General features: G+C 39.2%; 3 protein-coding genes across 4 annotated transcripts; 1 reads left to right on the top strand and 2 right to left on the bottom strand.

The window, feature by feature from the left end:
* The first annotated feature begins 200,591 nt into the window (after positions 1–200,591).
* Positions 200,592–503,421, top strand: LOC149235269 (uncharacterized). Of its 2 annotated transcripts, none has more exons than XM_089372060.1 (5): positions 200,592–200,892; positions 200,985–201,302; positions 301,964–302,130; positions 427,717–428,110; positions 502,777–503,421. In XM_089372060.1, the coding sequence occupies exons 1-5, from the start codon at positions 200,845–200,847 to the stop codon at positions 503,068–503,070; spliced, it is 1,221 nt and encodes a 406-aa protein (XP_089228186.1). In that variant the 5' UTR covers positions 200,592–200,844; the 3' UTR covers positions 503,071–503,421. The 2 variants fall into 2 exon arrangements, with proteins under 2 accessions (XP_089228186.1, XP_089228185.1); XM_089372059.1 differs by having other exon boundaries at positions 200,594–200,892; positions 502,771–503,421.
* On the bottom strand, positions 243,922–253,498 carry LOC149235271 (uncharacterized). The gene is made up of 3 exons (XM_089460988.1): positions 253,294–253,498; positions 251,533–252,012; positions 243,922–244,002 (listed from the first exon to the last, which is right to left on the bottom strand). Exons 2-3 carry the CDS (start codon positions 251,974–251,976, stop codon positions 243,922–243,924), a joined length of 525 nt encoding a protein of 174 aa, XP_089317114.1. The 5' UTR covers positions 251,977–252,012; positions 253,294–253,498.
* LOC149235270 (uncharacterized) lies at positions 486,137–491,940 on the bottom strand. The gene is made up of 3 exons (XM_089460987.1): positions 491,859–491,940; positions 486,835–486,976; positions 486,137–486,719 (listed from the first exon to the last, which is right to left on the bottom strand). Exons 1-3 carry the CDS (start codon positions 491,938–491,940, stop codon positions 486,290–486,292), a joined length of 654 nt encoding a protein of 217 aa, XP_089317113.1. The 3' UTR covers positions 486,137–486,289.
* Positions 503,422–576,716: the final 73,295 nt, after the last annotated feature.

Raw genomic sequence — 576,716 nt, 5'->3', positions numbered from 1 at the left:
GTGAATAAATAGCCCAAGCTGCGAAGGACAAATTATGAGTACTACAACTAACGCCATCGACAAAGCCAATGTAAGTTTGAGGGAGTGTTGACATCTGCAAATCAAGTGTAACACAAGATAAGTAGCAAAAAATCGTAAGAAGATGCTAAAATTTCCACACACAAAATATGATACAACAATTTACAAATTATTCACATAGTGAATTAAACATAATAATTCTTCATGTAAAGACCATTTCTGAGCTTTCCTAAAGAAATTTCGTCATAATCAACTAGCTCATTAACCCCTTTTGCTAGTACATGATTTATAATATAAGGACCATGCCACATGGGCTCGAATTTACCAACACCTAATTTATCATGCTCTTGATCATAAACCACGACTAGGTCACCTTTTGAATATGAGTGAGGATTTACATTTTGATCACAATGTTCCTTAACACGTTTCTTATGAGCCTCACTAGCTAATGAAACATCACAGTGAGTCTCAGCTAGTCGTGCTAAGTATAAAAAAGCGTTCCACCTATTTGCAGAAGTGGCTGGTAATAATTTGATTTCTAGTTTTAATGACAAGATTTCACATTGAATAGGCAAGACTACTTCCAGACCGTAAACCAGCTAGAAGGGAGTAAAACTAGTTAAAGTTTTTGCTGAGATACGATATATCCAAAAGGCTAAAAAAAGCATCAGATGCTAATTTTGTTTATGAATTCCGACAATATTCTTAATCATGGTAGTCAAAACCTTATTTACAACTTCTACTTGGCAATTTGCCTATGGGTAATAGGGAGTAGAACTGTCATGATGCAAGCCTAGCTTCACAGTAAATTCGGTCATCATAAAATTTTGAAAATAGCCACCATGGTCCGTGACGATGTCTTGTGGAACACCAAACCTAGAAATCACATGATTTAATATGAAAATAACTTTCATTTCGTCATCATCCTTATATGTAGGCATCGCCTTAGCCCATTTCATAAAATAATCCACTGCTAGGATAATGTACCCATGCCCCTCGACCGAGTGAGGGTTACATGTAAGGAAATCGATGCCCCATTTTTCAAAATGACTGACAACAATGATTGGGTGAAGAAGAGATGGAGGTGCATGCATTTTGTGATCATAAATTTGGCAATTGTGGCATTTCTGGACCACAGTTATACAATCTTTGAACATCAAAGGCTAGAAATACCCAACGTGCAAAATATTTTGGGCAGTGGAAAACCCTAACATATGACTGAGACAAGCTCAAGAATGGTAATCATTCAATGCTTTTTCGGCTTCTTCGTGAGTTAAACATCGTCTAAATATGGAATCAACACCGGGATGATAAAGTGTATTGCCAACAATAGTGTATTGTTGGGATTGGTACCGAATACGAAGATGGTTTGTTCGAGTCAATTCTCATTGAAAAGTCTGGGTTTAAAGATACACGATAATATCTCCATACCAGGGATCTAAAGTACTGATAAGAAAGAGAGATTCATCTGGAAGATAATCCTTTCCCAGGGTTTTTGTCACAGTATAGGGAGAGTCACACATAACAATTCGACAAACGCCAATGATTTCTTGGACTTAGATTTTATGAATTTTAAATCAAATTATTGTAGGATAACTATCCATTTAGAATATTTCCCCCCTAGTAACTATCTCGTAACAATGTAAACCATAGGGTTGCAGTCTAAAATCACTATTGTTTTATGTAAGAGAATGTACTGATGAAATCTTTGGATAGCTTGAACAACTGCCAAGGCCAATTTCTCCACATGTGCGTAATACATCTCAGTTTTTGTAAGATGTATGCTCAAATAAGATATCACATGTTCATCGTTCAACTCATCTTCCTGGACTAAAACCATGCCAATGGTGACATTGGATGCAAATAAATACAAAAAGTAGTCTCAATGATAATTGGGAGGATGCAACAACAGTGTATGAGTCAACGCGTGTTTGAGTGCATCAAAATCTTTTTGAGCAACTTCATCCCATGTAAATGAGATGCCCTTTTTCAATAGTTGAGTAAAACCTTTAGTTAGCTCAGCATAGTTCAGGATGAATCAACGTAAAAAGTTTGCTTTCCCTTGCAAACTTTGGAGTTGGCGCAAGTTGGAAGGAGGAGGCAAATTCAAAATAGCCTCTACCTTAAGCAGATCGACACAAATGCCTTCCTTTGATATGAAAAATCCCAGTAATCGATCGAATTTCACACAAAAAACACATTGTGAGGGTTCAAGTGTATATGGTAGTATTGACACCTGATAAAGATAGCTCTCAAATGCATTGGATGATCTTCCCATTTCAGCAAATGAGCTGGTAAATAATCCAAATAGGGTTGTACAATATGCTTGATATCATGAAATGCATAAGACATGGCCCGTTGAAAGGTTGCACTGACATTCTTTAATCCAAATGAGAGTTTTCGATAAGAAAAATTCCCCCATGGACAGATGAAAACGGTTTTATGTTGATCAACTGGGAGTATGTTGATTTGGTTGTATCTGAAAAATCTATCCATGAAATAAAATATTTCATTACCGGCACAATAATCAATGATTTGGTTGATATAGGGGGTAGGATAATTTTCTTTGGGACAAGCCTTATTAATATCCCTATAATCTGAACATACTCTTATGGTCAAAGCTATTAGTTGGGAAAAAGTCTACTAACAAAGCTTCTTGACTTTAATTTTTATTTTTTACCTGCGTTGAGTCATGTCCGCATGCCATAGTGTAAGATAGAGCACAATTTTGCGAAGACTCTAGCGGTCTCTTCTGCGTATGTGCAGAAACTGACTAGGGAATTGCACAACAATCAAAAATAGGTTTTTGGGCCTTGAGATCTAGGAATTTCATTCTCTTTGGATTGTTTAGATTCTAGCCTTGCAAGGGGATGCTTTGGAACACTTTGATGGATAACTAAACATCCAGAGTAATTGTCATTTGTTTAATGCGACAAAATGACGTGTAACACCAGTTGATGAACAAATGAAAGAATCTGAGAGTAATCCTTGGACTAATTTCTGATCTGTTGACTCTAGCCTAGAAAATACCAAAGTTGTGGAGATTTTCCCATCCAAGACGCTAAAGATCAATCTCTCTCTCTCAGTTGAGCAGGAAGAACAATTATGTAGTGTGTTGAGGCAACACCTTGATGCTTTTTCTTGGGATTATATGGAAATGAAAGGTGTGTATCCCTCAGTCTGTACTCATCATATCTACATCAAAGAGGGATGCAAGCCTGTGCACCAACCCAAAAGGAGGATGAACCTAAATCTTAAGGACATTGTGAAAAATGAATTACAAAAGCTACTGGATACAGGGTTCATATATCCCATTTCATATAGTGAGTGGGTGTCCCCTCTTCTTGTATTCCCCAGTAAAAATGAGAAGTGGAGGATCTATGTTGGCTATCGAGAGCTTAACAAGGCTACAAAGAAGGACCATTTTCCTTTGTCCTTATTGACCAAGTCATAGATGGCCTTGCAGGAAATAAATTCTTATTCTTCCTGGATGGATTTAGTGGATACAACCAAATACATATCAAACCTAAGGACCAAGATAAGACCACATTCACATGTACTTGGGGTACATTTGCCTATAGGTTCCTTCCATTCGGTCTATGCAACGCCCTTGCTACTTTCCATAGGGAAGTTCTAAGTATCTTTGTTGAAATTGTCATGAAACTGTCGAGATATCCATGGATGACTTCACTCCCTATGGATGCGACTTCCAGGAAGCTCTTTCTAATCTGTGCAAGGTCTTAAAGGAATGCATTGAAATGAATCTTTCATTGAGCCCTAAGAAATGTGATTTTTTTAGGAATGCAGGGACTATCCTTGGCCATTATATATCCAAGGAAGGCATACAGGTTGACCCAAACAAAATTGTCATCATCAAAAGGGTCCATATGCTTAAAAAACAAAGAGATGTCAGTAGTTTCCTTGGATTGTTTAGGTATTATAGAAGGTTTATTAAAGACTTTAGTAAACTGGCTTCACCCTTGTTTGGATTACTGGCTAAAGATTCAGATTTTTGTTGAACAAACAACTGCCAAGAAGCCTTTGAAGTACTAAAAGACAAGTTGACCACTACACCCATCCTGAGGGGTCCCAATTGGGAATTACCTTTCTACAGACACACATATGCCTTAGATAAAGTTGTAGGGGCAACCTTAGGACAAGTGGAAGACAAATTGGCTTATGTTATCTATTTCATCTGTAAGAACCTTTCTAAAGCTGAGTTAAATTATACTGTCATTGAAAAGGAAATTTTGGTTGTGATACATTCTTTGAACAAGTTTAGGCATTATATCACTAGTTATCAAAATTTTATTCGTACTGATCATGCAACCATTAAGTATTTAATGAATAAACCTGATGTCAATGCTAGAATAATTAGATGGTTGTTATTATTGCAACAATTTGATTTGACTATTATTGACAAACCAGGGAAAGAGAACATGGTTACATATTTCTTGTCACGACCAAGCCTCTCTATAGAAAAGGAAGAGATGGTGGATAATAAAATCCCAAATTAACACCTCTTTGCCATCTCGATGCTTTCTCCTTGGTCTGCTGATATAGCCAATTACTTGGTTGCTAGGAGGTTCCCTCCTAATCTACCCTCCAAGGAGAAAAGCAAGATTGTTAGGAAAAGTGCTCCATTCACTTGGATTCAACATGCCATGATGGGCCTTGTGGGGGCCACTTTTCTGCTAAGAGGACAACCTTTAAAGTTCTACAAGCAGGTTACTACTGGTCCACTTTACATCAAGATGCAAGGAGGTATACCACTAAGTGCAATTGGTGCTAATGGATGGGTAAGCCCATACCTGGGGATGAAATGACCTTAAAACCTCAAGTGACTCTCGAGCCATTTGATAAGTGGGGCATGGACTTCATTAGACCCGTTGATCCCCCATCAAGATAGAAGAAGTATACTGTTGTGTGCACTGATTACCTAACTAAATGGGTTGAGGCAAAGGCAGTTAAGGAAAAAAATGAGAAAAAATGTGGTTGATTTTATGAGGGAGAACATCTTCTACAAGTTTGGTTTTCCAAGAGAATTAGTCACTGATCAAGGAGCACAATTCACATCAAATCTGATCGAATATCTCATGAGGCAACACAATATCAAGCACAAGACATCAATAGCCTATCACCCTCAGGAAAATGGGAAAGTGGAGTTCACAAACAAAGCATTGGAGAAAATTCTAACCAAGGTTGTTAGCAGCAACAGAAAAGCTTGGGCAGATAGACTTGTAGAAGACACTTGGGTCTACAACACAACTTTGAAGACCAACACTGGATTTAATCCATTTGAACTAGTGTATGGAAGGAAGGCCCTGGTGTCCATTGAATTTGAATATACCATCTTAAGGATGGCATCTCAATTAGACTTGGACCTCACTACAACACAACAAGAGAGGTTGCTCCAACTCAATGGTTTAGATGAATTTAGGCTGCAAGCTCTCCTACACACTGAGGTAATCCAACTACAAAGGAATATTTGGAATGACAAACACATTAGGGAAAAGACTTTTCAAGAAGGATATTGGGCTCTGTTGTATGATTCTGGTTTCAAGGATTTCAAGGGAAAGTTAATGACAATATGGTTGGGTCCCTATCTAGTAGAGAGATGTCATGAGAATGGGTCTTTCCAGATCAGAACAATTGATGAGGAAGGGATTCCCTTACTTGTCAATGGTTATAGGTTGAAGTTGTATAAAAGACCTCTGTCCAAGGAAGAGTTTATTAGTTCAATCAACAGAGAATTGAATGTGATTGAGAGGCTCACAATCGTCAATACAAAAAAAAAGAGAAAAAATAAATCTCCTTTTGAAAAACTATATGTGGCATATAAGGCCAACTCTGGGATTGAAAACCTCTATGAGGTATACCAAGTGAAAAAAAGGGAGAGAAAAAACAAAAACAAAAAATCAAATGAAAAGATCCCTAGGTGAAAACCTCCTCTGAGGTGCCTAGGGCAGGCATGCAGGTTGAAAACCTATACAGAGGCAGCCTGCATGTCTCGAAAAAAAAAAAAAAACAAAAGAAAAAGAAATAGACACAAGGAAGGAGTCCTTACACCAATTTTGCTAACATCTCTCTTTTGCAGGACTCCAGACAATCAGAAGAACAATGGCTACAAAATAGGTTCCATAGATTCATTTCTCCATTCCTTCTAGCTATCCATTGCATTTTCACCCTCTTCATTCACCTCCCTACCTCTCTCCATCATCTAGCCAACAATTGGACCATGATTTTCCTCCTTTTTGAAGTGCTACAAGACTGTCCTAAATTGCTATGGAAGGTAGATCCAATTGGAGAAAGGGGCCAAAAGGTCATTTTTTCCTTAGGAAATGTTGGGAGAGGTCCACCAAAATCCCTTCATCACTCATCCACTCCATCTAGCCAAAATTCATCCTCAAGATTCCACTTTGTCATACATAAAGAAGAAAACCCAAAAAAACTTTGTCTTCAAATTTTTCACTGCATACACCACCCTTTGATGATCCTAATCTTGTCTCCATACCTCCCATGCTTTGTATAAGTTCTCGAATGCAATATGAGTTCTTGAGGAGGGATGAGGTGAATGCTAAAGAAATGGGATCCCTACTATAGCATCATGCACAGTGACAATATAATTTTGAACAATTTTTTTTACGATCCCATAGTAGAAGATCTAGCAACCCTGAGGCATCATGAGGACATCTCTGAAGCTGAGAAGGGACACACCATCCCTAGAGAGAAGATGTCAGGTCATCCATCCATTTCAACAGTAGCAGAATGAGCACTGAAAAGAGGTCTACACAACAACAACAAAAAAATAAGGGGATTTCATCAGTCAAGAATCATCATGCTATGAAGACTTGTGCAAAAGCAAACAAAGGAAATCAACACCTTCAAAATCATCCTATTATGAAGCCCAACAACAACATGCAGGCATCTCCAACAATTCAACATCACAAGTAGGCTTAGGTATGACACCCCTCACCTCTTCCCTATGCACATAATGGAAAAAATGTGTTTAATGATCGAGAATGGAATTTTTATGGGCTGGAGGTGGCTAGTAAACTTGGCCACCTTCGATCAGTTAACTACAGTTTACTCAACCACCATGCAATGTGGAAAAGTCAATTTAAGTGGGGTGATGATTATGAGGAGTGGGGACAATGGTTCAAAAAAGGAAACTCGTGCAAAATCCAAGTCACCAAAGCGCTTTGAGCCTTTACCCCAAAAAGGAATAAAAAGTACAAGGCTCGACTCCATTTGCATAATCACTCATTTCTAGAAAAATGTTGGAGAAGGACGAGCTAGATGCTACCTGTTACATGTCACGTTTTCGCCATGACACTTGATCAATTTATGGGTCTTTTTACCATCTGTGAACATGTTTGAACCAACTCCCTCAAAAGTCAAGCAACCCAAAATATCTTGAAGTAGATGAGAAATTTGGGGAAAATAGCTATCACACCTTGTTAAGTTCCACCTACGCTGATTTTTCTAGAGTTTCCCGTGCATTTGCTGGAATTAACTTTGAGAATAGCACAGAGCTGTGCTCTATCTCCCACTATAAACCCGCACAGGTGAATTCAAGAAAGTAAAAATAAAAGGTACATTCTAGAAACATATTTGGTCAAATATTTTCCAACTAAAAGCTTCCAGGTGATGACTATTCAAACTATAACCCTCAAATGATGCATCTTAATCCCTTTTCTCATGGAAACCTAATCCCTCAATTAAGGAGTCTCATCCTCCTCTTTTGGATTTGAAACTTCTTCCTCTTGGCCTATAAAATGACTAGAGGGTAGAGGGATTGAGGAGGTTAGAACTCAGAGAAGACAAACTTATGCTGTTAGTTTGAGATTGGAAATCTTGTCATCTAAGGAGGAGATTGAAGGCATTTGGGAGGGACCTCATGACATCAAGGTGAAGGTTGTAAGGCTCCTCTTAATCTTTGATTAATACAAATGAACACTTTCTCCCATTGATTTGTCTTATTGGAATAATGAATGGTTTATAATTGTTTATAATGTTTATTAAGGCAAATTCAATTCCTAATTTCCTTGATCATTAGGTTAAGTTGTTTGGATTATTATATTGCATGTGATTTTGATCCTTTTATGGTCGATGTTTGCAGGTCTTATCAAGCATTGAATCACAACAAGGGATCTTCGTCGAGCATTTCGTGAAATAGGTAAGAGGCTCATCCATTAGCTTTAATTCTTATAATTCAAACAACTTCAACTTAGGGAAAGGGTTAGTTCAATTGTCTTGCTTGTTTCCAATTTCCATCAAGGATATAGGGAGATCACTCTTGTCCGCAAGAGGGATTTCCCCGGTGTAACAAATTGGTGACCATATTGGGGAACATCTCTGTTCTCGTCTTTTTCCTTAGTTTTGCTTTCTAATTCTTCTGATCCGTCCACACCCGAGTCTTTATAAATTAATGACCTTTCAAATCTGTGTGGTTTATTCTTTGAATTTTTATTTTTTCTTAAGTTTTTTACCCCTGTGTTGTTTTCGTTTGCTGACAGAGCGCAGTTCTGCGCTAGTTTATCCTTAGCAACTAGGCGCATGCGCTTTGTTTTTCACTATTTACCCATGCATGCCTTGAGAATTTTTAAAAATATAGATTTTGCTTCAACCCAAACCTGAGTTTGTTTTTCTGGAAGTTTCATTATCTTTGTTTAGACTGTGTTGTGTCTCTTCTGAACTCATTTGAGTGCTTTGTTAATGTTTTTTTAGAATTAGGTCTTTTTGAAGAAATTACTTAGGGTTTTTCCTGGTTGATTTGCTGATTGATCAAAACAAGATAGATTGTCCTTTTGTTTATGATATTCTTATTTTGTTTTGTCAAATACACCAGTTAAGCCTTAGTTTTTGCTTATTTGTGGTCAAACTCATTTTGAATTGCAAATTAGGGTTTCTTGAGACCTAGTGCTTTTGTGAAGGAATTGTGGTCATTTTTGCTTGATAAAGGAAATTGTTGCTTTCATCTTGGAAATTTCTCACAATTACACTGTTATTATCATTAAATCAAAGCATTCATAGGGAAAATGTGTTTTCTCCAACTCTCTTGATTGATTTATGTGTGTTTGAAAGTTTTGAGTGATAAGAGATAAAGAGTATTTTGGCTTATTTGACATTTAGGGAAATATGGAATTTGGTTTGTTGCCTGCATTTTCATTACATTAAAGTGAAATTGGTTTCTTTAGAAAAATTGGAAAAGTTGTGAGTTTTTGCATTTCATTTCGAAAAATCAAAGAAACTCTTTCTTTTCTCTAAATAGGATTTCATCGAATTTGAAAGTTGTTATTGCATTTTTGAGTGCATTAAGATTTCGAGTCGTGTCATAACATCATAAGTCTCACCTTCATCACCTATCGAGTAAACAACAACTTAAAAAGACAACGTTAATTAAAATTCATCTAGAATTTTACATTTTTTAGGGCTCTTGCCATCTACAGTAGCTTAAGTGTAGGGCTTTGGAACAGGGAAGGAAGTAAACTTTCCAAACCTACAAATGAACAATAGAATCTTGAGTTAGGGAGAGAAAATCCAATTATTTCTGTTTTGCTATGGGAAGCTCTGATTGTACATGAGTTAAGCACGAGATCGTGTTGAATCTGGTGAAGTGATCATACCCACTTCATCAACCTAGATATAGTGATTTGCACGTATTACAATGATACTGAAAGGTACTTGGGGTCACTTGAAAGTAAACCTCCAATTGATCATGTGGAGGATCCTTCAAGGGGATTGAGCTTGTTACTCTGCCCTTGCGTGTACGTTCGATCTACGATTGTCCCCCCAAGTAAAATTATTGTATATGGTGACCTTAGTGAATTTAATCATAGGCTCTACCTAAGGTGACGATAGAGGGAAGGTCCTGTTGTACTTGGAACAGACGTTGACTAGACTCACTTGACTTTTTGGAGGGTAATCTTTGCTCGAGCTGGTTTATAGCCGGGTTACTTGCACCAGACTATTTCATTAAGCAGGTTGTCAAGGTAACTAGTTCCAAACACTCATTTCTATAAATCTTTTCACCTTGATCACTCCGACGTTTGATTTCATCACCAACTAGTACTTATTGATCTCTGTGAAGAGTTGGTTTGTATGGTTTGAACTCCTAGAGTTTTAGCGTGTGTTACTTTCTGCGTTGTTTTTTTTACTTTTTAGAGACTTTAGGTGTAATTTAGATATTGTGTAATTTATCAATTGAAATTTTTTCATTGTGGTGGAATTACCAAGAGAATCACGCAGGATATGAGTATACACTAAGTCAGTTAGGAAAGATAAAAGCTGAAAAATCTAAATCATCAGGATCTAGAACTGCAACAAAAATTTAAACTTCTACTATTATATACTTTGATGTAAAAGGAATTTAAGTTAATCAAACGACAACATCTACTATTTTAGGCCTTGAAGTGATAGAAACTGAATTTTATCAAACTCATAAATTAACATCACATTCAGAAGGAATTGATTTACAAATTACTAAACTCATTCAAACTGAATCAGATACTAGAGAGTTTTTAGATACAAATCCCATAACCAGATATTGACGAACTTGAGTCTGATATTCTTGAACCTGAGACTTATACGCCCGCTACAACGCATATTCCAGATCCTCCACATTCACCACGTGTGAAACTTATTATTACTATTAGTCTACCTCCTGGTCTCATTATCATTGAAGAACTTTCTTTGGAAGAAGAGGAAAAATCAATATTTTCTACGAGTGAACCTACAGATATCTCAAAGCTTTTGTTTAGATCTCTTCACCTTGACCCTTGGTATTTCACACCCTTGAGCTTTTTAGGACAAGGGATTCCACGATAAACAACTCCCAGTGTACCAGGTTTTGACTGGTCTATGATGACTGCTAGAAGTACCTCATTACAAAAATCTATGTTTTCTACTTCTCTGGAGTCAACATTGTATGGTGGTTTTCTACCGCTTGGATATCACTCTCTTGTTGTATCTTATTCAGGAGCTTCTTCCTCAAACCCATCTACAAACATGTCAATGGGTGTAATTAATCCTACCAATTAATGTTTGACATTTGAACAATTTATTAATATGATTTCTGATAATGTTGGTAATCCCCAAAACAATCCAACAAGTGGTTATTACCTATGTGGGGGAAACCGTTGTATCCTCCACCCAAAGGGAAATCTTTAGGTGGATCTTACCCTACAGCTGGGGGAAATCCCCTTGCCGGAAATTATCTCAATTATGCTCAAATTCCTAAAACTAGTTTTGGTCAACCTATTATGCCTCAACCCGCTATTGGAATGCCTTACCATGGAATAAACACAATCTAGAACCCTTCATTAAATCAATAGTTGAGTCCAATTGCTTCTCAAGTGCCTGTGTATAAACTTGTTCAACCTGTTGGACAACCTATACAACAATTACCTTTTCAAGGTATGCCTTTTCAAGTCCAACCAAATATCCAGGTTAATCCATCAACACCTACCCAACAACCACTTCAGCATCCTATCTTGAGTACTCCTCAAACCTTGGTACAATCTACTATACCAACGACTGTTCAGAACCCAGGTTCAGGTTCACCTCAAACTCCCATTCCAGGAGTATCACAGGTAATTGTCCCACTTATATCACAAGTAATGGTGCAACCCCTTGTTCAGTCTTTACCTCAAGTGTCTAGTGTTCAATCTATTCCTACAATTCCGTCAATGCCCCAAATACTTGTTGTACAACCTAACGTCCCATATATGCAAGTGTCGTTTCAAGGGAAACCTTTCCAAGGTCTACCCCAAAGTCAGTTTGTTCAAGGTCCACCTTTTCAAGCTCAATTTCTCCAAGGTCAACCTTTGCAAAATCAACCCTTTCAAGGATAGTTCGTTCAAGGTCAAATGGGCTAGAGTCTCCCTTTTCAGAATCAACCATACCCAGGTCATACGTTTCAAGTACCTATACAACTGCAATACGGTATGGCTCACCTTGGATGTCCAGGAGGTATGCAGATTCCAACTGCTCAAGCTATTCCAAGATGTCTTGGGTATCCTCCTCCAGATACAAGACTCGTCCCACAGCGTTATCAGTATCCATCTCCAGATCTTAACTGCCAATTGCCTTTCATTGCAACTTTGGATTTGCCTGACCTCTCTAGTTAACTAATGATCCTCTTCTTTATTTACTATTTTTGCCAGCCATTCCTACTAATTTTCCCAGTGACATTCCTAAGTTTGAAGGTAAGTCGAGCGAAGATCCATCAAACCATGTTATGACCTATCATCTTTGGTGTGCTTCCAACTCATTAATCGACGATTCTATTAGATTACGACTTTTTCAACGAACCTTGACCGGTTCAACAGCCAAATGGTATGTATAATTACCGTGTGCTTCCTTCAGCACATTTAATGCCATTGCTACAACTTTTTTGACCCATTTTTAGTTGCCCATTCGATATGATAATGGAACCGAACTTTTAACTTCTTTAATGCAGCCGATGTTAAACCATATCTCAGATCACATTCATGAATGGAGACAAAGATGTCGCCTGGTTAAAGTTTACATTCCATACCAGATTTTGGCCAAATGGTTCATAAAATCTCTTTTACCGCACATAACTAAAGATGTGGGAAAAGGAGGTGTTGTAATTGAGGAGGGAGTAATTACTCGTGCTCAATACCTTTATCTTGTTTATACTCAGTCTGGTACTTTGTATGAAAAGATCCCATATTTACCCCAACTTGGTCAAACTGATACAACCCTTACAGGATCACATGTCGCAGATGGCATGATTGGTTTTGTGAGCCAAAAATCTAAGAACAAAAAGAAAAATTCTAAGAAAAACAGATTTCGGCTCTATCTGATTCACCCGAAGAAGATCCTTCTCTCGAAATTACTTTAGAAATGAACACCGTAGAATCATCTACCAACAAGGGTAAGAAATCCGGAAATAAGAGAAAAGGAAAAGGGAAATCTAAAAAAGACACTCATTCGAAGCAGAAATCAAACAAGAATGAACCATCTAATGAAAAGAAGAAACCTCGTTATCCTTGGCTAATTTGTGATGAAGATCATTACACCAAGGAGTTCCCACATCGTGCAAAAGTTTCTAAATATGTCAAAAGTTCACCCACTCCTGCTGTTTTGAAGGATCCCTTTCCTCCTCAAGGCAATAAAATGGTTTCTCATGACCAATCCTCCTCATCCACATTGGCAGATATCATGATGATGTCTTCCAAAGTTATGGTAGCAACAAGATCCAAAGATTACACATCAAAGAGTCTTGTTGAAGATGGAGATGACTCCAGTCCAGCTGGTCAAACTTCCACATCTACTCCTCCTTCTTCTGAACTGTTGCATATTGAAAAACCAAACCCTGATATGATAATTTGTCCATCTCCTAAGGGTATGCTTCAAAAGTCAGCCTTTAACCCTCATGTTAGGGTTGCTCATAACTATAACATCGTTGAAGATTTGGCTATGTCACCTTCAACAATGTCGACTCTTGAAGTGTTGCCAACTTTTACAGCACAAAGGAAGTTATTATTATCAACCATAGTAGCAATAGATCCTCATGACTCCAATATGATTGTTTTCGATCTCGAAAATCATGTCCTGCGTCTCCCACACCAACTTTCAGTTACCAGTTCATGTCAAAACTTGACGAGTTTTTGAACAGTGATTGACGAAGGAGAATTGACATGTATTATGTCCACTGCCTGTTGGAAAGCTTTGGGTTCTCCAATGATCAATCAATCTCCCACAACTTTGAAATCCTTTGATGGAAGAGGTTTTCATCCTTATGGTATTTTAAATGATTTGCCAATCGAATTAGAGGGTAAAACGGTTGCAATAAATGTTGAGGTTGTTGATGATCAACTTGACTATATCTTTTTGCTTGGTCAGAGCCGGACTTATGCCATGGCGGTAGTAATCTGGTCATATTTTAGGATGATAGTGTTTCTTCACAATGGAACAATTGTGAAGGTAGACCAATTATCCTACTATACCTCAGACCCTAATTCCACTGGTAGTGTGCCTTTTGTTGGAAAATCAATGACTCCATATGAAGAAGTTAGTGTTGGTCTTCTCAAAGAATCATATTTGATGGGAACTTTCATGTTCCCTCCACCCAATTTCCCTCATATTGATGCCCAAATTAACATGATTACATCAAGTACTTTCGAATCGGGAGATTCGTGGAAAGTACCTTTAGAATAAAAAATGATCTTATATGGTAGTGAGATGCCTCGTAGCCCTTTTGAGTTAGCCTATGAGGCAATTCAGTCCTTTTCCAACTCATCAACATCTGAAGACAATCGAATGAATATGATTATTGATGAATATTCTCATTTGTCACTCTTTGAACCAATCTTTATGCCTGATCCTTTTAACACAAATTTTTTAACTCATAAAGGGATTGTGGAAGTTATGAACTTGGACGAAATTCCATGGAACGATACTCATCATTGTTCAACCTTCTTGCCATCCTTTGACAAAATTGAGAATGATTTTTAATCTATGTTTTCATCTGAGACTCTTAGTGATCCTCAATGTCCAATATCTACCCTTTCTTCCAGTTCTAAACAAAATTTAGGGAACATATCGGCAACGATGCCCGTAGATATCTCAATGAAACCCGGGATAACTAAAAATATTCATATATGAGCTTCTTGTTCTTTAGAAGATATTCAAACTTAGAAAGCCTTATTTCAGGAATTTTGCAACATCTTTGCCTAGTCACATGAAGAAATGCTAGGAATCGACCCTAGCTTAGTTGTACATGAAATAAAAACTTATATGGATGCTAAGCCCGTTAGACAATGATTACGTCTTATACATCCACGAAAAGTTTCTGCTATCAAAACTTAGGTTGAAAAATTGTTGAAAGAAGGATTCATTTACCCCGTTCCTTTAACTGATTTGGTATCATTAAAAACAGGGGACTATTTGAGTATGTGTTGATTACAAAGATATAAATAAACCTTGTCCTAAAGACAATTATCCAACTTCGTATATCGACCAAATTGTCGTTGACTATGCCGGGAATGAAATTTTTTCATGGATTTTCTGGCTACAATCAGATAAACATACTCCCTGCCGATTAATACAAAATTGTATTTATATGCCCATGGGGAACTTTTGCTTATCAAAGTTCCCATTTGGCCTGAAAAATGTTGGTGCAACTTTTTCAGCGAGCAATGTCTTATGCATTCCATGATATCAAGAATATTGTTCAGCCTTATTTAGATGACCTGCCAGCTCATTCAATGAAAAGGCAGGATCACCCATTGCACTTAAAAGTAATTTTCATTAGGTGCAGGCATTACAATATTCGCTTGAATCCACACAAATGTGTCTTTTGTGTGCAATCAGGTCGGCTTCTAGGTTTCATCATTTTGAAAGAAGGCATTCGTGTCGACCCCCTCAAGGTAGAGGCGATTCTGAATTTTCCTGCTCCTTCTAGCCTTACTCAACTCCAAAGTTTGCAAGGGAAAGCAAACTTTTTGCATAGATTCATCCACAATTATGCCAAACTAACCCATGGTTTTACTTGACTGTTGAAAAAGGGAATTTCATTTCTCTGGGATGAGCTGGTCGATAGAGCTTTTGATGCATTAAAACATGCACTATCCAATGTGCCATTACTACATCCACCCGATTATCATCAAGATTACTTTCTATACTTAGCCGCGTCCGATGCCACTATTGGCATGGTGTTAGTCCAAGAAGATGATTCTAGCAACAAACATGTGATTTATTATTTGAGTAGAGTGTCACTAAAACCAAGATTAAATATGCACATGTGGAGAAGCGAGCCTTGGTAGCTGTACACATTGTTCAACGATTTCGTCAGTATATACTTCTTCGAAAAACAACTGTCATTTCATATTGAAACCCTATGATTTATATTCTCACTAAACAATTGCTAGGGGGAAAATACTCCAAGTGGATAGTTATCTTACAAGAGTTTGATTTGGAATTTGAAAAATCCAAATCAAAGAAATCTTTGATTTTCGCCAAACTATTGTGTGACTTTCCTCATACTGATATAGAAATTGTAGCAGAATATTCTTTTGCTGACAAATCTCTCTTTCTTATTAGTACGTCAGATCTGTGGTATGGAGATATCATTATATATCTCCAAACACAAACTTTTAGGCCCAAGTTATCTAAAACTGATCGTTGTTGAATCCGATACCAATCCCAACAATACAATATTATTGGTGACACTCTTTACCATCACGGTATTGATTCTATATTCTGATGTTGTTTGACTCTCCAAGAGGCCAAAAAAACATTAAATGACTGCCACTCTAGAGCATGTGGTGGTCATATGTCTGGGTATGCTACTTCCCAAAAGATATTATGTGCTGGTTATTTTTGACCTTCAATGTTTAAATATTTCATTACTACAGTCCGCAAATACCATAATTGCTAATTCTACGATCGTAAAATACGAGCTCCTCCAGCTCCTCTTCACCCTATCATAGCTGTCGGTCCTTTTCCCAAATGGGGCATTGATTTCATCACCTGTAACCCTCACTTGGCCGGAGGCAATGGGTATATTATCCTTGCAGTCTATTACTTTACGAAATGGGCTGAGGCGATGCCTACATATAGAGACGATGACGAAACTGCGGTAGTTTTCATTTTCGATCATGTGATTTCTCGGTTTGGTGTCCCACAAACCATTGTTACAAACCATGTTAGCTATTTTCGTAACTTTATGATGGTCAAACTATCCGCACAACTCAACCTATGCCATGATAGCTCTACTCCGTACTATCCACAAGCTAATGGTCAGGTTGAAGCTGTTAATAAAGTTTTAACCGATATGATTAAACGGATAGTTGGTATTCATAAAGGAAATTAATATTCTATGCTATTTTCAGAACTGTGGGCTTACCGTACTAATGCAAAAACATCGACCTGTTTTACTCCTTTCCAACTTGTTTATGGTTTGGAAGTAGTATTATGCATTGAATGTGAAATCCCATCCCTAAAACTAGCTATCGAATTATTACTTGTTGTTGAACCTCAGAATTACCTTCACTTTGACATTTGTTCTCACCTTTTTCTCTCATTTTCTCATAAGACTACACATCCAATCAATGATAAATGATAGGTTTTGTCTTAGGAAAGCATTAAAATGATCACCATATTATAATTTCATGTTCTTGCTATTTTAATAGATTTTTGCAAATTAGCTACAAAACGCAGCCTATTATGCAGCTAACTGTCGGTTTCGTTGCTACTCTCATGGTTTGGCAGGTTACAGGTATCAAATGAAGAAGTAAGCCACAAGGGCGTTTCCAAAATCATCTCCACATGGATTCTATCCTATTTACTCGGTCCAGATCGACAAAAAAGCATGCCTAAAGTCATGGTCAAAGATGGAGTCAAATACGTTATCTAGAAGCAGTAGGACTCTTGATTTGCTCTTTCGTAGCTAATCAAGAGTCTAACAGTTCTGTTGAGGAGTTAATTCGGATTAAGCCACTTGTAGCTGATCAGAAGTTGAGGAGTTAATGCAGATTAAGCCACCTGTAGCTAATCAGAAGTTAAACAGTCTCATTACAATTTGAATTAAGCCACTTGTAGCATGTTTTTCTTATAAACAGTCATGATAGATTCGAATTAGCCACCTGTGGCAAGATTTTCTCTTAGACAGTTATGTTATTTTCCTATAAATATCGGTTGAATGAAACCGAGAAGTAGTTAGAAGCTAGAAGGAATTATAGGCTTTTGTTAATACTCTGTATTCAGACTTTGTTTTGTTCATAATACAAACTTTGTTTTGTCAATGGTGGTTTAAAAGTGCATCTTTAACTAGCTAGCATCCAGCCACATCAATTGCAGAGGGCCCCTGCACTGAAGGAGGTTTTTCACTTGTTGTTTTCAGTTTAATTTCTATTACTTTGTTTTCTACAAGTCTGTTTTCTCTAATTTGTTTCATTTCAGTTTGTAACCAATAGTGTAAATATAAAATCAAAATTGTGCAATCTTGTTCTTCTGAGATATTGTATGAAAAATGATTGAATGAAGAATGAAGTAATAAGAGTACAAAGTTGCTAGTTTCTTACTGTTTTGTTTCTCATTTTCTTAGCATAGAACTGTCAATTAGTTGTATTAATAGATGTTCTCAAAACCATTTCAAAATGATGATAATTCTAACTTAAATGGTTAAATACCTAATCCATGCAGTGATTGATCTTACTTAGTACATTGTTAGTTTTACATGTTGTTATCTTTTCTTTTCTGCTTTCAGGTCCTTACTTAGTTGCATCACTTGACATTCCAAAAAATCATTTCAAGAAGATTGATTATATCATATTCCAAAATTGAATGGTTGAATGGTTAAATGAATGCAATTACCGAATTACCTTCTGCATCAATATCACTTTTGGTTTTAAGAATTAGATCCATGGATTAGGACTAAATGGTAGGACAAGATAGATGCTCTATTTTTAGAAAAGGAATTCCCATTTCAACTCTTAAAAGTAAGTGGAGGAACATGCTTTTGATATTACAAAAATTTATCACTTGTGAGGGGATATTCTGTTGCATGTATGCCTACCATATCCGTTTACTGATGAATTTCTTAGAAAACGAAGAAATCAATCTTCATTTCTTCCTGCTAAATAGTTTAAGAATATGGCCTCAAATGTGCAAAAGAAAATAGAGTTCATAGATACAACCATGTACCATCATGGGTTGATAAAGATACTGGTTGAGTTTCATTTAAAAAGCATAGGAGATACTTGGGAGGATTTCCTATTTAGAAACCATTTCCAAGAAGCACCAGAGTCACCCAAAGAAGATAATGTTAGAAGAAGCAGAAGAAAGAAGATTGGTATATGTTGGGTTCCTATAATACTAGTGATTACCCCATTACTATTGTAGTTCTACCCCTTATTTATATTGTTGTGCCCCTATTACCCCCATATTGTTATTTATGTGCCCCTTAGAATCCCTCTATTGTTATTTTTGTGGCTTTATATTATTATTGTTAGGTCGGCTGGATTATATTTTGACTCCTTAGACTCCTATATATAGGAAGGAGGTTTTGTCATTTGTATCATCCAAGAATTGTTCATTTATGTAATGTAAAGGAGGTTGCCCCCTCGAAGAGACTGAATTCTAAGGCGTTGATCTATCTTTTCTATCTTTTCTTGAGCTGGTTTCATAACATTTGGTATCAGAGCTTTGGATTCTAGGGTTTCGCTGCTCCAAACAGGTCATCGTGGCATTTTCGCTATAACTTTTTTTCTGTGATGTTTCAGAAGTCGCAAAAAAAAACCCATTTGAGAAGAATTGGCGCTGAACCTTGGGTCCAAATTTCAGAGCTTTTCGCGCGATATTTTCGGAGATATGATCTGAGGAAGTTGGCCTTTTTGCAGACTCCTGAATTACATTCAAAACAGGTGACCTGGGGAAAATCGTCATAACTCTCTCTCTGAGGATCGGATTGAAATTTTGTAAAAAGGTACAGAAAGAGGACGGACTGTAGTTTCTTGTATGTGTGTTTCAGATTCAAAGGTTGAAACAGTGACTCGTGGCACGTCGTACAAGTTCGCTCTACTGAACTAGTCTAAAAGCAAGTCACTGTGGGAGATTTCACATAACTCTTCCTTGGAGAATCCAATTTGGGTCAGACTTGTGGCATTGGAAAGAGGACGCAGAAGGCTACTACAGGCTGCAATTTAGAATTGGATGATCTGAAATTACAGAGATACATCAGATTCAATATCAGGCTTCTATAAAGTGAAAAAAGGTGTGTAGTTTTTTTTTTAATTTTTGTGTAAGCTTGGTTTAACGGAATTCAAAGGGCATAGTAAAGCATTATTATCGGTAACTGATGCCCCGAGGAAAGAAAATGCAAACACCTAGTAAGGAACCTGAAAGCTCTAGCATGACTCATGAAGAAGAGGAAGAAATGCTACATGATATATCAAAATTACAAGAACAAGTGCAACAAATGTCACGCTCACAAAAGCTAACAGAAGCTAAGATAAATGGCGTGGAATCTAAGATAAATGGCGTGGAGTCTAAGATAAAGGGCATGGAAGCTAAGATGGATGATTTGAAGATATATTTGAAGACAAACATGGCAGATTTGAAGACAGATTTGAAGACAAACATGGCAGATTTGAAGACAGATTTGACAAATTTTCTACAAGAAATACTTACTAATGGTGAAAAGGTTGTAAAGGAAACTCATGATGTGAACAAAAGAAATGTTAATCATGATTCCATAGACTCTAATGTTGGATCGAAGACCCACCATATTCCAAAAATCGATATGAGGAAGTTTGATGGCAAGGATCCCGCCACATGGATATTACAGATGGAGCAATTCTTCGATCTCAATAATGTGCAAAACACACAAAAGGTACGTATGGCAACTTTATATTTGGAACCAAATCAGTTTGTATGGTATCAATGGCTTTGCTCTCGTAAACAATTTATCACTTGGGCAATTTTTACGGAAGAATTGATAGCACATTATGAGGATACAAAAAGCAACACTTTTTTTAGCCAATTGATAAGTCTCAAACAAAAGGGTTCAATAATGGAGCACATTGAGGAGTTCCAAAAATTGAACATAAGGGTAAAAGATATTCCAGAGGAGCATAGGATTGATGTGTTCATAGGGTCTTTAAAGGATAATATCCAACATGATGTGTGCCTTTGGGAACCTGATTCATTAGAGAAGGCATTCAGGTTAGCAAGAAAAATGGAAAGCAAAATTATGGCAACTAGGAAGCATACCATTCACAACTATAAAGACGGAAGTGTTGTTGCCCATAGTCTTCCACAACCTACAAGGTTGACACCACAACAATTGGAAGAAAAAAGAGCAAAAGGGCTTTGTTACAATTGTGATAGCAAATACACAAAAGGTCATAAGTGTGCTGAGAAGAAATTATTCTACATAGATTGTGAAGAGGAAGAAGAAAAGGAGCAAGAAAGGTCAAAAGAAGAGGATATATTCCAGGAACAAAGCCTAGATGAAGAACAAATAAATCCGACCATATCTTGTAATGCATTGGCGGGAATTACCACTCCTCAAACCATCAAGATAGAAGGACAAATCAAGAAGAAAAAGGTAATAGTGTTGATTGATTCAGGAAGCACCCACAATTTTATTCATTGTAGGGTAGCAAAAGAATTGAATTGCTTCCTATATCCAGCACCAGAGTGTCAAGTGATGATTGCAAATGGAGGAACAATAAATTGTTCTGGAAAGTGCCATAATATCAAGCTATCCATGGGAGAATATGTATTGACTAGCCCAATGCTTTCCATTCCAATGGGAGGTGCTGATGTTGTACTAGGAGTCCAATGGCTACAATCCTTGGGTACAATAGCTTTTAATTTTCAAGAACTTTTCATGAAATTTTCTATGGAAGGAAAGGAAGTTGAATTAAGGGGTATTGCAGGGAAACCAGGAAAGATAATCAGCTCTAATGGCATGACAAAGCTTCTAAAAAAGGAGCAAAGAGGTGTAATTGCACAATTATGTTCGCTAGATGTTTCCACATTGGAATCATCTATTTCTCCAGATCTCCAAAAAGTCCTGGACAATCATTCCAAGGTATTTGAGACTCCCAAAGGTCTCCCACCTATGCGTGATCATGATCATGCTATTCATCTGATTCCAGGAAGTGTTCCTCCAAACATCAGGCCGTACAGATATCCATATGTCCAAAAAAGTGAAATTGAACGTATGGTTGCAGAAATGCTAGAGGCTGGTATAATTCAACCAAGTCAAAGTTCTTTCTCAGCTCCAGTAGTATTGGTGCACAAGAAGGATGGATCATGGCGCATGTGTCCAGATTATAGGGAGCTCAACAAGCTCACTATTAAAGATAAGTTCCCCATTCCTGTCATTGATGAATTACTGGATGAATTGCATGGATCAATTTACTTCACCAAGTTGGATCTTCGTTCGGGATATCATCAAATCAGAATGAAGATTGAAGACATTCCGAAAATGGCATTTAGAACTCATGAGGGTCATTATGAATTTTTGGTCATGCCTTTTGGCCTTACCAATGCACCTTCAACATTTCAAGGTTTGATGAATTCAATTTTCAAACCATTCCTTAGAAAATTTGTGTTAGTATTTTTTGATGATATACTAATCTACAGCAAGTCTTGGAAGGATCATGTTGAACATGTTGACAAGGTGCTACAACTATTGGAGGAGAAACAATTATATGCAAAAAGATCCAAATGTTTCTTTGGAGTCCAGGAGGTGGAATATTTGGGTCATATTGTATCTCATGAAGGAGTTAAGGTAGACCCTAGCAAAATTAAAGCCATTAAGGAATGGAAAATCCCCACATCCATAAAGCATCTGCGAGGATTTCTTGGGTTGACAGGGTATTATCGCAAGTTTGTTAAGAATTATGGGAGAATAGCAGCACCTCTAACAACATTATTGAAGAAAGATTCATTTTCATGGACTCCGAAAGCAACAAAGGCCTTTGAACATCTTAAAGAGGCAATGTGCCAAGCACCGGTCTTAGCTACACCGGACTTCACAAAAACCTTTATTGTGGAATGTGATGCTTCAGGAAATGGAATTGGTGCTGTTCTAATGCAAGATGAAAGACCCATTGCTTTTGAAAGTCGTCCAATCAAGGGAAAGTTTTTAAGCAAAGCTATTTATGAGAAGGAAATGTTGGCAATACTCCATGCACTTAAGAAATGGCGACCCTACCTAATGGGAAGACACTTCAAGGTAAAAACGGATCATGATAGCCTTAAATACTTTTTAGAACAAAGATTATCCTCTGAAGAGCAACAAAAGTGGGTCACAAAGATGTTGGGTTATGACTTTGAAATCATCTACAAAAAAGGGAAGCAAAATGTGGTGGCAGATGCACTCTCAAGAAAGGATGAGGATGTGGAAGCATTGTTGTGTGCCATTTCTATTATCCAACCAGATTGGATAAACGAAGCAAAGGAGGAATGGAAGAATGACGAAGAAGTGTGGGCACTTATTCGAAAGCTACAACAAGATTCCAGTACTTCTGATACATTTAGCTGGCAAAATGATTCGTTATGGTACAAAGATCGCTTATACCTCTGTAAGAATTCCCAGCTAAAACAAAAGATTCTTATGGAATTGCACACTTCTCCCTTAGGAGGGCACTCAGGATTTTTAAAAACTTACCACAGGGTTAAGAAGGAATTTTTTTGGGATGGCCTTAAATCAGATATTCAAAAGTTTGTGGCGGAATGTTTGGTTTGCCAACAAAATAAAGTTGAAACAATTAAGACACCGGGTCTATTACAACCTTTATCCATTCCAAGCCAACGTTGGGAGGAGGTTTCAATGGATTTTATCACAGGTTTACCCAAGTCTGAGGGAAAGAGTGTCATCATGGTGGTAGTTGACAGACTTACCAAGTATGCACACTTTTGTGCATTATCACATCCATTTAAAGCCAGTACAGTTTCTACTGCATTTATGGAAACCGTTCAAAAGCTACATGGAAACCCAAAGATTATTGTAAGTGACAGAGATCCCATTTTCACTGGAAATTTTTGGACATAATTATTTTCTTGTCTTGGTACTCAGTTAGCTCATAGCTCATCTTATCATCCTCAATCTGATGGGCAAACTGAGATAGTAAACAAATGTTTGGAAGGATATCTTCGTTGCTTTGTATCTGATAAACAGACACAATGGGTCAAATGGTTGCCTCTGGCTGAATGGTGGTATAACACTTCCTTCCATACAGCAACAAAAATGACCCCATTTATGGCACTTTATGGGTATCAACCACCATCAATCACATCATATTTAAGAGAAAATTCTAAGGTTCAGGCAGTGGAACATCACATCGAACATCAACAACAAGTCCTCCAACTCTTAAAGGATAACCTCGTGTTGGCACAAAATAGAATGAAACAACAGGCAGATCAACATCGCAGTGAAAGAAGTTTTGATGTAGGTGATTGGGTATTCCTACGGCTACAACCATATAAGCAAATGTCCCTAAAGCAAGCTAAGAAGGATAATAAATTATCACCAAAGTATTATGGTCCGTACAAGGTGTTGGAAAAGATTGGTACTATGGCATACAAATTGGAGCTTCCTGCAGCTTCTCGATTGCACCCAGTTTTCCATGTTTCATGTTTAAAGAAGGTTATAGGCGACAAGCTCCCAGTTCAAACAATATTGCCAGAACTTGACGAGGAAGGAAAAATTATATTGGAACCGGAAGCAGTCACAGAAACAAGAACTCGACAGCTACGAAATCGATCAATTTCAGAGTATCTTATCAAGTGGAAGAACTTATCCGCTGAAGATTCCACATGGGAGGATGAGAATTTTATGCAGAAGTATCCAGAACTGCTCAAGCGTTGAGGACAACACTTTTTTGAAGGAGAGGGGCATGTTGGGTCCCTATAATACTAGTGATTACCCCATTACTATTGTAGTTATACCCCTTATTTATATTGTTGTGCCCCTATTACCCCCATATTGTTAGTTATGTGCCCCATAGAATCCCTCTATTGTTATTTTTGTGGCTTTATATTATTATTGTTAGGTCGGCTGGATTATATTGTGACTCCTTAGACTCCTATATATAGGAAGGAGGTTTTGTCATTTGTATCATCCAAGAATTGTTCATTTATGTAATGTAAAGGAGGTTGCCCCCTCGAAGAGGCTGAATTCTAAGGCGTTGATCTATCTTTTCTATCTTTTCTTGAGTTGGTTTCATAATAGTATAACTATTAAAAACAGACCTGAGTCTTCATTACAGAAAGATGATGAAAAATTAATATATGAATAACTGACGGAAATTAGGAAGCAAATTAGGCCAAGAGGAAAAATAAGAAAGGAGAAAAAGGTCACAGAGGACGAGAATGTAAATCATCCACTACCTAGGAGAAGCTCTAGACTCCGAGGTTTGGTAAAGAAAACATCGTAAAAAGGGACATAGTTCATAAACTTAGAAGAGGAAACTCCAAAAATTTCTCCTGTTAACATCTCTTCTGCACACAGTCCTCAAAATTCTCATGACCATCATTTTGAAGGTAGCCCAAGCAAAAGATCTCCAGGCATAATGGAGCGGCAAAACCTCCACAGACCACGTCACCTAAATCCAAAAGGAACTCGAGTTTTTGGTCCCGTTGCTCAGGAATTAAGACAATTGAATTTCACACCCAATAGATTGGAAATGATGATTTTGCACGGATCGCCCAGTGTAACAATAAATATATGATTATATAGAATCAATGAAGAAGAAAAGTGCCTCAATGAATCCAGAACCTTCTATCAATCCACAAGAACCTCTAATTGACTCTCTCAAACAAGAAATTTATGAATTAGAGATATTGAATAAACATATCAAACAGGAGAATGAAACCTTGAAGGAACCAAATCAATTGGACAAGGCAATTCATGATAATACCATTATGCATCTAGGACTGTGGTATAAGAAAAACAAGAAGTTGAAAAGAAAGAATAAAAGTCTGAACAGAATAGTCATCAACCTCAAGTACAAGATTCTTATGAGGAAACCCAGAATGATAGTCACTTCAAGGAAGAGTAAAAGAAGAAAAATTTGATGTACTAGTAGAAGTGTCTGAGCAAATGCATTGAAGAAGAAGAACTCACATTTTTGGAAAATTGCATTAGGACATGCAATGATTTTGTAGTGGGGGTATGTTGAACCTCAGAATTACCTTCTCTTTGACATTTGTTCTCACCTTTTTCTCTCATTTCCTCATAAGACTACAGATCCAATCAATGATAAATTCTAGGTTTTGTCTTCGGAAAGCATTAAAATGATCACCATATTATATTTTCATGTTCTTGCTATTTTAATAGATTTTTGAAAATTAGCTACAAAACATAGCCTATTATGTAGCTAACTATGGGTTCCATAGCTACTCTCATGGTTTGGCAGGTTATAGGTGTCAAATGAAGAACTAAGCCACATGGGCATTTCCATAATCATCTCCACGTGGATTCTATTCTATTTACTCGGTCCAGATTGATAGAAAAGCATGCCTAAAGTCATGGTCAAAGATGGAGTCAAATACGTTATCTAGAAGCCACCTGTAGTTGATCAGAAGTTCAGGAGTTAATGCAAATTAATCCACCTGTAGCTAATCAGAAGTTAAACAGTCTCATTACAATTTGAATTAAGCCACTGGTAGCATGTTTTCCTTATAAATAGTCATGATAGATTCGAATTAGCCACTCGTGGCAAGATTTTCTCTTAGACAGTTATGTTATTTTCCTATAAATATCGGTTGAATGAAACTGAGAAGTAGTTAGAAGCTAGAAGGAATTACAGGCTTTTGTTAATACTCTGTATTCAGACTTCGTTTTTTTCATAATACAAACTCTATTTTGTTAATGGTGGTTTAAAAGTGCATCTTTAACTAGCTAGCATCCAACCACATCAGTTGCAGAGGGCCCCTGCACTGAAGGAGGTTTTTCACTTGTTGTTTTTAGTTTAATTTCTATTACTCTGTTTTATACAAGTATGTTTTCTCTAATTTTGTTTCATTTCAGTTTGCAACCAATAGTGTAAAGATAAAATCACAACCGTGCAGTCTTGTTCTTCTGAGATATTGTATGAAAAATGATTGAATGAAGAATGAAGTAATAAGAATACACAGTTGCTAGTTTCTTACTATTTTGTTACTCATTTTCTTAGCATAGAACTGTTAATGTCAATTGGCTGTATTAATAGATGTTCTCAAAACCATTTCAAAATGATGATAATTCTAACTTAAATGGTTAAATATATAATCCATGCAGTGATTGATCTTACTTAGTACATTGTTAGTTTTACATGCTATTATCTTTTCTTTTATGCTTTCAGGTCCTTACTTAGTTGCATCACTTGACATTCCAAAAAATCATTTCAAGAATATTGATTATGTCATATTCCAAAATTGAATGGTTGAATGGTTAAATGAATGCAATTACTGAATTACCTTCTGCATCAATATCACTTTTGGTTTTAAGAATTAGATCCATGGATTAGGACTAAATGGTAGGATAAGATAGATGCTCTGTTTTTCTTATTAGGTTCTAACTAGTTAAAACAGTTCTTGGTCCATTTTTAGGAGATTAGACTAACTTAGGAACCTTTCCTTTCCTTTAAAACTCATTAGATCCATGTAAATCTCTCATAGATTGTATATTCTTAGACATCAAAGAACAAAACCCCCAAAACAAACATAAAAATACAAAACAACGAAGTAAGATAAAAGTTAACTAAGCACATATAGTGCATCACACTTCATCAGTCTACAAACCTCGGTTGATAATTCATGCAAGCAATTTAGGACACTAAATTGACTAAACATTTTGGCGCCATTGCCGGGGAAGTGTAATTAGGTAACCTCATCTCTTACATTAAAAAAATAAATAAATGATATGTGTAGAGAAAGAGACTCTAGGGGTAGATTCATAGCTAGAGGCAAGAGTTCAATTCCTATAACATCACCTACTCCACCAAGGTTAAGAAGAGATACACCTCCATCTCAAGCTCATATTCCTAGCCATAGACCTCCTAAAGTTCTAAGGTCAGAAATTCAATCAATAGGATCTCCTACTTCATCTACTGAGGTAGTCCTAGGGGAAGAAAATCTTGGATCTCCAACAAAAGGAGTAGCTTTTTTCACCTCCAAAGGAGAACATATTTTAGTTGAAGAATTGAGAATACCTAGTGGAGAAGAAGAAGTAGAACCTTTCTTCCACATACCATTGATAGAGGAACCAGAGGAAGAAAAATTAACCTTGCAGGTTGAATCTTATATTAACTCTCAAGAAACTATAATGGCAAAAGAAGGAGAGGATGGAGAATTTTCACTATTTGGAGGAGGAGGAGGTAGAGGAAATAATGGATAAGGCAGAGGAAATAATGGAAGAAGTAGAGGAAATAGGGAAGTTGGTAATTCTTTTGGATTCCCTATAGTTGATGAAGAAACAGATGCCACAATGAAAAATATCTCACCTTCTGTCCTCCCAAATTTTCATGGATTAAAAAGTGAAGACCTTGAAACCTTCTTATTTGAATTTGAAGTCTTGTGCAGAACTTATGATTATTTACAAGACTCTAAAAAAATCAAATTGCTTCCTTCAACATTGAAGAGAGTTGCTTTAAATGGTTCATGGGATTGGTCTCTCAGTCTATTAGAACATGGAATGACATGAAGAAAGTGTTTTTGGGCAGGTATTTGGATTATTGCATGCCTATCAATCACAAGGATGAAGTGTTCAAAATGATGCAAAGAGAGGATGAAAATTTCGAGGATTTAATTGAGAGATTCAACTATAAATTAAAAAGAGCAAAAATGGATAACTTAGATCAAGATACTTTAAAAGATTTTTTATTAAAAGCCATTAGAGATGAGTGGATAGATATCCTTAACATGATGGGAAGGGAGATATCTCTCAACTCCCATTAAGTGACATTGGAGAATTATGTGTTCATCTCTCAAGAGGAAAATCCAAAACTGGGAAAGGTCCAAGAGATCCTTCTCTTGTTAGGGTGAATAAATCTGCAACGGAGGCAGAAATTGGAAACATGATTGATGAATTTAAAACAGATATTTTAGGGAGCGTTAGTGAACAGATAGACACCCTTAAGTTAAAAAACAAGCAAAAAGTCGAGACTGATGCTCTGGCTATTTTCTATCCCAAATGGAAAAAGAAGCATGCTTTAAGAGAATGCCCTTTGGATGCAAAAGTCATAGAGACTTGTGTGATTTGTTCAGAAAACCATGAGACCAAAAGTTTTCCTTCAATTCCTGGTCTTAAGGCTATTTTTCAAGAGGAAACAATTTCAAATCCAACAGAATCTCTTTGCTTTGTCTCTAGAATACCTTGGCAAGGGCAACAAAATCATGGTTTTAACAACCACATGTATATGGAGCCCCCTCCAAATTGGAATTCTTGGCAGCAACCTTGGCCTCAATCTCAATCTCAAACTCAACCTTGGGCTCAAGGAATGCAGAATCCTTATGGAAGATTGTCTCCATACTATCAATATCCTCCATCATATCCAAACTATCCTCCCCACAAATTCCTCAACAAAATCAACAACCCCAACTTCAAAACCAAAACCCTCAACTTTCACTACCATATCCACAAAGACCAAATCAGTTACTTGCCCAACCATTACCTAACCCCAACAATAAAAATCTTCAAAATACCTATATGGTGGAAGGACATCAATTTCAAAATTATGTGATCACTCCATTAGACCTCAATGATGTCCAATTGAGATATGGTAGGATATTAGAAAAGAAAAAGCCTTCTGTAGTTATTCAAGAACAAGACAATTCTGAGGAAGATTCTCTACAAAAAAATAAAAGTTTTGAAGGAACATCTCCTCAAAACCAGAATACTGAAAATGAAAAATAGAAAGAACCAATAAACTCAACTCCTATCATAGAGCAACAACCAGTATCCACTTCTACACCTCCTTTTCCAGAAAGGTTACAAGTTGATAGAAGGGTAGAAAAGCATATTATTTTGCCTAATTATGATTTTCTAGATGAATTGAAAAATGTCTGTATCAAAATCCCTTTGTTACAAGCCATTAAGAAGATCCCAATTCTAGCTAAAACAATAAAGGAGTTGAGCATGAAGAAACCAGGAAGAAAAACAAAAGAAGAAAAAGAATTCAGCTAGCAGGAAAAATAACAAACTTAATGATGGGAAAAATTGCCATACAAAAATATGTAGATCCAGGAAGTCTAGTTGTAAAAACACATATCAATGGAGTTGAAATTCCGAATACACTGATTGACTTAGGAGCATCAATAAACATCATGAGCAAACAAACCATGAAACAACTCAAACTACCCAATCTTCTTTATACACCTACATTACTGCAATTGGCAGATAGATCTGTAATCAAACAAGATGGTGTGTTAGAAGATATTTCAGTGTCCTTAGACTCTTGGGAGTACCCTGTTGATTTTATGATCCTATCCCCAAAGAGTAATCTAGGAGGACATCCACTTATATTAGGAAGACCTTGGCTGGCTACTGCTGATGCTTTTGTTAGCTATAGATCTGGTGATATGTATATCTCTGATGGTAATTCAACTAAGAAATCCACTCTATATCCTCCAGCAAGAACAATCATAGAGATAGATGACAAAGAATGGATTGATGATGAAAATGATATTCAACCTCTCTTTACTATTTCAACCATTAGTGAAGATAGTCAAATCTGAAATACAATGGAAAATTTTGAATCATCTCCAGAATATGAACATGATTAGTTTCAAGAAAAATCCAATATTGAATATTTGTCATCTAGGCAGATGTCTCTTTATTCTATGGAAGAATTTGGTAGCTCGACAGTTGAAATCTTTCCAGAGAAAACATTGAACATAAACAATAACTTGAAAATTACAATAGGAAAAGCTAATCAAAACTTTACAACAACATTCTTCTGCATATGCATGGGAATACAAAGACATGAAAGGAATTAGTCCTAAGACTTGTATACATCACATCTACATTAAGGAAAATTGTAAACCTATCAAACAACCTTAAAGAATGATGAATCCAAATCTTAGGGGAATTGTGAAAGAAGAGTTGCAAAATTTGCTGAATGTAAACTTTATTTACCCAATTTTAGACAGCTAGTGGGTTTCTCCTCTAGTGATTGTGCCTAAAAAGAATGGTAAATGGAGGGTATGCATTGATTATCGAGAATTGAATAAAGCTACCCTGAAAGATCATTTTCCTTTACCCTTTATATATCAAGTGTTAGATACATTAGCAGGAAGTACCTCTCATTCTTGGATGGTTTTAGTGGTTATATTCAGATTCAGGTAGCACCTGAAGATCAAGATAAAACCACATTCACCTGCCCATGGGGAACTTATGCCTACCAAGTACTTCCTTTTGGACTGTGCAATGCACCTGAAACATTCCAAAGAGCGGTACTAGGAATTTTTCCTGATCTAATACATGATTGTGTAGAGGTATATATGGATGACTTTACAGTTTATGGGAATGCATTTGAGGAAGCTTTAGAAAATTTAGAAAAAGTTCTTAAAAGATGTAAGGAAGCAAACCTTCCACTAAGCCATGAAAAATGTTTTATGATGTTTACAGAAGGGATTGTTTTAGGACATTACATTTCAGGAGATGGAATTAAGGTTGATAAATCTAAAGTTGAAGTCATCTCTAAATTATAAATTCCAAGTTGCCAAAAGAATGTTAGAAGTTTTCTAGGATTCCCAGGATACTATAGAAGGTTAATAGAAAATTTCATTAAACTAGCATCACCACTCTTCAAATTGCTCATCAAAGATTGTCAATTCAATTGGAATCCTGATTGCCAGTTAGCATTTGAGACTTTGAAAGCAAAAATTTCTGAGGCACCCATCTTAAGAGGTCCAAATTGAAAACTACCTTTTCATATTTCAATAGATGCTTCAAATACAACTATGGGAGCTGTATTAGGACAAAAAGATTTGATCCCTTATGCCATCTGTTACACAAGCAAGAATTTGACTCCCACTGAGTTAAATTACATTGTAACTGAAAAGGAATTCTTAGCCGTTGTTCATGCTATCAACAAGTTCAGACATTATATAACAGCTATGAAACCTTTGTTCATACAAATCACTCTGCAATTAGGTACTTAATGAATAAACCTATTACTAATGGCAAAGTTACAAGATGGTTATTACTCTTGTAAGAATTCAACATCACTATTTTAGATACACCTGGAAAACAAAACAAAGTTGCTGATTTCTTGTCTAGAATTCAAAATATCAAAGATAACACTCCATTTGAAGATAAATTTCCTGATGAATATCTTTTTGCGATAACTACTCAAACCCCTTGGTTTGCATATATTGCTAATTACTTAGTCATAGGAAAATTACTTCACATTTTTTTCCTAAGGAGAAAAGAAAAATCATTCAAACAAGTGCAAGTTACTCATGGATTACTAATGAATTGTATAAAACAGGTCCAGATCTCATGATAAGAAGATGTGTTCGAGAAGATGAAATTCCTGAAATTCTTAAGGCATGTCATGATGAACCTTGTGGTGGACACTTTGCTGACAAGAGGACAGCCTATCAAATCCTTCATTTAGAATATTATTGGCCCTCCATCTTCAGAGATGCCAAAGAATATGTCAAAAGGTGTGACAACTGCCAAAGGGTAGGGAAACCTGCTCCTTCAGATGAAATGCCACTACAAACTCAGGTACTCATTGAACCTTTTGAAAAATGGGCCTTGGATTTTGTTGGACCAATTAATCCACCATATAAACAAAATAAGTATATTGTAGTATGCATTAATTATGTCACCAAATGGGTAGAGGCTAAAGCATTACCTTTTGCTAATGAAAAATCTATAGTTAATTTTCTTTTTGAGGACATATTCACTCGTTTTGGTGTTCCAAGAGAAATACTGACAGATCAAGGATCTCAATTTACATCTAAAATGGTGGAGAGACTTGTGGAAGAATACAAGATAAAACATAGAAAGGCTACTCCTTACCATCCACAAGAAAATGATCAAGTTGAATCTACCAATAAGGTGATTGAAGGAATTCTCACTAAGTATGTACATCTACACAGAAGAGATTGGGCAAAAGGGCTTCCTGAAGCCTTATGGGCCTACAGAACTACATGGAGGAACACAACATGACATGCTCCCTATGAGCTTGTTTATGGAAAACAAGTCGTGTTCCCTATAGAGTTTCAAATCAGAACCTTCAAGATGGTAGTCCAATTGGGACTGGATTTATCAGAAGCACAGAAACATAGATTGGAGCAACTCAATGAGCTTGATGAAATTAGACAAGATGCAGTTCAAAGAACTAGTTTAGTCCAACAATAAAGGGCTAAATGGCATGATAAGTATATCAAGGAGAAAAAGTTTCAAGCAGGGGATTGGGCACTTTTGTTCGATTCAGAATTTAAATATTTTCAAGGGAAGTTTTAGACTCATTGGCTTGGGCCATATGAGATTGAAGAAGTCTTTAATAATGAAGCAGTGAGAATAAGGACAATAGATGAGAGAAAGGTGCCTCTTCTTGTGAATGGTCATCGGTTAAAAATATATCATAAGCCAATTTCAAGGGAGGATTTTGTTAGAATTTTCCAAGATAACACTGAGATGAAGTTGGTGAAGAAGAATTCTTCTTCTCCATTAACATAGTTTTTCTTGTATATATATATATATATATATATATATAATTAAAAAAACATAAAAAAATATAAATAAAATGTATAAGTCTGAAAACCAATTGTTCATTGGCTTACTTATACAGGATATACAGGGTGAAAATCAGAGATCTATAACATCCTATATTTCCTATTTTCTTTATGTAATAAGTAGTGACATAAAGCTACATTCATTTGCAGTCCCTAATCTGCAAATTCATTTCATTTCATTTCACTTCACTTTCATTCCCTTTCACTGTTATATTCCATTTTCATTTCATTTTATTCCATTTTCATTTCATTTCACATTCATGTTCCATAGCCATATTTCATCTTTATCATGTTCTGTAGCTAATTCCATTTCGCAACTAATTTGATTCTGCAACCATGTCTCATTCCGCAGCTTTGTTCCAAACAAATGACGATTGTAGGGAATTGAAGAATCTTGTTTTGAAGACTGATATGCTGAGAAGGGTATCTGCGGATCAACATCGAAGAAAACAACAAACAAAAAGTTTAAGTTCTAAGAGGTAAAAGTGCAAAAATTTATTTTAATAGCAAGGTTAGAACATATAGTATGTATAATATGGGCATTCATATATTTCCTTGACAAATCATCATTTGATTTGATTGTAATCTCTATCATACTGCATATCCGCCACATCCTCCATATTCTGTCACATAACGGTTCATTATTAACTCCCTCATTGTTTTTTTAACGGTCATGACTACGACGTGACATACTTGTCCATGTTTTTCCAAAACCCTTACCATCTACTTATTTCATGTAAATCTGTAGTTCTTTTCACCATATTTGCAGTTAGTCCATTTCATAAACCAGGAAGGGTAATTTTGAAGGTTGAGGAACTTTGCATAGTAGAAGGTATGGGGCTCATTGTCAAATCAGATTTGGTAGGAGAAAAGTATATGGAAGGATACCCACAGCTCAAGGAAATGTTGCAGAATGCTGGATGGCTCAAATTCATCGAAAAATTTGATGGTTTTCATAAAGAGATCACAAAATCCTTTGCTAGATCTTTTGATGGCACAAAGGTGGAAATTAGAGATATTAAGTTTGCAGTAACTGAGTCGTTCATAACCGAGGCTACAGAACTTCTAAGACATGGTGAAAGATGGCTCAAAAACAAAGAATTCCATAGTGAATCATGGAAAGTAATACTCAGGAACCCATGTATGGATGTCTTTGTTTTTAGAAAAGGGATTCCCATTTCAACTCTTAAAAGTAAGTGGAGGAACATGCTTTTGATATTACAAAAATTTATCACCTGCGAGGGGAGATTTGGTTGCATGTATGTCTACCATATCTATTTACTAATGAATTTCCTAGAAAACAGAGAAATCAATATTCCTTTCTTCCCGCTAAATAGTTTAAGAAGGAAAAATAAGAAAGGAGAAAAAGGTCATAGAGGACGAGAATGTAAATCATCCACCACCTAGAAGAAGCTCTAGACTCCGAGGTTTGGTAAAGAAAACATCGTCAAAAGGGACAGAGTTCATAAACTTAGAAGAGGAAACCCAAAAAACTTCTCCTGTTAACATCTCTTCTGCACACAATCCTCAAAATTCTCCTGACCATCATTTTGAAGGTAGCCCAAGCATAATATCTCCAGGCATAGACCCAGTGCAACAACAAATATATGATTATATAGAATCAATGGAGAAGAAAAGTGCCTCAATGAATCCAGAACCTTCTGTCAATCCACAAGAACCTCTAATTGACTCTCTCAAACATGAAATTTATGAATTATAGATATTGAACAAACATATCAAACAGGAGAATGAAACCTTGAAGGAACAAAATAAATTGGACAAGGAAATTCATGATAATACCATTCTACATCTAGGACTGTGGTATAAGAAAAACAAGAAGTTGAAAAGAAAGAATAATAGTCTGAACAGAACAATCATCAACCTCAAGTACATGCTTCTTATGAGGAAACCCAGAATGAAAGTCACTTCAAGGAAGAGCAAAAGAAGAAAATTGGATGTACTCGCAGAAGTGTCTGAGAAAATGCATTGAAGAAGAAGAGCTCACATTTTTGGCAAATTGCATGAGGACATGCAATGATTTTGTAGTGGGGGTATGTTGAACCTCAAAATTACCTTCCCTTTGACATTTGTTCTCATCTTTTTCTCTCGTTTTCTCATAAGACTACACATCCAATCAATGATAAATGCTAGGTTTTGTCTTAGGAAAGCATTAAAATGATCACCATATATATTTTCATGTTCTTTCTATTTTAATAGATTTTTGCAAATTAGCTACAAAACGCAGCCTATTCTGCAACTAACTGTGGGTTTCATACCTACTCTCATGGTTTGGCAGGTTACAGGTGTCAAATGAAGAACTGAGCCACATGGGCATTTCCATAATCATCTCCACATGGATTTTATCCTATTTACTTAGTCCAGATCGACAGAATAGCATGCCTAAAGTCATGGTCAAATATGGAGTCAAATACGTTATCTAGAAGCAGTAGGACTCTTGATTTGCTCTTTCGTAGCTTATCAAGAGTCTAACAGTTCTGTTGAGGAGTTAATTCGGATTAAGCCACCTGTAGCTGATCAAAAGTTGTGGAGTTAATGCAGATTAAGCCACTTGTAGCTAATCAAAAGTTAAACAGTCTCATTACAATTCGAATTAAGCCACTTGTAGCATGTTTTTCTTATAAACAGTCATGATAGATTCGAATTAGCCACCTGTGGCAAGATTTTCTCTTAGACAGATGTTATTTTCTTATAAATATCGGTTGAATGAAACAGAGAAGTAGTTAGAAGCTAGAAAGAATTACAGGCTTTTGTTAATACTCTGTATTAAGACTTCGTTTTGCTCATAATACAAACTCTATTTTGTCAATGGTGGTTTAAAAGTGCATCTTTAACTAGCTAATATCTAGCCACATCAGTTGCAGAGGGCCCTACACTGAAGGAGGTTTTTCACTTGTTGTTTTTAGTTTAATTTATATTACTCTATTTTCTCTAAGTTTGTTTCATTTCAGTTTGTAACCAATAGTGTAAAGATAAAATCACAATTGTGCAGTCTTGTTCTTCTAAGATATTGTATGAAAAATGGCAGAATGAAGAATGAGGTAATAATAATACATAGTTGCTAGTTTCTTGTTGTTTTATTACTCATTTTATTAGCATAGAACTGTCAATTCGCTGTATTAATAGATGTTCTCAAAACCATTTCAAAATGATGATAATTCTAACTTAAATGGTTAAATATCTAATCCATGCAGTGATTGAGCTTACTTAGCACATTGTTAGTTTTAGATGCTGTTATCTTTTCTTTTCTGCTTTTAGGTCCTTACTTAGTTGCATCACTTGACATTCCAAAAAATCATTTCAAGAAGATTGATTCTATCATATTCCAAAATTGAATGGTTGAATGGTTAAATGAATGCAATTGCTGAATTACCTTCTGCATCAATATCACTTTTGGTTTTAAGAATTAGATCCATGGATTAGGACTAAATGGCAGGATAAGGTAGATGCTCTGTTTTTCTTATTATGTTCTAACTAGTTATAATATTTCTTGGTCCATTTTTAGGAGATTAGACTAACTTAGGAGCCTTTCCTTTCCTTCAAAACTCATTAGATCCATGTAAATCTCTCATAGATTGTATATTATCAGACATCAAAGAACAGAAACCCCCAAAATAAACATAAAAATACAAAACAACAAAGTAAGAGAAAAGTTAACTAAGCACATATAGTGCATCACACTTCATGAGTCTACAAACCTCGGTTGATAATTCATGCAAGAAATTTAGGACACTAATTGACTAAACATTTTGGCACCATTGCCGTGATGGCACAGTAGCTAGCGAGGCTCACAAAAAAGTGTCAAAGTTCAGTTTGATTAAAACGTTAATCCTTGTTCATATTCAGAAGGTGACCTAGTCTTAGTTTATGATCAATTTCATGACAAGTTAGGCGCGGGAAAGTTCAAACCCATGTGGCATGGCCCTTATATCATTAAATTCATATTAGCTAAAGGAGCCTATGAGCTGGTTGATTACGGTGGTATTCCTTTGGGAAAGCTCAGAAATGGTCTTTACCTAAAGAAATATTATGCATAAAATTAAGGTGGAGTTCTGTACATTGTTTACCATTTTTTAGGTATGTGTGGTAGTTAATGTTTTTCACATTTTCTACTACTTCTCCCGCTTATCTCATTTTACACTTGATTGCAGATGTCAATGTTTTCTCAGACTTACATTAGCTTTGTTTATGGCGCTAGTCGTAGTACTCATAATTTATCTTCCGCACCCTGGGTTATTTATTCACCTAGTGATGAGCTAGTATCTATTCATGGAATATGTCTCGGTCAAACAACAAACAACATAATGGAATATAGCGCAATCATTGAGCTATTAGTTGATGCCATCACATTTGGTATCCGGCGTTTGATCATTAGGTTAGATTCACAGCTCGTGGTATTACATTTAAACGATGTCTATACAGTAAGGAGTCCAACAATGTTAAGAGTGTTTTTATGGGTCCGTCTTTTGGAAAGGCAATTTGATTATATCGAATATCAACACATTCCGAGATATTTAAACACATTGACAGATGCATTGGCGAATCATGTGTTAAATAGACATTTGCAACATTTGTAAATTAAAAACAATATTCATACATTGATCAAGATAAACAATAGGCAAAAGTAGTAGTTTTTCATTAAAATAGAGTTTGCAGAAAAGTGTGTGTCTACAAAATATGTCATCCGAGGACATAAGGCCTCGTGGCCTTTTATTTTCTAAATATTCTATCACCGAAAATCAAAATGTGGTCCTAGAAACTAGAACAATTAAGCATGACGACACTCGTGATAGCAAATGATAACATGAGCAACTCGATGCAGCAAACGTCTAAGTGGCCTTGGAACCCCAACTACATGTCTCTGATAGGTGCGAGGAATGTCATCTGTCCCAGTCTCTAGGATATTTGAAGTCAACCTCTCAAGGTTGTGTTCCAGCTCTTTCAAGATATCCTCTGCCCCCAGGTTAGCTATCATAGTTGCTTCAGCCCTGCTGGTCGGATTGGGCCCACTTCTGCACATACATTTCAGATAATTGGCCTTTGAAGAGAAAAACATATAAAAATTAAAAATTTGGAAATATGTCAAGATGAAAATTTCTCACCTAGATCACCCCACTAAGTTCCTGTTGGAAGTGGAATATCAGGATCACCTCTGTAATCCATTCCGGGATACAAAAAGTCCTCAATCATAACAGTCTACTAGCCTAACCAGTCAAAAAAATATGGAATATGCCTCACTACTAGTCCATCACCTTCACGGCGTGCCATCAATGCAACCCACCTCATCATGCGTAGATCCCTATGCCCCTCCTCATCTGCTAGAATTTGTTGTGGCCGGAGAATAGGAATCCTCTCTAGGGAAAAAGCAACAAGAATGGCACCATAACCAAAATTCTTCAGTTTTCCATTCTTGCATCTAGTCAACTGGCCCTTCATGTTCACCACCACTGCCTCACACCAGTTGAACACTGTGGATTCCCAGCATTCCACGGTCATCTACATCTGTTCCTGTGTGGCTAAATGAAGGGAAACACTGCCACACAGTTTGCTAACAGTGAAATTAATGGTCCTTGGGGGCAAGAGCTTGATGGTATGGATAACAATTATGCCATCTCTGGGTGGTGCACTCCTGCAAAAGCACCATAGATACCCATCAATAGTATCTCCTCATATCCTTTGTCTGAATGATGAAATGTCGACTCTCCGATGAGACAACCCAATCAAGAAATAGTTCTCATGGGCGTCAATGGTAACACGATGATCGATGATAAAAAAAAACATTGTTCCTCGACATTCTATGTTCTTACCAGCCATGTCATCAAATCTACTTGAGCTTTCATCCCAGGAATGAGCCAATATTTCAGGAGGCCACAAGTTCTTAGAGCCTGCATAGTGGCCGTTTTGCCAAATATTTGGCTTCATGCTCTCTTTCCCTCCACTCCAATTTTGAGCTCTGAATTGACCTGAAATGACCATTTTAAAAGGATTAGAATCATTTTGGAAAGCCATCTCATGTTTTTTTGGCCCAAAACTTGTTTAAAAATAAACCTTTACAGCTTATGCAGCTGCCGTTTTACGGACAGGGTGCAGTTGCGTAGATTTTTCCAATAAAATTACGTGCAGGTTGTGATTTTCCATATGAAAAATTTTATTGGCCTGCGCAGGCTCGACTGAAAAGAAATAATGCAGGGATGAGGGTGCATTTTAAACATATTTTTGCCCCAAAAAAATAATTGGAAGCTTAAAATGAAATTTTAAACAGATGAAAAGCTAAGTTAAGGAGAGATCTTCTACCTGGAAGAAGCGGTGCACGATTTCGTCCATCGGTTAGCTTGGAATCAATCCTAGAAGTCTGGTGGTAAAAACTCCTCTCTCTGCTCTCAAATGGTAAAAATGAAAATGGTGAAAATAATTTACCATTCCCACTTTTATAGGGTTTTTTGAAGCTAAAAAATATTATTTTTTATATTTAAAACCTTTTGAGAGGGGAAATGACATTTTTGAGCAATTATGATGATTTATTGAGTTTAAATGTGCAGGATAGGTTATAGAGCGAGGATGAATCATTTTGACTATTTAGTAGACTTTATCACTTTTCATGCTCTTAAAAAATTACGAAAAGAGAAAATCATGGAGTCCTCTTTTAAGCCCTTTTCAAACTCTTTTAAAATGAAAAGATTGTCGAGTACTTGCTTGTTCGAACTCGTAAAAGTAAATGAACAACCGTCCACTCAGTATAAGTTTACCCCTTTTACAGACTGAGTTAGGACTATTTACAAAAAAGGTATACGTTGATCGAACATGGTCAATAGAGTTCTCTCTTGTATTATTTTATCCTTTTTCGAACCCAAGAGACTAAAACTTATGAAAAAAACTTGATGGAGTCTACTTATGTTTTTCTTTTGACTCTCTAAAATTGAAAAACACTGAGCTTTACTTTCTCCGGGCTCGTTAAAATTTTACAGTAAAAGAACTAAATGAGTTTCCTTTTTGTGTCTTTTTCAAACTCTTAAAAGAAAACAACATCGAGTTACTCCTTTATTGGACTCGTAAAAACTAAATAGTATAAGACCTATTAAGCATAACAGGACTGAACCATTCCTTCTTAGGGCTCATTAAAAATACTTCAATGGACTCATCCAAAGGATGACCTTATTTATGTTATCCTCCTCAATCTTGTAAAAAAATAAAGACGTACTTACCAGTAATGGTGGGGGGAAATTGGGGAAAATTGTCCATTTTACATTATCATTTTTGAAGGTAGCAAGTCGCTCTTGAACACAACACTCTGTCACACTCATGTCTGAGTTGGGAAATCCATTTGTCTTACAATTAATCGAACCTCATTTGAAAGTCTTCATGGTTTTTGGTATTATCGTCAAGTCAAATGCTACCAAGTCAATTTTCATGTCGTTATGTGTTCAAGAGAAGTTCAACCTCAGTTCAAAATCCCTTTGAAAATTCTAGCCTTCAATTGCGTCAGCCATCCTTAATTCAGTCCTTGCAAACTATTTTCAAAACTTGACTTTATGTTTCATCTCGTAAGATTTCCTACAATGGGTTGCTTCCTATTGACTTCAACTCAGTATCTAGGAATTTGATATAGAAACCTTCAATACCTTGAAGCATGCATGCCTTAATGGGAGGTTTCTCGCTTTCGATGACAGGTTCTCATCATTGGCCTTCGATCAAATAATTCTATGAGTGTTCGAATTCAGATCACCTATTCACACTTCATAGATTGTACTGGAAGTGCCTTGACAACCATTATCATTATTGGTGTTTTCTCTCGCGCTTGTTAACGGTTCACATCATTGACCAGTAATCAAGTGGTTTCTGCCACGTTCAACTTTGAAACATTCACTCACATGGTTAGATTTGTATTGTGGATCAAGAGATGGAGATTAAGACCCTGGATCTAGTTTCATCAATTCAGGTTGCGAGGAGATTTTATGTTCATGATTATCTAGATAGCCGGCTGCGTCCATGCTATGTCTACCATCTATATGATTTTGGTTTTTCCATGCTTGTTCATTGAGTTCGCTTTACTCTGAGTATGGGAATGCCTATCTCAAAGATGATTTTTGATACATATTTGCATCATAATCCTTGAATGTTCCTTGCAGGTTTTCGACCATTGCCTCTGATCCGATCCTTGGAATGATAAAGCGCTTCAATCTTTTAAACTAATTTTACAGAGATTGCACTTTAGGCACAATATGTTACATGTCAATTTGTCTCTATGACACTTGATTAGTTTATGGGGCTTTTTACCATCCATGAACATGTTTGAACCAGCTCCCTCAGAAGCTAAACAATCCAAAATATCTTGAAGTATATGAGAAATTTGGGGAAAATAGCTATCACATATTGTTAAGTTCCACCTACGCTATTTTTTCTAGAGTTTCCCACGCATTCACTGGAATTAACTTTGAGAACATCGTAGAGTTGTGCTCTATCTGCCACTATAAACCCGCGCAGGAGAATTCAAGAAAGTAAAAATAAAAAGTACATTTTAGAAACATAGTTGGTCAAATATTTTCCAACTAAAAGCTTTCAGGTGATGACTATTCGAACTATAACCCTTAGATGATGCATCTTAATCCCTTTTCTCATGGAAACTTAATCCCTCAATTAAGGAGTCTCATCCTCCCCTTTTGGATCTGAAACTTCTTCCTCTTGGCCTATAAAATGACTAGAGGATAGAGGGATTGAGGAGGTCAGAACTCAGAAGACAAACTTATGTTGTTAGTTTGAGATTAGAAAGATTGTCATCTAAGGAGGAGATTGAATGCATTTGGGAGGGACCTCACGACATCAAGGCAAAGGTTGTAAGGCTCTTCTTAATCTTTGATTAATAAAAATGAACGCTTTCTCCCATTGATTTGTCTTATTGGAACAATGAATGGTTTATAATTGTTTATAATGTTTATTAAGGAAAATTCAATTCCTAATTTCCTTGATCATTAGGTTAAGTTGTTTGGATTATTATATCACATGTGCTTTTGATCCTTTTATGGTCGATGTTTACAGGTCTTATCAAGCATTGAAGAGCTACATCGAATCACAACAAGGGATCTTCATCGAGCATTTCGTGAAATAGGTAAGAGGATCATCCATTAGCTTTAATTCTTATAATTCAAACAAGTTCAACTTAGGGAAAGGTTTAGTTCAATTGTCTTGCTTGTTTCTAGTTTCCGTCAAGGATCTAGGGAGATCTCTCTTGTCTGAAAGAGGGATTTGTCCGGCTTAACACTACCATAGACTACCTAGGGTTCCACCGAGTTTCTACTGAGTGAGTTTTGTAGGTTTACACGAATTGCTACAAGAAGCACAAAGAGGAAGCTACAGGGAGAATTAAGGGGAGAAAAGGAGCCAAAACCACCAGAGATTGTCTTCAAACCCTCATGCACATAAGAGAGTCATCCTGAAAAGAGTAAGTGGCCTCCTCCCTCTCTAATTCCCATACACCTGAATGAAGAATTATGCTTGAATCGGGTATCCTGTAGCAAAAAATTGTGCAGTAGTTTCCTTTGAAATTTATTATATGAGAAGGCAAGATAGGGATAGAGAAAAGTTTGTTTTTTTTAGAAAAATTAGCATCCTTCTCCTCCTCTGTTAAAAAAAGGGGAAATTTGACACCATCTCTGCACCCGAGACTCCTCTGAGGCCAAAATTGAAATTCACCCAAAATAACTCTGAGAAGGAGCAGTATGAACAATGGGGGGGAGGTTTCAATAAAAGAGAACCCATAGACACAAAAAAAATCTATCAACATCCCCCTGTTCTGGACATTTTCCTGAGACATTAGTGGATGGGGTTCTTTAAGCTATTAAAGTGATATTATGATGAGATAACTCAATAATTTTCCATGGCTCTCATCTCTCGGGGAGAAAATAGAGCCACTACTATTATTAGAGGACTTGCAATCCATTTGAGCGTAGAACTTATAAGTAGAGTGACCACCAGACTCTTAGGACTTTGATGGAGAAAGGAAGATAAGGCAATATGTGTTACAACTGGGAAAAACTTCTTCCTCCGTGGAGACAATCCTATGGGATATAAAAATGGAGTAATAAGGGAAAGCCTCCCTTATCCTTAGGATGAAGTTTCCTATCACATCCTCAAATACATATTCTGTGAGGGGAAGTTGAGCATTATTTATGCCTATCAATTTAGGCTGCTCTATGATCTAAGGTTCCAAACAGAGTTACCCATTCCAAAAAGACTCAGTATCCCATATTTCCTCTTACATTTCATCATTGAGATGAGCCAAAAGGTGAGGGAAGGGAAGCACCAACACATTGCCCATCATGGCCTCATCAAGCTAATTTTCATGGAAGCCTTGAGCCACCTAAGGAACCCTGTGTTGTGGATTGACTTCTTAGATATGGATAGCGATATTTTCATTAAAACACAAGCCCTAATCTCCACACAGTAAGAAGAAATACTAGCCTCTAGTACTGGAGGTAGGGAAGAAGAGAAGCAGGAAGCAAAAGAAAAGGAAAAAGAGGAAGAGGAACAAAATGTAGAGGAAGAATACCCTGAGGAGCCCTCAAAGAATTAAGGGAAAAAGAGATAAGGGGAAAAAATGAGCCTCTTACCAAGAATCATAGAGCAAGAGGTGGTTGTAACATTGGACGCATTGGGCACACCAGTCAAGCCCAAAAGGAGGAATCCAAGACAAGGCCCCTTGTACTTTGAAACAAGGAAGAGCACTAGGATAAGGCAAAAGGAGAAATAGAAGAGCTAAAGGAGAAAACAAAGGAGTTATGGGTGCAACAGGGGCTAATATAGGAAAACATGGGCTGCTACAGGAGAAACATGGGCTGCTATAGGAGAAATAAGAGATACTACATGAAGAGGCAACTAGTCCAAAAGAAGAGGAAAGAGGCATCGAAGAACTCTAGGAGCCTGATCCATAACCCAACCTAGCACCCTACTACAAATTTATTGAGGGAGGAATTATTATACTTGAGAAATTTTCTATCCCACTCTTCTTTGAGTTGGAGAAGGAAGGAGGCATAACACATAGATGGATGCAAATTGCAAAATCCAAAAAAGTAGAAGATGCGGGCCTCATGGAGGAGAAAATAAATGAAATGGGAAAGGGATTGAAAGACTTGAGACTAAGGGAGTCATTCATGAGGTAGCAATTACAGGCATGAAACAAAAGGTTAAGAGAGAAGCTGTAAGAAAAAGAGGCACAACTTGCCACTATGAGAAGTTTATCTATGGAAGCCATACAACCATCCAAATCCTATGCCATTTTCCTCAAGGAGCAGTGGCTATAATTCCAGATAAATATACTTGCAGAACATGGCCCCTTACCTTTCCAAGGCTACAAAAAGTTCATTGAATTTTGCAAAAAGGCAAGTATTGAGGATAAAGCCAAATTGGTTGAGTGTTACATGCACAATTTGATCCTCACATACATGAATTTCTGGGACCCCAACTCAATATTGGGAGACATGCAATTGATGGCATTAGCCTCCTGGTTGACCCATGAGGAAACAAGGGCTGAAGAAGCAAAAGGGGTGATGGAAAAAGAAGAAAAAGAGCCCTTGTACATCAGAGCAGAATTAGTGATCCCAAGGTTGTCATCAACAACCACAATCTAGTCTCCTCTGATCCTGAATTAACACTTAGGTACATGGTCACCCAAGAAAAACCCATCCTACATTTAGAGGACACCTTTAGGGTTTTGGGGATAGAAATTTTACAGGTTTTCCAAAATGGATGACATGCCCTGCCTCACAGTTTTAAAATTAGAGAGTATCACACCCCCAAAAGACTAAGGAATGCCTTGGAGAGAACCCCATCATACAAGAGAATCATGCAAAGGTTTAAGATCCAGTGGATAAGACTCAAACTCAGTCTTGCTTTATTGTTGGGCCTACAAGAAAGAAGAAACCAGGTAGAAGAGAAAAATGAATAGACAAACATAGAAGTCAATAGGCATATTTTGAGGTTCATTGTCCTATCCTCCAGCCCTTAAAACTCTCATTTTCTCACATTAATTCACATTTTTAGCTATAATATCTTTCGTGAGAAGACTAAAGGGTGTTTTTCATATTGCATGGCCTAATGTGATTAATATGTAGGAAAAAGAAGTATTTTTGGAGATATTTACTATGTAGGGGCTTGATGGAGACAACTAGAGAGAATATAGGAGGCTTGTCCACCTCATTAACTCTCCAACTCGGCTTGAGATCAAATAATCCTCACCAACAACTCAAATTCACTAGCAGTCGAGGAACTCCAAGTACATGTGAAGATCAAAGGGAACCAGATCCAAAAATATCGATATTTTGGAGGGAATCACTCCTATTTTCAAGGGAGTTGTCCTCAACTACTTTTTGTATAAATAAACCAGCCAAAAGGCTCATTAGGATTTGAATTTTTTTTGCAACTAGGAGTAGCTACTAAGAGCCTAGTGCTTGACATTGTTATTCTCATATTTCATATGATGTATGTGACTCTTATTTTCTGTTAATGAGAAGTTCACTATTGGTCTGCATCTGAGTTAGTTTTGGAGGGATGAAACCCTTGGGTTTGGGCCCAACCCAGAGGCTTTAGTCCCTCTCTTGTATTTCTTCCTTGTTCTTGTTCAAGTCATTGCAATTCTTTTTGTTTCAATAGGTATTATATCATAAAAACTTGTGATTGCAGGTTTTCCTATCACCTCTCTTGTGGGAAGAGTGATTGGAAGATCTACAATAACAACCCAAAAATATGTGTTTATGATTTCTTGGAAATTGTTAAGTATTGGACTGCAATCCTTCTGCATGTTTAGTTTCTGCAACTTAGAAGTTAGCAGCATTGGTTTGGCAATTTGAGTTGTGTTGTATGGTATAGTAGATTTAAAAAAAATTACGACTCATCTTTTCCATGTTAATTTACTTTGTTGTAATAATGATTATTTGATGCATGTGTTTGACTGGTTTGTAGGGATTGTGTTGACCTGCAGGGGTGGGAACACCTTTCTACATCCACCTAGGCCACTCCATCTCCCTCCTAGACACCTCACATTGCCTCCAAACTTTGCCATCGAGATCACTCTGCTAAGGTAAATGGAGGACACCATGGGCACAAACTTTGGTGCAAGATAGACCTCTAAGGGGTACTAGGCTTGGATAAGGGGCTCCCACACCCTTCACTCACCTTCTTCTACCTTCATCCACCTTATTCTACCTTTAAGACACCATTCCTGTCCTAAAAAATCTCTCGTACCTCCTCCCAGAGAAAAGCAGGGTCTCTTATAGCAATACAAGGGTCTCCCGTAGCACTTCTTGTAGCATTGTTTTCTTCAACCAGATTCGCTCCAGATTTTGACCCTTGGGTATTGAAGTTGAATAATGGACCACAAGCCTTTATTTCATGATCCGGGAAGATTCTAAGACTACTCCAACCCCATTTTCTCCTCACTGCAAACATAATACAACAAACAGAATTAGAATTAGCAATTTTTTCATAATTATGTTGCAGGTTGAATTTAACATTTTCAAGCAAGTGCAAATAGATAGACCATTCATGAAACTAGGTTGTTACATTGATTAGGTCTATAAATAGAATAACATGGTTTACTTCTGCAACTAGACTAGCCTTTTTCCTTTCATTCAATTTCAATTCAACATTTACATATATTGAATGGCACGTTCACTTTTGTAGTTAGAATCATGTTCCTCTCCTTGCAATTGTGACATGTTTTTCTCTTTGTATTTAGTTAAAGGAGTGCTCTCTAAACACCTCGATTTGATCTCATGACTAAGGTTTGTTAGAAAATGTAACTATGTTTGGTCTTCAATAACGTACTTGAGTCATTATGTAATGTACTTGTCAAAAGAATAAAGAAAATATTCTTTTATTATTACTATTGTGACTTACTAAAGCATGGGTTTCATGCTTGGGTCACCATGTTTTAGGTAAAAGTACCCATTGTGGACTTCTAGCATTTATTCTTAGTCTATAGAACTATTGTACGTTTAAAGAGACCCTTCTCGGGCTTTTGAATCATGTAAAAAGGTTAAGTATTGAGTCAAATATGAATTATGTAACCTCCACACCATGTCGGCCTAAGGGAATGTCAAGTCAGCCTAAGGACCCTATTCGACCCCACAATAATCCTATAAAAGGAATAACATTGAATTGATTTGGAGCATCATTCTCTCATCAAGTTTGAAGTCTCTTGTAGTTGGGAAGAACTGAGGAAATATCTTGTTGCTGGGCAGAAGTGCGAAGTTCTCTTATAGTTAGGAAAGTCTATTGGCGGGTAGCCGAAGTGAGTGCGAGTTTGGGGAAGTCTAAGGAGACAAGGAAAATCAAAATTTTGGTGTCTCTCTCTCTTCGTTTTGTGTCTTGGATTGAGAGATTGAAGTCTTCCAAGTTCCACTGTTGTCGGAAGCTGCATGTTGCCGTAAGTTGATGCATAGTCGAAGTTGCTGGGAAGAGGTCGAAGTTCTGGGAGGATGAATTGGTGTGGAGGGAAGGTATTGTCTTAGTCTAGGTTGAAGAGTCCCAAAGAATACTATTGAAAGGAAGAATTATCTTGACTGGGTTTTTCCTGGCATGTTCCTACATCTTGTGTCTATTGTTTTATGTGCTACTGCTTTTGGTAATTTCTTGATGAACAAAAGAAAGAAGATATAAAGAATAATAATAATGAGAACATCACAAGTAATTATCAAGAACAAGAAAATCTTTACTACCTTTCTGATTTTCCAACATGGTATCAGAGCTTTGGTGAAAAATGAAGAAAAAAGGCAGTCTCAACCACTTGATCCATTCATTGGTACTATCTCATGGAAGGAGTCCATTATAGTCAAGGAAGATGTCTAACTCAATCAAGGTTGAGAAAAAACTTGAAAGAGAATATAACTTCAAATCTTGGAAGAAGAGGATTGACCTAATCCTCAAGAAGAAAAAGGTGTTGGACTTGGTAAAAGGAAATGTAAATAAGCCTAGAGAAGAAGCGAGTGATATCGACAAAGAGAAATTTAGGGATTTAGAATTGGTGGCCATGACTCTGATTGCAGAAGGAATAAAGGAAAATCTTGTCCCATTCATAGCCAACATTGATCATGCTCAGGAGATGTATGAAGCCTTGTCGAAGTTGTTCACTATTAAGAACATTGGTCAAGTATCAAGTTTTAAGAATGGGTTGACGACTACGAAGATGACTAAAGAAGATATCGTGGGAACCTTCTTTGTGAAGATAATTATTTCATGTCTTTTCATTTTTGGGTTCACGTACTCATTCAGTCTTGATTATATTAAATATTAATCACCTTTCTCCCTCTATTGTCTTGATTAGGAAAAACATCTACAAGAAGGAGGATCTCTCAAGACAAGGTTAGTCAAGAAACAAAGGTATTCTTTAAATACAATGATTGAAAGGATTATTCATTTGATGATCTATTACTAACTTTGTTATGAATAGCTATTTTGAATCTTAGTGATCCTTGTTTGGGTGACTCATCTCTTGATAAATCTACTCACACCTCTCATACTCTTTATTGACTATGTAGAACCCTAGGCAAGTTCTAGAAAACCCTAACCAAAGGGTATGCTATTGTGAATATATGAAACCCTAAGTTGATTGGGGATATTGTGAAATTCTAGTTGAAGTTTTATTCATGATGTCATGTTTGGGATTTTGATGTGATCGGGACATCCTAACTTGTTAGGATTGAGTGATAAGGTCTAAAATCCCGAAACCTTTAAAGTTTTAGAAATATAGGGTTTGATATGTTCCTACATTGGAACCCTAGCACATTAGGGTTTTGTGGAATGTGTGTTCTACATGGGAACCCTAGCTCATTAGGGTTTGGTGGAATGTGTAAGCAAGACCCTTATATTGTCTTAGAAATGATTCCCTTGGTATGTGTTTGTTTGTCTAATCAAACCCTAGTATAATCTAGATGATTGTGTGTCTAACTCTTATTTGATGTCGTTGTGAAGTTGGGTTTGATTAACACATGATATATATTTGCATGTTGATGAAACCTAGGCATGTATATATATGTCCTTTAGATTGAAATCCTATGTTGACCTAGGTCAAATGGATTAATGTTGTTCGACATATGATGTGCTTATGTATGATTATGAATTCCTAGATATGTGTGTTGACCTAGTCATTAATGGTCATGAGTTTTAGGATTTAATGGAAGTCCTTGTATGAAATTCTAGAATGATGATATCTAGAAATCTAGGGTGTTATAGCTAAACCCTAGTGAAGTTAAATTGTCTAGTATGTGTGATATAACGATCTAAAATTTGTTAAGTGATTGTTAAAAATGAGAAATCTAGGGTTTTGCAGTTAAATCCTAATAGTAACATTGTCTAGTGTGAAATATACAATATGAGATCTATGTATTTAATGAATTGCTAAGATTGTGGAATTATAGGGTTTTGGAGTTAAACCTTAGTCAAAGTAAAATATCTGGATTATGATGATTTGAGATTTGTGTAAGATTGTTTAATTTGTGGAAATGGAATTCTAGGGTTTTGGAGTTGAACCTTAGTTAAAGTAGAAACCTCTGATGAATATTGATTATATGATAATTTAAGATTTATGAAGAGATTGTTGAAATTTGAATTTTTGGTTGAGTTTGATGATTGCTCAGAAATATAGGGTTTGCAAACTAACCCTAGTGGTAGCTGGTCATGTTAGTGACTATTTGATGGTTGATTGAAAATCTAGGGATTTGGAACTAACCCTAGTGAAAGCTGATCAGATTAATGACTAAGCTGTGATTGATTCTTTTGTATAAAATCTAGGAGTTGTATGGATCCCTAATGAGAAGTCTAACATATGTGTTTTGAAAGATTGTTAGATACTTTATAGATCTGTATTTGTGAATTGTTTCTAGGGTTTGCTATATGTTGGAAGAAGGTGTGTCATACCTTTGGAAGGGATATTAAAACTCCAGATGGAATGAAAGTTATTATAAATTAGTCTAGGATGTATGACAAAGTCCCTAGCAAGATGTTGAAGAGTATATGTCTCTTGTTTGTAATCAAGTTTGGGTATTTGATATGTATAAATTTGAAATGCTTCCGTGATTTTGATATTGCTAACATCATGCTTATGTAGATTTGGTTGTACTTGTTATTGAAGTTGTGCAGGTATACAATCTAAACTTGGTGAAGATGCTAATTGATGTGATAAGCATGATGGGGATGATGATAACTCTGATGAAATGGTTGGAAGCCAAGAAATATTCTACAATGTCAAAAATAAGAATATGATTTCCCGGAGGAAGCATGAATAGAAGAGATCTCCCTAAGATTAAGAGGGATTTCGGATAAAAATGTGCCTCCTAGTTGAGAGGGAGGGCATAGCTTGATGTTAATTGAAGAATGAATTTCGAAGGATATGTTGCTACATGAGAAGTAGGAAGGAAAACATATGATTAATGAATATTCTATCAAAAATTCGGTTGATAGTCCTACTATGGAAAGTTGAGAAGCAACATCAAGTTATCTGAAAGACCTTAGAGGTTTGTATTTGATTATGTACATGTGAAAGTATATTATTGATTAGGGTTGTGTTTGTACAGGTGAATCTCTCGAAGGATTTGATAGCATGCTAGTTACCAATCATTTTGATTGGGAGAGATTGGTCATTTTTGATCTTTTGGATCAAGGGGTATTGAGGCTTTGTGAGTGAATCATTGCCTGGGAAGACATCTTGCTGACACGTTGTGTTGATGTTTGAAGTTGGAAAGGTGGTGTTGATCAAAGACCTCTATTTTGGATACACATCTGGATTTTTGGGTTGATGGTTAGCAAGTAATATTGATGGTACCTAGAGGGGATGAAAGCTTGAGTCCATCTTAGTCCCACCTCGATAGATTTCCCTAGTCAGGAATCTAGTCCATGGCATTGCGGTGCCTAAACTATTGAGTAACTGTTTGGTTAGATTTCCCTGGTCAGGAATCTAGTCCATGGCATTACGGTGCCTAAATTTCTTCATGGTTCATATAGTTTGAGATCTTCTTGTTACAGCCTAGATTTGCCTCAGGCTGAAAAGACAAGGTTCTAGGTCCACATCAAACCACGCTCAGCCTTGTAGCTAGCCCTACAAGGACAGGAGAGGGCTCTCTCTGGGTCAATCTCAGCGAAAGATAATCGATGGGGCTTGAGATGACTGATTTAACAACTGATCTTAGGCTAGGTATGAAAGTGCAAATTTTTTATTTGAGTTTTTGGGGGTTTTGTTGGAAAAAGGGACAGGCAAATTTTGGGTCCGGGGATGAGGCCTAGTTTTTGCAGAGTTCTGATTGGGGCAAGGAAGGCAATCGTTTTGATGCTTTGGATTGAATGAATGGGTGGATCAGACTGGTGTGGAGCTAAGTAGAGCAAGAGGGTCTCAAGAGTCCTCCTCAAACAGATGAAAACATGTAAAATTAAACAAAATTTCAAGGCAGAGCAAAGTAGTCCAATGAATTCTACCTCAATCACTCATTTGTTTAATTTCAGAAGAAAAGAGAAGGGAAAATGATACACATAAACATCAATGAACTTAAAAATACATAGAGAAACACACCATCAAAACATAGAGCCACATGGATCCCAACAAGTGTTGCAAAACCCTGGTCTTTCCTTTGCCAAAATTGCAGAAATGAAATGTACAATAGAGTGCCAAGCAATCCCAAGTATCCAACCTTCTACCAAAATCCAACCCCTACACTATAAAATTCATAAAATATATACATTTTCTCATCCTTGTACAAAGGGATTGAGCTCAACCATTTTCTTCAAAATAGAATTAGTTACATTAAACTTGGGCCGAATTTCTGAAAATAGGTGTTGAAGATGAACTCGTATCTCCTAAACCATAGCACCTGTTACAAAACTGAAAGAGGTTTTTATAGATAAGGTCATTTTGGAGAAAAACCTCTCTCAAATTTTTGAAATTCGTTTCCAATAGCTCGCAATATGTTCCACAAAATCATCTCTAAAACAGAAAATCATTAAAAATTTAAATCTGTGAAAATGAGTTGTAAATATCTAGTCACATATCCCAATCCATGACACCTGTGAATAAACTGAAAGAGGTTTTTTTTATATGGCTCGTGCTTAACAAAAAAATCCTTGGGTTTTGCAAAATTACTTTCCATCTGATGTAAAATGGTCCCGCACTAAAATGACTAAAACAGTAAAAAATATGAAAATTTTGCTTTGTTTTAATGTAGGCTCAAAATATCACTGTATATCTCCCACATAGTAGTACATGTGCATAAAATGAAGGAGGTTTTTGTTATTTGGTATGTGATTAACAAAATCCTCTTTCACTTTTGAAAAATTCCTTACCATTATTTCAAAAACTGATTTTGTACTAAACTTGTCATTGTGTGCAGCAACTGACTTCAAAACATGCATAACCAGTTCATTTTGATCATATCTTCTAATCCGGGAGCCGGTTACGGGAGTGTGATATACCGTTGGAAATATTTTTCCGATATTCTTCTGATGGACACACTTGTGACATGTTTTTTTTTCTGAACATCATGTGCAAAACATCTAACAAAACCAAACATAGTAAGAGCTCATGCTGATCCCTGGTGACAGGCTGCGAAGACTAGAACTAACACTTCCATTGTATTTGTACATTATGATTACCTCCATAGTTAAGAGGGAGTGTTGGAAAATGTAACTATGTTCGGTCTTCAATAATGTACTTGAGTCATTATGTAATGTACTTGTCAAAAGAATAAAGAAAATAAATTTTATTATTACTATTGTGACTTATTAAAGCACAGGTTTCATGCTTGGGTCACCATGTTTTAGGTCAAAGTCCCCATTGTGGACTTCTAGGATTTATTCTGAGTCTATAGAGTTATTCTACATTTAAAGAGACCCTTCTTGGGCCTTTGAATCATGTAAAAAGGTTAAGTATTGAGTCAAATATGAATTATGTAACCTTCGCACCATGTCAGCCTAAGGACCCTATTCGACCCCACAAGAAGCCTATAAAAGGAAGCACGTCGAATTCATTTGGAGCATCATTCTCTCATCAAGTTCGAATTCTCTTGTAGCTAGGAAGAATTGTGAAAATATCTTGTTGTTGGGCAGAAGTGTGAAGTTCTCTTGTAGCTGGGAAAGTCTATTGTCGGGAAGCTGAAGTGAGTGTGAGTCCGGGGAAGTCTAAGGAGACAAGTAAAATTGAAATTTTGGTGTGTCTCTCTCTCTGTTTTTTGCCTTGGATTGGGAGATCGAAGTCTTCCAAGTTCCACTGTTGCTGGAAGCCGCCTTTTGCCGTAAGTTGTTGCATAGTCGAAGTTGCTGGGAAGAGGTCAAAGCTCTGGGAGGTTGACTTGGTGTGGAGGGAAGTTATTTTCTTAGTCTAAGGTGAAGAGTCTCAAAGAATACTATTGAAAGGAAGAATTGTCTTGATTAAGTTTTCCCCTCGAGGGGGTTTTTCCCTGGCATGTGCCTACATCTTTTGTCTATTGTTTTATGTGTTGCTGCTTTTGGCAATTGCTTGATGAATAAAAGAAAGAAGATATAAATAATAATAATAATAAGAAACATCACAAGTAATTATCAAGAACAAGAAAATCTTTATTGCCTTTATGATTTTCCAACAAGAGTGACATGAGTAGAACCTAACCTGCTATGCATATAGCATTTTCACCTCTTAGTTTGCACGAACCCCAGGTTGATAATTTAAGTTGAGGAGCCCTTGGGAGTTGCAACATCCTTGGTGAAATACTAGGGCTCATCAGTACAATTGCTACTACATTTATGGAAATAATTCAAAAGCTACATGGAAACTCAAAGATTACTGTAAGTGACAAAGATCCCATTTTCACTGGAAATGTTTGGATGGAATTATTTTCTTGCCTTGGTACTCAATTAGATCATATTTCTTCTAATCATCCTCAATCTGACGGGAAAACTGAGATAATGAACAAATGTTTGGAAAGATATCTTCATTGCTTTGTATCTCATAAACAAAAACAATGGGTAAAGTGGTTAGCTTTGGCGGAATGGTGGTATAACACTTCCTTCCATATTGCAACAAAAATGACCCCATTAATGGAACTTTATGGATATTATCAACCATCCATCACATCATCTTTAAGATAAAATTATAAGTTTCAAGTAGTGGAAGATTAAATTGAGCATCAACAACAAGTTCTCCAACTCTTAAAAGATAACCTCACTGTAGCATAACATCGAATGAAACAACAGGAAGATCAACATTGCAGTGAAAGAAGTTTTGTGGTAGGCGACTGGGTATTTTTACAGCTACAACCATACAAACAAATTTCCCTCAAGCAAGTGAAGAAGGATAATAAATCATCACCCAAGTACTATGGTTTTGTTACAAGGTGTTGTAAAAGATTGGTACTATTGCGTAAAAATTGGAGCTGCCTACATCTTCTCGAGTACACCCAATTTTCCATGTTTCATGCTTAAAGAAGGTTATCGAGTACAAGCTTCTAGTTCAAAACATATTGTCAGAACTTGACAGGGAAGGAAAAATCATATTAGAGCTTGAAGCAGTCATGGAAAAAAGAACCCGAAAACTAAGAAATCTATCAATTTAAGAATATCTCATTAAGTGGAAGAAATTTCCTGCTAAAGATTCCACATGGGAGGATTAGAATTTTATACAAAAGCATCAAGAACTACTCAAGCATTAAGGACAACACTTTTTTTGAAGAAAAGGGGCATGTTAGGTCCCCATAATACTAGTATAGCTCCATTATTATTTTTGTTGTGCCCATGTAGCCCCCCATATTGTTATTATTGCGCCCTTACATTATTATTGTTATGTAATCTCTAATTATATTGTGACCCCTTAGACTCCTATATATACCAAGCAGATCTTGTCATTTGAATCATCCAAGAATTGTTCATTTATGTGATGTAAAGGAGGTTGTCCCATTGAAGAGGCTAATTTTCAAGTTGTTGATCTATCTTTTCTTTTGTTTTATGATATGATTGCATAACGTTTCAATTAGGCCCAAAGACAACATATGGCTATTGACTTGACCCTTGCAATGTTAAGAAAACATCATTTAGGGTCTCAAAACAACCCTAGAAGTTCAAAACCCAAAAAGTTATAAAAAAAATGCCAAGATGGAGAACTATGCATTGAGCCAGTGGAATAGGGGGTTGGCTACTAATATCCACTTGGATAAATCCTCCCCCCTTGGGAGGAAATGGTTCCATGTGTTGAGTGCCCCAACTAGATAAGGAAAATGATACTAAACTTGGCCTTAGGTAAACCACTATTCTTGTTGCAAGAGTTACCTTGCTTTGACAACCTAATAAAGTTGGATCCTCTGTTGGGGAATTCTCTTAACATGTGTCTCTGTGATCTGATCAATGGATGCTTGTTCCATGCAGTTGGGATTGATCTTTGTTAATGTATACTAATATGTTATCTATGATGTGTCTGTTATGAAACCAACTCACAAAAAGATAGAAAAGATAGATCAATGACTTAGAAATCAGCCTCTTCAAGAGGGCAACCTCCTTTACATTACACAAATGAATAATTCTTAGATGATACAAATGACAAGACCTCCTTTCTATATATAGGAAGTCTAAGGGGTCCCAATACAATCGGAGCCTACATAACAATAATATTGTAGGGGCACAACAATAACAATAGTGGGCTTCTATGGGGCATAATAATAACAACATGGAGACTATATGGGCACAATAATACAATAAGGGGGTTGCACTAATAATAATAAGGGGTTACACTAGTAGTATAGGGACATAACAATGTCCAATAATGGTGGAAAGCTTGGTTAACCCCCCCCCATGATTCAGATAAGTCTTTCCCCCTTAGAAAATGATGGTCCTATTCATCCAAAATTCTTTAAAAAAAGGGACCTCAATATGTTTAATATACCATCATGATTACAATATTCCACAAGCCAATGAAGAGGAGGGTTTTGTGTTGTTAACCCATAACCGTGGGTTTGTGGATGACCCATAACCATCATGATTTCAATGTTCTAAGTGCCAATGAAAAGAAGAGTTTTATGTGGACAACCCATAATCATGGGTTTGTGGATAACACATAACCAAGTTGGTAATGACAAGCCTGAGAAGGGTTTTGTGTGGTTTACCTATAATTGTGGGTTCGTAGATGACCCAAAACCATTGTTTTCTTTAATTTATCTAGCAATGGACATCTTGTTGCAACTTTGTTGATACATTTTTCTATAGTTAATGAAATCAAATTTTGTTGAAGATCCATTTGAGGTATTGGAGAGAACTTTCCATTGATATAAGATACTTACTCTATAATGATCTTTGAAGTGAGAATATTATTCCTAAAACAAAAGGCATGTGTGACTATGTTACTTTATAAATATGTGTTAATTCAATCAATGATATCTCTCAAACTAGGAAGCCAAATCAAATTCCATAAAAAATTACTTTGGAAATATGGTTCTCATTCAACCTTTTATAGTTTGCACCACTGTAGAGATGATTCCTCATTTTAGATATGTATTCCACTTTGTTCATTGCTAATGTAGCCCCGCATTCCTCATCCTTCAAGACGACAATGCTATCATTGTTCCTTAGGTTCTTTGTTGCATGAAGATGTTTATAGCTAAGGTTGCACACAGGTGGTTTGGCTCTTCTCAAGATGTATGTAAATTCTTACCTAACCTATTATTTTACTTCATCGTCTAGGTTCTTTATCCCTTCCTCCACCCAACAAATTATGTTTTCTAAGAGGAATGTGCTTGGGGGCTAATTCAAAGTTGAGTCCTTTGTTTAAGACATAAGTTTCATCAGGGCTGGATTCATGTGAGGACAAATTCACGAAGCAAGCACTAAGTACATGGTATTCCAATAGATAAACACCTACGACAATGAGGCTTCCAAAGAGGGACAATTGATAGTGACTTGTATATCAAATATCAAAATGAAAATCTTTTACTCATTATTCTTTATGTTGATGACATAATCTTTTGTAGTGATGCAAATTTACTCAGAAAAAAGTTTTCCACTGAAATGCAAGTTGAATTTGAGATGTATATGCTTAGGGAACTCTCATTTTTTTCCTAGTTTACATATTACACAACCAACGATATGCATATTCAATTCCATGGAAAGTACATCAAGGAATTGTTGAAAAAACTTAGAATGGAAGAGTGTTCAATTGTTAGCACTCCTATGGTCATTGGATGTAAGCTGAGCAAAGATGATGAGTCACCAAAGGTAAATCAAACAATGGATAGATCAAATATTGGCAACTTGTTGTACCTAGTATCCTTAAGGCTAGACATAATGCAAGTTGTTGGTTTGGTAGCAAGATAACAATTAGCTCCCAAGCAAAGCCATTTGTTAGTTGCAAAGAGAATTTTTAGGGATCTAAACGGTACAGTGGATTATGGATTGTGGCATCTAAAGGGTCAACACTTTCCATTGAATGCATACATAGATGTTGATATGGCTAGTAATGTAGATGATAAAAAGAGCACAAGTTGTGATGTTTTTCCTATGAAATTCAAAAGATATACATCCATCTCACTATCCATTGTTGGAGCACAATACATAGTAGTTGAAGCATGTTGCACTCAATTTTTTTGGATGAAGTAAACATTATACAAATGAAGGTAACTTATGATGAACCAATTCACCTTGTATGTGACAATAGTAGTGCTATAACTATACACAAGAGTCACGTTCTTCACTCAAACATATACCCATAAAGTATCACTTCCTTAGAGAATAGGTAGTTTATCAGATTGTACAGTTGGAATATATATCAACAAAGGAACAAATAGTTGATATACTCATGAAGCCCCTTGCTAGATAACCCTTTGAATATTTCTATTAAAATTCATGGTGGCATGGTTAAGCAAAAAGTAGACATCCATCTCATTATCCACAGTTGAAGTCAAGTACATAGTAGTTGCAGCTTGTTGCACTTAGATTTTGGGGATGAAGAATATAGTACAAGACATGAAGGTAACTTATGATGAATTGATTCCCATTGAATGTGGTAACACAAGTATTATAAGTATATCCAAGAATCATGTTCTTCACTCAAAAACTAAACATACACCCATAAAGTATCACTTTCTTAGAGAATAGTTGGTTGATCATATTGTATAGTTGGAATATATATCAACAAAGGAACAAATCACTGATATATTCACCAAGCCTCTTTCTAGATAACACTTTGAATATTTAAGGCAAAATTTGGGAGTGATGTCCCCCTCATTTCTTCACTAGTTTCCTTCACAAGGAAAGAGGGAAACAATCCAAATATGTAAAGGATAATTGTATGTTAGGATGCCAAAGAGAAGAAAAGGGAGTAAACTCAAGGCGAGATTCAAGGTGAGTATCCTATTATATCTAATTATGGGAGAGTCTCTATTTTTGGAACAACCTTTTGTGCCTTGGTACAGTAGTACACCAAAAAAAATGATATTAATATTTGCAACCTTGGAACACAAATTTAGCGATTGGTATCAACCCTTTGTCCTTGAATTAGTATTGTAGGACATCATTGGCACTTCAAATCAAAGAAGATATTGAGCAAAAAGAACCCTTTGCCATTGATGTCAAAGGGGGAGAGTGAGAAAACAATGGAAATGAAATGTGAGCACAGAAATTGGACATTGAAGATGAAGAGTGAGTAGCCATAGAGATGGATAATTAGTAGACTGATACGAGGAGTCACACCCAAGGACACCAATGAAAAAAAATGTTTGGTGGTGTTTCTAGTAACGCTAAAGGGGGAGATTGTTGAGTGTGTTGGCAATTGTTGTCATTGATGTCAAGTTCAAGGGGAGCCTGTTGAGTCTATTAACAGTGTACAAAGCTTGTGATATCATTGATGTCTTGGTTGTTTAATGAGTGTTGGATGTGCCTAGTAGCTTAAATTTGAAGGCATTTTTCCTTCAGGTACCTTTTTCAAATGATCATGAAAAGTGCTTGGTTAGATAGGCTCCTCAGAGAGCTTTCCAATGGTATATGGAACTTAGTCTAGCTCGCTAGGCATGAAGAGAAACCTAAGTTTGAAGTGGTGGAATTCAGAAAGACTTAGTATAGGTTTCGATGGGTCATGGTTCCATGAGACAATGGATATCCGACAATTTGGCCACTTGGTGGTCAACCAATGCATGTAAATTAGGAAGATGTTCGTTTATTTGGATTCATACATGCACCAAGGAATTCATACATTTGAGCCTCCTGGAGTGCAAAAAGGTAATGCACAAGAAAATGGACTAATTTAGATCTCCCAATGCCAAATGTAAAGTGGACCCCAATATGACACGCAACACACGTAGAGCTAGGTGGCATTGATAGAGTGGTTGACATCACTTAGGTTGATCATGTGGCACCCTAAGGTGAGGACATGTGCCAAGTGGATTCTACTCTTTTGGGTGGTCAAACTGACACGTGGCAACATAGGTGGCATCTAGACGGTAGTACCAGTGGCATCTAAGTGGTGCTAGGTGGTAATGACATGGAACTATGTTGTCATGACACATGGCAGGTGGATTCAACATTTTTTGGCAGCTAAGTGGCCCTTTTTCAAGTGACACTTGGTGGTGACATAGCATGATAGGTGGCTGAAAGACGACATGGTAGATGATGTGGTAGGCATTGGGGTTTGTGCCAGGAGGTTATTTTCCAAGGCTTCAAAATGTTAAATGTTTCCATATTTCTTTTGTGTTTTTGAGTCTAGAGGTAAAAGGCCATTCAAACATTCAACAATTTGAAGGTGCATGCAACATGCACCCTTACCATCACTTAGATTTCGATTCTATCAAAGGCAAGATCTAGGTCAAGGCTCCATTAGGTCAAAGTTCCATTTCACTAGACATTCGAGAATTCAAGGGTCGAGCCATGGAGTGGTTTATCACTTAAGAAAGTATCGAATGCTAAATCCCAAAATCCAGGACCTAACATAGATTTTAAGGTAAAGGTGGGCCCCACATCAGTGTTCTATGCTCAATCCATTTGGGAATATGTAGGTCGAGTAGTGTATGTATAACTTGTTCTTTTAAACGAGTCAGATCTTGAATCCCTAGATGTGGGACTTAACACAAGGTTTAAAAGTGTTATCTGGCCATCACGACATTCTTTGGTGCAGTTCCATTGTGGAGGGAATGGGGACTGGATCTTGGATCCCCAAATTGATCCACTTGTGAGGATATCCAAGCTTGTATTGTTTCTAGGAGCACACTACCAAGTGCAGGATGAAGAAGGACCATATGTAATATTATGCAAGGAAAAGTGTTATAATAGAAAAATATTAGATTTCAGAGGCTAGTTGCATTAGCACCTATTGAGCCATGCTCTAGGTTCTAGCCCTTAGTCACATGGTTTGAGGTGGTTAAAGCTCGGGTGCTAAGAGCGGCTAAAAATTTGAGGTTTCAGGTGTGCAAAACCCCAATGCCTACCATATCTTGTAATGCATTGGCTAGAATTACCACTCCTCAAACCATCAAGATAGAAGGACAAATCAAGAAGAAAAAGGTAATAGTGTTGATTGATTCAGGAAGTACCCACAATTTATTCATTATAAGATAGCAAAAGAATTGAATTGCTTCCAATATCCAGCACCAGAGTGTCAAGTGATGGTTTCAAATGGAGGAACGATAAATTTCTCTGGAAAGTGCCATAATATCAAGCTATCCATGGGAGAATATGTATTGACTAGCCCAATGCTTTCCATTCCAATGGGAGGTGCTGATGTTGTACTAGGAGTCCAATGGCTACAATCCTTGGGTACAATAGCTTTTAATTTTCAAGAAATTTTCATGAAATTTTCTACAGAAGGAAAGGAAGTTGAATTAAGGGGTATTGCAGGGAATCCAAGAAAGATAATCAGCTCTAACAGTATGACAAAGCTTCTAAAAAAGGAACAAAGAGGTGTAATTGCACAATTATGTTCGCTAGATGTTTCCACATTGGAATTATCTATTTCTCCAGATCTCCAAAAATTCTTGGACAATCATTCCAAGGTATTTGAGACTCCCAAAGGTCTCCCACATATTCGTGATCATGATCATGCTATTCATCTTATTCCAAGAAGTGTTCCTTCAAACATCAGGCTGTACAGATATCCCTATGCCCAAAAGAGTGAAATTGAACGTATGGTTGCAGAAATTCTAGAGGCTGGTATAATTCAACCTAGCCAAAGTTCTTTCTCTACTCCAGTAGTATTGGTGCACAAGAAGGATGGATCATGGCGCATGTGTCCAGATTATAGGGAGCTCAACAAGCTCACTATTAAAGATAAGTTTCCCATTCCGATCATTGATGAATTACTAGATGAATTGCATGGATCAATTTACTTCACCAAGTTGGATCTTCGTTCAGGATATCATCAAATCAAAATGAAGACTGAAGACATTCCGAAAACAACGTTTAGAACTCATGAGGGTCATTATGAATTTTTGGTCATGCCTTTTGGCCTTACCAATGCACCTTCTACATTTCAAGGTTTGATGAATTCCATTTTCAAACCCTTCCTTAGAAAATTTGTGTTAGTATTTTTTGATGATATACTAATCTACAACAAATCTTGGAAGGATCATGTTGAACATGTTGACAGGGTGCTACAACTATTGGAGGAGAAACAATTATATGCAAAAAGATCCAAATGTTTCTTTGGAGTACAAGAGGTGGAATATCTGGGTCACATTGTATCTCATGAAGGAGTAAAGGTAGACCCTAGCAAAATTAAGCCATTAAGGAATGGAAAATCCCCACATCCATAAAGCATCTGCGAGGATTTCTCGGGTTGACAGGGTATTATCGCAAGTTTGTTAAGAATTATGGGAGAATAGCAGCACCTCTAACAACATTATTGAAGAAAGATGCATTTTCATGGACTCCAGAAGCAACAAAGGCCTTCAAACATCTTAAAGAGGCAATGTGCCAAGCACTGGTATTGACTACACCGGACTTCACAAAAACCTTTATTGTGGAATGTGATGCTTCAGGAAATGGAATTGGTGCTGTTTTAATGCAAGATGAAAGACCCATTGCTTTTGAAAGTCGTCCAATCAAGGGGAAGTTTTTACACAAAGCTATTTATGAGAAGGAAATGTTGGCAATACTACATGCACTTAAGAAATGGCGACCCTACCTAATGGGAAGACACTTCAAGGTAAAAACGGATCATGATAGCCTTAAATACTTTTTAGAGCAAAGATTATGCTCTGAAGAGCAACAAAAGTGGGTCACAAAGATGTTGGGTTATGATTTTGAAATCATATACAAAAAAGGGAAGCAAAATGTGGTGGCAGATGCACTCTCAAGAAAGGATGAGGATGTGGAAGCATTGTTGTGCACCATTTCTATTATCCAACTAGATTGGATAAACGAAGCAAGGGAGGAATGGAAGAATGATGAAGAAGTGTGGGCACTTATTCGAAAGTTACAACAAGATTCCAGTACATCTGATACATTTAGTTGGTGAAATGATTTGTTATGGTACAATGATTGCTTATACCTCTGTAAGAATTCCCAACTCAAACAAAAGATTCTTATGGAATTGCACACTTCTCCCTTAGGAGGGCACTCAGGATTTTTAAAGACTTACCGTAGGGTTAAGAAGGAATTTTTTTGGGATGGCCTTAAATCGGATATTCAAAAGTTTGTGGCTGAATGTTTGGTTTGCCAACAAAATAAAGTTGAAACAATTAAGACCCCGGGTCTATTACAACCTTTATCCATTCCAAGCCAATGTTGGGAGGAGGTTTCAATGGATTTTATCACAGGTTTACCCAAGTTTGAGGGAAAGAGTGTTATCATGGTGGTAGTTGACAGAATTACCAAGTATGCACACTTTTGTGCATTATCACATCCATTTAAAGCCAGTACAATTTCTATTGCATTTATGGAAACAATTCAAAAGCTACATGGAAACCCAAAGATTATTGTAAGTGACAGAGATCCCATTTTCACTGGAAATTTTTGGACATAATTATTTTCTTGTCTTGGTACTCAGTTAGCTCATAGCTCATCTTATCATCCTCAATCTGATGGGCAAACTAAGATAGTAAACAAATGTTTGGAAGGATATCTTCATTGCTTTGTATATGATAAACAGACACAATGGGTCAAATGGTTGCCTCTGGTTGAATGGTGGTATAACACTTCCTTCCATACAGCAACAAAAATGACCCCATTTATGGCACTTTATGGATATCAGCCACCATCCATCACATCATATTTAAGAGAAAATTCTAAGGTTCAAGCAGTGGAACATCACATCGAACATCAACAACAAGTCCTCCAACTCTTAAAGGATAACCTCATGTTGGCACAAAATCGAATGAAACAACAGGCAGATCAACATCGCAGTGAAAGAAGTTTTGATGTAGGTGATTGGGTATTCCTATGGCTACAACCATATAAACAAATGTCCCTCAAGCAAGCTAAGAAGGATAATAAATTATCACCAAAGTATTATGGTCCGTACAAGGTGTTGCAAAAGATTGGTACTATGGCATACAAATTGGAGCTTCATGCAGCTTCTCGAGTGCACCCAATTTTCCATGTTTCACGTTTAAAGAAGGTTATAGGTGACAAGCTCCTAGTTCAAACAATATTGCCAGAACTTGACGAGGAAGGAAAAATTATATTGGAACCGGAAGCAGTCACAGAAACAAGAACTCGATAGCTACGAAATCGATCAATTTCAGAGTATCTCATCAAGTGGAATCCGCTGAAGATTTCACATGGGAGGATGAGAATTTTATACAGAAGCATCCAGAACTACTCAAGCGTTGAGGACAACACTTTTTTGATGGAGAAGGGCATGTTAGGTCCCTATAATACTAGTGATTACCCCATTACTATTGTAGTTGTATCCATTATTAATATTGTTGTGCCCCTATTGTGCCCATATTGTTATTACTGTGCCCCATAGAATCCCTCTATTATTATTTTTGTGGCTTTATATTATTATTGTTAGGTCGGTTGGGTTATATTGTGACTCCTTAGACTCCTATATATAGAAAGGAGGTTTTGTCATTTGAATCATCCAATAATTGTTCATTTATGTAATGTAAAGGAGGTTGGCCCCTCGAAGAGGTTGAATTCTAAGGCGTTGATCTATCTTTTCTATCTTTTTGTGAGCTGGTTTCATAACATTGTGTATACAAGAAGGAAGAGTACTATAATCAAGTTCAATGGGAAGCCTAAACCACCCTCTACTACTCCCATCGCAATTGAATAAAAACATGGTCATGGAGGGAAGGAGCTACAAGAGGGAGAGATACAAGGACCACCAGATCCATAAGCATAGGAAATAGAGGGAAGATGTTAGTATTTCCTGAGGTAACAAGGTAGCTAGACAAGTTATAGGAACATACTTTCCAACTATAGGAGCAACCTGTACAACTATAGGAACAACCTATAAAGCTACAAGAGACACAGAAGGTTGTAAAATAGTTTGCGCCAAGGCAACCACCATGCTTTTTCTCCTGGCTAGTGAAGCTTGACCCCCCTACTGTAGGGACATTATGAAGGTTCCTCCTGGCACATCTGGTGCCCCATTTGAATATTAAAGTAAATAAGGCTAAGGTGGAAACACACAGATGGAAAAAGATAGCATAAAATAAAGGGATGGCTAACATTTCCAAAATGGAGGATGAAGTAAACAAGATGAGGTAGGAGATGGCCTTCTTAAGGATAGGTGAAGCAAACAAAATAGAACATCTTGAAAAGAAAACCAACAACTAAGGGAATAATTACAATAGACACAAGAGTTGCTAAGGGCAAAGGATTCTTAGAGTTCACAATGGAGACATCCTTGGGGGCTATGGAACACCTCTCTTTGGAAGTTGTCAGATGTAGGAAGCCTTTAAGGGCTTATTCACTATTCCTAAAGGAACAATGGTGTAGGTTCCAAATAAACCAAATAACACAAAGGGGAACAATCTAGCTACAAGAAACTAAACAATTCATAGATTTTTTCCTAGAATGTAGCATGGAAGATAAAGCTAAGATTGTTGAGTTCTATATCCACAACCTTGTACTTATTGAAATTCCCATAGGGGATCACAACCCATACTTAGGAGATGCAAAACTACTAACACTAGCATCATGGCTGAGAAATAAATAAACAATGGTGGATGAAGCGAAGAGAACATTAGATGGGGAACTAAAAGAACCATTATGGATCAAAATTGAGCATCCATCCCCCTCCATACTCACAATGTCCAATTCCTACCTTATAAAGGACCACAAAATAAATAAAAAATGGAAAAATGGAAAAAAAGACAGGTAGAAGCTATCCTTTGTTTCGTTGATGCTTTCAGACTATTAGGAGAAGAAATCTCATAAGCTTGTTACAGAAGATGGCAAGGGTTCTACCATAGAATGAAGATAAAGGAGTATCACTCTCTTGATAATTTGCAAGTAGCATTAACAATGACCCCTTTTTATAAGAGAATCATCCAAATACTTGGGGTTCAATGGATAGGGCTTGGGTTAAATCCACCTTTACCATTGGGGCTTCAAGAACAACAAAACTAGAAGAAGAATCCTAGGAATGGAAGTATAGAAAAGAGGTTGCAAGATTCTACCCAACAAGGGTAACCAAAACTAGCTCAACTTAGTACATTAAGCAGGTTGTCAAGAAAACAAATGAAAAAGAGCAAAGAAGGAAGAAAAATGAGTTGATCAACAGTGAGCAATAGTTCGAGTAAGGATATATGATGGGCCTCCAAAATAGGTAAATTATAGGGCCAATCAATCCACTCATTGTTAAAATTATCAAATTTCATTAAAATTCCAATTTGGACACCTCCCCTAATGGAGATAATGGTTTCATTGAATTCCTCTTTTCGAGAGGAACAAAATCGACCTAAATATCACTTAAATCAGATAAAGGAAAATGTCCTTATGAAGAAAATCCCACATGTACACATTTGATAAGGTCGACCCTAAAGCAAAGTGGACCACCTTGAAAGGCTATAAATACAAGTTCCCTCTACCTCATTTGGACACAATTATGAGACACTCTTCTATCTTGTTTTTGGCTTGCATAGGTCTGAGGCTTATCCACAGAGAGTTAGGTTCGCTTTAAGGTAAAATTGCAGGGTCCAAAGCTCTCATCACTGATTTAGGGTTTTGGGCCCCAGTCACAGGCACAAAATAGGAAGGATTCGACTGTAGTCGCATTCATAGAATCTCATCCATGCGATTGGAGCCTTTTAGTCACACAGAAAAATCTCCATCCATTCAACTAGGGGTTTAGGGTTTTCGTAGTCCATATCTAACCCCAGTTGCTCGCATGTCAGGCTTAGGGGTGTGACTAGGAAAGATATACTCACTCGCATGACACCTCCTCCATGAAACCAAGATCTAAAAGATGAAATCTCAGTGTTCCTAAGATTTTTCTTAGTGAGTGCAGGGTTCAACGGTTGACTATAGACAACGACAATTCATTACAGTCTTCAGAATCAGAGTCTTGAGAATATACATTGTTGGGTTCATTTCATGGATGTTTTACTTGTTTTGTTGGTTAGTTGCATAGATGAATATATGGATCATTGTACTCTCTTTTGCTGGATCATTGTACTCCTTTTCACTGAATCATTTTATGACAATCTAAGAAGAAGAATTTTCAAGGGTTTTCCCCATAGTGGGTTTTTCCCTGGTCTTTGACCAATCTTGGTGTCTCTATGTGTGAATGGTATGTTAGCCTCGCTCTCATAATAAAACAATTATAAATCCAAAAATCATAATTAAATAAATCAAATCTTGAGAATTAGGAGTTAGTTCCTCAAACTAGGGAGTCTAGTTAGGATGAGAGATTCGCTCCAACTAGTTCTCCTAGATTAGTGTTTTGTTGAGAAAATTTCTCAACCATAGTGTCCAAGATAGATGTACTATCTTTTGACCAACTTCCTCATGTATTTATTTGTACTATTATCATTATTTGTACATGGGATTGATTAATAATGAGAATATGAGGAATGCTGTAAGGCTGAGGGCTTTTCCGCCATTTCTGGTTTCTATATTTATGAGTGTTTATTTTATTGAGTTTATTTTATGAGTGAGTGTGATTATTAGTTTGTTCAATTTTCTTCATGTGGTATCAGATCCTTTCTGGCCTACCTACGTCATTGGAGGGACCAAGTAAACACTACGAAGAATAAAGGTATTCGTTGAAGTTTGGTGGATTGTTGGAGCCATGAGATGTTGTGAGGCTGCTCAATGTGAGTGTAGGGGCGTGTGATCCAAGTGTGACTATTGTGTGAAATGATTCGTTTGATCCAGTGGATTATTTTCCGAGTGTGGAAGAGGGTCACGTGGAGCTAATGTTTTGTTGCATCGCCAGTTGAATTAAAGTGTGCACCAAAAGAGGAATTGGAAATTGTGGTTGGGTGGTTTTGAAGAGGTTGCGTGAAACCTCTGCATATGATGTGTAAGTGAATTATAACTGCTGAGTACGTGTGTCACATTGAGTGTGTAAGGTCGAGAGCCAAATGTTGGTAGTGTGGATTCATTTCTCAGTGTTGAGAGTCAAACATGTGGAAAACTAATCGATTGAGCTAAAAGGCCATGTGAAGTTGCACAACAATTGAGCCGAGGAGTAGAGGCGATTAGTACCCTGATCATTAGAGTGGCGATCTCTGTAGCATTGATCGGGAGAGGCAAGAGACGACTTGTGCTATGTGCATTCGTCAACATGAGATCCGATGTATTAGAGAAATGGCTAGTTGAATGTTGAATGTCCGAATTCGCTCCTGAGATCATTCATCAGCTTAACTCTTGGAGGATCTGCATGTTGGCCACAGGTTGATTGCCACTCTATTGGAGGATCTGCATGTTGCTGTTGGAGGATCTGTGTATTGGTCGTTGAAGGCCGAAGTACTACTCAAAGGATGAGTTTGTAGTATCACTCATGCTGGAACGCTGAGCAAGAAGCAGCGTGGAGAAATAAGGAGTAGAGTTGGGATGAATGATCTGTCAATTTTTCATCTATAGAGGTGCGGAAGCACAGTGAACTTCTAGATTCGTCTCATCTACCTGCAATGTCGGTTGTTGAGATCAGATTTGTGCAACTTTTCTTCGTTGTTGCAGCTCGATAATCAGCGTGAAGAGCAAGTAGTGGAGGTCGATCTTCCATGTGTCTGGTGAAGAGCTGGACTGGTGGATCTGCTTGTTGGTGATGGCTTGATCGCTGCAGTGGAAGTCGAGCAGGTTGAGTGGTGGTAGTTTGGCCATCATTTGGCTGTGGTTTCCTGTGGCAGACGTGGCAGCGGCCTTTGTAAGGCTGTGGCATCCCTGTGTGGATGTGTTGCGCGTTTAGTGGATCTGAAGACACGAATCTTTACCGGCTTACATGTTATTTATGTTGTTCCCAAAACCGTCAGTTATCCCTTCAAGTTGTCACTGTCTGTTTACTTTCCTCCAAGCTAATATTATTTTTCCGGAGATCAAGTGCTGAGGACATCGAGTTTATTTTTTATGATACTATAGTTATTTCTTGTAAGGTCGATTTGTGCTCATAGAAGATGTCTGATCCATGAAAGGCCGGATTATTTCACTAAGAAGGCCGAGTTATTGAAGGAAGAGTCTCCCGATTATTATGCCATATCTACTCCTTGAAGTAGGGTGAAATCATAGGGAGACCGAGTTTTGCTAATCCTAAAAGAAGCCTAATTGTGTTGTTAAAGGAGGCCGAGTTTAGATCCTTGAAGGGCCAAGTTCTGTTACCCCCAGCAGACCAAATTTATTATCCTTTCTGGAGGACAAGTCAGTAAATTTTTTAGGTAGAGTTTCTTCTTTTGGCAGGCCGAGATCCACTGAGAAATTATTCTATTCCTGAGAGGGGGCCGAGTTCAGAAGCATAACTCCAAACTTGAAGAGGACGAGTTTCCTGTGCCAAATAGTCATTCTTGAGTCACAAAAATTGCTATAGTCAGATCGTAGGGCCGAGTTTCCTTATCTTCACACAAGGCCAAATTTTATGACGAAAAAGGGCTGAATCATTAGTTCAGAGGGAGGCCGAAACTGTCAATACAAGGAGAGGCCGAATTGAAATCATCATAAATTTCAAGAGAGTCAAATTGGCATCTTTAGGGAGACCAAATTTCCTTGTGATGTTCAAATTATTTTGAAGGATCGAATCTCTTCTGTGGCCAGGCCGAATCGTACTGAAGTATTTGTCTAAAGGTGGTCGAATTTCTTCACTGTTTGGGTAGAAATTCCTCATATATATTACCTGAAGATCGAATTGCTATGTACAGGACGAGATCTTCCTTGGGTTCGTGATTAATTGGATGGCAGATCTCTGTTTTTTATTGAGGCCGAATTGTGGAGTCCAAGTTCAATTTGCTGAGGGGGTCGTATCATCTCATTTGCCAGAACGAGATTCTATGTGAACCGAGTTTGGAATATTTGGAAGCTCAATTATTGGGCTACACTGAGAACTCTGGAGGACAAATTTGCTGAAGATCATATTCATTGGTTGGACCGAGATCATTTCTTCCTTCAGGCCGGGTTATTCTATTTGTTGCCAGTGTTGTGACGAGGTTCATCATTTTGGGAATATATACTCTAGTCTTAAGAAGTGGTCTGAATCCTATGGTGGACTTTTCAAACCATCTGCTTATTTGGAAGAATGAGCTGCAAGAGGCATTCCCCTGAGTGCACCCGTTGCTGCTAAAAATTTTGGATCGCGCCTGTAATATGTACATGCCCGAGAGCATTTTATTATCAAAGCAGCAAAGTTGAAAAACATTTCGCACAAGAGTCTTGGCCAGTAATATAGTTACTTTTCCTAGGTGGGTCGAGTCTCTGAGCAAGGTCGAAGCTTATTTTGTGCCTGAGAGGATTGAAGGGGATTGAGAATTTTCTTAATCGATACATTCTTAGATTTTTAAAGTTGTAGAAAGAGTTTTGAGATGCACCCCATAAGCCTATCCAACTTTTAATCACATATGCACAAAAAATATGGATATGCTTAGCATTTAATAAGTGATTTTGTGGAGTCATAAGGTGCATATTTTGTAAATTTGGAGCCATAAGTGAATTTTATTGCGTGAAATTCATTATTGTAATCCAAAGTAATATTTTACTTTGAGAGCGATTGAGTCAGTGCAGGTAGTTTTTTGAAGACAATTTGCTGCCAAAGTTTGCAAGTGTGACATTCTCATTGAGAAGTTTTCACGACAAAGTTGTGACATTGAAAAACGATGTATTCCACTAACTAATAAAATCATAATTTTTGTGGTGCTTGTGTCCTAGATCTGCCTAAAATTGAATAAGGGGATATCAGGTACACCGTGTGTAATGAATGCGTGTGCAAGACTTGTGTTCAGATTATCAAAATGCTCTTTTTGTATTATTCTTAAACAACTACATGCACATAAGCAAGCTTAAGTATAAGAATGCTTAATCAAGCTCATGTAATCAAGCTTTAGTACACAAGCACAAAGCGTCACATCATCGACTTGATAAGATGATCTTCCAAGCAAGCACATTTCACATCATGTAATCAAAGCAATCAAGTTAAGGACGCTACAAAATCAAGCATTTCAAGCTAAGACAACTTCAACATCATCAACACCTTTGTATCACTTGCAGATAAACATTTTTTAACTGAATTATACGAGTGCATTCTTGGTTGTAACCGACACCCTAATTTGAATTGTTAAGGTGAATACATTAATTCAAGTAAGTCTTCAACTAAGCCATCAAGATTGAACTTTTCATTTGTCTCTTGGGTGCATTATCGACAGTGTTTGACACCCTTTCTTTGTTACTCAGAACATTCAGTGAGTACATTCAAGAAAGCACAAAGTGTCAGTAATCAATCAAGCAAGTTCAAGCAAGCCATCTAGCAAGCAATCATCATAAAAAGAGTGTGAATTCTAGTCTTTTATTCTTCAAGTGAGCATCAAATCAAGCCAGTGTTTAACGCAAATCCAATAAGCAATAAATCAAGGGAGCGTGTCATTCAAACAACAAAGCAAGCGAGTGTGTCATTCAAACAACCAAGAAAGTGAGCGTGTCAAAATCAAGTGCGAAAGTTCAAAGCACGACATCTACAACAAACGAGCTAGTGTGAAGTTGATTGAAGCATTCACGAAGTGCCAGTGAAGCATTCAAGCAAATCGATCATCATCAAGCGAGCGTGAAAACAATTGTTCCAGCGACCACGTTATAAAACTCTAGCAAGTGTTTAAACCATCAACAATCAGCAACATTACAGGCGAGGCTGAATTCAGAGTGAGCAAGCTAACATGGCAACACACATTCAACTGTCCCAAATTCTTAACAATTTGATTTTATCATCAGCTGGTGACATGGTGAACATTAGAAAAACAACTCTTGCTGATATTCAAGTGCATCTTCAACATGCACATGAAATGATTGAGTTCCTTCAACTCGAGTCGCAACTACAAAGAACTGAGTTGCTAGAGAAGAGTGATGCTTCCAAGTCTTTGAACAATACAAATACAGTTGTTGATTCCAAGTCACTGATCCAACCAACTTCAAGTGTCGAAGTGGTCCCTAATCTAGTTCAACTTTCTTCCAAACCAATCATCAAGCCATGGGAAGAAATCCAAAGTAACAGAAATCGACGAGGCTTAGGATATGTCAAAGATGATGCCAAATTTCATATCCCAGATTATTCAAAGCCCATTAAGTTTTTCAGTGCAGGGTTTCTTGCACAAATCACATCGGCTAGTTCTGAGAAGGTTACAGACAAACAAACATGCACGCAAACTAAAGTTGCAGTGAAACCAAAATGCCTTCATTGTTAAAGAACCGTCATCTGGAAGATCAGTGTTTTGATCTCCATCCTTGTCACCATTGTGGCGAGAAGAATCATTCATCAGAGAAATGCTGCAAAAAATACCAACCTGCCAGATTAAAGATCAATTATGCATGGATTGATCCTTGGGAATGGTCATCAACAGTAAAACGATTGTATAAGTTTTACAACAGAATTCACTCACACATATTGTAGCCAACTATAAAAATGAGGATGGTATTCTCATGTAGTTGAATGGGGGAGTACACCAGTGGAACACTCCTACACCTGAAGGGCGGGTGTTTAGAAATAATTTGAAGAAGATTGTCTCTCCTTTCAGCTGACAAAGGGGGGAAAATGTCAATGAAATTGATAGTGGTTGTCAGAATGAAAGTCTCAACAACATTAGCAAAGCAACCAATGGGCATTTTCATCAGCAAGTGAGCATCAACAAATTCGCTAGTGGGAAATCGACAACAACATCAGCAGTGAGAAGTTCTCAAACACAACAAAAGCAACAGTGAGTTGTTTTTCAACGTCATCAGCCAGTGGGCGTTCATCATATTTTGTCAGTGGACACAGGATGTTGATTTCAAGAAAAGGACAGATGGATCCTTTTGCAACTTGGCACGTGATGGAGTTGTCAAGCGACATTCAGAGATGAATCAGACATGCAGTTAACTCATGGTCTCTTCATATTGCAGTTTCTTCAGCATCCAGCTTTGGCAGTTTTTCAGGCAAATGTTTTTTGAGGATCAACTTGAGAACTTGGAAGAGGGTTCCTTGTTCTTATTTTGGATTTATCATTGGGGGGGGGGGGGGAATGTTAGCCTCACTCTCATAATAAAACAATTATAAATCCAAAAATCATAATTAAATAAATCAAATCTTGAGAATTAGGAGTTAGTTCCTCAAACTAGGGAGTTTAGTTAGGATGAGAGATTCTCTCCAACTAGTTCTCCTAGATTAGTGTTTTGTTGAGAAAATTTCTCAACCATAGTGTCCAAGATAGACGTACTATCTTGAGACCAACTTCCTCATGTATTTATTTGTACTATTATCATTCTTTGTACATTGGATTGATTAACAATGAGAATGTGAGGAATGTTGTAAGGCTGAGGCCTTTTCTACCATGTCTGGTTTCTATATTTCTGAGTGTTTATTTTATTGAGTTTATTTTATGAGTGAGTGTGATTATTAATTTGTTCAGTTTTCTTCATGGTATTCTTCTATTGTTCCTTTATGTTCCTTTGCATTGTTGATGATGATATTGTTCTTTCTACATAGTTTCATATGATGAAGAATAATGATGTAAATCTGAATAATGTTATCATCTTTTGGGGTGAACTTAATATGTTAATGAAAAAATGCAATTATCAAAGCAAAGAACAATATAGCCCTATGAAAAATTAACATGGTATCAGAGCTAGGTTGAAGAAAATTCATGGAGATCACCCCCATGGAGACACCTTTAATGGAAGAAAGAGAAGATGGAGAAGACCTAAAAGAATTATATGGTTTGAAGATAACCTTAGGCAATTTGTATATTTGGATTTAATGGATATTATGAGAGAAGCCCTAGTTTATGGAAAAGATATGAGATATGAAATCTAGCATGGTCAATGTGAAGATGCTCAAGCACTTGTGACATATTTGATGAAGCCCTAAATGAGATAGTCTCTAGCAGGCCTGGTTGATGATAAAGTTGGTTGAAATATTGAAGGAAACATTTTTATATGGAAAATAGACAATGATGGCTCTTGAAGGCCAGTTCAAGAGGGAGATGACCACCTCTCATTGAAGATAAGTTCTTTCTGATTTATGTTGCTTCTCTATATTCTTACTTTTGTTTAGACTTATAGATCTGATTATTATTTTGATCATTACTTATACTTCCTGCATGTATATTTGAGTATTTCGATGTTTCTAACCTCCTTGATGAGATATAACAAGAGGATCCTTCTTGAGGATCAGTTGAGATGCAGGAAAGAAAAGCTAGAGCTGGAGAAGGTATAAAGGCACCTGATGAAAAGATGACAAAGTGCTTCAAGCTGCCTATGTCAAATGAAAATATGCATAGGTATTTGAATACTACAAGGTATGCATGGTATATTGTTTCAATGTTATGTTTCAGCTGTAATGGCAAGGTAATCCCCAAGGTATGTTGAGAATATCTCCTCAAATGGTTCATGCATGCATATGAAATTGATTTGAATTTATGGTTCAAGTATCTTACTTCTTGATTCTATGAGACTACTTAATGTTGATCTTTGATATAGTCGCATACTTGATGTTTGGCTAACATCTATCATTTTGGATACCTTGATCCCATAAGGAAGGTTAGCACCTTGATTCTAGTAGATGATAACTTGCCACCATTTGTTTGTGAAATGCATGGCATCCATGATGATAGAAGTATAACAATGAGATTGATACTAATGATCTTTTGTTGACCATGGTTATGTTTTGATGTGCTTAGTGATTGTGGCATATGGTAACATTGAATGCCCTAACTTACTAGGTTGATTTATGTGACTAGGAAGTAATGTTGTGATCATGACTCTTGAAGTATACTCTTATTAGCTATTTGACACTAACCCTTGATGAAAGATTGATGGCATGATGTAATGATGAAGTAGCTAATGGTAACATATATGACCATGATGAATATGTGGATATAGTCTAACTTTATGATCTAACAGATCTGCTGATGCATGACAGTATTCTAGACAGGTTTGTTTGTGTCGGTATCTTCATCCCTCCATCAGTGATCAAATTCTCTTTATGCATTGCATGTTAGGTGTCTCACCCAATTAGCTGCATTCCATTAGGGTCATGGATCATCTAATGATAGTGGCTTATTATACATTTTCCCTCATGTGCTAGCCCATTTTCATTCATCTAGATCATCTGCAGTCAATTTTTGTCTTTAAATCTGCAAAAGTCATTTTTAGGGTTTTAGGTCTCATTAGGTCTAGGGTTTCGTCAATAAGGTCTTCAAAATGCTCAATAATGGTTAGCAGGCGCATGAGGAGGTCAAATAAAGTTTCAGCAACAATAATTTTCATAATCACATGCTCAGTGATTGATTTTTAAAAAAATTGAGTTTTTATGTTTTCATGTATAAATTTGATGTAATTTAATTTTTTTTATATGTAATAACTTCAGTGGCAACCCTAATCACCTTGCCAAGCCTCTGCAACTTCATCACCTGCAAGTCAAACAAAAACGTCAAAGCATTCAGTTCATCAAAGGCAAAAATAAAGTAAACTACCCAAAAACAGAGTTTTAAAAGCAAGTCAAAGGTAAACATTACAAAGTGAGGTTTTTATAAGTGAAAAATTAAAATCCTTTGTATATAAACCATTTGTTATGTTTAAAGACTTCATTTGCATCCAAAGGAGAAGGAGTGAACAAGAGAAAGGTCAAAAATCGCAAAGGAGGCAAAACTGCAGCAATTTGGGCATATTTCAGAGGCGTAGTGCATTGGGTCATGGGCACGGCGCATCCATCTGGTGCGGCGCATTGGGCTGCCCTCTGCAGTGTAAAAATTACACAGGCGCGACGCATTGAAGTGGCGCGGTGCACTGGGTTTGTGGTGCGACGCACAGGGTTTGGAAGCCGATTTCACCCACAAACTCTCCCAAATTGCAAAAATTTGCTCAATCCTCAGGTGTTCAAGTAAGTCAAACATTCCTCCATGATCAGTGAATGAGTTTCTCTTGATGTTTATGGTGATTTAATGAGAAAAACTTGAAACCCTACCTCCTTGCAATTTTGGTAAAAAACAATTGCTTAGGGTTTACAAATTGTGTTTTTTGCTGCCAATTCCACTCCTAGCTATCTCTCACTCCCTCACTCCTTCATTCCTTCATTCATTTTCTCCTTCTCATTACATTTTCATCAAACCATTCCCAAAACCCCATATCCCTAAAATCATTAATCCTAAATCCCTAGTCCTACTATCCCAAACCCTAGTTAAAGATTCCCAAACCCTAACTGCTGCCCCAAAGCTTAAATACTATTCCCTAAACCCTTCTATTCCCCAAAATCCTGTCAGCAATATTCCCAAAACCCCTCATACACTTTCCCTCCATAGTCCCTCATACATTCTCATCCTTGAAACCAAAAACCTAAAGACACCATAAATCTCTTCATACTCATCTAAGAAAACTCAAACATTGGCAAACATGGAGTCTGATCCTTCCTATGAACAAGATGAGGAGACACTCAATGATTCTTCTAGAGAAATGCATGCACCAAGGAGACCTCACAAGGGTGGTAAACATGTACGAGAAGAGCCTACTTCACTTGCTGAGCTGCTGCCTGTCCTCTTGTTGTCACATGCTTTCAACACCAATCTTGTTATCAGTTCTGTGAGTTGGCAGAGAGAGTCCAGTACCATCATGAGTTGGCTAGATTGTTTGTGCTCCATCTTCATAATGGTCAAGTCACTTTGGCAGGTGTGACATTCACCTTGACACCCGAGACTATTTCTCAAGCAACTGGCATTCCAAATGTTGGTGAGCAGTGGAATAAAAGGCAGCAGATTGATAGAGAGCATTATGAGCCTTACATCAAGGCTAGTTATCAAAGGCATCTCAGTAGATTTTTTCCCTTCAGATATCTGAAGGACACATATGCTCCCTTGATGAAACTCATAATTAAATATTTCAGCTGTGAGGGCCGGTTTTCTCGCCTATATGCCTATCACATCAGATTGTTGATGCACTTCACTAGGGTGAGAATGATGAATCTCCCCTATTTTATTTGTCGAAACATTGAGAAGATGACCACCTTAGTGCATAGGAAGCCTCCTCAGCAATAGTATAACAGTATATATCATTTTGCACTAATCAAAATTGTGGTCTTGCATCAGCTTGGTTTATAGAACATCTCATGGGAGGATTTCATTTCACATGAGGTCTTCACAGGTCCTCAAGTACCCCTAGCAATTTTTCATGAGACAGGAGGACCTTCACATTAGTAGGAGATTCATGAGACACAAACCACTAGTGTGCCAGTGTTTTTCACCTATCAAAAGGGCACTAGAAGGTTGTTTGCAGCAGCAAAACGAGTATTATCTCCACCCGGGGTGGAAGGGATCTCGTTTCCTCCATCAGCAGAGCAGGCACAAAACAAGGGCAAGCAGCCATTACATGATGAGGGGCCTTCAGGAGGGCAGGAGACAAATTTCATTCTTTTTCAGGATGACGACACCAATTTGGGCTCACAAAGCTCAAAGATTAGAGAGATCATTCAGGAGCAACAAGATGACATTCAGGATTTGTCTCTCAACCTAGAAAGAGCCAAGTGGATAATCAAATATCTGGAGCAAAGAAACAAACAACTAGAGGATCAGCAAACCATTATGGAGCTACAAAACATACGAGAAAACTGGCAAGCTGCTAAAAGGAGGAAAGTCAAGCTCATATCACTTGAACAAGAAATCAATGTTGATCGTGAATATTGGCTTGAGAGGGCAAATATCCACTTGGAAAATATGCTAGAGAAGGACAACAGAGAGAAAACTATGTTGAGGCACATGGCCTACCACTACTTGGTGAGAAACAAAGTGTGCAAGGCAAGAATCAAGAACTTGAAGGCCAAGTTGAAGAAAACATCAAGGAAGCGAAAAGAGAAAGATAGACTTCAGATCTTGGTTGAGGCTTCCTTGGCCCAACATGGCACTTGATAAAGGACACTCAGCCCAAATTTCAAGAAATTAGGGACACTTTTTGCAATTTTGAAATTTTTGGCTTAAAAGACAGGTTTTTTTGTCTGATGCGTCGCGCCACCTGGCACGCGCTTTTGATGGGGACCTCCTTTTGAGGAAAACTCGGCATTTTTGGATTTTTCATGGAAAAATATGCATGGCCACAAATGGCCAAGAAATTTTGACAGGTTTTGAGCTTCCAAAAAGGTCAAAACACCTCAAAAATGACCTTTTTACCCCTTTTTGGACACACAGGAAGCAGTGTTAGGAGAACTCAGTTTTGGAGGGGAAAATGGAGGCCAAATTCAAAAATTCCATTTTTTCTGGAAAGTAGATAGGTAGACCTGTCCAACAAGCCCACTTTGAGAAAATTTGGACACTGGGAAGGCCTCCAAAAGTAGCTGCAAAAAGGCGTTATGCATAGGGAAATCAACGCGACGCATTGGAGGAATTTTGCTCATTTTGGTCAAAAAAACTCTGTTTTTCGCCTAGTTTCTTCACAGTTTGACTTTTCTCCTTCTAATTGTCAAAATCATGATGTAATTTAATGTGACATGATGGATTTTGATGTAATTATGCTAAAATTTCACTCATAGAGGTAGATTCATCCATGAAAAGGTAGTTTGCAACTAAATGAATCAGTGCCCTAATTTTTAGAGGCAAGCTGTTTCGCTACCTACTTTTTAGTTCTCAGTTTAGAATTTGCTGGAAAAGCTCCTGAACTTATGAGCTTGACCCCTAGAGACTAGGATTAGTTTTTGGTTGCCTATATCTTGTAATTTTTCAATCATTAGCATGGTTGTACTTTTGGGAAAGCTTGGAGCTTCATTGTATACTCATTTCAGCAGTTTGGCTAAGGAATTGACCAGGGTTTGCAGCACTTTATGGGATTCTTGTGGCATCTTGCTTTGGTATTGTGTTTCCTTCTACAATTTTAAGTTTACATGTGTTTTATGTATGCCATCATCTCTCTTTGCTTCATCTTAACTAAATCAAACAAGGATAAAAGGTAGAATACATTGAAAGTGCAGTGCTCTACCTAGGGTTTGTTTAGTTATCTATGTTTTCAACTATTTGAAGAGGATCCTTGAGTTTTTCATGCCCTCTCCAACTCCTCACCAGTCTAAAAGCTCTCCATCTCACTCAATTTGAAGTACCAAACCATTTTCCTACCTTGCCCCATAGAGATCTTTGCAAAATTGAGCCTCATCCCCGGACCCAAATCTGCCTTTCACAATTGAGCCAAAAAAACATCATCAAATTCAATCAAACACCTCTGTACACATACCTAGCCTAAAATCAGTCATTACATCAGTCATCTCAAGCTTTATTGGCCATATTTTCTTGAGATTGACAAGGAGAGAGCCCTCTCCCGACCTGGTAGGGCTAGCTACTAGGTTAAGCGTGGTTTGATGTTACCCTAGATCTTGCCTTTCTCAACCTGAGGTAGATTTAGGCACTAGCAAGGTTGATGGCATGAATGAAGATGACTGAAGTGGATTCCCATTCAGAGGGAGAATCTCTCCATAAGATTTATTCTCCTATTATCACTTACATTATATGTAAATTATTTATTGTTGAAGTATTATTTATGGGCATGAATAGACATATATTTGACATTGTTGATCTGCAACAAATTTCTGATCTAAGAAGAGAGAGTTGTCCCTTACCTTAAACCTCAGTCATACAGAATCAGGTTCATAGGTGCAACTGTAGCCTTTCAGCAACACAAAAGTAAGGTCAAGGGTGCGACTATAGTCTCACAACTGCTTGCAGGGAAGATCTATGGGTGCGATTACACCTATTGGACACAAAAATGAAATTTTGTGCATAAAATCAGATGTTCACCTCAAGGATGTCAGTCCTACAGATGTGGAGCAGGAATCAGAAAGATCTGTGAGATGGAAAGTTTGAATGTGTTACTATAATATGAATGTATATACTGAACTTGTGTTTGCAGGTGACCGGGATATGCATACAAATATGTCATTAGGTTTAAATTTTGTGCTATAAGAGTTTGAAATGATTTGGCTAATTGATATAGATGAGCATTTTTTGGATTTTCGACATGATGCTTGATTATGGCTTAGAATTTTGACTTGATATTGTGATATGTTTTGGACTATACATCTCTCTATGATATCAAATTTGGGATTTGACGTGATGACAAATGATTTGATTTGATGACTGATGACTTGCCTTGACGATAATAATATATGAGCAAAGTGACTTCCAATTACTTATATGGATGGTTTTGTATTGGCCTCCTCATTATTAGCACATTGGTTGAAGTATTGGCAGTTGTGATTCAGTATGAAGCTATCTCCATGAATGATTGGAACTTGCATGACTTATCCTTGGTGCATGCATTTGCATCTAGTGAATTATATTATGATCATGAGGATGACTTGACAAAATTTCGATTGATGTGTATTATGACAACTTGTTGGCATGATAATAGATGAATTCATGACTTGATGAGAGATCTACCTATCACCTGGTCTAAAGAATATGATATTGTGATCTGGTTCTGATCTGACATCTATACTTTGATAAGCTGACTTAGTTGATTTTATTGTACAATATTGTGAATTTGAGCATATTGGTTTGAAAAGTGTTATGGTTGAAGAGATCATTGTATGAAGCAAGTTCTATGATCCAGATATGTCTGCATTGAAAATTATATGGTGAAGCCAAGAATATGATGTGTTGATCCAAACCTCTACTTGAGAAGTGTTCCAAATTACAACTTTGATTTTGATTTTGGTTTTATATTGATGGTCTACTCTCGATAGGTAATGAGCCTTTGATGATCTAAGTAAGAGGGAGATGGTTTCTGAAGCTCAAACTACTGAATCATGGCATGATGAATTTATTTCTGAAGTTAGGAAAAGAAAATCTATATTGAAAATCTTAATGATGAAGATAAGGAGTTGGTCATAAAAGAATGCGTTGTCATCCTAAGGAAAGCCAGACCTCCGAAAAGTAATTTAAACCAAGAGCAACTTAAAGCCCTAAAAAGCCTAAGGAATAATAATGACATTGTCATTCTAAAGGTCGACAAAGGGGGCGCCATGGTGGTGATGAATCGGGAGGAATACATAAACAAAATGAAAGAACACCTATATAACAGTGGCAGCTACAAGAAACTTGAGAAAAACCCCATCTCTAAAATACAAGACTAGTAAAAAAAGCCATTAGAGAAACCAATTTGGATGATAAACTGAAAAAAACGCCTTACCCCCGATAGTGAAATTACTCCTCATATTTATGGGGCCCCTAAAATTCATAAAATTGATGTCCCCCTCAGACCTATAGTCAATACTATTGGGGCACCCACATATGAATTAGCAAAGTATGTCACTAGCACCCTCTAGTTGGTAAAACCAGCTCTTTCATTAAAGATTCTAGCCATTATGTTGAATTCATTAAGCAGGCTAAGCTGGATCCGGGTGATAAAATTGTTAGCTTTGATGTGGTTCAACTCTTCACCAAGATTCCCTTAGATGAAGTAGTCTAAGTGGTAAAAGAAGTAGCAGACCCCCAAACTGCAAAGCTGGTTGAAATTTGTCTCCATTCTAATTTCTTTACCTTCCAAGGGGAAATCTTCGAGCAAACATCGGGAGTTGCTATGGGATCACTGCTATCACCTATTGTAGCCAATCTCTTCATGGAAAAATTTGAAAAGAAAGCTCTTGACACCTACCCATTGAAACCTAAGTTTTGGATCAGATTTGTGGACGACACTAGTGTTGATTGGCCTCATGGGGATGATGAGCTAAAAAACTTTTTGAACCATCTCAATAGCATATCCGATGACATCAAGTTTACAATGGAGGTTGAAGAGAATAATTGCATCCCTTTCCTTGATATCCTCATCATAAGAAATAAATATGGAACCCTAGGGCACAAGGTTTTCAGAAAGAAGGCACACACCGATAATTACCTTCATGCAGATTCACACCACCACCCAGCTCAAAAGATGGGTGTTCTTCAAACCCTCTTTACTAGAGCCTGTAGAATATCAGATGAGATTCACACTGAAGAAGAAATTACTTACTTAAGAAAAGTATTTACAAGCTTAGGATATAACAATAAAGACATCATCAAAGCCATCCAGAAAGCAAGATCTGGAAGCAGAAAAGATAAATCTGAAAATCCCCAACTACTAAGGCCTACCTTCCATATTTTCGTGGATTCATCGATAAGCTAGCTAAAGTTCTCATCAAGAAATATATCAAGACTTCATTCAAACCCATGACGACTATTAAACAAAGAATGAAATCTATCAAGGACAACCCAGAGCACCTCCAGCATAAAGGTGTTTATATGATCAATTGTTCTTGTGGGGAATACTATATTGGGGAAACAGGTAGGTCGGTTAAGATCAGGCTTAAGGAGCATAGTGCAGATATCTGAAATGAAAGAACTCGTTCTTCAGCTTTAGCAGAGCATGCAGGCAAGACAAACCACCATATCTGCTTGGAAAATACAAAGGTCATTGCCAATGAAAAACATCATTTTAAACGTAAAGTGCGGGAGGCACTTGAAATCATCAAGCACCCACACAACCTCAATAGGGATGGAGGCTTGGAAGTTAGTAGAAATTGGATTTCCCTTCTACCCCGCAATAAATAAAATGCTCTCCCCTTCATAACATTCCTTACCATTCTTCATCATTTCTGCACCTCCACCCCCTGCTCCTCACAAATTCTTTTTGACCCCCCCTTCTTTGTCCCAGTCCTTTGTTAACCTACCCCTACCCCTCTATTACCCCTAATAATAACATTAATTAATATTGCTTATATAACATAAGTGGAATTTAGGTATAGTAAAAAATTATATTGAAACATATTATCAATTAACTATCAACATGGGTCAAAAAATAAAAATCAAAATCAAAAAACAGTAAAGTGATAAATGAATGCTTCAAATATGTTTTTAATTAATATATTTTAACATAGGTAGAAGTTAGGTATAGTTAAAATTTATATTAAAACATATTATCAATTAACCAATAACATAGGTCTATAAGAAATAAAAATTAAAATATTAGTAAAGTGACAATGAATACTAAAATGAGAATTCTAATAAGATTTATAATTTAATTAAAAGTAAATTTATTGGAAAAAAAATAGGATATATTTATTTATTACAATAATATTCTCTTTAAAAACATAAGTTTAGTAATGTTAATATCAAGATCTACATTAATTAAAATAATAATAATAATATAACTTACATTAATAAATATATATCAACAATATATTGAAACATTAGTTCATAAAAATCATTATTTAAACAAAATAGAAAATCATACAGATTTATAATAAAATTAAAGATATAATTAAGGACCTTAATAAATAATGAATTAGAATAAAAATATGTCCAAATAAATTAGGTTTAATAAAAAGTAATTATTCACCTTGAACTGGTCGGCTCCTCATCTTCGCAGCACAACATATCATATATATAGCCTTATTTCTCTTCTTTGTAGATTCAGTCCTGAGGATGAGTCTTGTTCTAGACTCGAAACGTAGACATAAAAATGTAGACTGTGGAATATCCGAACTCACAATCTCAAAAACCACACCACAGAAATCTCCAATCCATTATTGAAGTATTGGAAATTGGAAATGCAAATCGTTGGACACTCTGATTGAATTTCAAGAAGTTGTGAAGAAATATTGTTGAACTTGACTTGGCAATCGACGATTGATTGAAGCATTGATGTTTTGTTTTGAACACCCATCTGTATATATACATGATGTGTAGAGAACTCGATTCAATTCATGGTTGAGTCGCTTCATTCACATTGAGTTTCTACCTAGCATCCTTAAAATTACTTGCATCGGACGATCCTGCTATGATATGTGACTACTTGGGTGTATTGATGATGATTATGATATTTATTGATGAAATGTGTACATTTGGATGCTTCCTTAATATGATATCTACCATGATATATTGGATGAGAGTTCCATAACACGACTGAGGTTGAGTACGATGTTGCTAGCATGACTAGCCATGTGGCAGGATGAAGAAGCTCCTTGGAGAGCCATCTGAGCAGGATCTGGATATGACATGGATACATTATGATGACAAAAAGTGGGAACTGATTGGTAGAGAATATTGCATATAGCTGGGAATGAGATACCTTCATATATTGAGTCAATGTTGTTGTATGAAACAAGCTCAAGATTGTGGTTGGCACCTCCTTGAGAGGGAGGATGACTATGATATCCTTTTTGTGATATATATGATTATTTATGTTCTAATATGATATTTGATTTGATGTCCTATATGAACAAGAGATAAATTGTTGTTAAGACATGATGATTACCATATATGAGCACGATGATATGTTTATGATCTATAGAGAGCAGGATTGATCGAGAAGGCTAAGCCAACTCTTGCTCCCCTGTCTTAGCTCCTAGGGTGTGGAATTGAGATAGAGAGCTCCTGGGGTTGAGGGAACTCTGTAAAATAGGGTATCGCCCTTATCTCTTACACATAGGGTTGGAGTAGTATCTCATCCTATCTTGGTCTTTGCAAAGTATGTTATCCAACCATCTCACATAAAAGATAGATCAACGACTTAAAAATTATCCTCTTCGAGGGGGAAACCTCCTTTATATTACATAAATGAACAATTCTTGGATGATACAAATGACAAGACCTCCTTTGTATATATATGAGTCTAAGGGGCCACAATATAATCAGAGGCTAAATAACAATAATAATGTAAGGGCACAACAATAACAATAGTGGAATTCTATGGGGCACAACAATAGCAATAAGGGGGCTACACTAACAATAACAATAAGGGGTCTACACTAATATTATAAGGACCTAACATGCCCCTATCCTTCAAAAAACTGTTGTCCTCAACGCTTGAGTAGTTCTAGATGCTTCTATATAAAATTCTCATCCTCCGATGTGGAATCTTCAACATATAAGTTATTACACTTAATGAGGTACTCTGAAATTGATTGCTTCCGTAGTTGTCGAGTTCTTGTTTCCATGACTGCTTCAGGCTCAAATATGATTTTTCCTTCTTCGTCAAGTTATAGAAACATTGTTTGAATTGGAATCTTGTCATTGATAACCTTATTTAAGCATGAAACATGGAAACTTTGGTGTACTCGGGATGATGTAGGCATCTCCAATTTGTATGCCATAATACCAATCTTTTGCAACACCTTTTCAGGACCGTAGTACTTAGGTGATAATGTATTATCCTACTTAGCTTGCTTGAGAGACATTTGTTTGTATGGTTGTAGTCGTAAGAATACCCAGTCACCTACATCAAAACTTCTTTCAATGTGATGTTGATCTGCCTGTTGTTTCGTTCAATTCTGTGCCAGAGTGAGGTTATCCTTTAAGAGTTGGAGAACTTGTTGTTGATGCTCGATGTGATATTCCATTGCTTTAACCTTAGAATTTTCACTTAAATATGATGTGATGGATGGTGGATGATATCCATAAAGTGCCATAAATGGGGTCATTTTTGCTACAGTATGAAAGGAAGTTTTATACCACCATTCAGCTAGAGGTAACCACTTGACCCATTGTGTTTGTTTATCAAATATCAAGCAATGTATACATCCTGTTGTGTGTGGAGCATGATTGTTCAGAGGTCTTTGTTTCAGCCGGATGTATACCCCAGGAAGTTTTGTACACCCCTCCACGCGGGGGGGTGCGGGGGGGACTAGAACTTATGTTTAGTTTAGGGTTTTTTTCCCTAGAAGGCAACCCCTCTCTTTGTATGAGGGTATTGTATTTGAGGCTGTGTGATAGATGTGTATTTTGTGAGCGAGAAACAGAGAGGTGAGACTGTGAGAGAAAACAGAAGATATTACAGCAGATTTGTTGTAGGTTATGTATCTTCATTTTGTTGGATAATAGAAAGGAAGGACTGGCTATTCGGGGTGGACGTAGCCCAAACTGGGTGAACCACGTATATCTGTGTCTCTCTTGTTTTGTGCGTTTTCTGTGTTTATATTTCTGCAATATTTTATGTGTTCCATTGCTCCGTAATAAATAATTTTCTAACAACTGGTATCAGAGCCGAAGGTCTATTTGGCTGATAAACTCGCATGAAAGAAGGGTTCCTGGTTCGAGTGGGAGAAATGGCGGAAGATGGTAAGTTTAGGGTCGAGAAATTTAACGGCCAAAACTTCTCGCTGTGGAAGATGCAGATGGAAGATTATCTGTATCAGAAAGATCTATACCTACCATTGGGCGGAAAAACAAAGATGCCGACGGGTATGAAAGACGAAGAATGGAACCTTCTCGATAGAAAGGCACTCGGAACAATACGGTTGTGCCTTGCTGCGTCAGTCGCCTTCAAAATTTCGAAGGAAACCACGATAGAGGGTGTTAGAGTCGGTCTTGAGCCCTCCATCAGCGATCAAAACTCTTTGCATTTGCATAGGTAGGTGTCTCATCAGTGTCAATTTTTGCATCCCTTTAGGCATGCCATAACCCTGATGGAGGAGCTGGTGTATTTATACCCCTCTTGGCATTGCTGGATCAGGTCATTTCAGTCATTAAGCTCTTTCAAGCTTGTCTTGTCTTGTCTTGAGGTCAAATTCCTAGGTCTAGGGTTTTGGTCAAGTATGTTTACAAGGTCATGTTTCTGAAGGTCAATAAGTGCTCAGCAAACCAGAGGGATGATTGTAAAGATGTTTCTTCGAAATTTTTTATCTTGTACAGTTAATTTTCACCTTGGATTTAAAAACTCTGTTTTTAAAGCCAAGGTCATTTTTTAAATTTTTGTAAAAAGTGATGAAATTTCAAAAGACTTCAGCAGACAGCATGTAACCCTGGTCCCCTTGCCAAGATCCCTCAGATGATCTCCCTGCAAAAAGAATCAAGCCAAAGCACTAAATGAGTCAATTTCAGGACAAAGGAAACCAAAAAGTCAGTTTTATAAAGTGTCAAAGAGAAACATTAGAAAGTGGGTTTGAGCATGAAATTTATTCAAATAAAGCTTATAAAGACCTAATCTCCCTCCTTTTACTCTCATTGTGCATTCAAGACACTTGCAAGAGAGATTGGGCGAGCATCCAAGCGATTTTGAGTGAAAACTGGTCGAAATTGGGAGCAGGATAGGCGCGCGACCCGTCAGGCGCGCGCGACCCGTTAGGCGCGCGCGACCCGTCAGGCGCGCGCGACCCGTCAGAGCTCAACCCGCAGTGTATTTTCATAATGGGCGCGACCCGTCAGGCGCGCGCGACACGTTGGGTGAGGCGCGCGACCCGTCAGTGACCTCCCTTCCAAACTCATTGCAAATTCATTCAAGCACCCTCCAAATCATCAAATTGCTTGAGGTAGGTTCTCCAAACTTGAAAATGGTTGTTGGTTGTGTTTAAAAGACATCATGAATGTGTTTAAAGATCAAATTGTGCAAGATGAAGAGGCTCCATATGGCTGCAATGTTTGATTATTAAAATGTGCTAGGGTTTATTGTTGTTCATGTTTTTTCCCTTGTAATTATTTTCCTCTTTCCCCTTTTCACTTCCCTTGTATTTCCATGTAATTTCCCCTTGCTAAATTGTAAAATAAATACAAAACCTACCCCTCTCCCTAAACACTAAAAATTCAAACCCTAACCCTACCTCTCCATATGCCCATGTAAACACAAGAATTTGATGATGCATGTGCAGTGATGTTTGTAGTGCTTTTCCCTAAGTTCCCTGTTGTATACATGTATTCCCATTTTCCTTGTAAAAAATGTCCCTCCCCTAACATTTCCCTCATGTTCCTTGTCCCCTTGAAACAGCATATAAATCAGCTTTTTACAGGCAGAGACAGCAGCACAGTTTGTCCACTTTGCTCCTTAAACAATGTCAGAAACCGAAACCTATGAGCAAAGTGATGACCAGTCATCAGCTTCAGAGATTGAAGTACAGAGGAGGCCTCATAAGGGTGGAAAAGGTGGTCATCATAGGCGAGAGGAGCCCACCTCTTTAGCAGATTTACAGGCTTGTCCTATGGCAGTCACATGTTTCCAGTATATGTCTTGCTATGAGTTTTGTGAGAGGATCTCTCGGATTCAGCACCACAGAGAGTTGGCTCGCCTATTTGTTTTACACTTGCATGATGGACATGTCAACCTTGCAGGGGTGAACTTTACATTGACACCCGAGGTGATCTCACATGCCACAGGGATACCTAATGTTGGGGAGGTGTGGAATAAGCGCAAGGTGCTGGATAGTGTTCACTTTGAGCCTTTTGTCCAGCCACCATTCATGAGACATTTGGCAGGTGTGTTTCCATTCAGGTTTCTCAGGAGCGAGTATGCTCCCATGATGAGGCTCATCATGCACTATTTTACCTGTGAGGGCAGATTTTCAAAGGTATATTCATACCATATTCGCCTCTTGATGCACTTCACCCGAGTGAGGATTGTTTTATTCTATCAGAACATTCAGAGGATGGTGTCCATGTTGCAGAGGAAGAGCTCGGCACAACAGTATAGGAGCCTGTACCATTATGGTTTGATTCAGCTTGTAGTATTGCATCAGTTGGCTCAGCAGGGCATCTCATGGGAGGAGTTCATCTCTCGTGAGTTTTTCACAGCACCACCCTCGCCACATCCTGAGGTTGTTCACGAGGAGGGAGGACCATCACAGCAGCATGACATCCCTGTCACTAGACATGTCAGCTCCTCACCTTTGGTTACCTATCAGAAAGGCCCGAGGGCCTTGTTTGCAGCAGCTCGGCGAGTGTTATCTCCACAGCAAGTGGAAGGGGTCTCGCCTTCATCATCAGCTCAGCGAGTGTTATCTCCACATCAGGTGGAAGGGGCCTCGCTCTCTTCAGCAGCACAGGTAGCACAGAGGGGCAAGCAGCCCATGATTGATGAGGGGCCATTAGGAGTTCCAGATATTGAGCTTGTTGATCTTGAGGCCGGTTCTCCGAGCCAAGAGGCAAAGGAGATGATTCAGCACCTTAGAGCTGAAAATGAGGTATTGAAAAAGAGACTAGAAGGTGCACAATGGACAATCTCATACCTGGAGCAGCGCAACAAACAGTTGGAGGATGAGAAAACTCTTGATGAGTTGTGGAGGATTCGTAGTGACCGAATCTTGAACCGAAGAAGACCCGGTGATCCATTGCCCGCTGACCGAGAGTCCATGCTCATCCGGGTAAATGCACACTTGGAGAGGCTGTTGGCTAAGGCCAACCAAGAGAAGAAATTGCTGAGGAACATGAAGAACCATTACTGGGCAAGAATGCATGTGTGCAAGGCAAAGATGAAAATGTTTCAAAGGCGGTTGACCGAGGCACTAAAACGGAGAAAGAGGCACAATCCCCTCCGTATCTTGGATGAGGCTTCACTCAAGGATCAAGGCACTAAATATCCTAGCCACAGCACAAATCCCAAGAAATTTTGAGAATTTTGGGTGAATTTTGGCATTTTCAGGCAATTTGCAGGTTTTTCCCATTAACGGGTCTCCCCCCCGTGCGACCCTTCATCATGGCAACTCCATTTGACAAAAACTCAGCATTTCCAGATTTTTCATGCAAAGTTACACATGCTCATGGATGGACTTGAGATTTGGTGAAGTTTTGGGCCTCCAGAAAGTCAAAAAACTAGCAAAAAATGACTTTCTGCCACTTTTTTGAATTGCAGAAAGCAGTCTTGGGAGATTTGATTTTTGACAGGGCAAATGAACTCCAAATTCAAAAATTCCAATTGGGTTGGAAAGTAGACTCATAGACCTTTCCAACAAGCCTACTCTTGCCCAATTTGGACACCTGCAAGTGCCCCAAAAGTGGCTCCAAAGGCGCGTAACCTGTCAGGTAGGGGCGCGCGACCCGTCAGGCAGATTTTTCCAAAATGCACTGTACAGCTCAGAAAAACGCAGTTTGACCCAGTTTGACTTTTTGGGGTGAATTATGATTCTCTTTGATGTAATTATTGTACTTGTTATCACAAAACCAGTACTAGGGACTGCAACCAAGCAAGGTCTCATGTAACTGTTTCAGACCATACTTTAGATTAGGAATTAGCCTTCCTAATCAGAGAGGGCTCTCTCATGACTCTTGACAAAATCCTTCAAACACTAGAGGGCTAACTCTTCACACATTTATAAAAATATAGCTGGTTGGACATACATCAAATCAGTCTTCATTGGGCTATGGAGTCTCTCACAGTTAATAAACCAAATCACAGTTATCTCATAGAAGCCAAGGCTCTTTGCATCATCAAAGATCCAAACATAATTTACCTAAATCAAAGCCTGCTGAACATACAGGAAGTCAGAGCATTAACAAATGAATTCTGAGTGATGTTCAAACATACTTCACCAAAACCCACAGCCTGTCAAGCACACAGGAAGTCAGAGCATATAATATGAATTCTGAGGGATTGTACCATAACAAGGCTGTAAAAAGAACATTAAGAAACTAAAACCACCATCACATTTGAACAAAAGGATGCATTGAGAATCTTGGGAAGAAAAAACTCTGTTTGCTATTACTGTAACAGTCTTTTCATAAGCTCTAGAAAACTCTGTTTTTTGTATATACAATCCAACCCTTTCTACATCTAACCTTGGCCCATATATAGGCAAGCAAACTCAAACACCTCGAGCATCCTCCTCCAGCATGAGGGGAGCCTCGAAGGTGGCTATTAATTATTCCTACATGCTACTAACTAATGCATTAATTACAAATATGCTGAACTATAATTACACACTATTCTAATCAAAATAAAATACTAATTTCATTCTCCTCGTATGCTTGATGCTTTCTTGAATGCTTTAACCGCTGTCCTCTTTCAATTAACCTGATATAGCTGAGCTACAGGTGCAATGGATGGTAATTTAGGATGTTTAAGAGCGCTGATAGCTCATTAAATGACCGGAAGGTGTGCTCCTATTATAATGGTTTCTGTCTCCCAACATTTTCCTAACATATAGCAATCTGCTCCCAAATCCTTTAATAACCCCAAGTATGAAGTGATGCCAGGTTTCTGATGTGCTGTAGGTGGCCTTTGATAGACATCTGTTCCTTTTCCTCAAACCCCCACTCACCGTGTCAAACTAACTACTCACAGTATCACACTAGCTGCCCTGCACTCATCACCTACAGCAGTTTCGTAGCGCGCTACGAAACTGCTGTGTGATTTAAAAACACAGTCTTCTAATAATCCCCTGATTAGATAAACCTATCTCCGTTGTTTTCAAGATATTTCCTCTGCTTTCTTTCTTCAGTCTTCCAACTCAATCTGAAACACCTGAGCCTTCCTGAAGCACTAAGAGGCTGGTCAAGGCTAAAGCTTTTTAGGACAGGATCAACATCTTTGGACAAAAGAACTAACCCACCTCAATCCCTCCAGTTGCCTTTACATTCTTTTTCAGATCTCGGTCAATAGGTTCATTTTCCCCAAACTTGACCACAAACTCAACAAATGCATGAAGTGTTGGATAGCCAACCTTAGGAATTTCACGAGATTTTAGGGTCTATAAAAGTTGGAAGAAGGTAGAAATGATAGGAGTGCTTGCAGTGTTGCATTGAAAAAACACAGATTTCCAGTGTTAACCAGACCTCTTGGCTGCAGTCTTTTCATGGTAATTTCTATCCCACCTGATGCATTGCTGGTCAAACTTGCCAAAGAACTTCCTTTATCCCCATTCTGAGAATATGAAACCTGACCATTGCCAGCCTTTCCTGCAAATCTTGCTGCCCATGACAAAGGAATGTTTATAGGCGAAGAAATTGGATCCTCTACAGCATCTTCAACAGTTTCGTCATTTGCAGATAGAAGTTGCTGCACGGTGTTATTTCCCACCAACTTAGACCTGGATTCAAGTTCAAACTCTTGCACAGATGCAGCTCTATCACTCATTTGGTTCACACAATTTTCAATCCTTCCACCTTTGCCACTTGATTCCAAATTAGCAGAAGTTATGCCAACATAATTTGTTGTAGCAAATGTACCAGAATTTGAAAAATGAAGTGGTTCAGATTTGTTGACAGTAGGTAGGATGCATTTATTAGTGACAGAAAATTTCCTCTTAGTAGAAATTAGTGATCCTGTTTCATGTTCAATAGCAATAGAAACCTTGACTTCATGAGAAGTTTCATCCATACTTGCCCATTGGGAATATAACATTTTTCACCATGGGAAGCATCAAGCTTTGTATTCAATTCTTTCAAGTTGTCTCTCTGTGTCACTTAACCATTACTAGCTTGTTTAGATGATACCTCCTTATTCCTCGATGAACACTGAATTCCACTGTCAAATGAACCAGATTGCAAACCATTCTGCTTAAATGTGATTAAGCCTCCTAGAGTGGGAATAATCATTGGCATCTTCAGTGATGTCATTTTGTGTGAATCCTTCAAACCTAATGATGTTTTTATCACCAGCATATGAGTTATATGTGAGATCTAAATGATGAGGCTGAATAAAAAAGGTCCCCTGTGCCATCATGTTCTCCAGAAAACAAGGCGGAATTGACAACTCCATCGATGCTAGCCAATATCAAAGACTCCCTTTTTCCATCCATTGTCAATGCCTCAGCCAGACCTAGGCTCGATATGCTCATTTCTTAATAAACCACCCCAAATTACACTAAGCAACAATATAGCAGGTATCTGCTTTTCGAGCTTCAGAGTATTTCTGAATTCCTTCATGGACATTTTCTACAAGTTTGAAAATGGTCCCAAGGTCTGTCAAAACAATTGCCACTTACTCCGCAGCAAACTTGTATGTAGGATCCACTACAAGAGCTTTCTTATACGCCTCTGTTGTTTCTAGTAAGTGCTCTTTATCTTGTTCTTACCTCCGCTTCTTCAGCGCATCATACATGGATACCTTTACCTCAAAAGATTGTTTATCACATGATGTTGACAGCATAGAATCGCTAAGAAAACGTTGAGCAATTTCATCAAGAATCCGTTTGTGTGAATACAAGTTGTTTTCCCTTGTATAACAGAGTTGCAAGAACGCATCTGTTTCATTATACCATGAACCATGTCGAAAATGCTTTTGTACAGCAATATATGCTAAGTGAAACGTGTCCACATACTCCTTCCTTCCAAAAGGTATGTAAGCTTTTAAGAGGCAAACGTTAAAGCTTAAGATTGCCAAGTTTCACAAGTGAATCGTGGAGAGCGCTGAGCAGACATATAAATTCACCATATAATCGAACAACTGCCATTACTCGACATAACCTGCCGTGTCAAGATACTCTTCTTTTAAATTCAATGTATGCACGCGCAATTTGGCGTGTGGCAACCTTTGAACATCTGGCAGCTATAACGGCGCCACAATAGTTTGAACATGATTAACTACCTCTCTGCTCTGGCGTTCAAACATTGCTAATAAATCCCCGTCATTTACATTACTAAAATGCATATCAAAACAAGATTCATGAATCTGCTCACACTTACTCCAGAAAGAAACAAATCCACCATTACATTAATGACATCAACAGATCCATTATTTGAAATAAATACAGTCTCTGTTTCACCCAGATTTCGCATGTCAAAGTTAATTTTGAAACCATCTTAAAACCAGCAAACATCGAAGCGGATTCAACTGCATTTCTTACAGCGCCTTTCTCATCATATTCCTTCTCGAGGATCTTGGTTTTGTGCAGTTGTATACAAACTCCTCTTGTATATCTGTGTTACCCCTTTTACCTGAGCTTACCATTAACGTTAGTTCACTCTCAGTGGCTGAGTTCTTTATCGCTTCAGATATGCTCTTTTTTGACCAGTTTGTAAAAGCTTTTGGAATTGCTGAACCTTGATTTACATGCCCAAGCATGGTATCACATCCAATCTTGGCAGTACATGAATTTATATTCGGTGCTTGACCTTGAGGAGAGCTAATGTCATTTGAAGTGAATGCTGCCGTTGACTTAGTTTGTTCATATAGCTCCAGCATTTGATTGCTAACCTCCTCAAGCTGTCGAGGAGTCACATCAAACTCCTCCCACCAATGCCTCTCTCCATCTGATCTTTTAACCCCTAAAAAGTGGACACTCTCCAGCGCAAACATTATGGCGACCATTTTTTAGACACTGAATATGGTCTTCCTATCTGTAAACACTCAAACAAATGCTCCAGCTCCTGTGGACAGCAAACTACTTTGTAGTCCCTTTGCGCTAATCTTGAAGACATGACCTCTGATAATAAGAAAAACCTCACACCTTCAAAAACTTCTGGCAGTACGCTGTGACAACACTCGATTCAGGAAACAGTATGACCATTGCATACTTGAACATAAAATATATCGAAACTGGCATCTTTACATGTTTCGTGACTAATTTATATGCCTCAACAATTAAGCTTACAAGTTTTCGAGTGTCCTTTGAAACACCTCATAAATTCACAACCTATGGATGGTGTAAAGAGAGGATCCCTGAGAAAGACTCTGTTGGCATGAAGCAACCAGCAATTTTGCATTCTCCTCGAAACTATACTCAAACCAAAGCATTGGACAACCTCTGTTTATCCTCTGTAATCAAAGATACTCTAACATATTCCTGTGGCTTAAATGGGCATTTTCATCCGAGCCTTAGCTGAGAAATCTTCAATATTTAACTGATAAGTAAAACTATCAAGAGTACCACCTGCAGCTTGCATTACTTTGTTTGATGATTGCTCATGTGTGTTTGTAAAGGTGTTCCTTGTTTCGCTGACTGCCTTTGCTCCAGGGGTCACAAGTAATCTTGGGTCAAGACCATTTGCAACAGGCTGGGAGAAAAAGCCCACTAAAGGAGCCATATATATATCCTGCCTATAGTTAAGAACATCACCGGAATGTCTGTTTATCTTCAAGCCCGTACTCATGTATAACCCAATGGATTTTGATAAATATGACAACTGGGTGAAAATGGTAATGATTTCAGACAAATTCCCAATTTGGTAGCGCAGTCAGTGGTAGCGCAGTCAGTGCAAGATCAGTGTTTTCGCTACGAAATCACTAAAACATATGGCGCTGCGAAACTGCTAAAGAATTCAGGCGCTGCGAAATTACTCGGTCTTTAAGCTCGGTTAGAAAAATTTTGACAACTGCATTTTCAGTGATAACAGTACTTTTAAGACACTTTTACTCTTATGTAACACTTCTAGAAGATTCATTCATGAAGAGGGTAAATATTAAATGAATGAATTGGTTTCCTAGCTTATAGAGGCAAGTTGTTTTGACTGCCTAGTTTGTAGTGCTTAGTTTAGAAGTGGTTGAAACAGCTCCTAGGATAGTGAGCTCGACCCATGGAGGCAGGGAAAGAGGTTAGATCATCTATATTATGTACTTTCTTGCTCATTTTCATGGTTGGACTCTTGAGGGAGAAGCTATCATTGTATTATTCATTGTATCTTTGCAATTTTTGGCTAAGGAAGACCAGGGTTTTGCAGTCCTCTTTGGGATTCTTGTGGACTCATGTGTTGATGGTGTGTTTCTCAATGTACTTGTAAGTGTGTTATGTGACTCATTTCCTTTCTTTTACTTCTTCACATTAAACAAATGAAGTGTTAAAGTAAGAATTCATGCCTGCCATGCTCTGCTTTTAAGTTTGTTTAATTTCAATGTTTTCTACTGTCTAAAGAGAATTCAAAGTTATTGTTTGCTCTCTTTAGCTCCTCATCTTTCATTCCTGACCGTCCACCTCAATCAAAGGCATCAATACTGTCTCCTACCTCGCCCCAAAGAACCCCCTGCAGAAACTGTGTCCAATCCCCGCGCCCAAAATTGCCCTCTCCTCAATTTGCCACCAAAAACCCAAAAAACCCCAAATCAAACTCTTTGATCAGTTTACTAGCCTAATATCAGTGTTACCTTATTGGTCATCTCATCTATTGAAGATTTTACCGAGATAGACCGGAGAGAGCCTTCTCCTGCCCCGTAGGGCTAGCTACGAGGCTAAATGGTTTGATGTTGCCTTGAGGTTTACCTTTCTCAGCCTGAGCTGAAATTTCAAGCGCTAACATACTGGCGACCATACTAGGCAGAACAAACTAATCGTTTGCTCATTGACGTGTTATTTCATAAGTCTTAGACGGAGCCTGAAGTTACGTCAGGTAGCCTTCGAAAATGCTCTTGTTTTACATCAGCGTTAGTAGATAAACGCTGCTTCAGTCAATCTCCGTGAGCTTGTGAACGTAGCGCTTCATTGACACTTTATCCCAGTATAATTGTTAACTCTGAGCCGTTGATGATAGGTTGAGAGTTTTCACAGGCTGAATGGTTTTTCTTTCCTAGTTTTTTTTTAGCAAAACAAGCTGGCTACAGATCCTAGACCCATTTTCAAATCTCATTCATGCCCAGCTATTTTTTATTATCTTGAAGATTTAGATTTTGACGAAAGCTTTGAGTTGTCTCTGTTTAAAGCCAAGTCTGAAAGTGCGCTCGATTCTCTAGTCCTTGACCCTGATTTTGCAGCTGCTATTGAATTTGAGAAACATAACAAATTGGTCGAAAATTTCATCTTGAGACATCTCCAGACGCATATTCAAGCTACTACCCTTGCTGATTTTGTTGAGAATATCTCTGATCATATTGGATCCACTATCACGGCTCACGAAGAATCTTATCCTCCTTATGTTTTAGTTTCGCCTATAATCACCTATCCCGAATCCACAGTCAGTTCTCCTTCTACACCCCATACCCCTCCTACTTCTCCTACCCCTCCGACTCCCCCGACTCCACAAACTACACCTCCTCTTATTATAGTCCCTGCTATCACAGCTTCTCCTCCTCATACTCATCCTACTCCCCCTCCTAGAGCAATGGCTGCTCAGTTTGCCCCACTTGCTTTTCCTGCAAATCTTCATGATATGCCAGCTGATTATCAAAGTAAAATTCCCATGTTTGATGGTACTCCACAAAGTATTACTGCTCAACAACATATCGACAAAATGACCACTTTCTTTGATCTATATGAGTTAGATGAAGAAGATGTTACCATGCGGTTGTTCGTGCAAACATTTGCAGGAGAAGTTAGAAAATGGTTTAGAGGGTTGACAGCTAATAGCATTGCCACCTTGGAAGCACTTCAGAATCAGTTTTTAGATCGATGGGAAATCAGAAAAGATCCACTTCAGATTAATGCCGAATACAACAATCTCAAACGTAATCCAGGTGAGTCCGTTCAAGATTACATAATCAGATTCAATACAGTTTATAATGCTATTCCTGATGATTTGAGGCCATCTAGAAAATCAGCACTTCTTAAGTTCCTGGATGGTTTTGATCCGGAGATGGCTTATTCATTGAGAGATAGAGATCCTCCTACCTTGGAGGATATGCAGAAGATTGCTGTCAGTGTTGAGGCAAACTTGAATGATAAAAGAGCAAGAATGAAGGCTGAAAAGCGAGTCACAATCAAGGAGGAAGCATCTACATCAAATCAGGTTCTCCGTGAACTTGAACAGCTTAAAAGGGCGTTTGAAAATGTTCATATTGACAAGCCGGAGCCTCAGATTCGTAATCCCAATTTCAGAGGTCAACATCAGCAACAATATAGGATCAAGCAGCGTGAAACAAAGGCACAAGAGGCAGCAGTTCAGCAGCAAATGAAACCTCCTTTTCAGCAGAATTTTGTTAGCCAAGAATCAGAGGATGAAGGTGATAATGTTGGAGAGGAAAATCACTTCTTCACTCCTGATGATATGCCCACTTATATTACCGAAGAAGATGAGTTGGTGAGTAATTCCATCATTCCCCAAGATGAGCATTATATTTTGTCAAACGATGCAATACTTGAAGAAGAATCCGAAGAGTATCAAAGAGGATATTTGCATGCTTTATCAGCCCAACAAGGCTAGCAAAGACAATTGAGAAACCGAGTTGTTCCCATAAATCCCATTCAAAAAAAGAAAGATACTTCAGCAAAGAATGATTCGGCTTCCCCACACGCAAAAGGAAAAGACATAGTCGGTCCTTCAACAAGTCAATCATCACCAGCAGCTAAGATGGATCAGCCATCAAGTGCACCAAAAGATAAAGCTGAAAAAAGAGATAATCCGGCAAAAGAAGGTGAGAAGGTTTCAGTTTTCAGTTTGGAGAATGAGATTGCAAAGTTGAAAGTGCCCATTCCTTTGACAGAAATCATGAAGAATAGCACCTACCGAGGCCAGCTCTCCAAGATGTTGAATTTTGATCCAATGCTAGACACGGTGAATGTACAAGATGATCAGCCGGAGTTGATTTTTGGGCCAGCTTTAAATGGTGAGTCTCCTGAAAGTGATGTTCCTCCATTTTATATCAGTTTGCGATTGCATGAGTATGTGTTGCACAATGCCATGTTTGACTCGGGAGCTTTGCATAATTTGATGTCGAAAACGATCATGGAGAAGCTGGGACTTGACATCACAAGGAAGTATCATGATTTGTATTTGTTTGATTCCAGCCGGGTAAGATGTATTGGTTTGATCAAAGACTTGGTGGTGAGTCTAGATCAAATTCCAGCGAAGAATGTTTTGATGGATGTGGTGGTGGCGGATATTCCTCCGCGGTTTGGCATGTTGCTGTCGAGATCATGGGGAGCCAAGCTCAAAGGTACACTTCAGCTTGATTTTTCATATGCCACAATTCCAGTTTTCGGTCAAATGAGAAAGTTATATCGGGAACAAAAGATGAAATACATGATCACTAGTAAGGAAAAGCTAGTCAATCATCCTGTAAATTATGTACAAACAGATTTAGAATCTTTTGTTTTGTTTGCGGATAATTTCAATGAGGTAGATAGTCAGTTAGTTCAAGTAGAAGATATACTAGACATTTCAGAAAATTTCAGAGAAGTTTTGAGAAAGGAAAGTGAAGAAAGGTCTGTTGTCATAAGGCCAATTGCTGAAACAAATGGGCAGCAAACAGAGCATGCATCAACATCAGATTTTCAGCACTTAGAAGATGATGAGGATGGTCTTTGGACCATGGATTTTGATGGCGCAGTGGGCAGCGATGGTGCTGGTATAGGTGTGTGGATTCGAAGCCCATTTTCAGTCCAAAACCAAGTTCCAAGCAAGGTACGGGTATGTTCTTATAAATTGGCATTTGATTGTTCAAATAATGAGGCGGAATACGAAGCTCTTATTGCTGGTCTGAAAATCCTTCGGAAGTTGAAGGCAAAGAAGATAGCGGTATATGGCGACTCTGAGTTGGTTATCAAGCAAGTAAAAGGTGAATTTCAGGCCAAACATCCTCGTATGCGAGCATATCGGAATGTTGTCCTAGATATCTTAAAGCGGTTTTCCGAACATACTTTGACATGTGTGCCCCGGATTCAAAATGGTGTTGCGGATGCATTGGCAAAGGCAGCAAGTAATTTGAAAATACCCATGAATTCCAGCAATAAGTTTGAGATATATGTAAAGCATCGTCCTACAGTTCCAGATAATCAAAGGTGTTGGCAAGTTTTCCAAGATGACAAAGAAATCAAAGATTTTCTGCAAATTGAGGGTAAATTCGAAGACATTTCAATAGACACGGAAGCTGAAGGAGTAAATCAGATGGATGTGTTGCAGCTCAAGGACAATTACATTCCTAAAGGATTAATTCCTTTAGAAGAATTGTTCGATCAAGATGATGTGGCCCGCAAACCAACTTTGAGGCCAACGGACGAAGGTGTTGAAGATGTGAATCTTGGGACAGCCGAAAATCCAAAGATGGTGAAGCTCTCGAAAGCATTGCCGCCAAAGGTAAAGAAAGAATATATCAGATTGTTGTCTTCGTTTTCTAATGTTTTTGCATGGGATTATTCAGATTTGAAAACTTATGACACAAGTATCATTCAGCATACCATTCCCATAAAGCCAAATCAAAAGCCTTTCCGACAAAAATTGAGAAGAATTAATCCTAAATTGTTGCCATTAATCGAGAAGGAAGTCAATAGGTTATATAAGTCTGGAATCATAGTGCCAATCCGATTTTCTGATTGGATTTCCAACTTGGTGCCCGTGAGAAAGAAGACCAGCGAGATTCGCTTGTGTATAGACTTCAGAAATCTGAACAAGGTGTCATTAAAGGACAATTATCCACTGCCCAAAATGGACCACATATTGCAGCGGGTAGTGGGGGCATCGAGGATGTCATTGCTTGATGGTTATTCCGGATATAATCAGATTTTGGTGCACGAAGATGACCATGACAAGACAGCATTTACTACTCCGTGGGGTACATTTCATTATGCCAAGATGCCGTTTGGATTGAAGAACGCGGGTGCCACATTTCAGCGAGCAATGGACATGGCCTTTGCTAATGAGAAAGATGTCTTTTTGGTTGTTTATCTTGATGATCTGACCGTGTTTTCTAAATCAGATAAAGAGCATTTGTTTCATTTGACTAAGGTGTTCCAAAAGTGCAGAAAGTATGGTATCTCATTGAATCCGAAGAAGAGTCTTTTTGCTATGAGCGAAGGCAAGCTGTTGGGTCATATTATTTCTAAAGATGGCATTCGTATAGATCCTGCACGGGTGGAAGCAATTCAGCAATTAGAGCAGCCCCGTAGCAAGAAAGAGATTCAGTCTTTCAATGGCAAATTGAATTTTCTGCGTCGCTTCATTCCCAATCTTGCCGAACATCTTAGAGAGATAACCAATATGCTCAAGAAGGACAATGAGCTCAAATGGACCGAAGAGGCGGTAAAGTCTTTTAACTTGGTAAAGGTAATTTTATCTTCAGCCCCAACTTTGATCAGTCCAGATTATACACAAGACTTTATTTTGTTTTCATTTGCTTCTGATCATACGTTGGCAGCCGTATTGATGCAAAAGAGAGATGGGGTTGAGAGGCCCATCGCTTTTTTCAGCCGCATCATAAGGGACAGAGCGTTGAATTATAATATTATTGAAAAGCAAGCATTGGCGCTGATCAAAGCCTTGAAAGATTTCCGGGTATACATATTGAATTCTCATATTTTAGCATATGTTCCCAATGCAGCTATTAAGGATGTTTTAGTACAAACGGAACCGGAAGGAAGAAGGGGTAAGTGGATCGCTGCACTATTAGAGTATGATGTAGAAATTAAGCCTACCAAGTTGATTAAAGGTCAAGGTCTTGCTAAGTTGATGGCTGAAACGAATCTCCACGTCCTTGACATCAATTTGATTGTTGCCTTGTCCGATGAAGACGAAGAAAATTCAGCTCTACAGGTATCTGATATCTTTGTGTCTTCTCCTTGGTATGTTGATATAGTATATGTGCTTCAAAATTTGTCTTCACCTCCTGGGATGCCTAGAAACAAAGCTAGAACATTGAAGCTAAAGGCTGCCAAATTTTGCATTATCAAATCAGCACTTTATTGGAAAGATCCCGATGGTATATTGCTGAACTGTTTGGTCGAAGAAGAAGCTAAGACAACAGTAGAAGATTTTCATAAAGGTGACTGTGGGGGTCACTTGTTTTGGAAGACCACGGCTAATAAGATCTTGAGAGCTGGTTTCTATTGGCCTTCTTTATTTTCTGATGTGTATAAAGCGGTAAAGAGCTGTCACGAATGTCAAATTTTTCAAGGAAAGCAGAAATTACAGTCGTTGCCTCAGCGCACCATTTCAGCAATGGGGCTTGGATTTTATTGGCGAAATCCACCCAGCATCTTCCGGGTAGCATCGATGGATCTTGACCGCCACAGATTACTTCACGAAGTGGATTGAAGCCATTCCCACCCGGCAAGCCACGGACTCGGTAATTATCTCTTTTCTTGAAAGTAACATATTGTCACGTTTCAAAAAAAACAGCGCGCGCAATAGGTAATGCGTCCTGCTAGGTCTGCGACCAGCTGCCGTCGCCATGGCTGCTCCAGGGGGTGCGGAGCCCTCTCCCACCCCTCCGATTTCGCCTGCAGAAGCCTTCAGGAAGATTCTTACGCAGAGAGGGAAAAAACGAATGCAGCCTGAAGCCCCGAAGTTTATCAAAAAATTAGAAGAAATTCCAGAAATTGCTCTGCCAGAAGACCACTCAATCAAAATCGCCCTTGCCCTGGCTGACAGAGGTTTAGTAGGGCAGTTTATGGGTCGATGGCCAACAACAAAATCGACTGATGAATGGGTGCAAAGAAACTGGAGACCCCTGCTTCCAAACAATGTGATCAGCTACGCGGTTGGAAGGGGCTACTTCATCTTTGAATTCACTACCAAGGAAGACCGAGATCTGGTGTTCAGAAATGGCCCATATTTCATGGGAAACCAAGGTCTCTTTCTGAATAAATGGACACCCGACTTTGACCCCTCAGTCGATGTCCCAAAGGAGGTCCCTGTTTGGGTTCGGCTTCCCAATCTACCAATACACTGTTGGAGCTATCAAGCACTGCAAAAGATAGGAAATGGACTGGGAAGATTCATCGACAAAGCTGATAACAAGGGCCAATACACCTGCGCCAGAATATGCGTGGAAGTGGATCTCGAAGCTGGGCTACCGGAAGCTATCAAGCTGACAGTGGGAGATTGGCACCACTACCAGAAGCTGGACTACGAGCAACTTCCATTTAAATGCAGGATCTGCCATGAACACGGCCATTTTCAACGAAACTGCCCTAAAGCACCATCAGGGGACAAAGAGGAAGAAGAAGGATGGAAGGAAATAAAAAAAGGAAAGGTAGTCTCAAAGCCAAACGAGAAGAAGCAGACAGAACCAAAGGGAAATCCCCAGCCCAACGACAAAACCAAACCAGTCTCAAATGAAGGCCCATCCACAGCTGAAAAGGGGGAGGCCTCAGAGAAACATGAAGAAACTGAAGGTCAGCCGAAGGAAAGGAAAGAATCCGAAGAAGAATCAAATCCCCAACTAACCAAGGCAGATCAAGGGGGAAAAGCAGGCGATGACGAGCATATTAGTCTTGCCTCTGAATCAGGAGAAGAATCAGAAGAAAGAGAATCTGAATCAGACAGTTCTCAAATCTCCCCTATCAAATCATCCAGGGGCCGAAAATCCAAGAAGAAACAAAGAGAGGAGAAAACCTACATGGATGTTCTCCAAGGTTCCCAGAAAACCCTCAAGGGAATGATGAATACCAGATCCGGGCGCAAGAATAACAAGGCTCCAAAAGGAGCCACTCCCCCCCTCTCCAGTAAATAATGAAATACGTCTCCTGGAATTGCAGAGGATTAGGTAGCAGGCTGAAAGAAGAGGCCCTGAAAGACATTGTAAGGTTGCATATGCCTGAAATCCTTCTCATCCAGGAGACAAAGATGGAGGACTCTCTTCTCCTCCAAACCAGCAAAACATTCTGGCGCAAAGGCCCTGGTAGAGCTGTCAGTGCTAGAGGTGCCTCTGGTGGGATCGCCTCCTTCTGGGACAGCTCCAAATACGACTTGATTCAAGAAGAAAGTGGCCAGCACTGGATTTTCACTCAACTCCTTCACAAAGACTCTGGTCAACAAGTAAGTTTATTTAACCTTTATGCTCCAGTCTTGCCATCGGAGAAAAAAATTTGCTGGGACTCGCTCCAGTCCTTTCTTGTTTTGCACAATCCAGGAAATATCATTATTGCAGGGGATCTGAACGTTACTCTAGCTGCTGAAGAGAAAAAAGGTGGTTCCCCTGTAAGGGACCCTGCCAGAGAATGGGTAGAAGACATCATGATCGATTGGGATTTGGAGGACATCAAACCTTCAGCTGGGAAATACACTTGGTCTAATAAAAGACTAGGTCCCAGCCATATAGCAGCTCGCTTGGACAGATTCCTTGTCCAAACCTCCTTCCTCACTAGTGGACTAATGACCTCATCCAAAATTCTGCCCAACTGCACCTCTGACCACAAACCCATAAGTCTGGAGCTCTCCATGGATAGTTTTCTTGGACCCATTCCATTTAGATTTAGCCCATTATGGATTCAGCAAGAGGGGTTCAATGAGGTGGTTGCTGAAGTCTGGAACCGGAAAATTCAGGGTTCCCCTTTCTTCGTGTGGGAAGAAAAGTTGCGGGCTCTTAAGAGAAAGCTCAAGGAGTGGGCTAAAGCTTTGAAAACTCCTGCTGCCAATCGAAAAGAGTCTATAGAAAATCTTGCTGCCCTCCAATCCTCAATGGAGAATTCAGTTATTACCCAAAGTCTGCTCCAAAAAGAAGTTGAGTTACAAAAAGCCTTTCATAAAGCCAGTAGGGACGAAGAGGAGTATTGGAGACAAAAATCTAGAAATTTATGGTTACAAGCCGGCGACAAAAATACTAGTTTCTTCCACAAGCATGCCGAAGCCCGAAAGCAATACAAAAATGTTTCAGAAATCCGATTCCAAGATACAGTGGTTAATGATTTTGAGGGCATAAAGAGAGCAGCATTCTCCTTTTTTAAAGATCTCTATTCAGCTCCTGATGACCAGCCTATAGATCCCCAAGCATATCCGTATAATCTAATCCCCTTCTGTGTGCAAGACCCTGTCAATAATATGCTGACTGCCCCGATCAGCATGGACGAGCTCAAGAAAGCTTTGGATTGCATGGAACCGGATAAAGCGCCAGGGCCTGATGGGTTCACTGCTAGGTTCTTTCAGTCTTGCTGGTCAATTATCAACAAAGACCTTCTGAGAATGGTAAGGAAGTCCCAATTGTGTACTAAGATAGGAGGCAGCACCAATTCAGCCTTCCTGGCTTTGCTTCCGAAAGAAAAAGGAGCTTCTGATTTCAGTAGATTTCGCCCCATTTCGTTGTGCAATACTAGCTATAAACTTATTACCAAAATAATATCCATGCGCCTCAAGAATATTTTACCGGACATCATACCGGAGAACCAAGGAGGCTTCATCAAAGGGAGAAAGATACTGGATAATATTGTACTGGTTCAAGAGGCAGTTCATTCAAGTGTCCAGAGAAAAGAGAAAGGAATGGTAATAAAACTAGATCTGGCTAATGCCTTTGACAGGGTGAGGCATGACTTCCTGTTTGCCGTTATGACAAAAATGGGCTTTTCAACAAAATTCACAAATTGGGTGAAAGCCTGCATCGCCTCTCCTTGGATTGCCCCGCTGGTAAATGGAAGATCAACTGAATTTTTTACAGCTTCCAGGGGATTAAGGCAAGGCTGTCCGCTGTCCCCGCTTCTCTATGCTATACAAGCCTCAGTGCTGAGTTTCCAGCTCGACTACTGTCAGCAAATCCAAATCCTGCCAGGTCTCAGAATGGTGCAAAATGTCAAAGAAATAAACCATGCTCAATTTGCCGACGATACTCTGCTACTAGGGGGAGCGAGCATTATTTCGGCCAATTCTTTCAAAAAGGAACTGGACATCTATAAGGAAGCATCCGACAGCAAGATTAACTATTCAAAAAGTACAATCTATGGCTAGAATTGCTCAGCTAAAAACCTTGCTGACATAGCTAGGCTTCTTGAAATGAAAATCTGTCAAGACTGGGATTCTTTCAAATATCTTGGGATCCCAATTTTCAGATCCATCCCCAAAGTTTCCCATTGGATGCCCCTTTTGGACAAGCTCAAACTCAGAATTAATGCCTGGGGAGCCTCCTGGCTGAACACTGCTGGGAAAATTATCCTTATAAAATCTGTCTTAACAAGCATGCCTCTGTTTCAGCATTCCATTCTCCTTGCTCCCAAAACCTTTCTCAGTAAAATGGATGGTATGCTGAGGAGATTCCTGTGGGAAGGGGGGAAAAACAATGAAAGAAGGCTTCATTTAGTAAATTGGGATACCATTAAGAAACCTTATATAGAAGGAGGTCTGCAAATGAGAGACTTGGCTGCCCAAAATCTCGCTCTTGGCTCAAAAATATTGTGGAATATTGTGGCAGGGAAAATAAGCTGGAGCAAGAAAGTGCTGTGGAAGAAATACTTTCAAGGTCAACGTTTGAGATGTTTGGATCTTCCTCCGAAAAATTCCAAAGGTTCCCCAATATCCAAACTTTGTATCGCGGCTCTGGACAACTTCAGCCCCAACCTCTATTGGATCCCAGGTAATGGGAAAAAAATAAGAATTTGGAATGATCAGATTCTTGGAGACCAGCCTCTTCATCATATAAAAGGCCTGGCAAATATTAAGCTATGGCTGCATTCCAACAACAAGGAAACTCTTTGGGACATAACCAACTGGACGGAGGATGCTGACAGAAGATGGGACAGCTGGAATCTTGGAGAGGTACCACACCATTTGCAATCTGAAGCTTCTTTACTGTTAGACAATCTGCAAGGAAAATCACCATTATCAGCAACAGCCAAGGACAAAAGAGGGTGGGGCTCCCATACTGGCTCCTTCTCGGTAGCTGAAGGATACAAAAGTTTAATTGCTGTCCCGAATGTCCCTCCAGACCCAACGCAATGGAAATTCATATGGAGCTTTCCTTCTCTCCCTAAAATAGACTTCTTCTGCTGGACTCTTGCTCATAATAGTATTCTCACAGGAGACAACCTGAGAAAACGGGGAATGGAAGGGCCTTCCAGATGCCCATTATGTATATCAGAGGAAGAAACAGCTGATCACCTGTTGCTGCTGTGCCCCTTTGCCAAGGCAGTCTGGAAAGGGGTCCTGAGTTCAAGGGCGGACAAGATTGAGCTACCAAGAAATGTGCCATCCCTGCTCTACGAGTGGGCCAAGCTATCTCCAATCTGCACCAACAAAAAAAACCTCCTTAAGACTGCTTGGATGTGGACCCCTAAATACATCTGCTGGAAGTTATGGCTGGAAAGGAACAACAGAATCTTCAGAGGAGAAATCTGCACTGCAAACAACGTTATATCCAAAATTAAAGCTTTATTGGGAGAGACTTTGGAAGCTAAGCCAGCTTTAAGGAATGAAGTAAAGTTGGACAATGAGGAGGAGCTGTGGCTGAAAGAAATCGCTCCGAATAATCAACCCATCCCTACTACTCCAACCACTTGCCATGCTAAGTGGGAAATTCGACTGGAAGAACAGGAATTTCTAAAGTGGAGATCGGCACTAGATGACCATTGTCTTTTCTTCGACGGGGCCTCTAAAGGCAATCCAGGAGCTGCGGGTGGAGGTGGAGTGCTGCTGAAACCCGATGGTTCTACTTTACTCAAGTACCATTGGGGTCTGGGAATCGAATCAAATAATAGAGCTGAGGCTCTAGCTTTGTGGCAGGGGCTGACTCTGGCTCTAAAACGGAACATTCAAACACTGACGGTCTTCGGAGACTCTCGGCTCATCATTCAAGCAATGAATTCTCCTTCGAATCAGCTGCAGATCCATTTAGGCCGAATTCTCAAGAAAATAAGACCCATGCTGGCTAAGTTTCGGAAAATCTCCTTCTTCCACATTATGAGGCAGCTAAATACTCAAGCTGATTCGGAAGCCAACCTTGGCGCTGCCAGAAGCCAAAGAACCCTATCAGTCAACTTGGAAGATTCTCTCTGCATCATCCCATAATTGGATTAACCAGGAATTCTGTTCTTCATGAGGTTGTGGGGCTCAGCTACTGAACCAGATGTCTCGGAAACCCTTCAGGCTCCTTCAGGCTTTCGTTGTTCCAGCTACAGGAATCAGTTACACCAAGCTCCAAGGACAGGCAACTAAGAAATGTTAGATGCATTGGACTCTCTGTTTCTGGCTGGCCCTATATACTCTGTTCCAAGCAGGATCCGGCTTGAGCGTTGTGTGTTAGGAAGATTGCTCTGTGCAGGTGTGTTTAAGGTAGAAATAAAAGTGTTATCACAGGTTCCCCAACCTCATTTCTGAAGTAAACCAAGAATGACAGCAAAAGACTGGACCTTTTCTGTCCTTTAACTCTCAAGCTTGTGGAGACTGGCAGCAGCATAATTTTTAGGCTCTTCGTTTCTACAGAAAGTTGTTCTAGTGTCAGGCTACTCCATATCCACCGGTGCCTTCGACTCGCCTCCTTCAAAGGGATCTATGAATTCAGCATTAGCGCAAGCTGATCCTTGCACTGTAACTGTTAGTGCATCGATTTTTGTAAACGACAGCAAGTGGTTATCCCAGGGATCAACCTGTGGATTACAGTTGAAACCATAGTTGAAAAATCAAGGCGCTGGAAGGTTAGATTGAAGACCAGAGATGGAAAACGATATTCATACCCCCAAGTGGAAATAGCTCAGATCCGATTTGCTCCTCTGGCATCAGAGTTAGAGGACGGCTTCAGAAAGGCAAACTCAGGTTTTCAGAGACAGCAGGTAACATTCATAGCTTGTGAGGACAAACGACCCGCAATCAAGGTAAAGAACCCTTCGGCAGAGACACTGCGTTTCTTCTCCAAAAGGCGACTCTGAGTCAAAGATTGATCATGGATCCGTGGGATTTCATGAACTCAGAGAGAAATGAAATTGAGGAACTTAATCCAATGTAAAAGCAAGCGGTAGCTGTTTTGCCGCCTTTTAAATAAAAATCTAACCGTTAAAGTAAAAAAAAACATATTGTCACGTTTCGGCTGTCCACATAAGTTGATTACAGATAATGCAGCAGCATTCAAATCGAAGAAAATGGTTGATTTTTGCTATAAATATAACATCAGCTTGGGGCATTCGACCGCCTACCATCCGCAAGGTAATGGGCTGGCTGAATCTTCGAACAAATCTCTAGTGAACATCATAAAGAAATTGCTGGAAATAAATAAGAAGAGCTGGCACAAAAAGTTAGTAAATGCATTATGGGCTGATCGGGTAAGTCAAAAGAAGTCAATTGGTATGTCACCTTTTGAACTGGTTTATGGAGTAGATGCAGTGTTTCCTACTTCACTTAGTGTTCCAGTAGCCAAGTTGTTTCAAGAAGCTGGTGGCGAGGAGGATCCTATGCAACGGCGGATCAGTCAAATGATTCATTTACAGCAGACACGAGAGGAGGTTCATCAAAATTCCCTTAAGTTGCAGGAGCGCATAAAGAAAATCTATGACAAAAAGGCCAAATCAGATGATTTTCAGATAGATGATGTTGTTTTGAGATGGGATGCCCGAAATGAAGACAAAGGGAAACATGGAAAATTCGACAACTTGTGGAAAGGTCCCTACAAAATTGCAGCATACCGTGGTCCAAATGCTTTTCTTCTCAAAGAAATGAATGGTGATGAATGTCTTGGTGGGTCGGTGAATGGCCGGCTGCTCAAAAGATATCATGCTTGAGCATTTTCTGCTCTAATCACTCTCATTGTAATTACCATTTTACTTTTATTCTGCAGCAAGTGTGAACTGATCTCCCATCTTCAGTTTGGGGCCCGAGGTGAAGGCTATAATTCTGAAAGTGGTGATTAGTTGGTGTGAGTTTTTAAAGTTGTTTTAGTCAGTCTATTTTCTGCGTAAAGTGAGTCGGTTTATGTCAAAGTTAGTTTAAATTTCAGTCAAATGTCAAAGTCAAATAAAGTTGTCCAAATTTGGTCACATGTGTAAAAGTTGACTCCATTGCCCAATGTTAATAAAGCACTGGTCTGCTCTCCCAGAGGTCTAAGGTTCTTGGTACCTCCAAGGAGCTACCATACCCATTGGAGCCAATGTTAGAGTTGGTCTTGAGCCCTCCATCAGCGATCAAAACTCCTTGCATTTGCATAGGTAGGTGTCTCATCAGTGTCAATTTTTGTATCCCATTAGGCATGCCATAACCCTGATGGAGGAGCTGGTGTATTTATACCCCTCTTGGCATTGCTGGATCAGGTCATTTCAGTCATTAAGCTCTTTCAAGCTTGTCTTGTCTTGTCTTGAGGTCAAATTCCTAGGTCTAGGGTTTTGGTCAAGTATGTTTACAAGGTCATGTTTCTGAAGGTCAATAAGTGCTCAGCAAGCCAGAGGGATGATTGTAAAGATGTTTCTTCGAAATTTTTTATCTTGTACAGTTAATTTTCACCTTGGATTTAAAAACTCTGTTTTTAAAGCTAAGGTCATTTTTTAAATTTTTGTAAAAAGTGATGAAATTTCAAAAGACTTCAGTAGACAGCATGTAACCCTAGTCCCCTTGCCAAGATCCCTCAGATGATCTCCCTGCAAAAAGAATCAAGCCAAAGAACTAAATGAGTCAATTTCAGGACAAAGGAAACCAAAAAGTCAGTTTTATAAAGTGTCAAAGAGAAACATTAGAAAGTGGGTTTGAGCATGAAATTTATTCAAATAAAGCTTATAAAGACCTAATCTCCCTCCTTTTACTCTCATTGTGCATTCAAGACACTTGCAAGAGAGATTGGGCGAGCATCCAAGCGATTTTGAGTGAAAACTGGTCGAAATTGGGAGCAGGACAGGCGCGCGACCCGTCAGAGCTCAACCCGCAGTGTATTTTCATAACGGGCGCGACCCGTCAGGCGCGCGCGACACGTTGGGTGAGGCGCGCGACCCGTCAGCGACCTCCCTTCCAAACTCATTGCAAATTCGTTCAAGCACCCTCCAAATCATCAAATTGCTTGAGGTAGGTTCTCCAAACTTGAAAATGGTTGTTGGTTGTGTTTAAAAGACATCATGAATGTGTTTAAAGATCAAATTGTGCAAGAGGAAGAGGCTCCATATGGCTGCAATGTTTGATTATTAAAATGTGCTAGGGTTTATCGCTGTTCATGTTTTTTCCCTTGTAATTATTTTCCTCTTTCCCCTTTTCACTTCCCTTGTATTTCCATGTAATTTCCCCCTGCTAAATTGTAAAATAAATACAAACCCTACCCCTCTCCCTAAACACTAAAAATTCAAACCCTAACCCTACCTCTCCATATGCCCATGTAAACACAAGAATTTGATGATGCATGTGCAGTGATGTTTGCAGTGTTTTTCCCTAAGTTCCCTGTTGTATACATGTATTCCCATTTTCCTTGTAAAAAATGTCCCTCCCCTAACATTTCCCTCATGTTCCTTGTCCCCTTGAAACAGCATATAAATCAGCTTTTTACAGGCAGAGACAGCAGCACAGTTTGTCCACTTTGCTCCTTAAACAATGTCAGAAACCGAAACCTATGAGCAAAGTGATGACCAGTCATCAGCTTCAGAGATTGAAGTACAGAGGAGGCCTCATAAGGGTGGAAAAGGTGGTCATCATAGGCGAGAGGAGCCCACCTCTTTAGCATATTTACAGGCTTGTCCTATGGCAGTCACATGTTTCCAGTATATGTCTTGCTATGAGTTTTGTGAGAGGATCTCTCGGATTCAGCACCACAGAGAGTTGGCTCGCCTATTTGTTTTACACTTGCATGATGGACATGTCAACCTTGCAGGGGTGAACTTTACATTGACACCCGAGGTGATCTCACATGCCACAGGGATACCTAATGTTGGGGAGGTGTGGAATAAGCGCAAGGTGTTGGATAGTGTTCACTTTGAGCCTTTTGTCCGGCCACCATTCATGAGACATTTGGCAGGTGTGTTTCCATTCAGGTTTCTCAGGAGCGAGTATGCTTCCATGATGAGGCTCATCATGCACTATTTTACCTGTGAGGGCAGATTTTCACAGGTATATTCATACCATATTCGCCTCTTGATGCACTTCACCCGAGTGAGGATTGTTTTCTTCTATCAGAACATTCAGAGGATGGTGTCCATGTTGCAGAGGAAGAGCCCGGCACAGCAGTATAGGAGCCTGTACCATTATGGTTTGATTCAGCTTGTAGTATTGCATCAGTTGGCTCAGCAGGGCATCTCATGGGAGGAGTTCATCTCTCGTGAGTTTTTCACAGCACCACCCTCGCCACATCCTGAGGTTGTTCACGAGGAGGGAGGACCATCACAGCAGCATGACATCCCTGTCACTAGACATGTCAGCTCCTCACCTTTGGTTACCTATCAGAAAGGCCCGAGGGCCTTGTTTGCAGCAGCTCGGCAAGTGTTATCTCCACAGCAGGTGGAAGGGGTCTCGCCTTCATCATCAGCTCAGCGAGTGTTATCTCCACATCAGGTGGAAGGGGCTCGCTCTCTTCAGCAGCACAGAGGGGCAAGCAGCGCATGATTGATGAGGGGCCATCAGGAGTTCCAGATATTGAGCTTGTTGATCTTGAGGCCGGTTCTCCGAGCCAAGAGGCAAAGGAGATCATTCAGCACCTTAGAGCTGAAAATGAGGTATTGCAAAAGAGACTAGAAGGTGCACAATGGACAATCTCATACCTAGAGCAGTGCAACAAACAGTTGGAGGATGAGTAAACTCTTGATGAGTTGTGGAGGATTCGTAGTGACCGAATCTTGAACCGAAGAAGACCCGGTGATCCATTGCCCGCTGACCGAGAGTCCATGCTCATCCGGGTAAATGCACACTTGGAGAGGCTGTTGGCTAAGGCCAACCAAGAGAAGAAATTGTTGAGGAACATGAAGAACCATTACTGGGCAAGAATGCATGTGTGCAAGGCAAAGATGAAAATGTTTCAAAGGCGGTTGACCGAGGCACTAAAACGGAGAAAGAGGCCCAATCCCCTCCGTATCTTGGCTGAGGCTTCACTCAAGGATCAAGGCACTAAATAGCCTAGCCACAGCACAAATCCCAAGAAATTTTGAGAATTTTGGGTGAATTTTGGCATTTTCAGGCAATTTGCAGGTTTTTCCCATTAACGGGTCTCACCCCCCGCGCGACCCTTCATCATGGCAACTCCATTTGACAAAAACTCAGCATTTCCATATTTTTCATGCAAAGTTACACATGCTCATGGATGGACTTGAGATTTGGTGAAGTTTTGGGCCTCCAGAAAGTCAAAAAACTAGCAAAAAATGACTTTCTGCCACTTTTTTGAATTGCAGAAAGTAGTCTTGGGAGATTTGATTTTTGATAGGGCAAATGAACTCCAAATTCAAAAATTCTAGTTGGGTTGGAAAGTAGACTCACAGACCTTTCCAACAAGCCTACTCTTGCCCAATTTGGACACCTACAAGTGCCCCAAAAGTGGCTCCAAAGGCACGCGACGCGTCAGGCAGGGGCGCGCGACCCGTCAGGCAGATTTTTCCAAAATGCACTGTACAGCTCAGAAAAACGCAGTTTGACCCAGTTTGACTTTTTGGGGTGAATTATGATTCTCTTTGATGTAATTATTGTAATTTTAAGACACTTTTACTCTTATGTAACACTTCTAGAAGATTCATTCATGAAGAGGGTAAATATTAAATGAATGAATTGGTTTCCTAGCTTATAGAGGCAAGTTGTTTTGACTGCCTAGTTTGTAGTGCTTAGTTTAGAAGTGGTTGAAACAGCTCCTAGGATAGTGAGCTCGACCCATGGAGGCAGGGAAAGAGGTTAGATCATCTATATTATGTACTTTCTTGCTCATTTTCATGGTTGGACTCTTGAGGGAGAAGCTATCATTGTATTATTCACTGTATCTCTGCAATTTTTGGCTAAGGAAGACCAGGGTTTTGCAGTCCTCTTTGGGATTCTTGTGGACTCATGTGTTGATGGTGTGCTTCTCAATGTACTTGTAAGTGTGTTATGTGACTCATTTCCTTTCTTTTACTTCTGTACATTAAACAAATGAAGTGTTAAAGTAAGAATTCATGCCTGCCATGCTCTGCTTTTAAGTTTGTTTAATTTCAATGTTTTCTACTATCTAAAGAGAATTCAAAGTTATTGTTTGCTCTCTTTAGCTCCTCATCTTTCATTCCTGACAGTCCACCTCAATCAAAGGCATCAATACTGTCTCCTACCTCACCCCAAAGAACCCCCTGCAGAAACTGTGTCCAATCCCCGCACCCAAAATTGCCCTCTCCTCAATTTGCCACCAAAAACCCAAAAAACCCCAAATCAAACTCTTTGATCAGTTTACTAGCCTAATATCAGTGTTACCTTATTAGTCATCTCATCTATTGAAGATTTTACCGAGATAGACCGGAGAGAGCCTTCTCCTGCCCCGTAGGGCTAGCTACGAGGCTAAATGGTTTGATGTTGCCTTGAGGTTTACCTTTCTCAGCCTGAGCTGAAATTTCAAGCGTTAACAGAGGGTTTGATGCAGACGTTGTCGAAACTATATGAAAAACCCTCAGCCTCAAACAAGGTATTTCTTATGAAACGGTTATTTAATATGAATATGTCGGAAGGTGGATATGTTGCAAACCCTTTAAATGATTTTAGTACAGTTAGAAGTCAGTTAAGCTCCGTAGGGGTAAACTTTGATGATGAAGTTAGAGCTCTGTTATTCTTGTGCTCATTACCAGAAAGTTGCAATGGTTTGGTAATGGCCATTAGTAACTCCGTTTCTGGATCTAGTACTTTAAAGTTTGATGATGTTGTCGGCGCTATCCTTAGCGTGGAAATGCGACGGAAAAGCTCCAGTGAGACATCGGGAAATGCTTTGAGTGCAGAGTCTAGAGGAAGAAAAATGGAAAGAGGAAAGAGCTCAGGATATCGCAGTAAATCAAGGAAAGGCAGATCCAAGTCCAGATCGGGGATAGTGTGCTGGAAATGTGGAAAGAAAGGACACATAAAGAAAGACTGTAGATCTCGTAAGGGAAAAGAAGGAGATGCACAGCAAGAAAACAATCATGAAGCAAATGTGACAGGTGAGGTGTTACAAGATGCTTTGATTCTTTCTTTCGAAAATATTACTGATTCCTAGGTGGTAGATTCAGGGGCTTCATTCCATGCCACACCTGATAAGAAATGCTTTCATGACTATGTTCAAGGAGATTTTGGACAAGTTCGTCTGGGTGATGATAAACCCTGTAAAATCGTTGGAATGGGTAAGGTTCTTGTAAAACAGCAGAATGGAAACCAATGGCTATTAAAGGAGGTAAGGCATGTTCCAGATCTAAAGAAAAATCTGATTTCAACAGGGCAGTTAGGCGGTGAAGGTTGTGTGACAACTTTCACAGATAAAGCTTGGAAGGTCACCAAAGGAGCCCTGGTAATAGCAAAAGGTGAAAAGGTTGGTACATTGTATTTATGCAATGGTATTTCTAACTCTGCTAATGCTTTAACTTCCAAAGGAGCAGATGCAGCATTATGGCATCATAGGCTCGGACACATGAGTGAAAAGGGGATGAAGATTCTTCACTCAAGGAATTTGTTGCCGGGTTTGAAGAATGTTGATTTGGACTTCTGTGAGAATTGCATTTATGGAAAACAGAAGAGAGTCAGATTTCTCAGAGTTGGGAAAGAAAAGAAGAATGAAAAATTAGAGCTTGTGCATACAGATGTATGGGGACCTGCTCAGGTATCATCTCTCGGTGGCTCTCGTTATTATGTTACTTTTATTGATGATGCAACTAGAAAAACTTGGATTTATTGTATTAAGAATAAATCTGATGTATTTGATACTTTCAAGAAATGGAAAGCTTTGGTTGAGATTGAGACAGGAAAGAAATTGAAGTGTCTTAGATAAGACAATGGAGGTGAATATTGCAGCAAAGAGTTTGATAGGTATTGTTCAGAGCATGGAATTCACAGAGAGAAGACAGTTCCAAGAACACCACAAGAAAATGGTGTGTCAGAAAGGATGAACAGAACAATCATGGAGCGTGCAAGGTGCATGAGATTGCATGCAGGATTGCCTTTACAGTTTTGGGCAGATGCTGTAGATACTGCTGTTTATCTAATAAACAGAGGGCCTTCAACTTCCTTGGATGGTGGTGTTCCGGAGGAAGCATGGACAGGTAAAAAGGTAAACTACTCCTTTTTAAAGCCTTTTGGTTGTGAGGCCTTTGTCCATATTGATAAAGAAAATAGAACAAAGCTTGAGGCAAAGTCAAAGAAATGTACCTTTATTGGATATGGTGTTAATGATTTTGGTTCTCACTTATATGATTATGAAAATCACAAAATCATTAGGAGCAGAGATGTAATATTCAATGAAAAGGTCTTGTATAAGAATCAGTTGCAGGAAAAGAAGCAAGAAAAAAGAAAACAAGGAATACGCAGTTCTTGACGAAATCACTGAAAAAGTAAAGGTGCCTGAAAATAATAATAATCAACAACCACAACAACAGCAACCACCACAACAGCAACAGGCACCCCAAACACCCGAAAGTGGTGTTAGAAGATCTATCATGATAAGTAGACCCCCTGAACGTTACTCTCCTTCATTATATTATTTATTGTTGACTGATTCTGGTGAACCCGAATGTTATGAAGAAGCAGTGCAGGTAGAAACCAGGAAGAAGTGGGAGCAAGCCATGAAAGAAGAGATGGACTCCTTAGCACATAACCAGACTTGGGACTTAGTCAGGTTGCCTACAGGTAAAACAACATTGCAGAATAAATGGATTTACAGGCTGAAGGAAGAAGATGGAGGAAAACAGAGGTATAAAGCTAGACTTGTGGTGAAGGGGTTTGCACAGAAGAAAGGTATTGATTTTGATGAAATATTTTCTCCTGTTGTTAAAATGACTTCAATCAGAACTATTTTAAGTCTTGTAGCAGTTGAAGATTTGCATCTTGAGCAGTTAGATGTAAAGACAACCTTTCTCCATGGGGATTTGGAGGAAGAGATATATATGCAGCAGCCACAAGGATATGAGGTGAAAGGGAAGGAGAAACTAGTGTGCAAGTTGAAGAAGAGCTTGTATGGCTTAAAACAGGCTCCAAGGCAGTGGTATCTAAAATTTGACAAGTTTATGTCTGAACAAGGTTATACTAGATGTCACTCTGATCATTGTGTTTATTTGAAAAAGCAAAATGATGGTAGCTATATTATATTGTTATTTTATGTAGATGACATGCTTGTTGCAGGATCTAACATGCAGGAAATAAATGTGCTAAAAAAAAATTGGCAAATTCATTTGCAATGAAGGATTTGGGAGCTGCAAAACAAATCCTTGGTATGAGAATAACTAGAGATAGGAAAAACTGTAAATTAACATTGTCTCAGAATGAGTACATACAAAAGGTGTTGAAAAGATTTAACATGCACAATGCAAAACCAGTTAGTACACATTTTGCTAGCCATTTCAAACTTAGCAAGGAAATGTGCCCAAAGACCAAAGAAGACATGGATTATATGTCTAAAGTTCCATATGCATCAGCAGTTGGAAGCTTAATGTATGCAATGGTCTGCACAAGGCCTGATATTGCACATCCAGTAGGAGTTGTAAGCAGGTACATGAACAATCCAGGAAAGGAACATTGGATGGCAGTGAAATGGATTCTCAGATATTTGAAAGGTACCACAAATCAAGCATTATGCTTTGGTGGTTCAAACATCTCCCTACAAGGATATGTTGATGCAGATATGGCAGGTGATAGAGATAACAGGAGGAGCACTACAGGATATGTATTTACTGTTGGAGGAACAGCTATCAGTTGGGTTTCAAAAATCCAAAGCGTTGTTGCACTTTCAACAACAGAAGCAGAGTATGTTGCTGCTACAGAGGCTAGTAAAGAAATGATTTGGTTACAAAGGTTTATGGGTGAATTGGGTAAGGAGCATGATATGGGCACGTTATACAGTGATAGCCAAAGTGCCATTCATCTTGCAAAGAACTCAGCATTTCATTCCAGGACTAAACACATACAGCTCAAGTATCATTTCATACGATCAGTGTTGGAAGATGGAGAGTTGAAGCTGGAAAAGATACACACTAGCCAGAATCCTGCAGATATGCTAACAAAAGTTGTAACCAGGGAGAAACTGAGAACATGCTCAGTTTCAATTGGTCTTCAAGGATGACGATGAAGATGAGAAACAGCTAGGTCCAAAGAGGAGTCATTGTCCAGCAAATGAAGCAGCGGTGGAGTTGCTACAATCATTCTCCAAGTGGGAGATTGTTGTGTGTGGAGCATGATTGTTCAGAGGTCTTTGTTTCAGCCGGATGTATACCCCAGGAAGTTTTGTACACCCCTCCACGCGGGGGGGTGCGGGGGGACTAGAACTTATGTTTAGTTTAGGGTTTTTTGCCCTAGAAGGTAATCCCTCTCTTTGTATGAGGGTATTGTATTTGAGGTTGTGTGATAGATGTGTATTCTGTGAGCGAGAAACAGAGAGGTGAGACTGTGAGAGAAAACAGAGGATATTACAGCAGATTTGTTGTAGGTTATGTATCTTCATTTTGCTGGATAATAGAAAGGAAGCACTGGCTGTTCGGGGTGGACGTAGCCCAAACTGGGTGAACCACGTATATCTGTGTCTCTCTTGTTTTGTGCGTTTTCTGTGTTTATATTTCTGCAATATTTTATGTGTTCCATTGCTCCGTAATAAATAATTTTCTAACACATCCTTCCAAACATTTTTTCACTATCTTAGTTTTCCTATTAGATTGAGGATGATAAGATGAGCTATGAGATAATTGAGTACTAAGGCAAGAAAATAATTTCATCCAAAAAATTCCAGTGAAAATGGGATCTCTGTCACTTACTATAATCTTTGGGTTTCCATGAAGCTTTTGAATTGTTTCCATAAATGAAGTAGCAACTGTGTTGGCTTTAAAGGGATGAGATTATGCACAAAAGTGTGCATACTTGGTAAGTCTATCAACTACCACCATTATGACACTATTTCCTTCAAACTTGGGTAAAATTGTGATAAAATCCATTGAGACCTCCTCCAAACGCTCACTTGGAATGGCTAAAGGTTGTAATAGACCCGGGGTATTAATTGTCTCACCTTTATTTTGTTGGAAAACCAAACATTCTACCACAAACTTCTGAACATCAGATTTAAGGTTGTCCCAAAAAAATTCTTCTTGACTCTATGGTAAGTTTTTAAAAATCCTAAGTCTCTCATAAGGGAGAGGTATGCAATTCCAAAATAATATTTCTTTTGAGTTGGGAATTCTTAAAATATATAAGCGATCTTTCAACCATAATGAATCATTTTTCTAGCTAAATGTATCAAATGTACTGGGATCTTGCTGCAACTTTTGAATGAGTTTCCACACCTCTTCATCATTCTTCCATTCATACCTTGCTTCATTTATCCACTTATGTTGGATAATATAAATGGCACAAAACAATGCTTCCACATCCTCATCATTTCTTAAGAGTGCATCTACAACAACATTTTGCTTCCCTTTTTTGTAGATGAGTTTAAAGTCATAATACAACATCTTTGTCATCCATTTTTGTTTCTCTTCATAAGATAATCTTTGTTCCAAAAAGTATTTAAAACTATCATGATATGTTTTTACCTTGAAGTGTCTTCCCATTAGGTAAGGTCGCCATTGTTTTAGTGCATGTAGTATTGCCAACATTTCCTTCTCATAAATAGGTTTGTGTAGATACTTTCCTTTGATTGGATGACTTTCAAAAGAAACGGGTTTTCCTTCTTGCATTAAAACAACACCAATTCCATTTCCTGAGGCATCACATTCCACAATAAATGTTTTTGTAAAGTCTGGTGTAGCTAAGACCGGTGCTTGGCACATTGCCTCTTTAATATGTTCAAAGGCTTAGTTGCTTCTGGAGTCCAAGAAAATGCATCTTTCTTTAGTAATGATGTTAGAGGTGCCACTATTCTCCCATAATTCATAATAAACTTGCAATAATACCCTGTCAACCCAAGAAATCCTTGAAGATGCTTTATGGCTGTGGGGATTTTCCATTCTTTAATGGCTTTAATTTTGTTAGGGTCTACCTTAACACACTCATGATATAAAATATGACCTAAATATTCCACCTCTTATACTCCAAAGAAACATAAGGAGGTTTTTGCATATAATTATTTCTCCTCCAATAGTTTGAGCACCTTGTCAACATGTTGAAAATGGTCCTTCCAAGACTTGATGTAGATTAGTATATCATCAAAAATACTAACACAGTTTTTCTAAGGAAGGGTTTGAAAATGGAATTCATCAAACCTTGAAATAGGGAAGGTGCATTAGTAAGTCCAAAAGGCATGATAAAAAATTCATAATGACCCTCGTGAGTTCTGAATGTTTTTTTCGGAATGCCTTCAATCTTAATTCTAATTTGATGATATCCTAAATGAAGATCCGGCTTGGTGAACTAAATTGTTCCATGTAATTCATCTAAAAATTCATCAATGACAAGAACGAGAAATTTATCTTTAATAGTGAATTTGTTGAGCTCCCTATAATTCAAACACATACACCATGATCCATCCTTCTTATGCACCAATACTACTAGAGCAGAGAAATAACTTTGACTAGTTTGAATTATACCTGCCTCTAGCATTTCTACAACCATACATTCAATTTCACTCTTTTAGGCATAAGGATATATGTACAGCCTGGTGTTTGGAGGTACACTTCTTGGAATCAAATTAATAGCATGATCATGATCATGAATAGGTGGGAGGCCTTTGGGAGTCTCAAACACCTTAGAATGATTGTCCAAGGCTTTTTGGAGATCTGGAGAAATAGATGATTTCAATGTTTTAACCTCTAGGGAGCATAATTGTGCAATTACGCCCCATTGTTCTTTCTTCAAAAATTTTGTCATGCCATTAGAGTTGATTATATTTCCTGGTTTCCCTGCGATACCCCTTAATTCAATTTCCCTTCCTTCCCTAAAAAATTTAAAGAAAATTTCTTGAACATTGAAAGCTACCATCCCCAAAGATTGTAACCATTGGACTCCTAGTACAACATCAACACCACCCATTGGAATGGAAAGCATTGGACTATTGAATACATATTCCATTATGGTTATCTTGATATTATGGCACTTTCCTGAGCAGTTTATAGTTCTTCCATTTGCAACCATCAGTTGACACTCTGGTGCTATATATAGGAAGAAATTCAATTCCTTGTTTATCTTACAATGAATAAAATTATCCTCAACCAGCTCACAAAAAAGATAGATCAATGGCTTAAAAATTATCCTCTTTGGCGGGGAAACCTCCTTTACATTACATAAATAAACAATTCTTGGATGATACAAATGAAAATACCTCCTTTGTATATATAGGAGTTTAAGGGATCACAATATAGTCAAAGACTACATAACAATAATAATGTAAGGGCACAACAATAAAAATATGGGCCCTACATGGGAACAACAATAACAAAAATGGGGCTACACTAACAATAAAAATAAGGGGGCTACACTAACAATAACGATAAGGGGGCTACACTAGTATTATAGGGACCTAACATAGTATACCCTAGTTGGCATCATATCCACAAGTAGGGCTTGTATGGATTGTCCCTTTGCGTCTAGCCAATGGGTTGAGGAGGCTTGGAGGTGTGTGATCCTTACCTCTTGGTAAGTCAGGTATCTTGTCCAAGCTCGAATTATGATGCAGGTGTTCTACCACATGACTATTGAGAGTCATTGTTGGGAAGATTAGTAGGCAATAGGATGGGTTGAGTAGTAGCTCGCATATATCACCTATTGTTCGATATTGAGTCGTAGTAGTAGTCTTCCCATGAGATTTCGAGTTGAGTAGTACCTCACTGATGCGGTTCCAAGTTGAGATGTCCTCCCTAATGATATGCTCTCTGATGATGATGTGGATCATATATATGACTCCCTGCCAATATTTCTAGGTAGTAGCCCGCTGACAGAGATTACAGGTAGTAGCCTGATGAATAGAGGATGGTATGTTAAGTTATGGTATGTTCTATGCTTATAACAGTTTACTTCTTTTTCTTATTATGTTCCACATATTAGCAATCACATATACATAAAGTAAAGTGCGGATAGAACATTAAACGATCGACAGAAAACAAGCCAAGACAAGAGACACAAGATGTGGCGGCTAGCCAGGGACAAACCCCACAATGTGTGGGGAAACCCTTTGATCGAATCTTCTTTTATCTTCAATAATTCAGGAGAGAGAAATAGTACAATAAATCTTATTCATATCAGCAGTAGCAAACCCTAGATCATTAGCATCAGCATTAGCGGCTTCATTATCAAACTAGGGCAGACGATATCTCACAAACCGACCGTCGGATTGACTTCATTCCACCACCAAAAAGTTTCAGCTTCCAGAGGAGGTTCAGATGAACCTACAACGCAGTTTAGATGAGGAGATCTTCTAGGCCACACAGATCAATCTTTACTTCTGCAGTTGTAGCTTCAGTTTCAGCAGTTTCCAGCTTCAAAATAGGGCAGTCGATATCTTGCAAATCGTTCGTTGGATTGACTTCATTCCACCACCAAAAGTTGCGGCTTTCAGAGGAGGTTCAGGTGAACCTACAACGCAGTTCCAAAGAGGATATCTTCTAGGCCATGCAAGTCAATATTTACTTCTGCAGTTGCAGCTTCAATTTTAGCAGTTTCCGGCTTCAAACTAGGGCAGTCGATATCTTGCAAACCATTCGCCGGATTGACTTCATTCCACCACCAAAAGTTGCAGCTTTCAGAGGAAGTTCAGATGAACCTACAGCATAGTTCCAAAGAGAAGATCTTCTAGGCCACACAAGTCAATCTTTACTTCTGCAGTTGCAGCTTCAAATTCAACAGCTTCCGACTTCACATGTGTGAGAGAGAGACCCATTTCAGTGCAATAGAGAAGAGACTCATTTATGCGCAGTAGAGAGAGAGACCCATTTCAGCGCAGTAGAGAAGAGACTCATTTCTGCGCAGTAGAGAGAGAGAGAGATGTGATGAGATCAGTCCAAATGAGGAAAATTCCTCTTATATTTATACACAATGTTGGTGGGTGAATAGATGCGACTGTTGGGCTTCTGAGCCTACATGAGTTGTAGGTCGGCTTGATAATAATTCCATAATCAAAATAAATTCATATCTCCATGAATACTTATCGGAATCGGATGATCTTTATATCAATCCTACACCTCTCGACGAGAGGAATCTAATAAAATTATTATCAGCCATGAATAAGATGACCCACATGAAGTTTTTCCCTGGTTGCCAATTTTAACACTCCCTCTCAACCAGGGAGAACTTCATTTGCAATCTATCTATCGGTCATTACTATTCATCCATCAAATGCATTGCCCTGTAAAGCCTGACCCTTGCCCTACTCTACTCTATTCTGCCTGTTCTTCTTTGTCTTGTTTTGCCCTGTACTGATCAGTACTGTTTTTCTCTGTTCTGCTATGCTTTTGTCCAAATTATGAAGAAGAAGAAATGATCGAGGATGTATCATACTGACTCAAAGTCAGTCTCAGAGTATGTACCACTGGTCCCAAACCAGTCTCAACCAACCCAAAGTCAGCGTCATAGTGAGTACAACTCCACTGGTCCTAGACCAGTATCATCCTCCACTGACTCAAAGTCAATCTCAGAGTGCGTACCACTGGTCCCAAACCAATCTCAGCCGACCCGAAGTTAGCTTCATAGTAAGTACCACTCCTACCATTGGTCCCAGACCAGTATCGTAGTCTCAGAAAGTGTACCACTGGTCCTAGACCAGTCTCAACTGACCTGAAGTCAGCGTCATAGTATGTACCACTCTCACTGGTCCCAGACCAGCACTACACTGACACGAAGTCAGTCTCGGAGTATGTACCACTGGTCCTAGACCAGTCTCAACCGACCCGAGGTCAGCATAATAGTATGGTACAACTCCTACCACTAGTCCCAGACCGGTATCGCAGTCTCAGAGAGTGTACAACTGGTCCTAGACCAGTCTCAACCGACCCGAAGTCAGCGTCATAGTATGTACCACTCTCACTGGTCCCAGACCAGTGCTGCACTGACACGAAGTCAGTCTCGGAGTATGTACCACTTGTACCAGACCAGTCTCAACCGACCCGAAGTCAGCGTCATAGTATGGTAAAACTCCTACCATTGGTCCCAGACCAGTATCATTGATCCCAGATCAATGGAGGTCATCCTAGTGTAGGGAGTACGGTAGATACAACGATGCATCCATCGGTACCACTATGGTCCCTAACTTCATTTCCCTACTCATTGATCACATGAGAGGTACTTCCCATGAGTCCCAGACTGCATGGGTAGGATGCCTTGACAGGAGAACTAATCAATCCTGTCCTCACAGGAGAACACATCAATCCTGCTACAATCGCCATGGAGAACACATCAATCCAGGCCGCCATGGAGAACACATCAATCTAGGCCTCACAGGAGAACTAATCATCCTGCTACACAGGAGAGCGAATCATCATGTTCCACAAGAGAGTGAATCATCTTGTCCCACAAGGGAGCGAATCATCTTGTTCCACAAGAGAGCGAATCATCTTGTTCCAGTGTGCACCACCAAGGGAGGGTGAGTCACCCTGTGGTCGTATGTTGCTCCAGTAAGAACCACAAGCCCTCAGAGCTCCCAGATCTCAATGTATGCAACATTCAAGACCCTTGTACAAGGGTTTCTTGATGAGTCCAAGTCATTTGGGAAAATCACAGATTAGATCTTTCCTTAGGGCTTTGACAAGGTGTATCGACCTGTACATCATCTTAATGCGATGGAGCCTCCTTTCTCATCGACTTACCATATCCCAGATGATGTCTATTTGCTGGAGCAATTGACGAATACGGGATTCCTAAATAATCGAATCCTACCTCTGGTTGTTACAGAGAATCACAGTGGTATCCAATGTAAATCCAAACAGCCCACTGAAGAGCTTTCGCAACCAGACTGCCTCACACGAGGTCATGCTAGCAACAATATATTCTGCTTCGGCGGTGCTCAAAGCCACCGACTTCTACTTCCTGCTCATCTAGGATATCGAAGCGGATCCCAAGGTGAAATAGCACCCGAAATTGCTCTTACGGTCCACCACACTGCCTACCCAATCAGTATATCCAAGTAGTCTCACATCTCCGGCAGTGTATCTTAACCCATTGTACCATGAAGATATCTCAGAAGATTCTTGGCATCAATCCAGTGAAGCTCAACCAAATATGAGCTCATAGTGCTAACTGCAAAGCATATGTTCAGACGGAGATTCACCAACAACATTAATGCGAATGAGTTTTTGAAACTCAGAGGCATTTCCCAAGTCCGGTCCGACATCACTACCATATAACTTCTAAAAGTTAAGATCCTCGAGGTAGTCACAGGCTTGCAATTGATCATACCAAATCTTTCCAATGTCTTTACCACATATTTTCCTTGAGATAGGAAAATTTCCCTTGGCTTCTGCCATACTTCAAGTCCTTGGTCCTTTATTTCAAATTCAGAAGCCAGCTCCCTCTTACATTTGTGAATGAGAGGGTCTGCACCTGTTAGAAAGAGGTCATCCACATACAACACCAGTATGAGAGGCTTGTCATCTTCAACCTTAAAGTAAAGGTTAGGATCGACTTCACTCCTAGTGAATCCCAGCTTCATCAAGTAGCTATCGATCCTCTCATACCATGCTCGGGCTGAAGAGTTGTGTCACAAGACATGACACCTAGCGGACTTCCATCGACCTGATATAATGACTCAACATTAAACCCAAGAGTAAAGGCATCTTTAACATTATTTTTCCATATACGTACCTTACCATTGCTGAAGGTTACCTTGTAGCCTTTGTCTTCCATTGCCGAGATGGACACTAGGTTCTTTTTGAGGTCAGGTGCATTTAATACATCCTGGACTTTCTAGCCTTCTTGAATGGTTGTCCTCTTCCTCGATTCCCAGCTCTCCTCTTACCTTTGCTGTTGAATTTGTCATTCCTTTGATTTGCCATCAGAGGGATTTTGATCATCGTCCCGGTGTGAGTCCTTTCTATTAGGGCACTCCCTTGCATAGTGACCTGCTTTATCACAGATGTAACATCGTCCTTTTCTTCCACCCTTAGGTCCAGCCTTTCCTTTTGATTTAGTCCCAGAATTATTTCTTTTCTTAGCATGAGAAGAAAAGGCAGCGGGAGGACCTTTAGGCATGGGCATTTCTTTCTCTTCTTCCCTTGTTTCTTCTTGAATGCATCTAGCCATTAATTCCTCGAAACCAGGAATTACATTATAGTTCAGAAGAGTAGTCCTGAACACATACCATTCGGATGGTAATCCTCCAAGAGTCGTGAGTGCCATTTCCCAGTCTATTGTAAATTTCCTTGGAGGTGTCCAGTTTAGATATGTAGGACACCAAGTGCTTGTCGATAGAGTCCCGGATGATCTTCTATTTTGACTTCTTCGATTTTCCATTTGTTCCATGCAACAGCGGATGCATTTGATGGAGGCTCAACAATATTGCATCTTACATGGTCCAGCACTCCTTGATCTTCTAGGGTTAGATCGATAGACATCTTCCATGCGTGATAGTCATCTTTCTCACGAAGCTTGTCTTTGGCAGGAAAGAGTGTTGAGGACCCCATAGTTCTTTTAAGATAGCCTTGCCAATCTTCTCTTCGGTGATTGCTCTTGCTCTTGCTCGGGCTTTGTCTTCACCTCAGCTCCGATACCATGTTAAGTTATGGTATGTTCTATGCTTATAATAGTTTACTTCTTTTTCTTATTATGTTCCACAGATTAGCAATCACATAGACATAAAGTAAAGTGCAGATAGAACATTAAACGATCGACAGAAAACAAGCCAAGACAAGAGACACAAGATGTGGCGGCTAGCCAGGGACAAACCCCACAATGTGTGGGGAAACCCTTTGATCAAATATTCTTTTATCTTCAATAATTCAGCAGAGAGAATAGTACAATAAATCTGATTCATATCAGCAGTAGCAAACCCTAGATGAACAGCATCAACATTAGTGGCTTCATTATCAAACTAGGGCAGACGATATCTCACAAACCGACCGTCGGATTGACTTCATTCCACCACCAAAAGTTTCAGCTTCCAGAGGAGGTTCAAATGAACCTACAGTGCAGTTCAGATGAGGAGATCTTCTAGGCCACGTAGGTCAATCTTTACTTCTGCAGTTGCAGCTTCAGTTTCAACAGTTTCTGGCTTCAAACTAGGGTAGTTGATATCTTGCAAACCGTTCATCGGATTGACTTCATTCCACCACCAAAAGTTGCAGCTTTCAGAGGAGGTTCAGATGAACCTACAGCGTAGTTCCAAAGAGGAGATCTTCTAGGCCACGTAATTCAATCTTTACTTCTGCAATTGCAGCTTCAGTTTCAGCAGTTTCCGGCTTCAAACTAGGGCAGTCGATATCTTGCAAACCGTTCGTCGGATTGACTTCATTCCACCACCGAAAGTTGCGGCTTTCAGAGGAGGTTTAGATGAACCTACAATGTAGTTCTGAAGAGGAGATCTTCTAGGCCACGCAAGTCAATCTTTACTTCTGCAGTTGTAGCTTAAAATTCAACAGCTTCTGGCTTCACATGTGTGAGAGAGAGACCCATTTCAGCGCAGTAGAGAAGAGACTCATTTCTGCGCAGTAGAGAGAGAGAGAGAGATGTGATGAGATGAGTCCAAATGAGGAAAATTCCTCTTATATTTATACACAATGTTGGTGGGTGAATAGATGCGACTGTTGGGCTTCTGAGCCTACATGAGTTGTAGGTCGGCTTGATAATAATTCCATAATCAAAATAAATTCATATCTCCATGAATACTTATCGGAATCGGATGATCTTTATATCAATCCTACACCTCTCAATGAGAGTAATCTAATAAAATTATTATCAGCATGAATAAGATGACCCACATGAAGTTTTTCCCTCGTTGCCAATTTTAACATGGTAGCTTAGGCTCCCCTCCGATGACAAATTCTTCTTCTATATTCGAGAATATTCAGCATATGAGTAGGGACAATCAAGAGATAAGTAAGAATGAGCAAGAGAGGAATTTATAAGATCAGTGATCATACATGATGATGAGATACTTGAGATTGGATATGATTTGATGACAGAATACACATGACATGATGCAGGTGGAATTCTATCTAGTTGAGAGGGAGTGTTAAAAATATGAAAATGTGGTCAAATTCCACTTTGGACAACTCCCTTGATTGAGATAATGATTGAATTGTATTCCTATTTTCAAGAGGAACAAAATTGACCACCCGAATCGGATAAGGAAAAGTGTACCTATGAAGAAAAGCCCACATGTGCACATTTGATAAGGTTGGCCCTAAAGCAAAGTGGACCACCTTGAAACGCTATAAATACAAATGCCCTCTACCTAATTTGGACACAATGATGAGACACTCTTATATCTTGTTTTTGGCTCACACAGGTCTAAGGCTCGTCTGCGAAGGATTAGGTTCACTCTGAGGTGAAATTGCAGGGTCTGAAGCTCGCATCTTTGATTTAGGGTTTTGGGCCCCCAGTCGCAATCACAGAAAATGAAGGATTCAATTGTAGTTGCATGCGCAGAAGCTCATCCACACAACTAGAGCCTTCCAGTCTCATGGATAACTCTCCATCCATGCAACTGGGGGTTTAGGGTTTCCACAGTCCAAATCTGACCTCAGCTGCTTGCATACCAGGCTTAAGGGAGTGACTAGGAAAGTTATAGTTGCTCGCATGACACCTCCTTCATGTGACCAATATCTAAAAGATGAAATCTTAGTCTTCTGAAGATTTCGCTCAGTGACCGCAGGGTTTGGCAGTTGACTGCAAACAATGACAGTTCATTACAGTCTTCAGAATCAAAGTTTTGAGCATATACATTGTTGGGTTCATTTCATGGATGTTGTAGTTTTTTGTTGGTTAGTTGCATAGATGAAAATATGGATCATTTTACTCTCTTTTTCTTAATCATTTGATGACAATCTAAGAAGAATAATTTGGAAGGGTTTTCCCCATAATGGTTTTTTCCTTGGTCTCCGACCAATTTTGGTGTCTCTATGTGTGAATGTTTTTCCTCTATTGTTCCTTTATGTTCCGCTGCATTGATGATGATGATATTGTTATTTATACATAATTTCATATGATGAAGAATAATGATGTAAATCTGAATAGTGTTATGATGTTTTAGGGTGAACTTAATATGTTAATGAAGAAATTCAATTATCAAAGCAAAGAACAATATAACCCTATGAAAAATCAACACTCCTAAGAACATAAAAAATATGTTTGAACCCACCTTTTGCACTTAATGATACACTTTCCTAGCTTAATGGGTTCTTAGAAGAGTTCAATGTGGTTTTCATATTTTATGTGCCTTAACATGTTTATTGTGTAGGATTTGAAGAGATATTGAGTAGATTCCAAGAGATCCAACATTGGAGATATTTTTGGGACTTGTTCCCTACAATAGGAAGGCCTAAACTTAGTTGGCTCAGGGCATTTAATGCCCCTTCATGTTGTTGCGAGGTGGACTAGGAAAAAGATCCCATTTTCTAGGACTTTTTGGAGGGAAATGCAACCCTCCTCTCAAGAAGGCTTCTCCCCACTCTATGTATAAATAAGAGGCTCGAGTAGCCCAGTACGAGATAGAGAGAAAAGGGAAGAATAAAAAGTAAGGTTAATTTTTTGTGTGTTATTAACCAAATTTTACAGTCTTGTAATGTAAGATTGGTTTCTCAATTAATGGAATCAATGTTTTATTCCAGCTCCAGTTTGTTTCTCTTTTAAGGAATCTAATAATTCTTGGGTTGGTCCCACCCCAAGAGCTTTAGAGCCCTCTTGTACTTTTGTGGGTGTTATGCTTTGCATTTGTTCAATTTCTAGAATTTCTTAAGTTATCTTTTCATGGTTATTATGTGTGGTTAAGTAGAAGATTGTATGAACAATTCTTTCTTATAGGTTATATATGTAGTTGTTAGCAATTGCAACACTCACTAATGCAATTTCATGTCATCTTTCATTTTATTTTTCTTGTTGTTATAGATTTTACTATTCACTATTTTCTATGTAATTTGTAACAACCCCTTGTTGATTTTCCATGTAATATATATATATATATATATATATCTGAGACCAAGGTCATGGGACACATATTCCAAGCTAAATGTTGGGAAAAAAATCCTAGTGGGTGTCACTTTCGGTTTATTGCGGCTAAGGAAATTGGAAAAGGAAAAGAGAAATTAATTGACATTTTATTTATGACATAAAGGAAAATAGGAGAAAAGTAAGGTGAAAGATCACATGTTTGCATGAGGAGGAAATTAAATGGAAAATAGAGGAAATTGAAGAAAATAGAGGCCTCAATGATAAAAAGGCTTCTAAGGATCAGTTCATGTATTTTGCCAGTTGAAGCTTTTAGGTGTTCACTTATGGTTCTATCTTCTATTCTCTCATTCTCTCATACTCTTGTACACTTAGAGTATTCTTTGAGCATTCTTGGAGCACTTTGGCATACATTGGATTTGGAAAAAGAAGGCAAAGGAAAGTAGGAAAGTACATGGAGACAACATGATCAACAACTACAGCTGGATTCTTTTGCAAGTATCAAGTTACATGTATGGTTTCCTTACTAGTTTTGACATGCATGACATATGCATGTGGTTATTTGGTTATGATTTTTCATTGGCATGGAGAATTGCCTGAATTGACAGTAGTTTTTCCTAGCTTTGCCATTTCCTAGATAACCATTGAGTTGTGGGTTTTACCTTTTGTTTTTTGGTTGCTTCTCATGTTCCTTATCATTGTGGGTTGAGTTATTAGTTCCAAGAGCCTTGGTTGGAAAAACACTCTTGAATCCCTGTAACAACTTGGGTTGAGTTACTAGGCCTCGAAGCCTTGGTGGGTTGAGTTACTAGTCTTGGAAGTCAGGTTGGAACAAATGCTCTAGAGCCCTAGACAACTTGGATAGAGATCGATCTGGTGATGGTTAGTGATATTTGGCGATGAGGTGGAATCACTAGTTGAGGGTTGAGGAAATTTGGCCTCTAGAAGCCCTAGTTTGGTTTTTCTTAGTTTATTCCATGAGATCCCACATTCATGCTTAGAATATGGTGTAGGGGTGATTGGGTGAAAGAGAGATTTGGTATAGCCCAATCTATGGTCGGGTGGTACATGGAAGTCCCTGACTTGGTTAAATTTTCATATGTTGATAAGAGCTCTTTTCCTCTTGTATTTAATGAGTAAACGTGCTTACTATTATGTGGCATTAATTGTTGTTTTATTATTGTTATGATTATGGTTATATATTGGTTATAAGAATGGTTTTATGACAGGCTTGCGTTATGTCTCTCATCATGTTTTGGTTAGTAAATGACATGCTAATGAATGTATTACCTAATAGATGATAATGCAACTAATGTGAGAGGGAATTAGACCTTCTTGATGATTCTTAGATAAGTATGAGACCCCTATGATCATATGTGTAATTATGGCCTATAAATTACATGTTAATGATGTGTTTGATGAAATACATGGCATGGATAGGATGGGTTAGGTTGAGTCCTTGTTCAAATTTTGCATTAGAAGCTTTGTATTATTGTAATTTATCATTTCAGAGAGTTTCATTAAGTTCTGGGTAGAGGCCTAGGTCCTAACTCTAAAAAAGTGGCTTACATCTCGCAGTCGCTAGCATGAAACTCTCTGAAAAAGGTTGTAGTCGCTAGGAAGCAGGCGTGTGGGGGAAACTGGAGGGTTTCAGTCACATGGAGGCTTGGTCATGGGAGTGACTATGGGTTTAGTTTAGTGAAAAGCTAAGTTAACTTAGGGGTTGGGAAATTGGGGTAATTGGTTAGCTCTTGGGTGATCCAAATGGAAAATGGCACCAACCCATGGTATTCATCCACCCATGTAATTCAACCACCCATGGAATTTACCCATGGTATTGTAAGTGGCATCCACCCATGTAATTCAACCACCCATGGTATTGTAAGTGGCATCCACCCATGGTATTGTAAGTGACATCCACCCATGGTATTCATTTGCCCATGGTATTTTCCCATGGTATTGTGACATCCACCCATGGTATTCATTTGCCCATGGAATTTACCCATGGTATTGTGACATCCACCCATGGTATTCATTCACCCATGGAATTTACCCGTGGTATTGTAACCGAAAAATACTATAAAACAAGTCACATTTTTTAAAAGGACAGATTGCCCACCACAATGTAGTCCTTACAATTATTATCTGCTTTAATAAAAAGTTTATTTGTGGTTTTTTTTATTGGGCATTCTCCTCTTTTTCTTCTGGCATTTCAATTTTTCAGATCTTGAGGGTCTCTACCCCAAATTCCATTTCAATCTTTTAGATCTTGGGGGCCTCCCCCCAAGATCTGGATTAGTGATATCAGAGTAGGTTATGATTCCATGGGAATGAGGGTTTGATGCATATTTCAGTTTCAAAATTTTCATCAATATTCAACAAACTTCAGGTATGTGCTACGTCCTCCACAAAGCATTTTCTTGGGCCAAGCGGGAAGAATTTTTCTTTTTCATTTTTTGCAGGAATGTTTTTGGGCGGTGAGTTTGCAAGCTCATATCTGAATTTTTTTGTGCAAAATTTACAAAAACAAATACCATATCTAGATTCCTTGCGAAAAAATGCTGAAATTCAATAAAAAAATCGGCCGAATCGGAGTCCGGATGAGGGAGATATCGTTGATTTAAAATCAGTTATGTTGCAAAAATGTTTCTGACGACAATTCGTTGATGGCGGTTATCCTATCTTTTTTTTTGCAATTTTGGTGCAGAATTTTAGAACAATTATTACAGATCTAATCTCCTCTCGAAAAATCACCCAATTTTAAAAAAAATGGGTTGAATCAGAGTTCGGATGTGGGAGATATCGCTGATTTAAAATCACTATTTTTTCAGAACTTTTGTGACGACGGAAAAGTTGCAACGTGAATCTAAGATTCTAGAGTGTCCAGATAAGGATTTCCAACACATGGGAAGCTGCAAAATGGTCATTCTATTTCCAAAAAGAGGTCATAATAAATATTAAGTTATATTGACCGAGTTATACCCATTTTAATTCTGGAGCAACATTCGGAGCGGGTTCCCTTTGGAGACATGCCCTCCCACCCTGCTTTAGTAGGCACCTGCTTCACATTCATCAATTTCAGCATAGCAACATTTAGCTTGGGTTCTTTGGAGACGTGCCCTCCCACCTCAGGCTATGTAGGCACTTGCTACTTCATCAACAACCAACATCACGGTTATGGGTCAACCACACAAAATCCTTATCATCGAAGTCTATTTGGTAGGCGCACATTGTTAGTATAAGAGTTGGTCACAAGCATTACAGGGTATTTCTATCCTCAGATCTTCATTTGTCATGGTCATCCACAAACACACACTTCATCGAAGCCCATTTGTTAGGCCGCACACTGTCAGTATCACAGTTGGTCACAAGCATTACAGAGTATCTCTATCCTTGGATCTTCGTTAATCATGGTTATGGGTCATCCTCAAGCCCACACTTCATCGAAGTCCATTTGCCAGGTCGTACACTGTCAGTATCACAATTGGTCACAAGCATTATAGGTTATCTCTATCCTTGGATCTTCTTTCATCATGGTTATGGGTTAACCACATAAAACCCTTCTCTTCAATGGCTCTTCACATTCAACAAAGGCTTTGCAGGAGGGAACTTCACACAATGGGGATCATTACTTCTTAAGGAGAGAGGAATAATCCGAATGGAAAATGACACCAACCCATGGTATTCATCCACCCATGGAATTTACCCATAGTATTGTAAGTGGCATCAACCCATGGTATTGTAAGTGACATCCACCCATGGTATTCATTCACCCATGGTTTTGTGACATCCACCCATGGTATTCATTCACCCATGGAATTTACCTGTGGTATTGTAACCGAAAATACCATAAGTAACAAGTCACATTTTTTAAAAGGATAGATTGTCCACCACAATGTAGTCTTTACAGTTATTATATGTTTTAATAAAAAATTTATTTATGGTTTTGTTTATTGGGCATTCTACTCTTTTTCTTTAGGCATTTCAATTTTTCAGATATTGGGGGTCTCTCCCCCAAAATCCATTTCAATCTTTTAGATCTTGGGGGCCTCCCCCCAAGATCTAGATCACCGGGGGTCTAGTAGCACCTGAGGGAGGTTTGTAAAGTTTTAGTTCGTCAATTCCACTTCCTTAAGGTGATATAGGGATTTCAGTCATATCATAGTAACTCTTCATCACATATTTACCCCTGTGGACTGGTAAGCTTGGGTAAGTGTGGGAGGAGGGTGTTACAAAGTGGTATCAGAGCCAAGTTCAACCCTTGGACTGGATGGGCAAAATGTGTTTGTCATGAATGCATGTTAAATGTCAATGTGATTGTTACGCATGCATTATGGTAGTCATTGCTGCAATATTGTGTCATCATGATACTATTGGTATGTTATGATGCCAATATGTTGGTTGATATGAAGTAGGAGATGCAGATTATTAGAGTGAGGTTGCAGCACTAGACCTCGAGGTAAGAGCATATTTTCCTACATATTTTTATGTTAGGCATGCAAGTATGTGGGTTAATGGATGTTATAAGAATTAGGGTTATATACATTATGGTCGTGTACATGCTTGTCATTCTATTGTTGTTATGGTTACATGCATGATAGATGCTAGTCGGATACTCATGTATGATAGTAACTTGTTGTTATATGCATTGCAGTCATATGAATGGTGATTATGTTCATTGTAGTTAAGATGGTTATGTTCTATGTATCAAGCTAACCTGGATTGGCCTATGCAAATGGTTATGGTTACGATATTCAAGCATAAGCCAACATATTTGTGATATTGTGTTGTACTAATCTAGACTGATTGTGTAGATGTGATCGTTATGCATGAATGTCAATTATTTATGAGTTTATGATGTGAACATGTTAGCTAGTTACTGTTATGGATATCATGACCTTATTTATGTTTGAGTTGATGTGTTTGTGAAGTTATATCGTGCTAATCTAGATTGATGGTGCAGACAAGAGTTTGATTATGTTGTCTAGTTGTTGTTTGAGTGTTTGGTGTCTATTATGTCGCATATCTATTGTTTGAATGTTTGATTACTTGCATGATATGAGTATGTGTCTATAAGATTGCATGGAGGAATGATTTTGTTTTAAGATGGTTGTACTAACTTGATATGTGTTGAGACAACATATATGTACTTGAGTGCAAGTGGGTGCTAGTTGTAGTATTATGACTTATGACTTGGAGTTAATTATGACATGGTTGTTAGTCTCGGTAAAGGTTCATTTCAATTAATAGAAATGATGTATTGATCTTTGGAACATGCGACTGACATGTGTGAATAGTTGTAGGGAAATATGTTTGGTATTAGCGTGACAAGGTAACAATTGATTTGTTTATATAACTAACAGTTAGGTGATGTGACAATACATAGTAAGACTCGATTGCAGTAAGGTAAAAGGTAAAAGAAAGGAATTGAGTGAGAATTCCTTTTGCTATCTTTGGAAACCGCAATTCCAAACGAATGAGAGCTTTGCATGAATATAGGAAGTCTTCTTAAGCTTGACTTTGTCTGACATTATGTGGATATGTTCTATATTCATGAATATGTATTTGATAGGTATAATAGTTGGCTTCTAGTTATAACTAGATTCATCAAGATAATAGGAATCTCTTGAGAGATGATATGTGCATGTGTTCAGTTATAAGGCAATGTGCTTGGCACAACAAGGTAAGATAAATGGTATATTGTTATATTTATTTATACACTGACAGTTGTGTTTCTATGGCAGTATGATGCAGGGGATTGCATGGAAAAATGTATTTCCATGAAATCTTTAGGAAGGCTCAATTTGATCTTTCCCTTGGAAGCATTGGGAACCCGTGGGGATTGAGTCATGGTGTTTGTTGCTAGTTTTTTGCTTTTGGTCTCTTCGTATTTGTTTTTGCTTGATTTTTAATCTTATTTATGTCTGGTGCATGGCCATGCCACTTTGTTTGTGGTCTCATATTGCTATTGGTTTTCCATGGTTTTCTTCTTGGTTGTGTCTTGATCTTGAATTTTATATTTTGAGGGTCTTGGGAATTGGTTGGGGAAAGAGGAAAGCTAATGGTGCTCGGGGAGAGTTGACTGAAACCCAAGAGGCAATGAAAGACTTGGATGAAGCTTGGTGCGTGAGTAAAGGGTAGCTAAAGATAAGAATATGATAGCCAGTTGGATTGGCTGGGAACATTGGGGTAAATGGGTGGTGGCAAAATAGTCATTGTAACACCCTCCTCCCACATCCACCCAAGTAACCATGCCAACTGGGGTAAACACGAAACGAGAGGCTAATATGATCATATTTGACCTCTTAGGTGACCTTAAGGAAGTGGAATAGATGGAACATCACATCGAGTCATCCAATACCATCAGCAAAACCCTCAAGAGACAAGTCAGCCACTCAGACAGCGTATCCCTGGGTCCCACTACTGTTCTGGAGAATTTAAGGCTCAGTCTCTCTCATGCTATGGGCAAGGGAGCGACCAGAGACCTAAAGTCGCTCTCATAGGCCTACATGCCAATGAATGTGGATGAAAATTTCCAGTTATGTGCCAACGAATTCGGGGTTTGAGCCACTTTTCAGGCCCGGAGCCCAGGCCACTGCCCAAAATGGAATGAAAGCTCTGAATTAAGTGAAGCACAAGGATAAAATGATGCAAAAGTAAATAGTTGATCAAGGCCTTAACCAGACCCCTACTAGCCATGGCATGCATTTCATCAAACATATCATTGACATGTAACCTATAGGTGTAAATAACAGAGTTAAGTGTAGGGATCTCTTACTTATCTAAGAATCACCATGAACCATTTTTTCCTCATGTCATTTGTTGCTTTATCACTTATTAGGTCATAGACACAATATCCAATCAAATACAAGTAAAACATGTTGAGAGCCAAACATAGCTGCTGCCATAAAATGAACATATAACGAGCATAATAGGAACATAATTACAATAAACATATCAGCCATCAAAATCCATATATACACCAGTACATTTACACATGAAAATCAATGGAATGAATTTCTCATTAATCAATGCAATGAACCGATCGAAGATGGTACTACCACGTTCCACTCGACCATAGATTGGCTGAGCCAAGTCTCTCTTCAGCCAATCACCCCCGTGCCATATTCCCACCATGAATGTGGGACTCAAACCAAAGAACTCAACTAGGGCATACCGAGGCTAAACCACCTCACCCTCATCAATAGAAACCAGGCCTTACCGTAATCCATCTCGGATCACCAGGACAACACAATGAACACACCATAACAGGCTTTATCGTGATCTCCACCCGATCACTAGGACAAACAAGCATGGATGCCACCAGATTTCTCCACCTACACCGTGAGGAATTTCCTTGTCTCCTAGTCTCCTAGGCTTTACCGCAATCCAAACCCGGATCACTAGGCCCTAAACCGAGACCCACTCCCCGGGATTTACCGCATATCCCAGACTTGGGATTACTAGGCCCAACAGACAATAAACCACCTCTAGGATTTACTATATATCCTACCATTCACCGACAAGGATTCCTAGGCTATCTTAGGCAACACAAAATATGGCTTTACTGCAACCCACATTATGGTTAAGGGGTTACTAAGCCATGTGTTCTATCATTTCGGAGATCCACCTCACTTAGCTTCGAATCCATCCAACAATCCATCTCAACCAAACATGAGAACCCCATCACAACATGGTTATCCAGAAATGGCAAGGCTAGGCTGAAACACTGTTACACCTGGAAAAACCCATGTCATGGTAGAAAAGAACCACATGCAATGCCATGCATGCCAAATCTAGCAAGGAAAATACACATGCAAGTCGATACCTATAATGAAGCCTGTTGTAGTCGCTTGATCCTGCCTTTCCTTGCTTGATCTTTGCTTCCTCTTGCCTTGTTTTCCTTTCTTGCTCCAATGCCAAAGTGCTCCAAGAAAGCTCTACGTGCCCAAGCATATGAGAGAGAGAGAATAATGAAAGAGCTCCAAAGCTAAACTGACAAAAGGTTACCAACTGATCCTTAGAATCCTTTTTATGAATGAGGCCTCCATTTTATTCATTTTGCATTATTTTCCTTCATTTTTCTCCTCACATGCAACCTATGACCTTTCACCTCCTTTTTCTCCTAATTTCCATTATTTTCATAAATAATTGTGCCAAAATTCTATTTTTCCTTTCCAAAGCCACCATTGTCTTTGCCAATTTTCTTAGCCATAAACATCCAAAATAACACCCCCTAGGATGTCTTACCCAACATTCAGCTTGGAATAAGTGTCCCAGTCATCCGTGGTTATTGTTTTTAACATTTATTACATGGAATTTTCGCTAGGGTTGTTACAGACCCCCCCCCCTTAGGGGACACCGTCCTCGGTGTCAATCACACATATACCTCAGCAACGTGCTGAAAGAAGACATACTGCTTATGAATATTTATAACACAACTCATTACGATATTTACAATGATCATCCTTTTGAGTGCCAATCCATATGACATTATAACATAATGATAACATAACCACATGATAGCATAATAACATAACTGTAATAACATGACACCCATACCGCATAGTGGAGCTTTATAACATAGCTCGTTACAGTATTTACATCCATACACGGGTGTAAATATAGCAACATCATCAAAAATATATATACCAAAACATATGCCAAATAGTATACCAAAACATATATCAAACATATACTAGCATCATATAGCATATATTAAAACATCATAAATAATATATCAAAACATCATATAGCATATATCAACCATCATAAAGCATATATCGATCACCATAAAGCATATACTAAACGAACATAAAGTAAACACTAAACCACCATGACGCATATACCAAGCCATCATAAGCAAATACTAAACCGCCATAAAGCAACTACAAACCACCATAAGAAATCACCAAACCACCATATCAAAGTTGCTTTGCCTCAACCAAAAAACAAGGATACATGGCCCGCATCTGATCCGCGATCTCCCATGTAGCTTCATCAGGCCCAAAGTGCTTCCATTGCACTTTAACTTGATCTATTGCTTAGTTCCAAAGCATGAGCACCTTTTTTTGTAATATACACTGAGGCTTTGGCTGGAACTCTCCATCAGGTTCCACTTGCAATACAGACCAGTCAATCACATGATCAACATCTTTAACATATTTCTTAAGCAAATATACATGGAAAACATTGTGGACTTTCACTATCGGAGGCAGTGCAAGTCGATCGGCTACTCGCCCAATTTGCTCAATAATACTGAAGGGTCCACAAAACTGTGGTGCCATCTTAGCACATGATCCAATCCGCAAGGAGCTCTTCTTTGGTTTGATTTGCAAGTACACATGTTCCCCAACCTAGAACTCCTTGAACAATCTGTTCTTGTATGCATAACTCTTTTGCCTATCTTGTGTTGCCTTGAGATTCTTCTTGATCACCTGCATCTCCTATTCCATGTCTGCCAACATATCTGGTCCAATCAATACTCTGCTAACTGGATCACTCCAACTAATGGGAGTGTTACAAATCCACCCATATAATGCCTCAAAAAGACTCATCCTCAGTGACTCTTGATAACCGTTGTTTTATGAAAACTCGACCAAAGGGAGATACTCTTCCCACTTCCTCTGCTGATGCATCACATACATCCTCAACATGTCCTCCAATATCATGTTGACCCTCTCTGTCTGTCCATCTATCTACAGATGATAAGTTGTGTTGAATGCCAACTCGGTGCCCAAACCTGCAGACAACTCCCTCCAAAACTTGGAAGTGAACTTCACATCCCTACCTGACACAATATTCTTTGGAACACCATGTAGTCTAATCATGTATCGAATGAATACATGTGCCACATCATTGGCTGAGAATGTAGACTTTACCGGAACAAAGTGTGCAACCTTTGCTAATATGTCCACAATAACCATGATGGAATCATGTTGCTTCACTATCTTCGGCAATCCTGTGATGAAATACATGGAAATTACCTCCCATTTCCATTTGGGAATAATGATCGGTTGTAGCAGTTCACCTAGATGTTTGCACTCTTCTTTCACTTGCTGGTAGTTGAAACCTCTAGCCACAAACTCTATTACAACCCTCTTCAGATTCAGCCAATAGTAATATCTCTTAATCATCGTGAGTGTATTCTGATAACTTAGGTGACCCGAATAAGGTTTCGCATGAAATTCCCTCAAGATCACCTTCTTGAGTTCACTGCTATCCAGTACATGTATCCTGTCTCGGAACCTGACCAATCCCTCTGGTGTAAGACAATAGTCCATGCCCTGGGCACCTATACCTATACCTGTGCCTCCACCTATACATGTACCTTTACTACCACCTGTGCTTGTACCACTACATGTACCTATACCTATACCATGACTTGTACCTATAATATCACCCCGTTGCAACCTGTGCACAATCTCCATATACCTGACATCCTGTTATCCTGCCTGCAAGATACTATCTTGTAAGTTCATCCAATAGGATCTCATAGCTACCAAGTGATGTACCTATACCCGTCTACTGGGAGAATCTGCCACCCTGTTCTCTTTACCCTTGATGTACCTGATCTTGAAGTCAAACTCATTGATCGTGGCCAACCATCTAGCCTGCCTGACATTCAGATTCAGCTAGTTAAACAAATACCTCAACTCAATGTGATCACTCATAAGCACAAACCGCTTGCTAAGAAGATAGTGTCTCCACATCTTCAGTGCATGTATAATCACTACTAACTCAAGATCATGTGTTTGGTAGTTCTTCTCGTGCTCATTCAGCTTTCTGGAATTATAACATACCACCCTTCCATCCTACATAAGGACTCCACCAAGTCCTCTCTTGCAAGCATTTGTACATACTATGAACTCTTTGCCCGGATTTGCAATTTGTAGCACTGGTGCATGTTTCAGCAACTGCTTGAGTTGCTAAAAGCTAGCTTCATACTCTTTAGTCCATTCAAACTTCTTACCTTTCCTCTACAATAATGTAATGGGATAAGCAATTTGTGAGAAGTTCCAGATGAACCTCGACAATAACCTGCTAGACCCATGAAAGATCTCACCTCATCCACACTCTTAGGAGTTACCCACTACATGATGGCCCTTATCTTTTAGGGATCTATTGCAATTCCATCCTTGGAGACAACAGGCCCCAAGTAATGTACCTCAGTCTTAAAGAAGCTACATTTGTTGAGCTTAGCATACAACTGATGCTAAGTGGTCGACATGCTCTTCCTCATTTTTAGAATATACAAGTATATCATCTATGAACACAATAACAAACTTATCCAAATATGGACGCAACACACTATTCATCAAACACATGAATGTAGCTGGAGCATTCGCTAAGCCAAATGATACAACAACAAACTCATAATTCCCATAGCTGGTCCTGAATGCAGTCTTGTATATGCCCTCCTCTTTGATGTGTACTTGATGGTATCTGGGTCTCAAGTCAATCTTCGAGAACACTATTTCTCCCTTCCATTGATCGAATAAGTCATCAATCCTCAGCAAAGGGTATCTATTCTTGATAGTCACTTTGTTCAATTGCCTGTAATCAATGCATAATCTGAGGGTACCATCTTTCTTCCTCACGAACAAGGTCAGTGTGCCCAAGGTGATACACTTGGCCTAATGTATCACTTGTCCAACATTTCCTTCAGCTGCAATTTCAACTCAACCAACTCAAGTGTGCTCATCCTGTAAGGTGCTTTCGATTTTGGAGCTTCCCCTCATACTAACTCAATCGAAAATTTTACCTCCTTGTGAGGTGGAAACTCTGTAATGTCCTCAAGAAATACATCCTTGGACTGCTGCAACACTGGGTACCTATTCAACACATCTACATCCTCAACCTCCTTACCCTTATGACTAGAAATGTGTACTATAAATAGCTTGCACCCTTTCTTGCGGCTATGCTTTTCTTGGATAGTTGTCACCATCCTAATTGATGTGGCCTTCTTCTTACCTTGAAAGAATCTTGGTTCCCCATTATCATCAACACACTCAATAGCTTTGTCATAGAAGTCAACCTTGGTTCTATGAAGATACAACCAATCCATGCCCAATAACATATTGTATGAACCCAGTGGTAACACATTCAAATGTGTTGTTGTAGGCATAACATTTAAATCAAATGCGCAAGCTCTTACCCAATGATGAACTCACTTCTTTATACCTGTAGCCAACTGAACTAACCAAGACTCTGCATGAAACTCCTTACTCAACCCACACTTATCCACCAAGTTAGGACTAACATAGTTATAAATAGATCCAGGGTCAATCAAAATAGAAATAAATTGATCACAAAGCTTATCGTCCATCTCAATGATAGATGCCTGGTGTTCTGCATGCTTGTTGTCCACTATTGCATAGATATGTGGGATACTCTAACCAACGTCCCCAACATTCTGTGCCTCCTGATTTTGTGGAAAATCTCTCTTAAGGTGTTCCTTGCCACATGTCCAACACTCCAATAGACTAGTACTTACCCCTCTATGTTGCTTCTGCGACTCATGTCTATGTTTAGCTGCATTAAATCTCTTTTGAGATGCAACATTCTCTTTCTCAACTGCATGTTGAGGCCTTGTTCTCTTAGGCTGCCATTTACTTTTTCCTTTCTCCTTTCCTTTCCATCCATGCTAAGATTCATTCTTATGCTTTGATTGTTCATAACAATTCTTGAGTTTCCCAATAACTTCCTCAAGTGACAGAGGCTCATCATACTCAATCCGATCTCTAAATTTTAATGGAAAACTACTGACAAACCATTGAACTTTAGAATTCTCATCAGTAATATACAGTGCATACCTCAATAGCTCCAGAAACTTGGTCATGTACTCTTCATCCGTCATTGATCCCATCTTTAACTCATAGAACTATTTTTCCTTACTGTCATAGTACCTTTCTGACAAGTACTTCTTCCTGAAAAGCCTCTTGAATTCCCGCCAACTCAAGTCATATGTCCTGATGTCTCTAACTCGTTTAACATATTCCCACCAGATGTCTGCTTTTCCTTTCAAACTAAATATAGCTATCCAGACCTTCATGTTATCTGTGTACTCATGACCCTCAAAGAATTTCTTCATGCCAAGTATCCAAGCCTCCGCATCTTCCGGATTCTTCACATCTCCATCAAAAGTAGGTGGTTTTTCTTTCTTGAATTCATTTGGAAATTACCCCCTATCATTCCTCCTGTAAGGATGATAGTGATAATGATCATGATATCTATCAGAACTAGAACTAGAATAATACATGTACTCACCACCCCTCCTATCCGGAGTGTCCAACAACTTTCCATATCTCACCATGTCAGATCTATCCGACCTGTGTCTACCAGGACATCTGCTTCCATATGCTCCACTAGTCATGATGAGCCCCAATATTGAAGCAAGGATGTTGTAACTCCTAGGGCTACCAACTTTACTTTATCAACCCGGGGTTTGTACAAACTTGGAGGTGACAGTGTTATATGCACAGTAGATGCAACAATCTACTCTTGTCACTTTTCAACTGGGGCAATAGACCACTAGGGTTTTTCAAACTAGTGTCTATTGATTAGAAGGATTCTGACTACTGACAGTGAAAGTAAAGCTATCTTTAATGTAGAAAGTAAATTCTTACCTATTTTAGGAAAATGAAAGTGTTGAATGGAAAGTGCTATGAAATGACATGAAATTATCTAGCTAAGAATTGACACACATTACTTGGAAAAGAGAACTAATCTAACCTTTCATTATTTCACATAGTTATCTAGACTACTAGGCATGGAAATTATCCTAAAACTGCTATGACTGAGGTATGCATGCGCTAACTATCTTCTGCTAAAATTGCAAGCAAAAAAAAAAAAGTATTTTGATTTTCAATTTAGAAATGTAAATGTTAAGCTAAACAATCCGATATTTTGCAAGGGAGAAAGGCATGGCATTGAGGGTCATGGAATTCAAGTGGAGGACTTACCCTATGCTCAGATCAGCATTTACGCTCAAAACAGGCTAAAACAGGTTGCTACAGGGTTTCCTTTAGTTACTACAGGATGTCCTGGTTTACTACAGGATGTCTTGGTTTTCTACAGGAAACTAGCTGAAGGCTATAGGAAGGTAGGGAAGGTGAAATGAAGTGCTGGGAAGATGTCTGATGGTGGAATAAGGTGTAGGGAAGGTGCATAGTGCCCAAGGCTCAGCCCAACACTTCGAGATGGTTGGATTTGCTCAAGGTGGCTGCCCACAGTGGCTATAAAACAAAAATTTGGATTAGGGGTTGGTAGGCCTTGGCAGTAGGTGGAGAAGGCTTAGATGAGGTTGGTGGAATGAGTTCCTCCCTGCAGATCAAAAAATCCTGCAACAACACATGTTCTTCTCTTCATTTATGCATAACTTCATATAAATATGGAAAAGATGAGTTGAATTTGAGAAAACTGATTTATTGATGGCTAATGACTATATCTATGGAATGAAATTCCTTCTTAAACTACAACAAACTCAAGAAACAAAATGACAACTGCAGGGGCTTCCAAGAAACCATAAACAATGATCTATTTAACAAGAAATCCTAATTTATGCAATGATCAAAAGATAAATCTATTCTTGGGCCTATCAGAGTGGGGCCCTCAAACCATGATCCCATGAGGGAGATGAGGAAGACGCCACTGTCACAAGGTTTTTTGAAGTATTCTTTTTCACTACTATACCATTGATCTACTTCTTCAACTAATGGAAGCAAAATTAAACAATCATTCAAATACTTGTAAATTAAACAAAGCAGGAATAACTTTAGCAGCTAACTTTGATTTTAACCTAAGAATACATGTACAAAAAGAGGAACTTTTGCTAATAAGGTTGGGCCCTAACCCAAGAGCTTCAGCCTTCTGAGTCAACCCAGTGTTGGATCAAGGTAAACCTTTTCATTATCATCAAAATGTTAAAAATAACATAAGAGTAACAATGACAATGTCTTAGCTCCAAATTTCTTGTGGGCTACAACAAAAATTTGAATCCTTATGAGGCCCTTTCCCCTCTTATTTATACAAATTGAAGCTACCAACAACTTCCTAAAAATTAGGGAGGCTTGGCTCCCAAACTTGAGATTGACGTGTCTTCAACTGTCACTGGCTTGGTTGCCAATGAACTCGGGTTGCTTGGCTCCTTGTAACTCCGAGCTGATGAGATCTCATGGAGGAATCTTCGAAATGATTGAGGAGTTAAGGAGGGAGACCAAATCTCCTAAAATCCCTATGTCTTGTCCACTTCGAGTTCCTGCACTTAATACATATTAGGCTACATGACATAAGATCTCACCTTTACACTTCTCATTAAGCAAAATATAATAAAATATGTAAAGAAATGTGAGAAAAGTTGATTTTAATAAGCTGGATAGTGGCATTAAGACCCATATAATTTACCTATTAATGAGCCTCATCATCACTCCCCTACTGAAGGTGTTGCTCATCCTCTAAGCAACTTAGTCTATGTCCATATATTTCATAGCTCTTGTGGCCTCTCTAACATCCCAGGCCTCTGTTGATGGAGTTTCCTCTTGAGGATAGAACCCTGCATGTTTCTCTATTTCTTCCCACTGCTTTCTTTCCTCCTCTTCCTTCCTACCTTCTGTTAGACCCAACAGCAAGGGTGGACTAAGTTTCAACCCAATCCAATTGATTTTTAGTCTCTGCATGGTATTCTTATATAATGGGGTCCTTTCCAATGCATTCCTCAACCTCTCAAGGGAATGGTACTCTCTGATCCTTAGACTGTGTGGTAGGTTGCTCCATCTCCTCTGGCATGCTTGTTGGCTTTCATTCCGAGCAATATTAAGGTCTCTTCAAAGTGGGTGATAGTTTGTTCTTGTGTAGCTAGGTATCTTGGTGCAAGTTGGCCATCATTGGAGATGATGTTGTGGGTGCTAATGACAACCATTGAATTTATTTGTTCTGCTCTGATGTAAAGGGGCTCCTTTCCCACCTTTTCCAATATTCTCTTCTCTTGTGAGTTGACTGTAGGGAGTTTGGTGGGCTAGATTTAGTGTTTTTCAGGGTGACTCGTAGTTTAGAATTTTTGGAGGATGACTGCAATTTTTCTTTCTATCCCCACACAATTTTCTTTAACTTCACAAAATTTTGTCTAAACCCCAGGCCCACTGTAATTACTAGAAAATTCAGATTTGTTTCTCTTTTCCCTTTCCTAGCTATCAATTCAAAACACATGAGATATGGGCCACCTACCTTTCACTGTGATGCCCTGGATAGGAGAATTGCTGAACAACTGGTCCCTAAGCACCCCCTTATATATTTATAGTGAAATTCTAGTGTTTCTTGTAGCTCACTAAGTTTCCTATAGGGTGGCCAAAATAGGGTTTGCTTCCTCGATGGCTCTCCAAGGTGGTATCGTTCCCTCTGATCTCGAAATGAACGATTTGTGCATAAAAGTTTGGAATCTTTTCTATTTATGGTCGATTCCTTGGAGTGCTATGTTGGCTGACAGTGTATGGGATTTCCTCATTGGAACCGTTGGCCCATCGTTTGTTATCATGCAATCTCCCCTCGTAATCATCACCCACTCTCACACAACTTAACTCAACCACTTTTTCGACTAATGCTCCTTGATGTGACATTGCAACATGGCATGTTGACTAGGAGTTTACTTTTTGTCTTTGAGCTGAGGGTGGCCGAGTTAACTAGCCACCTCCAGCTTATAAAAATGAACTTTTCATATTCCTACACTTTTATCATATCGTACTTGGGGAAGAGTTTGGATGAGGTGCCATACATGTGCCTTCCTTTGCTTGGTCAATGCATGTTGGAGGGTGACTTTGTTGTGCTTTTTGTTGTTCAGGTAAGTGCTCTCCCTTTGTCATATTTATGTTGATTTCTTCTTTCTGATGTAGTTGTTTGCTTTGTTATGGTGTGCAAGTGCTTGGTCTTTGTTGTTACTTCTGAGCTCAGCATAGGAGTCATAATGCCTGTAGGGATGTTGGAGCTCTCTATTTGCATGGGCGGTAAAGGAGAATGCGGAGATAATTTGTTGTTGTCACAACACAGGCTGGTACAGACAGGGGATCCTATAGTTACTAGAGGAAACCATGTAGCTGCCTTTTCTTCATTATTATTTTTTTTCACTTGGATGGGGGATGGGTGTTGATGGAGTGGAGAGATGGTAATGAAGTAGATGGAGTGATAGGTGAGTGAGGACAATTACTGAATGTCCCTTGGACTCTCTTTTTTGTCTTTTTTTCATTTTTTTCTGAGTTTTTTTTTTGGACACAGAGGTGGGTATGGTTATGAGCTAGTGCTGGGTGAGAGATGGTGAGGTGTAGGGTCCTCTTTTTCAACCTATAATAGGCTTACATCATTGTTTTCCAATCAAGACTCCTTCCCTATAGTGTTTTGGGACATCCTATAGTACTACAAGATCTTCTTGTAGTAACTATAGAGAACCCTGTAGAAGCTAGAAAAATGCATAAAAATTGGCTTTTGATGCCTGGAAGTGAGGATTGATGATAGAGACATGGTAGGCATGAAATATGTGAAATGAATGGAGGAAGAATTGGTGTGATGCTTGGATTTTTGTCCCTTGAACTTTGAGTCCTTTGTTTTCTTTTAAAACTTGCAAAAATCGCATAATTTTATTAGTGGGCAGGTTTGAGGTCCCTTCCATGGCACTTTGTTTTTCTTTCTCTCTTTTTTTTTTTTGAAAGACACACAGGTCACCTCAAAGGAGGCTTTTGGCCTCTTTTCCTGCCCTAAGTGCCTAAAGGGAGGTTTTCACCCAAGGATCTTTTTATTTTCCTTTTTTCACTCCTGGGATGTCTCAAGGAGTTTTTCAACCCAAAATTTGGCCTCAGGTGCCTCATAGAGGTTTTCACCTAGGTCCCTTCTTTTTTTTTCCAAAAATAAAAACAGTCTTCAAGAATTTGGTGATTTGGAAGCTAAGACACTTCCAAGCACATTCACTTCCTTACTGATGGTACTAATGAACTCCTCCCTTGACAAAGGTCTTTTATAAGCTTTCAATCTATATCCATTGGCAAGCAAGGGGATACCTTCTTCATCAATGGTCCTAATTTGCACAACCCCATTGTCATGTCATTTTTCTATCAGATATGGGCACAACCACCTAGTCATCAATTTTCCTTTTTATTCCTTGAACCTGAAGTCATATAGCAGAGCCCAATCTCCTTCATGAAAAACCCTGTCCTTAGTGTTTTTGTCATGCAAAACCTTTCTCTATACTTGAAAAACTTCAGTGTGTAGGAGGGCCATCATCCCGAATTCATCCAAACCATTGAGCTAGAGCATCCTCTCATGTTGTGCCTATGTAACATCCAAATCCAACTGTGCTACCATTCTCAAAGTGTTGTACTCAAACTCAATGGAGAGTAGAGCCTTCTTTCCATAGACCAATTCATAAGGGGTGAAGCGAGTGGTTGTCTTCCAGGTTGTATTATAGGCCCAAGTGACCTTCGCTAGTCTATCAACCCAATCTTTTCTATTGTTGCTCACAACCTTGGTGAGAATGCCTTCCAATGCTCTGTTGGTAGCCTCTACTTGTCCATTGGCCTAAGGATGATAAGTAGTTGACTTCTTGTGTTTGATCTTATGCCGCCTCAACAAATTCTCAATAAAGTGTGATGTGAATTGAGATCCCTGATTAGTGACTAGTTCTCTAGGGTACCCAAACTTGTAAAATATATCCTCCCTTAAGACCACATCCACTTTCTCTTTTGTTTCTACCTTGATAGTGTTAGTCTCAACTCACTTTGTCAAATAATCAGTGCATACAATTATGTACTTTTTCTGCCCTGGTGGTGGATCAATGGGCCCAATGAAATGCATGCCCCACTTGTCAAATGGCTTAAGAGTCACTTGAGGTTGCAAAGGAATTTCATCCTTGGGAGTAGGTTTCCCCATCCTTTGGCGCTGATCTTATCGACTAGTGTATCTTCTTGCATCTTGGTGGAGAGTGGGCCAGTAGTAGCCAGCTTGTAGTACCTTGAAGGTTTTCCTCTTGGTTGCAAAGTGACCTCCAAAAGGTCCATCATGACAGGATAAAAGGATTTGAAATACTTTTTCCTCCCTGCTACATTTCCTCAAAATTTGATCTGGGCCTAGCTTGAAGAGATTGCCCCCAATCAAAGTGAATGGGTCGCTCTTTCTTACAATTTTGCTTTTTTCCTTGGAGGACAGATTTGGAGGGATTTGTGCAGCCACTAGGTAGTTGGCTATGTCAATAAACCGTGGTGAGAGAACTAAAACAGCAAATAAATGCTCATCTAGCAGCTGATCATCAACCATTCCTTCCTCACCTGCAGGCAAAGCAAGTCTAGACAAAAAATATGCAACTACATTTTCTTTACCAAGCTTATCAATGATAGTTAGATCAAAATGTTGTAATAAAAGCAACCATCTAATAATTCTGGAATTCACATCAAGTTTGTTCATCAAATATTTGATAGCAACATGGTCAATATGTATAAAGGTATGGTAACAAGTGATGTAGTGTCTAAATTTGTTCAAGGAATGGACAATAGCTAGGAGCTCTTTTTTAGTCACAGTATAGTTCAATTTAGCCTTGGATAGATCTTTGATAATGAAGTAAATGGCATAAGGTAACTTGTCATCTATCTGGCCTAGATTTTCTCCTATAGATTTGTCAGAGGCATCAACATGCATGTGTAAAGGAATGGCCCAATTGGGCCACAGAGTATGGGTGCAATAGTCAACTTGTCCTTTAAGGTTTCTAGGGCCTCTTGGCATCTTTCTGACCAGAAAAAGTTAGAGTCCTTGGCTAGTAGTCCAAACAATGGTGAGGCTACTTTGTTGAAATCCTTTATGAATCTCCTATAGTATCCAGCTAAGCCCAAGAAAATTTTGACATCCCTCTACTTCGGAGGAGTATGGACCCTCTTTATGACAATAATTTTATTTGGGTCCACTTGTACTCCTTCCTCGGATATTGAGTGACCTAGAACAGTCCCTGCATTCATCAAGAACTCACACTTCTCAGGACTAAGGAAGGTTCAATCCAATGCACTTATTTAACACCTTCCTCAAGTTAGAACCTATAAGCAAAGATACCCCAAGGACAAGTGAAGGTGGTTTTATCTTGGTGTTCTGGGTTGATCTGGATCTGATTATAACCATTGAATCCTTCTAGGAAAGAGAATAACTTCCCTGCAAGATCATCCAAGACTTGATCAATGAAAGGTAGAGGGAAATGGTTTTTTTTATTGGCTTTGTTTAACGCTCTGTAGTCCACACAGATCCTCCATTTTTCATTCTTCTTTGGGACCAAAACTAGAGTAGACACCCACTCACTATTTGAGATGGGGTAAATGAACCTTGCATCCAACAACTTCAATAGTTCTTCTTTAACTATATCTTTGAGTGTTGGGTTCATTCTCCTTTAAGGTTGGCACACAGGCTTGCAGCCTTCCTTGATGTAAATGTGGTAACACTGAAGGGTTCACCCCCTTCATTTCCTTATAACTCCAGGCAAAGGCATCCAGATGCTCTCTTAGCATTTCACATAACTCCTTTTCTTGATGTGCAAAGAGAGAGTGGTTGATTTTCAATGTTTTAGTTGGACCAAATTTGATCATCTTGACATGAGTAGGACTTGAGTTAGCTAGGCACAAATCATTCCAAGGGTTATCTTCAGATTTCTTTACTAATTGATCAAGAGATATGGTGTTGGGGGGTTGATTCTAAAGGATTTGATCAATCAAGTCATCTTCATCAGGTTGCCCCCCTCCTATAATGGCATCTAGGGTACATATTGGGTAGGATCTCGCATGGTATACTTCATCTTCTTCCTCCTCTTCCAACCATAAGGGTAATTCATGCTCTAGAGATCTTTGAGCATGAGGGTACAAGACCAATTGTTTGGACAAACGCCCATTTTTAATGGTCATATTCCCGGCCTTGCAACTTATATAAGCATCAACAGTGGCTAACCATGGCCTTCCAAGGATGAGAGGATAACCATTTAATTTGGTCTTAGGTTGGAGAACTAAGAAGTCAGCAGGGTATTCCCGGGAATCAATGGAGACCATCACATCCTCAACAACTCCCTTAGGAACTACTGTGGATCTGTCTGCAAGATGCAAGACTATTATGGTCTTCCTTAATGATCCTTGGAGATTCAGTTTAAGCATGGTATCCTTATTCATCACATTGATGGTAGCCCCAAGATCAATCAAGGTATGGGGGATAATGATGCCATCAATGTGCACATCTACCACAAGACTTCCAGGGTCTAGATACTTCGGGCAAATCACTCTCCCCAACATTAAGTCATACAGTTGTCTAATGGAATTAATGGTAGGAGTGTCTTTCTTTATCCTCCCAGGATGTTTGAAGCATTTCTCATGCATTAACTTGTTGTAGATGGGGACATCCTTGATTGCTTGGAGGAGTGGGATTTTAACACACAAGTTTTTCAATTCACCCAAAAGTTCAGTCTCTTCTGGGGTGCGTTGGCTAGGATACATTAGTCTCTCAAGAAAAGGAGGTGAATTTACTTAAGGAACACTCTCCCTTTTCCTCTTCAAGCTCCTTAGGGGGTGATGGAGATTGGTTATCTGGAAGCACTCTTCTAGACTTGAGGTTGATTTTTTGAATTTCCATAGCATAGGTAGGGTACGATATGTCTCCACTATAGACATGTTGTGCCTTCTTGTTGTTCGGGTTCGGATTTGGTTGAGTAGGCATATGAGGTTTCTTAGGTGGAGTAGGGTGAAGGAGCTGTGGTTGAGATGGAGGTGGAGGCAGTAAGGCTGGAGATTGGTTGTATGGGGGCCTCCACCCTTATGATGGGGTATTCCACTGAGGTTGTGGAGGAGCATATGGATGAAATGATTGATTGACAGGTTAGGAATGGTATTGAGGTGCATAAGACCAGGGAGAAGATGTGGAACATGAAGGATGAGCAAGATGACACCAAGGGGGAATAGATGCATTCTTATTAGGGTTGTAATATGAATAGGATGCCCCTTGCATGCCCTATTGGTATGGTTGAGGTCCTTGAGGCCTCCTTTGGTTGATATAACAGAGTTGTTTAGTCACACCTTCAGTTCCTTGATACACAACTTTCAATCCAGGTAGAGAAGGGCACTTGTCTGTGGAGTGGTTTTCCTCATAGGCCGAGCATACCTCTATAATTTTCAATGCACATTCATTTATAGGGTGCCTATTGTTGCATCTAGGGCAAATGACAACTAAGGCTCTTTCTGCTTCCTCCTGCTTCCTCTTGATTTGCATGGTGTCCATTTGTAGAGCAAGGGTATGCAACATTTCACTCTTAAAGTCCTCCAACATGTTTCCAATTTCACTTTTGATGGATGTGTTGGAGGAGGATGAGCTGGCCAAAGCTTGACTAGCCCTACCCTTCTTTCTGGCTGCCCTAGAATGATTTTTGAAAATTGTCTTGATATCATCATAAGATAACTGGTAGATGTCCCCTCCAGACAACATGTTTAGGGTTTCTAGGATATCTTCCCTGATCCCTCTAAGAAGGACTAACTTGAGTGATTCAAGATCGAGGGTGCATCTGGTCCTTTTGTAGTTGAGTTGGAACCTTTCCTCATAATCTTCAAAGGATTCATCATGGCCCAAGGTCATTTTAAAGATTTATTCTTTGGTATCCTTAGACCTACAGTAGTCCCTATACTTGTCATTGAAGGATTGTTGCATCTGAGCCTAGGTAGTGATGTTGTCCCCAAGCAAACCCATGAACAATGCAAGGTCACATCCTTAAGAGTGGATGGGAACAATTTCAATTTCTGGTAATCAGAGGTATAATCATAGGTTTTGCAGATGACAGTAAACTCAAACAAAAATTTATCTGGGTCTTTTGAGGTTAAGCCATGGAAGTGAGGAAGGGCAGACTAGCTTATGTTTTTCATCCCGACATCTCCATTGGTATCTCTGATGAGGAAAGTACCTTCATTTCTATTTTCATCCATGTTTTAAGTGTGTGGGAGGGTTTATTCTTCTTCTTCCCCAATAGGCTCTTCAAAGATCTCTGGTTTTTCACCTAATGGGTCCTCTAGCTCCCCTGCAGTCAGAGAGGGAAGCTGACAGCCACCGAAGAAGAGGGAAGGTTGGTTGTCTAATGGTGTGGGGGTATTTGGAAAAAAAATTCCTAAATTGTCTCTACTCCTACAATGTATGAAATAAATTGTTTTTTTTTTTACATTTTTTTTCCAGAATTACTTGCAAAATAGGAAGAAAGCAAAATTGCAACTATCTATTCAATGCAAAACAGAAAGAAAGCGACAATTGCAACTATTTACTGAATGTAAAACATAAAGGAAATAAAAAATTGCAACTACTCACTGAATGTAAAACAGAAAGGAAAGCAAAAATTGCAACTACTTAGACACCTCCCTGGAAATGACGCCAAAAATTGATGAGCCCTAGTATTGCAGCAAGTACGATGCAACTACTAGGGCTACCAAATTTACTTTATCAACCCAGGGTTCATACAAACTTTGAGTTGACAGTGCTATATGCACAGTAGATGCAACAATCTACTCTTATCACTTTTCAACTGGGGCGATAGACCACCAGGCTTTTTCAAACCAGCCTTGTATTGATTAGAAGGAGTCTGACTACTGATAGTGAAAGTAAAGTTATCATTAATGTAGAAAGTAAATGCTTACCTATTTTAGGATTGAAACACATTACTTGCAGAAGAGAACTAATCTAACCTTGCATTCTTTCATCTAGTTATCTAGACTAAGTAGGAATGGAAATGATCATAACACTGCTATGAATGAGGTATGAATGCACTAACTATCTCTTACTAAAATTTTAGAAAAAGAGTATTTTGATTTTCAATTTAGGAATGTAAATGCTAAGCTAAACAATCTAATATTTTGCAGGGGAGAAAGGCATGGAAAAGCTAGTCCAAAATGGCATTGAGGGGCATGGAAGTCAAGTGGAGGGCTTACCCTATGCTTAGATTAGTATTTCTGCTCAAAACAAGCTAAAACAGGCTGCTACAGAGTTTCATATAGTTACTACAGGATGTCTTAGTTTACTACAGGATGTCCTGGTTTTCTACAGGAAACTAGTTGAAGGCTATAGGAAGGTAGTGAAGGTGAATTGAAGTGTTGGGAAGATGTCTAATGGTGGAATAAGGTGTAGGGAAGGTGCACAGTGCCCAAGGCTCAACCCAACACTTCGAGATGGTTGGATTTTCTCAAGGTGGTTACCATGGTGGCTATAAAATAGAAATTCGGATTAGGGGTTGGTAGGTCTTGGCAGTAGGTGGAGAAGGCTTAGATGAGGCTGGTGGAATGAGTTCCTCCCTATAGATCAACAAATCCTGCAACAACACATGTTCTTCTCTTCATTTATGCATAACTTCATATAAATATGGAAAATAAAAGTTAAATTTGAGAAAATTAATTTATTGATGGAAAGTGGCTATATCTATGGAATGAAATGCCTTCTTAAACTACAAAAAACTCAAGAAACAAAATGACAACTGCAAGTGCTTCCAAGAAATTATAAACAATGATCTATTCAACAAGGAATCCTAAGCTATGCAATGATCAAAAGATAAATCTATTTTTGGGGTTGTGAGAGTGGGGCCCTCAAACCATGATCCCATGAGGGAGATGAGGAAGAGGTCACTATCACAACCTTTTCTTAAGTATTATTTTTCACTATTGTACCACTAATCTACTTCTTCAACTAATGGAAGAAAAACTAAACAATCATTCAAATACTTGTAAATTAAACAAAGCAGGAATAACTTCAACAGCTAACTATGATTTTAACCTAAGAATACATGTACAAAAAGAGGAACTTTTGTTGCTAGGGTTGGGCCCTAACCCAAGAGCTTCAGCCCTTTGAGTCAACTCAGTGTTGGATCAAGGTAAACCTTTTCATTATCATCAAAATGTCAAAAATAACATAAGAGTAATAGTCACAATGTCTTAGCTCCAAATTTCCTCTTGGCTACAACAAAAAGTTGAATCCTAATGAGGCCCTTGACCTTCTTATTTATAAAAATTGAAGCTACCAACAACTTCCTAGAATTTAGGGAAGCTTGGCTGGCAAACTTGAGATCAACTTGTCTTCAACTGTCACTGGCTTGGCTGCCAATGAACTTGGTTGGCTTGGCTGTTTGTAACTCTGAGATGATGAGATCTAGTGGAAGAATATTCGAATGATTGAGGAGTTAAGGAGGGAGACCAAAACTCCTAAAATCCCTCTTTCTTGTACACTTCAAGTTCCTACACTTAAATTACCCCAAAACTGCTCCAATTCCTACATTTAATACATATTAGGCTACGTGACATAACATCTCACCTTTACCTTCTCACTAAGCAAAATATAATAAAATATGTAAAGAAATGTGAGAAAAATTGATTTTAATAAGTTGGAGAGTGGCATTAAGACCCATATAATTTACCTATTGATGAGCCTCATCAAGTCCCATCCTCATGTGCATGGTTGATCTAAAGTGGCCCTTGTCGCTGCAAGTCCAACAAACTCTGAAGAAGTATAGCATTAACCTTTGCTTGCTTCTCTTGTGCCTGTATGATCTAGTCATTATATGCCTTACAACTCCTTATCTCTTCCTTAAATCTCCTCAGTGTATCATCCAAATCAGAAGTATGCCCCACACCATGCTACTCATCCGATGCATAGGGATATTCTACATAGTCTACCACCTTGCTATCCATTTGATCTCTTTCTTCCTGCAATGCATGATATGTTAGATAAACCAAATCACAATAAATTGGTGTAACTTAGTATAACTTTGGGGAGGATACCTTGTTTGCAAGATCACCAAATCAGCGTGATACATGTATAACATAAACATAACAACGTATAGACATACACAATAAATGTATCAACACATAAACATCACTCTAACTAGGATCTAGTCTTCAATGCAAGGCCATACCAATAGTGCATGTTATTCCTCATGCTTGACAACAACCATTACTCCATTATACACATTGCTACATGCAACCAATAGTATGCATAAAAAATTCCTAACCAACTACGAATATGCATAACCGCATGTAGTCGAACATAATCGATTAGTTCTTGTAATCAACCTATAAGATTGATGCATGTAATCAAAATATTCAAAATGTAACCTAACATATAAGGATGTAAGTAGGCGACATAAAATCAACATGTAAGCGACAAATAACCATATACAGTCAGTCACATACCCATGTCAATTACTCTTCATGAAATCAACATCAAATTCTCCATGATAACCATACTACAACCCTAATCCATCATCAAGCAAATGCAACAAGTATATAAGTGTAAGAGACACACATGCAATTGACATGCATGCATGACCAACACACATTCAACCCATTCCATGTGAGAGTTGAACCATGCTTTGATACAACTATGTGGTATTAGATATGACTCAAAGAGAGCGCAACCCGCTCTGATACCACTCTATAGTACCCTCCTCCCACATCCACCCAAGTAACCATGCTAACTGGGGTAAACACGAGATGAGAGGCTACTATGATCATATTCGACCTCCTAGGTGACCTTAAGGAAGTGGAATCGATAGAACATCACATATAGTCATCCAATACCATCAACAGAACCCTTAGGAGACAAGTCATCCACTCAGACAACCTGTCCCTGGGTCCCACTATTGTTCTGGATAATTTAAGGCTCAGTCGCTCTCATGCTATGGGCAAGGGAGCGACCAGAGACCTAAAGTCACTCTCATAGGCCTGCATGCCAGTGATTGTGGATGAAACTTTCCAGTTTTGTGCCAAAAACTCTAGGATTTGAGCCACTTTTTCATGCCTAGAGCCCAGGCCACTGCCCAAAATGGAATGAAAGCTCATAATTAAGTAAAGTATAGGGAAACAATGATGCAAAAGTAAATAGTTGATCAAGGCCTTAACCAGACCCCTACTAGCCATGACAGGCATTTCATCAAACATATCATCGACATGTAACCTACAGGTGTAAATAACAGAGTTAAGTGTAGGGATCTCTTACTTATCTGAGAATCGCCATGAACCATTTTTTCCTCATGTCATTTGTTGCCTTATCACTTATTAGATCATAGACACAATATCCAACCACATACAAGTAAAAACATGCTGAGATCCAAACATAGCTACTACCATAAAATGAACATATAACTAGCATAATAGGAACATAATTACAATAAACATATTAGCGATCAAAATCCATATATACACCAGTACATTTACACATGAAAACCAATGGAATGAATTTCTCAGTAATCGATGCAATGAAACAACTGGATATGGGACTACCACACTCCACCTAACCATAGATTGGTTGAGTCAAGTATCTCTTTAGCCAATCACTCTCGTGCCATATTCCCAACATGAATGTGGGACCCAAACCAAAAGAACTCAACGAGGGCATACCGAGGCTAAACCACCTCACCCTCATCAATAGAAACTAGGCTTTACCATAATCCATCCCAGATCACTAGGCCAACATAATGAACACATCATAACAAGCTTTATCGTGATCGCCACCTGATCAGTAGGCCAAACAAGCATGGATGCCTCCGGATTTCTCCACCTACAAAATTTTTCTGTCTCCTAGTCTCTGAGGCTTTACCACAATCCAAAACCGAATCACTAGGCCCTAAACCGAGACCCACTCCCCAGGATTTACCGCATATCCCAAACCTGGGATTACTAGGCCCAACGGACAACAAATCACCTCTACGCTTTAATTTATATTCTTCCATTCACCAGCAAGGATTCCTAGGCCATTCGAGGCAACACAAAATCTGTCTTTACTTCAACCCATAGTCTGGTTCAGGGGTTACTAGGCCATGTGTTCTATTATTTCAGAGATCTACCTCACTCAGCTTCGAATCCATCTGACAATCCATCTCAACCAAACATGAGAACCCCATCACACCATGGATATCCGAAAATGGAAAGGCTAGGATGAGAACACTCTTACACCTGGAAAAACCCATGCTAAAAGAACCACATGTAATGCCATGCATGCCAAATCTAGCAAGGGAAATACACATGCAAGTCGATACCTGCAATGAAGCCTATTGTAGCTGCTTGATCATGCCTTTCCCTACTTGATCTTTGCTTCCTCTTGCCTTCCTTCCCTTTCTTGCTCCAATGCCAAATTGATCCAAGAAAACTCTAAGTGTCCAAGAGTATGCAAGAGAGAGACAATAATGAAAGAGCTCCAAAGCTAAACTGACAAAAGGTTTCCAACTGATCCTCAGAAGCCTTTTTATGAATGAGGCCTCCATTTTCTTCATTTTCCATTATTTTCCTTCATTTTCTTGCTCACATGCAACATGTGCCCTTTCACCTCCTTTTTATCCTAATTTCCATTATTTTCATAAATAACTGTGCCAAAATATCATTTTTCCTTTCCAAATCCCTAACCATTTCCTTTGCCAATTTCCTTAGCCATAAACAACCAAATGAACACCCCCTAGGATGTCTTACCCAACATTCAACTTGGAATAAGTGTCTCAGTCATCCGTGGTTATTGTTTTTAACATTTATTACATGGAATTTTCACGAGGGCTGTTACAGTCATATACCTTGGCTATGATGGGAACTATTGTTCTCAATGTTGTGAATGTTGTGCACAAATAAAGGAAGTTCTCTTAACCTTGAACTTATGATATCTGGTAATTATGTTTTGATTATTATTATGTTGATCTCTTTATATGTATACATGTATGTGGTTGTCTGATAGGGTCGTCAGGGACCATGATCATTTTATATTGATGTTTATATGTATATATGTATGCATGTATGTTGTTTTATCATAGGGTTGCCAGGTATCATTATTCTCAAGGAATGATTGCTTATGCATGTAAATGGCATAAAGAGGTTCCCGGTTTATGAGGAATCAAGTGGGCAGAGTAGTATTGACATATCTATTAGGTGAATATCATGTGGATATGAATTGATATTGTGTGTTTATGCTATGACAGGTAATAGTGAAGGATACATCAATGCAATGAAATCAATGTGATATGTGACATGCTAAGACAAACATGGATAGTGAACATACACCAAAAGCAAGGTTGCTTGGTAGAGACATTGTGGTCTCTGGGTGTGTAGTACTAGTGTTGTGTGCATGTTGTGCAGTTGGTGTTATGTACATATGGTGTTGTGTGCATGTTACATATATGGTGTGGTGTGCATGTTGCATATGCGATGTTGGGTACATAAGGTTCTATGTATATGTTGTATATGTAGTGTTTTGTACATATGGTGCACGGTGCATGTTGTATATGCGGTGCTATGTACATATGGTGTAGGGTACATGTTGGATATGCGGTGATGTGTACACATGGTGATATGTACATGTTGTATATGCGGTGCCATGTACATATGGTGTTGTGTGCATGTTGTACATGTGGTTCTACGTACATATGGTGTTGTGTACATGATTGTACATGTGGTGTTGTGTACATGATTGTACATGTGGTGTTGTGTGCTGGTGGTGATGTGTACATGTTGTGCATGTGGTGTTGTGTACACGTTGTGCAAGTTGTGTTGTGTACACGTTGTGCAGGTGATGTTGTATACATGTGGCGTTGTGTACACGTTGTGCAAGTGGTGATATGTACATGTGGTATTGTGTACATGTCATACATGTTGTGTTGTACACCAAGTGTAGGTGTATGTATTGTGTTGTGGTGTACATCAGGTGTAGATGTATGTATTGTGTTGTATACTAGGTGTAGTTGTATGTGTTGTGTTACATGACGAGTGTAGATGCATGTATTATTTGGTGTTGTACATTGTGTGTGGATGTGTGTGTTATGATGTACATTGTGGGTATGTGTACATGATTAAAGAAAAGAAAAGGGATTGGGCGTTTGTCAAGTGTGGCAACTGATCCAGTGTGTGTATAGAAAGGACAAAGGATAAAGGCAGAAGTAAAGCACTGATTAAAGGATAAGTATCAATATTTTAATTTAGTTTTTAATTATGCATGTGATCTATGATTATGGTTTATGATGGTTACATGTGATCTATGATTTTGATTATTATGGTTTCATTTGAGCTAATTGGATGTGATATGTTTATACATGATGATTTCATCAAACAACTAGTTTGACGTGTTGTGAAAGGACATAAACAAAATTGCAAGTGTACCTTATTGACAAGCCACTAATGAGGTATGATTTGGATTTATTTCAATTTGTTTTGAATCTAATGGAAATTATGTGCTTGGTATAGGAAAGCATGAAAATTCCCTGTTGGGTGGTTGAAAATGACTGCAAGCATTAGCAGCAACAACAAAAGGAATTGGAACAGGCAGTAGTATGTCAGTAAATCACTTCAAGAGTAGGGCCATTGTGGGACACTGGTACCCAATAGTGTCCATTCATTTCCATGAGCATGCTACGACCTATATGATTTTTTTGAGGCAGGGATATGCCTTGGTTTTTGGACCTTTTGATGCAAGCAAATATTTCCATGGGAGGGGTTGCCTGAGGGACTGTGTAGTAGAGAAGGGGATGCCCGAGGAACATGGAAGGTGTGTGACTACACGGAAGGGGGTGATTGGATTGCCCGACTATATAGCAAAGAAGGGAAGGCAAAGGAATACATTGGTTTTGGTCATTAGCATTGTCGGATGGAACCAAATGCACATTGGGAGTGTACCCTAGCACAATGAGTTAGTAATTGTTCACTTAGATGACAGGTAGCGCAGGTTTGTAGCGTTGGACATTATATGCAGACTTTGACTTTGACAGTGGATTCTGGACTTCCTGGGAAGGAGGTGAATCTTGGTACTACTTTGAGGGTGGAGGCGTGAGCCTCTAGATTCCATTGTTGCGGATGCAGGCATCATATCCTTTTATTTGTTGGTTGAGAAAATGTGCATATGTATATGTGTATATTATTGTAAATATTGTATCGAGTTGTGGTTATAAAGCTTCATAGACAATATGGTTATTTGTTGATTGAAGCAAATGTGGTTGTTATTTTAAATATCGTAATGAGTTGTGTTATAAAGCTCTAGTAAGCAGTATGGTGTTCATGATATGGTGGGTATGTATTCAATAGTATGATATGATGTAAATGTTGCATCAAGCTATGTTATAAAGCACCATGGGAAGCATGTGTTTTGCTGGTTTATAAGTGCCATTGAACACCAAGGATGGTGTTCCCCCAAGGGGAGGGGTTTGTAGCAACCCCTGGTCATGGGACACATATTCTAAGCTGAATGTTGGGAAAAAAACATCATAGTGGGTGTCACTTTCAATTTATTATGGCTAAGGAAATTGGCAAAGGCAAAGAGGCATTAATTGGCATTTTATTTATGAAATAAAGGAAAATAGGAGAAAAGGAAGGTGAAAGGTCACAAGTTTGCATGAGAAGGAAATTGAAGGAAAAATAGAGGAAACTAAAGAAAATAGAAGCCTCAATGATAAAAAGGCTTATGAGGATCATTTCATGGCTTTTGTCAGTTCACTTATGCCTCTCTCTTCTATTCTCTCATTCTCTCATACTCTTGTACAATTAGAGTATTCTTGGAGCATTCTTGGAGCACTTTGGCATACATTGGATTTGGAGAAAGAAGGAAAAGGAAAGTATAAAATCACAAGGGTACAGCGGGATTGGCAATTACAGCTGGATTTCTTTACATGTATGGTTTCCTTGCTAGTTTTGACATGCATGGCATATGCATGTGGTTATTTGGTTATGATCTACCATTGGCATGGAGGATTGCCTGAATTGATAGTGGTTTTGCCTAGCCTTGCAATTTCCTGGATAGCCATGGTGTTGTGAGTTTTACCTTTTGTTTTCTGGTTGGTTCTCATGTTCATTATGGTTATGGGTTGAGTTATTAGTTCCTGGAGCCTTGGTTGAAAAAAACGCTCTAGAAGCCCTGTAATGCCTTGGTTTCAGTTACTAGTCCTCACAGCCTTAGTTGGACAAACGCTCTAGAGCTTTTGGTGGGTTGAGTTATTAGTCCTGGAATCATTGGTTGGAAAAATGCACTGGAGCTCAACGACAATTTTGGGTTGAGTTACTAGTCCCGAAAGTCAGGTTGGAACAAACACTCTAGAGCCCTAGAAAACTTGGATATAGACCGATCTGGTGGTGGTTAGTGATGTCCGATCGTGAGGTGGAATCACTGGTTGAGGGTTGAGGTAACTTGGCCTCTAGAAGCCCTGGTTTTGTTTTGCTTAGTTTATTCCATGAGATCCCACATTCATGCTTGGAATATGGCGCGGGGTGTGTTGAAAATACAACAAGAAAATCCTAATTTACTTTTATCCTTGAATTTAATTGGAAATGAAATTGTAACTCCACATCTCATGACAACTAGTATTAGTTAACTAAGTTAATTTGACTTAGTTGGCTTAGTCAATTCGAGTTGAGGGTCTAACTTGAGTCATGTAGAGTGTATCCTACTTTATAGGAGTCTTGTTTGAGTTTATTTTGAGTTGTAATTAATTAATTCATTTTAACTGAGTTAAAGTATGTTAAACTAGTTCCAAATGTTAGAGGAACTAGTGGGAGGTCTAGTAGTGTGGTGTTACCTAAAGTGTAGTGTGGTGCTACCTACAGTGATCAACTAGTAAATTGATGATTCACTCATAAATAACTCATGCATGTTATACCTGAGAGTTAACCAGTTGAGATTGGATTTCGGGGACATCATACTATCAATTGTATAATCATCTGATTTGTACAAGTGGTGCATGCAGCCAGAGGAAGGACTATGAGGATTGCGCAATTCATATTGAGGAATTTCCCTAATTAATAGGGGGCTAATTCCCATGGAAAAAATGCCAGGAAATAGGGACTTGGGTAAGTGATAAATTGGCTAAGTATTGGCCCAGGCTTATCTAGGAAGCAGTGAGATAGATAGAGATAGTGCAGAGGTTTCTCCGGCTTGAGAAAAGCATTGTAATATTCTCATATTTTCTAACTAATGTAATATGTAGATAGTAGGGCTTTTTAGTTGTCTTTCCCCAAGAAATCGTTGTGTAATGTGTTGATTGAATTCTTTCTCTTGTATGCTTCGTGATTTTGTGATTGTTTAATTATTTTCGCTGATGAGTAGAGTAGATTCAAGTCTATTGTTTTAGTAAATTACAATTAGAAGTTTTAATCTACAAGGAATTTCTACATGGTATCAGAGCAGAAATAAGTCTAGAAGAGGAGAATACGAGTTTTTCTTTTGCAGGTGAAATCAAATTTGTAGTATCAGACTTCAGAGATAGCAGGATGTCATTCTATGGATTGAGACTTGAATGTGCCCTTGAGGGTATATCGAACTATATTTCTTGGAAGGATAGGATGGAGGCAGTGTTGGAAGACAACTGGCTTAAGGAACTCATAGACAAATATATTCCTAAGCCTCCAACAATTGATTCCTAAGATCTGGCAGAGTGAAGAAAATGTGTTTCAAAGGCGAGAAGGATTATCCTAGAAGGAGTTTCGGAACATATTATCTTGAGCCTCAATGGTAAGGAGACTCCATATGCAATATGGAAGGCATTAACAGACCTGCTTCAAAATACCAACGACCACATGAAGCTGGAATTGAAGGACAAGCTCAAGAAAATCAAGATGGAGAAGGGCGACACAATACCAAAGTGCTTGACCAAGTACACCTAATATCAGGATGAGATTGGAAGTGTCGGTGTTACAGTTGTTGAAGATGATATAGTCAACCTAGCACTTTTAGGCCTTCCCAAGAGCTGGCACAACTACCAAGACTCAGTAAATGGGAGGGAGAAGCTACCAGAGTGGGAGCGTTTGTGGTTTGACTTGGTGTAAGAAGAGATTTGGTGAAACACCAGAGATGGATCCTCATCCATGCATGATGATGAGGAGAATTGTGCCTTAGATAGAAAGGTGAAGAAAGGGAAAGGGAAGTCATCTCATTCCAAATTATATTCCAGTCAGGGTGGCAAGAAGAAGGAATTGTCGAAGATTAAATGTTTTCACTGTCATGAGCTAGGACATTATGCCATGAAGTGTCCGCACAAGAAGGTCGGAAAGAATCCCTCAGGAGGAGTGGCAGGTGAAGCTCTTGCTTCACAATTCAAGCTGGATTTCACCCTCATCACTTGCATGGTGACATCAATGATGGGTAGTGTGTGGTATCTGGATAGTGGAGCCTCATTCCATATGACCGACAATAAATAATTCTTCAGTGACTTGGAGGAGAAGGACCTCCAGATGCACATCAAAATGGGAGATGATGGGAGGAATAGCATGACTGACATCGGTATTGCTACCTTTCAGAGGGAGTCTAGTTCTTCTCTCACATTAAACAATGCCATGTATGTTCTGAGTTTGAAGAAGAATTTGGTTTTAGTTTCCATGTTGGAGGACTGTGGCTATAATGTGACATTTAGCAAAGGAAAGGCTTTCCTTCATCACATAGCCTCAGGACAAGTTAAGCGGATCAAGGTTTGGGTGAAGAACCTCTACAAATTGGATGTAGAATATTGTGTTGCTTCGAGGAAAAAAGTAGAGAAGGTGCAGAGCTGAGACATCAGTGAGTTGTGGCATAAAATATTGGGTCACTTGCACCACAGAGCTTTGAAGATCATGAAACAATTTTCTACGTGACTTCCCAAGGATACACTAGAGCAAAGAGACACATGCAAAAGGTATACATTGGGGAAGTACACCAAATCTACCTTTCATGATAATGACAGTTGAGCGTAACTGATCCTTGAAAGAGTTCACTCAGATGTGAGTGGACCATTCTCGACAGCCTCCACGTCTAAGCACAGGTATTATGTAGTATTTGTAGATGATTTCTCATGTAAATGATAGATTTTATTCATGCAAAAGAAATATTAGACGTTCGCTAAATTTTGTGAATTTAAAGCACTTGTTGAGAAAGACACTTGTAGGAAAGTTAAAGCTCTTAGGACCGATAACGATGGATAATATGTGTCGAATGAATTCAATAACTTTTGTGCATTAGAAGGCATTTGACGGGATTTAATAACACCCCATAACCCATAAGAGAATGGGGTGGTTGAAAGGAATAACATAAGTATTATGGGAGTTGCACGAGCGATGTTACATGATCAAGGCCTACCATTGCACTTGTGGGATGAAGCATGCAACACAACTATATATGTGCAGAATAAGAGTCGTCATTAGATTCTCAGGATGAGTACACCAAAAGAAGCTTTTTTAGGTAAGAAACTAGACGTGGCACACTTCAAGATCTTTAGTTCATCATTTTACGGTCATATTATCAAGGATGCAAGGAAAAAGCTAGAACCAACAACAGAGTTGGGCATATTTGTGGGGTACAATGGTACACCTCACAACTATCGGGTGTACTTGCCATCTCACAGGATGACAGTGGTTCATAGAGATGTGAAGTTCGATGAACACAAGGCCATGAGATGTTACCTTGAGAGGGAGCTTCAGTTACATGCATAAGAGGAGCTTTTAGCTCCAAAAGAAGAACCTTAGGATGATTTGGAGTAGCCAGATGCATATTAGCAGAGAGTGGATGCACCTAGTTTTTCAAAGTATTCCAAAGATGGAAGGAAGCACATCAGAGAGGCTGACAGATGGTTGCATGATGATAGAGATAATGTGCGAGCACCTACATCACATTGTATGCAAAGGAGGTCACCAGATCGATAACTGGCTACATGTCTATGATAAGCGAGAGTGTAGAGATTGAGCCATCCTCATTCAAGGAAGCAGTGCAGAAACCAGTATGGGTTGATGCATGGTTGAGGAGTATGACTCCATTATTAGAAACAATGTTTGGGAATTTGTCCCAAGACCAGCAGACAAGTCAGTAGTGAGTTCCAGATGGCTTTACAAGGTAAAGGAAACAATAGATGGGAGTGTGGAGAAACACAAGGCCATATTTTTGGCTAGAAGGTTCTCTCAGGTGGAGGGAATTGATTGCGAGGAGACCTTTGCTCCAGTGGAAAGGTATTGTTTAATCACGTTTATTCTAGCACTTTCAACGAAAATGGGATGGAATATACATCAGATGGATGTGAATACAACATTCCTCAACAATGTGATTTATGAAGAGGTGTACATTGAGTAGTTGGAAGGATTTGAGACCTTCAACAGAGAGTTGCATGTGTGCATACTCAAGTGACCGTTGTATGGATTGAAATAAGAACAAGATTAATAGTTATTTTACCAGGTTGGGCTTCACCAAAAGTGAAGCAGATGCGAACCTCTACCATATTGTGGTTAAAGGTAAATTTTTTATTATAATATTATATGTCGGTGATTTAATTCTAACGGGTGATTTGAAGCCGGTAAAATCTAGCAAAGAGTATCTTGCAAGAGAATTCGAGATGAAGGACCTAGGGCTCATGCATTATTTCCTTGGTATGGAAGTATGGCAAGGAGATGAGGAATTGTTTGTCTCTCAGGGAAAGTATGCCAACGAGATACTAAATAATTTCCACATGGAGAGCAACAAACCCATGGAGACTCCTCTAGCAGGAAATTGGAGGAAGGAAGATGCTACTTTAGGTGAAGTAGTGGAGGCTACTATTTACAAGAAGCGTTTGGTTTCACTTATGTATTTTGTGAACACACGACCGGATATATCTTTTGCAATTAACCAACTTAGTCAAGTTATGGTTAAGCCAGCCAAACTTTATCGGAAGGCAACTAAACATGTGTTGAGGTACCTCAGAGGCTCCACTCAATTTGGTCTTTGGTACAAATGGACAAAGGGAGTGAAGCTTCAATGATTCACAAATGCATATTGGGCAAGGAGCCCGTCCAACAAGAAGAGCACATCAGGGGGGATCTTCAGTATTGGGTGAGAAACATTTTCTTGGTACAGCAGGAAGCAAAGATCAGTTGCACTTAGTTCGGCAGAAGTAGAGTACATAGATGCTAGTCAAGTAGCTTGTGAAGTTATCTGGATGAGGAAGATACTTGTTCGGTTATTTGGGTAGCAAATGGATCCTATAGTGATTTATTGTGACAATCAAATTTGTATAAAACTCTCTGATAATCTAATTTTTCATGATGGATTCAAACATATCAAAATCCGGTATCACCATCTACAATATTGTGTGTAGAGGAGAATCATGTTGTTAGAGTACATTCCTACAAAAGAACGATATGTAGATATTTTGACAAAGTCATTGTCAAGATGCAAATTTGAGTTTCATAGAGGCAGGATCAGGGTAGCAGATAATCCCTTTCTTTTTGAGATGGAGTGTTGAAAATGCAACAATAAAATCCTAGTTTAATTTTTTCCTTTAATTAAATTGGGAATAAAATTGTAATTCCACATCTCATGACAACTTGTATTAGTTAACTGAGTTAATTTGACTTAGTTGGCTCAGTTAATTTGATTTGAGGGTCTAAATTGAGTCATGTAGAGTGTCTCCCACTTTATAGGAGCCCTGGTTGAGTTTATTTTGAGTTGTAATTAATTAATTCAGTTTAACTAAGTTAAAGTCAGTTAAACTAGTTCCAACTGTTGGAGGAACTAGTGGGAAGTCTAGTAGTGTGGTGTTGCCTAAAGTGTAGTGTGGTGCTTAATGCAGTGATCAACTAGTATATTGATGTTTCGCTCATAAATAACTCATGCATGTCAAATCTGAGAGTTACCCAGTTGAGATTGGAGTTCAAGGACAATGTACTATCAGTTGTATAATTATTTGAATTATACAGGTGGTGCATGCAATCAGGGGAAGGTCTATGAGGATTTCGCAATTCATATTGTGGAATTTTCCTAATTAATAGGGTGGTAATTCCAAAGGAATAAACACAAGGAAATAGGGGCTTGGGCAAGTGAGAAATTAGTTAAGTATTGGCCTAGGCTTGTCTAGGAAGTAGTGAGACAAATAAAGATAGTGCATAGGTTGCTCGGGCTTGAGCAAAGCATTGTAATATTCTCATATTTGATGACTAATGCAACATACATGTAGTCGGGGTTGTTAGTTGTGGCTTTCCCCAAGAAATCATTGTGTAATGTGTTGATTGAATTATTTCTCTTGTATGCTTCGTGATTTCGCGATCGTTTAATTGTTTTCATTGATGAGTATAGTAGATTCAAGTCTATTGTTTTAGTAAATTACAATTAGAAATTTCCATATACAAGGAATTTATACAGGGTGATTGGATGAAAGAGAGATTTGATTCAGCCTAATCTATGGTCGGGTGGTATGTGGAAGTCCCTGACTTGGTTGGATTTTCATATGTTAAGAAGAGCTCTTTTCCTCTTGTATTTTATGAGTAAATGTGCTTACTATTATGTGGCTTTAATGGTTGTTCTATTACTGTTATGATTTTTGTTATACGCTCGTTATAAGCATGGTTTTATGACAGACTTGAGTTATGGCTCTCATTGTGTTTTGGTTAGTAAATGACATGCTAATTAATGTATTACCTAATAGATGACAATGGAGCTAATGTTACAGGGCATCAAACCTTCTTGATGATTCTTAGATAAGTATGATACCCATATGATCAAATGTGTAATTATGACCTTTAGATTACATGTTAATGATGTATTTAACGAAATCCCTGTCATGGCTAGGATGGATCAGGTTGAGTCTTTGTTCAAGTTTTGCATTAGAAGCCTTGTCTTCTTGTTAATTATCATTTCTGAGAGTTTCATTAAGTTCTAGGTAGAGGCCTAAGTCCTAGCCCTAAAAAAGTGGCTTAGATCTCATCGTTGCTAGCACAGAATTGTCTGAAAAAGGTTGTAGTCGTTGGGAAGCAAGCTTGCGGGAACGAATGGCGGGTTTCAGTCGCATGGAGGCCTTGTCATGAGAGTGACTAGGGGTTTAGTTCAATGAAAAGCTAAGTTAACTCATGGGTTGGGCACCTGTGTGGTTGGTTAGTTCTTGGGGGGCCTGTAGCACATGAGGGAGGTCTGTAAAGTTTTGGTTTGTCAGTTCCACTTCCTTCAGGTGATCTAGGGATTTGAATCATATCACAACAACTCTTCATCACACATTTATCCCGATGGAACAATAAGCTTGGGTAAGTGTGGGAGGAGGGTGTTACATAATGGATTTTAAACCTACAAGAAATAAACATAGATTGATTTAATATGGATAAGGTTGAATTAGAATTCCTTGAGCTTTGATAAGTTGAATGTTATTATTTCCTAACATTTCCACAAATTTTCCTCATCTCAAACTCACATTTTTTCTAGTTTACATGCTTACTGGATTGTCTCCTGTAGCAAAACAAAGACTCCTATACGAGCCTGTAACCAACCTTCTTTTATCACTTAGATTTGAAATAAACACATAGTTTGACATCTTTGATGTATTGTAACACCTCTAGGACATTGATAATGAAACTTGGTGGTGAGCTCCAGTATTGCAGCAATAATGCTACAACTCTTGGGACTCCCTTCTTTACTTTTATCAACCCGGTAGTTCGTAACAAACTTGGAAGCGACGGTGCTATATGCACAAGTACTAGCTCTTGCCGCAGCTGTCACTTGGTCAGCTGGCACAAGTCCGCTAGGGGCTCAAGCCAACTTCTATGGGCTCTGAGAAGAATCTTTTTAACCGATGGACGAAAGCTACTTTAAAGAAGGTTGATCTACTTGCAGAAAGACAGTGAAAAGCTAAAAGAAAACGCAAACCCTAATTCTACCAGCTAACTCTACTGATGCCAAGAAGAGGATGCAAACTACTGAAGGAAATGCCATTGACTTCTAGGAAGGTAAATACATGTACCTAAGCTACTTCTACAGTAACATCTGAAAGAAACATCTTTTTGTATTTTTGAATAAGTTGCCAGAGTTATTATGCATATGATTTGACTGTTTTTGGGCTGTGCAGAGGTGGATATGCCAGAAGAAATGCTTGGGAAAGTTCAAGAAGGTTCAAAGAGGGCCTAAGGGGTCCCTAACACCCTTCCATAGAGTTTCACCGAGTTTGGCTGTCAAGAAACCTCATTCGTGAGCCTCTACAGGAAGTCTGCGGGGGTTCTACAGGATGTCTGCGATTTTCTACAGGATGTCTAGAATTTTCTACAGGATGTTCAGAGACGAGGTTTTTGGTGGATGAATGGAGAGGGAAAGGTGAAGGAGTGAGTGTGGAGGTAGGTGAGAGTTGGAGATGGTCTAGAACTTGGTGGATGGAACTATGGACAGGTGTGGATGGTTGTATTTGGTTCAAAGAAGACTAAAGCAATGTTACACACAAAACTAGGGTTATGGGAGCGAATGGCGAACAAGAGGCAAGGATTCTAAGCAGAGGGTGGAGTGGATGGTGCTGAAGGTGAATGAACAGATGAAGGGGTGGTACAGGTACTCTGCAAGGCTTTTTTAACTGATCCAATGAAGACCTGTAAATTCAAAATCCTAATTATGATGACCTAAATCCGCTAGCTACCAATAAAGAGAATGAACAGAAGTGTGACCTGCAATGAAACCATGTATTTTAACTCATGCAACTAAGCAAATGAAAGTCTGAGATTGCAACCAACTTCTACACATGAAAATCAAACACTAGTGATTGCATGGCACGGCAAAATTAGTGTTTTTGTGGGCAGCAAAGTTATCCTGATCCCAGCTCCAGATCCTACTGAAGGAGAGGTGAAACTAGAGATGTTTGTTGGCCCTTTTCTTGAAGCTTTTTCCTCTTAGCAACCTATCAACAAAATCTGAGCATTCAAAAGTCTATCTAACCATTTACAGTGACCTATTTAATCAACAAACTTTAACCTACTTAACAGAAATGTTTTTGCAAATGCATAAAGAACAACTAGCAATACATAGAGGAGGCCTTAGCACTCAGGTTGGGCCCAACCCCAAGAGCCGCAGGCTCCTATAAAGGACTCAGATCTAATACCAAGTAGAGCTGCTTATCATTATTCAAAAATAACCATCATAAGAAAGTTGTATAGCAGTAGCTACAATAAAACAGGTTGAGCAAAATGACAGCACTATAGTGCAAAAATAACAATGGTTCCAAAAGTAAAGTATGAAGGTTGAGGCCTTCCTATTTGTATAATACGAGGGGGCTAGCAGCCCTCCTAGATTCAAGGGACTCGGTTATCCCAACTGCTAGTGAACAGTCACTCCTCCAAAATCTGCTTGGCTGCCTTTAAAACTCGGTTTGGTGGCCTGTGGAGCTCGGTGTTGAGGGTGGAGATTTTGAGGAAGGCCATTTAATGCAAGAGACAACCTCCCTACGAATCCTCACCTCAAGCTTGGCTGTCAGCTGACCCATGATTGCTTGGTTTTGCTCCAAAATTTGTCCAAAAATCCCGAAATAACCACGTATTAGCCTCCTAGGTAGAGTGACCTCCCTCATTTGTTCAAATAACATAAACATACTAGGAAAACATGCATAATCTATGAAAAATGGAGGATTGAACAAGGATAATTAGGCAAAATGAGCCCAATAGGTTACCCAATTTGGGGGCTCATCATCACCCCCTGCTGAATCGGTTGCTCATCCTCTGAGCAACTAGTCCAGCTCATCATCCTTTATGGCTTTGATCGCCTCCCTCATGTCCCAAGCCTCTGCTGTGATATCCTCTTCCCGGTCGTGGAATCCTGCCTTCCTCTCCACTTCCTCCCATTGTCTACCTTCCTCCTCTTCCTTTACTCCTTCTAGCAATCCCAGAAGTAAAGGAGGACTGAATTTCAAGCCAATCCAATTGGCCTGCAAGTCCTGCATCAACTTTTTGTAGAGAGGTACCCTTGCCAAGGCCTCCCTCATCCTAGTGGGAGAATGGTATTCCCTTATCTTCAGGCTGTGAGGCAGTGTGTTCCACCGCCTTGTGCATGCATGCATACAGTTTTCTCCCAACAGTCTCTCCATGTCTTCAAAATGGGCAATGGCTTGAGCCTGTTGCTCAATGTATTCTGGTAGATCCTGAGGACTGTTGGCCAAGTGCTGGTGGGCGCTTATCACTGCTGATGGGTCATCTAGCTCTGCTCTGATCATGAGAGGCTCACTGAGCTCTCTGCCTATGATACTGCGGACTTCTGCTGCTCTCTTCTCCTCATGGCTCATCCAAGAGGCCATGGCCATAAGCTGGATATCCCCTATCACCGTGTTAGGATCCCATGCGTTCATGTCCGGAAGGGAAAAGTTGTGCAAGTAAAACTCTGCCAATTTGGCCCTATCCTCAGATGAACTGCTGCCACATAAAGCTGCAAACTAATGATAATTTTGGAAAGGGGTGATGCCCCTTTGAGCCAAGGTATTGATTTGAAACTGTAACCATTGGTCCTTGAGGTAAAGGGCATAGGATTTGGTAGGTTGCCTGCACTGCAGAGCTTCCATTGCCTAGCTGGCCATGCAGGCCAGTTGGGCCTCCTTTTCTTGCAGCTGTTGTTTTAGAGAATGTATCTGTAGCTCTTGTTCCTGGAGCTACTAGTTCAGTGCCTCAATTTCAATCTGTGTCCCTCCCTTCCTTTGCTGTTCATAAGGGGTATCTGTGGCTGTTGTGGGCCCCTCATGTTGCTCTTGTTCCCCCAAGATGTGAGGCCTATCTTCCTGCCTCTGTTCCTGTGACTGTAGCTATTATTTGAGCTGCTCATTTTCTTCCTGTAGCCTAACCCATTGGATGCTCTTCACATGTCGCACCATAGCCAATTCTCTTCTGGACTCTTTGAGCTGCTCCTCCAGAGGACCTATATCCGCTACTCCCTTGGACTTAGCGATTTTCATTCAAGTGTGGGTCCTCACCCTCTCTTCCTCTAGTGAAAGGAAGAGTGGCACTGTGAATTTTTGAGGAATGATCTTTCCGGCCTCTAGGAAGTTATAATAGGAGCCCAAGCTGGGCTGGGGGCTAGGTTCCATAATGTGCTTGACCTCTTCTTCCTTATGTGGTGATTTGGCTGCCTCACCCTTCATTTCTTCGGTCTCCTTCAGTGTAGCCAATGTTTCCTGTAGAATGGTTTCAGCATCTTGTAGAGAGGTTTTGGTGTCCAGCATTTTCATCCTCTCCCTCTAGGTGGATGTCTTCGGGCTTCCCCACTCGTAAGTGATGGCTACCTTGGAGGGGGACCTCTCCTTTGGGGTGGTAGGGGTGTCTCCAATGGTGATTGGTTCTTTGGATGGAGGTTCGGGTCTGCCGGTTTTAATTCTTACACTTCTTCTTGCCTTAAAGCATAGGGGAGGCTCCCTCTTTCGCTTTTCCTTCGGCTTAGGGGATGTGCTTAGGGTGGCCAGCACAGCTGCTGCCTCCCTAGCTAAAATCTCGGCTGATTTATCCTTCTGCTGCCCTTTCCCCGGACTTCCTGTAGAAAGTCCTGTAGTGGCCGTTTTCTGGCTTCCTGTAGAAGTAGTTTTTTGACTTCCTGTAGAAATAGCCTGCTGGCTTCCTGTAGAACCAGTTTTCCCTGATTTGGCTTGCTTGGCTGAGGGTGCCTTCTCCTTGACTTGTGTTGTGGTTGCCTTGGGTGTTGTTTGCATCCTTTCAGTCTTCTCTGCCCGAGTTTGCAACCGTTTCTCCCTTGGCGTTGGTGTTTTTATTTTACTCCCAGCTTTGGCCTCAACAGCTTGTCCTTTTTCTTGCTTTTCCTTTTGTTTTTCTTGTGGCTTTTCCTGTGATGGCCTATCCTGGGTTTTCTTACCCTTAGCTTCTTTACCTTTAGTTTTCTTCTCTGCCTCAATATGTTCCTTCTCCTCACTGTTGGATGAAGTGAGTTCTTCTGTCAGAGTCCGGATATCATCATTCTTGGTCATATTACGGAAAATCTCCCAGGAGAAAGGGATGGTATAAGTATGGAGGGCATCTTCTATGAGGAGCTTGATAAGCCCATGATGAGCCAAATGGTCTGGTGTCCCCTCCTTCAGTTTTGTGCCACACTCAATCAATGACTGCAGGAGGAAGTATGGGATGCTCAATTTTTGTTCTGAGGGAAAATCCATCTTATGCTTGAGCTCAGTTAACAAGCGGAAGTGATACCCATACACAATACTAAATCGCCCCTCACAGGTAATATATTTCATAATTTGAAGGCTGACCTCACTCCAAAATGGCTGTAAGCTAGCTCTCCGGACCCCATTTTTATCCTCTAAAAACTGTTCTTCTGGTAGGAAGAATTCCTTTTTGGCTTTTTGGCCCAATTTCCTTTCCTCTTTATCCCATGGCATCCCCAATGGCAATTCAGTGACCCGGCTAATGAGTTGTGGGGTGAGTTTCAAGGTCAATCCCCTGAAATTTACAGTTGCCAATGTTTTTGATTTGGGCTGCAGGGACCTTAGGAACTCCTCCGTTATTTCATCATCGTGACCTTGGATGTTATCACAGAAGGTCATCCACTTTGCACGGGTAAACAGGTCTACCACCTCAGGAGTTTCTCTCAATTTCTTGGAATCCGAGGGTTCCTTTCCGATAAACCCTCCAGGCATGGTGAAAATACCCTGTTTTCGGCTTGAGCTCTGGTTAGAATGGAGATTTGGATGTGGTTTTCCCTCTTGGTTCTCAGGACAGGGTTTCTCCGCTGTTTGTATCTCCCCCTTTCACCAATTCTCTAGTTAAAATACTGCCACCGCCCAAGACTTCGACTTGTCAAAAGGAATGAAGCTCTCACAGACAGAGTGCAGAGCAAATTTTTATACCAATCATATAACAGTCACAAAAAAAATTTGATACGTGCACAGGTGAGCCTTACAGCGATTTGTCATAATAATGGGGAGAGTTTGTTAACAGGAGTCATGGAGGTGAGTACGACACAGCACCATTCAAAAGAAATTCTGTGTATTATATAAGAAAACCACCGTTCTTGACCACAGGTAGACTCGTTTCAATTTTCCCCACTTCAAACAAGCTAATTCACCACCTTTCGAAAATTAAGCATGGGGATGGCATGTTCGAGCCTACCTCTCCTCGAGATTTCCAATTCCGACGCACAAACACGGGTTTCTCTGCTCCGGTAGCTTTCACTCTGCTTCCTGTAGAGAGCTTCTGCTGCTTCTGGAGGACGTCACGGTACTGCGGAGCAAGTCTGGGACGCAGGAATAGTTTGAACTAGGCCGAGAAATTCGGGCTAATGAACTGCAGAGGAGGAGGACGCTCACGGTGTTGAAAAACCGGTTGTGGCGTAAATGACAGTGGTTGAGGTGCGTGCTCTGGCCGAATGATTTTGAAATACAGCGCAATTCATGGCGTGGGGGGTGAGGTGTCCAGGCCGAGCCGTTAGACAACGTCACGGCCATCATTCCTTGGCGTGTTTCTGACCACCAATATCTATCTCCGCCATTACCCGCCGTCATCCTTGTCAGTCCACTGATTTCACTTCAAATCTGCTGATTACCCCGACTGGACATTTCCCACGTGTCGGCTCCACGTCTTTCTGGCGGAATCGAGCCTAGCCATGCTCGTTCGAATCCCATGAGACAGTTCTACTGGTTATGGATGGCTAGTTGACTGACCATTGCATTTGTTCAATCCTCACATTCACAGTCATGCAAGTTTCACAGTATAGTTCATGTTAATTTGACGAAATAAGGTTAGGCACTTACCTGGGGGTGACCGCGGACGTGTTTCGCAGGTTTTTGGACGTGAAGCAATGGTTTTTCTCACTGTTGCTTCATGCACAGGTGTGGTAATTCCCTCGTCCATTTGCTGATGCAAGATGCAAGGCTTTCAGGAACCGGTCCTATGGTGGTGAACGTTGCATGCACGGCCCCGTCTGCTCTCAGCTGTGGAGAAGGTGTTCATATTTCCGCGGAGCTGGTAGCATGCCTCCTGTGCTGATTTCAACTGCTCCTGACTCCATAGTGTGTATTCCAGGCGGATCAGCTGCTACAGGATTCCTGTAGGACATCCTGTAGCTGCTTCTCCTCCTGGGCTGCATGCTGAAACGGGCATGGCTACAGTCACGGGTGAAGGGTCCTCTTGGAGCTTTTGACAGGTATAGTATGCGGGCCTTCATGTATTTGATTTGTCCCCTGGAAAAAAATGGCGATCTGAGGAAAACAGGACTTTTTTACATGACTATGCAGGGGTACAGGACCAAATGGTGGTAATGGTAGTGGAAAGAGAGGAAACAGGTGATGGATGGGACAAAGGGGTGGCTGCAGGCCTCACCAACAAACTTCAAGTCTTAAATCCTCCTCCAGAATCGATTTTGGCTCGTCCAAAGGTTCTACAGGATGTTTCCTGTAGAAATGCAGAACTTCCTGTAGAAAGCCCTGAAACTTCCTGTAGGAGGTTGAATCTTGACCCGAATGTGTCCAAATCCTGGAAAAAGTGTGTGGCCATGGAGGGAGTGTCGGTGAGGATGCCTGGTAGCTTGGGATGGACCCCTGTCCTTGGTTTGTGCGACCCTCTTTATCTGCATTATATCCCTGCAACCTACAATAATTTCAAATATCAGCCCTGTTTTTTCTTTTCCCTTTCCTTTTCTCCTTGTTTTTTTCCTTTATTTCTCTTCTTTTTTTTATTTGAGAGACAGCAGGGGCGCCTCTATGAGGTTTTCACCCCCACTATCTGCCTTGGGCACCTCAAAGAGGTTTTCACCCAAGGATATTTTTTTATTCCATTTCTTTATTTTTTCGAGAGACAGCAGGGGCGCCTCCATGAGGTTTTCACCCTCACTGCCTGCGCTGGCCGCCTCAAAGAGGTTTTCGTCCAGGGATTTTTTTATTCTCTCTTTTTTTTTTGATGATCAAGGTGTGGCCAGAACAGAGGCAGAACCCTACTCTATTACCAGCACTGATTTTTCCACAGTTTCAATGAATTCCTGCCTCGATAGGGGTTTCTTGTAGATCTTCAGTCGATGTCCATTGAGAAGAGGAACCATCTCCCCTCCATCCAAGTTATATAAACCTCTCTTTTTCCCAAGCACAAGCTAGCTTTTAGTCCTAATTAAGTTCTAGCCGAAGTTTTGATTTTGGAGTAGTCAACAACCTACCCATAGTTTGTAGCTTTCTAGCTTGTGTTTAAGGGAGAATCATGAGTTTGGTTTGGTGTGAAGGCTAAAGGGAAGAGCCTTGAGACTACCATTGTTGAGGTTATCCATGAGATTCTAGCAGAAGTATGTGGGAACCTAGATATGTCGGAGCAGAACAACAATGTCAAGACATCGGTTGTAACGAGACATAATTCAAGATAAACTTTAAAATGAACTCAATTAACCTAAGGCATATTTGAAACCTAACGATCACATCTAGAGGGTCTATGCTAGAGACGTGTTCCGACTTCTTTAAACCTAGCAGCTATCATTAGCTTCAGCACTAGACAACACTAGTATGGACTTGTGCTCCTCGTACCATCACGTATATAAAGGGAGACCCCATTAGCCTACAATCCTTTATCCATAGGAAGTCAAGTCTGCCGCCTTGTAAACGTGATACACCGAACACAACATTCGGGGAGATTGCCTGCCCGTATTTCTCAATTCGCTGGGAAGTATTTTGCAGTTCACGGTTACCTGGTAATCCTCTTTTACCTAGATCATCCTAAGTAGTCATTTGATCTTTTTGACTCATTAAATTTAAAAGATCGTTCAAGCGCTTGTCCTTTCGAGCTTGTTTCAAATCGAAAGTGATAGAGTCATCTTTGTTTCTTTCTCGACTCTTAAAACATGAAAAAGCACCAGTTTGTTTGTGCGTCTTAAAAAAATCTTGCCCACAATCTCATAACATCCTTGTTAGTCTTTTCTAGACCAAATCATGAGTATCCCTTAAAGTGCATTTTAAGGCCTTGAAATTTATCTCTGTTTTCCTGTTATTTGAGACAAACTCATTGTGGCCGAACCATCCGGTTCACCTAGTTCCTCTTCCTCTCCTCCATCTGAAAGATTGTCAGAGGAGCCATTTCCTAAACTACCACAGTCACTTGAGGACCAAGGTGTTGAAATTGGAATTGTTTTGAGCATTCAACCTTTGTCATCTCGTCCTCCACCTCCCTTAGATACTGGGTCACTTTCTGATATTGGCTCGAAATCTTTGGACAATCCCATCCAGACTCCTGAGAGTTCGTCGACTCCTGAAGGTCATCTTGGACTGGTCGTTTATCCTCTACATATTTTGTTCGATCCTATTCTGATATCACCGCAATGTTCGTACAGTCTGTATGATTAGCTGGGTATTCCTGTGGAATTATCCCCCCAAACATCTTCGGTCGTTCGTCGTCACTTGTTTCCACCTATGGAATCTAAAGGCGAAATTCCAGTCTCCTCTATGGTCACTCGGAGGTCTCCACTCCACACACTGTCCAAGAGGAAGAATATCATTTTCCACCTGAAGGTTTCCCCTACACAGGAAGCATTCTCATTAGTGTTTATCAAGATTTTCCACCTAATTATGTGACTTTAGCATAATTTGTCTCAGGTACATGTAGTGCCTCATCACTTTATCATAACCCTATTTGGACATCTAGCGCTATGCCTACCACAGGTCCGTTCATTCAAAACCCAACCTTCCAACAGATGGTGTTTTCTGCAGTCACTTTAGTGCCAGTGCGACCCACCATTCTGAATCCTCTTCTCTCATCGATTCAAGTAACCCATCTGGTTCAACCGATGGTCTCGAGTCATGTGTCTCTTAGTTCGTTAGTCCCTCCAATAAGTCGATAGGCTATGCCGCCTAGGGGGCAACATCTGAATGTCTCTATGGTGTCAGCCACAACTAATGTGAGTGGCTCACAAGCTCGCATATTTGGAATGAACCAGCCTTCCTTTGGTGTTATTCAACACTCCGTTGGTCCTGTTGGATCAAGCAATGTCCAGTACAAACAGGTTCAAAATCCCATTGGTCCGTCTGGGTCAAGCAATTTCTAGTATCAACCACCTTATGAAGCTCAAGTTCAGTACCAAACTCCTTATGCTCCATATGGTTCTCATGGAATGGTCAATCCGCCTTATGTCCTTCACCCTGGACAATATGTTTAGCCTGGTCCGTCCACCATTCCCAGTGGCTATGACCAGATACAATTCAGAAATTTTCAAGGTATCAATCCAGGAATTGTTCAAGTACCCTTGCAACAGCAAGGACAACCTCTGTAGCAACAAGGGCAACCTTTGTTAGAGTAAGGGCCATCCATGCCATTGCAGGGGTTTCCGTGGCAAGTACATCTACAACAGTCGTAGGGTCAACACTTGCAACAGTTGCAGCAAACCGTGCAGCCGCAGATCCAGTATGTTCAACAAACCTCCTAGCCTATGTCTTTGCAAGGCCAACCTCTGTAGCCGTAGGGACAACCTTTACAGCCACAAGGTCCACCCTTGCAGCAACAACCCTTGTACTCATATCAACAAGGGAAACCCTTGCAAGGACAAGGTCGGGGTCAAGTCCTGCAACAATAGGCCCAAAATCCTAATGTCCAAGGGCAACAGGTCTTAAATCCTTATGCCGAGGGGCAACAGGTTCAGAACCCGTATGTCCAAGGACAACATGTGCAACATTGATATGTCCAGGGTCAACAGACTCAACAGCCTTTTAACCCGTATGTTGCTTATCAGCAACCTATGGCTAGAAAATTGCAAGGCTTTCAAGGTCAAAATCCACCCTACGGGCAAGGTAACCCACAGTGGGGGCAAAATCAAATGCCCGACGGACAAAACCCTCCACTATGGGGACAAAATCCTTACTACCAAGGATGGGCTCCTCCGGTTGGACCCGCTTATCGACGTCCAATGCCTTTTAACATCCAATTGCCATTCTTAGTTACACTAGAGTTGCCAGATGTGTCTCAACTCACGAATGATCCCATCCTTCATTCACCATACTGGCCTCTAGTCCCTTCCAAGATTTTGAGTGATTGTCCGAAGTTTGAAGGAAAAGCCAAAGAGGATCCACAAGCCCATGTGATGACACATCACCTCTGGTGCTCCTCGAATTCTTTCGTTGATGATTCCATTCATATTCGTCTTTTCCAACGAACTCTTATAGGTGCTACAGCTAAATGGTATATCAAGCTACCTCGAAATACCTATCATTACTTTAACACTCTCGCCATGGCCTTTCTCACACATTTCCAGTTGTTAGTTCGTTATGGAACCAACACCCACTTGATAACATCACTCAAGCAAGATACTGCGACCGACATCTTTGATCATATCCATGAATGGAGGTGTCGGGACCACCTGATTAAGTTCAAGATTGTTGATCAGTTGTTGACCGAATGGTTCACCAAATCCTTCGTCAACAAAATTGCTGAGGACATAGTTATGGGAGGATGTGTCACCGAGGAACAAGCTATCGCACTTGCCCAGTATCTAGACCTTGTCTATTCATATTCTGACACGTTATATGACGTGTTACCTAATGCACCCAGACCGTCATCTGATCTGACGTCATCAAAGTCTCCTACTACACCTCTTGTTGATGGAGTAATTGGTTCAGTGACACAAACCCCTGCAAAAACTTCTTCCAAACAGAAGTCGGTCTCCAACACTACTACCAATGAGTCTTCTCGTAATCCGCCTGGCCCTAGTAAAACCTTAGAGGTACACGTTGTTCAGTCTACCATAGTGAACAAATCCTCAAAAGGTAAGAAGAAAGGCAAAGGCAAGGGTAAATCCAATGCCCCAAAACAGGGTCCTCCTAAGTCATCTCTTGGTGATGCTTCTACAAAAGTCTAAGTATCCATGCCTCATTTGTGAGGAGGATCACTATACTAAGGATTGTCCCAGATGATTCGAAGTTAGTCGTTTGCTCAAAGGGACCCCAGTTGTCCTAAAAGAGTCGTTTCCATCCCAGCAAACCCAAATGGTAGACCAACCTCAATCATATGCTTCCTTAGGTTCACAAGTGTTCATGATGAGTACGCCCATCAATGTGGCTACTAGATCAAAATATTATCAAACTCCTACCCCGATAGCAGGGAAAGAAAAAGAAGCTACCCCTTCTTCTTCTGCCCCGTCAAGTTTTGGTCCTCTTCATATCGAGCGACCTAACCCTGATTTCGTTGTTCGACCACCTTCTCTAGGTGTGGCACAAAAGTCCTTGTACAATCCCAACGCTCGCGCTGCACAACACTAAAATATTGTTGACGATTTTCCGCAGGCACCATCAGCTATGTCTACCCTCGAGGTACTTCAAAGTTGTCTGTCTCAACGGAAATCATTACTGTCGACTATTTGGGGTATTGATCCTAGCGATCCAGTCTTATATGTTTTGATCTAGAAAACCACGTTCCGCGTCTTCCTCATCAGATTGCCTTTCTCATTCAGGTCATCATCAATGAGAAAACCGTTCATCGGACTATCATCGATGAAGATGCTTCAACCTGCATCATGTCAGTCGCTTGTTGGAAGGAAATTGGTTCTCCTACTCTGAACCAGTCCCCTAACACTTTGGAAGCTTTCGACGGGCACGATTTGCGACCATTCGGTGTCTTACCCAACCTTGCCATTACTTTGGAGGGAAAGACAGTACACGTTGAAGTAGAAATTGTTGACACTCATCTCAATTATAACCTTCTACTCGGACAAAGTTTGACCCATGCCACGCATGTTGTAGCCTCCTCCCTATTTCGCGTGATTCGTTTCCCCCATCAAGGAAAGATAGTCACGGTCAACCAACTATCCTTCTTTGCCTCTTCCTCCTTAGATGGCAATGTTTCGTATGTCAAGCACAGCGGTGCTCCTTATGAGAGTGTGGGGGCAGGGATTTTTAAAGATCCTACCTTGATGAGAATTTTTCCACTCCCACTCCTCATGTTGCCTCTGTCAACATGATCTCGATCAAGTCTGATCCTTGGGTCATACCTTCACCGAATCTTGTTGATACATGGGGCGAGGTTATGTCGCTAAGTCCGACTGAAATCAATTATGTGGATATTGTTTCGGCCTCACGTTCTGTATCCTCTGATCATCATGTTTCAAGTTCTTCTCTCGATGTGTTTTCTCAATCCCCGTGGCTTAGTTCTGGCCCGACGATCATGTTTATGTGTCTTGAGCAGTTCTCTTCTCCGCTGCCTATTGACATGTCAGTTTCGCCTGCCATTCTCAAGATATTTCAACTGAGGGCCCCTTTATCCCCTCATGGATTCAGGTCTTTTCTCCCTCCCCGAGTTTTTACCAATTGCCCATTATTAAAATGGGGTTGTCATATGACTTGTAACCCTCCCTCGCCCAAGGGGCATGGGGGTAAAGACTTATATGAGTTCTACTCTATTATTTGGCTGAGTCGATGCTTACTCGTCATGTCAACGGTAAAAATCTGGTGGTCATCTGTGTTGATAGATTACTCGAGTCCGAGCATGGACTCTCTCATAAAGTACTATGCTTAGGTCATCTTGTATGGTTACTTTTGTACACTAATGTGTCATTCTTTTCTGTACAGTGTGGTTTGGTGTGTTATTTTGCAAGCAGCTTCTCTGCTTATTATGTTTTTGCCTTCTTTGCATATGTCGATGTCCCCTCATGTCGGTTTCACTGATGGTTCTTGTCATAGTACCCGGAATCTATCATCCGCGGCATGGGCCATCTATGACCCCCATGGTGCGTTAATTGATCTTCAAGGTATCTGCCTAGGTCGAACAACTAATAACATCACTGAGTATAGCGCGATTATCGAATTATTGTCAGAAGCTATTGCTCTTGGCATCTGGGAATTGGTTGTCAAACTTGATTCACAACTTGTTCTTCTTCAACTCAATGGGCAATATTCCGTCAGAAACCCTCAAACCTTGAGAATGTATCTACGTATTCATCTACTAGAGAGAAATTTTGATTACATTACATATCATCATATTCCTCGACACATGAATACATTAACATATGCATTAGCTAATTATGTGCTGGATAGACATTTGTGAAACATGTAACAACTCGAAAATAAAAACATTTGTACCATAGTAAGCAAAGAAGTACAACATATATATATGTGTGTGTGTGTGTGTGTGTGCGTGTGTGCTGGTAATGTTTGTCATACATCAAAATCTCAAAAAATAATAATATGCGTGTTTGAAATACATCGGTGGCTAGCAGGCCTTATACATTCGTGGCTCGCAAGCCTAAAAAAGTATGGAATGCTAGACCTATGCACTAAACATCATGATGCTCATAATAGCATGTAACTACTCGAACTAAGCGAGTCAGCAGTTGGCGGATCCGATATGACACCCCCACCGTATGCCTCTGGTACTGGCGTGGGACATCACCCATCCAAGCATACTCTGGAATCCCATGGGTCAAACCGTCGAGATTCCATGCAATCTCCTCCTCGTTGTTGCTTCCCTCCTCATAAGGAGCGACCTCAAACTGCCGAGCAACATGCCTAGCAATTGGGAACATCCTGGCAGGGCGTTCTGGTCCAACATCTTCATTCATAAAATCGAAGTGTCATGAACACGTATATTTCAAAAATAGTAAAAAACATCAAAAAACTAAAATTGTTTGTTTTTACCTCCATCATCAAAATCCTCCCCTTCTGGGAGTGGCATATCTAGATCTCCGCGGAAGTTGGTACCACTGTAAGGCCAATCCTCCACTACGATCAACTGTCGTCGTAGCCATGAGAAAAAGGCAGGCTTGTAGGACATCTGTTGGCCCCCTGTGACCCTGGGCATCAACTCACTCCAACGGACCATCCATGGGTCTCGAGGCATCGACAAATCTACCTTAGTTAGCTAGTATTGGAACAACAGAACCCGTTCCAGGAAGAAGGTCACTAGCACAGATCCAAAGCAAAACTGCTTTAGGTGTCCTGCCTTAGCTTTTGAAAGCTGGTGCTTCATGTTGATTTTCATTGCTTCTGCCCAGTTAAAGATGGTGGGCACCGTGCAGTCAATAGCGTACTGGAACTTTGACTTGTTGGTCTCATGCAGTGCTTGGGACCCAGCCACTCTGTTGATGGTCAACAATAGCACTCTCAACACAAGATCTCGAACTATCATGATCTCGATCTTACCACTTTTGGATTTGAGAGCTTCTTGGCAATGTTCGGCAAGAAGCATAGTCACGCTTACCCCAATCAGCCTCGACCCATATAGGTTGACTAGATACCCTCTCCAGGATAGTCCTGTGATGAAATAAATGTCTGAAGTCTCCAACTCCACCTCTTGGTCACCAATGATGAAAATTTCCTGATTTATGTCCCAGAGACTAATCAGGTACTGTAGCAGCTCAAGTTAGGCCCGTATACCTGGTGTAAGAAAGAATTTGAGGAGCCCACTGTTCCTCAAATCCTCTAAACAATTTGGATTGGCTATTGCTTAAGTATCGATATCCTCATGCTCATGTTCTTTCCAATCTACCATTTTTTCACGATTTCTTCTTGCAAGAACCATGAAATCAAGTCAATGATAATCCTTGGCCATAAAAATTTGAGTTTGAACGACTGAATTAAACAAGAAACATGTTAATTTTTTGCTCACACTGTCGGGGTGTCTGTTTTAAAAATAATGGCGCCGACGACGCGATTGTTTTAAAAATAGTGGTGCTAATGGCGCGGTTGGCAATGTTAACCACCCCCGATCAGCGCGAATCCGTGCCCAGAAATCGCGCCAACCGAAGACGATTTTTTTTTCCAAAAGCTCCCTATGAAACCCAAAAAATGGCTTAAAACAAGGAAAAACAATATGAAAATGGAGCTTAAGGTCTTGGCTCTTACCTGCAATTGACGACTCGGCAAATGACCTCCTGGATCTCCTGCAATCTCCTCCGGAAGAATTAGGGCACAAGTGGGTAAAAACTCTTCACACAAAGGTAAAAAGGGTAAATGGTAAAAAATAATTACTTTTACCCCCATGTTATTCATTTTTTCATGAAATATTTAGGGTTTTGAGTATTTTTTACCTATTTTGCCTCAAAACTGGGTAATGCCCTTACCTTTCTTGTGCAACAACAAATGATGTATTGTCAACGATGGTACTAGAGTCATGTTTCAACTCTTTTCTGGACTCGTAAATCTCCAATGAAAAGATCGCCGAGTCTTTTTCCCTTTTTGACTCGTAAAAGAGAATATTGGGGTTCTGCTTTCAAGCTCTTTTCTGACTCTTTAAACACGAAAAGATTGTCAAGCTCTTATCAATTTCAACTCGTTAAAGGCTGCAAAACATCGTGTCCCCAGTATACGTTTACCCCTTTTTTCGGGCTGGGATGCACTATTTACGAAAAAGGTACTCCTTGACTGAAATGGTCAAGCAGTTCTCTCAAGTATTGTTTTTTACCTTTTAGGGCTCGAGAGACACAAATGTACGAAAAGGGACCATGTGGAGTTTTCTTTTCCATGTCTTTTTCAAACTCTCTAAACATGAAAAAGATACCAAGTTATCCCTTTGTCAGACTTGTTAAAACATCAAACGACATTGGATTCGTCGCCATGACGAATGTGAGCTTCTCCTTCCTAGGTCTCGTTAAACTTACTAGGTTGGATTCGTCTGAAGGATGAACTTACAGTGCAAGCACATGTGATCTGCATTTAAATAGGAACGCAACAAATTACAGAGATAACCATAAACACAAAGATGCAGCAGAAATAATACTTCATTTCATTAATGTAAAATACTGAGATACGTTTACAAACAGAAAATGGAAATAAACAGCTAGGGCGATGGTAGCTTATCTTTGAGAAGAGATGTGGTGGCTACATGCCTCTAAATTGTGTTGCAATGAGGCTTGAAGAACTATTTATTGTTGAGAAACAATGTAAAACCCTTCACATCCCAAAACCTAACCCTAGAAGATGAAACGCCAAATTGTGGGCCCCGTTTGGGTAAATTGGTACATCAATTTCTCGGGGTAGTAACTTTGGCATACGATCTCCGTTTGACGCGTAAAATAGCTCGTTAGAAAGATCTATCTTAGCACTACAACTTTAGGGAGGGCAACATCAATTTGTGGACCCATGTTGACCCTAGATTTCCCAAAAAAACATCGTTTAGGGCCTCAAAATGGCTCCAGAAGTTTAGGGCCTAAAAAACTGCTAAAAATAGTAAATTGTGCTACAAATTAGGAAACTGAAAAACTGAAAGAGACAGTTGTGGGGGTCCAAATGGGATAGGTGGGTGGCCACCAACATCCACCTGGATCGTTCCTCCCCCCTTAGGAAGCAATGGTCCCCATTGCGTTGAGTTCCTCTAGCTGCTGAACTTGGTCCCTAATGAGCTGTTCTGCGATCTCGGATGTGTCCAGTAATGGTGGGAAGCATGGTCGAGGGCAATACACATTGAATACTTCGTGCAGGTGAAGGAATGGAGGAATGTTGTGCTCCAAAGCATTATTTCCCACTGCCTTAGTAATGGTGACAGGACCATGTTGGTGTGGTCGGAGCTTTTGATGGGCTCTTGTAAGGTGTTCTTTCTACAGATGTAACCAGACTTTGTTGCCCACCTGAAGCTTGTGTGGTACCCCTGTGGGTGAGGAGAAGTTGTTCTTGTGTTTTTTCATGACCATATTCCTTTGTTGTTGCTGTTGCGTGGAGGAACCCTTCACGAGAGTCATGGATGTGGTGATGATCTTCCCCTTACTTTGGGAGCGAACCAGACAGAAAATAAATTTCCTAGTCTATGAGATGAGCTTATTGCCTTTCTTGGTAGTGATCAAAGAGGTGGCAGTAGGTGGGGCTACCTCCGATATCCTGTATAATGAATTATTCAAAGAAATAATGACAGCACGAGGCATTGACTCATACACAACATGTCGCCTCCACAAGTATGGCTGGCCTAATAGTACATCACAAACATCCAGAGGTGTAACATCACACAATACCTTGTGAGTGAAGGGCTTGATGCTGTAGGTAAGGCGACACTACTGACGAACTCTGAGATCTCGTCCTTCATGAAGCCACCCAATACTATACGGCTGCGAGTGTGGTGTAGTCGGTAGGCCCAACCGCTTCACAACCTTTGCTGAAATGAGGTTCTTTTGGCTGCCACTGTCGACAATGAATTGCAGTCGCGAACCCTTCACCCACATCTGTGAGTGGAAAAGACACTCCCCCTACTCTAGGTCTTTGGGCTCATTCTTCTAGATCTTGACGGTGGCAACAGTGACGCTGGGCTCCGCATCAGTGATCTGCTTCCCTTTGCAATTCCCCTTGTCGGGTTCTGGCTCAGGGTCAGAACATGCATCTGATTCAGAAGCCTTCAAGTCGGCCACCAACGACTACTTGGTCCGACACTCACTTGTGTTATGAGTGGGACTCTTGTGGAACTCACACCACTTTCCTGTGTCCTTCTTCGACTTTGTGGTGTTGTTCTTTTCTTGCGGCTTTGACAGGTTGTTTTAGGTCACCCCGCCTTGGCTTTGTCCTTTGGTCTTCGAATTTGCAGATCCAAAGTCTCGCTTCTTTTGTTTGAACTTTTGCTCAATTTTGACAGCATGTTGGTACGCTGTGCCGAGCGAGGAGATGTTCAAGAACTCCATCTCTTCCTTGATGTATCTGTGTAGGCAGCCACGGTATTTGAGTACCAGATGCAGCTCATAATCTTTGATACCCAACTGTGTGCGAAGGGTATGAAAAATGTTTGTGAACTCCGGCACATCTTGGTCCCGTCCCTGCCGCAGTGTGGTCCATTTGATGTATTTGTCCTCATAGCTTTTGACAGGGTAGTAATGCTCCTTGATGGCATCCCGGAATGAATCCCAAGTGGGCGCGACTGAAAATAGTGAGCCAATACTTTCATTCTTCTGCTCCAGTACGTTTCCCACCAGTCCTTGACGTGGGGGGCTACTTTGATAAGAGCAAAAACAATATTTTCCCGACTCGAAAATTCATGAACAGAAAAATACCCTTCTAGCAGATTTAACCATTTATCTACGACATCTGCATCTATTTGACCCTCGAAGATGGGGATTTCAAAATTAAATTGTACCTTAAAGGGCGTGGCATTTCCAGAGTAGTTTTTGGAAGCCGATGCGTCGCCTCTGGGTAGTCGTTAAAGGATTTGGGCAAAGTTGTCCATCATCGTGTTCCTTTGTTGCTCGAGGGCTTCTTCGAGCAAGATTTTGATAGGATCTCCTGCCCCCTCATCTTTCTTTTCATCTGCCATGGGAGGCCGTCGGGATTTGCGAGGTTGGTCTTGCAAAGGTTCGACCAATTCAAGCCCTAACTCTTTATATCCCAACCTCGTTGGGGACATGCAAAGAAAAACAGAGAAAAAGCAGACCGCTCTGATACCACTGATCCAGATTTAAACAAGAACGCAACAAATTACAGAGATAACCATAAACACAAAGATGCATTGAAAATAATACTTCATTTCATTAATGTAAAACACTGAGATATGCTTACAAATATAAAATGGAAATAAACAGCTAGGGCGATGGTAGCTTATCTCTGAGAAGAGATGTGGTGGCTACATGCCTCTGAACTGTGTTACAATGAGGCTCGAAGGCCTATTTATTGTTGAGAAACAATGTAAAACCCTCACATTGAAAAACCTAACCCTAGAAGATGAAACACCAAATTGTGGGCCCCGTTTGGGTAAATTGGTACATCAATTTCCCGGGGTCGTAACTTTGGCATACGATCTCCGTTTGACGCGTACAATAGCTCGTTAGAAATATTTATCCGAGCACTACAACTTTGGGAAGGGAAACATCGGTCCATGGATCCATGTTGCCCCCATATTTCCCAAAAAACGTCGTTTAGGGCCTCAAAACGGCTCCAGAAGTTCAGGACCTGAAAAACTACTAAAAATAGTAAATTGTGCTACAATTTAGGAAAATGAAAAACTGAAAGAGATAGTTGTGGGGGTCCAAATGGGATAGGTGGGTGGCCACCAACATCCACCTGGATCAACATGCTATCCCCTTTAAGCTTGCGATCACAAATAATTGGGGTACCTGCCATAAATGGTGGGGGAAATTTGGAAATTCTATCTATTGTCGACAGCTCACTCTTGAACATGACACTTTTTGTTTCGTGTCAGGTTGGGATATCCTCCTTTCATCATTGACCTTCTTGGGTTGGGCCATTCATTTTTACCTTCCATTTTATGTCTGCCACGCCATCATGACCACTGATCCTATGGATCCAACAACTGCCAAAATTCGGAATCGTGTCGCTGATATGTTCAAGAGTCAGTCCTTCTGCAGTTACACTTACTCCTGATTCTCTGTTTCATTTGAAATCATTCGCATCTTGTTGTCTCATGTCGATGATGTGGGATACATCATGGCCCTCCTTTGACACGGTCGCTTCCTGTCATCTTTGGCTCATTATCCAGGAAGTTGGCCGAGAGATTCCCTTCCAGTACCTTGGAGCTTACATGCCCCAATGGCAAGTTCTTCGCACTTGACGACAAGTTCACATCATTGGATTTTGATCATGTGATTTCACAAGTGTTCGACATAAGTTCCTTTATTCACATTCTGTGAACTGTGTTGCCAGTACCTTGAGAGCCATTTTCATTATTGGTGGTTTCTCTCGCGCTTGTTAACGGTTCACGTCATTGACCGGTAATCAAGAGACTTCCTAACATGTTCGACTTCAACACATTCATTCACATGTTAGGATTTGTACTTTGATTGGGTCGTTTGGAGCGCAAGACCCTGGGTTAAGATTACACAAGTCCAGGTTGCGAGGTGATGTGACATGGTCATGTTGATATACATGTATCTTTCATATGGATGGTTGTGACCATACCATGAGTTGTTATATGTGATCCTTCTCATTATTGGGTGGTTATGACCATACCTTGGTTTCATTATGATCCTTTTTGCTGGATGGTTGTACCCATGCCTTGGATCCATTTACATGATCATTCTCTCGATGGCTACGTCCATAACATTTATATCTTGCTTACAGGTTTTCCAATGACAGACTTCGGTTCCCCGCTTCCACTTGTAAAGCATTTAACCCCTCACTTTAACTCGACCTTCATGCTTTAGGGGGCATCTATTACACAACATTTTGTCATTATCCCTGTACTCCCCATCTATGATCCTGGAGGACCTCTACAGTGTACTTTACATGCTTTCCTGTCGTGAAGAAACTCCCATTGTGTCCCTCTTCATGAGCAGAACAATTCCCTTTTGCATCATTTCCCAAAAATGTTTATCCCAATTTACAAGACCGACGCTAATGACCCGTGTCCTCCTCGCACCGATATGAAGGGATTACAACTGTCCCTAGCACCAATCGGATCGACTGAGCCCTTTCTCAGTCACGCTGATCCTCTTTTGGAAAGTTTTTTAAATATGGAGCTGAAGCTTCTAGCTCTAGAAGCTTCGTAACAGTAGTCTGGATGGAGTCGAGGAGGTCAGTTTGGGCTCCTTTCCCCTATTAGGATGGAACTAATCCAAGAGATAAGGCCTTCTCCCATGAGAAGAGGAACCATCTCCCCTCCATCCAAGCTATATAAACCTCTCTTTTTCCTAAGCACAAGATAGTTTTTAGTCATAATTAAGTGAAATTTTGATTTTGGAGTAGTCAACAAGCTACCCATAGTTTGTAGCTTTCTAGCTTGTGTTTAAGGGAGAATTGTGAGTTTGGTTTGGTGTGAAGACTAAAGGGAAGAGCCTTGAGACTACCATTGTTGAGGCTATCCATGAGATGCTAGCAGAAGTATGTGGGAACCCGGATATGTTGGAGGAGAACAACAACGTCAAGACATCGGTTGTAATCTCTTCTTGAACTAATATAGATGCAACTATCGATTGATTTCCTACATGAAATGTCATCTCACATGTTTATGGCTTAATGTTTCTTGACCTATTAAGTAGGTTGAATGCAATTTGTATGTTATCACGTTTGTTGTTTGTTGTTGTTGACTTGTTTCAGGTGTTCGAAGGAAGGAAATGGAAGATAGCTGGAGCGAGGAAGCAAGATCATCACCAAGCGGAATAGCATACTAAGAGGTAGGCCCTCTTATTTGATTCTAGCCTAAGGAGATCTTCCATAGATTGTTTGTTTGTGGCTAGACCCGCTCTCTCAGGCTAGAGGAATTGTTTGTGTTCGCACTTAGAATTTACCTGCACCACACCACAGGCTTGGTATTAGCATGACAAGGTAATGGTTTAGTTGTTTATATAACTAACAGCTGGGTGATGTGATAGCATGTAATAAGACTCAATTGCAACAAGGAAAAAGTTAAAAGGAAGGAATTGGGTAAGAATTCATTTGGAAATGTTTGGAAACCGTAGTAGCCAATGAATGAGTGCTTTACATGAATAAAGGAAGTCTTCTTAACCTTGATTTCGTCTGACATTATGTGGATATGTGCTATATTCATGAGCATGTATTTGACATGTACAACAATTGGTTTTCAATTTTGGCCGGATTATATATATACACGTTCAGTTATAGGGCAGTGTGCTTGGCACAACAAGGTAAGGTAACTAGTATATTGTATATTTATTTATGCACTGACAATTATGTGTTTATGGCGAAATGATGCAGGGGATTGCATGGCAGAGACACTGTCGTGAAATCATCTTAAAGGAGGCTCGGGTCGATCTTTCCCTTGGAATCATTGGGAAACCATGGGGATTGAGTCATGGTGTCTATCGAGAGTCTTGTGATTTCAGTGCTTATTGCTTTGTTTACGCTTGATATGTAGTTTTGTTTATGTTTAGCGTATGTCCATACCACTTTGCTTGTGGTGTTGTATTGTTATTGATTTTCACTGTTTTATTCTTGGTTTCCTTCTTGTTCTTGTCTTTTATGTTTTAGAAGTCTTGGGAATTGGTTGGGAAAGATGAAAGTTAATTGAGCTCGGGGAGATTTGAATGAAACCTGAGAGTTAATGTAAGACTTGATGAGGTCGGTACATAAGTAAAGGGGCAACTAAAGGCAAGAATATGACAACTAGTTGAATTGGTTGGGTCCATGGAAGGTGGCGGGACATTGATGAGAAAGGTAACAAGAAAGGTAAAGTAAATGGATTTGAGACGTCAGATGACTTGGCTATGTTGCAAACTGTTGTTCTCAATGTTTTGCATGTTGTGCACGGATAAAGGGAGTTCTCTTAATCTATAACTTATGATACCTGGTAATTATGTTGTGATAATGATTATGTTGATGCTTATATATGTATATATGTATGTATGTATGTCGTTTTCAAATAAGATCGTCATAAATCATGATTGTTTAATGCTATTATTTATATGTTTACATGTATGTATGTATGTTGTTATCTGATAGGATCGTGACTGCTTTATGGTAATGTTTATATATATATATATATATATATATATATATATATATATATATATATATATATATATATATATATATATATATATATGTATGTATGTATTTCATTGTCTAACATGGTTGTCAGGGACCATTCTCGTGGAGGAATGTCTGTGTATGCAAGTGAATGACATGACGAGGTTCCTAGTTATGAGGAATCAAGTGGAAAGAGTAGCCCTGACAAATCTATGAGGTCAATATCACGTGGATATGAATTGATATTATGTGATTATACTATGTCTATGTTTATGTTATGGACAGACTATGTTGAGGGATACATCAGCAGAATGAAAACAATATGATCTGCGACATGCTGGGACAAGAATGGATGGTGGAAAGACATTGGAAGCAAGGTTTCCTTGTAGAGAGAGTGTGGTCTCTAGATGTGTGGTACTATTTATGTGTATATGTTGTACATGTGTTACCTTTAACGTTGTGTGCACGTGGTGTTGTGTATAGATGGTGTTGTGTACATATTGTTTATGCATGCTATGTATAGATGGTGTTGTGTACATGTTGTTTATGCAGTGATGTGTACATATGGTGTTGTGCACATGTTGCATATGTGGTGTTGTGTACATATGGCGTGGTGTGCATATTGTACATATGGTGTTATGTACATGCGGTGTTGTGTGTATGTGGTGTCATGTACATTTTGTACATGGGGTGTTGTGTGCAGGTGGTGCTGTGTACATGTTGTGCATGTGGTATTGTTGTACATGTGGTATTTTGTGCATGATGTACATGTTGTGTTGTGTGCATGTTGTACATGTTGTTTGTGTACTTGTGGTACTGTGTATGTGCATTGCGTAGTCGTGGTATCGTGACATGTGTTTTCGTTGTGTTGTACTCTATGTATGTATTGTGTTGTGTTGTACACCAGATGTAGGTGTATGTATTATATTGTGATGTACACTGGGTGTAGGTGTATTTGTTGTGTTGTACGTCAGGTGTAGGTGTATGTGTTGTATGTCAGTTGTAGGTGCAATATTGTATGGTGTTGTATATTGTGTGTGATGCACACATTGTGTATGTGTACGTTGTTGAAGAAAAGGCATTGGGTGTTTGTTGTGTGTGGCAACTAATATGGTGTGTGTACGAAAATGACAAAGGACCGATTAAAGGATAAGTACGAATATTTTATTTCAGTGTTAATTATGCATGTGATCTATGATTATGATTCATGATGATTGCATGTAATTTATGATTTTGACTTATGATGGTTGCATTTTGAGCTAACTGGATATGATATGTTTATTCATGATGATTTGATCAAACAACCAGTTTGACTATTGTGACAGGAAGTGAACAAAATTCCAAGCGTACCTTATTGACGAGCCACCGATGAGGTATGATGTGAATTTATTTCAATTTATTTTGACTCTAATGGGAATTATGTGCTTGGTACAGTGAAGCATGGGAAATGCCTAATTGGGTGGTTGGAAATGGTTGCAAGAATATTAGCAGCAACAACAAAAGGAATTGGAACATGCAACAATATGTTGGTAAAGCACTTCAGGAGCAGGGCCATTGTGGGACACTGCTACCCAATAGTGTCCATTGATTTCCATGAGCATGCTATGACTGGTATGATGGTTTTGAGGCAGGGAGATGCCTTGCTTTTTAGACATTCCAATGTGAGGAAACCTTTCCAAGGGATGGATCGCCCGATAAAGAGGATACCCGTGGAACTTGGAAGGTGTGTGACTACACATAAGGGTGTGACCAGATTGCCCAAGGGACTGTGTAGCAGAGAAGGGAAGGTTGAGGATGGATTTGTTTTGGTCATTAGCATTGCTAGATGGAATAAGATGCACATTAGGAGTGTGCCCTAGAACAATGAGGCAGTAATTGCTCACCGAGGGAACAAGTAGTGCAAGGATCATAATGTTAGTTATTGGATGTAGGATTGACTTTGGCAGTGGATTCTGGACTTCATGGGAAGGAGGTGAATCTTGGTATTACTTTGAGGGTGGAGGTGTGAGCCTCTAGATCCCATTGTTGCAAATGCAGGCATCACATCCTTTTATTTGTTGGTTGAGCAAATGTGCATATGTAGATATGTGTATATTATTGTAAATATTGTATCAAGTTGAATTTATAAAGCTCCATAGACAATATGATTATTTGCTAGTTCAAGAAAATGTGTATGAGTATGTGGTTGATATTGTAAATACCGTAATGAGTTGTGTTATAAAGCTCCAGTAAACTGTATGATTGTCATGTTTTCAACAATGGTCATTGCAAATACTGCAATGAGTTGTGTTATAAAGCTCCATACAAAGTATGTTCTACTTTTCAATGGTCTTACTGGTTATAGGTGTCATTGAACACAGAGGACAGTGTTCCCCCAAGGGGGAAGGTTTTCTAACAACCCTGGTTAAAAATCCATGTAATAAAGTTAATAAAGGCAAAATAATAACCAAGGTCATGGGACATGTATTCCAAGCTGAATGTTGGTCAAAACATCCTAGTGTGGGCGTTCATTTGGTTTATTATGGCTAAGGAAATTGGCAAAGGCAATGACAAAGGCTTTGAAAAGGCAAGAGGCATTAATTGGCATTTTAATTTATGAAAACAATGGAAAGTAGGAGAAAGGAAGGTGAAAGGTCACAAGTTGCATGTGAGGAGGAAAATGAAGGAAAAATAATGGAAATTGAAGAAATAGAGGCCTCATTGATAAAAAAGCTCATGAGGATAAGTTCATGGCCTTCTAACAGTTTTTTGGTGGAGCTCTCTCTCTATTTTATCTACTATCTCATACTCTCATACAATTAGAGTATCCTTGGAGCACTCTAACATTGGAGGAAAGAAGGCAAAGGAAGGACAAGAAAGCAAAGGGAAGAAAGGATCAAGAAAGGAAGAGCATGATAAAGCGACTACAACAGGATTACTTGCAGGTATCGAGTTGCATGTATGCTTTTCTTGATAGTTTTGGAAAGCATGGTACATGCATGTGTGTTTTTGGTTCTCTTGTTGTCATTGGCATGGGTTTTGCCAGGTGTGACAATGTTTTTCAGCCTTGCCTTGCCTTTTTCTAAATAGCAATGGTGGGGTTCTCTTGTTTTGGTTGAGATGGATTCCAAGCTGAGTGGGGTGGTCTCAGGAGAAGTCACAAGGCCTAGGAATCCCTGGACTAGTGAAGGTGGGATTGTGGTAAAGCCTGATTGTGTATGCCCTCGCTAGGCCTAGGAATCCTTGACCTATGAATGGTGGGATTATGGTAAATCCTAGAGGGTGGAGCTTCATTGGGCCTAGGAATCCCTTTGACCGATAATGGCAGTATACACAATAAATCATAGAGGTAGAGACAAACAAATTCCTCATGGTTTAGGTGGAGAGATTGAGAGGCATCCATGCTTGTATAGGCCTAGTGATCCCTAGACCGGTATATGGTGGGATTTCAGTAAAGCCTGGCAGTGTATGTTTCTTGTTTGGGCGTAGGAATCCCTTGGCGAGATTGTGGTAAAGCCTAATTGTATAGATGAGGCCTTTGGCCTAGGAATCCCTTGGTGGATTGCTCTAAAGGTCGAGGAAGCCCCGGTTGTTTTGTTGTAAGTCCCACATTCATGCTTGAAATATGGCACGAGGGTGATTGGCTGACAGAAAGATTCGGTTCAACCCAATTTATGGACGGGTGGTACGTGGAAGTCCCTAACTTGGTTGGATTTTGCATTTATTAATAAGAGTTATTCTCCTCTTGTATTTCATGAGTATTTGTACTTGTTATTATGTGGCTTTCATGGATGTTCAATCACTCATATTATTATGGTTATATGTTATTTATAAGCATGGTTTCATGACAGATTTGAGTTATGGCTCTTAACATGTTTTTATTGGTAAATGAATGGTTATTGAATGCATGACCTAATGCAACTATTATGAGAAGGCACTAGACCTTCTTGGTGATTTTCATATAAGTATTAGACGGTTATGTTTAGATATGCATTTATAGCCTGTAGACTACATGTTCACAATGTGTTCGACGAAATGTCTGTCATGGTTAGGCCAAATCCTTGATCAGGTTTTGTGTTATAAGCTTTGTCTTTGTGTCATTTATTGTTTTGGAAATTCCCATCAAAATTCTGGGTAGTGATCTAGATCCTAGCCCTGAAAAATTGGCTCAAATCTTGCGATCTCAAGCACAAAACTGGCTAAAAAGGGCTACAGTCTCTCCCTTTTAGGTTTATGGGAGTGACTGGAGGGTTTTAGTCACATGGAGGCCTTGTCATGGGAGAGACTTGGGGTTTAGTTCAATGAAATGCTACTTTAACTCAGGGGTTGGGCACCTAGAGTGGTGGATTAGCTCCTAGGGGTCTTTTCGCACCGGAGGGAGGTTTGTAAAGTTTTGGTTTGTCGGTTCCACTTCCTTAAGGTGATCTAGAAGGTCAAATCATATCATAGTAACTCTTTGTCACATATTTACCTCGATGTACCAGTAAGCTTGGGTAAGTGTGGGAGAACGGTGTTACATCTTTATTGTTGAGTTCCTTAGAATTTCCTCAATATCTTTATAAATCCTACACAATAAACATGTTAAGGCAAATGAAGCATGAAAACTGCATTGAATCCTCTAAGAATTCATTAATCTAGGAAAAATTACCATTAAGTTCAAAATGTGGGGTCAAGCATTGTTTTATGTGCTTAGGAGTGGATAGATGGGCCTTATGATTTACCTATTTATTTTCCGAGGCCCATCAACATCCCTCCCCATTTCAAGAAAATTATCATGGGTTTGTTGTGTATCAAGCTTATGAACATGCTTTTTATGTATCTCGATTGGAGAAATACCAACAAAAATGAGAGATCAAAATCAATGTCTTATACATTCTAATAAGTGCATATAGTGAAGCCACAGTTGGTGTGTAGATATGGGATTGATGCAATTGTGGCAAGTCAAACTATTTTTGTAAATGATGAGCGCCAAGTGTGGCTTATTTGGAATTGTTATAACAATATATGTTGACATCCTCTCTTCCTCCTCTCACCTCTTACGTTTCAAGGGAATTTTAATAGCATCTCTACAATCCTTTAGGTCGTAAAAATACCATCACTTCAAGGCATAAAATAATGGATTAGATCCTCACATTAAAAATAACAATACATATAATGTGGGTCCCTACTCAACAATAAGAACGACAAAAAACTTATATGATATACACCACTATAACACCGGTGTGATGTGCATCATGTGTGCATCAAATGGATTCCATAAAAAGGAAAAAAGTTGTTCACACACATCATTATAGTGTTGGCACAACCATTGTGACATGAATTACTTGGAAACACAAATTTAGGCATTTCTCTTTAACAATAAACACCATTTGCATGGGATTATGGGCTTTGAGTTGAAATAAAAATATAAAAAATCCCTAAAAATATTAAAAAATATATCCAAATTAGTTGAACCAAACAATACTTGAAAGATTTTAGGTTGTCCTTTAAAAATTAAACTTAGTCGAAATGCATTTCACTAAAATATCAACATTATAATCATGACATTCATTATGTAAAAAAGAAAAGAAAAAGATTTCAATTAAAATGAACCAAGTAGACATACATCTTGCTATAGCACTGGTGTGACCATCGTAATATGCATTGGATAAAAAACCATGTTTATGAAATTGATGGGTTTTTACTTAAAAAAAAACACCACGCGCAAGGAGTTATGTTGTTTTAGTTAAAAGGATATTGTTTACATGTCAAAACTATTAAGAACTCAAGATCAATCAACAATGTTTCCACATCTTAAGGACTATAGAATGTCCACTTGAACCAATGACTCACCTTAAAAGAAAACAAACTTGGGGGGAACTGACCAAGATTTAAAGGATTTCAGGTCTCAATTTAAAAGCAAACCCAGCGAACATATACCTTGTCATAACACCCTTATAACTGCCACAATACACATTATGAAATTTGTTTTTCTTTTTGTAGATGAGTAGAGTCCCTTGAAATATTTTAATGCCTATGCATTCCTTAGATTATTTCCATTTATGTTGACATTATACATGAACCTCAATTTTTTCCTTGACACAGTAGAAAGCTTGATTTCACAGTTTAGGCGAATTCACTCTCTTAGTTTGAAGTCATCAAGCCATTCAAAGGTAATAACATCAATTTCAATATGAGCCTACCTACATTGGAATAACTCCATTTGAGATTTGTGAAATCAAAGGAATAGTCATAGAGTTCCTATGGCATCATCTCATTGAATTTTTTTAGTGTTAAGTCAAGTGGTTATTGCAACATTAATACTATGCTCCAAATCCACTAATATGTTCTAAGTTTGATCATGTATTTTCTGTCTAACAATGCCTCACATGCTCTATCTAGTTCATGACATTATTGGTTACATTCATTAGGATCCTTGAACATGGATCCCATGCCACTTGATTTTGTTCCTCTACCTCTTGGAGAATTTAAACACATGAGACCATCTTGTATATGGCCATGCATGCCAATGCATTGCATTGTTAATGAATTTGCTATAAAAGTAAATTAATGAATCCACTATTATATGGTAGAAATGATGATGTTTGTTAACAATTATATGCTTCTTTCCTTGTAACCAAACACCTCACTCTCCATCCTCTATGTCAGGGTAAGATATTCTTTAAGACTTCAGGCCATTCAACAACAAGGATGAAAGCCATTACATCAATATAGTCGATATGAGGTCAACATATCATTTGCGGGAATTAAAACAAGGTGAGGAGGGTAATAGTCATTCCTCCCAACCACTCGAGATAAACCTAATTGACATCCGCTAACAATTACATATCTAATCATAAATCCCATTTTAATAAAATGGATGCTATTAACATGGTTTATGATTAAGTATCATAGACTTGGTTAGGTTTACGTGAATAATGTTTGATGGAATTGACATCAAGAATCTTTGGGACAAGGAGCAAATAGCCAAATTACATTTGAAAGAATGATACAAGGTGTGTTTGCTTTAGAGATTTTGAATAGAAAAGGACATCAAAAGAAATAATAATTCTCATCCGATCAAAATTATAAAGGGAGAGATCCAACGCTAGGCCTTTTATAACTTGATCTTATTGCCTCTTGAGTATAAGAGTAGATTCTTACAAATTTCTTGCGCAAACCAATGCAAAAACAAAACATGTTAAAGATTTGAGCAAAACCATTCCCCCACTAAATACAAGGAAGTTAAGAGTTTTTTGAGAACCAAATTTTGGAGTTGTCATTTTGTGATCTTTCCTACCACTTGTTAATGGAGGGTAGGAAAACATTTTCAAAGGAAGGAGAAGTAGAAGGGTGATCATGCTTCTCCTTATTCTCCTTTTGATATTCTAAGTCCCCACATTTCTAAAACTGAGTTCTTTTATTGTGAAGTTTATAGATTTACCCCATTTGGGATCTCATCCTCATTATGAGCAGTGATGTTCTCTATTTGCACTTGATCTAATGTTGATAGGTTATGTTGGAGATTTGGATGGGATCCTCATCTTCTTCGTCACCAATTTGTGATGCTCCAAATCCATTACTAGAGGGGGCAAGTTGGTGTGACTTGGACTGGAGTTAGGGCGAGTTCCCCTAGGTTGTTGTTTCTTATGCATTGTTGAAACTTGTTTGAGTGATCCTTTCTTGTCACTATTCTAAGAAGTTGGAGTTGAATTATAAAATGGATAAGTTTCTTGAGCATTAGGACAACTTTTGGCAAAGTGTTTGTACTTATGGCTAGAGTGACATTTGAAAGGAACCTGCTCATAATCAAAGGTGTAAAGATGGCTCCAACCCTTCAATTTTGAGTTGAATAACCTCAGTTAGTCCTTTTGTAGGATCTATTTCCACACAAATTCCAAAACATGTGAAAATATTACCCTTAGGCTCTGCATCAGTAATATAACAACCCATCATGTCTCTGATAGCTTTGAAAATACCATCACACTAGAAAATAATGGGTAGTTGTGGTAGTCTAATCCAAATAGGTGGAAAATAAATTTCCATGTGAGGGTTAAAGTCAAGAGTTGAGTGGGAAAGAAACATTCCCCTGGAGTTGATGAAGTAGAGGCCAAATCTACTGATCTCTATTATCTTTGATTTAAAAAATAAAAATAAAATCCTTTTCCATAGTAATGTAGCAGCCAACTCCTAATCTCCCTAAATGTTAGAAATCCAATAAGGCCTATAAACTTACCAACTAAACTTCTCTCTTATAAAATAATGATGGTTTTTTTTTTTTTCCACAATAGAGGGCCCCGAGTCAAGAATGGGGATGGCTTTTGCCCTTTTGGAAAATATGCATTTCTCAAGAGATTTCTAACCACTTGAGGAAGATCCTTTGATTAGAGATGCACGAGCATCCTCATTAGAATTAAGAGGACCACCCATTAAGAGGCTAGAGAATAGAAATCACCAATAAAGTGTAAGAGACCAACCAATGCATGTGTGTGCATAAAGATCCCCCATAGCAAATGAACATTTCACTTCTTAGAGCGCATATAAAACAAAATGCAGATGGAACCAACAACAAACTTGCAATTCGACTTAGTCAAACCCTAGTTGTGGAGTGCAATGCTCAGGTCTAAGCACATGGTGAATTCAAGAAGATGGAACACCAAATTTGAAGGCTGGTGGTTGCAAAATTTGCATGCAAGTCTCTCTCTGGGAATGGGTCGAGGAGATCAAATCTCTTCAAATGTTGCTCACAACTTCTTAGAATTGAGGTGTCATGAGGATAACTAGGGAAAACTTAGCCGTTGTAGAAGCAATACCCCCAAGTCCATTTTCTCATGCTATAATTACCTAAAACCTCATGAGAATGACATGATCTTTAACATACATGACATTCAACATTTCCATTTGATATTCCCATTGATATGTGAGACTACATTAATTCATTATTGTTTGGGTCCAAGGTGGTATTCAGGATTTTCTCACTTTGTGAAAGTTTATAAATATTTTTCTACTTGATTCTATAACTTGGTTTATCATGCCATTTTTTTTTATTTGATAATTCTATTTGTAAAATAAACAACAAATAACTATATAAACTTGTGAAAAAAACCTCCATTAACTTAGCATTAATTATATGATAACCAAATCTCCTAACCTCTTTTTGTGATGACTCCTATTCAAAAATATCCATGCCACATTGCCATAACTCGAATACAAACTCTACCTCCCTCCCTTCATATGAAAGAGATGCATATATTACACATACCTTTAAACCATGCATTTAAAATTCCACACTTTGACAAAGTATACCAATATTAAGAGCCCCAAAAATTTAGCAATTCCCAACCCCAATAACAAATTCCACACTTTGACAAAGTATACCAATATTAAGAGCCCCAAAAATTTAGCAATTCCCAACCCCAATAACAAACACCAACCATACAACCTAATACAAGTGAGAATGTGATGCAACAAATCGAAACTCACTAGCACCCATAACTATATTATCCTCACCGACCAAGCTTTCACATATTTGATATAAAACCATGAAACCATGTCCACACTTAGCACCGAGATTGAAAATTTAACTTAAGGCTTCCATATCATATCATACAAACTTTTATATCATAAAATAATTCCATTCATTCGAAAAACAATCCTTACCACAAGAAATCCAAAGCAGACGAGTCTCGCGGCTGTTGCAAACTTTGCCACACTCAACATCAATGAAGTTGAAGCAGATCCCAACCATTCCTGTTGCCTGTGTCATCACTCAAATGCCTCAAATGCTAGATATGGCGAGGAGGCTGAGTTAAAGGAAGTGCAATGGCTGCAACCATCTCCTCTATTCCCCTTAATTACCAGTCTACACAGGTTGGTTCGTCCATTCATGTATTCTCTAGTTTATAATATAAACCAGTTTTTGCTTCTGTAAAGATTTATCTATATAATTCTCTTTTCCGCAGTTTGGCGAAATAACAGGAACAAAGAGATACTTTGGATGCCGGCACCCGTCCTTGTCTTTCAGAGATTCTATTTGGGGTCTCAGCATCCAATTGCACACTGACTTATGCTGTTCAAGTGGCCGCGGAGTTAAATTGAGAACCCATATCGAGGGAAAAGTCTCGAATTCGGCGCACTTGCTGCTGAACAGATCCGCGTCCATTGTTCATGATGCTTCTTCAGAGTTAAAATCAAAGTTTACAAGGGTATTTCAAGGCCATGGTTCAGCAAAACGATGTATACAGGAGGCAATTGCGCCCCTGGAACCTGTTTTGTCAAAGGTACACTAGAATTTGCTGTCTTCGCCCAATTTGAACCGTATTTTTCCTCGTACATTTCTTAGTTGAATATTCACTTTGATGCTTCTGTTAAATTCATGCACAAGCTTCACTTTGATGCGTCTGTTAAATTCATGCCAAAGCCTCATTTCCGAGTCCTTGAAAATGCCCTTAACCGTTCTGTACAGGCGCCTTATTTTTAATAGGAATCCCTGAAATATATGCATAAGCACATTTGTGTTACAGTTTTGAAACGAAGAATGAGCATAGATGCACTAGCCAAATATGACAGAAATTCCTTAACCCGGCCTCTATTGTCCTTTATTGGTTAGTAAATGATCCCTTATTATTGAAGTGGCTTTATCTTCGGTTTAAATGTCAATGACCAAGTGGTATTATTCTGTCAAATCCACCGGGACTGGCACTTAGCCTTGTCCTTTGAGATACTCCACATTTGTGGGCCATCAAGGCCACTAGGATTTTCACCTGGTCTTGGATGTGGCAGTGGTAGTTAACTCCTTTGAAAGCGCTTCAACAGGGTTTCTACCCGATTTCGGATTGTACTTAGCTCTATTGTTCGCATTAACATGGCATTGAAACGAGGCCTGAGGATTATTGGAAGTGCTTTGATTTCACCACTTGACCACTGCCCGGTTGACAACCAAGCCTCCATTGATTTTTTTTCAAAGTAATGGTTATTGAATTTCATTAAAACCCACTGCGGCTGAAACCATACAGCGATTTGCAAGATTCTAAAATGCTATTTCCACATTCTAAGAAGAATTAAAAACTGTCCAGGGCAATGCTGACTATACAACACTAAGACTGCCAATTAAAAATACTACAATTGTACTGTTTAACTAACTGACCCATTACAACTATATATCGGCAAAGCTGTTATAGCTAGAAAGAGAAAATTTACTGCTCTGGATGCACGCTGGCCAATCCTAGGCTGTGGTTAACTCCCGACTTTGCGTGTGAATGCTGTTCATGGCAGTTCATGACTCTAATTCCCAAGCCTTCAAACTGCTCAGCTGCTCTCTAATTTCCTGAATAAGAGTGTTTCTCCTCTTACTACCTTTAAAGGTCAATAGGTCGAGGTTTGCAATATCCTTGCCACATTTATTAAGACCCTTCCCAGAGTCTCGGAGTTCCATTGATAGAGAGTGCAAATAGGAGATGTGATCCATGAGCTTGGTAAAGTTCCAATGGTGCAGAGAGCATAGAGTGGCATATACCACTGAGAGGGGGGTGAGGAGCTGAAGCCCATTGTCACTGGGTGGAAATGATGAAGGATACGTTTGCTGAGAGCTACTGAGAGGCTAGGAAGAAGAGGTAGTTGGTCACGAGCACCAGAGGCCTCTGAAGAACTGCATGAAATAAAGATTGGGAAGAATGAACCCAGGTTGTAGAAAAGAGGGGAGGGGACAGTTCCCATGCTCCATGAGGGGGAAAGTTAATGACCTTACTGAGGAGAGAAGTGGGGGACGAAATCCCCTGTGTTTTGATTGAAGACTGTTCTGATGAGAGAGGGTAGGATATTCTACCCCCAAAATTTCTAAAAAATATTTTTCTATTTGGATTCTAGAGTGTTTGGGGGTTTATACCTAGGTTCAAGGTCATGGGGGTTGTTTGACAGTGGATAGGATCCCAAGCTTCTCTAGGAGGAAGAGTTCTACAGCAGCAAGCCAAGTATTCATATTTGCCATGATGTCAATTTGACCTCAAAACCTAGAAGAAGAATATCAAGGTCACGGGGGCTGTTTGACAGTTATCGATCCCAAGCTTCTCTAGGAGGAAGAGTTCTACAGCAGCAAGCGAAGCATCCATATTTGCCATGATGTCAATTTGACCTCAAAACCTAGAAGAAGAATATCTTCTAGAATTGATAAACTTATAGGGCATGCCATTTGGACAATCCTGTAATGCCCCCAACCGCTTAGGAGGCATATGGGGGTATTCCGCTAGCCTAATAAAGTTCCCTTAGGTTAAGGCGGGGAAAAATTAACTAAGGGAACATGATTTGCCTAGGAATAACATTACAAATGCTAAAGTGATAAAAAGGGGGACATGTCATAGGTTAATGAAAAATCATTTTTAATTTATAAAGTGGAAAAACCACTAAAGTGGCTTTATAAAAATAAAAGGGTAAAAAGGTAGCAAAAGTGGCAAACATGTTGTAAGGGAAAATGAGGAGTTTCTTCTCATTCTAGTCAATTGCCATTTGAGAAAAAGAAATTTTGGAGAGCTCTTGGAGAAGAGTCTAGGGTTTTGGAAACCCTACTTGCAAATTGTTAGTTTCAGTGTTGAGACCATACACCCTAGCTAGTTGGAGAGCGGAATCACTCAAATTTGGCCATTGTGCTTAACTAGAGAAGAAGTTTTGTGGAAGATAATGGAGGTAACAGTTTTATCAATTGATTTTATCTTCTGATTTTGTGTATTCTATATATCTTCTTACAGGTGGAAGTTCCGAGCCAAATCTGGGGCCAAGATTATAGTTGAAGAGAGTCTGAGTTTCTTCCTATATTGTTGGATGAGTTTACTGTTATAGGGGTTGAGTTGAGACAGAGAAGATGAACGAGTTTGGTGGTCCGTGTAGCATGAGTTTTTCCCCTTTGCATAGAGCTTGAGTTGTCATCTTTTCTTGTGGGTCAAAGTCAGTTTGTTGTTGGTGCATTTCCAAATTAGCAGAGATCAAGTTCTGCTCCTATTCTCTTGAATGAATTGCTGTAGGAGGGACAAATCATTTAGGTATTTGCTGGAATATCTGGGCCGAGTTCTTCTATGATGGTGGTGGTCCAAACAGAGGTTGAAGTTCCCTTTTTTGGCTGGTTGCATACCACAAGTCTGAGGATCAATATTTATATTAGTGAATGGGCCGAGTTTAAGCAAGGAGTAAAGGATTAGTTCGGCGAGGCCCAGTCACTGTAAAAAGGATGGACGTGTTTGCTCCTATAGATACCTGTTCGAGCCATTAATGTCATCAATCATTCTCTGCTGAAGCGTGCTACTGTACATCAGTGACATCCATATATTATCAGTCCAGATTCATCCTTTGAACTTCATGTTACAACTCTTTATTGTTATATATATGTATGCTGGTGTTTGTGGTTATAATATTCCTCTATTGCTGAAGCACATTTATATCTGTGGTATGTACTTTTTTGAGCTTAATACAAGTTGTACTTGCTGAGCTGAGGTGACTTCATAGTGTGGATGTGATACTATGTCTTTTTATTTGGGATTTATGATGAAAAATACACCTACATCTATATATCATCAAACTATTTGACAAAATCTCACAAAGACCAGACCAAGCAAAACTCAGAAAATTAGTATCAAAACAGAGGTATTCCTAAGAGGGTATCTGACAGTGGGATCACAACATGTTCTTAGGCAGCTGTGAGGTTGTAGCGGCAGTTTGTAACCACATTTGATGATTTCTGAAGATCATCCATACGCCACATACAAAAGGCACCATAATGTCAGAGAGCCCACTCCCATTTTGGAGGAAGAAGAAACTCTTGAAGCAGAAAGATATGCAGAAGAATCACTTGTGAACGGTAAATCAGTCATGGGTGACAAAGAGAATCAAGAGTTCAACAGCCCGCTCAGTGTCCTAAATTACTTGGCTAAGGGCCAAAAGGAGATGGTGGATTTGATGAGAAACTTAGGAAGCAAGCTGGGTTCCACCGGAACTCCAATGGGGCAGCAACATAACAAGGATCCCAATAATGGCAAGGGGTCTAATAGTGGAGAAGCGTAATAGTGGAGAAGCTAGCCATGCACATACAACAATACACAACCAACCCCACATATATATAGTAAGTCATCCAGATCCACCATGCCACAATTTCTCAGTGAGATAACAACTCAAAAAGTTGAGCAGAATGACCAGGAGATTCCCTTTGGGGATTATTTGGTGGAGTATAGGAGGTTGGGGCGAGACTTCCAAGCTGCCATGAGCTTCATAGATTTCTGCAATCTTCAGATGAAGAACAAGGCCAAGGGTGTTCAGAAGACAATGAGGTAGAATAATGAGCTCCAAAAGACACTGGGGAAAGTGTCTATTTCGTGTTTTGATGAGTCATCGAAATGCCCAACTAGATCATTGGTCCAAAAGTTGGACATCTATTATCATTTACATTAGATGATCGAGGTTGATGCCATTAAGTTGGCTACACTACATCTCGATGGGGAAGCCCATGAGTGGTGGTATCATGGGTTAGTGACCATGGGTCATGCTAGCATCACCTTGTATCCCGAGTTTACTCAGAGGTTCATAGAGAGCTTTGATAGGAAGGATCCGAAGATTCATTTCAGAGAGCTGGCACAACTGAGATAGATTGTGTTGAAGAATGTAACTAGGTTCGGTCTTCATAAATGTATCTATGTAATGTACTTGTCAAAAGAAAGAAAATGAATTTTTTATTATTGTTACAATGACTTATTAAAGCATGGGTTTCATGTATGGGTCATCATTTTATCAGTCAAAGTCCCCATTATCGACTCCTAGGATTAATATTGAGCCATTAGAGTCATTGTTTATTTTATGAGACCCTTCTTGGGCTTTTGAACTATGTAAAAAGAATTATTTTTGAGTAAAAAATGAATTATGTCACTTCCACACCAAGTCGGCCTTAAGGAGATCAAGTTGACCTCAATTGAGCAATTCGACCTCACCAGAAGCCTATATATTGGAGCAAATCGAATTCATTTGGACACACTGTCTCACAAGTTCGATATCCAAGAAAGAGTTGGGAAAAAGTGCGAAGTTGGAGAAGGAGGCTAAAAGGAGTGCGAAGTGGTCAAGCAGGAAGGGAAGGACAAAAGCAAAGTTGGTCAAGAAGTCTCTCTATCATGTGGGCTACTTTAGGAGATCAGAGTCTCTTTGTCAAAGTCGAAGTTACTGCTGCTACCAGTTGTTGCCTATTGCCACCAAGTCGAAGTTGTTAGGGTCAAAGTGCTACTGCTGCTAGGTCGAAGAAGGAAGGGTTGACTTGGTGTGGAGGAGATCTGTGTCTAGGTTGAAGAGACTCAGGAAAAACTATTAAAGGAAGATATTTTGACTGGGTTTTCCCCTAGATAGGGGTTTTGCCCTGGCAGAGTGCTTACGTCTTGTGTCTTGTGTTTTTGTGATCTTCATACACACATAATTTGGTAATTGCTTGATGAAAGATAATACAACAAGTAAGTAAAAGAATCCAACATAATTTACAAGTAATTATCAAGAAAGAGAAATCTAACTCTAATTCTACTAGCATTGATTTCTCAACATGGTTTCAGAGCTAAGGTCAATGAAGATTGAAGATCACTTCGTTGGCTTGAAGGAAATGATTACTCCCTCTGTGATAAAAATGGGATTCAATATTGCAGGAAGCTGGATAAAGAAGTTTTTCTACTACTTATTCAACAAGGTCAAAAGTCAAGGGTTCTTAACTGCACTTATAGGTTCACTTAATGATATAATGCATGGATCACTGACAGTGGAGCATCAAGGCATATGATAGGGGAAAGTAAACAACTTCAAAATCTATCAAAGGAGCCATCTTCTCATGTAGTGGAATTGGGAGACAACAAAAGCTATGCTGTTAGAGACTTGGGATCAACATCTTTGAAGTTGGAGAATGGAGCAAAACTACATCTCAACAACATACTATATGTTCCAGGTTTGAAAAAGAATTTGCTTTTAATTTCTTGCTTAGAATATAAAGGGGATAGAGTTGCTTTTGTTGATGGAAAGGTCTTGGTTTGGGGAAAAGATTCAAGTATTGATAAAGCTAGGGTTTTTTTTGAATTCAGGCTTCTGTTATCCATAATGAATTAAGAAAAGTCTTTCGGTAGAAATCACATAAGAGAAAGTTTTGGCCAACGCATTTCGAACCAACAAGTGTGGTTCATTTGGTCCTGACGATGAACCACACTTGTTGGTTCGAAACGTGTTGGCCAAAACTCTCTTATGTGATTTCTATCAAAAGACTTTTCTTAAAGCTAGGGTTATTGGAGTTCGTGAAGGAAGCTTATATAGAGTCATTACACCACCTCCTCAAGCCCTAGTTCATATGGAAATCAATCCCATTGAGCTATGGCATAGAAGATATGGTCATCTTCACTACAAGGTCATTCCCACTCTTAAACAACTAGTTCATGGCATCCCCGATATCAAAGAAGATCATGAAGGAATTTGCAAGGGATGCTCTTTGGGCAAACATACAAGAAAACCATTTTTTAAATAGTGAAACAAGGTCTAAAGGGATATTAAACCTCATACATTCTGATGTGTGTGGGCCTATGTTTGACAAATCACTTGGAGGTCATCTTTACTATGTGACATTCATTAATGATCACTATAGAAAGATATGGCTTTACCTTCTCAAGAAAAAGGATGAAGTATTTGAGAAATTCAAGGAGTTTAGATGTGAAGTGGAAACCCTAACCGAAAGAAAAATAAAGACTTTGAGATTCGACAATGGTGGGGAATACACTTCTAAAGAATTGATTGCATATTGTAAAGAAGCAGGAATTAAGATGGAGCTTATTGTTCCCTACTATCCCGAACAAAATGGCATGGCCGAAAGAAAGAATAAGACAATTGAAGAAGGTATACGAACAATGCTCCTTGATCAAGACTTACCAAAATTTCTATGGGGAGAAGCAACAATGACAGCCGTATATATTCAAAATAGAAGTCCTCATAGAATTCTTGAAAATATGACACCTGAGGAAGCATTCACAGGGAAGAAGCCAAGTGTGGACCATCTCCGAATCTTTGGGAGTCCTACCTATATCCACATTCCAAAGGACAAACGAAAGAAGTTAGATTCTACAAGCATCAAAGGAATATTCGTTGGCTATAGCCTCTCCTTGAAGGCATAAAAAATCTACATCAAGGAAGGGAGACACATTGAAGTAAGCAGGGACATTATATTTGATGAAAATCAAGCCTACAAAAGATCAAAGTATATTCCTATTGATTCTGATGATGAAGATCTACCTATATTTGAAGAAGAAGTACAACCTGACAATCCATCTACAATTCAAGAAGAAGAAGAAGGACCAAGTGAGCCTATTCAACCTGTGATCATACCGAACACAAGGAAGAGGCCAAATTGGTTAAAAGCTACTCTTGAAGATGCTGAAGGACATGGAGCTGTGAAAGGAACCTTTAGAGAAAGCAAAAGGCCGAAGAGATATTCTGGATATGCTGCATATATGACAAAACTAATTGAAGCCAAACCATCTACATTTGAAGAAGCTGCTCATCAAGAAGTATGGAAGAAAGCTATGTAGGAAGAATATCAATCCATCATGAAGAATGGGGTTTGGGAAATCGTTCCTAGACCTAGTGACAAATCGATTGTCACCTCAAAATGGATCTACAAGATCAAACACACTGTTGATGGAAGTATAGACAAATACAAAGCCAAATTTGTTGCAAGGGGTTTCTCTTAAAAGGAAGGCATCGATTATGAAGAAACCTTTGCATCCACTGCATGCTATACTACCATTAGATCTTTGGTTTCATTGGCTGCTATAATGGGATGGAATATCGATCAAACAGATGTGAAGACAACATTTTTGAATGGGACCATCGATGATGAAGTATACATTGAGCAACCCAAAGGCTTTGAAGTAAATAGCAAAGATATTCATGTTTGTAGACTCAAGAAGGCCCTATAGGGTTTGAAGCAAGCTCCTAGGGAATGGTATGCAAGAATGAATGCATACCTTTTAAGAATTGGGTTTGTAAATAGTTCCGCTGATCCTAATCTCGACATCAAGGTTGTGGATAATGAGCCAGTCATTATTGTATTGTATGTGGATGATCTATTCATTACATGTCTGGAGCGAAGAATACAAGAATGCAGGAAGATGCTGGCAACCGAATTTGAGATGAAGGATCTAGGACTGATGCACTATTACCTAGGTTTGGAAGTATGGAAAAACCTTGGGGAGATATATTTGGGGCAAGGAAAGTATATCATCAAGTTGTTGCAAAAATTTGGGATGATGGATTCCAAGCCCATGACTACTCTTATGATCACCAACCTTAAGAAGTTGAGGAGCTCTGACTCAAGTCTCGTGGATCCTACCTCCTATCATCAGTTGGTGGGTTCTTTGATGTATCTGGTAAATACTAGGCCGGATATATGCTTTGCTGTGAACATTCTTAGTCAGTTTCAGTTGGAGCCTCGTCATGATCACTGGATAGCTGCCAAGCATATATTGAGATATCTTCGTGGCACTATACATCACTGCCTAAAGTACAATAGCAAGGAAGTCAAGTTGATTGGCTTCACAGATTCTAATGGGGTGGTAGTGAGACCGATGGAAGAAGCACTACAGGTGGATGCTTTAGTTTGGGATCTGCCATGATCTCATGGATGAGTAGAAAGCAAGATCCTGTTGCTTTGAGTAGTGCTGAAGCAGAGTACATGGCTGCATGTGAAGTAGGAAAGGAGACTGTATGGTTGAGGAAGATTCTGACAGATTTGTTCGAGAAGCCTCTGGATGCTACTGTGATAAATTGTGATAATCAAAGTTGCATCAAGATGTCTGTAGATCTCGTGTTTCATGCTAGGACGAAGCATATCAACAATAAGTTCCACTACATTAGGAACTTGGTGCAGGATGGGATCGTGGAGCTACAGTATGTCCCGACAGACGATCAGGTAACTGATATACTAACAATATCTCTTCCTAACAAGAAGTTTGAATATTTCAGAAGCATGCTTGGTTTAGTTGATATTGTTGATGATGATAAAAGTTTGGAAGACATTTGTTAAGGCTTTGTGTGTGAGACACATTGCCTGGAAGGACATCTGGTTGACACTGTGTGTTGATGTCTAGTTCTTGAAGTAGGGAGGGTGGTGTTGGTCATGGAGCACTAACCTCAGATACACACCTAGATTTCTGGGTTGATAGTTAGCAAGTAAGCCTGATGGTACCTAGAGAGGCTAAAAGCTTTAGTCCATCTTAGTCCCACTCGGATAGATTGCCCTGGTCAGGAATCTAGCCTGTGGCATTGCAGTGCCTAAACTATTGAGAGACCTTGGATAGATTGCCCTGGTTAAGAATCTAGTCCATGGCTTTGCAGTGCCTAAACTCTTCATAGTTCATATGGTTTGAGATCTTATTTGCACTTGTTATGAATACCTCCCTAGTTAAGAGGGAGTGTTGAAGAATGTAACTAGGTTCGGTCTTCGTAAATGTATCTATGAGCAACATTATTCTATTTATGACAAGGAGATGTTGGCCATTATGCATGCACTGGCCAAATTCAAGCAGTATTTAGTGGGGAACAGGTTCAATGTGAAGACAAATCATAATATTTTAAGATAAAACCGTAAGTTTTTCTGTTCCGGATGGCATCGATAGTCGTAGGTCTGAGGTTGTTGATCCGCGCGGAGGCTCTGATGAGGTGATAGGCGCAGAAAGGTCAGGCCGTGAGCTGGAGTCGGTGGTTCCATCTGCGTCCTTCCAACAGAGCGTCTCGTCGGTTGATGGAACTGTAAGTTTTTCTGTTCGTAAAGAGGACCCAATTTCGGGCAAAGACTGTAGCGGTAATGGTAGGATGGATAGCGAGAAGGATAAACATATTAATAGCATAAACAATTGGAATTATAGTAATAAAGCTATATCATATAAAAATAACAAGGATAAAATCAATATTCATAATTATGATTTTATTAAAGTATATAATAATAATATTAGTAGTCGTGGTAATAAAGTTGGGATGGATAGCCGTTATGGTAAATCTGATATTAAGGGTATGTCGGTGTGTAATTCGGGTTCCCTTCCTCACGGCAATAAGGTGGTAAATTTGTCGAGTTCTTCCTTCCCGCCTGCGGTTTTTAGTCTCTTAGGGAAAGGTCTGAATTTTGCCTTAGCCCCCAGAAAGATCCCGATTGAAGACATCATTTGCGATGTGGAGTATGGCATTAAGAACCTTCCTGATAAGATTAAAGACACGATTAGGCAGGATTGTGCCGTTACCCTGAGGAGGGCTAAGCCTCCCCGTAGCAATATCAGCAAGGTCGAGTTTGAGGCTCTGAAAAGCTTGAACAGTAATCGTGACGTCGTGGTCTTAAAAGCTGATAAGGGTGGGGCTGCTGTTATCATGGATAGAAAGGATTACAGAAATAAGATGCTGGACCATCTGTGTAATAGTGGGAGTTATAAGAAGCTTTCGAAGAATCCCCTCAAAAAGGTTTCCAGAGCGGTCGCTCTTGCGATCAAGTCGTGCAATTCCACGATTCCTCTAGCCCAGAAACTTATTGAGGGTAACCCCATCACTCCTAGGATTTATAGTCTTCCTAAAATCCATAAGGAGGGGGTCCCCCTGAGACCCATAGTCAATACCATCGGTGGTCCGACTTACCTCCTGGCCAAGTTCCTCGCAGCAAAGTTGAGACCCTTGGTCGGGCAGACTGAGTCCTTTGTCAAAGACTCGGCTGCTTTTATTGAGGATCTTAAGAATATTAATCTTGAACCCGAGGACATTTTGGTTAGTTTTGACGTGGTCTCTCTTTATACATGCATTCCTATCAATGAGGCCATGATGGTTATTAATAAGCTAACTGACCCTGATACGGCCAAGTTAGTTGAGCTGTGCCTTACCTCTACCTTTTTCAGCTTCGAGGGAGAATTCTATGAGCAGACTTGCGGAGTTGCCATGGGCTCCCCCTTGTCCCCTGTCGTCGCTAATCTCTTCATGGAAGATTTTGAGTCTAAGGCTTTGGCCTCCTCTCGTCTCTTACCAAAGCTTTGGAGAAGATTCGTTGATGACACTGGTGTTGTCTGGTCTCATGGTCCTGATGAGCTCGATCGTTTCTTCTGTCACCTAAATAACCAATCCGCCGCCATAAAATTCACGATGGAAAAAGAAGAGAATGGTTGTCTTCCGTTCTTGGATGTCCTCATCTCTAAAAAGGTGGATGGTTCCTTTTCTCATCAGGTGTATAGGAAGAAGACGCATACTGAGCAATACTTGCATGCTTCTTCCCACCATTTCCCCGCTCAGAAGTTAGGGGTTCTTAGCACGCTTGCCACCCGTGCTGTTAGAATTTCGGATGAGGAGAGCCTGGAAGCGGAGAAGGCTCACCTCCTAGAAGTCTTTGAGAAGAATGGTTACGATAGGCACCTCGGTCAAAAAGCCTTCCTCAGGGCCAAGAAGGAGCCTTCTATCCGAAAGGTTCCCAATGATCATATCATGGGTGTGAACCTTCCTTACATCCAAGGAACCACGGACAGGATTGCAAGGATTCTGAGGAAGTATGATGTGCCCGCAACCTTTAGACCTCTCAATACTATCCGTGGATCCCTCAGGTCGGTGAAAGACCCGATTGACCCTAAGGACATGAAGGGCGTCTATGTCATTCCCTGTTCCTGTGGGACCCCTTATATTGGTGAGACTGGTCGCTCTATTAATCAGCGGATTAGCGAGCATTCGGCTGACTTAAGACATGGGAGGACCAAGTCCTCGGCCCTGGCTGAACATGCGGGAAAGACTATGCATCATGTGTGTATAGAGGAGGCTCAAGTCATTGCCAAAATTGCGCAGTTTCACCATCGCAAATTTAGAGAGGCCCTGGAGATTGAGAAAAGGCCGAACAACCTTAATAGGGATGATGGCTGGAAGATTAGCAGTTGCTGGGTCCCAGCCTTGTCTTCTTAGCCTCCTCATTTCCTTTTCGTTAGGTCTTAGGGTTTCTGTCTTCCCCCTCCTTAATTTTTCTTTTGGCAGTTTTGTCCTATTAGTTTGGAGCGGTTGAGTTAGTGATTAGTTTCGGGCTTTTATTGTATTAACCTTGCCTGTTTATGATACTATGGGACATATTATAATTAGATATTTTTTACCAAAATTTCAGTATTTATACTATTTAATTATTTCTATATTAACCTTAGAATTGAGTTTCCCTTTAACTAATTTCTAAAAATCGCGTTTTAAACCTTATAAATAATAATAATAATAAATAATATTGACATAGTTAACCTTAATACATTTGGAATAAATAATCTTTTTATTAAATATTGATTTAACCTTTAGGTTTAAAGGATATATTATGAGATACCAATAATATTAGTTTGAGTCATAAACATATCAACCTTAAATTATAAGTAATAATAGATTTACCTTGGAATAAATAATATGGATTATTGACCGTTAGGTTTAAAGGTAATTATGATTTACCATAATATGAGTTATAATATTTACCTAATATAACTAAACTCTAGGAATAATAGTTTAACAATTTGTTTAGATCTATTAATTATCAAGAAGATTTAGATTATTTAATAAACTTTTATTAATTTATATAGCTTATTAATTTAATGGACCAATCTATTTAAATAATAAATATGATATAGATCTAACTTATAAATAATAATAATAAATAATAATGACATTGTTAACCTTAATAAAAATTTGGAATAAAAATCTTTTTAATAAATATTGATTTAACCTTTAGGTTTAAAGGATAGATTATAAGTAATAATATATTTACCTTGGAATAAATAATATGGATTATTGACCGTTAGGTTTAAAGGTAATTATGATTTACCATAAGATTAGTTATAATATTTACCTAATATAACTAAACTCTAGGAATAATAATAGTTTAACAATTTGTTTAGATCTATTAATTATCAAGAAGATTTAGATTATTTATTAAACTTTTATTAATTTATATAACTTATTAATTTAATGAACCAATCTATTTAAATAATAAATAGATCTAACTTACCAAAGACCATTAAATAATTATCACACAACTATCTAGTATAACTAAATTCTTAGAATAATAAGGTTTGATTACCTTTACGTTGGAATAATAATTAAATATGGATTAATTAATATATATTATGGGATATAATGACCATCTTAATTAAAATATGTACGTCTCTTAATATTTGGGACAATAAGAATAATACACCTAATCATTTTAAATTTATCAAATGGACTCCTTTAATTACCTAATTTTAGCTTTTTCGAGAAATATTAATTGAATTTTTTAGTAGTTTGACCAAGGTCACTAGGTCAAATTAGCCATTAGCATTTTAACTGTTGGAGTCTCTGCACGCTCTATTTAATCACGCTAAGCTGGATTGGTTCTTCAACTTGTCCTGACGATGAACCACACTGGTTGGTTCGAAACGCGTCGACAAAAGATTGGTTATGTGATTTTGCCGAAGATTATCTTAAAATATTATGGATCACAGAAGTCTAAATTCATCAACAAATCATAATAGTCTGAGATTCCTCATGGAACAAAAGGAGTTGAGTGAGAGACAACATAAATGGATCAACAAACTACAGACCTATGATTTTGAAATTGAGTATGTTAAGGGAAAAACAATGTGGAAGTAAATGCCTTTTCTAGGATACCACCCACTCTTTCACTCATGGAGATTACAGAGGATTGGAGGTCACTCTTGCTCGTAGTGTACTTCAAAAACAAATTTGCTTGTGAGATTTTGGAGGGTTTGGTCTAGGATGATAGATACTAGGTCATAGATGATGTCATCTACTATAGGAACCGGATCTATCTAGTACTAGAATCACAACTCAAGGAGAAAATTGTTCAGGTAACTTATATCTCACCCCTAGCAGGACACCCGGGGTGTTGAAAATCAAATGTTTTATGTTGTAACAATCACTTATTACAAAACTTCTTTATGCTACAATATTAGTCAAGCAATTGTAGATAGAACATAAACCAAATGCACAATAGAAGACAACGAAGAATAAAATGAGACAAAATTTAGGTCCAATGACTAGGGAAAAACCCACAAGGGGAAAACCCAACCAGAGTCATCTTCTATTAGATATCAATTGTTCAATAGAGACAAAGCACAATGAGAGATCAAGAGAATGAGTAAGTTCACCCAGATATGAACAAGCTATAGCATGAAGATCACCAGTAGCAACAACTGATGCAAACACTGAATCAACCTTCAAGTTCTACTCTTACTCACCAAGTCTCTCTCTCTCTCAATCTTCTTCAAATCTCTCCAACTCTCTCTCTCAAGTTCAAATCCTTCTTTCACAATTCACAAGTAGTGAGGATATGAGATGATATGAGATACATATAGAGGAGGAGCAACAAATTCTAGTCATAAATGAGTAATACGCATGCCTTGAGGAAGAGTAACGTATGCCATTTATGGAGTGTAACTCATGCCATTTTGAGGAGGCAACACATGTCTTGTAACTTATGTCATTAAGAGGAAGACAATGCATGCGTAGATGGAGGAATCTCAAATGCCTTAATTGCTTATTCCATAAAGGAGAGAGGTACACATGCCTTAGTAACTTATGCCATAAAAGAGAGAGGTATGCATGCCTTAGTAAATTATACAATAAAGGAGAGAGTGTAACATATGCATTAAAGAGTGTGTAAGAGGAATATTTTATGACATGTCTTTAATGAGTGTAAGAGAGTTTAAGAGGAGCGCAACGAATCCATTAATGCAGATAGAGAATAACGTAGTACCTTGTGATTCATCAAAGAGAGAGGAGAATGAAATGATTGAGAGGGTAAGGTGCCTTGAAATTCCTTTTAATAATAATATCATAGTATCATAAGAATAATAAAGGTAATGATAATATTGATGATTAAGTCAAAACTTGAACTATTAAGATTGATGATAAGTGATTTTCCAACATCTATACTTGATTCCCAATTGACGCAAGGTCATTTACTATTTTTGGAAAGTCATGCTTGAGATGATAGAGATGACTTTCTATTTTTAGAAAGTCATGCTTGAGATGATAGAGATGACTTTCTATTTTTAGAAAGTCACTCCAGAATTGTCAGAAATGAAATTTTATTTAAGGAAATTTATCCTTGAGTTGCCAATTTTTAACACTCCCTCCTAGCTAGGGAGGAATTTCTTTCTGTAACAAAGATCTCTACTTTTTGCTCATCTCTGCTCTGGAACAATGATGTCACAATCTAATGAGGAAGAATTATCATAGGGGAGATTCATCTATCACCTTATGTCCACCGATCTTCACACATTGACACAGACTTGGGGGGATTACCACTTGTCAACACATGGCAAAGATCACGCACAACCATGATTTTCCTGAAGAGTCAAGTGGTAGAACAACACATCCACAAACTTTGGGGGGATTACCATTTGTCAACACATGACAAGGATCACACACAACCAAGCTACACCCATTGGCCAGATGGGTGGCAAGCCCAACAAGCCCAACTTGTGGGTAGGATGCATAGTGGGGTATACTTTTGGCAAGTCCTAGACTTGATGGTAGGGTGATTACCACCTATCTGTTGAAAAGTAGCGAAAGAATGGATTCCTTGATTTGTGCCTTAATTCAAGGAATCGATTTAGTGATCTTCTTAATCATGCACGAGTTCTAGTGATGTGGATGAGTTTAAGAAGTAGTTTGACTAGTGCGAGTTTGTGGAGGACCGAGTTATCTGTCCTCTAGTGTGAGTTAAATTAGGAACTGAATGCTCAAGTGGAGTTAGCCTCCTAAATTTTAGGAGGATCCAGTTAACTAGTTGTGTTGACTTTTGTTAACTAGAAAAGCTCTAGTTCGACTTCCTAATTTAGAAACTCACTAGCAATAGCCAAATCAAATTGCTTATAAGGAGATCGAAGTCACACTTAGTATTCATTATTCTTGAGCACGAGTTTGTGAGCAAGAGAGCTTGTGGAGGAACGAGCCAAGGGTTTCTTTCTTGTGCGAGTAATTGTGGAGAGCAATTCTTCTTGGAGTGCACATAGAAATAGGGAAATTCCCTATTTAATAGGAGCTTGAGCTATGCTAGGAAATAGAAGGCTATTTCCTTAGGAATTGCACAAGGAAATTGGAGCCTCTAGTGCGCATACAAGGAGGAAGAAGATCAGGGATCAAGCAGGGGTTTCAGGTCTAGGACAGGTAGGAGAATCATTGTATTTTCATATTGAAACAAGCTTGTATTTGTATGAGATCTATTACTCAGTTTTCCTCAATAAAATTCTAAAGCAAGCGAGGGTTTTCCCAGTTGGGTTCCCTAGGAAATTGTTATGTTACATTATGTGAATTTGTGCAGTTATTTTTGTTCTATTCCGTTGCTATTTAGTAGAGAAATTCCGTGTCTATGTGAAAACAAAATTGTTTTCAAATTGTTCATATTAACAGATCAAAATTTCGTGGATTTTCTACATGGTATCAGAGGTGTGAATAGGAATCTATCAGCACATAGTCTTCAAGTTTGCAAGATGACAACTCACATTTATTTAGGATTGAGAGAGCAGGATAGATTGGATGGCTCCTCAAATTTTGGTGTTTGGAAGGTCCGCATATTGTTCTTGTTGGACAAGTTTGGGCTGAAGGAATTCACTGAGAAAGGTGTTGCAGAACCTTTAGATCCAAACGAGTTGAGGCTCTTCCAAAGGCAAATGGCCAAGGCCAAGAGGATGATCTTGGATGGACTTCGGGATCATGTAGTCCCTCATATTGCAGGTAAAGATACAACTAAGGACATGTGGGATGCCTTAGTCAAGCTCTACCAGAATTCTTCTGAGAATCGGAAGATGGTCCTCAAAGAGAAGTTGAGGACAATTAAGATGCAGAAGAGTGAGAGTGTAACTGTCTATCTCACTAGAATTCAGGAAGTTTGTGATGAGCTAGCAACTATTGGAGAGCAACACATGGACACAGAGCTAGTGCGTGTGGCTCTGAATGGGTTTACAAAAGATTGGCATACTTCTGTTCAAAGCATTACTAGATGAGATAAGTTGTCAGATTGGTAACGCCTATGGAGTGGCTTCATCCAGGAGGAGCTAAGGCTCAGACTAGTTGAGACTTCTAGCAATAGTGGCAAGGGTTCCAAGGTTGAGAAGGAGGAGGAGAATCTTGCTTTTGCAAGTAAAGTCGAGGGGAAGAGTGGAAACAGTCAAAAGGGTGACAAGAAGAAGATAGGTTTGAGTAAGATCAAATGCTTCCATTGCCCTGTTTTTTGGACACTGTCCTAATTGGATGAAGAAGGGGTCGAATAAGGAGCATGTAGCTGCATCAACCAAGGTAGATGAGTTTGCCTCTCAGTTTGAGAAGGACTTCTCATTGATAGCTTGCATGGCAAGCTCAATAGGGAGCAATACATGGTACATTGATTCAGGAGCCTCTTTCCATATGATTGGGAACATGGAGTATTTCAGCCAGCTAGATGAGAAGAATATGTAGGTGAATATCAAGCTTGGAGATAATGGAAAGTATGCTACCAAGGGAGTTGGTACTGTTAGCTTTGAGAGGGAGTTAGGTAATACTCTTGATCTCAAAGATGTTCTCTATGTTCCAAGGCTGAAGAAGAACTTGGTCTCAATAGCTATCCTTGAGGATAAAGGATATGCAGTAATCTTCAGTAGATGTAAGGCTTACCTTTGATTCAAAATCGATCCTAAAACCTCTAAGTCTTCATGTATATTAACTATCCGAAACACTATCACAAGGGAAAACAGTGAAAGAATTGCGGAAAACAGAGCTATCAGAGGCTCAAATGCCGTTGCATCAGAGCCGTTCGATCGGATAGATCAACGGTTCAGATTGAATCGGGATATCGCAATTGGGAGAGGCTAGCAGAGTATATTGGAGGTGGCCTTATGGAAATCGCGATAGTGATCAGTGCGATTTAACGAGGACCGTTGACCGAGTGCACAGATCAATGGTCCAGATCAACTCGCAATATCGCATCGCTATAACACAAAGGAGGACTTACCGAGGGCTTGAGGCTTAAGCGATATGTGATTGCGATTTATCGCATCGCAATATCGGATCACAACAATAGAAGGGGTGATACCAATGGATCTGCAACCCCGCGATATGTGATACGCCGATATCGGCGATTGACGATCGGGTAATACAAAGGGCCGATGACATGCGATATGCGATTGCGATCAGGGGGGGCCCGAAAGGAATTATAGATGCGGTTCCATGAAATTTGAAGTCTGATAATAGGCGTTTTCCTATGTATTTCTGTGTATTCCCGCTATGGATCAAATACAAAGGGATTATGACCGTAGCGCTTGCGACTTGCAATAGCGATGCAACAACGGACCCAATAGGATTATAGGTCGGATTCAATATCTTTTGAAGTCCGGCCTTGGCGGATTTTCCACTGTTTTTCAGTGTATTCTGTGTATTTCTCTGTGTAAACAGAGAAGAGTGTTTTCTGGGATTTTCACCCGCGCCCGGTCCTTTCCGTTGGAAAACAGGTGGCCACCCTACCTTAGAGCGTTTTGCAATGATTGTTTAACGCTCAACAAGGATTTGAACGGACAACGGCTGGGAGCCAGAGAGCCCAAAAAGGGAGACGAATAGACAAGCGCCAATAGGCTTAAAAAGCCATCCCATAACAGAACAAGGAAGAAGTAGTTGCTCAGACAGAGAGAAAGCAAGAGAAAGTAGAAGATAGAGAGCAAGAGGGAGAGTCTATGTACTCTTGTAGACTTGAGGATTTCAAGTAAATCCCTGTTGTTTTGTCACTGTTGTGTTGAGACTCGGTTTGAGCTCACACTTGTAATAATTTGCTCTTGCAGACATAATATAGAGGTCGACACTGAAAGCTAGACCAAGAGACGTAGCCAGGAAGTTTGGTGAACTCCTTGATTATTTGCTGTGTTGATGTGTGTGTTTATTATGTTTTGTAACTATTCATTGTCTATATTATTCGCAATCTTTTCGATTTGTTGCACTAAATAATATAGGCATTCTTGCACGAGTCTGTAATACCTTAATATTGATTTAAGATCTCATTTTTAGATCAAGTGGTATAAGAGCTTAAGGTTTTGTTAAGGTTAGACAAGCTTGTGCTGGATTTTGAATGCTAACTGGATTAAAGCTCAGACTAGAAGAAAGAGAACTTGTTGAGGCTAATCCAGAGATTGGAAGAGTCTATTCTCAGAGGAGAATGGCAGAAGAAGCTCCACTGGGATCAGAATCTCAGTTCATGGACAGCTTTATGGCCATGTGAGCCATGGTGGAAGAGATGTATCTGGAGTTTAAGAAGGGTCGAGGTGAAAGCACTTCAACACCCAAACCAGACAAAGGAGCAAAGGAACCTTTTCTAGTTGTCCCTCCAGAAGGCAAAGGAAAAGGAGAAATGCCTTCTCCACCATCTCCTCCATCATCACCTTCATCATCCTCATCATCTTCTTCGCATAAAACTAGCCCTGATAAGAAAAAGAAGAAAACTTCTTTGATTAAATTAGATGTGAAGTTTGATTTGCCAATTTATGATGGAGAACTCAATGCAAAAAAGCTAGATAATTGGATAAGACAAATTGATGTATATTGCAGGGTGCAGAACATTGATTCAGAAAGGAGGAAGATTCAACTGGCTAGCCTTCGACTTGGAGGAACTGCACTAGTATGGTGGGAAGGCAAGACACAAGCTGATCTGCAAAAACATGGTAAAATCATTTCTACCTGGAATGAATTTGTTTCTGCTATCAAAAAGCAATTCTATCCTTTAGCTTACATGCAGCAGGCAATGATGAGTTGGCAAACTCTTCGCCAGTTGAAGGGTCAGAGTGTACAAAGTTATACTCAGGAATTCAGGAAAAGAGCTTTAACTCTAGGTATATCCTTGGACTCACCTGAGACTTTATTGAAGTATATAGGTTGGGGGATCATCTAAATATTCTGTAAGCAAGAGTAAGGAAAAGAAGAAATTGAAATGGAAGGAGAGGAAAGCAAACACTGTACAGAAGGATAAACCTTCATGCACTCATTGCAAGAAAGAAGGACATGATGAGGCACACTGCTGGCTTTTGCATCCAGAACGGAGACCTAAGAAGTTCGGTGGAAGGAAGAAAAAGAATGCTGCAACTATTCAGCAGGACTTGGGATCAGATTCAGGCGGTGAAACAACAGTTACAGCCACATGTATTAAAGGTAAAGATTCTGAAGCATCCACAAGTAATTCTACACAATCTGTTGATAATGAAAATAATGAGAGAGAAAGAAATGAGCTTTTTCGTATTAGAGTAATTTCCAAGCACAATAAGATTGATACTTTGTTTGATAGTGGATCACAAGTAAATTTGATTTCTGAAACAATTGTAAAGAAGTTGGGATTACAAATAAAACCTCATGAGAAGCCATATCCATTAGGATGGGTGTGTGATAAAACAAAGCTACAAGTAACGAGACAATGTAAACTTAGGTTTGCTATTGGATCAACATTTGTAGATGAGATTGAGTTAGATATAGTTCCAATGGATATATGTGGTATTCTTTTGGGAAGTCCATACTTGTATGATAGGAAAGCTATTTTCTATAGAGCTGAAAATAAGTATCAACTCACTAAAGATGGAATGGAATATATTGTAAGAGCTCATAAACTCAAAAATAACTATTCTCTCATAAACTCAAGACAGATGAAAGGAATTGTGAATTCAAGTAAGCATTTTTTACTAATGGTTGTAAAGGCAAAGGATCCTGAAAAATCCAATGCATTTGAAGGCTGTGATTCTAAATAGAAAGCTGATTTAGTTAAAGTTGTTTCAGAGTATGATGTTCTATTTCAAGAACCTAAAGGCTTGCCACCCAAGCGAGAAATAGTACATGATATTTGTTTGTAGCAAGATGCTCCATTACTAACATTGGAATGTACAGGTTGTCAGCTTTAGAGAATGCAGAAATAAAGAAGCAAGTACAGGAGTTGCTTGATAAAGGGTTTATACGACCAAGCACATCACCATGTGGATCTCCAATCGTGCTGGTGAGAAAGAAAGATGGTTCGTGGAGAATGTGCATTGATTATAGAGCACTAAATAAAATAACGATCAAGAGTCGTTATCTTCTTTCTCGTATTGATGATTTATTAGATCAATTAAAAGAAGCAGTTTACTTTTCTAAGTTAGACTTGCGAAGTGGTTATCATCAGGTCAGAGTTGCAGAACAAGATGCATGGAACACTGCTTTCAAGACAAAGCAAGGACTGTATGAATGGTTGGTTATGCCTTTTGGCTTAACTAATGCTCCTGCTACATTTATGAGAGTTATGAATGATGTACTCAAACCTTTTATTGATGACTTTGTAATTGTTTATTTAGATGACATTCTTGTTTTTAGTAAGACATGGGAAGACCATGTAAAGCATGTAAAGCAGATTTTAGATGTTTTAAAAAGAGAAAATATTTATGTAAAACTATTAAAATGTGAATTTGGCAAAACATTTTAAAATTATTTGGGTCATATTGTAGGGGGTGGTGAATTGAAGATAGATCCCTCTAAGGTTGAAGTCATTGTGAACTGGCCTAAACCCAAATCTGCTACAGAGGTTAGGAGTTTCCTAGGGGCAACACAATACTGGAGAAAGTTCATTGCTAACTTTTCTTTGATTGCAACTCCATTACATGCTTTAACAGGATTGAAACAGGTGTTTCAGTGGGGAGGCAAACAGCAGAAAGCCTTCAACACCTTAAAAGAGAAAATTATTACAACACCAGTACTAGCACTACCAGATCTTCAACGTTCATTTGAGATTGAGATAGATGCCAGTGACTATGCCATGGGAGCAGTGTTGATGCAACACGAAAAACCCATATGCTATCATTCTAAGACATTTACTTCTGCAGTAGTTAATTATCCCACATATGATAAAGAATTGTATGCATTAGTACAAAGTGTGAAAAAGTGGAAAAGTTACCTAATGGGTAAAGAAACAATCATACATACAGATCATCAACCACTTCAATATTTGCACTCACAAACTAAATTGCAGCAATCAAGACATTATAGGTGGATGGGTTTTCTACAACAATTTCATCTTGTCATCAGATATAAGAAAGGCATACACAATAAGGTTGCATACATGTTATCAAGACCAATCATAAATGCATCTACTATACTTAAGCATAACTCAGTGATGCATGAAAGTTACATTGAACAATATGCTCAAGATGTAGATTTTAAAGATGTATATGCAACTTTAAGTCATGGCAAACAAGTAGAAGAATTGGATTATTATGTAAAGGACCAACTCTTATATCATTTGGAAAAGTTATGCATTCCACAAACTGAAGGAGTTAACAGAATTCGAGAAGCACATACTTCTCTTATATCAGGTCATTTTGGTGTAAGTAAAACAGTTGCACAATTGCAAAGGTTTTGTTATTGGCCAAGAATGCATGAGACAGTTTCTAGATATAGCAAAGGGTGTACTATGTGTGCTACGAGCAAGCCCAGTAATAGAAAATTAGGCTTGTACACTCCACTTCCAATTCCTTTTCGTCCTTGGGAAAGTGTTTCCATGGACTTTGTTGGGGGATTGCCAAAATCTAGAAAAGGTCATGATTATTTGTATGTTGTTGTGGATAGGTTCAGTAAAATGTATATTTTGATACCTTGTAACAAGAAGGTTACAGCTGAACAAACAACAAAGTTGTTCTTTCAGAATGTATGGGTTCATTTTGGTTTACCCACTTCTATTGTATCTGATCGAAACTCTCGATTTATTGGGAAGTTTTGGTCAAATCTATGGGAGTTGATGGACACCAGGTTGAAGAAGAGCACAACATTTCATCCACAAACAGATGGTCAGACAGAGGTGGTCAACAAGACAATGATCCAGTTGCTAAGAGACTATTGCAACAAGCATCCCAAGCTTTGGGATGAGCATTTGTGTTATGTGCAACATGCTTACAACCGTGCCAAGCACTCTTCTACTCAGAGATCTCCTTTTGAGACTTGTTTGGTTTTATACCAAAGTCTCCCTTGGATTTTGTTTTTGGTAAAGACATGGCAGTTGATGGACACAGTGATGTGGACAAAGCAACCAAGTTCATTGAACAAATCCAAGAAATTCACCAGGCAGTCCAGGAACAGCTGGAAAGAAGTCAAGCCAAGTACAAGGCAAGACATGACAAGCATCGAGTTGAGCATAGTTTTCAAGTCTGGTTGTACATCAGCAAAGACAGAATGCAAGGTGAAGGTAAGAAGCTAAAACCAATAAGGTATGGACCTTTCAAGATACTTGATAAAATTGGTGCAAATACTTTTCGCCTTGATTTTCCAGCTTATATGCAGATTTATTCAGTCGTTAATGCAGAAAACTTGAGATTGTATGAACCATCAATGATTAAAGATCCTAAAGAGCAAAGTCAGTTGCCTTCTATTGAGGATCTATTGCCTGAATATCTCAATGAGTTACAAGAAGACACAGTTCTGGACAGGAAGGTGAGAACTATGCGTCGAGGGGATGTTGAGTACCTGAGAGTAGGGCTCAAAGGTTCAAATCCAAGCAAAGCACGATGGATAGAAGTTAAACAAGTGAAGGAGCTGTATCCTCACTTGATCGATGCCTAAAAAGCCAACTTTTGGTGGTCCAAAAGCTTTTCAGTGGGAAGGCGTGATCCAAAATGGATCCTAAAACCTCTAAGTCTTCATGTATATTAACTATCGGAAACATTATCACAAGGGAAAACAGTGAAATAATGGTGGAAAACAGAGCTATCGGAGGTTCAAATGCCGCTGCACCAGAGCTGTTGGATCGGACAAATCATCGGTCCAGATTGAATCGAGATATCGCAATCGGGAAAGGCAAACGAAGTATATCGGAGGCGGCCTTATGGAAATTGCGATTTAACGAGGATCGTTGATCGAGCGCGCAGATCAATGGTCCAGATCAACTCGCAATATCGCATCGCTATAACACAAAGGAGGACTTATCGAGGGCTTGAGGCTTAAGCGATATGCGATTTATCGCATCGCAACAACAAAAGGGGTGATACCAATGGACCCGCGATATGCGATATGCGAAAGCAGTGATCGACGATCGGCGATCGGGTAATACAAAGGGCTGTTGACATGTGATATGCGATTGCGATCAAGGTGGACTCGAAAGGAATTATAGATGCGGTTCTATGAAATTTGAAGTTTGATAATAGGTGTTTTGCTATGTATTTCTGTGTATTCCCGCTATGGATCAAATACAAAGGGATTATGACCGTAGCGCTTGCGACTTGCAATATCGATGCAACAATGGACTCAATAGGATTATAGGTTCAATTCAATATCTTTTGAAGTCCGGCCTTGGCGGATTTTCCACTATTTTTCAGTGTATTCTGTGTATTTCTCTGTGTAAACAGAGAAGAGTGTTTTCTGGGATTTTCACTCGTGTTCGGTCCTTTCCGTTGGAAAACAGGTGGCCACCCTACCTTAGAGCGTTTTGCAATGATTATTTAGCGTTCAACAAGGATTTGAACGGACAGCGGCTGAGAGCCAGAGAGCCTGAAAAGGGAGACGAATAGACAAGCGCCGATAGGCTTAAAAAGCCATCCCATAACAGAACAAGGAAGAAGCAGTTGCTCAGACAGAGAGAGAGCAAGAGAAAGCAGAAGACAGAGAGCAAGAGGGAGAGTCTGTGTACTCTTGTAGACTTGAGGATTTCAAGTAAATCCCTATTGTTTTGTCACTGTTGTGTTGAGACTCGGTTTGAGCTCACACTTGTAATAATTTGCTCTTGAAGACATAATATAGAGGTCAACACTGGAAGCTGGACCAGGAGACGTAGCCAGGAAGTCTGGTGAACTCCTTGATTATTTGCTGTGTTGATGTGTGTGTTTATTATGTTTTGTAACTGTTCATTGTCTATATTGTTCGCAATCTTTTCGATCCGTTGCACTAAATAATATAGGCATTCGTGCTCATGAGTCTGTAATACCTTAATATTGATTTAAGATCTCATTTTCAGATCAACCTCCAACACTTGGCTTCTAGATGTAGGAAGCAGATAGGTGTGAGGGTGAAAAATCTCTACAAGTTGCATGTTGAGACTGATGTAGCTTTGAGCAACAAGGCAGGATGTGCAAGTGTAGGTGAACCTTGGCATAGGTGCATGGGACACTTGCATCATGGGGTGTTGAAGATTCTTCAACAAATTGCCACAAGATTACCAACAAGAGGCCTTAACAAGAGTGGAGTGTGCAAGGGATGCACGCTTAGCAAGTATGCCAAATCTTCTTTCCATGGCCTGGACAACGGAGCCAAAGGTATTTTGGAGCTGGTGCATTCAGATGTGTGCGGGCACTTTTCCTCTCTATCATTGATAATGCATAGGTATTATGTTACTTTCATTGATGATTTTTCTCGATAAACTTGGATTTATTTCATGAAAAAGAAAGATGAGGTCTTAGACAGGTTTATGGAGTTTAAGGCCTTGGTAGAGAAGCAGATCAGGAAGAAAATCAAGGCAGTGAGAAGTGGCAATGGTAGGGAATATATCTCCAATGCCTTCAAGGAGTTTTGTGCCAAGGAAGGTATTAGGAGGGAGTTGATAACACCTCATAACCCATAGCAGAATGTGGTGGTTGAGAGGAATAACAAGAGTACTGTTGGAGCAGCTTGGGCTATGTTGCATGATCAGGATCTGCCTAGGTTCTTGTGGGAAGAAGCATGCAACACCGTGGTATTTCTGCAGAATAGGAGTCCACACAGGGTTCCTGTACGAGTTACATCAAAGGAGGATTTCACAGGCAAGAAGCATGATGTTTCACACTTCCGGATCTTTGGCACAAAGATTTATAATCAGGAAGAAGATGGATTCCACAACAGAAAAGGGGATTTTCATGGGATATAGTGAGATATCTCAGGCATACAGGGTATATCTTCCAAGACTCAGGAAGACAGTTCTCAGGCGATATGTGAGATTCCAAGAGGACCAGGCTCTAAGAGTTTACTTAGAGCTTGAGCAATTAGTAGTACCTAAGGAGGAGCTAATCACACCCAAGCAGGAGTCATACTGAACACCTCAAAGTCAGCCACAACCACATTCTAGTGGCACGAGGGTAGCATAACAGGATTTATAGCAGGATGAGGAGGAGAAACTAGGCCAAGAGCATACAGATCATCTAGGGCCACTCATCATAGGGAGGAAGAAGGCCAAGTGGGCCAAGAGGTTGATTCAGGAGGCTACACCATGTTTAGGAAGAGTAAACAACCACAAAGGTACATAGGTTATATGGCACTGATGACAGAGTTGGTGGACACTAATCCTTCTTCTTATGAGGAGGCATCTTCTCAGTAGGTTTGCTAGGATGCCATGGTAGAGGAGTATTCCTCTATCACGAAGAATGATACCTGGGAGGTTGTTCTATGACCTGAGGGGAAATCAGTAGGTGGATCCAGATGGGTATACAAGTTGAAGCATGGAGTAGATGGGAGTGTGGAGAAGTTCAAGGCCAGGTTTGTGGCCAAGGGTCTTTCACAGATTGAGGGCATAAACTTGTTACCCACCATTTTGTCCAAGATGGTCCTTAGTCGGCAGCCAACTGCCCCTTGCAGCCACCATTTAGCTCATTGGCCATTTCTCCACCACTTGAGCCAACCATGTGGTCCCTCACCCATCTGCCATGATCGTATGTTTGAAGGTGAGCCTCTTGAACCTAAAGATATGCCTTTTCATTTGGTAATTGAGTATTGTAGTTTGCTTATCATGGACACTTCTAGGCATGGATTAATGGGGGGATTTAGTGGAAATAATGGGTTAGGTCTGTGCTCTTGTCCCATAGAACCCTTTTGGATATTAACCTTGGATTCTAGTCCCGTGGGATCTCTTTTACTGAACATTTGGCTTTAGGGATGGTATTTCATGGGAAACCCTGATTTTGGTTGCGTGGTCCTGCTCCCTCATCTGCATATATTGCCCCCTTTCCACTCATTATCACCCCATTCATCATTTCTCCCATCTGGGTCCACATTCCTCCATTGGGTCCACATAGGGTTAGTTCTCCCCTTCCCCTTGCCCACACCTTGGGTCAGGCCTGGAATGATGCCACAAAGGTTGATGCAGCGAAAAAGAAAAGTAAAAGCATAATTGGCCACATTCAACAGGAAAATGTGCCACAAAATGCAAAAGATGGTTGGGACAAACATGTTTAGCACATGGGCAAAAGCCAATACATGAGCTCTAACCCATTATCATGGCCATCACCCTGGTTCCTATAGGTTGTATGAGTCTCCTTCTTCATATAGGAACCCATGATTGTCCTAACCATTGGTGGGCAATGAACTGCCCTACCCTAAAAGGGGGTATCCACTGCTACATCTCACACATCATGCTCTTACCCCTTGAGCCCCGAGCAGTTAATCAAAGAAAAATCATAAAAAGGCAAAATGCATATAAAAAGGGTGGAAAAATCAAGGCTGGGGCACCTCATGTACCACGATTGCTCCCTCGTATACATTATATACCCATGTGTGGGCTTCCCTTTTATTAGCTACTCTTGTACCCCAACATGTGGCTCAGGGTTGCCCCTTATCCCCTACTTCCTTCACCTCTCTATCAAATACCACCACCATTTAAAGGATGTACCTTGAACATATTATCCCCTTTAGAAGTAGAAACCACCTAATAGGACACTTGGTTAACCCCATTTGGAGTTTGAGAGACATTGGCACATCCCGAAGCCCATTATGGAAGGGCAGGCCATTATGAAGTCCCCACCTGTGGTCCATGGTTTGTAAGCTCTTTTACTCGATTTCTCTAATGACTTGTTGTACTAGAAGGCTAGGGGACGCATTGGATCTTATGCAGGATTGTAGATGGTCTCCATCTTGGGTTTGGTCTCCCTATACGGGGTCCTAACCCTCCAGAGGGCTACATTGGCACATGTAGGGTGTGTGTTGAGAGCCATGGGCCTCCACAGCAGTAGACAACACTCCATGGATCCTCGAGGATGTTCAGAGATTGCTCGAGATTCACCTATTGGATGAGGAAGATGCACCTGGTACACCATGCCTAGCCAGCCCCACAGTTGCACCATACACTTGGCAGGTGACCCAGGACTTGTACATTGATGTGGCATCATTTATTCCATCATTTGAGCCCTTACAGATGGTCTACAAGCATCTTCGACTTACTTGGAGACCCATGAGGTTATTGGTGTGCCCCCACACCCATTGGGAGCACCACAGGTTTATTGTTTGGAGAACAAGGGGCCACCCCCTTGTCCATCACTTTTGAGGGTCCCATTCATCATTATGGCACTTATGGACCTCATTAGGTCTCTTGAAGGGCCATACGACATGCATAGATTATTATTTGACCTCTTGAGAGGCTTATTATTTTATTTATGAGCTAGTTTGGTGGGCTTGTCACCAAAAGTTAGTTAATTTGCACATTATTTTATTTTAGGGGCTAATGTAGGCCCAATTAGGTAATTCGAACTCCTAATGAGTGTATAAATAGGAGTTAGATGAATTCACTTTGTATCATCACTTGACTTGGATCATTCTCTCTCTTGAGAACTTCGCATTTTTCCTTGGAGGATATTTTTGGATCATGGATGAATTTTGATGTGTGGATTGGGTCTTCTTATCTTGGAGCTTCTTATATTGCAAATGTGTTGATGGTTGGATATATTCTCTTACATGTAAGTACAATTTTGATGCTATTTTCTTTTACTTTGCTGCATACATTGATCATGAGATTTTCGCTATTTTAGGGCTAGTTGCTGCATGCATTTACGACATCAATGTGGAATTATGTCTCTATATAGCTTATCTCTATGTATGAGCCATGTTTGATGAATGAATTGTCCTAGAGGTCGAAGTTACCTTGACAAGCCTTCTCCATTTGCAATGAAGTATAAATGCTTTTAAGGTCACTTTTCTTCTCTTGCCCTTAACATTGGACAAAGTTGACTTTTAGAGCCTCCTTGAACAAGAAACAAGATCCATCTTCATAATTCTCCTTGACTCCATATCCCCAAGAGGACTTAGGCGCTGATCCATAAAAGGTGGTCACTTTAAACCTATTTCTTCACCTTTTTTTTTTTTTTAAAAGTCTAGCCACGCTGGGCCACCTATGACATCAATATTTTGACAAAGCAGCCCAAGGAAAAGTTTGATCTTCTAGCCCCTACTGCGTTGGTGTGTCTTCAAGGTCTCCTCTAAATTTGAAGAAATTCTGACGGTGGGATTGCGAGATATCCCAAGCCCTAGGTCTGAGATCAAACTTTGCCCTGATGTTCCCAAGGCTAGCACTTCACGGGATCAAACTAACACCTTTAAGTGAAAGTTCTTGTTTTGATTCTTTCTCCTGCATTGTTTAGGTTAATATTATCATCAGTTGCTAAACTCCCTCCCCTTAACCTAGGCTGGGTCCACTTGATCCCATATGGTCCCACACCTTTGAAAAGTAAAATATTCAAGAGCCATTCGGGAAGTCAAGTTCAATAAGGATTTTAGGATTAGGGAACTGCTTCATAAGGCATATTCCTCTAAACCTAACCCTCAATTCCTCACCCCCTTGTCCTAGAAATCTTTGTACCTTGCTTGACAAGCAAGAAAGCTCTATTCTTAAAGCCTCTTCTAGGAAAAGGATCATAAGGGTCACTTCATATCCATTTGTTGGTTTATCCTTCACAAGTGACTTTCTATATGTACCAGGTCTCCTCCCATCAGTGAAAGTTCGTAAAGAGTAGGGAGTCTTAGTTGAGGTGACAGTGGGCTAAGCCTCCATCATTTCCTTTTGATCTAGCAGTTGCCCTTTAGGAATCCCTTTTATGCCCCTTGCTAGTTTGAGCGGTAACAAGACTATGAGGAGACTTTTGCCCCGGTAGCACAGTATTCATCCATCAGGACTATTTTGGTACTTGTAACATAGATGGGGTGGAAGATCCATCAGATGGACATGAAGACGACCTTCCTTAATAGAGTTGTTGAGGAGATCTATATGGAGCAACTAGAGGGATTCAAGCAATTCAGCAGAGACACACATGTGTGTAGGCTGGAGAGAGCTCTTTATGGGATCATGCAAGCTCCGAGAGTATGGTACACTTTTGATTGACAACTACCTTTGAGGATTGGGCTTCACTAATAGTGAGGTGGATGCCAACCTGTACTAAATCATGGTTGGAGGGCTTTCGCTCATTCTAGTTCTCTATGGCAATGACCTTATATTGACTAGAGATGAGAGCTTGATCTAGGATTGTAAGGAGGACCTTGCAAGGGAGTTTGAGATGAGGGATATAGGGCTTATGCACTATTTCCTTGGCTTGGACGTTTGGCAGGGTGATGGTGAGATCTTCGTGGGACAGGGGAAGTACACCACAAAGATTCTCTGGAGATTTCATATGTAGTATTCCAGGCCCATGGCCACACCTCTAGTCACAAACTAGAGGAAGGTGGATCTTGGCAGAGGAGAGTGAATGTATCCTACAGTATACATGCAACTCATTGGGTCGTTGATTTACTTGGTCAACACACAACCTGATATTTGTTTTGTAGTCAACTAGCTGAGTCAGTTCATGGTTGAATTGATCAAAGTGCATTGGGTTGCTGCAAAGCACGTGTTGAGATATCTCAGAGGCACAATGGATTATGGATTGTGGTACAGACAGGTTGATGGAGTGAGGCTTGAGGGCTTCACAGATGCATATTGGGCAGGAACCTCCATAGACACGAAGAGTACTTCAGGTGGTGTCTTCAACATTGGGTCAACAATAGTTTCTTGGTACAACAAGAATCAGATATTAGTGGCACCCAGTTCAATAGAGGTCGAGTACATGGATTGTAGTTAGGCAACTTGCAAGGCTATTTGTGTGAAAATTCGATTATCCGAATCACCACTGCAGCAACTGATTAAGCTCCTTCTATTTGTTAATTATTGAACAAATTATTTACTGTTTCCTACAGTAAACATTGAAACTAATACAATGTTGTCTTCACCAATTAAATTATAAGCGAAAACAAGAAACTGAGCAAGAAAGAAATACACAACACATTACACCATTATTTTTGGACAAATGTCCCTGAAAAAACCCAATGTGGGAAAACCGGTGCAACAACTGAGGGTTTGTATTATTAAGCAGTAGTTTTTCTAAATACAATCTCTGGATGCCTTGCTGGCTATCCAGTACAGAGAATATCACTGACAAAAGATTAGTGAGAAATACCTCACACTATCACTGGCGATCCTGACTGATCCAGCCACAGAATGGCTAGTCCCTTGTTGCCTCTGCGCAGTCACTGCGTAGGCCCAGTGTCACAGCTCCTAGGGACTGCGTCACTCCCTCTGCTGATCGATTTGCCTCTCTGAGACTTCGATTTTGTCCTCCCGGTCTCACACCTCGACTTTCGGCTTCAGAAATCAATCTCTCTAGCAAAAATACGGATCTCCTCAAGGCTCTGCGCTGCCTCTACGTCAGCCTATGCTGGCCAATGTAGCCTCTGCGCTGCCTCTCTTGGATCTCTCTCTGCCTCCTTTGTTGAGTATTCTCGGATCAGGAGAAATCTCCAACCGGAACTATCCTTGCCCCTCACTGCAAGAAATCACTTCGAATCTCTCTGGCAACTGCTGCGCTGCTCTCTTCAGAAATTCGATCTCTGATCTCCCACTCGATGTATTTTCCAAATGCCCCTCAAGCCTCCTCTTATAATCTTACTGTTGAGAACCAACGACCCAGATTAGATCCTAATCAATGGCTCAGATCATTTTGGTTTGATCCTCGTCTTCTTCTAGAAGTTTCACCCACAGTTAGATTAATACTCTTTAATTATTTTAATTTCCTAAGTTTAGACTTAAGCACCCATTAAAAATAATTAATTATTTTAATAAAACTATCTCGAGGTGGAATTTCCCAAAACGATTTCTGGGCATTGTGGAATACATGTGTCCTAGCCTCCTTGCAAATTTTGAGGCTAAGAGCACACTCGATGCTACCATAACTCAACACTCCCTCTTAGCGAGGAATGTGCTCTAGTAATGCAACCTGTTGAAGCATCACCCTTCTCTGTAACATCTCCCTCTGTGTTGCTGATGTCTGACATCACTGCCCACCAACTACTAGGCAAATGCTGCATGTGTACTGTTGCTGACACTGCCACTGCCAACTCTGCATCTATACGGAAACCCTCATAATTTCTGCATCTGTGCTGCTGCAAACATTGCATTTGCACTGCAATCTTCTCCAACTACTGCTGCTATTGCATCAACAACGAAAAACATCCAAAATTACTGAACTAGTGTTCAACATGATGCATTTGTTGCTGGAGTCCTGACTGCTGCTAGTCTCTACGCTGACCCTTTGAAGCCTTTGCATTGCTGTTGACCCTGCTCTGTGCCAACTGCACTGCTGCTAACTCTAGCTCTGTGGTGCTCAGTCTCTCGCGCTCCTAGTTACTGCAATTGTCACTCTGACACTCCTTTGCACCAACTGACATTGGTCCATCCTGCTACTTCTAATCTGGGCTCCCATATCAAGGTATTAATCCAAGAGGTGGACTCCTCAAGGATCCTGCCCATCTGCAGTTCTTTCGAACTATAGTTTTATATCACCCCAACTCTGGGCAATCATGGCAAACTCCTCCTCGATCTGTGCGGATGCAACCTTTGGATCATTCTTCTCATCCTTCTCCTTCTTCTTAAGAGGACACTGTATAGCGTAGTGACCAAGTTCACCACACTGGAAGCACTTGATCTTCGAAACATCTTTCTTCTTCTTCTGCTGCTCCTGCTGCCCCTTAGATGCAAGGGCTGCATTTTCATCCTCCTCCTTGGGCTTCTTCCCACTACAACTGCTGCCATCAAGTTTACACTTGACCAAGTCCCTCCTCATCTCTTCTTGCTAAAGAGTGACCCACATTCCTTCCCAGTTTGGCAATTCTCCCTGCCCAGGATGCTTTGGACAAATACTTGCCACTCTTGAAACTGAGTTCAGGGCCAGCCTTGCCATCTCGGTAGGCTAAGGTGTTGACCCCACAATTGCCAACTCATCTCAGGTTTCCTGAAGCTTTGCAAGGAATAGGTCAATGCGTTCCTCGTTTTGCATCTGAATGGATCTCATCTTCTGCTCCAAGTACATCTTCCGCTGCTCAGAAGATCCCTCATATAGCGTGGACAAGACATCCCACATCTCCTTGGCAGTCCCTTTGCCAGGAATGTGACATACTACATGATCCTTTACTCTGTTGAGGATCATCTGCTTGGCCTTCGCCATTTCTACCTTGTAATTTTTGAGCGGATCTGGATTTGTGGGCTCAACTACCACACTGTCGACGTAGATCTTGAGAAAATGTTCATCTAGAAGGCATGACTTTCTTGCCTTCTAGATCACATAGTTGGATGCACCATACAACCGATCTTGATCTCGTAACCCACTGGTTGCCATCTTTGCCAACAAAAGTGTCAAACTGCTTCCTCTCTCCTTTGCGTAGCATTGGGCTGGCCTACGCACTCCCTGCTGGAGTTAGTAGATCTACTCCTCTCTGCTGCTGCTCAGCAATAGAGAAATTGAATTCCCTGGCTAGGAATTCTCTGAGGAAGAAATTCCCTCAACAATGTCTCTCTTCTTCCTTCTGACGATTTTCTGCCCCAACAATTGCTGTAGAAAACTGCGTCACACCAAAAAACTGCCTCTTCGCTGAAGTTGCTGCGCTGCTCCCTCTGACACTGGCAAACTTTGATCTGGAAGTCTTACCTCTCTGTCGACTCACTCAGAGAGAGACCTTCCTTGAAAATCTTTGCCCTCCTGGCCTGGACTGCACAATCCGTTTAGGGCTACGATTTGCTGTCTATGTAGCACTTCGAACCTCCTCTTCAAGGCTGGGCTTTTTCGGCTCTACTCTCTTGTTTCACCTGCAACTCCGATACCATGTGAAAATTCGATTACTCGAATCACCACTGCAAGCACTGATTAAGTTCCTTCTATTTGTTAATTACTGAACAAATTATTTATTGTTTCCTATAGTAAACACCGAAACTAATACAGCAGTATTCACCAATTAAAGTATAAGCGGAAACAAGAAACTGAGCAAGAAAGAAATACACAACACAATACATCGTTGTTTTTGGACAAATGTCCCTGGAAAAACCTAATGTGGTAAAATCGGTGCAGTAGCTGAGGGTTTGTATTATTATGCAATAGCTTTTTCTGAATACAATCTCTGGATGCCTTGTTGGCTATCTAGTACAGAGAATATCACTGACAAAATATTAGTGAGAAATACCTCACACTATCACTGGCGATCCTGACTGATCCAACCACAGAATGGCTGGTCCCTTTCTGCCTCTGCGCAGTCACTGTGTATGCCCAATGTCATGGCTCCTAGGGACTGTGTCACTCCCTCTACTGATCGATTTGCCTCTCTGAGACTTCGATTCTGTCCTCCTGGTCTCACACCCCGACTTTCGGCTTCAAAAATTGATCTCTCCAGCAAAAATACAGATCTCCTCAAGGCTCTGCATTGCCTCTACGTCAGCCTACGCTGGCCAGCATAGACTCTGCGTTGCCTCTCCCGAATCTCTCTCTGCCTCCTTTGCTGAGTATTCCCGGATCAGGAGAAATCTCCAACTAAAACTATCCCTGCCCCTCACTGCAAGAAATCACTTCGAATCTCTCTTGCAACTACTGTGCTGCTCTCTTCAGAAATTCGATCTTTGATCTCCCACTCGATGTGTTTTCCAAATGCCCATCAAGCCTCCTCTTATAATCCTTCTGTTGAGAACCAATGACCTAGATTAGATCCTAATCAATTGCTTAGATCATTTTGGCTTGATCCTCGTATTCTTCTAGAAGTTTCACCCATAGTTAGATTAATACCCTTTAATTATTTTAATTTCCTAAGTTTAGACTTAGGCACCCATTAAAAATAATTAATTATTTTAATAAAACTGTCTCTAGGTGGAATTTCCCAAAACGATTTCTGGGTATTGTGGAATACATGTGTCCTAGCCTCCCTGCAAATTTTGAGGCTAAGAGCACATCCGATGCTACCAAAAATCAACAATTTGGATAGGGAAGTTACTTGTGGGATTTTCAGACAGAAGATGGAGCCTACCATGGAGCCTACCATATATTCCAATAGGGGAGCAGACAGCAAACATCTTGGCCAAGGCATTGGAAAGAAGCAGCTTTGTTCATCACAGAGATCAGTTGGGAGTTGTACAAAATCCCTTCCTCGCTAAGAGGGAGTGTTGAAAATTAGCGAAGGAATGGATCCCTCGATTTGTGCCTTAATTCAAGGAATCGATTTAGTGATCTTCTTAATAATGCACGACTTTTAGTGATGTGGACGAGTTCAAGAAGCAGTTTGACTAGTGCGAGTCTGTGGAGGACCGAGTTATCTGCCCTCTACTGTGAGTTAAATTGGGAGCTGGATGCTAAAGTGGAGTTAGCCTCCTAATTTTTAGGATTAACCAATTAACTAGTTGTGTTGACTTTTGTTAACTAGAAAAGCTCCAGTTCAACTTCCTAATTTAGAAATTCACTAACAATAGCCATATCGAATTGCTTATAAGGAGATTGAAGGCACACTTTGTATTCATTATTCTTGAACATTAGTTTGTGAGGAAGACAGCTTGTGGAGGAATGAGTCAAGGGTTTCTTTCTTGTGCAAGTTATTGTGGAGAGCAATTCTTCTTGGAGTGCACATAGAAATAGGGAAATACCCTATTTAATAGGAGCTCCAGTTGCGCTAGGAAATTAGAGGCTATTTCCTTAGGAATTGCGCAAGGAAATTAGAGCCTCTAGTGCGCATACAAAGAGGAAGAAGATTAGGGATCAAGGAGGGGTTTCAGGCCTAGGACAAGCATGAAAATCATTGTATTTTCAAATTGAAACAAACTTGTATTTGTATGAGATCTATTGCTTAGTTTTCCTCAATAAAATTATGAAGCAAGCAAGTGTTTTCCTAGTTGGGTTCCCTAGAAAATTGTTGCGTTTTATTGTGTGAATTTGCGCAATTATTTTTGTTCTATTCCGTTGCTATTTGGTAGAGAAATTATGTGTCTATGTGAAAAGAAAAATTGTTTTCAGATTGCTCATATTAGCAGGTTAGAATTTCGTGGATTTTCTACATTGTCAACACAAGACAAGGATCATGCACAACCTACAGTTAAGAGTTCCCTCAACCCGAGGAGCTCTCCTGGCTCCATTCCCAACTTGTGAGATCAAACAAGAGGGAAGAGCATAGCTTAGTGTTCTTGATTATCCATGATCGCCCCCACTGGGAAGGGTCGCATCCATCAATCCAATCTGCTCTCTAAATACCAAGAACATTCCTTTCAGCAAAGGCTTGGTAATTATGTCAGCTATCTGATCATCAATTGCAGTATGATGGATTCTCACTACTGCTTTTTGCACCATATCCTGAATATAGTGATATTTGATCTCAATGTGCTTGGACTTGTCATGGAACACAACATTTTCTACAAGTCGAATCCCACTCTTATTGTCACAATATATTATCGTCGTATCTAGTACATGCTCAAACAACTCTCCAAAGAGCTTCCTCAGCCACTCTGCCTCACAGCTAGCCATGCTAGCAACAATTTACTTCGCTTCAGTTGTGCTAAGGGCTACAAACTTCTGTTTTCTGCTCATCCAAGATATGATGGCAGATCCCAAGCTAAAGTAACATCCAGATGTGCTCTTTCTATCAACAGAGTTACTAGCCTAATCAACATTAGAGTACCCATGTAGTCTCACATCTCGGCCGATATATCTCAATCCTAAATTTTTGCAATTCATATCCTTTGGTGTGTTCATGGACTTACATTCTGTCATACCAAATATTTCCAGAAGCTTGACAACATATTTTCCTTGAGAAAGGAAAATCTTACCAAGTATCTGCCATACCTGTAGGCCTAGAAAGTAGTGCATCAAGTGAAGACCTTTAATTTCAAATTCAGAAGCTAACTCCCTCTTACACTGGAGGATAAGAGGTTCTCCACCTATCAAGAATAAGTCATCAACATATAGTACCAACATCAAAGGTATACCTTGGACCATCTTGAAGTAGAGATTTGGATCAACATTGCTTCTGGTAAAACCAAGCTTCATCAAGAAGCTATCAATGCGGGCATACCAAGCTCTTGGGGCTTGCTTCAATCCATAGAGAGCTTTCTTTAGTCTACACACATGAGTTTTCCTGTCATGCACTTCAAAGCCTTGTGGTTGCTCCACAAATACTTCTTCCTTGAGGAAGCCATGTAGAAAAGTAATTTTCACATCCATTTGGTGAAGAGTCCATCCTTGGCTAGTAGCTAGAGCCACAATAAGTCAGATGGTAGTATATCGAGCAACAGGTGCAAAAATGTCATTGAAGTCTACTCCCTCTTTTTGAGAGAAACCTCTAGCCACAAATATAGCTTTATATTTTTCAATATTGCCATCCGCACCATGTTTAATTTTGAACAATCATTTAGAAGTCACAACAAACTTACCTTGGTGTCTTAGAACTACTTCCCATACATCATTATGTATGATGGACTCATATTCTTTGGCCATTGCATCTTTCCATACTTGATTTTTCGCTGCTTCTTCAAAAGTACATGGTTCAACCCGAATAATGTTGCTCATGGCTACAATGTATCCCTGGAACAACCATGGTTTCTTGCTTTCTCTGAAGGTTCCTTTGGGGGCAGCATGTCTACCAATATCTTGTAGAGTGTCACAAAGCCATAGTGGTCTCTTTCTAGTAGGAGGATCACACGGAGGAGGATCCAAGGGGTCCATGGGCTCCTTGGGTTCATCAACAAGAGCAGGCTTAGGCTCAAGATCTTCTTGATTATCCAAGGCATCATCCTGAATTTCAACATTAGTAGGAGGAGGAGGAGCGTCTCTTTGTTGGAAAATCAAGGATCTTGTATATTATGTTTGACTTTCCTTACTTAATAATTACTTGTGATATTAGTTGGTCTTTTATTACTTTTATTTCTTGTTCATCAAGCAATTACCAAAAAAAATGAAGATCACAAAGACACAAAGTACACAAGATATATGCTACAAGCCAGGGAAAAACCCAGAAAGAATACTTCTCTTCTTATAGAATCAGTTCAAGATGAGACTTCCACGACCCAAGACCAAAGCCAAAATTCCTCCCAAGTACCAAGCCAACCCAACAACAAGATCTCTTCCAAATGAGCCAAATTCTTCCAAAGTTAGCGAAGGTCAAACCTAGTCAAAGCAACTTCAATTCAGAGTTTCAGCCTTGCAACTTAGGTCTGCAATTTCGGCCCCTGCAACTCGCACAAAAACCCTAGATAGCTTCGCACATGTGGACAAAAAAAGAGTATTTCCCAAGAAAGCTTCCTTTCTTCTTCTTCTTCTTCTTCTCTTTCTCGCTCTTCTTCCTTATTCACTATTTTAGATTGAACTTGAGTGAGTGAGTGTATCATATGAGTTGAAGTTCATCTTATTTATAGCCTTCTTGAGGGGTCGAATAGGCCTTTTTAGGCCAACTTGCCCTTGTTAGGGCCAATTTGGTCTTGGAGGATAATTTTGCTTTCTTGACTCAAAAATAATTATTTTCCTTTGTTACAATGAGTCCAAATGGGACTATAATACATGACAAAAATTCTTCTTTGACCTAGAAAGTCCTAGAAGCATGAAGAACATGCTTTGACCTAGACTTAAGCGTGAAAAACATGCTTTTACAAATGCAATTTCTTTTTCTCTTTTTATATACAAGAAATACAATGTCATGTTTACAAAGGTCATTATGAAGACCGAATCTAGTTATTCTCTAACACTCCCTCTTAACTAGGGAGGTATTCATAATCCCATCATGAAGTATAAGGAATCTCAAATTGAAGTATTCTCATAAGAAGAGTTGGATTGATAAGCCTTCTATTAAGCATCAATATCGTAACCAACATTGTCAACAAGGCCTTTTCTTGACAAGCTCAACTTTTATGAGAGCATCATGCTGGGAAGCTTTATGTGAGATAGCACACTACCTCTAGAGTCTAAAGGCACATACTCCATCTGCATGTTCATTAGTTATGTCCTTTTAGGACTATTCTTATCTTGGATTCCCAATCCTCAAAGAATATCAGTCCTCTTCGACTATTCTTATCTTGGATGTCTTACCTCATCCTCAAAGAGTATTGGTCTACATTGTACAAGTCTACTTCTATCTTGGATTTTCTAATCTTCAAGAAGTTTTAATCTTAGATGCTTATCCAATCCTTTGGACCCCATTCTTTCTTCATGGCCTTCACTAAGACTTACAGATGTTAGTCCTGATCTAGTTCATGACACATGAAGAAAATAATATATTGTCCATCATCACTCCCTCTCAATCAAGGAAGAGATATCTACCAAACCAAGCTTGCTTCTTAAGTACTCAAGCTTCTTGTTTGGTAATGCCTTTGTTAGAATATCAACTACCTGTTCATCTGTAGGAATATAATGTAGCTCCATGACCCCATCTCGTACCAGGCTTTTGATGTAGTGGTACTTATTATTTATATGCTTTGTCCTAGCATGAAACACATGGTCCTTTGTCAATCTTATACAACTTTCATTGTCACAATGTATACATGTAGGGCTTAGTGGTCCTTCAAATAAATCTGATAGCAACTTTCTGAGCTAAACAACTTCCATGCATACTTCACTTGCAACTATGTACTCGACTTCAACACTACTTAAAGCAACAACATCCAACTTCTTGCTCATCCATGAGATCATGGAAGATCGCAAAGTAAAGCATCCACCGATAGTGCTTCTTCCATCTATCTCACCCACCCCAATCATAATCTATGTATCCCATGAGCTGGGTTTCATTACTAGCATATCGAAGATGGTGATGTATGGTCCCACGTAAATATCTAAGGATGTGTTTGGTTGCTATCCAATGGTCATGCTTTTGTTCCATCTGAAATTGATTGAGGACATTTACTGCAAAACAAATGCCAGGTCTAGTATTTACAAGATACATTGATGAGCCAATCAACTGCGTGTAGCAAGTAGGATCCATTTGACAAGAATCTGAACTCCTCAACTTCTTTAGATTAGTGATCATGGGAGTTGTCATTGGCTTGCTATCCATCATGCCAATTTTTTGTAGAATCTTGATCACGTACTTTCCTTGACCAAGATATATTTCACCTAGTTTCTGCCAAACTTCTAGTTCCAAATAGTAATGCATGATCCCAAGATCTTTCATGTCAAATTCAACTACTAATTGCTTCTCGCATTCCTGAATTCGGTGTTCCACACCTATAACAAGTAGATCATCCGCTTATAAAAGTATGATGATTGGTTCATCCTTGACCACTTTGATGTAGAGGTTGGGATCTGTAGAAACCTTGACAAATCCAAGTCTCAATAGGTATGCATCCATCCTAGCATACCATGCTCTAAGTGCTTTATTTAAGCCATATAGAGCCTTTTTCAATCTACATAGATGTGTCTCCCTTTGATTGACTTCAAATCCTTGAGGTTGTTCGATGTAAACCTCCTCATCTATGGTCCCAATCAGAAAAACTGTTTTAACATCTATTTGATGGATGCTCCATCCCATAGTAGTTGCCAAAGAGACAAGTGATTTGATTGTTGTATATCTAGCTGTAGGAGCAAAGGTTTCTTCTTAATCGATTCATTCCTTTTGTGAGAAGCCTCTAGCTACGAATCTAACTTTGTACTTGTCAATGCTCCCATCCACAACATGCTTTATCTTATATATCCATTTGGAGGTGACTATAGATTTGTTACTTAGTCGAGGAATAATTTATTAGACATCATTCTTCTTAATTGACTGGTATTCTTCCTGCATTGCATACCTCCACTCTTAATGTTTAGTTGCATCTTCATAGGAGGAGGGTTCAACTTCAGTGAGTTTGGTCATATAAGCTGCATAGCCAAAATACCTTTTAGGTCTTCTACTTTCTCTAAAGGTTCCTTCCTTCTATTTCTTGTAGAATTGTTCTCAACCAAGCAGGCCTCTTACGAATTTTAGGAACAACAACTTGCTGTACAGGCTCACTAGGACTTTCAACATCTTCTTGAATTGATGTAGGATCTTGATCATTGTTGTCCCTTGAGGTATCCTCAGAAATGGGTACTTCTTTTGTTGACAAATCTAGGGCAACATCTAGACTAGGTTCTTTAGCTCGATTTCTCTTACACTTCAACAAGTTCTTGAGATTATTATATTTGATCTTTATTATTGTTATTACATCTTTTCATCATCAAGACAAACAAGATGATCACAAAGACACTAGAGATAGGCGCTCAGCCAGGGTAAAACCCCTATGAAGGGGAAAACCTAGTCAAACTCTTTCACTAGTAGATTCAAATAAACTTGAGACAACCAGGACCTTGACTCAATAAGATCTCTTCCATCCATCAAATCGGCCTTCTAGTTATCAAGACAAAGATCAAACATTAGAGACAAACCAAATCAATGCAAACCGGCTTCAATTAGCATCTCGACATATCTTTTATTGATTGCACCCTCGACCCTATAGTCTTCGTTGTTTTATCTTAGATATCACAAAATTTTTGGTCCTTTAAAGAGTCATCTCCTTGTCGTATATATCTTTCTTCCTTCTGCTATTGGTATATACTTCTTCGCACTCGTATAATTTCAGATTGAAGTTATTTCATGATTGTGTCATTCATAAGGTTGAATGTGTCTTTTATATATAGTCTTTTGGAGGTCGAATCATTTTCTTGACGTCGACTTGATGTGCTTTGAGGCCGACTTGCAGGAGAGGGCAGGCTGACTTGATGGAGGAGAGACAAGACATAAAATATTTTTCATTCTTTGATACAATGAGCCCAAGAAGGGTCTTTTACATCATGATTTTGACTATGACTCCCTGGAGCACTCAATGGGCGCTTTTGACCTATTGACCACTGACCCAAGCATGAAAACCATGAAGGGACTTTGACTCCCTAGAGCACTCAATGGGTGCTTTTGACCTATTGACCACAAATAATTATGAAGACCGACACTAGTTACATTCTTCAACACTCCCTCTTAACTAGGGAGGTATTCATAATTACATATATACAGAGGTACATGGAATATGTCAAAATGATAAGTTCTACAAAGAGTCACAACACACGCAGTGCTACAGATTAGATACTTGACCAAGGTATCTAATTTGGTTGGGACTAAGGTGTGTTCCAAGCTTCAGCCACTCTAGGTACCATCAAGCTTCCACTCTAACACCAACCCAGGGATCTAGGTGCGTATCCAAGGTCAAAGCTTCAAGACCAACGCCGCTCCCTACTTCAGGATCTAGACATCATCACAGGCCGACTAGATGTCCTCCCAAGCATATTGTCGCCCCAAGATGCTTCGTCTCTCCTTATCAACTAAACCAAATATATCCACCAATCCAAGCATGCTTCGAACATTCAACCTTCTTATGGAGAGATCTGTACAAACATAACCCCAATTAGTAATAAACTTTCACTATACATATATATTTAACACAAACCTTCGGGGTTCTTAAATACACTGATGCTGCTTAGGTCATCATCATATTAAACACATCTTTGTCAGAAGCTTTCTTCTTTAACTTCTTCAGCAACACCCAACTCAGCCTCAACACTTCATCCAAGTCTTGTTCACAACTTTATCAATCACGAATAACTATTAGTAGTGCTTTAGCTATTCTTTGATCTCAAACATCCTCATGGCCTTTTCATCAAGTCATTCACTTCTCTTCAAGCTCCCTCTTAACTAGGGAGATATTCTCTTTCCTTTATCCAAGGATAAGTCTATCAACTATCTGATTCTTCACACAAGCTCTTCCTTTTACATCAACAATTTATTGGAGGGTTTAAATCTTTCAAAAACTTCATCATTCCTTCATATGGAAACAAGGTCATATATCGAACTTTAATTTCATCGAGGTTCTCACAGCTCCCTCTTTTCATAATGCTTAGTATCATCATCAAATACGAGGTAAGCATCTTCATCATCTTGAAGACTATGTACCTGCAAATCTTCAAGTATAACCAAACACAAATATGTATGTACGAGAGCATTAAATCAAAATAATGTCATTACAATGGAAGCATAAAAAAAATCTAGACCTAGTTAGGTTCATAGTTAACAATGGTCATATCTTTTATATTATGGACTTAAACAACTTGCTAGGTTTTTTGTCGTAAACCTTAGATTCCATCATCGAGCCTTAGACATCAAGTTATCAATCCAATCATAGCATTTTACATTATGCTCTCAGAATTTCATGTCAAACCCTACTAGGGTTTTACACAAACCCTAGATTTCATCAATTAAATTGTAGATATCAACAACAAAGTTAGCATCCTAACATTTCATATCTAGGGTTTCATTATTAATTCCTTATATCAATCTCTTACTAGGGTTTTTATCATAAACACTAGATACACACATCAAACTTCAACAATTTTGTTCAGACCAGGGTTTCAATTATGCAGAAGCTCATACACCTAGGGTTTCATTCCTAGGATTGACTATTACAAGGGTTTTGTTATAAACCCTAATTCATCAAACTCTAAAAATTTAGTGTTTCATCATATAACCTAGATATCATCGTCAAACCCTAAAAAGGCTAGGGTTTCTTTATAACATTTCCAAAATCCTAAACATCAAGAGAGTAGGATATCATTGTGTTCTCAGATTTTCTCATTGAACCCTAAGTAGACTAGGGTTTCTTTATTATTGTCAACATACCCTAAGCACCAAAAGATTAGGGTTTTACAGTGAACCCTAAAGGTTAGGGTTTCACCAAAATGAACAAATGATAAGAGATAGTATGACAAGGGTAGATTTAATCTAGTGATTAATCAACCTAACAAGAATCTTTAATATTCAAAACCCTAGACATAAGAGAGTTAGTAATACAAAGCAAATTTTAAATGAAGAATGATCATACCCTTTTGATGCAAAACTTTATACATACCTAGAGTTGCTCTTACAAACCTTGCATGGTTATTTATTGAAGGACTCCCTCTGAAACTTCTTATAAGTCTTCTTTTGGATACTCCTTTTGAATCCAATCGTTACTTTCTGCAAGTTTTCCTTCAAAGGGAAGAATACAAGAACAAGAATAATAAAGCTAAAGAAATCAAAATTGAATACTTATCTTTTATGAGGAGAGTTTTCTTCAACATTGCTTTATGTACCTACAATAATTTTCTTGACAAACATCATCAAAAGTATGCAAGTACAAGACTATGATCTTGGTTCCTAGAATTTTAAGTACAAAACCTAGACATTATTCCATTTCATTCTTGCCATGAATTGACATATAACTTGAACTACTTATAAACCCTAGACACTATGAGATAAGGTTTCTAAATGAGATAAACAAGTTCTTTATTGTTGTAGACTTCTTCCTTCCTTGAGACTGAGATGCTAAGATTGCTTCTTTCAATGATAAGCTATGTATTGAATATAAATTTTTACGGTTCCTTCTCAATTTCTGATTAAAGTAAGTCCTCAGATCCTTCTTTGTCTTTAACAAGAGGGTTGGATCCTTTAAGGCTTTTAATACTCCTTCAAAAGATGAAACTTGATCCTTTTTATAGTTGCTTCAGACCTTGTCAAATACTGATATGTCTAAGTATGACCATTTGATTAGGATTTATTGGTTCCTTTAATTTGAGGTGATTGTGGCTTTGTAACAAACCTACAACTCCTTCGGTCTTGATTCTTCGGATTGTGGCCTGTGGATTATAATTCGGTCAACCTCAGAAAATTTTATGCACAAAACTTTCACAACTTCATGGATCCTATACCACAAGTTCTTGTCTTCTATGCCACTCCACAGGTATGCGAATTATGTTTTGAACAAGGTGATTGTAGCTTGATGATAGCCCTTCCAGGATAGGGCTAATGTACCTCCAATCAATTTGATCTAATGCCTCTCTAGTCAATTCGGACTTGGGTTCCTTTTATATACAGGTAAATAGGTCTCGATCCAAAGATTTAAGATTTCTGAATATTGCACAGATTTTCGGACCTTTTGATGAGGATATTAGATCTTGTAAGGTCACCTTAGACTCTCATTCTCCTTGTCAAGATGCCCGACCTTAGGCTGCTTAATTAACCTTTCGGTCCTCCAAACATAGTTTTTATGCCTTCGCTCTTCTTGTATAGGTCTGTGTTTATAGACACTATGATTAGGGCTAATAGGAGAGCCTAGAATTTGTTAGCCTTTCCTCTAGGAGCTCGGCCTTAGGTATTTAGGTTCTCCTTGATGCCTTGTAACCTTTGTTGACGTTCTTCCGGCTCTTACACAAACGAACCAAGCTTTGATACCATGTTGAAAAATCTAGGGCAACATCTAGACTAGGTTCTTTAGCTTGATTTCTCTTACACTTTGACAATTTCTTGTGATTATTATATCTGATCTTTATTGTTGGTATTATGTTCTTTTCATCATCAAGACAAATGCCAAACAAGAAGATCACAAAGACACCAAAGATAGGCGCTCAGCGAGGGAAAAACCCCATGAAGGGGAAAACCTCGTCAAACTCTTCCAAGACCGTGACTCAACAATAGGATCTCCTCCATCCATCAAATTGGTCTTCTAGCTATCAAGACAAAGAACAAACCATAAGGACAAACCAAATTAATGCAAACTGGCTTCAATTAGCATCTCGACCTATCTTTTATTGACTGCACCCTCAACCCTGTAGTCTTCGCTGTTTTATCTCAAATATCACAAACTTTTCGGTCCTTTAAAGAGTCCTCTCCTTGTTGTATATGTCTTTCTTCCTTCTGCTATTGGGATATACTTCTTTGCACTCCTATAATTTCAGATTGAAGTTACTTCATGATCGTGTCATTGACAAGGTCAAATTTATCTTTTATATATAGTCTTTTCGAAGGTCGAATCATTTTCTTGAGGCCGACTGGTAGGAGAGGGCAAGGCCGACAAGATATAAAATTTCTTTCCAAAGATACAATGAGCCCAAGAAGGGTCTTTTACATCATGATTTTGACTTTGACTCCCTAGAGCACTCAATGGGTGCTTTTGACCTATTGATCACTGACCCAAGCATGAAACCCATGCTTTGATAATTCAATTTATTATATATATATATATATATATATATATATTTTTTGTTGACAAATAATTATGAAGATCGACACTAATTACATTCTTCAACATCTTCTTCATCAGAATCGACTGGAATATCTTTGGATTTCTTCTAAGTTATATTTTCATTAAAGATGACATCCCTGCTTACTTCAATCTGACAATCCTCCTTAATGTAGATTCTATACGCCTTTGATGAAGCATTATAACCAACAAGGATGCCTTTCATACTGGCACGATCCAACTTCTTCCTTTTGTCCTTTGGAATGTGTATATAAACATGACATCCAAATATTTGAAGATGATCCACATTGGGCTTCTTTCTTGTAAATACTTCTTTTAGAGGCATGTTGTTGAGAATCTTATGAGGACTTTGATTTTGCAAGTAGAGAGCTGTTACACATACTTGTCCCCACAAGAATTAAGGGAGATCTTGATCATGTAGTATAACTCCGACACATTCTTCAATTGTTTTGTTCTTCCTTTCAACCACACCATTTGTTCAAGATTGTAAGGAATAATTAGCTCCCTCTTAATCCCTGCTTCCTTGCAAAATGCTATCAGCTCTTTGGAGGTATATTCTCCACCATTGTCAGTCCTTAGGGTCTTGATCTTCCTTTCTGTTAGATTTTCTACTTCATTCTTGAATTCTTGAAACTTCTCAATTAGCTCATCTTTATTCTTGAGAAGTACAACCAAGTTTCCCTTGAGAAATCGTCAATGAATGTCACATAATATTGATGACCTCCAAGAGATTTTACTGCCATAGGTCCACAAACATCAGAGTGTATGCGATCTAAGATTTCTTTTGATCTAGTATCACTTCTTGCAAAGGGCTTCTTTACATTCTTGCTTAGAGCACATCCCTTACAAATTCCTTCATGTTCTTCCTTCAATTCGAGGATGCCATTGACCATTTGATTTAGAGATGGAAAAACCTTGTAGTGAAGATGTCTGTATCTTCTATGCCATAATTCAAAAGGGCTAACATCTAAGTCTACTAGGGCTTGAGGGAGAGGAGTAAGTAGTCTATACAGAGTTCCCTCATGAATCCCAATTATCATAGCATGATTAATACCAGTGTTGATAATATCGGTATCGGGAAAATATCGGCGAGGGTCCGGAAAATATCTTATCGGAAATATCGGCGAAAATATCGGCAAAATATCGGCAAATATCGGCAAGCATAAAAAATGCATAATATATTCATTTTTTTAAGATTTCTAAACATATAAAGCAATAACAACATGAACTAAACACATTGGCACATAAATATGAAGAAAACACTGATATATATGATGTCAAATAGAAATGATACATCAAACTTCAAAGGCGATACCAAATCCTGCTGATCCCTGATAGTGATAAATTGATAATTGTCCAATCAAGGACTCAAACAAAAATTAAAATAACATCACATATCCTGCTGATCCCTGATAGTGATAATTGTCCAATCAAGGACTCAAACAAAACAACATCACATATATAAAACTTTAAAAGTATTTCATCATCATGAGTTATAAACTTATATGTAGCAAAAGTTGCAAAACAAATAAAACTAGCAGCTATCTATCTGAGACCATTGGCCTCTCCCTAGCAGCTTTCTTTCTGTCTTGTTCAGCAATTGCTTCACGAGCTTTTTGTATAACCTCTGCACTAGAAACCATACAAGGCATCACATCTGCATCATATGCAGAGAGTTTAGCCAGATGGTATTTCAATCGTGTAATCCCTCCTGACATCTTGGTCCCACACAAGTTGCATGATATATATGCCTGATTTGCCCCACCAACAACCTCCCCATACTCCCAAAATGGGTCCAAGGCTTTTGGCATATTTGACATTTGTAGTGAACTAATTCAAACCTAGGGCACAAAAAAAAACAAAAAATTGGCATTAAATGAGTATAACTATACAGTGCCCAGCAAACACTCAAGAAACTATTTTAATTTTTAAAGCAACATCTTCATGTTCAGAATTTAAACAACAAAAGCAAGCATAAAAAATGCATAATATATTCATTTTTTTCAGATTTTTAAACATATAAAGCAATAACAACATGAAATAAAGTTTAAACACATTGGCACATAAATATGAAGAAAACACTGATATATATGATGTCAAATAGAAATGATATATCAAAGGCGATACCAAATCGTGCTAATCCCTGATAATTGTCCATTCAAGGACTCAAATGTGGAGAACCAATACAAAATAACATCACATATAATAATAAAAGTATCTCATCATCATGAGTTACATGTAGCATAACAAATAAAACTAGCAGCTATCTATCTACTGCCCTCTCCCCCTTTTACGGGAAAACATGATGGGCTGTTTGTCAGGCCTGCCCCTAGTAGTAGAAGGCCCTGACACTGCCTCTGCACCTAATGTCAAATAATGAGTGATAGGCATGGAGCTATGCTCTCCTATATCTATAGCAGATGGTGTTGATGCTGATGCTCCCGCAGTGTCCTCCTCCAGCTCCTCCTGCTCCTCCTCTAAGTGCTGCTGCTCCTCTGACTCCGAGTCCTCCTCTTGCTGCCCCTGCTCTAATGGATCATCTGCCACTGGCTCCTCCAACCATGAAGGTGACTCCTCCAATATGGGCTCCTGAGACTCCACCCTCCACGGAGACAATACATCAATATTGTCTAAGGAAATGGCATCTGGATCCACTGGTGATTCTATTTGCCTCACTCGAAGTCGGATGTTGTAATGCACATACACCAAATCGTTGAGGCGTGCGAACTCCAACCTGTAAGAGTGTCAAAAAAAGTAATGAGTCTTGACTCTTGACTCTTGACACTTGAAGGTCATAAATTAAAAATTAAAAATTACAATAAGTGTAATTGCTCAACTGAAGGCTTGAGTTCAAAGTTATCCCTGTTGCGCTTTTTGGCGTGTATTTTCTCAAATACACTCCAATTGCGCTCACACCCTGAAGAGCTACATGTTTGACTCAAGATTCGTATAGCCAAATTTTGCAAATTTGGTGCCCTTGCACCATAGCTTCGCCACCAAAGATCTACAACAAAATAATGAAATAAAAAATTCAAAAACTTAAAAGTTAAAAGTTAAAAGTTAAAACATAATTAAATTCAAATTTCTAATTTCTAATGAGTGATGACTTGTCACTTACGTGGCATGAAGAGGGCCCTTTCCTTAATGGCATCATCAAAGCCAAATAGGCCAACACAATCCTGATAACTCTGTACCTCGCGCTTGATTTTGCTACGAAGCTCAGAATCAGGTACCATCCTCTGAATACAGGTATGGAGCCCTTCCATCACCTCGCCATCAAAACGAAACTTGCATTTGTATGCAAATGCAGGGTTGAGGAAGAGTGCTGCTGCATGAATGGGTCGATGAAGCATCCCTGTCCACCGATTATCGATCACATCCCATAACATCATCTGCCTATTAAGGCCAGCAGAACCCTTGTCTGCATAATAGGAACGAATGGCCTCCTTGGCCCTATCCATGCCCTCATACAAATAAGGCATTGCAGGCTTCTCTCCATCCACCAATCTAAGAACCTTTACTATAGGTTCGCTAACTGCACATGCTTCTTGTACTCCACGCCAAAATGTCTCAGAGTACACCATTTTTGCAATGGCTCTCCCATCAGGTCTCTTGCTGTATGTACAAGCACGCCAATCATCAGACACAAACATTTGCTTCAACTCGTACTGACATCGAAGCAAAGACTGAAGAGTAATAAAGGTTGTGGCAAAACGTGTGATGGCAGGACGCCGCAACTCCTTGTTTCTAGTGAACCTCCTCATAAGGCTAAGAACAAAACCATGGTTATAAATAAACTTGGGGATGCTCCTAGCCATATCAACTGCCTCCTTGATGAAGGAGAGTTTCCCCATATCCTCAAGCAACAAATCAAGACAATGCGCTGCACATGGAGTCCAGAACAATGTGGGATGCCTCTCCATAAGCATTCTGCCGGCAGACACATAATTAGCTGCATTGTCTGTTACGACTTGCACCACATTCTGCACACCAATCTCCTGAATGAACCCATCTAACAACTCACATATCGTTGCTGCATCTTTGATATGTTCTGATGCATCCAACGATTTAATAAACATGGTACCTTTAGGACAATGTACCAAGAAATTTAGAAGGGTCCTACCCTTCCTATCTGTCCAACCATTAGACATCACTGTGCATCCAGTGACTTCCCATGTCTGTTTCAACTCCGCCAATCTAGAGTTGATGTCCTCTTTTTCTGCTTGAAGAATTGGCCCCCGCAACTCCTCATATGTGGCACTTTTGTACCCTGGGCCCACAACAACAATAGCATCACACATTGGTTGCCAAAATGGATTGTTTTTTGTGATGCTGAGAGGTAAGTCGCTCCAAAAAATACACCTCCCCATGACTCTATCTGCTTCTTGCTTCTCCTTTTTTTTATAAACCGATTTTATGCCAGGTTGTGCTCCAGCTCCTGTTCGTGGAACAAAAAATGATGACCTCGCATTCACACTAGCAGTAGCGCTAGCATGTGATGGTGTGCCAGTTGTGGAGCCCCTCCCACTAGGGCCAGTAGGGCCACTACCCTGAACATCAAAATCAGGAGAAGATATCCCAAAAGATCTACCTGCACGTTCAGCTTTGTTTCTTTCCGCCTCTTCCTTCTTTCTGTCCTTTTCTTCAATTGCCTCAAGAGCTTTTCGTATAAGCTCCGGACTAGAAACTTGACAAATGCCAACATCATGTCCAGTGAGTCTAGCAAGATGGTATTTCAGTCGTGTAACCCCACCTGTCATCTTGTCCCCACACAATTTGCATGAAAGATATGCACGATTTGTCCCACCATCAGGGATCCCATACTCCCAAAATGGGTCCAAGTTTTTTGGCATATTTGTATTTTGTAGTGGGCTAACTCAAAAGGAAACCTACAGCACCAAATTTTTTTTGGAATTAGTAACTTAATAAGTTATTAAGTAATATATAACCCTTGTTTTTTTAATATATAAATTTATAAAATTCTGAAGAAAATGACAGTTAAAAGTTAAAACTTAATTTGTTTAACTGTCAGTCCTTGCTGCCCAGACTTGTCAAGGTATTGTTCAACACTGCTTAATTCAGTTATACGTTAAAATTTTAAATCACAGCAAGTGCCAAGGATAGCTTGCTGTAATTATGTTTTTACTTTTTAGTAGAGAAACTGTATATCTTGATTCTTTCTTGATTTCAGTGCATTTAAAAAACTAAAAACATTAAAAATACACACAATAAAAATAAAAAATAAAAACATTTAAAATTAGTCTAGACTCTAAATGGCATAAAGATTCACACTGTGATGAAAATCGCAGGTATAAGGCCTCAGATAATATGAGGGGTAACACTGAACAGAACCCATTCAAATTTCACACCAATAAGCTGTCACCTTGTGTATGGAAAATTGAAATAGATATTAGAAACTTTAGAGTCTAAAGTTTAGACTATCTTAAGCCTATTCCTTGAGAACATATGCAACGGTTTCATAGTCACTACTCTGGCTTATTGCAACTCTACAGAAGTAAGGGTGTTACTTTCAAAAGTCTCTCTGTCACTTTCAGGCTTCAACAGTATTGTCATTTGTCACCGACTCACCTGTAAGAGTGTTTGTTATTGTCCAGTTAGGCTTCACTATTATATATTTGCAACAGGATAGCAGGTTGTAAGGGTATCAAGATTCAATATTTTAGTATTTTACTGTACATTTTGATTTGAGGCATAATTGCGTTAGGGTTTCATATGCTGTAGCCTGGCAGTTACATCATTGTCACTATGCAGCAGTAAGGCAGTTTCAGCATTGTCATTTTGAAAATTTGAAGCAGTTGGTTTCAAGTAGAAAGTACTGCCCCATACAAACGAGTTACTACACAATTTCCCATAGTCACAAAATTATCATACGATTCATACCACCCTACATTATTTATTAAAGACAACGATTATAGTCTTCGTGGATTCCTGACGGTTATAATATATATAGTGGTAGGCTGGTAGCGGTGATTAAAACGAAGTTATGTAATATGAAGTTTGAAACTTTGAACTATATGCAACATGTTATAAAACACAGTTGTAAACCAGCGTTTGTATATAGTATATACAGTAAACGCAGCGGCACTGAAGTTGACTGTTGAACAGTGAAGACGTCGGACGATGTCGGATTCAATGTGAACGATTCATACCTTTTAAGTTTTAAGCACCGGGTAAACCCTCCTTCGCAGCACCGACCGCCACCGGTTCCGTCTCACTCTCCAGCTCGCACGAAAACAAAGTGACGGGCATCGAAAACACAATAACCATTTTATAACCCGATTAAACCTAACCTGGCGATATTTACAGTCGTAGCGCGATATTTACGAAAATATCGCCGAAATTTCGGAATTCTCGCGAGAAATTAAAAACATGAAAATATCGCGCTATTTCGTGGCCGAAATTTCGTATCGCCGAAAATATCGCGATATTTGCGAATATCGCCGATATTTCGGCGATATTATCAACACTGATTAATACTAGAGCTCTTTCCCAAAACCAAAACTTTGTCATCAACAAAAACAATCCTATCACCTTTATCTTCTAGACAAGAAATAGAAAGTAGATTTTTCTTCCATCCTGAAACATACAATATATTATTGAGATGGGTGCTCCCAATGGTCTCTAGCTCCAACGAAGTAGATCCAATTCCTTTAACTTGATAGCTCTTCTTGTCTCCAAGTTCAACTGAATGAGAAGAGGTTCCTTTTGACAAAGTCTAGAGTTGACTGCATTCACTTGTCATATGTCTGGAAGCTCCACTGTCAATAACCCATATATTATCATCCTTGAAAGTGCCAGAGAGAGCGAAGAAGAAACTTCCATCCATCACTTCTTTTGCTAGCTTGAAGATATTCTTCAAAATGTTTCCTTTGATGGTTACAATGAGATTCCCAAGAAACTTGAAACCCTTCTTCATAAACCTTGCCATTGAGAAGAAAGTGCCAACTAAGATGTGATCTTCAATCTCCTTCTTGCACCTTAGCTTTGAAACCATGTTGGAAAATCAAGGATCTTGTATATTATGTTTGACTTTCCTTACTCGATAATTACTTGTGATATTAGTGTGCCTTCTATTACTTTTATTTCTTGTTCATCAAGCAATTACCAAAAACAATGAAGATCACAAAGAGACAAAGTACACAAGATATAGGCTCCAAGCCAAGGCAAAACCCCTCCAAGGGGAAAACCCAGAAATAATACTTCTCTTCTTATAGAATCAGTTCAAGATGAGACTTCCAAGACCCAAGACCAAAGCCAAAATTCCTCCCATGCACCAAGCCAACCTAACAACAATATCTCTTCCAAATGAGCCAAATTCTTCCAAAGTCAACGAAGGTCAAACCTAGTCAAAGCAGTCTCAATTCAGAGTTCCGGCCTTGCAACTTAGGTCTGCAATTTCGACCCCTGCAACTCGCAAAAAAACCTAGAAACCTTCGCATGTGTGGACAGAAAAAGAGTATTTCCCAAGAGATCTTCCTTTCTTCGACTTCTTCTTCTTGTCTTTCTTGTTCTTCTTCCTTCTTCGCTATTGCAAATTGAATTTGAGTGAGTGAGTGTATCAAATGAGTCAAACTTCATCTTATTTATAGCCTTCTTGAGGGTTCGAATAGGCTTCTTTAGGTCAACTTGTCCTTGTTAGGGCGACTTAGTCTTGGAGGATAATTTTGCTTTCTTGACTCAAAAGTGATTATTTTCCTTTGTTATAATGAGTCCAAATGGGACTATAATACATGAGAAAAAATCTTCTTTGACCTAGAAAGTCCTAGAAGCATGAAGAACATGCTTTGACCTAGACTTAAGCATGAAACCCATGCTTCAACAAATAATTTTTTTTTTTCTCTTTTTATATACAAGAAATACAATGTCATGTTTACAAAGGTCATTATGAAGACCGAATCTAGTTACATTCTCCAACACTCTTGCGTTTCCAAGAGCTGCATCTTCTTCAAATGTTACATCTCTGCTAAACTCTATAGTTCTCCGACCAAGCACATATATTTTGTAAGCTTTAGAATTTTCACAATAACCGACAAACTTACCTTTCTTACTTGAAGCGTCCAGCTTGTTCCTCTTGTCCTTTGGCAAATGAAAATAGATAGGGTAACCAAAGATCCTCAAGTGCCCCGTTACCCACCATCTGTGGGTGACACCCATAGGAGAACTTTTTTTCTTGTAGATTGTCTTCAGCCGGTAGCCAACAACCCCTTGCAACCACTAGATAGCTCGATGTGCCATCATCTCTGCCACCTGAGCTAGCCATTCTGTACCCTCGCCCATTTGTTATGATCATAAATTTAAGGTGGGCCTACCAACTCTAAAGGTATGGCTTTCATTATGTAGTTGGGTATTTTTGCTTACTTATCATGGACACTTCTGGGTATGGATTAGTGGCAAGATTCGGCGGAAAGATGGGGCTTGGTTTGTGCTCTTGTCCCCTTGTCCAATTTGGTGGTTAACCTTGTATCTTAGTCCCATGGGATCTCCTTTATTGGCTACTAGCTTAGGAGTGACATTACATGGGAAATCCGGATTTGGGTTGTGTGGCCCCGCTTCCCGACACCACATACATCACTCCCCTCTGCTCATTATAACCTCTCTTCATATATTTCCCATTCGGGTCCACATTTGTCCATTGGGCCACAAGGAGTTAGCCCCCCCCTCCTGTTGTCCACACTTTGGGTCGAGCTTCGAATGATGGGGGGCAAGGTTGATGGATAAAAAAGAAGAAGTAAAAAGCATAATTTGGCCACTTTCAACAGGAAATGTACCATAAAATGCAAAAGATGGCCAGAACATACAAATTTAGCACATGGGCAAAAGTTAACATGAGCTTTACCCCTATCATCATGGCCATCACTCTGGTTCCTAGGGCCCCTCGTATTGCCCCCCTGCATGATTAAGGAACCCATGATTGTCCCAACCTTGGTGGGCGATAAACTACCCAACCTTAAGGGGGTGTTCACTGCTATATCATTCGCATCATGCTCTCATCCCCTAGATCCCTGAGCAGTTATAAAAGAAAAATCAATAAAAAGCAAAAGGCAAATGAGGAAGGGTGGGAAAACAAAGGTCAGGGTAACTCATTTACCATGATTGCTCCCTCCTGCATCTATACACCCAAGTGTGGACTTTTCTCATTGTAGCTACCCTTGTACCATGGCATGTGGCTTGGAGCCTTCTCTTGATGCCCCACTCCGTTCCATCATTATATCACATGCCACTAGCCATAGGACAAATGTAACATGGATCTATCACTCCGTTAGAGGTTGAAACCACCTAATAGGGTCTTTGATTAACCTCCCTCTTGAACTTGGAGACACCTGTACACCCTAAAGACCATTATGGAAGGGCATGCCACTATGAAGTGCCCACTTGGTTCCATGATTTGTAAGTTCATTTGCTCAATTACACTAATGATTTGTTATACTAGAAGGTGAGGAGACACATTGGATCTTATACAGGATTGCAGGTGGGTCTTCATCTTGGGGTTTGGTCTCCCTATACGGGGTCCAAGCCCTCCAGAGGGTCTTATTGGCATTTGTAGGGTGTGCATTGAGAGCCATGGGCCTCCACTATAGTAGAGAGTAGATTTCCATGCCATGGGATCCTTCAACACCATTCATTGCTCGCTCGTGTTCCACTTGTTTGATGATGATGATGCACCTGGACCACCTTGCACAATCGACTACACACTTGCACCACACACTTGGCAGTTGATCTAGGGCCCAAATGAGGTTGTGTCTCGCCATGGGAGACAAAGGGAGGGATTGCATCATTGTTCAACCCGTGTAGATGGGATACATGCCTATTCGTTTCAGTTGGAGACCCATGAGGATGTTTTTGTGCCCCCATAGCCACTTTGGGGCACCATAGGTCATTTGCTTGGAGATCAAGGGGCCACCCCCTTCATCACTATTTTTGGAGCCCTTCCATTCATTTTGGCACATATTAGACTTCACTAGGCCTTTCAAATGGCCCTCTTAGCTATTGTATTACCTTTTCGGCCCTCTTGAGAGGCTTATTTTTCATATTATGGAGCTATTTGGTGGGCTTGTCACCAAAGGATGTTATTTGTGCATTATTTTATTATTAGGGGCATCATTAGGCCAAATTAGGCAAATCGAATCCCTTAGAGGATCATATATATTGAGGAGAGCACCATTTCATTCCTCATCATCACTTGGATTTGTATTCCTTTCTCTCTTGAGAATTTTGCTATACCTATTTGAGGACGAATTGGAGAATCTTTGATGCATTTCGGTGTTTGGATATCTTTCTTGGTCTTGGAGCTTCGATTTTGTCTCAATTTGATGATTGGATATACTCGCTATACTTGTAAGTGTTTTTCATGATCTATTTTTCTCTCTTTATTATATACATGTATAACGTATGGGATTGTTGCTCATGAAATCTGAAATTTTGCCCTAATTTAATGCGAATTAGTCAAATTATTGATCTTGTGAGGGAATTGCATGTTACATGTTTGGGCATAGTGAATGAATGTTCCTAGGGGTACATTATCTCCATAATTGCATTGAGAAGTCATCAAATTGCTACAACAAGAAGTATAAAATCTTTTGGTGACCTAGTTATTGCCTTTAGGGCCATGCAAAGTTGTTAGAAGACTCGGATAAAAATACTCTAAAGATTGAAAGCACATTGACTCCATTCTCCGAATAGGCTAGGCACTGATCTTATCGTTGGTGATCACCTTAACGAATATTTCTTTCACCTCCTTTTCTCCTTTCTAAGCCCTAACCCTAGAGTTCTCCTAGGGCATCAAGCGAAATTCAATTGAGCCATCCATTTTCAGAGCAAGTTGGGCTACAACTGCGCTGGGTTGTTCTCTAGGCCCTCATAAATTTTGAAGAATTTTCCACAGCTAGATTTGGAGTTATCCCAAGCCCTAGCTCCAACTTTGTTCTTGTCCCTAGGTTTCCTTGGTTAGTGGCTTCATCAAGGGTCATTGCATCACAAATCAAACAAAATCTAATTTCGTTGATCCTTTTTTCCTCTTTTGCTTGGTCTAGGTCTTTTGTTTAAAGTTTCACCCAAAACCCCTAGACCTGGCTTGGGTCCACTTGGGGTTCTTTATGGTCCCAAACCTTTCATCATTCATTATTTCACAAAGGCCACCTAGAAACACTCTTCCCTTAGGAATCCTAGGTCTAGGGTATTCTTATCAAGCAATATTTATATTCCCTAGGTCCAGGTCTCCTTTGAGCCTTTCTTGGAGAGCCCCACACCTTGCTTCTAAAGCAAGCAAGTCCATAATTTGAGTCTCTCCTGTGAATGGGCTCTTGAAATCACTATCTATCCAATCATTGACTTACCATTCATAGTCATTTCCCTCATACCGGGACTCCTCCCATCGGTGAGAGTTCGTAAAGAGTAGGGAGCTTTAGTTGAGGTGACAATGGACTATTGCTCCATTATTGCCCTTTGACCTAGTAGTCGCTCTATAGGAACCCCTTCTAGGACCTTGTTTTATTGAGCGGTAACATGCCCAACTTCAAGATTTTCACCAGTGAAGACTTCTTCAGAAGTCTTGTTGTTTAAGGCTCGGTGTGGAGATCTATTTTGGACATAGACAACAATGTTAGCGGCTTCTCCGCAGAGAAACTTTGGTTGATTTTGATCATGCAACATAACTTTGATTGCTTCCATGATAGTTCTGTTCTTTCTTTCATCTACACCATTTTGTTCTGGGTTATATGGTATAGTGGTCTCTTTCTTGATTCCAACTTCTTTGCAGTTGTCAATGAAATCATTTGAAGTGAACTCTCCTCCTTTGTTAGATTTGAAGATTTTGTTTTGTTTTCCAGTTTGTTTTTCTACCATAGCTTTAAAGTCTTTGACAATGTTGCACGAAGCGGGAGCGTTTTTTGGAAGCGGGGACGCCGAAGCGTCATTTTCCAAAAATCTAGGAAGCGAAGCGTCCGCGGAAGCGTCTGCTATATATATATATATATTTTATATTTTTTTGCATTTATACTCAAAACAAACATCCCAAATACCAAATTAATTGTAGAAGACATGAAAACATGCATATTTTTGCATAAATCAAGATAGATATGGCATCCATGATTCCATTGTAGTTACTAGTATGTAGTAATGTACAACAATCATCTATATTCTAGCTATTACAAACATACATCAAATTTTTAAGCATATTATAAAACATAAAACATTTAAGCATATTATAAAACATAAAACATAGAGCATATTATGATTTATCTAGCAAGTGAGCAACTGTCAACATTTGTCATGTCCAAAATTCAAATAATAATGTTTACAAAATATGTCACTTGGTCACCGCCAAGCCAAAAAGGTTCAAAATTCAAATTCACAAGTCTACAAGTCTAATGAGTAATCTATGACAAAAAGTAGTAGATTGTGAATATATCTACTAATCTCTCCTCCTTCCACCACGAATAGAACGTGGTGGCGGGCCTCCACGTGGTGGCAATGAAGAAGATGGTGCCTGTGGAAGTCGTGGCACTGAAACTGATGAAGAAGAACCCCCTGTTGTTGGTGTTGAACCATGGAACCTAGGAACCAAGGGACCAGATGGGGGTGGGGGTGGTGGCATATCAACACGGTCATCATCATCCTAGAATCGCTCAAAAAATTCATGCAAAAAAAAAACACTAGTTAACAAAAAAAATTAAAAACATGAATTAGAGAAATGCTTTATAAGGGAAAATTGGAAAATTCATACCACAATGGACATACCTGGATAAGAGCATCCTCTAATTGCTCTAGCCGCAACACTCCATCCTCCAAATTGGGCTCCTCTGGATTCTTGTCCCAAATCAACAAGTCTTTATTAGACTTTGCATCTTCACAGTAATGGGACAACAATCGCAAGTTGTAATGAACATAAACCAAGCTCTCTGCCCAGTCTAAATTCAACCTGTTCCTTTTAACACTGTGGATGAAAGAATAAGAGCTCCAACACCTCTCTGCAGAAGAAGTGTTTACCACCTGTGATAGCACCCGCAATGCCAAACTCTGTAGAAGTGGAGTACCCCCTCCATGCATGTTCCACCACTCAAGAGCAGAAAAAGTCTCTCGATCTTTAATTGCATGCATGCTCCCAAATGGACTAGTGTTGAGCGTATAGTTGCTCACCTGTCTCCGTACCAATGCAGCCTCCTCCTCATTAGGGATTAATTTACTCAATGCAGCCATATATTTTTTGTGAACCTCTTGATCTTGGTGTGGTTTTCTCCTACTTCCCCCCCCCAGGTGCTGGTGTTGAAAGCCATGATGGATGATAGTATTTAGGTGTCAAAACATATGCTAATGCATGCAATGGAACATTTAGCATTTCCCATCGGTTTTCCACCTCTATACGAATATAATTGTACAAGGTGATATCTCTAGGCTCAACAATGTCTTTAATCTGCCCCAACATGCTATCCATTTGCTCATACACCTCCCTAATTACTGGTCGATCTGAATCTGCAAACTTGATCATGTAATAAATTGGTTTGGTGAATTGCAAAACATATTTAACCTGTGACCAAAAGTAACTGTCAAGAACAGTGTCCTTGACTGCATTAGCACCATCTATGTCAGTGTTAATTTCATCCCATGTTTCAGCACACACCAGATTAGTTAAAGCTTGTCTCACCTTCACTAGCTGCCTAAAGGTGAGGTAATAACTAGCAAATCTTGTCTTTGCAATTTTAAGCAATTGCAACTTGGAGTAAGTGCCATAGAAGTAGTTTACCCTTGTATGCCCTGTGATGAATTTAATGAGCTGCTTCCCTCTCCTGTAAACCTCAGCAATCCACCCACATTCTTTGTGTTTCACAATATCATGCATCAAAAGGTTCAATGTGTGAACCAGGCACCCAGACCAAAAGATGTGTGGATGAGTACGCTCAATAATTTTTCATGCTGCCTTACAATTTGCTGCATTATCTGTGATCACTTGAACCACATTATTCGGACCAACATCTTTGATTGATTTCAATAGGAGATCTGCAATGTTTTGTGCAGATGCAGTGATGGAGGAGGAGTCATGACATGCAATAAATACTGCACCACTAGAAGAAACACCAAGAAAATTTATCAAATGTTGGTTTCTAATATTTGTCCACCCATCTGATACAATGGATACGCCAGAATCTACCCACTCATTTGTAAAACGTGTCAAAGCTCTTTGAACCTTAGCTTTTTCTCTTTCTAATAACACTGTTCTAGCTTTCTCATAGTTGGGGGCCTTGTATCCTTTTGGGGCTTCATTGATGGCCTTTACCATTTCATGCCAATAGGGAGAGCGAAGCACATTGAATGGTACACCGCAAGCACAAAGAAAACGGACTATCTTTCCATCCACATCATCCCTCCCAGCAACATTAAGGAAATCCCCTATTGTTATTCTACCTCCAGAGTTTGCAGAAGTACCATGAGGAGATGAGCAACTACCAAATTTAGAGGTTGCACTTGATTCAGAATGAGTTTTTTGTTTCTTGTTTTTTTGTTGTGCAGCCATCTCTATTTGGATGTATTTTCTTCTTTCTTTAGTTGAAATGTTTGGGCAAATTTGTACCCCCACAGAACCCTTTTTTTCATCACTGTCCAGCACCCCACAAAGATGCCTCCTCAGACGGGTATATGAACCACAATATGGTTTTCCTCCATGACAACCATGAGGGCACACAAATTTGTAAGATCCACCACCCTTTCCCCCATCAAGTTTGGTCACATAGTTCCACAAGGGTGTTGATGTAGCTTTCCCATCTTGTGTTTCAGTGTCCCCTTCAGGTTCATCCCCTTCCTCTTCAAGCCCTTCCTCCTCATCATACATTGGGTCACTCCTAGTAGGACCATCACCAATGTCCTCTTCTGTTTCTTCCCTTCTATTCCTCACCTTTGCCATCATTAAAACCAAGAGTGGAATGATACATAGAAGCCAAAAGAACACCATCTTGGAATATGGATATAGGTGGTGGACAACCTGTAAATAAAGGAGCAAGTAGAAACAATGGGAAAGAGTAGGAGAGGGAGGAGAAAAATACAAAAAAATTGTCAAAAAAACAAGGGAGTTTGGGGTTTGAACTTACCTCTTTAGCTCTTGTAGATGAAGTCCTCCAAGATCTTGCTCCAAGCTCCTCCTCCTTCTCCTAGCTCCTCCTTCTTCACTCCTCCAAGCTCTCCTCTCTGCTCCTCTCCTTTCCTCTCTTCTCTTCTCCTCTCCTCTCTTCTCTTCTCCAACTCTCATAAACTCAAAGTGAGAAAATGAGGAATGAATGGGGGCTTTATTCTTTTCATTCCTCACCTTAACCTCACTCTAACCTCACCCTAACCCACCCCCTTAATGTTGAGTGAACATAACTTAAAAAAAAAATTAAAAAAAGAGTGTTTTTTTTCCCTTGGGCGCGCCCCTTTTCGCTAAAGCGTACGGAAGCGTGCGCGAAGTGGCCGCTTCCTGCTCCGAAGCGCCGTACGAAGCGTGCTTCGGAGGCATGGAAGCGGCGCTTCGGAAATTCCAGGAAGCGTTTTAAAATGCCGAAGCGCCGCTTCCGAATTCGGAAGCGCCGCTTCCGAGGAAGCTTCCTAGGCGCTTCCGTACGGGGCGCGCTTCGGAGCTTCGATCCGGGGGGGGGGGCGCTTCGTGCAACACTGGTCTTTGAACATGTTAAATGCTTGACTTTTGTTTTTCAAACATAAAATCCAAGTTTTGCGAGAAAAATCATCCACAAAGATTACATAATACAAGTAGCCACCAAGAGAAGTTATAGGCATAGGTCCACATAAATCAGAATGGAGTGCCTAACTTTTTTTGCTTTTGCTTGAAGGGAATGGTCCCTTTACATGCAGTGTCTGGATACGATGCCCCAACTTTTGCAGACTGGATATTTGGATTTAGCTGGGCCCGTTTAGCTAAAGATTGGGTTCATGAGAGCTAGGGCATTCTACAGGTCCTCAAGGATAACTTGCAAATGACTCGGAACCAACAAAAAAGTCTAGGCAGTTAGGCATAGGGTGGAGTGTAGCTTTTGTTGAGAAATCTAGGGGCAATAGGTGTAGGTGATTTCTCTTTGCTTGATAATTGCTTGTGATGTATTTCTACTTTACTTGGTTGACTTCATCTTTTTCTTTAGTTATTATTAGTGTTCTTTATCATCAAACAACCACCAAATCATAAATAACAGTGAGACAAAGGACACAAGATAGAGGCGATCATCCAGGGCCAAAACCTCTCCAATCTTGAGAGGAAAACCCACAAAATTCTTCTTCTTATGGAATCTTCAATTGATGAAATTCAAGATCAGGACGCTTGACCAAGAACCTCTCCAAGAGCAAGTCACAATGCTTCCTTGGAAAAACTCTTCTTCTTCTTCAAGTCAACAATAGTCAAATTGACTTTTATACCACTGTTCTTGGCTTCTTTTGAATTTCGACCTTCTATTACAGACGTGCAATCTTAGGCCTACATGTAAGTACTAAGATGCTACACATGTGTGCTAGATGGAGCAGATTTAAGAGGTGTTTCTTCTTGCACACTTCTCCTAGTGACTTCGGCTAGTAAGTATGCTTCCTTCTTGACCCTTATCTTGGTTTCCTTCAATATCTGATATAACCCTATTGCAAAAACCCTATGTTACTAGAAGATGGACAAATCCTTGTCTTCTTTCCTTTGATTGAATATAGACTCTTCTTACAACAACTCGGCCTGCATTTCCAAGCTTTTTGACCCTTAATACACTTTTTAGATCTGACTGTGATTTCGTCCTTCTATCGCTGAAAGTGTGTCCCAGCAACACTCCGCACGTGTGAGAGGGAAGACTCAGAACATACCCAAACAATTCTATTTTTCTTTCTTTGTGATTCTCCTTTCTTCGCTAGGGTATGAGGTTCTTTCTTGGCCCTTGATCGAACTTCTGCAATGCTTGATTGATTGTGTCTTGAATGAGGTTGAGTCCTCTATATATAGGCTCCTTTCCATGCTATTTAGGCTGACTTATCATTATCCTAGGCTGACTTCTCCTTATAGCTTCTTTTGAAGGCCGACTTGTTGAGCACTCGTGACAAGGTCTTGGAGGGTCTTTTGACTCTTACAATGACTCAAATAAATATGTAACATGCCCAAATGGGTCCCTTATACATGACAATGAATTTTAATGACTTGATGACTCAATGACCAACCCTAAGATCTCACAATGGGAGCTTGACCTAAAAATAAAATTTTCCTTGAGCATGAAACCCATGCCTCAAGATCAATAATAATAAATTTATATTTCTTATTATCAAATACATAAAATCATGATTACACGTGTTATTATGAAGACCAAGCTTAGTTACATATTTCAACATTCCCTCTTAACTAGGGAGGTATTCATAATCCATACAAGGTACTTGGACATTCTCAATCTGAAGAATTCTCATAAGATGAGTCGGATTGGTAACCCATTTGTATAGCATCATATCATCCAACTTTGTCACATAGCAAGGCCTTGACTAACAATTCTATCTCTCCACAAGATCAAAGCACAATGATGGCGAGACCAATGATTTATAGACATCTTCAACATTGTCTCTCAAGGAACATACCCCATCCGGGTTCTCTCAGGGTATGTCCCTCTAGGACTATTCTTATCTTGGATTCCCAGTCCTTGAAGAATATTAGTCCTCTAGGACTACACTTATCTTAGATGCCCTACTACATCCTCAAAGAGTATCAGATGCCAGATGCTTACCCAATCTTTCATTCTTTCTTCCCAAGTGAAGACAAAAATGACGTGTCTACCTCTCCCTTTTAGCTAGGGAGGATATACTCATTCCTATGAAAGAATATACCCATTCCCATAAAAGGAATGTACCCAAGCTCTTTCTTAACTAGGGACTTGGCCAAGCTCCCTTTTAACCAGGGACTTGCTTCCAACAACTCTTTTAGGTGGAGATCATGGGACAATCAGTTGTTTGTAGGGCTCCCTCTTTCAATGTCATGAATTTCATCTTCATTGTTTATGGAGTCTTCATCTGTTGGGACTTCTTTGTAGGGCATCGACCATCCATCACTTTCATTCATGAATCTTGTCAGTCATGTTATCCTTTCTTTCATTGGAAAGTGATCCATTAGTCCATATCTGGCTTTCCTTCATACATCTACCTTCTTCACATCATGTTTCCTTTAGGATCTTTTAGCACATGAGTACTAGTTGTAGGCGAGATCCACAACTCCTTTGGTAGCCCTATATTAGCCCATCCAGATATTATTCAAAAATAAAAAATGAACATCAAATTACCTTTGTGATGGTCTTACATCATGACATCTGCTTGTTGTATCAACATCTTGCATTCAAATTGACACATCTCCAAAAAGATATTAAATATCAAGAGTCATATTTTTTTCCATACTTCATCGGAGTCTTCATATCTTTTCCATGGAGATGTCACGATCAATCTTTCTAGATGTTGATTTCCTTTTTTATGTGACTATAGTTGCATATTTCACGATCTCTCCTTACTTTCTTCACATCTTTCACGATCTCTCCTTACTTTCTTCACATATTGCTCCTCAGGAACTTCCATCCATAGTTCCTTCAATTTTTGTCAACCACCTCATTTTCCATATGAGGACTTATTATGTTGATTTCATCTAGTCAATATGTGAACCATGCCTTTATGCATCCTTCCCAAAGGGGAGATCCTTTTCTCTTGATCATGCTCATGAGGTAGAGCATTTATCCATGCTATCTGCAACTATATGACATGAATCAATTTGATCAAATACAAGCATACATTACCACATCTCTTCCTTTTGGTCATCTAGACTTCGACAACTTCCTTGATTGAAAAACTTCAATCACCTTGACTTGCTTCACTTCTTTTGACATCATACCATCATCCCATGAATCCCATGCAAGGTGGAATTCTTGGCGAGACACTTGCTTCTTCCAGTAGGTGAGCCTTCCAATGAAGATTCCAATGGAGGATTTTGATCATCCTCATCCTGCAAATGCTTCTTTTGAATAATGTATGATGAGCTCTATAATAGATGACTTTCTTCTTCCCATAAGTACTACTTATGCTTTTAATGAGGTTACCAAGAGCTACATCCTTCTATAGGTGACTGCCATAGAATTCTATTTTAGCTATCTTTCATGCTTCTTATGATGATGTCACGAGCTCTTGCTTCAATCATATGCTTCTATGATGCCATCTCCTAACATGATGCATCCTATCATGCTTCTAATGATTCCTACCATGATAGTTATTCTTTACAAAAGAAAAGTTGAAACAGAAACTTGAAAAGAACTAGGTGAGGAAGACTATCTCAATCATAGTAGAGATCTTTTACTTCCTCCTTGGATTTCTTCTTTCCAGCTTCTTCCACTTTTTCAGTGACATGGGCTTCTTCCCGTCCTCTTTTGTTGTTGTCCTCCTTGAGCTTAGGACAATCTCTCTTGTAGTGCCCATATTCATGACAACCATAGCATTGAATCTTTGACATATTCTTCTTCTTTTTCTGAGGACCAAATTTCCCAAGCTTTCCTTTTCTCCTAGCCATGGCAGCAAATGCTTGAGCTTGCTTGTTTGATCCTACATCGATTTTTGTCTTCAACCTGGTTTCTTCGATTTTGCACAATGACCCGAGTTCAATGAATGGAGTAGCTTCCTTCTTCCCATAGATGTTTGATGTGAATTTGCCCCATTCCTCTTGTAGTGCGTTGAGCACTATAGTAGTCATTTCCTTGTGAGACATTATTTCTCCCAACTCTTGGAGTTGGTCCCTTATTTGACACCCTCATAGAGTATGAGGCTATTCCTCCTTCTTTTGATATCTTGAACTTGTAGAGTTCTTGTCTTAACGAGATCACTTCTCCTGCAGTGCTTATAGAGAACAATTCTACAAGTTTGTCATATTTTTTTTTGATGTTTCTAATTTTGACACGTAGGGAACGAGCGGATCCTTGATGGATTCTATGAGAATCCTTTGAACCCTTACTTCCCCTTTCATGAATTTTGTTAGTGCTTGAGCTTCTTCCTTTGGAGGTTTAGAGATTGAGCCCTTAGCATGTTCCATGACCTCATTTTCTATGAGGTTCAGATCTTTTCTTTTCTTCCATGCAAAAAAGTTTGAAGCCCCAACTAACTTGTTGCTTTCCTTGCAAAAAGACATTTTGATAGATTCAGACGTGGACATAAAGATACTTCTTGATGACAATATCTTCAATTTGCTGCCTTCTTAAATTTGATGATGAAATGGTAATTGAAGATTTCTTCTTTGAGAAGATGTCTTCCTTCAAGAGTGATTCTTGACCCCAAAGAGAGGGAGATCACCTTGAATCCTTGATGATGCCAACAACTCCTTTCTTACTTCCTTGAGATTCTATTTGGGGTCTCAACATCCAATTGCACACTGAATTATTATGTTCAAGTGACTGTGGAGTTATATTGAGAACCCATATCGAGGGAAAAGTCTCGAATTTGGCGCACTTGCTGCTGAACAGATCTGCGCCCATTGTTTATGATGCTTCTTCAAAGTTAAAATCAAGGTTTACAAGGGTATTTCAAGGCCAGGTTCAACAAAACGATGTATACAGGAGGCAATTGTGCCCCTGGAACTTGTATTGTCAAAGGTACACTAGAATTTATTGTCTTCCCCGAATTTGAACCGTATTTTTCCTTGTGCATTTCTTAGTTGAATATTCACTTTGATGCTTCTGTTAAATTCATGCACAAGCTTCACTTTTGATGTAATCCTTGTCTTCGAAATGCTTTGGAAATGAGAAGATCTTTTTGATGCTTTGAGTGTCCTTTATTGCATTGCCCTTCCTTGACTTGTCACCTTAGCTCTGATACCATGTTGAGAAATCTAGGGGCAACAGGTGTAGGTTATTTCTCTTTGCTTGATAACTGCTTGTGATGTATTTTTACTTTACTTGATTGAATTCTTCTTTTTCTTTAGTTATTATTAGTGTTCTTTATCATCAAACAACTACCAAATCATAAATAACAAGGAGACAAAGGACACAAGATATAGGCAATCAGCCAAGGCCAAAATCTCTCCAATCTTGAGAGGAAAACCCACAAAATTCTTTTTCTTATAGAATCTTCAATTGATGAATTCCAAGACTAGGACCCTTGACCAAGAACTTCTCCAAGACCCAGTCAGAATGCTTCCTTGGAACAACTCTTCTTCTTCTTCAAGCCAACGATGGCCAAACTGACTTTTATACCACTATTCTCGGCTTCTCTTGAATTTCGACCTTCTATTACAGATCTGCAATCTTCGGCCTACCTGTAACTACCAAGATGCCACACGTGTGTGCTAGATGGAGCTGATTTAAGAGGTGTTTCTTCTTGCACACTTCTCCTTGTGACTTCGGCTAGTAATTATGCTTCCTTCTTAACCCTTATCTCGGCTTCCTTCAAGATCTGATATAACCCTACTGCAGAAACCCTAGGTTACTAGAAGATGGACAAATCCTTCTCCTCTTTCCTTCGCTTGAATATAGGCTCCTCTTACAACAACTCGACTTGCATTTCCAAGCTTTTTGACCCTTAATACACCTTTTAGATCTGACTGTGATTTCGTCCTTCTGTAGCTGAAAGTGTGCCCTATCAGCAGTCCGCACGTGTGAGAGGGAAGACTCAAAATAGACCCAAACAATTCTATTTGCCTTTCTTTGTGATTCTCCTTTCTTTGCTAGGGTATGAGGCTCATTCTTTTCCCTTGATCGAACTTCTGCAATGCTTGATTGATTGTGTCTTGATTGCGGTCGAGTCCTCTATATATAGGCTCCTTTCCATGCTATTCAGGCCAACTTATCATTATCGTAGGCCAACATCTCCTTATAGTTTCTTTTGAAGGCTGATTTGTTGAGGACTTGTGACAACGCCTTGGAGGTTCTTTTGACTCTTACAACGACTCAAATAAATATGTAACACGTCCAAATAGGTCTCTCATACATGACAATGACCTTTAATGACAATGATCAACCCTAAGAGCTCACAATGGGAGCTTGACCTGAAAATAATTTTTTCCTTGAGCATGAAATCCATGCCTCAAGGTCAATATTAATAAGTTTATTTTTGTTATTACATCAAATACATAAAATCATGATTACACATGTCATCATGAAGACCGAACCTAGGTACATATTTCAACAACTTTGAGGTGGGGGGTATGGTGTTTCTTCATCTACAACCCTACTGGCAGTCATTGCTCAAAAGGAAAGGGGCAGAAAACTTAAGCCTAGATTCTATGGGCCATATAGGATGTGGCCTACGAGCTAGAGCTTCCAGAACGGTGTAAAATTCACAATGTTTTCCATGTCTCTTGCCTCCAAAAGGCTTTGGAGTAGCATGTAGTTAGTTTTAACAAGCATCCACCCTTGGATGAAGAAGGGGAACTGGTCTTGGTTCCGGAGGAAATTCTGGAGACAAGGGAACAAAAGTTGAGGAGTAGGACCGTGAAGGAGTACTTGGTGAAGTGGAAGGACTTGTTAGTTGAAGATGCCACTTGGGAAGGTGAACAGGTGCTCAAACATTCAGAGTTGAAGTTGCTTGAGGACAAACTATTTTGGGCGGGGAAGACTGTAATGTCCCCAACTGCTCTAATGACCCATCTCGAATCATGAGTAGCATGACAATATTAGCATGCATGCGAGGCATGCATATGATAGCTACATATGCATGCATCACATACATTGCACTAGTATATATACTAATTACTCATGCAAAATGTCTAAGTATAAGATAAGTGAATTTATTATCAAAAGTGCTATTTAAATATCCAACTCTCATAAATAGAAGAAATATATTAAGATATATAGTGAATATATTGAGTTTATACATAGGTTTACTACCTAGTATATATAACTATACTGCATTACACAAATACACTTATAACCTATGTTGCATGAGTTTCCGAAATGTGGGAACGTTGGGAACTTGGCTATGGGTGTCTGAAACGGCTAGAGGTTTCCCCAAAATTTACAAGAAATGACTAATTGGGAGCGGTAGTATTATATAATAAAAAAATTAAAAATATTTTTTTAATTATATAATTAATATAATAATCAAAATAAATATTGAATCAAAATATTCAAATACTAAAATCAATTTAAATATATAAATATTAAATATATAATCTCTCATATATAAATATATTCTCTGGGTGCCTCTCTCCCTGAGTCTCTCCCTTTTATATATATAAAATGTCAAGTTCATTATCAGTTCTCTGACACATGACCAATCTTTGAAACAATCTGGCTTAAAAATACAAAGGAACAATTTTACATATGTTTCTCTAGTTATTCTTAAGAGAAAAAGGCAAAGCAACTCTAATGTTTAAGCATTGACTACCACATACAATATGCACACACAATCTTCTGCGATATATATACATAAACAAAAAAAGAAATACTCATCAGCATGACATCCCAGATATTGCCCTTACGTCGAGGTGCCACACGCTTTCTTAACCCATTAAGAGATTGCTCTAGTTTCTCAATTAAAGATATCGGTGTTAAGGATGTCTTTGGCCTTTCTTCCTGCGAAGGTTTCAACACAGGTCATGTTTTGTGGGTAGTGCATCATATTTCTCTACAGGCTTTGTATTCCCCAACCCTAGGGAACGCCGAAACTCCAAAAAAACAATCTTCAAAGCTCCCAAAACTTTCCCTAGCTCCCATTGCAGCTCCCGTTGAAAAGGTAACATTCCCATACAGTTCCAAAGCTCCCGGGAGCGGGGGAACAATTGGAACGAGTTTCCCACCTCTCGGGAGTGGTTCCAGTGTAACAAAGCTTATAACCCAAAATATATTTTTAATTGATTACATAAACTAAATCCAAAATTATATTATTAAATCTTATATGTTATAAAAATAAACATTATTTAAAACATTATATTCAAATCATAATGTTAAAACACTATATGACTATACACTATTATATCAAATCAAAACACCAACCGTCAAAATTAAAAGTGACTTCACCTTATATTATAATGTCATTCGATATGATTGAATGCAAAAAATTTGATGAGGTGGTGGATCTTATGCAAACCTTAAATTTAATACTATAACACTAAAAATGAAGCCACTATTTGACAAAAAATGATATTTTTCTACAAGGCGGTGAAAGAATACATAGAGGTGAAGGAACCTTTGTGATTTAAGGAAAGGAGGGAAACAAAGAGTAGAAGGGGGGTTTTGGGGAAATTGTTTTGGAGGTGGTCGGAGGGAGGAGGAGTGACGAGCCCTGGGCTCACGATTCAATTGGAAATTGAGAGAATTGAGTGTTGTTCTTGGAGTTTTGGGCATGGGAGCCAAAGGACTTCAATCCCAAAGTCTTTTGGATCTGGGAACAAGATAGTTTGCCTCCAGATAGGCAGGGAGGAATCGGTCGGTTTGGTAGCAGAAGCAGGCTTGGAGCAATGCTGGCGTGAGGATTGACTTCAAATAGGATATACAGTGATGCCTTTGCATTTAAATTGGTAAATCTAGGTAGAATATCGATTATCTGGTTGTTCTGCAAAACATAAGCCCCTACAACCGCTTAGGAGGCATATGGGGGAATTCCGCTAACCTTTCTTGTAGGCTAAGGTTGGGAAAAATTAACTAAGGGAATATGATTCACCAGGGAAAAACATTACAAATGCTAAAATGATATAAGAGGGTCATGTCCTAGGTTAATGAAAAGTCACTTTTATTTTATAAAGTGAAAAAACTACTAAAGTGACTTTATAAAAATAAAAGGGTAAAAAAGTGGAAAAAATGGTGAACAAATTATAAAGAGGGGAAAATGAAGAGTTTCTCTTAATTTTAGTCTTTGAAAAAGAAATTTTGGGGAGCTCTTGGAGAAGAGTCTAGGGTTTTGGAAACCCTACTTGCAGATTGCTAGTTTCAGTGTTGAGACCACTCACCCTAGTTAGCTGGAGAGCGGAATTACTCAGATTTTGCCATTGTGCTTAATTGGAGAAGAAGATTTGTGGAAGATAATGGAGGTAACGATTTTATTAGTTGATTTTATCTTCTGATTTTGTGTATTCTATATTTTTTAGAGGTGGAAGTTCGAAGCCAAATCTTGGGCCAAGATTACAGTTGAAGAGAGGCCGAATTTCTTCCTTACGTTGCTGGACGAGTTTACTGTAGTCTGTTATAGACACTGAGTTGAGACAGAGAAGAGGAGTGAGTTGGTGGTCCTTCTAGCATGCGTTTTTCCCCGTTGCACAAAGTACGAGTTGTCATATTTTATTGTGGGTCAAAGACAGTTAGTTGCTGGTGCATTTCCAAATTCGCAGAGGTCAATTTCTGCTCCTATTCTCTGGGACGTAGTGATGTAGAAGGAGGGACGAATCATTTAGGTATTTGGTGGCATATCTGGGCCGCGTTCTTCCATGCTGGTGGTGGTCCAAACAAAGGTGAGAGCTCCCCTTTTTGGCTAGCTGCATACCACAAGTCTGAGCATCAGTATTTATATTAGTGAATGGGCCGAGTTTAAGCAAGGAGTAAAGGACCAGATTTGTAGTATTCTTGGAGGCCCAGTCACTATAAAACAGATGGACCTGTTTACTCCTATAGATACTTGTTTGAGCCATTAATGTCATCAATCATTCCCTGCTGAAGCATGGCACTGTACATCAGTGTCATCCATATAATATCAGTCCAGATTTATCCTCTAAACTTAATGCTACAACTCTATTGTTATATATATGTATGCTGGTGTTTTGTGGTTACAATATTCCTCTATTGCCGAAGTGCATTTATATCTATGGTATGTAATTTTTTGAGCTTAATACAAGATGTACTTGCTGAGTTGAGGTGACTTCATAGTGTGGATGTGATTCCGTGTCTTTTTATTTGGGATTTATGATGAAAAATACACCTACAACTATATATCATCAAACTGTTTGACAAAATCTCACAAAGGCCAGACCAAGCAAAACTCAGAAAATTAGTATCAAAATAGAGATATTCCTAAGAGGATATCTTACAAATCCTGAGGATCGACAAATGTCCTTGATTCATGAGTGCACGGATGATGATAATGGAGTCACCAATGTACTGTTTACTTATTGAAGGGAATGAGTAGTGAGAAACTGAATTCCTTGAATAGCTGCTAGCACCTCCGCTTCAGTGCTTTTAGTGTAAGCAATACCCCAAGTGACATCACAGTTGGAAGGGTGGGATAATACATGCCACCAAAAGATCATTTGCGATTGCTAGTATAGAACTAAACATATCTGAAAATGTGTATAGAGGAACAATCTACAGAGACCATTTAATTTTTTTGTACAAATAAAAGGTTGGCATGATCCAAACTGTATGAATGCCCATGATCTTAAGAAAACTCAGGTTTTTAAACTGCATAATAAAAATTAAAGAAAAGGATAAGGAACAAGTGAACATCTCTAACTGCTTTACCATCTCCAGCCGGGATTACGATTTTTTCAACCAGCAAATCCTTTCACCTCGTTTTTAGACCTCCTGCCTATTTGGAGGAAAGGTTAGAATCCAATCGGTCTGTATTTCTTGTATTCACTGTTTTGTCTTTGTCATATTGGCAGTTTAGGTTTAGGAGAGAATTGGTTGAAGTTGGTTCTTCAGGCCTCTACCTCTGTAATAAGGTTTGTGGTCTTTTGGCCTTTCCTCGAAGGTTCTTTTGGCAGTACATGTAGCAATTCCTCAATACTCAAACAATACTTAAGCTGTACAGTGTGATCAAACCTTGTCAGCATGAAGTTTGACCTGCATACCACAAGGGGATTATGCTCTATCGCATACTTGGTTAGATGTTGCAGTTGGAGCAGGATGTTGTTCAAGGTGATTTTGTACTTATTTTTCCAAATGAAAATCAAAATTTGAAGACAATGTATTTTCCAGGTTTGCATAAGATGTGGTTTATGATTGACAATGGCAAAAAGCAGAGGGGGCCAACTGAAGAGAAAACTAGAACAAGAGGCTTGTCATTCCGTTACCCATTTCTGGACAAGGAACCTGTTTCTCAAGAAATGCTCAGCTATTTCCAAAGAAATAGCTGCAAATTTCTGGCTTGCGATAAACAGGCAGCAAAAAAGGATAAAAAATGCAAGAAAATCAGCACGGGCTACCATTATATTGATAAGATAAGACAATATTATTATTGTTCAATTAGTGACCAAAAATGTTGTTCAATGGGACTAATAACTAATAAGAATAATCAGTGGAAAGAACCTGTGGGAGTACACATGGCTACTCCAAGATCATAAAGTAAGATAATTTAATGATATACATGAAAAATACAAGAATGTAAGATACCCTCTGAGGAATATCTTGAAAATCCCACAAATTTTTCGAGTTTATTTATTTTGGGTCACTGTCGTATTTTATCAAACAGTTGGCATACACTTTGCTGTAGTTGTTTCCTTCACATGTTCCATTTGAAATGATATATACAATGCCAAACAAACATTCTAAATCAAAGGCATGGTACCATTAATATACCCAAAATTATATCAGTCCACATAAACACGATTATAATAATCACAAATCTGAGAATACACTGCCCTACATTCTGCTTGTCAACGAAAGGTACAGTCCTCAGAAATAATTAGGAACCTGGAGTGAATTTCAGTAATGCAGACCCAGTATATCAGTTCTCTTTTGGTGACGAGTGACAACCCTAAACAAGAGCGTTGGCTCAGCAAATACGCCCAGAACAGGCCCACGATCTATGGAACTAATGGCAAAAGTCACCTCTGCAAGTTATGCTCACGTGCCACAGAGAATATGGTGAAAACCTTATGCAGCCTTCCAGACAGGCCCTTTTCTAACCTTGACTGATATCTCCAGCACATAGTTATGCACTCACAATAGGAACTCAACCTCTGAATGGTGTCAACTCAGCCTGTGCAAAGAAAACAGAGCTCAGCCCTGAAAATTGATGTGGCTCGTCCCTTCTTAAGACAACAAAGTCAGCCTCTTTTTGACAGTGGGAAAACTCAGTCCCTTGGTCAACAAACCCACAAGTAACTTGGCCCCCTTTTTCAATAGAACTCGGCCAACAAAATGTTGAAGAAACTTGACCCTCTTTTCTAGGGAACTCAACCTAATGAACTGTGCTTTGCCCTTTGGAAATAGATGGTATTCACCCCTTTGCTCTCAGCCTGAAAGAATATTTTAACAATACACAAGATCAGAGCTTAAAATCAATTGATAACACTTTGAAAACTTACACCAGCTTTACTATTTTTTCTCCTTTGAAGCACAATGGCGAAATCTGAGTGATTCCACTCCCCAAACTAGCTAGGCTGTATAGTTTCAACACCGAAACTAGCAAACCAGAATGAGGGTTTCCAAAAACCCTATACTCAAGTGAGCAAAAGTAAGAATGAAGAGAGACTTCTCATTTTGCCACTTTTGCCACTTTTTTACTCTTTTATTTTAATAAAGTCACTTTAGTGGGTTTTGTCACTTTATTATTTAAAAGTGACTTTTTATTAGCCTAGGACCTATGTCCTCTTTTCACCACTTTAGCTTTTGTAGTGTTTTCTTCTAGGCGAATCATGTTCTCTTGATTAATTTTTTCCACCCTGGCCTCTGGGTAACTTATTAAGCTAGCGAACTCCCTTTCTTATGTATCCTTAGTGGATGGGGACATTAGAGTCCTCCTCACCCAAGATTGCGTGTTTTCAAGCAACTTTAGTCTCGAATGTTGGAGCACCTGTTCCTCTTCCCATGTGGCATCTCAACTGGCAGATCTTTCCATTTCACCAGGTACTCCTTTATAGTCTTGTTCTTCAGCTTTTGCTCCCTTACCTCTAGAATTTCTTCTAGAACTAGAATCAACTCCCCTTCCTCGTCTAGTAGAGAAAGCTCAGTAGACATGCCTACATGCTGTCCCAATGTCCTTTTAAGGCTAAAGACATGGGAAACATTGTGAATCTTACTCCCCTTTGGAAGCTCTAGATCATAGGCCACCTCCCCTACATGCCTAACAATCCTGTAGGAGGCATAGTATTCGGGTTTTAGTTTCTCGGTCCCTTTCATTTTGAGCGATGACTGCCTGTAGGGCTACAAACGAAGATACACCAAGTCCCCAACCTCAAAGCTACGCTCTACCCGATGCTTGTTTGCATAGATTTTCTGTTGGTTCTGGGCCATTTGCAAATTGTCTTTGAGGACCTACAGTATGTCTTGGCTCTCCTGAATCCAATCCTTAGCCATAGGAGCTCAATTATCCCCAAATACCCGATCCATAAATGTTGGAGCTTCATATCCATACAGGGCTTTGAAGGGTGTCATTCCAATTGACATGTGGTAAGTGGTGTTATAACAATGCTCTCCTAGGTGTAACCACTTTACCCATGCTTTTTGCTGGCCAGATACATAGTTTCTGAGATAGCCCTCCAACCATTTGTTGACTATCTCGGTTTTTCCAACAATCTGTCAGTGGTAGCTAGTACTAGGCGTTAGTTTTGTCCCAACCAATCTGGACAACTCATGCGAGAATCCTCTCATGAACCTACTATCCCTGTCACTCACAATGGTTTTCAACAACCCATGCAATTTGAATACCTCTCTGAAGAAAAACTTTGCCACTTGTGCCGTAGAATATTTGGAAGTTATGGCGAAGAAGTGTGCAAACTTCGTGAGCCTGTCCACCACCACATAAATACAACCCTTCCCCTACACTTGGGGCAGTTTGGTGATGAAATCCATGGAAATGCTTTCCCATTTTTGCTCCAAGATGGGAAGTGGCTGAAGCAACCTTGCCGAGTGAGTATGCTTTGCTTTGTTTTGTTGGCAGACGTTGCATTCTCTCACAAATCTTAGCACATCTATCTTGAGGCCCTTCCATGTGAACCTCTCCCTGATCTGTTTATAGGTCCTCAAGTACATAGTGTGCCCTGTTAGGGGCGAACTATGTGCTTCCTGCATAATGTTTTCCTTAAGTTGAGACTTTGGTAAATCTAGTCTTTGTAGTAAATAATGTCATCAACAACACAATACCTGTTACCCTAGATCAGCCCATCGAGGATCTCACAAGCAAATTTGTTCTTGGAATACTCCATTAGCAGGATGGACTTCCAGTGTCTCGTATTCTCCATGAGAGAGAGTGTGGATAACATTCTGGAAAGGGCATCTGCTACCACATTGTTCTTTCCCTTCACATAATTTCAAAATCGTATGCCAACAGTTTTTTGATCCACTTCTGTTGCCTCTCGTTCAACTCCTTTTGCTCCATGAGGAACTGTAGGTTGTTATGATTAGTCTTCACTTTAAACTTGTTCCCCACTATGTACTATCTAAACTTGGTTGGTGCGTGCATAATGGCCAACATCTATTTATCAAATATAGAGTAATGTCGCTCATAATCCTTGAGTTTGTGACTCCCAAACACAATGGAGTGGTGATTATGCATTAACACTGCTCTTATCCCTATCCCTGAAGCGTCACACTCAAGCATGAATGGCTGAGTGAAGTATGGTAGTGCCAACACAGGGCATGAACTCATTACCTGCTTCATTCTCTTGAAGGTTGCCTATGACTTATCAAACCAACTAAAAGCTCCTTTCTTTGTGAGGTTTGTAAGAGGTGCTGTCAACTGTGAGAACCCCTTAACAAACTTCCTGTAATATGTGCAAAGGCCCAAGAAACTCTTCAATTCAGTGACATTCTTTGGGTTAGGCCACTCAATGATCCCTACCCACTCCGTTTAAGCTATTTCCTAGTGCGGGCTAAGGGTGGTAGTACCTGAAGGCAAAATGATGAGGAATTCGTTGAAAATCAACAAGTTTAGGAGATACAGATGAATATCCTAGCAACTTGATTCAAATTAAAAGGCAAGTGAAATTATGAAGCACAAGTAATCAGATTATTCAAGATATTTCAGTGAATGACCAGTGCCTTGAAATTAGAAAGTACTTGCACAATAGAGATTAATGCACCAAGTTACCAGATCAACAAATGTTTCAAGATGAAAAATCTATCCTTAGATGAAATGCACGACCTTCTCTAATGTGAGATGCAAGATCTTGGTTATTTTTAATTAAATGCCTAGTCTAAGTGAGAGCCTTCACCTCGATTGTTTTAAAGCAAGTCTTACATAGGGTTGTAGAAAGAAGTCCACGAGAAGGAGGCTAAGGCCTCATTAGCGATATCTCCCTTGGAGTTCTCATGACCCAGATGCCTCCGTTCTTACAAGGGATTGCTCATAAGAGAACTTCAAGGTCACCTGTTTTAACCTCAGTGCAAGGGTCAATCGTCGCAAATTGAGAGTGAAGGTGGCCCTAAATGTTTATCAACTAAGCTTATGCTTGGAGGTAAATTTTAAATATGCACTTTTAACTTAGGATGAAGATGCAAATGATGTTAAGATTGCTTCAATGAGATTACAAATATGTAAAATGCTCCAATATAAAAATATGAGATATTCAAATATCACTTCAATACAAGATCACGAGATGCCAATAGCAATAAATGAAGCACTTCAAGATTATTCAATGAAGCAAGGATGTGCTTATTAGAATTCCTCTTACTTATAATGCAACAATTAGGAACAAAAGAAAGTTCAAGATCTTACAAGCACAATAAGATGATTATGGCAATGAGAGCAATGTCCTCTTATTGCTTGTGAATGTTTATTACAAACTTTCCTTCACTTATTAGATTTGCAATTTAGAACCTTTGAAAAATAAGCAATAAGATGAGATTGCCAACAATGATATTAGTAGATGATATGCAACAAAAAGACTTTCTAGTATGTAATGCAATAAACACTTATGCAAATGAGATGCAACTAGAACCTAATGATGATTATGCAAGCTAGGATGGACACAAAGTTAACAACCCAACTAGAGAAAATAATGCAAAGGGACAAGTCTATCTTCACAACAAAAGATCAAATCAATGCAACCAACTATCCAATGCTTTAAGAGATGTCACTGCCACTTTCATATCAACCCACTGTCACAAGAGAATTTTTAGTATTTGTAGCATCGGATGGTGTTCTAGTCTTGAGACTTTGTGGAGAGGCTAAACACAGGGGTTCTCCAAAACCCATAAATCATTTCTGAAAATTCCACCTAGAGATGGCTTAATTAAATTAGTTGACCATAATTAAAAATTTCATAAGTCTAATTTAGGAAAAATGGTTAATTAATAGTAATTAATTGAGAAAGGTAGAATCCTCTAGAAACTCATACGAATCGACTTGAAGATGATCTCAGCCATCAATTAAGTTTTAATTTTGGCCGTTGAATTCCCAACTGGAGATTATAAGAAGCGGTTGATGGGTAGATGGAGAACACACCAATGCAAATACTCGGTTGCCAGGTAGTTTGAATTCCCAGTAGCAAGACTAATTCAAAAATGGAGACCGAGCCAGTAGGTGAGTAACAGGTAGCAGAGGGGCAACATAGTAGTATTTCAAAGGAGTTTCCAGTTCCGGAGAGTCAGAAAGAGTAGGCCGAAATTATTCTCCAGGAAGCTTCGGAGGGGTTGCGTAGAGCCTCAAGATAGGTAGTTCAATTTGGTTGAAGGGAAGGTCGTTTTCAGTTCTAGAGGCTAGGAATATTTTCCAGAGTTTTGGAGAGATATTTTCCCAGTCAGCAGCAGGCAGGACGGCTTGATTGACAGTAGTTCCTAAGCACCAGAGACAGAAGCTACTCTCCCGACCAAAGAAGGGGGAGGGGCCCCAGTGAAAGGGTTTGCGTAGAGGTGATGCAGGGCCTGTGCAGAGGGTTTGGACGACTAGCTTTTCAGAGGTTAGACTAAGTCAAGATTGCTTGGAGCGAGGGTAAAATTCCCTTTGATATTTTTGCCAATTTTTCTCTTAGATAAAATTACCAGTTTGGCGACATTTTATTGTACTCATAAATTCTGTTGATGCATAATAATAAAAACCCTCATTGTTGCACCAATTTTCCCACATTGGGCTTTTCGTAGAACATTTGTCCAAAAATAACGGTGCCATATTTTATGTGTGCGCTAGCATTTCTCATTTTCCAACATTTTTATTTCCACAACGTTTATTTTTAATTTGTGAAGAAATTGCAGTGTGATTATTTCGATATTAATCAGAAAATTAATAAACTGAATAATCAGTTAGGAGAATTAATTCCAGTCGTTGCATTTCAAGGATTTTTGACATGGCATCAGAGCATATTTGACGAATGAGAAGCTCAAAAGTGAAAGAGAGAAAATTTCACTATTCAAAGGGAGCGGTAGGATGAAAGTTTCAGGGGCTGCACAGTGCCTAGCCAAGCAATGTGAATTGCTGGACAGGGGTTCGATTTTCAGTTGTAGGGTGACAAAAAATTCGATTTGTACAGAAAAGCGATTCCAACAGGCAGAGGGAGCAACAACTCAGTATTTTCGCTGAGTAGATTTCTTGTTTGGGCGCAAAAGGGTTTTGCAGTGAGTTGCTAGAGTAAAATCGGTGCCGGGTGGAAGATAAAGTGCACACACAGAGGGAGATTTCTCTTAGAGGGTTTCTAGTTCAAAAATCCAATATTTTCAGTTGCAACAGGTAGTAGCAGTAGACAATTTTTCTTACTCTAGAAGGGAGTGCGAATAGCAGAGCTAGCAGCCAAGCAAGCAAAAGAGGGAGATTTCCATCCTAGTTCGAGTTTGTGTAGAAATGGTCACCACCAAGCTTAGAGATCAGGACAGATTAGAGGGAGCCTCAATCTATATCATCTAGAAGGCTAGGATGTCCTTCATGTTAGATGAGCATGGGTTGAAAACCTATGCGGAGAATATTGTGGTAGTACCTACCGATGCAGATCAGTTGAAAGAGTACAGGAAAGAAATGGCCAAAGCGAAGCAGATGATCCTAGATGGAGTCCGAGACCATATAGTCTCACATATATGGAAAGAACATTGCCAAAGAAATGTAGGATGCTCTCTCAGGGCTATATAAGGAATCCTTCCGAGCAACTGAAGATGTTCCTGAAAGAAACGCTGAAGAACACAAGGATGCAGAAGGGTGAAGGCATTGATCCATTTTTCACCAGAATTTAGGATATTCGGGATCAACTTGCAACCATAGGAGAAGCGTCTCAAACTACAGAGCTTGTGCTTTTGGCACTGAACAATGTCTCAGAGGAATGGGAAATCTTCATCCAAGGCATTTTGGGATGAGATACATTACCATGGTGGGACAGGATGTGGTCAAACCTACAACATGAAGAGATGAGGTGATCTCTAGTAAAGAGCTCCATCAACGGTAGCAACAAGGGATCAAAAGGTGTGAAGGAGGAAGACAATGTGGCCCTTGCATCAAAGGGGAAAGTAAAAGGTCCTAGTCCGGGACAAGGGTCGCAGGGAGAGAAGAAGAAGAGCAAGAAGAAGGATCTATATAAGATCAAGTGCTTCATGTGTGGTGAGTTCAGTCACTACAGTACTCAGTGTCCTCAAAGAAAGAAGGACAAACAAGAGAAGCAGGATCGGCAATAATGTCCACAGAGATAGTCAAGTTATCCTCCAAGTTGGAGGACGATTTCACCATGTTTGCAGCTATACCTCCAGAAGTGAGGTGGGGTGATATGGAGCTTTAGTCCTAGAGTTGTGCAGAGATTTGGGCAGGATTCAGTGAGGCAAGCATCAGATGGTGTTTCCTCATGAATCATTACCCTTGCTACAGGGGCCCACAGATTCAGTAGTAGGAGGATCAATGTTAGTTGATGCAATCAGATTCTAGAGTGACAGTTGTAGACTAGTGGCAATCAGATGCTGAGGAGCGTAGAGTAGTGTTGATAATAGAGCAAGAGGCTCAGTAACATAATCAACAACAATGCAAATTTCTCAGTGGACAATTTTTTTTCAGATGCAACACAAAGACAATTTTTTTCAGTATTTTGGATGCTTCTCAGTTGCAGTAGCAACAACAATAGTGAGACGGATGTTAGTTGGGTTGCAGTGCAGATGCAAAGTTGGCAGAAGTACAGGATGTATGGTGCACTGTCAACAGTAGCACAAATGCAGCAGTAGGGTTCAACTACAGTCAGTGGCAGATGAATCAAAGTTAGCGCAGTGGTGGGTGGACAGTGGCAGTCAACTATAGTTGTCAGACATCAACAACGTGTATGGAGGATGTTGCAGAGACATGGTGTTGTGGCAAATGTGCAGCACTACAGAGAGAGAATGTATTGTATCAGCAGGGTATTGTATTAGAACGTATTAGAGGTAGAGAACGGAGGCAACATCGTATTTGAGGCATCGAATTATTGTGGATCATAGCCATCGGATTAGAATAGGGCGAAGGGTAGAGGTCAGGCAGATAGAGATAAGTTTAAGCAAGCGAGCTAGTCGTTTTCTGATTCCAACCTAGGTTTCTGCAACAATCCAACCAAGTAACTCTTGAAGAAAGTAACTCAAGCAATAATGATTCACTGATTGTGTTATATAGGTAATTATCCAACCGTGCATAATCAACTAATAGCATGCTTACTTTTCCCCCTCCTTTCATAATTTTATTTGGATCAAAAGCAAACCTCTAAAGCCACTAACATTCGCCATTCATTCATTCATTAATTCCCAGATGCACCTAGCTAGCTTCATTTCATTAACATCACAAGCAATGATAACATTATATACGTTATTATACAACAATAGTAAGCTAAGCAACTTCTAGCAAGCTTGTCCCTTTCTTTGTATAGATCTAGAGAGTAGATATCTATGGTTTCTTTATATAGATCTAGACCAAGTTAGAGAAGTATCTCGGTAGAGAGATCTATTTAGAGTCTAGATAAAGAGTTTGTATAGTTCCTGTAGAGAGTTCTTTTTCGAGATCTATATTAAGCATCTAGTACGAGCATCGAGAACCAGGATTGAGTACTGACATCTCGTAAATGCGTCTCCCTATGTCAACCTGCTGGTACTGGGCAATGGTTTATGAGGTTCTCTTGGTTCTAGTGGATGAGGTCTGTTGAAAGGGGTATGGATTGAACAGGGTTTGGTTTGATGGTGACTCAGGTATCATCTTCTCCTCTATCGTATGGCGATATCTCCTCTTTTCTCATCTGTTGGGAACGATGGGGGACATCTTTCTTCCTTTCTCTCGGTTAGTGATGAGGTATTTCTCCTCTTGGCTAGTGATGTGGGCCTTATTACTCGGGTATGGTTGTGATGCCTTAACGTGGAGGTAGTGGTTAGAGATAGTTTGCTACAATGGCAAAGCTTGACGCAACTCCACCGAAGCTGGTCGAAAGAACTCGAGAGCTGATCCAGATTAACCCAGGCTTTACGAAAGAAACCGCTCGACGAAGCTAGTTTAAATTGTTATGCTGCTGTTTGGCGAGACAACTGCTAGATTGAAACTATGACTAAGGAATCTGCTTGATGAACCAGGTTGGAGGCTAGACGTTTGGCTAGAGGAAGGAGAGTGTTGCTATAATGGGTTGGCACGTTAGGCTTTACGAATCAACTATGTGCCTGGGACAGGGTGGGGGAATGAATGATTATAACTACGAAATGAACCACGGGACTTTGTGCACGCAATGAACCCATACGGGTGGACGTTTTGACCATGGGATGCAATGCTTTGATTGAGACATCGATGCTTATAGACGTTGATACACCCATAACATGTGATTTTGATTGATAGATGCTTACTTGCTTGAATCGATTATAGTTGCTCTTTTTTCCTTATTGCTATAATTGGTCACACAAACTAGATCATAAACCCCATCTCTACACACCCTGTCATCCACCCACCATACGCGAGAGATTATGTTTCCCAAGTTGAGACTGATCAAGACACAACGTTCACTGAAAGCCCATTGTGAACCTTAATTCCACAGTTAACCTACCCGCTGATCATCTCTCTCTTGCTTCCCACCTGATGATATCTTCTCCATCTCTGCCTTAGATCTCTTGATGCTTGATATCTTCTATCTCTACCTCCTTTCTCTTGCAACCTAGAGAAACAACCCACCAAGAAGACCTAGGGGCTTCATCTCAAGCCTACACATTCGGCTGGGGATTCAAAGTTATCAAATCACACAATTCACTACTGCCCGAAGTTACAACAACTGATAGCTACCAAATGCCCTCTTTTCCCCACTGCCCATGGTTATAAAATCAATGTATTCGAATCACACCCAACTGTTCCCAAATCAACTCTACTACCTACTGCTCACGGGTCTCTATTCAAACTGTTATCTCATCACCCTGTTTATACTTGCTTTTCTATGGCCAACATTCCACCTACTGGTCTAAGCACAAGTTGGTCACAACACAACATACAGTCCATAGTTAATACCCGCTTACCCAACATGGCTTAGATAGACCTTGCTTTCTTACCTTACAACCACTAGACCTAGCTAGATACATGCTTACTTACGTTTATATAGAATTTGAGGAGGTTCACTTGCTTGTCCGCATCGGGCAAGGAGCATAGTACAAATGATGGTGCAACATGAGAAGTTGCATAGTGCCAAATACGGTATAAAGAACAGGCAAAAGTTCCAATATCAAGTTTATCAATGGACAAAGTGTAATTACATATATAATGAATGACTAGCAGCCACTTATTTCCTTGACGAAGGGTTGGCAATAAGTTTTAAGCTGCCTTTTGGATATGAGAGCTAAGAGCATGTAATGAGTAAACAAGCTTAGTACTATGTTATATGTAGAGTAAAAACCCCATTTCTTATGGATATGCTTACAGTGTTTGATTTGATTGATACCTTAAGCTTACTAGTATCACTATCCCATATTAAGGAAGAGCTATACCAGTGCTCTGTCGTGTAAGCTAAGGATAAGCTATCATAATCATTGGACTTACTTCTTTTTTCCATGAACAAGGTGATAAGTCTCACTAATACTTATGGTCATTACTAGTTAACCAATCTCAATAAACATAGTGGATTAGAAGCACCCTAATTAAGCATGATGATTCCATGCCCATACTAAGGCTATAGTGTGAAGTACAACTTTTATAACACCTTACTTGAGCTCTCAATATAATGGGAATAGTAGTATGTTCTCTAATCACTCAGCTTAGAGCTCGTATAACATTTGATTACAGTATACATATATGTTAGCCTTATAAGCTTAAGCTTACTCTAATAGCTTAACTTAGATGATGTCATAATCATATCCCTAATCAAGGTGTAGTAATAAGTGATAAGCAAGTGGTATGAAGAAGAAGCTAGTATCAATAGAGCTCTTGATTAGTAGAAACCACTGTATATGAAACACATGATTTTGAACTTATGCTTGATTACCTTATCTCGTCAGCTTACATGGAGATCAGACTAGTAGCTTCACGATATTATAGTGAATTTAATTACTGTGATTACATAAACAATAAGGGTGAATACTAGTAATAAGCAGATTGGTAGTATCTGTATAATACTTATATCCAGCTTAGTGTTAGTAAGGGTAATGGTTTTCACTATCATATGAATAACTATGGTATATGTGCTATGCTTGGTCATGTTCTTACCCTAATGAATATGATATACTAGTTATGATTAGTACTACCATTGAGGTTACCATTCCAATGATTCCCCTTAGTTCATGTGAACACGGTTAATCAAGTAATGGAACTGATAAAACGAGGCAGATATATGAGTATAATAGCCATCATCTTATGAATACAATGGGATTACTTGACCTATATTACTACATCCGAGTAAAAGGACTAGAAAACCCGATGAATCTGCAATATGAATAAGGGAAATCGATAGGACTTATTACGATACAAGTGGTGATTCAAATCAATGGATATCACAGGGCTTAGGTTCTCTTATTCAACATACTATGATTACACTGTATCCAATCTCATTCATATAGTACTGTGATTCTACTGTTGTATTGAGTACACAAGCTTCTTGATCTGAGTACCAGTGATTACTAGCATATCTATATTGATTATAATGGTATTACTAGTACTGTTATCACCATTCAACTCATAAACGGTGTTATACTTATAAGGCACAATACATCTATCCCTGAACAAGGCTTATTACTCGTATAGCTCTTAGAAGCATCATGTTACAACTATTCCACAGAGCAGTAATGACCCTTACTAGTAACACGATTAGAGTTATGTACATAAACTAGTATGATTACCCTTGCTTAAGCTGTGTTAAAGCATGGTTATAAGTGAATGCCTAATAATCCCTAATGATGAAGTACAACCATTAACTTACATTAGTACTTGTATAAGCTTACTTCAAACTCTATACTGTGATATGAAGTTCTATAACTACCTATGATTTCCATTACTTATACTCATAACTAATCTAAGCATAATGAACACATGATCAGTTAAGGAACATAACTGTATGTAATACGAGTGCTTACATATTATGAATAGTAATCATAAGTCCCTAATGTATAAGCATATCATAGACTACCTTATTGAAAGACGGGCTTGTTACTTCATTAACACTTCATCTATGTACAAGGGTAGATATTAGTCTTATTCCCATTACTTCACCTGATTAAAGCTTACTAGTCATACTGGGTAACTCTATACCACTTATGGACAGTATGTTTCCCTAATTACTATGATATACACTACCTGCTTTCTCGAGCTATCAGTAATCAAAGCCGTATGTTATGTAGAAACCAGCTTACTTGATTAGGGTTATGATTACACTTAGATTAGCTAACTTGTTCGTATAAGCTCTGTTCTACTCATTGGTTCACTTGTGGCTATTTCTATAATGAGAAGTGCTGTTCAATATGAGATATGTATAAGGTCTCACATATTGTAACAAGTAGGGATCAAACCTTACTAAGCTTAATCATACAAGTGGTACTATTCAATCAATCAATACGTATACCTTATAGTAACCTCGTAGCTTATTCACATATCAGTTACAATGGTGATACTACTAATACAGTACAATAGAGTGAATCATAGTACGATGTTGACATAATGAATGAAACTAGCATAACTCCAAGTTACCTAGTAAGCTTATAACACATATCCTTGTAATATGGTAAACTAAACAAAGGGTGTTAGCTCAACTACTAGTAATAAGTAGAACCCCTTTCATTAGGCTGTTATCACTATTTATTACATACGGGTTAAGTGTGACTCGGGTTGGCATGATGAATAAGCTTGATTAGTAATTACTTATCTTATAGAGTTATTCCCATTGATTCCTTAGTTATACTACTTGCTTTAATAGAGCTTCTATGAGTTAAATACTTATGGTTATTGTACTGTGATAATAAGGATATGCAAGCTTATTATCTTGGCTTGAGTAAGCTCTCTGGAATCACTATTATACTCTATCTTATCGTGCTGTTCCAATGAACTAGTAACACTGAATCCTATGATTAGTAATGTTCCTTTGTTATGGCACTGATACTGTGGAATTGGTTACGATAAGGTCAGTACAATCCAATCATGTATGCGTAATATAAAGATCAGTAATTATAACTAGTATTATTATCCTTAATTCGTGTGATTACTAAGGGAAAGAAACCACCAATGATGCTTACTAAGCTTGATATGCCCATACCAATGCTAATCACGTAAGTAACAAAAAAGCTCAGTACTCCATCTAGCTAAGAACAATATAGAGCTTGATTATACCTAATATGTATGACTAATCATAAGCTTACCTGTAACAACTAGTATAGATTAGTTATGTGGAAGATTACGATATCATTTAATGACTAATTTGTAAGTACATGGATTCTGATCAGTAGTAAGAGTTTTGACACCACTATTATGTAGAGCTTGATTAGGTTGACACTTATCCTTATAACGTTGTGGTTATAACAGCTTCGATCTCTATTGGTATAATTGAATACGTGATTACTGGTATTGAGATCACAGAGTAACATATGGTAACTTATTTCATATCATAGTTAATAGAATAGGTAAACACACTAGCTTTACTTGCATTACCATTAGCTTGAATAGGTTGATAAAGCATAACATACTTATACTAGCCATTATGTAAACACCATTCATTACCATTACTAATAAGTGTTGAATATGGAGAGACAAGGACTCTCTTGCTGTAACTATGGAGCTTTATTGAGATCACCTATCTGATTCCACTCTATGTATACACCTTGTTGATGTACCAGCTAAGGTAGAAGTAAGACCATTACTCTATGTGTAAAATAAGTGGCACAGTGATTCCGTATTAGTTACAGAGCTTATGATAGAATAGGTCTCGTCCTCGTTGTATATTATGAAAGCCATTGCATGTATGTGTCCCTTTGTTCATACTTTATTCCAAGAGTCCTCGGTATGTTACATGTACCATTATGAGCAATTAAGGTTGATACAGGTGATATGCCCATACGTTCTATCCATAACCATTGCTATTGTATAATACGTATGATTCCACTTATAGCTAGTTACATATCAATGGCATTACTAGTCTAGTACTCCTACTAATCAACCGAATTAGTTCACTTGATAGCTTAGATTAACGGTATTAACTAGTGTGAATACAGGGAATCCACAGTATATCATGTACAGAACATAGGTTGTGCTAGTATAACTCAATGTATTCATTATGAATAATACATCACACTGATACAAGAGCTTAACCTAGTATTGAATATGGAAAGCTTATAACCCATACTGTAACCCATTATGTATATCAAGCTATTACCATTGTATTAATTTCCTATAATATGAAATCCACTTTATGGGAAACATAGTACTGTTCAAATGTGTTACCATGTAATGATAAACCAAGCATTGTGATTACCATTCAATGTAGAAACCAAGCATAGTGATTACCATTCAATGTAGAAACCAAGCTTACTCCTACCAGTTCATGAAACCTTGTATGTAAAGGTCATGCTGTATTCACACCTTAATAAGCTTCCATGGAAATCATAGTATCAATAAGGTGACTCATTCTCTTAGCTCATCACCATCAAAGCAGCTTACTATCAACCTGTATAAAACTAAAGGGGTTCAATTCCACACATCATGTTAGTACTAGTCATTGTGTTTCACAACTTATTCTCTAATCAAACTATCACCTGTGATCCTTAGTTATGATATCTCTAGTATCATATCCATTACGCTCTTCATCTTCATAATAAGTTAACACAGTGTACGATATTATGTTAGTACGTTGTATACATAATAGAATATTATAGAATAGTGGAAGTAATGGGAATCTAAGCTCGTAATAAGGGTCATATTGGTTCCATATGAATATAAGATATTAGGGATATGTAGTAATAAAAAACCCTATAGAGCTTATGCATGGAATTGCAACAGGTCATATATGGTATTCATACAAGTACTGTCATGTATGGGTAATATAGTATCACATTAGTTATGACTCTGCTTAGTCTATCATATTCAATAGAAACAAGTGCTATCAATATGTAACAATAGAAGGAACATGATTAGCTTACTAGTGTATAATGACCGTATTTATAGTAATGAATATGAAGCTTGCAGCACGTTCAACTCCTAGGAACAAGGTAATCTCAATATAAGAAGCTCTTTGGTACTATTACACTTGTTATAAGCTCATGTTAAGCTGGAATGGTATATGTATATTGAAACAATAGGTATGTGAGAACCATGATGTTTCCGTAATTATGATACAGGCGTAATCAATAGCAATTTGAATAGGGTCAAGTTGACAAAGCTGTGCGTGTTTACCTATTAGCTGTAATATAGAACATGCTTGAACTCCATTGTATTAACCTAGTATAAGCTTGAATACTATTGGTCACAGGTTAAGCTCTTGTATACATGGCTTTAGTTCTACTATCACGTGTTACATGGGTTTCAGTGTATAAGACGTAATTACCCTAATATATACCCATCAGCTCAATACATGTATATTACTAATATATAAGCAAGAGTAACTGTATTTAACATAAGCTTAGAGCTCATAGATATCTATATGGCTCATATCACTGTTTATTACTAATATACAGATCATTGAATACACGATATAAGCATAATCAATATGTGTCTAATAAAGCAGCTTGATATAAGCATCACCCTTTTCATGCTTATTCCACCTATTTTATATAATGAGTAATGATCAGCTTAATCAACAGGATCACCTTTTCAACATGTAAGCTATTGAACATGAAGTAATTCCCTTGTATCATCCTAATAAGGGTATATAGTGAATCACCTGTTTAGTGATACTAATACAAATAGATGTAATCCTTGAATATGGACTAATACATATGATAAGCCCATACAGGTGTTATGTTACCCTTGTTATGTCGGCTTAATGAACAGGATAGTACTAATACCATTATCTCTACTAGTTACGTATGATAAGGTAATGAAACCCATGTATATACTTTGCACCTATCTGATTACTTGTTATGCTCTTAACCTGCAAAAGATACCCAAATACAGAATATGCGAAGAAAGATACCCAGAACATAGAACAGTGAGAGACAACAGCAAATACTTTATTATTGAGAAAGCAATGTTCACTGGCCTCTTCGAGGGGGCAACCTCCAATAGAGCAGAGCTCGATACAAAAATAAGACACGATGCTCCTCGCAGGGAGTCTCTATCCTTTATATATGACTCATACATGCAATACCAAGGATCAATACCATGGGTTTTATTATTACCATCTATCTAATACTACGGCCCATTTGCAACTAACTGTGGTCCCGTCATTAATTGCGGGTTAACCACTTACAATTATTAATGTGGGCTTTATTGACTCTTGACTATGACTCGATCCCATTACATAAATAAGGGGGTTAGGGTGGGACCCTAACATGCCCTCCCCCTTAAGACTAGCCTTGTCCTCAAGGCTGAAGCTGCGGAAACTGCTGAAGAATAGTGGCTGGTTCCCAAGTTGCATCTTCCGGAGAGGTGTCTTTCCACTTGACGAGGACTTCCCTAATGATGCGGCCCCGCAAATGCCTGTCTCGTGTGTCTAGGACTTGTTCAGGTTGGAGCCAGATTGAACCTTCTTCGTCCAATTCAGGTAGACTGGTTTGAATTCTGCAATTGTTCCCAATCACTTTCTTGAGGCACGAGACATGGAAAACTGGATGGATTTTTGCAGTAGGTGGCAAAGCCAACTTGTAAGCCACTTCTCCAATGCGCTGAAGTACTTGGTATGGTCCGTAGAATTTTGGAGATAGTTTCTGACAACCCTTGTCTTTGAGTGATGTTTGCTTATATGGTTGCAGCCTCAAAAAGACTTGATCCCCTTCTTGAAATTGGCGCTCTGAGCGATGCTGGTCTACCTGTTGCTTCATGCGGTTCTGAGCTTGATGAAGATTCTCTCTAAGATGGGCGAGCATGGTTGCGCGATGTTGTAGGAGTTGATCCACTGCTTGTACTTTTGAGCACCCCTTGAGATAAGAAGTAGGGGAAGGAGGGAGTTGACCATATACTGCTTCATAGGGAGTCATTTTGGTGGTGGCATGATAGATGGTGTTATACCACCATTCAGCCAGAGGTAACCACTGTACCCAAATATGTTGCTTTTCTAAAGTGAAACACCTAAGGTAGGTTTCCAGACATTTGTTGACGGCTTCAGTTTGACCATCTGTTTGCGGGTGATAGGAAGTACTGAGTTTTAGTTGAGTGCCTTGTATCCTGAAGAGTTCCTGCCAAAAAATACTGGTGAAGATCAGGTTGCGATCGGACACAATAGAAGTGGGCATGCCATGCAATTTGAAGATCTGATCCATGAAAGATTGAGCGACCAAAGTTGGTGTAAACGGGTGGGGTAGGGTGCAGAAATGAGCATACTTCGAAAGTCTGTCCACAACCACCATGATGACTGACTTGTTTCCTGACTTTGGAAGACCTGTAATGAAATCCATAGAAACCTCCGTCCAAATTGATGCCGGGATGGGCAATGGTTGTAATGTGCCTGGTGTGTTGACGGTTTCCCCTTTGTGGCGTTGACAGACATCGCATTCTGCTACGAAAGTAAGGATGTCCTTTTTCATGCCTGTCCAAAAAAATGATCTTCTGGTGCGAGCATACGTCTTCTGAAAGCCCGAATGTCCTGCAATGGGAGATGAGTGCAATTCTGCCAAAATGCGACTTTTGAGGGTGGATGTTGGTGATATTATGACTGTCCCTGTAGCGAAGAATATCATCCTGCCACGAGTAGCCCTTGGTGGAATTTGGATCTACCTGCAATTGAGAAATGAGTTGGGAGAGCCTGGGATGTGAAAACCATTCCCTGCGAGCCTCTTCAATCCATTCTGGAATGGGGAGGGAAATTGCTAGCAGAGTACTTTCCTCCTCAAATTGGCGAGATAATGCATCTGCTACACTATTGTCTTTCCCTTTCTTGTAAATGATCTCATAATCATATCCTAGCATTTTGGCGAGCCATTTATTTTGTTGTGGGGAGGATAGGTGTTGCTCCAAAAAATATTTAAGACTGTGATGATCTGTGCGGATTTGGAAACGTCGCCCCAATAAGTAAGGTCGCCAGGTCTCTACTGCATGTAAGATGGCCATCATTTCCTTCTCGTAGGTAGATTGGCCCAGATTCCTCCCACTTAGTTGTTGGCTTGTGAAGGCCAAAGGTCGCCCTTCCTGCATTAAGACCGCCCCAATACCTGTACCCGAAGCATCACATTCAATGACAAAAGATTTGGTGAAGTCAGGTAGTGCTAAGACTGGAGTGGAACACATGGCATTTTTTAGAGCGGTAAATGCCTGTTGTGCTTCCTCATTCCAGAAGAATGAATTTTTCTTTAGGAGTTGAGTGAGGGGCTTCGCTATGCGACCATAGTTGCGGACAAATTTACGATAATAGCCTGTGAGACCCAAAAATCCTCTCAAGCTCTTCAAGGTCTTAGGTTGAGGCCAATCCTGCATTGCCTGGATCTTTTTGGGGTCCACCTTGACACCTTCACGCCCCACAATGTGGCCCAAATACTCAACTTCTGCCATGCCAAATGAACACTTGGACATCTTGACAAATAATTTATGCTTGCGGAGCAGTTGCAAGAGTAGATCTACATGCTGAAGATGTGCGGCCCAAGTGCAACTATAGATGAGGATGTCATCGAAGAAGACAAGGACAAATTTCCTGAGATATGGTTTGAGAATGTGGTTCATAAGGCTCTGAAAAGTAGAGGGGGCATTACAAAGACCAAATGGCATGACCAGGAACTCATAATGGCCTTCATGAGTTTTGAAAGCAGTCTTTGGAATGTCGACTTCCTTCATGCGAATTTGGTGGTAGCCTGAGCGAAGATCCAGCTTAGTGAAGAATTGAGCCCCATTGAGTTCATCCAGCAAATCGTCAACCACCAGAATGGGAAATTTATCTTTGACTGTCAACTTATTGAGGGCCCTGAAGTCGGGACACATCCGCCACTCCCCATCTTTCTTGAGCACCATGACCACTGGGGATGAATAAGGACTAATGCTGGGACGAATGACACCTGCTTCCAAAAGTTCCTTGATTATTTTTTCTATTTCATTCTTTTGGGTGAACAGATATCTGTATGGGCGCACATTTGGGGGTTGGGCCCCTGGAACTAAGGTGATGCTATGATCATGTTCCCCTCGCGAGGGTGGAAGCTCATGAGGCTTGTCAAAGACCGGCAGATGGTTATTAAAAACCTGTTGCATCTCAGGATGAATTGGCAGAGACTTGGTTTCGACTGCCTGGATGGCATTAAATTGAGCTATAACTCCATGATTGCCCTTTTTTAACAATTTTTCCATCCTATGCGAGCTGATGATAGAGGGGGCTCCCGCCTGGAGTCCACGGAGGGTATGTGTGTAGTTGTTCTGCTTAAAACTCATATATAACTCCTGGAAATCCATTGTGATTGGCCCAAGAGTGCGAAGCCATTCAGCGCCGAGGACAATGTCGCAACCTCCCATGTGTATGGCAAACATGTGGGTTTTCAACTGATAATCCCCCATTTGAAGTTTGACATTTTCACAGCGGCCTTCACATTTCATTGTGCCCCCATCCGCAATTTGGACTTGGAAGTTAGAAACTGCTCGTACAAAACAATGCACTGCTTCTGCAACTTTTTGATGGATGAAATTATGTGTACTTCCACTATCAATCAAGACTACTACAGGGCGATGTTTAATAAAGATAAACCCTCTGATTTTGAGAGTTTGAGGTGAAGAAATCCTTGCCAAAGCATGCAGCGAAATAACTGGTTTGTCAGAGACATTGTCCTTTTGGTTGTCTTCTTCTAGCGCCTCATGTTCCTCAAGTGGTGGATCTTCCTCTGTTGAGCTGTAGTCAGTGGCATCAATTTGAAAAAATTTGGGCTCCTTGCATTTATGACCTGGGGAGTATTTTTCATCACAGTAGTAACATAGTCCTTGCTTTCTTCTTTTGGCCATTTCCGCAGGTGACACCTTTTGGACCTTAAGTGTTTGAGTCGTGTTGTGAGCCTGTGGGGGGTGACCTTTAGCGGAGAAATTTGGGCGACTGTACTGGGCTGCTAATGCACGTTCCACGTTACGAGCTACCTTGCAAGCCTCCGTCCATGTGGGAGGGTGGTGCAGTAGGACTTGGGCTTTGATGGCTTCTTTAAGACCGCTGATAAAACATTCCGTGTAGAACACATCTGAGAGACCCCAAGTGCGGAAGGCTAAGGCTTCAAAAGCTGTAATATATTCATCCACTGTACCAGTCTGTCGGAGCTTAGTAAGACGACCCAAAAAAGAAGATTCCTGGTCAAAGCGGTCTTGAAGAGCTTTTTTGAATTTGGTCCAAGTCAGAAAAGGTCCATTGCAATGTTGATGCCATTCCCACCATTGCCACCTTTCATTGTCCAAGTACATGCTCCCCACCATAAGCTGAGTCACATCATCTAAGATGTTATTCAGATTGAAATACTGCTCCATTTGTGCTATCCATGCTGATGGGTGAGAACCGTCAAATTTATGCATATCCAACTTGGGAGGTCGCTGACGGGGTTGTTGGTGGGTGTGCCAGACGTGAGGAGAGTGGCTAGACTCACCCTCACTGTGTCCATTGCCATTATACGCCTCCTCGTGGGCTGCCTCCTTGCCCTTCGGGATTATGCTCTCGACCAGGCTAGTTAGTCGGTTAAGCTGAATGTGGAGGGATTGCACGGAGTCTTCAAGTTTGTCCATCCTTTCATTGGCCATCGCTTGAGCTCTAGTTTCTACCATGCACTGACTTGATGTTTTTTTAAAATTGGGACCACCTAAAAATTTTTTCACTAAGAATTGAATGGTACCACCGGGCTCAGCTCGTTGTCCTCATTCTGATGGGCTAGATCACCAATAAGCGCCCCGGGAGATCTCAGACTTAGGAGTTTTACTCCTTCCTTATCAATACTGCAGTCGCCAAATCCTCAAAATGTCAATGTGGCCAAAAGTCCTGCGAAAATTATACCCCGGTATAGGAACCCTTCACAACGACTCAGATCTGGTGGATCTGAGAGATCTGAATGGCGGATCGGATAGTTCTGGGCGGCGGAACAGACTGCTGCTTGTGGATCTGATGGATCTAATAGATCGGAGTGGCTGGTCTGCTAACTCAGAACTGCTGGACTGATGTCTGCTGCTGCTGCACCTCTTTGCGCGCTGATCTGGCAGATATGATGCGTGATCCCCAGATAGAAAAGGGAACTATGGTCTCGAGGAGTGTCAGGTGCTACAGATCGCAATATACATAAGGGTCTGACAGTAGTACTCGGCCCAATGTTTCAGGGCTCTAACTAAGGAGGATCAACCGTACCCTTAGCCGTACAACCCGACTACCCTATCGTACGGGCGAGTAATCTCTCCGAGTGCTGTTCTCGGTGTACTGTAGCAGCAAGACGGCCGAAGGTTTATCTATGGCGAGGTTGCAGAGGAGCTAAGGGGCTTCCGATATACCTAGAAGGTACTTGGAAGACAGTCCGTACGCGGTTCTGTCTAATGCGCTACTACTCGAAGGGGTACCCACAGGGGTTACAAGGGAGTCCAACAAGCGTGACCACCTCTTGTATTTCTTGCGTGCATGCCTCCCCAAATCCGCAGGTTTATGCGCTCAACGACAGATCCCATGGTTTAAAGACGCCGGAACACGTCTCTAGCCAAAAAAAATTTCTACGAAATGGAGATCCCACTGTCCCTAGAAAGTGCTCTGATACCACTTGTTATGCTCTTAACCTGCAAAAGATACCCAAATACAGAATATGCGAAGAAAGATACCCAAAACATAGAACAGTGAGAGACAACAACAAATACTTTATTATTGAGAAAGCAATGTTCATTGGCCTCTTCGAGGGGGCAACCTCCAATAGAGCAGAGCTCGATACAAAAATAAGACACGATGCTCCTTGCAGGGAGTCTCTATCCTTTATATATGACTCATACATGCAATACCAAGGATCAATACCATGGGTTTTATTATTACCATCTATCTAATACTACGGCCCATTTGCAACTAACTGTGGTCCTGTCATTAATTGCGGGTTAACCACTTACAATTATTAATGTGGGCTTTATTGACTCTTGACTATGACTCGATCCCATTACATAAATAAGGGGGTTAGGGTGGGACCCTAACATTACTCGATATAAGCTCATAAGTTTCCATGGTCTTACTTCACAGCTTTCATATCATAACAATGTGATAAGCTTATATGTGGTGCTTAGCTTAACCCTATGTGTTTATCCATAATCAATTACACACATTATGAGTAATGCTTATAGTGTACTTAAGCTGCGAATCCTAGTAATCGATACGAGCATTTGATATGTACTGGTATAAACAACCTATACACTAAATAAGATAGTAAGCACTGCTTATTACAATAGCTTAGTTATGGTTATGAGGAGATTACACTCTTCTCTGTATTATAGCTGTACCAATATTAGGTAATTACAGTGAAAGTCGTGTAATACAATCTGACCTATATGGTTAATTACAAATTTACACATAATACATAAGGTTCAACATATCACTTACAACTTACATTGGTTCCATATTAGTTATATATGACATGCTTATTTCACTTAATATATGCCCTTTATATACACATTTCATGATCTATCCTTATTCAAGAAGCTGGAACTCATACTGCTGTGATCATACCATATTCATACCTATCAACTTATGGTAATAGAAGTGATTCTTGGGATTTACTTGTGTTTTGACATATGAGATACAAGGAGCTTATATAGTACCTGTATTAGTTATGGTTAAGCTGTTACATGTATATGACTCTTATCACATCTCTATTCAACTTAGGGTATTTCTTATGCACATATATGGATTATGATATTGCAAGGTTGAACTACATGGGATTCAAGCTATGTGTTAAGAGATTTAGACATATCCAGCTTTAAGTGATACTAGTGTACATTGATTACTTAGAGAACTACATAGATTATGGAACAAGCTATATCCGTAATAGAGAAGCCGAGTCCATTGAATCAACTATAAATGAGGTCCTGAGGTCCATATTGGTGAGATTGATGAATTAACACCATTCCAGTAAACTGTATACACGTATGTGAATCGTAATACAAACATCATATTACAAGCATGTACCTTTCTACTATGATAACTTGAGCTGTAATGAGTTAGCTTTACCTAGTTAAGCTCGTACTAGTGATAAGTATAACCAGTTGTAATGGAGTTAGTGTGATAACCTGATCTAATTCCATGGATAATCAGTAAAGGGTGATTGTGTTCTCACTAAGAGAGAGTGTTAGTTTTTGTAGCATCGGATGGTGTTCTAGTCTTGAGACTTTGTGGAGAGGCTAAAACACATGAGTTCACCAAAAGCCAAAAATCATTTATTGAAATTCCACCTAGAGATGGCTCAATTAAATTAATTGACCATAATTTAAAATTTTATTAGTTTAACTTAGTAAAAATGGTTAATTAATAATAATTAATTGAGAAAGGTGAGAATTCTCTAGAAACTTACATAGGTCGACTTGGAGATGATCTCAACCTTTGATTAAGTTTAATCTTGGTCGTTGAAGTCCCAATTGGAGATTATAAGAAGAGGTCGATAGGTAGATGGAGAACACACTAGTGCATATACTTAGTTGGATAGGCAGTTCGAATTCCCAGTAGCAGGAGTGATTCAACAGTGGAGGTCGAGCCATTGGGTGAGTAGCAAGTGGCAGAGGAGCAACATAGTAGTATTCCGGAGGAGTTTCCGGTTTCAGAGAGTTAGAAAGAGGAGGTTGAAATTATTCTCGAGGAGGCTGCGTAGGGGTTGCGTAGAGCCTCAAGATAGGCAGTTTGATTTGGCTGAAAGGAAGGTTGTTTTCAGTTCCAGAGGCTGGGAATATTTTCCAGAGTGTCTGAGAGATTCTCCTAGTCAACAGCAGCCAGGATGGCTTGATTGGAAGAAATTCCGGGTTGAGCGTGAGAGGATTTGCGTAGAGGGTTTGGACAACTAACTTTTCAGAGGCCAGAATGAGCTGAGATTGCTTGGAGCGAGGGTAAAATTCCCTAAGATGTTTTTGCTAGTATTTCTCTTAGATAGAGTCGCTTGTGTGGCGACATTTTATTGTACTCAGAAATTCTGTTGCTACATAATAATAAAAACCCTCATTGCTGCACTAGTTTTCCCACATTGGGTTTTTTCGGGGACATTTGTCCAAAAATAATGATGTCATATTTTATGTGTGTGCTAGCATTTCTCAGTTTCCAACATTTTTATTTCTGCAACATTTACTTTTAATTTGTGAAGAAATTGTAGTGTGATTAATTCAATATTTATCATAAACTTAATAAACTGAATAATTAGTTAGGAGAATTAATTCCAGTTGCTGCATTTCAAGGATTTTTTACAAGAATCAGTACCAAAATCACAAGGAATATACCTAAAGCAAATATGCTTAAGCCTCTCAAATTTATGTGTGATATTTTTATGGTTCTTAAGCTTATTATGGTTAGTTTAGGTGTGATTGTGCCACTGTTATGCTTTACTTCAAATCTAGATATGTTATGACAATAAACAAATGGATGGTGATAGGAGTAAACAAACCCACAAGGCCTAGAGGCTTACCTCCAACAATTGAGATGCCAAGTTAAGTGACTCAAGATCGATGTATAGGCTTCAAAGATGCAATGAGACTTCTTCAAACATCTGCAACCACAAGGTTAGCCTCTGATATAATGCAATCAAACCTTGAAACCTTCATGACTAGGGCAAATAAGGCCTCTTAGGTCTGCGAGCCTCTTTGGATGGCTGTTGATGTTCAAGCTCAAGTTTATGACGTTTAGCCTTTAAATGAGTAAGAAAAACACTCTAAGCACCTGCAAACACCAACGTGTCAACCCTAGAATCACTTTGATGGTGAATTAAGCCTTCAAAAGCTTGTAGCCAGGCCTAATATGCTTCTTAGAGCTTGCGGCTAGGTGAATTAGTGACCCTAGGCCTTGCGGCCAGGGCTAGGAATGCTAGAGATGATGTAACAATAGAAGATCAACCTTTAAAACCCTTATCCAGGTGAACTCTAGCCCTGCAAGAAAGAGATTAGCCACAAAACCAAGATCTACAAGCCCTAGAGATTAGAGAAATTATAATTACAATGTAGTGCTAAAAAATCACTTGAAAATCCTTGCAATGATGGTCTAATGCCGACAACAAAGGTTTAGATTCAAGATATGAAGTAGCGTGACCAAGTTGTAGCCCTCCAAACCCTTGCAGCCCTCCCTAGAGAAGCCAAATAGGCCCGCCACCAAGCCAAGATAGGCTCAAGGCCTTGCGACTAGCCCTTCACAAGTGCACACGTTAGATCTAAGCTCATATCAATGACTATAATCACAAAAATTCAGCTGCACAAAACTTCAAATGTATTATGCAGTGAATTAGGCCCTCTAGGGCTAGCGTCTCCCTCCAAAAGCTAAAGTGTTGAAATTCTAGGACCTGGGTATGGTAGATTAAGGTCTCTAGACCACAAATCCACCTCACAAGTTGAACTCTCTCCTTCAAATATCTGGACTTCTCCTCCTCAAGTGACTAAGTGCCCAAACCCTAGTTGTCTAGGCTAGGTGAGGGCTTAAGCCCTCAAGTTTTAAATTTATCCTTGAATCCTTAAGCTATGGCACATGCAAGTTAGATAAATAGAACGAATCCCAAAATCTAAATAACCCAAAAAGTATGTACACAATGAACACTTAAAATACAAGGGTTAGTAGATTTATTCACAAATTATTCACAATATTTACAAGAAAATATTAGCTCTATTAAGCAGATAAACCTTTATAGCACAAGTAGATTTAGAAAATAAGTGAAATAAATAATTTCTAATTAATGCACTGTCCAAAACCTTGCACCATAAATCGTTAGATAAGCCGAGAAGCCAAACAAGATGTAGTCTCCTCAAAGTCTATGTACTTGGGGGTTGCCCAAGGGCTGAATCACTTGAAGATCTCTACACACTCAAAAGATAGATTGTTAGATCATAGGGGTTTGATTCACACAAGAAACCCAGAGATCTAGAGATACCTGCTAGATCTACTAGATTTAGAGTGTTTACTCTAGCCCAATACCTAATGCAAGATACCTGTGCAAATAGATAATCCAACCACTGGCAATGAAACAACAATCTTCTGTAAAAAGCACTTAGTATTAAAAACATTCGGCACATACCATAAATAATTGAGAGAGAGACATCTTGAATTGAAACCCCAAAGACACTTGATTTTATTCCAGAAAAATATCTAGCAGAACTTAGTTCAGTACATCAGGACCTTCTTACAAATGAGGAGCCTTAGGCCTCCTTATATAGTAAAAATGAAAGTTCTAGACCCCTCCAAGTGGGAAAACGACTATTTTGACTTGATCCAAAGCTTGATCCATGCCAAAATAATTTTATCCCTTGATAAGTGTTGCACAAATCTCCAAAAATTTCAACCCCTTGAGAAATTGAACTTCTAGGTGCATCTGGTCCTTTGGAGAATCTTCAAAAATAGAATTGTCATTACTTGTGCAAAATAATTGACTGATTGGTCCAAAAAATTCGATTTGCTAGGCAAATAGCCTTCTTGGGTCCAATGAATTTTTGAACTGGGACATTCTGCCTTGGAATTGAGGCTTTTGAGTTTGACTTGAATTTTTCCCTTTGAAAAACAGCCTCAATAATTTTTGATGATTTTTCCAGTTGGAGAGTAATTAATTTTTTTCTCTCATTTCAATTTTTGACAATTTCTCGCTAATTTTATTTTTGCCAGAAAATTGAATAATAGGCTTGAGGCGATTACAAATATTTTCCACCCTCTTAGTGAGTCTTGTTGCACCCATTTTGCCACAAGTCCAAGGAAGCAGTTGTGCAAAATTTCTCAAAGATCAGAATCATCAGCGATTGTAAACCCAATTTCTGCAAATTGTAATGAAAATGATGCTAGTAAGACCATGTAATTATGTAACAACCTAGGTAAGCCCATAATTTTGGTGACGGATTTCATCCTAGGAGGTGTTTTAACCTCACCTACCTGTGTTTCTAAACACAGCTAATTGGAAGAGTTTTTTCCCTCCAGCTTAAACCCCAAAGCTAGGGTGAAATTTATTGTCAAATTCTTAGGTGAGTCCCAGTGTTCCTAGTCGAGTCTATTAATTAGGATTTCATTAATTACTAATTCATTTAGTTTCTTTTGCAATAGAACAATTTGCCTTTTCAATGCAGTTTATTTGTCTTTTTAATTAATTTCTTCATGTATAAAACTCAAAATTATCTTTTAAAATGGGATTGTGCTTTACATGGCCTCATTCGAGGCCAAGAGTTGCATTTTCTACAATAGGTGATTGACTTATGGGCTTAAGGAGTTGCAGATGTGTTTGACTTTCTGGTTTTGTATGTGTCAATTTGGTGTATATTCATTGTATACAAAATGTCTACTAGGAATGGGATGCCGTCTTAATTTTTTAATCAGTCACGAAAATTTCTAATTCATATGTTGGCCTTGTTTGTTTGGCTATCTTATGGAAACAGCTGAACAGAGACATTCCTGTGAAGTTTGCAGTAGGATTGGGTATGGTTGTTGTATTTATGGTGATTGCAGTAAAAAGATACATGGCTAGTCAGTCTGGTGATAGTGGACGTGGTTCTGTGTCGGATCTTGTAAAAAGGGGCCAGCTAAGATCAGATAGAAGAAGCATGTATGTACATGTCAGTAATTTATATCTTAATGTACTTTTTTCCTTGATTTTATATTTTTCGTTGGTTAAATTTCATACAGGATATTGCGTCAGTCACTCTGGGGAAAAATTCAAATATCTGTTGTGTCCATTGTGTCATAAGCCACAGGAAGTTTCTTCGTGGGCAGAAAACTGTGACCTTGAGCATAAAATGAGTGGATATGCAAAACTAAAATTGGTTAATGACAAAGGTGGTAAGCAATTCAAACAGAGTTTGATAAGTCTAAAGAAGGAAATAATTGAAACGAAATAAAATGTTTATTTGTTGTCTAGTGTTAATGACTAGTGGTTAATGGCTGCATAAAAATCCAATGTAAAAGGGGAGAGAACATTAGTAACAAATGGAAGCCGTATTACTTGTTACTGTTGAGGCCTTATTGCTCATTTAGTAGTAGGAACTCCATGCATCAATTAGCAGCTGCACTAGGCATTGAATGCCAACTGTGCTACACATTAGATGGCAGCCTTAAAATTCATCAAATGACAACCATACTACAGCTATACTATACATCAGATAGTACTTGTAATATTTATTGAAAGGCTGTTTGTACTCATCCATTCATTGCAAGCCATACTAATTAATAGTAGGATATCCCAGTAACGTACAACATGGCCTGCACCAGTGTTGTCAGACTCATTTTTGGCTCCTGAGTCTGGATGAGTCTTGGCAAGTAAGCACTGGGATAAGTAACTCCTGGAGACTTTTCTGTCATACTCCCCACTCTCACGTGTCCAGACTCCTCTGAAACTCACCAGACTGTATTTTCAGTATTTTTTCTCTTTGCAGAGCCTGAAAAGTCTGAAAAGAGATGCTGAGTCTTCCCTGAGTCACAGGCCAACCAAGTCTTAAAGAGTCTGAGAACATTGGCCTGCAATGATGTTAGAAATTGGTTTCCATTCTTCTATATTAGTTGCCATGTCAGTGGTGCTACATCAGTGTCTAAAGCATCCTCATCTTGAAGTAAAGTTTAGAAAGTTAATTGAGAAGATGTGGTGCTTGCAATCTCGAGGAAATAATGTATCCACACAATTTGCATGAACTCCAATTAATTAGGACACAGTTATATACGTGATGAGCTTTAAAACTAACGACTAGTTTTAAGCAGCTATTTTAGCACAACGTTACTTTTAATGCTCCTAATGTGAGATTTTATTTTTGATTAAATTATTATGTTATGTTAGATTCATGAAAAGCAGAATATCTATTTGTCTCTGGTCTCCAATCTAGTTACAATTGATCCTATAAATATATTTGATATTGTAAAGGACTGAGACAATTCAATTTGGGGAACCTTCATATCACATTCTCTCTTTTTCGTCTATCATTGCTTTGAATTTTTACACTGTTATCAGAGTAGTTGTGAGGGTGCAGGGTAAATGTAGCCATGTGGAAGGGAGAGTAGTAGCCCCCCATTAGCATTTGACAATGGGATGGAGAACACTACAAGTTAGGTTGAGAGAAGAATTGGATGATAGAAAAGCTGGTATGGTTCATGAACACCATTGAGGGTCTAACGACAATTACAATGAAGTGCTAAAAGCTTGTTGCTATAGATTTTGTTTGAACTTAAAAGTGTAAGAAAATTAGTGAAGATACTTAAAAGATATAATAGGAATTATTCAAAATGTTATATTGCCAAGCTCACACAAGCTTGATGGCAAGAATTATGCCATTCGGACATTCAAATTTAGAAACATTTTTTGTGAGGAGAAAGCTTTGGAGTGTTGTAGATTGGAAAGAGATATGACCAATATTGTTGATGAACAAGAAATATACAAAAGAATTAGGGAAACTCTTGCAATCAATGACATGGTAGTCACATATGACATCTACCACATGTCCATGCTGTTAGTTTTTGAACCTAGCACCTGGCCTTTAATTCCTAACATAAAACTTATTAAATAAACACACAACAAGGTTCCTAACAAAATATTCAGTGGAAGCAAAATTACACAGCCAATCTCAATCACATATGACACACAAATTTCTGCCCAATCTGTTAGTTTTTGCAGCATCGGATGATGTTTTGGTCTCAAATTTTATGGAGAGGCTAAGACACACGAGTTCTCCAAAACCTAGAAATCATTTCTAGAAATTCCACCTAGAGATAGTTCAATTAAATTAATTGACCATCATTTAACTTTTTCCTAAGTCTAACTTAGGAAAACTGGTTAATTAATAGGAATTAATTGAGAAAGGTGAGAATTCTCTAGAAACTCACACAGATCAACTTAGAGATAATCTCAACCATCGATTAAGATTTAATCGTGGTCGTTGAAGTCTCAACTAGAGATTATAAGAAGAGGTAGATGGGTAGATGGAGAACACACTAGTGCAGATACTCAGTGCTCAAGGCAATTCGATTTCCCAGTGGCAGATGATTCAACAGTGAGATCGAGCTAGTGATCGAGTAGCAGGTGGCAGAAGGGGCAAAGTAGTAGAATTCTTGAGGAGTTCCAGTTTTGGAAGAGTTAGGAGAGGAGGCTGTATTATTTCTCAAGGAGGCTGCGCAGGATCCTCAAGAAGGCAGATCGATTCAGTTGAGGAAGAGGTCGATTCAGTTGCTGGTGGCCGGGAAAATTCCCAGTAGGCCAAGCGTATCACTTCTAGGGGCCGAGATAGTTAGGATGTCTCATTTAGAGGGAGTTTTGGGTTGAGCGTACAAGGGACTGCATCGGGCCTGCGCAGATCATTCTGGGAGTCGGTTTTTGAGCCCAGACTGAGCCGAGATTGCTTGTGGAGGAAGTTAAATTCCCTCAGATATTTTTGCTAGTATTGCTCTAAGATAAGATTGCCAGTTTGGCGTCTATTTTATTGTACTCAGAATTTCTGCTGTTGCTTAATAATAAAACCCTCAATTGTTGCACCGGTTTTCCCACATTGGGTTTTCTTGAGGACAATTGTCCAAAAATAACGGTGTCATAATCTTTTTGTGCGTGTGCTAACATTTCTCAGTTTCCATCATTTTATTTTTCGCATCATCTTTGTGAAGAAATTGTAGCTGTGATTTTATTCGTTGTTTGTCGTGGCAAATAAACTGCTTCATAATTAACCACTTAGAAGATCAATTTCCAGTTGCTGCAATAGTAGAAATTTTCACACAATCAATAGTTGTTAATTAATAAATTATTCTGAATGTACTTGGGCTCCCATCCTAGGATAATGGCCCAACTGAGGAATACATATACAACAATAAACTTGGAGTTATCCACTTGATCAAGCCCTAGATCTGTCCTATTTTCCTTAGCTGATTTGGATTTGTCTCCTTTGTTGCTCCTTGCACCTTCCTTAGACCAGACACACTAGAGTATCACACTTCTCTTCTTGAGGCTAGTACGGCTATATGGTGTGCCTTCTCCCTCTCCCTAGCCTTGCTTTCATAACTTTACATTGAGCTAAACCCCTAACACTAACCCTAATCTCAAAGTGATTGTTGGCTAAGATTAGATCTTGTTTCACTTGAGATCAACGATTAAGATTAAAACAAAATCACTAAAGTAAATTACTTTACTTTTCCTAAGCTTCTATTAGCTCAATAAGCCAACATACTATTATGTGTTTTTTCCTAAGTTTAGACTTAGGCTAAGTTACATTACCAACTTGATCATACTTGAGGAAGTGGTCTAAGGAGAATGTGGGCGACTTCTGCACGCCTAGACACAAGGCCTGTGCAGAAGTGTTGAGAAATCAAGGTGCTTGTAGATTAGTGTTGATTTCTCTTAACTTGATAATTACTTGTGAATGTTTGTTAGCCTTTTATTAAATTTATATTATGTTCATCAAGTAATTACTAAAAATGTACAAAACATGAAGATCACAAAGAGACAAATGACACAAAGATTAGGTTCCAAGCCACGGCAAAACCCCACAAGGGGGAAGACCTAGAAATCTTCTTCTTAAAGAATCAGATCAAAGTGGGAAATCCAAGACCCAATACCAAGACCAAGACTGCCACAAAGACCCCAAGTTATCCCTCCTTCAAGCCATTTGTTAAAAAGTGGGGCAACATCAAGACGAATTTCCCCTAATGGAAACCCTAAGCCCCAAGAGCTCCAAAGAGAAATTATATTGGTTAAAAGGAAAATTCTATTAGTCAAAATAGAAATAGTATTTTTGATGACAATAATATTTGGGAATTTTAAATTCGAATTTCCCTCCAATGCCCAAACTCGGCCCCTCAAGCGAAGGCCCTTCACCGCATTATATAAATAAAGATCTTATTGATAAAAATAATACATAATTATATGATTGACATCAAACTCTTTGAGGCTCAATCACGTAAAGTTCGCGACACATATTTTTCTTATGGTTTGAATATTGGTTCGTTGACTTTCTTCCAGTGCTTGCATTGGTTCGTCGGCAATATTTTGGAATTGGGCATAGTTCATCAACATACTCTTGTAGCTCGCACTGCAACCTTCTGGCTCTATTTCTATGATGATCATGACTCTTTCTCGCACCATACCTGTGGCTCTATTACCATGTCGTGGCTCATTACAAAAGTTTTGTGGTTCGATACAATTATACTATAGGTCGTTTCTCTTCACTATGAGTCATATTTCATTGCTGTGGATTGTACCTCATTGCCATGGTTCGTATTTCATCTCTGTGAGTCATATCCTTTTACTGTGAGTCGTATTTATTCACTATGGGTCGTATCTCTTCACAGTGAGTAATATCTCATCGCTGTGTCATATCTCCTCATATTTCATTGCTGTGGATTGTACCTCATTGCCATGGTTCGTATTTCATCTCTGTGAGTCATATCCTTTTACTGTGAGTCGTATTTCTTAACTATGGGTCGTATCACTTCACAGTGAGTAATATCTCATCGCTGTGTCATATCTCTTCACTATGAATTGTATCTCACCACTATAGATTGTATCTTATCACTATGGTTTGTTTCTCATCCCCGTGGCATCGTGAAGACTTGCATAACTTGCAAAATATTATTAGGATGAGACAGTAAGTTTATATATAACAGTAAGACAGTAATCTATGTGATTATGACTAGAACATATTTGATGGTGACTTAGAAATACAATGCAGTCTTGGATATGGCAGAAAACTTGATATATCTATGACATTGTTTATGTAACTTGGCATAAGGTTATTCGTCACAATACAGTGAAGGAAGCAACCCTAATACGTCTAACCTATTAGGGTTTTGCTAACATGCCAATGTCTTTGCTCTTATATGAAGGTAGTGAGATTTGTGATGACAGTCTTGCTTATGACACAATGATGACAAATGTTGCTTACGATACAATGATGACAAATGTTGCTTATGATGCAGTGATGACAATTTTGTTTATACAATGATGACAATATTTCTTATGATATTGTGATGATAGTCTTGCTTATGATACAATGATGACAATCTTGTGAATATAATGATGACAATATTGCTTATGATAGAATGATGACAGTCTTGCTCATGATACAATGATCTATATGTATGGCAGTGTCTGTATAACAATTTTGTGTAGACAATGAAAGCAACCCTTGATATGTAGTAGCTTGGATGTGTAAGTATAATCTTCATGATAGTGACCTTATTGACAGTATGATTGCAGTAATAGTCACAATATGGTTTGAACTGTTAAACACAACAATGGCGAAGACAGGAGATACGAAAGATTAGCCTTGAATCACTATATTATTCACAATGATACATATTTATATAAGTTTAGTGACCCTTGGTTTCATATTCCAAGGGGTCTCTTGGACTGTTTAGCTTATACATCAACCTTAGAGGATTAGGTGTCCAACATTCCCCCCCTTAATCTTAAGGGGTATGTATGAGTTCAAGAAGAGAGATGTAATACAAAATGTGCAAAAATATGCATGACAGCACTAGGCTGCATGTGCTCTCTGAAATGTTAGTAGAAAGGGGTGGTTTAAGGATGACCACCAACACTAGAACGCTTAGTGCAATTCACGAAACTCTTCCAAATCTGGAAAGAAGTTGAAACCTTCTACTAGAGGAAGTGCCTCTAATGCTTTGGAGAGGGAGACCTTAAAGGGAGGTCTACAACCTACGGTGGTTTAAGGATGACCACCAACTCTGGAACACTTAATGCAATTCCTAGAAATCTTCCAGAACTGGCAAGAAGTTGAAGTCTTCTGCTAGAGGAAGTGTCCCCAATTCTTTGAAGACGGAGAAGCTCAACTTGAAAAGGGAGGTCTTAACCTCGCATAGATGGTTTAACGCTGACCACCAACCAAAGGCATGCTCAAGGGCATCTCTGTCTCTGGCTACAACTCTGAATCTGGTATGGTAGGTTGTGGTTCAGGCTTGCTTGATCAGGCTTTGAAACTTGTAGATGAACATCATTTCTCCCCCTGTCAGATACAAGGTGAGATGATAGAGAAAAGTCAACTGCAAGACTGTTCAATACTCTAGAACAAGTTCTGACATATGACTTAAATATCTTCTTCGTTGTTGAAGCCCATTTCCAAGAAGCGATCCATCCAAGGTGAATCTTTGTTCTTGCAAGAGGTTTGTTTTTGAAGCATTTGTTTGAAGAATGAGTGGTTTTATGACAATGCTCACATGGATGAAGATCAAAACAATGATCTTTCATATGGCCAACTCGGTCACAATGTTGGCATTTAACAATTTGTCGTGGCTGCTGTGGAAGAGGATGAGAATTTGGAACATTTAAGGACGAACTGTCATAAAGAAATCCAACACTATGAAAGTGAATGGGCTTTGAGTAATCTGGAATATGAAAGGACACATCCTTGTCATATCCAAGACTGGTTTTGTTTCTGTTATTGACAAGCTCTTCCCAAGCTCTGATGATGGGCTTGGGAAGTGGAACTTGAATTCCTGCATCTTTATACAAAACTGCTCTTGAAATGGGTACTGCATCTGCAATTTCTTGTTTCTAATAGGAATTTGTCTCAATGTTCTGAACAAAAATAGGTTCAGAGTGATGTCTATTTTGTTGTAGCTTTGTCTCAAGTTGAAAAACTCAATTTTTTCTTGTGCATTTTGTAGACAAGCCTTAATATTAGACAAGGTGTCCTTGTTGACTTTAACTGTGTCTCCACCAGTAGATAAGATTAGAGTGCTTAATAAATCTAATAATCCATGAATTTTCTCCATTATTCAAACAATTCAAGTCGACAAATGACCAAAAATGTACTTGTAGAAACAATGATGGTTTTAGAAAATTAATTTGCCAACTTTTGAACTTGAATGTGAAAGAGTCGAAAAGTGTTCACTATATAGATCAAGGCAACAATAGGGAAGCACAAGAACCTTATTTTTTTTCTCTTTACCTATCACAAATTCAACATATTCAAATTCCTTCATGCTAATTTTCTTGTCAATCAGTGTGTCGAACTAGAAGTGCCATGTCGAAGAAATAACAGGACAAGCTACAAATATTCGCTGCTCCTAGAAAAGCAACTCGTAAATAATTTTTACAGAGACTAGAATCGACAAACTCAATTTAAATAGTTACTAAGAGAGTCTAGGATATTTGTGTCTAGAATCTTCTTCCCTATTTAACCTTGGGTTTTGGCTGTGCTAGTCCCCATATAACTCTACTCGCACAAGCCATAAACCATGGTTACATATTTGCAGCTTCCCGTGCTTCATAAAACCATGGGTGTGAGAGTCCATAAATTATTCCAATAGATTGTTCGAGCGTTTGTACACGATCAAGTTATATATACAAACCAATCACCTGAGGCATGACTCGTAGGGAAAGGGGCAATAGCACATCACACTCGTTTGACAAAACCCATATTGCTCAAATCCGTATCATTGACTTGAAATTATGCTATTGCAAGACGACATTTGAGCGGCTGTCTCGAACGGGTTGCTTTAGAAATGCGTTTTCCGTTTGGGTGTAATGGTACTCCAATTGCGTCTAATGATATCCTCCAAGCCTTGTTCAAAACCCTAAGAAGTGTTCTGGTGTGCCATATGCTTCCTACACAAATGAAGAACGACAAACAGGTAGCAGGTGGAATAATAGATGTCGTCGACGAATAGAATTTTCTCTTCGACGTTCACGAAGGAATCTACAACATCAAACAAAGAATTGTTTACAGTTGCTCCATGCCGTGAGGACGATGAGCTCTAGCTAGAAGCATTCCATCCCCATCAAACTGAAAATATAAAATTGAATCCTGTGGTGCAGGTGAGAAGCCTAACAAATTCTGAGCGCCTAGGTCTAATTTAAAATAGGAGTTGCAAAAAATAGAGTTTTGACATCTTAGAGAAATGGAAGCGGAATTCTAGGCTTAAGCAACGCAGTTCTGAGACATAGGAGAACTGAGCAGGTGGTATAGGGGTTACAGTGGCCTGCGTCCAAACTTAGATATCACAAGCTCATGAAGGCAAAGGCATTTTGAGCCAAGTAGCTCTGATACCATGTTCAACACAACAATGGCGAAGACATGAGATATGAAAGAGCAACCTTGAATCACTATATTATTCACAATGAACCTATTTATACAAGTCTAGTGACCCTTGGTTTCATATTCCAAGTGGTCTCTTGGACTCGCTTTGACTGTTCAACTACCACACCAACCCTTAGAGGATTAGGTGTCCAACATGAACAATATCTTTGATATATACCCTAGATGATAGTATGTGACAAAAATCTACATGGCAAAGACCCTGTTATGAATAAAAATATATATAAAATAATACAAATAATGTAAAACAGTGATAATAATAAATAATGATTAATTAGTAACTAGTTAATGAAAAGGTATGTCCCTAAGGACATGACCATTGTTGAAGAGGTACTTGCCTAGGGTATATAAGCAGGCCCTCACAATTACTTGTCCTACAATGGATGTCTTTGTCTTGGAAGTATTCTGAAGATTACTTCGCTTCGTATACGAACCTTGTTTGTTACATTGGTACTAGAGCCACGTTCTTCAATCCGAGTCATTGGCCATTCTAATCTTCGTCAACATAGTTGTCGTTGTGATCAAGCGTTTCACTACCCAGAGCTTGGAATTTCTCCCATTGCTGATTTAGTCATTAAGGCCTTGGGCCATTAAAAAGGAAAAAAAATAAAATTATATATTAAAAAAAAGAGTTAAAAATAATTTAAAAAAACAAGGGAAAAAAATATAAATAATCATATTAAAAAAAATGATCTATATTAAAAAGAAGAAAAAACATATATATTTAAAAAAAAGTTAAAAAAAATATAATAAAAAAATACTTAAAAAAGCCAAAAAAAGAAAACAAAAACACAACATCGTACCTTGTCCGACCACCGATAGACCTGCATCCGCTCCCTGCCATTATCTGCAGCCGTTGCAGCTGGCGTCATACATTCACAGCTATCTTTATCCACCATCCTGCATCATTCACCCTACCATCTCTTCTGTTGTTCATCATTTCCAACAATGTTCCTTCGTGCTTGTGTTCCCTTGACAATCAAACTACCAAGTCTGGTTCCCACGTGTCGTTGCTCCACGCCAACACAACTATACAACTCCACGCTGTCAGAGCCCACTTGTTCATTGACCAACACTCGTTGTTGGCCCTGTTATCCTGCATTGTGTTCCCCTATTCACCGACCGACAACAACAATGTCCTTTAAGCCGCCAGACTCCACGCTCTTCTGCCAGCAGCATAGCTTCATTGCCATTGCCACTAAAAACCACTGAGCCACTGCCATTGACGCTACAAAACCTTTGCTTGATTATTTTTACCATTGACATTGGCTAGTTTTGCCAATCCGTAGAAGTCAATCGCTAATTAATAAAATAAATAAATAAACTGTGCGATACATTGTTCTGACAAATGCCGTGCAAGGCCATTCAACATTTGAAACTACAATGGCCAAAATTCAATTCGCCTTTGGATCCTTATTATTTACTAGTTACTGTTATCATTAGCGAGATTTTACAATTTTCATAAGGATGTCCGCTAGAGTCCATTAAAAGTGAATAAAAAGATACAAAAGATCAAAATTATGAAACGTCATACTGCGCTGAGGTGACTTATCAACAAAGTTATATTGAAGATTTATTTATTAAAAATTAAAAGATTATTAAAAGGGTGTATATAGTTTATACAGGGGTTATATATATTATATAAGTGGATATATAATAATACCTTTTATAATTATAAAACATTATTTTTATTAAAGTGTAAAAGGATACAAAAAAAAGAAAAAAGAAGGGGTCAAATTAAATAAAGGGGGTACCTTTAAAACCCTAAGTTCATCTCGACGCAAGCAAAAATGGAGCCTAATTTGAAAATAATGGAAGGACGATTTTCCTATAAGGGTATTTTGATCACACATCATGATTTAATTACATTAAGAGGGATTATCCAAGGGAAAAAGATAATATCGTTATTAGTACAAGGAATGACGAAAATTATATAAATATTAATTTGGCGAATCGACTGTTAATTTCAGATGCCAATGTAGGCGAAACAACATTTTTTTTGGGAAAAAATACGAAATTAATGATTTACAAATAACAGTAGATCATTATGAGTACATATCCCAATTTCGTGTTGAAAAAATGTATGGCATAGAGGTTGACATAATTCTTGGTCAACCTTGGTTTAGAGAATTGGGTGCGTTCATGTTAAACATAGAGATTTTTTTTTTTTTTTTTAATGTTTTCTTATAAGGGAAAGATGATCACGTTTCGAGACACGACAATGAAGTCAAAATTGATAATGTCATCATCAGAAGACTTTAAAGATATTACGAAATTAAAACCTCAGAAGAATCAAAACACGATACCGGAGAAGCAAAAAGAGCTTGAGGAGGTCATATCTAATAAAAACGAAGAGAATTCTTGTTTAAAAGATCATATCCAGAAACTACTCGCACAAGTCAAAAAGTGTAAAACTAAGAAGCACAAGTTAGAACATGAAAAAGAAAGTTTTGACAAGAAATTCAACGAAAGTCTATCAGAGAAAGAAGAGGAAAATTTACGCTTAAAGGACCTTAACAAAAAATTATTAGAACAAATCAAGTGTTTAAAAGACGAGAAGCTTGAATGCCAAAATAAAATTGACTCAAAAAATGAGGAGCTCTTATGTCTAAAAAATCATAATTAGAGTCTACTCACTCAAATTAAGAAACTTAACAATGATAAGAAATCATTGAAACACCAAATTAGAAGGATTTATCACGAAAGAAGTGTCAAAGTCTTCAGTCCAAGTTGAAGAAAAAGATATGAACTCCGACCCAGCCAATATCACAACTCAAGAAGAAGAGAAACCTATAGAAGTTAAAACCAATTTAGATATTGCAGTTCAAACGATGGAAATTCCAAGTGGTGATTTCGTAGCCAACATAACAACATCAGTAATTGAAGCGAATCAAGGAAATACCACATACATGATAAGAGAAAATCAAACCGTAAGAACTCTTTATTGACATATGAATCACAAGAGCAGGAAACTAAGTCAGTTTACATATTTGAACCATTTAGAATGGAATCCAAGAAATACTAAGGTTTGCAAAATCCGATCCTATGATAACAATTCATTACAAATTTCCGGTGATCGGAAGATTCCACAGAAGGTTAATCTAGGATGGTCCGATCCATTCTCAGTTCGACAATTTTGTTTATCACTTAGAGCATCATATCGTCTTGTATCAACGAAGATGAAAATTCAAAGATGTGAAGAGATTCGAAATAGGAAAATAGATCAAGCCCTTTCATCAGTAAGCTTTGAGGACAAAGCTTTTTGAAGAGGAAGACAATGTTATGAATAAAAATATATATAAAATAATACAAATAATGTAAAATAATAATAATAATAAATAATGATTAATTAGTAACTAGTTAATGAAAAGGTATGTCCCTAAGGACATGACCGTTGGTGAAGAGGTACTTGCATAGGGTATATAAGCAGGCCCTCACCCTCATTGTAATAATCTCACTTGTATTCAAATATTCTAGTATACTATTACTTGTCCTACAATGAATGTCTTTGTCTTCGAAGTATTCTGAAGATTATTTTGCTGCGTATACGAACCTTGTTTGTTACAGACCCCTAGTGTATCAGTGACTTAGTATGCAAGATACAAGGAGCCACTCTTGTAAGAAATGATGACATTGCTCTTACTCCATGAAGAATGATAACGGTGAACAATGCTGATGCTACTTACGATGCCACTCTTAACAGTGATGTGATAGCAACTCTCTCTCTCTCTCTCAGACTTATTTCACCCAATTCAAAAACGAAGTTGTAAATTGCCTTAGGTTGGCCTGATGTAATTGATGAATCTTATTATGGATTTACTTTGTATCTCAGTTAAACAATTGATGAATATCTAATAAAAGAAGAATTTGGATGGATTTTCCCCCTTATGGGGTTTTGCCCTGGTTTTTGACCAAATCTTAGTGTCTCTATTTGTCTTTGTTGGTCTTTACTGTTTCGCTGCATTGTTGATGTCATTTTTCTTTCTACATAATTGCTAATGATGTGATGGTGTTATGGGGTGAATGCAATTATCTAAAGCAAAGAACAATATATCCCTATGGAAAATTGACACCTTCTTCCTTTAAGTCAAAGTCAACAAAGTCAATGCTGGTCAAACTTCTTTGAAATTTGGTCAAATCTTTGTAAATTTCAAACTTGTAGTGATGGTCAAATTTTGGCCCTATAATAGTGCTGAAAAAAGTAGAAAACTCACATGTGTGGGAAGATTAGGCCAGAAAACAAGAATTTCTTTCTTCTTTGACTTCACTTTCTGTTATGCCTCAAAACTGCCCTTTCCTTAACAACTCTCTCATCCCTTTTCTTTGTTTTTCCATGAAGAAAATGCATCCCTATCATCAATAACCAGTATACATTGCCTTAAGGAGAACATTTTAGTGATTTACATGTTATGCTTTTATGTTTTGTTGTTTGAATAAGTTTTTGTCTTTTAGCTACGGAACGCAGCCTATTCTGCAACTAATCGGCTGTTCCACAGCTACTTCCATGCTTTAACAGGTTCCAGGTGTCAGAAGGAGAAAATAACTACATGGGCAGCTTGGAAATCTTCATGTCATGGATCGTGTCCTATTCACCTAGCCCAGGTCGACAAGGAAGATGGTACAAGACTCTGGTCAATGGGGAAGTCAAACGTAGAGACCGAAGGCAACAGGACTCTGTTTTGAGGATAATCAACACGTTTCACAGTGATGGGATCCGAAACAACTTCCTGAGCCCACGGACTCCAACAGCCATCTGTGCAACCGAATACAACAACGATCATCTTAAATTTATGTCTCCAGCAGCCGAAGAAGAGAATTCCGTGTGCCTGTCTGCTACGTGTTTTTGGCTGTAGCTTATTTTTCTCCACAAATAGTTGTATAATTTTCTTATAAATACCTGTGTAAAGAACGCAGAACCAGTTCAAATTTTCGCATGTATTAAGCTCAGACCACTGCTCTGTAATTTTGAAAAACTCATTCCCTGTCTTTAATATGAAAACCGTGTGATTTATGGATATCTGAAAGCGTCTCTTGGAGTTTGATTAAGTACGCATACCCTAATCAGTTGCAGAGGGCCCCTGCGCTGACTGAGGTTTCATTTCATTTTGTTTTGTCTTTTCTAGTTAACTGTAAATTCATCGTTTCTTCCATAGTGTTCATAACGATTTACTAACCTTGTTTATAATGTAATCTTTATCATTTTCTTACTAACGCAGAATAGCTTCTTTCAGTGCAAAATAGTTTCTTTTTGCTTAATTTCTTTCGAGTTTTTTTATTAGTAGTTAGAAGTTGAATTCAGTAGTGTAGAGTAGTTTGTTTCATTTGCTGTTTCATTAGTCTTTAGGCTTTCAATTACGCTGATCAGTGCCATTACAGTTCTTGCCATTTTGTTACTATTTTATTGACAAATGGTGTAGATGAATGTTTCTAAAGAGCCCTTCTAGTTGATAACTCATTTTAAACTAAGTGGTTGAATACTTCATTCATGCAATGAGTTTTTTCTGCATTTTTGTATTTATCTTCTCTTAGAATAATGAAGTACAAAATTCCTCAAAATGTCATCACAAGAAGGTTTTTTTTCCCAAAATTGAGAGGCAGAGTAACTAAGCACTTCATTTAGTTTTGCTTCCATAGTAGATTATTTGCAATTTCATTTTCAGTCTTAGTATTTCATTTAGTTTTGTTTCCATAATAGATAGTTGCAATTTCACTTTCCGTTTTCAGTATTTTATTTAGTCTTGTTTTTTTTTGTAATTGAATAGACAGTAGTTGCAATTTTACTTTTTAGTTTGTAGCTCATGATTTGGAAATAATGATATGACTAGAAATAGAAACTCTGTTTTCATTTCTTGATTAAACTTTGCTTCCAAATCTTTCTTAAGCTATTTTTAGTTCTCATTTCTTTAGGTCCTTAGCAGTCTTTACATAAGTTAGATTTAAGGTTTTGTTAAGTACATTGTAAATCATTAGGGATTAAAGGATCAAAACCCTCCAAAACAACATAAAACTCAAAAACAATGAAGTAAGAAGGGTCATCTAGCACATATAGTGCACTACATTTCATCAGTTTACGATACCCGGATTGATAATTTATGTAGAGCAATTTAGGACACTAAATTGACCAAACATTTTGGCTCCCCTGCCGGGGAAGTGTAACTAGGTAGCCTTATCTCTTACATTCAGAGAAAACAAAACAAAACAAACAAAACAAAACAATGACATGCATAGAGAAAGAGACTCTAGGGGTATATTTATAGCTAGGGGTAGAAGTTCGATCCCTACAACACCACCTACTCCACCAAGAGTTAGAAAAGGCACACCTCCAACCCAGACTCATACTCCCAGCCATAGGATTTCTGGAATTCAAGGGGTAGAAACTCAATTAGAGGATTCTCCTACTTCATCTACCAAAACAGTTCTAGGAGAGAATTTTTGAATCTCCAACAGCAGGAATAGTTTTTCTTACCTCCACAGGAGAACCCATTATAGTTGAAGAACTAGGAATACCTGGTGAGGAAGAAGTAGAAACTCTCTCCCATAATCCATTAATAGAAGAACCAGAGGAGGAGGGAATAACCTTGCAGGTTGAACCCTATACTGATTCTGAAGAAACTATAATGGCAAAAGAGGAACAAGATGGAGAATTCTCACTATTTGGAGGAGGGGGTAGAGGGAGAGGTAGAGGAGATAATGGAGGAGGTAGAGGTGATAATGGAGGAGGCAGAGGAAATAGGGAATTAGATAACTCATTTGGATTCCCTATAGTGGATGAGGAAACACATACCACAATGAAAAATATCTCACCATCTGTCCTCCCAAACTTCTATGGGTTGAGAAGTGAGGACCCTGAAACATTTTTGTTTGAGTTTGAAGTTTTGTGCAGAATTTATGACTATCTAGAAGATTCTCAAAAACTTAAATTGTTTCCCTCAACATTGAAAGGGGCTGCTTTGAAATAGTTCATAGGGTTAGTCACTCAATCCATTAGAACGTGGAATGACATGAAAAAGACATTTTTGGATAGATACCTGGATTATTGTATGCCTACCAATCATAAAGATGAGGTGTTCAAAATGATGCAAAGAGAGGATGAAAACTTAGAAGATTTGATTGAGAGATTTAACTATAATTTGAAAAGAGCAAAGATGAACAATTTAGATGAAGAAACTTTGAAAGCTCTTTTGTTAAAGGCCATTAGAGATGAGTGGATAGATATCTTTAACATCATGGTGAAGGGAGATATCTCTCAACTTCCATTGAGTGATATAGGAGAACTGTGTGTTCATCTCTCAAGAGGGAAATCTAAAATAGGAAAGGGCCGAGAGATCCTTCTCTTGTTAGTGTTGGAAACATTGGGGGGGGTGAATCAGTATTTCTTACAATGATTTTTTTTTTTTAATTGTTCTAGTGATTGCCAACAACCTATATAGATATGTACATTTATACACAGAGCACAGAAATCAACAGCTGAATTTAATGCTTTTATTAAAACTCAAGACAGTGCAAAGAAATAAATACAATATAAGTATAAATCTGATTGTGAATAGTTTCCAAGCTCCAACTTGGACTTCAGTGAGGCTCCAACCTGCAAAGCACCAACTCTGTTTTGCAGTGGTTCTGCACTTAGGAGCACCTACCCCAATGACTTCAGTCCTGTTCAGTTTCTGAGGCTCCAACCTAACCTTGGTATAAATAGGTATGCTGCTGCACTCTATTCAGCTGAGGTTGTCTCACTCCTGCTCTTCTGCCTCTGCTGCTTCTGCTGCCTCTATAGCCTCCGCTGCTTTTTCTGCCTCTTTTGCCTCTGCTGCTTCTACTATCTCACCCTCGGGTTCTTCACCACCATAACCGCACCAACAGTTCTCTGTTTCTACTGTTTTATACATTCCCATGCCTTTGTCCATTCGTTTCCGCTTACACCGTCTCTTAGGCTTCCTCCTCAGTCGCTGTCGTTTCCTCTGACTCGCTTGATTTTAATGTTAATCAAAAGAAAATGATAGCTGACAAATATAAATTATAGAGGAAGTAAAATACTGTTTGGAAAGCTGGAGAAGCTGTCACTTCTTCCAAAGACCGAGTTCAGTCCATTAACTAGTAGAGTTCAGTATCAACTTAAAATCCCTAGCTCGCAGCAGAAAGCCTAAAAGTCATAATAGAAACGGTTCTGGGGTTGTCCTCTGTAGCGGTAAAACCCCAATCAATCTTATAAAACCTCAGTGCGAATTCATTTTTATCCCATAAACCTACATTTCCTAAAGACCGGGCGCTTAACCCACGTAATCGTGCCCATATTAGCCTCTGCCGCATTCGCAATCGCAGCCGTTGATCACCCTCATCCAATGGTTCCCACGTCGCTACGGCCTTTTGCTTGCACATTAAACCTCGTGCATCTCCTCACCGTCCGATCAAACCCCGCCGCGATCGGACGACAGTCGCACCTTTCCTCGCCGAAACCTGCATACGCGTTAACCTGTGGGGGCGGCGGTTTTCATCTGCCACACGTCGTATTTTGATTGGATCGCTGGCCCTTGTACGTATACCACCGAACCCCGGTGGGCGGTGTGGGGAATACCGCTTACCGCCTACCTGTACGTCTCCCGCGCATTATCGTCCACGCATCTTTCGCGTGCGATGACCGTTGGATCCGTTGCTCTTTGATCTGACGGCTCACATTCACCTCTCCCGCCCGTCCTCCCGCTCGTTAACCTGCGTGCATCTTTATCGCCCGCAACCGTTGGATCTGCCCGTCGTGCTGTATCTGCCATCCATCTGCGCAACTCTGATAGTGTATTTGCCGGGGATTCATAGTATTCCGCCTCTGTTTACGTTAATGCATATTTATATGGTTTCTGCTCCGATGGCTCTGTGTGCTCCTCTTCTTCGGCTCTTGTCTGCTCCTCTCGTCTCTATCTGCTCCTCGAATATTGCCATATTGACATCAATGACAATCTGTGTCCAACAATCTCCCCCTTTGTTATTGATGGCAATATTCTTCTGCTTTCTCCCCCTTTGACATCAATGGCAAAGGGATGCATATGGACTCCCCCTGTCAAACTGCTCCCCCTGTCCTGCTACATCTTTATGAATGAACTTGAGTGATGATAAAGAAATAACCCCCATCTTTTGACGCAGATGTTCGAATGCTTCTCGAGGAAGAGGTTTTGTGAAAATATCAGCTATCTGCTCCTTAGTACTGATATATTCTAGGACGATGTTTTGTTCAGCTACTTGTTCACGGAGGAAATGATACTTGATTGGTATGTGTTTGGTTCTTGAGTGCATCACAGGATTTTTGCTGAGACTGATAGCACTTGTGTTGTCACAATAGACAGAAATTGGTTGATCTGTACATATGTCGAGATCTTTTAGAGCTTCCTTCATCCATAGTATCTGAGAACAACAGTCTGCTACAGCAATATACTCAGCTTCGGCTGTGGATAATGATATGGATGACTGTTTTTTGCTGAGCCAGGATACCAAACAGTCTCCTAGGAAGAATGCATTTCCACTAGTGCTTTTCTGATCATCTATACTTCCAACCCAATCAGCATCGGTGTATGCAGTTACAGTCAGCGTTGAGTCCTTTGGGTACCAAAGACCGAAATCAGAAGTTCCCTTCAGATATTTGAGAATTCTTTTTACAGCTAATAAATGGGATTGTTTGGGAGCAGATTGAAATCTTCTCGCCATTCCTACTGCTTGCATTATGTTTGGTCGTGTAGCTATTAAGTATAGAAGGGCTCCAATCATTGACCTGTAATGAGTTGCATCTACTAGAGGGGAGTCATCATCTTTGCTCAGTTTGTAGTTTGTGGTCATAGGTGTGCTCATGGGTGCACGATCCTCCATTCCATATTTTTTTGAGCATGTCTTTTATATATTTGGTTTGAGATATACACAATCCTGCTCTAGTTTGAGATATTTGAAGTCCAAGGAAGTGGGACAGCTCTCCTATCATTGACATCTCAAACTCTTTTGACATGTTTTGAGAAAATTCATGGCTCATTTCATCATTATTACTAGCAAAAATCAGATCATCGACATAAACAAGAGCAACTAGTAACTTACCTTGATCTGTCTTTATGTATAGATTGCTTCCAGCCACTCCCTTTTTGAAGCCTTGTTGTTGTAGATAGTGATCCAATATTGCATACCAAGCTCTAGGAGCTTGTTTCAACCCATATAAAGCCTTTTTCAACTTACAAACTAAGTCCTTTCCTGTTGTTAGATCAAAACCTTCTGGCTGCTCCATGTAGACTTCCTCCTTGAGTTCCCCATTTAGAAATGCTGATTTCACGTCCATTTGATAGATTTTGAATCCTTTTGAGCAAGCAAATGCTAAGAACATCCTGATAGCTTCCATACGGGCCACTGGTGCAAATGTCTCTTCAAAGTCAATTCCTTCAATTTGTGAATAGCCTTTGCAGACAAGTCTTGCCTTGTTTCTGATAACCTATCCTTCCTCATTCATTTTATTTTTGAACACCCATTTGGTTCCTATTATGTTTTTGTCCTTTGGACGAGGTACCAGCTCCCATGTCTTGTTCTTCTCAATTTGGGTCATTTCTTCTTCCATGGCTTTTACCCAATGAGGATCCTTACTTGCTTCTGCAAATGTTTCTGGTTCTATCATAGATAGGAGGGCAATGACTTTTCTCTTGGGTGTAATTGTTATCCTTCTTCGAGTCTGCACACCTTCATCTTTATCGCCAATGATCTGCTCTTCTGGATGGTGTCTTTGGACATACTTCGTCTTAAAGGGGTATTGGGTGGTTCTCTTTCCTCTTCTCCTTCTTCTTCCTCATCTATTTCTTCTTCTTCTTCAATGAGAGAGTCATCTTCATGTTTTTCAATTTTATTTACTGGAAGATCTTCATCATGCTTTCCACTATTTTCTTCAGTCTATAATTGTAGCACTTGTAAGCCTTGCTCCGTGTAGAGTATCCAAGAAATATCCCTTCATCAACCCAAGAATCAAACTTTCCTGGTGAACCATCATTTATTTTTATGAAGCACTTGTTTCCAAAGATCTTGAAGTACTTCACCGAAGCAGGTCTTCCTTTCCGTAGCTCATAAGGAGTTTTATCACAATTTGGTCTTAATTGAGTTCGATTCAATGTGTAGACAGCTGTCCCTACTGCTTCTCTCCAGAATCTAGGCTGTAAGTCTGCTGCTAATAGCATAGTTCTTGCCATTTCTTGGACTGTTCGGTTTCTTCTTTCAACTACCCCATTTTGCTGAGGTGTTCTGGCAGCTGAGAATTCCCTTTTAATTCCATGAATATTACAGAACTCACTAAACTCGTTTGATGTGAATTCTCCTCCTTTGTCTGTTCTGAGGCACTTAATTTTTGAATCTTTTTCATTTTCTACAAGGGCTTTTAGATTCTTGAAACACTCAAAAGTTTCAAATTTATACTTCATGAAATATATCCACATCATTCTAGTATAATCATCAACAAATAACACAAAGTACCTTTCTCCTTGGAGTGCTTGATTTCTAGTTGGCCCACATACATCAGCATGGATGATCTCTAACGGCTTCGATGTAAAGTGTTCCTTTGTCTTGTGGCTGATTCTGGTCTGCTTTCCATGTTGACATGGACCACATACTGCTTGATTTGGTTTGAACAGCCTTGGGATGTCTCATACAGCTTTGATCTTGCTGATATTGATCAGATTTTCGAAGCTTGTATGTCCAAGTCGCTTGTGCCACAGCCAACTCTCATCTGTCTGACTCAGGTAGAATTTATTTTCTTGAATCTTGTTCAGAATGTAAATGTTGTCTGGTGTCCTCACCCCTTTTGCCACAAGTTTCCCTGAGGCAGAGTTCCTTATTTCACAGTCTTTGGTGCTGAAAACAACCTTATGTCCTTGATCACAGATTTGGCTGACACTCAAGAGGTTGTGTTTGAGCCCATCAACTAGTAGAGCATCTTGAGCTTTTTCTTTTCCATTAATCAGAGTAACTATTCCTTTTCCTGCAATTCTACCAGATCCGCTTCCAAAGGACACATTCCCTTCCTTTTTGCTCGGTAAGGCAAACTTCCTTCTGTCTCCTATCATGTGTCTGGAGCACCCACTATCTATAAACCACTGGTTTCCATTATTTTGAGCAGATAGAGCCAGACCGCATTTGTCCATGCTGGAGTTCTTGCTACTCGTCTTTCTTCCTTTGAGTGGGCAGTCTTGTTCATAGTGTCCATTATTGTAGCAGAAAGAGCAAATCAGATCAAATTTGGTCAAGGGATCAAATGAATTAAAGGTTTTGATTTGTCCCTGCCTTTTGGGGGCATATGAGTTGATTATTCTATCCTTTAGCTTTGTCTTTTCACTTCTGCGAGCCATACAATGTCTGGCTTGATGACCGAAGTTTTTACAGTGAAAGCAGTGTCCAAGAAAGATGGTTTTGTACTTGTTGAAGCAACCACGGTTTGAGTTGATTTCCTTCCTGGGAATTACTCCTCCCTCGTTCTTTGGATTTGCGATGGGCCCTTGGTGGAGTACAGGTTTGTATTTGCTGTAGTGTCCATGATTCGACTCCACATTCTTCTTTGGAGTAATTCTCTCTTCATTCTTGGGATCTGGGGTGCACTTTTCATCTTTTGGATTGCAGGAAAGTGCATCGGCATAGCTTTTCGCATTATTCTTAGTGCTTGAGGATTCTCCTTTGAAACCTATTCCAGACTTGTCATGTTGAGGTTTTTGATTTTTCAGAATAGTCTCAAGTATTTGAGAGCTTTTACAACCCTTTTTAATTTGCTCCAACTCCTTTCTCAGAGACACTATTTCGGTCTCGCGTTCTTCACAAGTCTCTTCCTTTTCTTTAAGCTTTGCTTCCAAGAGATCTTCTCTCCTTCTTATTTCCTCGTTTTCCACTTTGAGAGAAATGATTTTGTTCTGTAGTTTCTCATTTTCTTCAATGACACTTATTAACAGTTCATCTACATTTCCTTCCAGCCCTGAGTCATCATCATCTGTGAGTGCCATGAATAATGCTTCTTGGCTTTCATCATGATCGCTTTCCTCATCTGATTTCCTTTTGATGACCATAAACTCATCCTCATCAGACTCATCTTGCTTGGAGAAGAAGTTTTTCTTATTGAACCCTTTCTTTTTATGTGCCATTCTTTTAGAATTTCCTTCATCATCACTGTCATGTTTATGAGGACATTTTGCTGCATAATGACCTATTTTACCACATTTAAAACAGATAAGCGGATACTTGCCTTTAAGCTTAGATCATTTCTTTAGCTTTCGTACAAATTGAGCAAATTCGGATTCCACATCCGACTCATCATTACAGTCATTACTTTCTTTCCCCTTCTTTGACCTTGAGGCCTTGAATGCTGCATCTTTGGAGCTTGGGCCACCTTTCCTCATTTCATAGGCAGTGAGAATTCCATGGAGTTCATCCATTTTGAGGGTATCTAGATCCTTTGCTTCTTCTATAGCGCTTATTTTGGAGTCAAACCTGTCTAGAAGAGACCTTAATACCTTTTGAACAATGGTACTTTCTTCAACTTTTTTGTCCAATCCTTTCAGGGAATTTACCACTTCAGCTACTCGAAGGAGATATGCTGCAATATCTTCTTCATCTTCCATCCTCAAACATGCAAATTGTCTTCTGTGAGTTTGAAGCTTTGCCTTTTTGACTTTTGAGTCTCCATCGTACAAGCCAACTAGCTTCTCCCACATTTCTTTGGCCGAGGTACAGTGCATGATTTTTGTAAACTCGGAATCAGTGATTCCACTAGTGATGGAGTTCATGGCCTTTGCATTTGCGATGTAGGCTTTCCTCTCGTCTTGGTCTGTTGGAAGAGTGGAAGTAGTTTTGTATTCATTTTGAACAAAATGCCAGACTTCAGGTCCAAGGGACATTAAGTAGTAAGTCATTCTTTTCTTCCAGACCCCAAAGTTAGTGCCATCGAACAAATGAGGTCTTCCTGATGCTTCGTGGTTTGTCATTATGGCTGCGGATCCTTCTTTAAGCTGTTAGGCTAGTATGAAGAAGCCTGCTCTGATACCAATTGTTGGAAATACTGAGAGCGGGGGGGTGAATCAGTATTTCTTACAATGAATTTTTATTTTTTATTTTTTTTAATTGTTCTAGTGATTGCCAACAACCTATATAGATATGTGTATGTATACACAGAGCACAGAAATCAATAGCTGAATTTAATGCTTTTATTAAAACTCAAGATAGTGCAAAGAAATAAATACAATATAAATATAAATCTGATTGTGAATAGTTCCCAAGCTTCAACTTGGACTTTAGTGAGGCTCCAACCTCCAGAGCACCAACTCTGTTTTGTAGTGGTTCTGCACTTAGGAGCACCTACCCCAATGACTTCAGTCCTGTTCAGTTCTGAGGCTCCAACCTCTTGGGCTCCAACCCAACCTTGGTATAAACAGAATGCTGCTGCACTCTATTCAGCTGAGGTTGTCTCACTCCTGCTCTTCTGCCTCTGCTGCTTCTGCTGCATCTACAGCCTTCGCTGCTTTTTCTGCCTCTTTTGCCTCTGCTGCTTCTACTATCTCACCCTCGAGTTCTTCACCACCACAACCGCACCAACAGTTCTCTGTTTCTAATGTTTTATACATTCCCATGCCTTTGTCCATTCGTTTCTTCTTACACCGTCTCTTAGGCTTCCTCCTTAGTCGCTGTCGTTTCCTCTGACTCGCTTGATTTTAATGTTAATCAAAAGAAAATGATAGCTGACAAATATAAATTACAGAGGAAGTAAAATACTGTTTGGAAAGCTGGAGAAGTTGTCACTTCTTCCAAAGACCGAGTTCAGTCCATTAACTAGTAGAGTTCAGTATCAACTTAAAATCCCTAGCTCGTAGCAAAAAGCCTAAAAGTCATAATAGAAACGGTTCTGGGGTTGTCCTCTGTAGCAGTAAAACCCCAATCAGTCTTATAAAACCTCAGTGCGAATTCATTTTTATCCCATAAACCTACATTTCCTAAAGACTGGGCGCTTAACCCATGTAATTGCGCCCATATTAGCCTCTGCCGCATTCGCAATCACAGCCGTTGATCACCCTCATCCAACAGTTCCCATGTCACTACGGCCTTTTGCTTGCACATTAAACCTCGTGCATCTCCTCACTGTTCGATCAAACCCCGCCGCGATCAGACGACAGTCGCACCTTTCCTCGCCGAAACCTGCATACGTGTTAACCTGCGGGGGCGGCGGTTTTCATCTGCCACACGTCGTATTTTGATTGGATCGCTGGCCCTTGTACGTATACCACCGAACCCCAGTGGGCGGTGCGGGGAATACCGCTTATCGCCTACCTGTACGTCTCCCGCGCATTATCGTCCGCGCATCTTTCGCGTGCGACCTCCCGGCCGTCCTCCCGCTTGTTAACCTGCGTGCATCTTTATCGCCCGCGACCATTGGATTTGCCCATTGTGCTATATCTGCCGTCCATCTGCGCAACTCTGATAGTGTATTTGCCGGGGATTCATAGTATTTCGCCTTCATTTACGTTAATGCATATTTATATGGTTTCTGCTCCGATGGCTCTGTGTGCTCCTCTCGTCTCTATCTGCTCCTCGAATATTGCCATATTGACATCAATGACAATCTGTGTCCAACAGTTAGAGCAAACAAATCTACAGCTGGATCTGTAAGCAGGGCAAAAATTGACAATATGCTTGATGAGTTTAAAACTGACATTCTAGGGAGCCTTAGTAAGCAACTAGACACCCTTAAAATTCAAAACAAGTAGAAAACAGAAGCTGATGCTTTAGCCATTTTTTGCCCAAAAGGCAGAAAGAAACATGCTCTAAGGGAATGCCCTTTAGATGAAAAAATTGTAGAAACTTGTATGATTTGTTTAGAAAGTCATGAGACCAAGGGTTGTCCTTCAATCCCAAGTCTTAAGGCTGTCTTTCAAGAGGAAACAGTCCCAAATTCTGCAGAACCTCTTTGTTTTGTTGCAAGAAGACTTTGGCAGGGGCCACAAAATTAGGGATTTAACAATCCAATGTATCTTCAGTCCCCACCAAACTGGAATTCTTGGCAGCAACCTTGGCCTCAACCTCAATCTCAGTATCAATCTCAATCATGGGCACAAGGGGTACAAAATCCTTGTGGGAGATTTGCTCAATATTATCAATATCCTCCATCCTATCAGAATTATCCTCCCCCACAAACTCAGCAACAAAATCAACAACCACAACTTCAAAATCAGAACCCTCAACTTTCACTGCTATTTCCACAACAAAGTCAAAACCCTCAACTCTTGCTGTCATTTCAACAGAAACCAAATCAGCTACCTGCCCAACCACTACCAAACCCCAACAATAAAAATCCTCAGAATGCTTACATGGTAGGAGGACAACAATTTCCAACTTACATGATTACTCCTTTAGATTTTAATGATGTTCAACTAAGATCTGGTAGGATATTAGAAAAGGAAAGACCTTCTATAGTTATTCAAGAACAATACACTTCTGAGGAAGATTCTCTAAAAGTCAATAAAAGTTTTGAGGAAACATCTCTTCAAAACCGAAACATTGAAAAAGAAAAACAAAAAGAACCAATGAACACAACTCCTATCATTGAGCAACCAACATCTACTTCTACATCTCTTTTTCCTAAGAGATTACAAATTGATAGAGGGGTAGAAAAACAGATCTTGTTGCCGAATTATGATTTTCTAGATGAATTGAAGAATATATGTATCAAAATTCCTTTGTTACAAGCCATTAGAGAAATTCCAATTTTAGCCAAGACAATAAAGGAGTTGAGCATCAAAAGACCAAGAAGAAAAGCAAAAGAAACAAAAAGAATTCACCTGGTAGGAAAGATAGCAGACATAATGATGGGAAAAATTGCCATGCAGAAATATGTGGATCCAGGAAGTCCAATTGTCAAGACACATATAAATGGAATTGAAATTCCAAATACATTGATTGACTTAGGGGCAGTAATAAACATCATGAGTAGACAAACTATGGAGCAGCTTAAACTTCCTAATCTTCTTTACACACCTACCTTACTGCAACTTGCAGATAGATCAGTAATCAAACCAGATGGTGTGCTAGAAGATATTTCAGTATCCTTAGATTCTTGGGAATATCCTGTTGATTTCATGATCTTAACTCCCAAGAATAATCTAGGAGGACACCCACTCATATTAGGAAGACCTTGGCTGGCCATAGCTGATGCTTTTATTAGTTGTAGATCTGGTGACATGTATATTTCTGATGGTAATTCAACAAAGAAATTTACTTTGTATCCTCCAGCAAAAGCAATCACAGAAAAAGATGACAAAGAATGGATTGATAATGAAGATGATATTCAACCTCTCTTTACTATTTTAGAAATTAGTGAAGATAGTCAAATTTTGAATACATTGGAAAATTTTGAAACATCTTCAGAATATGATCATGCACAATTTCAAGAAAAATCTAATGTTGAATACCTGTCATCTAGGCAGATTTCTCTCTATTCCATGGAAGAGTTTGGTAGCTCTACAATTGAAATTTTTCCTGGTAGGACATTGAACAGAAAGAAAAACTTGGAGAAACTACAACAGGAAGAGCTAACGAAAACATTACAAAAACATTCTGCTGCATTTGCATAGAAGTACACCAACATGAAAGGCATTGATCCTAAGACTTGTATCCATCATATCTATATTGAGGAAAACAATAGACCAATCAGACAACCTCAGAGAATAATGAATCCAAATCTTAGGGAAATTGTAAAAGAAAAGCTCCAAAAATTACTCAATGTAAACTTCATTTACCCAATCTCAGATAGCCAATGGGTTTCTCCTTTGGTAATTGTGCCTAAAAAGAATGGTAAATGGAGGGTGTGCATTGATTACCGAGAACTGAATAACGCAACCCATAAAGATCACTTTCCTTTGCCCTTTATAGATTAAGTGTTAGATACATTAGCAGATAAGTAGTATTTCTCATTCTTGGATGGTTTTAGTGGTTATAATCAAATTCAGGTAGCACTTGAGGATCAGGATAAAACCACATTTACTTGTCCATGGTAACTTTTGTCTACCGAGTACTTCCTTTTGGGTTGTGTAATGCTCCTGCAACATTCCAAAGAGCAGTACTATATATATATATATTTTTTTGATCTAATACATGATTGTGTAGAGGTATATAGAGATGATTTTACGGTGTATGGAAACACATTTGAAGAAGCTTTGGAAAAAGTTCTTAAAAGATGTAAAGAAACAAACTTTTCACAAAGCCATGAAAAATGTTCTATGATGTTTACAAAAGGTATTGTTTTAGGACATCACATTTCGAGAGATGGGATTAAAGTGGACAAATCTAAAGTTGAAGTCATCTCTAAGTTATCAATTCTAAATTGCCAAAAAGATGTTAGAAGTTTTCTAGGATTTATAAGATACTATAGGAGGTTTATAGAAAACTTCACTAAAATAGCATCTCTACTTTTCAAATTGCTTACAAAAGATTGTGAATTTAGTTGGAATTCTGATTGCTAACTAGCATTTGAAACCTTGAAAGCAAAAATTTCTGAAGCACCTATTTTAAGAGGTCCAAATTGGAAACTTCCTTTCCATATTTCCATAGATGCTTCAGATACAGCTTTGGGAGCTGTATTGGGACAAAAATATTTGATTCCTTATGCCATTTATTATACAAGTAAGAATTTGACTCCCACTGCATTGAATTATACTGTGACTGAAAAGGAATTTTTAGCTGTTGTTCATGGAATTAATAAGTTCATACACTATATAACAAGTTATAAAACCTTTGTTCATACAGATCACTTTGCAATTAGATATTTGATGAATAAACCTATTACTAATGGCAGAGTTACAAGATGGCTTTTACTTTTGCAAGAATTGAACATTACTGTGCTAGATAGACCTGGAAAACAAACCACAGTTGCTGATTTCTTGTCCAGGATTCAGAATATCAAAGAAAACTCTCCGGTTGAAGATAAGTTTCCTGATGCGTATCTTTTTGTAGTAACTACTCAAACTTCTTGGTTCGCAGATGTTGCTAATTACTTGGTTACAGGGAAGTTACCTTTACATTTGTTTCCTAGAGAGAAAAGAAAGATTATTCAAGAAAGTGCAACATATTCATGGATCACTAACGAATTGTATAAAACAGGGCCAGATCTTATGATCATAAGGTGTGTCAGGGAAGATGAAATGCCTGATATTCTCAAAGCATGTCATGATGAATCGGGTGGTGGACATTTTGCTGACAAGAGGACAACCTATAAAATCCTTTCTTTAAGATATTATTGGCCATCCATCTTCAAAAATGCTAAAGAATATGTCAGGAGGTGCGACAACTGCCAAAGGGTAGGGAAACCTGCTCCTTCAAACGAAATGCCATTACAAACTCATGTACTTATTGAACCCTTTGGAAAATGGGTTTTAGACTTTATTGGACCAATTAATCTTCCATCTAAGAAAAATATATATATATATTGGTATGCACTGATTATGTCACCAAATGGATAGAAGCCAAAGCATTACCTTTTGCTAACAAAAATTTGTAGTTAATTTTCTTTTTGAGGACATCTTCACTCGTTTTGGTGTTTCAAGAGAATTTGTGACAGATCAGGGATCTCAGTTCACATCCAATATGATGGAAAGGCTTATGGAGGAGTACGAGATCAAGCATAGGAAATCTACTCTCTATCATCCACAAGCAAATGGTCAAGTGGAGTCTACAAATAAAGTGATTAAAGGAATCCTCACCAAGACTGTGCATCTACATAGAAGAGATTGGGTAGAAAGGCTTTCTGAAGCCCTATGGGCCTATAGAACTACATGGAGGAACACAACGGGACATACACCCTATGAACTTGTTTATGGGAAACAAGTCATGTTCCCTATAGAGTTCCAAATCAGAACTTTCAAGATGGCAGTCTAGTTGGGGATGGATTTATTAGAGGCTCAAAAACATAGGCTGGAGCAATTAAATGAACTTGATGAAATCAAATAAGAGGCAGTTCAAAGCACTGGTGTAGTCCAACAACAGAGGGCTAAATGGCATGACAAATACATCAAGGACAAGAGGTTTCAAGAGGGAGATTGGACACTGTTATTTGATTCAAAGTTTAAAGATTTTCAAGGGAAGTTTCAAACTCATTGGCTTGGGCCATAAGAGATTGAAAAAGTTTTTAGTAATGGAGCAGTGAGGATCAGAACAATAGATGAAAAGTCAAACTCCTCTTCTTGTGAATGGTCATAGATTGAAAATATATCAAAAACCAATTTCAAAGGAGGAGTTCATCAAGATCTTCCAGAACAATTCTGAAATGAAGTAAGTGAAGAAGAATTCTTCTTCTCCACCAACTTAATCTGTTTTTCCTAAAACCAAAAAAAAATTAAAATTGTATAAGGCTAAAAACCAATCATTGATTGGCATGCTTATACAGAAAATACAGTGTGAAAATAAGAAGTTTTTGACACCCTATATTTTCCATTTCCTTTCTGAAAAAAGTGGTGACAAAAAGTCACAGTCACTCTGCATTCTGCAAAATTTATTGTCTCATTTCATTTCACTCTGTTTGACTTTTACAACGTCACTTCTTTCCATTGCCATATTTCACCAATAAATTTTTCCTTTCCCAGCATTTCTTTCATCTCCATTTTTCATTTATCATCATGTCTTATTTTCACTTACATAGCCATTTTCATATCATACATTCATAAGCCATATTTTACTCTCTGTTTCACATTCTGCAGCTGTTTCCACGTTCTGTAGCTGATTCCGTTCCGTAGCTGATCCTTTTCTGCAGCTAATCTAATTCTGCAGCAATAGTTTGTTTACCAGTCCAAGCACAAGAGTCCAGTTCATTGAAGAAAAGTCAATTTTTAAGACCAATCATGCTTAAAGCACCTGTAGAGCAAACATCAAAATATTAGCAAGTGAAAGGTAAAAGTTCCAAAGGTAAAATACAAAAATTTATCTCAAAAAGCAATTCAAAAACATAAGCTTGTATAACATGTATGATCACGTCTCCTTAATTAATCATCATGTGATTTCATTGCCACGATGTCTCTGCCATATCGTCTGTCTTAAATGACAAATGGTCCAATGATTCCTTCATAAGTGATCTCCGCTTTAAACTCCATAACTCTTACTTAACTGGTCCTCCACAGCTACATTTGTTAGCGGTTAGGTTAATGACGTGACCTACCCATATATGACTCTTCAAACCTTGACTGTTTATTTATTACATACCAAATCTTAAAATTTTCTCTCATATTTACGCAGCAATTTTGTGTATGCAGTCACTCCGTTTCCATATATTTCGTATATATAATCGTTCTATTTCCATAATTCACAGTCATTCTGCTTCCATATACCCTGTCATCCTGTTTCCATATCCATAATCATTTTGCTTCTATATACCCAATCACTCCATTACCATTTACGCAATCATTCCATTTCTTAGACAGTGAGAGTAGTTTTGAAGAGTAACCGGGAACAGAGGATATGGGGCTTATTGTTAGAACTAAACCCGTAGGGGTAAAATACATGGAGGGGTTTCCGCAGCTGAAGGGAATGTTACAGAAGGCCGGTTGGTTGTGTTTTATTGAAAAATTCAACGGTTACCATAAGGAAATCACTAAATCCTTTGCCAGGTCATTTGATGGAACGAAAGTGGAAATAGGTGACATCAAATTTGCAGTTACCGAGTCCTTCATAGCAGAAGCAACATAACTCCCAAGGCTAGGAGAAAGGTGGTTTAAGAACAAAAAGTTTCATGATGAATCTTGGAAGGTGATTCTTAAAAACCCATGTATGGACATTTTAGTTTTTAGAAAAGGGATGTTAATTTCTGCACTCAAAAACAAATGGAGTAGCATGTTGTTAATACTGCAAAAATTCATTACCTGTAAAGGGAAGTTTGGGTCTATGTATGTTTATCATATAAGATTGTTAATGAATTTTCTAGAGAATGGAACCCTCAATCTTTCCTTTTTCCTTTTGAATAGTCTGAGAAGAATGGCAACTAATGTTCAAAAGAAAGTTGAATCAATAGAAACAACTCTATATCATCATGGACTAGTGAAAATTTTAGTTGAATTTCATTTAAGAAGTGTAGGGGATACATGGGAGGACTTCTTGGTAAGGAATTTCTTCCAAGATGCTCCAGATTTATCTGAGGGAAGTCCTGTTAAAAGAAGTAGAAGAAGAGATATCAGCATTAAAAGCTCCTCACAAAAAGATGATAGAGAAATGACTCCTAAACCAAAGGTTAGGAAACAGATTAAGCAGAATAGAAAAATGAAAGAAAGGGTTGAAGAAATCAATAAGGACATCCCTGAACCTTCATCACCACAAGAAGATGAACAACTGCTTTCTGAAAGACTAACCAAGATCAAAGAACAAATCAAGAAAAATAAGGAGAAAGGAAAGATGAAAAATGACACAAAAGAAGAAACCTTAAGCTTCCAAAATGTAAGGAGTTCTAGACTTCGAGGCAAGGTGAAGAAGATGAAATCAAAAGAGGCCCAGTTTATAAATTTAGAGGATGAAACCCTAGTTCAGTCCCCTGACAATATTCCATATGAACAAAGTCAATAGAACTCTCCTCCACAAAATTTTGAAGGCAGCCCAAGTAGAGCTTCTCTTGGCATTGATCCAATATAACAACAAATCTATGACTACATAGAGTCATTAGAGAAAAAGAGTACCTTAGTAGACCCAGGGACTTCAGCTAATCCAGAGCAGCCTGCCACCTCACAAGAAACTCTAATTAACTCTTTCAAACAAGAGATCTGTGAGCTAGAAAGTTTGAACAAGCACATCCAAAAAGAAAATGAAACCTTAAGGGAACAGAATAAGGTGGATAGAGCTATTCATGACAATACAATGCTACACTTGGGTTTATGGCACAAGAAGAACATGAAGCTAAAAAGGAAAAATAAGAAGCTGAACATGACACTTATTAACCTCAAGTACAGATTTCTCATGAGGAAGCCAAGGATGGCAGTCAGTGCAAAGAAAAACAAGAAGAGGAAGTTGGATGTGTTGGCTGAAGTATCAGAACAAATGCAATAGGAGGAGGAAGTTCACAATTTTGATTGCATGGGGATATGCAATGGTTTTGCAGTGGGGGTATGTTGAGCCTCAAAACTGCGCTTTCCTTAGCAACTCTTCTCATCCCTTTTCTTTGTTTTTCCATGAAGAAAATGCATCCCTATCATCAATAACCAGTATACATTGCCTTAAGGAGAACATTTTAGTGATTTACATGTTATATTTTTACGTTTTGCTATTTGAATAAGTTTTTGTCTTTTAGCTACAGAACGTAGCCTATTCTGCAGCTAATCTGCTATTCCGCAGCTACTTCCATGCTTTAACAGGGTCCAGGTGTTAGAAGGAGAAAATAACTACATGGGCAGCTTGGAAATCATTATGACATGGATCGTGTCCTATTCACCTAGCCCAGGTCGACAAGGAAGATGGTACGAGCCGCCGGTCAATGGAGAAGTTAAACGTAGAGACCAAAGGCAACAGGACTCTGTTTCGTAGATAATCAATACGTTTCACAGTGATGGAAAGTGTTATCCGGAACAACTTCTTGAAACCACGGACTCTAACAGCCATCTATGCAACTGAATCCAATAGTCATCATCTTATATTTATGTCTCCAGCAGCCGAGGAAGAGAATTTCGTGTGCCTGTCGGCTACGTGTTTTTGGCTGTAGCTTATTTTTCTGCACAAACAGTTGTATAATTTTCTATAAATACCTGTGTAAGGAATGCATAACCAGTTCGAATTTTCGCATGTATTAAACTTAGACTACTGCTCTATAATTTTGAAAAATTCATTTTCTGTTTTTAATATGAAGACCGTGTGATTTATGGATATCTGAAAGCTTTTTTTGGAGATTGATTGAACACTCATAACCTGATCAGTTGCAGAGGGTCCTTGCGCTGACTAAGGTTTCATTTCATTTTGTTTTGTCTTTTATAATTAAACTGTAAATTCATCGTTTCTTCCATAGTGTTCATAACCATTTACTAACCTTGTTTATAATGCAATCCTTATCATTTTCTTACTAACGCAAAATAGTTTCTTTCAGTGCAAAATAGTTTCTTTTTGCTTAATTTTTTTTCTAGTTTTTTATTAGTAGTTAGAATTTGAATTCAGTAGTGTAGAGTAGTTTGTTTCATTTACTGTTTCACTAGTCTTTAAGTTTTCAATTAGACTGATTAGTGCCATTACAATTCTTGCCATTTTGTTACTAGTTTATTGACTCATGGTGTAGATGAATGTTTCTAAAGAGCCCTTCTAGTTGATAACTCATCTTAAACTAAGTGGCTGAATACTTTATTCATGCAATGAGTCTTTTCTGCGTTTTTGTATTTATCTTTTCTTAGAATAATGAAGTACATAATTCCTCAAAATGTCATCACAAGGAGGTTTTTCTCCCAAAGTTGAGAGGCGGAGTAACTAAACACTTCATTTGGTTTTTTTTGTTTCCATAGGTTAGTTGCAATTTCATTCTCAGTCTTGGTATTTCATTTAGTTTTGTTTCCATAATAGGTAGTTGCAATTTCACTTTCAGTTTTAATATTTCATTTAGTTTTGTTACATAATAAACAATAGTTGCCATTTCACTTTCAGTTTTTAGTATTCTATTTAGTCTTGTTTTTTTTTTTGTAATTGAATAGACAGTAGTTGCAATTTTACTTTTTAGTTTGTAGCTCATGATTTGGAAATAATGATATGATTAGAAATAGAAACTCTGTTTTCATTTCTTGATTAAACTCTGCTTCCAAATCTTACTTAAGCTCTTTTCAGTTCTCATTTCTTTAGGTCCTTAACAGTCTTTACGAAAGTTAGATTTAAGATTTTGTTAAGTACATTGTAAATCATTAGGGATTAAAGGATCAATAACCCCCAAAACAACATAAAACTAAAAAATAATGAAGAAGGGTCATCTAGCACATATAGTGCACTACACTTCATCAGTTTACGATACCTGGATTGATAATTTATGTAGAGCAATTTAGGACACTAAATTGACCAAACATTTTGGCGCCGTTGCCGGGGACCGAACCCGGGTCACTCGTGTGACAGGCGGGAATTTTAGTGTCCTACATTGCTCTACATAAATTATCAATTCGGGTATCGTAAACTGATGTAGTGCACTATATGTGCTAGATGACCCTTCTTACTTGTTTTTGAGTTTTATGTTGTTTTAGGGTTTTTTGATTCTTTAATCCCTAATGATTTACAATGTACTTAACAAAATCTTAAATCTAACTTCTGTAAAGATTGCTAAGGACCTAAAGAAATGAGAACTAAAAAGAGCTTAAGTAAGATTTGGAAGCAAAGTTTAATCAAGAAATGAAAACAGAGTTTCTATTTCTAGTCATATCATTATTTCCAAATCATGAGCTATGAACTAAAAAGTAAAATTGCAACTACTATCTATTCAATTACAAAAAAAACAAGACTAAATAGAATACTGAAAACTGAAAGTGAAATTGCAACTATTGTTTATTCTGTAGCAAAACTAAATGAAATACTAAAACTGAAAGTGAAATTGCAACTACCTATTACGGAAACAAAACTAAATGAAATACCAAAATTGAGAATGAAATTGCAACTAATCTGTGGAAACAAAAAAAACTAAATGAAGTGCTTAGTTATTCTGTCTCTCAAGTTTGGGAGAAAAACATCCTTGTGATGACATTTTGAGGAATTCTTTACTTCATTATTCTAAGAAAATAAATGCAAAAATGCAGAAAAGACTCATTGTATGAATGAAGTATCCAACAACTTAGTTTAAGATGAGTTATCAACTAGAAGGGCTTTTTAGAAACATTCATCTATACTATGAGTCAATAAACTAGTAACAAAATGGCAAGAACTGTAATGACACTGATCAATGTAATTGAAAACTTAAAGACTAGTGAAATAGTAAATAAAAAAAACTACTCTACACTACTGAATCCAACTTCTAACTACTGATAAAAAACTAGAAAGAAATTAAGCAAAAAGAAACTATTTTGCACTAAAAGAAGCTATTCTGCGTTAGTAAGAAAATGATAAGGATTGCATTATAAACAAGGTTAGTATCGAAACGATTATGAACACTGTGAAAGAAATGATGAATTTGCAGTTAACTAGAAAAAACAAAACAAAATGAAATGAAACTTCAGTCAGCGCAGGGGCCTTCTGCAACTGATCAGGTTATGAGTACTTAATCAAACTCCAAGAAATGCTTTCAGATATCCATAAATCACACGGTCTTCGTATTAAAAACAGGAAATGAGTTTTTCAAAATTACAGAGCAGTAGTCTGAGCTTAATACATGCGAAAATTCAAACTGCTCCTGCATTCTTTACACAGGTATTTATAAGAAAATTATACAACTGTTTGTGGAGAAAAATAAGCTACAACCAGAAACACGTAGCAATAGGCACACAGAATTCTCTTCTTCGGCTGCTGGAGACATAAATCTAAGATAATGGCTGCTGGATTCGGTTGCACAGATCGCTGTTGGAGTCCGTGGGCTCAGGAAGTTGTTTCGGATCCCATCACCGTGAAATGTGTTGATTATCCTCAAAACAGAGTCCTGTTGCCTTCGGTCTCTACGTTTGACTTCCTCGTTGACTAGAGTCTTGTATCATCTTCCTTGTCGACATGGGCTAGGTGAATAGGACACGATCCATGACATGAAGATTTCCAAGCTGCCCATGTAGTTATTTTCTCCTTCTGACACCTGGAACCTGTTAAAGAATGGAAGTAGTTGCGGAACAGTCGATTAGCTGCAAAATAGGCTGCGTTCCGTAGCTAAAAGACAAAAACTTATTCAAACAGCAAAACATAAAAGCATAACATGTAAATTACTAAAATGTTCTCCTTAAGGCAATGTATACTGGTTATTGATGATAGAGATGCATTTTCTTCATGGAAAAACAAAGAAAAGGGATGAGAGAGTTGCTAAGGAAAGTGCAGTTTTTAGGCTCAACATACCCCCATTGCAAGACCATTGCATGTCCCCATGCAATCAAAATTTGAACTTCCTCCTTCTATTGCATTTGTTTTGATACTTTAGCCAACACATCCAACTTCCTCTTCTTGTTTTTCTTTGCACTCACTGCCATCCTTGGCTTCCTCATAAGGAATTTGTACTTGAGGTTAATAAGGGTCCTGTTCAACTTCTTATTTTTCCATTTTAGCTTCCTGTTCTTCTTGTGCCATAATCCCAAGTGTAGCATTGTATTGTCATGAATAGCTCTATCCACCTTATTCTGTTCCCTTAAGGTTTCATTTTCTTTTTGAATGTGCCTGTTCAGAATTTCTAGCTCATAGATTTCTTGTTTGAGAGAGCTAATTAGAGTTTCTTGTGAAGTGACAGGGTGCTCTGGATTAGTTGAAGTCCCTGGGTCTATTGAGGTACTCTTTTTCTCTAACGACTTTATGTAGTCATAGATTTGCTGTTGTATTGGATCAATGCTAAGAGAATCTCTACTTGGGATGCCTTAAAAATTATGTGGAGGAGAGTTCTGTGGACTTTGTTCATATGGAATACTGTTAAGGGACTGAACTGGGGTTTCATTCTCTAAATTTATAAACTGGGCCTCTTTTGATTTCACTTTCTTCACCTTGCCTCGGAGTCTAGAACTCCGTCTCACATTTTGAAGCTTATGGTTTCTTTTTTGGTGTCCCTTTTCCTCTTTCCTTTCTCCTTATCTTTTTTGATTTGTTCCTTGATCTTGGTTAGTCTTTCAGAAAGCAGTTGTTCATCCTCTTTGGGTGATGAAGGTTCAGGAATATCCCTGTTGATTTCTTCAACCATTTCTTTCATTTTTCTCCTCTGTTTAGTCTACTTTTTGATCTTTGTTTTAGGAGCTATTTCTGCATCATCGTTTTGTGAGGAGCTTCCAATGCTGACATTTCTCTTTCTACTCCTTTTGACAAGACTTCCCTCAGATAATTCTGGAGCATCTTGGAAGAAATTCCTTACCAAGAAGTCCTCCCATGTATCCCCTACACTTCTCAAATGAAATTCAACTAAAATCTTCACTAATCCATGGTGATATAGAGTGGTTTCTATTGATTCAATTTTCTTTTGGACATTAGTTGCCATTCTTCTCAGACTATTCAAAAGGAAAAAGGGAAGATTGAGGGTTCCATTCTCTAGAAAATTCATTAACAATCTTATATGATAAACATACATAAGCCCAAACCTCCCTTCACAAGCAATGAATTTTTGTAGTATTAACAACATGCTACTCCATTTGTTTTTGAGTGCAGAAATTGGAATTCCTTTTCTAAAAACTAAGATGTCCATACCTGGGTTTTTAAGAATCACCTTCCAAGATTCATCATAAAACTTTTTGTTCTTAAACCACCTTTCTCCTAGCCTTGGGAGTTCTGTTGTTTTTGCTATGAAGGACTCGGTAACTGCAAATTTGATGTCCCCTGTTTCCACTTCCGTTCCATCAAATGACCTAGCAAAGGATTTAGTGATTTCCTTATGGTAACCGTTGAATTTTTCAATAAAACACAACCAACCGGCCTTCTGTAACATTCCCTTCAGCTGCGGAAACCCCTCCATGTATTTTACCCCTACGGGTTCAATTCTAATAATAAGCCCCATATCCTTTGTTCTCGGTTACTCTTCAAAACTACTCTCACTGTCTAAGAAATGGAATGACTGCGTAAATGGTAATGGAGTGACTGGGTATATAGAAGCAAAATGATTATGGATATGGAAACATGATGACATGGTATATGGAAGCAGAATGACTATGAAGTATGGAAACAGAACGATTGTATATACGAAATATATGGAAACAGAGTGACTGCATACACAAAATTGCTGCGTAAATATGAGAGAAAATTTTAATATGTAATAAATAAACAGTCAGAGTTTGAAGAGTCGTATATGGGTAGGTCACGTCATTAACCTGACCGTTAACAAATGTAGCTGTGGGGGACCAGTTAAGTACGAGTTATGGAGTTTAAAGCGGAGATCTGTCATGAAGGAATCATTGGACCGTTTGTCATTGAAGGCGGAAGATACGAAGTGAAGCTGTAAAAGTAAAACATAGTGAAATGAAATGAGACAATGAATTTTGCAGAATGTAGAGTGACTGTAACTTTTTGTCACCATTTTTTTCAGAAAGGAAATGGAAAATATAGGGTGTCAGAAACTTCTGATTTTCACCCTGTATGTTTTGTATAAGTATGCCAATCAATGATTGGTTTTCAACCTTATACAATTTTTATTTAATTTTTTTTTTTGGTTTTAGGAAAAACAAAGATTAAGTTGGTGGAGAAGAAGGATTCTTCTTCACTAACTTCATTTTAGAATTGTTCTGGAAGACCTTGATGAACTCCCCCTTTGAAATTGGTTTTTGAGATATTTTCAATCTATGACCATTCACAAGAAGAGGAGTTTGACTTTCATCTATTGTTCTGATCCTCACTGCTCCATTGCTGAAGACTTTTTCAATCTCATATGGCCCAAGCCAATGAGTTTGAAACTTCCATTGAAAATCTTTAAACTTTGAATCAAATAACAATGCCCAATCTCCTTCTTGAAATCTTTTGTCCTTGATGTATTTGTCATGCCATTTAGCCCTCTGTTGTTGGACTAAACCAGTCCTTTGAACTGGCTCTTGTCTGATTTCATCAAGTTCATTTAATTGCTCCAATCTATGCTTTTGAGCCTCTGATAAATCCATCCCCAACTACACTGCTATCTTCAAAGTTCTGATTTGAAACTCTATAGGGAACATGACTTGTTTCCCATAAACAAGTTCATAGGGTGTATGTCCCGTTGTGTTCCTCCATGTAGTTCTATAGGCCCATAAGGCTTCAGGAAGTCTTTTTGCTCAATCTCTTCTATGTAGATACATAGTCTTGGTGAGGATTCCTTCAATCACTTTATTTGTAGACTCCACTAGACCATTTGCTTGTGGATGATAGGGATTATATTTCCTATGCTTGATCTTGTACTCCTCCATAAGCCTTTCCATCATGTTGGATGTGAATTGAGATCCCTGATCTGTCACAATTTCTCTTGGAACACCAAAACGAGTGAAGATGTCTTCAAAAAGAAAATTAACTACAGATTTTTCGTTAGCAAAAGGTAATGCTTTGGCTTTTACCCATTTGGTGACATAGTCAGTGCATACCAATATATACTTTTTCTGCTTAGATGGAGGATTAATTGGTCCAATAAAGTCTAAAGCCCATTTTTCAAAGGGTTCAATAAGTACTTGAGTTTGTAATGACATTTCATTTGAGGGAGCAGGTTTCCCTACCCTTTGGCAGCTATCGCACCTCCTGGCATATTCTTTAGCATTTTTGAAGATGGATGGCCAATAATATCTTAAAGAAATGATTTTATAGGTTGTCCTCTTGTCAGCAAAGTGTCCACCACACGGCTCATCATGACATGCTTTGAGAATATCAGGCATTTCATCTTCTCTGACACGCCCTCTGATCATAAGATTTAGCACTATTTTATACAATTCGTTAGTGATCCATGAATATTTTGCACTTTCTTCAATAATCTTTCTTTTCTATCTAGGGAACAAATGTGAAGGTAACTTCCCCGTAACTAAGTAATTAGCAACATCTGCAAACGAAGGAGATTGAGTAGTTACTACAAAAAGATATTCATCAGGAAACTTATCTTCAACCGGAGAGTCTTCTTTGATATTCTGAATCTTGGACAAGAAATCAGCAACTGTGTTTTGTTTTCCAGGTCTATCTAGCATAGTAATGTTGAATTCTTGCAAAAGAAAAAACCATCTTGTAACTCTGCCATTAGTAATAGGTTTATTCGTCAAATATCTAATTGCAGAGTGATTTGTATGAACAAAGGTTTCATAGCCTGTTATATAGTGTCTGAACTTGTTAATTGTATGAACAACAACTAAAAATTCTTTTTTCAGTCAGTATAATTCGACTCAGTGGGAGTCAAATTCTTACTTATATAGTAAATGGCATAAGGAATCAAATCTTTTTGCCCCAATACTGCTCCCAGAGCTGTATCTGAAGCATCTGTGGAAATATAGAAATGAAGTTTCCAATTTGGACCTCTTAAAATAGGTGCTTCAGAATTTTTTGCTTTTAAGGTTTCAAATGCTAGTTGGCAATCAGAATTCCAACTGAATTCACAATCTTTTGTAAGCAATTTGAAGAGTGGAGATGCTATTTTCGTGAAGTTTTCTATAAACCTCCTATAGTATTCTGTAAATCCTAGAAAACTTCCAACATCTTTTTGGCAATTTGGAATTGATAACTTAGAGATGACTTCAACTTTAGATTTGTCAACTTTAATCCCATTTTCTGAAATGTGATGTCCTAAAACAATACCTTCTGTAAACATCATAAAACATTTTTCATGGCTTAGTGAATGGTTTGTTTCTTTACATCTTTTAAAAACTTTTTCCAAATTTTCCAAAGCTTTTTCAAATATGTTTCCATAGACTGTAAAATCATCCATATATACCTCTACACAATCATGTATTAGATCAGAAAAAATTCCTAGTACCGCTCTTTGGAACGTCCAGGAGCATTACAGAACCCAAAAAGAAGTACTGGGTAGGCAAAAGTTCTCCATGGACAAATAAATGTGGTTTTATCCTGATCCTCGGTGCTACTTGAATTTGATTATAACCACTAAAACCATCCAAGAATGAGAAATATTTCTTACCTGCTAATGTATTTAACACTTGATCTATAAAGGGCAAAGGAAAGTGATTTTTAAGGGTTGCTTTATTCAATTCTCGGTAATTAATGCACACCCTCCATTTACCATTCTTTTTAGGCACAATTACCAAAGGAGAAACCCATTGGCTATCTGAAATTGGGTAAATGAAGTTTACATTGAGTAATTTTTGGAGTTCTTTTTTTACAATTTCCCTAAGATTGTGATTCATTCTTCTCTGAGATTGTCTGATTGGTTTACTGTTTTCCTCAATATAGATATGATGGATACAAGTCTTAGGATCAATGCCTTTCATGTCGGTGTACTCCCATGCATATGCAACAGAATGTTTTTGTAATGTTTTGGTTAGCTCTTCTTGTTGTAGTTTTTCCAAGTTTTTGTTTATGTTCAATGTCCTACCTAGAAAAATTTCAATTGTAGAGCTACCAAACTCTTCCATGGAATAGAAAGACATCTGCCTAGATGACAAGTATTCAATATTAGATTTTTCTTGAAATTGTGCATGATCATATTTTGAAGATGTTTCAAAATTTTCCAATGTATTCCAAATTTGACTATCTTCACTAATTTCTGAAATAGTAAAGAGAGGCTGAATATCATTTTCATCATCAATCCATTCTTTGTCATCTATTTCTGTGATTGCTTTTGTTGGATGATACAAAGTAAATTGCTTTGTTGAATTACCATTGGAAATATACATGTCACCAGATCTACAACTAATAAAAGCATCAGCTGTGGCCAACCAAGGTCTTCCTAATATGAGTGGGTGTCCCCCTAAATTATTCTTGGGAGTTCAGATCATGAAATCAACAGGATATTCCCAAGAATCTAAGGAGATTGAAATATCTTCTAGCACACCATTTGGTTTGATTACTGATCTATTTGCAAGTTGCAGTAAGGTAGATGTGTAAAGAAGATTAGGAAGTTTAAGCTGCTCCATAGTTTGTCTACTCATGATGTTTATTATTGCCCCTAAGTCAATCAATGTATTTGGACTTTCAATTCCATTTATATGTGTCTTGACAATTGTAGTTCCTGGATCCACATATTTCTGCATGGCAATTTTTCCCATCATTATGTCTGCTATCTTTCCTACCAGGTGAATTCTTTTTGTTTCTTTTGCTTTTCTTCTTGGTTTTTTGATGCTAAACTCTTTTATTGTCTTTGCTAGAATTGGAATTTCTTTAATGGCTTGTAACAAAGGAATTTTCATACAGACATTCTTGAATTCATCTAGAAAATCATAATTGGGCAACAAGATCTATTTTTCTACCCCTCTATCAATTTGTAGTCTCTCAAGAAAAGGAGGTGTAGAAGTAGATGTTGGTTGCTCAATGATAGGAGTTGTGTTCATTGGTTCTTTTTGTTTTCCTTTTCAATGTTTTGGTTTTGGAGAGATGTTTCCTCAAAACTTTTATTGACTTTTAGAGAATCTTCCTTAGAAGTGTCTTGTTCTTGAATATCTACAGAAGGTCTTTCTTTTTCTAATATCCTACCAGATCTTAGTTAAACATCATTAAGATCTAGAGGAGTAATCGTGTAAGTTGGAAATTGTTGTCTTTCTACCATGTAAGCATTCCGAGGATTTTTATTGTTGGGGTTTGGTAGTGGTTAGGCAGGTAGCTTATTTGGTTTTTGTTGAAATGGTAGCAAGAGTTGAGGGTTTTGACTTTGTTGTGGAGGTTGTTGTGGAAATGGCAATAAAAGTTGAGGGTTCTGATTTTGAAGTTGTGGTTGCTGATTTTGTTGCTGAGTTTGTGGGGGAGGATAATTCTGATAAGATGGAGGATATTGATAATATTGAGCAAATCTCCCATAAAGATTTTGTACTCTTTGTGCCCACGGTTGAGATTAATACTGAGATTGAGGTTGAGGCCAAGGTTGCTGCCAAGAATTCCAGTTTGGTGGGGGTTGAAGATACATTGGATTGTTAAATCCCTGATTTTGTGGCCCCTGCCAAGGTCTTCTTGCAGCAAAACAAAGAGGTTCTGCAGAATTTGAGACTGTTTCCTGTTGAAAGATAGCCTTAAGACCTGGGATTGAAGGACAACCCTTGGTCTCATGACTTTTTGAACAAATCATACAAGTTTCTACAATTTTTGCATCTAAAGGGCATTCCCTTAGAGCATGTTTCTTTCTGCATTTTGGACAAAAAATGGCTAAAGCATCAACCTCTATTTTCTGCTTGTTTTGAATTTTAAGGGTGTCTAGTTGCTCACTAAGGCTCCCTAGAATGTCAGTTTTAAACTCATCAAGCATATTGCCAATTTCTACCCTGCTTACAGATCCAATTGCAGATTTGTTTGCTCTAACAAGAGAAGGATCTCTCGGCCCTTTCCCTGTTTTAGATTTCCCTCTTGAGAGATGAACACACAGTTCTCCTATATCACTCAATGGAAATTGCAGATTTGTTTGCTCTAACAAGAGAAGGATCTCTCGGCCCTTTCCCTGTTTTAGATTTCCCTCTTGAGAGATGAACACACAGTTCTCCTATATCACTCAATGGAAGTTGAGAGATATATCCTTTCCCCAACATGTTAAGGATATCTGTCCACTCATCTCTAATGGCTTTTAACAAAAGAGCTTTCAAAGTTTCTTCATCTAAATTGTTCATCTTTTCTCTTTTCAAATTATAGTTAAATCTCTCAATCAAATCTTCTAAGTTTTCATCCTCTCTTTGCATCATTTTGAACACCTCATCTTTATGATTGGTAGGCATACAATAATCCACGTATCTATCCAAAAATCCCTGTTTCATGTCATTCCATGTTCTAATGGATTGAGTGACTAACCCCATGAACCATTTCAAAGCAACCCCTTTTAGTGTTAAAGGAAACAATTTGAGTTTTTGAGAGTCTTCTAGATAGTCATAAGTTCTACACAAGACTTCAAACTCAAACAAAAATGTTTCAAGGTCCTCACTTCTCAACCCATAGAAGTTTGGGAGGACAGATGGTGAGATATTTTCCATTGTGGTATGTGTTTCCTCATCCACTATAGGGAATCGAAAAGTGTTATCTACTTCCCTATTTTCTCTGCCTCCTCCATTATTACCTCTACCTCCTCCATTATCTCCTCTACCTCTCCCTCTACCCCCTCCTCCAAACAGTGAGAATTCTCCATTTTGTTCTTCTTTTGCCATTATAGTTTCTTCAGAGTCGGTATAGGGTTCAACGTGCATGGTTATTCCCTCCTCCTCTGGTTCTTCTATTAATGGATTATGGGAGAGAGCTAATACTCTTTCTTCCTCACCAGGTATTCTTAATTCTTCAACTATAATGGGTTCTCTTGTGGAGGTAAGAAAAACTATTTCTGCTGTTGGAGATTCAAAATTTTTCTCTCCTAGGATGGTTTTGGTAGATGAAGTAGGAGAATTTTCTGATTGAGTTTCTGCCTCTTGAATTCCAGGAATCCTATGGCTGGGAGTATGAGTCTGGGTTGGAGGTGTTTCTTTTCTAACTCTTGGTGGAGTAGATGGTGTTGTAGGAATCGAACTTCTGCTCCTAGCTATAAATCTACCCCTAGAGTCTCTTTCTCTATGCATGTCATTGTTTTGTTTTTTTTTTTTTTTCTGATTGTGAGAGATAACGCTATCTAGTTACACTTCCCCGGCAACAATGCCAAAATGTTTGGTGAAATTGCTTACAAAAGATTGTGAATTCAGTTGGAATTTCTGATTGCCAACTAGCATTTGAAACCTTGAAATCAAAAGAGTTCTAGACTCTGAGGCAAGGCGAAGAAGATGAAATCAAAATAAGCTCAGGTTATAAATTTAGAGGATGAAACCCCAGTTCAGTCCCCTGACAGTGTTCCATATGAACAAAGTCCACATAACTCTCTTCCACAGAATTTTTAAGGCAGCCCAAGTAGAGCTTCTCCTAGTATTGATCCAATACAACAACAAATCTATGATTATTTAGTCATTAGAGAAAAAGAGTACCTCAATAGACCCATGGACGTCAGCGAATCGAGAGTAGCCTGTCACCTCACAAGAAACTCTAATTAGCTCTCTCAAACAAGAGAGCTAGAAATTCTGAACAGGTACATCCAAAAAGAAATTGAAACCTTAAGGGAACAGAATAAGGTGGATAGAGCTATTCATGACAATACAATGCTACACTTGGGATTATGGCACAAGAAGAACAGGAAGCTAAAAAGGAAAAATAGAAACTAAACATGACACTTATTAATTTCAAGTACAGATTTCTTATAAGGAAGCCAAGGATGGCAGTCAGTGCAAAGAAAATCAAGAAGAGGAAGTTGGATGTGTTGGCTGAAATATCAGAACAAATGCAATAGGAGGAGGAAGTTCACAATTTTGATTGCATGGGGACATGCAATGATCTTGTAGTGGGGGTATGTTGAGCCTCGAAACTGCTCTTTCCTCAGCAACTCTCTCATCCCTTTTCTTTGTTTTTCCATGAAGAAAATGCATCCCTATCATCAATAACCAGTTTACATTGCCTTAAGGAGAACATTTTAGTGATTTACATGTTATGCTTTTATGTTTTGCTGTGTGAATAAGTTTGTCTTTTAGCTACGGAATGCAGCCTATTTTGTAGCTAATCGGCTATTCCACAGCTACTTCCATGCTTTAACAGGTTCCAGGTGTCAGAAGGAGAAAATAACTACATGGGCAGCTTGGAAATCTTCATGTCATGGATCGTGTTCTATTCACCTAGCCTAGGTCGACAAGGAAGATGCTACAAGACTCTGGTCAATGGGGAAGTCAAACGTAGAGACCGAAGGCAACAAGACTCTGTTTTGAGGATAATGAACACGTTTCACAGTGATGGGATTCGAAACAACTTCCTGAGCCCACGGACTCCAACAGCCATCTGTGCAACCAAATCCAATAGCCATCATCTTAAATTTATGTCTCCAACAACCGAGGAAGAGAATTCCGTGTGCCTGTTTGCTACGTGTTTTTGGTTATAGCTTATTTTTCTCCACAAACAGTTGTATAATTTTCTTATAAATACCTATGTAAAGAACTTAGAACCAGTTCGAATTTTCGCATGTATTAAGCTCAGACTACTGCTCTGTAATTTTGAAAAACTCATTTCCTGTTTTTAATATGAAGACCGTGTGATTTATGGATATCTGAAAGCGTTTCTTGGAGTTTGATTAAGTACGCATAACCTGATCAGTTGCAGAGGGCCCCTGCGCTGACTGAGGTTGCATTTCATTTTGTTTTGTCTTTTCTAGTTAACTGTAAAATCATCGTTTCTTCCATAGTGTTCATAACGATTTACTAACCTTGTTTATAATGCAATCTTTATCATTTTCTTACTAACACAGAATAGCTTCTTTCAATGCAAAATAGTTTCTTTTTGCTTAATTTCTTTCTAGTTTTTTTTATCAATAGTTAGAAGTTGAATTCAGTAGTGTAGAGTAGTTTGTTTCATTCGCTGTTTCATTAGTCTTTAGGGTTTCAATTAAGTTGATCAGTGCCATTACAGTTCTTGCCATTTTGTTACTAGTTTATTGATTCATGGTGTAAATGAATGTTTTTAAAGAGCCCTTCTAGTTGATAACTCATCTTAAACTAAGTGGTTGAATACTTCATTAATGTAATGAGTCTTTTCTGCATTTTTGTATTTATCTTCTCTTAGAATAATGAAGTACATAATTCCTCAAAATGTCATCACAAGGAGTTTTTTTTCCCAAAATTGAGAGGCAGAGTAGCTAAGCACTTCATTTAGTTTTGCTTCCATAGTAGATTAGTTGCAATTTCATTTTCAGTCTTAGTATTTCATTTAGTTTTGTTTCCATAATAGATAGTTGCAATTTCACTTTCAGTTTTCAGTATTCTATTTAGTCTTGTTCTTTTTTGTAATTGAATAGACAGTAGTTGCAATTTTATTTTTTAGTTTGGAGCTCATGATTTGGAAATAATGATATGACTAGAAATAGAAACTCTGTTTTCATTTATTGATTAAACTTTGCTTCCAAATCTTACTTAAGCTCTTTTTAGTTCTCATTTCTTTAGGTCCTTAGCAGTGTTAAGGATAAAAAACCCCCAAAACAACATAAAACTCAAAAACAATAAAGTAAGAAGGGTCATCTAGCACATATAGTGCACTACACTTTATCAGTTCAAATCTTACTTAAGCTCTTTTTAGTTCTCATTTCTTTAGGTCCTTAGCAGTGTTAAGGATAAAAAACCCCCAAAACAACATAAAACTCAAAAACAATAAAGTAAGAAGGGTCATCTAGCACATATAGTGCACTACACTTTATCAGTTTACGATACCCGGATTGATAATTTATGTAGAGCAATTTAGGACACTAAATTGACCAAACACTTTCTCTCTCCTTTGACTTTCACTGATTTTCTTCTTCTTGCACAAAAATTTAAGTGATGGATGAGTGATCAAATGAAGTTGAATTGCCTTGTATTTATACATGTCTAGTAGGTTGAAAAGTTGCGTCTTTAGGTTGACTTGTCCAGGAGGGCTGACTTGGTCTGTGGAAGATATTTTGACTTTTTTGACTCGAGATAAACTAATTTTCTTTTTCTTACAAGAAGTCAAAATGGGACTTTGACTCATTATAAATTTTCTTTTGACTCATTAAACCCTTTAAGCATGAAGAACATGCTTTGACTATAAATAAAATAATAATATTGAATGTAATAAATGAATACAATGAGTACCTCAAAGATACATTTATATTACATTATGAATACCGACACAAGTTACATTTCCAACAAGAAGTACCTTCACCAGCTATAAAAATCAACACTCCCTTTTAGTAAGGGAGGTACTTTTCAAAGAACCTCCTCCACTTGGATCTGTCTCTAATTCCACCACGTCATCCGCTTTTGTAGTTGCACCCTCTGAACTGTTGATTTTGGGTAGCATCGGATGTGTTCTAGCTTCGAAATTTTGTGGAGGGGCTAGAACACATGAGATCTCCAAGATCCAGAAGTTGTTTGGAGAAATTTCACCCGGATGAGGAGTTATTAAAATAATTAATATTTTTAATGGGTTCCTAATCAGTGTTACGAAAATCATTATCGGGATAATATTGGCCAGGGAAAAAATCACAAAAAATCGTAAAAATCGAGAAAAAATCGGCAAATACAAAAATATTCATTTTCTTTCAATTTTCATAATATCTAAATCATCTACAACATAAAATAAATACATTGACACATAAATATGATAAAAGAACTAATATATAAGATGTGTAATATTATTTCTAGTGCTACATCACACATAACAGTGAATATAATAATGTATCTCATATCATGAGTCATAATGTCATATACAATGAAATGAACCAAATAAATAAAGTCTAATATTATTGATTTCCTCTGTCTCTTTTGCGAGAAAATGCAATAACTTTCCCTTTCCCTCTAGATGTAGATGTCGATGGAGTTGGTAGTGGACTTTACTGTGCTTTAGAATCTGAAGAAGTAGGAGCTAGAGGAGGTAGACCACGTCCTCTACTAGTGGCAGGGGTAGCCTGGGTAGGTGGTGTCACCTCCTCCTCCTGTTGCTCCTTCTCCTCCTCCTGCCCCTCTACGCCTTCCACTACCTCTTGCTCTAACCAATCATCGACAAACTCCATGAGAGGCCTCTCGGCCTCAACCTTCCATGCAACAGTGGTGTGAATCCCATTCCAATGAGATGGCCTCAATATTAGGTATCCTCTCAAATTGCCTCATCTACAATCGAAGATTGTAGTAGACGTAGACCATGTCATTAAGTCGCTGGGACTCCAACCTGTACAAAACAAAATAATAATTATAAAAAAATATTGTTTAATGAATTCAAAAAATTAATTGGAAATTTGCAATATTTTAAGTTTTAAGTTTAACCTGTTGCGCTTCTTGTTTTGTATTTTTTCAAATACACTCCAGTTGTGCTCGGATTTTGAGGAGCTACATGTTTGGCTGAGGATTTGAATGGCAAGCTTTTGCAGATGGGGTACTTTGGCACCATAGATTCTCCACCATGCATCTACAACAAAATTACAAATAAAATAAACATAAGAAAAAAATGAAATTTGAAAGTTGAAGCAAAGTATGAAGTTATGAACTTGAAGAGACAATGAAATTTGAAACAAACTAAAAAATACCTGGCATTTTAGTCGTCCTATCAGTCACAACAATATCAAATCCAAATGTGCTACCTGCCATCCTATATATCTCCATTTCTTTGGAGATTTTTGCACGTTCTGCTGGAGATCGCACCATCCTCTGAACGCAGGTTAAAAATCCATCCATGATCTCAGCATCAAATACGAACCCACATGGGTAAGCAAATGCGGGGTTCAGGTAGATCCTTGCAGCATGAATGGGACGATGGAGTGTGTTGTTCCATCGTTCATTAGTCACTTCCCATGGGAAGAATTGTTTTTGAAACCCTTCATCTCCCTTATTATTATAGTAGGTCCGAATGAATTCTTTGGCTTTGTCCATGGCCTCATACAAATAGCCCATTGCAGACTTCTCACCATCAACTAATCGAAGAACTTTTACTAAAGGTTCAGTAATGGTGCACACCTCCTGCACTCCATCTCAGAAGTCTTCCTGGTATGAAACTAATCTGCGTATGGTCTCTCCCTCTAGTTTGCGGCTAATTGTCAAAGCGCGCTAGTCCTCTGAAAGAAACATTCTCTTCACATCTCACGTAGCATTCAAGAGGGATTGAAGAGTTATGAAACTAGTGGGAAACCGCGTAATGATGGGCGCACCAACTCTTTGTTCTTGGTGAATTTTTTCATCAAGCTAAGCACAGATGCATGATTATATATAAATTTTGTAATGCTTTTTGATGACTCAACAATATCTTTGACAAAGGGAATTTTTCCTATGTCCTCCCACATCAAATCAATACAATGTGCAGCACAAGGTGTCCAAAATAAAGTAAGATGCCTCTCCATAAGCATCCTGTCAGCAACAACATAATTTGCAGCATTGTCCATTATGACTTGGGCAACATGTTCTGCACCCACCTCCAAAATAAACACATCCAACAAATCACATAAAGTTTTTGCATCTTTGATATGTGAAGATGCATCAACAGATTTCATAAATTTTGTCCCCCTGGGACAACTAACCAAGAAGTTTATAGAGGTTCTCCCCTTTTGGTTGGTCCAACCATCTGACATCATAGTGCATCCTATTTGTGCCCATGATGCCCTAAACTCCAATCTTTTGGTGCAGTCAACCTTTTCATCTTGAAGAATTCGGCCTCTAAAGTCATCATAAGAAATGATTTTGTACCCTGGGCCAACAATTACAATAGCATCAACAACAAGCTGGAAATATGGATTATTCCTTACAACTTTGAAAAGAATATCACTCCAAAGGAGAAATTTGCCCAACAACTTGTCAACTTGTTCTTTCTCATTTTTTTTAAGCATTGAAGTGATAGATGGTTGTGAATCAGGCATGATTCTAGGAACAAAAAATGATGAGGCAGCTACCGGGTTGGTTGTAGATATTGATGTTGAAGTATAACCAGTGCCACTTCCATGTTCACCTGAGCTTAACACCTTCTCTGCTAATTGCTTCTTCATTTCTGCTTTGGCCTCTCTCTCTTGCTCTAATTCTTCCAGTGATCTCATGGCTCTTCGGATGATTTCCGCATTTGTATTTGTGCAAGGTGATACTTCAATTTATAAACCCCCCCGGACGTATGATGCCCACACAACTTGCAAGTCAAGTTCAATCTATCAAACCTTTTATCAGGTTCACTAAATTCCCACAGAGGGTCCAATTTCCTTGGCATGTTTGTAACTTGGTTGAACTCTTGAGTTTTAATGTAAGATGAAGTTTGAACTTTGAAGTTGAACCTATGGCACAATAAGAATTGCAAGTTACAAAAATTAAAAAAAATTACATACATGACACAATACATTGAATTTTTGACAATTTAACAAACACAAAAACCTCAACTCAATTCAAAATGAACTCTCTCCACTCTATGCAACAAAAATGAAAACAAACATCAAATCGACTCAAAAATATTTTATAAACAATGGATTATAGAAACCAAAGCAAAAACAAGAAAAAATCAAAACAAAATGGCCAAATTTTGGTGCCCATACCTGGAAACCATGGTTTGCCGGAGAAATTTGATTCAAAGACGAAGTTCTCTTGCTTGGGATGCTAAAATCTCCAAACTTCCTCCTCTGCTCTAGTAGACGCCTTCCAAGGTTCCTCTCCTCTTCAGCTCTCAATCCACCAGAGTTTTTCTCTTCCTCAGCTCCCAATCCACTAGGGTTTTTCTCCTCCTCAGCTCTCAATCCACACCGCTGTCTTTTCAAAATGAAAAAAAGTAAAATCATTTTTTGCCTTATAAAACCCGCTGTCTGCCACCCACACGATAATATCAGATCGAATCGCAATTATTACGAAATTATCGCGATAATTTCACGATTTTTAGAGAAATTTTTTTCGTAGTAATTGGGTAATAATATCAGCATTTTCAAAAACTCTCGATTTTTTATTGTTATCGCGATAATATCACGATTTTCGCACACTGTTCCTTAGTCTAAACTTAGGAAAATAAAAATTTTAATGGGTATTAATAAGAATATGGGTGAGAAGCTTTTATGAGACGAGGATCAAGTCTGTTTTAATCTTAGCCGTTGATTAGAGACTTAATCTCGGCCGTTGATTCATTAATAGGAAAAGTATAAGAGAAGACTTGAGAGTCATTTGGAGATGCACCGGGCAAATACTCAGTAACCTAAGGGAAATTGATTCTCAAGGAGAAGGAATTCGATTTCAGAGGGAGAGTTGCAGGGTGAAGGAAGAGGAGGGTTTCAACATTAGTCAAAGACTAAGGATGTGACGCAGTGCCTTAGAGAGACAGCGTAGAGGGAGAGCTCTGAGAGATAGTGCAGGTAAGGACAAAATCTCACGCAATCTTCACATAGATGATGCAAGGGTGACGTAGTGAAGGATAAAGGGTCTCTGTGGTGTCAAAATTTCTCCTAGCTGAGGAGGAAAATTATCTCAAGTATTTTCTTAAAGGTTTCTCTATGTACTGCAAAATTATTCTTTGTAAAGAGATTGTTGCTGAAAAATAATAAATAAACCCTCATCTGCTGCACCGGTTTTCCCGCATTGGGCTTTTCTGGGGACAATTGTCCAAAAATAACTGTGTTGATGTGATTGATTCTTGTGCTTGTATATCACTGTTATTTTTTCTTTATGCTATTATGTGATAACTATAGTAGAACTTATTTTAATGTTTGTTGAAGGGTTTTGTAAACAACTTATTGTGAGAAATAAGTAGGAGAAATAAATCAGCTACTGCAGTAGAATTTCATGTCAGAATTTTCACATGGTATCAGAGTAGAGATCAGGCAACAGTGGTAAAGAATCTGCTGAGTCAGGAGCATGATGTCAGTGCATCAACTCAGAAGGATCCACGCAGATCTCCAGAGGGAGGAGAGAATGAGAAACATGGATCATGATTGTTCTATGTTAGCTTCAAGACTGGAAGAAGAAGTCGCCTGCTTAGCGAGTTCTGCCTCCTCTGAGGTTTGGTATATAGATAGTGGAGCTTCCTGACACATGACAGGAATACGAGAATGTTTTTCCAATTATCAGGAAGAAAGGATGAACTTCTAGATCACCATGGGAAATAATTCAAAATGTACCCCGTAGGAAGAGGTACCGTAGTATTTCAAACAGAAGCAAGGGATCGGCATTGAGCAACCAATGTGCTGCATGTGTTGGGATTGGGATGAACTTACTCTCTATATCTTAGCCTCAAAACAAGGGCTATGGTGTTTTCTTCATTAAGGAGAAAGTATATGTCAAACACTCGAGTTGGAAAAACAAGGCCCAGATTGGAGTCATAAGTAACAGGCTGTATAGATTACAACTAGAATCTCCAATAGCACTGATAGACAGTGGTGGGGAAAAAGATTTGAATGAAGTATGGCACAGGAAGATGGACACTTACACCATGGGGCTCTAAGAATTCTCAGGAGAATAGTATCATGAGTTCCAGATTTGAGTACCGAACGAGATGATGTATGCAAAGGATGCGCACTAGACAAGTACGCCAAGGCTGCATTTTCCAGAAGCAACAATAGGGCTAAGAGTGTTCTGGGATTGATACACTCAGATATCTGCAGACCCATGTCCACAAGAGCTCTTAGTGGTGCCGAATACTTCATCACCTTTATTGATGACCATTCCAGAGAGACTCTGATGTACTTTCTAAAAACCAAGGATGAGTTTTTTGGTCGATTCAAAGGGTTCAAGGCTCTAGTTGAGAATCTGATAGGAAAGAAGATAAATATTGCGCTCAGAAAATGGTGGAGAATACATCGAAAGGACTTCAATTATTTTTGCGCAAGGGAAGGCATCAGAAGAGAGTGGCAATCCCCTATAATCTGGAGCAGAATGGAGTAGCAGAAAGGAAGAACAAGACTATTGTTGAAGTAGCCAGGGCGATGTTGTATGATCAGGATATGCCCAAGTTTCTATGGGCAGAAGCATGCAACATGGCAGTGTATGTCTAGAACAAGACTCCTCATAGGGCATTAGGTAAGATTACTCCGGAGAGTGTCTTCACCAGTAAGAAGCCTGAGGTGAGCCATTTCAGGATATTTGGGAGTTTGGCATACTGCCATGTACCCGAAGAAAAAAAGAAGAAATTGGATCAAACTGCGGAGGAAGGATATCTGTGGGATATAGCGAGAATGCTAAGACATATAATAGAGTCTTTCTTCTGGGGAAGAGGAAGATCATTATTCGACGGGATGTAAAGTTCATGGAAGACATAGCTTTCAGGAAATCCCGAGAAATGCCTTCTGAAGAGTAGTCAAAGGGTGATCCGTTGGTCCAACCACTTCGTCCGGCAGAAACTAGCAACAATTTTTCTCCTAAAGGCAAAACTCCAAAGGTATCACAACAGGTGGAGTCTCAGGAAGAGGAGGAGTAGATAGATATACCCACTACCAGTGGTAGAATGAGTCGGGAACTTCGATAGATACTACGAGATGCAAAAAAATTTGTCGGTGTGCCCAAGAACGAGAAAAGGGAGCGTAGACAGCCAAATAGATACTAAGCCTTGGTGGCTCAGATTGGAGAACCCTGTAGTTTTCAGGAGGCCGTTCAACATCAAGTATGGGTAGAGATGCCATGGTGGAGGAACACAGTTCCATAATGGTCAATGTGGTACCTAGGTCTCAGGGCAGGTTAGTTGTAGGTTTGAGATGGCTATACAAAGTCAAATACACTACAGATGGCAGTGTGGAAAAATACAAAGCCAGGTTTGTGGCTAAGCGGTATGCTCAGAAGGAAGGGATAGACTACGAAGAAACCTTCGCCCCAGTAGCTAGGTATACTTCTATTAGATCTATGATATCCCTTGCAACACAGATGGGGTGGGAGATTCACCAGATGGATGTCAAGACGACATTCTTGAACAGGGTGATAGAAGAAGAAGTATACATTAACAACTAGAGGGTTTTGAGACTCAAGAGAAGAAATATCATGTATGTAGGTTGAAGAAATCCTTGTGTGGGCTTAAACGGGCACCTAGAGCATGGTACGGTCGAATTGATGGCTACTTGCAGAAGATGGGATTTGTCAAGAGTGACACAGATCCTAATCTCTACTATCTTGTTGTAGAGAATGAGTCTCTAATCTTGGTGTTATATGTGGATGATCTTTTCCTGATAGGCTCATCCAGGCTTATCAAACATTGCAAGGAGAACCTAGCCACAGAATTCAACATGAAGGATTTAGGACGAATGCATTATTTCCTGGGGTTGGAAGTTTGGCAGCAGAAGGGTGAAATTTTCCTTGGACAAGGGAGATACACTACAGAGATTTCGAAAAGGTTCAGAATGCAGCATTGTAGACCTATGGCTACTCCAATGATCACCAACTGGAAGAAGATTGATGCATCCGAAGATAAAGAAGTTGATCCCAAATTGTACAGGCAACTCATAGGGTCCCTGATGTATCTAGTCAATACCAGGCTAGACATTTGTTACGCTATCAACACCCTCAGTCAGTTCATGGTGGAACCAAAGAGGGCGCACTGGGCAACAACCAAGCATGTTCTCAGATATATACGAGGAACAGTTGAGCATGGAGTCATGGACTAATGTACACCCAAGGCAATGACATTAGGCTGAGTGGGTTCATTGACGCAGATTGGGCTAGAAGTTCAGTAGATTGGAAAAGTACCACTAGGTACCGATTCAACATTGGATCAGGAATGACCTCCTGGTGTAATAGGAAATGAAAATCCGTGGCTTTGAGCTCAGCTGAAGCTGAGTATATGCCAGCTAACACAACTTCGTGTGAAGACATATGGCTTAGGAAATCGCTTGTGAATCTATTCAGGAGAAAGGTAGAAGCGACCAATATTTTGTGTGATAATCTGAGTTGCATCAAGCTCTCTGAGAATCCAGTCTTTCATGATCGGTCGAAGAACATTGATATCAGGTGTCACTTCATCAGAGACTGTGTCCAACGAGGGGCAATACAGTTGAGGTACACCCCACAGGAGAACAGGTGGCAGACATCCACACCAAGGCTCTAGGAAGAACAAAGTTTGTTTATTTTAGGGAGAAGATGGGGATGGTGAAGAATCCGTTTCAGTAGCAGAAGCAGATAGTATAAGGAGTTGCAGTGCAGAAATTAGCAGTGGCAGTGCTATGGGCAACACATTTTGAGGGAGCTGCAGTATAGATGTAGCAATGACAGTTGCAGTGTCATGAGCAGCAGTAAAGGTTGTAGCAGCACAGTAGGTGAAGAGCAGTAGGCGGAGCATCAACAACGCAGAGGATCGATGTCGTGGATCATTGTGATGCTTCTATTGGGAAGTATTGCTAGAGCACATTCCTCGCTAAGAGGGAGTGTTGATTTTGGGTAGCATTGGATGTGCTCTAGCTCCGAAATTTTGTGTAGGGGCTAGAACACATGAGATCTCCAAGACCCATAAATCGTTTGGAGAAATCCCGCCCAAATGAGTATTTATTAAAATAATTAATATATTTAATGGGTTCCTAAGTCTAAACTTAGGAAAATAAAAATATTAATAGGTATTAATAAAGATATGGGTGAGAAGTTTCTAAGAGACGAGGATCAAGTCTGCTTTAATCTTAGCTATTGATTAGAGACTTAATCTCGGCTGTTGATTCATCAACAGGGAAAGTATAAGAGAAGACTTGAGAGTCATTTGGAGATACACTGGGAAAATACTTAGTAACACGAGGGAAATTGATTCTCAAGGAAAAGGAGTTCGATTTCAGAGGGAGAGTTGCAGGTTGAAGGAAGAGGATGGTTTCAACATCAGTTAGAGACCGAGGAGGAGGTGACGTAGTGCTTCAGAGAGACAGTGCAGAGGGAGAGCTCTGAGAGATAGCGCAAGCAGGGACGAGATGTCACGCAGATGATGCAGTCGTCACGCAGATGATGCAGGGGTGACACAGTGAAGGATAAAGGGTCTCTGTGGTGTCAGAATTTCTCCTAGCTGAGGAGGAAAATTATCTTAGGTGTTTTCTTGAAGGTTTCTCTATGTATTGCAAAATTATTCCTTGTAAAGAGATTGTTGCTGAAGAATAATAAATAAACCCTCATCTGTTGCCAGTTTTCCCGCATTGGGTTTTTCCGGGGACAATTGTCCAAAAATAACTGTGTTGATGTGATTGATTCTTGTGCTTGTATATCACTGTTATTTTTCTCTATGCTATTATGTGATAACTACAGTAGAATTTATTTTAATGTTTGCTAAAGGGTTTTGTAAACAACTTATTATGAGAAATAAGTAGGAGAAATAAATCAGTTATTGCAGTAGAATTTCGTGTCAGAAATTTTCACTTGAACTGGAAGTCTTTCGTGCTACCTGCTTTGGAATTTGATCTAAAGACTTGTTTATTCCAAGCATGCCCATAGGAGGTTGCTCTCGAGCATTCATCAATATTAGCTCATACTAACTGGTTTGATAGATTTGGAAGAGGCTTCCTGACTATCTTTTGTATTAGAAGATTGTGTCCCCGTTTTCAACTCAATCTTTAGAGCCTCTTGTTTAATTGTCACTAATGCTAAGTCCATGTGGGTTTGTCTTGGTCCTTTGAGACACTCACGAACTCTGTTGGTAGTTCCTCGAGGGTTGGCCTCAACCAATCCTGTTGGCTATTTCGCTAGTACCATCTATCATACCATGCTTTGTCGCCTGAACCCTGCTAACACTTCTTACAACCTCTTGTAGTAGATCCCTTGCATAACGACTCCTTATTGGTCATTGCATCTCACGGTTACTTGATCATGCCCATCGAGACTTTGCCTGCTGCACGACCCCCTAAAGCCTAGCTATTGCACCCACAAACTTGGGTGGTTGTCTAAGCTCCTCTATGGCTATTGGCTTCCTTGATGGACATCACACCCATGCTAACTCTATCAACGAAGCCCTCATGGTGTTCCACGACCATGCCTATGCCTTGTGCTAGCTAATGCTAAATTACTCGTGTGCACCCTGCACACAACCTGTTAGTTCTAGCATGGCCACTCTTGGTTGCCTTTCATTTTGTATCGTCGACTTCTTGGCTCTCGACATCGCAATTTGGCCCCAACAATCCCGTCGATGGTTTCTTTTACTCTTTGGGCACTCTACATATCAACTTGAGTCCTATGCACACAAACTCGATGCACACACTCACGACCTGTCTCCTCATGCTTGATGCCATTGGCTGGACCCTTGTCACTGGCTCGTTCTACTTTGCTGGTGGTCACTTGCTCTACCCACTGCAGCCCATTGACCTAAACTCTCGATGGCTCTGATCATTGTTTCCCATCGACAACTTTGTTTGCAGCAATAGTTGCTGCACATTATTGACCCTCTCCTCTTTCACTGTGTGATGGCTTCCTTTGGCCGGGCTATTTTCTTTGTGTTGATCGGTCTCGGTTCCTCTACTACCACTTCTCTTGCTCCCGTGTTTGCACGCTTTAACTTGTGTGCTCTGACTTTCCCATCCCAACTTCTTTTCACACAACCATGACAGCTATCCCTTGGCGATGGTGTGCAAAGCGTGTGTTGACTATTCTAATATGACGAATCTAGCTCGTCTCGACTATGCCGACTTTCTGTATTTTCCTATTTTATTGTCGCCCATGCTAACCTGTAGTTTGATCCACCAATTTTCTAGCACCTAGCACACTACCAAATTTGGCCGTGCCCTTGACTATTGAACTATTGTCGACTTCTCGTGTCCATTCTTGCATCGTGGCCCTGCATGCTAGCCTATCAGCCTTGGAGGCTACTTTGACAGCGTGCGGTTGTTAGTTCAACCGTCCAACTTTTCTTTTATTCTTTGCAAGCCACACAAAAAAATTCGAATTCGACCCCTGCTTTTTTAAAAAATATTTCATTTGCTAGGCTGTATGACTTGTTTTTGCCTAAGATGTACACCTAAACGTGGGAAAAGTTTCCAACCCCACAAGTTATAGTCTTTATGGTGCAACACTCAGAGTAGGGGCTATCACCTATTCCCTACTCACTCCGTTTAAGCTCTCTCCTAGGAAAGCTAAGGGGGGTAGTCCCTAAAGGATGGAAAACTAAAGGAAAACTTGTTGGAACAACAAGTCTAGGAGATCTAAGGCAAGGCAATTACTTCTCTTGATAACTTGAATTAAGATCAATTGACAAGTGTAATTATTAATGAGCAATGTGAGTGTTAAAGATAGATTCAATTAGATCAGTGTGACATTTAGTGAGATGAAAAATGAGAGACTAGTGCCTTTTTAACAATGCTCAATTGTAGGCATAACACTTACACAATAAGGAAATGAAACCCCAAGTCACAAGATAAGCAATGCTACAAGACAAGGTTAGCACAAGAGATCAAAGACTACAAAGAAATTAGAGATATGAGCAATAAGAGATAAGCTTGCAAGAAATAAAAAATTTCTACTTCAAGTAAAGATGATATTCAAGAGACAATAAACTTGAAATTAAGAATTGTAACAATGTAGAAATTGCGAGTATAGAATAAGTTCACAATTCCAATTACAATGATTGATTGAAATGCAAAATGATGATGTTAGATGAGTGAATGCAAGATCTAAACTATGCGAGATGCAAGATCTTGGTTAATTTTAATTATATGCCTAAACTAAGGTGAGGCCTTCTCCTCAATTATCAAATCTTGTCTTAGAAGAAGGTTGTTGGGAGAAGTACTGGGGCAGGAGGCTAAGGCCTCATTAACGATACCTACATAGGGCTTCTAGCAACCCAAGTGCCTCCATTCCTACAAGGGACTTGGCCACCAGAGAACTGCAAGGTCACTTGTTTAGACCGTTGTTTAAGGGCCAAGCTTCTCAAATTGAATTATGCAGAAGGTGATCCTATCTTTCTATTAAACAAGCTTATGCTTGGAGGTAAATTTTAAGGATGCAAGTCTAAATCTAGGATGCAAATGCAAATGCTTCAATGAGATTCAATTATAACAAGATGCTTCAATATAGGAAATGTTAAACCACTTATAATCAAGTTTTATGATAATCACTTAAAACACAAGATTATTAGCTTAAATCAATGATTCAATTGAAGCAAATTTATGATTACTCAATGAAACAATAGAAATGAAAGAGATGATGATTATATCTTAATGTTATGAAACAATAGCTCAAATGCCTTTTGTTATTAATGCTTATTAAGATGTTCTTCACTTATATTATTATGATAATTTGAAACAAGTGAGAATTGTATGATAAGGCAAATGAGATTGCTAACAAGGAAATATTAGAAAGACTGCCTCAAATCTAGAATACAAGAGATCAAATAGCCAACAATAGATGACAAGAAACCATGTATCTCAAGAGATTAGATTTAACTATGATGACAATAAGACTTCAACTAATCAAATGAGAAATAGAAAAGAGGTTAGTGAAACAAATGAAAAGAGAAGCTAAGCTAAGAAGATGAGAGCTCCTCCCTTTTATATAAGGAGGGGGATACCATGGGATTGAATCCCAAGCTCCCTTCAAGAACAAGATCACTTTTATTATTATTATTATTACAATGAAGAAGAAACCCTTTAGACAGTGAGAAGGGCTCTTCCAACCTCGGGGAGATTACAAAGATGATAGGAACCTTACAACAACCAATTCTTACTCAAGCTTCAATACGTCAAAGAAGAGGCTACACGCCAATAGATGATGACACATTAATGGAAAACGACTTGCTCCAAGCCTCTAAAAACCTGCGACCTTGATGAATATAACCATCAAAGCTCACAACCTAGCAAGGAGGAAGGCTATTTTTTTTTATAAATAAAATCTATATAAAAAATTTGCAAAATTTTAAAGCCTTTCAACTCTTAAAATTTTTGATAACCCTTCAAGGGAGTATGATTTAGATCAGAGAGGTTTTGCGACCCTTCTTGAGGCCATGACTAAGGAGAAAATGTGCTCCAAAACCTTGCGGATTTCCTCCAAAAATAGTCTCAAAATATTAACCCTCTAAAGGCTAACTTCTCAATTTTTTTTTACGGAGAGAACCCTTCAAAATATATATCGATTTCTTCTGCAAAAATCCAAGGGTTAGTCACTTGATACCAAGAGAAAAATAAAAATGCCTTGAACGCTTGCGGCTAGCTGAAATAAGCTCCAATAGGCCTGTGACTAGGCTAAAAATGAGCAATAAAATCAAGTAAACTACAAAACCATTTTTAAAAAAAAGTGAAGCCCTTCTTCGAAAGAGGTTAGAGGCCCCTAAGGCTTGTAACCCTCAATATAGAGCTTAGAAATGTTAGACGACCCTCCAAAATGTGATTCATTGGACCGAAACCATATCTGTCTAGGCTAGGTGAGAGCTTAGGCTTCAAATAATCAATTTCTCTTTGGTTTTTGAGAATAATCCACTTGCAAACAAAACCAAAGAAAAACCCTTGTCCTCTCTTCAAATTTGCAAGAAAAAACAAAGAAAAGAAAAAGCCCAAGTTGATATATACAAGGTGAGTAAAATATATACAAGGGTTAGGAAAATATATACAAGAATCTATTACAAATTTACAAGGGATAATTCAAGGAATGAGGGTTCCTTGACTAGCGAATAATGGCTCTCAGTAGTAGATCTATTCAATTAAAGCACAAATAGACAGAGATAAATAGATTTAGACTTTAGATTTTAGATGAGTAGTAACCAAGAATCTCTGCAAAATAAATTGTTAGATAAGTCTTTGAAACCAAACAAAGCGGGCTTTTCAATCTCTATGTCTTGGGAGTTGGATGGTCCAATCAAAGACTTCCCCTAACGCCCAAGCTTTGAATCACTGATGATCTCTACACGCTTAAAATTGAATTGTTAGACCACAAGGGATTAAATAACAAAATAAACTAAAAGATTTAGAGATACCTGCTAGATCAACCAAATTTAAAATGTTTCTCTAACCCAGGAACTAATGCAAGATATCTGTGCAAATAGTTAATCCACAACTGGCTAGTGAAATAGCAATTACTAAATTCAAACCCAATAGAGCATTAAGCACAATATTCAAAAATAATTTACCATAAAGAATAGAAGAGGAACACCACCATGAATTGACCCCAAAGACTTATTTATTATTCTAGAAAAAACATTACAGATCAACAGAGCTTGACTTAGAGCTCGATTACAAATTTCATCATGATACAATGAGGAGCAAGAGCTTCCTTATATAGAAAAATATGAGAGGATGAGGCCCCTCCAAGTGGAAAACAACAAGTTGACTTGATCCTGTGGTTTGATCCTCCATAAAAATTTTAAACCCTTGATTGTTGCTACATAGATCCATAGAAAAATTCGATCTTCTTGATTGATGAGTTGGATGGGCCAATCTTTGACTTTGGAGTGGTTTTGGACCACTGGAACATCTCCAAAAGTATTTTTCTTGAAAGTTCCTCATTCAAAATAACCACTTGGACCAAAAAAATTGATTTCCCTCGAGAAATTATTTTCCATCTCGCCGAACGAATTTTTTTGTGGGACTTTTCTACCTTGGAAATGAGATTTTTCCCAACTTTCAATTTGACCCCCTTTTTGGAAAGTGCACATTCCCTTTTTAATTATTTTTCCACTTGGAGAGATTCGATCCAAGATCAATCAAAATAGAAACAACTTGATTAGAAAGCTTACCTTCCATCTCGATAATGGATGCCTGATGATCTGCCTGCATATTGTCCACTGCTGCGTAGATCTGGGGTATACTTTGCACAACATCCCCAACTGTCTGTGCCTCTTGGGCATTGTAAATTTGAGGTTTGCCACCCCGATGCGATGGACAATCCCTCGTGTGATGGTCTCCACCGCAGGTCTAACACCTCAAAGATTTTCTACCATCACCTTTATTTTGCTGCTCCTCAGGTTGAGACCCATGTCCTCTCTCAACTACATTTAACTTCTTTTGAGATGCTACATTTTCCTTGTCACCTGTGTCCTGAGAATTTTATTTTCCCTCATTTTCTTTTGATGAATTTCCTACTAATTATTTTGCCGAAATAAAAATAATGAATCTAGAGGGTTTAAACATATTTTCCACCCTAAAAGTGTGTCTAAATTGAAAGTTTAGGAGTTGAGGTGTAATTTTAAATACTCATACCCGCTATAACTCCTATAGACAACACTTTTTACATCAAATATTACATAGAAATCCCATAGAAGGGGAATTTTGACAATTAAAAAATGACCTCTAGACACAATCAAATTCTGCGACACTTTATAGATGATCTAGTATGATAATTTACAGTTTCTACATTAGCACTCACTCAAGACATCACCATCAAGCCCCACTCTAGCTTTGGGGTATGCTCGAGAGAACAACTCTACCAATTTTAAGTGTTGAAAAACACAAATAATAGCGGAGGGAAAAAACTCCCTAGAGTGAAACTCTTTGTTAAAAATCTTAAGCTACGTAGATGTTTTACATGTCTTCATAAACATACTAGAATCATTTTTAAATAATGGCCCATAGGGATGCATAATTTAGATTACAACAAAATGACTAGACGCTGTCTGATGATGATGAAATATTTTTTTTTTTGTTCTTCTGACTACTTTGAAAGGTGCTGTGTTCATGGGTGGTTGACACTTGAGTAGTCAACATCTAGCTTTAGATGGGGGCACATTGCTTCGTGAAGGAAAATGAGAATCCATAATCTGCATCCAAACTACACAAAGTAAATCAGGCAGTTATCCATTCAAATATTAATCAAAATCATCATAAAATATCAAGTGCTGGAATAGAAATTCTACTCTAACAGTACTGAAATAAAACTAATCTAATGACATGAAATAAAATGTTGAAACGAAACCTATTCTAATAACTAGAATAACGGAGAATAGGATTGGAGATAGAATATAGAGGATGCCTATGGCATCAGATGTCATCTTTGTAGAACAACTTGAGCATTTGGCCATTTGCAAGTAAGTCATGTGGTTCACTGTCCAATGTGCTTAAGTGAAATGAATTCGGTCCAGTGAGTCCTCTGATGATGTAAGGTCCAAGCCACAAGCTGTCGAACTTTCCATGATTGTTGACTTCTCGTTCCTGCGATCCCATAATAATACCATGTCTCCAACCTGAAAAGGTCTAACTCGAGAAGATTTATCAAAATTCAACTTTAGATTGATTTTTACAAATATGATCAAAAGCTTTTCTACGAGTTTCATCCAACTCCACCATCTGATCAATTCGATGCTGGACAACATCTTTCTCATTAGTGAAATGTTGAAGGAGTTGATAAGCTAGAAGCCTAAGGTGCAGAGGTAAAGTTACATCCAAGCCATATGTAAGTTCAAAGGGAATTTTTCCAATTGCTTTCTTCTTTGTAATCTTGTCTGCCCATAATGCATACTTGATTTTGCTATTGCAGGACCGCTTATTGTCTCCTACTATCTTTTTAATAATGGTTATAAGATTCTTATTACTTGATTCTGCAAGACCATTACCTTAAGGATAATAGTTTGATGAATGAGACAAAATAATGCCATACTTAAAACAAAAAGATGAAAACTCTAAAGAACTAAAAGCCTTGGCATTATCAGTGGTAATCTTAGAAGGGACCGAATCGAGTAATAACTTGATTTTCAATAAAGTCCATGACAACGTTTTTAGTGGCATTCTTCGTAGGAATGGCTTCAACCCATTTAGTAAAATAATTAGTAGCATTTAAGATCCATGAGTAGCCATTACTAGAATTTTTGTTGAATTTTCCAATGAAATCCAAACCCCAATGTTGAAAAGGAGCCTCAACAACCACAGGTTGTAGGGGCAGGGCAGCTAACTTCTGCTTCCTAGTGAACAATTGACAAGCTTGGCAACTTCTAACATATCTATGCACATTCGAAAAGATCGAAGGGCAATAATAACCAACTCACAAAATTTTGTGGGCAGTGGTCTTTGTAGCGAAATGACCACCACAAAATCCTGCATGAAACTCTGAAATAAGCTTTTTCGCTTCAACTTCATCAACACATCTAAGTATTATCCCTTCAGGATTTCTCCATCCAAGACCATCTTTCATGATGCAATACTTAGTTGCTTTTAACCTTAGAGCTCTTCTCTTATGAGAAACTAAATGGTTAGGACATGTAAGATTTAGCAAATAATAAATGATGTCCTTATACCATTCCAATTCTCCTAATCTTTGAAGCTTAGGTGAAGTTGAAACTTTCGACAAACCATTTTGAAAAACAAGACCCAAAGCCTTCTCATTACCTTCAGTCAAAATCTGAGCCAAACCTTGGCCCTTAATGAGCTTAGTGGGTCTAATCTCCAAATCATATTCTTGAATCTTTGTGACCCATCTAGCTCAAGTACCTAAACAATTAGTTTGAGTTAATATATCTTTAATCATAGAGTGTGGGACAAAAGCAATAACTTTAGAATATCCCACATAAGTCTTGAAATGCTTAAGAGATTTGACTAAGGCATAAGCTTGCTTTTCCATAGTACTATAATTCAACTCGGAATTCTTGAAGCGACCTACTCATAAATGCAATTAGTTGCTCATGACCTTCCTTATTCTTTTGAAGCAAAACACCCGCAATAGTATCCTCTGAAGCGAAAGAAAAAATCATAAACTCCTTCGAGTAATCTAGGCTAACTAAAACAGGTGCTTTCAGGACAACTCCCTTAATATCCTGAAAAGCCTTCTTCCCATCGTCTTTCCATATAAATTTCGCATCCTTTTTTATTAGACTCTGAATAGGCTTAAGAATCTCCACATAGTTTGGAATAAACCTCCTAAGAAAGTTAATCTTTCCAAGGAAGAACTGAAGGGATTTAATATTATGAGGCAAAGGAATCTTCTGAATGGCCTCAACTCTTTCAGGGTCAATCTTGATCTGTTAAAATTGGAAACTAGGGCCAAACTCCATGTGGGTCATCTTATTTATGGCAACTGATATTTTTCTTGGATCCCTCTCATTGAGAGGTGTAAGATTGATCTAAAGATCATTCGATTATGATAAGTATTTATGAAGATATGAATTTATTTTGATTATGGACAAATTGTGGACAAATTGTCAAGTCAACCAGCAACTTATGTAGGCTCAGAAGCCCAACAGTCATGTCTATTCAACCTCTACGTTTTAGTATAAATAGAAGAGGACTTGAAGTCATTTGTCACACACACACTCACTCTTGTGATCTCACTTCATCCTGTTTTGGGTTTGATGAAGATGAGAGCTAGAGGGAGTGCTCGAGGGTATACGCTGCCCTAGATAACATGCCCTAGATCTAAATGCAGTCATGGGAGAATAAGCTTTATGTTGCTCAAAAAGCCGGAACTGCCGGAAAAGCCAGAGCTGTTGGAACTGCTAGAAAAGCTGGAAAAGCCGGAAAAGCTGGAACTGCCGGAAAAGTCGGAACTGCTGGCATTGCCGGAAAAGCCAGAAAATCCGGAGCTGCTGGAAAAGCCGGAAAATTTGGAACTGCTGGAAATACTGGAACTGATGGAAAAACCAGAATTGCCGGAAAAGCCGGAAAAGTCGCAACTGTCGGAAATGCCAAAAAAACCGGAAAAGCCGGAATTGCCAGAAAAGCTGGAATTGCTGGAAAAGCCGGAACTGCGGGAAATGCCAGAAAGGCCAGAACTACCGGAACTGCCGGAAAAGACGGAAAAGCTAGAACTGCTGGAAAAGCCAGAACTGCCGGAAAAGCCGGAACTGCCGGGAACTGCCAAAACAGCCGGAGCATCTGTCTCTAAAGGAGAGCAGCATGCAAGGGATAACTAACTAACATTGGGACAGTTGTATGGTACTTAGTAGCAAATACACCAAGCATGCAATGTTACAGCTAGCATGCAAGAGACAACTAGCATGCAAGGGACAACTAGCATGCAACAACAAGCATGCTTAAGGACAACAAGCAAGCAAGGGACAACAAGCAAGCAAGGTGCAGCCAACACATAGGTCAGGATGGCAACATGGTGTAGCAATGGCACATAATGCAGTACAGTGATGGCTACAGTCATGATTAATGAAGCGTGATGAGATGCAACGTAGTGATGATGGGTCAATGTTTTAAAACTCCGACTCCGACTCCGACTCGGCCGAGGGTCGACTCCGACTCCGACTCCGACTCGGTATCAACTCAGCCGGCTCGATTTCAATGACTCAGTCATTGTAAAAAATACATTAAATATTTATTTTTTATAAAAACACATAATTTTAAAGATTTTCATTAATGTTTCCAAACACATAGCATTAGAATATAGATAGAAGACAACATATGATCAAACTAGGCTCATGAATATATCCATTATATCAAAATGGCACCCAATGCATTGTCCAATACATACACGATGATGATATAGAGATCAAAACAAAAACACATAACCAAGGAGGCTATAAATGGCCTCTACAACAAAAGTCTGTGACCAGTGCTACTGGCTACTGCTAGAGTTGCCAACATCATCTGGCTCAGTGTTACTTGGAAGTTGGGAGCAGGAGCGAAAGTGGGGAGCGAGAGCGAAAACGGGAGCGGGAGCGACATTTTCAGAAGCTCTTGGTTTGGGAGCGAATCCTAGAGGAGTTCGACAACCAATGTCACTAACATCAAGGTACATAGAGGGATTGGTGCTCTTGATTAAATACGAGTTCCATACCCTAATACATGACAAAATTCAATGGAAACATTGCAATCCTCCAATCCTGAAATCCTGAAAAACGGATAAGTCTGCTGGATTTTGAATGAAATCTAAAATTCTACTTTCTCCATATGAAATCCAATGAGGCCGAAACCACTCTCAAACATCCTGAGTCATTTCATGGTAATGTTAAAAATTTAAGTAAAAGGATGAAAATGAAGATTAAGGAGAATGTCACTTTTACTTTAAGAATTTAACATTACCATGAAATTTGAATAGCATATCAATAGTAGAGAGCATTTGAGTGTGTTAAATAGGGTTTGGGAGGGGGAAATGGACCCCAAATAACATTTAACTAATTCATAAAACAAATTGGAGTTCAAACCAATCAGCGAACACTTCAAATTTTCATTAAAAAAATGTCAAATCGCTGTTTTGATGGGGTTACAGGCCACTGGTTATGACTCGGCCGAGTCAATACAGAAACGGCCGAGTTGGCCGAGTCAGCCATGACTCGGCCGAGTCATGGCTGACTCGGCCAGTCGAACCGTTCCAAGGGCCGGGTCACAGCAGAGGGTAATGGCTCGGATCAACCCGGCCGTTTCGGTATCGAAACGGCCGTTTCTTAAAACAATGTGATGGGTGCAGCATGGTGTAGCGCGGTGAGGTGCAACATGATGACGAAATGCAGCGCAACGATAGGTGGAGGAGTCACCTTGGAGAATTAGTTGAAACAGCATGTTTTCAACTGATCTCATGTATCATCTTCTTAGAGATGATCTATGCTCTTATCTAGATAAGTCAAAGTGTTGACTTTTGTTGTAAATGTACTATCTCTCTCTCTCTCTCTCTGCTGAACTATTGAAGAACATATAACAAGTATTGATCAAGGGTTTCCCCACATTGGGGTTTGTCCCTGGCTAGTGCCACATCTTGTGTCCTCTTGTCTTGGCTTGTCTTCTACGATTTATGTTTATGTTCTATTTGCAGTTTACTTTAATGTTGATGTGATTGCTAGTCTGGAAAAGATATGGAGCTAACTGTGAAAATGGAAATAAATTGCTCTAAGCATAGAACATACCTAAAATTAACATGATCCCATCCTTAGAAATGATGTGAGCAAGCATCTTCCCTTTAGTTACTCCGAACACAAACTTAGTGGGATTCAAGGATATTCCATATTCTCAACACCTGTTAAATATATGCTTGAGATGATCTATATGACTAATACCATCTTTTGAAAACACCGTAAGATCATCTTGATATATTTCAATAATTTTACCAATTAAACCCTTGAAGGCATAATCCATAGCCCTTTGAAATGTTGCTCCAACATTGGTCAACCCAAAAGGCATCTTGATATACTCAAATGTTCCCCATGGTGTGGTGAAAGTAGTCTTATGTCGATCTTCTTTCTTCACCTAGACTTGGTTATAACTAGAGAAACCATCTAATAATGACATCATACCTGAACCTATTACTCTTTGCAACATATTTTCCATGTTAGGCAAAGGGTAATTATCCTTTTTACAAGCTAAATTAAGGTTTCTAAAGTCAACACAAAGTCTGATTGTTCCATTTTTCTTCCTAACAATCACCAAATTAGAACACCATGACGAATGACAAGTCTGTGCAATAATCCTAGCTGCAAGCATCTTCTGAAGCTCCTTTTGAACCAAGGGGGCCAACTTAGGATTAATTGCCTAAGTTTTTGACGAAATGGTTTAGCATTTTCATCCTTCAAATGGATCGTATTTTCCATAACATCTTCCCTATAACCTTTCAACTCATCATAAGAAAATGATAAAACATCTCTATATTCATGAAGTAAATCAATCAACTTCTTCTTTTCTTCCTCAATAGTACCTTTACCAATTTTAATAATCTTCGGATCGTTAGAGGTACCGATATTTGTTGAGATTTGTAGCTTGGGAGGTACTCCAAACCCTAGGTTAGTGGGTTTTGGAGGAATGGACACACAAAATGGTTTTGTGGGCTTAGAACCCAGGTTGTGGGGTTTTGCACCCAATGGTGTGGGGCCAAATCCATGAGGAGTTTCAATGGTTTGACCCTTGGAGATTGTGGTAGACCGTAAGAGGAACTAGGGGCCGCAAAGAACACCAAAATTGGGTTAATAGAAATGAAGAAATTAATTTTTATGTGTTTCGTGTGGGTTTGCAACAAGAAATTCAAGTCGACTAGCTTGTAAAGATGCCCTAAAGGGTTGGTCGTTGCACACCCTAGGAGACATAAAAAGGAGAGAGTTGGAGGATCATTTCCTCATCCAACAAGATCAATTCTCCTCTCAAGGAACTTTGCATACCTCAGATAGAAGTGTAGATCAGGAGCACGAGTTTTCTGTTCTTGGATTGGGTTTGTTTGGCACAGGAATAAGAGGAGAGCAGTCGAGTTTGGAGCCTTACAACTGGAGTAAGGAGTTGCGTCTTTGGAAGAGAATCTGGGCATGATTGTGGGTATATTCTCTCAAGTTTAAGGGAGTCACAGAGGTCCTTTTCATTGCAGGAGTTGAGTTTGCTGTAGGGTGTAAAAGAGGGAGCCGAGATCCTTGATTGGGAGGGTAGATACCTCAAAGCACAACTGGATAAAGGCTGCATTGGAAGAAGTACTAGCGCAGAAATTTGAGGGAGTTGAGGCTTGGTTTGAGGATGTTGAAGATAACTAGTGTCGGTCTTCATAATTGTACTTGAGTCATGATGTAATATTTATTTGTCAAAATAACTTTTATTATTAAATTAACTTATTAAAGCATGGGTTTCATGCTTGGGTTAATGGTTCATAGGTCATAGCACCCAATTTGTGCTCTAGGATTTTTTATTGAGTCAAAATCAAAAGAAAGAAAATTGTTTTGGTGTCAAAGGATCTCCTCCATCAAGTCAACTCCTTCTCATGCAATGACAACCACCTATCCTTCAAATCAGGCCTCTAAACAATTGACAGAAGGTGAACAAGTCGGCCACAAAATCACTTGAGAAGTCAGCTCCTACAAAATGCTCATGCCAACCCAATAGCACAGTGACAAACCACTATAAATAACAAGGTTAAAGTCAACCTATTGAAGGAGACTGGCATCTGAGATTTCGTAATAGAAGGATGAAGAGCGAAGGTCATGAAGTAATCCATTGCAGGACAAAAATACTCTATTGAAGTACATCGAAGTGAGGGGACTGAAATTCTACAAGAGACAAGTTTATCTGATGTATTACAGAGGACTGAAATGCTACAGCAATCAAATTTATCTGATGAATTATAGGGGACTGAAAATGTACAGAAGACTGAAAGATTGCAAGAAGAATGATGACTTGAACATGGAAGGTTGACTTGATGGAGTAAAGGAGATCATGTGTCTAGATCTTAAGTCCAGGTTGTCTCAAATTTGATATGAATCTACTGAAGGAAGAGTTTGGACTGGGTTTTCCCCTCCATATGGGTTTTGCCCTGGCTGAGTGCCTACATTTGGTGTCTCCTTGTTTTATGTTTTGATAGCTCTCTGATGAACAAAGAATAATAACTATAAGAAGAAGAAGAATAACTTAATTAAGAAATCACAAGCATCTATCAGAAGATAAAGAGAAATCAATATAAAAAGATCTGATCTTGTTGCCCTAGTTTTTTCAACATGGTATCAGAGCAAGGTTTGTTTGTGTAAGGGCAGAAAGAACGTCATATAAGGCTTCAAGACAAGAAGAGAAACCAAGTCTCCTAGGTCCGAATTCCTAGAGAAATAAAAAACAAATTATGGACACATCAATAAGCCCTATACACAGTCATTAGGCTGCAATCAATTCAAAGAAGTTTCAAGAGGTTAGAAGCATTGTTTCAAAGGTCCGAAGAGAACTCTCTTAAGATAGAGCTCTTTGAGCTAGAAATCGAAGTCCTGAGCGTCATCTAAGGATCCGAAATTCCGTGTAATCTCAGAAATCCAAAAATCTTTTATGTTACCTCTATAATTCAGAGACCGAATATAAACAAGCATAGTATCTCCACAAGAAAGAGTCCAAGACCAAATCAGTTAAAGGTATTAAAGGCTCTACTGGAAGAGCTGTCATAAGATTATAGTCTGCCTAGAAGAGGAACTGAATTTCTTATTACTAAGTTCTGGGCATATCTCTGCAAATAGGCCGCAGACCTATAACAAGGTAACAAAAATAAATACCATTCTTATGAATGGAGGAGTTAGATGAATGGCTGAGACAAGACCAAAAGGAAAATGATATTCTATTAAGGATCTGCAACCATCTTAGAAGTCCGAACTATATGAAGCCCTTGTAAACCTACTTGGAAGGTCTGATATAAAACTACAGTTACTATAAAAGAAAGACATATTCCTATGAAAGAAGACACAGGTATATAGTGGCACAAATAAAGAGAATCAAAATCACATCTTTTGAAGAATTCATTTAGTGATTAAGAATGCCTTAGTCCAAAGGGTCAACTCTATGCTACAGGAGTCCTATCAAAGCATTAAAAGAAGAAGAACTTATAATAGAAGCATCTACGACTATCAGTGACAAAAGAAGCTTATTACAGAGAAAGTCTTATTAAGGACCTGTAATAGTCTTGGGAAGCGTCCATTTATGTCAAAGAAGATGGCATCCAACACTTGAAAACCAACTCAAAGTTTTTACTGAAAACAAGTAAGTATTACTATTACTTTTCATGTTTTTATCATCTAACAATATGTATGCAGTTTGCCTAAAAAGGGAACAAACCCAATATCAAAGTCTAAGGTATGTAAATTTTAAGGTATGTATAACATGCTTATTTGCTTAGTTGCTCATGTAATTCTAGAATTTGCAGACTCTCAGATTTACTTAGAAACCATATCTTATAATATCTAGGATTTATAAGCAGTTCAAGATATATGGATAAGTTGACTAGAACAAAATTAATTAATTTTTAGGATTGAAGGTGATAAAAACCCTATATAATCGTTGCTGACGCTCTCTCACATAAAGATGTATAACATGCTTATTTGCTTAGTTGCTCATGTAATCCTAGAATTTGCAGACTCTCAGATTTACTTAGAAACCATATCTTATAATATCTAGGATTTATAAGCAGTTCAAGATATATGGATAAGTTGACTAGAACAAAATTAATTAATGTTTAGGATTGAAGGTAATAAAAACCCTATATAATTGTTGCTGACGCTCTCTCACGTAAAGATGAAGACACAACAACATGCTCAACGTTGATAGTAGTCCCTGATTGGTTGGATGAGATTCACACTCAATATGCCAAGGATCCAGACTTGTGTTTGACAATTGAAAACATCAACCAACATCCCAATTTTGAATGGAAAAATGACATACTATGGTATAAGGGTAGGATTTACCTAAGTCCTTCATCCAAATTTAAAATAAAGGCTCTAAAAGAATCACACAATTCCCCTGCAGCTGGGCATGTTGGGTTCTTTAAGACATACTACAATGCACGTCAATCGTTCTACTGGAAGGGAATGAGTAAGGAAATTCAGAGATACGTTGCCGAATGCGACATCTGTTAGAGAAATAAAAGCGAAAACGTCTCAACTCTTGGATTGTTACACCCCTTACATATTCCAAATCAGAAATGGGAAGAAATTTCAATGGATTTCATCGACGGTTTACCTATGTCTGATGGTAAGGACAAGATATTTGTTGTAGTAGATAGACTCACCAAATATGCACACTTCATGGCAGTCAAGAAAACAGACTCAACCAAGCAAATTGCAGAAGTCTTTTCCAAAAACATCTATAAGTTACATGGTCTACCTAAAGTCATCATTAGAGATAGAGATGTAAGATTTAAGGGAAATTTCTGGAAGGAATTTTGCAACCAAGCCGGAATAGCTCTTAACATGAGCACATCCTACCATCCGCAAACAAATGGTCACAATGGTTGCATTTAGCAGAATGGTGGTACAAAACCACCTATCATACCTCAACCAAATGACCCCATTCCAGGTCCTCTATGGTTATGAACTCCTAAGATGGAAGGATTTTGCGTTAAATGACACTAAGGTTCAAGAAGTGAAGAACCATTTGGAAGAAAGTCAAAAGATTATCCAGATATTAAAGGAAAACCTAGCAACCACTTGAAATCGAATGAAGCAACACGCTGACCAATACCGTTCAGAACGAGAATTCGAAGGAGACTGGGTCTTTGTAAGACTACAACCTTATAAGAAGTTATCCTTGAAACAACAAGGAAAGAACAAGTTAGCTTCTAAATTCTATGGGCCTTTCTAGATAATCAGGAAAATCAATGACGTAGCTTATGGATTGAAACTACCAGATAACTGTCGAATTCACAACGTATTCCATGTTTCGTGTCTTAGAAAGGTACTAGGTCAGAACCAATCAACTCAAACCGAGATACCTGAAGTCGATGAAGAAGGAAGGATTGTCTTAGAACTTGAAGGTATCCTTGCAACCAGAGGGAAGGTACTACATTCCAAAACTATTAGAGAATCCCTGATCAAGTGGAAAAAATTCCTGAAGAAGACTCCTCATGGGAAACTTAGAAGTTCTGACAACAATACCCTCGTTACCCTTGCTTTGAGGACAAAGCAATTTTTAAGGGTGGGGCAATGTTATGAATAATTAATTCATAAATAAATAATGCAATAATGATTAAATAAATAATTAATTACTTAATTAAGTATTTTAATTATTAATAAGTTATACAAGGTTATGGTCAAAAGTTGTGACCAATCAACCTTGTGACCAATCACTGCCTATTTAGGCATACTGTCCGAGGTTTGTACTTCATCATTGGGAATTTGAATAAAACACACACATACACACACACACACACACACACACACACACACACATATATATTACAATTAATTGTCTGCAGCAGTTAAATTTTTTTAGCGATCTTGTCTCTTCAACAATGCATTACAATCTCCGACTTCGAGTGAGGCAAACGGAGAAACCAACGGAACCAGATGCCATTCCATTAGACAATATTGATGTATTGTCTCAGTGGAGGGTGGAGTTTGAGGTGCCCATCTTGGAAGAGCCCATCTTGGAGGAGTCACCTACATGGTTAGAGGAGGAACCATTAGTACAGGGGCAACAAGAGGAGGAGGACTCAGGGGAGAAGCAGCATGAGGAGGAGGAAGAGGAGGAGGAGGAGACTGTGGGAGCATCAACGTCAACACCATCTGCTATAGATATAAGAGAGCACAACTCCATACCCAACAATTATTATTTGACATTAGGTGCAGGGTCAGGCACTGCTACTGCTAGGGGTGTTGAGAAATCTAGGGCATAGAGATTAAGTGATTTCTCTTCTATTAGTAACTGCTTGTTAGTTCTTTTTACTTCTTTAGATTAGGATCTTCCTTTACTTAGGTTATTAGTGTTCTTTTTCACCAATTAACTACCAATGCATAAACCATAAAGAGACAAAAGACATAGAATATAAGCTATCAGCCAAGGCCAAAACCTCTCACACTTTGAGAGGAAAACCTGAACAAATTTTTCTTCTTATATAGACTCCAATTGACGAATACCGAGACCAAGACCCTTGACCTACTTGCCACTCCAAGACCAAGACACAAGATCCTTCCTTCTCCTTTTTGCTTTCTTTTGACCAAGTCAATATTAGTCCAAACTTCTTCTTTCTTCTGCACTTCTCGGCTACCTTGAAACTTCGGCCTCTTTCCCATAGATCTGCAATTCGAACTGCTGTAATTCCACACGTGTGAGGAGTAGGAGCAAGATTGGAGTAGTTTCCTTCCTTCGCTATACTTGGAGGCTTCTCTAGATGAACTCGGCCAACAACAAGACTAATTTGATGACCCTTTCTTGTCCCTTACTACATTAGATGTACCTACAACAAAAACCTTAGTTTCTACGACACGCGTGTTTGGTAAATTAATTGTCTTTAATTTACTTCATTAAATGTCAACTAGGATTCGTGTTCTTGTGAAGTGTATGTGCACTATATATGCTAGGATTTATTTTGCAAATTAAGTGATCTTAAAATGAAACTAATTTTAAAGATGAATGGAATGCTTTTTATACAAATTGGAGAGAGTCAACACACATGTTCTTTCAATATAGAATCCTATCTAAGCTGAGCTTTTTGAAAATAAAGAATCTTATCTATATTGCAGAAATCCACACTTAATTCTATTCTATCAAAAAGGAAATGCTTGAAGATTAAACATGAAAGAAAATGATCTAAGTTACTACTGCAAAATTGAACTCATTCTGCACTAATTGCTAAAAATAAATCTTTATACTAATTCACAAATATGAAAGATCTGATAACAAAATGTAAATTGCAAAAAGAAAAAGTTGTTTCAAAAAGAGAATGATAATGAAATCCAAAGAATGCAAAACTTTAAACCCAAGACTGATTACTAATGTGCATGTCCATCTCTAAAATGTACTCTATTCAGCATATCAGAAGTTAGGTGTGAATGAAGAAATAACTCAGAGAAACTGAAATTGAATGCTGAAACAACTATGTAATGATGTCAAAAATGCATAGCATAAATAAACTCTTTTTAATATTTTTGGTTTATGAGTACTTTGTAAAAATGACTAAAACGAAATAATTGTAATGAAAAGCATTAATGCAAAACTAAAACGAAACCTCACATCTTGCAGGGGGCCCTCCTGGAGTGCAGGGTTGATTTAATACTCAATGATTCTTCACGCACACATTTGGAGAATAACATGGACTTTTATTAAGAAAACATAGTATCAATTTGTCCACAAAAGGATTATAAACTTAATAACAATAAGCGCCACTTCTACTATGTTCTTAGTCTTACTTATTGCTATTTATCTAAGTCACATAACACGAGGACACGAGACACGGAGGACATGTAAATACGAGTATTCAATACGAAACGTAGCGACCCGGAAACAGGACACGGGGGACATTTTTTATATATATTTAATAAAATATATATATATCGAAATATAGTTTTTTATCCATATTAAATTGCAGGTTGCAGCTTATCTAATCAAATTAAAATATAATTACTTCTCAAAGTTCATAGTTCACTTTAAAAAAATAAATAGAATCAAAATTTACTATTTAGAAATTAGAATGTGATATGCTTGGTTTTGATTCTTGAGTATTCAATGTTCATTGTTCATGTACAATTTACAAGCACATAAGAAAATAACTAAAGTCTAATCCTATCGATTTCCTCTGCCCCTCTTGCGAGAAAATGCCACAACTTTCCCTTTCCCTCTAGATGTAGATGCTGGTGCTGGTGGAGTTGGCAGTGGAGTTTGCTATGCTCTAGAAGTTGAAGAACTAGAAGTAGGAGCTATAGGAGGTAGACCACGTCCTCTACTGGTGGCAAGGGTAGCCCGGGCAGGTGGTGTCACCTGGAAACATTGCAATCTCCCAATCCTGAAATCCTGAAAAACTGATAAGTCTGCTGCATTTTGAATGAAATCTAAAATTCTACTTTCTCCATATGAAATCCAATGAGGCCGGAACCACTCTCAAACATTCTGAGTCATTTCATGGTAATGTTAAAAATTTAAGTAAAAGGATGAAAATGAAGATTAAGGAGAATGTCACTTTTACTTTAAGAATTTAACATTACCATGAATAGCATATCAATACTAGGGCCTAGACTTGATCATTAAGCTGCCCCACTCAAAAATTATTTGTTTCTTTAAAAAAAAATTGCAGCTTATGCAGGCAACGTTTTCTACCAACGAAATACGCGTTTTCCAAATTCAGGCCACGACGAAAACTGGCGAATATGTATTCCATTTTACAGGACACGATAAAAACCGTATTCGACACGTATTAGGGCCGTTTTCGTGTCAAGTACGTAAAATACGGGACACGAGACCCTGGAGGACGTGTCCTGTGACTTAGCTATTTATACAAATACTGAAAACAATTCGGAAGAGTTTTAAGCCAAGAATCTGTGAGTAAACCTGACACCTATAAGATCGATATCTAAGAGTCCAATCTCTTTTTGACTTGCTATTGAAAAAGCAAGTCACAGGAGATTTTGTGTTTAACAGCTAAGTGCCTCGCTCGCTCGATTATCTGCTTAAATGCCTCGCTCACTTGATTATCTGCTTCCTATGCTTATCTTCAATACACAACTTACAAGCTTGACTCAACCTTTGACTTTAAAATCTCTGATTTTGCTGAGCTTACCAAACAATGTCAGTAGGTGGTTATCCATCTGGGAGCCAAATCTCATCTTTTGACAGTGTTCTTTCTTCTTCTAGAATGCTGCGACCTTTTGCGTTGACCCTTATTGGGTATTTATAGTGGTCATCCCATGTATGCAAGCCGACATGAACTTTCGAACCGACGTGACCCTTTCTTCAAGCCAACATGTCATATATTTATTTATTTAATTCATTTTGGAGCCGACATTACATTCCTTTGTTGTTTTGCTTGCAGATTTCAATGAGCTTGCTCTTGGAGGATTCTTCTTGGTCTTGGAGGGCTAGTTTGACACTAATACATTTTGCATAGGCTCTTAAAGAGCTTCTCCATTCATGACATGACTCTTTGACGTATAGGCAAAATCCTAAAGACATCAAGAAGAAGTCTTTAACCTAGTTACACTTCTTGCTCATGAAACCCATGTAGCAAGATTACAAAAAAAATTAATTAATTCTTTTTATTACATCAAATACAAAGATCGTGTCATTATGAAGACCGAACCTAGTTACACTTTCTTTAGCAACATCAAAGTGCAGTAAGGTCTCATTGATAACATAACAGTTTGTTGTAACTACAGTTTGTTGATGATACTATTGTGGTAAACGTATCATCTCTGTCATGAAGATCTCAGTGTCAAGGCAGTGGTGAAGATCTCGGTGTGAAGGCAGGGATGAAGATCTCAGTGTCGAGGTAGTGACGAAGATCTCGGTAATGATAAGAAAGTTGAAGAGGACTTGTGTCTTGGTCTTGGAGTGGCTAATAGGTCAAGGGTCTTGGTCTTGGTATTCATCAATTGGAATCTCTATAAGAAGAATTTGTGTGGGTTTTCCTCTCAAAGAGTGAGAGGTTTTGGCCCTAGTTTATAGCCTACATGCTGTGTCTCTTGTTTTTTTATGTTCATACATTGGTTACTGTTTGATGAAGAAGAACACTAATAATCTAACATGGAAGAAGATCCTAATCTAAACAAGTAAAAAACATTCACAAGCAGTCACTAATGAAGGAGAAATCACCTAATGCTAATGCCCTAGATTTCTCAACATGGTATCAGAGCTAAGGTGTCAAAGTCAAGGAAGGGCATCTCATCAAGGGACACTCAAGGATCAAATCTCAAGAATGGCATCAAAGCAAGTTGAAGAATATCAAAGCGAAAGTTCAAAGATCTACATTGAAGAATCAAACCCTAGATCAAAGAAGAAGGTCTACTTCAGAAGAAGTCTTGGGATTATCAATCAAGGCCAAAGCCTTATTCCTACTCAAGGCAAATAGATCTACACATCAAAGCAACTAGAAGTCTACACCAGCAAAATTGTTAGATCCTATAGTCATCATCAAAAGGACCACAAAGACCCTCATCACAATGAAGAGATCTACAAAGAGACATTTCTAGATCACATCATCTTGGAGACCAGAGAAGCATTTCTGATCTGCATTCATTCTCCACCGAGAAGTTGAAGTATCTTGAAGACAAAGAAGGCTAGAAGGCATTGTCATCATCTTCAAAAGCTATAAGGTAAGTTCCCTCTCAATGAAGCAAGGATCCCCTCATTATCCTTGAAGAAGACCATTCGAGGAAGCATCAAAACATCCCCATCAATCACCATTAACAAAGGAAGCTAGATATAAAGGCATTCAAGGAGCAATCTCCTTTATTGAAGAAGGGCTTTTCATTTGGAAGAAGATCATCCAAAAGAAGCACTAATACATCTTCTTCATCCACCATCAACGTGACCAAGTTGAAGATTTCATCTTCACTTGTCAAGTAAGTATCTTTCATTCTGTAATCAAAATTGGTAAAATGACTTTGTTTTGCAAGGAGATCTATAAGCTGGTTGGGTCATCGAAATTCCTTGCATGGAAAAGGAGGATATGCATAGTCCTCGAAGAAAGTGAAGTCATTGAACATATCAATGGAAAGGTCTCCTTTGAATACATGGAAAGGGATTCTTATGAAAGGCCTCCTCATATAGCAGTATTGGAGACATCAAAGGGATATATATATGATAGGCTAGTGGAGCTATTCCTTGAAGATGCAATAAAGAAGGTCACATCAATTAGATCTGATCCACTCAAATTGAAGGTATCCAATGAAAAGATTTAGAAATTTTGTCGAGAGGAAGGGAGATCATAGCTAAGATTCAATGCTATGAACATTATAGGAAAGATTGTCCTTAGCTTAAGGACAATAACAAGAAGAATAGAGAAGAAGTCCATTTCATCGAAGAAGTGGAGGAAGCTAAAAGAAGGAAGTCCAAGGAAGAAGAAAAACATTAGAAATAAGAGCTCGTGACCTCACCATTGGAAACATGAAGGATGTCTGATAATGAACTGTGAAGGATATAGCTCTTGGGAACCTCATTGGAAAATTGAGGAAAGGAAAAAGTCATCTAGGACAAGGCTCATCATACATCAAGTCAAAAAAGAAACATTTGCTGGATAGGGATATGCAAGATCCTCAAGATTCTTTGATAGAATCTTCATTGGAAGATTCATCGATCCAAGAGAGGAAGCAAGTGTTTCATCAGGAACTCCAACTTGTGGAATTCATGGGATGATGGTATGATGACATAAGAGATGAAGCAAATCAAGGGTTTGAAGATCTTTTCAATCAAGGAAGTTGTTGAAAGAAGCCTAGATGACCTAAAGGTAAATGAGGTATGTATGCTTGTATTTGATTTTATAAAGTCATGTTGTATGGTTGTAGGTAACTTGGATCACTGCTCTATCTTGAGAAGCATGATCAAAGGAAAGGAATCTCCTCTTATGAAAGTATGTCGGAAGGCATGAGTCACACTAGATGAAATCAACATAATATGTCATATAAAGTATGAGGTGGTTGACTACAATTGAGGAACTCTGATTGGAAGCTCCTGGGAAAGAAACATGTGAAGAAAGCAAGGAAGAGATCGTGAGATATGCAACCATGGTAACGACAATCAACATCCGAAAGACCAAGAATATTTGACTAAGAAATCGCTCGGAAAATATGAAGACTCTGATGGAAGTCTGAAAAAGATGGAGACCCTTGATAATGGATATCTTTGGGAGATGTGTCAACATGTGTGCAGGATGCTGGTACCTAGAGGAAGATGTCATGATGAAAGACAATTACAAAGGTAAGTCTGATTTAAGTGTTCATTTCTTATTTTGGACAAGTATCTGGATGGGCTTAGGCAGGACTGCCAAGGGAAGAACTGTGGATGTCTTCCTAGAGGACCATGTAGAAGGATGTAAGATCCTTTTGAAGAAGACAACATGAAGAAGGCAGCATGACCTGAAGCAAGACTAGATGTAGACTAATGGATCACTTTCTGATGAAAGGAATGATGACATGAAAAACTCATGGATGAAAGTGATGGTTTGTGCTCTATGAAGAAGTCCCAAAAGATGAAGACTCCGTGACAAAGAAATTCATGACATTGAAGGAAGGAGTTCTTCAAAGCAGCTGGTTGTCCCATTATCTCCACCTAAGGAGCCGCTGTATGTCCCTAATTAAGAGGGAGCCTGTAAACAAGTTTCTTACTTGGAAAAAACTTGGAAATTCCTAAGCCAAGAGGGAGATTAGGTACATTCATTGTGTAGGAATGAGTACATTCCTTTATTGGAATATGTCCTCCTTAATTGAGAGGGAGAGATAGACACATCATTCTGGTCTTCACCTGGGAAGACAGAATGAGAGGATTGGGTAATCGTTTGGCATCCGATACTCTTTGAGGATGAGAAAGGGCATCCAAGATAATAGTAGTAGTGGAGGATTGATATTCTTTGAGGACTGGAATCCAAGATAAGAATAGTCCTAATGGAACACACCCTGAGAACCCGGGTGGGGTATATTCTGAGAGAGACACTGATGAGTGTGTCTATAAATCATTGGTCTCGCCAACATTGAGCTCAGATCTTGTGGAGAGATATAGCTGGTTGATATGATGCTAAACAAATGGGTTACCAATCCAATTCTTTTTATGAGAAATTCTTCAGATTGAGAATCACCAAGTACCATTATGAATACCTCCTTAGTTAAGAGGCAGTGTTGTAAAATGTAACTAGGTTTGGTCTTCATAATGACATGTAATTGTGACTTTTGTAAATTATGAAAAGAAGTAAATAAAATTATTATTGTAAGGCTTGCTTCATGGGCTTCATGAGCAAGAGATTTTACTTGTTAGTGGCTCCCATTAAGAGCCTTAGGATTTATCATTAGAGTCAAAAGAATTAATGTCATGTATGAAGAGCTCTTCTTGAGCATGTGTCAAATATATATGAGTCTATTAAAGTGTCTAGAAGCCCTCCAAAGACGAGCACAGTCCTCCTCTCTTGAAGTCGGCCTCCAAACGAAGTAAAGATCACGTCGACTTACCTTATGAAGACATATCGGTTCACATGGTTCATGTCGGCTTAAGTATATGGACGAATCACTATATATAGGAGGCTAGGCTCCTCACATTACCACAAAACATACTTCGAAAATCTCAGAGATTTTCGGTGGAGAAGGTAGAAAGGGGTTCGGATAAATTCGGATGGGCACAGTAAATGGGTTGTATTTAATCACAGTCAAATGGAATACAGATCCCTCTGTATTTCGGATGGATGACCACAGTAACAAGTTCGTATCTTCTTGATTAATAGTTCGGAAAGAATGCAGAAGAGTGCCTCATTAAAAGGACTCGACATACCTTACAGTGAAGTATACCTCTGTCTCGGTGTCACATCAAAGTGTAGTAAGGTGTCAATGATAACATAACAGTTCACTGTAACTACAATTTGTTGATGATAATATTGTGGTAAAGGTATCATCTCTGTGATGAAGATCTTAGTGTCAAGGCAGTGGTGATGATCTCAGTGTCAAGGCAGTAATGAAGATCTCAGTAATAATAAGAAATTTGAAGAGAACTTGTGTCTTGGTTTTGGAGTGGCTAATAGGTCAAGGGTCTTGGTCTTGGTATTAGTCAATTGGAATTTCTATAAGAAGAATTTTTGCGGGTTTTCCTCTCAAAGAGTGAGAGGTTTTGGCCCTGGCTTATAGCTTACATGTTGTGTCTCTTGTTTATTTATGTTCATACATTGGTTACTGTTTGATGAAGAAGAACACTAATAATCTAACAAGGAAGAAGATCCTAATCTAAACAAGTAAAAAGCATTCACAAGCAGTCACTAATGAAGGAGAAATCACCTAATGTTAATGCCCTAAATTTCTCAACACAACCTATCTAAGAATGGATTCTGCTGCGGAAATGAATATCAGTTGTAGAATATGCAAAATTCTGTAATTGCAAGATACTTTGTCATAATTTCACTACAAACATAGAATTTAGGTATGGACGATTATTACCTTGTAGGTATTGATCTTGACCTTAATATGCTGAGGCATTTTTAGAAAAATAAAAAAAAGGTAAAATGTGATGGAAAAAAGGTGGTCAAAAAGGGACATTTCTAGACTTCAACTACGTGTGAAGGAGTTTACCCAGAAAAAAATTCTAAATAGGTTCAATCTTCCTCTTCCCTTTCTCGTTGGTTAGTATGTTGTCTTCTTGTGAACTTCACACTCTATTTCAGACCTTAACCAAACTGTAGACCACCGAAATCCTTGTTTGAATTTCTGTCTCTAAAATAGAGCTGGGATGCCCTATTTATAGTTGTTGTCCATGCTTAATTGGCCAACGTGACATGTGGTGAACTGACATGTCCATTTATGAATATATTATTATCCTTTGAAGCCGACTTGTAGGAGGAGACTTTGCTTGGTCTTGGAGGGCTATATATACTTATCTAATGACTCATAGAAATTGCAACATGCCCAAGAAGGGTCCTTCATACATGACATTGACTCTCTTTGACTTTATGATCAATCCTAAAGGCTCACAATGGGAGTCATTACTAAAAATAAAATGCCTTTCTCATGAAACCGACGAGACAAGTATTGCAAAAATATTTTTTTTCTTTAGATTAATTACATAAAATCACATTTACATATGTCATTATGAAAACCGAACCTAGTTACATTTTTCAACACTCCCTCTTAACTAGGGAGGTATTCATAATGGTACTTGGTCATTTTCAATCTAAAGAATTTCTCATAAAAAGAGTCGGATTGGTTACCCATCTGTATAGCATCATATCAATTAACATTATTACATAGCAAAGCCTTGACTAACAACTCTATCTCTCCACGAGATCTAAGCACAATGCTGGCGAGACCAATGATGTATAGACACCCTCATCGTCTCTCTCGGAACATACCCCACCTGGGTTCTCACGGTGTGTTCCACCAGGACTATTCTTATCTTGGATTCCCAGTCCTCAAAGAAAATCAATCCTCTACGACTACTCTTATCTTGGATGCCGTAATACATCCTCAAAGAGCATCAGATGCCAGATGTTTACCCAATCCTCCATTCTGTCTTCCCAAGTGAAGACAAGAATGATGTGTCTATCTCTCCCTCTTAATTAGGGAGGACATATCTATTCCAATAAAGGAATGTATTCATTCCTACGGAAGGAATGTACCTAAGCTCCCTCTTGTCTTAGGAATTTCTAAGTTTCTAACAAGTAAGAGACTTGTTTCCAGGCTCCCTCTTAATTAGGGACCTACAACAACTTCTCAGGTGGATATGATGGGACAACCAACTGCTTGAAGAACTCCTCTTCACGATGTCATGAACTTATTTTCGTTATCTAGAGTCTTCATGTTTGAGACTTCTACATAGGGTACCGACCATCCATCATTTTCATCCATGAATCAACCATGTTATCATCGGAAAGTGATCCATCAGTCCATAACTGGCCTTCCTTCATGCCATGTTGCTATCTTCATGCCATGTTTATTTAAGGATCTTTCATCCGATTACATGTGCATCGGTTATGGAAGATATCCATAGATCTTCCCGTGGAAGCCTGTATAAATCCATCCAGATATTGAAAAATAAAAGAATGAATATTAAAATCAACTTTACCTTTGTGATGGTCTTTCATCATGACATCTTTGGTTTGCATCAACATCCTGCATAAATATCGACACATGTCCCAAAGATGTATATTGTCAAGGGTCTCTTTCTTTTTTAGACTCCATCAGAGCCTTCATATCTTCCAAGGAGATATCCTAGTCAAATCTTCTTGGTCTTTCGGTTGTTGATTGCCTTTACTATGGTTGCATATTCCATGATCTCTCCCTTACTTTCTTCATATATTTCATTCCTTGGAGCTTCCAATCAGAGTTCCTCAATTGTAGTCATCCACCTCATACTTCATATGAAGACATAGTATGTTGATTTTATATAGTGAATGTGTGACCCATGCATTCCTGCATCCCCTTGAGGGAGGAGATCCTTTCTTTTGAGCAAGCTCGTAAGATAGAGCATTGGTTCATGATATCTGCAACCATATGACATGACTTCCACAATATCAAATGTACGCATACATACCTCATTTTTCCTTTGGGTCATCTAGACTTCCTGCAGTAGCTTCCTTGATTGAAAGAGCTTCAATCCCTTGATCTGCTTCTCTTTTATGTCCTCATACCATCATCCCATGAATTCTACAAGTTTGGAATTCTTGATGACATACTTGCTTCCCCTCATGATCAGTGAACCTTTCAATGAAGATTCCATCAAAGAATCTTGAGGATCTAACGTATCCCCATCAACAGATGTTTCCTTTGACAGATGTATGATGAACCTTGTACTAGATGATGTTGCCACTTATGTTCCCAATGAGATTCCCAATAGCTATATCCTTGACTTCCAAACCCTCTTTCGTGCTTCTCTATGATGATGTCCGAGCTCTTGCTTTCAATGCTTCTATGATTCCTTGATGCATCTCATTTAATGAATCATGATAGCCATATCTTATAACAAAAGACTTAGGAATTTGAGAAGAACTTAGGTGAGGAATACGATCTCAGTAATAGAGATTTCTTACTTCTTTGTTCTTGGACTTCTTCTGTTCAGCTTCCTCTACTTCTTCTCTATGGGCTTCTTCTCTTCCTCTTCTGTTGTCCTTCTTGTCCTTAGGACAATCTCTTTTATAGTGCCCATATTCTTGACACCCATAGCATTGAATCTTAGACACATCCCTTTTCTTTTTCGAAGAACTAGACTTTCCAAATTTTCCTTTTCTTCTTGTCATTGTAGCATAAGCTTGACTTTGCTCACTTTCTCCCACATCAGATTGGGCCTTTAGTTTAGATTCTTCAGTCTTGCATAGTGACCATAGATCCTGGAATGGAGTAGCTTCTTTCTTCCCATAAATACTTGAAGTAAAGTTACCCCACTCCTCCGGTAGTGCATTTAATACAACTGTAGTCATTTCACTATCAACCATGACTTCTCCCAGATCTTGTAGTTGATCTCGGATCTCAGATATCCTCATAAAGTATGAGGCTATTCCATCTTCCCTAGACATCTTCAGTTTGTAGAGTTCTTGCCTCAATGAGATGACTTCTCCAACAATGCTTACAAAATACAATTCTACTAGTTTGTCATAGATTTCTTTTGAAGTTTCGAGTTTAGATACATATGGGATGAGGGTTCCTTGATGGATTCTATGAGAATCCTTTAAGCCCTAACTTCCCCTCATATATTTGGCAAGAGCTTGAGCATCTTCCTCTCTTGGTTTAGTGATTAACCTTTGACATGTTCCATAACCTCATTTTCAATGAAATTCAGATCTGTCCTTTTCTTCCGTGCAAGATAGTTTGAAGCCCCAACTAGTTTGTTGCTTTCCTTGCAAAAAGACATTCTGACAATTCAAATGTGGACATAAATATACTTACTTGATAGGATGCTCCTTCTTCTTGCTGCTTCCTTGATGTTGATGATGATATAGAGGATAGAAAACTTCTCCTTGATGAAGGTAGTTTTCTTCAAGAATGATCCTTGATCCCACATGGATTGAGATGACATCGCCTTTTGATTTAGCTTCCTTTGAATGAATATTCTTCAAAACACTTTAACTTGAGAAGATGTAGCATTTTAGCCTTCTTCCTTTTGATGATGATCCCAATACTGTTGAAGTTTCTAAGTCTAACAGTTAGAAACCCTCCATGTACTTTTTGATTTATTCCTTCTTACTTGTTCTGATTAATTAACAAGTTATTTACCATCTAAATATTGAAAATAAACACAAGTACATGCTCAACACATTACAATTCATCAACTAAAGGAAACAGAAACACGCACACAATTGACACTGTTATTTTTGGACTAATGTCCTCGGAAAAACCCAATGCGGGAAAACTGATGCAACTATTTGAGGGTTTGATTTATTAAGAAGTTTTAGAATACAATTTGGGTGCCAAATCCGGCTCACCCAACAGAGAAAAATCTCGACAGTAGTACCTCTCCTTCGGAGACAGATGCTGCGGCTGAAACCCCGGATAAACACTCTGGCAGCTCCTCAACTCCAATCTGCCCCATGAAAAACCCGAGCGTCAACCTGTAGGGACTGCGTCAGGCTCTTCTGCCCTCTGCATCAGCTTTCTCGGCAGTTCCCGGCAGTTTCGGCTTTTGCCCTCTGCGTCAGCCTTCCCGGCAGTTCCAGCAGTTCCTGGCAGTTCCGGCTGTTCCTGGCAGTTCCGGCTGTTCCTGGCAGTTCCGACTTCTGACCTCTGCGTCAGCTTTCCCGACTGTTCCGGCAGTTCCCGACAGTTTCGGCTGTTCTCGGCAGTTCCGGCTTCTGCCCTCTGTGTCAACTTTCCCAGCTGCTATGCTGATCCTCCTGACACTATCTCTGCCTCTCTGTTTTTGTATTCACTGCCCCTCAGCTGCAACTCCAGATGACTCTTTCAACTTTCTTAGCAAACCCAACCCTAGAAAGTCGAAATCTTGATCTCTTGGTGTGTTCTCCAAGTGACCCTCAAGCCTCCTCTTATACTTTTCTTGTTGACAAATCAGCGGCTGAGATTAAGTCCCTAATCAATGACTAAGATTAGATCTGGCTTGATCCATGACCTTTGGACCATTCTAACATAGTTTTATATTAATTCACATTATTATTTTAATTTCCCTAAGTTTATACTTAGGGATTCCATGAAAAATATTAATTATTTTAATATCTCCCAAACTGTTTAGAATCTGCCTGAACCCTTTCTGGGTATTGGAGATCTCATGTGCCCTAGCCTCTCCACCAATTTCGTGGCTAGAGCACATCCGATGCTACCCCAATTCAACACTCCCTCTTAGCGAGGACTTTGCTCTAGCAATACTCCTTACTGAGTATTACTCTGATCATCCGGCATCGGTCCCTGATGCTAGGCCTGCTGCCCATCATCTGTACTGCTGCATCTTGTACTGCCACCCGTGGCTCTGCCACTGCTACTGCTGCATTTGTACGACAGCTCCCTCTGCATTCGTGCTGCTACCCATGGCCCTGCCATTGCCACTGCTGCGTCTGCACTGCATCCCCTCTCATCATGCTGCATCATGCTGCCCATAGCACCACCATTGCTAACTGTTGCACTGCAACTCAGTTATTGAGAAGTAAGTAACTTATCTCCCAACTCTCACATCTCTGTCAGGCTAGAGACACTCCCGATGCTGAAGCTCCCTCTGTCGTTGACAAGTGCTCCCTCTTTGACCTCTGTGCTGCTGCAACAACTCCCTGCATATATCACCGTTGCACACCTCTCTGTGCCATCCTACACTGGTGCAACACTCCCGTGCCTCTCGCACTGTTGTAGCCTGCTAGCCTCGCGTTGTCCTGGGAATCTTGCACTATAGCTCTCTCTACCACTTCATCCTCATCCGTCTCTATTGACATCCGCCAGTCCTCCTACTCCTCTTCGGGGCTTCTGTAGCTAGGTATAATCCAAGAGGTTGGGTACCTCGAGGATCCTGCCCCTCATCTTCTGTAGTTCTCTTGAATATAGCTCGATGTCTCCCCACTTTCGCTCAAGTGGTGTGTGTGCACTCATGGCACAATCATCGTCTGTCTCCACTTCCTTCTCTGCCCATGCTGGCGCTGCCTTGGTCTCGGAAGCCTCTCCCTTGCTCTTCTTCCTCGAACACTAGGTCACATAATGACCCAACTCCCCTAATGGAAGTATTTGACCTTGGAGAGGTCCTTCTTCCGCTTTTCTTGCTTACCTCAGATGCTAGGGCAACATCCACCTCCTTCTCCTTGATTCTGATCCCCTTGCTGCTGCTTCCCGTCTTTTTCACCCTCTTGATCTCTTCTTGGTGAAGAGCCGCCCACATTTCCTCCCAATCTGGAAGGGTCGCCCTGCCTAGTATGCTCTAGACAAACGCCTCCCAGTCTTCTGAGATTGCATTCAGGGCTGTTGTCACCATCAACTCTAGATCTGGTGTGGCGCCTATGGAAGTCAGTTGATCTCAGATCTCCTTCAATCGACCGAGGAAGGTGTCGATCTGTTCTCCCTTCTGCATCTGGTATGACTGCAACTGATTTTCTAGGAGCATCTTCCTCTGCACAGAATTATGCCGATACAACTTGGTTAAGGCCTCCCACATCTCCTGTGTCGTATGCTTCTCGGAAATATGTGGTACGATATGATCCTTGACCTCGTCAAGAATGATACTCTTGGCCCTCGCCATTGCTTCCTCATACCTGTCATTGTCAGCTGGGTCAACTGGGACCGCTATCGTCTTCAAGGCGAAGTGCTTGACACAATTTCTGTCAAGTACGGATAAGATTCTGGCCTTCCAGACTACGAAGTTTGAGGCTCTGTCCAGTCTGTCCTGGTCTCTTACTCTGTGTAGTGCCATTCCGCTGCTCTTCTACTTCCCTCCTGGAAGTTCTCGATGTGACTCCCTCTGAGCCTCGATTTCCCTCCTGGAAATCCTTTTGCCGATGTCGAGATGCCCCCTACTCTGATCGTCTGTGCAACCGCACCACTGATCCGGATTTCTCAGCTAGAAACCCTCGGTAGCAACTCCCTCCTCCTTGTCCTTGCCCTTGCCCTGTTAGGTACTGTTCTAACAACAATACCCCACCAGCTCCACTCTGCAACTTATCCACAGCCTCCTAAACCCCAACAACCTGAAGGTGAGAGCTCCTAGGCTCTGTGCAGACCCAGTAACGACAAACTAGCTCCCTAAGCCAACTGTGTCAGCCCTCTTGGCCTCTGCGTGGATTTGCGTGAGCTTGTCTTTGCCTCCCTCAGCCTTTGAGCATCCTCTTCTTTGCCCGAACTTGATGATGTAGGCACTGCGTCACCCCTTCCTTGCTGTTTTGCTGCTAGGAACAACTTCTGTCACTCGGGACAATGGTTTGCTGCTGCTGCTCTACTCGGCTGATGTCCTCAGTTCTCTTGTGATTTGCAACCACCGTCTGATATCATGTTGAAGTTTCTAAGTCTAACTGTTAGAAACCCTCCATGTACTTTCTGATTTATTCCTTCCTACTTGTTTTGATTAATTAACAAGTTATTTACCATGTAAATACCGAAAATAAACACAAGTACATGCTTAACACATTACAGATCATCAACTGAAGGAAACAGAAACAAGCACACAAATGACATTGTTATTTTTGGACTAATGTCCTCGGAAAAACCCAATGCGGGAAAACTGGTGCAACTATCTGAGGGTTTGATTTATTAAACAGTTTCAAAATACAATCTAAGTGCCAAATCCGGCTCACCCAATAGAGAAAAATCTCGGCAGTAGTACCTCTCCTTCGAAGATAGAGGCTCCGGCTGAAACCCCGGATAAACACTCTGGCAACTCCTCAACTCCAATCTGCCCCACGAAAAGCCCCAATGTCAGCATCTAGGGACTGCGTCAGCCTCTTCTACCCTTTGCGTCAGCTTTCCCGACAGTTCTCGGCAATTCCGACTGTTCCCGACAGTTTCGGCTTTTGCTCTCTGCGTCAATTTTCCTAGCAGTTTCGACAATTCCAGCTTTTTCCCTCTGCGTTAGCTTTCCCGCCTGTTCTGTCTGTTCCTGACAGTTCCAGCTTCTGCCCTCTACATCAGTTTTCCCGGCTATTCCGACAGTTCCCGACAGTTTCGGCTGTTCTCGACAGTTCTGATTTTGCCCTCTGCGTCAACTTTCCCGGCTGCTGCGCTGATTCTCCTGACACTATCTCTACCTCTCTGCTTCTGTATTCACTGCCCCTCAGTTGCAACTCTAGATCACTCTCTCAACTTTCTCAGCAAACCTAGCCCCAGAAAATCGAAATCTTGATCTTTTGGTGTGTTCTCCAAGTGACCCTCAAGCCTCCTCTTATACTTTTCTCGTTGATAAATCAATGGCTGAGATTAAGTCTCTAATCAACGGCTAAGATTAGATCTGGCTTGATCCATGATTTTTGGACCATTCTAACACAATTTTATATTAATTCACATTAATATTTTAATCTCCCTAAGTTTAGACTTAGGGACTCCATTAAAAATATTAATTATTTTAATATCTCCCAAACTGTTTAGAATCTGCCCAAACCCTTTCTGGGTATTGGAGATCTCATGTGCCTTAGCCTCTCCACCAAATTTCATGGCTAAAGCACATCCGATGCTACCCCAAATCAACAAATACTTCTTTGATCTAGGGTTATGATGCTTCTTTTGACTTTAAGATGATCTTCGCTTTGATGCCTTCCTTGTGATTTGATCCTTGCGTGTCTCTTGATAAGATGCCCTTCCTTGACTTAGTCACCTTGCTTTGATACCATGTTGAGAAATCTAGGGCATAGAAGTTAAGTGATTTCTCTTCTATTGGTAACTGCTTGTGAGTGCTTTTTACTTCTTTAGATTAGGATCTTCCTTTACTTAGGTTATTAGTGTTCTTCTACATCAAACAACTACCAATGCATAAACCATAAAGAGATAGGAGACACAAAATATAGGCTCTCAGCTAGGGCCAAAACCTCTCATTCTGTGAGAGGAAAACCTGAACAAATTCTTCTTCTTGTAGAGACTCAAATTGACGAATAACAAGACCAGGACCCTTGACCTACTTGCCACTCCAAGACCAAGACACAAGATCCTTCCTTCTCCTTTTTGCTTTCTTTTGACCAAGTTAATATTAGCCGAAACTTCTTCTTTCTTTTGCACTTCTCGGCTACCTTGAAACTTCAGCCTCTTTCCCACATATCTGCAATTCGAATTGTTGTAATTCCACACGTGTGAGGAGTAGGAGCAAGATTGGAGGCTTCTCTAGATGAACTTGGCCAACAACAAGATTGATTTGATGACCCTTTCTCATCCCTTACTGCAGCAGATGTACCTACAGCAGAAACCTTAGTTTCTGCCACATGTGTGAAGGAGTTTACCCAGAAAACAGTTCCAAATAAGTTCGATCTTCCTCTTCCCTTCCTCGCTGGTTAGTATGCTATCTTCTTGTGATCTTCACACTCTATTTCAGACCTTAACCGAACTGCAGACCACAAAAATCCTTGTCTGAATTTCTGTCTTTGAAATAGAGTCGAGCTTCCCTATTTATAGTTGTTGCTCATGCTTAATTGGTTGACATGACATGTGGTGAACCGATGTGTCCATTTATGAATATATTATTATCCTTTGAAGTTGACTTGTAGGAGGAGACTTTGCTTGGTCTTGGAGGGATATATATACTTATCTAATGACTCATACAAAATGCAACATGTCCAAGAAGAGTCCTTCATACATGACATTGACTCTCTTTGACTTTATGACCAATCCTAAAGGCTCACAATGGGAGCCATTACTAAAAATAAAATTCCTTGCTCATGAAACCCATGAGACAAGTATTACATTTTTTTTTTTAACATTAATTACATAAAATCACATTTACATGTCATTATGAAGACCGAACCTAGTTACATTTTTCAACAAGGGGCAGGCCTAACAAACAACCCATCATGTTTTCCTGTAAAAGGGGGAGAGGGCACTGATCTCAGATAGCTAGATGTTAGTTTTATTTATTTTGCTACATATAACTCATGATGATGAGATACTTTTATATGTGTTATTTTGTATTGGTTCTCCACTTTTGACTCCTTGATTTGACAATTATCAGGGGTCAACAAGATTTTGTATCACCTTTGATGCATCATTTTTACTTTACATCCACTACATCATATATATCAGTGCTTTCTTCATATTTATGTGCCAATGTGTTTATTTCATGTTTTTATTGTTTTGTATGTTTAAAAATTTGAAAAAAATGAATATATTATGCATTTTTTATGTTTGTCGATATTTTTTGATATTTTGTCGATATTTTCGCTGATATTACCAAAAAGATGTTTTTAGGACCCTAGCTTTGGTGTAAGAACTAGAAGAAAAAATCTGTTGATTATCCATGTTCACAAACACACATAATTTGGGGAGGTTAAAAAACTTCCTAGGATGAAATCCTTTGACAAAAATCATAGACTTGCCTAGGTGTTATTACATGGCTTAATGGCCATACTAGCATCATTCACAATAATTTTGTAGAAACTGGGTTTACGATGATACAACTAGAAGCTAAATGATGACATTGATCCTTGGAAACTTGTGTGGTGCTTTGTACTCTGCTTCTTGGACTATTGACAAAGTGTGATCAACAATGCGCCATAGAAGCTCCCTATTGTTATTGTTGTTCCCTTACACTATTATTGTTATGTAGGCCCCAATTATAGTTTTACCCTTTAGACTCCTATATATACCAAGGAGGTCTTTGTTAAAGAGTGTAACTAGGTTCTGTCTTCATAATTGTACTTGAGTCAAAATGAAAATCAAAAGAAGGCAAAAGAAATTTTATTATTAATTAAATTGACTTGTTAAAGCATGTGTTTCATGCTTGGGTCAATTGTCATAGGTCAACTCTCCATTGTAGGCTTTTAGGATTTTTATAGAAGTCAAAGTCAGATTTATTTTGTTAAAAGACTCCTCCATCAAGTCACCTTGCAAAGTCTGCCTCCAAACAAATCCTCCAAAAGTTGGCTTCACAAAAAGATCAGGTCGACTTATTTCACTGAGGGAAACAACTATCTATAGGCATGTGGACTTCTCTCAAATCAGAGAGATACAAGTTTGGTATAAGTTTCAGAAGGAAGTTCGGTGATTACAGTGAAGAATAAATTTCATGATCTAATCATTTCAGGTTGAAGGCTACCACAAGTGACAGAACTGAAGTATAAATGTTTTTGGGCTACCACAGAACTGAATCTTTTTGCTATCACAGAACCAAATATTGACACCGCCACAGTACCATTAAAGGACCGAAATATTACTTTGTTACAAGATCATTTCAGGACCAAATTATGACACTAATGAAGTATGATAGAATCATGATGAGGGATACAAGAATACGCTGCCACATGATCGAAGCATGACAAGAATATCACAATACCAAAGCATGAGAAGGCTACTACAGATTGAAGCATGGTAAGGATGTCATAGAACAAAAGCATGAGAAGGCTACTACAGATTGAAGCATGGTAAGGATGTCATAGAACAAAAGCATGAGAAGGCTGCCATATGACCGAAGTATGATTAGACTGCCACAAAACTGAAACAAGAATAGGCTGTCACAGGAGCAAAGGATGATTGAGCTAACATAGGACTGAAGTATGCCATAATTGCAAGATTAAAGCATAGTACCGAAGATTGAAAAGAATTGCAGGCCTGTGGAACAAAATATTGAAGAATGAAATGCTGATTACAAGACTCAGAACTGAAGCATGATCTAACAAGGTTGACTTGATGGAGGGAAGGAGTCTTTGGTCTAGGTTGTGAGGGTCTTGGTCGTCTCAATTTTGTTTTGAATCTACAGAAGGAAGAATTACTTGACTGGGTTTTCCCCTACGTAGGGGTTTTTCCCTGTATGCGTGCCTACATCTCGTTTCCTTTTCTATTTGTTGTTTGGCATTAGTCTTGATGATAAGAAAAGATAAAATTGAAAGAAGGAAAAATAATAATGAAAATCACAAGATAATGTCATAATAAGAGAAATCAATTAACTTGCCACCCTATTGGATTTCTCAACATGGTTGCAGAGCTATGGTTGAAAATCACGTTGTTGGCAAGAAGGAAACGCAGTCTTGAAAGAAAAAAAGAATATGATCTGAATTTTTTGAAATGTGAGGGAGGCTTTGAGTTAGGGCAATTATATGAAGATGCGTCTAAGGAGAATATGATTTGAAATTTTTGAAATGTGAGGAAGGCTTTGAGTTAGGGCAATTATATGAAGATGTGTCTAAGGCCAACAGAGCCCTAAACTGTTTTGTGCAAGTCAAATAATCAAGAACAATGTTCCTATTGATAACCAAGAACTATAGGACCTCTTTAGGGCAGCGAAGGCTAGAACAATACTCAAGTAAGGGGCAACAAAGTTGTTTAAAGGACCAACAAAGGGCTTTGATGAGTAATCACTTCCAACATTTAAGAACCGCAAGCCTATATCCTTTGTCTAAGGAACCACTAGTATTGATGGCCATCCAGGTTAACACATGCATAAATCTGAATGAAAGAGATTGATCCTGAAATCTCATCAAACAAAGGGTACTCAACACTCTAGGTACCAACTCAAAAAAATCAAGTAAGTTTTGTCACTATTCCTTACTTAACAAATGCATATGCAACAAGTCTAATGGACTATCAAGTCAAAGGTACTTATATTTATTTCTATGAGCTTCTACATTTTCAAATCTTAGATGGTCTATATAATCCTTGTTTATAAGTAGTCTAGGATGTCAAGTAAAATCCTAGTGTTGATTGGAAGAAAAGATAATTTGATTTTTATATATAAGGTTTATACTAGGATTCCATCCTCCATTGTTGCATAGAAAATCTAGATTGAGAAATTAAAATCATGTTCTTGGTATCACATGTTTTGCTTGAAAGTATCTATTACAGGTATAAAAGATTATGGCTTAACACAAAGAGAACACTTCAAGGAATCCGTACAAGGTTTGTCAAGGAACATCTCCAGGTAAGTCTTAGACTATACACTTTATGAAATTCTCTTAATATAAAAGGTACATTCATCATCTTTTAAAATTTGCATTACATTACTAACATCATTGTGTCTAACTCCCCGAATCATGAAGATTCTTATTTGGGTGATTAATATAATTATTAGATAAATCTACCCTCTTTATATCTTTGATCATTCTTGTGGAAGCCTAAAAAGGTTCTTTGTTAGACCATAACTTAAGGGTATGTCATTGATAATGTGTGAAACCCTAGCCTACTTAGGGTTATTGGTAATGTCTAAGAAAATGCTATTCTTGATGTTTGAAGTTTTTGATGATGTCATGTTTGGGGTTTTGGTATGGTCATCTAAAACCTAATCTTTTAGGGTTGGATGGTAATGTTTGAAATCCCAAACCTTTGAGGTTTTGGTAAAATAGGGTTTGTTGTGTTATGTATTGAAACCCTAGATCGTTAGGGTTTGGTAGGGTTTATAAGCAAGACCCTTATTTTAGATAATGTCCTAGGAATGAATCCCTAGGTATATGTTTGTTTGTCTGATCAAGTTTGATATATTGATATTTGTGTCATTAGGTTTGGTTGATATATGTTATGATATGCTTATGCATGATGACGAAATCCTAGATATGTATATATGTGTTGACCTAATTGTTGATGGTCATAAGTCCTAGGGTTTGTAACTAAACCCTTGTCGAAGTTTGATATTCTAGGATGATATTGTTTAGCCTTGATGATGAATCTAGGGTTTACAATGAAACCCTAGTAGCAATTGGTCATGTTGTTGAAACTTTAAATTGAGCTATGATTGGTTTTGATTGTTGAAGCTCATGTATGAAATCTAGGGTTTTGCACTAAATCCTAGTAGAAAGTCTAACATATGAATTCTGAAAGTTGTTAGATGCATTGTTGAATTGCACTTGTTCAAATTGTTTCTAGGGTTTGCAATATGAAAAGTTTGTCATATCTCTGAAGGAAATATTGAAGCCCTAGATATAATGAGACTGATATCTTGATTGAGTTACTTTAACTGATGTGGTCTAGGGTTTGTAACAAAGCTTCGGAAATAAGTTGAAATATAGAAGTATAGTCTCTTGTTGATTATATACCTAACTAAGTCTGAGAATTTGATGCATACATTTTAATGCTTCCATTATTGTATGATGTGGTTAACTTCATGCTTCTATGGATTTGGTTGTAATTGCTATCTAGGTTGTGCGGGTACATAATCTTCAAGATGGTGAAGATGCTCGTAAGTAAAGTTGATATTATAAGCACGATGAAAAAAGTGAATGATGATGGTCATGATGACTCCGATAAGAAGGATGGAAGCCATGAAAGATTCTTTGATGTCGTAGAAAAGAAGTTGATCTCCCTAAGTTAAGAGGGAGCCTAGATAAAGAAAGGAGTATATCTCTTGAGTTGAGAGGGAGGGCATACTAGAGTCATGATGGATACCTTGAAGTAATTGGAGAATGCATATTAAGGTGTTGTTGAAAGAAGGGAAGTTGGTTTTGGTTGCTGCATGTGAAGTAGGAAAGGGTGCTAAATGATTGAGGAAAACTTTGTCAAGTTTTGTTTGGAAAACCTCGAAGTCCTACTATGATGAATTATGTGGCAGCATCAAGAAGTTGGAAGACCCCAAATGTTTGTGTTTACTCATGAGTATTTGAAAGGTTGCTACTAATTGGGGTTGTGACTGTTTAGTTAAATCTCTCAACTTTTTGAAAAGGCTGGCTTAATATTAGAGAGATTTGATGTGTTGAGGCTTTGTGCGTGAGACACATTGCCTGGGAGGACATCAGGCTGACACTATGTGTTGATGTCTAGATCCCTAAGTAGGGAGGGTGGCGTTGGTCATAGAGCTCTGACCTCGGATATGCACTTGGATATCTAGGTTGATGGTTAGCAAGTAAGCTTGATGGTACCTAGATTGGCTGAAAGCTTTAGTCCATCTTAGTCCCACCTGGATAGATTGCCCTGGTCAGGAATCTAGTCTGTGGCACTGTGAATGCCTAAACTGTTTGAGGACCTTGGATAGATTTCCTGGTCAGGAATCTAGTCCATGGCATTGTGGTGCCTAAACTCTTCATAGATCATGTGTTTTGTGATCTTCCAAGTACCTCTATAGTTATATGTAAGTATGAATACCTCCCTAGTTAAGAGGGAGTGTTGAAGAATGTAACTAGGTTCGGTCTTCATAATTGTACTTGAGTCAAAATGAAATATATTTATCAAAAGAAAGCAAAAGAAATTTTATTATTAATTAAATTGACTTGTTAAAGCATGGGTTTCATGCTTGGGTCAATTGTCATAGGTCAAGCCTCCATTGTAGGCTTTTAGGATTTTTATAGAAGTCAAAGTCAAATTTATTTTGTCAAAAGACTCCTCCATCAAGTCACCTTGCAAAGTCGGCCTCCAAACAAATCCTCCAAAAGTTGGCTTCACAAAAAGATCAGGTCGGCTTATTTTACTGAGGGAAACAATTATATATAGGCATGTGGACTTCGCTCAAATCACAGAGGTACAAGTTTGGTATAAGTTTCAGAAAGGAAGCTAGTGATTATAGGGAAGAATAAATTCGGTGATCTAATCATTTCAGGTTGAAGGCTACCACAAGTGACAAAACTGAAGTATAAATGCTTTTGGGCTACCACAAAGCCGAATCTTTGTGCTATCACAAAACCAAAGATTGACACCACCACAGTACCATTAAAGGACTGAAATATTACTTTGTTACAAGATCATTTCAGGACCGAATTATGACACTAATGAAGTATGATAGAAGCATGATGAGGGATACAAGAATACACTACCACATGATCGAAGCATGACAAGAATATCACAAGAGTGGGGATCAGGGGATCATGGAACAGAGTGGGGATCAGGGGAATGCTCTAGGCCACATGTCATGGTACAAGGGTAGCTATGATGAGGAAAGCCCATACTTAGGTATGTGAGTGTAGGAGGGAGCAGATCATGGTACAATCATGGGTTCCTTAATGTGGAGGGGGCTCATCTAGGGCCAATAGGAACCAGGGTGATGGCTATAAATAAGGGGTAGACCTCATGTTTGGCTTTTGCCCACATGCTAAATTTATATGTCTTCGCCATCTTTTTCATTTTGTGGTACATTTCCTGTTGTGAGTGGCCAAATTATGCTTTTTCTTTTCTTTTTAGCTGCATTGATCTCTAGGGCATCATTCCAGGCCTGACCCAAGGTGTGGACAAGGGGAGGGGGAGGGGGAGGCGGAGGCTAACCCTATGTGGATCCAGTGGACACATGTGGACCAGAATGGGAAAAATGATGAATGGGGTTAGAATGAGCGAAAGGGAATGATGTATATGGTGTCGGGAAGTGGGACCATGCAACCAAAATCAAGATTTCCCACGTAGTGTCAACCCTAAAGCTAATGGCCAGTAAAGGAGATACCATGGGACTAGGATACAAGGGAAACCAACAATTCGAGCGGAGGAGACAAGAGTACAAACGTAGCCTACTCTTTCCTACAAATCCTCCCACCCATCCATGCCTAAAAATGTCCATGAATAGTAAGGAAAATTACTCAACTATACCAATGAAAAGCCATATCTTCGTGGTGTTGAAGAAAAGTATAACTAGGTTCGGTATTTGTCAATATAACTTTGATCTTTGTACTTGTCAAGAAAAAAAAATATTGTTTTTACAAATTATATGAATGAGTTTCTTGCTCATTCCGTAGGTCTAGGAAAGTCAAAGAGTCAAAGTCAGGTGCAAAAAGCTCTTCTTGAGCATATATGTAAAATGTATACTAGTCAAGAACAACCCTCCAAGACAAGCACAATCCTCCAAGATAAGCACAAAGAAGTCTGCCTGCAAAAGAATGAAGAAAACAATTAAGTCGGCTTCAAAATATATATTAAAGAATAGTCATGTCGGCTCATTTAAAGTGACATGTCTAGTCATGAATACAAGTTGGTTTACCTACACACAAACCACTATATATACCCCGTTGGGGTCACCACAGAAAACATACTCGTACACCTCTGAAATTTCATATGGTGTAGGAAGCTCTGAAATTTCAGATATCTCTGCAACTTCGGAGGGGTACAAAACTCAGATTACCTGTAATTTTTGGATGGTACAAGAAGTTTTGATTTTCGGAGGGCAGTCACAAGAGGTATTTCGGAGGTCACAGTGAAGAATTTTCAGAAGTTTGTCTTGGTGATCACAGTCTCAGTGATCAAAGTATTGGCCTATAGAAGCAGGCTCAGATGCCATAGGAAAGGGCTCAGATCTGTCTCCTTACAGTTTCGACATACTTGTGATAAGGAGGATCTCAGAGATCTCATGATGACACATTCTTTTTCGACATATAGTCCAAAAGCAGTCATAGATGTAATTATGGTCTCAGTATAATAGATACAGTCATGACCTTAATGGAGAAGATCATTATCTTGGTGAATCTAAGTGCAACTCTCATATATCTCAGATCTTGTTGTTATCTCGGTGAGGATGTAACAATAATGATCTCGGTGGTGTAGGAGTGATGATCTCGGTGTTTTAGCAGTGATGATGATCTCAGCAATGAAAAAGGAAGAGGATTGGTGTCTTGGTCTTGGAGTGGCATAGAGGGTCAAGAATAATGGTCTTGGTGTTCGTCAATTAGGATCTCTATAAGAAGAATTATGTTCGGGTTTTCCTCTCCAAGAGGGAGAGGTTTTGGCCTTGGCAAAATGCCAACTTCTTGTGTTCTTGTCTCTTTGTTTTGGTAGCAATTTGATGAAGTAAACACACACACTCGTAATAAAAAGAATATCAAGATAAGATAAATAGTAAAAGCATTTCACAAATTGTTATCAAGTATAAATGAATCTATCTAATGCTAACTGCCCTAGATTCTTCAACATGGTATCGGAGCTAAGGTTTAGAAGTCAAAAGAAAGGCAACAAAGAGACATACAAGGACCAGTCTTCAAAGGCATCAAAGTAAGGTTAAGGGTTTTGTCAAGAATAAAGTATCAAGTCTACAACAAGCAGTCTACATCAACAAAGATTATCATCTTAGAGAAGATCGAAAATTCGAGGAGCAGTCCTAATCTAAACTACAACAAAAGGAAAACACAGTGCCTTTCACAGTCTTGGTGCTAGCCTCAAAATTTGGGTGTCATTAGAACCCATGTCATACCATAACAATCTCAATGACTTAAGCAATGTTGATGATTGGTATTGAACAATGCTCAAAGGCCACAAAGATCTTTGCTCATGCTAGTCAACTCAAGCAAGGTTCTACTCCAAGAAGGAGCATTGCAGGAAGGTTACAAAAATATACAGTCACAACATACATTACAACAATATCACTTCAGAAGGAGAACACAATGCCACATCTCGGGTGGACATCATGACAATGCTCTCAAAATTCTTGATTTCGATTCCATACCCTCACAGTGAATGAATCAAATAATCTCAACATATCATAAAAGGTAGTAGTGCTTGGTGCTAAACAATGCAAGGAAGTCTCAAGAAAGGTTCTGGAACTCTATTGTACTAGGCAGCTCAAGCAAGAATCTCATTGAAGGACATCATTCAAGAAAGCATCAAGGTGAAGATTTCATCTTCACATGACAAGTATCTTTTTATTCTATATTCAAGTTTGGTTAAATGACTTCATGATTGCAAGGACATCTATGAATTGGATGGGTTATCAAGATTCCTTGCATGAAGAAGGAGAATAGACATAGTCCACTAAGTAGCTGAAGTCATCAAAAGGTCTCCTTTGAATTTATGAAAAGGGATATTTATGAAAGATTCCCTCACATAGCAAAATTGGAGATATCAAAGTGACGTAGATGATAAACTCATTCTCTTAAGGTGCAATAGAGAAGGTCAAATGAAATTTGATCTACATGAAAGTAAAAAGGCATCAAAGGGTGTAGGATATCTTCACAAGGTCTTATATATAAGATCTAGGAATGAAGGCAACCATCATTGATGCACTGGCAAGGTAACAAATATCCATGAACAAGAAGGTTACCTCATTCAACAACTTGTAGTCTCTATGCAAGATAGAGAAGGACAAGTTGATGGCAAAAATGTTGAAGGTTAAAAGAACTCAACCATGTGCAGAAAAGGAAGGCAATGTTGGTCCTCAAGCAAGACAAAATAAGTATAGTTAAGATTCAATGCTTTAGAAAGATTTTGGAAGCTCATATCAATGAAAGATAGAGGAAGCTGAAGAAAAGGGCCAAGGAAAGAGGGAGTAACAAATCTCTCCTATGAGTAAGATAGTATCCCTCACGAAAAGGTCTTATCATAAGCTCCCACATCTTGTGTTATAAGATATGACAATGATAATAAGATGCATCATGGCACCATGAAGGCATTAGAAAGGAGCACATATCATCTCCATAGTGATCATGAAGGACAAAAATCCATGACAGACAACATGTAGGACATATAGCTCTTGGGAACCTCAGTGGACATTGAAGGAAAAAAGGAGTCATCTAAGGCTCAACATACGTCAAGTAAAAAGGGAAACATCTGACAGTTGGGGATATACAAGATCCTCAACATTCTCTGATGGAATCCTCATCGTAGGGTTCACTAATCTAGAGAGGAAGCAAGTGTTTCAATAGGAACTCCAACTTATGGAATCCATGAGATGATGATGTGATGACATGAAGTAGATCAAGGGATTGAAAATCTTTTCAATCAATGAAGCTGCTGGAAGAAGCCTCGATGACCTGAAGGTAAAACAAGGTATGTATGCTTATGTTTAATATTATAATGTCATGTCATATGGTTGCAGGTAACATGGATCATTGTTTCTATCTTGAGGAGCACGAATAAGAGGAAAAGGATCTCTTCCTCTAAAAAGATTCAGGAAGGCATAAGTCACACTAGATGAAATCAACATAATATGTTCTCATGAAGTATGAGATGATTGACTACAATAAAGAAACTCTGATTGAAAGCTATAGAATGTGTGAGGAAGGAAGAGATCGTGAGATATGCAACCATGATGAAAGGCAATCAACATCCAAAAGACCAAGAAGATTTGACTAGGAAATCTCCCAGAAAGATATGAAGACTGATAAAAGTCTGAAAAGAATGAAGACCCTTGATAATGGATATCTTTGGGAGATGTGACAATATGTGTACAGGGTGCTGATACCTACAAGAAGATGTCATGATGAAAAGCCATCTTGTAAGGTATGATTTAATTTAATATAATTTCTTGAATAATATCTAGATGAGTTCATGCAGGGCTACTAGAACAAGACTTGTAAGTACAAGTGCAACCAACATTCATGCGATGGATGGAAACTCTTGAAAGAAGCATGGAGAGAAAAGAAGTAGCCATATGAAGAAGGTTTTAGATATGTACCAAGAAGGCCACTTTTCATGAGGAAAGGAATGACATGACGGAATAAGAAGGAAAGTGATCGATGGTTGTTGCCCTACAAGGAAGAAGCTCAACTAAATTTCATGACATCAAGGAGAGAAGTTGATCAAGCAGTTGAAGGACCAATAAAGAAAAAGTTGCTGATATATAGAAGAGTCCTTGATCTAGAGGGAGTTTGAATTTAGATCACTCCTGATTACAAAGGAGTGACAATTGTGTTTTTCCATGTCATGTGTCATGCACTAGACCAAGACTAACAACTGTAAGTCTAGATGAATGGAAAAGTAGACACATGATAGACACAACATTCTTGTCTTCACTTGGGAACAAAGAATGGGAGGACTGGGTAATCATCGGGTATCCGATACTCTTTTAGGATGTGTAGGGCATCCAAGATAAGAGTAGGCAAGAGGATCGATATTCTTTGAGGGTTGGGAACCCAAGATAAGAATAGTCCTAAAAGGTCATACTTAGTGAACACCTAGGTGGGTATGTGCCTTGAGAGACGATGAAGGTGTCTATAAATCATTGGTCTCGCCAACATTGTAGCTCATGGTCTCGTGGAGAGATGGAGCTGTTAGTCAAGGCCTTGCACTATGACAATGCTGATTGATATGATGCTATATAGATGGGATTACCAATTCGATTCTTCTTATGAGAAATTTTTCAGATTGAGAATAACCAAGTACCATTGTAAATACCTCCCTAGTTAAGAGGGAGTGTTGAAGAAAAGTATAACTAGGTTCGGTATTTGTCAATATAACTTTGATCTTTGTACTTGTCAAGAAAAAGAAATATTATTTTTATAAATTATATGAATGAGTTTCTTGCTCATTCCATAGGTCTAGGAAAGTCAAAGAGTCAAAGTCATGTGCAAAAAGCTCTTCTTGAGCATATATGTAAAATGTATACTAGTCAAGAACAATATTGCATGAAGCGCCCCCCCCCCCCCGCCCCCTGGTTCCAAGTCCGGAAGCGCATCCCGTGCGGAAGCGTCTAGGAAGCTTCGGCGGAAGCGCGCTTCCGCCTGATTTTGCTGCTTCCTGGAATTTTCCAAAGCGTGGCTCAGAAGCGCGCTTCCGAATCTCCGAAGCGTGCTTCGTACGACGCTTTGGCAGTACGAAGCGTGGCGCTTCGGAGGGCGAAGCGCACGCTTCCTGTACGATTCCGATCGTTTTTTTTTTTAATTTTAGGTGAGTTTGCTTGTTGGGGTGGGTCCACCTTGGGTTAGGGTGAGGAATGAAGGCAAAAAAAAACATAAAAAAATATAAATATAGCAGATGCTCCCTCATGGTAATGTTAAATTTTTAAAGTAAAAGTGACATTCTCCTTTATTTTTCATTTTCATCCTTTTACTTAAATTTTTGACATTACCATGAAATGACTCAGGATGTTTGAGAGTGGTTCCAGCCTCATTGGACTTCATATGGAGAAAATAGAATTTCATATCCTATTCAAAATTCAGCAGACTTAACAGTTTTCAGGAATTCAGGATCAATGGGATTGTGGCATTTCATTAGATTATATCAAGTATGAAGGTATGCGATTAGCATTTAATCAAGAGCACCAAGCCCTATATGTATTATGTACCCTAGTGTTGGTGGTGTTAATTGTTGAACTCCTTTGTCACGTGGCATGCCCTTAGCAAAAAATTACCTTTCAATCAAGTCAAAATCATCGATCAAGCATGTTAAGCTTTTTCTACCATGTTTTAAGTCTTGAATTAGGCAGTTTGATCAAAATTGGGCAATGTTGACTAATATCCCTAGAGAATCGAGGGAGAGGCAAAGGCTAGACAAGAGGAGAAGAATTTAGATTCTAGATGGTTGATGCATCTAAATGGTTGATGCTCGAATAATTAATCATTAATGTACAATGGATGTTATATCTATCTTGATTTATGCAAAAATATGCATGTTTTCATGTCTTCTACAATTAATTTGGTATTTGGGATGTTTGTTTTGAGTATAAATGCGATATATATATATATATATATATATATATATATATATATAGCAGATGCTTCTACAGATGCTTCGCTTCCTAGATTTTTGAAAAATGACGCTTCGGCGTCCCCGCTTCCAAAAAACGTCCCCGTTTCGTGCAACATTGGTCAAGAACTATCCTCCAAGACAAGCACAATCCTCCAAGACAAGCACAAAGAAGTCCACCTGCAAAACAATGAAGAAAACAATTAAGTCGACCTCAAAAGATATATTAAAGAACGATGATGTCGACTCAGCTAAAGTGACATGTCTAGTCATGAATACAAGTCGGCTTACCTACACACAAATCACTATACCCCACTGGGGTCACCACAAAAAACATATTCGTACACCTCTGAAATTTCGTATGGTGTAGGGAGCTCTGAAATTTCGGATATCTCTGCAACTTCGAAGGTACAAAACTTAAATTACTTGTAATTTTCGGATAGTACAAGAAGTTCAGATTTTCAGAGGGCAATCACAGGAGGTATTTCGGAGGTCACAGTGAAGAAGTTTCGGAAGTCTGTCTTGGTGATCATAGTCTCGGTGATCAAAGTCTTGGCCTACAGAAGCAACCTCAGATGCCACAGAAAAGGGCTTAGATTTGTCTCCTTATAGTCTCGACATACTTGTTATAAGGAGGGTCTCACTGATCTCATAATAGCATACTCTTTCTCGACATATAGTCTAGAAGCAGTCATAGATGTATCATGTAATTATGGTCTTAGTATAATAGATACAGTCATGACCTTAATGGAGAAGATCATTATCTCGGTGAATCTAAGTGCAACTCTCATATATCTTAGATCTCGTCGTTATCTTGGTGAGGATGCAACAATAATGATCTCGGTGGTGCAGGAGTGATGATCTCGGTGTTTTAGTAGTGATGATGATCTCAGCAATGACAAAGGAAGAGGATTGGTGTCTTGGTCTTGGAGTGGCATAGAGGGTCAAGTATAATGGTCTTGGTGTTCATCAATTAGGATCTCTATAAGAAGAATTATGTGCGGGTTCTCCTCTCAAAGAGGGAGAGGTTTTGTCCTTGGTAGAATGCCAACTTCTTGTGTTCTTGTCTCTTTGTTTTGGTGGCAGTTTGATGAAGTAAACACACACACTCATAATAAGAAGCAGATCAAGATAAGATAAATATTAAAAGCATTTCACAAATTGTTATCAAGTATAGAAGAATCTATCTAATGTTAACTGCCCTAGATTCTTCAACATGTGGTTGGGGGGCCCACCTTCAAACATACAATCATAACAGATGGGTGAGGGACCACATGGTTGGCTCAGGTGGTGGAGATAACGGCACATCTAGCTATCAGGTGTAGACGCAAGGGGTTGCTGGCTGCCGACTGAGGACCATCTGGGAGAAAATTTTTCTCCTATGCACACTACCCACATGTGTTGAAAAGTGTAACTAGGTTCGGTCTTCATAATGACATGTAATTATGATCTTTGTAAATGATGAAATGAAGAGAATACAATTATTTTTGTAATGCCTTGCTTCATGGGTTTCATGAGAAAGAGATTTTATTTATATGGCTCCCATTGAGAGCCTTAGGATTTGTCATTAGAGTCAAAGAGTCAATGTCATGTATGAAGAACCCTTCTTGGGGATATAACAATGTATATGAGTCTATAAAATGTCTAGAAAGCCCTCCAACGACAAGCACTAATCCTCCTCTTGATGTCGGCCTCAAGATGCATAAGAAACTCATGTCGGCTCAACTTATATGGAGACACATCTATTCGAGTTGTCATGTCGGCTTATTATATGGGACCAACCACTATAAATAGGAGTGAAGGATTTTTGCACTAGCACAAAATCATTTCGATACATCTTTGAGTTTTTCGGTAGACAAAGGCAGAGAGAAGTTAGATGATTGTAGAATGAAGTTCAGATGGGTCTCTATGATTTCAGGCAAACAATAGTATCAAGAAGTTCAGATTCTCTGAAGTTTCGGTGATGAACTACATTCAACAATTCGGTGACACCTTTGAGATTTTTGGATGGATGCAATAGTGATAAGTTCAGACCTCTATTACAGTCAACAAGAAAATTCGAATCTCTGTTTTGGGTTGATATATACAACAAGAAAGTTCGGATGTCATTACAGTCTCCGGAATTCGGATCCCTCTGAATTTGGGTAACCAAAACATAGTGGCCAGAAGACTACATTGATTTGAAGTACAGTTCGATGTCATGATTATGGAGGCGCTGCAACATATTATAGTAAAACTCTGTTTAAGGTCTCGGTGCTAAGAAAGGATATTAGTACTATCTCAAGGGAAAGAGATCGATGCCATGACAGCAAGGAGGTCTCATAGAAAGAAGATCTTGATATGCAGACAGTAAGATGATCTCGATGGTGACAAGTGTCCCAATGCTAAGGAGATCGAAGAGGAATAGAAGAAGAGAAGACAATCAAGAGAACTAGTGTCTTGGTCTTAGAGTGGCTAATAGGTCAAGGGTCTTGGTTTTGGTATTTGTCAATTGGAATCTCTATAAGAAGAATTTCTGCAGGTTTTCCTTTCAAAGAGTGAGAGGTTTTGGCCCTGGCTCATAGCCTACATTCTGTGTCTCTTGTGTATGAATATTTATGCATTGGTAGTTGTTTGATGAAGAAGAACACTAATAACTTAATCAAAGAGAAGATCCTAATCTAATGAAGTAAATGATACTCACAAGCAGTTACTAATCAAGAAAAATCACCTAAGTCTACTTTCCTTGATTTCTCAACATGGTATCAGAGCTAAGGTGTCAAAGTCAAGGAAAGGCATCTTATCAAAGGGACACTTAAGGATCGAATCTCCATAAAGGCATCAAAGCGAAAGTCGAAGGATATAAAAGAAAATTTTCAAGATCTACATTGAAGAATCAAACCCTAGATTAAAGAAGAAAGTCTACTTTAGAAGAAATCTTGGGATCATAAAATAATCAAGGCCGAAGCCTTATCTCTACTCAGGGCAAATAGATTTACAAATCAAGGCAACCAGAATTCTACACCAACAAGATTGTTGGATCCTATAGTCCTTAGAAAAAAGGCCACAAAGACCCTCATCAAGATGAAGAGATCTACAAAGAAGCATTTGTAGGACTAAGATCACATTATCTTGGAGACCCTAGAAGCATTTCTAATCTGCACTCATTCACCACTGAGAAGTCGAAGTATCTTGAAAACAAAGAAGGCTAGAAGGCATTAGCACCATCTTCTAAAGCCATGAGGGAAGCTCCCTATCATTGCAGCAAGGATCCCCTCCTTATCCTTGAAAAAGATCATCCGAGGAAGCACCAACAAAGGAAGCTAGATCTAAAGGTGTTGACATCATAAAAGGAGCAATCTCCTTTATTGAAGAAGGGCCTTTTATTTGGAAGAAGATCATCCAAAAGGTGCACGAATACATCTCTTCAACCACCATCAAAGTGATCAAGCTGAAGATTTCATCTTCACTTGTCAAGTAAGTATCTTTCATTCTATAATCAAATTTGGTAAAATGACTTCGTTTTGCAAGGAGATCTATAAGCTGGTTGGGTCATTGAAATTCCTTGCATGGAAAAGGAGGATAGACATAGTCCTCGAAGAAAGTGAAGTCATTGAACATATCAATGAAAAGGTTTGCTCTGAATACATGGAAAGGGATTCTCATGAAATTGCCCCTCATATAGCAGTATTGGAGACATCAAAGAGATATATATGATAAGCTGGTAGAGCTATTCTTTGAATATGTGATAAAGGAGGTAACATTACTTAGATTTGATCTTTACAAAGTGAAGGTATCAAAGGATAAATTGCAAGATCTGGCAGAGATAATCCTCATTGTTCTAATTGCACTAACCGATGAATAAGGTAACAAATGTCTATGAGGATAAGCTATCCCATTCAACAACTTGTGTTTTCTATGTAAGATAGAAGAAGACAGGTTGAGGGCAAACATATTCAGACATTTGTTGAAAGAATAGAACATAGCTAAGATGCTATGAGCACTACATGAAAGATTGTCCTAAGTTTAAGGGCAATAACAAGAAGAATAGAAAAGAATTCCATTTCACCAAAGAAGTGGAGGAAGTTGAAAGAAGGAAGTCCAAGGAAGAGGAAAAGCATTAGAAGTAAGAAACATGAAGGATGTCTGCTATTCAACTTTGAAGGATATAGCTCTTGGTGACCTCATTGAAAGGTCAAAGGAAGAAGTCATCCAGGACAATTCTCATCATACATCAATCAAAAGGAAATATCTGCTGGATAAGGATACTCAAGATACTCAAGATTCTCTGATGGAATCCTCATTGGATGACATTCTCAACAGTCCACATTTGTCCACTGGGTCAAAACCCTAATAACTACATGCATTGATTTATCAACAACCCTAACCAGTCTGCAACCTACTCAAAATAGACCATCCACTCCGCAATTAGCTCACATTAGTCTCCAAGGCACTCGGTCCTGCTCAGATCACCTTCAACTTGGTTTAACATGGATCAAACCTCTAAACCGATCCTAAACATCCTCAGTTTAGACTCAGATGTCCTATAACAACTGCAACCTAATTCAAGCAAGACTACGTCCTCAAAGCTTACACAGTTCAAACCTTAACCGACCTCGACCCCTAGCTTTAGCTCTTGGCCAACCATGACAGAACTCCTCTCGGCCTCCTGTATAAAAACACGTCCTTGCGCGGTCTCCTTGAGTTGAAAACTCTTTTAGTTGGCCTCCTTTAGCTAGCGGCTCCTTCTAGGGCTATCTCCTTGCACAAAGGTGAGTACTTCCACGTTGTGTCTAGCCTATCCTTTGGCTTGCTTTTATATCTCTCTAATAGGTGCCTTAGGTGCCCTCTTAATCCTTCGTGAGACTCCTCAACAACAAATTAGAATATGTTAATTTTAGATAACAATGGTATGTTCTATGCTTAGCACAATTACTTCAATTTAGTTTTAAAAGAGCAATCACATTAATCATTAATCACATTGACAATGAAAGTAGATAGAACATGAATCAAAATGCAGAAGACAAGTCAAAACAAGAGGACACCAGATTTGGCGGATGCCAGGGAAAAACCCCAATGAGGGGAAAACCCTTTGATCAAATCTTGTTATTATTATATCAAATGTTCAACAGAGAGAGAGAGAGTACAAAAATTGACTTGCCAAATCAAAGTCAAAAGAACCCTAACAATTCTGTAGTCAACTGTAGTCAAAGTTCATCCCTAACCAGAAAGTCACAGATGGTTAATGCAATTGTCAAACTTGCCTCCTTGAGCTTGGTCAACCTCAGTCAAATTCGACCTTCCTTGTTGATAAAAATCAACCCAAAACAGTCTAGTCAAATTCGGTCAAAGGAGAGAGAGATTCTGCTGTAATTTTCTGCGGTCAAAGTTGTAGTCAACCTTGAAGTCTGCGCTGGTCAAACTGCCTAGATCTTCTCAATTTTTGTGCCTAGAAATGTGGCCTAGAGAAACAGAAATAACCCTCCAAAAATCGCAATCAAAACAGGTCAAAGAGTCCCTAGTCAATGCTGGTCAAACTTGGTTAGCTCCTGAAATTTTCGGCCTTGCAATTCAGTCTAGAAACTCGTCCTTCTTGCGACATGTGTGAGAGAGAGAAGTTGTCCAATCACTGTATGAACCAATGAGAGGAGAGAGAAGAATGTGGCCGACCTGAACAATTTGCACGTGTGGGCATAAATTCAAAATCACACTTCTGCTTGTCCAAATTAGATGATCTTTATCTCAATTTTGGTCCTCTCGAAAAGAGGAATTTAATGCAATCATCATCTCCATCAAATGAGTTGTCCCAAGGTGGAATTTGGTCCTAGTTGCTAATTTTAACACTCCCTCTCAACTAGGGAGAATTCCACCTGCCAATCCATCCATCATCATTGATCATCATGCCATCTTGTCGTCATGAACCATCTTTGAATCTTATCTCATCTCTGCGGTGTTGAACATTGATATGAATAATGAAGAAGAATTGATCGAGAGTGAGTCATAAGACCTTACCTCTCTCCATTGACAAAATTCAGACTTGATCCCAAATCAAGTAGTTGTGGGACACCATGCATCCTAGACATAGGCAGTACGACAGTGCATGATGTGTCCATCAATAGTGCTATGGTCCCTATCCACTTTTCCCAACTCATTGGCTAGATGAGAGGTACTTCCCATGAGTCCCAGACTACATGGTTAGGATGTATGCTGGGGCATCAACAGGAGAATAAACCACTCATCCTGCTCATATGCCATAGGAGAATGTGAACCACTCATCCTATGCATCTGTCAATCATAGAAGAAGGTGAATCACTCACACTACACACGTGTCATCAATCATAGGGGAAGGTGAACCACTCACCTTTCACACATGTCATCATGGGGTATCACAGGGGAAGGTGAACCACTCTCCCTGTACACATTGCACCAACAGCAGAAGGTGAACCACTCACCCAATGGTTTCTCATAGCTCCAAGAAGTACCTCAAGCCCCTAGGAGCTCCCAAAGCTCAATGTCGAAATCAAGTGGGACCCTCATGGGAGGGTCTTTCCACGACTCCAAGTCTCTCTCGGAAGGCTAAGAATTTGACCTTCCCTAAGGGCTTTGTGAGGATGTCTGCGACCTGCTCATCAGTCCTGATGTGTTGGAGCCTTATTTCTCCCCATTGTACCATATCCCGGATAAAGTGGTACCTGATATCAATGTGCTTGGAGCGGTCGTGGAACACGGGATTCTTTGAAAGGCGAATCCCACTCTGGTTGTCGCAGTATATCATGGTGGTATCCAACACATGCTCAAATAGCTCACTAAAGAGCTTCCTCAACCAAATAGCTTCACAATAGGCCATACTAGCAACAATGTATTCGGCCTCAACGGTGCTTAGAGCAACCGATTTCTGCTTCTTGCTCATCCAAGAAATTGAAGTAGATCCCAATGAAAAGCAACATCCAGACATTGTCTTACGATCAACCACACTGCTATCCCAATCAACATCAGTATATCCATGTAGCCTCAAATTCCCGGCAGTGTATCTCAGTTCATAGTTGATTGTGCCATGGAGATATCTCAAGAGATTCTTAGCAGCAATCCAATGTATGTGATAAGGCTCGACCATAAATTGACTCAATGTATTCACAACGAAGCATATGTCCAAACGAGAGTTTACCAAGAACATCAGAGCCCCCACAAGTTGTCTATATTTAGAAGGGTTTGCCAATTTGGGCCCAACAGCACTACCACATAGCTTCTTGAAGTTGAGTTCCATCGGAGTAGACACAGACTTGCAATACACCATCCCGCATCTCTCGAGCAACTTCACAATGTATTTTCCTTGAGAAAGGAAAATCTCACCTGGATTTTGCTAGAACCCTTGGCCTAGGAAGTAGTGCATCAAACCTAGGTCCATCTCAAACTCGAAAGCCAATTCCCTCTTGGATTGATAAATGAGAGGGTCTGCACCTGTCAGAAAGAGATCATCTACATAAAGGACCTAAATGAGAAGCATGTCCCTTTCAACCTTGAAGTATAGGTTAGGATAAGCATCACTCCTTGTAAATCCTAGCTTCATAAGATAACTATCAATCCTTTCATACCAAGCCTTAGGTGCTTGTTTCAACCCATAGAGGGATTTCTTTAACCTGCATATGTGTGTCCTTTGATCTTGTACTTCAAACCCTTGAGGTTGTTCCAAAGAGACTTCCTCCTTAAGTGAGCCACGCAAGAAAGCAGTCTTAACGTCCATTTGATGTAGGCTCCATCCTTGAGAGGCAACGAGAGCAATAATCGATTAGATAGTGGTATATCGGACGACCAGTGCAAATACTTCATCATAGTCCACTCCTTCCTCTTGAGAGAAGCCTTGAGCAACAAAATTGGCCTTATATTTTTCAGCACTCCCATGAGCTCCATGGTTAATTTTGTATAGCCATTTTGAAGAGACTACGGACTTGTCCTTTGGTCTGGGCACCACATCCCATACATCATTTTTCATGATAGGTTCATATTCCTCATTCATCGCATCCTTCCAGACTTGGTGCTTTACAGCTTCTTCGAATGAACATGGGTCAAATCGAACAATAGTACTCATAGTAACTAAGTACCCTTGATACCTGTTCGACTTCTTGCTTTCACAGAATGACCCTCTTGGAGAAATATGTCTTTCAACATCTTTGAGAGTATCTTTGAGCCACAAAGGTCTTTTTCTTGAGGTAGAGGGATCACTAGGAGGTGGATCAATGGGATCTATTAGCCCTTCAACATTGGGCATAGCCTCATCTGTTGGAGGTTCATCCTGCTTTTCTGTAGCATCATCATCCTTCCTTGGAACAGAGAGGTCTATGGCCTTCCCAAGGGCAATGTCTTCATCGAAGGTGACATCATGGCTTACTTCCACATCTCTTTGTCCAGGCACATAGATTCTATATGCCTTCAAATTTTCATAGTAGCCCACAAATATACCTTTCTTCCCAGATGCTTCTAACTTGTTTCTTTTCTCTTTAGGCACATGAAAATACACGGGACAACCAAATATTCTAAAATGAGAAACATCTGGTTTCTTACTAGTGAAAACTTCTTCAGTTGTCTTTAAATTCAGTGCTTAATGCAGGCTCCTATTTTGAACATATACGGCAATGTTTGCAACTTTTCCACATAAGAACTTCGGTAGACCTTGATCATGTAGCATGGCATGGGTGGCTTCCATGATTGTTCGATTATTTCTTTCAACAACTCCATTTTGCTCAGGAGTGTATGGAATGATTTTACCTCTTAATGCCAACTTCTTTGCAAAAGTCATTGAATTCATTTGATTCATATTTGGTTCCATTGTCAGTCCTTAATATTTTGATCTTTTTCCCTGTTTGATTTTCCGCCAAGGCTTTGAAAGAATGGAACCATTTGAACTCTTCATCCTTCTTCTTCAAGAAATAGATCCATGTTTTGTGAGAGAAATGATCCACAAAAATTGCATAGTATATGTATCCTCCTAATGATGTTACGAGCAACATACCAGATAGGTCAGAGTGGACCAATTGAAGAATATTATTAGTTTGACTTTTACTTGAAGGGAATGGTCCCCTTGTAGGTTTCCTAGCTGCACAACCCTGACAAACTCCTTCGTGATTCATGTTGAAGTCGGGCATACCTGTGACCATCTTCCTTATCCCAGGTAAGGCTTTGTAATGAAGGTGAGAAAATCTCCGGTGCCATAATTCAGATTGAAGAGAAGTATCACAAGTTAAGGTTCCCAAAGGACTTCCTCCAACTTGATAGAGGCCTTCAACCCTAAATCCAAGTGTAAATGCATCTTTAGGGTTCCTTTGCGAGATACATACCTTTCCATCAATGAATCCTACCTTGAAGCCTTTATCTTCCATTGCAAAAATAGACACTAGGTTCTTCTTCAATCGGGCACATACAATACTTCTTGTAGATGAATGGTTTGACCTTGATTTAGGTGAAGAGTGACATTCCCTATCCCTTTCATGGGGTAGGTGGCATTGTCTCAAAGAGTGGTCTCGAAATTAGTCTTCTTTTCAACCAAATTTGAGAGGGCCTCCTTGTACCCAATGAAGTGCCTTGAGGCTCCACTATCAATCAACCAGTGATCCAAAGTATCTGGAGGAGAGGCAGTGGATAGAGTGGAAATAAGATAAAACTCCTTTTGTTTTTCTCCAACATTACTTTCTTCATACTTGAAATTTCTTGTCCTTTTAGGAGGTCGACCATTTCCATATCGAGCAACGGGAGCATTCCTCTTTCATTTATTGTTGGACCTGTTGTTCGTTTGATTGCCATTACCTTTGTAGTTGTTGTTGTCATCCCTTGGAGTATCCTTCTTGTGAGGACACTCTTTAGCATAATAGCCAAACCTGTTGCAATTGTTGCACCTTCCTTTTCTTCCTTCTTTGAATCCCTGCTTGAATAATTGACCTTGTCTTCTTGGACCAACATTACTCTTCCTCTTAGCATGAATGGAGAAGGCAATGGGTTCATTTCCATTTGAGGGTTTGTCTCTCTCCATCATCCTTGTCTCTTCTTGAGTGCATCTAGCTAATAATTCATCGAAACTAGGAATCTTGTCATTGTTGAGAGTGGTTTTGTTACACACATCCCACGATCTTGGAAGACCTCCAGGTGCAATGCGAGTGAGCTGCTTGTCAGCAATAACTTCTCCAATAGATAGAAGGTCATTCTTGATTTGTGTGATCCTCATGAAGTAGGATTGGATAGACTCCCCTTTATCCATCTTGACGTCCTTCAACGTGCTCTTGAGAAAGAGGATTTGATTTGCATTGTTTACTTTGAACATCCCAACCAGCTTATCATACATCTCCTTAGATGTTTCCAAATTAGAAATATAGGCAACCAAATGCTTTTGAATGGAGTCTATGATAATTTTCTTAGCTTTGACCTCACCTTTCTTATATTTAGTCTTCACAACAACAGGGGCATTTAAAGGAGGCTCCACCACTCTTCCCTTCACATAGTCCATGGCATCATGCTCTTCCGAAGTCTCTTCCATGCATGATAGTCATATTTGTTCTTGAGCTTATCCTCAGATTTGACGTAAGATGTAGTAGCCATTAGTCCAATAGTCTTGTCCAACAGATCTCCCTTAGTGATTGCTTTTTCTCACTCTTGCTTGGGCTTTGTCTTCACCTGTGCTCTGATACCATGTTAATTTTAGATAACAATGGTATGTTCTACGCTTAACACAATTACTTCAATGTTCCTTTAGCACCCCAATGACAATTTCAATTTAGTTTTCCAATAGAAATCACATTAACCATTAATCACATTGACAATAAAAGTAGATAGGACATGAAACAAAATGCAGAAGACAAGTCAAGACAAGAGGACACCAGATTTGGCAGATGCCAGGGAAAAACCCCATTGAGGGGAAAACTCTTTGATCAAATCTTCTTCTTATTATATCAAATGTTCAACAAAGAGAGAGTACAAAAATTGACTTGCCAAATCAAAGTCAAAACAACCCTGACAACTTTGCAGTCAACTGCAGTCAAACTTCAGCCTAACTAGAAAGTCAAAGATTGTCAATGCAACTATCAAGCTTGCCTCCTTGAGCTCGGTCAACCTCAATCAAATTCGACTGTGTTGATCAAAATTAGCCTAAAACAATCCAGTCAAATTCGGTCAAACGAGAGAGGGAATCTGCGGTAATTTTCTGTGGTCAAAGTTGTAGTCAACCCCGAAGTCAGCGCTGGTCAAACTGCCCATATATTCTCGATTTTTGTGCCTAGAAATGCGGCCTAGAGAAACAAAAATAACCTTCCAAAAATCGCAGTCAAAACAGGTCAAAGAGTCTTTGGTCAACGATGGTCAAACTTGGTCAGCTCCTGAAATTTTCGGCCCTGCAATTTAGTCCAAAAACTTGTCCTTCTTGCCACACGTGAGAGAGAGAGAGAAGTTGTCCAATAGTTGTACGAACCAATGAGAGAAGGAGAGAGAATATTGTGTGAGTGATGATGATGCCAAATGAGGTGAGAAGGCACTTGTATTTATACAAGTCGTTGAGGGTGAAGAGTCATGTCCATTGGGCTCCATGAGCCTACATGATGATGTGGCCGACCTGAACAATTTGCACATGTGTGGGCATAAATTCAAAATCACACTTTTGCTTGTCCAAATTAGATGATCTTTATATCAATTTTGGTCCTCTCGATAAGAGGAATTTAATGCAATCATCATCTCCATCAAATGAGCTGTCCCAAGGTGGAATTTGCCCCTAGTTGCCAATTTTAACAGAATATAATATTAGTATTTTTGGGTTCCAACTTCCAAGCCCTTTGCTTTAGGTCAAAAAGCCCAAACGTGGGTACTTTGCCCACAAACACATCCTTTTGTGGGTTTTCTCCTCACAAACCTGTTGAGAAATATAGGGCATTATATTTGTCTTAGATCTTGACATTTACTTGTGAATATTCTTATATGGTTGTTAGTTGTTATTAAATTTTTATTTCATCAAGATAAACGCCAAACAACAAGGGACACAAGATGTAGGCACTCAGCCAAGGAAAAACCCCTATGGAGGGGAAAACCCAGTCAACAACTCTTCCTTCAGTAGATTCAAATCAAATTGAAATGAACAAGACCCTAATTACCTAGACCAAGCACACCTTCCATTCATCAAGTCAACCTTGTTCCTAATGACACATCATGCTTCAATTCTGTAGTAAAATCATACTTAAGTCCTGTAATAATACTTTATTTCTGTCCTGTATTTATGTGATGCTTTGATCCTACTGTCTTGTTATGCCTCAATTCTGTATTCATGCCATGTTTCGGTCATGCAATCTTGTCAGACCTTGGTCTTGTATTTATGTCATGCTTTGGCCCTGCAATAACTCAGTACCTAGGTCGTGCAATCACTTAGTGTCGCAGTCCTACAATTACTTAGTGTCTTGTTCCTGCAATTACTCATTACTTCAATCCTGAAGATAATCCTATCTTCACTGACCTGTAATATATATCCAAACTTCTATCTTTTGTCTTAGTTGGGTCGAGGTCACGTGGGTATTTGTTGTTGTCTCTGACTATAAATTAGTCGACATGAATCATTTGTGGAAGACGACTTGTGGAGGATCAATCTGGAGGCCGACTTGCAAGGTGACTTGATGGAGGAGGTTTTGACATTACAAAAGAGATTTTTATCTTTGACACCATGAACCCAAGAAGGGATTCTTACATAATAAATTTGATTTTGACTTAACAAAAATCCTAAAGCATTCATCTTTGCAGTCTTGGCCTAGTTACAGGGTCATAGTGATACAGTCTCGGCATAGTTATGACAAATATTAGTGCAAGGAAAACATGGTTACAGTATCGGTTAAGATCACGGTAATAGTCTCGGCATTCATGTTAGAGGAAGGATCTCGGTGAAGCTTATATCATACACAGTCATGTCCTTGACATCACTGTAATCATTATATCAGTCATGATCCTAATGAAGATGAAGACTTCAATACAACTGCCATACATAAATAACTCGAAATGGAGATCTCATTCGTGTGATAAAGTTATTGGTGAAGGTGAAGAATTGGTGCATCAAGATCTCAATGAAGGAACAATCATGATGCAACAGTGATGAAGATCTCGATGATGGAGCAATCATGGTGTAGGAGGAATGCATATCTCAGTGGTGCAGTAGTGATGGCCTTAATGGTGCAACAATGATAATGATCTCAATAGTGACAAAGAAGAGCACTGGTGTCTTGGTCTTGGAGTGGCTTAATAGGTCAAGGGTCATGGTCTTGGTATTCGTCAATTGGAATCTCTATAAGAAGAATTTCGTGTGGTTTTTGCTCTCAAAGAGTGAGAGGTTTTGGCCTTGGTAGAAAGCCAACATCGTGTGTTCTTGTCTCTTTTGTTTTTGGTAACTATTTGATGAACTACGCAGGCACACTCTAATAATAAGGAAAGATAGTACTAATAAGAAAAGTTAAAAGAACCTCACAAATAGTTATCATGGCGAGAAGAATCTCATCAACTCTAACTGCCCTAGATTCTTCAACATATCTGAGGTCAGAACTCTATGACCAACATCACCTTTCCAACTTCAGGACCTAGACATCAACACAAAGTGTCGGCCAGATGTCCTCCCAGGCAATGCTTCACTCACAAAGCCTCAACGCTCCTTGATCCAACAGATCAAGGACAATCAATCTCTCCTGATCAAACAGATTGATAAGTAGCATGCTATCAAAAAATTCGAAAGATTTACTTATTCAAATACAACCCTAATCAATAATATACTTTCACATATACATAATCAAATACAAACCTCCAGGGTCTTTCAGACAACTAATGTTGCTTCTCAACACAGTATGACTATCAACCGAATATTTGACAAAAGATTCCTCAATCATACACTTTCCTTTCCTACTTCACATGCGACAACATATCCTTCAAAATGCATTCTCCAATCAAAACCATGCTATGCCCTCCCTCTCAACCAGGGAGAGTTTCTCTATCTAGGTTCCCTCTTAATCTTAGGGAGAGCTCTTCTATCCAGGCTCCTTCTTAACTTCAGGGAGATCAACTTCTTCTTTACGACATCAGAGAATCTTTCATGGCTTCCATCCTTCTTATTAGAATCATTCATATAATATCCTTATGACATCAACTTTACTTATGATCATCTTCACTCTCTTGAAGATGATGTACCTGCACAACTTAGACAACAAGTACAACCAAAACCATAGAAGCATGAAGTTAGCCATATCAAAATCTTATAATAACGGAAGCATTAGACTTTTCAAACATAATCAACAAGAGACTATACTTCAATACTTCAACTTCTTGCCCAAGTTTTGTCACAAACCCTAAATCAAATCCACAACTCAAAATCTCACCTAGGGTTTCAATATTCTTTCAATGAGATGACAAGTTCTTTCATCTAGTAAACCCCAAAAATAATTCAAACAAGTAATGTGTCTAACAATTATCAAAATTCATATGTTAGACTCCTCACTAGGATTTCATACATATCTTAGATTTCATACATGAGCTTCAACAATCAAAACCAATCACAACTTAATCAACAACATGATTAACATCTACTAGGGTTTGATGTAAACCCTAGATTTCCATCTATATATTCTCAACAATCACTATATAGATTCATAAATTCCAGACGGTTATACATACTAGAGATTTTAACTACTACTAGGGTTTAGCCGCAAAACCCTAGATTTACCAGACAACATTATCCTAGAACATGAAACTTTGACTATGGCCTATTTCCAAACCCTAGGACTCATGACCGTCAATAATTAGATTACATTCATATCTAGGAATTCATTATCATGCATAAGCACATCACATGTCATATACCGACCTAGACCAATCTAGGGTTTTGACCAAATGGACACATATATATACCTAGGGCTTCATTCCTAAGACATTAAATACATATCAAGGGTTTTGCTTATAGACCCAACCAAACCCTAAAGGTCTAGGGTTTCATAACATAGCAAAGCAAACCCTACTACATTAAAACTTCAAAGGTTTGAGATTTTAGGCAACATTATTTCAACCCTATCAAGTTAGGATTTTCACGATCATACCAAAACCCTAAACTTGACATGAATAACAAAAACTTCAAATAGCATTTCACAATAACCCTAAGCAATTTTAGGGTTTTAGACATTAACATAAACATACACTTAGGTTAGGGCTTTCGAGAAGACTAGTCTAGGGTTCTATAAGAACAATTAAGGATGTAAGGAGGGTAGATTTATCAAGTGATGAATCACCCGAAACAAGAATCATTATGATTCGAGAGAACTAGACATAATGATGTTAGTAATGTGATGCAAAAATAAGATGAACGTACTTTTAAGAGAATTTTGTAAGGTGTATAGTTTAAGACATACCTGGAGATGTTTCTTAACAGACCTTGGAAGGATTCCTTGAAGTGTCTTCTTTGTACTAAGCCATGATCTTTTATACTTGTAATACATACTTACAAGCAAACCATGTGATACCAAGAATGTGATTTAATTTCTTAAGTTAGATTTCCTACATAGCCATGGAGGATGGAATTCTATGAAAAGTTATTCTTTCTTTTAATCAAGGACTTTTGCTTGGAATCCTAGATTACATGTAAATCCTAGAGGGAGAGGATTAAGGTTCTAATATGTTATCTAGAGAGTACACTATTAATCCTAGACTAGTTATAAACAAGGATCATTAATATAAATATAAAATCTCATAAATGTACCTTGTGTTTACATACCTTATTTGACTTGTTGCAAATGCATCTTGTTAAATACTTGATTTCCTTGAGCTAGTACCTTGTGCTTGAACTTGATAGATCTCCACAAGAAGCTGTACCAAGTTTCATTTCTTCAACAAGTGGAAGATAGAATATACTTTTTCACTATTTTGACCTTACACATAACTTCGACACTTAGTGCTTCTACTGTAAATAATTCACTGAGCCTGAAATCTCCTTTATGACTATGATAGTGAATGACACCGAACTTCACACTGGAATTGCTTCATAAGATCATTTATGAAATTGATCAAACTTGTCTCACTGTGGTAGATCGAAATCTTGTGACATCCAAATTTTCTCCTTGTAGTATGCCAAAACTCTGTCATATGATTTCACCGAAACCTTCTATGTATTTTGAGTGAAGTTACATTCTTTGAAATTGAACCAAAATCCTCCTTCTGAAATTTTTCACCAAGCCTGTAAACCGCATTGTCTTACTGTGATTTTACTGACCCTTACTTTCTGAATTAGGTTCGAACTTGTCTCTTTGAGGAATACCAAAATCCTCCTTTTTCAAGATGTCTTTACTATGGTGAATAAACACTAAACTAGATCATTGATCTTGATCTAACATGATCTAATGCAAATAAAGAATACTTCAAACTGCCTTTCACAGAGAAAACTGCCTTTTGACCTTGATTATAGCTCTGATACCATGTTGAGAAATCCAGAAGATGGTAGTTAAACGATTTCTCTTATTATGACATTAACTTGTGATGTTATTATTATTATTATTATTATTAGATCTTTTAATTATCTTTTCTTATCATCAAGACTAATGCCAAGCAATAAATAGAAGAGAACACAAGATGTAGGCACGCTGCCAGGGCAAAACCCCATTCTAGGTGAAAACCCGATCAAAATTCTTCCTTCAGTAGATTCAAGAAGAGACGACCAAGACCCTTTCAACTCAAACTCGAGACAACCTCCATCCATCAAGTCAACCTTGTCATTCTTCAGTTCAATAGCTCCTATAGCAGTCATTCTTCTTTCACACTTTGATCCTTGCAATGGCACCGAACTTGTATCATTGTGATAGCAATGATCTCTGAACCTACTCACTGAAATATATACATATCGAAGTTTATCCTTTAGCATCAAAACCATACCACTGTGATAGCAGTGAGCACTAACATTGTGACTTCATGACTGTGATAGCACCGAGATACTGAGACTTCCTCACTGTAATAACACTGAGACATTCACTGTGGTAGCACCGAGATATAACCACTGTAATATCACTGAACTGTATTAGCACCAAAACTGTGATATTTGATTTGTCACACTGTGATTTACACCGAGATCATCCCTGCAATTAATCCGAGTTCCTCCACTATAAAAATACTGAAACATGTCTCTGAGTTGTCATCCAAACTTGTCTTTGTAATAGGACCAACTTGTTCTTTGAAATAGTTGAGTTTCTGTTTTGTGATTTTGAGCGAAGGTCACACTCCTATATATAGTTGTTTCCATATTGAAATGAGCCGACATGAGCATGTGAGGAGATGTGTCACTGTATTGAGCCAACATGTGTTCTTTTGAGGGTAGCTGACTTGATAAGGATTCTTTCAACAACAAGGAGACTAGATGGATGGAGGAGTCTTCACAAATTGACTTTGACAATAACCTAAAGCCTACAATGGAGGCTTGACCTATACATTTGACCCAAGCATGAAACCCATGCTTTAACAAGTCAATTAAAAATAATAATAAAATTCTTTTTGCTTTCTTTTGGCAAATATATATTACATTTTGACTTCAAGTACAATTATGTAGACCGAACCTAGTTACATTCTTCAACAACACTGTGATGTTAGATGGTTGGACCGATCAAAAAGGTAGAACCCTTTATTAACTTCTTGGTTAATTGTCCCAAGGGGACAATGTTTATGAGATCTATTGATGCATCTGCACAAATCAAGGATGCACGGTTATTATGTGATTTATTGGATGTATTCATTTAGGAGGTGGGTCCACATCATGTTGTCCAAATCATAATGGACAATGTTGCAAATTATGTTGATGCTAGTAGGATGCTTATGGAGAGGTTTCCTAACTTATCTTGGACACCTTGTGCTGTAGACTACATTAATTTGATGTTGGAATACATAGGAAAAAATCCTTTTGTCAATGATATTGTTAAATCATCAAAAAAATAACAAAATTTATATATAATCATGCATATTTGCTTAATTTGATGAGAACATTCACCAATGACAAGGAGTTGGTGCACCCTGCCATTACACAATTTGCCACTAGCTACATATCTCTTCAATCCCTCTTGAATTCTATGTGGGATGTGAAGAGAATGTTTCTTTTAGAGGAGTGGCGTGCTTTACCATATAGCTGCAAACTAGAGGGAGAGGCCATATGTAGGCTAGTTTCATACCAGGAAAGCTTATGGGCGGGAGTGCAGGAGGTGTGTAGCATTACTGAACCTTTGGTAAAGGTTCTTTGATTAGTTAATGGAGACAAGCCTGCAATGGGCTACTTGTATGAGGCCATGGATAGGGCCAAAGAATCCATTCGCAGCTACTATGATGATAAGGGGGATGAGGGGTTTCAAAGACAGCAACTCATATGGGAAGTGATTGATATGCAATGGAATAATACACTCCATCGTCCCATTCATGCTGCAGGGATCTACCTGAACCCCGCATTTTTTTACTCCTGTGGCTTCTTATTTGATTTTGAGGTCATGGATGGTGGTAAAGTACCCAATTTCCAAAGGCTTCCCATTCGAGTGCTCATCCAAACATGTAGTTCCTTTGGATGCGAGTGCAACTGGAATGTATTTGAAAAAATACACACCAGAAAGTGTAATAGGTCAAAAATATTCCAATTAATTTTTTGAATTCATTAAATAATAATTTTTTATAGTTATTAATTTATTATTTATTATTTATTAATTTATGACCCTTGTACAGGTTGGAGTCTCAGCGACTTAATGACATGGTCTACGTCTACGACAATATTCGATTGTTGGTGAGGCAACTTGAGAAGACACCTGATGTGGAGGCCATCTCATTGGATGGGATTGACACTATTGCTACATGGAGGGTTGACGCTGAGAGGCTTGTCATGGAGTCAACCGTTGATTGGTTAGAGGAGGTAGTGGAGGGGGTAGCAGTTGCAGAGGAGGAGGAGGAGGAGGAGGAGGTGACACAACCTACCATGGTCACCAATAGAGGACGTGGTCTACCTCCTATAGCTCCTAATTCTTCAACTTCTAGAGCACAACAGAGTCCACTGCTAGTGCCAACCCTAGTGCCTTCTTCATCTAGAGGGAAAGATGTTACATTTTCTCGCAAGAGGGGCAGTGGAAATCAATAGTATTAGTTATTAGGTTCATTTCATTATATATGGCATTATGACTCATGATATGAGATACATTATTATGTTTTTTGTTGATATTTGAGGTTGAGTCGGGACTCAGGACTTAGTATTCAGGGCATGACTCACTGTGATGTGTGATGTAGCACTAGACATGATATTACACATCTTATATATTAGTTCTCTTTTCATATATATGTGTCAATGTGTTTATTTTATGTTGTGGATGCTTTAGATATTTAAAAAATTGAAAAAATGATTTTTTTTGTATTTGCTGATTTTTTCCCGATTTACACCAATTTTTTTCCCGATTTTCCCGATTTTTTTTCTTTTTTTTGTTAATTAAATTGTTCGGACCCTCACCAATTTAATCCTGATCATGATGTTCACAACATTGCAATAATTGATCATCCATGAAGTGAAGGAGAAGCATCACCAATGTCCTCCAAAGGGCCATGACCTTGTCTAGATCGTCATTAAGTATAAGCTCAAGGAATCAAGTAGGATCAACTAGCATGGGCAGAAGTGTCATTAAAGCACAAAAAGTGAACTATATTCGATATTAAAGCCATATAATTATATCACACAAAGTATCATCTTCAAAGTTCACACTAGCTTATGACCTTATACAAGTTGTCATATTTAGGTTTAGAGGGATCATCAAATGCCCCTATTGGGTGCTCCCAAAGTTGGGGGAGAAACAGTTCCTAGGTGGACCCTTAAATCAATAGGTGCGAGTGATAAGTGATGTGGTTTTGGGTGTACTTCGTGATGGGTGTCATAATCTTATACATGGGTTATGTAAGACCATCACCCATAAACACCTTTGTAGATGGAGTTCTTGCATTACTTGAGTTACCCTTTCCTTGGCATTGCATTTTCAACCCTTTACTTAGCCTTTTTCTTTGCTTTGATTGGCTTGCTTAGCAAGCTTTCATTGGTTTCATTTCAATCCCTGTTTTAGATGGGCAGTTCATTTCTCATAGGGGTTGGGATGTTTTCTTTAAGTCACTTTCCTTATGTAGCTTCATCAACCTATGCGCATTTTCAAGCCCTTTTTCTCATAGGATGAGACAAGCAGGGAACTGGTATTACTGTATTAGTGACCAACAGCAACCAAACAGAAGAAAGAACAATGGATCATGGACAGATGGCAAGTGTTAAACATGGAAGGATATGGACACAGTACCTCTATCAAGGGCACCTATTCGTGCCCCTCCTAGATAGTGAAAAAATAAGTCCTGGGTGCTTGCACTTTACTAGAAGGAAGAGATAACCACCAAGGTGAAATAAGGCAACAAGTATAACATCTAAGCCTCATGATCCATTATCTGATTTCAACCCATGATCCTTAGATGCCTAAAACATTAAATCTAATTGGTTTGTATGAAACGATGGCTAGTGTACCTCATGGTTGCTGACATACCTTCATTGGAAGAGCTTGGTAATCAAGTGGATGAGCTGACCAGTAAGGGGGTGAGAAGCATCTGAGAAGCTGCTATCTGAGGATCATGTGAAGTTGCTGACTGGTCGTCTGTATCTCAGGAGAAATTTTTCTCTTAGTGTTACCCATGTATATGCACAGGTAACACTACTCATGTCAACATGAGGGGTAACACAATGAACAAGCCAAGTTTTATCTCAATGGTGGAAATGTTGACTATTTAGTGAAAATTATCTCTCATCTGGTTGATGAGTCAATGGTTTAAGACAAAAGGATAGTGATGTAAATTACATTTCATCAACACTGCCTGTTAGAATTCACAACCATCTTGTTTATCCAAAGCTTTTGTATTTTTAATTTTGAACAAGCATGTAAAATGACCATTATGGGAGGGTGTTAGAGATAATGGTCATATTTAAAACTTAGATGTATAATAAAGTCTCACTGATGAAGTGATGTAGTAACAAGCCATTTAATACAGTGACTAATGTAGTGGTTATTACTTATGTTTTTGGGAGTTACGTAATGTACTCTTCTTCTCCTACTATGCAATGAGGCATTGTATCATCTAATGACATGAATGAATCCACTCTTTCTTATTTTATTGTGTATTCCTGTTCACACTTGTGTGTGTAAAACCAACATACATTACATTTTATGTTTGTTTCCCCTTTTCTGGAAAAGTTGGTGCCGCTGCTGCACTTTCCAATACGAAGCCAACCTGGATACTGCATATCACATTGCCTGCTGGCTGCTATGCTTTTCTCTTTATGCTGCCTCCTTGAGCAGAATGAACTGGGATGGTTCTTTGGAACTGGGGACACCCCACAACTCTTCTCCCTTTGGGGGGCACACAAACCTTCCTACTGTGAGAAAATTTGGTTATGTCATGCACAGCTACTATTTGAACTGCCAGCTCCATTTTGAAGAGCACTGGGTTTTACATGAACACTATACATAGGTCATTTTATGACTTCTTTTCAAGAACACTTTTTCAGCATTTACAGCTGCATCTCTTTCATAAAATTTTCAGCATGTGGTACATCACAACTACCTTAGCACCAGAATATTTTTGGGCTTGTAATGACCACTTCTTCGCAATTATGATGAGTTTCTATTATAGGCCCCTTAACCTTCAGAACAGAAAAGAGTCTTAGTTGTTTGAATTTTGGCTAACAACATAAAGCATACATTATCAAGGCAGTAGTAAGTGTTTTCCTTTTACCTGAAGGGTTTAAATTACTGTGAAGCATTTAGTTGTATTATGCTGATTGAAAGTCATACAAGCAGAGAAGTGATACTCGTTAATGCCTTCTTTTTTATTGTCGTAAAGTTTTTTCATATTATTTTAATCCTAGCAGGCTTGCTACTCACATTTTTACACTGCAGTTCTAGGCCCCTGAAGTATGATGATCCTTTCAACAATCCATTGGTGAGAGCTGGTAAAAAGAATTCAATTGTAAAAATATGTGGGAAGGTTTTCCGTTTAACACCTGTTACTCTGACTGAAGAAAAGGCATTGAATCATCAAAATAGGCGTGTCCGGGCATACCAATGGAAAAGACCAACCCTGTTTTTGAAGGAAGGGGACCCTATACCACCAGGCATTGATCCAGACACAGTCAGATGGATCCCTGCAAATCATCCATTTGCAACTGCTAACAATGATATTGATGAAGACTTTGCACAGAAAAACATTTACCAGAAGCGTGGTGCACCTTCACGTGTTAGAGAAGAACATGAAGCATTGCATAGGAAGATGATGATGGAAGCCAAACAGAATGTAAGTATGCTAATCTAGTAGCTGGTAAACAAAACAGACCTATTAATGGCTCTTACCAATTTTTCATTCTTCTTCCACAATTGTGATAGTTGTGCTTCAATAGTGAGCTGATTACGATTTAAATGAAATGATAGTTTTTCACGTGTATTGATTCTGGTTTAGAGTCCATGTGGCAATGAGTTTAGGGTCGAGTTATTACAAATGTGTATATTGGGAAAAGTATACATATTTTTGCGAAGTGATTTTTGTCTTCATATGTATTTATGTGCTTTTTGAATTTTCATATTTCTAGTCAATAGAAAACTAGGGGCAATTTCGCAATTGTCTTAGAATTTTGTTTCAATTTGCCCAGTTTCCCACAATATATTGTTGAACAATTTCATTTTAAGTTGCAAATAGTGTATTTACTATTTTGTTGCCTTGCATATGTTGACTTTGTTGATTTTTTAATGCTAATTACACAAGCCCGATTTTCTGCAACTGATAATTACTTTCAATGATATGTGATATTACTTCAGCACACCCCATAACATCATTAAACAATTATGCTCAGAAAATTCAACTGTAAATGCAACGGAAATAGTAAAGATCACAGTAGAATAGCCATGCATAGTAGACACCAGAATTTTGCCTTGGGAAACCCAAACTTGGTCAAACTGCCCAGAAATACTCGGTCAAACAGGCAAACAATGTGGCCCACATGTACGAGGTCAAACTTAGTCAACCACAGCTCAAACAGATGACAGAGAAGCTTGGTCAACGCATGTCAAATAGATCTCAGAAACTTGGTCAACTCTGGTCAGAACAGATCTCAGAAAGTCTCGGTCAACTCTGATAAAATTCTGGTCAAACTTCGGCTGTCTCAGAAATTTGGTTACTTAGAAACTTCAGCCTCTTCCTCAGATTGCTTCCCACGTGTGAGAGAGAGAAATGTGTGAGTGATAAGTGAGTGAAAAAATGAGAAGTTCGAGTGCCTTTTTATAGTGATTTTAGGATGCCCGGGTGGCATGTCTCTTTGCTGGGCCAACTTGTATTTTTGGGGCCTACTTGAGCAAATTAAATTTAAAATTAAATTAAGTTTTTCTTTCTTTTAATTTTCTTTCATGAGCCGACTTGTGTAGCTGGGGAATAACTCCGGCAGCTACCCAACAAAATCAACAGACTTGTTTTCCATTTATGTTCTTTGGCATGTCTTGTAACTTTGATTTCTGCTTGAAATGTGATTTTATTTTTCTGTTATTAGGGGAAATTTGAGGTCTAAAATGGGCTCTCTAAGGAACTCCAAAAAAATAGTTTTTTTTTTTTTTAATATGAGAATTACAAATTTTCTTTGATTTCATAGGCTGCAGAAATTAGATAAAATAAGGGAGGCTTTCCGAAACTTAACCCTTGTGTTTTGGAGGGTGCAAGTTCCCACCTTACCAACCATCAATAATATAGAGAAGTAGAGGTCACATTAATCACTAATACTCATTTTTTCTTGTAACATTACTAACTTAGTTATCATGTAATCATGTTCCTTTATCTATTTCAATATAAGAATATCACATAAGAAGTTAGAAATAACTTTCCCTTAAAACCAATTCCAAAACACATTTCCTCTCAAGTTTAAAAGATGATAGCATGTGCTCTTTTCATACTTATACATGAGCTCTAAGTAAGACTGGAAATAAATTCCACCATAATGCCATGTGTGAACATTAAGCTAGATCAACCTATTTGATTTCCTAGATTATGCTAAATAAGCTTCACTTATTGACTTTTGATATCATAACCACAAAAGTATCATGCTTCTTTCACAAAAATTACATATAAGTGTATGCGTATTAACCTACCTATAGCAAGGTAACTGAGGGAAGAATATGCCTCTCTTCACTAGTAAATCTAATAAATATGATATGTTTATAAAATGAAATCACAAAATCTATTGACCCAAGAACATTTCCAAATTCATCAATTTAAAATTCCCAATCCCAATTATTAGGGCAATGCTTCAATCTTGAGAATTGTATAATGAATGTTGCAGCGAGAGAAACCACTGTTACCAATTCAGAAATTCAGAAGCATATTATTCTTCAAAAAGTGCCAAGTAAAACAATGGACTTGCATAAATTGGGCACAAGTAGTTGTTTTCTACAGTCATTGAAGCACAAGAATGCACCCATGAATACATGTAGCTCAGATAAAACTTATTATGCTCACTTGCACAAAATCCTACAAAATTAGTCCCTGTAAAATTCTTTCCAACAACAACCCCTTTTTTAATGAAATCTTTGATAATAAAAGTAACAACTGTCATATTCTCTATTCACACTTCAACAAATTATTAAATTTATTTTCACATTCATACCAAAAACTTACAGATATAGGAAGCTACATCCATTAAATAGTCCATTCATAAATTTCTAGTACATAAAAACTATTGTAAGTAAGATTAACAATTTATATGCACAAAAGCTACAACGATTTAGGGCTTTTGACAAACACTTTGCAAACATGCAAGCTACAACCATTGAGGCCTTTTGACAAACACTTTGCAAGCATGCAATCAAAAGCCATTGAGGCATTTTGTCAAACATTTGGCAGCAATGAATTTGAGATTCTTCTTCAACCTATTTATCTCATAAAATTCATAAATTGAAACTCCAAATGTTGGCATCTTAAAATAGGGACTAAATAATCTTAGTCTTTCACCAAAAACTCGACAACAGACAAACATAGCTAGCATCAACGATCTGCAAAATTGCCCATACTTATGATTTAGGTTCTGAAACATGTTTTTTTTGGAATCAAATTGAGGGTTACATGTCCATATGGCACAGATACCTCTTGATGTTGTCCTAAATCATTACAAAACCACGCATAGATGCATTTTTTAAAAAACTAGCAAATATGCTGACTCCGAGAATTTCATTTACAAATTTTGTCAAACAGATGACTTGTAAGCTTGAATCTACAACTATGCAAAACAAATAACAACATAGAATTAAATTATAATTACTTATTATTGTCTAAATGCTTTTCGAAATCTTTCCATCCACTGTAAATGAGTTGAAGGGCTTTGAAATTCATCAAGCATTATTTTCATTCAATCATTCCTACAAACACATGGGAAGCATCTTGAACTATTGCAATACACAATGATTCTCTTTGAAACTCTTGGCTGCCATAAGTTTTTTTTGCATTTTTATTTTAAAGATTGATCTAGTGAATCTTCCAAGTATATTTCGGGTATGCATCCATTTCCTACTCTGGTAGGCTGCAAGTTAACACTTATTCATGCATAATGATTAAAAAAATAATAGCATTTCCCATTCAGGGATTTTGTCAAACACTTTGCAAAATATCCTGAAACCATTTCTAAAACATGCCTCTAATTACTTGAAACAAAACCATAACTCATGAAACTCTTACCCAAGTCCTTTGGAATTTCTTTATTGCAATTACCTTCAGCAATATTTGGCTTTCCTTTCTCAAATGCTACAATACCAAGGTTAGTACAATAAATTACACCAATAATAATTCCATAACATCTTGAGATCTAAATATCCATACATATTGACCACTCTTAGTCTTCATTTTCAACTGGCCAATAAGATTCTAGATAACATAAGATTAAACCAAAATAGATGCTTACAAAAATTTAAATTTCTATTTTTTATTTTATGCTAAAGCTATACTAAATTTTAGGACAATGAAAATTATCCTTGAAGAGATATTCAGCTCCAATCGCTGAGAATATGATCCATCTTTGATCCCTTAACCAACTCATTTGAACCATCCAGTTTTGCACCCAACCATATTGAGAGAGAAGTTCTCCCCCTGGAATCCCTAAGCTGTAAGAGCTCACAAGTAGTACTAAAATATAGTAGTAGAGAGATATACAAGGCAAACTGAAGAAAATAAGTTTTAGTTTCTCCCAATACCACTCATGTTCAACTCGATTGAGTAGAGCTACTTAATAATTTAGATTAGAATTTGGCTACTCTCCAAATCTCTCCCTCTCACAATCTTCTTCAAATCTCTCAAACTCTTGGTATCACCATGCACCTTCCTCCAAGTGAGAATACATGAGACACATATATAGGAGGAGCAACAAATTCTTGTCATAAAGGAGGAGTAATATGCATGCCTTGTATTCCATTTAGAGGAGTGTAACTCATGCCATTAAGGAGAGGTATGCATGCCTTACTTAAGGAGAGTGTAACATATGCATTAAAGAGAGCGTAAGAGGAATATTTTATGACATGACTTTAATGAGTGTAAGAGGAATATGTCATTCTTTGATGAATGCATAAAAGAGAGTGTAATATATTTTTAAAAGAGAGAGAGAGTTACATAGAGCCATGAGAGTCATCAAGCAGAGAGGTGTGAAATGATTGAGGAGATGAAGGTGATTTGTAATTTCCTTTTAATAATAATATCATAGTTTCATAAAAAATAATAGTAATATTAATAATATTGAGGATTAATTTGAGATTGAACCATCAGGATTGATTAATGATAAGTTAAGTGATTTTCCTTCAACTATACCAGATTACCCATTGATTGAAGGTGATTTACTCTTTTTGGAAAGTCATACTTGAGATGCTAGACATGACTGTCTATTTTTAGAAATTCACTCCAAAATTGTCAGAAATGAGATTTTATTAAGGAAATTCATCCCTGCGCTGCCCATGAGCAGTATTTTTCTTTTAGAGAATAGGGATTCCACATCCCTATTGCATGCATCTCCGTGCTTTAGTAGATTGAGGACTCCATGTCTTTATCTTTCGTGGATTTAGGACTCCGCACTCTAATTTCCATGGCTTCTCATCTACTCTACTTTGAAACTCCGCGCTTCACCTTAAGGGATTGATTGTGAGCTCGTACCCATCTGATGGTTCATTGGTAAGGTCTTGTTCCACAACCTGCACACATCAAAATCTCATAGATCAAAGGAACCAAATGAATTTCATAATTAACTTATTCACATTTTACCAAGGATTGTGCATGACTTCCACAAACATTTTGGTTTTGGAGAAATGACTTCCGCAGTCATTTATAATTGAGCATCCTTGTGTTGGAAATACTGGGGGGGTGAATTAGTATTTTTTTTCAATTGTTACTTTTACCAGTTAAATCAATTATGTTGGGAACACAAAATGAACAATAGGAATAAATGCTTTTATTAATATAATCTTTATAATAAATCAAGTACAATATATATAGGCTCCAACCCTTGATGAAGACACCGATCTTCAATCTTCCAGGCTCCAACCTGTTGCCAAGCACCAACTTGGTCTTTTGTGAGGCTCCAACCTCTAGGGCACTGACCCTATCTTCTCAAGGCACCAACCTTGTGTTTAGAGGCTCCAACCCCTAGGGCTCCAACCCTTCTCTAGTACAGGCTCCGACCTGGTTTCTTGAGGACACCGATCCTCTAGGGCTCCAACCCTATCCTTCAAGGCACCTACCTTGTTTGTTTGAGGCTCCAACCTTCAGGGCACCAACCCTCTGGGCTCCAACCCACTGCTATATTTTGTCTAGATATGTTTTGATATTCATTCTTTGCTCCCAAAATCTTCTTTGCTGAATTTTGTCAATCTACAGTTTCACTGTAGTCTCCATGCTACATCATCAATGACGACCTATCTTCATATGAAGGAGTCTTCACAATTTTTCATACTGTCTAACAGAGTTTGCAAAGTTTACCTCATGATGATCTCAACAATGCATCATGATCTTCAATAAAGTCTTCAAGATCTGCTAATGTTTTCAATAAGATATCTGCATTAGGTCTTTGCAACAAGTCGTTGTCTGCGCTGTGGCTTCACTTCAGGTCCGATCCTTCCAAGATGAATCAGGTCAAAAAATTGCCTTCTCACTCTGTCTTCAGCTTCCTTCTTCGCTCGGCCTTTGGCTTCTGCTACACCTTCTGCGTCTTCTCGACCTTCAAGTTTCTCTATCTCTTCAAGTTCACTAGTTGTGAACTTTCCTTATGCTCTGTTTTTTTTTATGCTCGAGTTCTATGCTCATAAGTGAAGCATTTTAACTCGTTTTTATACGAGTTTGACCAATAATCAAAAGACATGTTCATTTGGAGGGAGAGGTCGACTTATGGATATTCATCTGATTACTCATACACTTGTTTTATTTATGGAGGATTTCATAGGAGAGACCGTACCCAAGGAGGTCCCGCAATTGCAACTCTTAACATCACTGATATTCACACTGTCAATGAAACGAACGTGATATAATATTAAACCATCGTCAATAGATCCGTTGGGTCCACAGCTAATATCACAATCAGCGGTCGGGTTCACAAGACTTATCGCAATTGGCGGCCTAGTTCACAAGTCTTATTGCAATCGGCGGTCCGAGGGTGACAACCCTAATGATTTGCATAACTTCCCCGATCCCTGGACGCAATATTACATAAAGGTATATTCTATGGAGCTATCGGGTCTGCGTATTATATCGCAATCAGCGTTTTGAAATCCCTTTGAAACTTGCGATTATTGCGGATGCGATATTTCATTAAGTTGAATTGTAATGGTCCCGTAGGGTCGTAATATTATCGCAATCAGATGATTTAAGTGGCATTCCTTTGTCATACATAACTTCCAATGCAGATGCGATATTCCATTAAGGTGTAGTATAATGGTCTAGCGGGTCTGCATATTATATCACAATCGATGGATTTGTATGTGACAAGGTTTTAAGGTTAGCGATATGGCAGATGCGATATTTTTTAGGGCGTGTTGTAATGGGACCTGTTATCACCCCAAGAAACTCTCCTAGGTTGTATATCAAAGATGCTCGGGAACATTACAAACTCAACAAAAATGTTGGAAAATGGTGGATGAATGGAGGGAATGATGCATATTCAAGCCAGATAACCACTTCTACTATGCTTAACCCCAGACATGGGTGAACAGCCCCAGACTACAAGGCTTTAGACCACCAATCACTCACGGTTTAAGGAATAGGTGAAGATGGAGAATACTGACCACACCAGCAGATGCACAAGACCCTGTGATGGCCGGATGCAACCAGTTAAAAGGTTTGTAATTCTATTTCCCAATGCACAGACAGGATGACAGCTCTTTGGCATCAAAATAACAGAAACATGCGTACACATTCAATGATACATACTAGATTCTAACACAGAGGTGGGATGACAGCCCCTCTAATGCTAAACATCAAGAGCACATGAAAAATGCATAACAGGCACAGCCTGGAATAAAGAAGAAGTGGTAAGTAAGCAATTAACAGCAAAAGAAGCTTGTATTAGCTAAAAATGAAGACCAAATGCTGCAGGTATCACAGTAGTTACAGTGTCTAGAAGTTGAACCTTATATCAAAATAATATCCATCAACCCTCATTACATCTTGTTTCTGGGTATATATAGAGTTTGTTTACAAAAATATCCTGTTGTTCTATGCGTGGAGGGGTCATCATGGACCACCAACCACCTTAACTATCTAATATGGGTCTCTGCTGCAAACTGTGTGCTTTAATGAACAAATTGACCTTTTCTGGTACTCTGTTGTACTCCTTGAGCAGGTGAAGTGTTGACTGAAAGGAGCTCCATAACTGATTAACGCTTTGATCTGCTCGAGGCCGTCCTTTTTCTTCTCGGCCATCCTCTCTTGTTAAATGCAGTTGTTGAGGATTTATTGCAGAGAGGGCTGAAAAACTGGCCACCTTCCTCCCTCGGGTACATTGGATAGGCTATGGACACAGGTAGCATGGCGGAAGGCAAATACCAGCCGTTGGATCGCGCGGATGAACGATTGAGATCGATTTACAGGGGGTATCGGGAGAAAACACGAATGGAGAAACGTGGGCTATCGGATCGCGGTCGGGTAGGTCCGACGGCTATCGGGCGGTAGAGATGCAAGAATGTTAATGAGTGGGGGACGTACAAGTAGGCGGTTAGTGGTTTCCCTACACCGCTTATGGGAGATAGTGGTATTCGTACAGAGGGGTCGCGATACCACTCAGGCGTTGACGCGTGGCGGATGTGACTCGCGGGAAACCGCTTTCCCCGTTTACTAACATTCGTGCAGGTTACGGGAGCGGGAGCTGCGGATGCCGTCCGATCGCGGTAGGGGTTGATCAGATGGTGGGGAGATGAACATGGTTTAGCAGGATTGATGTGACAGGGACAGCCGCGGGTGGCGCTTTTTGCGAAGGCGCAGTCATATGGGTTTAATGCCATTAGCGCTTGGGGGCCTGGGAAAATGGGTTTATAGAGGGTTTTGGGAGGAAAAACAGGGATAACGGGGTTATGGGAACGTAGAAAAATGAAGGAGGAGGAGGAAACGGAGGTAGCGAGAGTTATAAAGAAAATGAAGGAGGGAAGGAAAACCAACTGCTACGACCCCTGTTTTGATCATCAACAACCCAATCAAGCCTGCATTTGTCCTTAAAATGTTGAAAGTAATAGCAGAGCTAACACTGGCTCCTTCTGGGGATGAGATCCTCCCTGTGAGGTCTCAAGAACCTGCAGATCAATGCCTTCCTGATGAAAACAAATTAGCAAAATTCCTATTGTTCCATTGGGCATGGAGTCTACTTTGCTTACAATAAACTGATAAAATAAAATATTTACAATTTTAAGGCCAAAAGACCTTAAAACACATAAATTTTCAGAAAACGCCCATTAACTGGGCCATCAAAAACTGCTTCTCCTCCCATACTTTTCAGTATGAAGGTATTGTTCCCTTGAATCTGTGAAATAATAAAAGGGCCTATCCAGAAAGCATCAAATTTCCCATGGTTGCCTTTCTTTTCTTTCAATACATCCCATTTCAGAACCAAGTCTCCAACCTGAAAATTATCTGATTTTGTCCCTTTGTCAAAAGCCTGCTTGATCTTCTTCTGATGTGCTGCAGCCCTTTCAACCAGCTGTTCTCTGATCTGATGTACCTCTGCCAAATCAGTGATCCTTTTTGCCATGTCTTCTTCCTCGTTCTGCTCTTCTTGAAGGAATTTTGCCACAGGGAGAGTTAACTGAATTGGGAATACAACTTTAGTGCCATATACCAGCTTGAAAGGAGAATTTCCTGTGGATTTTTTAATAGTCACCCTGTCAGCCCACAATGCATACTTGAGCTTAGAATCTCAATTCTTCTGGTTGTCATCTAACAACTTCTTAATTATCCTTATCAGGCTTTTATTAGAGGATTCTGCCAGACTGCAAGAATTTACAGGGTAAGTTCCTCAGACAGAACACCAAAGGACACCGCTCACAACCAGATCGCAGATCAATACACCAGTATTTTTGACGTGGTTAAAACCCTCAAAGAGGGAAACAGTCCACGGCCTGAGCCAACGCGGCCACTTCAGGCAATTTATTAATAAAAGAATGAAAATTTACATATGTTTCTCTCATGCACGGATTACCCTACAAATGATCCTCCATGCGCTTTAAATAGAAATCATGGACCAATCGGGTGTCAAGCCACGGATCAAGTGTTGGTAATACCGAGGAGAGAATGAACCGTCGGATCACTACATATCGTGACCGTCGGATTGTAAGTTACAAAATGTACAACGGTAAAGAAACACACTTTACCTAAGTCTATACCTAACTCTATACTAGACCAAGTTGTACTTAACTATTTCCTATGTGTTGGAATATCCTAACATCCCCCCTTAAGAACAACTTGGGATAGGATTGAAGGATTTACAAATATGACACAATAGGAGAAGGAAGGAGGCATTAGAGCCTATCCCCCCTTAGTGACAACTTCCTGAATTCCAACCATAAATCGAAGTTTAGTGAACTTCGCCTCTGTGAGAGCCTTTGTGAAGATGTCTGCAACTTGATCATCTGTTGAACAATATTGCACTTCAAGAACATGGTCGTGAATGAGCTTTTTGATGAAGTGCATGTGCAGTTCAATGTGTTTTCTGCGCTGATGTTGGACTGGATCTTTTCATAGCTGAATGGCACTTTGATTATCACACCAAAGTGTAGTCGGATGCCGCTGCTCAAAGCCAAACTCTGACAGGATCTGACGAAGCCACAAGGCTTCCTTACTAGCTTCTACGGCACCACGATACTTTGCTTCTGCTGATGAAAGAGAAATGGCACCTTGTTTCTTGCAAGCCCATGTACCGGCAGTAGACTTCCGATCATCAAGGTCACCAACCCAATCGGAATCAGTGAAACCAACCAATAGAGGAGATGCTTCGGCACTGTAATGAATCCCAAACTGAACTGTACCTCGAACATAACGAAGTATTCTTTTAGCTGCTTTCCAATGACTTTCACGGGGGTTTTGCATGAACCGAGCAACAAGGCCAACAACAAAGGAAAGGTCAGGACGAGTATGGGTTAGATACAAAAGTTTTCCTACAAGTTGACGGTATAAGGTAGCATCAACTTCAGGAGAAGTACAAGTGACTGAAAGTTTGACTCCAGACTGAAAGGGAGAAGCGGCTGGTTTACAGTCTTCCATGTGAAAGTGGCGTAGAATATCACAGGCATACTTGGACTGAGAAAGGGAAATACCTTCCTTGGATTGCAAGACTTGAAGACCGAGAAAATAATGTAAGTGTCCTAAGTTTGTCATTTCAAACTTCCTTTTAAGGCTAGACTTCACATGGTTTATAAGGTTGGGATCACTACCGGTAAGGATAAGATCATCAACATAAAGAACAAGAATGATAAGAGACTTGCCCACTTTCTTGGTGTAGACAGTATTGTTAGAATGACACCTAGAAAAGCCAGATTCTAAAAGAAAGCTGTCCATTTTGGCATACCAAGCTCGAGGAGCTTGCTTGAGACCATAAAGGGATTTCTTAAGCCGACATACAAGGCTGGAGTTTGTTTTTATGAAGCCAATGGGTTGTTCCATGTAGATTTCTTCATGCAAGTCCCCATGCAAGAAGGCAGATTTAACATCCATCTGATGGACTTCCCATTTGAACGAGGCAGCAAGGGAAAGAACAAGGCGGATAGAGTTCATTTTGGCAACAGGGGAGAAGGTTTCAGTGTAGTCAATGCCTTCAACCTGTGAAAAACCTTTAGCAACAAGACGAGCTTTATGTTTATCAACTTTCCCATCTGGTCCATACTTGGTTCTGTAAACCCATTTGCATCTGACAAGTTTTCGTCCCTTTGGTAGAGGAACAAGATCCCATGTATCATTTGCCAATAATGAATGATATTCTTCATTCATAGCTGCTTCCCACTCTGGATGGCCTGAAGCTTCTGCAAAGGTGTCAGGATCATAATTTACTGGAGCTTGAGCCAGTAAAGAAGAGGCTCTCTCGAACTGAGAACGTGTGCGTTGCTGATCTGTAGGATCACCGGCAAGATCACCTGCTGCATCTCGAGTAGCACGAACCCATTTTGGAAGCTCAGGAGCTGAAGGAGGATCCTGAGATGGTGGGGGAGGATTGTCATCCTCACTTTCATCATCTGAAGAAGAAATGTTTTCAAAGGTAGACGAGATAGGGAGAGGTGGCACATCCGCTGGACTAGGCTTGCAGGCCGATATATTTTCATCAAATTTTACATCTCTTCTAATGATAACATTTTTGGACTTAAATGGAATAAGTCTATAGCCTTTGACATCTTCAGAATATCCAACAAAAGTACATTTTTCACTCTTAGGTTCTAAAGCTTTATGCTTTTCATCTGGAATATGGGCCCACGCTTCACTTCCAAAAACACGAAAGTGACTTACATCTGGTTTGATTGAGCTCCATGCTTCTTTTGGAGTGATATTCTTTAAAGCCTTAGTAGGAGTGCGATTTATTATGTAATTTGCACAGTTAATTGCTTCTGCCCAAAAACTAAGACCAAGTCCTTTAGATTGTAGCATACAATTAGCCATTTCCTTTAAGGTGCGATTCTTCCTTTCAGCTACACCATTTTGTTGTGGAGTATATGGAACAGTATGTTGCATTTGTATTCCATTCTCAGTGCAAAAGTTGATGAATGTGTTTTTAACATATTCTCCGCCATTATCAGATCTTAGCTTAAGAATTTGATGTCCAGATTGTTTTTCAACAAAGGCTTTGAAGGCCAAAAATGTGTTAAATACTTCACTCTTGAGTTTTAAGAAGTATACCCAAGTGCGTCTGGAGAAATCATCAATGAAAGTTAAGAAATACTTGCAGCCAGAGAATGAAACAACAGGAAGTGGACCACATAAATCACTATGCACAAGCTGTAAAGGGGCTGAGGCATGCCAAGAGGCACGTTTTTCAAAACTGTCCCGATGATGTTTTCTGAGTACACATCCGGAACAAACACCATCTTTGCAAGATACCGTAGGAAGACCTGTCACCATATTTTCTTTACATAGATGCTGAAGGGAGCGATAGTTTAAGTGACCAAATCGCTCATGCCAAAGTTTGCTCACTTCATCGTTATGAACAACAAATACTGAGGGAAGATTTGATGACCCAAAGTTGTGAAACTTATACAACCTTGTAGAATCATCATCAATGCTAGTAGCCAAAATCTGTTTAGGATCTCTTAAGTCCTTGATTACAACATCATGAGGTGAAAATTCAACGATTTTACCTTCACCTGAATGAGTTATCTGATATACAGATAGAAGGTTGCAGGATAAGGTTGGAACACATAATACATCATTAAACTGACCATTGTCTAGATGAACAGTTCCAGTCCCTACAACATTAAGAGATCTATCATCACCAACATATATATTTTTGGTGTTACAATCATTTAAAGAAGAAAACATGGCTTTGTTTTTGGCCATGTGATAAGAAGCTCCAGAATCAATGAGCCACTCATGAGAATGAGAAGAAGAAGAAGATACATTTAATGCATAGCCAGACCGAAATGCTTGACAACCACATGCAGAAAGTGCCATTCCTGAAGATGAAGTTGAAGTTGAAGATTGCCCCAAATGGATGTTATGCTTCTTCATTGCTGCTTCCAAGGCTTCCATCTTCTTAAAGCATTTTGATTCTAAGTGGCCATCTCGATTACAAAAATTGCAATGTCTATCAGTCTTCTTCCCTTTGTTTTTATTTGTCATATCATTTTGTTGAAATGATTTTTCATTTTGGGGCTGAAATTGCTTAGGACCCTTGTTTGGTTTAGGACCATTCTTTTTAGGATATGACTTCTTAGGATTCTTTGAATTTGGTTGCTGCTGGGCGGCTAACGCTTTGTTGGAAGAGTTTCCAAGATTAAGAAGACCAAGGTGTAAGAGTTTTTCTTGTTCTCTTATTAAAGAATCACAAAAAGAGTCAAAGGAAGGGGACTTGTAGTCTGTTCCTTGAGAAATGAAGGCTTCTCTTGTAGAATGGAAGGTGGAAACAAATACAGAGTAGGCTGGTCCCAACTTAGTAAGAATGGAATAGATAAGGTTACTATCTTCTTTCTTAACTTTAACACCTTCCAAGAGATATTTAAGGGTCTTGAGCTTGGACAAGAAATCTTCAATGCAAGAAAAATTATTAGGGTCCAATGTAAGCAACTCATTTTCAAGTTGATGGGCTCTAAGTTCATTTTTAATCCCAAAAATTTTATTGATTTGTTTCATTGCTTCATCAGGAGTATCAAGTTCTGCAATATGGAATCTAAGATCTGGAGAAATAGACATCCCTATCAATCCACGTGCTTGATCTTGCCTATTTTCCCATTTAGCAGCCTTATCTTCATCCTTCGGTTTGTTTTCTTGGCCTGAGGCTATTCTGTAGAGACCTTTACTTCTAAGTAAATCCTCAATGTAGGACAACCATTGGAAGTAGTTGGTGCTGTCAAGGGTAACTTGGTATTGACTTTCCATTTCAACGAAAACTGAAGCTAAAGATGCTGAAACTAAGTGTTCCAATGGATAGATCTCAAAAAATTAGGTTGGTTTAAAAAAAACGGCTTTGAAAACGGCTTCCGAATGAAGAAGTTATGGCTTTTTGAAAAAAAGTTGTTGAAGTTGCCGACGAAGTGTGGGAGTGTGCGGAAATGAAAAAGTCCGCCCCCACAAAATGGAGACTTGAACCCAAGACCTCTACTCTCTTAAAATAGCTTTGAACCAATTGAGCTATACAAAAAATTTGAGAGAGAGAGAGAGGGGGGGGTGCTTTGGGTTGCGTGCTTGCTTTGAGAAAACTCTTTTTCTCTACAAATCAAAAAACACAAAACCCAACACGGACATGCAAAGAAAACGAACCTTATGGCTCGAAGTTAGATTTAGTCGAAAAACTAAATATTTTCAAAAAATGAACCTTGCGGCTCAAAGTTAGCTTTAGCCGGAAACTAAATATTTTCCTCAATGTTTATGATTTTCCGAGATCACCCTAAGGCGCAGGGAAAAGAGCATACGCATGAGAAAAATCCTTCCTTTCTGTTTCTGATTTGCCCAGATCGCACAGAGTCGCAGGGCAAAGAGCATACATAGAAATGAAAGGTATAGATCCGGTAATAAAAAAAGCTAAATAAACCGAAACCGAAATAAACAGAGAGAAAATAACAGTAAACTGCAAATAAACACTGTATACCTCCAGATCTTAAAAATGACGCAGCTAGGGCTACCGGAAACCTTTTCGCGTGAAACGAAAGGGGTTCCTCACTGGAACAGATGCTCCCAACACAACAGAGCAGTCCTCTCGGCCCGAAAGCAGTCAGAAACAGCAGATCTAGGAAATAGCAGTCGGATGCAGTTCTACCGGCTTCAGATTTGGATCACCAACGGATGCGGCCCTCAAATAGCTCTGATACCATGTAGGAATTTACAGGGTAAGTTCCTCAGACAGAACACCAAAGGACACCGCTCACAACCAGATCGCAGATCAATACACCAGTATTTTTGACGTGGTTAAAACCCTCAAAGAGGGAAACAGTCCACGGTCTGAGCCAACGCAGCCACTTCAGGCAATTTATTAATAAAAGAATGAAAATTTACATATGTTTCTCTCATGCACGGATTACCCTACAAATGACCCTCCATGCGCTTTAAATAGAAATCATGGACCAATCGGGTGTCAAGCCACGGATCAAGTGTCGGTAATACCGAGGAGAGAATGAACCGTCGGATCACTACATATCGTGACCATCGGATTGTAAGTTACAAAATGTACAACGGTAAAGAAACACACTTTACCTAAGTCTATACCTAACTCTATACTAGACCAAGTTGTACTTAACTATTTCCTATGTGTCGGAATATCCTAACCATTTCCTTGAGGATAATATGAGGTGGAATGAACCAGTTTAATACCCATTGAATCACACATATCCACCAATTCTTTTGCCCTGAAGGCTGCTGCATTGTCTGTGACTAACTTATGTGGACAACCAAATCTGGTAAAGATATTCTCTGTCAAAAATTTCATGACCACATTATGATCAACCTTTCTGGTAGGGATTGCTTCAATCCACTTAGTGAAATAATCAGTGGCTACTAATATCCATCTGTGCTGGCCACTGGAATGTGGATTGATCTCTCCAATGAAATCCAAACCCCATTGCTGAAAATGTCCTTTTGCATGTATTGGTTTTAGGGGCAGGGACTTCAATTGCTGCTTTCCTTCAAATCTTTGGCACCTGTCATAAGATTTAACAAATGAAAATACATTAGAAAATAAGGAGGGTCAGTAATACCCAGCTCTGAGGATCTTGTGGGCTGTAGTCTTCCAATAATGGTGCCCTCCACACATGTTGGAATGAAATTGCTGCATGACTTCTATTGACTGTTCTTTGTCCAGACACCTCAAAAGCATTCCAGATGGATCCCTCCAATAGAGCAGATTTTCATAGATACAATATTTTGCTGCCCTAAGCTTGATAGTTCTGGCTTGACTTTGAGTAAGTTCTGAAGGGATTTCTAGCTTCAGCAAGAATTTAACTATTGCAGAATACCAATCACAAGAAGCTAGATTTTTGGCCACTAACTGCTTTCTCTCTGGTTCAGCTACTTCCTCTTCTTCATCTGTCTGACCACTTTCTGCAATTGTGCACAGGAAATCAATATCCAATGATCTACAATTTTCTTCAGCCAATAACTTGGCAAGACCCTGACCTCTGACAAGTTTGGTGGGCTTCAGTTCTATATTAAATTCAATTAGCTTTGCAATCCATTTAGCCCTTCTTCCATCAACATCAGGTTGTGTTAAGACATCTTTTATTGCAGCAGAGGGTACATATGCAATTATCTTGGAATGCAAGATATAAACTCTAAAAGCTTTCAAGGATTTGATAAGGGCATATGCTTGTTTCTCAATAATGTCATACTTCAGCTCAACATCCCTCAAGTTTTTGCTGAAAAATGCCACCGGATGCTCTAAGCCTTCTTCATCTGCTTGCAATAGAACTGCTGCAATGGTGTCTTCAGAGGCAAATGAGAATACATGGAACTCCTTGTTGTAGTCCGGACTTATTAAAGTGGGAGCCTCCATAATAGCTTTTTTAATGGACTCAAAAGATCCTCTTGCTGCATCAGTCCATCTGACCTCTGACCCTTTCTTCAACATGGAGGTAACATGCTTCACCAGTTCTGCAAAATTTGGTATAAACCTCCTTACAAAATTAATTTTGCCCAAAAAGGATTGGATATCTTTCTTCGATCTTGGGACAGACAAAGTCTGTATTGCTTTTACTCTTTCTGGGTCAATTTGAACACCTGCAGCAGAAACAACATGTCCTAACAGCTTGCCTTCTTCTAAAGCAAATTGTGACTTTTTAGGATTGATTGAAATCCCAAACCTTCTGCACTTCAAAAACACTTTTTTCAAATGCTGCAAATGATTTTGATGGCTGCTGGAGTATACTGTTATGTCATCAAGGTAGATAAGGACAAATTTATCCTTCTCTCCTACAAATGCTATATCCATAGCTCTCTGAAAGGTTTCTCCAGCATTCATCAATCCAAAAGGCATCTTGGCATACATAAAAGTGCCCCAAGGAGTGGTGAATGTAGTCTTTTCTTGGTCATTTGGATGCACGGCAATTTGATTAAACCTTGAATATCCATCCAAGAAAGACATTACTTTGGCTCCTGAGACCTTCTGTAGTAAATGCTCCATCTTGGGTAGAGGGTAATTGTCTTTCTTTGAGCATTTGTTTAAGTTTCTGAAATCAACACACAGTCTGATTTCTCCACTTTTCTTCCTCACTACTACTAGGTTGGCTACCCATTTGGAATATCTGAGAGGGACTCTGATTTTGGCAGCCAACAACTTTTTTTTTTTTTTTCAATTAGTGGAAGAAGCATAGGATTTATTGGTCTCAGCTTCTGTTTGAAAGGAATGGTGTCTTTCTCCAAAGGGATTTTATGCTGGATTATCTTCTTATCATACGTTTTCAGATCACTATACTCCCAGGCAAACATGTCAGCAAATTGCTTCATTAAATTGCAATATTCAGCACTCTGGTCAGCAGATAGATGAGTGGACAAATTTATGTATCTAGGCTGACTTGGATTCCCTATATCATGCTTATAGACTACAGATTGGTCTTCTTTCTGGGCAGCCTTGTAAGGCACATCATTCTGGTCAAACAGTGTTTCTAGAGGAATTAAACGCTTAGGAATATGATAGCTGGGAAGCTGGACAATGCTATCTTTCCCAATTTTATTTCTAAGCTGGGATTTGGGGCTTTCTAACAAGGCTTCATTATCTTGGCCAATTTGCATTTCAGAAAACTCATCAATGACTTGTAGAAACCTATTTATCTCATCATGATCATCAAAAACTTTCCAATGCTGGACATTATCAGGCAAGGATGGTCTATATTTCATTTGGACTTCATACACCAGTCTGGGAGGCATTGGAGGGATAAATAGACTAGTAGAAACAGCAAGAGAATCAACAAGCTGATTTTTGGCTCTAGGGATATATGAAATACAGAAATAATCAAAAGAATCTCTGATTCTCCATACCTCATCTCTGTATGCTTTCAGCCTTGGGTGCTTTGCCTGAAATGTTATATTTACTTGCTGAATGGTCAAATCAACATCCTCAAACACCTTTATGTTCCTGATTCCTCTGTTTTTTGCTGCGTTAAGGCCCAATAACAGAGCCTCATACTCTGCTATGTTGTTTGTGACTTGAAAAGCCAGCTTAAAAGACAGATGCGTGCTTTTTTGTTCTGGAGATATGAACACCACCCTTGCTCCTGCAGTCTCCCTGGAACATGCTCCATCAAAGAACATCTCCCAAACCTGACTTTCTTGCTTTTCCTTGGCTTGGACTATTTGTTTCTTGATCTGCATTGAGGCTTTCTGAGGTTCTTCTATTTGGAGGATACATGCTCCAAAATCAGTTTCCACAGCATATATGGGATGATTAGTAGGGTTTTTCTCATCACTGATGATGTATTCCAACTGTGTTTCTCTGTACAATCTCCTGCTTTCCCCTCCAAAAACTGGGATAGTGGTATAAGATAGATCATTCTGTAATGTCCCACCTAGTCTCTTAATCCATCATCTGGACAACAGCATGCCAAACTTAGGAGGGACGTCTGCTACCACAATATCCATCATCATACTCTTCATGGGCAACTGAGTTAGGGTAATGGCTAAATCTTTAAGCAATCCCAGACATTTCACCTTTCTTGAATCAAAAGAGAACAAATCATGATAAGGTTTGGTGATGTCAAGGCCTAATTCTTCCATGACAGCTTTAGGCATCAAATTGTGGCTGACCCCTGTATCTAGCAGGCAGTTGTGGAGGATTTTGTCATGAAGAGTCAAGGAGACATAAAATGATGGAGAATTATTATCAGCAGGTTCAATCATGGGGCTAAGCACAACAACAGGCTTATCATCTTGCAAATTGACAGAGACAGTGGAGGTTTATGTGGTTTCCAGCTCAAGAGCTTCAAGGATAGGCTTTCTAAATACTTCGCTCTTCACCAACTCTATCAGGGGCACATATATTTTCAATTTCTGAACCTCTGACTCAAAGCTGAAAGAGCAAGGTAACTTATCAGAACCTCTTACCTCTTGAACTAGAGCTTTGAGGATAACTGGGTCAGCTGCTGGTCTTCTCTGTTTGATATTCTGTGATTCTGTTTGGACAACAGCTCTTTGGGCAGGATTCTCTTTGAAATTTTTTGCATGTGACCTCAAATTATATCTTCGCTGCTCCTCAATTTGCAGAACAGATCCTCTATCCCAGTCCTGACTGTCTTGTTCTTGCAGCAGTGATTCTTCATATGCAGCCAATGTTAAAAAGGCAGCACTGCCTTTATCTTCCATGCAGTGAATTTCATCCTCATCTTCAAATTGTTCCTCCTCCATGACTACATTCTGAAAAGGAGCTTTAACCTTCTGTTCTTCATTTGGTTCTTTTTCCCTCTGAATTATTTGCAACTGTTCATTTGCCCTTTTGAATGGGTTCTGATTTCTAGGAGCAAATGTGTTCTGTTGCCTTGTTTTTCCTGAATTCTGCTCAACCTTCAGCTTAGCTATTTCAGCAGCCAATGACTCTATCATCTTAGTCATTTTATCTAATTTGGGTTCTGAAGATGAAGCAGAGGAAGTAGAAGCCTGACCTCTCTGCCTCCTTCTGTCAGCTTGACTTTTGAGCTTTTTTGCAGCCATGATATTAGACTCTACTTCTAGAGCTACATCTTGCATGTCTGCCAGAGTAGCACATCTTCTTTTTGTCATTAATAGGCAGAAATCAGAGTCAAAAGCATTGGCATAAGTGAGTTTGGCAGAGGTGGGGGTAGGCTTTACTTCAGCTGGTATCTTACTATACATACGATTGAATTTTTTATTGAACTCAGGTAATGATTCCCCATTTTCCCTCTTCAGGTTATAAAACTTAGTATGGTAATACAACAAGTCAAAAATGCTTCGTCTAAGGTTTCAATATCAACAATAGATCTAGGGGCTAGTTCTATGAACCACTTCCTAGCCTCTCCATCAAGGCTCTGTACAAAAACTTTCATCCACACATCATTTTCACTTATATCTAAATTATCAGCATAACCGTAAAAAGATTCAAGGTGTTTTTCTGTTGTCACTCCCTCCGTGCCAGTGAACTTAGGCATATATTTCTGATATTCTCCCACAGGCATGGTATTTAAAGGAATAGGCAAGACTGAGGGTCCATATCTAGCCGCAACAATTCGTTCTATCTTCGTGGGTGCTTGCTGGCCTGCCATGACTAGGATATGTGGAAGGATACTAGCAGATTGAGCAGTTTGAAATAATGAAATGGATGACAGGGACAAAGGAATGTTATGGACTGTATGGGAAGTTTTCTTTGGACTGAGATTCAAAGGGGAACTAGATGGACAAGGGGCTGTATTAATCTCCGAAGGAATTCCCTTACTAACAGTGCTGAGCTCTAAATCTTCAAACTATATATGTTCAGCTACAACTTTATCTTTCAGAGAAGCATGAATTTTCTTAGGCTTACCTGATCCTGATGCCCCTTTCTGTGATGCTTTTTTCGACTTAACGCTCTTTTCAGGGTCAAGCACTAGTTCAGCTTGTGATTTTTGAGGATTTCTCTGTGTATGCCTCACAAACTGAGCCAGAACTTCAATGTGGAGTCGCCAGATAGATGATTACAACTAGAAATGTGCCCAGACCTTGTCTATAATCAAAATCTGGAACTGTGTCGTTCTCCCGGGGAAGCTGAGCTTCAATCTCCTCTCCCCGGCAATGGCGCCAATTAATGTTATCAACCCAAGAAACTCTCCTAGGTTGTATATCAGAGATGCTCAGAAACATTACAAACTCAAAAAAATGTTGGAAAATGGTGGATGAATGGAGGGAATGATGCATATTCAAGCCAGATAACCACTTCTACTATGCTTAACCCCAGACATAGGTGAACAACCCCAGACTACAAGGCTTTAGACCACCAATCACTCATAGTTTAAGGAATAGGTGAAGATGGAGAATACTAACCACACCAGCAGATGCACAGGACCTTGTGATGGCCGGCTGCAACCAGTTAAAAGGTTTGTAAATCTATTTCCTAATGCACAGACAGGATGACAGCTCTCTGGCATCAAAATAACAGAAACCTGCATACACATTCAATGATACATATTAGATTCTAACACAGAGGTGGGATGATAGCCCCTCTATTGCTAAACATCAAGAGCATATGAAAAATGCATAACAGGCATAGCCTGGAACAAAGAAGAAGTGGTAAGTAAACAATTAACAGCAAAAGAAGCTTGTATTAGCTGAAAATGAAGACCAGACGCTACAAGTATCACAGTAGTTACAGTCTCCAGAAGTTGAACCTTACATCAAAATAATATCCATCAACCCTCATTACATCTTGTTTTTGGGTATATATAGAGTTTGTTTACAAAAATATCCTCCTGTTCTATGCGTGGAGGGGTCATCATGGACCACCAACCACCTTAACTATCTAATATGGGGCTCTGCTGCAAACTATGTGCTTTATTGAACAAATTGACCTTTTCTGGTACTCTGTTGTACTCCTTGAGCAGGTGAAGTGTTGACTGAAAGGAGCTCCATAACTGATTAATGCTTTGATATGCTCGAGGCCGTCCTTTTTCTTCTCGGCCATCCTCTCTTGTTAAATGCAGTTGTTGAGGATTTATTGCACAGAGAGCTGAAAAACTGGCCACCTTCCTCCCTCGGGTACACTGGATAGGCTATGGACATAGGCAGCATGGCGGAAGGCAAATACCAGCCGTTGGATCGTGCGGATGAATGACTGAGATCGATTTATAGGGGGTATCGGGAGAAAACGCGAATGGAGAAACGTGGGCCGTCGGATCGCGGTCGGGCAGATCCGACGGCTATCGGGCGGCAGAGATGCAAGAATGTTAACGAGCGGGGGACGTACGAGTAGGCGGTTAGCGGTTTCCCCACACCGCTTATGGGAGACAGTGGTATTCGTACAGAGGGGTCACGATACCACTCAGGCATTGACGCGTGGCGGATGTGACTCGCGGGAAACTGCTTTCCCCGCTGGCTAACAAGCATGCAGGTTACGGGAGTGGGAGCTGCGGATGCCGTCTGATCGCGGCAGGGGTTGATCGGATGGTGGGGAGATGAACGTGGTTTAGCGGGATTGATGTGACAGGGACATCCGCGGGTGGCGCTTTTTGCGAAGGCGCAGTCATATGGGTTTAACGCCATTAGCACCTGGGGGCCTGGGAAAATGGGTTTATAGAGGGTTTTGGGAGGAAAAACATAACGGGGTTATGGGAACGTATAAAAATGAAGGAGGAGGAGGAAACGTAGGTAGCGGGAGTTATAGAGTTATAAAGTAAATGAAGGAGGGAAGGAAAACCAATTGCTGCGACCCCTTTTTTGATCATCAACAACCCAATCAGGCCTGCATTTGTCCTTAAAATGCTAAAAGTAATAGCAGAGCTAACAGGACCATCGGGTCCGTAACACATATCGCAATCGGGGGTTTGAGTAGTGTTTACATAACTTAATATAATAGAACCGCTGATAAGATTTCTGCTGATATACTGTCGAAAGGGTTCCCATGGTTTATTACTTCCTCTGATATGGCCCTTAATCTTGACATATGCGATAGATCTGCATTGTCTTGGCTCGTCGCTCTTGTGGTTTCTCTTTATTCCTATGACTTTCGATACACTGCTCCGATAGCTCTTCTTCAGATTAGCTCTTCTTTGATGGTCTTTGATGAACTCTTGCTACTCTTGTTGTTTCATGGATTTGCTCTGCTTGGCTTCACATCGTTATTTACTATCCAGAATATTGCCATATTGATATCAATGACAATCTAGATCAACACCTTGTTGTCAAATGACCTGTAATATCCCTTATCAAAGATATCCCTCAAACACAAGCAAACTCCAACCAGAGAAATAACAGTAGTGCAACGTACAATAATGTATACATGGAATATAAGCAGATACTCGAGAAATGCAAAAAGAAATGCTAAGCCATTTTATTATACTGAGTAATGGAAAGAGTACACGAGGTGATCAGAAAGATAGCACCTCGACTTGCACAAGGCAAGTGAAGAAATACACTCAGAATGGTAAGGAAATGGCCTTTCTCTGAACTGCGTCCAAACTACCGGAGAACTGTTGTGCCGCTGCTATTGCTGGAATCAAATGAGGATTTGGGGCTGTTCCCCTCCTCAGAAAACATTGAAACTCTGGAATCAGCCTCTGCTCAATAAACCCAGAAAATCCCAGAAAGCTTTCTTGAAATAGTTGACCACCGAAAATCACCCCCTTGGGGATCTATGCAATCCGTCAAGGCTCTGCACTGCCCCTGAAGATAATCCTCCAAAACTCTACCCGAAACTCTGCCCAAATCCTCCAATATGCAAGGGCTGATCCCTTGCTCAATCTCCCAGCTCAAATCCTCCACATAAACCCAATCCAGAGCTCCTACCAAAAGAGACTGCGTCTTCCCCTCTCAACACTGCACAGTCATCAAAATGCTCAATTCCTCCTCAAATCCAGAGATTGCTTCTCTTGCAAAATACTGATGAAACTACCTTGCTCGAGTAGGCACTCGAAGTCCCTTGGGGCTAAGGGTGAGATCTCTGAACGGAGACACTCGATGCACTAAACAGTGCTGCAGACAGGCTAAACAACCAGTGTGCTCTAAGTCGAAGTGACTAGCTCAAATGCAACATAATCGAATGATCAAAATGAGGAGGCTCCTCTCTCCTTTATAGCATTGGCCTCTCTCAAAACCCTAAGGCCCACCTCCTCCATCGTAGCCTCTCTCTTGCCATGTGCTCCTTCTCCATCTACGCAATCCCTCCAAGTGTCTACATGGGCCCCCTTCTCTACATGGTCCTTTGGCCCCCTTGGCTCCCCTTTTAAGTTACAACGTTGTGCTACTAGGGAGTGTCTTTATTCAAAAAGTGAGTTATGTCCCCCTTTCCTCACCTTTTTATTTATAAATAACTATAGAAGGCAAAATTGAGCAAAATTGAATATTCCAATTAGCCATGGCTAATTAAGAATATTACAGTCTCCCCTGGCAGAATGTTGCTTGTCCTCAAGCAACTGAAGTGACGGATGCTGCAAAATTTTCTCACTCTCCCAAGTGGTATCCTCATCTGGTAAATTCTTCCACCTCACCAAGAATTCCCGGACCGTCCTGCTCCGCAACTGCGTCTCCCTGGCATCAATAATAGCCTCTGGCTGCAACACGAAATGCCCCTCATCATCCGTGGGTGGTAGCTCATCTGTCACTGTCATCTGTTGCCCCAATGCCTTCTTCAGGCATGATACATGAAAAGTGTTATGAATCTTGCTGCCTTGGGGCAGCTCCAATTCATACGCAACCTGTCCAATCCTGCGTATCACCCTGTATGGCCCATAAAAGCAGGGCTTGAGCTTATCAGCTCCCTTCTGCTTCAGTGACGACTGTCGGTATGGCTGTAATCATAGGTAGACCAAGTCCCCTACCTCAAACTGTCTCTCCACCCAACCCCTATCGGCATACAGCTTCGCTGGTTCTGCGCTGTAGCCATATTATCCTTGAGAGCTTGGAGGATATCCTGACTCTCTTGGAATCAAATCTTGGCTCTCGGAGCCTTGCTAGCACCCAACATCACGTCAGCAAAAGACAAAGGATGATATCCATACAAGGCATAGAATGGTGACATACCAATGGACATGTGATGTGTAGTGTTGTAGCAGTACTCCCCTAGATGCAGCCACTTCAGCCATGCTCGCTGTTTCCCACTGACATAGTTATGCAAGTAGCCCTCCAGCCACTTGTTAACTATCTCTGTCTACTCGTCCGTCTGTGGATGATAATTGGTACTCGGTGTCAACTCCGTCCCCACCAACCGAAAAAGCTCCTGCCAAACCCACCCATGAAACGACTGTCCCTATCACTGATGATGGTCATAGGAAGACCATGTAGCCTGAAGACCTCTCTGAAGAATAGCGCGGTCACCTGCTCTGCTGTGTAGTGTGCAGATATGGCAATAAAATGTGCGTACTTTGTCAGTCGATCAACGACGACAAAGATACAATCCTTGCCCTGCACCATGGGCAACCCTGTGATGAAGTCCACTAAAATACTGTCCCGTTTCCCCTCCGGAATGGGAAGAGGCTGCACTAATCCTGCGGGATGGCTCATCCCCCCCTTGTTCCTCTGGCAAATATCGCACTCCCGGATATGCTGGAGTACGTCCTCCTTGAGGCCCTTCCATGAGAACCTCTCTCTAATGGCCCTATAGGTTTTGGTAAACCCCTGATGGCCGGCCAATGGTGAATCATGTGATGCCTGAAGTATCTTCTTCTTGAGCTGAGATCCCTTAATCAAGAAGATCCGGTCCCTATAGTAGATGATCTCATCGACTACCCTATACTTATCATCCGCCACCTGCCCATCCAGAACCTCACATGCAAATCTGTCCTTGGAGTACTCTACTAAGAGTCGAGCTATCCACTTTGTGTCCAAGCTCATAAGAGACAACGTGGCTGGTCTACGTGAAAGGGCATCTGCTACGATGTTGTTCTAACTTCTTACCTTTGACATACTCAATGTTAAAGTCGTACGCTTGGATCTTACTAATCCACTTCTGCTGCCTCTCCTGTAGCTGTTTCTGCTCCAAAAAGAACCCGAGGCTATTGTGATCAGTCCTCACCCTAAACCTGTTACCTACTAAATACTGCCAGAATTTGGCCAATGCATGCATAATGGCCAGCATCTCGTTGTCGTATATAGAATACAACCTCTCATGCGGAAGGAGCTTCCGGCTCTCAAAGGCTATAGGGTGACCTCCCTGCATCAACACTGCGCCGATCCCCTCTCCCGGCACATCACACTCCAAAAAAAAAGCTGCGAAAAATCCGGCAATACAAGCACTGGGCAGCTGCTCATAACCTCCTTGAGCCTGTCAAAGGCTCGCTGCGCTGTATCCGACCAACTGAATGCCCCCTTCCTCGTTAGATCTGTCAGGGCTGCAACAAGTTGTGAGAAACTCTTGACGAACTTCCGGTAGTAAGAACAAATGCCAATGAATCCCCAAAGTTCTGTCACGTTCGTCGGCTTCGGCAAATCTCTGATGGCCCTGATCTTCTCCTCGTGGACTCTCACTCCGTCCACCCCTATGATGTGTCCCAAGTACAACATCTCCGTCAACCCAAAATCACACTTGGAGAGCTTGGCATAGAACTGCTGCTCCTCCAAGATGCGCAACACTGTCTCAATGTGCTGGAGATGCTCCTCCCAAGTCCCGCTGTAAATGAGAATATCATCAAAGAACAGCAACACAAACTTCCTTAAGTGACTGCGAAAGATGTGATTCATGCAGGACTGGAATGTAGCTGGGGCGTTGGTTAGCCCGAAGGGCATCACCAAAAACTCAAAGTGTCCATAGTGACACCTAAAGGCGGTCTTGTGAATGTCTTGATCCGTCACGCGAATCTGATGGTACCCAGATCTCAAATCAATCTGTGAGAAGAACCGTGCTCCTCTCAACTCACCCATCAACTCATTGATCCTGGGTATGGGGTACCTGTTCTTCAGGGTCTTCTTGCTCAGGGCCTTGTAGTCAATGCACATCCTCAATGTGCCGTCCTTCTTCTTCGCCAACACCACGGAAGAAGCAAAATGACTCGTGCTCGGCCGAATGTGCCCAAGAGCCAACAACTCTTAAATGGCCCGCTCAATCTCATCCTGATAGGCCTTGGGATGCTTATAGGGGGTACTAATCAGTGCCTGTGTGCCCTGCTCAAGCTCAATGGTGTACTCAAACCCCCGGTTCGGTGGCTATCCCGACAGAATCTCCCCAAACACTATGGCATACTGGTCAAGGATGGACTGTATCTCTGGGTGCACCGTCTGCCCAGTAGTCCCTGCCTTTGATGCATGCAGCTCCACTGCCCACTCTATGTCTCCTTTTCGAAAGATTGCCTCCATCCGATGAGCCGAAACAGTCTGAGGCAGATATGTGTGCTGTCCTCGTATCTTCTCATGCCTCCCTGTCTTCTCATCATCCCACTGCATCTCTAGGGCCTTCCAATCTGTCGTGACCTTCCCTAGAGTGATAAGCCACTGAACACCTAGTATTAGGTTGGTGTCCAGAATTTTGACCACGAAAAAGTGGTCAGTCAATGTGTAGGTGCCCATCGTCACTGATAACTCTGGGACATAACGAGCCCACACCATGGTCTGATCTCTTGGGACCAAAACTGAAAAGCCATCAAAGCTCTCTGTCTGTATACCTCTCCGCTCAACCATTTGTGCATCGATGAAGTTGTGGGTTGCCCCACTGTCAACCAAAACTGATACTCGCTGGCCACGTATTGTCCCCCATTCGCGCAGTGACAAATACTTGGGAACTCCTCGCAACACTGCAAGGGCCCCTCCGGTAGGTGCAAAAGCTGCACCACCTGTTGTTGGTGGTGGAGGTGGCAAAGGATCCTGCGCGGCATGACTATCTCCTGTCTCCACATCATCCTCCTCATCCTCTTCCCTGTTACTCTTGGAGAAGACCTCAATAAAATGTGCTTTGCTAGCGGCACATCTATGACACGATGCCCACGGCTCCTGACAGGTAAAGCACAACTGCTTCTTCTTCAGCTCCCTCCTGGCATCATCATCAATCTGTGCTCATCCTGGATTCCCCTTTGGAGGCGGAATCTTCACTTCCTTCCCCTTAGGCTGGAAAGCCTGTCTTTGGGGGTAAGGTGTCCGGGTCCTGGGTAAGGCATCCTGTAAGTCCCGGGTCCTGCTAATAACATCCTGGAGTGTGGTTGGTCTAGTGGATCTGACTATACCCCGAAGTGGCTCTGCTAACCCCTCAACAAACATGTAGATCCTCTGTGCCATGGATAGATTTGGCACTATCACTGAAACCCTCAAGAAGTCTGCAATGTAGGTCTTTGGGTTCCCGGTCTGTTTGAGCCTCGTCAGCTCAACAAAGTGCTGTTCCGGATCCCTCCGGTCAAACCTCTCTATCAGTCTCCTGGTGAACTCGGCATATGTCGTCACTGTGGAGTGTCCGAGTGTAACCAACCCATGGAACCACCAGTCCTGGGCCTCACCATCCAAATGTAATGTCGCCACCTTGATGGCCTCTGTCTCCGACATCTGGTTAAGTTGGAAATAGATGTCCAACTTCTCCACCCAAGACTTTGCCGAACTGTTTGATGAGCCATCAAACGTAGGCAAGTGGAATCTACTAGTTGTGCGGTGGGTGTCTCCATCATGATAATGCTGGTACCCTCTGTGATGGTCGCGGGGTCTACTATCTCGCTGGAGTTGAACAAAGTCTCTGAATGAGAGAGCATCCCTGAACTCCTGCCCATAGGCCTGGTACTCTGTAAAATAATCGCCCATATGACCAGGCTCTGCCTCCTGCTGGGCTCCGGCCCCCATGTTTGCTCCTAGGAAAGTGGGCATGGTAGAGCGTGTAGGGGCATGTGAGGCCATCTATTGAGTAGTATCATGCTGAGTGGCACCCTGCTCTGGCAAATGGTGGGATGTACCCGATCCCTCACCAACCTGGAAAACCTGTGGGTTCTCACACTGTCTAGCCTCCACCGCCGTGAATCTCTGCCCCATCACCTTGATCTGCCTCAACAGATCCTGCACTGATTTGAGGAGCATGTCCGCAAATCTCTTCCCGTCCTCGTCTGCCATCTGATCCTCCTGCTCTGCGTCCACCACAGGCTCCTCTTGTTCTGTGTTCACCACAGGTTCCTCATGTTCTGTGTCCACCACCCGAACACAATCTCCCTCTCCGTAGGTGTTCTACGCTCAATATCTCTGTATTTCCTACCTTTGTAACAGATGTAGGGTTTCTCCCTCAATGTCATAGACTGCTAGCTCCACAGGCTGAGCCAGTTATATGCTCTGATACCACTGTAATATCCCTTATCAGAGATATCCCTCAAACACAAGCAAACTCTAACCAGAGAAATAACAATAGTGTAACGTACAATAATGTATACATGGAATAGAAGCAGATACTCGAGAAATGTAGAAAGAAATGCTAAGCCATTTTATTATACTGAGTAATGGAAAGAGTACAAGAGGTGATAAGAAAGATAGCACCTCGACTTGCACAAGGCAAGTGAAGAAATACACTCAGAATGGTAAGGAAATGGCCTCTCTCTGAACTGCGTCCAAACTGTCGGAGAACTGTTGTGCTGCTGCTACTGCTGGAATCAAATGAGGATTTGGGGCTGTTCCCCTCCTCAAAAAATGCTGAAACTTTGGAATCAACCTTTGCTCAATAAACCCAGAAAATCCCAGAAAGCTTTCCTGAAATAGCTGACCCCCGAAAATCACCCCCTTGGGGATCTACGCAATCCCTCAAGGCTCTGCGCTGCCCCTGAAGAGAATCCTCCAAAACTCTACCTGAAACTCTGCCAAAATCCTCCAATATGCAAGGGCTGATCCCTTGCTCAATCTCCCAGCTCAAATCCTCCACATAAACCCAATCCGGAGCTCCTACCAAAAGAGACTGCGTCCTCCCTTCTCAAGACTGCGTAGTCATCAAAATGCTCAGTTCCTCCTCAACTCCAGAGATTTCTCCTCCTGCAAAATACTGATGAAACTACCTTGCCTGAGCAGGCACTCGAAGTCCCCCGGGGCTAAGGGTGAGATCTCCGAACAGAGACACTCGATTCACTAAACAGTGTTGCAAACAGGCTAAACAGCCAACGTGCTCTAAGTCGAAGTGAATAGCTCAAATGCAACATAATCGAATGATCAAAATGAGGAGGCTCCTCTCTCCTTTATAGTGTTGGCCTCTCTCAAAACCCTAAGGCCCAGTGCCTCCATCGTAGCCTCTCTCTTGCCACGTGCTCCTTCTCCATTTGCGCAGTCCCTCCAAGTGTTTACATGGGCCCCCTTCTCTACGTGGTCCTTTGGCCCCCTTGGCTCCCCTTTTAAGTTACAACATTGTGCTACTAGGGAGTGTCTTTATTCAAAAAGTGAGTTATGTCCCCCTTTCCTCACCTTTTTATTTATAAATAACTATAGAAGGCAAAATTGAGCAAAATTGAATATTCCAATTAGCCATGGCTAATTAGGAATATTACATGACCAGGTCCCCTGTGACATCCTGCTTAGTGAAATATTAAGCATATATAATCATATAAATCATGTATCATCCATAAATCATAATTAACCATATGTTCCACATAACATTGATTATTGATGGATCTATGTTGTTACAAAATTAGAAAGGCAATTTTTTTTTTCTTTATGATGATAATCACTTGTGATATTCTTATTTTCTTATTAGCTTTCTTGATTTCTTTTTTTTATCGTAGTTCATCAAGCAATTACCAATAACAATAACACGAAGATCAAAGGCTCCAGATGTAGGTGGACAACCTGGGTAAAACCCCTATCTAGGGGAAAACCTAGTGAACAACTCTTCCTTAATAATTTCATGAGCTGATCCAAGACTCCTTAACCTAAACACAAACTTCCTCCAACCACCAAGTTAGACCTTTCCTTCTTCTGCAAACGATAAGCTTCCAACAACAACTTTGACCTATATGCAATAACAAGACTTTGACCCAGCAGTAGTCCAGCAAAACTTCGACCCAATAGTAGCCCAACAAAATCTTTGACCCAGTAGAAACTTCGACCCAACAGTAATTTCAACCTTCCAACAAATAGCCCAGTAAATCCACACGTGAGAGAGAGAGAGAGACAACCCAAAAACTTTGATTTTCCTTCTCCAGCAAATCTCCTCTTGGAATTTCGCACTTTTTCTGCCTCCTCCTCTTGGATATCGAACTTGTGTGAGATATGTCCTCCAAATGAATTGAACTGCTTGTATATATACCCATTTTTGGAGGTCGAATTACCCTCATGTAGGCTAACTTGATTAGGTAAGGGCCCACTTGGTGTGGAGGTGAAAAATGACTTATTTTACTCAATATTAATTCTTTTTACATGATTCAAAAACCCAAGAAGGGTCTCTTTAAGTGGACAATGACTCTAATGACTCAGGACAAAACTTAAAAGTCCTCAATGCGGACTTTGACCTAAAAACATGATGATCCAAGCATGAAACCCATGCTTTAATAAATCTTAACAATAATAATAAAAAAAATATTTTTCTTTCTTTTGATAAATACATTTCATTATAACTCAAATACTATTATGAAGACCAAACCTAGTTACATTCTTCAACACTCTCTCTTAACTAGGCACTCTCTCTTAACTAGGGAGGTATTCATACATACAAGTATATGGAAGATCCCAAAACAGAGGAACCATGAAGAGTTTAGGCACTCATAGTGCCACGGACTAGATTCCTCACCAAGTTAATCTATCCGGGTGGGACTAAGATGGACTAAAGCTTTCAGCCTCTCTAGGTACCGTTAGGCTTGTTACCTTTCAAACTAGTAGGGGACCTAAGGGGGATCCCTAAAGGGCAAATGCTAGGCCAAGGGCAACAAATGGAGACTTAGCCCACTGTCACCTCAACTAAGGCTACCTTCTATTTACGGACTTTCACCGATGGGAGGAGACTCGATATGTATGGAGTCACTAATGAATGATAAGTCAATGGATATGAGTGACCCATACCCTTTTCCAGAAAGTTTGAAGGATAGAGCTTGCTTGCTTTCTAAGAAAGGTACTATGTGCTTCTAGGGAAGGGAAGAGAAGATTTTGAGGGCTAAATTTATGGGAATAGGATTGTGAAGGAGTTCCCCAATCCCTAAAATCCTTGTTATAATTGGTATATTGGATGGTTGAAGAATAGTCTTTTGAAGGAACGAGATCACACGGGGCCAAGTGGACCCGGTCTAGGATATGGGGAAGGTATGAAGCAACCAATGATATTCCTACCCTAGATAAGGTGGGGAAAAGGGTCAACAGAAGAATTTCACTTGAAGATGTTGTCGTGACCTTATGAGGTACTAGCCTTGGGGATGACAGGGCAAGTTTTGATACCGAAGCTAGGGATTGAAATTTTCTTCCAACTCCATCGTTAAAATGGCCTCAAAATTGGAGGAGGGCTAGAGGAAAGGCCAACACAGGAGACCCTAGGAGATTGAATTTTTTTGATGGCTAGCTTGCTGAGAAATCGATGCCCTAGTCACCCCAATGTGGCTAGTCCTAGAAGAATGTGAGAAAATGTGGATTTTAGTGACCACCCTTGGTAGATTAGTGCCTTAATCTTTGGGAGAATGGAGTCTATGTTGAGTAAGAGTAGGATTTCTTGGTTCCTAGTCAAGGAGGCCTCAAGATCACTTCGTTTGCCTTGTAGGTCAAGAAGAAGCAACCTTGCAGCTTTTATACTTCGATGTGCAAGAGAAATGGCTTGTTAAGGTCAAATTTTACCCTTAGGAGATTTCGCTCCTATTACATGGCCCATACATTGAAGGAAATGCTATAATAGAGACAAATTCTACAATATTAAGCAGTAAATGCATGCAACAATTAGCCCTAGAACAACAAAAATCCCAGTCCAACATATATGAAAATTAAAAATGAATAACATCAAAAACATGTACTTACATGTAATAGAGTATATCCAGCCATTCACAATTGACAATAAAGAAGCTCCAAGAGAAGATAGACCAATATCCATACATCAAAACTCATCCATAAAGCTCCAATTCATCCTTAGAAAAAGTGCGAAAATGTCAAGAGAGATAAGTGATCCAAACCCGAAGTGATGATGAGAAATGATCTCACCTCATTTGTATTTATACACATCTTAGGAGTACGAATTAGCCTCCTTGGCCTACATAAGCCCCAAAAATAAAATAATGTGCTAATATTACAACTTTTGGTGACAAACCCACCAAATTAGCTCATAAATGAAAACGTAAGCCTCTCAAGAGGTCAAATAATAATCTATGCATGTCATAAGGCCCTCTAAGAGGCCTAATGAGGTCCGTGGGTGCCACAATGAAGAATAGGACCCTCAAAAGCAGCGGACAAGGGATTGGTCCCTTGTAATAACCTTTGGTGCTCCAAATGACATGTGGGGGCACACAATGTTAATCTAGGTTGTCATTGATGTCAATATGGTATTGGCCGAGATGAAAAATATATTTGAGATGCCAAATGATGTCATAACTCTTGAAGATATCAAGACACTAATGAAGAAGTGCCAATCATGTACCTTTGATGATCTTGATGATGAAGCCATAACCTTAGATGTTCTCACCTCGGATGATATTGATGATGGAAGACTTTATGATGACATGGAAAAGTCAATGCTTCATATGATTAATGGCATATCTTGATGACATTATAAGCCTATGATGAAGAAGCCTAACAAGAAGCCAAACCATGAAGAGGCCTAACTGCCCTACCTCAAATTCTGCACTAATAAATGACCAGTGACATTAAAAAATATTTTTTCACTACCGTAGAGGCAACATTTAATTATGACACCTACACCATCTTTTAAAGCACATTTTTGCCTTTCCAACAAGTTATTACTTGGCCCAAAACTCCAAGCGGTTTGGGAGAAATGGATTTTTGAAGTTAAGGAATTTATTTATGACAGTGAGCCGACCTATACTAGCATCTCATGTTGGCCTACCTATGAGACATGTCTCTTTGCTTGTTCAACTGGAAAAACACTATAAATATGGGACATTCAACCTCATTTTGATCCAGAACTTCGGCACACAATCACAGGAAACATATTCACTGTTCACAACTCGTGAAAAAAAGGAGAAAAGGAGCATAAAACTTGAAGAAAGAAGATAAGGGCATCTTAGAACCTCAGCTCACTATGATTTTCGGGCTAACTGTGGCAACTTCTGTAGCTCGGACTGTACAAAAGTAAACTCTCGGACTCTTCGGACTTTGTCTCCTAAGTGAAAACAATAGGTCGGATTCTTGGACAGAGGCTCAGATCTTCAAATTGGACTGTGTCATCATCAATTTGTTGTTCAGATCCCTTGTTGTAACTTCAGATTATGTCTCAGATCCTTTGCTATAGCTTGGAACTATATCAAAGTAGAGGCTCAGATCCTTTGCTCGGACCCTGTGACAGCTTTGGAGTATGAAACATCATTAAACTTTGAAGAAGGCTTGGATACTGTGGACAAAGAATTTCTCTGGGTTAGGTACAGTGGACAGTGGCTCAGATGGTTTAGTTTGTATGAAGCATTGAAGGAACAATTGTTGAAGTTTCTAAGTCTACTTAGTTAGAAACCCTCCATGCACTTATCTAATTTATTCCTACCTACTTGTTCATTACTTAACAAGTTATTTACAATGTAAATACTGAAAATAAACACAAGTGCATGCTCAACATATTACAGATCAACAAGTGAAAGAAACAGAAACAATCACACCAAATGACGCCGTTATTTTGGATCAATGTCCCTGGAAAAACCCAATGTGGGAAAACCGGTGTAACTATCTAAGGGTTTTCTTATCAAGCAATATCAGAGTACAATTTGGGTGTCGTAACTAGTCTACCCAACAGAGAATTTCCTTGGTAGTAATACCTCTCAGTTTGAGACAAATTTCCTGGCTGAAACCCCGGATAATCCTTCCGGCAGCTCCTTAGCACCAATTTGCCCCAAAAACTTCAATGTCTACCCTTTTTGGACTGTGTCAGCTCCTCTCTACCCAGCGTTGGCCTTGCGTCACCCTGAATGGGTTTGCGTCAGCCTTGGGAGGCCCTGCGCCAGCTTTCTGGCCCTCTGCGTCAGCAACACTAGCCTCTTTGAGGCTCTGCGCAACTATCGGCTGCCTCTGTGTCTCTCTCTGACTACTGCGCTGCTCTTTCGACAATATCTTTGCCTCTCTATTTCTATGTACTCAATGCCCCTCAGCTGCAACTCCGGATCACTAATTCTATCTCTCTTAACAAACCTTGCTCTAGAAATTAGAATGACTGATCACTCTGGTGTGTTCTCCAAGTGATCCTCAAGCCTCCTCTTATACTTTTCTTGTTGACATATCAACGGACGAGATTAAGTCCTAATCAACGGCTAAGATTAGATTTGGCTTGATCCATGTCTTTTGGACCATTTTAACACAGTTTCATATTAATACACATTAATATTGTATTTTCCCTAAGTTTAGACTTAGGAACTCCATTAAAATAATTAATTATTTTAATATCTCCAGAACTATTTAGAATCTACCCAAATCCTTTCTAGGTATTGGAGATCTCATGTGCCCAAACCTCTCCACCAAATTTCATGGCTACAACACATCCGATGCTACCACAAATCAACACTCCCTCTTAGCGAGGACTGTGCTTTAGCAATACTCCTCACTAAGTATTACTCTGATCATCTCGCATTGGTCCCTGTGTTGATGCTAGGCCTGCTGCTCACCATCCTCTGCACTGCTGTATCTTGTACTGCTGCCCATGGTTCTGCCCCTGCCACAATTGCATCTGTACCATAGTTTTTAAAACCGGAACCGGTGATCGGACCGGTCCACCTAATGAACCGGTTTACCGACCGGAACCGGTCTAACTGGGACTGGTTTGGTCTAAACGAACTGGTTTTAAAAAAATACATTAAATAATTAATTTTTAATGAAACAAAACTATTTTTAAGATGTAAAACCATGATTCCAAGCCAATAGAGACAAAATATGCAAATTTTGCTCATTTATATACCATGTAAAGGTGAATATATCAAAATGGCACCGAGTGCAACACATATCATCGACAAAATAGCAAAATACATAAGAAATGAGGCTCTAAATGGCCTATAAAGTCCAAAAACAATGCTGCAAGCTATGAGGTCATTGGCCTACTACAAGTCTACAATGTACACATGATCAATCATCAAGTTTATCACCACTACTAGACACAAGATCATCATCAAGGGCTACATAGACATCATCTGGTTCAGAGTCTGAGGATGCCTCAGCCTGATCTGCAACCTCAGTATCAATGCCACCAATGACAATAGAAGTGGACCTAATGGAAGCACGAGTTTGTCGACCTGCATGACTAGTGCCTTCCATTGGTTCTTTGCCTTTCCTTGATGCTGCTACTGATCCTAGTTCTGATGCCACTACATAATCTGCGTCATCCCCCGCTAAAGCCATGTCGATATCAAAATCAGCCTCAAACACAGGTTCTTCAGTCTCCTCCACCCATTCTGATGTTGGATCAATATTGTCCAACACAATGGAATCTAGATCAGAGTTTTGCTCATCATTTGGAGCTCCGATTGCATTTATTGTTTACCCCCAAACCATAAAATCCTGAAAACCATTAAGTCTGCTGAATTTTGAGTGAAATCTAAAATTCTAGTTTCTCCATATGAAATCCAATGAGGTCGAAACCACTCTCAAACATCCTGAGTCATTTCATGGTAATGTTAAAAATTTAAGTAAAAGGATGAAAATGAAAATTAAAGGAAATGTCACTTTTACTTTAAGAATTTAACATTACCATTAATTGCCAACATTGTTAGGGTTGAAACACCCTTAGTTTCCCCCCAAAACCCCTGAAACACAGTAAAAAATATGCTTTTTTATTTTACGGTGGGCGTGCCTAAAACCGATCGGTTTAGTACGGAATCGACCGGTTTGATACAAACCAGCCGGTTCCATCCTAAACCGGCCGGTTTTCCACCGGTTAGGGCAAAAAATGGGCGAAAGGGCCTTTCCAACCGGGTTTTTTGGCCGGTTTAGACCGGCGGCCTTGCTAACCGGCCAGTTAGACCAGTAACCGGTTTTTTAAAACGGTTTTGAAAACTATGATCTATACGACAACTCCTTCTGCATCCGTGCTGCTGCTGGTCCTTTCTCCTAGCACTGCACCTCTTCTCATCATGTTGCATCGTGTTGCCTACTGCTGCATTGCAACTCAGTTACTGAGAAGTAAGTAATTGATCCCAACTCTGACCTCTCTATTGGGCCAGAGACTCTCCTGATGCTGAAGCTCCCTCTGCCACTGACAAGTGCTCCCTCTCTAACCTTTGCGCTGCTGCAACAACTGCCTGCATCTCGCACCATTGCACAGCTCTCTGAGCCATCCTGCACTGGTGCAACACTCCTGTGCCTCTCGCACTGCTCTAGCCTGTTAGTTTTGCGTTGTCTGGGGACTCCTGCACTGTAGTTCTCTCTGCTGCTCCATCCGCATCCATCTCTACCCAACTCAACCAGTCTTGCTATTCTTCTTCGCGGCTCTCATAGCAAAGTCTAATCCAAGAGGCAGGGAACCCCGAGGATCCTGCCCCTCATCGCCTGTAGTCCGCCTGACTACAGCTTGATGTCTCCCCACTTCCGCTCAAGTGGTGCGTGTGCACTCATGGCACAATCATCGTCTATCAACACTTCTTTCTCTGCCCTTGCTGGCGTTGACCTAGTCTCGGAAGACTCTCCCTTACTCTTCTTCCTTGGACACTGCGTCGCATAATGACCTAACTCCCCACAGTGGAAGCACTTGATCTTGGAGAGATCTTTCTTCTTTTGCTTTTCTTGTTTTCCCTCAGATGCTAGGGCGACATCTTCCTCCTCCTGCTTGACTTTGATCCCCTTGCTGCTACTACCTGTCTTCGACTGCCGTCTGATCTCTTCTTGGCGAATAGCAACCTGTTAGCGCTTGAAATTTCACCTCAGGCTGAGAAAGGTAAACCTCAAGGCTACATCAAACCATTTAGCCTCGTAGCTAGCCCTACGGGGCAGGAGAAGGCTCTCTCCGGTCAATCTCGGTAGATCTGCAATGGGATGAGATGACCAACTAGGTAACACTGATATTAGGCTAGTAAACTGATTAAAAAGGTGGATTTGGGGTTTTTTGGGTTTTTGGTGGCAAATTGAGGAATTGCAATTTTGGGTGCGGGGATTGGACACAGTTTCTGCAGGGGGTTCCTTGGGGCGAGGTAGGAAACAGTATTGATGCCTTAACTTGAGATGGATGATCAGGAATGAAAGATGAGGAGCTAAAGAGAGCAAACAATGACTTTGAATTCCCTTTAGACAGTAGAAAACATTGAAATTAAACAAATTTAAAAGCAGAGCATGGCTAGCATGAATTCATACTTTAACATTTCATTTGTTTAATGTGCAGCAGTAAAGAAAGGAAATGAATCACATAACAAAGCTTACAAGAACATTGAGAAACACACCATCAACACATGAGTCCACAAGAATCCCAAAGATGACTGCAAAACCCTGGTCTTCCTTAGCCAAAAATTGCAGAGATACAGTGAAAATATACAATGATAGCTTCTCCCTCAAGAGTCCAACCTTCCAACCTCTGAAAATGATTAAGAAAATACATAATATAGGCAAGCCAACCTCTTCCCTTGCCTCTAGGGGTCGAGCTCATCCTTCTAGGAGCTGTTTCAACTAATTCTAAACTGAGCACTAAAATCTAGGCAGTCAAAACAACTTGCCTCTATAAGCTAGGAAACCAATCCATTCATTAAATATTTACCCTTGACATGAATGAATCTTCTAGAAGTGTTAAACAAGAGTAAAAATGTCTTAGAGTTACAAAAATTACATCAAAGATAATCATCTTCAACCCCAAAAAGTCAAACCAAGTCAAACTGTGCTTTTTCGAGCTGTACAGTGTAATCTGGCAAAGTCTGCTCAACGGGTCGCGCACCCCTGCTCAACGGGTCGCGCACAATGGGAGCTTTGTTTGAGGCACTTCCTGGTGTCAGAATCAGGTGCAGGATAGCTCGTTGGAAAGGTCTTTGAGTCTACTTTCCAACCCAACTGGAATTTTTCAATTTGGAGTTCATTTGCCCTGTCAAAAATCAATTCTCCCAAGACAACTTTCTGCAGTTCAAAAAAGTGGCAGAAAGTCAAATTTTTCATGTATTTTGACCTTCTGGAGGCCCAAAACTCCATAAAAACTCAAGTCCATCCATAGGCATATGTAACTTTGCATAAAAAATCTAGAAACGCTGAATTTTTGTGAAAAGGAGTTGTCATGACAAAGGGTCTCATCGGGGGTGAGACCCGTTGAGGAGCCAAAACCTGTAAATTTCCAAAAAATGCCAAAATTACCCAAAATTCTCAAAATTTTTTGGGATTTGAGCTGTGGCTAGGCTATTGAGTGCTTTGATCCTTCAGTGAGGCCTCAGCCAAGATACGGAGGGGATCGGGCCTCTTTCTCCTTTTTTGTGCCTTGGCCAACCACCTTGGATCCGGCGATTGTAATTCTGACATTTCTCTAAAACCATGACACCTGTGCAAAAAGTGAAGGAGGTTTTTCTTCTTTGGCATGTTGTGGACAAAAACCTCTCTCAGTTTTCCAAAATTCATCTTTTATTGCTCTGGAACATCATTTGAGTGCGACTTGTCCCGATGTGTGAAACAAGGAATTTTGTCGAAATGGAGCGAAATGAAGGGGATAGGGGGCTTCTAAATTCTTGGGGAAATTTTTGGAAGTAAGGAGGGATGTTAGGAAGCAGGGGAAAGTGGAATCTCAGAGATTGAGTGAGGGGAAGGGGTCCAAAAGGGCAAAACACAGGCCCAACCTAGAAAATTGCCAGATTGTAGCTAGAAACTAGGGTTTGTGCAAAAATGAGGAATTTGGCGGATCTAAGGGATGGGAAGTGTTTGATAAGGTACTTTAAGGATATGGGAAGGTGTATGAACATCTGGAAACAAGTTTTGCTGATGATTTGACCGTCCAAGAGAAATTGCCTTCAAAACCCTAGAAGAAGGAAATGATCTTGCCTGGGTGCAACTGAAGCATGAACAAGGTGTAAAATGACTCATTAGACATTGATATGATAATAGCAACCCTCTGAATGATGATAGGCTCAGCTGAATGATGACATGGACTGACATTTGGACATCTTTGAAAAGTGTGAAAACAAACCCTAGACCTAATGCCTAGTGACCAAATTTTGCTTGAAGACTTACTGAAATGACAAAATTTGACCTTGACACTTCAAAATCACTTTGTAAGAGCACGTTTGATCACTGGAGGAAGGCTGGAAAGACTGACACTAACACAACCCACATCTCATCCCAAGGCAGAAGTGTCCCTCTGCCCAGTGTACTCTGGACAAATAACTGCCAGTCTTCTGAGACTACATTCAGGGCCGTCTTCACCATCAATTCCTGATCTGGGGTGGCTTCTATAGCAGTCAATTGATCTCGGATCTCATTTAGTCCTATGAGGAAGGTGTCAATCAACTCTCCCTTCTTCATCTGATACGACCTCAACTGATTCTCAAGTAACATTGTTCACTGCACAAAAGTATGCTGGTTCAATTTCTTGAGGGCCTCCCACATCTCATATGCCGTTTCCTTCTCGACAATGTGTGGTAATACATGATCCTTGACCCTGTCAAGGATGATGCTCTTGGCCCTTGCCATTGCCTCCACGTACTTGTCGTTATCATTGGGGTCGACTGGGATAGCTATAACCTTCAAGGCGAAGTTCTTGACACGATTTCTGTCAAGTATAGATAAGATTCTGGCCTTCCAGACTGCGAAGTTCGATGCTCCGTTTAGTCTCTCCTGGTCTCTTACTCTGTGTAGTGCTATGATGCTCTTCTACTTCTCTCTTGGAATTTCTTTGTTCGACTCCTTCGAGTCTCTACTTCCCGTCTGGAAGTTCACTTCTGGACTCCCTTTGAGTCCTAATTTCCCTCCTGGAAATCCTTCTGCCATTGTCGAGATGCCCCCTACTCTAATCGTCTTGTGCAACCGCACCACTGATTCGAGTTCCTCGGCTAGAAACCCTCATTTGCAACTCCCTCCTCTTGGCCTTGCTCTGTCAAGTACTGTTCTGACTATAGTACCTCACCAACTCCACTTTGCAATATTCCCACAGCCTTCTAAACCCCAACACCCTGAAGGTGAGAGCTCTTAGGCTCTGCGCAATCTTGACACCAGCAACCCGACCTCCGCAGCCAATTGCGTCAACCCTCCTAGCGTTTGTGTGGCTTTGCGTGAGGCTCCCTTTGCCTTCCTTAGCCTCTACGCTTCCTCTTCCCGACAAACTCTTGATGACGTAGGCACTGTGTCACCCTTCCCTTGTTGCTGCTCTGCTAGAAACAACTTTTGTCAGCTCGGGACAACTGTTTTCTGTTGCTATTGTGTCACCCTTCCCTTGTTGCCGCTCTGCTAGAAACAACTTCTATCACCTCAGGACAACTGTTTTCTGCTGCTATTGCTCCGCTTGGCTGATGTCCTTAGTCCTCTTGTGATCTGCAATCACGCTTTGATACCATGTTGAAGTTTGTAAGTCTACTTAGTTAGAAACCCTTCATGCGCTTTGTCTGATTTATTCCTACCTACTTGTTCCATTACTTAACAAGTTATTTACAATGTAAATACTGAAAATAAACACTAGTGCATGCTCAACATATTGCAGATCAACAACTGAAAGAAACATAAACAATCACACCAAATGACACTGTTATTTTGGACCAATGTCCCCAGAAAATCCCAATGTGGGAAAATCAGTGCAACTATCTGAGGGTTTTCTTATTAAGCAATATCAGAGTACAATCTGGGTGCCGTAACTGGCCTACCTAACAAAGAATTTCCTTGGCAGTAATACCTCTCAGTTTGAGACAAATTTCCCGGCTGAAACCCCGGATAATCCTTTCGGTAGCTCCGCAACACCAATCTTCCCCAAAAACCCTAGTGTCTGCCCTTTCTGGGCTGCGTCAGCGCCTCTCTGCCCAACGCTGGCCCTGCGTCACCTTGAATGGGTTTGCGTCAGCCTTGGGAGGCCCTGCGTCAGCTTTCTGGCCCTCTGCACAGCTCTCGACTGCCTCTACGTGGTCCTGCGTGAGCTTTGACTACTTTGCGTCTCTCTTTCTAGCTACTGCGCCGCTCTTCCAGCACTATCTCTGCCTCTTTGTTTCTCTGTACTCAATGCCCCTCAACTGCAACTCCCGATCACTAATTCTATCTCTTAGCAAACCCCATTCTAGAGAATAGAATGACTGATCACTCTGGTGTGTTATCCAAGTGACCCTCAAGCCTCCTCTTAGACTTTTCCTGTTGACATATCAATCACTGAGATTAAGTCCCTAATCAATGACTAATTTTAGATCTGTCTTGATCCATGTCTTTTGGACCATTCTAACACAGTTTCATTTTAATACACATTAATATTTTATTTTCCCTAACTTTAGACTTAGGGACTCCATTAAAAATATTAATTATTTTAATATCTCCTAAACTATTTAGAATCTGCCCAAACCCTTTCTGGGTATTGGAGATCTCATGTGCCCCAACTTCTCCACCAAATTTCGTGGCTAGAGCACATTCGATGCTACCACAAATCAACAACAATGTTGTGACAAATGTTGCTCTCAGACTGTGCAGATCAAGCCTAGATTCAGAGTCAAATTATGATTGCAGCATCAACACTCTTATATCTACAGTGAAGAGATAACTAGAGCAAAGGAAGGTGGTGGAGACCTATATTGCACAATCAAGCACAGTTTTTGGAGCTCGTCACATCATTGTGGAATAGCCCTCCTATGGTGAACTCCTGTGGTGATCTATGTGATTGGCAAGAAGTTTTGAAGTGGTGAAGGTATTGAAGAATATGCTAGAACATTCAAGTAAGTACTTTACACATTCTCTATTAAACAACAAGATTGGTGTCCTTGGAGTTGGTGCTCCTAAACACAAGGTTGGAGTGTTGGATAAGATAGGGTCGAAGCCCTAGAGGTCAAAGCCTCACCAAAGACCAAGTAGGTGCTTGGAAATAGGTTGGTGCCTAAGTTTTTGAAGGGTTGGAACCCTCACTATCTTATTTCACTCTTTCATTTGATAAAAGGATTTTTATCCTCCTTGTTTCTATAATAAGGTTATTCATTTCTCTGATTTTAAATTGTGTAGAATCTAGCTGGACATAGTAACAATTGAAAAAAAATACTGCTTCACCCCCCTCAGTATTTCCAACACACAAGTGTTCTCATGGGTATCCAACCAAATCAAATATTCCTGTATGTTGCCTGCAAGGGCTAGGATGATAATGTAGGCGATGCCACATCATCGTACAAGTTCTGGATCATCTGCCAAGTGTATGGTGTAGATTTGGCGCCAGCTGGGCATGATGGATCAGGTGCATCCTCCTTGTCTAACAAGTAAACCACAAGCAATCTTTGAATGGCTGCGGGGATCCATGAAGCGCAATCTGCTGCTGTGGAGGACCATGGCTCTCAACGCTCACCTTGTATGTGCCAATGTAGCCCTTTGGAGGGTTAGGACCCCGTATAGGGAGACCAAACCCCAAATGGAAACCATCTGCAATCCTCCGTAAGATCTAATGCGCCCCCTAGCCTTCCAGTACAACAAGTCATTAAAGAATCGAGTAAATGAGCTTACCTAATCATGGATGATAGGCGGGGACTTCATAATAGCCTGCCCTTCCATAATGGGCTTCCGAATGTGCCAATGTCTCCTAAACTCGTAATGGGGTTAACCAAGTATCCTATCAGGTGGTTTCTACTTCTAAAGGGGATAATATGGTCAAGGTACACCCATCAAAAGGTGGCGCCATGTGACAAATAGGTAATTGGAGTAGGGGATGAGAAGGGGTAGCCTTAGGTCACATGCTGGGGTACAAGGGTAGCTAATAAGCGAGATGTCCACACTTGGGTGTCCACACTTGGGTTTATAATGTGTAGGAGGAAGAAATCGTGGTACGTGAGGTGCCTCGACCTTGATTTTTCCACCCTTCTTTTTATGCCTTTTGCCTTTTTATGATTTTCTTTGATTAACTGCTCGGGTTTCAAAGGGGTTAGAGCATGATGTATAAGATATAGTAGTGAATTCCACCCTTTAGGTAGGCAGTGAATTCCACCCTTTAGGTGGGGCGCTTCATCGCCCACCAGGGGTTGGGACAATCATGGGTTCCTATATGATGAAGAAGGCTCATAGAACCTGTTGGAACCGGGGTGATGGCCATGATGATGGGGTAGAGCTCATGTATTGGCTTTTGCCCATGTGCTAAATGTTTTTGTCCCCACCATCTTTTGCATTTTGTGGTACATTTTCTTGTTGAATGTGGCCATGTATGCTTTTATCTTTCTTTTTAGCTGCATCAACCTTCGAACTTCATTCTAGGGCAAGGGGAAGGGGCATGTTAACCCTATGTGGACCCAGTGGAGGAATGTGGACCCAGGTGGGAGAAATGATGAATAGGGTAATAATGAATGGAAGAGGGTAATATAAGTGGATAAGGGAGCGGGAACACTGTTAAAATTGGCAACCAGGGCAAAACTTCATGTGGGTCATCTTATTCATGGCTAATAATATTTTTATTAGATTCCTCTCGTCGAGAGGTGTAGGATTGATATAAAGATTATCGAATTCCGATAAGTATTCATGGAGATATGAATTTATTTTGATTATGGAATTATTATCAAGCCGACCTACAACTCATGTAGGCTCAGAGGCCCAACAGTCGCATCTATTCACCCACCAATGTTGTGTATAAATATAAGAGGACTTTTCCTCATTTGGACTCACTCATCTCATCACATCTCTCTCTCTCTACTGCGCAGATATGAGTCTCTTCTCTACTGCGCTGAAATGGGTCTCTCTCTCTCACACACGTGAAGCCGGAAGCTGTTGAATTTGAAGCTGCAACTGCAGAAGTAAAGATTGACTTGCGTGGCCTAGAAGATCTCCTCTTTGGAACTACGCTGTAGGTTCATCTGAACCTCCTTTGAAAGCCACAACTTTTGGTGGTGGAATGAAGTCAATCCGTCGAACGGTTTGCAAGATATCGACTGCCCTAGTTTGAAGCTGGAAACTGCTGAAACTGAAGCTGCAACTGCAGAAGTAAAGATTGACTTGCGTGGCCTAGAAGATCTCCTCATCTGAACTGCGCCGTAGGTTCATCTGAACCTCCTCTGGAAGCCGAAACTTTTGGTGGTGGAATGAAGTCAATCCGACTGTCGGTTTGTGAGATATGGTCTGCCCTAGTTTGATAATGAAGCCGCTAATGCTGATGCTACTGATCTAGGGTTTGCTACTGCTGATATGAATTAGATTTATTGTACTATTTCTCTCTGCTGAATTATTGAAGATAAAAGAAGATTTGATCAAAGAGTTTCCCCACACATTGTGGGGTTTGTCCCTGGCTAGCCGCCACATCTTGTGTCTCTTGTCTTGGCTTGTTTTCTGTCGATCGTTTAATGTTCTATCTGCACTTTACTTTATGTACATGTGATTGCTAATCGGTGGAATATAATAAGAAAAAGAAGTATACTGTTATAAGCATAGAACATAGCATAACTTAACAAACACAGAACCAAAATCGGGGTTTCCCATGAAATACCATCCCTAGAGCCAAATGGTCAGTGAAAGAGATCCCACGGGACTAGAATCCAAGGTTAATACCCAAAGGGGTCTAGGGGACAAGAGCACAAACCTAGCCTGTTCTTTCCACCAAATCGCCCCATTAATCTATGCCCAAAAGTGTCCATGATAAGCAAACTGCAGTGCTCATTTTCCAAATGACAAGGCGTACCTTTAGCTTTGGGAGGCCCACCTTCGAACATATGATCATGGTAAATGGGCGAGGGACCACATGGCTAGTTCAGGTGGCAGAGAAATGGCACAATGAGCTAGTTGGTGGCTGAGGACCATCTTGGAGAAATTTTTTCTCCTAGGGATACTACCCATAAAATGGTGGGTAACATTTGGCTCCATCGGGGACGTGATCTCTCGATGAAGTGGGCAAAGCTTCTCAAACGGGAGGTCACGAGAACTCCAAAAATCTCTTGGTTACCAACTTACAATAAACTTGTCACCTGGACATATAATAGATTGAAAAAAACAGGGTAGCATGCCTTCGTGCCATCTCATGATCGCATATGCTTAATGCTAGGCCATAAATCAACAGAAAAATAAAATATGCAAATTTTAATTTAGATGCATCTAATCTACCATGAGAAATATCATATGATGTTAGTTCTAATGAGAAAATTTGCATGCAATGCATCCTACCCTAACATGCATATAGTAAGGCTAATACTAAGTGTAATCATAGAGCCAGTTCAACCAACATATCATCACATCAATATACATATGCTTGCCAATATATTATATGATTACTCATGTAGCAACCCCCAAATCGAATGTGGACATAGTCACATGGCGGATGAAGCAGGTGGGAGGCAGGAAAATATGATCTCCATCCAAGGTAAAGGGAAGTCCTATGAGAAAGAAAATTGGTCAATCTAGAGGTCCCGGGCTTCCCTTCAAGGTACACAATGGTGGAATGTATGATCACTCTCGAAAACTCCTCGTCACAATCGCTATTTGTAATATCATGCTTTGAGGATGTCACACGATTGTGATGAGAGGGGAACGAAAGGTGAGAGAAAGGAGTGCAACAAATAGGTCGCTCAATGTGATGGTCACATCGAAGAGGGGAGGTCACAGAGTGATCATAATCCTGAGGATGGGTCAAAGGGGATAAAGTATATTCAATGAAGGGTTCTTTCTTGACACCATATTTAGAAAGGGGAAAAGGGGCATGGTCACTCGAGGTCATATCAAAAGAGATGAGGGAATTACTTGAGGAAGACTCAAGGTGGTGAACAAGTGGGAAAGGCAAAGGGGAGGGCGAAGTATCATATTCAATGGGATTTCCCTCCCCACAATCTAAAGGCTCAAGTGATTTGAATACATAGTCATAAGGTGGGCAGGTGGGAGCCTCATTTCTTTCCTCATTATAAGCATCAAAGATTGGGTTTTCGTTAAAAGGAGAATAAATCACTTCCAACTGTCTTTCTTCATGCAAGGGAAAATAATAATTCTCCTTCCCAAAGGCATCGATGGATATGTCATCGCAAGTAATGTCCAAGATAAAGGAAAAACCAATCTCAATCTCATCTTCCTTGTTAGTATCATAAATGGGAGCACAGTGAAATTGGGGCCCAACAATCTCCCATTTCTCTTTTTCAATGCGGAAATAATCTCCAATGTCATTCTCTAAGGAGCTTACGGGATCACCTTCCTCAAGGTTTTAAAAAGGAGAGTCATTAGGAGTGATAACCTTGAGAAAGGTAAGGTCAGTTTCGGCCTTACTTTCCATAACTTCATTGTCCTCAACACATGTGCTCTCAAAATCATCCTGCCCATCACCGAGGTCCTCAAGGTCATCTTCATCTTGGTTGGTTGATAAGCAAGACCTCTCTTCTTCTCTCTTCTCTTGAAGAACAATGGCTAAGGTATTTGTTACATGATTTTGATAGTATGCTTCTAGGAGGAGAGCATTAGTAGGGTTCGCTTTATAATCACATTTCATTTTATGAAGCTTTACTTCCTCATCATATAAGCAGGAAAAAACTTCATTAGAATTATATTCCCTTACTACCTCCTTGCACGACTTACTATATTCATCCATTCTTTCTTGTGTAATTTGGAGGCTTTCAGGATCCACCTCTTCATCGTCCTCCAAGGAGATGTCTTTCACTTCACTGCTATTGTCCCCTAATTCCATAACTAATATTTGCTCATCATCCTCATTTTGTTGGTCATCCTGGTCATCCAAATCCTCATCTGGTAATGAGCCATATTTTCCTTTGATCTTGTGAGACAAAGAATTAAATGCACTAGTCTAATAGGCAAGCTCCAAGAAGAGATAATCTGTGGGATCTTCTTCATACTCCTGCCTTATGCTGTCGAGGTTTGACCTGCTTTTGCTATAAAAAATTGAGTATGAAGTCCTCGTTCATGTGCTCTATCAGATGATCACAAAGCTTAGACCACAAATCCAATCTTTCCCACATGTCTTGTTCTTCTTTGGGGCTAATGTCGTGGATACTTTTTTTATCCATTTTTCATGATCTTGCATATAATGCCAAAATGGAGTCGCTAGGGTGAATTAAAATGCCTTCACATATGCTTGCTTCACCCTACAAGCATTGACTTTGAAGTTCAATGAGGAACTGGACTTCGTTCCTCCAATGCAGTTACCAAATGATATATCAATAATGTCACGTTCGTGTCCCCGACAATGACGCCAAAATGCTACTTCTCAAATTAGCAGGGGACCTAAGGGGGATCCCTAAAGGGCAAATGCTAGGCCAAGGGCAACAAATGGAGACTTAGCCCACTATCACCTCAGCTAAGGCTCCCTTCTATTTGCGGAATTTCATTAATGGGAGGAGACCCGATATGTATGGAGTCACTAATGTATGATATGTCAATGGATATGAGTGACGCACACCCTTTTCCAGAAAGTTTGAAGGATAGAGCTTGCTTGCTTTCTAAGCAAGGTACTATGTGTTTCTAGGGAAAGGAAGAGAGGATTTTGAGGGCTAGGTTTATGGGAATAAGCTTGTGAAGGAGTTCCCCAATCTCTAAAATTCTTGTTAGAATTGGTATCCCAGATGGTTCTTGAAGAATAGCCTTTTGAAGGAATGGGACCACATGGGGCCAAGTGGACTCGGTCTAGGATATGAGGAAGGTATGAAGCAACCAATGATATTCTTACCCTAGACAAGGTGGGGAAAAGGATCAAGAGAATAATTTCACTTGAAGATGTTGTCTTGACCCTATGAGGTACTAGCCTTGGGGATGGCAGGGCAAGTTTTGATCCCGAAGCTAGGGCTTGACTTTTCTTCCAACTCCACTGTCGGAATGGCTTCAAAATTGGAGGGCTAGAGGAAAGGCTAGCACAAGAGACCCTAGGAGATCGAATTTTTTTGATGGCTAGCTTGCTAGGAAATTGATGCCCTAGTCACCCCAATGTGGCTAGTCCTAGAAGAATGTGAGAAAATGTGGATTTTAGTGACCACCCTTGGTAGATCAGTGCCTTAATCTTTGGGAGAATGGAGTCTATGTTGAGTAAGAGTAGGATTTCTTGGTTCCTAGTCAAGGAGGCCTCAAGATCACTTCGTTTGCCTTCTAGGTCAAGAAGAAGCAACCTTGTAGCTTTTATACTTTGATGTGCAAGAGAAATGGCTTGTCAAGGTCAAATTTTACCCCTAGGAGATTTCATTCCTATTACATGGCCCATACATTGAAGGAAATGCTATAATAGAGACAAATTCTACAATATTAAGCAGTAAATGCATGTAGCAATTAGACCTAGAATAGCAAAAATCCTAGTCCAAGATATATGACAAAAGTAAACAAGAATAACACCAAAAGCACATACCTACATGTAATAGAGTATACCAAGCCATTCACAATTGACAATAAAGAAGCTCCAAGAGAAGATAGACCAATATCCATAAATCAAAACTCATACATAAAGCTCCAATTCATCCTTAGAAAAAGTGCGAAAATGTTAAGAGAGATAAGTGGTCCAAACCCAAAGTGACGATGAGAAATGATCTCACCTCACTTGTATTTATACACATCCTAGGGGTTCGAATTAGCCTCCTTGGCCTACATAAGCCCCAGAAATAAAATAATGTTCTAATAATACAACTTTTGGTGACAAGCCCACCAAACTAGCTCATAAATGAAAAGGTAAGCCTCTCAAGATGTTAAATAATAATCTATGCATGTTGCAGGGCCCTCTAAGAGGCCTACTGAGGTCCATGGGTGCCACAATGAAGAATAGGACCCTGTAGTGGACAAGGGGTTGGCCCCTTGTAATAACTTGTGGTGCTCCAAATGACATGTGGGGGCACACAAGTGTCCTCATGGGCCTCCAAACAAATCGTAGATGCCTGTAGGTTGCTTGTAAGGGCTAGGATGATAATGTAGGCAATGCCACATCATCGTATGAGTCTTGGATCATCTGCCAAGTGTATGGTGTAGATTTGGGGTCAGCTGGGTATGATGGATCAGGTACATCCTCCTCGTCCAACAAGTGAACCATGAGCAATCTCTGAATGGCCGCGAGGATCCATGAAGTGCAATCTACTGCTGTGGAGGCCCATGGCTCTCAATGCTCACCCTATATGTGCCAATGTAACCCTCTAGAGGGTTAGGACCTCGTATAGGGAGACAAAACCCTAAATGGAAACCATCTGCAATCCTGCATAAGATCCAATGCATACTTTAGCCTTCCAGTACAACAAGTCATTAAGAAATCGAGTAAATGAGCTTACCTAATCATGAACCACACAGGTGGGGTCTTCATGATGGCCTGCCCTTCTATAATGGGCTCCGGGATGTGCCAATGTCTCATAAACTCCTAATGGGGTTAACCAAGTATCCTATTAGATGGTTTCTACCTCTAAAGGAGATAATATAGTCAAGGTACATCCCTCAAAAGCTGGCGGCATGTGACAGATAGATGAATGGAGTAGGGGATGAAAAGGGGCAGCTCTAGGTCACATGCTTGGTACAAGGGTAGCTAACAAGCGGGAATGCGACACTTGGGTTTATAATGTGTAGGAGAGAGCAATCGTGGTACATGAGGTGCCCTGAACTTGATTTTTCCACCCTTCTTTATATGCCTTTTGCCTTTTTATGATTTGATTAACTGCTCGGGGCTCAAAGGGGTTAGAGCATGATGTGTAAGATATAGCAATGAATCCCCCCTTTAGGTGGGGCGGTTCTTCGCCCACAAGGCGTTGGGACAATTATGGGTTCCTATATGATGAAGAAGGCTTATAGAACCTATTGGAACCAGGGTGATGGCCATGATGATGGGGTAGAGCTCATGTATTGACTTTTTCCCACGTGCTAAATGTTTTTGTCCTTGCCATCTTTTGCATTTTGTGGTACATTTTCCCGTTGAGTGTGTCCATGTATGCTTTTATCTTTCTTTTTAGCTGCATCAACCTTTGAGCTTCATTCCAAGCCATGACCCTAGGTGTGGGCAAGGGGAAGGGGCATGCTAACCCTATATGAACCTAGTGGAGGAATGTGGACCCAGGTGGGAGAAATGATGAATAATAATGAATGGAAGTGGGTAATATAAGCATATAAGAGAGCGAGACCATGCAACCAAAAACAGGGTTTCCCATGAAATACCATCCCTAGAGCCAAATGGTTGGTAAGAGAGATCCCATGGGACTAGAATCCAAGGTTGATTCCCAAAGGGGTCTAGGGGACAAGACACAGACCTAGCCCGTTCTTTTGCCGAATCCCCCCATTAATCCATGCCCAAAAGTGTCCATGATAAGCAAACTATAGTATTCAATTTCCAAATGACAAGGTATACCTTTAAGTTTGGGAGGCCCACCTTCAAACATACGATCATGGTAGATGGGTGAGGGATGACATGGTTGGCTCAGGTGGCGGAGAAATGGCACAATGAGCTAGCTGGTGGCTGCAAGGGGTCGCTGGTTGCCGACTGAGGACCATCTTGGAGAAATTTTTTCTCCTAGGGATATTATCATATTACCCACAAAATTTTCTCCTAGGGATATTTTTTCTGTGGTTGGAGGCCCAAAGCATGACACATGGCAAGGACAAGGGGTTAATGAGCACAAGGGAGAAATACCCTACTTGAAAAGGTGCCATATGGCACTAAAATTGCACTTGTCATGGTCAAAGGCTCACATAAAGTTGAAATCTCTCTTCAAAGAAGTGGCTAGCAGGTTTTGAAAGCAAGAAGGGACGAGAAATACCCCAAAGGAGGAACATTCATGTATTTGGAGGTGTATTTTATTTTTGAAGAGGTCCCTTGGGGCATTACACATTATTGAAAACATATTTCACATATTGGGAGGTTTTTTTTTACCTTTTAGGTATTTGTGGTGAGGTCACTTTGTTTGAGCCATTTTCTACATATTTGGGGTAGATCTATTTTTATGAGGAGATGCCATGTGACATTGTTGACATGGTCCAAGCCTTCAAACAAAGAACAAATAGGTGGCAATATTGACCTATTTAAATGGAAAGGGGCCCCAAGTGAAATGTAGGCCTATATGTAGAAATTTTGGAATGCTTTCTTCGAAAACAAATTCTGAAATTTCATCTAACACTAGAGGTTTCTAGGATGCAAATCCTATGGCTGATCTGAAATATTAATTTCAACAGAAAACTAATGACAATATTTCAATTCACTGCAACTTCAACTCACTAGGCAATTCAAGAGTAAGGATATAAACATATTCCGAGTTCCACAAGTTTCATCTTTTAGGGAACACTTTCCAAGCATAGATTTGGAATTACTGCAATTATTGCAGAGTTACAATAGTAAATCTGCCCTATTATCTTCTATATTAATGTTAAATCACTTAACATTTTCAACCTTCACTATGGAAAATTAACATGACAAACTGGTGCTGGAAATTATCAAACCAAAATGATGCTGAAATTTAATTCTGCAATTGAGACAATCATGGACAGTTGGAAACTTTTATATATATGTATAAAGATGAAATACATGTACATACCATAAATCTCATCCCATTGCTAGTACAATACTCTAGCTATCCTAAACCCTAGTGAGGAAAAGCCATGAAAAATCCTAGCTTTGTTATCATTTAAATTCTGACCTAAGATGTTCAAAGTCCTAACTCACAAGGTGGAAACTGAAGGTCAGCTTGGAGGGGTCATCCCGATTTCACCACAACAACCCACTCCCACTCTTTAGGTTGGCTCTTCTCCTACTCAAGGTGGGGATAGCTGAAGTATTCGAAGTCTAGCAATATGTTAGGTATGAAATGGTTACTTAGAATTATGTTGGATCTCATTTTTACGTGCAGAAATTTTGTATGAGATTTCAGATCTATATGAAGAGAATAAGTCTGATAAAAGATAATGCATACAAGGTTGCTTTCCTAAAATGAAATCTGGATTGTAATATTTTGAATGTAATTTCCAGAATTATAAACCAACAAATTAAAGGATAAATTTTGAAAATTTTTCAGTGGTTGGAAACCAAGATCAGTGCCTAAAAAATATTGGGCTTATGGGGTCTAAGGCACAAGGTCATTTGAAGTTAATTCTCTGAAAAATAGGGCTGATTATAGTGGAAAACACATGCTACAACCATCTATTTATTTCTATTTACAAAGTCTGGATTTTAGATGTAGGTACTAATGGTGAAAGATTCATCAAGTATGTAATAGGAGGATGTCGACATCTGAAAGTAATAAAATTTCCAGTGATTTCTAACCACAAAATTTTTCTTTAATTCAATACTTTCAGCCATCAATAACACAGGATTTTTAGGAGGAAATTATCCATCCATAAACTTGTTGAAATAAGTAACTAGGTTCAATCTTCATAAATATGAAATGTACTCTTGATTCTTGTATATTGTAAAAGGAAAAGAAAAAATATAATTATTATTTTTATAGCATGAGTTTCATTCTCAAGGTCAATTTATTTGTAGGTCAAATACCCATTGAGTGCTTCTAGGGTTTGTCATAGAGTCAAGAAGTGAATTGATTCATTTTTAAATATGAAAGACCCCATTGGGCACTCTGTATCATGTAAAAGAAATTTATTTAGAGTCAAAAGGGTCAAATGTCTTCCTCCAAGATCAAGTCAGCCTAGCTGCAACAAGTCGGCCTACAAAGTAACAAGTCAGCCTCATGAAAGGGCTGTTCGACCACCATGGGAAGCCTATATATAAGAGGCAATCGACCTCATTTTGGAGACATCGATTAAGCATCCAAGAAGTTCAATATAGCACAAGAAAGACAAGTGAAGAAGAGGAGAAATAAAGGAAGGAAGAGTGAAGCATTAAACTCTGTTTTTGGGCCACCTTCATCTCATGTGCGAGCAAATTAGGATCTTTTGTGGCAGCAAGACCAAAATTTGCAGTCATCTTGGAGGCCGAAATCTAGTGTGAAAAGGATCAAGTTTGCAGACTGAATTGTCAAGGAAAAGGAAGCTCACCAAGCGAAGGAGAAACGAGACCTATTGCACGATATTCCCACCACAAGTGCAAGCTAGGGTTTTTGTAGGAAGGGTGAGAATCACAGTAAGAAATTGCAGGTCTGAAATTGTGATTGAAGGAGAAGTTGCAGCTGCTGTGAAGCAAGTTTGATTTGGGTTGACTTTGTGAGAAGAGGTTTGAATTGGTCTTGGAGGAGTCTTTGTCAAGGGTCAGGATTCTATAAGAGAAAAATTCTTGTGGGTTTTTCTCTCAAGAGGAGAGGTTTTGGCCCTGACTACTAGCCTACATTTTGTGTCCTCTTGTCTCATTGATTTTCATTGTTTGGTAGCTGTTTGATGATACAAAACACAATAATAACCAAGTGAAAGAAGAAGCTAATAACTAGTACATCAAGTTAAGTAAAAGAACATCACAAGCAAATTTCAAAGCAAGCGAAATCACCATAATATAGCTTCCCTTGATTTCTCAACAAAAATCTCATAAATGAGGAAAAACAATACATGAATTAAGCTCACATTGACAAATCTGCAGAGATGAAAGTTCTAGCCTTTGTATTCAACAAATTTGTTCCAAAACCATGTAATGAACAAAGTTTGTATACGCAACGGTGCAGGTTTCAAAATACTTCGAAGACAAAGGCATCCATTGTAGGACTAGTAATTTTGTATTGAATATTACAAAAGAATTGATATGAGATGATTACAATGAGGGTGAGAGCTTGCTTATATACCCTAGGCAGGTACCTCTTCACCAATGGTTATGTCCTTAGGGACATACATTTTTATTAACTAGTCACTAATTTATCATTATTTATAATTATTATTGTTTTACGTTATTATATTAGTTTATATATATTTTTATTCATAACATTGCCTTCCTCTTCAAAAAGATTTGTCCTCAAAGCTTACTGATGAAGGGCTTGATCTCTTTTCCTGTTTCGAATATCTTCTCGTCTTTGAACTTTCATCTTCATTGATACAAGACAATATGATCCTCTGAGTGATAGACAAAATTGTCGGACTGAGAATGGATTAGACCATCCTAGATTAACCTTCTGTGGAATCTTCTGATCACTAGAATTTTGTAATGAATTGTTATCATAGGACTGGATTCTGCAAACTTCAGTATTCCTTGGAACATAAATCTGTTGTTTCTGTTCTGAATGGTTCAAATATATAGATTGACTTAGTTGTCTACTCTTATGGTTCAGATGTCGATAAGGAGTCCTGCTGGTTGGATTTCCCCTTATGATGTGTGTGGTCATTTCCTCATTTACTTCAGGTACTGTTGTTGTTGAGTTGGTTAGTGGATCATCACCTGGAATTTCCATTGTTTGAACTGCGATATCTGTATTGGTTTTAACTTTTATAGGTTTCTCTTCTTCTTGAGTTGTGATATTTACTGGGTTGGAGTTCGTATCTTTTTCATCAACTTGGATTGAAGACTTCGACACTTCTTTCATTATAAATTCGTCTAATTTGTTGTTTAATAATTTCTTATCATTTTTAAGTTTCTTAATATGAATGAGTAGACTTTGATTATGATTTTTGAGATATAAGAGTTCCTCGTTTTCTGAGTCAACTTTATTTTGGCATTCAAGCTTCTCGTCTTTTAAACACTTGATTTGTTCTAATAATTTTTTGTGAAGGTCCTTTAAGCGTAAATTTTCTTCTTCTTTCTTTGATAGAATTTCGTTGAATTTTTTGTCAAAACTTTCCTTTTCTTTTTTGTATTTAGGCTTCGCTAGGGTTAGTCATTTCGATCGTTGTAAATTGAAGGAGGCCCTAGAAATTGAAGAAAGACCCAATAATTTGAATAGAGATGATGGTTGGAATATTAGTAGAAGTTGGGTCCCTGTCCTGTTCTCCTAGTTTTTAAGGCTTCTTTTTGGGATTTTATTTTGTTTGTTTGTTTATCTATGTAGGTATTGACGTCATTTTTATAGTATTTGTTGTTGATTTATTCTTCATTAGAGTTTATTTTCTTGATCCTTCATGTTTTTTATGTATTTTATCATCCTATTCGTTTTTAACTCCTTTTAATATTTTTGTTATTTGTTTAGTGGGCCTCAACCCCATATTTTATTGTTGACCCCATTTTATTTATTGATTACTTTTCTTTGAGAATATATATATATATATATATATATATATAATTTTTTTTTTTTAATTATTAATTTTATTTATTTATATATATATTTCTTTTGACTTGTGTATATTTTTGTTTTATTTTATTTATTTTTCCATTAATTATTTTTAATTTAGTTTATTTTATTTCCATTAATTATTTTATTTATTAAATGATCTTGTCTCGATTAGGGTCTTGACTCGTTTTTATAATTTTTGACTTCCCTCTTTGTTTAGAGTTTGACTTTGATTTTTTTTAATAAATTAATTTAAATATTATTTTTCAAAAACTCGCTGTTTTTTACAGCGGTTACTTATTAATATTTTTTTTAATAAATTAATAAACTAATATCAGAATTTAATAATATTTTTCGAAAACTAGTAATATTTGATTTTATTAATATAGCCGCTACTTATTAATATTTTTTAATAAATTAAGAAACTAATATCATTATTTAAATATTATTTATCAAAAACTAGTAATATTTGGTTTTAATAAATTAATTTAAATATTATTTTTCAAAAACTAGTCTTTTAATATCGCTGTTACCTATTAATATTTTTTAATAAACTAATAACCTAATATCATTATTTTTCAAAAACTAGCCATTTAATATAGTCGTTACGTAATATTATTTGTTTTTAATATATTAATAAATTAATATCATAATTTAAATATTATTGTTCAAATATAGTCGTTACTTGAAATTATGTCTCTACATTGCTCACTATTTAAGCCTTTGCCATGGTCTACCTCTTCATCTGGTCCTGATGATGAACCACACTTGTTGGTTCGAAACGCGTCGGCCAAAAAATTCTCTTATGTGATTTCTACCGGAAGACTTTGCTTAATTTCTTTTTCTTGTTCTAACTTGTGCTTCTTAGTTTTACACTTTTTGACTTGTGCAAGTAGTTTCTGAATATGATCTTTTTAAACGAGATTTTTCTTCGTTTTTATTGGATATGGCCTCCTCAAGCTCTTTTTGTTTCTTCGATATTGAGTTTTGATTCATTTGAAGTATCAATTTCGTAACATCCTTAAAGTCTTCTGATGAGGACATTATTGATTTTGACTTCATTGCCGTGTCTTGAAATGTGGTCAACTATCCCTTATAAGAAAAATCAATTCTTTTTTCTCTATGTTTAACATGAATGCATCCAATTCTCTAAAACAAGGTTGACCAAAAATTATGTCAACCTCTATGTCATGCATTTTTATAACACGAAATTGTGATATGTACTCATAATGATCCACTGTTATTTGTAAATCATTGGTTTCATATTTTTTTCCAAAAATTTTTGTTTGTTTTGCCTACATTGGCATCTGAAATTAACTGTCGATTCACCAAATAATATTTATGTAATTTTCGTCGTTTCTTGTACTAATAGCGATATTAACTTTTTCCCTTTGGATGGTTCCTCGATAATTTTTTGTCGAAAAATACTTGGACGTCCATGCTAAATGGCCCTTTATATATATATATATTATTCTTTATAACCCTCTAATTTTTTTTCTTTTCTTTTTTATCAGCTAATTCTTTTCACTTTACACCTTTGATATATTAAATACAGGTTTTATTATTCCCCTTTGAACTCTTTTTTTTTAATAAAATTCTACTTAATATTGTTTTTTTTCAATAGTTACCTCTTCTCCTCTCTCTTTACACTGAGATCACTTTCGAATAGATTGAAAATATGTAATACCTCTCAAAAGTCAATATTTACTGAGATCACCTTCGAATAGATTAATGATAGAATACTCATTGGACGTTCAACTTAGATTTAATTTTTGATTTACATGAGTTTCAGGGTTAAAACTATGTTAATTTAATTTATAGTTTTTTTTTTTGTACGAGCCTTCACACCTTATCCCAACGGCAATGGCTTGATTAATTAATTGACCAATGTATCTTGTGGAGGATTGCAACGCTTGGAAACGAAACTTCTGGAAATTAATATTTAGTTTCCTCCAAAATAATATTGTCTGCTCATTGAACTAGTGGTTCGAGAAAGAGAAAGAGAATGGGCGTAGTAGCCATTGAATAGGAATGGTGTAGAGACAACGACAAATAGGATTGTGGTTGAGAATATAAGAAGTCAGTTGTACTGTGTCTACAAAGTAGCATGACAGTGAGTGCACTGTGTTTATCGGGGGAGCAGTGTTGTGGGGAAAACTCAATGTTGTGAAAAGCGCGAGGGGGATTAAATCGGCGCGGGGAACGAATCGGAAAAAATCGGAAAAATCGGGAAAAAATCGTTTGGTACAAAAATATTCATTTTTTTTTCATTTTTTTTAATATCTAAACCATCTACAACATAAAATAAATACATTGACACATAAATATGATAAAAAAACTAATATATAAGATGTTTAATATCATTTCTAGCGCTAAAATCACACATAACATTGAATCATGTCCTGAATAGTAAGTCCTGACTCCTGAGTCCCAACTTAGCCTCAAAATATCAACAAAAAATATGATAATGTATCTCATCATGTCATAATGTCATATACAATTAAATGAAAGTCTAATCCTATTGATTTCCTCTGCCCCTCTTGCGAGAAAATGCCACAGCTTTCCCTTTCCCTCTAGATGTAGATGCTGGTGCCCGTGCTGGTGGAGTCTGATGTGCTCTAGAAGCTGAAGAACTAGAAGTAGGAGCTATAGGAGGTAGACCACGTCCTCTACTGGTGGCAGTGGTAGCCCGGGCAGGCGGTGTCACCTCCTCCTCCTCCTCCTCCTCCTCCACCTGCTCCTCCTCCTCCCCCTCCACGACATCCTGCACTAACCAATCATCAATAGAATCCATGAGAGGCCTCTCGGCCTCAACCCTCCATGCAGCAGTGGTGTCAATCCCATCCAATGAGATGGCATCCACATCAGGTGTCCTCTCAAGTTGCCTCACCCACAATCGAAGATTGTAGTAGACGTAGACCATGTCATTAAGTCGCTGGGACTCCAACCTGTATAAAGATCATGAAATAATAATTAATAATTAATATTATAAAAAGAATATTGTTTAATGAATTCAAAAATTTATTTGGAAATTTGCAATATTTTGAATGTTTAAGTGTTAACCTGTTGCGCTTCTTGTTGTGTATTTTTTCAAATACACTCCAGTTGCGCTCATATCCTGAGGAGCTGCATGTTTGGCTGAGGATGCGAATGGCAAGCTTTTGCAAAAGGGGTACCCTGCCACCATACATTTTCCACCATGCATCTACAACAAAATTACAAATAAAATTTTAAATAAACATAAGAAAAAAATGGAATTTGAAGAGACAATGAAATTTGAAACAAAGTTACAAACTAAAAAATACCTGGCATTTTAATCGTCCTATCAGTGATAGCCATCTCAAAGCCAAATGTGCCACCTGCCATTTTATGTCTCAATTTGTTTAGAGATCTCTATACGTTGTTCTGGAGATCGCACCATCTTCTGGACACAGGATAAGAATCCATCCATGATCTCAGCATCAAAATCAAACCCACATGCATAAGAAAATGCAGGGTTCAGGAAAAGCCCAGCAGCATGAATGGGACGATGGAGTGTGTTGTTCCATCGCTCATCAATCACTCCCCATAGAAGGAGTTGTTTCTGAAACCCATCATCTCCCTTATCATCATAGTAGGCCCGAATGGCTTCTTTGGCTATGTCCATGGCTTCATACAAATAGCCCATTGCGGGCTTCTCACCATCAACCAATCGAAGAACCTTTACCAAAGGTTCAGTAACGGCGCACACCTCCTGCACTCCTGCCCAGAAGTCTTCCTGGTATGAAACTAGTCTGCATACGACCTCTCCTTTTGGTTTGCGGCTCATTGACAAAGCACGCCACTCCTCTGAAAGAAACATTCTCTTCACATCCCACATAGAATTCAAGAGGGATTGAAGAGATATGAAACTCGTGGCAAATCGTGTAATGGTGGGGCGTACCAACTCTTTGTTGTTGGTGAATCTTCTCATCAAGCTAAGCACAGAAGTATGATTATATATAAATTTTGTGATGCTTTTTGATGAGTCAACAATATCTTTGACAAAGGGAATTTTCCCTATGTCCTCTAACATCAAATCAATACAATGGGCAGCACAAGGTGTCCAAAATAAAGTAGGATGCCTGTTCATAAGCATTCTACCAGCAGCAACATAATTTGCAGCATTGTCCGTTATGACTTGGACAACATGTTGTTCACCCACCTCCAAAATAAACACATCCAACAAATCACATAAAGTTCTTGCATCTTTGATTTGATGAGATGCATCAACATATTTGATAAACATAGTCCCCTTGGGACAACTAACCAAGAAGTTTATAAGGGTTCTCCCCTTTTGGTCAGTCCAACCATCTGACATAACAGTGCATCCTGTTTGTGCCCATGATGCCCTAAAATCCTTCAATCTTTGGGTGCAGTGACGCTTTTCATTTTGAAGAATCCGGCCTCTGAAATCATGATAAGAAGGGATTTTGTACCCCGGGCCAACACTGGCAATAGCATCAACAGTAGGCTGGAAAAATGGATTATTCCTTACAACGCTGAAAGGAATATCACTCCAGAGGAGAAATTTTGCCATCAACCTGTCAGCGTGTTCTTTATCAGTTCTTTCTAGCATTGAACCGATAGATGGTTGTGAACCAGGTGTGGTTCGAGGAACAAAAAATGATGATGCAGCTACCGGATTGACTGGTGCTGCAGTAGAACCAGTGCCACTTGGCCCACTTCCTTCAGCTGACCTTTTTAGTTGCCTTTTGAGTTCTTCTTTGGCCTCTCTAGTGTGCTCTAATTCTTCCAATGCTCTCATGGCTCTTTGGATAATTTCAGGATCTGTATTTATACAAGGCCCCACATCATGTCCAGGGATTTGTGCAAGGTGAAACTTCAACCTGTACACCCCCCCGTATATCTCCTTTCCACACAACTTGCAATTCAAGTTTTGTCTATCATTCAGAGCTTTAGGTTCACCATATTCCCAGAAAGGATCCAATTTCCTTGGCATGTTTGTTTTTGAACTTTGAATTTGCAAACCTATGGGAAAATAAGGATTAGGAAATAGGAATTTAGGATTACAATTTAGCATTTACAAAATTACAAGTTACAAATTTCCAGAATCCAAAGTTCCAAACCCAAGTTACCCAACCAAATGGCAAATGCCAAAAACAATGAAAAAACATAAACAATGTTTAAAAAAAATGAAAAAAAAAATTGGTTCCCATAGTCATACCAAGTTACCCATCCCAAATCAATGAAAAAATACAAAAAATTCTTTAAAAACAATGAAAACAAAAGAAAAATGGTGCCCATATGAAGTTTCCCAACCAAAAACAATGAAAAACATAGAAAAACAATGTTTTTAAACAATGAAAACAAAAAAAATTAATCCACATACCGTTTCTATGGAGAAATCGGTGGTCTCCTCTTGAATTTGTCCTCTAAGCACTTAGATTTGGTCACAAACCCTCTTCAGCTGCTCTCCAACACCTCCTCCTCCTTCCGCGCGCGCCCACTGTCCAAATGACAAAAAAAAAACCAAAAAACGCATTATAAATCGTGCTGCCTGGCAACCCCGCGATTTTTTCCATAAAAATCGCGATTTTTTGGCATAAAAATCGCGATTTGATCGCCATCCTGAAAAAAGCGCGATTTTTTCATTAAATTGCGATTTAATCGCGCTTTTCACAACACTGGGAAAACTTAATGAGAAACAATAGTATGGTGGCAGTAGTCGAACCTGCGTTATGACCCGAGGACGTGGAGCAGTGGTGGTGTTTTCTTCCACGACAACGACTAATTCAGAGGACGACTATGCTAAGTGGTCGGACGACGATGGTGCACCCGGTTGAGCAGCGGTTGGAGAGGGCAGTTCATCAACCCCAAAGTATTGGTTGAGGTTGAGACAGTCGTCGGACTTGGTATGTCGCTGCGGATGGGTTGGTCTGATGTCAACAGAGTTGGCACTGTGGCTGCAGCTGTGTTGCGACAGTGGTTTTGTTTGTGGTGGTGGCGGAGCTTTGGGTTAGATGCGCGTAGAGGGAAGATGACGATGTTGCAGGGCCGGTTCAGTGTTCGTTTTTTTTAATATATATATAAACGAACACAACACACACGCTTGCTATATAATTTTTTTTATTTTTTCTATTTGATTTTTTATATTTTTTTTTCCTTTTTTTTGTTTTTCCTAAAATATAGACTTGTTTTTTCTTGATATTGTTTTGTTTTTTGTTTTTCTCTTTTCTTTTTTCATCTTTTCATTTCCTTTTTTTTTTTAGTTTTTTCTATAATATATGCACTTAAAAATAAATGGGCAAAGGCCTGAAAACTGAGAAATGGAGAAACTCCAAACTCGAGTGAAACGCTTAAATTACACAACAACAATGTTGATGAAGTGTTGATGGCCAAGGGCCAAATCAGATTGGTTCTCTGCAACAGTTAAGCGGCCAGAGGATCAAACAACTATGATACCAATGTAACGAACAAAGTTCGTATATGCAACGATGTAAGTTTCAAATACCTCGAAGACAAAGACATCCATTGTAGGACAAGTAATGGTGTATTGAATATTATAAAAGAATTGATATGAGATGATTACAATGAGGGTGAGGAACTCCTTATATGCTCTAGGCAAGTACCTCTTCACCAATTGTTATGCCCTTAGGGACATACCTTTTCATTAACTAGTTACTAATTAATCATTATTTATTATTATTATTGTTTTACATTATTGTTTATTCATAACAAACCACAAGCCTCAAGTTCCAAACAAGCAACAATAATATGCCAAATAATTGTATATTGTCTCCTCAAACTTTGGACAACCACTATAAGAGGAGCCTTGCATATATGAGGTTTTGGCTTAACAAAGTACTCAATAAAATAATAGTTGTTATGAAAATAATTTATAAAAAAATAATAAAAGTAATGTAAACAATAAATAATCATAATTAATGATTAATTAACTAGTGATTAGTTAATGAAAAGGAATGTTCTAACTTCAAAAAGACATGACCATTTAATGAAAGGGCACTTGCCTAGGTATATAATTCGGCCATCATTTGTAACAATCACATCTCATATCAATTCTTATATACACTATTCAACATACATGTAATCTTAATGGAAGTCTTCATCTTTGAAGTGTTGTGAACTTTTTGTTGCATATACGAACTTTGTTTGTAACATTGGTATTAGAGCTGTTCAATCCTCTGGCCGCTTAGCTGTTGCACAAAGTTAGTTTGATCTGGCCTTTGGCCATCAACTTTTTGTCAACTTTGTTGTCGTTGAGATCAAAGCATTTCGCGATATAGTTTCTGGAGATTCTCCATTTTATTGTCAGACCTTTGGCCATTATTTAAAAAAAAGTGTTATAAAAAAAATCGAAATGAGAAAATTAAAAAATAAAATAAAAGAATATATATATATATATATATATATATATATATATATATAACGGTTAAGAAAAAAAAGGAGGAGAATAGAAAAAAATGGAATAAATATATCTATATTTAAAAAAAAGCAAATAAAGAAAACCATTGAAAAAAAAAGGAAAAAAGAATATATATATATATATATATATATATATAGTTTATAAAAACAATAAAAAAAGAGTTAAAAAAATATAGAAAGAAAAAGAAAAAGAAAAAGAAAATATGAAATAAGTTTATAAAAACAATAGTAAAAAAAAAGAGTTAAAAAAATATAGAAAGAAAAAGAAAAAGAAAATATAAAAATACAAAGAAAAAATAAAATAAAAATAAATAGAAGAGCCAACCAACCAACCCTGACGTCCTACGGTGCTGCCTGGAGACCACCATTCGCAGTGCACTGCACAATAGGCGTCGACACGCCACACGACCACCGTTAGCCGCCCCTAGCTGACTTCGTACTCTGCAACCACTGCTCTGCTGTCGACATAGTAAAAAAAACATTCCATATCTGCTTCTACCTTGTTGTTGTCCGCTCTTACCATTGCAACCGTCCAATCTTGCCATTGTCACTTGCAGCACTATCCAATTTCCGTAGGCCCACGCTGTGCTATTCCCCCTTCATTGCCTTTGCCTGCGTCCAATCCTGGTTTTCTCTGCAGCCATTTCCCTATGCTGACTCACTTCCGCCGACAAAATTCTGCTCCCCGAGAACTGTGTCCCCTACAATCATCAATATCTCATTGGACCGTGAGACCTTGACCATCACGCCCTTGAACATGATTCAAAAAAATATTACCACAAAAAGTAGAAGAGGAACACCACCATGAATAAACCCCAAAGACTTATTTATTATTTCCAAAAAAATATTAGAGATCAACATGGCTTGACTTAGAGCTCGATTACAATTTTTTCATGATCTCTGATGATACAATAAGCAAATAGCTTCATTATATATAGGAAAAATGAGAGCATGAGACCCCTCCAAGTGGAAAAATGGCTAGTTCCCTTGATCCATGGCTTGATCCTCTTCAAACGGTTTTGAATCCTTGATAACTGCTACACAAATCTCCAGGAAAATTTGATTTCCTTGATGCATCTGTTGGATGGACCAATCTTTGAATTCTGGATGGTTTTGGACCACTGGGAAATCTTCAAAAATATTTTTCTCGAAATCTTCTCATTCAAAATACCCACCTGGACCAAAAGTTCAATTTTCCCTTGAAATTATTTTTTTGGCCCAACGAATTTTTTGAGTGGAACTTTCTGCCTTGGAAATGTGACCTTTCTCATATTTTTGACTTGATTCCTTTTCGGAAAGGTCCTCAATAATTTTTAATAATTTTTCCACTTGGAGAGAATTTAATTTTCTCTCATTTTAATTTTTTGACAAATTTCTAGCTAATTATTTTGTACATTTTTTGCTGGAAAATAAAATAAATGACTCAAGAGGGGTTTTACATATATTTTCCACCCTCAAAGTGTGTCTAGATAGAAAGTTTAGGAGTTGAGGTGTAAAATCAAGTACTCATACCCCCTATAACTTCTATAGACAACACTTTTACATCAAATATTACATAGACATCCCATATAGAAGGGGAAATTTTACAATTAAAACATGACCTATAGACAACCAAATTCTGCGACACTTGATAGATGATCTAGTATGATAATTTACATAGACTTGATAACACTATGACTTTAAGTATGGGGGATTTACGCAGTGCATTATATTAGATATCATTTTTGGGATTCAACTGCGTTAAGTAAGTCATTCAAATGTATGACCATTTCCATGAGAGGTAGTCGTAACTGACTAATTTCTCATGATTTTTGAATAGTTCACTTAGCACTCATTGCATCGGGTGATGCTCACAGGGGTGAAGAAGTGGGATTGAAACTAGTGAAATGTGGAGAACGAATCACATAGCATCAATCATCACTTCCGGGGCTTGCACCCGGTAACCAGGACTTCCCAGGAGGTCACCCATCCCAGAACTCCTCTGGCTCAAGCGCGCTTAACTGTGGAGTTTTTTCCCCACAATCAAGCCCACTTAGCTTGCTACCCCATTTGCAAAACCTTAGCAAGTATTGTGCCTCATGAACCATTCAAGTAGAGATCCCTTGACTCTTTTTGAATTTAAGTATGGGGGATTTACGCAGTGCATTATATTAGATATCATTTTTGGGATTCAACTGCGTTAAGTAAGTCATTCAAACGTATGACCATTTCCATGAGAGGTAGTCGTAACTGACTAATTTCTCATGATTTTTGAATAGTTCACTTAGCACTCATTGCATCGGGTAACCAGGACTTCCCAGGAGGTCACCCATCCCAGAACTCCTCTGGCTCAAGCGCGCTTAACTGTGGAGTTTTTTCCCCACAATCAAGCCCACTTAGCTTGCTACCCCATTTGCAAAACCTTAGCATCACCCGATGCAATGAGTGCTAAGTGAACTATTCAAAAATCATGAGAAATTAGTCAGTTACGACTACCTCTCATGGAAATGGTCATACGTTTGAATGACTTACTTAACGCAGTTGAATCCCAAAAATGATATCTAACACTATGACTTGCCTAAGACCTTACCATCGAGCCCCACTCCAACTTTGGGGTATGTGTGGTAGAAAACTCTACCAATTATAAGCATCAAAAAACACAAATACTTAGTGGAGGAAAAAAAACTCCCTAGAGTGAAACTCTTTACTAAGAATCATAGGCTTACCTAGATGTTTTACATGGCTTAATAGACATACCAAAATCATTTTTACAATAAAGGCCTATAGCACTGCAAAATTTGGAACTACAATGACAATCTCGAAGCTGCATGATGATGATGAATCTGAAAAAATTTCATCTATTCTAACCTGAACTCTGCATCTTGGGGGAGTTGACACATGTGTGGTCAACACGACCTCTTTGAAGGATTTTGTCCTAGCTAAAATACTCTTGTATACTTGTGGAGATGTGATCTATTGTGGAGATTTTGATTTCGAAAAACTCTTTCTTGTTGTGAATACATCATTTTGGGATAAGAGAGGATTGGTTAATACATTTCTTGTAAGTATTCTACATGTTGATTATCTTTTTATGGCTATTGATGTTAGTTTTGTTGAATATTTTTCTATTAATTCTTGCAAAGTATTTTTTTCCCCAGGAAAAAATCGTAATCTTTCATTATATGTTGAAAAATTACATACAGTATGTGCTTGTCAGCATATGCATTCATGTCAGTTTGTAATATGTACAGAATATCTACAATTCCATTCCTATGAATCGTTGTATCAAAAATAAAAAAATCATCACGCAGGATGATGCTATAAGGAGTTCAAAACACATATACACCTCGCAGGGTGATGTGCATAAATAAAAGAAAAAAACTAGATATCTACATCATCATATATAGCCGGTGATCTGCAAAATAATTTAGGTGCCATCCACCTAATAAGTCCAATCTATATAAGGTTTGTGATAATACTGGTATTGTGAAGTACCCCTCTGTTCATGGATTATCCATTGTCCTCTTGGCAGGTGCGTGGCCTCCTTGGATAGGCCATCGGCATGATTGTTATGCTCCCTATAAATATGACGAACAAGTATGGAATTAAATAGAGATTTTAAATGCATCACTTTATCCAGAATGTTGATAAGTGTGTGTGCGTGGCATCTAGAGTTATTGTTGATCCAATTTATAATGATATTTGAATCACCAAAGATCTGAATATCTCTGCATTCATGATTTATAGCAAAATGTAAAAGATGTCGAAGAGTGATTAATTCTACGAAATTGTTTGTTCCTCCACCCAAACCCATTTTGACTTTATAGTAATGCTGATCAGAAAGGTATAAAAGGAAGCCCCCTCGCATCCTTGTTGTTGGGCTGCCCCATCAAAAAAAGGCCACAGTGTGGAGTGGTCAATTGGTTTGGGAACAGTTGGTCTGCGGGGTTGAGGCGGAGAGTATTCAGGTAGCTCAAAGAAGGCTGCTACGATTTTGGCAGTTATGCTTTGCCATCTGATGATGCTGTCCTCGAAGGTCAATTTATTTCTGGCCAACCATATAGCCCAGCAAATAATCAGGGGGAGGCATGGTAGATTTGTCCTAGAGTGTGCACTGTTCCAGGCTTCCCATGCAACTGTTATACTGTCTCCTTTCCATTCTCCCGTGAATCGGATCTCAGCATCAACAGATCTCCATATATGTTTTGTGGTATTGCAAGTGAGGAACAAGTGCTCGGTTGTTTCAGAGCTCTGTTTACAAAGGATGCACCAATGAGGACCATACACAGATTTGTGAGAGAGTGTGTCGCCTGTTGGTACTTTGTTTCAAAGGATGCACCAGAAGAAAAGTCTGGTGCGGGGAGGAGATTTTAACTTCCATATGTTCTGCCACTAGGATTGTATGTTATCAGGTTGTTTATCTTGTAGCAGACACAAGTAGCCTTCCTTTGGAGTGTAGATTCCAGATTCTGCCATGCACCATTTGAGCTCATCTGGCCCCTCTTTGATACGGATGTGTGACTCACGCAAAGCATTTGTGTACTCATTCCAGATATGGTGCCATTGAGGAGGTAGATTTAGCTGAGTGGCAAATTTCCATGCTTGAGTAAAAACAGAGGTAGTCTCCTGATCCGCAACATGAGCAATTACCTTGATGTCTTGTTGATTTAGAAGAAGGGTGAGCTCTCTTGGAAGGAGACATCGACCCCCTCCCCTAGTCCAAGGGTCTAGACCAATGCGAGCACTTGTACCTGCATTTATCCTCCAGGCCAGGTGGCTTCGAATAAGAGGGAGCGAGAATAGAAGAGATTTCCAAACCGAGGGTATGCCTGTCTTATTCCAACGTGGCATCCTTATCCAGTCCATAATTTGGAGAGGCTAGATATATTTATGGTATGAGATGGATGTCCATAGGTTATGCTTGGTGAGGAGAGTCCATCCCATTTTTGCAGCGAAAGCTTGTGCAAATGAGGTTAAATCTTTGAGGCCCCATCCACCCCATTTTTTGGGCAACGCAATCTTGTTCCAACTTATCCAAGCAAAGACTCTTTTGTCCTGGCTTCCATTCCATAGAAATCTGCAACAAATCTATTTGAGCCGGGCCAGGATACTTCTAGGAATCCATGCTAATGCCATCCAGAAGACTGGAGTGGCTTCTAAAACAGATTTGATCAGCACCAGCTTCCCTGCTCTGGATAGGAAATAGTGGCACTAGTGAGAGATTCTTTTCTCTAATTTGGTGACCAACCAAGTCCAATCAGCTATCTTTTGATTCATGGGCTTGATCCAGAACCCTAAGTATTTGAAAGCCTGATCAAGAGGTCGAGGGCAATAAGCAAAGTGCAGCGAGGCGAAGGTGGATTCTTGAGCAGAAGTATGGGCCATCATGATGGTGGATTTAGCATGATTTGCTTGCATACTAGTGGTCCGGGAGAAAATGTCAAGGATCTTGTCAAGGGCATTCGAATCATGAATGCTGCCATCCAGGAAAATAAGGACATCGTCTACGAACAGGAGATGAGTGAGGTAGCATTGATCATTGATTTTCAATCCAAATAATTTGCCGCTTTGCTTTTCATGGTAGATTAGCCTTCTTAGACATTCCATGACAATCACGAAGAGGAGAGGGGAAAGTGGGCATCCTTGCCTGAGTCCTCTTTCAGCATGGAAGAAAGGAGAGGCAAAACCACTGATGAGGAGACTAGAAGTGGGCGTAGTAATGCAGGCCATGATCCATGTGGTAAAGAGATGCGGAAAGCCCAAGTGGATAAGCAGCATCTTAATGTAAAGGCAGCTTACCCGGTCAAAAGCTTTAACTAGATCTATCTTGAGGATGATCCCCTTGAGTCTTCTAGATTGAATAGAATGAATGGCTTCTTGTGCAGTACTAATGGCTTCGTGGATCTATCGATCTTCCAGGAAGGCAAACTGTTTAGGGAGGATATGCTGAGACAGGATGGGCCTAATATGATTTGTAATGATTTTGGATATGATCTTGTAGAGACAGTTGCAAAGGGAGATAGGCCAGAAATCATTGAAGGATGCCGGGGAATCGGATTTGGGAATGAGGGCAATAAAAGTAGTATTGATAGCGCTGTACATTTTGCCAGAAGACCGGCATTCCTCCACAACCTGGAGAAGGTCCTGGGCCAGAAGATCATAGAAGGCCAGGTAAAACTCAATCGTCCACCCGTCTAGACTCGGACTTTTATCTTTTTTGAACCATTTTAAGGTCCCTTCAAGTTCCTCCAGAGTGACCGGGGCATTGAGTTCAATTGTTGCCTGCTCCCCCACATATCTAGGAAAATGGCCTGCCACTTGTATGATATCAGTTAGATTGGCTTCTTGAGGGGATCTGAACAGATTTTGAAAGTGAGTGGTACCCAACATAGATATATTTTTGAAAGTATCAGCCATCTCTCCATTCGGAAGGGGCATTTTCCAAATGGTATTGGCTATCTTCCTTCCTTTTGCATAATTGTGATAGAACTTTGTGTTTTCATCTCCTGCCTGTAATCATATTGCCCTACTCTTCAGTCTCCATGTTTCTTCTCTTTCCTTTAATATCTTGTCTCTCTGTTTTTTGAGCTCAATCATCTTTGCTTTCTATTCAGCTGAGGCAAAACCTTTGTTTCTGTCATCTAATAGATTGTTCAACTCAACTTCAATAGTTGTAATGGTCTGATCATCCTTCGCTTTTTTCTCCTTTGCCCATTCTATGGATAAATGTTTAAGCTAAAGATAGGTTGTGACAGAAACCTTCAGTCACGGATCTGTGACCAGAGATGGGGTGAGATGTCCAATAGTCTTTGACCAACTTTGTATATCCCTCATCTTGGAGCCAGACATGGTTAAATTTGAAAGGGGCCTTTGGCTTGGCATCAAGTCCAAGGATTTCGAAGTAGATGGGTGAGTGGTCAGATATGCCCCCAGACCCAATCCACTGTCTATATCTAGAAAAATGTTGAAGCAAAGGAACTTTAATCAGAAAACGATCAAGTCTTCTAGCCAGAGTTGCCTCCCCAACTCTTCTGTTTCTCCAAGTGGGCAAAGGCTTGATCATGGGGACATTAGTGAGATCATGCTGGTCTAGGATATCCTTGAAGAAATTAGTCAAGGGGTCAATTTGGGCTTGTGATCCCCAAGATTCCCCAAAACCTAGTGAAAAGTTTAGGTCGCCCCCAATGATCACCTGATCCACTGATGTGATATTGGTATGAAGGAAGTGCTGTCGAAATTCCTCTCTCCGATGACAGGGGCCATATACATTGATGAATCTGATGGACAAGCCGAGCTCGGCCGAGAATAGATCTAGTCCAATAAATCCTGTGCCTCCCCAAGTGGCATATACATTAATGGTGCGTGGATTATATCCTATGGATAATCCCCCTGATCTACCCATAGCATACAGAGAATGAAAATGCCAACCAGGGTTAATGGAGGAAAGGGTTTGATCGATGGATTCAGCAGTGCCCAGGGTTTCCTGCAACATTATAATATCAACGGGCTCACTTTCAGATAACCTCCTCAGGGCTAGTTTTTTGGAGGCACTAGCCATACCTCTGCAATTATAGGAGAGGCATTTCATGGTGGAACCCTCCCAGGGGTATTCAATGCTCTAAGAACCCCTTCCATAGTGGATTGTTTACTAGAGACTACTTTAGCCTTGGCCTTCTGGATAGCTTTGGATAGATTAGATTTGTGACCCCGGGATGATTGAGTGGATGGTCCAAGGAAGGTGAGACCTAGCCCAGTCTGGATGCAAGGATCCGGAATGAGCCGAGAGCGAAGGTTGTATGAGTGGGGCAGAGCAGGATGGATAATGGTCGAGACCCTGGGTGAGGGTGGAGGGGAGGGCAGGGTAGGGGCGGTGGAGGTGATGATGGGCAGGGGTAAGGAGATTTCACAAGTAATGGCAGGTGGCTTAATCAATTTTGAAGTAGATTCAAATGATGCACAGACAACATAAGACATAGAAGTAAAGTGAGAGGAAAGGGGAGGAGAGAGAGCTGTACCCGCTTTCCTTTCCGCGGCAGTAGCGGCTCTAGCTCGAGTTATTGGGGGCGAGGGCGCGCTGTAATGCTCCTTCGCGGCCTTTGAGGATTCGCCATGTTTTTGTTCTTTAAGGACCGATGTTGGGGTGCTGATCTGACTTGCAATAACTTTCCATTTTTGTGGTGTTGGTGATTCGAGGGGTTCTGTTGATTTCGTGAGCATAGGGCATTCCTTGAATACATGCCCTACCTTGTGGCACCTCCTACATTGAAAAGGAGCCCCCTCGTAATCCAAAATCTAGACTCTGGTATAATGCCTCCATTTGAGAGTAATCTTCTCTTGTAGTCACTCCGTAGCGTCCAAATGCACCAAAATTCCTGCCAGCGCTTGATTCTTTGTCTGCGCATAGGTCTTGTCGTAATCCAGATAAGTGCCGAGGGCATTCCCGATCCTAATAAACATCGCTTCAGACCAATATTGAAGGGGCAATCCCGGTAAGCGCACCCATATGGGTCCTGCACCTATTTGTTCCCGCCCTGGATCGAATAATGGCGACTAGCGCTTGAGAAGGATCGATGCCATCTCAATATGCCAATATTTCGCGAGCACCAATTCTGTGTAGTCCGCCTTGGAGAAGTGTAGTGCAAACCATCCCCTTGCAAGACCTTGAACTTCTGGTAACTCTTGTAGCGTGCCTCCCCAAATTTCTTTTACCCAGCTGGTTAACCTAGCCACAGAGTATGCCCTTCCTCTAACATGCCCAACGAGAACTGTATTGGCCTTGTCTACTACCTTGCCCATTGGAATGTCTTCGCCAAAAGTAATAGTGAGGTCCTTCGTAGTGGCCTTTATGCACTTGACTTTCCTTTTTCCCGTTCTTGGCGCCGACGGGTGTTCTTTTAGAGGATTCGATCCTTCGACCGCCTGAGGGATCGATGTTTTGACCTTAATAATCGGAGAGTCGAAACATCCTGAGGGAAGGGAATTAGGGTTTGATGAAGAATCAGGGTTTGAACAGGGAGGGGGCGAGGGGTTGTAGGATGGGAGCGGATCAAAAGCGGGTGATGGAGGCGCAACGGTAGTGAGTAAATTGAGAGTTCCGGGAGAAAGCGGAGGGCAATCAAGGCCCGATGATTCCAGGGAGAGCGAACCGAAGCGCAGCGGTGATGAGGAATATCCAGGCAACGAGACGATCAGTGAAGAACCTAGATATGAATGCCTATTCTTTGTAGAGCAGTCTAGATTAGGGTTAGGACTATGGCTGCCAAAGACAGTCTGTCCCTCATACGGGTCTTGGGTATAATCTACAGCCTCCTCCTCGATATCCATTCTGTCCATAGTCGGAAACTGCCACCGAGACCGCTGGAGGAAATAGTTGACCGCGAGCGCAAGGACCGGATGTCGATAGGTCAGGAAAGTTAGTAACAGCTACGATAAAAATCAAGCTTTACTGCGGTAAAAAAGTATTAGACTGTCTCCTATTCAGGTGCGGTGATGCGCGCGCGCCACCTGCCCGCCTGTGGCCACGTCAGAGCCCGTCCCTCATGTTCGACATGTCCAATGTTCTTGCACAGTATTGTATGCATTACCCTTCAAGATTTGCGTGACAATCCCTTGAGTGCTCCTTCTTTTTAAGCTCTTGTCAATGATTTTGTTCCCTCGTAAAATGATAGCTAGGGTTTGAAAAGTAGGGTTTTTCATTATCCCTTACTCCATTCTAAGGTTTGATTTTTCATAAGTAGATATCCCTCTAGACTCCATCACCCAAGAATAAGCACTGACCTTTCCACATAGGTGATCACACTATAAAATTTTCCCAAAACCTAAATTTTTCTCTCCTTTAAATTTTTGGCCCTTCAAGGCAAGCTGCTAGGCTAGGCTTAGGGCCAAATTCAATTAGGTAAGTGCATTTTGCGTTTGTAAGGGTTCTACATGTGGTTCGTAACTCATTTCCTCAAAGTCACACCTTTTCCAGGGTGAATTCTTCCTTTTTAGGGTTGACATCACAAGCCCTAAGCAATTTTTCCCTAGGGTAAACCCTAATCCAGCCGTAGGCCTCAACTTGGGACTTATTAAAGGCTTTTTGTTGCAAGCATTGATTATATTCATCTTGTCAAGCCTTTTCTTGGCCTTGTCTACCTTGGTAAGCTTGTTACCATTCTTATTCACTAAACCCTACATCACTTGTGCCCTAGATAAGATTTTGTAGGGCACATTTTGCCTTGCTCATGCTAGTTTGAGTCTTGTCCTTGAGCGTCTTTCATTAGCCTATCCTTGTCACCTCCTAGCCTTAAACTTAGAATATCCCTTAGGTGACTATACATAGGGAAGCCCCCCTTGTGGTGAAAATCCATAAAGAGCAGGAGGTGGTGGCTGTGGTGACATTGGGCCCCACCTCATAGTGTTGTCACTTGGTCTAGTCCTTGTATTGTGAGGCCTCTCACAAGGCCTGCTAGATTTTGAGGCAACACGGCCCACTATGTCTGGAGCATCATTTCAAGGGTAGACCAATACTCTATTCTTTAACCTATTCATATTGAGGCCAATGTTACATTTCTCTTCTAAATCTGATAGACTGTCAAGTTTGACTATCCTTTTTGAGAAAACTAAGTTGAATCAGCTCCTTTGAGTCTGACTTAGACCCAACTATACTTCTGACTTTAGCTCATGAGCATGGCAAAATTGACTTGGTGAGGTTGACTCGCAAGTTATATTTGGTTCTCTCTCTATAAAATACATGGGAAAAACAATAAAACACTCATTTTACTTGCTTTTCTGATCAAATATCTCAACAAACAAACAGACCTGTCAACTTTTCTGCCATCCGTGGAGTTTTATATTATGCAGTACCATCTATGTACTATGAAACAAGTTATTGGGTAGAATTTGGATTATAAGGACATTGTAAACTTTCATATTAATGAAAAATGTATTTTTCGTACAAGTTAGTCAACTCCTGATTTTTTTTCCCATTTAAATTTCCAAGTCAACTCCTGATTCTTTTCCCAAGTCCAAGACAACTCATACACTTCTTTCTTATAGAGTAATTCTGCCATCCGACCCTGGTAAAATTGATTGAGACATGAGATAGAATCCCTTTATAAAGAATGCTCCTATAGACAAAGTCATATCCATTTATATTTTCTTAAAATGGGGAAGGAGATTTTCGCTGCCTTTTCCTAGAAGGAACAGCCCAAACTACCTTTAACAGCCATGTATGATGTGCTCAGAAGACATGTTGGCTGGAGTTTCATGTTATGACTTTTTATATTGAGTTCATATTGGCAAAAGAAGGGCCCGGGAAAAAATACTGTTTTTTATTGTTTTTTTTGAAAACCAGACAATAAGGTTTTGATGGACAATAGTCAAGTATTTGGCTTGTACCAAATTACCTGATGTAAATTTTCCATCATACAAGAAATTGCAAGGACCAATTGGAAGGCAACACAGATTCTTGGACTTTTTATAACTTTGAGTAGTGAACATTATTGATCTTAGAATGTTTAATATTAAATGTAGACTGACTTGACAAGTATTAGTGGAAATATGTTTCAGGTTTCTTATTCGTAACTACCATTAACACTTTGTTATTTTTGTCAGGAACAGAAATTTAATGCTATGGCTGAATATGCTGGTTTCAGTGGAAACCCAAACAATCCCTCTGTCTCTTCGGAGAAAACAAGTGGCTACCCTGGTGACGAGGTTTATCATGGAGACAATAGGATTGAAAATTCAAATGGAGAATTAAATGGATTTCAAACTCCCGAGGAAAAGACAGTTCAGGATCCTCACTTACAATCCTCGTCTCATACTGCGAAGATATTGGATGATTCAGATAGTCACAGGCTATCCAAAATTCCGGTTCAGGAAGTTCACCCCAACGAGTTGCTTAACAATTGAGTTTATATACTTTGAAGTATCATTTTCATGCTGCAGATGTAATCATGCAACAAAGTAGTCTTCTTTTATTCTGATCAACCCTTAGTGTGGTAGCAGATCAGAATATTACACGTTCAAGTCATCCAACCTCATTTCTAAATATGTGTAAAGCATAACTGGTTTCGGTAGCTGAAATCTCTGTACATTTTATCGTAGTATATTTTTTAGGAGTGAGTTCATGGTTGCTGGATGGTGTGCACAAATTTTCAGGCTGTGGGCATTCTCTATATTCGGTATTTGTCATTGTATGCTTTCAACCTTGACTATGAATCAATGAAATTACTCCAAACCATTCGACTTTATTTTATTCAACCACTGAACCATTTTTCTCTTGGATATTGACCGACATCTGGAGGACTACCGCTTTGTTAATTCTATGGATCTCTGCTTCACAATTTTTACACACTTTATATTGCACTGGCTTCTACACATTTTTAATCTCAGCAACGATCAATAGTTGTCTTTCTATTCTTATGCAGAGAAAATTCAATTTCGCTGTCGCGTTGTGGATAATTTATTGGTATTTTTGATTTTTCATTCCTATCGGTGTTGAAACTTGAACCTAGCTCTTTCAGTGTGAAGATCCTCAGCTGCAAGTGTAGTCTGAGCTGTAAGAGCAATCAAGGCTACAAGCTTGGCAAGTGCTCAAATTTATCGGGATATGCTAGTCCTCTGGGGTCTCCTGAAGGGATCGGATGGGTAGTGGGATTGATTTCTAATTCGCATTATAAAATTCAAGAACTTGTGGTCTTCCGCATTGTATGAAAGTGATTGAAGCTCAAGCTTGAATTTTTGAAGCTGGTGTTGAACCCCAAATAAGACTATGCACGGAACTAAAGGGAAATTTAACTAAAAAGAGTGCCAAATCCACTTTAAATAGTTGAGGGAGAATGCTATAGCTATTTTTTATTTACATAGTATATTCTTATGGAAGGAAGCTAAAAGGGAAATATTGAAAACAATATTGAAAATGATTGGTTTTTGAGACTAATAGATAGTTTTCCTTGTTAATAAAAAACGTTTACAAAATATTATAGTGGTGATGATGGGTTTTATTTTCTTGGTATTTGCTGTGTTAGTGTGAATGGTGTCTTGTTTGACACTATTCACTTGCAATACTCTATTAGGCAAGAATACCTACTTGCCCCATAGTTAGTTGCTAGGTGCTATTAGAGTGAAAGGGAAAATTAGAGGCATATCCTTGCTTGGTGGTAACTAATTCTTAATGTCCACCTTGCAGAGGATTTGGTCTTAACCCTTCAATTGGCTCAACAAATGATGGAGGGTATTCACTATTAGTGTTATCAAAACTAGTCTGGTCCTTGAACTAGTCGACCCCAACAATGTGAACCAAATTAGAATTGTTGCCTCAAAATCTAATAGGTCTTGTGAGTGGAGCTCATAAGACAAAAGCTAGACCAAGTAACAACACTATGAGGTGTGGCCCACTATCACCATAGCCACCACCTCCTGCTCTTTAGTGGATTCTCACACAAGGGAGGCTTCCCTATTTAGCTCACCTAATGGATATTCAAGTATAAGGCTTGGAGGTGACGAGGACAGGCTTAGGATAGGTACTCAACTTAAAGACAAGGCTCAAACTAGCTTAGATAAGGCAAAGCATGCCCTCCAAAAGGCCTATCTAGGTGACAAGTGACTAGGGTTTATGAATAAGCAAGGTTAATAGGCTTACCTAGGTGCACAAAGCCAAGAAAATGCTTGAATAGATGGATATGATCAATTTTAGGGACAACAAGCCTCTAACAAGCCCCAAGTTGAACTCTAGGGCTAGATTAGGGTTTGCTTAGGGCTTATGATGTCAACCCTAAAATGGAAGAATTAGCCACAGGATAAAGATGATTTTAAGGCAATATGTTACCAACTACATATAAAACCCTTTCACAAGCCAACACATGCACCCTAGTTGAAATTCAGCCCTAACCCTAGCCTAGCGGCTTGCCTTAAAGGGTCGAAAATATAGAGAGAGTGATTTATGCAGTGGAAAAATTTATGGTGTGATCACCTATGCGAAAAAGGCCAGTGCCTGATCTTGGGTGATGGAGTCTAGAGGGAGATCTACTTATGAAAAATGAAACCCTAGAAAATGCATGAACCAATCCTTTATTGTTCCAAAATGACATCTCCAAAGCAATAGAAAGTCTCCATAAGCAAACACTCCACAAATGATCACATCTCCACAAGAAACAAGTCTATTTCAGCTAAGGCCAAAATCCTCTAAGAGAGCTTGAATTGATCCACAAGTGATGATGAGAATATAAATGCGGTGACCTTTGTTTATATGAGCTCTACCTCTACTAGTTTATGACTAATGAAGCCCCTAAATCAAGTTTAACATAAGAAAACCTTAGGTTACAAGCCAACCCATTAGCTAAGTGACAAAATAATCAATAAATACCCACATGTATGACATCATACCCCTTTTAGGTTCCAAATGCCATATCAAGGTGTGATGAGATGTGAAAAAGTTTCAAAGTGCTTGGATCATCCAAAATTTAAGGAATTGCCCTCAAATCATCCTCTGGGGCACTAAGTCTAGTTGGGGTGCCATCACGTGGTCTCCATGGGTCTCTAACTGTCAAAATACGACCTCCTTTGTCCAGTGTTAGGGTTTCTCCACATGTAACAAGCCCTCCCAAGTCTCTCAATGGGAGGCCATCCTCATTTGGGCTCTGAGTCAAGTCCTGCCCATAAGGTTGTGTTAAGGCTAGCTTGGGCATATGTTGGGTCTAGTGGTGTCATCGTGAAGAAATTCTCTATGTTGGGTCAAAGAAGATCAATGTCTTGGGTCTTGAAGGTGCTATGGGACATGTAACATCCACTCATGCTGTCTGGAGGCACAAATCTCTCAACGCTGCATCTTCTAAGCCATATATCTCTTTGAAGGGCCTGGGTACCTATAGAGAGAGTGCCCTCAAGGCCTAGGCTGCAATGGACCATGTGACAAAACAACATGAACTCAAGTGAAGGCAACCATTCATCACAAACCAAGATCACATATGCATATAAGTGGACCAAACTTGAATATTAAGGGCATGCTAATACTTCAAACAAGGATCACCTTCCGATATCTAACTAGACCAAGTCTTGTAAAGTTGTTCCCTACCTTGATAGAGGTGGCTAATGATAAACCCTATTAGGTGCTTCCAACCCTCAAGGGGAAGTGACATTTCCAAGGTCAACCGCTCAATCAATAGGTGCTAGTGTAAATATGTGATAATGAAGGGGAAATGGTTTTACAACCAAGTGCCATGGGCAAGGGGACTAGCTGATGGGGTGTCCACATCCTAAGTGTATAAGATAATATAAGATAATTTTTTTATTGTCCAACGAATGACCACAAAAGTAGGTTGATGGCACTAGAGGATAGATCCAGTAAGAGTACAATGTGCGAGTGCAAATGCTACTAGAAAAGCTAAATCTAATACAAAATATATCTATATATGTATGTAAAATGAGGTAATGAAAAATGCAAACAATAGGACATCTACATGAACAAGAACATGTATAGAACCGTAGCAACGAACTAGTAAAGAGCGCATGGAGAGAGAGAGTTGGACATGAGGTCCATGATGTCAAGAATGCCTGAGTTTGATAACCGACGAGGAGGAGGACAAGAGGGGCATTGGTTCACTGTTTGAGTCCACTAGAGCTATTCGGGAGTTTGGATGCATGATCCTAGGGGGAAGGAAGGAGTGAGGGAACTCTTAACATCTGAGGCCAAAAAAAAAAAAAAAAAATTTAGAGGGAGCAATTGTAGAGTCATGAGTTACCCTGCTCGACCTACTTTTTCTATCCGTCTTGTTCGACTTTTACTTCTTCTGGATAATACATTGTATTATTGCATATACTGTTAGAACTTGCTCTTTATGATGTAACATTTTTATTACCCCTTAAGATGAGACAATTCATCACTCATAAGGGTTGGAACATACAAGGGTTCCTTTTGATGTACTATGAAGGAGCAACATGTGCTAAGGAACTGGGTGATTGTTATATGAAGAGGGTAGAGCTCATGCTATACTTTTTTCCACGCACTAATTTATGCCCTGACCATCTTTTGTAGTTTGATTTTCTTTTCTTTTATTGCAGACATGATATGCTTTTCTCTCTTTTAACTACGTCAACCTCTCGAACAATAATTTTCTGGCCCTACTCAAGTAATGTGGACATGTGGGTGCCAAATCTCAAAGAATCAATGGCAAGTTACACCCAGAGAATGGAGGTGCTATACAAGGGTTGTAATGTGTGATGGAAAGTGTAAGGTATGGTATAGGGGATAATGAACACACAATATCAATTTGGGTTTTCCAGTTAGTGCTCCTCCTATAACCCTAAGGCTTCAAGGGAGGTCCCACTAGACTAGGGATAAAGATTAACCCCCTTCGTAAGGTGAGAGAATAGATTTACGGTCAAGATTGGCCAATTTTCTAGATCACCCCTTTATCCATACTAAATGCTCAAAGCAAATAAGCATAAGCACCTGATTGCAAAAATTATCGAAGTACCTTTTGAATAGTAGCTCGCCATTATCCAAATCTAAATGTTGGATGCTGAGAGGCACATGGTTGATGCAAATGGCGAAGGCACATGACATATCATCATCAAATAGTGTATGTTAGAGGCTGTTGGCTGTGAAATGTAGGAGAAAAAATTTCTCCCATGGGGTAACCCATTTTGGTGGGTAACAGGAACTAAAAACAACTAGACTAAAAAACTGTCAGCCAAAAGTTTATAAAATCTTCAAATTTTGAAAAAACATATATATTCATATGCATCCATATGAATCCAAACCATTATATACAAATATACAAATTTTCTCATGTATATATCAAGTAAGGGTGCATATTGTTGAAAATGTAACTATCGTCGATCTTCATAATTGCTATTGTACTTTATCATTATGTATTTATTGTAAAATTGAAAAAGAAGAAAAACAAAATTATTTTGAAGCATGGGTTTCATGCTCATTTTATTTATTTGTTAGGTCAAAGCCTCCATTGTAGGCTTCAAGGGTTTTTCTTGAATCATAAGAATCATTGTCACATTTATTAGACCTTTCTTGGGCTTTTGTATCATGTAAAGAAAATTATTTTTGAGTCAAAATAGTTATTTTTCTTCTCCTCACCAAGTCGACCCTACCTTGATGAAGTTGGATTAGTTTGGGGCTATTTGACCTCGTGGAAGCAGTGTAAAGAGAAGCAGAGCTCGACCTATTTGGCATCTATCCATCAACAAGTTCGATCTGAAGTGAAGGAAGAGAAAAAGGAGAAGGAAGTCAAGGAGAAAGGTCAAATAAAAGGAAGGACAAAATTGAAGTTTTTGGGCATCATCTCTTTAATGTGCGAGATTTTTAGGGTTTTTGGGCTAGTTGCAGGGGCCGAAATTTCTGTAGTATCTACAGGTTTGGAATTCTGAGTTGCATGGAGCCAAAGTTGTGGTTTGAAGCAATTTTGAAGGAGTTAATTTTGGCATGATTTTGTCCACGTGAAAGGAGGGTTGATTTGGTGATTGAAGGAGGTCTTTGTCTTGGTCAAAAGGTCTTGGATTGTCTCATTGTGACTTGGTTTGATTATAGTAGAAGAGTTTTACTGTGTTTTCCCCTAGAAAGGAGATTTTCCTTGGCTGTGTCTACATCTTGTGTCTCTTGTGATCTTCATACATTTTTGATTTGATAACTGCTTGATGAAAGATAACATAACAAAGAAGTAAAGAAGCCAACACATATCACAACTAATTATCAAGAAAAGAGGAATCAAAACCCTAATAACTACATGCATTGATTTCTCAACACATATAACCAAAATAACACTATGTGCAATGCATATTTTAATCAAAGAATATTAACAAAGAGTGTCTAAAAGAGAAGAGAAAAGAGAGACAAGCAAGAGTAAATGGAGATGTATTATGTCCATGTATGTCATAAATTACATAAGATGGAATCTTATATATATATATATATATATATATATAGCTCTTGGTAGGAATTGTGTAAGATACCTTTCTTAAAAGTACCTTAAATTTACCAATAAATTTCTAAGTTGTGTTGAAGCTTTGAGTGAAAGGTTTCATCAAACAATTTGTAGATATACTACCACAGGTGTATTTCCTTCGTTCTTGTTACAAAAAATCATATAATGCTGAGATAAATGCTTATGAGGATTCTTTAACACATTAACTTGACATTTATTTTAAGCTCAACAAGTACTGATAATATTAACAACCATAATGGCAACCACATAATACCATTTCTAATTGAAACATAAAAAAAAAAACACAATAGTCTTTTAAGAGCACATAGCCATTTCACAAACTTAAACAATGTAGGAATAAAAAAAACACAGTGGACATAGGAAATTGATATTTACACAATCAAAGGGCTATTCAAGGCAAAGTTTGCTCCAACTATAAATCTTAGTGGCCCAAGCAAGCTACAACTAGGAGCTTGACCCCTTATCTATTTCAAACGCAACCTCTCATGTATATGCTCAGTCAAGAAGGTATAGCACAACCCTTTCCCATAAGTAAACTCAACCAACAAAAGGGTGAATGCTTAGCCAACCAGAGAACAAAACTTAGCCTTAAATGAAGGTAACTCGTGTAACAGATAAGGGAAAATCCATCGCTTTGAACTAAACTTGTCCAACAATTAAATAAACCACAAATGATTGATGACTTTGCCCCCTTTTAAGTCATCTACAACTCACTAAAACACTGCCCTTGACTAATAATAAGTGTCCCCTCTGCATGCTCCTCAGGGGTTTGGTTTATGCAAGCAAATACACTTCCAAAACTCGTCCAGCTTGAAGAGAAGACCCATGACCAATAATGGGAGTTAGGCTCAGCTGAAAATAAAGGAAAAACTCAGTGCAATGACACAATGAACTCAACCCACTGCAAGAATAAGGAACTCGACCCACTTTGTGCTATAAATCGACCCTTGGACCCTTGCCAATCTTTGGCTCTCCCAAGAATATTAACAAAGTGTGTCTAAAAGAGAAGAGAAGAGAGAGACAAGCAAGAGAGTAAATGGAGATGTATTATGTCCATGTATGTCATAAATTACATAAGATGGAATCTTTTATATATATATATATATATAACTCTTGGTAGGAATTGTGTAAGATACCTTCCTTAAAAGTACCTTAAATTTAGCAATAAATTTCTAAGTTTTGCTGAAGCTTTGAGTGAAAGGTTTCGTCAAACAATTTGTAGATATACTACCGCAGGTGTATTTCCTTGGTTTTTGTTACAAAAAATCATATAATGCTAGATAAATGCTTATGAGAATTCTTTAACACATTAACTTGACATTTATTTTAAGCTCAACAAGTATTGATAATATTAACAACCATAATGGCAACCACATAATACCATTTCTAATTGAAACATACTTCAAAAAAATACACAATAGTCTTTTAAGAGCACATAGCCATTTCACAAACTTAAACAATGTAGGAATAAAAAAAACACAGTGGACATAGGAAACTGATATTTACACAACCAAATGGGTATTCAAGGCAAAGTTTGCTCCAACTATAAATCTTAGTGGCCCAAGCAAGCTACAACTAGGAGCTCGACCCCTTGTCTATTTCAAACACAACCTCTAATGTATATGCTTAATCAACAAGGTATGGCACAACCCTTTCCCATAAGTAAACTTAGCCAACAAAAGGGTGAACGCTTAGCCAACCAAAGAACAAAACTTAGCCTTAAATGAAGGTAACTCGTGTAATAGATAAGGGAGAATCCATCGCTTTGAACTAAACTTGTCCAACAGTTAAATAAACCACAAATGATTGATGACTTTGCCCCCTTTTAAGTCATCTACAACTCACTGAAACACTGCCCTTGATTGATAATAAGTGTCCCCTCTACATGCTCCTCAGGGATTTGGTTTATGCCAGCAAATACACTTCCAAAACTCGTCCAGCTTGAAGAGAAGACCCATGACCAACAATGGGAGTTAGGCTTAGCTGAAAATAAAGGAAAAACTCAGTCCAATGACACAATGAACTCGACTAACTGCAAGAATAAGGAACTCGGCCCACTTTGTGCTATAAATCGACCCTTGGACCCTTGACAATCTTTGGTTCTCCCAAGAATGTGTTCTCAATCTGCAAAGATAATTATAAGCTCAATATTAGAAGATAAAATCAATTGATAACACCTTTTTTCTTCCATTATCTTCTGCAAATCTTTTTCTTCTTTGAAATGCAATGATGAAATATGAGTGATTGCACTCTCTAAATCAACTAGGGTGTATAGTTTCAACACCAAATCTATTAATGGCAGTCAGGGTTTCCCAAATTTATAATGACCCACAATTAAAATATACAACCAAAGTGCTTCATAATCAACATGTAAACTATTCAACTAATTAGCATGTAATTTTTGAAAAACACGAGCAAAAATGACTTACTTGTAGCAATGATATTCCTTATGATTTTAGATTGAACGCTATTTGAATCTCGCTAACCGCAACCAAGTTTTGGGAATGACTCTCCACCCAAATGTAGGCTCAACTACATAATATTTTTACAGATGATGACTCCCGAACCCTCAATCAACGTACTACTGTCAGGGAATCCTTTGTCTCACAACACTTTTCTCCCAAGAGAATGGATGAATTTCATCCTCCTCATCATCCATTAAATAGACCAAACAATTCCAAAAATGGAAATAGGATCCGCATGCACACATTCCATGTGTCAACATGCCAACTTTTATTTCTTTATTTTAAGTTTTACTTAATTTAATATTTCTCTTAATTTAACTCACTCTTATTTTATTCCTTTTTACTATTTGTTAACTTTACTTTTATATATATAGTTAGAACTTTAATTTATTATTTACTATTAATATATTCTCTTCATTATTTATGATTTATATACCATTGTTATATTTTCTTTCTTATTTATTATTTATTTACTTATACATTAATATTATTTTATTTATTATTATTAGGGGCATTATAAAAACTCCTTATGAGATGTGATTTTTGAGGATCATTTGAGGTGCATGAAGAGAAGAGGTACAATTTCCCTTGTCAAAGAGATGCAAAATGCAAAGGTATTTGAATGTTTTAAGGTATGTATAGTATATTGTTTCAAGTGCAATATTGGATGGCAAGGTAAGTCCTAAGGTATGATGAGAATATCACCTTCACAAATGGCTCATGCATGCATATGAAAGTAAGTTTGATTTATGGTACATGTGATATATTGGTGCACTTGATATTTGTAAAGGATCTTACATTTTAGACATGATGAATTTCCTAGATGCATTGACTTTGATATATTGTGATTTGATACTTGTGATAAGCATGGTAACCTTAATGATGAAAGTGTAACAATAAGATTGATATTTAGGATCTTCTTGTTGACCTTGTTTAGGTTTTGATAAGCTTAGTAAATTAGACAATGTGATAAATCTGGATGTCTTAACTTGATGGTTGAGTAATATGATAAATAAGTGATGTAGTGATTATAGTCTTTGAAGTATGATGATACCCCTGTCAACTACCCTAATCATATGACTCTAAACCTTGATGAAAATTTGATGTCATGTTCATATGTGATGATGAAGTAACCGATGCTAACATGTTATGACCATGATGAATATATGCTTTAGAACCTGATATAGTTTGATGATCTAACAATTCTGCTGAGGCATGACATGTAATGATAGATACCTTGATGTTTTGAATGATGATCACTGAAGTGGTTTCCCATTCAAAGGGTGAAACTCTCCATAAGATTCCTACATCTATTATCATTTGCATTATAAATTTATAGAATATTCTTTATTGTTGAAGATTGATTTTTGGACATGAATAGTGAAATATCTGATGTTGTTAGACTTTTGGTTTGAGAGGAGAAGGTTTCTCTTAGTCTAAACCCCAACCACTAGGATAAATACTTAAGCGTGTGGTTATAGGCCTCTCAACCGCACAAAAGAATAGGTGCGGTTGTGCTTGTATGTCACAAAAACTAAAGCCTTATGCTCGAGATCAAGAGTGCACTAGGAGTATGACAACCCTACAGTTATGGAGCAAACAATAGAAAGTCCTATGAGTAGGGAAGTTTGAATGTTTGAATTACTATAGGAAATGTGAATATGTTGTCTGAGCTTGTGTTTGTAGGGGACCGAAATATGCATATCAATATGTTATTTGATCATTGAAGCTATTATATGATGGTATTTGATAACAACTGCAAGGGTTTGAAAAGATTTTGCTTATTGGTTTAATATATATGAGTAGTTGTGACATGATGCTTGATATTTCATAGATATGTTTTGGATTATGGATTGTTTGAATTCACAATGATAACAAATTAGGGTTTTGACTTGATAACTAATGATTTTCCTTGATGATAGTGCTATGTGGGCATATTGACTTTCAGTGTCTAATGTTGGTATTCAATAGTGATTATGTATTGGCATGATTGTCTTTGACACATTGGTTGAAGTATAAACAATTGTGATTCAGTATGCAGTGATCTCATAATGAATGCATGAAACTTATATGGCTTGTCCTTGATGTATAATGAAAAAAATAATTTTATGATTATATGGATGGCTTGATGGAGTTTTGCTTAATAACAATTTGTTGACATGACAATAGATGAAGTCGTAACATGGTATTTTGATGTGAGCTCTTCCTAACACCTAGTCCAAAGAGTTTGTTACAATGACCATGGCATACAATTTTATGACTTTGATATTAGTTTTGGTTTGACATCCAAGGCTTAAAAAGCTGACTTAGTTGATTTATGTGAGTCTGAGTATATTGGTTTGATTAGTATAATGTTTGCAGATAGCATTGTATGGTTTGAAGCAAGCTTCTAGAGCGTGGTATGTCCGCATTGACAGTTACCTGGTGAAGCCAAGAAGATGTTCCAATCCAAATACTACTTCAAAAGTGGTCCAAGGTATGCCTTTGAATTTGGTTTTATATGCTGATGGTCTATTCTTGATAGGTAATGAGCCTCTAATGGGCAAAATAAGAGGGAGTTGGCCTCTGAAGTTCGAAATGAAGAATCATGGCATGATGGATCACTTTTTGAAGTTTTGAAAAGAAAATCTATATTGTGAAGATATTGAAGAGTTTTTGGAAAGTGGAAATGCAAATCATTGGACACTTCGATTGAATTTCAAGAAGTTATGCAAAGGTATCGTTAAACCTGACTTGGCAACAGATAATTTATTGAAGCATTGTTGTTCCATGTGAACACCCATCCATATATATATATATATATATATATATATATATGTTTCACATAGAAACTAAGTCAATTCATGATTGAGCCACTTCATACACATTGGGTGTTGAAATATGTAAGTAGGTTTAGTCTTCATAATGACATGCAATCATGATTTTATGTATTTAATGAAAATAAAAAATAAATTTATTATTATTGTTCTTGAGGCATGGGTTTCATCTTCAAGGGAAATTTATTTTTAGGTAAAACACCCATTGAGTGCTTCTAGGTTTGTCATAAAGTCAATTGAGTCATTGTCATGTATTGAAGACCCATTTGGGCATGTTACATATTGTAAAGAAAAAATTATTGAGTCAAAAGAACCTCTGATTCCTCATCATGGCACAAATACAAAGTCGTCCTACATAATGGGACAAGTTGGCCTCAAGATAACAATTCATACTTGTCAAAAGGATATATATATATATATATATATATATATATATATATAGATATATAAGAAGGAACTCGAACTCAGGACATACTCTCAAGAAAGTTCGGTCTCCTCAAGGAAGAAGATGGACAAGGACGAAGAAGAAGAAGAATCAAAGTTTTGGGCCTCTCTCTCTCTCTCTCTCTTGTTATGTTTTCTATAGTTACCAGGCTAGATGAAATTCTGAAGCTCCATCGAAGCTGTGAAGCTACAAGGTCGAAGCTGTGAAGCTGCATCGAAGCGATGAAGTTGCATCGAAGTCGTGAAGCTGCAAGGTTGAAGCTATGAAGCTGCAAGGTCGAAGCTGTGAAGCTGCTTCTAGGTCAAAGCTATGAAGTTGCTTCTAGGTTGAAGCTGTGAAGGTGCTAGGTTGAAGTTCCTGAAGCTGCATCAAGGTGGAAGCTATGAAGATGGTAGGTCGAAGTTGCTAGAGAAATTGTTGGAAGGTCGATGTTTTTTGCTGGAAGCTGTGTAAGGAAAGCTCATCAAGAAGGAAAGTTGAATTGCTCTTTGAGGGTCTTGGTCAAGTGTCATAGGACTTGTAATTTGTCAATTGGAGTTCTATAAGAAGAGAAGGATTCTGGTGGGTTTTCCTCTCAGTTGGAGAGGTTTTGGCTCTGGCTGATCGCCTACATCTTGTGTCTTGTCTCATTGTTATTTATGATTTGGTAGTTGTTTGATGATAGAGAAATATAATAATAATAAACGAGACAATAATTTAATCAAGTAAAGTAAAAATACATCACAAGAAGTTATCAAAGTAAGAGAAATAGCTTACACTTGCTGCATCTGGATTTCTCAACATGGTTTCAGGGCTAAGGTGACTACATCAAGGAAGGGCAACACAAAGAAGGATACTCAAGGGCTGAAGTATAAAGAGATCACCTTGGAAACATCAAGAGTATCAATCATCAAGAAGGACCATTCATATCAAGGATCATCACATCTCAAAGATAGAAGACCTCAAAACCCTAGCCCATCCAAAGAAGGGTTATACGCTTGAAGCGCTTTTAGGAATCTCACACATTCTACAATCACTATCACAAGGAAGGAAGAACAAAACACTTTTGGGTGTGATTTTTGGTCTATATTCTCCGCTCGTGCAAAGTATTAGGACATCCTTCTACAACAACAAGCATCTAATTGTATCCACCATCAAGGGTCAAATTTTGTGCTAAGAATGGTCTCCTTTGCAAACCCAAATAAAAAGAAAAAGAAGTCAAGTCAAGCGAAGTAGAAAGGAGGAAATTTTGTCCATCTTCTAGCCACTTGTATGATCTAGGATTACTACAGAAAAGGATGAAATTGCAGAACTGCTACAACAAGCTGAAATTCTGAAAAAGGGACGAAATTTGAAGTTGGGAAACAAGTTTGAATAGCGTTGAATTGAAGGAAGAGAAGCAGGGAAAAGCGTTGTCATCATGATCAAGGAATCATTGTGATCTCCCTTTGAGCCAAGGATCACTTTTGAAGGAATGCATCTTAACCAAGAAGACATCTTCTATTATCTACATCATCATCAAAATCAAGAAGGCATCAAGTTGAAGATTTCATCATCGAGGAGTATCTTTGCTTTACAAGTAAGTATCTTTATATCTATATTTGAACCTCTAAAAAATGACTTCATTTTGTAAGGAGAACAACAAATTGGTTGGGTCGTCAAACTTTCTTGCATGGAAGAAGAGGATATATTTGATCCTCATAGAAAATGAAGTCATTGAGCATGTTAGGGGTTCTGTCACCAAACCTTTAAAGGAAGAAGCTCAAGCTCTAGATGAATACATGAAAAGGGAAATAAGGGCTCAAAGAATCGTGATGTAGCAAAATTGGAAAAGTCAAAAGACATCTATGACAAACTGGTGGAATTATTCTCTGTAAGTACTGTAGGAGAAGTGATATCATTGAGAATCGAGCTCTATAAGATGAAGATATCAAAGGAAGAAGGAATAGCCTCATACTTCACGAGGTTGCTAGAAATATGAGACCAACTACAAGAGTTGGGGGGAATCATGATAAATGACCACCGTGGTACTCAATACACTACTTGATGGATGGGGCAACTTCGTATCAAGCATTTTTTGGAAAGAAGGATGTGTCAAAGATCCAATGCTATGGCTGTTAGTAATATGGGCATCACAAGAGAGATTGTTTGAAATTCAATAAGCACAACAAGAGGAAAGAAAGAAATGAAGCTCATATAACCAAAGAAGTGGAAGAACCCAATGACAAGAAATCCAAAGGGATAGATTTGTTGGAAATACTGAGAGGGGGGGTGAATCAGTGTTTCTTTTTCTGACTATTGTTTTACCAATTAAAACATTTATATTCAGAACACAAGATGAACAACAATAATAAATTCTTTTATTAATATAATCTTTGTAATAAAATAGATACAATATATAAGTGGTTGCGATAGGTTGCCAAGCACCAACTTAGACTTTTGTGAGGCTCCAACCTCCAGAGCACCAACTCTGTTTTGCTAAGACACCAGTCTTGGACTTAGGAGCACCAACTCCCAAGGACTTCAATCCTTCCAGTTCCCGAGACACCAGTTCCAAGAGACACCTATCCTTCCTACTTTTGAGGTATCAACCCCAAGGACTCCAATCCTTCTTACTTCTGAGGCACCAACCCCAAGGACTCCAATCCTTCTTGCTTCTGAGGCACCAACCCCACAGATTCCAATCCTTCTTGCTTCTGAGGCACCAACCCCAAGGACTCCAATCCTTTTTGCTTCTGAGGCACCAGCCCCAAGGGTTCCGACCCAATCTTGTCAAGGCACATTTGATAGTGATGCTATGCTCTCAGAACTCTTCATTATTGAGTTCTGTTTGTTTACAACTTCACTGTAGTCTCCATGCTACAACATCAATGACAACTAGTATTCTTATCAAGAAGTCTTTACAACTCTTCATACTACCCACATAGAGTGTCCAATAGCCTTCACGACTTCTGATAATGTCTTCACACAGCTTTAGTCAGTCTACTGTGAGCTGCACTAAGCTTTGCATAAAGAACAATTTTCTGTGTTTCTCTACTGGCTACTTCTCCCCTTCGAATGTCTACTGTCCCGTTGGTCCTTTGGCCCTCTTTTTGTTCCGCTAGACCCTCTCGCTGCCTCTGTCTCCTCCAGCTTATTTCCACAAAAATGTTCAACAACGTTCAACAACGTTCCTATTCTCTGTTCTACCTGTTTTATTCGTTCCCCATGCCTCTGTCTCCTAGTTTCCTCTCTTCGCTGGCCCTTTAGCTTCCTCAACGCTCGCTTATCCTATTAGCTTCCTCCTCAGTCGCTGTCATTTCCTTTGTGCTTGCTTGCTGCTTTAGCTTCTCAGCATTCGGTTTCCTTTGTCTATTCGTGCTCACAGGACATGTTGATTCAATGGTGAGGACCGAGTCATACGCAGAGGACACATATTCAAAAAACTCTAACAACGCTCCTATTTTCTCATGATAGTAGGCATACATAGGGACTGTTTCGTTTAATGGACCTACCACGTCCTGATCGCAATCGCCATCGACATTAGTTCAACCTCCTGAACTATCGGGAGCATTCCATAGTGTATTTCTGCCTCCAAATGCCGGGCAAGCCAAAAATTCATTTACACAAGAAAAAGAGGCAAAATGGCTAAAGGGCGGACTTCAAGAATTTTTATACCCGCATCTATACTGTATCGGATCCATAGTGAAATCGCAATCGGTGCATGTATATGTATTGCAATTGGGGTTTCGCTTGGCGGAGGTCCGATGCGATATCGCTATCGGCAATCGCAAAGAACCACTTGACATGTTGTAACTCCCGCTCCCGAAGTGCCGATGCGATATATGTCGGCAATCGCACATCGCAAAGGTCCAAGTCTAGACCTTAACGTAGACCACTCCCTTATGGCGATGCGATATTAGGTGCCGGACCCGATATGACTCATTGCTCCTGTGTATAAAGTTTCAAGTCCACTTTCTGCCTCTGATAGTGTATTTGCCTATGTATGTATGTTTATGCCGCCAATAGTGCAAATGCATATATATATATATATATATATATATATAATCTTGCGCCTCCGATAGTGTAAGTGCACATACATACATGTGTCTGCGCCGCCGATAGTGTATATGCAATATGACTAAGTCTTTCTTCCTTCGATAGTGTTAATGCATCCTTTGCTCCTCCGATGGCTCTCGATAGTGTAATTTTACACATACATGTGATTTCTGCTCCCGACAGTGTATTTTCATGCATTATCTGTGATTTCTGCTCCCGTAGTGTTATTGTGGCATATATGGCTTCAATATTTCCCGATAGCTGTTAAATGCATGCATATATATGTGATATGTTATCCCATATGCTTTCTATTGGTTCTATGTGGCTTCTCCAATATTATATAATGCTCTACTGTAAGCCTCCTCCGGTATGGATCTATTAAACGCTTATATATGGCATATATATATGGTCTATTCTGCTCGCTCTGTTTGCTCTTGTAGCTTTGAGAACTCAATTTTGGCATATATATATATTACATATATATATGGCTCCTCTTGTAGCTCCTCTTACTCCAATGTGACTCCTTTGGCTTGGCAGTGTCTTTCAAAGACCTCCTTGCATATATGAACGCCTCTCTTGCTCTGATATCCTGTGATATGCTTTGGTCTGCCTCCTTTGGTAACTCCTCTTGCTCATGGCTTGGCTATCCTGATGGCCTTGCTCTTGTCTCTTCATGGATATGCTCGACTTCTCCTTGTCTTCTAGTATCTAGGATATTGCCATATTAGTATCTAGAATATTGCCATATTGACATCAATGACAACCTAGGTCAACAATCTCCCCCTTTGTTATTGATGGCAATATTCTTCTTCTCTCCCCCTTTGAAATCAATGGAAAAGGAGTGCTTTGTGACTCCCCCTATCAAACTTCTTCTGTTCTTCATGAATGGTAGATCTTCATGGGTCTGTGACTCCCCCTGTCATAGTGCTCTTCTTCTTTTTACTCAAGATAGAAGGATTGATGCTTTATCATCAATTTGCACATTATTCCCTCTTCATGTCTCAGAACTGCTTTATCATGGCTTCAACAATGCTTAAAGATGCTCTACTTCAATGCTTACAATCAGATTTCAAATAGCTATACACCAAGTGTCCAAGTCCAAGCTTTTATGCTTCAATTCATATTGCTGTCTCCACAGGCAGAATTGAGAGACCTTCATAGTCCGAATCTAGAGAAAAATGCCACTGAGATTGTCTTTCTTGCCATCTTTCTTCAGATCTGAGTTTCTTTGTGTCTCTGTGCTTCTCTTTAAAGGACTACCATCCAGTGTTCAACATCATTTCATTTGAGTGGAAATGGTGAGAGGTTGTGCCTTATTGTTGCTATATTTTCTCAGTGAGGTTGTTCCTTTTGCCATGTTATTTCCCTAGCAGATTCAGATATCCAGTCTATGCCTGTCTTTTAAATCCAATTACTGATTTGCATCTTCATGCAATGCTTCAGTTTTGTTATATGCTGCCAGCTTCTCTTATTTCAATCTTCATTCTAGATGTATTTGTCTGTTTGAAGATTACCTCTATTAGTGTTTAGAATTTATCTGTTCTCTCATTAAATCCCTGAGTTAAGACATAAACTTCTGTGATAACAACACCATAGTTGTTTGCTCTATTTCTTTAGTGTTAGATGCCATTCTCTATTGTTCCAAATACTACTTAGAGTTTAAGTGAAAAGATTCTTTAACAACAGTCCAAAGAATGGTTACAGGATCTTATTCTTCAACGGAGTACTCTTGAGACATGATCTTAATCAAAGAATGATTGTTAATATAGCTCAACAAGGATTTCATTAGGACCCTTTTCACTAATAGCTTCTATAATAGTGATCAAGAATTACAGGCTCCCCCTAACTATATGCATCATCTCCTTTTGGTAGAGACTTCTCATAAAATTCTTAGATTGTCAAAATTCAGGGCAATGACATATGTTGTTGGCTAGAGAGCTCAAGGGACTTTTGGATTGTATTTCCTTCCTTCTCCATACTTGTGTAACTTTCTTCTTTTGCATGGTTCTAGCTTGTGTAAGAGCCCAAGTTAAGTTACAGTCTCATGCCATATGACCAATTTTATGACACTTGAAGCATTTTACATTGTTCATGAATAAGAATTCATGTTTTCTTCCTGCAAAATTGTTTCTTGGAGATTGTTGGGGACTATAATATCTATTTTTATGAGATGATTGGGGAACATAACATCTATCTTTATGATATACTTTACAGTCTTTTTCCATGTGACCAAAGTTTGTACAAGAATAAAAATAACCAAAAAATGAACTTTGGTACCTGGGAGATGGATATTTCCTTGATGTACTTCTGAAGCCTTTTTTCCTTGAGGTCCTTTGATGATAACCATTGCCTCTCACATCTTTGACATCATCTACATTTCTTCTTGGAGCTAGATTTCTTCTTGGCGCAGGATTTCTCCTTGCCTTTGCTAGAACCGGGAGCATCACCATTTCTTTCTGGCTTCTTCACATCTCTTTTGTTTGAAGCATTTTCATTCTTGTTTGAGGATTATCTTGCATACCCGAGACCTAATTTATCAGATGGACATCTGTGATAGATGAACATGTCATCCAACGCTTGAGAGCTCTTCAAGATTTTGTTCATCCCTTTAACCTTTGTTCTGAGGAAGACAATCTCTTCTTCCAATATTTCACATTCATTATTCTTCTTAGCAAGTTGTTCCTCAGTTTATTCCTTGATACGAGTAGCTTTACATGTTTCAGCCTTGGGAAGCTTGATGTTAGATTTTAGTTTGAAGATTTCTTCATCCTTTTCTTTTAGTTGACAGATCATGGTATTTCTTTCCTTTCCTGCTTTATCAGCTTGTCCTTCTATGACTTCCAATGCTTCTTTTGTCTTCTCAGCTCCTTGTACTTGTTTCCTGGCTTCTTGTAGTTGATATTTGAGAGAGGAGACCTCTACCTTGTACTGACCAATCTCTTCTTCAAGTTTTTTCAAGCTCTTGTGCCTTTGTTTAGGTCGACTTGACAAGGTATCTTCTTGCTTCTTTGCTTTATTCAATTGATTTGTCATGGATATGACTTCTTCATGATGCTTTTTTTTGCTTTGATGAATTTTCTTCTTAAGCTTGGCAAGCTCTTCATCCCTTTTTTGTACCTGAAGCTTGATGAGGTCAACTTTCTTTCTTGTTTGATCTTGGTCACCAACTAGTGCTATCTTCTTAAGTTCCTCATTTTCCTTTTTCAATTTGTTAATATCTTCCATGGCAGTCATAAGTTGAGCGAGGAGTTATTCTACAAAATCTTTTTCATTCTCTTCATCTTCTATGATGGGTTCTGGATTTCCTTCTCGATTTCCATAATCTTCATGATTGATGGTCATGGTCAATGCCCCTTTTGAGTGAAGTTCATGAAGTTTGTCCCATATACCCTTTGCTGATGAACATTTTCCTAGATTGTTCTTTACAGAATTAGGTAGCCCATTCAAGATTACCTTCATTGCTTTTGCATTGTACTCCTTGGATTCCTCATCCATCCTGCTATCAACAATCACTGATTTCCAGATTTCAATGCCTTGAGTTTGTAGGAAATTCCTCATTATTGCTTCCCATATATTAAAGTTCCCATTGAGCCTTGGAGCCTCCTCAAATTGATTGTCTTCTATTTTCATAGTAGAGGGAGACATATCCTTAGGAGGATTAGAGACTTTCTTCCTTGACCTCGCCATTTGTGTTCTAAAGGTCAACCTTCAAGTTGTTAAGCTTTGAATGAAGGTACTAGCTCTGATACCAATTGTTGGAAATACTGAGAGGGGGGTGGGTGAATCAGTATTTATTTTTCCGAATATTGTTTTACTATTTAAAACATTTATATTCAGAACATAAGATGAACAACAATAATAAATGCTTTTATTACTATAATCTTTGTAGTAAAATAGATACAATATATAAGTGGTTGCAATCGGTTGCCAAGCACCAACTTGGACTTTTGTTAGGCTCCAATCTCCAGAGCTCCAACTCTATTTTGCCAAGACACTAGTCTTGGACTTAGGAGCACCAACTCCCAAGGACTTAAATCCTTCCAATTCCTGAGACACCAGTTCCAAGAGACACCTATCCTTCCTACTTTGAGGTATCAACCCCAAGGACTCCATCCTTCTTACTTCTGAGGCACCAGCCCCAAGGACTCCAATCCTTCTTGCTTCTAAGGCACCAGCCCCATGGACTCCAATGCTTCTTCCTTCTAAGGCACCAACACCAAGGACTCCAATCCTTCTTGCTTCTAAGGCACCAACCCCAAGGGTTCCGACCCAATCTTGTCAAGGCACATTTGATAGTGATGCTCTGCTCTCAGAACTCTTCATTATTGAGTTCTGTCTGTTTACAACTTCACTGTAGTATCCATGCTACAACATCAATTCCAACGAGTATTCTTATGAAGGAGTCTTTACAACTCTTCATATTTCCCACAAAGAGTGTCCAATACCCTTCACGACTTCTGATAATGTCTTCACACAGCTTTAGTCAGTCTACTGTGAGCTGCACTAAGCTCTGCATAAAGAAAAACTTTCTGTGTTTCTCTGTTGGCTACTTCTCCCCTTCAAATGTCTGCTGTCCTATTGGTCCTTCGGCCCTCTTTCTGTTCTGCTGAACCCTCTCGTTGCCTCTATCTCCTCCAGCTTATTTCTACAAAAATGTTCAACAACGTTCAACAATGTTCTTGTTCTCTTTTTTACCTGTTTTATTCATTCCCCATGCCTCTGTCTCCCTGTTTCCTCTCTTCGCTGGCCCTTTAGCTTCCTCAATGCTCGCTTATCCTATCAGCTTCCTCCTCGGTCGCTGTCATTTCCTCTGTGCTCGCTTGCTTCTTCAGCTTCTCGGCTTTCGATTTCCTCTGTCTATTCATGCTCACAGGACACATTGATTCAATGGCGAGGACTGAGTCATACGTAGAGGACACATATTCAAAAAACTATAACAATGCTCCCGTTTTCTCATGATAGCAAGCATACACGGGGATTGTTTCGTTTAATGGACCTGCCACGTCTTGATCGCAATCACCATCGACATTAGTTCAGCCTCTTGAACTATCGGGAGCATCCCGTAGTGTATTTCTACCTCCAAATGTCGAGCAAACCAAAAATTCATTTACACAAGAAAAACAGGCAAAATGGCTAAAGGGCGGACTTCAAGAAATTGTATACCCGCATCTATACTGTATTGGATCCATAGTGAAATCACAGTCGGCATGTGTATATGTATCGTAACTGGGGGTTTCCCTTAGCGGTGGTCTAATGCGATATCGCTATCAGCAATCGCAAAAAACCGATTGACATGTTGTAACTCCCACTCCCGAAGTGCCGATGCGATATATGTCGGCAATCGCACATCGCAAATGTCCAAGTCTAGACCTTAACATAGACCACTCCCTTGTGGCGATGCGATATTAGGTTCCGGATCCGATATGACTCACCATTCCCGTGTATAAAGTTTCAAGTCTGCTTTCTGCCTCCCATAGTGTATTTGCCTATGTATCTATGTTTATGCCACCGATAGTGCAAATGTATATATATATAGATATATATATATATATATATAGATATATATATAGATATATATATATATATATATATATATATATATATATATATATAGAATCCCGCTCCTCCGATAGTGTAAGTGCACATAAATACATGCGTCTGCGTCGCCGATAGTGTATATGCAATACAAATAAGTCTTTCTTCCTTCGATAGTGTTAATGCATCCTTTGCTCCTCCGATGGCTCCCGATAGTGTAATTTCACACATACATGTGATTTCTGCTCCCGACAGTGTATTTTCATGCATTATCTGTGATTTTTGCTCCCGTAGTGTTATCTGTATCATATATGGCTTTGATAGCTCCCGATAGCTGTTAAATGCATGCATATATATGTGATATGTGCTCCCATATGATTTCTATCAGTTCTATGTGGCTCCTCTAATATTATATACTTCTCCGCTGTAGTCCTCCTCTAGTAGGCTCTGTTTATGCTCCTCCGGTATGGCTCTGTTAAATGCCTATATATGGCATATATATATGGTCTATTTTGCTCGCTTTGTTTGCTCCTGTATCTCTGAGAACTCAGTTTTGGTATATATATATTACATATATATATGGCTCCTCCTATAGTTCCTATTGCTCCAATGTGGCTCCTCTAGCTTGGCAGTGTCTTTCAAAGACCTCCTTGCATATATGAACACCTCTCTTGCTCTGATATCCTGTGATATGCTTTGATCTGCCTCCTTTGGTAACTCCTCCTGCTTATGGCTTGGCTATCCTGATGGCCTTGCTCCTGTCTCTTCATGGATATGCTCGGCTTCCCCTCGGCTTCTAGTATCTAGGATATTGCCATATTAGTATCCGAATATTTCCATATTGACATTAATGACAACCTAGGTCAACAAGATCTTCACTATGAGGGTTCCTTCAATGCATAGCAAGGAGAAGTAGGATGTGAAAATACCTCTACCATGGAAGTCAATATGAGAAGCATTATGACTAGGTACATCTTAGTAGAAGATTTCATCATATTAGAAGCATACTGTTAAAACAAGAACTCATTAGAAAATCTTGAAAGGATAGATGATGTAGAAGTCTACATTATTATAGCAGTCATCATAGAAAGGAAGTAGCTCTTAGTAACCTCATTGAAAACATAAGCAGTACTTATGGGAAGATAAAAGTCATCTAGCATAGAAAGAACTCATCATGTATCATCATCATTAGGAAGGAGCATTTGCAGGATGAGGATAATCAAGATCTTCCAATGGAATCTTCATTTGAAGGTTCACCTCTCTTGGAATAAGCAAGTGCCTAGCTGAGAATTCCATCTTGTATTGGATTCATGGGATGATGGTACATAGACAAAGGAGTACAACATGTCAATATGGTTGAAGTACTTTCAATCAAAGAAGTTGTTGTAGGAAGTCTAGATGACCAAAAAGAATAAATGAGGTATGTATGTATTTTGAGTCATGCCATCATATAGTTGCAGATAGCATGGGTGAATGCTCTACCTTGCGAGCATGATTGAAGAAAAGAGTTCTCTTTTGTTGGAAAGATGCATGAAGTGATAGTTCACATATTGAAAAGACGAAATCAACATAATATGTCCTCATATGGAATATGAGGTGGTTGAAAAAGATGAAGGAAATATAGATGGATGTTCCTAAGGAGAAATATGTGAAGAAAGAAATAAGAGATTGTGAAATTTTCAACTAAGGTCACAAGGAATCAACATACAATGAATCTGATATGACATCTGCATGGGAAAGGTATGAAGACCTTGATAAAGTCTGAAAAACAAGAATACCCTTGACATTGAAAGCCTTGGAGATGTGTTTATGAATATGCAAGATGTTGATGTCTCTAGCAACAAATGTAATGATGAAAGGCCATCACAAAAGGTAATTTTGATTTGCTGTTCATTTTTGGTTTTTGAATAACCTCTGAAAGGATTAATGCAGGGCTATCAGAAAAAGAGTTGTGGATGTCACCTACAACTAGTAATCATGTGGTGGGATGGAAGATCCTAAAGGAAACATGATGTGGAAGAGGTAGTTATATGAAGGAAAGCCAGATGTGGACTAGAAAATCACTTTCCGATAAGGGGAAGGATGACATAACTGACTTGAGGAAAGTGATGGATGGCCGATGCCCTACAAGATGAAGGCTCCATATTAATGAAGATAAAATTAATGACATTGAAAGGAGGAGCTCAATAAGCAGCTAAAAGTCCCATGATCTCCACTGAAGAAGAAAACTATTGTTGGAAAGAAGTCCCTGGTGAAGAGGGAGCTTGGAAGCAAGTCCCTCGTTGAGAGGGAGCTTGGAAGCAAGTCCTTGGTTGAGAGGGAGCTTGGAAAAATTCCATGATGAGAGGAACTTGGGTACATTCCTCTTGTAGGAACGGGTACATTCCTTTATAGGAATGGGTATATCCTCCCTAGTTGAGAGGGAGAGATAGACACATCATTCTTGTCTTCACTTGGGGAAGAAAGAATGGAGGATTGGGCAAACATATGACATCTGATACTCTTTGAGGATTTGGTAGGGCATCCAAGATAGGAGTAGTCATAGAGGACCAATATTCTTTGAGGACTGGGAATCCAAGATAAGAATAGTCCTGGAAGGACATACCCTGAGAGAATCCGTGTGGGGTATGTTCCTTGAGAGATAATGATGAAGGTGTCTCTAAATCATTAGTCTTGCCAACATTGTGCTTTGATCTTTTGGAGAGATAGAGTTGTTAGTCAAAACCTTGCTATGTGACAATGCTGGATGATATGATGCTAAACATATGAGTTACCAATCCAACTCTTCTTATGAGAATTCTTCAGATTGAGAATGCCCAAGTACCTTGTATGGATTATGAATACCTCCCTAGTTAAGAGGGAGTGTTGAAATATGTAACTAGGTTTGGTCTTCATAATGACATACGTAATCATGATTTTATGTATTTAATTAAAAAAGAAAAATAAATTTATTATTGTTGTTCTTGAGACATGGGTTTCATGCTCAAGGGAAATATATTTAGTTCAAGCACCCATTGAGTGCTTCTAGGTTTGTCATAAAGTCAATTGAATCATTTTCATGTATTGAAGACCCATATGGGCATGTTATCTATTGTAAAGAAAAATTTATTTGAGTCAAAATAGAGTCAAAATACCCTCTAGGACCTCGTCATGGAACAAATATCAAGTCGGTCTACATGAAGGGACAAGTTGGCTTCAAGATAGAAATTCATAACCCTCAAAATGCTATATATAAGAAGGAACTTGACCTCATTTGGACATACTCTCAAGCAAGTTCGATCTCCTCAAGGAAGAAGCTGGAAAAGGATGAAGAAGGAGAAGGATCAAAGTTTTGGGCTTCTCTCTCTCTCTTTTGTTAGGATTTCTACAATTATTGGGCTAGAAGAAATTCTGAAGTTGCAAGTTCGAGGCTGTGAAGTTGCATCGAAGCCGTGAAGCTATGAAGCTGTAAGGTCAAAGTTGTGAAAATGCTTCTAGGTCAAAGCTATGAAGATGCTGAAGCTGCATCAAGGTCGAAGCTATGAATATGGTAGGTCGAATTTGCTAAAACTTCTAGGTCAAAGTTGCAAAAATTGTTGTTGGGGGCAAAGTTGCTAGAGAAATTGCTTGAAGGTCGATGTTTGTTGCTAGAAGTTGTGTAAGGAAAGGTCATAAAGAAGGAAGGTTGACTTGGTCTTGGAGGGTCTTGGTCAAGGGTCACAGGTCTTGGAATTCATCAATTAAAGTTCTATAAGAAGTGAAGAATTCTGGTGGGTTTTCCTCTTAGTTGGAGAGGTTTTGGCCCTGGTTGATCACTTGCATCTTGTGTCCTGTTGTCTCATTGTTATTTATGCTTTAGTAGTTGTTTGATGATAGAGAACTCATAATAATAAAGAAGAGAAGAAGTTAATCAAGTAAAGTAAAAATACATCACAAGAAGTTATCAAAGTAAGAGAAATCACCTACACTTGCTGCCTCTAGTTTTCTCAACATTGGGTTTCCACTAAGCACACTTCAATCTATTTGCATGGGACGATCAATTTTTTGGTCTGAGATATTCTTCCTATGATATGTGACTTCATGGAAGTATTGATTATGTTTGGGATCATTATTGATAATATGAGAATATCTGGGTGTTGCTTTAGTATGGGATCTACCACGATATTTTATATGAAAAGTTTGTAGTGTTAAGCACAACTGAGGTTGAGTACGATGTTACTAACATGGCTAGTTGTGATGTAGGTTGAAGAAACTCTTTGGAAAGCTATTTTGAATAGGTTATGGATGTGACAGTGATACATTGCAATAATAATGAGTGGGATTCGATTGGAAAAGAATCCCGATATAGTTGGGACTAAGATATCTTCATATATTGAGATTGTGTTATTGTATGAACCAATCTTAGGCTTCTGGTTGCCACCTCTGTGAGAGGGAGGATGAATAAGGTATCATTTTTGTGATATATAATTGTTCTAATATAATATTTGATATGATGTCTTGCATGAATGGTAGACTGCTACTATCGATACATTATGATTGAACTCTTTAGTGAGTTGTTTAAGTCGATACCATATATAAGCACGACGATATGTTTTTGATATACAAAGAGCATGATTGATCGAGGACACTGAGCGAGCTCTTCCCCCTTTGTTTGATCTCCTAAGGTGGGGAATTGAGATGGAGTGCTCCTAAGGTTTTGGTATCTCTGGAAAATAGGGTATCACCCATATCTATTACCCATAGGGTCATATATGTTGCTCCCCTATCTTGGTCTATGTAGAGTATACCCTAGTTGGCATCATACCGACAAGTTGGGCTTGCTTGGAATATCGCTCCCCATCTGCCCAACAGGTTGAGAGAGTGCTTGTAGGTGTACAACCCAAGCTTATTATGATGTAGGTGTTCTACCACATGACTCTTAAGGGTAATCGTTGGGAAGATCAGTGTGAAATAGGATGGATAAGATATTGTTGATCGACATTGGGTGGAAGATGTTTGCTCTCCTATGTGATGACTCATATTGCTTGACATTGGGTGGAAGATGTTTTCTCCCCTATGAGATGACTTGGGGTGAGAGTGTTCCATATGAACTTCCTCGTTGTCATCATATTATGGGTTGAGACTGAGCTCCCCGATGTGGTTTCAGGTTGAGATCTGATCCCTGATATCATTCTGGATTGAGATAAGCTCTATGATGTTGTTGATGTGAATTGAGGGTGGTAACTTAAGCTCACCTCCGATGTCAAATTCTTCTTATTTTAGATTCAATAGTGTTCAACATATGAGTAGAGACAATCAAGAGATAAGTAGGGATGAGCAATGACGATATTTGATGTCGAGATACTTGAGTATGATATGATTTGATGATAGGATACTTGTGATGATTACATTATGTAGTTGGAATTTATCTCTAGCTGAGAGGGAGTGTTAATGTGGCAGCTCAATGAAAAATTGCAATCATGGGACTAGATTTCTCTTTTTGAGAGGACCAATTTTGAGTATTGGAGCACTAAATTTGGACAAGGGAAAGTGTATTTTTGAATTAAAGCCCACATTTTCTCAAAAGGACAGGTCGACCTAAAAGAGAAATTGGACACCCATGGATGGCTATAAATACAAGTCAAGTGACCCTCATTTAGACATCATCATGATCATTTCTTCTTTCTTTGGGTTTGGCTCACACAGGTTTGAGGCTGGATTATGAAATTTGGTTCGTACAGGTCTGAGATTGCAAGGTCCGAAGTTTGCACGTGTGTTTAGGGCTTTGGTTTCCAACTGCAGGCATGCTTAAGGAAAATTTCGGTCGCAAGCATATGCATGTAGGCTCATGCATGCATTTGGAGGGTTTCAACCTTACACACATCACTCTTTGTGTGAAGTTGGCAACTAGGGCTTGAGTTTTACAGTTGACCGTAGATTTTGTTAGTTGGCCACAGAGTTTGACAGTTGATCCCATACAGTGATAGTTGACCACATGCTTCTGGATCATGGTTTTGATTATTAGAATTGTTGGGTTCACCTTATGGATGATGTTTAGTTGATTTTGTTGGACAGTATTATGGTTTAAGATATGGATCATTGTTAAGTTATGGTATGTTCTATGCTTATAACAATTTACTTCTTTTTCTTATTATATTCCACCGATTAGCAATCACATGTACATAACGTAAAGTGCAGATAGAACATTAAACGATCGATAGAAAACAAGCCAAGACAAGAGACACAAGATGTGGCGGCTAGCCAGGGACAAACCCCACAATGTGTGGGGAAACCCTTTGATCAAATCTTCTTTTATCTTCAATAATTTAGCAGATAGAAATAGTACAATAAATCTGATTCATATCAGCAGTAGCAAACCCTAGATCAACAACATCAACATTAGCGGCTTCATTATCAAACTAGGGCAGACCATATCTCACAAACCGACCATCGGATTGGATTCATTCCACCACCAAAAGTTTCGGCTTCCAGAGGAGGTTCAGATGAACCTAAAGCACAGTTCAGATGAGGAGATATTCTAGGCCACGCAAGTCAATCTTTACTTCTGCAGTTGCAGCTTCAGTTTCAGCAGTTTCTGGCTTCAAACTAGGGCAGTCGATATCTTGCAAACCGTTCGTTGGATTGACTTCATTCCACCACCAAAAGTTGCGGCTTTCAAAGGAGGTTCAGATGAAACTACAGAGCAGTTCCAAAGAGGAGATCTTATAGGCCACGCAAGTCAATCTTTACTTCTGCAGTTGCAGCTTCAGTTTCAGCAGTTTCCGGCTTCAAACTAGGGCAGTCGATATCTTGCAAACCGTTCGTCGGATTGACTTCATTCCACCACCAAAAGTTGCGGCTTTCAAAGGAGGTTCAGATGAACCTACAGTGCAGTTCCAAAGAGGAGATCTTCTAGGCCACACAAGTCAATCTTTACTTCTGCAGTTGCAGCTTCAAATTCAACAGCTTCCGGCTTCACATGTGTGAGAGAGAGAGACCCATTTCAGCGCAGTAGAGAAGAGACTCATATCTGCGCAGTAGAGAGAGAGATATGTGATGAGAGATGAGTGAGTCCAAATGAGGAAAAGTCCTCTTATATTTATACACAACGTTGGTGGGTGAATAGAAGTGACTGTTGGGCTTCTGAGCCTACATGAGTTGTAGGTCAGCTTGATAATAATTCCATAATCAAAATAAATTCATATCTCCATGAATACTTATCGGAATTGGATGATATTTATATCAATCCTAAACCTCTCGACGAGAGGAATCTAATAAAAATATTATCAGCCATGAATAAGATGACCCACATGAAGTTTTGCCCTGGTTTCCAATTTTAACACTCCTTCTCAACCATGGAGAACTTCATCTACGATCTGTCTATCGGTCGTTACTATTCATCCATCAAATGCACTACCCTGTACAGCCTGACCCTTGCACTTCTCTGCTCTATTCTGCCTGTTCTGCTTTGTCTTATTCTGCCTGCACTGATTTGTACTGTTTTGCTCTGTTCTTCTCTGCTCTTGCGTTGTTCTGTTCTGCTCTGCTTTTGCCCGAATTATGAAGAAGAAGAAATGATCGAGGATGTATCATACTGACTCAAAGTCAGTCTCAGAGTATGTACCACTGGTCCCAGACCAGTCTCAACCAACCCAAAGTCAGCGTCATAGTGAGTACAACTCCAATGGTCCCAGACCAATATCATCCTCCACTGACTCAAAGTTAGTCTCAGAGTATGTACCACTGATCCCAAACCAGTCTCAACCAACCCGAAGTCAGTGTCATAGTATGGTACAACTCCTACCACTGGTCCCAGACCAGTATCATTGATCCAAGATCAATGGAGGTCATCCTAGTGTAGGGAGTACGGTAGTTACAACGATGCGTCCATCGGTACTACTATGGTCCCTAACTTCATTTCCCTGCTCATTGATCAGATGAGAGGTACTTCCCATGAGTCCCAGACTGCATGGGTAGGATGCCTCGACAGGAGAACTAATCAATCCTGTCCTTACAGGAGAACACATCAATCCTGCTACAATTGCCATGGAGAACACATCAATCCAGGCCTCACAGGAGAAAACATCAATCTTGCTACAATTTCCATGGAGAACACATCAATCCTGCTACAATCGCCGTGGAGAACACATCAATCCAGGCTGCCATGGAGAACACATCAATCCAGGCCTCACAAGAGAACTAATCATCTTGCTACACAGGAGAGCGAATCATCCTGTTCCACAAGAGAGCGAATCATCTTGTCCCACAAGAGAGCGAATCATCTTGTTCCAGTGTGCACCACCAGGGGAGGGTGAGTCACCCTGTGGTCATATGTTGCTCCAATAGGAACCGCAAGCCCTTAGAGCACCCAGAGCTCAATGTATGCAACATGCAGGACCCTTGTACAAAGGTTTCTTGCCGACTCCAAGTCGTTTGGGAAAATCACATATTAGATCTTTCCTCGGGGCTTTGACAAGGTGTATCAACCTGTACATCATCTTAATGTGATGGAGCTTCCTTGCTCATCGACTTACCATATCCCAGATGATGTCTATCTGCTGGAGCAATGAATACGGGATTCCTCAATAATCGAATCCCACCTCTGGTTGTTACAGAGAATCACAGTGGTATCCAATGTAAATCCAAACAGCTCACTGAAGAGCTTTCGCAACCAGACTGCCTCACACGAGGTTATGCTAGCAACAATATATCCTGCTTCAGCAGTGCTCAAAGCCACTGACTTCTGCTTCTTGCTCATCCAGGATATCGAAGCAGATCCCAAGATGAAACAGTACCCGGAAGTGCTCTTACGGTCCATCACACTGCTTGCCCAATCAAGATCAGTCTATCCAAGTAGTCTCACATCTCCGACAGTGTATCTTAATCCATGAGAGATTGTGTCCTGAAGACATCTCAGAAGATTCCTGGCATCAATCCAGTGAGGCTCAACCAAATATGAGCTCACAATGCTAACTGCAAAACATATGTTCGGACGGAGGTTCACCAAGAACATCAATGCGAATGAGTTTTTGAAACTCAGAGGCATTTCCCAAGTCTGGTCCGACATCACTACCATATAACTTCTAAAAGTTAAGATCCTCGAGGTAGTCACAAGCTTGCAGTCCATCATACTGAATCTTTCCAATATATTTACCACATATTTTCCTTGAGATAGGAAAATTTCCCTTGGCTTCTGCCACACTTCAAGTCCTTGGTCCTTCATTTCAAATTCAGAGGCCAGCTCCCTCTTACATTTGTGAATGAGAGGGTCTGCACCTGTTAGAAAGAGGTCATCTACATATAATACCAGTATGAGAGGCTTGTCATCTTCAACCTTAAAGTAAAGGTTAGGATCGGCTTCACTCCTAGTGAATCCCAGCTTCATCAAGTAGCTATTGATCCTCTCATACCATGCTCGGGGTGCTTGCTTCAGCCCATAGAGAGCTTTCTTCAACCTGCATACATGAGATTTTCGATCATAAATCTCAAATCCTTCGGGTTGCTCCACGTAGACCTCTTCTTTGATCAAGCCATGCAAGAACGCAGTCTTGACATCCATCTGATGTAGGTTACATCCTTGTGAAGCGGCAAGGACTATGATCGAGCGGATGGTCATATATCTGGCAACAGGTGCAAATATCTCATCATAGTCTATACCTTCCTTTTGGGAGAAACCTCGAGCAACAAAATGAGCCTTATACTTTTCCGTGCTTCCATCTACTGCATGCTTTATCTTGTAAAGCCATTTGGAAGTAACAACAGTCTTGTCCTGGGGTCTGGGAACTACTTCCCAAACATCATTCTTTATGATAGACTCATATTCTTCGGTCATAGTATCCTTCCATACTTGATGCTTGACGGCATCTGAGAATGACGAAGGCTCATTTTGTATGATCGTGCTCATGATGGTCAGGTATCCTTGATACCTATGGGTTTCTTACTTTCACGAAAGGTTCCTCGGGGTGCAGCATGTCCTTCAGCATCATCAAGTAACCCCTTAAGCCATGAAGGCCTCTTCCTAGAAGAGGAAGGCTCATATGGAGGAGGATCAATCGGATCCATGGGTTCTTCCACATCAGGCATTGATTCATCATCCTTTTCTTTCGGTTCCCTGGTGTCGGCTTCTTGAGAGCTCCTCAAAGTCGGAAGATTGATCACCTTGCTGAGAGCCATATCTTTGTCAAAGGTGACATCATGACTAATTATGACTTCCCTTTGACCGGCTACATAGATTCTATAGCCTTTAGTATTTTCACCATAGCCCACGAAAATTCCTTCTTTCCAGATGCTCCCAATTTATTTCTTTTCTCTTTCGGCACATGAAAGTATACAGGGCTTCCAAAAATTTTAAAATGAGAAACATCAGGTTTCTTACCGGTGACTTTTTCTTCAGGAGTCTAGGAACCCAATTCTTGATGAGGGCATCAATTTTGAACATATACGACGGTGATTGTAGTTTCAGCCCATAGAAACTTTGGAAGTCTTTGATCATGTAGCATGGCCCGGACAACTTCCATCATCGTGTGGTTCTTCCTTCCTGCCACACCATTTTGCTCAAGAGTATGTGGTGTAGTAGTCTCCCTCTTAATGCCAGCCTCAAATATGCCTGAGTGAACCAACTGTAATACATGAGAGGTCTTGCTTTGGCTTGAGGGGAACGGTCCCCTTTTGAGCTTTCCTTCGACACATCCCAGACATACACCTTCTTTCTCTACTTGGAATTCGGGCATCCCTGTCACCATTTGTTTTACACCAAGTAGAGCTTTGTAATGAAGGTGGGAAAACCTATGATGCCAAAGTTCGGACTGAAGAGTTGTGTCATAAGACATGACACCTAGCGGACTTCCATCGACCTGATATGATGAATCAACACTAAACCCAAGAGTAAAGGCATTTCCATATACATACCTTGCCATTGCTTAAGGTTACCTTGTAGCCTTTGTCTTCCATTGCCGAGATGGACACCAGGTTCTTTTTGAGATCAGGTACATATAATACATCTTGTAAGTGAATCGTATTACCTTGATTCAGTTTAAGAGAAACATTGCCTACACCTTTCACTGGGTATTTCATGTCATCTCCAAGGACAATTTCCAGGTTAGTTTCTTTCTCTACCAGATTATAGAGTACTTCTTTGTAACCAGTGAAGTGTCTTGAGGCACCACTATCAATGAGCCAAATTCCCATTGAGTCCGAAGGAGCGGAGGTCGATAGAGCAGCTGGTAGATAATACTCAGCCTGCTTATCGTCGACAGTGTTAGATTCATACCTGGAATTTCTAGCCTTCTTTAATGGTTGCCCTCTTCCTTGATTTCCGGCATTCCTTTTTCCTTTGTTGTTGAATTTTCCATTCCTTCGATTACCATTTTGATCATCATCACGGTGAGAGTCCTTTCTATCAGGGCACTCCCTTGCATAGTGACCTGCTTTATTGCAAATGAAACATCGTCCTTTTCTTCCACCCTTAAATCTAGCCTTTCTTTTCGATTTAGATCCAGAATTATTTCTTTTCTTAGCATGAGAAGAAAAAGCAGCAGGAGGACCTTTAGGCAAGGGCATTTCTTGCTCTTCTACCCTTGTTTGTTCTTGAATGCATCTAGCCATTAATTCCTCGAAACTAGGAATTACATTATTGTTCAGAAGAGTAGTCCTGAACACATACCATTCAGATGGTAATTGTCCAAGAGTTGTGAGTGCCATTTCTCTGTCAGTAATGGTTTCCCCAATAGATAGGAGATCGTTCTTGATCTCGGTGATTCTTAAGAAGTATGCTTGCATACTTTCATCTTTACCCTTCTTGATTTCCCTCAACTTATTTCTAAGAAACAAAACTTGATTTGCATCATTAACTTTAAATAAACTCACCAGTCCGTCGTAGATTTCCTTGGAGGTGTCTAGATCAGAGATGTAGGCCACCAAGCGCTTGTCGATAGAGTCCCGGATGATCTTCTTTGTTTGACTTCTCCATTTTTCCATTTGTTCCAGGCAGCAGCAGATGCATTTGATGAAGGCTCAACAATATTGCCTCTTACATGGTCCAACACTCCTTGATCTTCAAGGGTTAGATCGATAGACATCTTCTATCTGTGATAGTCAGCTTTCTCACGGAGCTTGTCTTCGACAGGAAAGAGTGTTGAGGACCCCATAATTCTTTTAGGATAGCCTTGCCAATCTTCTCTTCAATGATTGCTCTTGCTCTTGCTCGGGCTTTGTCTTCACCTCAGCTCTGATACCATGTTAAGTTATGGTATGTTCTATGCTTATAACAGTTTACTTCTTTTTCTTATTATATTCCACCGATTAGCAATCACATGTACATAAAGTAAAGTGCAGATAGAACATTAAATGATCGACAGAAAACAAGCCAAGACAAGAGACACAAGATGTGGCGGCTAGCCAGGGACAAACCCCACAATGTGTGGGGAAACCCTTTGATCAAATCTTCTTTTATCTTCAATAATTCAGCAGAGAGAAATAGTACAATAAATCTGATTCATATCAGCAGTAGCAAACCCTAGATCAGCAGCATTAGCATTAGCGACTTCATTATCAAACTAGGGCAGACCATATCTCACAAACCGACCATCGGATTGACTTCATTCCACCACCAAAAGTTTCAGCTTCCAGAGGAGGTTCAGATGAACCTACAACGCAGTTCAGATGAGGAGATCTTCTAGGCCACGCAAGTCAATCTTTACTTCTGCAGTTCCAGCTTCAGTTTCAGTAGTTTCCGGCTTCAAACTAGGGCAGTCGATATCTTGCAAACCATTCGTCGGATTGACTTCCTTCCACCACCAAAAGTTGCAGCTTTCAAAGGAGTTTCAGATGAACCTACAGAGCAGTTCCAAAGAGGAGATCTTCTAGGCCACGCAAGTCAATCTTTACTTCTGCAGTTGCAGCTTCAGTTTCAACAGTTTTCGGCTTCAAACTAGGGCAGTTGATATCTTGCAAACCGTTCTTCGGATTGACTTCATTCCACCACCAAAAGTTGCGGCTTTCAAAGGAGGTTCATATGAACCTACAGAGCAGTTCCAAAGAGGAGATATTCTAGGCCACACAAGTCAATCTTTACTTCTGCAGTTGCAACTTCAAATTCAACAGCTTCCGGCTTCACATGTGTGAGAGAGAGAGACCCATTTCAGCGTAGTAGAGAAGAGACTCATATGTGCGCAGTAGAGAGAGAGAGATGTGATGAGAGATGAGTGAGTCCAAATGAGGAAAAGTCCTCTTATATTTATACACAACGTTTGTGGGTGAATAGATGCGACTGTTGGGCTTCTGAGCCTACATGAGTTGTAGGTCGGCTTGATAATAATTCCATAATCAAAATAAATTCATATCTCCATGAATACTTATCAGAATTGGATGATCTTTATATCAATCCTACACCTTTCGACGAGAGGAATCTAATAAAAATATTATCAGCCATGAATAAGATGACCCACATGAAGTTTTTCCCTGGTTGCCAATTTTAACAATCATTTTACCATCTTTTGCTAAATCATTCAATGACAATCTAATAAGAAGAATAATTTGAAAAGGTTTTCCCCATTGTGGATTTTGCCATGGTCTTAGACCAATCATGGTGTCTCTATGTGTGAATTATTTTCTTCTATTGTTCCTTTATGTTCCGCTACATTGATGATGATGTTGTTCCTTCTATATAATTGCACACATTATTGAATAATGTTGTAAAACTGAATAATGATATGATGCTTTGGGGTAAATTTAATATGAAAATTAAGAAATGCAATTATCTAAAGCAAAGAACAACATAACCCTACGAAAATTTAACAGCAAGATTCATTGTGATGTCATTATATAGACCATTGCCTCACAAGGCATTAATATTATCTCATTATGTCAATAAGGTCACTAAGCCTATAGGTATGGGCCACTATTATATGTGACACACCTAGTTGTTACATATATGTCTAGGTTTAAGTCAGTGGCTCTTAGGTTGTTAACAATTTGTCAATCTCATTTTGTTATGTTACAATTTCATTTCCAATGTCGTAGTCAATAGTCAGGTCTTATAATTGTTTGTAGTGTTATACTAGGACAATTAACAAGTGTTTATTCATCAAAGGTCACTATTATATTAGGACAATCAAGATTAAATGTCAATATACTAAAGTCATATCATGGTGTCACTGTACTTTGGTTAAGAATTGCTATGAGAGGTTTGTCAACAAGGTGCTAAATATATCAATAACTTAGTGCATTTGATTCCTGAAGTTACTGACTGATACATGATCAAATTACAACCATGGTCTTATAGTGAAATTCAATGTCATATATTGACATGGGGACCAAGAAACAATTATTGTCTTAGTGCATTTATTCTACCAAGTTGTTGCAATGATGTCACTTGTTGTATATATGCCAAGTCACTGTAAACCATAACATTAAAAACACTACAAGCCCTAAAAACATACCTCAATACAATTCTGGAACAAACCTAAGATTTTAGCCTTAACATACCTAGGACAAATACTTAAAGAGACCTAATAATTCGATTCACATGAGTAGGTGTTCTGTACCTAAAACATCCTCAAATAAACCATATCCGAGACCTAGAATCTGTACATAAGTTGATCCAAATTGATACTCAGAACTTTGATAAGAAACAATGAATGGTCTGAACAAGATGAGATATCTTATTTGCAAGGTCTACACACAAGCAATTTCCCAACCAAAACAAGAAATAAATACACACAAATCATCAAGAGGACTTACCTTACAGAGCCAAGTAAGAAAAAGGACTAAAAGAAAATTTCCCTATCCTTGATCCTCAGAAAAGTCTGAACTGTTCTCTTCACAGAATAGGTCGAAAGTCATATACACCTCCCATAGTTAGACCGAAAATTACAGAGCAAGGTAATGAGAAAGAGTTGTTGAGTTTGTTGTGTTTTGAGGTAAGGGTTAGGCCTCTCTTTATAATGTTTAGTTATAATAGTGAGGGATTCTAAAGAGATAGATGTTGGAGTATTTTTAGGAGCTGAATACCTTTTTAACAATTTTCATTAGTTTAATGATCATAGTTTTTATGTTATCTTAAGCCCTAAGTGAAAACCACTTTACCCTTGTAGTGAAAGAATTAACCTTATATGTGTCCTAGGGGTGAGTGATAGAATTTTCTTAAATTAATTCATTCACCAGAGATGACAAGGAACCATAAATCTAACTTTTGAATGCCCTTAATTAATGAAAATATGCCAAGTCACCATCCCTTCGGGGTTTAGCCCAGAAATTGGGTCACAAACTTAAAAAATGAATATCTCTGAAAAGAGGAGGACCTATGTGTTGTACCACATACTACCGAAAATATCCTTTCAAGGAGAATCTAGTGACATATATCTCCAACCTAAACTCAATGATTTGACCCTTCAAAAACCCTCGACAATTTTGGGGTGCATCCTTAGTCCAGGGAACCCAAACCCTAGGATTTGGGATTTCAACCATCCAACAATGTAGCCTTCAACTTGATGTAATCTAGACAATTCTAAGAAGCATTCATTTCTTATTTGACATCGATGACTGATATTTTAGTTAAAGTAAATCCTAATCAAACCCAAGGTTGACATCAATGACACCACAACCAACAATCTCCCCCTTTTTCATTGATGACAACACACGTACTCCTTTTGCGAATATAATTCCCCATGACTTCATGCTTCCATCTTGATCCTTCTCATAATTTCAATCTTCTTCTCATGATTTCTCTCCCCCTTTGACATCAATGGCAAAGGGTGACCCCCTAACTATCTTTTTGCGTCCTATGTGTTGAGAAATCTATGGCATTAGCATTAGGTGATTTCTCATAATTAGTAATTGCTTGTGAGTTCCTTTTAGTTCATTAGATTAGGATATTCTTGTTTCTTAAGTTATTAGTGTTCTTCTTCATCAAACAACTACCAATGCATGAACATAAATAGACAAGAGACACAGAATGTAGGCTATCAGGCAAGGCCAAAAGCTCTCACTCTTTGAGAAGAAAACCCACACAAATTCTTCTTATAGAGATTCCAATTGACAAATGCCAAGACCAAGACCCTTGACCTATTAGCCACTCCAAGACCAAGATACTAGTTCTCTTGATTGTCTTCGTCCCCTTTCTTCTTCTTCTTCGTGACTCCTCTTCCTTCTTAGCACTGAGACTACTTCATCTAGAGCCTTGTTGTCATGCCAAGTGTCTAAGCACCACGACAATGCTTAGACTGGGGACTGTCACCCTGATCCCCGATCTCTCCGTTCAATCTGTCTCCCTTGGCTAAGGGGGGTAGACCCTATGGGATAAAGGAAAACCAACTGAGAATTAGCTGGCTTGGGAGACACAGCAGGGGGAAACAAGCACTTGATTGAAATTAGATTAAATCTTTAAATGCTTTAAGACTAGTGCCTTAGTTAATGATCAAATAATTGTTTATCAACTGCTTGCAGAAATATGAAATTTGTAATTCCACGACTAACAATCATTTATCATCAAATAATCCAAGCACTGATAAATTTCACCAAATGCAAGATGCACAATATTTTAGCAAATAAATTTCAAAAGATTAAATATTTGAAGCAATCACGAAATTTAAATGCTTACTAATTCCATAAAATGATTCACCACTTTCATATAGCTAATCTTCAGATAAAATTTAAACATATTTAACTATATAAAAATGACAAACATTAATCCCACATCAGAAAAAAGACATCAAAAAGAATTTCCTATTTTTAATTAGTCTTTTTTTAAAATTTTTTAAATATTTTTATTATTTTTTTTTTTTAATTTTTAATTTTATTTTTTATAAGTTTTTTTAATTTGTATTTTTTTTTAAAAGTCAAAATCTAAATTTTTATTTAAATTCTAAACTATAGAAAAAACATAAAATAAAATCTAAATCTAATTAAAATTTAAATGAAACGGAAATCTAACAAAAATTATGAAGTACAAAGTGACGCTTTAAATCCTAAATGAAAATATCAAAAACAAAATATAAAAAATAAAAATAAAAATAAAAATAAATATAAAAATAAAACATAACCCTAATTCCTAACATAATCCATACGTAAATAATTGAAGAAATGGAACGCATTTTTTTTTTTTTGATTTTTCTCTGTAGGTTGAAGGCGTGAGGATGCTCGATGGCAGGGGGAGAGGCGTTTGCAGGTGTGTGGATGGGATGAGAAACTCGTGAGGGAGTGAAAGGCTATGGTAGCGATGAATGGAAAGGAGAAGGAGCATGAGCTGCGTGGGTGTGGACAGCCACGAGAAGAGGGTTTGAATGGCAGCGTTAGGGAAGAGCTGAGCATTTGGAGCTACGGCTACGGATTGAGGGAAAGAGAAACGAGGCACCGTGGAAAGATGGCAGGAAAAACGTGAAGGGAAGATTTGATGAGGCATTGTGCAGGGGTGAATACACAGGTGGCTGTCATGGACATCGTTTGGAGGCAACATACAAGTGTGTGGGTCTTGAACAGGCAGAATGCTGGAGCAAGTCGATGGTAGTGTAGTCACAGGCTTTGAAGGGAGAGTTGGGGCATAAGGACAGGGTATGGGAGCCGCAGGGAAAATCAGATTGCCCAATTTTTTTTTTTTGAGTAATAAAAATGAAACCTTAGGCAGCAACAGAGGAAACTGAAGACGCAAGTAGCAAACTGTTGTCACGGAAACCCTTGAAGAAATTTTCCAAAAATTTTAATAGAAATTTTGAATCGTGCTGCTTTAGATTTGTCAATTGAACCCTTATAAAAATTTGCCAGATTTTCAAACCCTTAAACAACAGAAATGTGTACCTGCAAAAAAAAATGGTTTTGAAGCAAATGTTCTTGCTAGAGCTGATCCTGAGGCTAGATCTTACCCTCCAGGGCCTAGATTTGGCTTCAAGATTGAATCTCACCTTCAAATCTGCCACCTACAATGACAAAAACAAGCAACCAGAAACAAAAAATGCAAGAAAAAAACTAAAAACCCTAAAACCAGCTAAATAATTACAATATTCACAGTTTAAAGGCCCTAAGCAGCCAGATCTGTCATTATGCCACACATATTTTTTTTAAATTTTAAAATTAAGATGAGGTGCTTCAGAAAACCCTTCATGCATCTGCAACAGAAATTCTAATGATAAGCCCGTGATCAAAACCAGTTGGGCTCTTCAGAAAATGCAATCCGGGAGTTGGCTAGTTCAACCAAGAACTTCCTCGAACGCCCGTTAAACTCAAAATAAATGATTTCCTGCACAACTTAATTCAACCATTAACAAAAATGGAGAAAATGATACTAAAATCCAGAGCTAATGGAGATACCTGCCATCATATTCAGAAATTTAACTACCATTCAAACCATAGCAACTAAAAAGATACCTGTGTTTAAAATCACTCTTCATAAAGCTATCATCAATGGCTGAAATTAAAATCATGCATAGAAATAAAACATCTTATAACATTTTCGAAAGAGTAACACCAACAAGATTTCAGCCCCAAAGTCTTTCTTTATTGCACATGAAAAATGACCACAAGAGAGCTTTCTTTAGCACAAGAAGCCTCATTACTGCATGAACTATAATGGCACTGAAGCGAAGAGGCAACAAACCCTTTTCACTGTGGTAGCATCGAACTTCAAAGAAACTGAACTATGACCCCTTCAAACTCTTCTTGGCTGTGGGCTACTCTGAACTGTAGTGACACTGAATTTTGTCACTCTCATTATCATCTGAATCTCAGAGGTAAACTCGATCTTTTGACTGAGAGATAACATCGATATTATCTCTATAAATTTGTCTCCTTATTCAATCTCCTACAACGAACCTGTCTCTTGCAATATACCTGAACTTGTCTCTGCTCTTTTGACACGCAAATTTAGAGAGATGCGAGCCTTCCTTCACTGCTAATGTCCTCTTGAAATCACAGAAAGACATCCAAATTTATGACTATAATTTCCATCCGAAAATGTTAGAGACATATCTGAATTTCACTGTGGTTGTGATTCAAAAAACTCAAACATATCGAACTTCTGAACTGTGTAAATGCAGAGATTCTAGCCATATTTATAGTATTCTGTCCCATAAATAAGTCGACCTACATTTCGAATAGGTGTGTCTTTCATAAGGTGAGACATCATGAGCTTATACTCTCTGTTTTGAGGCTGACTTCAAGAGGATGACTTAGTGCTTGTCGTTGAAGGGTTTCTAGACATTTTTATAGACATTCTTCATACATGACATTAACTCTATATGAATTATATGAAAAATATTAAAGGCTCTCAATGGGAGCTATCTAAAACAAAACCTCTTGCTCATGAAATCCATGAAGCAAGGCATAATCATAATTTTATTTTCTTCTTTTTCATCATTTACAAAAATCACAATTACATGTCATTATGAAGACCGAACCTAGTTACACTTTTCAACACTCCCTCTTAACTAGGGAGGTATTCATAATGGTACTTGGTCATTCTCAATCTAAATAATTTCTCATAAGAAGAGTCAGATTAGTAAGCCATCTGTATAGCATCATATTTAACCAACATTGTCACATAGCAAGGCCTTGACTGACAACTCTATCAACATGATCAGAGCACAATGCTAGCGAGACTAATGATTTATATACACCATAATAATTGTCTCTCAAGGTACATACTCCACCCTGGTGTTCACAGAGTATGATATACTTTGGATTATTATTATCTTGAGTAGCTAGTCCTGAAATAATAACAGTCCACTACGAATACTCTTGTCTTGGATGCCCCATCTCATCCTCAAAGAGCATTGGATGCCAGATGTTTACCTAATCCTCCATTCTATCTCCCCACATGAAGACCAAAATGATGTGTCTATCTCTCCCTCTTAATTAGGGAGAACATATCAATTCCTAAGATCCCTATTAGCTTAGGAAGACCAAAATGATGTGTCTATCTCTCCCTCTTAATTAGGGAGAACATATCAATTCCTAAGCTCCCTCTTGGCTTAGGAATTTCCAAGTTTCTTCCAAGTAAGAAACTTTTTTTCAGGCTCCTTAATTAGGGACCTACAATAGCTCCTCAACTAGCTGCTTTAAGAGCTCCTTCCTTCAATGTCATGAATTTATTTGTCAATGAGTCTTCATATATTGTGGCTTCTTCATAGGGAAAAAAAAATCTATCACTTTCATTCATGGGTCAGTCATGTCATTATTCCTTTCATTAGAAAGTGATCCATTAGCCTCATCTGCCCTTGCTTCATGTCATGCTGCTTCCCTTGGAAGACCTGCATAAATCAATCTAGATATTTGTTCAAAAATAAGAAATGAACACTTAAATCAAAATTACCTTTGTGATGGTATTTCATCATGACATCTTCCTGTTGAGTCTTGAAAATGTCATTCATTTGCATTACACTTTCACTATTATGTCCATTATATCACTTCCATTTCACCTCCATTTCACTACTATGTCACCACATTCATCCCACTTTCATTATCATTGGGCCACCTTTATGTTTTTCCAATATTTATTATTTCTAAGCCTTTTAAGTGAATTTGTGGTTAAACATTAGAAAATAATGTGCATATGCTTATACCTAACAAATGGGTTGAGGTTGTTGACATGTGTAGGTTGAAAGGAGACTTCTAAAAGACCCTTATGTGGCACTCTAAGGCCAAATTCGAATTTGGTTGGAAAGAATCATGGGATCATGAGGATATGTGTCACATCTCCTAATTGTATTGTAACTCTAAGAAGACACGTGTCTTATCAGTTCCTATTTTGATTAGGACTCTAGAGGTAGAGGGAGAGATTCATGGATTCTCATTAATGAGATGGCTCTCATCTTTTTGTATAAATAGGAGATCTCTCTCCTTCATTTGTTAGTATTTCCTTTTAGTCTTTTTCTTAGTCCTTTTAGCTTGTTAGTCCCATGGCTTTTGAAAGCTTTGGAGAGCTTTGTTGTACTTTGCACTTTTGAAGAAATTGAATAAAGCTTTGATGTTCTCAACATGGAAGGAGATGTGAAGTAGATGTCATGGAGCATATTAGGATGTAAGTAGAGTAGATTTCATTTTGTAAATATTGCTTTGTAGAATGTAAGGTAGATTAGATTTTCATTCATGCAATTTTAATTTATGCAAGTGTATTTAATTTTGCTTTGATTTCATAGGTGGTAGGGGGCCCCTGCCTTGTATAGTTGTCACTTTAATTTCTTGCATTTCTTTTTCTTATTTCATGTATATTAATGTACAGATGTCTTTACTTTATTTTCTTGTATTTCTTTTTCTGATTTTCATGTATATTAATGTACAGTTTGAATTACTGCATTTTATTTTCTTTTTAACATGTATATTATTGTACATAAATTGCTGTCAAGTTGATTGTAGATTAGTGATGCACATAGCCTTTTAATGAACTAATGACGTGATAGAATCATCTTGTCCTTTTGCTGAAGCAGCAAGGATACTGGGTCTCATAGTCATTCTCTCATTATTTGATTATTGCATTTTATTTTGATTGGACTAGTTGTATATTTACACTTTTGTTTAAATACTAACTCCATCAATAACATGTTTTAAGTTCTTTTGAAGTGCTAAGTTTTGGAAGTTACCATTAAGGACATAGGCCTTGTCTTGAAATCTTTATCCATACTTGTCCTTTAAAAGTATTCTTAAGACCTTAGAAAACCAACAAGAACAAAACCCCAAAAACAACATAAACTATAAAACAACGAAGTAAGAGAAAGGTTAACTAAGCACATATAGTGCACCACACTTCATCAGTTTACGATACCCGGATTGATAATTTATGTAGAGCAATTTAAGACGTTAAATTGACTAGACACTTCCAGTGTGCATCAACATCCTGCATACATGTTGACATATTCCCAAATATATCCATTTTCAAGGGTCTCCATCTTTTCCAGACTTCCATCAGAGTCTTCATATCTTTCTTGGAGATCTCTTAGTTAAATTTTCTTGGTCTTCTAGATGTTGATTTCTTTTACCATGGTTGCATATCTCATGATCTCTTCCTTCCTTTCTTCACACATTTCATTCCTAGGAGCTTCCAATGAAAGTTCCTCAATTGCATTCAACCACCTCATACTTCATATGAGTACATATTATGTTGATTTCATCTAGTGTGACCTATGCCTTCCGATAGTGTTTCATAGAAGGAGATTCCTTTCCTTTGATCATGCTTCTCAAGATCGAGCAGTGATCCATGTTACCTACAACCATACAATATGACTTTATAATATCGAATACAAGCATGCTTACCTCATTTACCTTCCTTCAACAACTTCCTTGATTGAAAATATCTTCAACCCCTTGATCTGGTTCATCTCTTATGTCATCATACCATCATCCCATGAATTCCACAAGTTGGAGCTCCTGATGAAACACTTGCTTCCTCTCTATATTGGTGAACCCTCCAATGAGGATTCCATCAGAGAGTCTTTAGGTTCTTTCATATCCCTATCCAATATATGTTTCCTTTTGACTTGATGTATGATGAGACTTGTCCTGGATGAATTATTCCTTTCCTTAAGTTTCCAATGAGGTTCCCAAGAACTATATCCTTCATATTTGACTGCCATATATTTTGTTCCAGTTGTCCTTCACATTTCCTGATGGTGATGTCATGATCTCTTACTTCTAATGCTTTTCCTTTTAATGTTTCCTCTACTTCTTTGGTGAAATGGACTTCATCTCTATCTTCCTTGTTATTGTCCTTTTCGAGCTTAAGACAATATTTCCTATAATTCTTATAGAATCGAGTCTTAGCTATGATCTTTGTTAATTTTTGGTATGTTCTATGCTTAGAGCAATTTATTTCAATTTTCACAGTTAACTCAATATCTTTTCCAGATTAGAAATCGCATCAGCATTAAAGTAAACTGGAGATAGAACATAAACATAAATCACTGAAGACAAGCCAAGACAAGAGGACACAAGATGTGGCGCTAGCCAGGGACAAACCCCAATGTGGGGAAACCCTTGATCAATTCTTCTGATATGTTCTTCAACAATTCAACAGAGAGAGAGAGAGATAGTACATTTACAACATAAGTCAACACTTTGACTTATCTAGATAAGAGCATATATCATCTCTAAGAAGATGATACATGAGATTAGTTGAAGACATGTTGCTTCAACTGATTCCCCAAGGTGAATCCTTCACCTATCATTGTGCTGCATCTTGTCATCATGCTGCACCTCATCATGCTACACCATGATGCACCTATGCTACACTGTTGTCCCATGTGCCATTGTTGAACCATGTTGTCATACAACATGTCTCATGTGCCTGCCACAACTATCCATGTTGTCCATGCTTGCCATGCTGCACGATGCTTGCCATGCTATCCATGCTTTCCATGTTGCACCATGCTATCCATGATTGCTGTCCCATTGTGCCACTGCTGCACAATGTCATTGTTGTCCCATTGTGCCACTGCTGCACAATGTCATTGTTGTCCCATTGTGCTGTCCCATTGAACATTGTGGCACAATATCATTACTGCTAGTACTATTGTCCCATCACGGCTTATTATCCCAACAAACCAACATTGTTATTGTCCCAACATACTTATGCTGCTCTAAATATGTATGTACCATTGCCTAGTTGTCCTAGTTTTACTGCTGTAACAATTGTACCTAACAGTCATGACCAAAACACTATTGTTCTGGGAATATGGTAGCCCTTATAACTTCCTTCAGCTCACGGTTCTAGGGTCCTTGACTACAGCAATCTTGAATTGGTGAGGGTACTTCCAACAACCCTTCAATCTGCCCAGAAGTGCCCTCCTTTACTGTAACACCCTTTTAAGAGAGGAGGAGACCCTAAACTGCATTTTCTGGGCAGTCTATCCCTAATTAACAACTTTGGCCTTCCTCTGTTTGCTGGGGCTTGCTATATCAAGTCTCCTCCTTACTGCGACAACCCAACACTCTTCCAAATGATCCTAAAACAGTCCTTATTGCTGCAGCATAAGGCCTGCAGTTAGGGCATACATGGACAGTGACTAGGGCACAAAATGAATTGTGGATTTAGCCTCATACATTAGCGTTTAGGGCTTGTCTTCCATGTATAATTAGGCCTCATCCTTGGCTAAAGCTAGGGCATGTTGATGCCTCCTTTATACATCATTCATCTGCATCTATAGTGCTGCGTTAGTCCTTCTATTCTCCGCGGCTAGGGCACAACATGACCCTCCTTTCTCTGCGGTTAGATGTCTTTTCCTAGGACAATTTTTAGGGATTTTAAGGACAACTGCTTAGGGTTTCTTATAGACCTACATTTAGGGTAGTTAGAAATTCTCCTTGATGTGATATAGAAGTCTCCTCCATGACTGTGTTAAGGCTTCTTCATTGACTGTGTTAAGTCTTCTTCATTAGGGTAGCGTACAACATAGGGCACTCCCTCTAGATATTTCCCTCATCAAAACCCAAAACAGAATGAAGAGAGAGATCATAAGAGTGTGAGTATGTCAAAATGACTTGAAGGCCACCTCTATTTATACTTAAACGTTGAGCACAAGTGGGGGAAGTGTGGTTGCTGGTCGACCTTGTTGAATTCTCTTATAACACAAATCAATTCATAACTCCATGAATTCTTATTGGAATCAGATGATCTTTAGATCAATCCTACACCTCTCAATGACAGGAATCAAAGAAAAATATCAGATGCCATAAATAAGATGACCCACATGGAGTTTGGCCCTAGTTGCCACTTTTAACACTCCCTCTCAACTAGGGAGAACTCCTTCCGCTGATCCATATGTCCGACTGTACTATCTCTGCCATCATTGCCCTGCACTGCTCTGCTCTGCTCTGCTCTACTGAGCTATGCTTATGTCTGCTCTGCTTTGCTGAACCATGAAGAAAAAGAATTGATTGAGAAGGTCTCATACCATTCTCTACTGAGCCGAAGTCAGTTTTATTGATCCTAGATCAATATCACAAGAGGGTGTCTCAAACCACTCATAATAATCCCATATCAGTTTCATTGATCCTAGATCAATGGAGGTCATCCTAGCATAGGGAGTACGGTAGATACAATGATGCATCCATCGATAGTACTGCTATGGTCCCTAACCCCATTTCCCTACTCATTGGCCAGATGAGAGGTACTTCCCATGAGTCCCGGACTGCATGGGTAGGATGCCTTGATAGGAGAACCATTCATCCTCTCCCTAAGTCACCTCGGGGTATCACAAGGGAAGGATGAGCCATTAACCCTGTACACAATGCACCATTAGGGGAGGGTGAGTCACCCTATGGTCGGTGGTTGCTCAAGTAAGTACCCCAAGCCCCCTGGAGCTCCCAGAGCTCAATGCATGCAACATGTATGACCCTCATAAGAGGGTCTCTCAATGACTCCAAGTCATTTGGGAAAGTCACAAATTTGATCTTTCCCCAAGGCTTTGAAAAAATGTCTACGACCTATACATCAGTCTCAATGCGATGGGGACTCCTTGCTCATCGAAGTACCATATCCCAGATATGGTAGTATATGATGCCTATCTGTTGGAGAAATCAATAGAATACAAGATTCCTCAACAATCGAGTCCTCCTCTGGTTGTCACAGAGGATCATGATGGTATCCATCATGTGTATAAACAACTCGCTAAAGAGCTTCCACAACTAGGTAGCTTCACACAAGATCATACTCATAGCTATGTATTTGGTCTCAGTGGTGCTTATAACAACTGACTTCTACTTCCTGCTCATCCATGATATCGAAGCATAATCCAAAGAACACTAACACTTAGAAGTGCTCTTGCGATCCTCCACACTGCTTGCCCAGCCAACATTTGAATAATCATTCCGTTTCACATTTTCGGCAGTGTATCTCAATCCATGAGAGATTGTTCCTCGAAGATATCTTAGAAGATTCTTGGCACCAATCCAGTGAGGCTCAACCATATATGATCTCATGATGCTAGCTGCAAAACATATGTCTGGACAGAAGTTCACCAAGAACATCGACGTGAATGAGTTTATGAAACTCAGAGGCATTTCCCAAATATGGTCCATCATCACTACCATATAACTTCTGAAAGTTAAGATCCTCAAGGTAGTCACGGGCTTGCAGTTTACCATTCCACATCTAGAATCCAAGTTCCTCTTGCTTCTGCAAATGAGAGGGTCTGCACCTGTCAAAAATAGATCGTCCTCAGAAGGTGCTGGTATGAGAGGTTTATCATCCACAACCTTCAAGTAATGGTTTGGATTGACTACACTCCTAGTGAATCTTAGCTTCATCAGACAACTATCAATCCTATCATACTATGCTCAGGGTGTTTTGCTTCAAGCCATAGAGGGCTTTCTTCCACCTTCACACATGAGATTCCCGATCATGAATCTCAAACCCCTCAGGTTGTTCCAAACTTGTGACCTGTTACATGAGGGGAATGGTCCCCTTACAAGATTTTCCTTTGGTACATCTCGGACATGTACCTTCATGCTCTTCTTGAATTCAGGCATCCCTGTCACCATCTGACTCACATTGGGTAGGGCCCCATAATAAGTAGACCTCCAATGCTATAGATGAGATGTGACAACTGACATGGTCCTCAATGGACCATCCTACAACTTGATACAAATTTCCAACCCTGAACCCATGAGTAAAAGCATCTTAGAAGATTCTATTTTCAAACATGTACCTTTCCATCGATGAATGCCACCCTGAAACCTTTGACTTCCATTGCTGAAATAGACACTAGGTTTTTCTTGTGATCAGGTACATAAAGATATTCTCGTAAATGAATCGAGTTACCCTCATTCAATTTAGGGGTAACATTCCCTACACCCTCTTTGGGATAGGTGGCATCGGCTCCAAGTATAATCCCACGATTGTTTCCATCTCTACTAAATTAGAGAGAGCACCCTCCTATTCGATGAAGTGCCTTGAAGAACTACAATCAATAAGCCAGATTCCCAAAGAATTTGAAGGAGAGGGCCAATACAAGATAATGCTTCTTTATCTTATCAGAAGGAACATTTTATTCTTCATACCTGGGGTTCTTTGCTTTCTTGAAGAGTTGATTGTTTCCTTAGTGACCTGCATTACCTATCATTCCCTCGATCATTCAAGATGTCCCTAGAATGATTTTTATCTTCATCAAGAGATGTGTCCCTACCATTCAGACAATCCTTATTACAAGCAAGGCATTTGTCTTTCTTTCCACCCTTAGATCGGACTTCCTAATGAAGTGGTCTTTAGGTAGGTCATTAGAAGCTTCTGCTACGCCATTCTGATAATGTTCTCTGTTTCCACTTCACCCTTGGAAAATTTAAAGAAGGATGAGGAATCCATTGATCATTTTGTTCTTTCCCAACTGTCTTCGATGATTTCTCTTTCACTCTTGCTTGGGCTTTGTCTTCATCTCAGCTCCGATGCCATGCTAATTTTAGGTATGTTCTATGCTTAGAGCAATTTATTTCAATTTTGACAGTTAGCTCAATATCTTTTCTAGATTAGCAATCACATCAGCATTAAAGTAAACTGTAGATAGAACATAAACATAAATCGCTAAAGACAAGCCAAGACAAGAGGACACAAGATGTGGCGCTAGCTAGGGACAAACTCCAATGTGGGGAAACCCTTGATCAATTCTTCTTATATGTTCTTCAATAGTTTAGCAGAGAGAGAGAGAGAGAGAGAGAGAGAGAGAGAGAGAGAGTACATTTACAATATAAGTCAACACTTTGACTTATCTAGATAAGAAGATGGATCATCACTAAGAAGATGATACATGAGATCAGTTGAAGAGATGTTGCTTCAATTGATTCTCCAAGGTGACTTCTTCACCTATCATTGTGTTGCATCTCGTCATCATGCTGAACCTCATCGTACTACACCATGCTGCACCCTATGTTGCACTGTTGTCCCATGTGCTATTGTTGAACCATGTTGTCATACAACATGTCTCATGTGCTTGCCACAACTATCCATGTTGTCCATGCTTTCCATGCTGCACCATGCTTACCATGTTGCACCATGCTGTCCATGATTGTTGTTCCATTGTGCCACTGCTGCACAATGTCATTGTTGTCCCATTGTGCCACTGCATCATCATTGTGTTGTCCCATTGAACATTGTGGCGCAATATCATTGCTGCTAGTACTGCTGTCCCATCACAACTTGTTATACCAATAACCCAACATTGTTGCTCTCCCAACATACTTACGCTGCTCTAAATATGTATGTACCATTATCTATCTGTCCTAGTTTTACTGTTTTAATAACTGTACCTAACAGTCATGCCCAAAACACTAATGTTCTGGGCATATGGCAACCCTTAACACTTCCTTCAGCTCACAGTTCTAGGGTCCTTGATTGCAACAATCTTGGACTGGTGAGGGTACTTCCAACAACCCTTCAATCTACCCAGAAGTTCCCTCCTTTACTGTAGCTGACCTTCTCAGAGAGGAGGAGACCTTACACTGCATTTTCTGGGCAGTTTATCCCTCATCAACAACTTCGACCTTCCTCTATTTGCTGCAACTTGCTATATCGAGTCTCCTATTGACTGCAGCAGCCCAACACTCTTCCAAATGATCCTATAGCAGTCCTTTTTGCTGTGACATAAGGCTTGTAGTTAGGGCACACCTGGACAGTGACTAGGGCACAAAATGAACTACAGATTTAGCTTCATACATCAACATTTAGGGCTTGTCTTCCACGTATAATTAGGCCTCATCCTTGGCTGCGGCTAGGGCACGTTGAGGCCTCCTTTATACATCATTCATCTACATCTATAGTGCTGCGTTAGTCCTTCTATTCTCTGCGGCTAGGGCACAACATGACCCTCCTTTCTCCGCCGTTAGATGCCTTTTCCTAAGACAACGTTTAGGGATTTTAAGGTTTCCTGCTTAGGGTCTCTTCTCAACCTACGTTTAGGGTAGTTAGAACTTCTCCTTGCTGCGCTATAGAAGTCTCCTCCATGACTGCGTTAAGGCTTCTTCATTGATTGCATTAGGGCTTCTTCATTAGGGCATCATAGAGCCTAGGGCACTCCCTCTAGATCTTCCCTTCATCAAAACCCAAAACAGAATGAAGAGAGAGATCGCAAGAGTGTGAGTGTGTCGAAATGACTTGAAGGCCACCTCTATTTATACTAAAACGTTGAGCACAAGTGGGGGAAGTTTGGTTGTTGACCGACCTTTTCGAATTGTCTTATAACAAAAATAAATTCATAACTCCATGAATACTTAGGGGAATCCAAGAAAAATATTAGCTGCCATAAATAAGATGACCCACATGGAGTTTGGCCCTTGTTGCCAATTTTAACAATCTTCTCTCCTTTCGACAGATGTCTGAATATTTTTTTTTCCCTCAACCAATCTTCTTCTATCTTGCATAGAAACCACATGTTATTGAATCGGATAGCCTTCTTATCCTTATAGACATTTGTTACCTTGTTCATCAGTTAGTGTATTTGTTAGAAATCTAAATTTCTAATTTGCTATTTGACTGTAAAAATACACCAAATGATTTCTGAATGTAATATATATAATTAATTGATAAAATTTAAATGATGATTACAAGGCTGAGGCGGTGCTCCTTTAATAGGAGTTGACTAGCCATGCCTAATCAGAGAGACATGTCCCTTGGGACTAATGTCTCTTCATTTAACTAATTAATTGTTAATTAATTGATTATAATTAATCATTTACTTATTTAAATAATATTTTAATATTTTAATTAATTTTTATGAATTTAAGTTCATAACATTGCCTTCCCCTTAAGATGTTTTGTCCTCAAAGCACAGGTAGGCCTGGGTGTTTATGCAGGAAACGTTCTGATTCCCAAGACGAATCTTCCTCTGGTAACCTCTTCCATTTGATGAGGTATTCCTTTATTGCCTTGGATCGTAAAACCTTTTCTCGAGTAGCAAGTATACCTTCAGGTTCAAGGAATATTCTTCCTTTTCATCGGTCTCTGGCATTTTTGTTTGTGCTATTTTGGTTTTCCCTAATACTCTTTTGGATCTTGATACATGAAAGGTATTATGGATTCGGAAATTGTTCAGTAACTTTAATCCATAAGCTACACTAATTATGTTTTTGATTATCTGATATGGTCCATAGTCTTTAGGTGATAATTTATTCTTTCCCTATTGTTTCAGTGATAATAGCATGTAAGGTTGAATTCTAACAAAGACCCACTCTCCTTCCTCAAACTCTCTTTCAGAGTGGTCTTGGTAGGCTTGTTTCTTCATTCTATTATGATCCATGGTTAGATTTTCCTTTAGTAAGTTGATGATCCTTTGACTTTCTCCTAGGTGATCTTTAACTGCTGGTACCTTAGAATCGAGTGAAAAATCTTTCCACCTAGGTGGCTCGTAACCATATAAGGCCTGCAAGGGTGTCATTTTAGTTGATGTGTGGTTCGTGGTATTATACCATCATTCTGCCAGGTGTAGCCACTAGGTCCATCTGTTTTTCTTATCTGTAACGAAACAACGTAGATATGTTTCCAATAATTTATTAACAATTTCAATTTGCCCATCTATTTGGGGGTGATAGGTCGAACTCATGTTGAGGGATATCCATGCTTGGTGGCAGAATTCCTTCCAAAATTTTCCCTTAGGGAACCCATGTATTTTGTAAATATTTTTATAAAACACATCAACAATTTGTTTAGTTGTGTCCGTTGACTACTACAAATATTTTATCCTCCCTGTCAGATGTAGGTAGTCCTTCAATAAAGTCCATCGAAATATATTCCCACTTCTGATTGGGGATGTGTAGTGGATGTAGTAATCCTGGAGTTGGAACATTTTCGCTCTTGTTTCTTTGACAAGTATCACATTCTACAACATATTTATGAATTTCCTTGCTCATACCCTTCCAATAAAATCACTGTCGGATGTTGTAGTAAATCTTGTAGAATCCGACATGTCCTGCTGCACATGAATTGTGATACTCTTTTAGTATTCTCACCTTAAATTTGGATGCAGGTGTTAGGTAAATTCTACCCTTGTACCATAGGATGTCATTCTTCCACTCGAAATTGGTATACTGACTAATATTCTTAATCGTGGAGTCACAATCCTCATCCTTGGCATATTCGGCTCGTATTTCGTCCAACCGATCTGGAACAACTATCATGGCGGCACATGTTGTGTGGTTGTAATCCTTATGTGAGAGTGCATCGGCTACGAAATTCTCCTTTCCTTTCTTGTGTATTATTTCTAAGTCGAAAGCTGACAATTTCTCCATCCATTCCTGTTGTTCTGTTGATAATGTCTTTTGCTGAAGTAAGAACTGAAGACTATCATGGTCGATTCAGATTGAAAATTTACCTCCAAGAAAATATTGGCGCCACTTCATTAAAGTGTGTATGATGGCAAGCATCTCCTTTTGGTATGTTGATTTTAATCCTTCTCATTTATTAAGTTTCCTGCTCTCAAATGGTATACGGTGGTTGTCCTGCATTAATACAACTCCAATTTTGAACTCAAAAGCATCACATTCGACTACGAACGGTTTGGAGAAGTCAGTAGTTGCTAGTACTGGTGTGGTTGACATTACTTCCTTTAAATTCTCGAAACACTCTTCCTCTTGGTGATTCCACTGGAAAGCATTCTTCTTTAACAAATTGGTTAGGGGTGCTGTCAGATGTGCATAGTCTTTTATAAATCTTTTATAATACCCGGTTGTTGGCTTAATGGGCCCTGTCCTAGTTTCAACGTTAATCAGCGAAGAAAATCCCTACACTACTAGCCCTTTTAGCATCAGTCTGCAGAGCGCGGACCAAAATCTCAACCGAAGCAGTATGGGGGGATGCAGGAACCAAGTTTCCGCACCTTGAGATGGTCGTGATGTCGATTTTATACCTTCAACCCTTCCCTCGTGCAGATCGATAAGCCTTTATGGCTTATCGATGTACTTTCTCTTTCGTCTCTTAGAACCTCCGTGAAGGTATACGATTGTCCTTCACACAACCCTAACCAGTGGTTCAGGTACTTACACGCCTTTTCTATTGCGTTATTGTATGATTTCTTGAATTACCTTAAGTGTTCACCAAATTTATAATGCAATTAATATTATCTTCACGTAAACATATTAGCATTATAACATAAACCCATAACTTAACATAACATAACTACATGTGATTCATAGAGGAAAAATACATGGTAATTTCATAATACTTCTCTTTATTGATGATTCAGATCTCCAATATAGACTCTCTCTGCCCTGTGCACATAGCTGCAAGGGTCTGCACACTCAGCTGTGGACTTCTACCCTAGGCCTCTGCGCACTTAGCTGTAGAGCCTCTTCCTACGCTAAGACTCTCGCTCCTAGCTCTCCACAGACTCATCAAACACTTATAATTCACCTTCTTCTTTTCTTAGACTCCTTTAAGACCTCATTTTTATACAATCCCATGGTCCATAGACCAAGGGCGAATCTCTAAAACTAACACAACTTATCTAGACTAAGTCCTAGTCCTCCAACTTCAAAAGGTGGACACACCCCAAGCGTGGTCCCTCAAAGACAATTTGGTCTAGTAGGAGGGGTGTGTGCAGGGTGACCTTACTCTCATCAATATCTTTGGGCACCTTTGTCTTGCCCCTGCGCGAAGGGATGTATTTAGGTAGAAATGGGGTCCGACTCTTTAATTTCAACATTCTCTGTTTCCACTGCAATATCCTCATCATCCATGGGGATTTCTTTAGCCTCTTCTTCCAACTCTAGGTCAATCATTTTGGCCTTTTCTTGCGCAGTAGGTTTTACCGACTGTGGGTGCCTCCTAGGTGATGCACACACTGATGACTAAATTTTATGCTTGTCCTTCTTTAGTTTTGGACCCTCCTGGGTCGGCGTAGGCCTTGGCCTGGGTGTCTTGGGGGATTTAGGCACTTCTGCCCGTACTTTCACAGATGCAACTTCCTGGGAAGCTCCCTTTGCTGTCATAGCTACCTCTGGAACAACTCCCTCAGTTGTCACTACTTCAGTGTTCATAGCTTCTGCGGGCGTGGACATGATGCTATGCAACAACTCCTGTGTCTCCTTTGACAACATATCAAATACTGAACTTGCTAGCAAAACTTCAAAGTTTTCATTGTTCATGTGCCCCTGAGAGATCAACAACTTAATTCTCAAAATGCAAAGTGTTTTACACTGGGCAATCGCTTGTAATTTATAGGTACTTTCGAATTCAAATCTGACCGTTATTGCCAAAATCGGTTCATTAATGTAAGATTGGTGGTAGATTTTCAAAGATCCGGTCCATAATTTCTGACTTAAATTCTACCCCCACTCCATTTGGCTGTTTTCTCATCATGAAATCATGAACAATGGCTTTAACGATCACTTTCCGGCTATCTTGCACTGATTTTCCTTTGGTAGCATAGCTGCGTACGCACTTCTATGGGCTCTGTGACATTTCTTCATTTGACGCAGTTCTCCCCTTGCACAGCTCCCCAACCCGGGCAGTGTAGTTTATAGTCCCGCGCCTCCTTTCAGCTGCCTGGAGCGCTAAGACTGTGCTTCCCTCATATAGTCACCTAGCTAGATCACCGGTGTATGGCTTCAATCGGATGCCATTCACCTTCCCTAGGAAGGGTTCTCCATTCAATTTGACCAGCTGAACTGCTCCACCATCGGTAATCTCCTTGATGACATATGGCCCTGGAGAGTGCATCCTAAATTTCCCTGGAAATTTATCAAATTTACTATCATATAACAAGACTATATCATTTAGCTTGAAAGTGCGTAGTTTGATGTGCCGATCGTGCCATGCATTTTTGCGTTCCTTTTGAACTTGTTGATGAAATCTAGCTAGAAATCGGTCCTCCTCAAGCTCCGCTCTCTGCGCAAGCCTCTCTTCCAAGGCCCTGTGATCCGCCATTCCTGTGAGTGCCGCTATGTACAGACTAGGTACAATGTATTCCATTGGCATCACAGCTTCTACGCCATAGATGAGTCTAAAATGTGTTTGCTCAGTTAGCTTCTTGTAATTCATTCTGTAGGCCCATAGCACCACGGGTACATGCACATCCCAATCATTTCTCTTAGCATTGCAGACATTTGTCAGCGCGCTCTCCAGTATCTTATTGAATGCTTCCATTGTCCCATTAGCCTGGGGATGATAAGGCGTACCTTTTTGATGATACACCTGAAATTATTTTGTCAACGTGCTGATTATTTCGTTAAGAAAGTGTGTACCATGATCGCTCATCAAGATCTTTGGATGGCCAATTCTTGTCAACACATTCAAAAATAAACTTTGCTACTATTGCACCTATACAGTCCTTCATAGGCTGTGCCTCCACCCACCTGGTCAAGTACTTAGTCGCGGTGATGATGTACCGTGCACCTGTCTTCTTTCCTTGAGGCTGAATTTGGACCCACAAAGTCAATTGTCCCTTTCTCAAATGTTTGTAACGTCACCTATGACATCAGAGGTAGTTCATCCCTCCGCGATGGCTTGCCAGTGCTTTGACATGAATCACATGCCATACAATATGTTTTCAAATCCTTATGCATGGTTGGCCACCACAACCCGGCACGTAGAATCTTATGTGTTGTTGCTTTCCTTGCATAATGTCCTCTTGCAACTCCTCTGTGAGCCTCAGAGAGGATGTTGCTTCATTTAAAGTCAAGCACATAACGTTGCAATATTTCGTCTGACCTCATTTTGTACAAGTGCCCTACAATGATAGAAATGTCTGCCACACGCAGTACTACTCCCTTCTTCTGTTAACTTGTATAACCTTCCGAAGCTGATCTTGTCATCAGGAAGTGGATAATATCTTCAAAGTGATTTTCCATTATGCGCACGCAAAGAGTTATGCGTCAGGCAGTCCTTCCTCCAAATTAGTAGGTTCCTCTCCAGTTTCAATGTGCGACAAATGATCAGGTCTTGCATTAAATCTTCTTGGCTTCACAATAACTTCAAAGTTGTACTCCTGGAACATTAGCAGCCACCTACATATTTTCCCCCGCAACACAGGCTTGTTGACCATGTACTTCAACGCAGAACGATTCGTATATATCTTAAAGTGTCTGCCCTACAAATAGTCCCTGAACTTCTAGAGCACGTACACCATAGATAATCCTTCGCGCTCTGTCGTGGAATAATTTTTCTCTGCTTTAGACAACTTCCTACTTGCGAATGCTATAGGATGATCCAATTATCCCTCACTGGCTTGTGTCAATATGGACCTTAGCACAATACATGATGCGTCCACGTGCACATGAAATTCCTTCCTCCAATCTAGGAAGACTAGGATCGACGTGGTGACCATTTTCTCTTTCAGCACATCCAAGCTCTTTTGACATTCATCATTCCAATAGAATGCAACATCCTTTTTCAACAATTTCTCCATAGGTGCGGTGATTTGGGCATAGCTCTTGATGAACTTCCTATAGTATCCGGTATTCCCTAAAGTTGCATGCAGTTGTTTCACATTCCTCGGTGCCTCCAAGTTGATTATCACCGTGATCTTTGTGGGGTCTACCATTAATCCTTGTCTGTATACCTTATCTACTGTCGCATCGTCCCAATAGTACCCAATCTTCGCAAATTTCGGCTCTTCCTCTATGCCAATGTTGACCTGTCTAGTTTTCAGCGGCATGGTTATGTCTGGATCCTCTATATGTGGTCCTTCAACCTCGTGGTGACCCTCGGTTTCTGGAATATTAATATTTTTGGGATCCTCGTCTTCTTCTTCAGCGGTCATGTTATAGCATTCCAGTGCGTGGCTCAATTGGGTAGTCCAATTTGGTTGAATCAAGTCCATAGGATCTTGTGGTATCTTAAAGATTGTTGCTTTAACCTCCTGTAGTGCTGCGTCAATACAGTCAAACCCATCCTCAAAGCTGAACGTCATTATAAACCCCTGGCGCAAGATGTCCCATTCTTCAATGCCATGGTAGAGCTCTGTTTCCAAATACCAATGCATTGGTATGATATCCAGGGTATGACAAAACAGATGCACCCATTCAGGCTGGGACTCTACTCCATAAGCCTTAGTCTATTTGGCCAGGTGATCACGTAGATCATCCCTTCCATCATACTTGTCTGTCATCTGTACTTTCAGCTGTCCAAAACATGTTCTCATCATCCTCCTATATTCGCGCCAATTACCAAAATTATCCTGGTGCATGCCCCACCATCTTGCGGGCACATCATGCAACACCCAATCCAAGGCCTAGATGCGATGCTTCTTCGACACTTCTCTTTAAAATGCATCCACATCAGTCAACCCATCATAAGAAGGCAGATTCCTTACTTCTGATGACACGCAGCACAATAACTTGGTCATTATATTACAGTGCAGTGTAGATACTTCATGCAGTCGGTTCTTCCAGGGCTCTAGTTCTTCATTCGAATTTGATGTGCAAGAGCTCTCGCGGTCCCATGCAATATTCCCTTCTGCTTTTGGATTTACCCAATCCTGGTCTCGCGCCATTATGTTGTAAATCTGGTCCAAATCCTCATCACTTTCATAATCACGGAACGGTTTTGTATAGCGCGGTCCTTCTACAGGATCCAGTGTCACCACTACACGGAGCGATTTCTTTTCAAATATCATCTTTCGCTTCCTTAGGTTGATTATCCCATTCATGTCAGTGGCCCAATCGATCCCAAGGAGCGCAGGGTAGGGATTGCTATCATCCACAATATCTATTACTTCAAAATCCGCCAGTGCGCACGCGCCTTTGATGTCAACTGTTACCCCATGCAGCCTCCCCATTGGGATAATTTTCTGTTGATTCGCCATCCTTAACTGGATTAGAGACCACTGGAGTGCAGGTCTCCCCATTATTTTCCATGTTTGTTTTGGAAAAACATTCACATCGAACCCTAGATCCAAGATAACTTGGTCCATTTCGTATTCCCCTATCTACATGGTGAGTCTCATCTCGCGTCTAGTCCTTCCCTTATGGTTACCAAGATTCCTGAATATGCGCGGTTCGCCAGTAGCACCGTCCTTGCTAGCGCACCGATTGATTAGTTACTGTAGTCCCTTCACAACATTACTATTGGAGAGTAGTTTCAAGCAGGTGTCTAAGAATGTGGTAATCATGGATGGGTCCATTTCTTCAACTGTTTTCTCTTGACTTCCTGAGGTAGAGGCCTCAACGAAGATTTCCTTTGCTTCCATAAAGGTTTCTTTTGTGCACTCCAGTTCAAACCTAGGCCCTTTTGAGGTGCTTTGCAGACCCACTCACGTTCTGCAGGCTGCTTCCCTTTATCCTCTCCAGTCATCGTTCCACTCCGCAGCATAGTATTTACCTTAGGGTATTCCTCGCAAGGCTCAACCCTCATCATCTGGAGGTTCTGTGTCGGATGCGCCCCATTTTTGCGAATCCTACGCAACAATATAGGGCAATCCTGTGTGGCATGTTCAAACTGAGTACAGTAGCAGCATGACAGTCTTGTCGGATTCGAACAGTCTCTCACTAGTGTCTTGGTCATCCATAGTTGTAACAAATAAGCTATCCTCGGCCTCTACCAGGCCCCCCTCCACCTCAGCCTCGACTGTGCCCCTAATACTCACCTCACATTCCCCCAACACCTTGGTTTGGATGCCACGTTTCTACCTGCACCCTATATGTAGGTGTCCTGTCCATCATGAATTCGTAACTACGAGAATTGCGCTCGTCATGACGTATTGATTGATAGAAATTACAGAAGAGTTGTTGTGGTGTCTATACGAATTTCTGCAGCAAATGGAAATTGTCAGTCGCATGTTTCCCAACTACCTAGCATATAGCACACCATAGCGCGGACCCTGCCCTTGGCCTTGGCGCAACCTCTGGCCTTAGAGGCATTGGTCCCCCTGTTGCAACATAGTTCGCAAAGACTGGAAAATGATCCTTGTTATGCCCTTGACCTTTGCATTTCAGGCACCAAACTTCTTTGCGTGCCTATGGCCGAGCTATTCTATGTTTCTTCAGACTTTGCATTTCGAGGAAAAGGTTCTGCAACTGCGCGTGAATCTGCTGGACCGCCAGATTAGCATCCTTCATTGGTGTTTCATGCAATATCATCGCAATTTCTAGAGCTTCTACTTGGGTCCCAATCTTCTATTGTGATAGCGCAACCCTTAGGTGGGGTAGGAGAGAGGCCACGAACCATTCACGGTGCTACCCATTAGTTAGGTTCATGTTGGCTTCACGGATCATACACTTCAATATTTGATCCAAATCCCAGGGCGTCTCCCTAGGCTTCATCATGATCTCCTTGAACCCCACAATTGATTGTGATTGAGACTTAGGTCTACTGAATTCCCTATTCAACGCAATCTGGATATCTGCCAATGCGGATGTTGGGTTATCAGTACTGTACTTAATGTACCATGTTAGTGCGCGGTCTTTCAAAGCACTAACTAGCGAGGATTTCTTCATTTGATCATCTGTGATACCCTAAGCTTCCCATACAACCATCGCGACGAACCAAAACTGGTTCGGATCTTCATTTCCTACGCCCTTGAATACGAGTAGCTTTAAGAAGTTCGCCATGTTGAAAAGTGGTGGAGGTAGTGGTGGTGTGGGGGATGGGGTAAGTGGTGGAGGTGAGGATGGGGGTGGATTGGATGGATGGGATGAGGATGTAGGCGGTGTAGGTATTCACGGTAACCCTTGTATTATCAACTGAATAACGCTTAGTGGCTAAGCTTGCGCTACTCCTTCGTCATCACTCAAAGGAGGCTCAATCAACAGGTTATAACCAAGACTTTCTCTTTTTCTATCCCTAAAAGACCTTCCACTTCGCTTAGCTCCAAAAATCAAGGTAACTACATGACCCGTTTTTCACACAAGAGCATCTTAATCCAAGTATTTAGTGATTTCAAATACTTACCTCACGGTCCTTTGAAGAAGCAGCATTCTGCTTCACTGTAACTGACAGAAGTATCGGCTACAAACTCTGTCACAAACCCTCCTATGACGCAGTCGAGCCAATGGTCGACAATGAGCACGATCTTATCTTCATAGGCTTCCAATCTCCACACTAGCTCTGGTGTCCAAACAATTGGATTGTCAAGCCTCCACCTTCCTTGGGCGTCTGCCAACTTTGTGATCCACTCATATAATTCAACCGAGAAGGAATAGAAGAAGATTTTGTGTATTTCTGTGTACAAGTATCTATCCAACCATTGTTCTTTCGTCAATTGTGGATTCCTGTTCTCTTGCGCCGCGAATTCGGGGATCTTTCTATCCAACTAGTCTTCGATCTCTTTCTTAGTTGGATTCCAATGATGCGACATCACACATCTCATTATGTAGATCTCGGTCTTGACAACGGAACCATTTGTTGGCTTGATGAGCCCTGACCCAAGTTCAACATTAGTCAGCCAAACAAATCCCTACACTACTAGCCCTTTCGACATCAAACCATGGAGCGTGGACTGAAATCTCACCTGAAGCAGTATGGGGGGATGTAGGAACTAGGTTTCCACAACCTGAGATGGTCGTGATGTTGATTTTATACCTTTAACCCTTCTTTCACGCAAATCGATGAGCCTTTAGGGCTTATCAATGTAATTTCTCTTTCGTCTCTTAAAACCTCCGCGAACATATATGATTGTCCTTTGCGCAACCCTAACTAGTGGTTCAGGTACTTACGCGCCTTTGTTATTGTGTTATTGTATGATTTCTTGAATTATCTTAAGTGTTTGCCAAATTTAACATGCAATTAAGATTATCTTCGCATAAACATATATTCTTATTTGCGTTCATATAATAGATAGAAACATATACATTTGCGCATCAAATTAGCATTATAACGTAAACCCATAACTTAACATAACATAATCACATGCGATTCACAAAGGAACAATACAAAATAATTTCAGAATACTTCTCTTTATTGATGATTCAGATCTCCAATACAGACTCTATTTGCCCTGCGCACACAGCTGCAGGGGTCTGCACACTCAGCTGTGGACTTCTACCCTAGGCCTCTACGCACTCAGCTGCAGAGCCTCTTCCTACACTAAGACTCTCACTCTTAGCTCTTCACAGACTCATCAAACACTTATACTTCACCTTCTTCTTTTCTTAGACTCCTCTAAGACCTCCTTTTTATACAATTCCATGGTTCGCGGATCAAGGGCGAATCTCTAAAACCGACACAACCTATCTAGACTAATGGCAGAAAACCCTTTTTGACTCTTGATATCTTCACGCTCTGCGACCACAAAATGCGGAGAATTTTACATTTCTTTATACGAACTTCGGGCCTTTTGCCCGAAAACTTGGGTTTTTAACCCCAAAATTAACCCCTAGGGGACCCGTACCCAAAAGGTTCCCAACACAAACATGGTGACTCACCCTCAAGTCACTCTGCTAGCGCAAAGATCTTTTTGTGAAGACCTCCTAGATCAGCTTAGACAACTGCTACCTCGGTGGTGCATTGTGTTTCTGCCTGCTTCATCTCCTCGACCAACTGATCTGTCGCTGGCCCTGCACTATCTGACTTAATCTTCTATTGAGTCTCCTGTAGACTAGCCAACTTGCCTTCAATAGTGGTCGTGATCAAGTAGGCCTCGTCCAACCAAGGATTCAAGCGAGCCTTCAACACGGCTTCCTTGTGCTGAGCTGCATCTACCTGCTCTTTCAACACCTTGGCCTCTTGTAGCTTAGCTAACCTCTGCATGATGGTGACAGTGCGCGTTGTCTCTTTGAATTTGTTGTAGCACTGCTACAGCTCCCGCGCTTCTGTTTCCAACCGTTGTATAATAGGATATTCTTGCAAGGAGGTGAATAGCTTGAGCGACTGCTCGAAGATAATGGTACAGTCCTTCACTGTGCTCTCTACTACTGCCACTGTGTCTTTCAGAGTGGTCTCGCGTTGCTCTTCGATCTCGGGAGGAGTCGAAGGTTGGGCCTTCAACTGCAACTCTGCAATTTTGAGGTTCAACGTTGAACCTTTTCCAATTCAGTTCGTGTGTCACACACTCCAGTAATGAGCTTCCAAACCCTCACACATATCGGCTTAGCCTCGACAATGCCTAGCTCCAGGAAATTCCTGGATGCCTCAGCCACGACTGTGGTAATGCGCTGGTTCTTGTCTGTAATGTCTTTTACGAGGTTAAGGGTAGAGTCTCTCTGCACGGTTAGCTGGGCGTTGACCTTCTGTTCACTGATCACTTGTAACAAATGGTGTTCATAGGTTCGAAGTTCTCCAACCATGCCATCCTGCAAAAGGTGAAGCACCTCATTGAAAAGCGCAACCAGGTTGAGTCCAACTCTCTTAAGGGCACTAACAGTGAGTTTGTCAGCTTCAGTCTCTGTTGTTAGGGCTCCATTTGACAACACTATAGCTCAGGGATCCATTCCATGCAGCATCCTTGTAGCTTCTGAGGTGCAAGGCACTGCGCTGGTCTGTATCCGTGATGCATGGATCTGCAGCTCACATAGACCCGTCTGTATAACACCCAACACTTGCTAATGTTGCTGCTTGAAATGCTGCAGCAATTCCGCAGTGGCATCCCGCACCGTATCACCTATGTCATTTAAGTCCCCCTATGTTAGGGTGATTGGGTCCAAAGACGTCTTGCTAGCCTTGGAATTCTTCCGCGACCCTACTTTCTTTGGATCTCTGGTGTGCTTGGTGCAGAATGGAGTCATCTCTAGGTCGCTCCTCCCTGCTCTGTCTGATGATCTTCTTCCTCGCTCTCTGGGGAAGGCCACTTCTGACTCCAGTGAGAGCCACACTCCTCTTCGCCTGTCTGTCCACCTGACTGCTTTGCAGCAGCGCACTTTTCCTTAGCCTTGTTTCTCCTCTTCGCGGCCAATTGTTCCATCTTCAACTTGGCTTATTACTTCTTACGCTACGTGAAAGTATTGCTAGATCCCGCTATCAATTCCATGGCATTGCACCAATATACTGGTCAGCAGTCGAGGACTGCTACAATTGCATCATTTGTGGCCAAGTATGGCAGGTCATGCCATTTCTGCTCAGGGTCCTTCCGCATCCATATTGAGACATGGTGGAAGTCAGCCTTGAATTCCACGTACTCCTGCAATTTCTCAAAATTTGTAGGTGTCAATCGCGGCTTGCGATTGATGGCCATATGGATGCTCATCGCCATCAAGATCTAGAAAATTTTGTTGTCCTTTATCCGTTGAAAATCCTTTGTCGCCCACAGCGAAGTGAACTTCGCTGCCTCTGGTAGGTTTGACGTGACCGAAGGAAACTAGCTATCTTTAGGTAGCTCCCATGCAACCAACACTATGGACAACACTAGCCATGCATAGTGGAAAGTCTTACTATGATTTTGTGCCTTGCGATAGTTCGCGAGGAACTCACTGCAGAGGTAGCGCACCCAGTTAAATTGAACTCCCTTTGCACACTGGGCCGCCAAAGCTATCAATAGTGCCAGCACTTCATCTGGGTGACACTTCTGCATGACCTTCCCTGCCAAGATTTGAGTCGCCACTTTGACCACGGGGTCAGAGATACTTGAAATGGCGTAGCCGCATGGCTTCTTTACAAGCTTGAATTTTTCCTTCATTGCCTCGGCAAGTGCATGCTTGCCAGCCTTTCTGCCAAACGCCATGGCTGAATTTTCTCCGATGTATGGCAGCCGCATGATCCTATGGATTAACATGTCAGTGATGGGTATCAGCTCCTCCAGCCACAGATAGCCATCGTGCACCAAGCACATCAACTGCTTGATCAATACCTTCGTGATAGGTGCGCGGTTGTAATGCAGCACCCATAGCAAGTTTAGTCGGCCTGCCTTGTCCACACCTTTCAGTCACTTCCTCGGCTCCAAAGCGGTCACTAAAGTATTCTTGTGGAAGACACAGTGCATAAGTTGGTCTGTCGCTAAATGAGGGAAGCGCTCTGTGTCAACTAAGTCCCAATCCTCCAACTTCAAAAGGGGGACACACCCCAAGCACGATCCCTCAAAGATATTTTGGTGTGGCATGAGGGGTGTGTGTAGGGTGACCTTACTCTCATCAATATCCTTGGGCACCTTCGTCTTGCCCCTTGCCGATGGGATGTATTAAGGGAGCTTAGAAATGGGGTCCGACCCTTCAATTTCAATGTCCTCTATTTCCATTGCAATATCCTCACAATCCATGGGGATTTCTTCGACCTCTTCTTCCAGCTCTAGGTCAATCATTTTGGCCTTTTCTTGCACAGTGGGTTTTCTCGACTATGGGTGCCTCCTAGGTGATGCACGCACCGGCGACTGCATTTTCTACTTGTCCTTCTTTGGTTTTTATACCCTTCTGGGTTGACGTAGGCCTTGGCCTGGGTGTCCTGGGGGATTTAGCCACTTCTGTCAGTACTTCTGCAGGCGCAACTTCTAGGACATCTCCCTCTACTGCCATAGCTACCTCTGGAACAGCTCCCTTGGCTGTCACTGATTCAATGCTCATAGCTTCTCTGGGTTTCGACATGATGCTAGGCAACAACTCCTGTGTCTCCTTTGGCAACGTCTCAAATACTGAACTTGCTAGCAAAACTTTAAAGTTTTCACTATTCATGTGCGCCTAAGAGCTCAACAACTCAATTCTCAAAATGCCAAGTTTTTTTCACTGGGCAACCACCTGTAATTTATAGGCACTTTTGAATTCAAATCCAACTATTTCCCCCAAAATTGGTTCATTAATGTGAGATTGGCAGCATATTTTCAAAGATCTGGTCCATAAATTCCGACTTAAATTCCACCCCCCTGCTCAATTTGGCCGTTTTCTCATTGTCAAGTCATGAACAATGACTTTAACGATCACTTTCCCGCTATCTTGCGCAATTTTTCCTTTGGTAGCGCAACTACCTGCGTGCTTCTGCGGGCTTTGTGACATTTCTTCATTTCACGCAGTTCTCCCCTCGCGCAACTCCCCACCTTGGGTAGTGTAGTTTATAGTTCCGCGCCTCCTTTTAGCTGTCTAGAGTGCTAAGACCGTGCTTCCCTCATATAGTCACCTAGCTGGATCACCGATGTATGGCCTTAATCGGTTTCCATTCACCTTCCCTGGGAAGGGTTCTCCATTCAGTTTGACCAGCTGAACTGCTCCACCATCGGTAATCTCCTTGATGACATATGGCCCTGGCCAGTGCATCCTAAATTTACCTGGAAATTTATCAAATTTACTGTCATATTACAAGACAAAATCATTTACCTTGAAGGTGCGTAGTTTGATGTGCTGATCGTGCCATGCCTTTTCGCGCTCCTTTTGAACTTGTCAATGAAATCCAGGTAGAAATCGATCCTCCTCAAGCTCCGCTAGCTACGCAAGCCTATATTCCAGGGCCCTGTGATTCGCCATTCCTGTGAGCGCCGCTATGTGCAGACTAGTTACAGTGTATTCCATTGGCATCATAGCTTCTACGCCATATAGGAGTCTGAAAGGCGTTTGTCCAGTCAGCTTCTTGCAGTTCGTTCTATAGGCCCATAGCACTGCGGGTACACGCACATCCCAGTCATTTCTCTGAGCATTGTAGACCTTTGTCATTGCGCTCTCAGTATCTTATTGAATGCTTCCACTATCCCATTAGCCTTTGAATGATAAGACATACTTTTCTGATGATACACTTGAAATTATTTTGCCAATGCGCTAATTGTTTTGTTACGAAAGTGTTTACTGTGATCATACTTAAGTAATTCATTTTTTATTTTAAGATGGTTCCTTTCAAAAGATTTAGTATAATATTGATTTCGTTCAAAGTGAAGTTGTTTTATTTGCTGCTTCTCATGCCTCATGAACTCATGCTCTGGAGAAGTCTGACCTTTTGGAGTCTTGGGACTCTATGTAGCTAAAGGTGGATTAGTCTCTTCGAAATGCCGGCTCATCAAGTTTTTAAGTAAGAGATATTGTTGGCCATATGGTCCTTCTTACTAACTGAATTCACGATGTTATCTAAGCATTTATTTAATTTTTTGACGTCCTTTTGATTTTTTTTCATATTGTCATTGTTGTTGCTTTCCATTTTGTTTCATTTTTTCTTGAAGACCCTTTTTTTTAATAATTTAATTAATTAAATTATAATTACATAATATATATGTTATATAATTATAAGTTACACACACACACACACACACACACACACACACACACACACACACACACATATATATAAAACTTATATATTATATAATTTTAATTCAGTTAAATTAACGTAAATGCCAATAGTTCGAACGATGACTATGTTGCTGACCTATCATGACTGTTGACCACCACCGATTCAAACCGTTGACACCCGCCATTTGGAATGATAACATACCACGTTCGCTTGACAGCTTGACCACGGTGGGTTCGTATCGATGGTGGCGTAACTATTCGAGGTATACGCTACGACTCAAGGCACCAATCACGCCCTCAGACCCACATGGATGGTACAGTGGGTGTATGTCCACGCCATTGAGCCACTCGATGCCAGTGTTTCCGGTTGTTTTACACAGATTTCACAGACATCGAGCTGTTTCAACAGTGTTCACTGTTCCACACGTACTATAGATGTCTCCTCCACGGTTGCTGGAAAACGCACGACTGTTCCTCAGTCTTGCAACAATGAAACACAGGTTGCAGAAGGAAGGTCCGTAGGGCCTTATGAAAAGTAGAATTTCGTGGGTGTCACCAAACTAATTCTGGTTCCGATACCACTGTCAGAAATATAAATTTATATTTTTCTATTTGATTCTTAAAAATACACTAGATGATTTCTGAATGTAATATATATACTTAATTGATAAAAGTCAAATGATCATTACAAGGCGAGGCAATGCTCCCTTAATAGGAGTTGACTGGCCATGACTAATTAGAGAGACATGTCCCTTGGGACTAATGTCTCTTCATTTAACTAATTAATTGATTATAATTAATAATTTACTTATACAAATAATATTTCAATATTTTAATTATTTTTTACGAATTTAAGTACATAATAGTATTTAGAACAATCAGGGTTATCTCTCCCACATCTTATAATTGAGATCTTATGAAGATAACCCTTTATCCTTTGATACCTTCAATTTGTGTAGATCAGATCTAAGAGGTATGACCTTTCTTATTACATCTTCAAAGAATAGTTCTTCCAGATTATCATATATATCACTTTGATGTCTCCCATTATGCTATATGGGGGGACCTTTGACTGATTCATAAGAATCCCTTTCCATGTATTCAGATAATTCTTGTCCTTCGGATGGTTTGGAGACTTTTCCATTGAAATTCCTTCACTTTCTCTGAGGACTAAGTCTATCCCCCTTTTTCATGCAAGGACGTTCGATGACCCAACCAACTTATAGATGTCCTTGCAAAACGAAGTCATTTTATTATATTAGATTATATAATGAAAGATACTTGACAAGATGAAATATTCAACTTGATCACTTTGATGGTGGTTGAAGAAGATGTATTAGAGCCCCTTTTGGACGATCTTTTTCCAAATGAAAATCCATTCTTCAATGAACGAATATTTCTCTTTTATGATGACAACGCCTTTAGATCTATCTACCTTTGTTGATGGTGATTGATGAGGATGTTTTGATGCTTCCTCGGATGATCTTCTTCAAGGTTAAGGAGGGGATCCTTGCTTCAATGAGAGGGAACTTGCCTTATAGATTTTGAAGCTGATGAGAATGCCTTCTAGCCTTCAATATACTTCGTCTTCTTTGGTAGTGAATGAGTGCAGATCATAAATGATTCTAGGGTCTCAAATTTCTCTAAGATGATGTGATATTAGTCCTTTAATTTATTCTCTTGAATGTCTACACTTTGTGCTTCCTTGCATTGTAGATCTCTTCGACTTGATGAGGGTCTTTGTGGTCTTTTAATGAAGACTTAGAGGATCCAAAACTTTTGCTGGTGCAAATTACTTCTTCGCTATAGGGTTTGATTCTTCAATGTAGATCTTTAAATTTCTCTTTGATATCCTTCAAAACTTGATCCTTTTCCTTTCTTGAAACTCGATCCTTGAGTGTCTCTTTGATTGCATGCCCCTTTCTTGGCTTTGACACCTTAGCTCTAATACCATGTTGAGAAATCTAGGGCATTAGAATTAAGTGATTTCTCTTAATTAATAGCTTCTTGTGAGTGCCTTTTAGTTCATTAGATTAGGGTCTTCTTGTTTCTTAAGTTATTAGTGTTCTTCTTCATCAAACAACTACCAATGCATGAACATAAATAGATAAGAGACGCAGAATATAGACTATAAATTAGGGCCCAAACCTCTCACTCCTTGAGAGGAAAACCCTAAAAAATTCTTCTTATAGAGATTCCAATTGATGAATACCAAGACCAAGACCATTGACCTATTAACCACTCCAAGACCAAGATACTAGTTCTCTTGACTGTCTTCGAACCCTTTATTCTTCTTCATGACTCCTCTTCCATCTTAGCACTTAGACTACTTGATCGAGAGCCTCATCAATACATGAACTATAATGGCACTAAAGTGAAGAGGCAAGAAACCCTTCTCACTGTGGTAGCATCAAACTATAAAGAAACTGAACTGTGAGTCATTCAAACTCTTCTTCACTGTGGCAACTCCGAACTGTAGTGACACCGAATTTTGTCACTGTCATTATCATTTGAATCTTAGAGGTAAACCTGATTTTTTGACTGAGAGATAACATTGATCTTATCTCTGTAAACTTGTCTCCTTCTTTGATCTCCTACAACGAACTTGTCTCTTGAAATATACCCGAACTTGCCTCTTTGCTTTTGACACCCGAATTTAGAGAGATCAGTGCCTTCCTTCATTGTCACTTGTTGAAAAGTGTAACCAGGTTCGGTCTTAATAATGACATGTAAATATGATCTTTCTAAATGATGAAAAGAAGAGAATAAAATTATTATTGCAAGACTTTATTCATGGGTTTCATGAGCAAGGATTTTATTTTAGATGGATCCCATTGAGAGCCTTAGGATTGGTCATTAAAGTAAAATAATTTATGTCATGTATGAAGAGCTCTTCTTGAGCATGTGTCAATTATATATGAGTCTATATAGCCCTCCAACAAAAAGCACAAAGTCCTTTCTTCATGTCAACTTTAAGATAAGGTGACAAACTCATATTAGCTTCCCATTATGGAGACACACCTATTCATAAGTACATGTCATCTTGATATGACAAACAAACCACTATAAATAGCAACCTCGATCCAGTCCACAGTGACATAATTTCGGATATATTTCTCTGAGTTTTACGGGTGATACAGACAAAATTTCACATTTCGGTTGGATAGTGGAAGGGCACAGTTCAGATATATCTGTGATTTCAAGTAAACAGTAGCAGGGATAAGTTCGATACACTCACAGGAAGGAGAAGGGACTGCGAGGTTCTATTTAGGGATGATTATATTCAATAGTGGTTTGGATATTTGTCTAAGTATGGATGGATGTTACAATGACAAGAAAAGGAACAAAAGTTGGAAATACAGTGACTAGGGTTTCTTATGCTCGGTGTTGCACAAGTGGAAGGTCACATGTGTGGCAAGATCTCAGTTGTCACAAGGAAGAAGGTATCGGTGGTGTCTCAAAGGGAAACAAATATGTTTCAAAAATATGTCTTCAGAATTTGGTGTTACTACTGGAGGAGAAGTTTGATATTCTTGAAAAACATGGTGATCACAATTAGGTGTCATCACATATTGTGTTAAATATGAAGTAGAAGGCACCAAGAAACAATGAACGAGAAAATGGAAGAGGACTTGTGTCTTGGTCTTGGAGAGGCTACTAGGTCAAGGGTCTTGGTTTTGGTATTCGTCAATTGGAATCTCTATTAGAAGAATTTGTGCAGGTTTTCCTCTCAAAGAGTGAGAGGTTTTGGCCTTGGCTAATAGCCTACATTCCGTGTCTCTTGTCTATTTATGTTCATGCATTGGTTACTGTTTGATGAAGAAGAACACTAATAAAATATGAAGAATAATATCCTAATCTAAAGAAGTAAAAAGCATTCATAAGCAGTCACTAATCAAGAGAAATCACCTAATGCTAATGCCCTAGATTTCTCAACATGTTATCAGAGCTAAGGTGATAGTTAAGGAAGGACATCTAATCAAGAGACACTCAATGATCGAGTTTCTAGGAAGGCACCAAAGCTAAGTGAAGGATCTACATGGAAGAATCAAACCCTAGATCAAAGGAGGAAGTCTACTTCAAAAAAAGTCTTGGGATCATCAAATAATCGAGGCCAAATCTCTATTTCTACTCAAGGTGAATATATCTACAAATCAAGGCAACTAGAAGTCTACACTAACAAGAGTGCTGGATCCTATAATCTCTAGCAAAAGAACACAAATACCCTCATCAAGATGAAGAGATATACAAAGCAAGGCAGCCCAAAATATAGACAAGCATCTCTAGGACTAAGACCACATCATCTTCGAGATCCTAGAAGAATTTATGATCTGCATTCATTCACTACCAAAGAAGTCGAAGTATCTTGAAGGCAAGAAGGAATTATCATCTCCAAAAGATATAAGGCAAGCTCACTATCACTACAAGAAGGATAGCAACAAGAGTGCTGGATCCTATAATCTCTAGCAAAAGACCACAAAGACCCTCATCAAGATGAAGAGATGTACAAACCAAGGCAGCCCAAAATATAGACAAGCATCTCTGGGACTAAGACAACATCATCTTCAAGATCCTAGAAGAATTTATGATCTACATTCATTCACTACCAAAGAAGTCAAGGTATCTTGAAGGCGAGAAGGCATTATCATCTTTAAAAGATATAAGGAAAACTCGCTATCATTGTAGCAAGGATCCTGTCCTTATCCTTGAAGAAGATCATTGAAGGAAGCATAAAAAAATCCTCATCAATCACCAACAACAAAGGAAGCTAGATCTAAAGGCGTTGAGATCATAAAAGGAGAAATATCCTTTATTGAAGAAGGGCTTTTCATTTGGAAGAAGATCATCCAAAAGGGGCACTAATACATCTTCTTCAACCACCTTAAAAGTGATCAAGTTGAATATTTCATCTTCACTTTGTTAGCACAACGTAGTTTTCTCTGGGCTAAAAGGAGAAGACTCAGAGGTAATGAAAAACCTCTTTTGGTTGATAGAATGGTCTTCTTTAACTGGAGGGGTCTCCCTCACTCAAAAAATATAAAGATTTTAAAGCACAAATTTATAACAGAGACCAGTTCTGACAAAGGAATTATGAAGATATTTGATTGAAGTGTGAATGGTCGGTTAGGTAATAAGACATGATCAATTTATCATTTTACTCATTTACTTATGCAAGTAAACCAACAACTATTACAAGGGATTTTAAGCATGACTTGGGATACAATGACAGGTTGTAGTATAGAGGAGATAAAATATAACAAAACAAATTCTTCCTCTGCAATAAGACAATTCTTTTTATATAGGACAAAGAGAGACTAAATAGAAAAGATAACATGCATGAGTATATAACATTTCATTTGCAACTGAAACATGAAGACAATTGAAAGAGAGAAACTACACTGAATTCTAGATCAACTGAGATCAAAATAATTATAAAACACAAAGAGAAAATAAAATAATTTAACAATAAACAGAAAAAATCCTAGACATCATACCATAAGAATCCTTGTACAGTGGAATCGATAATCCTCAATACATAATCACTGCACCATGAATTGATCACAAAAGCATAAATTTCAGAAAATTGACACCAACACAACGTTGAACCATCAACAACCTTCTTTGTATTCATTAACCAAATATATATTTTGTACACAGGATAACATCATGTCTAGATTCAATGCATACTCGATCCAATAGAGGATCGATCTCAAAATTGAAGGAGGAAAACTATTGTTTTTCCAAATACTTAACCTTAAAATCATAAAGCATAAAGGTGTTTTTTGTCTTAAAAAACAATATTTTTCCAAATAAAAACCAATATATCTTCGAACATGATCATCTTGAAGCAAAGTAACAAAAATCCCAAAGCTCCTTTTCTGAGTGTAAAAAAGGTTGTGTAGCACTCAAACTTTGAGCTATTAGGAATGTCATGTGGCGGGCCGCTAAGGAGATGAGATGGATGTCACATGTACTCCATGTCAGCCTCTTGAAAATTTGACGGGTGGCTTCCCTCCAGCATGTGTGTGATGGTCTGGGCATGACCTGTGTAGTAGTTGTGCAGTGCCTATGCAACGATATTTCTATAATTGTCTACTGATTTCCTTCCAGTCCTCCTAAAACACCATCATGCTACTACCTTTTTCTCAAAACATCAAATACATAATATTAAAACATCAGAAAACTTAACACAAAACATGGAAATATGAAATGAGGCTTGATGACCTCCTTTTTCTCTTGCCTAAAACCTTGCTACTAGAAGCCTTGGTGCTAAAAGTTTGAGGATTAAAGCCATGGTGTTCAACAGGTGATGACATGGTAGGTTTGGCTTTAGTTATGAGCTTAGAATCCAAATTAGGCACCTTTACAAAAGGAGGTACCACAACTGCTCCTTATTTCTTTATCAATATTCGTGCCTCATCCAAGATTTGCTTCATTCTCCTCAACTGGGTGTTCAATACCAAATTTATAACATATAAACTTTTACATTGCCTCCTTACCGGCCAAGACCATTTGATGAAGTGTTTTCTCCCATCGAGCGCTTTAGATGCTACCCTAAATTCATGATCACAGTTCTCAAGAATGTGATGTATTGAATTTTTATGATCTGGATTCTGCTGTTTGAATTGGTTCACCTGGTCCTTGGTTTCCTCTAGCTCCTCTAAACACCTTTGATATTATTTCCACTGACTGAAGGGGGGTTTTCTAGGAGCCTGAGCTATTTGCTTCATCTGCTACACATATCTGAATTTAGACTTGGAAACCTTAACTGATGACCAACTAGGCTCTACTGCAACATTCTTGGCTTGCCCTACAAAAGAAACATGTTTTTCCTTTCCCTTAACAATTGTTGTTGTAGGTGACTTTAACTTGTCCTTTTCTAGTTTGATTGATCCCTTTAGATCTTTGTTATTTTTCTTCAAGAATGCTATTCTCATTTGATATTTAGAAAGTTCTTCTTTCATCTTGGTCATTTTAGGGTCCTCTTCTTCATAATGCATAACACCTATTTCCGATTGTGCTATGTCCTCTTCCTGGTCTGACTGTACTATTTCAGGTCCCTTAACTTCATCTACTATGTCATGGTCTTGCTTATCTACTTGTCTGTCTTTAGAAATATCCACTACTTCTTGAGGGGCTACCTCTTCCTGGCTAAAAATTATCTTCCACACTGAACGCATTATTTTTCATGTCCTCCAATGTTGCTGGATTTCTTTCCCTGAGCTTGTAGGCCATTTCAGGGTCAAAAGCATCAGGACAATGAAGTAAGGCCAGTCCAGGAGGAGGATTGATCTCTGCAGGAATCAAATTGTATAATTTGTTGAACCTTACAGAAAAATACTGAACAATTTCTCTGGGATGTCTTTTTAGATTATTGTACTCAACCAAGATT

The sequence above is a fragment of the Pinus tabuliformis genome, chromosome 8, assembly GCF_031772625.1.
Source record: "Pinus tabuliformis cultivar Carrire ecotype Pingquan chromosome 8, CPIR1, whole genome shotgun sequence".
In the NCBI taxonomy this organism is placed as follows: domain Eukaryota; kingdom Viridiplantae; phylum Streptophyta; class Pinopsida; order Pinales; family Pinaceae; genus Pinus; species Pinus tabuliformis.
The sequence above is the reverse complement of the archived record's forward strand: the minus strand, read 5'-3'. Positions and strand labels throughout refer to the sequence as shown.

Excerpts from the sequence above, each read along its gene's own strand:
- LOC149235270 (XM_089460987.1), bottom strand. The coding sequence starts at position 491,940 with ATGGTCAAGGTCTCACGGTCCAATGAGATATTGATGATTGTAGGGGAC. Across the intron at positions 486,977-491,858 it reads GCAGAATTTTGTCGGCGGAA|ATGCATGGTGGAAAATGTAT; the intron begins GTGAGTCAGCAT and ends ATTTTGTTGTAG. Across the intron at positions 486,720-486,834 it reads CACAACAAGAAGCGCAACAG|GTTGGAGTCCCAGCGACTTA; the intron begins GTTAACACTTAA and ends ATCTTTATACAG.
- LOC149235271 (XM_089460988.1), bottom strand. The coding sequence starts at position 251,976 with ATGCCAAAAAACTTGGACCCATTTTGGGAGTATGGGATCCCTGATGGT. Across the intron at positions 244,003-251,532 it reads CACAACCTGGCATAAAATCG|GTACATAGTCTTCAAGATGA; the intron begins GTTTATAAAAAA and ends GAAGATTTGCAG.
- LOC149235269 (XM_089372059.1), top strand. The coding sequence starts at position 200,845 with ATGGCTGCAACCATCTCCTCTATTCCCCTTAATTACCAGTCTACACAG. Across the intron at positions 302,131-427,716 it reads AGATCAGATAGAAGAAGCAT|TTCTAGGCCCCTGAAGTATG; the intron begins GTATGTACATGT and ends TTTACACTGCAG. Across the intron at positions 428,111-502,770 it reads TGATGGAAGCCAAACAGAAT|GAACAGAAATTTAATGCTAT; the intron begins GTAAGTATGCTA and ends TATTTTTGTCAG.